This window comes from Tachypleus tridentatus, chromosome 10 (genome assembly GCF_004210375.1).
Source record: "Tachypleus tridentatus isolate NWPU-2018 chromosome 10, ASM421037v1, whole genome shotgun sequence".
Classification (NCBI taxonomy): Eukaryota; Metazoa; Arthropoda; class Merostomata; order Xiphosura; family Limulidae; genus Tachypleus; species Tachypleus tridentatus.
In genome coordinates this window covers 158750498-159298583 of record NC_134834.1, presented here as the reverse complement: position 1 = coordinate 159298583, position 548086 = coordinate 158750498, and the positions used below count along the sequence as shown (strand labels likewise).

General features: G+C 34.3%; 4 protein-coding genes across 16 annotated transcripts; 3 read left to right on the top strand and 1 right to left on the bottom strand.

Annotated features, from left to right (window-relative positions):
* Positions 1-14188: 14188 nt before the first annotated feature.
* LOC143230757 (phospholipid-transporting ATPase VD-like) lies at positions 14189-92978 on the top strand. 4 transcript variants are annotated; one of them, XR_013016617.1, is made up of 24 exons: positions 14189-14414; positions 21530-22018; positions 28900-29104; positions 34463-34548; positions 39116-39222; positions 41467-41598; positions 42776-42900; positions 43806-44073; positions 44583-44638; positions 54196-54387; positions 55358-55724; positions 60338-60499; positions 61593-61678; positions 63647-63877; positions 66812-66892; positions 70033-70350; positions 75498-75552; positions 76805-77007; positions 77981-78181; positions 78418-78498; positions 82010-82114; positions 87774-87961; positions 88910-89936; positions 90779-92978. XR_013016617.1 is itself a non-coding variant. In XM_076464874.1 (23 exons), the coding sequence occupies exons 2-23, from the start codon at positions 21555-21557 to the stop codon at positions 89139-89141; spliced, it is 3945 nt and encodes a 1314-aa protein (XP_076320989.1). In that variant the 5' UTR covers positions 14189-14414; positions 21530-21554; the 3' UTR covers positions 89142-92978. The 4 variants fall into 4 exon arrangements, 3 of the variants coding, with proteins under 3 accessions (XP_076320989.1, XP_076320991.1, XP_076320990.1); XM_076464874.1 differs by having other exon boundaries at positions 88910-92978; XM_076464875.1 differs by lacking the exon at positions 14189-14414 and adding an exon at positions 14432-14603 and having other exon boundaries at positions 88910-92978.
* Positions 92979-150422: 57444 nt separating this feature from the next.
* Positions 150423-269363, top strand: LOC143230754 (dachshund homolog 1-like). 6 transcript variants are annotated; one of them, XR_013016615.1, is made up of 11 exons: positions 150424-151434; positions 208692-208816; positions 218102-218399; positions 229469-229560; positions 231690-231869; positions 241105-241311; positions 242690-242773; positions 255737-255877; positions 257841-257918; positions 260963-261028; positions 263878-269363. XR_013016615.1 is itself a non-coding variant. In XM_076464867.1 (10 exons), exons 1-10 carry the CDS (start codon positions 150644-150646, stop codon positions 263895-263897), a joined length of 2019 nt encoding a protein of 672 aa, XP_076320982.1. In that variant the 5' UTR covers positions 150425-150643; the 3' UTR covers positions 263898-269363. The 6 variants fall into 6 exon arrangements, 4 of the variants coding, with proteins under 4 accessions (XP_076320985.1, XP_076320982.1, XP_076320983.1 ...); XR_013016616.1 differs by having other exon boundaries at positions 260963-261043; XM_076464867.1 differs by lacking the exon at positions 257841-257918 and having other exon boundaries at positions 150425-151434; positions 260963-261043.
* On the bottom strand, positions 248960-436557 carry LOC143230756 (uncharacterized). Of its 2 annotated transcripts, XM_076464872.1 has the most exons (5): positions 436246-436557; positions 278244-278376; positions 266929-267022; positions 262529-262613; positions 248960-254287 (listed from the first exon to the last, which is right to left on the bottom strand). In XM_076464872.1, exons 3-5 carry the CDS (start codon positions 266988-266990, stop codon positions 254264-254266), a joined length of 171 nt encoding a protein of 56 aa, XP_076320987.1. In that variant the 5' UTR covers positions 266991-267022; positions 278244-278376; positions 436246-436557; the 3' UTR covers positions 248960-254263. The 2 variants fall into 2 exon arrangements, with proteins under 2 accessions (XP_076320987.1, XP_076320986.1); XM_076464871.1 differs by lacking the exons at positions 248960-254287; positions 262529-262613; positions 266929-267022; positions 278244-278376 and adding an exon at positions 421608-431034 and having other exon boundaries at positions 436246-436474.
* On the top strand, positions 424254-541378 carry LOC143230753 (dachshund homolog 1-like). 4 transcript variants are annotated; one of them, XM_076464865.1, is made up of 12 exons: positions 424254-424293; positions 439756-439884; positions 495230-495357; positions 514513-514783; positions 518960-519051; positions 522447-522620; positions 522982-523197; positions 525529-525612; positions 528820-528960; positions 531717-531782; positions 535653-535710; positions 538847-541378. In XM_076464865.1, exons 2-12 carry the CDS (start codon positions 439787-439789, stop codon positions 538848-538850), a joined length of 1332 nt encoding a protein of 443 aa, XP_076320980.1. In that variant the 5' UTR covers positions 424254-424293; positions 439756-439786; the 3' UTR covers positions 538851-541378. The 4 variants fall into 4 exon arrangements, with proteins under 4 accessions (XP_076320980.1, XP_076320981.1, XP_076320977.1 ...); XM_076464866.1 differs by lacking the exon at positions 424254-424293 and adding an exon at positions 431067-434638; XM_076464862.1 differs by lacking the exons at positions 424254-424293; positions 439756-439884 and adding an exon at positions 464455-465684.
* Positions 541379-548086: the final 6708 nt, after the last annotated feature.

Here is a 548086-nt window from a genome sequence, read left to right as displayed (position 1 = left end):
CAACCTTGCCATAAAATAACTTGTATATTTTAAAAACTTAAGTAGTGAAAAAAGACCATCCTCTTCGTGAATTCATATCCAGTCGTTGTTTTAAGCTTCTGAGGTTTTGTGATTTATGCTTTAAAATTTTCATTGAACTGGTATGTCACTGTATGTACACAAAATATTGCAATGATTTATATTACATTTGAAACTTAGATGATAACAAACTTGATACCATCAAAACTCACCAACTATATTTTTATTACTTTTATAGAGACAGAAGTGAAGCTGAGGAAAATGTTACAACGTGAGGTTTTATTATGCAGTTTGGAATAGTACAGTAAAATAAAATAGGAAAACCTATGTAGAATAATGATTCCATGTCATTTGTTTGTTTTATCTAGTTCCTTACAACGGTAAATCTACGGATTTACAATGTTAAAATCTGGAGTTCGATTCCCCTCCGTAGACTCACCAGATGGACTAATGTAGCTTTGCTATAAGACAACACGCACACACACTTAAGGCAGGATTAAGCTGGTGCGGGATCTGTAGCATATGTTATAAAGGAGCCCTAAATTTAAAAACAAAACAACATAAATTTTAACTTCCACAGTAAAGTAATTGTATTTTTTTTCATTTGCTATACAGTCAATGATAATACGACAAATATGTCTGACATTCAGTAATAGTATTACTTACATGTAGGTATCAGTTTCTAACTTCAAAAGTAACAAAACTACAATTTAAAAGTTACATTTTCTAGATTTAGCACAAGCAAGTTTGTTGATGATACTGGAAATGTCTATTTCACGCAGAAGTTCACGTTCAATGGTCATCAGAGTGAGATTGTTCTGTCTTTTTTTACCCATGGTGCCTTTTAGTTCATTTTAAATTCTCTACAGTTTTAAAAATGAGAGTTCTCCACTTCAGTTGGTAACCATGAGTAACAAATAGATGCCCAAGGCAATTTCTACATTTGGAAAACAAGACTCCAAAGAATTGTCAATTATCAAACGGAAGAACTGTAACTCTACAAGGTATTGTATGGTGTCAATATGAGACGCAAGATTAGTTTTCAACAGTTCAGTAAACTGCACAAATTATTCACCAAGACTTCCTTCCAGATCTTCCAGATGCGAGTGTGGTATATATGTGTATATAATCTTAGTGAAGTCCAACCAGACTTCACGTGTTGTCAGCAAATTTGGCCGTAAATTCTTTTTGGCGAACTATTTTCACCCATGAATCGTCAACAATACGAGTTTGCAAATACTGCACTTTTCGGCAAGTACATTTTAAAGCCTTCAAAATTTACTTATAGAGCGTTACATCTATAATTTGTTTAATCAGAAACGATCTATGGACTTTTGTCTTTCGCTTAAAGTGCATAACGAAATGAACAATCTATTTTTATCAACAAAGAATTTGGGAATGGCCAACCTATGTTGATAGCTTGAAAGCATTTAGCGCGGGCCCTGTAGCATATGTTGCTTTTGCTACTCAGATAATCCGGCACTGCACAGACTTTTTTAAGTAAACTTGAGCAAAACTACTCAGATTCGTTATTATCAAATGTACCAACTGTCACTAATTTTCAATAGATAAACTAGAGTAAATTTAAGGATGCTGGTCAACAACCTCACAGCTAGGTACTGTCCGATCAAATAGTATAATTTAACTGTCACCCTTATAACGCACCCACAGCTCAAAGAGCAGAGTTCTTTTTATTATTACTATTGTTATAGCACGCAAAAGCTAGGCCTGGAGAATCATTGTTTTGTACGCTCGACAAATTTTGCAGTGCAAGACTAGAGGAAAAGCAGTGAGTCATCACCATCCACCGCCAACCCAACTCTTGGGCTACTCTTTTACCAACGAATAGTGGGATTGATCATAACATTATAACGCCTCCACAGCTGAAAAGGCGAGCATGTTTGGTGCAACGGGGATGCGAACCCGCGATCCTCAGATTACGAGTCGCATGCTTTAACCCACCTGGCCATGCCGGGCCTTATCAGTTCGTACAGGGAATCCTAAATGTATGTATGTGTGTGTATGTGTTTCTAATTATTAAAACTAACCGAGTTTATACTTATTTGTTCTGTCTTTGTAGTTATAGGCCACAAAAACAGTCAGGCTTGTTTTTAAATACAAAGCTACAGAATTGGCTATCGGTAATTGCCTAAAACAGGCATAGAAACCTGATTTTTAATCTTATATACCATTACTCTTGCTGCTGAGCCACTGAAGGACAAATGATGTATGATAACAAGAGTATTCATAATAATACCGAAATAGAAAAAGATGAGGCCATTGTAAATAAGTTTCCCATAGCTAAGTTTTGAAATTAAACTGTTACAGGTGATAAATTAATATCTGTCACCACATTACATGAAGTAGTTAGTTACTATAGGGTCGACACCTCCTTATCGTGTCAAAATTAATTTCTCTTGAAAACAGTTATGCTAATAATTAGCAGTGTGATTAGTTGTCATTCAGACAATCCCATAACAGTGTAGTAATTTATTTTGACAATATATATAGAGAGAGTAAAAATAAATTACTGTGTTTTTTCTCCTGTAACCTCTGAGTGCTTTACCAACTAAACTAAAGGTTAACCAATATTCACTTTTCAATAAGACAATTTACAGTATTTTTCCTTCCTTGTATCTAATTTTAAAGTCATGAAACGACCACGTGTTAGCAACTAATATGAAAGTTATGTTTTTCATGATTTATTTGTTATGCTAGATTTGAACCCGAGGCCAGCACACACTAAATAAGTTCTACTCCGCTTTTAAACAAATAACTAAAAACCACTACATTTACCCACTATCACAAACAAGGCTTTAACACTAGACCCTAATATGGTATTGTTTTTAATTTTTCATCTCGGATTTGAACCGAAAACCTGTCATATACCATGCACGTCCTCTATCAGCTATGCTAATAAGATAACCTACTAGTATTTGCTCGTAACTTTTTAACAACTTTAAGTGTGAAAGCAGTAGAGCAATTACAAATAAAAGTAGTCATACCATATCCATTATTACTATCATCCAGAATTTTAGAATGAGCCATCAAGATAAAATTTTCATTCTTGAAATGTGCATGTCTGTTATTTCATTCATATCATTAACTAATTTATTAGAAACTATAAAAAATATATATTTTCTCAAAATGGTGTTACGAATTTAGTGCATTAGTATATGTAAAACACAGTTGTAGCTCTTTCAACAACCATTTTTTATATGCGGATGCATAATACATTCTGTAACCCACTCTTCTTAAATTTTATACGTTTATCTGTTGTTAGTATAAAACACTTGTGAAAAAAAACTATTGTCTTGGATATTCACGATTTTTTGTTTGTACTTAAGCACAAAGCTATACAACAGGCTAGCTGTGGTCTATCCACCACAAGTCACCACGGTCGTCGTATATGCTTTCCTCAGAAGAAATAACTATAGTAGAAAGTATGACGTGAATAGAAGCAGCAAATCATGAGATTTCCTGGGGTATCGCCTATCCCTTGTCCACATAGGAGTGACCCTCAATCACATGCACCTGAGGAGAGAGAACTATGTATAATGACAGTGCACAACACAACGCCCATGGGCCAAATTTGGTATGCCAGCTCATTTTATACGATCCGTGACACGAAATTATAGTGTGCAAAATTGAAAGTTTTTTTCTTGTTTTTTTTAATTTGATGGAAATACTTTTAATTTCCAAGTGGATTAAGGTGTTCGACTCGTAATCTGAGGGTCGCAGGTTTGAATCCCCTTCGCACCAAACATGCTCGCCCTTTCAGCCGTGGGGGCATTATAATGTTACGGTCAATCCCATTATTCGTTGGTAAAAGAGTAGCCCAAGAGTTGGCGGTGGGTGGTGATGACTAACTGCCTTCCCTCTAGTCTTACACTGCTAAATTATGGACGGCTAGCGCAGATAACCCTTGAGTAGCTTTGGGCGAAATTCAAAGCAAACAAACAAACAAATTCTTAACTTCAAACTAACATCATCATTTCATTCATTAGTTTTAAACACCTATGTACTACGTAGTTATAGGCTCATTACTGCGTCACAAAGGGAGAAACAGAAGCAGGTTAAAACAATTACGAGATTGTTAGTCGGTTTTTAATGAATGTCATCTCTTCTTACTGTATGTCTAACTTACATTTTAACCATTAAAACCTAAGTAGGTTTGTTGGACAAGTCAAATAAAATTTTGTTTGCTTACATGTGGAAAAACCCAATATTGTTGTGCCATTTATCAATGTATAACAGAACGGCTCGTTATTTTGTAATAACTGTACAATCAATAACATGTTTGTTTACAAATTCAATACTTTCATAATGGACAACAGTAAACAGAGAAAAGTTGATAGGACGTACAGAAAATATATACAACAGTGGAATGAAAGATACTATTTCATTATTATGTCGTGTATGTCAGATACAGTATCTGTGGCAAAGAAATATAATATTCGAAGTCATTACGAGGCCAAGCATCAGAAATCTTTAGACAAATTAGACACTGAAAAAATGAATAAAAGCAAACAGTTAAAAAAAATCTGTAGTCTCAACATAATGTGTTTGAGAAAGTAAACAGAGTTAGTGAAGCTAGCACACGAACAAGTTTCTTTGTAGCACGAGAAATTACATGTAAGTGTCGACCATTTACCGACGGTGATTTTACTGTGATCTGGCACAAGATATGTCAAGAATGAAAACAGAGCGTAGAATTATTTGTATATATCAAAACATAAGTAATTACTTGAAAGCAATTTGCTCGCAATTTGAGTATTATTCAATTGCATTAGATCAGAGTGTGAGATGAAAGATATTACTTCCTTGTTATATGTAAGTGAAAAACAACAACAAAGATTTTCATATCACTCAAAAGTTTGAAGATATGCACACGATTTAGGGTGAGCCACCGCTGAGGAAATTTGCAAACAGATAATTTCAATAACGCAAGATTTAAAGCTACTGCTAAATTTGGGACGGCTAGCACAGATAGCCTTGGTGTAGCTTTGTGCGAAATTCAAAAACAAACAAACAAAGCTTCCGAATTATAGATGGTCAAGTGCATGTGACTCTCCTGGGTATTCAAAAATTAACATACCCAAATACCCATACAGAAGAAGCGAGATAGACAAGTGTGTATACCGATGGTGCGCCCTGCGTAGTAGGAAAGATTAAAATGCAACTTTGCTGCTGTAAAACGATTTTTGCCCATGACGCGCAATTAAATAATATCATTACATTATACACCATTTGTCTCTGGATGGTAAAATTATTTTAATCATGTCATGTCGGTTGTTGGTTCAACACTAAAGTTTATTGTTAACCGAATCATAAATCACCCTAAGTTTCAATAACTACATGAGAAAGATTGATGAAGAGTATATTCATATTTTATATCACGCAGCAATGCATTGACTGAGGCACGGCAATATTTGATTGTGTGAGTTACTTATTTTGAATGAAATAACGTTCCATCAAAATTACTTCAACAAAATTCTACAAGGCGAAGACCTCCTGGTTACGGATATGTTTTCTGCACTCAAGAGTTTCAGACTTAAATTCCAACTCTTTGTGTCACAACAGAATAAAGGTGATTTATCAAATTTCTCCTCTTGTAAGCCAATGTTTTCTAAAAACACGACTAAAAGAATGTCGAAGACGTCCAAATATGTTCCATGTCTTGAAGATTTACTGATCTACAAACAGATGAGGCTATGTTTGAACTTTTCCTTATTCCACGTTAATCTTACAAATCATAATTCCAGTATTTAACTCTAGATAATAGATTTGCAGTGTTCTACGATCCTAAAAAAAACAAAAAATGTCGAGAATTCTGCAAAGCACTCGAGAAATACAAATATAAGTTCATAAAAAAAGAAGCCCTCAAAGTAGCATAATTATCTTGGAGTACTCACGTGTTGTGTCCAAACCTTTTCCATTATGAAGTTACATTGTGGTGCTCAAACTGAGGAAAATGTAAAATAAATTTTCATAACCACAACTTCTGGAGTCAATCTGGATATCACCGGCTTGGCTAAACCAAAACAATGCGACGATTTGCATTAGACTTGTATTACAAAATACTGTTGCATAAATTAATAAACGTAGTGCAATTCGTTTATTCGTTTCTCTTGACGTAGTCAGCGTTTTTTTACTATGTGCATTTCCCTGTCATTTACATGTTTATAGATATACCCATTTTTTGTCTGTTGCTAAATTTAAGAGTTTCTGCGTCAAAATTTAATAACATTTTGTTAAGTATTGTTTGGAGTTAGTATAAAACCCAAAGGATTAAAAAATGTTTTGGAGGAAGATATATTGTAGCCCGTCAAGTGTCAATCACATCTCAAATTGATCCCGACAAAAAGTCAGACCTTTGCACCCATAAATTGTACATAATGCATTTTTTCTTTTTTTAAAGCATAAAAGTGGAAGAGGTTTCAAGCACATAGAAAAGTGAAGTACATTTAAAATTTGAAGAGTTAAAGTTTAAATAGGAAATGACATTCAGATTGTACTGTGATCAGGGCCAGATTAAAGTTTAAATAGGAAATGACATTCAGATTGTACTGTGATCAGGGCCAGATTAAAGTTTAAATAGGAAATGATATTCAGATTGTACTGGGATCAGGGCCAGATTAAAGTTTAAATAGGAAATGACATTCAGATTGTACTGTGATCAGGGCCAGATTAAAGTTTAAATAGGAAATGATATTCAGATTGTACTGGGATCAGGGCCAGATTAAAGTTTAAATAGGAAATAATATTCAGATTGTACTGTGATCAGGGCCAGATTAAAGTTTAAATAGGAAATGACATTCAGATTGTACTGTGATCAGGGCCGGATTAAAGGCAATTGATGCCCTAAGCACAGTCCAACAATGGTGCCCCCCTCAGCCCCTCCATTGCTTAACTGACAAGACATTAAGACTCAATTGGTGCTGAAAGTGAAATAAAAGTTTGAAAATTTATAACCATACTTCAGTTTTCTTCCAGGTCAGACCCCACAACTATATTAAATAAAAACTTTATTTTATTTAGTTAACAGACTGGGCATAGATCAAAATCAAGCAATGACTGAGGCCTTTTATTTATAAATGATGAGGGAAATCACTTGTTTGATTAATGATAAATAAAAATGATTATTTTTACTGTATATTTGTTTTCACTCTGAGTTAACAATTCTCACTTTGATGTTAACAAATTCACATTTTGGTGTAACGAAAAATGAAAAATCTACTCAAAACCCTTTTATTCAAAAAATTCTCACTTTGATGTCAATAATTTCTTATTTTGAACTTAAAACCCTGTAAGCAAATTATTTACTTATACCTTAATATTTATTTAAATTTTAAAAAGTTTTCTTTTAGATGTTTTAATTGCAAAGTCTTTGATCAAGTCCTCAAAACTAATTTGGCGTAATTAATCTGCTTTTATACTTAGAAAAGACAAAGCATCCAGCCTGTCTTCTCGCACAGTTGTTCTGTTCGGATTTTTAATATTCTTGAGTTGAGAAAATGAACGCTCAGCTGTGCAATTTGTGACCATTAATGTTAAAAATATACGCAATGCAATATCTACGTTTGAAAACGCACACTCAATTCTGTCTTCCGAAATTATTTTATAAAGTTCAGCATGACTGAATATGGTTTTTACAGATTTTGTTGCATTGAACTTATGGTGCACATATGACTGAAACTGCTGAAGCTCGGCAGAGAGATTAGTGTCTAACTCCTCTGGGTAAGCATCACTTAACTTTTAGGAACACTGAGAGTACCTTTCAGTTTCAGTGGATGAAGTGACATCATTTGGCACATCACTTAGGAGAGAAAATCTATTTGTTATTTCTTTGTACACCTCTCCTCTTCTTTTCATCTGGGTTTCCAGCTTGTCAACAGTTGTGTAGAAGGTGGTGATACGAAAATTATCTCTGGCATTCAGATCTACTTCTTGTACATCTCCGTTATTTAGTACCTTCTTTCTGACACGTTTGCAAGTTTGAGCTTCATTGTAATCAATATCTGGTGATATTTCCTTTGCAACTGCTTCAAATATTTAAAAGTCATCCCATAAAGTGCGTAGTTGGTCAGCTGATGACCCGTACAGATCTGCACGTGTTTTTAAGTTTACATCCTCATTTTGTAGAACTTGCTTTATGAAACTTTTGCAAACTCTCATCCCACATGATCAACATAAAAACAGATTGTAGCTCTTGCATCTTATTTGTATTATTGTCTGCTTTTCTTCTACTGTCTCCCTTTTGTGACTGTTCTTCAACTAGACATTCTAAAGCTTCCAAAATCTTAAAGAAATACTTCAAAACTGCTGTTGTTGCCATAGCATGTCTCTCCCATCTGGTATCAGAGAGGGATTTTAACACACTTTCATTTCCAAGACAAACTTTAAGAATTTTCCACCGACTGGTTGAGGCTGAAAAAAATGTTTCGAGCAAATGCATTTTAGAGAAAAAAAAATCAACTGCCACTTGACAGCAGTCAACAGAACTTCGGCCTACCAGATTTAGTTAATGGGCTGCACAGGACACATATGTGGCAAACTTATTTTCTTCTGAAATATTTTACTGCATCTCTTTATAACGCCAAGACATGTCAGCAGCATTGTCGTAAGACTGATCCTTACATTTTGAAAAATTAAGTTTGCAAACTTCACTAAATAGTGCAATACCTGGTTTGCCACTTCCTCATCAGTATGGCTTTTCATTTCCAGAAAGGTTAAAAAGCGTTCAGTAGGCTGCCCATCTTATAAGTATTGAAGTACAACACTTAACTTTGTATATGTGATATATCTGGCGCCGAGACAACTGACAAGCAAAAATAACCAGAAGAACTGATTTTATCAACAATGAACTTATGGACCTTCTGAGCCATTGGTTTAATGAGTTCTTCACAGATGGTTTTGGACAAGTAAGAAGGATTTCCTTTAACAGAATTTACATATTTAGAAATGTGCCCTGCTAAAAATAGATCAAACTGACTTATCAGTTCAAGCAGCCCTGAAAAATTCCCATTCGGTAGTAAACCAAATTTTTCATCTGAACAGCTAGGCCATGTTCAGCTAACGTGCGAATAACAGCCGTTACACACTCCAAGACATGTTCCCAGTTATTGCACTATTCTTAAATTTGTCTTTGTGGGTCCACAAGTAATCTAATAAGCTACATCATTAACAGAGAAATCGAGCCACAACCCTGGATCTTTTGCTTTAGTTTCTTCTTCTTTTGTAGACTGAAGCAATGTATCCATAGTCAAGTAGATTTTCATTTTTATCAATTATTTCAACTTCAGACTGGCTTGTAGAGCAGCTTTCATCAATATTAACGTTAGGGATATCAGGAGAATTTACAGGCAAAGTAAGATCAGCTGTGAGACTTGCGCCAGTTGAGCCAACCTGTGACACCTCAACGTCATCATGATGCTCTCGAAGTGGACAAAGTGGTACTTGTAGGTGTGGAACTTGGTTCAACTTCAATCTTGTCAGAGTCAGATGCAGTACAAGTGACTTCTGATGGCGAAGATGGGTTTTGATTTGGAAGATTATGTTGTGTAAGTTCAGTGAAAAAATTAGTCAGCTTTCCAGTCTTGGCCACTAAATCCAAAGCCCTTTGTTGGCTCCTTTTGCCAGTTTTCTCTTTTGTGCACCACTTGATTAAACACGTTTCATCTTGCAGTCTAAAAAATACGTAAACTGGTTTGGTTTTTTGGAATTTCGCGCAAAGCTACTCGAGGGCTATCTGTGCTAGCCGTCCCTAATTTAGCAGTGTAAGACTAGAGGGAAGGCACCTGGTCATCACCACCCACCGCCAACTCTTGGGCTACTCTTTTACCAACGAATAGTGGGATTGACCGTCACATTATAACGCCCCCACGGCTGGGAGGGCGAGCATGTTTGGTGCGACTCGGGCGCGAACCCGCGACCCTCAGATTACGAAGCGCACGCCTTAACGCGCTAGGCCATGCCAGGCCCAAATACGTAAACAAAAATAAAAGAAACACAAAAGAACATAAATCATATGCAGTTATAATGTAAAAAATTAAATTAAAAAAGTACTGAAATTCATAAAGAAAAACGTTAGTAAGACAATCAAACATACTAAACTCTAGGCCTACATTTAGACAAAGATTGTCAGTAAATTATCCGAGAACCTAGATCCATCAGCACTTAAACATGAATTCATAAATACCTTTATTGATTTACTGCATTCTGATTGGTTGAAAACCATTCGAGACTGGCTTCAGTCCATTTCAGGAGAATTAGTTTGCAGTCATTGCAAAAGTTTCGTTAAGGTTGTTGCTATGATAGCTGTATGCAAGAAGCAATGTCCATGGTGATATGCAAAGCCATATCCACGTGGATACACGTGTGCACGTAACTAAAATAATAAATGGAATGTATTGCTATCTGTTGAACGGCAAGACAAATAAGAATCACTGAAAAATGTTTTATCAAACTTTGTGTATTCAAGATACAGACAATTATGAAAATAAGTGTGGTATGTAGAATAACTATTTCTTATAACAGAACACAATTTTAAATAAAACTACTCTTTTCACAACAATAACACGATTTTTGCTCGAACTGTATGTCTGTAAGGGTTTCATTATGTCTACTGGCGTTTTTTTTTTTAATGGATGACCAGTTGGATTAAGGCCTTCGACTCGTAATCAGATAGTCGCGGGTTCGAATCCCCTTCGCACCAAACATGCTCGCCTTTCCAGCCGTGGGGACGTTATAATGTTCGGTCAATCCCACTATTCGTTGGTAAAAAAGTAACTCAAGAGTTGGTGGTGGGTGGTGATGACTAGGTGCCTTCCCTCTATTCCTACACTGCTAAATCAGGGACAGCTAGCGCAGATAGCCCTCATGTAACGTTGCGCGAAATTAACAAAAAAAACAAAAGATTTAATGTAATAAAGACAAACTAGAGTTCTTAAAAACTATTACATTTTTTCAGTCAACGATACCATTTTGTTATACGAAGATATCACATTACAGTTTATATCAGTACAATGATTTTGATGTGATAAATTGTGTTGGTCTTAAGAGCACAATCCGAAAACGTTTCAAATGCAGTACTTCTCCCCCCCCATCCCTGTTTTTTAGAAAATGTTCGCTTTCCTAAAAATTTTTTCAATGGGGTATAAATACTAAAACTAGTAGTTACAAACACAAACCGCCGCATGGAAGTGTTTCTTCTAATACAGTTAATGTACAATATATGCAGTAAATCATGGTGGGTAATAAGTACAAGTTTGGGGTGCATCTCAATCATTAATGTCGGTGACCTACATAAAACTAATGGCAGCTTAATATTAACAAGTAGATTCAGATTTTGGTCTATCATACTATTATTTCAGGAATACGACTCGTTGAATGGCGAATCACCTTGTAGTACGATAATTATCCCAAGCTTACAGAGAATGCAATAAAATCCATGTTAGTATTAAAGGAACTGTTGAAAAACTTGCAACCAATGACTCGATATGAACTTTTGAGACAGTATTGGATTCTATATAAACTGTATGTCTCTTCAAACGAAGTATAATATTCTGAGTTCACATTCAAAACAGTGGTACATTGTATAAATGATTTGCTTTTCTTCTGTATTTTCCGTGATAATTTTTTACTTTTATTACATTCACCATTAGTTGCATTCTTCGTTGTTTGTGACTTCTGTGTGGTGCTTGTATATTTTAAATTTTTTTATCGATGATATAAAATAATCATATTTGAAGTAAAGTTTAAGTTGTTATTTTTAAATTAGTGTAATACATTGCATACTAACGTTGTAGCATGCATGTACTTCTTGTACTTTTATGATGACAAATTAAAATTTTTGTTTACCTAAAAATCCCCCCATTGGCACAGTGGTAACTTTGTAGACTTACGATGCTACAAGTCGGGTTTTGATACCTATGGGAGACAGAATACAGATAATCCATTGTGTATCTCTGTACTTAATAACAAACAAAAATAATTTAAATTTAATTTAAATCTCTTTTTCAAACGTTCATTTGTACATCCTTGCGAATTTGTTAAACAAAGATCGGTTCTGAAACGGATATAACTTGTTCCTTAGTTACTTATTGTCATTTTCCATTCCCCTTTCGTGTTACTTTTAAAGCCTTGTTAGTGAAATACTTTGCTGCAAAACTATGTAGATATTTGTATACTATATACACTCTACATCACTTCAACTATATGGTAAATTTTGGGACTACCTAGATTTAATGACGCACACGCTCTGGGAGAAGTGGTGTTACATGTATATATATATATGTATATAGTTATTAATAATTTCATGCAGAATTCTTTCTGGTGAGAACTCTCCTAATTTGAAGAATTGCGCTGTCTTATCTACCGTACTTTTCTATATTTGTTTTATTTTATTTTTTAAAATATGATACCTCTTCTACTCAGTCAGAGTCAGAATCTTAGATTTTATTCAGTATAATATTTTCTACCATTTATCTTGGTAATGCAGTTACTGTTCTTACCTAAACAATTAATCATTGTATCTGAGAATACCATATAGTTGTTAAGGCGCTCGATTTTCAATCTGCAGGTTAAGTGTTTGAATCCCTGTCACCAAAAATGCTCACTTCTTTAGCTGGTCAATCCCACTGTTTACTAGTAAAAGACTAGCCAAAGTATTGGCAGGGAGTGGCATTGACTTGTTGCCAAATTATGGACAAGTAGTTTTGCGCGAAACTCAAACAAACAAATAAATACAGTTTTATAAATACCCACAGTTTAATAGATGACTTTGCTCAGTTACAACTAAGGAAAAACATGCGTTTGTTAAGTTTAAAGAATAGGAGCAGACAAATTGCAATGCTAATTTTCCCAAACTGTAACCCATCATCATCATCTACATATCTGGAAAGGTTGCTTACTAGTATAGAAAAGTGGAAGAAACATTTTTATATTTGTAAAAATACATTTGCAGCTTCTATGCATTGTTTCTAACGAAATATAAGATTAGTATTTGTTTAAATATTAATATCAATTACATCAAAATTTCAATTACTGCTTGAATTCATCATGCTTAAATTTTAATAAGACTTACAGGTAAAAAACTGGCGAGAATAAAAATCAAAATTTCCCTTTCTTTTCTAAAGAATTAAATTGAGTTCACTTGAACGTCTAATTGCGCGAACATTAAAAAAAAAAAACCCAATGTAGTTACATAAAAGTAGAAAAATCAACACCTCTAAGAAGTTTGTTCGTTTTATAAAGTTTTGGCTTCAATTCTTTTAACGGGATCACTACATTTATAGAAACTAAAGATGTAGGAAGCAAATTAAAAGTGGGGAGATCTAAAATTCATTTGACTGAGCAAAACGAGACACAGAGCTCCAAAAGCGCACCCATTACATCCAAAGTTCAGAGCTCGTCTTAGGGTCATGGACAAATTTTTATGTATTTTTCTGCTATTTTGAAAGTAATTTTCCAAATGTTGATGAATATTTACTGGAACAGATTGAAAGTGGGTGCCTACTTGCTTCATAGATTACTGAATTATATTCAATCCGAAGCTAGAACTATATGTTAAAGATTTTATATATAATTTTTGTATGTGAATATATTTACCCTGGTTCATTGACTTTCTCCTTACAGACAGACAATATTGGACCCAGCATTATCAGGTGGTTAATGTTCCCGATTCGTAATCTGAGGGCCGTGGGTTCGATATCCCGTCACTCCAAACATGCTCGCCCTTTCAGCCGTGGGGTGTTATAATGTTACGGTCAATCCCACTATTCATTGGTAAAAGAATAGCCCAAGAGTTGGCGGTGGGTGGTAATGACTAGCTGCCTTCCATCTAGTCTTAAACTGCTAAATTAGGGACAGCTGGCGCAGATATCTCTTGTGTAGCTTTGCCCGAAATGAAAAACAAACAAACGAACAATATAGCAAATGTTTAGTATTTATTCTGTTACACTTGCTCTTATTTGTATTTACAGATTTAAATTATTAAAAAAAAACGAATGGCGCTTGCAAAACTGGCTTTTGGTTTTACTAATTGAGAGAATATTTTCTGCAAGTACTTTTGTATTTTTAAATTTACAACCATTTGTTGTTCCCTGCCCTTATCGACTTATTTCTTGATAGGTGATATATCAACTTTACCAATAGGTGACGATACAAAAACCGAAGTAAACTTCTGTAATAATTGACAGAAAATTTGTGCAGTTGTATCAAGATGGCATGATAGGGAAGAGTTCTAACAGTTATGGCTTTGTTTAATAACATAAAAAAATTACTATGAGCTTATGTTGCTCATAGTAACAAGATGATTAAGAAAAATAGGATTATTTAAAGATTATCATCGATTTTTTTTCTTTCAATGGTGTTCATCTTTTAAACTGTAATTTGTAAGTATATCGTAATTTATTTCCAAAACTTATTTGTAAAGTGAAGAACTTCGGCTTAACAACTAACTGCCTAAATTTCATTTCATCTGTGGTCGTAATTGACAGTTGGTACCATGGGCCTACCAGAAGTTAAGTTGATTTTCTTAAAGTATATATATGTGGCCACCTTCTTACCATATTCAACATTAGGTAAGAAAAAATATGATGCATCAACAGTACTAAGGCCTCTAAAACTTTTAAATACGTCAATCAGATCCTCTCTAATTCTTCTTCTTTGCAAGAGAAAACAAGTTCATTGTTCTTAACCAGTACTTATTGACAATGTTTCATCTCGGTTATTATTCTAGTACCCCTTTTTGAATCTTTTACAACAGTTTAATGCTATTTCTAAGTAGCTTAAAACACAATACTCCAAATGCAGCATAACCAGTGACATGTACAATGAAATTATAATCTGTAGACTCGTATTCAATGTATTTCTGTAGATACAATCTAAAATGTCACTTGTTTTTCCACTAGTAACAGCACATTGTTTGGATGGCTAATTAACCAAGTCATTGATGCTATAGTTTTATTCATTTTAATTATTCTGCAAACAAGGAGTTTAAAACACAAAATAAATATGAATTAGTATTATTAGTGTTGCATATTCTTGAAGTCCTGTGTAATTGTAGGTTAAACATGGTGAGTAAAATAGAACTAAAAACTTCATTTATACAGTCCACCACTATAGTTAACAAAGTGCTGTTTTTTAATTTGATCTTGACCTTGGTTAGTGATGATGGGCATAATTATGTAAAACTGGCATAACTTGGTGACAAGTGGTGAATCAAATGATAGTTTGGGGTTCATATTTATTTATGTTACATAGTTTTATACTGTAGTGAGTAATTGACAACTAGAAACACCATAGTGCAGAGAAGCAGCAATTCATGTGTATGAGAATGATAAAATAGTAATTTTAAGAGTATTCATAAAATACACAACACCATTCTAATATTGAAGTTGTCTTCCATAATGTCATTTATTTGTCTGAACCTCCTTCCCTGCATCAGTAGATATTTTACCTGAAAAGAGCCACAAAGTGACATTTAAAGTAGGATTCTCTTGTAGGACACTTTTCATTACCATCGAAAGGAAAGCTTATATAGCTTTTCAGAAAGCAGGATTGTAATTGGATATCTCTAGCAGTATGGTCAACCTAAAGGATACTGCTCCCTGGTGTTGTTTTTTTAGACAAAAGTTATTATACTGTAAAATTATCAAGGGTCTGGAATATTGCTACTATCTTTTCATGTGAAAACAGAATAAAACATTTAAAAGCTTGGGCATCTCATATTCTTCAGCAAGAACCTTTGGAGTTCCCAAACAGAGAGTTACAAGAACATGTCAAGAGGGCTATAGCAATTACATAAAATACATTATACTGTTGAAGCACTCTCTGCCATTATATTTTTTGTGGGGATTAAGATGTGGAATGTTTTGGAAGCCTTATGAGAACTCAACTTACTTGAGGCATTGAATGGTGGTTTATTCCTGGTTGTCTCCTTTATGTCTATAGTAATTTGGTTAGGCTTGTAACCTATATATATATATTAATAACTTGCTTACTACTTTTTATGTTTATCCTATCAACAGGATGAATTTTGTTCTTTATATGAAAAATTACCCATGTTCTCTTTTAAAAACCATAACTTATAACTAGAGAATTTCAAAACAGTTCCAATTACCATTTTTTTACAAATCTAACCGAGTTTTATTTATTCTCATTGTATCATAATCTTTGAATGAAACTAGTCTTGACTTCATTTATTTGTAATACTCCTAACATTAGAATAATGCTAATAGTAACTAAGTTTTTCTTAAATCCACTATACTCTAAATTTAACAAACTTTAAACAGTTGTTTAAATTACTCTTAAAATCTCCATTTCCTTGTCTTATTGCTGCTCTTGTTCCTTATTTTTGCCTATAAGAATATTAATTTTAATATTATTTATTGTCTTCATTTATTATCCATTTTGATTCTTTTGTTATTCATTACTTATGTTAGTGATTTTGATATTGGGGTAGTAAAAATTCTCCATATTTTGTAATCATATTGTAATATTGGTTAAACCTTCTTCAGAAATTGTTAATTCAGAAGTATCTAGGCTGTTATTGGACAAGAACTTGTAAAATGTGTTTTAACACTGTTAATATTTCACTGGTGTTTTTGGAGTATAAATGTATTTAAAAATACTCTATGAAAAGAACTTTGCTATTGTAGGTGAATTATAAGAACTTTTAAAGTGTGTTTACTGGTGACAGCTTAAAACCTGGGGTCAAGCTATGGGGATAAGGGCTGACAGAGTTCAAAGTGTTTTAGAAATTTTGTAATCAGAAATGCTGCTTACCTTTCTGTGCCACTAAGAGCTATTACCTCATGTGTAACTTTTGTAGAATTTCTTGCACATGCCACGAGCCTTGAATAAACTCCCACCTCTACAATTGTCTATGTATATTTAACCAACTTATGATGGAATCATCATAATGCTATAGTCTTCTTGCATTAGATTGGTGACATGATCTCCATGTACAATCTTTATTAACTTATGTGAGGCATTGAATGATGATTTGTTTGTATTTTCCCTTTGTTCAGGTCTATTTTTTTTCTGTACATTTTTAGTTTCTTGTTGCCTTAATTAAGAGTCTTTCTTTAGTGGTATATTACTTTTGACCTTGTTGCTTCTTTGTTTCATCTACCTAATTGCAGCTTGGCATGCCCAGGTGGTTAGGGTTCTCAACTTGCATTATGAGAATCCCAGGTTCAAATCCTTGTCATGTTGAACATGTGTGCCTTTTTAGCCATTGGGGTGTTATTATTGTTATGTTCATTCTTGCTAATCATTTATAAAAGAGTATCCTAAGATTTGGTGATGGGTGGTGTTGAATAGCTATCTTCCCTCTTGTCTGTCATTGCTAAATTAGAGATGGCTAGTGCAGATAGTCTTCATGTAGCTTTGCACAAAATTCAAAATGAATTAAACCAAATCCACATGATTTTTCCAGCTACCACATTTCTTATTTAGGCTACTTTCAACAACACAGCCAAACTAAAAAAAGAAAAAAGTCTGGAGGCCCAGACATTTCTTTTCAGGCATTTTCTCTAACTGACTCAGGGGTGATTAGAGACATTTGTTCTGTTTATGCACCTGACATTCAGTTGTTATCCTTTTAGCTCACTGGTAGAGCACATGCCTGCACGTGACAGTTATGGAGATCACTCCATGGCAAGAGTGATGAACTTTGGCATACCAACAAGTTAAGTGATAATGCTCTTGTTTTCATGCATCAGATTCTTGGTTCCCTTCTATCTACTTCTCCAATTCAGGCTCATAGTCATTTTGTTTCTTTGTCTTCTGTCCTCTGCTTGTACAATGGTAAGTCTTTGGATTTGGAATCAGAAGCTAGAGAATATATCTATCACCCCACTCAGGGTTTTTATTCCTTTTTTTTTTGTCATCCCCATAATGTCAGGAGTGTAATACCTCATCATTGATTTATTTCTGAAGTGCTTTCTCATTGTTCCTTGATTTCAGATAGATGACTTATTTAGGGTTTCTATCCTAGGCTGTATTTAACCAAGGTTGGCATTTCAAATGCCTTCCTTCACATTTCTATTTGTCATGTGTCCTATCATACCTGTGTTTTTTTCCCAGTAGTCATGTCTTTAAGTTCCATACTCTTTGATTTGGTCTAGATACAACTCCTGTCCTTTTTTTTTTTAAACCCAAATCATACATCATTTAGCTTATTATATGCATCTTTTAGGCTTTCATTTCCATTATTATATCAATGTCTGGCTCCTTCTGTTCCTGTATCAAAAGGAGTTGGCAATTGCTACTTCCATTCTTCTTCATGAGGCCTTTTGCCTGGTCTAGCTTGTCTAACTGCTGAGGTCTATTTTGATTCATGTTCATTCTCCTGGAAATTATCCTTAATTTTTACATGGAATGGGGTCAACTCTTTCCCTTACATATTCTTGACATTGTGATTTTGGTGTCCAAAGCACTTTTTTCTCACATTTGGAGACTAGCTTTCCCAAGAACCCTAATTCCTCTTGATTATCTTAATATGCATCCTTTTTATTGGGCTCTGGGTAATCACTGAAACATGTCCTGTAATCCTTTATCTACCCTTGTGTGTCTGTCTTCTTCCACATCCCTCTGTCATGGTGGCTTGATCACTCCAACACAACCTGAAGTACACTACTCCCTCCCCAGCCTGACTTTCATCTTTACACTAATGTCTCACTTCCTTGACAAGTGGTGGATCTCAACATCACTACTCCCTTTAGGGTCTAATTTCAAGATGAGCATTCTCTACACATCAACTTTCTGGAGATGACTATGGTTTATCTGACTCATCCTCTTCTTTGGCTATGGTTATGTGATTAATTTGTGATGATAAATTCAGACAACTTTGTTGTCATTGCAATCTGCAAAGGAGGCACACACTTCTGTTCATGTTTGGTCTAGACTTTCTTTCTTGGTCTTATGATTTTTATCTTCATCTTGTGACGTGTTGTGTCCTTGGAGTTCATATCTGATAAATTTGTTCCATTTCAGAATCTGTCAGATTGATGATTTCATAGCTCCCATTTTGAAGGTCTCACTCAACCTCATTTTTTCATTTTTCATCATTGGGTATCAGATATCTGTTTTCATACATAGGATGTGTCTAGTTCCTTGCATGATGTATGGGATTTTTCCATAGAGTACCTTGTTTTTTCTTTTAAGCATGTCAATCTCCTACTCTTCTCCTCTATCAGTGTACATGACATGTCTACTGCCACTCTTTTTAACCAGGTTGTTTTACTTTCCATTGTGCTCTCTTATTTTCTTAACTTTTCATATAGGACCTGTTTGTTTTGTTTAGTGCACGTTACCAGGGGACATTTTCCACAACCTTCTCAACTTACCAGGCAACAATTCTTTCCTTTTGCTCCACCTCCTCATCTGGTATCTATGAGACATGTGTGTGGTTCTTCAGGCTCTTCTATGATTCTCTCCTCCTGTCTACCCTTTACCCAATAAGCTTCTTTTCCTTGTATCATTTGTCTCTCAAGATGTATTTCCTTCTTTCCTTAGCTTATGGTCATTATCCTTCATACATTTTTGTCTTAGGCATATACCCTATTTTCAGTTGATGTTGTTTTCAGTCCACTTCTTTCTGACAAAGACTTGGGCTACCTGGTAGGGCAGTTATATGTTTTCTCTCCTATATCATTATATGATTGTTCTGATTTTGATAGTCTTGTATATCCTTTACAGATTGTCCGTTGGTTTTATTTTGGAAATAACTATTGCCAATTTTTACTGTAGTATACCTCCTTCTATCAGAACTTATCCTCATTTTTTGTTAACTGGTTCAATTTGCCAATTCATACATCTCACATATTCTCCTCAGATGAATCTGACCATGTACTTTTTTACATTTCATCACACCAGTTTCAGCATGTCACAGCCTCTGTTGATTCTTTTTCTCACTGACCTTTGGGGAATATTTTACAAGTTAGTATGTGGACTTTATTTTACACATTAATTTACCAAGGGCTATGAAATCAGACAGTTGAAGGCTTCAGCTAGTTGGTTTTGGTTTCTCACCAGCCTCTCCAGAGGCTTTAGTGTGATGTATTTTGCTTGTGATGTGTTTAAGTCATTTTCATGTCATTCAGATGTTTTGTGGTACCTACATATGTGTACCATGATTTTTGTGCACATTTGAAATTATGCAATAGAAACACTGAACAGGAGGAGGAGGCAAGAATTACCAGATCAAATTTTATGTAAGAAACTGTATCCTGTGCTCCCTACGGTTGGTGCCATTTCAACCTGCTGAACATCTGGTGTTGCCTCACAGGAAATACCAATATTGAGCAGAGGAGAACGGAAATAATTAAACCCACTTGCATGTGCTCATTACTCTTGAGATGGGTTTTTTGCAAAATTGCTCTGGTAGTATCTAACTTATATAAAAGTCAGTGTGTGTCACATCATGTCACACTTGATTTCTCGAAATGTGAGAAGTCGTAAAAACAAAATGTATTTATCCAGATAGAATAGTTTGATTACTGTCTGCCCATTATGATTTTAGTAATGGGGGATTACAAGGGTAAAGTAAGGAGGGGGTGCTGGAAACCTTATAAATGTAGTGAGTATTGGCATGATGAGCCTGAAGTAAAGATATAGCGAGGGATCACCTAAACTCAAGCCAAGCACATAAAATGTATTGTGAAAATAAAAGTATTGATTCAATTTTACACTTAAATTGTTTTTAATTAAGCTATTTCTCTTATATCACCAGCATTTGTAATGAAAACCAAACCTCATTAATTAATGGAGACTAAATTAAAAAATTAGTCTTGTATTTGATGAGATTAACAACAGTATTAGGTTATACTTGTATTGCCAAGCATATGATATAAAATCCACTGTTGGAATGTGATGTTACCACAATTCACTGGCTTTTCTATAGATTAGAAGTTGTAAATAATTTCTGTCAGTAATTATTCTATGAATATGCCACAAATTCATTTCATTAGTGACCTTAATTTTGATTGGCTCACAAATGAATTTAATGATGTTTGACTGTCTCAACTGGACTTGTTTTGGTCAAGCTTATTTCTTTATAATGTTTATAGTAGAATGTTACTTGTCTTAAACTTGAACTTATTCTCTTTTTTATTTTTTTGTAGCAACAAAATTGGTAGTGACGTTTGTGATCTGTCTTGAATGGAAATGTACTTGTTGATTAGAAATGAAAATTTCATTATTGGGAATAATTGGGGATAAAATTTATGATTTAAGTGCAGACAGCTGGTAAAAGATTAGAATTTATCAAAGAATTGTGATAAAAATTATGTAAACTGCCGATGTTTTCCTTCTAATTCCTCTTTACTGTCCATGTTGGATATCAGATTGGAGCTGTTTAAAAAAGCATTTCAGATATAAAATTCTGTTTTTGAATAACTGGCTGGGAATGTGGACAAATTATCAGGAATGCAGGAAAATAAAATTATTAGAAGTCTTGAAAGTTGGATTTTTAAAACTTATTTTTAATTTTACTTTTTAGATGTAGTAAGTGTCATCTAATTAGAATGGATGAAGAACAAAATCCATCAAGATCCAACTCAGATTCTAGCAGTACAACCATAGTTAGTTCTTCCTGCCTTGAGGGTATATTCTGTAGAAGGGCTACTCAAAGAAAAGGAATAAAGTACAGAAAAGTTTTTGTCAATCATGCTATGACAGGATCCCATTCTTCCAAAAGTCATCCTCATTATGGCTATGCCAACAATAGGATATGCACTACAAAATATACTCTTTTTTCTTTTATACCTAAAAATTTGTTTGAACAGTTTCATAGGTTTGCAAATTTGTATTTCCTTGGTATTGTGCTTCTGAATTGGTTACCTCAGATAAATGCTTTTGGAAAAGAAATTTCTATGATACCTGTAGTTTTTGTGCTTGGAGTAACTGCTGTGAAAGATGCATATGAAGATTATCGTCGTTACTTGTCTGACAAGAGAGTTAATAACTTGACCTGTCGAGTGTACAGTTGGTAAGTGGGTTGTCATTTATTTTAAAACTTGCTGTTTAATCATATATTATTCTGTTAACTTGATAGTCAAGGACAATAAGTTTGTAGTATATATTGAAATGGTTTAGCAGTTTGAGAAATGAATTCTATTTCATCATAAGGCATCTTCTTTACTTTGGTGTGAGCTTTTAATGTTAACTATTGTTAAAAAAAAGTAATTACTTTATTAATCAAAATTAAGCTTAATTTTGAAGAACATTTTTTTCAGCCACGATCAACAATGCTGAAGATTGCAATACAAATGAGTATAAATTTAGACATACCAGTATCTAATTTTGGAAAAATTGAATGGTGTATATAGAAGTGATTGTAATCATGATTAAATTTGCAGGGAAAACAAGATGACAAAGGTTAAAATGGAGGAATAAAAGTGCATCATAAAAAAAAAAAAAGGAAAATACTTTTATTGAGTCTGATTTAGTTTAACATGATTCTTTAACAAGTTAAAATATTGATGGTGAGAACTTCAAAAGTTTACACATAGAACAAAATCACACAAATATGGGATTTTTAGATGGATGGCATATAGTGATTTCAGGTCCAACATTTGTTAATGGATCTACTGGTCAATGTCCTATAAATCTTTATCACTATTTAAAAACAAGTAGTTGGTGCTACACAAAGTATCAGTGTAATTGCCTCAATTTGTCAGACTCTTGGTAATGATTGCTGTGGTCTTGGGACAAACAACCTTGTTAGGTCCACATTTCATTGTTTTGCCATTTTATAAGAACTTATTAAAAAGAAGATTTTAAATTAGGACAGCAACAAGCTAATAAAACAACTCAAAATCATACCAGCAGCTGTTTTAGTTCACAGTATAAGTATTAAGATGTACTTTGTGGCATAACTAGGTTTCACTGTGGCCCCTGGGCAGTTAGTTCCCCTTTGGCTTGTAATCAAAATGTTGGTCTGTTGCATTTTTTCAGGTGTGGATACAGACCTTTATCTGACAGGGGTTACACCACATTTTTCAGTATTCTTAACTAAAACCTTATTGCAAATTATTAACCAATTAACATCTACACTTCAGTTGTAATTCATATAAAGGAGCAAAACAGCTACGTTCCTAACATTTAAGACAGTTTACCAACTAGTGACAATTTTTTGAATTATGTTTTAATTATATAATCAAAATTTTGCAAAGAAGATTAATATCTGAGTATGTTGACATGAAAATTAATCCACAAATTCGATGTCACTATGTAATTCACAACATACATGCAACAGAACCAAACCATTAATACATTCTTCCTTCATTGTGTTGTGAACACAGGTCTATAGTCTTTCTAGTACAGTGATACTTCACTCACATTTACAGGTAACTATAGTTGTGTGAAAAACTGAGAAATGTGGTGTGCTTTGCCTTGCCTAATAGCTTTAGTGTGTCAACTGCTTTTTTTTTAAAGTGGATTCAAAACATTTTGCTGGGTGTATAGTTTTACCAGGATTGTGTAGATATTCTATGCAATTGGCAGCAATGTTCCTTATGTGCTCCTCTATTCCCCCCCTTATGTTCCCCTAATCACTGATTGCTTGTAAGTTTCTCTTTTGATCTTCTTAAAACATGCCTTTCAAAGCTGTGATAAACTCATCCAATATTGGAATTTTTATGTTTCTTTTAAAGTAATATGATGTATTTTTTGCTGGTGTGTTTACATGATAGTTTAGTCTTTTCACAGCTCTTGAAGCCTGGGGTTGAATATTTGCAAGGTTTGAGGTAGTTTGCAGCTCTGAAAATGTTCTAGTAGAAATTGTCAATGTTCTGATGTTTTTTATGGAGGACGTCAATGACTGATTTCACTTTAGAGGCAGTTGTGATCACATTCTTGTTATTGGATTGCATACTAACACTGATTAGGTAGACATGTGAGAATTGCTTTTGTGTTATGCAAGGCTGATATGAATGTGAACTGATGATAGAGAGATATGGCATCAGATATCATGGATGCATTTCAGCCTCTTGGGTGTGTACACAGATTGTTGAGAAAATTAATCATGGATTCATATAAACTCACAAATAAATTATAGCACCATGGTGCTGTATCCACCTTGTTTTACACAACTTACTGTAATGACCATTGTGTGTATATCAGAATCGATTTATGTAACCATAACTTTTGTGCCATGTGTTGAATGGCTCCACAAACAAAAATCAATAAAAATTTCACACTTTGGTACTCAGAATTCATATAACTGAAAAATAACTGTAATTAATAAATTTTGTACTTTGGTATTCAGAATTCATGTAACTGTAAAGTAACTGTAATCAATAAAAAAATTCACACTTTGATATTCAGAATTTATATAACTGGAAAATAATGAAAAGTACTATCTTCACAACAATAACATGGTTTTCACTAGGACTGTGTGTGAGGTTCTGATTATACCTATTGATGTAATTTTTAAATGTAGTACTGAGAAAATGAAGTTAAAAACCATTAGTTTTTCAATTAATGGTCCCATTCTTCATATACAAAAACATTACATTTTATATCTGTAAAACTTATAAAAAATTTGATCTTGTATATTAAATAGTTTTGATATAATAAGGTACATACAACTAAAGAATACCGAAGAGTTTCCCTACTTAGTGTCTGGGAGTTTTCTATGGTTAGGTTGTGTTTATTCAACACAAATGTAAACAAACACAAAATCAAAGAAACCCTACTTATACAGCAACTAAAACCAATATAAAGGAACACCTTTATACCTGTTATAATAACCTAACATCCAACTGCAAGGCTCCTACAATCCCATACCTGTTTATACTCTTGTTCCTAAGATGTGTGTCTGGCAATGGTCACTTGCAAACTCTTTCTGTTAACTTGAAGATGACCTAGGAAGGTTGAAATTGTTCTCTGCTTATCAATAAAAGTGTTAATACCCATACCAGCTGTCCTGAGATACATTTTTATTTCAAGTGGGTTTCTCATCATCAAGAACGTTGACCTCTCTTTCATACCTAACAAAGTACACAGTTCTCAAACGCTTACTAAATGCCACTGTTTTCATCCTTTTTATTTGGAACCTGGATGTATATTTGTATTGTTCCTTATTGTTGTACATGTCTATGTCCAATGATTCACATGCAGAGATGTAGTAAAGATGTTGTTTATTACCATGTTCATGAGGTAAGTTATGTTAGAAAAGAAAAGACTATCACAGCACATTTGTTTCATGTATAGATCAGGGTAACAAGGTGCAGATAACCTTGCTGCTTTGCACCATAAAACACCAAACCAACCAACCAACCAGGATAACAAGTCTTGAATTTTTGGTGATTTTAATAATTCTGTTAAGGTTTGATAATCTTGTGAAATTTATAATATGTACATTAGTTAGTTGTCATTTTACTTTGCATTTTATTGTAAACAGAACGTAATGATTGAGGTATTTGTTTTTACTGGCTTTTTGTAAAGAATCATCAGGTACAACTTAATTGAAAGGGCATCAGATGCATATTGGAAACTTCTGTTTGTGAATATAACATACAATAATATTTCAAATAGATCTTTTATTTAATAAATCCGAAATATATAAAGCTTATTTAATATCATTGCTGACAAGTTGTAATGTGATGTGCTTATCAAAAGGTACCAGCATTTAAGGTTTTCATGATTAAAACATTTGTGTGGAATAAAAGTAAAAGGACTACAAATAAAATAGTTAACAAAATGACTAAAAATCATTTTTAATGTTTTTACCTTATTGTACCTAAGATTTTTGTAATAAGTACTTTACACATCATAGACTGCATTTTAAAGTTAGGTTTATAGGTGTTTCATGTTTTGTATAAAAGTACAGGAGTCTAAGCTCAATATCTCTGCAAAGGTAAACGTGTTGTGTATCTAGATATTGAACATCCCATTCCTTTTATAAGTAAGTCAGTAATATATAAAAGATGTCCAGTTATGAATATATTAACATTGTTGAAATTTCTGCCAGTTCCATATTGTTCTCTCATGAGATTTCAAACGTGTAATTTTTCTTTATTGGTCTAATGGAGTTCTAGCAGCCATTGTAACAGAGGCTGAAGACTAAGTACAAGTAAATAACTGTATTAACAATTTTATAAATGTTCCATTTGCCATGATTAGCATAGGAATGTCATTTACTTAAACTTGTATATTCTGTCCTTAATGTATGTTGAACTACTTTTAGTCATGCATTTGATACAGCAATAATAAATATTTTATACCAATTATAGAAGTTATCATGATTACATATTATGGATAAAGTACTCTTTCAAGCAAGCAGATAAGAGGGACGTTATATAAATGAGAACTATGCTTATTGTAATTGGGAATATCTAGCTATATAAGACACCATGAAAAATGGTACATAAGTAACAATAATATGTGGTTGATAAATAGCTTGGGTTACTGATACACATCAATAGAATGAAAGCACTAAACTTTGATAGCAATACATGGATTTTGAGTAATTATTTAGTACGTTATATTTCATACAACTCTGAAAATGTTATTTATATTCACATGTAAGAAACATAATCTGCTTGAAAAGTAACAGCATATAATTTTTAGTCTCAAGCAGAAGTTTAACATGACTGTTTTAGAATGAAAGGTTAATTAAAAAAAAAAGATAAATTTTATTAAATCTTAATCTACTGTTAGTTCTATATAATTTTTTTATGCATACACTGAATGAGTTGTATGCATTAAATAAATTGACTAATAAAATTGTAGGCTTATATGTAAAAAAACAAAAACACTTGTGCACTCATTGATAAATAAAATGGTTCAAGAACTAAAATGAAAAAATAAATTTATTGAAACATTATTACTAAAACTTTGATGTTAATGTGTTAAGAATTTTGGTAAGTTTCATTCTTCCTCCTTTAATTTTTAAGCTGGACATATTATTTGAAGTTATTTATAAATATATTAGAAAATTTGATATGTGAAATTTTCAATTACATTTGAAAATATTTTCTTTCACTACTGTGTCTGAACTATATATCATTTCAATATGCCTGCATAAATCACTAAATTCTGTAATCCAATTAAATTATTTCTTTGAAGTTTTTTTTCCTGGACAGCAAAGCATTTTAAAAAATATATAAGACATAGTAAAAGTGAAAGATAAACCAGTACTTGCATTTTCAAACAAGAGATTCAACAAGTTACAATCTATATGTATTTCACCTGCACATTCAAACAAACCCAATGGTATGGATGTAAGAAAAATAAGGATTTAGATGTTAACTCTGCAATAAATTGTGATTTGTACTAAGCTACTTTAAATTGTGGTGATTTAAGATCTAGGTAAATAAGAATTTTTTCTTCATAATAAGAAATCTCCAATTATTTATATATTCTAGATCACATTAAAGTACCATAATCAGTGTTTGGTTTCTTTACTCTTGTAAAGAAATTGAATACTGTCCTGTTGAAAATGTTATAAAGAAATGAAACATATATGTTTGAAATTAGTCTGTTGGAAAAAAAAAACTAATAAACAAGGGCCGATATAATGTGGGGATTTTGAATTGTTCAGAGCTGTAGCTACGATGATTTCACTGGTTGGTGGTAAAAATCAGTATAGCTCATAGATGCACATGCCTACTGCCATCATACACTTCCCCTTAGCTATACAAAATAAAAAAGGTTATTATTTTCATGTTTTTAAATTTAATGACTTAAAATTTGCAAATTTCTCTGGGAAGTCTGATAAAGCAATGAAAAGAGCAGTCACTAGACAAATGTGTTATAGGGAAAATGATGAGTTGAAAAAATTAAAGCAGAAACAAATTTAGCTCTTCGCTGAGTTTTATTTACTGATTGACCTACCTCTAACAGCAGGTAATTGGTACAAATTAGTCACAATGAGATTAAATAAAAAACACATTTATATAGTTTTATATTTTAGATATCTATAAAAGTTTGGAAATATTTTTATACACCACAAACTTTCACTGGAAAGAAAATAGGCTTTGTATGGTATCTGCTGTGGATGATATTGTCCACACTTAAGTACAAGTGAATTGGCATGGAATATACCATTTTTTTCAGTTTTGATAATAGGTTTTTTTTCTGTGGACTTTTCTTGAAAAGTATTTTAACACAAAGATTATTTGTGTTGTGACTTTTGAGGAATAGTGTTTGTTCATAACCAGTTAATTGCAAAGCAAACTGTACTGTAACTTCAGAAAAGAAATTTTTCATGTTTATGGTGTTAGTCCTGGATGGCAGTAGTCATATTGCATGGGAGTTCTGGGTGGCTCCACCCACTGAAACTAGGTCAAAATATTGTTCTGTACTTTATTTTAAAATTTTTTAATACCCATACCAGCCATCTTGAGAATATATTTTTACTGCAAGCAAGTTTCTCATCATCATGAGCCTCAAATATTGTTAAGATAGTTGGATTATTATGCAATGGTATGGTAAGAACTATGACTTGAGTCTTAAAAAGTTATTACCCAGATAATAAATTTAATGTAAAAATAATAAACCGGAGTGTTGTTATCTGGGATGGTTTCATATAGAACAGTTTTTTTGGTTTTTTTTTGTATACTATATTCAAATGGGAGTAATTTTTAATTAGAAGATTTAATATGTATAGGAACAGAACATAAGTGCATAATTTAAGGTTATGAATAGCAGATATGGATTAATATTTTAAAAGTTTTTATACACACAAACATTTTTGAAATTTTATTTCTTTTGTTAACTGTTAATAAAACTGAATGGATTATCTGTTAGCTATTTGTTTTAAAATAGAATAGTTTTAATGTGGTTATAAAGTTTAATGGACTTAGGATTTACAAATATTAATCTTTCTCCTTTTTTTTTGTGTGTGTGTGTGTGTGTTCACAGGGAAGGTGGACGATATGTTAAAACTTTATGGAAGCATGTTCAAGTTGGAGACATAGTTCATCTTTCTTGCAATGAAGTCATACCTGCTGACATAGTGTTGCTGAGGTCTAGTGATGATCAAGGGTTGTGTTTTATAGAAACTGCTAATCTTGATGGTGAAAGTAACCTCAAGCAGAGGCAGGTGGTCCGAGGATATGCTGCTATGGTAGGATGAACAGACAATGTGGAAAATAATTTGTTAATGTTTTACTCAGTGATAGAAACAGGTTTTGTTTCATTTCAGATATTTAATTTGAAATCTTTCAATCCAACATAATGACTCTCTACATTGTACAAATTGTTTATGTTATTCTTTGGTCATTATATATATCATGTTTTTAAAAAAAATGTTTAAGGAAAGCATATTTTATGGAAGTGTGAATTGCAAGTGGAATGTTGTCTGCTATAACTGTATTCTTTCTCTTATATTTATCATATAAATCTTACTTTCATAGTGTTAAGCTCATGTCAGTTATTTGGAAATTCTTAAAGACTGCTTGTTTTTGATAAATAACATTCAGAGTGTCTTTAAAGAGTTTATTAAACTCAAAGTTGTTACTGATGTTCAATATTTTTGATCAATGATTTAATGACATTTACTGAAACTTTAAATTTTTTTCTTTTTTTTAATATATCTGTTTATAATTGCATAGTGTGTGATTCCAGAAGTTGGTCAAAACCAACAGTGTTTTTGGAGGTAAAATATGTATACAGGGAACAAAATGGTTTTGTGGATTTTATTAGCAGAAACTTCTAATCAGTATTGAATTTGATTAGCAATTAACATATATTGCTTAGAATCTTTCTAACATTCTTCACTTTAACACATGGTAACTAAATCCAGCACTAAAACTCTTAACTCTTTTTAAAGATATCCACTAATGAAAAAAAAAAGAGGTGAATGACAAGTTTTTATTCTAAAACCCTGCTATTTAATTGTACCATACATGTTGTTTGATAAACAAAATAGTTCTTGAAATATAAAGTAAAATTTCAAGAAATACCAAGCACCTCAGCTGTAACAAAATAATGCAAGAAAGAATCAGGGAAAAAAATGACTTGAAGATATTGCAACTGATCAAGGTTACCACAAATGATAGTTTATTTCATTTTTGTTTTTATAAGAACCCATCACTCTGTTCACAACATGGTCTCCTTGGCTGTTTGAAGAGGTAAATATATAATAATTTTTTAGTAGTAATTATTCCTCACACCACATATATCCTTTATTGTGCATGTTGTGAGTTTTATAATGAGTTACATTCAAAACTTAAATTACTTTTTGATCATGTCATACCAGCTAGTATAACATAATATAATAACTAATAATTCATACTTTAATAGTATGTATGTTTTAATTTCTTAATTTTATAAAGTAATATTGTTTTAAAAATCTGATTTTTCCCTCATGAGAATGTGACACTTTTTCTCAAGGCATCCTTTATTTTCTAATTGATTTATCAACCAAAGCTAATTGTGCACTTCTTATACTGTACATACATAGTCTAGTATTGTTGGTTAGGCTGAGGGTATCGGCAAGGCACATTTCAAATTTCATGAACAGACTTCTACCAAGTGGATGAAAAAGTGTGAGAATACTGTAGGTGCCATGTGGTATGAATTTCCATGAAAAGAACATCACCTTTGGTATATTAAACTAAAATGTTATGGCACTTTCACTGCATTGTTGGAGCTTTCTACACATCTCCAGTATTGAGTTTGTACACAGAGTCTCATGAACCTCCTTCACACCTCTGCCATTTGCAGCTGTTTCTACTGTATGCTACAAAACTTTGATCTTTACCATAGCATCCCACCTGAGGTTGTTTTTCTTCTTCAGTGGGCCATGCTTTTACAGAATAAGTGGCCTACAATTGTTCCTTTAGGCCTTCATATCCAGGTTCAATTGGCTGGATTAGGACTGCCCCTGGATAACATTGCTGTCTTCACAAGTCAGCTCATCCCACCATGGTTTATTAGTATCCCCAAATATGACCTTTCTTATAGTCATCTGTAGAAAGCAGATACTCCCAATTTGAAGTATTGCTTTCTATTTGCTGAACTTTTTTCAAACAATCCTTCCATTCCCATTTGTATGGATGGTTTAAAATCAGGTGACTCTGTGGGTTCTGCCATGGTTTGTTGTTGTTCCATAGAATTAAAGCATTTTAGAATACATTATTTTGCCTCTGTTATGGCAACTATGTTAGAATTTTTAATGAAGATAACAATTGACTTTAACAAGAGAACTACATTTTGAAACTAAGAACATTATATTCTAATAGATTAAACCAAGATTTTAATAACTATATTCTGCTTTGAATTTGAGTAATGATTACTGTATTGCTAATTTTCTTTATAGATAACTTTTCATAAAAGTAGGAAAATTAGAGATAAAGGAACAAATAAAATGGGTTGATTTTTCAGAGTTTTATAGTAATTTAGATACTTTTATTCTAGTATTAGTGTATGTAAATTATTTTTCAAAATGATTTATCAATTTGATCTTCCTAAAATAAGAGCTTTAATTAATAAAAATTTTGGTTTTGAAATGATCATGCAAAGCAGTTACTTGTAGATATTATAAAATATCAATTAAAAACCAATGATTTACCAAGTTTTGAAATAGAAAAACTGTAAATCAAACTTCATATTTGGTAATTAATTTTAAATATAAAGTATTCAATGACTTGCAGATTTCTAAAATTATTCATTCATAAAAGTTTTAAAATAAAGTTAAATTTAGATGAAGTTAATACCTTATCTATTGAGTGTGGAAACAGTTTATTCATTGATTTTTTCATAAATATATTGTTAATGGTAGCTTGGAAACTATAGAAGATAAACTATTGTGAGAAATACTTATAAAAAGGATCTAAATACAGAATAGCCACAAAATCTAATAAGCAAAATATGTTCTGAAATCTATTGAAAACAGCATTGATTAATATATTTTGAAACTTAACTATATTGTATCTTATCCACCAAGATGGTTTGTGGAATGGAAGTTTTATGTGCTTAAAAAAGTAAAATTCAAATTATCCCATATAGATTTAAAGAAATATCATATAGGTGTATTGTTTTATCAGTTAAAAAATAAGATTTAAGTATTGTAAGAAAAATATGTTATAGTTCCCATTGATAAGGCTAACTGTAATTTTGGTATCATTTGTAATAAGTTTTATGCATTAATTATGATAAAAGAAATCAATAATACACAGACATTTAAAGTTATTAACAAATCTAAATATACAGTAATTAATAATTTCATTAAAGTTTATGAAAAACTCTATCCTAAACCAAATTCTTATGTAGGTTTACCTTTTTCAACATGCTATTCCCAAACTCTATAAACTCTAATTAAACTAGATTTATTTCTAGTCCAGTAAGAACAATTATTAAAAAAAGACCATTTTACTAAATAAATTAGATAATATTTTTTGTAAAATTAAAAATGTGTTATTAATAAAAAAATAACCAACCCATTTAAGAATGTCTAAAAAATTATGAATAATTAAATACTATTCACACATTTGATTTCACCACAATGTACACACAATTCTATTAAAAGATTTAATTTTTGTTATAAATTAATTAATTGAAGAGTTCTGTTATCCTTTCATAGAACTAGAAGAAAGGAAATTTAACTCCCAAAACATAAGACATTAAGTTTCTGCATTTAATAATTGTATACTTTTGAATAACCATGTTTTAAACTAAATAATAGGAGTTCCAGTTGGAGCTAACTGTTCTACTTGTATTGAAATTTTATATCTTTACTTTTATGAGAACAGGTTCATTAAAACTATATAAACCCAGATGTTTTTTTCTTTAACTTATAGATATATAGGTGATTTAATTAGTATAAATAATCTTGAAATAAATAATGCTATTAAGTATTTATTCAGTAAAATTAGAAATTGAAAATACTTTAATATTTAATATAGAGGCACATTATATAGATTTAGAAATTAAAATAATTGATATTGGTATCAATACAGATATTTTTGTAAAAGAAAATATTTTGTCTTTCCAATATATGGTTTACCCTCTTTTCATAGTAATGTATCATCCCCTTCTGTTATAAGCATTGTAACTTCAATTATTCATATTTTGTAAAATTTGTAATAAATTACAGTGTTTTATTATTAATGTTGAAATATTGGGGCCTGGCAATGCCTGGTGGGTTAAGGCATTCAATTTGGAATCTGAGGGTCACGGGTTGGATTCCATATTGCACTAAACATGTTCACCCTTTTAGCCATGGGGGGTGTTATAATGTGATGGTCAATTCCACTATTTTGTGGTAAAAGAGTAGCCCAAGAGTTGACATTAGGTGGTGATAACTAGCTGTCTTCCTTCTAATCTTGCAATGGACGGCTAGCACAGATAACCCTCGTGCAGCTTTGTGTGAAATTCAAAAAACAAACAATGTTGAAATATTGATACAAAAATTAATTTTTAATGGATTTAGTAAAGAAACTCTTAAAAAAGATTATTAAAGTATTTTGTAATAAATATAAGAATGTATTAAATAAATATAAATAAATAAAAATTGATATTTTACTAAAAGTTTCTGATAACTATTTTTAGTTGTGAATAAGGTTTTTAAACAACTGGCACTACTGTACACCGATGAACACCTGATCACATAAAAGCTTGTTTAAAGTATGAAAGTTGGTAGTTATAGTAGACTTAATGGGTGGTGGTTGGAAGTTATACTAGCTGGTTTGGATGACTAGTTGGAACTATTCATACTGGTATAATTCATCTACTGGGCTACCAATTAGTGCCTTACTGCTGTAATGGGGACTGGAATCCAAACTTCACCATGCAAGTTTATTTAACTTACTTACCCCTAAGTTGTAGTACCATATTATTATTATTTTTTCATTTAAGTTTTATTACTTTTTCTTCTTTACTTTGGAGAGCAGTTAGTCACCTCCCCACAACTGTCTGCAGGAAGTGAAGGTGATATAGATGTGGGGCATTGTGTGTTTGAGCACCCATATCTCACTCTAAGAATTTCTATTTCTTTTCCTCTACTTTATCTCATTATTGTATTATTCTTTATGTGAGACTGGTGAACAGAGGTTAAGTCTGACAGACAGTGTATCCCCATTGCAATGGGGGTCCTACTTATCAGCCACCTCCAATGCCTAAGTTAAATTTTATAACTCACATTATAGACTGTATCCTTTCAATTAGTGCAGTGTGTTTTATTTTTGTCTATAACACTAACATTAGTTAGAGGTCTGGATTTGCTGTTTTTAAACAGTCCTTCCTATTGATTTTATTTTATTTTATTTTACTTAACTCTTCTGAATTAATATTCTATCTATTATCTACCTTATTATTCTTTCTAATACATCTAGGTAAGAAGTAAGTTTAATTGTTAACTTTGATTACGTAACTACACAAGACTTGTTATTATATTTTATGTAACTACATTTTCATGTTATATTGGAAATTTAAGATAGATTTAGTTTTGAGTTTTCATTTTTTCCTTCATTGTTATTCTTAGAGAGACAATTTCCATCCAACAAACTTTGACAGCACCATTGAGTGTGATCCACCCAACAACAAAATTCATCGATTTACAGGATATATGTGAGTCATCCAAAATTATGCTTGTCTTTGTTATATATGCATTAATGTTTTTATCATAGATGATATACATCAACATATAGATAGTTTAATCAATGGTGAACACAGAACCATATGACAATATATATCTGTAGAAGTGTTTCACGTATCCCCAGTGTCAAATAGTTAGATACTTTTGTCTTGCAGAATAATGGTACTTAGAGCAACTTATCCAATTAATACAAGATATCTAAAATAATGTTGAAGGAGAAAAAAAATTGATGCTAAAACATTCTTTTACTTTTTTCTGCTACAAATATGGCAAAGACAGCTGTCTTATTAAGACAGTGATATCAACAAATGATTAATCAAGATTTTTTCATCTGTTGGTTATCTCACCAATGTTTATCAAACAGCTTTTGCAACTTGTATGAGTTATTAGATACTGTACTTTTAAACCTTGTGAACATTTTACCTGATAATTGCTTACTTCCAGCTTAATAAACTGATTATATAAACATAAGAGTTAAAGTTCTGTGCAATATCAATGCATTTACTTGCTGATTTGTCAGTTGTGTATTTTAAATTTTGTCTAAGCCATATGTATTATTACACACTTCAAAGAAACTATACCTGTTGGACAAATTGACCTTACTTATCCCTAATGCTCACACCTTAGTTATGCCCCTGTCTTTGACTTTGTATAAATAAATATTAAAGGATAGGTAGGCTTTCAATACTAATATTTGTGACAATTTTTTCTTTTAACAAAAAACAAAAACAAACTCCAACTACTTTCAGAACAATAACTTCTTGTAGCTGGTACAAGGCTAGTTAGGTGTCTGAATGTCAGTGTATACATTGTTCAGTTGCCTTTTGCACAATAAAAGGTCAAGTTTTTATTTGGTTTAACTTTGAGTTTCAGCTTTTTTGTTTCTGTTATGTGAGAGAATAACTTGAGGAAACGTTGTTTTATCTTACTCTTAAATAATAACATAAAAGTCTGTTAGGTCAATGTAAGATAAGTTTATTATAGTAAATTTAATGACTAGTGCTGAATTAAAGAAAAACTTGTTTTATTTTATTGGACTGATTAAAAATATGCTAAAAGATTTAGTGATAATTGATATATTGAAAATATAAGTAATTGAAAATACTTAGTTACAGTAGTGATTATCTATTTGTCTTGCAGTTTCTTCTGTAGAAGGTTACTGAGCCAGAATATAATAGATACTAGGATTATATGTCTGTAAGTCAGACAAATTGCTTTTGAAATACAAGATATTTGCTTTCTTTCTCTTTTTAAACCTGGCATGGCATTAAGGCACTTGACTCGTAATCTGAGGGTTGCGGGTTTGAATCCCCGTTACACCAAACATGCTTGCCATTTCAGCCATAGGGGTGTTATAATGTGACTCTTAGTCCCACTATTCATTGGTAAAAGAGTAACCCAAGAGTTAGCGGTAGGTGGTGATGACTAGCTGCCTTCCCTGTAGTCTTACACTGTTAAATTAGGGACGGCTAGTGCAAATAGCCCTTGTAGGTTTGCACGAAGTTCAAAACAAACCAAACCATTCTCTTTTGAAAGTTCCTAGTGGTTTCAAGAGAACTGAAGTGTAAAGTCATGATGTACCTGAAAGAGCATGAAAAATAGGTCAGTAACTATTAAACTGTGAGTTGGATTGTTATCAGACACTGAGCTTGTTGAACTTTACTGAGCAGCTTATCACTAACTCTATTGTATTGATAATGTTTTTGTGAAGTGTAGATTATTTAAGTTCAAGTGCAGTTTTACACAATGTTACTTTTTTGTTGTTATTCCCACGATAAGGACCAACTATATAATTACATTAACATTTCAAAAATATTCAACTTATTGTTTAATAAATTTTAGTAAAGCTGGTTATGTATGATATTGTGTGGATTCCATGACAGTTAATTTAGAAAAACGAGTGGCTTTAATCTTTATTAAAAAAAAAAAAATCCATCCAAGACTAAGCTTATTAGAAAAAGCTTGGGTTTATTAATTTAGTATTTTAATGAATCATGGATCATGTTTCAATATCAACACTTGAGATGATAGGTTAAAGATGCCATTTAATACAATATTATAAAAAAAAAGAGAGAAATACAATATTATGCAAATATGTTAGGACAATGTGTTTTTAAAAAAGATCCTAGTGTACAAGTTACAATGTGGGATTATAAAATGCAGCATATTTTGTTTAATTTTTTAATGTTAATGTGTTTTGTTTTGGCTTTCAAAAATTATGGTTATGATATAATTAATCAGAGGTTGGGATTTGCTGTTTCTAACACAGCCCTTCCTCATGATTTTGTTTACGTATTTAACTTCATTTAAATGTATTTATTTAATTTCACTCAAATATGTACATATAAATGTATGTTTAATTGTGTTTCACATTACTTAAGGCAGTGACAAATAAGCTTCATGTTGCTGTCACATATTATATTTTACTGTTTTTTCCAAATACCTTAATCCTACACTTTTATTGTTATCACATAATTCAGGCATTCACTGCGTAATATGCTGCATCTGAAAGATTTGATCATTAAAATTATTATTCATTTATTATTAATTATAAAATTATTATATTTTCAGAAATGTTATTTTATTAAATTGTTGTCTTCAGGGGTTTTGTCTTTTGAATACTTTTCAGTGGTGCTCAAATTAAAGGGGAATGTCATCTTTCTTGTTAACCGAAGGAAATATATCAAATGCCTAATTGTTAGAACATGCATTTGTGAGTGGAATTCAGGAGTTCCCCTTGTTAAGTTTTTACAGCTTGAATACTGTTTATAAGCCATGCCATAATTCATTTAAAGTATATTGACCATCCTGTGATGATGTAACATTTTTTCAATTTTTTTTCATTTTAAATATATACCTACTGTCAAGATTTATATATAGAGAAACTAGAACATCTTCTGTTATAAAAAATTTAGACTTTTGATAATTTCCCTGTGATGTTAAACTTTTACATATACAACTGAGACTGAACTCTAATTCTATAAAAGTTCTGTCATTTCTTTTCAGAATGTCTTGTCTGCTGGCTGTTAAAAAAAATTTTGTTTTAAGCTTTTTTGTAGTGGACATTATGCCCAGTTCATCATGTTTCAACCCCTTCTGTACATGTTTACTGAGTTGCATTCAAAAATTAATTGAAGTCACTTTAATTTGAATGTATTTTAATGAAATTACTATTATCAAGTATGATATCACTTAAAGTTTTATACTGACTAAAGTTTATTCATTTATTTTAAAAGGAAATGTATAAAACAGCTGGTTTAGCTGTCATGTGATCTGCTTGCAGCTACAAGTCAAAACTTTACGAGCTATTATATATAATACTGTGAGAATAGAATAAAGACTGTTAGAATGCAAGGTCAAATTGAAGTTCTGCCTGTCTGTCATTAGCATCAGGAAAATTACCAAGAATTTCTCAGTGGGGATTTTACATTCTTATATTTCTAAGCTTTAAGGTCAGCCATGTCCACTTGCAAAGCTGTGTTGCTAAGTGATAGTTTGAAGTTGAATGACATGCTTACAACCAATAAAAAAAAAGAGGATTTCCCACTATTCAGTTATAGCCTGAAGAAACTTCTACCAGCATACATATTTGGAGCATGAGGTAGAAAAGTAGGTTAGAACATTGTTCTCTTGAAGTGTATCTAGCAATTGGCAAGTGTTTCTCACCCTACGTATGTATTATTTTGCTAAACAGTTAGATTGAATTTAGGTTTTACATTTATATTTTAAACAGTTATACATTTATAAACACAAATAATACATATTTGAAATTTTATGATTGTTTGCATTTAACCATTAAACAGCAGGAATGTTGTAGGTAGGAGCATCAGTTTATAATGGCCATTTAAGAGTTAACTCATTGTTTGACTTATGGAAATATCTGAGCAAGATGGCATCATTTGCATGTGCAAGTGTTAGTGAAAGAGTTTGTGGATGACATTTCCCCTGTAATAACTATTATAACTCACTATCACCATAACCACCTTGTGTTGTTCTAAATGGTGTTAGGGTAAAAGAATAAAAGACAAAGAATTGGAAAGGAAAAATAAAAATAAATTATTAGTGAAAGGTAAAGGTGTGAAATTTTGCATATGAGATGTTTATGCTGTCACACTGGCAGAGTATGTAGCTAGTTAACAACAAAAAATGTTTAACATATATTAAAACTCTTTCTCAGATTTATAATTTTTTTGTCAAATATGTATATGAAACAAAAGTTTCTCTTCTAATTAATTATTTATTTTCTTAGTTTGAGTTGTTAAATCAAGTGTATATTTAATTAATTATTAAATCTGCTAAAGGTAAAGTTATATGGCTATTCCATACAAAAAAATGTTTCATTTCATGTGAATATTAAAATAATAGTTTTGTTATTTGTTTTAATAGTTAATGGTGTTGCACAATGCAAACATGAAAAGTCTAGTGTAACTGTAAATGGCAAAGTATACAAAAATTTATATCTGATACATGATGTTGAGGACTTGTTTCATTATTTCTCAAAGAAAAGTTTAAGTAAGAAATGTTTCTTCATTATTTTAGTATTCATCATAATAATGAAAAGGTTCCAGTGAATAAAGAAAATCTGCTTTTACGAGACTGTGTTGTCAAAAATACAGATTTTGTAGAAGGAGTAGTGGTTTATGCAGGTTAGTGTGTTTTTTCTTCCCATCTCACATGACAAACAATTTATGTATATGAACCTTAAAAATAGTACATTTCTTGATATGCTAGTGTGGGTATGTGTGTGAAATAGCCATTCATATTTGAAAAATATAAAAAGGCTGTAAACAGCTTCTGCCATACAGTCCACTGGTGTTGTTAGTGGTTGATTTTGTACTTTGATCCTTTGTTTATAAAGTTGGAAAATAAAAGCTAAAATATATTGGCTGAATTCTCATTTTTTCTGTCAACAAAACAGAGTTTTGCTGGAAAAACTGAGAAATTTTCAAAGCATGCCACTGAACCATGATGACCACCAATCAGTGTGGCAGCCTTTGCAACCTCATGTCATGCAGAAAGAAGTTAATTGCATGCAATTTATGTCATGATCAAATTTGCTAAAAAAATTCATACTAGTCTGAATTATGTAATGATTAATATCTAATTTTGTTATTTATTTTATTTTAAAAATATTGACTTAGTTTTCTCTCACAAATATTTGTTTGTATACAACAATAAAGTTTGAAAATGATTTTTTCTGTACATGCAACATATCTAGTCTAGGCCATTAAAATTAAAGTATTGGAGCCATAGTACCCAACAGTCACATAAAGTTATCTGTGAGCTTGTCTGTCTGTATAAACAATAGCTAATTGTATGGCCAATACCATAACAAATAATAATAGGATATGAATTCAAAATTATTTATTTCTTGGTGATAATAAAAGGACCATTGTTCCACATAAGATGAGTGTTGTGGAGATCAATATTATAAACATTGTTCTGGTTTATAGAGAAGTGCAGGAATTGTAACAGACTTTATGGGAGACTAAAAGCCCCTACAAAACTCATTTTATTGTTTCTTTTAAGCAGTGGTGTGATATTGTTCATCACATTTTAAGGATTAAGGAAAGTGGGACCAGTTGTTTTGTACATATTGAGCAAATATATGGTCAGCATTTTTGTTTATTCTTTCTTTAGGGTTCGTAATTTATTCTTTTGAGACTCGGTATGTGCCAGGTCATTAATTCTCGAAGTTCTTTTAGACCACTTCCTTTCCCATTTTTTGTGGCACTTGATGACCTACTCATACACTTACATGTACACATACCAGTAAACAAAATCCAACACACCATTGCCACTAAATATTACAAATAACAGTGTACTAAAGGTTCCTATGAGTGAGCAGGGTGCACCTGTTTATTGGAGCTCAGCAGTTTCTTCTGGGGCTTTGTGCTTGAGATACAATCTTAAGATTCTCGTCAACCTCATGATAGAATAACTGTTTTGTTTTAATGGAAACCATAACAGATAAGTATTGATGTATGAGGAAGTATTAACAGTAAGATTGGATATACTTTACAAGTGCAGATAAAGATGTATTAATTTTTTATTGGTATTTTTTGAATCTTTTCATGTCCCTTCTCCCACATTACATTCTGTGGCAATCACTGTAGTTGATAAATTAAGAAAGGGGTGGTTTAAGTTTATATAAACATGTTTACAAATGTTAAACTCAGTGCAGAAATCAAGTGCTTAAGAAGTTATCATTGTAAGTTTGAAGCTTTTTTAGGGGCCATTTATGCAATTGCTGACTAATGAATTATTTTAAGAATTTTCATATAAAGTATTTTAATTTAGATTTTGTTGTATCCTTTACAAAAAAGTTAAAATTACAATTTTGTCCTGATTGCGATTAAAATAAATGAAATGTTTGCAACATTTTTATGTATTGGTTAGTGTTTGAATGGAATAATGCCAATGTATGTATACTTTAGGTAAGAAATAATTTTTCAAAACATATTAACACTTAAAGAAAAAAAAAAGCCATTTAAGCAAAAGCTGTGTATTGGTGTTGTATTTACTTGTTTTGTTAGTAAAAAATACTAAACATTTTCCACTGTTTTATTTTGTGATTAATCATAATACTGGTAATAAATGTACTGTGAATAGGGCATGATTATGATTTTACACATTGCTTTTTACTATCAGAAAAGTTTTGAAATTTAAAGGCTCAGACTTGCATGAAACTCTCTTCCATAAGTCTATAAATCCATACTTTTTCCCAAACCACTTGTCATGTCTTTAGCATCTTGTAGCATGTTTCCTGTGTTAGCTTTGGAAACCACCCCCTGACTAAATTTTGGTAATGACCTTCTTCCTATACAAATGTATGTAAACTACAAGTTAGTATTCATCTTTGTTTTCTAATATGATTCATTATATTTCAGGTCATGATACTAAGGCTATGTTGAACAATGGAGGACCAAGGTATAAACGTAGTAAACTTGAAAAGTTTATGAACCGTGATATTGTATGGTGCATAGTTATCTTGGTAGTTCTGTGTTTTGCAGGAGCAACAGGTAAGTGTAATGTTATCTTAATATCACATTTCTGCAACTATAATCACTTGATACAAAATTAAAATATGTTATTTCAGTTGATTCCATTGTAATTTTTTCTTTAACATGGATTTTTCATTAATTACACAAAGGTTAAAATGTTTTATGGGCTTCTGTTATTTCTGACTGGCATATAGCACATCAAAAATGATGGGTCAGATACTACTACTCCCATCTTATAGTGTACCCTAACTTCACATTTCATAATGGCCCCCATGGTGTCACTAAACACCCTCTGTATATGTATCACTCATTCAATCACATTACCACTCCCAGTTTGCCCCTGAAGAAGAAAGGTCTACCTTTCCAAAGCAGTCGGGTTATAGGGTTTCTATTTCACATTTCATAACTCATTGAAATAGATACATTTTGTGAAATCAGAGTTAACCAACAAAGAGGCAAAAAAGTTCAGTCAATACAGTTAAAAGTCTGTAAGTTTCTTTGTGAGCCAATCAAAATTAAAATCATTAATGAATTGAATGTGTGGTAGATTCATAGAATAATTACTGGTAAAAAATTAATTAACAACTTCTAATATATAGGAAAGCCAGTACATTTTGGTAACACTGTTCCAATGGTGGCTGTTATGTCATGTCCCTTAGCAACAAAATTATTAGTTTAATTCAAAAACTATTTAAGTTTACAGTTGAATCAATATTTTTACTTTCATGATAAATTTTATATACTTGACTTCAGGTTAGGTGATCTCACACTCTCTTTACTTTAGGCTTATTATGTCGACATTCACTACATGTATAAGGTTTCACAGCACACACCTTCTTGTAGCCCCCTTTCTTCCCTGTCACTAAAATCGTAACGAGCAAACAGTAACTGAACTATCCTGTTTAAATAAAAGCATTTTGGCCTTTATGACCCTCCTACTTTGCAAAAACAAGAATAATATAACACGCATTGGCTTTTAAATAGGTTAAAAACAACCATTGATAAGTATGCATAGATAAATCAATATGTGGAAAGGTCATGTTGAAATGTAGGTTTTTAAACAATAATTACGTCTTGGGTTTCATATTTTGTTGAAATTATTCATTCTACCTGTTCTTACTTTGAATGGAAAATTGTATTTATTTTCAGATATTTTGTTTTGCACATATATTAGATCAAGTAAATTTATTTTTAGGAAGTGGTTTGTGGCTATCATCATATGAACATCGAGAAGATATATCTTTCATTCCATTCGAGCATAAGTATTGGTACAATCCTTCAGTTGATGGTGTTATTCAATTTTGGACGTTTGTGATTATTCTTCAGGCAAGGAATTTTGTTTACATATTAAATATTTTGAGTTAAGATTTAAAGAAAAGATAATTTTAATTTATTAAAGTAACCAAAAGTACAAACTAAATGAGCAGTTGCTAACTTTATTGGTATCATGTTTTGTTTTTCTTTAATAAAAGAAACATTAACAACAAGGTAATTTTACATTCTTTCTTCAGTTAGGATTCTATGGTATTATTTTATAAACTGTTTAAAGATAGAACCTATTCAAATAACATAGCTTATCTCTATAATAGCTTTTTATCTTTTTCTTTTTCTTTTTACTGATAGAGAAACATACAGTCAGACCTTTTATGTATGTTTTCATTTATCTCTCTACATTGACCACCATTAAACTGGTGATTTTGCAGTTTGCATTATATGTAAAATTTTATTTATGTGGCATAATATGCCTTTTATTTTTATAATCTTAATTCATTTAGCTATCACGTTTATTTCTCTCAGGAGTAGATATTACACTAGTAAACATTGCCTCATCTCATTTTTTCTTGTAGCATTTTTTTATATTTTTTCCGCACCCTTGTGCTTTTTTTTTTTGGCCTACATGTGTTCTTTAAATGCATGTGTATTTTGGGGTATTAAATTTTTTCATCAATGCTAAATAGGCAGGACTTTAAATAATTTCTGGTGTTTTTATGAAAACTATATTTAGTATAAAATGTCACCTCTGTATAGGTTAGATTAAGAGTTCTACATAGAGTAGCTCTGGTATCTTAAGCAGCCATTATGTGAGGTCAAACTGTCTGATTTGTTAGAATGTGTTTGTCAATTTTAGATGCATGAATTATGAAGGAAATATTGAATGTAAATTTTCAAACTTTTTATATCGTGCTATATTTTTTAAAAGAACTAATTTATACACATTGCTTGACTTACAGGTAATGATTCCTATTTCACTGTATGTTACAATTGAACTGATCAAACTAGGCCATGTGTTTCACATCCACCATGATTTAGAGTTGTATGATGAACACACTAACAAACGAATAGAGTGTCGAGCACTTAATATTACAGAAGAGCTAGGTCAATTGCAGTTTGTATTCTCAGACAAAACTGGAACACTCACAGAAAATAATATGATATTTCGTCGATGTACAATTGGGGGTATTGACTACAACCATCATACTTCGAACATAGAAGGTTGTATGACTTTCTTTTTTTATTAAAGATTTCTTTGTTCATGTTTTATTTTACATGGTTTTATATAAAATGAAATTGATTTTATGTTGCTTTAGCAAAAAACACTATACATATATTTAGCTATATTTGTTATTAAGTGTTAAATCAATTGTCTTTTCATATCCAGATTTATAATTTTGTGTTTTGAAATATTTGGGTTTTTATTGTTCTTTTGTTTTTTTCCTATTAGATAGAAGACAATTATTGGTAATTAGTTAACCAATGAGCTAAAACATTATTTTTGCATGAAATATGAATAATAACTAAATTTGTTTTAAAGAAACAAAACTAAAGTTTTTCTGCATTTTGGTAACTTGTACAATTTTTAAGTTACTGGTCTTCAACAATTATTTTTTTTTAAATGTATCAGTGCTTACAGACAGTTCTTCTGATATAGTAATATTTTGTATTGAGTGATAATTTACAAGGTAAATTTATTAGATTCTTCTAACTGTATGATTCTTAATTAGGTAATACAAAACTAGGAGCTGGGGATGGGTGGGAAGATTTTAAAAAACATTCCAAAGTAAGTTACCTTTGATTAATTATCTATTTGTTTTTTAACATCATGTTTAAAAGCTGTTTTTACAATATTGTCATTTAAAAAGCATGATCATGATAGCTTGAATTTTTATATGTATGCATGTTCTTTAGTTTTTGATTACAAAAAAGTGGCTGCTTAAAATTTGGTTTAGTGTGAACATTAAATGTATTATTAACTTTTTAGTTTATATTAAAACATCAGGTTAGCCTGTGCCTGACACAGTTAGGTGGTTAAGGTGCTCAACTTGTAATCTGAGAGTCATGGGTTTGAATCCCAATCACACCAAACTAGCTCACTGTTTCAGCCATGAGAGTATTATAATGTGATGATCAATCCCACTAATTGTTGGTAAAAAAGTAGCATAAGAGTTGATGGTGGGTGGGGATGACTAGCTGCCTTCTCTCTATCCTTACACTGCTATATTAGGGACAAGCTTGTACAAATAGCACTTGTGTAATTTTGGACATTATTCAAAACAAACACGGTAGCCTTAATTTCAGTTTTTATGTTGTAAAGAATTTTACATTTTGGTAATGGTCAGTGCTTCTGTTAGACTGATGAATGTACTTAGTTATATAATTTTAAAACCTTTTAGGTAATAATAATTTGGCTTTTGTGATTTAGTTTTTCACTTCTATTTGTGATGTTATGTGGTAGAAATATATTTAATCTAAGACAGCATCAGCATAGTGTCTCTTTGTGGCTAGGTGTCAGATACATTTATTGAAGAATAAAAGCATAGAAGTTCCTTAGTTTTCTCAAGAAGTGAATGTATTGTTAAAAACAGCAGCAGTATTTTGCTGTTTTACATTTATTTTTTAGATTTCTAATAAATACTTCATCAAAGTGTAAGGGGTTTCAAAGCATTTTCTAGATTTCCAATTAATACTTCATCAAAGTATAAGGGGTTACAAAACATTCATGGAGTAGTAAAAGCCTAAGTCCCTTTAACTGCATTAAAAAAAAAGTTGCAAAACCTATTGTGTGTCAAACCTAATTAACTCTCAATATGCACTAGGTCAATTTGACCAACCATGTGACCTCTTTGTATTTGTTTAAAGTCTACTAACTTTTAATGAAGTGTGTATATCTTCTTCATAAACTTTGGCAGTATTTTCAGTCAATATTATAAGTCTTTTACATACAAAAACATTTTAGTTAAATGTTTTTAATAAATTAAAAATGATTTGTCTGTGACTGCATCATGTATTTGTTTTTAATTGTCTATGTGCAAAGTTATTTAATATTATGATTAAAAATACTTCATCTCAAAAATCTCAAATTTAATTTTGTGTAATCTCTAAAATTTCTTGAATACAATTCAAATGTTTGTTTTCAGTAAAACTTTATATTTCAGTTCATATTTTCTCTATCCTAACTCTATACAAGGTTGGTCAGGTTGATTGACCATAACCATAAAAAAAATATATATAAATCGAAATTACTCTTTTTTTTTTTTCTTCTAAAATGACTTCATATTGTAACATGAAACCACATTAGCTTATCCTAAGTAGCTTTTAACTTGTAACAGTTACATCCATTTATAATTAAATTTTACTATTTTACTGCCCTTTGAACTATGTTTGATTACTATTTGCACCATTACAAGTTGTAAGTCATTTGGGGAATCTAGAGATCACACTACACTTGAATTATCAAGCTGTTGCATATGAAATGTCAGATTTTCATGTGCAAATTTTGAAACTATTTTTAGTTGTTAGAATAATATAGTATATTGTCTGGTTCATTTCAAGTTCACTTTATTTTTCTTATTTCAGAAATTAAACCATATTTATATTGATTTTTGTCACCATGGATAAAATTGATATTCTTGTAATTTTCTTTTATGAGTTCAGGCTTGGTCACAATGATACAACTGATGAGTACACAGCACATCGTTGGTTTAGGAGATTTTGCTCTGGTAACACAAGCATTCAAAATGAGCCTCTAGTAGTCCTCAGATAACCATTGATGAGAAAGAATTGAAGTCTTTAGTTGAATCAGATACCCACCAAACCATGAGAGAATTTGCCGATGAACTTATTGTTTGTTATTTAACAGTTTCCCAACATCTTGAAATAATTTGTAAGGGAAAAATCTTGATAAATGGGTACTTTATGAATGACTGAAAACCATCAAAAAAGACAAGTGAAATTTGTCCCTCACTTCTTACTTGTGAAAAAAACCAAGCCATTTGTTAATAGAATTGTCACCTGTGATGTAAAATGGATTATTTATGACAATTGACAACTATCAGGACAATGGTTTGATTATGAAGAAATACCAAAACCATCTCTTCACCATAAGAAGTTTATGGTCAGTGTTTAGTTGTTGTTAGTATATGTAATCCATTACTCGTTCTTAAATCCAACAGAAATGATCATAGCAGAGAAATGTTGTTGTGAACTTAAAATTGTGCATCAACAGTTGTCACGAGAACATCCAGCAACAGTCAGGCAAGTGGACCTTCACTGCTTCATGACAATGTTCGGCCTCATGTTTCATGCTTTACTGTGCAAAAACTAAATGGATTTCAGTACGAAACTTTACCTCATCTTCCATATCTACCAGGCAAGAGGGTTTTGGCTTTCTGTTTGATGACTTTGTAACCACAGAAAAATTGAAAGCCATAAAAATTAGTTTGTCTAAGCAATGAAAATTTTATAGTGAGTAATTTACATTAATTTTGTACTTATTGAAAATTTTGAATGTGAGCCACTAATACCTCATGACATGCAGTAGATAATGCCTGGTTTAAATCATAGTTGGATTAAGGGATTTAGGAAATAGAGGAACTGAACCTTTATTTAAAGTAGAACTTTTCATGACAAAGTTGTAGGTACCAAATAATTTCAAGACTTTAGTCAATTTTATATTTAACTATCAGTGTTCATGTTATTTTCTTTACAATTTCACAATTTTTACACATATTAGTCATCAGTATTCATATTCTGATGTTCAGTATTCTACATTCAAATAAAAACAAAGCAGTAAATTTAAAATCTGCACCACCAGTTAGGTTAATATTACCAATTGCTTTCTACACAGTTGTATTTTATGCTTATCTCAGGTTTTCTCCATATCTTTTTCCATTTCTGGGAAGAATTTCATCTTAGAATACCAGAATCCCCCAGTAGCTGATTGGTAAGTCTGAGGGCATATAACCCTTTCAGGATATAGAGTTTTAATATCCATTTGGTCACAACACAGATAACCCATTATGTGTCTTTTAACTTCACAACAAAACAAAACAAAATTTCTTGCCAGTAAGTTAAGAAAATCAGCTCTTAACCAGAATGTTAGCTTATTACCACTACATCTTCAATTTTTAAAACTTGAAGATATGAACAGAATATGAATTTTGATCATCATATGATTTCATTCAATGGCTTGAGTTCTATGTGGAAAATGGCAGAGTAAACTGATTAGCAAAAGCAAAAACTTAAAATTATACTTGCCAAAACAAACTTGCAAAAGTAAAATGAAAAAAAAGATTTAATTTACCCATAGTTTCATTAACATGAGACATATGTTTATCATTTCAGAATTTCGGTAAGTGGGGAAGCTAATAATTTTCCATAAATTCAGTCACAGTTTGAGATAAATAATTGGCAAAAGGTTATGCAATGAAGTTTCAACATTCTGTCACAAAGCTGGTAATTTGGGGTTTGTTTTTTGTTACTTGTTAATCAGAAATTTATTATTCTTTATTTTACTTTAAGTAGTGATATTCATAAATTTTCATGACAAATTCTATTTTTCAACCCAACATGTGGCCCCTCAGTGTGGATTCCTGTACGTGGTGAGGGGACCTCCCAGGGAAGGTTCTTTCAGTTTACCTTCTCTGGGATTTAAACATCCACCCATGTGTTTGCTGTGCATGGCAACCCATGAAGGGGAGGAAAGGATTCTGGAGTTGAGGGGTGCAACCTTTGGCCTTGAATTCCTGCACACGCGAAAGGCCTTGGAGTGGCTCCCCTTCGGTCAGTCGGCTGGTCCACTTGGGTCAGGGTCAACCAAGTACCAGTTTTGGAAGTTCTCAACAGATGTTGTGGACATTGTGTTTGATGCTGGTATTTGGGTATAGTGCTCACGAAACTCTGGTGTTGCTGCAGTGTCCTTGCTTGACATTGTAGTTTGTCCCCTTGTAGGGCTCCATGGTATGTGGGGTCAGTGGGTACCAAAATTTCCTTTTTTCTTATGGATCCTCCAAATAAAAATTTAAATAAAATAATGCAAAAACAGTCTGTAGGTAAATGACCACATCTTGAAGTTTTTGAGCAGCATTCTGTTGTACCTTATTTTCTTATCCTACATTCTTTTTTCAGAATTGCTTCCTACCATCCTGTATATCTTTCCTTACAGGAAACATTTCTGAAACCTGCTCATACAGTCACCTTTTAGCAGTTTTCTTTGTACAGAAATGACAGGCTGTGTGATGGATGAGTGCATGGAGGGCTGGCACTGTTGGTTGACCAGCATGTGCCCACCCTGTCTTTGTCACTGAACACACCCTTGGAGGCCGTAGCCATCCATGTTTCCTTGGGTCATACCATCACTGTTTGTTCTCTCTACCTGTCACCTGGAGAGACATATGATCAATCATACCTTGATGCTCTCATTGCCGTCTCCCTTTATAATCCTGTGGGACATTAATGCACATCATCCCTGCTGGGGAAGTGCTGTTATTGATAGGAGGGGTTGCAAATGCTCTCTGATCACAACCTTTCTCTTTTCAATACTGGTTCTTCTACTTATATTTTTATGCACCTAGTCAGTCCTTTACTGCTATTGAACTCTCAGTTTGCTCCCCTTCATTATTCTTCCACTTTTCATGGAGGTTTGACAATAATTCTCGAGGCAGTGATAATTTTCCTATAATTTAGAGAGAGACTGGCTGTGATCAATGCCACCCGATTTGTGTGCCCCGGTGGAAGCTGGATCAGACAGACTGGCCCACTTTTACTGCTCTTGCAAAACGTGATCCTGCCATCATCTATCAGCCATCAGTAGGTGACTGTGTGGTAGCAGTAATTGACTGCATTGTACAAGCAGCTACTCAATGTATTCCTAAAACCTCAACATGTTTTCCACTATATTCTCATCCATGATAGAGTCCTGCCTGCCACATGGCACGGAAGGCTCAAACACGTGCCTGGGATACTTTCCGTAGATATCCCACGCTCTCAAACTGCATTGCTTTTCAGCGGGCCTGAGCACATGCTCGGTGGGTAAGACATCAAAGCTAGAAGGAATCTTGGATTAAGTTCACAACTGGCATATCTTCTACCACCAGTTCTAAAGTCATATGGGACAAGATTCAAAAGGTCAGTTGGCAATATACTTCTGTCCCCCTCTCGATCTTACTCTCTGATGGTTAGGAAGTAGGTGATATCCGGAGCATCGTCGATACTCTAGGTGAAAGCTGTCACCAGGTATCTAGCACTTCTGCTTTTTCTTCCACATTCTTAGCCATCAAGACTTGGGCAGAGCGATCACCTCTTTTCTTTTGAGCTGATTGTCTCTATGACTATAATCATCCCTTTACACTGGTGGAACTGAAACTGGCTCTTCATCAGTCTGGCAGTACATCCGTTGTACCAAATGATGTACACTATGAGATGCTGTGCCATCTAGTTCCTGCTTCTTTTGCTATTCTTCTGATTGTTTTTAACCAGATTTGGCAGAAGAATGTTTTTCCTGATGCCTGGCACCAGGCTATTTCATACCTGTCTTTAAGCCTGGGAAGGATCCCAAGATTCCTTCAAACTACCAACCAATTGGTTTGACGAGCTGTCTCTGTAAGACCTTAGACCTCAGTTAATGCTTGTCTTGTTTGGTTCCTTGAATCAAACAACCTCCTCTCGCCCACCTAATGTGGGTTCCAGCCTACTTATATATGGGTTACATTGCCATTTGCCCATTTTTATTAAAAACCTTTTAACGGACAGGAGATTTTCAAGTTTGTGTGGGTTCAACACTTTCCCATTTTTTTCTACAGAAACTTGGAATCTCTCAGGGCTGTGTTTTGAGTGTCACACTTTTCAATATACAAATTAATGCCATCACTGAACAACTCCCTCTCACTATTGCAAACAGGCTCTATGTTGACGACTTTCACATCTCATGTCAGTCATTGAACATGAGGTATATTGTTGAGCGGCAGCTACAGACTGCTCTCAATTGTTTACTGAAGTGGACCACAATAAAAGGCTTTAACTTCTCTCTCTCTAAAACCATTTGCATGCACTTTTGCTGCCAATGGGGTATTCAACCTGATCCTGAACACCGTATTGGTGAAGTTGTGCTGTCTGTGGTTCCTGAGACTAAGTTCTTGTGGCTTATCTTTGACCGTAAGCAGCTACGGGTCAAATGTACAAGAGTATTGAACATCCCCCATGTCCTCTCTACCACCACATGGGGAGCAGATCGATGTTCTGTCCTAAAGATATATCGTGCTCTTATTCGAACAAAACTCGACTATGAATCACTGGTCCATTTGCAACTGTCTTTATTATATGCTTCAAAACTTTGTTCCTTATCAAAGCATCCCACCTAGGGTTGTGTTTTCCTTCCTCGGTGGACCATATTTTTTCAGAACAGATGATATGCCTTTGCTCCTTTTGCCCTTTGTATCCAGGCACAGTTGGATGAATTGGGTCTTTCCTTGGATAACATTGCAGTATCCACTGGTCAGCCCATCCCACGATGGCTTATTACAGTCCCCAATTGTGACCTATCTTTAAGTCATCTGAGAAAAGTAGGCACTCGTGATTGGAAATTCTGTCTGGTATTTGCTGAACATCTTTCGAATCATCCTTCCATTCCTATTTATACAGATAGTTCGAAATCAGGTGACTGTGTGAGCTTCTGCCATGGTTTGTTGTGGTTTGGTGGTTGCATGCAGAATCCCCTCTGCAGCTTCTGTGTTCAGTGCTGAACTGTACGCCATTTCTCTTGCCCTGGATCACATAGGAGCTAGGTAGTACTGAAACTACACTATTTATACTGATTCGCTTAGTTTTCTTCTGCCCCTGGAATTTCTTCACGTTGGTTCACATCCTGTTCTCGTTGGTATTCAAAACCGACTGGCCCAATTCTCTTAACATCTACTTCTATCCAGTTTTTCTGGATACTGGACCACATTGTTATTCGTGAGAACGAGCTCACCAACTCTGAAACTAAATCTATTTGCTCTGGCATTATCACTGCTGTGCCTGTTCCATATATGGACTATGATCCTGTATTTCGGGCGCGGCTCCATGCCAGCTGGTAGTCGACTTCGAGTAAGCAACGCAAAAACTAGCTTTCCTAAATAAAACCCTATATTGGACTTTGGCTGTCTTGCTTCCGTAAGGATCGGCAGGAGGAAGTTGTTCTAACTAAACTACACATTAGTCACAGTTTTTTAACTCATCATTTTCTTTTATCTGGAACTGATGCACCAGTGTGTAGTCTGTGTAACACTCAGATGACAATAAACCACATTTTACTTTCTTGTCATCATTATGATTCACAACGATGGCACCATTTTAAACATGTTTAGTCCCAAGGTTTTTCTATAAAGTAAGACAGTGTTATTGGTGATGGTGACACTGTCCACCTTGGTAAAATTTTTAGTTTTTTAAAAACCATTAATCTTTCTAATTTAATTTAAGTTTTTTAATTTATACATTAAACCTTTTTAAATGTGGTTCTCTTTTAAGAATCACAGTCTCTCTAGTTCGATTTGAAATTAGAAAATGGCCGTAACATTAAATAACTTGACACCGGGACTGGAAGGGCCAACTTCAGGTGACTAATGCTGCTGTTTGAACTGCCCATTAGTCATCCTGGTGAGTTGTTATTAAAATGTTTTTTCACGTCTTTTAAAACTTTTATTAATTTATTTTTTGAAAATGGTCATAATGTCACAAAACATGGAACCAGGACTGGAAAGACCAACTTTAGGTTATAATACTTACCATTATGCTTCAAAAAGTCCTTTACGACTTTTCTTACTGTAATTTTTCTCCTCTCGTTGTAGACAAGATGTAAACATTGGTTTTATGCTATTTTTGGTTTTTTTTAAACTCTGTTTTGTTTTACCTTAATTTACTTTTACACCTTTTTACTGGATTTTTGGCACAGATAGCCTAGTTGTTTTGTGCCATAAAACACTAAATCAGCCAAACAACTAACCTAACATGCGAAAAATAATTTTTTGAGTTAACCTTAGATCATTGGGAAAAATTAATTATAATAATATTGTAATTTTCTTTTGCATTTGTTCTCAGAACATGTTTCAGCTCATGAGTTTTCTTTTTGCAGTTAGTTGGAAATGTAATAATTCTTTAACTTTCAGTTTTATGACAGTCTTGGTAACAATTTAACCAATTGTACATGGGGTGTTGGTAAAATAGTGTTGATTGATTAATGAATTTACTACATGTATTTGCACAAAGTGGTAGGCTTTTAGTAACCATTACAGGAACATTATACTCAGAAAAATCAGATGTGTTAATAAATTATTTGTACTAAAGACATGTCTGTGAACTGAAAAAGTCAGTTTGAGTCAGACTGACAAGTGAGAGTCTGACAAGTAAAAACCATATGAAGAAAAATATTATCTTTTTGCATATCATCTAGAATCTTCTAAATGCATATTTATAGTGTGTTAATTATTCTTGCATATTTTATTGATATTTTCTGTAACTGAACTGTCATGAAATCAGCAGTGTAAGGTAAAATTAAAAGTTTATAGCTGGCATCAAATCCATAATACCATGTTGAACTGTACTCTGTATAAGGTTGTTGCAGGTGCACTCAATCCCCTTTCATACTGATACAGTAAACTGAGAAAAATTACATTTGAAAAAAAATACTAGTACTATTTAAGTGTACTTAAAACAATACTGTAAATTTGGTCACTGTTTTATTTTTATCCCCAAACCATATCAGTTACCAGAGTAATTAGGAATTAGGTTTGTTATTAAAAAATGATCAAATAATATACTTTTTGTCAGATCCTGGTGTTTTACATAAAAAAATATTGATTTTTTTAACAATATTTGGACTATTAGTATGTTTGTTTGTAATTGTCATAGGATTTTTTCTAGTTAAATATACGTGTGTTTGTTTTTTAAATCCTAGCTTTTTATAAGATTTGTGTAGTTAATGTGGTTAAACAGCTTTGTAAACCAAATCATAATTGTTCATTTTTAGGCCTGCTTTTCAAGTGGCAAATTTCATTGTGTGTAATTGAGGATATATATACAGGGTGGCCTGTATGTCTCTACCCATACATATGTTATTATGTTATATTCAATTACGCATGTATTATAAATTTGTTTCTTTTTTGTCAGAGAAATATGGCTGAGGTAAGCCCATTTACATTTGAAGAGTGTATTGTGACAAGTACGTGGGTACGTGAGCACAAGAATACTGGATACACTAGATGTATGGATGGGTAGGGATTTACGGACCACCCTGTAGATGATACATTTATAAACTGGGTTAATATATCTTATAAGTATCAAACGTTTTTCTTTTTTTTTAAGAGTAATATGATCTTCAGCCTCAATCAACAGCTTCAAGAAGAACTGAACAAAATAGAAGTACAACTATCTGTGGAACCAAACTTGTATAGTGAAATAGGTCTAAGTGCAGAAAGTCAGCGCATAATAGATTTCCTTTTGTTAATGGCTGTTTGTAACACAGTTGTGGTGTCGAAGCACCCTCACAAAGATCAGGTATTAAATGTTTCTATCTTCATTTTCTGATCTTTATAATAAATATGGTAACTTTGAATATGCTGGCTGGATCAGCTCTGTCAGATTTTGAGATTAAGAACTTTAAGAATGTTTAGCAGAAATATCAAATGCAAAAATCTAAATAAATTTAAGAACAAACATGCTTTTGTAAAGATTGTGTAGTAATTGTTTAAGTATTTATTATAATTTTTGATTAAGTATCTTAAAAAGAAGCAGAAACATTTTTTTCTCTTTTTATCACCCTGACTGGAAAGGTTTGAAAGTAATACAGCAATTGTGCTTTCATCTGTAGACATCTACTTTGTGCCTAATACCTAGATTTTTGTTAAGCAAGTTTTGATCAAAGTTCACAGGCCACTTTCTTTGGGAATAACAAATAACTTTATTGAGGATGGGTTAAATGGAAAGAAGTCAGAATCGTCACTTCAAATAAATTATGTTTATGTACAAAATATCACATAACTACAAAACACATTGTATTTATAAAAATTTACAATGCACAAAAATAAAAAAATGTTGTGTGTGTGTGTGTTTGGAGAATCAGTCATACTACTGATGAATAATAAGTGAGAAACTTTAGGACTGACAAGGAAACCTGTAGAGTACTATTTTTTCAGCTTAGTATTTAGACTACTAAAAAAGATTAGTTTATTAGACATGGCGTTTTCTTGGCTTTGATATCTTTATAAATTTGTTCTTCATGTTGTTTATTGAATCTGAGGTGATAAGGATCAGAGGTTTCTTTTTTATTTATCAACTATCACATTTTTAAAACCATGCTTTCCATACATTTTTATCTACAGTTGCTCAGTAATGGAATGTTCTAATGTTAACAGTAAAGTTCACATATTTTATTTTTTATGATAATATTCTTTGAGGGAAAAGATATGCTTAGGTAAAAGCTTACATTTATTCACATTATTTTCACTAAGAATCTGTTTGTGTGTAGATGACTGCCAGTGGTCTGTGTCTCAGTACAAGACATTTGTCAAGACTTTCATTACCTGTTAATGTCGAAGAGAATATATCTGATAGCAATACTGATCAACAGTCTCAACATGCTCGTACGATTGACACAGTAGAAGACGCACCTCCAGAGCTGGGCCATTTTACTCTATTTCAGAAATCACAGTATTTCTCAGTTTCTGGAAGCTCTATACCCACCACAACACCCATATCTACTTCAGTATCATTTGAGTTCCGTCCAATATATGAGGCAGAAAGCCCTGATGAAATTGCTCTTGTAGATGCTGCTTTCCATTATAATTTTCGACTGTTGCAAAGAACACCCGATTGTGTTGTTATTGCTGTACTTGGTATGTTTTGTCTTGTTATATATTTTCAATTTTTAACCCCTGTGTTTCTGTTAGAATGTGTCAATGAAAGCCTTTTTTTTTATTTAACTAAACAGGTAAAAGAAGACAATTTGAAAATTAGTAATAGAGTTTATGGTTGAAGGATGGATGTTGCACTAGTTTAGATAACTTAGTAGATATTTTATTTTAGTATAATTTGTCTGCTAGGCTACTAATATTACCTAGTTAAATTGATCTATTATTTATTATGATGTGCCAACTTTAGAAGGTTAACTTTTATTACTCACCACTCCTAATTGTAAGATCTTAAAGTGTGGAACATTGTGAGCTTGAGACGCTACATGTTACTGTCATTTTGTTTTATTATTATTACTGTTTTCTCTGTTGCTACTTACATGTGAACATTGCAAATGGGGGATTGAGAGACAGTGTATTCCTATCAATATGTGGTCCTACTTTTATATTCACCTCCAAAGACCAGGACACATTTAAATTTTTTGTTATAACCTGTTCTCTGTTTAATTTATTTTGATTATGCAGCATTTTATTTTTACTAAGGCTTGTTTTGTATTGTAGATATATATTTTTATATATATGTGTGTGTGTGTGTGTGTGTGTGTATGTATGTATGTATGTGTTTGTTTGATAGATAAAATATGATTTGCTTTCTCAATTTACACAGTATTCTACATAGTTATATATCCTACACTTGAGAGATCACTGTATTCTTTAAGGTATGGTAGTTATTATTATAAACTGCTTTTTTGATTTCACACTCTCTTTTTCTGTTATTGATTATTTCATAGTGACTTTTAAGGAAAATGTTTTTCTTAAAGATATCTAAAGTAAAAGATAGAACCTTTTAAGAGCTTTCTCATGTTATGATTAACATCTAAATTGATAAATCCATAGAAGGAATATAAAAAAAAATCACAGAACATTGTCATTAACAATATCTATAGTAAAGAATAGAGCATCTTAAGAGTTTTCTAATTATATTATTTATTAAATATGAATTGAAGGGAAAATACGTTGAGACCCCAATCACCCAAATTAGAAGCTAAATTCAATGTGATGAACCTAAATCATCTTTAATTTGCCACAAAAGTGAATAGAAATTCATTATTACTTTTTAAACCTTGACAGCTTTTAGATATATAATACTATATAGTGTAGGTATTATTAATTTATTTTGTGAGTTAATATTTAATGAGTGTTTAGTTTTACATAACAAGAGAGTTAAAAGTAATTATTTTAATAGCGATAGTCATTACACGTTTGGGTATGTAAATTTTTAAGAGTTGTATGTTGTGTTTGCAATCCATTATTGTCTAGACTTAACTAATATTGTTGATGTCACATTATTTGAATATTTATTATTTTTTGGGGATTTGGTGAAAATGTGGTGCATAAGAACAAGTTAATAATAAGAAAAGAGAACTAAAAAAGTAAAATTTAATTAGCAAATGTGAAGTTAGCTGGCATATGAGTGAATAGCCAACACAGGTGATATTTTAAAATTAATTTCTCAGTTTAATAGAGTTAAGAAAAATAATTTGTTTTGTCAGAGGGTGTTCTAAAGTAATTGAACCCACCTATGTGAATTTTGATGAAAAAAGGCAGTTCTTTGATGTTCAGGATAAGACTGGTAACCCATAATGTAGTGTAAATGAATTATTCACCAATACTATTGTCATAAGAGAGGAAAAAATAGTTTGCCTTGTCATTTAGATTCTAAAGTAATTGAATCATCCTTAGTGGTTGTTTGACAAGAAAAAGAGAACTATTTAGAGTTTAAGATACAACTGTGACAACCATAATGGAAATAAATGTTGTACATATGTTAACTTGTTTTGAGTACATTATTTTAAATTGCATATTTATTGTCTTATTTATTGCCAACAAGTTATAGACACCTGTTGCAGAAGAATCCTTATCCCAGTTATTACATGAAATTATGACAGTAACAAACAAGACACCACTGGACATCACATCTAAGCACACATTACAGTCAATGAGATACTTTATTGAACAAAAATTTTATACTTTGACAATTTTCATGATATAAAATTCAAGTAATCTACTTTGATTCAGTCAAGATGTTGTTCCATTAACCAACACAATGCCTGGCTCCTATAATACTTTTTATTTTTAACACTCACCATTATTGATCAGCAATTCTAACCCATTTAAAAATACCTTTAACATGCTTCATGTATACTATTTCCTTATGTTGTTGTGGTTCTTTTTTTTTTTATAGTTACTAGAATTTAAAATCATTTTGGTGTCTTGAAAAAAGACCTTAGCCAAAATGCCAGGTTTAATAAATTAATTTTTATTTGAAAATCACCCACACAAATAAATATATAATACTAAGACCACTCAATGAATTATCAATAAATTTTAACATTTCTGTTTAATTTCCCATTGTATTTCTGTATGTTTATGCTGCATTGTCAGAATAGAATGTGCAACATGCATCTGCTTAAGATTATCTATTTTTTACATGGGAACTTATTCTTGAGAGGCCAAAGGGAGTAATTTTATTCAAAGATAGCCTCACTTGAGCCAAATCTAAATTCCATAAAACTGGGATTCTGGGATCTGAGAAAATGATGTTTAAAAGAAATCAAACCAATATTGTTGTTTTTCTGGTGGTCTCAGAAAAGAACAATGAGACATGAAGTAAAAAAAGTTTGATAGTGGCCACTTGAGATCTATTAAGGCACAATGGCTTGTAATTGTATCAAGACTTTGCTGGAGCTTTTGTTTCTTACAGACAAGTGCGTGTTAAGTACCATTTTACGGTATTGCAACAAAGTATTACTTACTATCATAGTCATATAAATTGTTATGTAAAGCAGTATGATGATTATAGCTAGTGCAATGCTACATACCAGTAGTCATTTACTTTGTCAAGTCTTGTTCTTGTATTAATGTACAACATGAAAACGATCCTGAAGGTAAAACTTTTTGTCTTATAAATTATGTAGTATAAATGTTAATTGTGTTGTTGCTTTGATAAGAGATGCGTCAAAGTTATTATTCTTACATTCACAGTTTCATTATAGAAATATAGTACCTCAAATATAATACATTTACATTAAACAGTTTCAGTATATCCATTAACATAAGTTAATACTTTATGTGGTGTGGCAAATGCAGATTTCAGTGCTTTAACTACAATGGATGAAGGATTTATGTGGCAAGAATGAAAAAACTTAAACTATTATGGCTTGATTTCTAACATTATTGTTGATTATTTTTGCATTAGCAAATTCATTATATACACCTTTAACCCTTTTGGTGCTAAATATATATGTTTGATACTTCAACTAATTACGGTATCAGTACTAAAAGCATGATATCTCAGCAATAACTCAACAAAAGTCCCTGAAATATTCATTGATTATACCCAATACTATATATGTTAAATTCAATACAGAGGAATAACAGGAATAAAGGAAGGTTGCCTGTCGCGCTGAGCCTTCAAGTCGACTGTGGTCGTCAACCATGCCGAAAGGGTAAAGCAGGAAGATTTTGTTGTTACACTTATGTAACTCGAGATACTCAAATTTGGAATTATTCAATTGTCAATTCTATCAATTAATTTATTCATAAAAGCACCACCTCATGAAGGCTGTAGAAAATATTTTTCTACTTAATATAGGCTAGTATTATCTTTTATAGGTTCAGTTTTCTTGGGTGTTAAACTCAAACTCTGGAATGTTTTTTCCATTTTTTTTATTTTTGTAATAGTTCAACACTTCTCTACTTTTTTCTTTCACTCACACACACACACACACACGCCCACTTACAAAGAAAGCACAGGTACTGATTATTCTCTATCCTTTACTAAACAATGTCTTCAAAATCTTGTTTCATGAAGTATGTTTTTGAAAACGCTTTATATATAATTATAAAATAGGATTTATTTATGTTTTAAAACTTCATTGCTTGATGCAAAATAAGCACTTTTCATGCTTTGTTTTCTGAACACTGAAGTTAATGTTCCTTCTAATGTTTCATAGAACTTACGTTCAAACTGGTCAAAATTCACTGTTAGAACATTGTAGGTAACTTGCATTGTCAGCAGTTTTAAACAATTATTTTAAAGTTGACTCCAAAGATGTAAAATTTAAAAAAGATCAGCTTGAAATTTATTTAAATTTGTTAAGTCCTGGTTGTAGAAATAATTAGTGGAATTAAATTGTGTACATGAAGAAAACAGTAAATCATTGTTATTAACACTGTTGATAATTCATCTATTTTTGTGCCATTTAGGACTTTTGTAATCTTGGAACTCTTTCTTTATGTTTTGTGATATTTCTATAACATTGTAAATGTAGTTTTCTTCTTATGTGACTTATTTTTTAATGGTTTTTATTCTGTCAAAAATAACAATTACACCATTATCTTTAATTCGTAAATATAATCTATAATTTATTTATCAAAAAGCAAGTTGCTTTTTATCAGAACATTTTGTTAGTTCTTTACAGAATGTCTACAAGAATAAATGTTGGTCTGACAGGTAAGGCATTGTTGTGAAAAGGTAGTTGATAGGCTAAAACATAATGGAAGAGATAGAACCATTATTGTCTTTTTTATCTTAGGATGTCTTCTTGAATTTAAAGTTCTTCATGTATTGCCTTTTGATTCTGCTCGAAAACGTATGTCAATACTTCTTGAACACCCAATTACCAAAGAAAAAATTCTTTATTGCAAAGGTGCTGATTCAACTGTACTACCACTTCTAGCCCCAGTGAATCAGCCAGGTACTTTTTATGAAAATTTCAGTTATAACTGCTTGCCAATTTGAAAATTTAAAATTAAAAAAATACAAAGAGTAAACAATAATAAACCGTCATAGATAATTTTTACTGATAGGCTAAGCTAAAGTTTTTGATTTATTTTCAGATTATAAGATTATTGAAATATACTTAGTTTTTTATCAGGATTTTAGAAGCAACTTTTTTATTATTTCTGAGGGTTAATTTAATTTCATAAGAATGACAGATGTGTACCTGAGGTGTAAGACATGACTACATGTAGCAGGTTTTTATTTGGTTCTTGGTGAAGTCCCAGTCATTTGAGAATGCAATGATTAGGGTAGATTTATAGTAGGTGGTCTTTATGTGTCACATTTATTTCTTGGAAAAGATTTTAACATGACTGTTGAATGGAATAGGGTTAAAGAACACAACATTTTGGAGAAAGTCGAATGCTTTCCGTGGAAGTAGTAGAACTAACACATCAGGATATTTCGTGCAGTAACATACATAAAAATCACACTACTGTCTAATCCAAAAAGTTCACAAGCTTCCAGCAACAGTGACTATTTTCATGGGAAGGGAGGCCAAACAAACTGGAATTATAATGTAACCACATATCTATTGAGACCTCCAAAGAAATTCTGTTGAACTTTTGTGCCCTTGATTTATTTAAATATGGTTATTGAAACTGGTGACCATGTCTGTTAGAGAAACTGTGTTAAGGTATGAAGTCTAAGGTTGACTTCACCATCTTTTGCAGAGTTATTACAATGAATATTACTGTGTTGGAAAATAGTGCATAGCCATAGTTACTAAACTAAGCACAGTTGACGACAGAGGAAATAGTTTTTTAGTATTGTACCTGATACATAGTTTAATTAATCCTCAGAACTTTCTGTAAACACAGTTTAACTATTAATTCTTATTCTCTCTGTATCCACTAACACATGCATTGTTTTGTATTTTCATATTCATACTTTTATATACTCGAGCTAATGTGTCAAGTGTGGCTCAGTTATAAGAAAAATCTTGTATACTTTATAATGTTATTAGACAACAAAAATTGTTCAACTTATAACTATAATGTGGTTTGCAGAAATTAGAGAGATCATTACGAAAACTCACCACCACGTGAACAACTACAGCAAGAAAGGGCTTCGAATTCTTTGTATGGCTAAAAGGGTATGAAGATGATTGATATACGAAGTTAATTTTTCATTTGGTGTAATATGTTAGAAATATCTTAGGCACTTTTAAGTTATTTTCCGTATCATGATATAAAGAACAAGCTTTTACTTTGTTTTTTGTTTTCTTCTTGTTTTTACAAAATATTGAATGAATTATTTATCAATACATTTCAAGTTTTAAGCTTTTAAGTAGTTCAGGGAGAAAATAAAAATGGAACAAAGTTTAATGACTGCACTTATGAGAATGGAGATAGAAACTGTTTTGGGTAATACATATAGCAAAACATTTTCAGTTTTAGCATAAAATCTGAAAATAAAAAAGAACAATCTCCCAGCAGCACTGTTTTCCTGCTTTTCATATAAAAGATAGCCTTATGTTTGTCCAAAGTAAGTTAAAGTTGTTCATAGATGTTTGTTCCAGATTATAATTTTAATGAGACTTTAAAATTCATGTGTTGTTTGATCAACATTGCAAGTTGTGATCGAAGAACTCTTAAGAGTTGAAGGTAGGTCTTTATTAATTACATTCACTATTTCATTGAAGCTACCCTGAGGAACTTTTAAGATTCAAGTGCTCTGATGTATAACATGAAACTACCCGAGCATGACCTAGTGGTCAGTTTGTCAGACTCTACATTTGAGAGTCCTTAGTTTGCATCATATTACTGCAAAGTCATAATCTTCACTTTGAGGCCATGGATACATTAAAAGAATGATGACTAAATCCTGCTATTTGATGAGAGTATCTCAGAAGTTAGGGCTGTTGACTAAGTACCTTCTTTCTAGTCTATTAGTTCAAAATTAGAAAGATCTGATACAAATAGCTCTTGTCAATGAATACTCAAAACAAATAAACAATACTTGAGATATATTATTATTATTTTTAGAAATACAGAATTGTATGAAATCGTTTTTCCTTATTGATTGCTTTCTAACATAAGGAAAATTGTAGGAAGTACTTCTTCATTATGCATCTTAACATTAATTTGCTTTCGGGTAAATGAATGGCATGCTGCACATTCCAACCAAATTAACAAAATATTGGCTTTATCAAAAATGCTGTCTGAAAATGAACTTGAATTTGGCCACTTGTTTGGATAACAGTAACTGATAGAAAAATTAAGTCAGGTTTGTGTGTTAATGCAATGTAAAATTATATTAATTTATTGATTACTGACAAGTTTTTGCACTAGTTACAAGTTTTCATCCTTCAGTTTGAAGAATACAATGATTTTTTCAGATACATTCATTTAAATTGTGTTTGAAGATTTGGAATTATTTAACATTTTACTGGAATTTTGATCACAACTGTCACTTTTTTAATGTTTTTAAAATGTGATAAAACTCATGAAGATGAATGGTTCTTTTTTTATAAGTTTATTTGTACCTAAATATTTAGTAAGTAATCGTGTAAATTTTTAGATATTATTGTGAAACTTTCATTTACTTTCACAAGAATGCATTGCTCACAAAAAAGGCAAAAAATGAATTAATAAACTAGGAAACGTTTCGAGGATTTTATACTTTATTGAGGTAATAAGCTAGATATGATAAAGCAGTGTACGAGACGACCAATAATGCCATAGTAAGCTGAAGTAACTAAAATGAATTAGTTTTCTAAGGCTTTTATTAGTCACAAGTGTAGGTTTTATGTTTTAGTACAAATGTCAAACACATCTAAATTATCACTGGTATGATAAGATTATTGTAAAGCTACTACAAATCTTGAGACTCTGAAATATTTATGGTTTGATGAATGTGTTTGTTATATAAAAAGTCTCATTTAAATATGTGGAATGATGTTTTATCAATAACAGATGTACATAGAGTAACATGTAAAGTGAACATTTTACATGACTATTTTGATACATTTAATTTTCTTAGTATTTTAAAAGTTTTGATGGTTTGAGTAGTTTCACAATAAACTGTGTTTTATTGTAATAGTGATGTCCTTCTATAACAGGTGTTATCCTCAGAGGAATATGAAGAATGGTTAAGTTTGCATACAGATGCAGAAATGTCTCTTAATGATCGAGAACAACGGGTTAAAGATTCAGCCAACTACATTGAACAAAACCTGGAGCTTTTAGGAGCCACGGGAATTGAGGATCGTCTTCAGGAAGGTGTTCCTGAATGTATTGAATCCCTTCAAGCTGCTGGATTGGTGGTTTGGGTTTTAACTGGAGACAAACAGGTAAAATAGAGGAAAACTGATGTTTATTATAAAAGAGTGACCTCTCATCTTTCTTAATTTGAAAGTTGATTTGCTGTTCTCTAGCTTTCCAACTTTCTCTTGCACTCAAATATTTGTTTATATTGCCTTTCATTCACCACAAGTAACATGGTTTATTCTTCAGGTTACAATAATCCAGGGTTACTGGTATGGGAAATCTACTGGTAACAGAATTTTAGTGTTGAGTGCAAACTATACTTCACCTTCATTTTTGCATTGTTAGGATCAGTACATTATAAATTAGGTTAATCAATCAGTTTTGAAAAATGAGAAAACTGTATTAAGTAAGAGAATGTTACTGAGGTTTTTATTACTTAGCAGCTGCTATTACACAAATAATTTTGAAAAGTATCAATTTGAGTGGCACCATTTATAACATTATGTAACACAAGTTTTGTTCCAGGATAGTATGTGTTATTTCTTTATTGCATATGTCAGAAAAGTACCAAAAATGGCCATTAATCCTTTCAAACTTTGTCTTTATGACTTAGATAATGAAATTTAGAAATTAACCTATTTTTTATGTAAAAACAGGCAAATTTGCATATTTTCATTTACATAAGGTCTGAATAAAACAACATATGAATCAAGATTTCATGTATTTGTACTAAAGTTGTACAAAAATGTTTAGAAGTGAGTAATTCTTCAAGACTTGCAACTGTAATGTAAATCACTTTCACGTATCAGCCCCCAAATATAGTCTCCCATAATGTTTTCATAATATGCTTCTTGGTAGCAGGGTTCAAAGTCTGGTATATCTTGGTGGAAGTACTCGCCTTGCTCCTCTGAGTATGTTCCCATGTTCTCCTTGAATTTATCAAGATGAGCATTAAGGATATGGACTCTCAGGAACATCCTGCAGCCCATTTTGTTATAGTTTATTACCAGAGCCTCAATCAGTTCCACATAATATTCGGCATTGTGATTGCCCAAGAAGCCCTGAACCACTGTGACAAAGCTGCCCCAAACATTTTTTCCTTCCTACTGAGCTTATTGGGGAATTCTATGCATGCCAGGATCTTCTTTGTTTGTGGTGCAATGAAGACTCCAGCTTTGACCTTTGTCTCAGACAGCTTAGGGAAGAAGTCTTGAAGGTACTTGAAGACTGCAGACTCCTTATCAAGAGCTGTGACAAATTGATTCATAAGACCCAATTTTATGTGCAATGGTGGGAACAACATCTTCTGGGGGTCCACTAGTGGCTCATACTTGACATTGTGCCTCCCCACAGAGAACTCTGTCCATTGTGGTCAGTGCTTCCTTTTGTAGTGTGCTGCGGTGTCCCTGCTGTCTCAAAGGCAAAGATAACAGGGAAACTTGGTAAAGCCTTCTTGGATAGCCTCCCAGTCATACTCATCATACTTCAAGGCTTCTACCAAGGTTTTGATGCTTTTGTATTCCTCTTTGAGGTGCATTAAAGGATATTTAAATTTTAAAAGGTATAAAATTTGTATAATATAAAATCTTTACTATTCAAGCAAACAAAAATTGTCTGATTGGCCACATACATAGCAGAAGGCATCTGGAGAATGCTTTGCAGCTTCTTGGTGCCATCTCTGATCAAATCAGATAGGTCTATTTGTTCACTCAGGCAGCTAGAACTAAACTGAAGTGGCGAGTGGAGAGCCCCTGTATATATATATTACTATGGAAAGTTCTAGAAAATTTGAAAAGGTTCTTGAAAATTTTTGTAAGTTCTACAACATTGTAGAAAATTCTATCAACTCCTCAGCACTGAATCTACCCGAAATGTTCTGGAAAATGGATAAATTTGAAAATTTCATTACCCAGGTCACAAAAGTAAAGTTTGAAGAGAAAAATAGTTCCTTTCCATTTACTTTATGCATAAGCAATTGGGAAATAACACTTTCTGCCCAGGAACAAGAAAAAGTAAAAATTTTGTTACATAGTGCAATTATTTTGAAAACTCAGCATTCAAGTCTTTATTCTTTAAAGGACACACTAAGACCAGTAGCATGCATTTTAAGTTTTTATCTTCACATCTATCAAAATGTTTTCATTAAAATAATGGATATCTTGGGTTTAATAGTTATTTTTAAGGTAAAAGTTGAACAAAGGTCACATATTTAAAGTGAAGCATGATTTAAGTGTGTGTGTGTGTGTTAGATTCTATGGAACTGATACTTATAAATTTAGTTTTTTTTTCCTTTTTAAAACTGTTAAAGTAGGAAATATAAAATAAGGATAGTCTTGTTTTCTAAATACCTTTTCTGATTGTGTATATTGAACATAATTAGAAATGAAATGTCTGAACTTGTTGTTTGAATATTATTTTACTTTTTTTTTTTTACAGATTTGGTTTGCAGAATTTTTAACAGGGTAATTTTCTGAGAGAGTTACTGACTGGGCAAGCAGTACTATAATAATTTAATGTTATGATATAATGTAAACTTAGCTAATAAAAATTGCTCACCACTAGTACAGCAGTAAGTTTGCACATTTACAATGCTAAAATCATGGGATTGAATCCACTCAGTGGGCTCAGCAGATAGCCCGATGTGGCTTTGTTATAAGAAAAACAAACACATTAACAAAAAATATTTTTAATAAATGAACAAAACTCATGATTTCTGATATGTTGATTCAGAATTTGTAATAGTGTGTATAGAGGAATGAGATAAAAGAAATAATAATTCAAATAAGATATTTGAGAATGCCAATTTAAAATAACAACCCAATTTCTAAACAAGCCTAAGAATGGTATTAGCTGGTGATATTTTATATATCCACCATAAATACAAAGTATGAAGTCATGTCCTGTAAAATGTAGTTTGCTGGTTGCTAAAGTTATGATTAAGGATTAATGGAAGAGTTTCAATGATGCTTTGTTGGTACCATTAATGTATTTTAATGCATATTGCTTCTTGTTCTCAGGAAACAGCTGTTAACATTGCTTATTCATGCCAGTTATTTACTCCAGATATGGAAGTTCTCACTCTCAATGCAAGATCTAAGGTAAATATTTAAGAGCTAATGTGTATCTGTATGTGTGTGTGTCTGGATTTTAAGTAATGTTTGATGAAATTGTTTTACTTTTATGTTATGATTATCTTTTAGTGAAATGGAAAAGTGATATTTTGAATTTCTATTATCTGTTGAAGCAAGTGAGGTTAAACTGGTTATTACATAATTATTAGGTTGTTTGGAAAATGATGGCAGATTTAAAATTATAACTGTATTAAGAAATAAAAAAATTCAAAATCAACTTTATTAATCAAAATAGGAACCTAGTGAATCTGTACACTTTTGTCAACAAGAAACAAACAAGATTATTTATACCATGGTGATAAACTCTGAACTTCTAGAATTAGGAAATTCTTTAAAACTATTCTCTGCAGCTGCTCTGTTGTTAAGTTTTTATCCTATAAAAAGCTTTCCAAATACTTCAAAAAGTGGTGTTCAATAGGAAAAAAGGTCTAGGGAGTAAGTAGGATGAATAAATGTTTCATAGCCCATTTCTTTGAACTTCTGCAAAGTCATTTGAGCAAGATTTGTCCTCTTTGATTGACTAATGCTGGCATTTTTCCATGCAACTTTCTGTGAATTTCTTCTAATTCTTGACAGTAAACCTCTGCAGTAATATTCTAGCTTTGTTTAAGCAAGTTTAATGGATAATACTAGCTTCTGTTGTGCTACTTTGGTTTTGGGAAGTGTTTTGGAGCCTTGTTTGAGCTATTCTGCAGATCTTTTTTTGTTGTCAATAAAGGATCTGCTTTTCATTGCAAGTGATAATTCAATCAAGAAATGGGTCATTTCTGTTTCACAAAATAAGTATAGATCACAGTTCAAAATGGCAATTTTTTTTATTTTCACTGAGTTTGTGTGGAACACACTTGTCAAACTTCTTCACTTTTCCAATTTGCTTGAGATGGTCTAAAACTGTGTAAATGCCAACACTCAATCCTTATGCCATTTCGCAAACAGTTTGGCATGGGTTTCTTTCCACTAATGCTCTCAGTTGGTCGTTTTCAACAGCAGAAGGGTGTTCTTTGTCCTCCCTATCTTCAAGACTGATACCTCCATTACAAAACTTTTGGAGCCAACTGCATGTTTAGAGGTGGTTCCCTTGCCCTGTGCTTACGTGATACTGAGAGCTGTTTGTGATGTACTATGAACAAGTTTGAATCAATGCAAAAAAGTGATGTGCAACTTTTTTTTCCCATCATAAATTGTAATGGTTTGGAATATTGGAAATAAAGTTTTAGAAAAGAATAAAAACACTAATGAATAGCAGAAAGCTTTAGTTTTTCAATGGTATATATGAAGTCATAAAAATGACAGGTTTCTTATCCCTAAAAATGACTAAAATTTTAATATAAAAATGTGCCATTAAAAATCAAACAACCTAATATTTAGTTGTTTGCTAAAGATACAGGTGAGATCTTGATAAAAACAGTACTGTTTTTTAAGAAGTTTTAGATACCAAATGGATACACAGTAAAATGTTTGTTACTCATTTTAAAGTTATTTTCTAACCATTCATGTAATTTCTTAACAAATTAATGGCAAAACTTAATAATGTGCAATGAAAATAATGTGTTGTTTTATATAAGAACTACTAATTGGGATTACTTAGGATTTTCTTCCATTAATTTCGTAATAGAATATTGGGTTTTTGTTTGTAAACCTGTTGACCAATAAGTTGTGAAATTTGTATTTCTTGAGATTTCTAATCCACATTTGATAGTCACATATTTCAGAATATTTAACTAGAGAACCATAAGGTAAATAGTTAAAAATAACTATTCACTATGACATTGATTTACAGTGATTTTTAATTTCAACAGGTACTTTAAGTGTTAGAAACTGTAGGATAAACTTGTAAAAAAGCTTACAAATAATATTGGTATAGACTACTTTTATAATTACATAATTATAATGTGACAGAGTATCTCAGAAATGCCTAAGTTCTAAGGAAATCTTTATAAGTTAAAGTATTAATGAGGAGGTAAACAAATATACTTGATTTTAGTAATGATGTTCACATTGGCATAATTGATCATGTTTTAATTTTAGTATTTTTTAATTGTATATTTAAACATTTTGGAAGAAATATCTGGTTTATATTTTTTTAATTGTAAATGTAGTGCTACTATTATTTTATTGTTTTTGGGCTACTATAAATATATGGGCTGAATGTGGCTCAGTGTGCCAGGCTGCTGATCTAAGATTGTGTGGGTCATGGCTTATTACCACAAAAAAGTAATAAATCTGCTTATGTATGTATGTATGTGAGCCACATTTTTGGCTGTGAGTGCATTTTAAGAGTGACAGTCAACTCTCATTTGTTTTTCTTATGAGAGTAGCCCATGAGTTGGCAGTGGATAGTGTGATTAGCTTTCTTTCCTCTTGTCTGCCATTTCAAAATTAATGATGACTAATGCAGATAATACTCAAGTAACTGTGTGACATTAAACAAAGAACCATAGAACACCTTCTACAGTTTTCATCAATTCTCAGCTCTTCCCAGCTACTGGTACAATAAAAACTCAGCCTAGATAAAGATTTTAGAAAAATATAAAGATTTAAAGCCTTTTCTGTCTGATAACCTTTATCAGATATTTTCTTGTGCTGCTTGTATCACACGTTAAGTTATATTTATATTTGCTTCCTGTTTATTTCTGATTGCTATGATTTTTAATTTAAAATGTATAGTAAAAAATAGTGCTGATATCCAAGTTAAGTATTCAACAAATAACTTGTGTTATTTTTCAGTAATGAATAAAATACTCTTCTTGGTTAAATGTTTAGACTACATTGTGGTCAAGTCAAGCAGATGTGTCCAGCTGATACATTTCTGTTACAGTTTAAACTTGTATTTACTAAAGCAAGAAATTAACATTGAAAAACATTAAATTTTCTATGTGCTGTATGTATGAAATTTGATACAGGTCTTTTCTATCTGGTTTTAATATTTAGTACACATTTGTTAATATTTAGTATAGTTTTATTTTTTAACTTTGTATGCCCAACAAACACTTGTAACATATATAAGCATTGGGTTGAAAAAAACGTTTGTTGATGTAAGGATAAAAACTAATTATAGTTTTCTGTTGGCTAAGCATTTATTCAATCTGTATTCATCTTTCTTATAGGAAGCTGTTAAAGACACAATAAAGTTTTATTTGGATCAAATTTCCAAGGAAATTGTAACAAAAGAATCTGGTTCTCCTGCATCTTCTTCTTCTTCATCGAACTCGTCCTTGCTGATTGGTCATTTTTTATTTGGAAATAACAGCAGTAATAACACTTTAGATAATTGGTGTAATAGTCATAGACGAAACAAAAGAGCTTTAGTTATAGATGGGCGAACGTTGGCCTTTGCTCTAGACAAAAGCCTTAACATCTTGTTTGTGGAACTTGCTCAGTTCTGCAGTGCAGTTCTTTGTTGTCGTACTTCTCCTCTACAAAAGGTAAGAATATTTTTTGATATGAAAGACAATCAGTTTTGATAATTAAATTAACAGAAAAAGGCACCAACTAAACTCTTACTTTGTGGCTGAAATTGGTCAAGTGGTATAACGTCACAATCATGTAATAACTTAAAGTTGTGAAATTTATCTACAGGCCATCTCTCACATTTTGTCATGGTGACGAACCTGAATGCACTTTTTCTTTGTAAAAGCTGCTTTACATATTCTGCTTTTAATATGCCTTTTTAAAATGTTATGAGTGGAAGTAAATAAAATATATAATGTCACATGCTCTGTATCTGATAATCCAGTGCTAAAGCAGTCTTTCGTTCAACATCAGAGCTCATCAGGCCTACTGGAATATGTCATAGTCCTGATCAAGCTGGATTTTATATAATTTGTTATGAAAAAGGAAATACATATTTTCTCTTGATTAAAAAAAACTTTATTGAGTTCTCTATTTTGCTTATATTAAAGATGTTGTAATTATATATTTGCATAACGTTGCCTATGCCTCCTTTAACCATATGGTTCCAATTTTCCTTTTTTTAACATTTTCTGACTAACATGAGCTTTCAATGAGTTAAATTCAAATTTTAATTAAACAGTTTTACTATTAGTTTTTATAATGTATGTTTTGATATTTGTTTTAAATTATTTAAGTTTTAATTAATTTATTTGAAAAGAAACTGTAGAAAAATTAATACATTTCAACTTTGTGGACATGGGGGACACGCGTTTGCTTTTGTCCAATCTTTGCAACTTTAACACTTGTTTATGTACACTGTACTATGTACTTACAGAAACAAAGTTAATTGCTCTGTTTACACATTCTCCTTTCAAGGTCTTTAGGGCATGTTCAGAGAAAAGAGTAATAAGTTTCATGAAACTTCTGACAGAAGCCACATATGTTTTCTATACACACGATTGTGTTTTCTCAGCCAGTTATACTTATTCAAGCTATATATTTATAGTTCATAGAAAAGATGCATTTTAAGATATTATCACCCAGTAGTTATCTTAAAATTGGTTTAAACAATTTCACACAGAACTAGACAAACTGATTTTAGCACTGTTTCACTTTTATTCTTGCTAACACTTTACGGTGTTTTTCACATACAACTATGTTAGTTAGACAGACAGATGGAGTGAATTTAGGTCTTTGTATTTAATGTTTCAGTTAATTATATGCTATTTATGTTTTATGATGTTCATTGAAAGGTTTACTATTTTATTAAATGTAACTCAACTCCTCCTTGGTTCAAGGGTTAGTGTAGTAAACTAGTGCAACAACATTCTGCTGAAGGTTAAAGTATCTGTGCTGATGATATTGCAGTGTTGGCTGTGGACATCCATTGACATGTGTCATGATAAATAATAGCACCAAGTTACAGGAAATGATCTCTGATCTCACTGGCAATAAAACACTTAATTTTTTTAGCCTGTACAATTCATAAACCTGTCATTACTGAATTATTATATTATGTATGTTTTATGTTTCAAGTTTCAGAATACCACAATATTTTGAAGTATTGTCTTAAAAACACTTCTTTCAACATTAAAATTGTGTGGTTTTTTTCCTATTTTGTATGTAACAAATTTTATTCAGGTTTTGGGAAATGTTTTGAAATTAAAAATATAGCTATAATCAGAATATGAAATTCAGATACAGTATCTTACCTCCACTACCATGTGTGGCTATTCTTGTTTGGTCCTGCCCTCAATATGCAAAAGTTTTTTTGCATGCATCATGATTAAAATGTAGTTCACAGCAGTTTTGCATGTAAGTCATCACACAATAAATGAGCATGATGCACCTTCCTTATGCATATGATTCTATCTATTTGGGCCTGGCATGTCCAGGTGGTAAGGATGCTTAACTCACAATCTGAAGGTCACAGGTTTAAGTCCTTGTCCAACCAAACATGCTCTTCCTTTTAGTTTCTACCACCAGGGATTCATGTATCATCAGCATTTCCAGTGACTATCAGGTGTTTTTAGTCCATAAAGCACATTTGGCCAATTTTGTTCACTTGTGGTGAGAGTTCAGACCCAAAGTATGGGTGATCCAAGGTTTGTCATATGGACTTTTTGTCTATTTTCTTTTCCCTCCTCTGTTTTCTATACCTATATTCTTTCCCATTACATTGGAAACCTGCTGCTACTAGTCAGTGTCTATATGAGACTCTGCTGATTCTTCTATCACAGTGAGTTATTGAGTCTGTCAGCCAGAGTTTTTAGGCTGTTGTTCCAGATTTTTTTGTTGTCTTCAAGAAAACTGGGGTATGCCATCCTGTGATCAATCTGCTCCATCTCAGTCAGTCAGTTTCTGGTTATCTTCTTTGCTTTACCATGGAATCCTTTTACACATTTTAGTATGTTTTTCCTCCAGGTCTGTAGATGACCAAATGAGATGTCTCAAATACTTAACTCCATTTTACTTATCAGTCCCATTGCTACCATCAGTTTGTCCATTATAAGGTTGTATATCATATTCCTTCTTTACCTATGAGGTATACTTCAGCACTATGTCTTTTATTGGGTGGTCAAAACCATTGCTTTACAAGGTTTGCACTTTTACCAGTACTTGGACAATTGACCCCTGTTAACTTGTTCTGAACTAGAGTCTTTTCAACACACTCATTTGCTATTGACAGAAGTGTCTCAAGCTAGTTGGATTCTCAAGTTGGAGAAGCCTATTTCTGATGTCTATTCAATATCTTGTCCATTTAGGTGTGTTTTTCAATACGTACCTTTTGAGGACTTGGAATTCTTTGTTACCTCTCATCTTCTTTGGTTATGTACATGTTCTCTTTCATGAACATTTGAGATCAATTGAATCTTGCTGACGATTCTTTTTACTCCACAGTCACCCTTTCTCCTTCCGTTATACATGAACAAGAACAATATGATGATTGGGGTACCATTTCCTGAATCACTCAGTGGATGGCTTCTGGTCAATAGTCTCAGAGCAAAATGTCATACTATATCAACATTTTGGAGCCTCTTGCAGTACAACTTGCTTCAGGTAATTTTCTTCCTATTGTATTGAAACAACTCATCATGAACCAAGATGACACCTGTTCCCATTCCTTTTGTGGTTGATCATTTGAATTACTTTATTGTGCCCACATGCTATGGATACATCTAATTGTTGTCATATTCTGGGTACTGTTAACCTCATGACTGATTTTCTTTCTCGATCAAGTTGGATTTATTTCACAGAGTGGTCCCCCTTGTCCTCAGATTTTCCAGTGGCTCTGCAATTGGTGAAGTACTCCTTATCTGGATGCTCTTACTATTTTCCTCAACACCAAGTTACTATTTTTTCTTTGTCTCTGGTTCCTCATCCTCAGGCCCCAACAGTAGATTCTTTCAGTCATGACTGGACCAACTGGTATCTTTATGTCTACATTGCTATCTGACTCATTCTTAAGAGGATTTCAGTCATACATTTTACTCTATGTGAGTTCCATCTTGTTGCTCCTTACTAGTGACCACAACCATGGTTACTTTGTCTCCTTCAGCTCCAAACTATTCTCAGTGCATTTTCTTTTCAGTCTATTCATTCTTCATCAGCAATGATCATTGGTTATTCATCCAACTCTTCTCACTCTCAAACTTTGCAAGGATATTTGCTTTCCTTTTAGCATTGACCATTTGTTCTTCCTTCTCAGCAGTCTGTCAACGCAAGTTGAACATCTTTTGCCATTGGTCTTTGAATTAGGAATTTTTCACTTCTCAACCTACCATTCCTCATTCCTTTTCTTATGGATTTTTTCACCTGGCTATTTGATCGTGAGGCTTTGGTCTCTTCTTTAACTGGGTATAGAGCAATCCTATCCAACACCTTGCATATTCCAGGTGCCATATATCATTTTGCTCTCCTTCTATCTCTCTTTTATTGCTTTCATTTTTTATTTGTGGCCTCTGTGTTAGGCATTTCTTTCAGACTGCAATGTCAATTAAGTCACTGCCTCTTTCTCCTTCCTTCTAAACTATTTTCCTTATATTCCCTGTATCACTTATGTCTTAAGACTTATTTCCTATTACTTTTAGCCTGTAGGTGTTGCTGATCTAATATCTTTGTATTTCACACATACTATTCCATACAATTTATGTTCTCCTTTATCCATATTGATCTTTCTTACCAAAATGTTTAGCAACTCATGAGGGATATTATTCTTCCTTCTTTTTAATTTGCCATCCCTCTATTTCCCACCTTTATTCCTAGTCTGATCTAAATACTCTTCTGTGGTCTCTTCATTCTCTTTATTGTTACATAGCTGATTTGGTCTTTTTTAATGGTTTTCACTTTTTTACCTCTGTCATTCATTGGAAGAAGTTCTTCAGTCTGGTTTGTAGACTATACCCCATATGTTTGCCTTCCATCACCTACATCATTGGCTGTGTCTTCTTTATCTTGGTATCACCTTCTGTCTGTCACCATTCTCCAGACATTGGTATGGTTGTGACTTGGTATGTTATCTTTTCTATATCTAATTTTTCCTTTAAGTGGCATGTCCCGTTTAGATGTAGAATCCTAAAGCAAGGGTTGCCTGTCTGGGTATACTACATATCTGTCAAATTCTGTATTGTACGACTGTATATTATATCCTGCCCTGAAACTGTCACTCCACCTCTGTTTGGTAAATCCCAAGGGTTGATGTTGTGAGGTCCTAAATTGGATTGTCTTACAGAATGTGGTTTCATGGGTCAATATGCTGATGATATCCAAGCTCATATCTCTGTACAGCCCTTTCTGGAGTTGGTGTTGTTTGGTTTTTTACTATTTGCTCCTGCCACTCTACCTTGGCATTTAGCCAGTCCTTTGCAAGGGTATTTAGATTTTCAGTATGTGTTGTTTTCCTCCTGTATCCAGTCTGTTCCCATTCCCTTTTTAGTGATAGTTTGGAAGGTATATCACACTCCTATAGGTGGAGGATTGTTGCAAGACAATTTACATGTGAAGATACTGTGAACCACATTAATCATGAGGTAAGTGGGAGTTCAAAGCTTGAAGCTTGCAATGTAAAGGGCAGCACTGAATGAGAATAGCCACACATGTGAGTAGAGGTAAGTACCAATCAGAAAAATATTTTCAGTGTAGAAAAATAATCACTGTAGGATATTCTTTTCTTTAATAGGCCTCAATAGTGAAATTGATGAAAGAAAAACTCAATGTAATGACTTTGGCAATAGGTGAGTGTAATGTTTTGCATGTTTTTCTCATTAAAAAATATTTTCTTGTGTTTCTTTACTAGTTACTTTTAGTGTACAGTAGTGGCTGAGAATGCATCTTTTATGTTTAAATTCTGATCATTTATTTCTGGAAATTTTTTTCCTCAGAAGTAACAAGGTTTTTTAAAAACATTCTAAGCATCAGAAGTTCACCAAAAAAACCTCTAGAATACTTTTTCCCATTTTGCTTTTAGTAACTGTTAGAGAACTTTATAGTCCATTTAATTAGGTATCAAGGCTTATTCAGAAATATTAGAAAGATGTACTTTTTTTAAGGTTTGGCCCAGCATGGCCAGATGGTTAAAGTGCTCGACTCGTAATTCAAGGGTTGCGGATTTGAATCCTCATTACACAAAACAAAAACAAACCAAACCTTAAGGTTTAATGATACACAGTTTTATAATATAACATGTGAAGTAGTATGTGAGATATCTATTTCAGTATGCCACATATACTGAATATAGCATACTATCACTAATGTAACCCATATCTAGCAATAGTAACCAATTATTAGGTAAAATGTCAATATTTGCTTCACTCTTTTCTACACTTTTAAAAGGAAGCCTAAAATTCTTATGATTTATGGCTAGTGATTACAGTTTTTTTTTTTTTTCATCCTAATTTATAGGTCAAAAATGGAATGGAAATTGTTGGACTTGATTTAATGTTGTGTTTTAATATTTAATATACATTTTATGTATACTTGTATAGCTTTTGAAAATGATCTTTCTTACTTTTTGTTCAATGCAATATTATTTAGGAAAATTTCTTAAAGAGTTTCAGGCAAATATTTTTAACAAACTGAATAATATTTTGGAGAAAAATAAAAGACTGCAGATATGGTGTGAGTTATTTCTGTGAACTGAGAATAAAGTTAAATTTGTTAAACAGTTGAGTTCCCATGTTTTCCATCAAGTTCTGCATCATCATTAATATAAACTGTACAGAAACTATAATAATTAATTATATTTTAAGGTTGTCATGCTAATAGTTTGAACATGGGTTGAGTTAAAAAAATGTAGGTGTGTTTTTCCTGAGGTAGCATTATTAAAATCATGATCCATTATAAAGCTAATATGACATTGAAACAAAATTACCTATTTTTATTACTTTCTCTACTAGTTTAGGTTGCAAATACTGTTAGCAAGGTGAAACTAAAAAATACTAGTTATAATTACTTCAAAGTAAATGTATATTTTCTGTATTTTTAAAGGTGATGGTGCTAATGATGTCAGTATGATTCAGAAAGCTGATGTTGGTGTTGGCATTAGTGGGCAGGAAGGCATGCAAGCTGTTATGGCTAGTGACTTTGCTGTGACACGATTTCGACACTTAGAACGCTTATTGTTGGTTCATGGACACTGGTGCTATGATAGACTAGCTCGCACTGTGCTATACTTTTTCTACAAAAATGCTGTTAGTTTTTTCATTTGTTATTTATGAAGTATGTAGTCTCATGGTAAAAGATCAACTTTGTGTTTTTTATTATATATTTAATTTTATAGTTTTAAAAAATGTTTTCTTAAATATATTATAATAAAATGATGGGTTCAATTATACTATTTATATACCAGAAGTATAAAAGTGTAATATTAATAAATTATGCACATATTATTGATGTTGTCTTCATTAATGTTTATGTTATTAATTACAACCTAATTAGCCTAAAATGTATTCATAATATTACATGTTACTCTTTCTTCAGTGTTGTAATTAGAAAATGTTTTAGGACATGTATGTTATTTTTTAACTTTTAATCACCACAAATAAAGTTAATTTATATACACAACTTTCACAACAAACCATTGAATTTTATAATGTACAGAAGTTAATTATAATAAATGTATGTGACAATGTGTTAATATCATTATCTTTATTTACATAATATTTTTTGGTAAACCTAGGTTTTTATGAATTTTTCCTCCATTTTTTTTCTGCATGTACTTAATGTCTCCCTAGTAAACCAGATGTAAAATTGTCATAGACCTTCATTAGTCCATTTACTTAAATAATGGTTATGTACTATAATAGCTGTTACATTGAAGCTTCTAAGCTCATACCAGCTTGATCCTGTGACTGTATTTACTCTGTGAGACTCGTATGAATTATGTTCATCAATTTTTTTTTAAACTTGTTTTACCTTTTCAATCTGTGTTTGAAATATTACTCTGTTTTACCTTTCCAGGATATTTGTATGTCATCAGTATACCTGAAAACCACAATAATTTTAGGTCTTTATTACTTTTAGGAAAGGTTTTCAACTACAGAAGAAATTAAAGAAGCACAGAATTGTGAAGAAAAATAGTTGCATGTTACTTGTGGACATTACATAATTAAGATAATAAATGTGTGTTGCATCTTTGTTGCTAATCTAGTCTGTTTTTTACAGTCATTCATATTTGTGATATTCTGGTATCAGCTATACTGTGGATTTTCGGGTATGGTCATGATTGATCAACTTTACCTCATGCTATTCAATGTTGTTTTTACTGCTTTACCACCTTTGGTGCTTGGCATCTATGATCAAGATTGTCCTGCAGATGTGTTACTTCGAAAGCCTAGCCTGTATTCACAAGGACGACACTGCTCAGTAAGTTTTTTTTTTAGCATTCAGGTATTATCCTTAATCTTTGCTCATTCATGCAGTGTGTAATGAATCTTATAAAAAAAAACAAAAAAACCTGATTTCATTAACAATTGAGTAATATCAATATATTTTGTTACTGTTGTCAATTGCATGCATCTTTATGAATGCAATGTGTAAAGCTAAAGTCTGGGATGAAATTATCAAATTATTAATTTGGATCTCTTTCTTCTTCATCTTAGGTTTATACCAAATATTCCTTCTGGCTAAACATGTTGGATTCACTTTATCAGAGTATAATAATCTTTTTTGTACCATTATTGGTGAGTTGTGTTAATTATTTATTAAAACTAGTAAAAAATTATGGATAGAATTTACATATGTTTCCAGAGAAAAAAACACTGAATAGTTGTGTTTTATATCCATTCTCACAGTGTATAAGCTTGCTAAGTGATATGTAACAGAACATTATTGTTCTATTAAATTTACCAGAATATTAGCTAATTATATTTGATTTTTATAGTGCATTTTAGTTATATTGGATGTTGTAGAGCACTGCTTACATTTTATCTAGTCCTACACTGTTTATTTTTATGGTTTTTAAAGGAAAAAATGATCATGTTTCATTATTTTTAACAAAGTAGTAACATTATTATATCATCTTGTTACTGTTATTAGTACTTTTTTTTCTTTTAAAGATATAATAAACTTTATATTTTAGTAAAGTGTGTCTTGTATGAATCCATTTAGGTTTCACTGTTGATTGAAAAGAAACTAATTTGATGGTGCAAGCTTAACTTCAATTGAATATTAAATTCAAATATTTTACTACTAGGCTTATCTTTTTCAAATGTTCTGTGACTGAGTAATCTGTCCATTAAGTTAATCTTTAAAGTTTTGAGACATCTTGAATGGGAAGTGAAAGTATCTTCTTTCTCAAACAATGCTGCTCTTAATTCCCATCTTTATAAAAGTTCTTGAAAAACTTAAACTATTTTATAGTTATTATTTAAAATAGGCCCAGCATGGCCAGGTGGGTTAAGGTGTTTGACTCCTAATCTGCGGATTTGAATCCTGGTTGCACCAAACATGCTCTCCCTTTTAGCCATGGGGTCGGTATAATGTGACGTTCAATCCCACTATTCGTTGGTAAAAGAGTAGCCCAAGAGTTGGTGGTGGGTGGTGATGACTAGCTGCCTTCCCTTTAGTCTTACACTGCTAAATAAATGAACGGCTAGTGCAGATAGCCCTCGAGTAGCTTTGTGCAAAATTTAAAAATAAAAAAAACAAAAACATGCAAAACATGGAAAAAATTTTTCCAGAATTAGAGATACATTTATTCTACATATGCCAAATGATTTGTCCAGATTATCAGACTCAAATGAGCATATCCATTTCTCATTATTTTCAGTCTACACTGTCTTTTATAATTGACTATCCATGTTTTTCAGTCAATCAAAACACCACTTTTACACAGCTTCCAAGATAATAAAAGATCCTAAAAACTAGAAGTGTCATGAAGTGGTCTTCTGTTGCTTCACAAACTACTACAGTTCTTATCAGAAATCACTTCTCAATTTATAGTGATGTCCAAGGAAGTTACAAGAAAAGCTCTTGTACAGTTAGAAAGTGCAGTAAATGTGATTGCAATCATGAGAGAGTTCCTGTCGCAGTGAAAAGATGGAGGGTAAGAGGAGGCGGCACAGGGCAGATGAATTCCACAGCATGAAAAAACAGGTACTTTTACTGATCCAGCAGGGATAGGGGTTGACAATCCTAGCACTATAGGAAAGATGTCTCCAAAGCATATTGTCATACTTCAGCAGTTGTTGTCATGTGCCTTTCCCACTTGTCTCATTTCATCCTTTTTGGTTGTCTATGTCTGCTTGTTGGGCACAAGAAAGAAGTGGAAAATGAAGAAGAAATGGAAGAAAATGCAGCTAACACCATATTACTTGCACTGAGAATCTTGATACATTGAGTTTGCACTTGTTGCAGTTATGTTTTTAGCACCTCATTGGCAAAAAAAACAGAACTTTAACAGTTATTACTCCATGTAGCAGGAGTGGGATAGAGAAAACATTGATAGGAGAAGAAAAGCAGAATTGTAAAATTTCCCAAACATTTTCCAATCATCATTTTTCATTTTCCTCATAACCTAATCATAATGGGACATTGCATAGGGACACCAATTACACAACAGTTCAGTGATTATCACTTCTGCTAGAGTCCACCTACTTACTACCTGGTATATGAGCATGAAATGTTGTATCACAGAAAACTGTTGATTTGAGGTTATCAGATCATTCTCTTTTGAGGACTTTAGTAGTTTTTTTTTGAACAACAGATCCTCAGTATAGGTAGGGACTATTTTCTACCCTCAGATTCTGCAATTTTTCATCTGATTGACTTGTGCATCAAGTGTTAAGTTCAAAATTATGGAAATATTTTCCTAACTTAGTTCTTTTAATGACATTTAAGAAACTGAAATAACCTTTTGTTTGTGTGATTCTGTTTGAAACAAAAAGATGGATTCCATGGATAAATTGTTCTCAAACTGTTTAGTTCCCATATGTGCAATAATTGGCAGGGGAAAAGATTAAACAGTTAAATGCACTTAGAATTATTAGAACTTATGAGTAAAAGTAAAGAAAAATGTAATAATATGTCAACCAATTTGTATCTGACATATGAAGTAATGTTATTTATATTGTCAGTTATTTAAACAGTGACTGTCTAGGTGTGAACAAGATTAACCCTTTTGCTATGAAAACTATGGTTCATCTAGGGTATTATATTCAACCATTATAATTGTAAACCTATCCAAACGTAGGGTTACGGAGATGAGAATTCTTGAAAGATTTTTCTCTTATGATACTGTGTTTAATAATACAGGTCTATGAAGTTAAACTTCATAAAAATTGTTTTGTTTTAGTGATGGATTTTCCATAATTCAGCTGCACATATTTCAAAAATGATGTTAATTTTTTTCTATCATATAAGAATTTTTTACAGATCAGGAAGCAAAAACTCTTACTTGGATTAATTATTACATTATTTAGTACAATTAACATCTTTATTATTACGTTTGTTAACAAAAATACAAAGAAACTGAAGAAAAGGGAAGAATGTTGATGTAAAATGAATATGCTTTCTTATTCATGCTGAATTATTTTGTGAGTAAAATCTCTGCCTTTTAGTCTCAAAATTACATGTTGTGGTCTTTTTTTTTACATATTGCACCATGATGTTTTGTGAAAAGTCTGCACATAATGAATAAAAATGGATATTTTCAGATTCAGTGTACACAAATGACTGTAGAATGTAAAAATTTCAAGACAATAAAACCATCACAGGCCTCTGTAATTATGTATTGTAGTTATAAATTTAAAATGTTTTTTACTGTAATCTTGTATCTAGTATGTCAATACCACTTTTGTTTTTTATATATATGACAGGTATATGTCAACAGTCTACTGTATGTAATAGCAAGCAATTGGTACTTCCTTAATAATATTCACAATTATATAGGGTAACATAGAAGATAAAGAAAGTTAGCAGTAAAGGTCTGTAATCAAAAATAAAAGTTTTCAGTACACAGAAAGGAGTTAAAGTATCTTATGGCTGTGACATAATTGGATGAAATGTGTGAACTTGAAGTTATGAACATACGGCATGACAAACTGAAATCTAAAACTGACTTTTATGAAGGTGAACTGGGATAAAATAGAAGTTTCTATAAGTAGTTTTGAAAAAATAAAGAAAACAAAGAAACATGCTTTGAAAATAATTCAAAAGTGAAATAAAAAATGTTAAGTCTTTCTTCATTTTCAGGGTTTCTATGACAGTGATTTTGGAATGTGGGAGTTTGGATCCACCATCTTTACAGCATGTGTTCTGGTGCAATTGGCACATTTAGCTATAGAAACCAGATCATGGGTAAGGAAGTATCTGTATGTTGTCATAGATGCTGAATATTGAGTAAGAACATGTCTCCAAAATAAACCAGGTCTTGGATAAGAACACTGCCTACCCACTTGCACTCTGTCAGAGAAATGATGGTTTAGATGAAAACTAATATTGACATGTAGTCATAAAAACTAAGATTGTTTTGTAAGAACAGTGATTATGTACATGTTCATGTACTCTCAGAAAGCAGTACCTGTGAACATCTGCATAAAAAGAAAATTTTGAATAAAAACATTCTACATATGTAACTATGAAAAGACAGTTTTGTGTAGAATCTGTATTGACATCTGTAGCGATAGGAACTACAGTTTAAATAATAATTGCTTACATCTGGTTATTATGACAATCCAATCTTGGGTAAGAATAGAATTCACAACTATAGCTATAGGTGTTAGGATTTGTGAATAAGTAACTACCCATCAAAAAGTTGGTTAAAAAAAATATATTCAATTATTTTGTTATACAAATCAGAACTGGTAAAGAAAATTGTTTATATGACACTCAAAGTGTAACAAGGCAAATAAAAAGTTGGGAATTTAAAAGAAAACAACTCAAAATAGGGATCATAAAAAATTAAGGAAGCAAAGCTGGTGATATTATAGACATTGTTTACTCAAACTACAAACCCCTTTACATTTGGCAGAGTCAAAATAGGGATTTGCAGTTCAAGTAAATAACATCTCCAGTCTTATTTGCTTACCTTTTTTACAATCACTATTTGCAGGTTTTTAAATTCCCAATTTTTTTTATCTTGTTTGTTGTTTTTTTATTATTCTGAACTACATATGGTAGGTATCTGATACAGTTCATGATGATTTACTGTAGCTATTGAATATTTGACCACATCAGTTTGAGATGTAAATTGTTATGGTGCAGATTGTCAGAGAGATTTGTTTGAGAATATAGTGAGTATTTATAGCTTCTGGGTAACAAATTTTTTTTATATATAATGCACAGCAATGGACAAACATTCCTAGACTAAGATACAACATCCCCCTCCAACAAAATTGGCCTTTTCAAACAAAACATATTTGTCTGAAACATACTTTAAATAAACCTTTGTGTCTTCTAAAGTAATTATTCTATGGATATGGGCAAGTAAATGTAATATTATGTATACATCTTTCTTTTTCTTCTTTTTTTCATTTCATCACTTCTAAACATGGGTTGGCTTCCCAGAGATAATTGTATAGCATACAAAGCATTGAGTATCTGCATGTTACAATCATCTAATATTAATCTATTATTGACTGGTAATTTCTATTTTACCTTGAACTTAAGCTTTTTAACTCTTTATCTACTGGAGCCATTTTGTCTTATTGTATGGGCAAATTTGAATTTGTGAATTGACAAAATTATAGAAGACCAATTTTTTTTTTAAATAGTAGCATAATACGAGGTCTGTTCAAAAAATATGCGGACTGACGTCATAAAACAAAATGTACTTTATTTAGAAGTTACAGGTCTGGGACCCCTTCAAAGTACTCTCCTCCCCAATGCACACACTTATCCCAATGGTGTTTCCACTTGTTGAAAAAGTCCTGGTACGCTTCTTTTGTAATGTCCTCCAGCTCCTTCATCGCATTTGCCTTAATCTCAGGAATCGTCTCAAATCTTCTTCCTTTCATGGGTCTTTTGAGTTTGGGGAATAAGAAAAAATCACAAAGAGCAAGGTCAGGTGAATAGGGGGGTGGGGAAGAACAGTGATCGAGTGTTTGGCCAAAAACTCTCGAGTTCTGAGGGCTGAATAGGCTGGAGCGTTGTGATGGAAAAACCAGTCGCCACTCCTCCACATTTCTGGCCTTTTGCGACTGATGGCGTCCCTTAGACGTTTCAGAACTTCAATGTAGTAAGTCTGGTTCACTGTGGAGCCTTCGGGGAGGTACTCGTGGTGAACAACACTCTTAGCATTGAAGAAAACTGTCAGCATCACCTTGACCTTGGATCGAACTTGGCGAGCTTTTTTGGGTCTGGGGGATGTTTCACTCATTCACTTGGATGATTGGACCTTCATTTCAATGTCATAACCATAAACCCATGATTCATCACCTGTTATGATCCTTGACAAGAAGTTTTCATCTTCTTCTGAACGATCAAGCAGTTCCTGACAAACCTGGACATGATGGGCTTTTTGTTCGTCTGTCATCAGGCGTGACACAAATTTCACAGCAACGCGGTGCATCTTCAATTTTTCAGTCAAAATCTCGTAACAAGATCCAACTGATATCCCACACTCTTCAGCAAGCTCCCTGACAGTCAGACGTCGATTTGGCTGCACCAGGGTGTTGATTTTGTTGACGTGGAAGGACGTCCAGGATGCTCATCATCTTCAATGGACTGTCGACCATTCTTAAAACATTCATGCCACTTGAAACATGCCGTACGCTTCATTAGCAACATCACCGTAAGCTGTGTTAAGCATAGCAAAAGTTTCTGTCGCAGATTTTCCAAGTTTAACACAAAATTTCACAAGTCGTTGCTCCTTCAGGTCATTCATTCTGAAATTGCCAAACGAAAAAAATCGCACTTCACTTAAAACTGCGTAGCTAATACACAAATGAAGATATCTGCAATTGGGAAATGGCGTCGTAATCAGCTGATCTGTGCAAACCTAGTGACATCAAGCAGATTCCCCTGGAACCAACTGGAGCCTCACAATTCAAACAGTCCAAATATTTTTTGAACAGACCTCGTATTCAATTATTTGTACTAAAGTGTGTTATTTAATGAAGTTTGAGAAGAAATTAAGTAAAAAAATTCTGAAAATGTTTCAGATTATAAATAAGTACTCTCAAAGAAAATATTCTTCCCTTGCACTTAAGTGCTGGTTCTTCCATGTAATTCTGATATTTAAACGTTTTTCAGTTTGTATTCTGTAGAAAATACCATTTGTGTGTGTTAAACCTTTATTGTAAAACTTTTAGTTTATTCTAGTCAAAGGTGTCAATTTGTTTATCATGTTATTCCAATCACTGTATTTCACTTTTAAAAAAATTATAGGATGATAGTGAGAGCATGTGGTGAAACTTTGTTCTCTGAGTTTTACAATATAAATTTTTGCTGTACTTCATATAATAAATGTCATTTTGTGTAGAGGTTGTATATAATAGTGACTATAATACTTTTCTTATAAGCCTTAGAAAATTTGACTCTGGGAAAAATGCATAGGACGTATGTAATTTTTATTATTTTTCTAATGTAACTTAAGTTCTGCTATATTGTATATTTATTTATATTAGTCATTATGCTTAAAAATGAGCTCAAAATAGATAGGTATCTAGGAAAGAAGTTGACCCACGAATGTTGGGGTTAAGATGTATCGAGTGGCAAGTGCATGGTCTTTATGTGAATTACGCTTGGTACTTTGAACTGAAAGAGTTTGTACTTTTTTAAGTATTTTTTTGCATTTAAATTAGTAGTTTTCAGTTCAATAACTTAGAATAATTTTGTATTTAATTCATAATAAAAAATGATTCAGTATTTAGAATGATAATGTTGTGTGATTTGTACATACTAATAGTACCACATAACAATTTTTGTATTCTTCCTTCTAACTATCTGTACTTTGTAGTAAGGTTTACACTTATATTGTTGTTGTTTTATAATTCGTACAATGTAACTAATATATAAAAGGTTTATTCTGATATATTTTGCAAAGGGTTTAAAACTTGGTGTACAAGTGACAACAATAAAACCCATATGTTGGTTGTGAAACAAAACACATTTGTCTCAATAATATAAGGTAAGTTGTGACATTTTCACAGTTGGGGCACCAGTACACTAAAGAGCTCAAGTTTCAAATTTCAATATAAATCTTACCTATAATGAGAGGAATGTCAGAAGGAGTAATCTTTTATGTGTTGTAAAGTGATTTTATTTGTAATATAATGCTGTCTGTATCCTTTGATTCTCTCTTGTAACAGGATTAATCATGTAACTAGGATCAGGTGGTGTTATTCAAACTACCTGTACTGTGAGCTATTACATACATTTACTAATAGTGGCAATTCAAGTTTTGTCTATATAGTGAAACAACATACAAGGAAATTTGTTAAAATAAACTTGTTTGAAAGTTCAAAGAAATTATATTCAAGTGCCAAAAACTTTCTTACTGACATATTTACAGTAATGTTCAACTTTTCTTGTCCTGTTCTGATTGAGAGTGGTCTCCAATAGGTGTGACAGCTAATGGAAAACATTCATTGTGCTAACTTCAGTTTTTTTGGCACAATAAATAAAACTACAGCCTCATATAAACATAAACTTGAAATAAACACATTTGTCAACAAACAAAAAAATTAAAATGTTTTTTATGTACATAAAAATGTGAAATACTATTTAAAAATAAAAATACTTGTTTATTGTTTAGATTTACTTAGAAATATCATTTTTCATAATTTATTTTATTTGAAATCGTAAAAGAGAATATGATTATGAAAAATTAATAATAGACAAAATTTGTTTTTTATGGAACAAATCTGGAACAAATGTAAATATCATAATCATACCTTATAAATACCATTTACTAATGTAATTTTCTATAATATTGAAGATGATAATGCACAAAAACCTAAATATATCAGAAGTAACAGGCTTCATGTTTTTGAGACTACATGCATATGTGAAAGTTCTTTTGAAGTTCCAAACAATTTCGTGCTGTAGTCCTATTGTTGATATAAAATATAGCAAGACTTACATTGGCTGTGCAGAAAGTTAGTGGCTGGTAGTGACTAGGTTAAAGGAACACAAGATATTTGTAAGAAAGCTACCTTCAAGGGGTAATGATAACATTGTTTACATTTCAATTATTGTTTGGTTTTTTTGTTAGACTGTATAAAATACAGAAGAAACAAATTGACTTTGTTAATACCCCTAAGACCTTTCCAGTTTTTCAGTAGTACTCTACATGAGGGTTGGGTGCAGTATTTCTACCCCTATGACCTTTCCAGTGTTTTCAGTAGTACTCTACATGAGGGTTGGGTTATTTCTGTTTTAAATGTGAAAACCATCAAATTATTTAAAGTTCTTAATTATTATGAAGCTGGGTTAACAATAAGTAGTTTGTCAAAAGAAAAAAATGAAAGTTGATGTAGATTATTTTACAGTATTTTTTAAAAGTGAGATCCATTGTGTAGTAATATCTTAAATAGTCAGATTAAGTTTGCAAATAAACAATATTTTAAAATATACGTTATAAGCCTATATATAAAACTGATGGGACTACTACAACTAGTGTTGGAAGGTTTTTGTGAATAAGTTTCTTTTTTGATCACATTGAGGATTCAAGCTAATCAAAAACTGTGTTTGGATTTGATCTGCATATATATTTGGCCATTGTGCTTATAAAAAAAAAATGATGTTATTTATTTATTACTCTTATTGATTGGACAATTCAAATTTATATGTGAGGATGTTGATGTTTTGGATCTCGTAAAAGCCCTGCTGAGCTCACCGTTACTGGACATTAAAAATTTTTCAACATATTTAGTGAAGCTAACTGTTTCACCTTTTAATTGTAGTTTGTTGTTGTATTTTTAATTTTGAAATGTGTTTGCATTATGGAATTTACTAACTGTTTGTATATTGAATTTTCTAATTTACATGTTTACTTTTGTTATTCATCCTGTAGACATCTCTCCAGCTGTTTGCCACATTGCTGAGTGTTGCAGTTTATTTTGGTTTTGCAGTCCTGTATAATGCCTTGTGTCGCGGTAGTTCATTCTTACAGAATCCTTACTGGGTCATGCAGCATGTCATGGCAACTGCACAATATTGGTTCACAGTTGTGTTAATTCTAGTCATTTCTTGTTTACCAAGGTAGACCACTTTAATGATTAATTTCTAAACATGTTTATCAGAGTTAGTTTATGGGTCATCTCTTGTTAGTTCATAGTTGTTTTAGTTCTAGTCATTTCATGTTTAGTTAGATAGACTACTTAAAGTGTTATAAAGCTTGTTTTTGGACTCATTCTTATGAATATCTAGTTAACTAAGTACCATATACATTGCTGCTCAGAAGTAAAATATGTAGTGTACCACTAGCTGAACTTGTAATGGGATAAGCATGTACTTGTCATATGTAAATAGATAAATACATATCTTTTACTTATAAACAGGATAAATACAAATCTGTTATTTGTAAATAGGAAAAGTGCATATCTGTATTTGTAAACAATATTACATGTACATTTTTTTTATTAATGAGATCAGTACAAATCTGTTATTTTATAGGAATATAATTTTTTCAGACTGATAATGGTTAAAAGGAAAAGTTAGCTCCTGTAAAACAGGAGCTACAAACAGTTGAAGAAATATTTCATTTTTAAAAACAGGAACTAGACCTACGAGAATTGGATTATTTGTTATACACAAGATTAAAATATGTTTTCATATATTGTCCTTCAAAAGATGTACATATTTATAATCTTTGTATCTGTCAGCTAAGTTACTAAAAATCTGTTTAAATCTATGACAAGAAAAATATACATCTTTACAATGAATTTTCTGGGTATGCTGTTAGGAATTAAAGAAAAATAAACTATAAATTTTCTTTTTATTCATGAAAAATATTAGCATTTGATATATATATAAAACATGTTAATAGTGGTATAACTTTGCTCAAGTTGCTCTCTTGTAATGCAAAGAAAAACTTTAAATAATCAAAATGTAGTTTCTTATGTAGAGTTTTTCAGACATTTCATACAGTAGTTGCTCTTGTGATTTAACTTGTATATTACTTAATTACATTGTTTTATCTTTTTTCAGATTTGTTTTTTATACTCTTAAAAACAGTCTCTTTCCCTCTAATATCATGGTTGCCCTTCAAGAAAATAGAAATAAGCAAACCTGTTCTCTCTCTACCTCCAGTGACTCTTCCATAGTAACTGTCAGACTTATTGGAAGTCATGAAACAGCACAAGAAGACCATAATTTGGATATCTATTCCATTCCAACAACAGACGTTACCTCATTGGATGATTCTGACGTTGTCTCGTAGCTGTGGCCTTCATCTAAATGTGCCTTAGTAGTTTTAAAGAATGTTAAAATTTAAGCTCAGTAGTGTAACTTTTACATAACATTGGTGATGAAATTGGAGTGGATGATTTGCCAAATAATTGATTTCAGGCATCAGAATTGAAAAAATGTTTCTTGTATAGTTTTTGTATATCTGAATTTAAACTGGTGTTAAAGTGATGTTTTAGTGATACAAAAATGGAAATTTTTTTAAAGATGTGATGATGACAGAAAACACATTTTTCATAAATTACGTATTCAGTATCATTGTTAGAAGTCTTCAGATTTAGTATATATATTTTTATTTTGTATATTTAAGAGCAACTTTGGACTAATTTGATCTCAATAACATAAATTAAACTGCATATTCTGCATAGAATGATGCAAATGGCTTGAAGTCTAGAGACCTTGAAAAATTGCATGAGTGACATGTATGGCCTTTATATTTTACACTGTAATATTTTTTCTTGAGAAATTTTGAAAAGTGGCAGTTTTATTCTTTATCTAAAAACATGTAAATATAATAAATAAGTAAAATATCAAATTTTAATATTGAACATGCTTAAAATATTAATGTCTTCTACTGGCAAAGAAACTTAAGCTCGCTGCTTGAAATGGGTAAAAATATATAAAACTACTAGTATTAATGTTTTGAGTTTCTTTTTTTAGTTGAAAAGGTTTCCATATGTATATGAATGAAGTTGGTCCTGCTTTAAATTAAACAGATATATGCAAACTGAAGTTCTTTTCTTAGCTTTAAACTTCCAGAACTTAAACTGTGAGTGTTTATCCATTTCTTAACTCTAATTGTATTTGTAAGATTAACTTTGATCTTTAAGAGCTTAAACTTCACAAATGAAAACAATTGTTCTTTAGAGTTTTTTCCAAGAAACAGAAAATAGTGAATTTGGACCCACAAAATTACACGAGAAAGTATCATTTAGCAATTTATTGCAAAGTACTGTATTTGTTATACTTAAGTAGAAGATAGTCTAATGGTAACATCCAGAGTTTTTGCTCTCTTTCAAAACAAATTTACTTACTTAATTCATTAATGTACTGCAAGTCATACCTACAAGTTAAAAATTGTCATTTATAATTGTTCATAGACTAATTATAAAATAATTTAATCTTATATAGATTTATAAATGAGTGTTTGAGAATAGTAATGAATTTTTAGATAGTTCTCTAGTTTGACCCCCAAAATAAAATCAACAGTGCATGGTTTTCTGAGGGCCATTAAATTTTTCCTCATTACAACAATTAGACATTCTAATTAAATGTTATTTTCTCAGGCTTGTATTAGTTGCTCAACTGTTTCTTTTACCAGGAACTTAAAAGAAGAAATTGTTATTTTTAATATATTTGTTGTGTTTCTAGAAATACAAATTAGTGTAAACAACTCTTTTTTTTTTTTTTTATGGCTAGGTTTACTGTAAAGTGGACTATACTGTAATTTGGATATTTTAAGAATATTTTGTACACGTTTCTAATATTTCAATATGATAACAGACTAAATGGAGGAACAAAGTGCCCCAAAAATAATTTCTAATTAAATATATTATAGAAAACTAACATACAATACTATTTGTATTTGACATATTCTGTTTCTTGTCTTAGGAAAACTTCATCTTGCTGTTTATTGATGTTATGGGATCTTCTATACTTTTCTTATAAATACATCAAAGTACTCTCTGCTAACGGTATCTGGTCTTCTGTTGCAGTCACATCAAATTGATTTCTGCTGCTGATATCTGATATCCCACTGTTTGTTATATAAACACATCAAATTTCTGGTTACTGAAAACAACAATTGCTTAAAATTAAAACTTACTGCCAAATGAGTGTTTGGTTTTCATGTAGTGAACCTTTCACTCTGTGTACATTCAATAAGTTGTTAATGTGTCAGCTTTATGGTGGTCTGTAGTTTGTTAAATTTTCTGTGTTGTGATGCTGCAAGATTTATTTGAGTTAAAGTTAATTTGAGTTTGTAAGCCTAAAGATATAGCACACTAAATTTTTCTTTCATAAACACAAAAAAAAAGCTTCAAAAATTTTTTATAGTTGTAAAAATTCTGGTATAAGTATAGATATAGCATTTATATATGAAAACTTGTTTTAGTGATTAATGTATATGTAGAGATTTTCACATCTGTGTGTTGTGTATTTTTTAAAAGAGTTTATATGTATGATAAACAATTGTTGATGTATTTTTTGAAAATAGATTTGCTAGAAGATAACCATAATAATGTTCCTGAAAAGATTTTTATGTTTCTTAATATTCTTGTAATTGATTGAAACACGATATTTTTTGATGTATTTTAAGAATGTTTTACACACACACACACACACACTGTTTTTAAGCAGTCAGTGTGCTCTCATATTTTAGTTAGAGACAAGTTTCTTACAAGTGTAAGAAGTTACTAGAAATGTAAAACATGAAACAAATTATTTTGATCACATACACATTCTTATTTCCAAGAAATTAATGGAACAAAACTAAGGTATAAAGCATTTATGTTCAAGCTTAGGAAAAGCGTGTTATTCATAAAAAATGTTATGTTCAGGAACAATTTAAATTATGTTTTATGACTGACTTAACACAGAGTGCAGTTTTGTAGAAAATAGTTTGTGTTTGAAAAGCACTACAAAAATACAATATTTTGTTGTATAGAAGTATTTCATATTTGGAAAGTAAATGAGTCAGAACTGAACAGAAAGCTTGAACTTAGAGGTGAAAAGAGATCAGAAGTAATCATTGTACTTAATCTTTGTGTCTCATTTTTGTCTGATATAATTCATGAAAATAGTTTTACTAGTGGGGAAGCTGTTAAAAGCATTGTAATCCTTAGGAATTACCCTTAATAGTGGTAAAGGGAAATGTGCTGTAGAAAAAATAAATTGTTTGTTACATCAGAAGAATGAAGCATCACTAAATCAAACTTTTTAACCCAAGCCTTTTCAGAAAGGGTTCTTCTTTATGGTTTGGATTAGAAACATTTAAATCAACAGAGCGGAATTATATTTTACTGGGTTACAGAGCATTTGTAGTCATAGTTTAGTCTTTTGTTTTTCGTAAAAAATGTCTATAAACCAAAGAATTTTTTTTGACAACTCTCATATTGTTATATTTGTAGTATTGGATTGAATCTGTTTATGTATTATAGAATAATAATCATTTCAAACAGCTTTGCTTGATATATTTTGTCTCCTTTGTGTTAAACAGTTTTTTAATTCATCTTCTTTGAGAGCATTGAATTTTATGGAGTTTTTCTTCAGAGTTAGATCATGTGAAGTTGTTCTGTCTCTCTTCTGTCAGACTTTCCAAAGCATACGTGTTTTATCTCTGTAACCAGAGTTTTTGAAGTTTTCTTGAATTTAATTTTTGATACAAATTTGAAAAAATATTAGTCATTATTAGCTGTAATTATTAAACTGTGTGGTATCATTACGATGCACAACTATGCATTTCAAAGTTTAATTATTATGATAAATGTTTATTGACTTATTTTTCAAATACTACTTACGTCTTCTGGTTAATGATTAATACTTTGTTGATTCCCATTCAAACCATTATCAAAGTCACATTGGTTATTGAAATTATTTTTTAAAGTTTATGATTGACTATATTACATGTTGAGTTAAGATATTATTGGTTTACGTTCTTCTGTTTAGATGAATATTTTTATATAATTTTTATTAATATGTAATTTTCTAAAAGTGTTGAATATGTTTGATGAATTTAATTAAGTATTTATTCTAATTATGTAAATCAAACAAACTGTTAATTATCTATATTTGAATAAAACAATGTTGATTATATTGGCCTAATGGTATATTTATATCATACAAGAAGAACATTTTTCTCGCATTTTTAAACACAGTAGTTATGCAAGGCTGTTTTTGTCACAAACAGGTATTATGTATGAATGGATTGCATAATTATGAGTAGTTGTGATAATGAGGTACTGAGGTAGTTATGAAATGGAATAATTTATTTCTTCATAACAAGGCACTCAAATAGTTATGAAATAGAGTAGTGTTAGATTTTTATAATGAGGTACTCAAGTAATTATAAAATGGAGTAGTGTTAGATATTCATAATGAGCTAATCAGGTAGTTATGAAATGGAGTAATGTTAGATCTTTATAATGAGGTACCTAGGTAGTTGTAATGTAGAATAGTGTAAGATCTTTATAGTGAGGTACTCGAGTAGTGTTAGGTCTTTATAATGAAGCACTTGGGTAATTATGAAATGAAGTAGTGTTAAATTTTTATAATTAGGTACTTAGCTAATTATGAAATATTGTTAATCTTTGTAATGAATTATGAAAGTATTTGTGAAGAAGTGTTTAATATTTGTAATGAGTTATCAAGGTTGTGAGTAGTGTTAGATCTTTATAAAGATAAAGTTTAGCTTCCCTAGTAGTTGTAGTAGATTATTATTTGATCTTTGCAGTGAAATTAAGCTTGATTTATCTAAGTAGTTGTGCAATCTTATCACACAAGTAAACAAGTAATGACTTTAAATTAAATGCATAAAACAAACCTACATAACATTTTATGTGCAAAGCCCTATGTAATTGTGTGTTTAATGGAACAAATGGTATGTCACGGTTTTGAATCTTCAAATATAGAAAATTATTTTTTAACATCCAGTCCTATGAATCAAAGACACCAATTTGAGTAAGCAAAAGAGGGGTGTCACAGTTTATGGCATTAAAGTTAGAATGAAAAACATTTACTCTGATGAAGGACCCCTCTGTGTAGATTCCTGTATGTGGTGAGGGGACCTCCAGGGAAGATTCTGTTCTTTTAGTTTACCTCCTCTGGGATCTAAACATCACCCACGTGTTTGTCATGTGTTGCAACCCGTGCAGGGGAGGAGAGGATTCTGATGGTTGAGGTGTCCAACCCTAACACACCGCTTTGGTTTTGAATTCCTGAAGATGGGCAGCCTCGGGTGGCTCCCCTGGGGCAAACGGCTGGTCCACTCGGGCTAGGATCAACCAAGTACCAGTGTTGTGGACATTATATCTGATGCTGGTGTTTGGGTATAGTGCTCACGAAACTCTGGCGTTGCTGCAGTGTCGTTGTTTGATATTGTGCATCCCCTCATAGGGCTCCATGGTGGATGGGGTCAGTGGGCACCGAAATTTCCCTCTCTTTATTATGGATACTTTAATTAAAAATCTTAATAAAATAGTGAATAAAACAGTCAATAGGTAAACGACCACATCTTGAAGATTCTGAGCAGCAATCCTCACCATCTGACCCACCTGTTGTACCCCATTTTCTTATGTTGCACTCACTTTCAGACAAACATTTAGGGCAAATGTCTCCCTTTTTCATTCAGAAGGGACTAGAGTGATTTGTTGGCCCTCCAAAGTCAGTAATGTAGCTTCGATCTGGTGACATATTGGTGGAAACATCCACATCTTAACACAGTGAACTCCTTTTGCATTCAAAGGCAATTGGGAATATATATATTAAGGTTATGCCTCATGCTACTTTGAATTCATCATGAGGAGTTATTGTTGAGAGGGATTTGAAGAACATCCCAGAGTCGGAGATTCTCGCTGGTTTCTCCATTTCAGGAGTTTTTGCAGTGAGGTGTATCTCCACTCACAAAGATGGAATTATAGTGCCGACCAATGCCCTCATTCTCGCATTTACGTCACCACGTCTTCCGTCACGCAAAGACGTCATGTCATGCTTCCTTGACGTGTGCTCGTTGCAGTGGCAAGGACCATGATGCTTACGAGTGTGAAGCAGACCATCAGTTGCAATGGCCCTCACCTGTCTGACTTTCGTTCTTGCCCTAAAGGGGTGGAAGAAAAAGAGGTGCAGCATTTGACGACTATTCATAAGATTACCTATCCTGAAGCTTGAAAATTGCTGTCAACCACCTCATCTTGGAGGTATGCTGCTGCACTTCCTTCCAGAACTGCAGCGGGAGTGCAGACAGATCTCTCTGTGCCTCCAAAAAAATTGTTCTCAGAACAAATGAAAAATCTTTTGACCTTTATGGTTAAAAAATTGATGAATCAACTTCAACACCTATCTCTGTCCTTACATACATTCCACCAAACCCCAAGATCCACATCCTTTGGTTCCAGGTACAGGCATTTCCTCGCATACATATTCTTCTCTCACCCCAAGATGCAAAACAATCATTCATTTACGTCCTCAGTCTCTGGTATCCCCTACCAACAGCAAAAACCTGCCCAATCGACTCAGGGCAGGATCCACGAAGGTCGATATACCTCCCTCAAATAAGGACAGTAAGGAAGAAAGACAGAACCCTTCATAAACAGAAGGGTTCTCCACCCAATTCGCCTACACATAAGTAAAAATGGCCACCCTGATACAATGGAACTGTCGAGGTTTACATTCTAATCTGGATGACATCAAAACACTGATTGCTTATTACCATCCTGTTTGTCTTTCCTTACAGAAAACATTTCTGAAATCTGCCGATACAGTCATTTTTCGGCGGTTTTCTTTATACAGAAATAACAGGCTGTGTAATGGACGAGTGCATGGAAGGGTGGCACTTTTGGTTGATCAGCATATGCTCATCCTGTCTGCCACTCGACACACCCTTGGAGGACATGGCAATCCGTGTTTCCCTGGGCCCTACCATCACTGTTTGTACTCTACCTGTCACCTGGAGAGACATATCATCAGTCAGACCTTGATGCTCTCATTGAACAGTTGCCGTCTCCCTTTTTCATCCCTCTGTGGAAGTGCTGATATTGATAGGAGGGGATGAACTGTAGAGCGTATGGTCTCTGATCACGACCTTTCTCTCTTGAATACTGGTGCTACTTATTTCTATGCACCTAGTCAGTCCTTTACTGCTATTGATCAATTTGCTCCACTTCATTATTTTCCCATTTTTTATGGAGGGTTGACAATAACACACGAGGCAGTGATCATTTTCCTATAATTTTGAGAGAGCCTGGCTGTGGTCAATGCCACCTGATCTGTGTACCCCAGTGGAAGCTGGATCAAGCAAACTAGCCCTCTTTTGCTGCTCTCGCAGAACTTGATCCTGCCATTGTCTGTAAGCCATCGATAGACGACTGTGTGGCAGCAGTAACTGCCTGTATTATACAGGCAGCTGCTCATTGTATTTCTAAAACCTTGACACCTTTACCACTATATCCTCGTCCATGGTGGAATCCTGCCTGCCACATGTCACAGAAGGCTCAAAAACGAGCCTGGCATACTTTATGAAGATATTCCATACTCTCGAACCACATTAATTTTCAGCGGGCACGTGCACGTGCTCGATGGGTAAGACGTTAAAACCAGAAGGAATTTTGGATTAAGTTCACAACCAGCATATCTTCTACCACCAGTTCCAAAGTCATATGGGACAAAATTCGAAAGGTCAGTGGGAAATATAGCTTTGTCTCCATAGAAGGTCGAAACGTTGTTCGCTCTTCTATGTAAAAGTGTTTCCTCAGCCCAAACGAGCCGTTTTTGCATATAAATTTCTCAACAAGTGGGTTTCTCGTCATCACTGATAGCTTTGTCTCCCTCTCGATCTTGCTCTTTGATAGCTAGGAAGTGGCCCGGCATGGCCGAGCGCCTTAAGGCATGCGCTCGTAATCTGAGGGTCGCGGGTTCGCATCCGAGTCGCGCTAAACATGCTCGCCCTCCCAGCCGTGGGGGCGTTATAATGTGACGATCAATCCCACTTTTCGTTGGTAAAAGAGTAGCCCAAGAGTTGGGTTGGCGGTGGATGGTGATGACTAGCTGCCTTCCCTCTAATCTTACACTGCAAAATTAGGGACGGCTAGCACAGATAGCCCTCGAGTAGCTTTGTGCGAAAATTCAAAACAAACAAACAAAAGGCTAGGAAGTAGCTGATATCTGGAACATTGCCGATACTCTAGGTGAAAGCTTTCACCGGGTATTTAGCACTTCTGCTTTTTCCCCCACCTTAGCCATCAAGACTCGGGCAGAGCAATCACCTCTTTACTTTCGAGCTCATTGTCTCTATGACTATAATCGTTCATTTACACTGGTGGAACTCAAACTGGCTCTTCATTGGTCTGGCAGTACATTGGTTGGACCTGATGAGATACACTATAAGATGCTGCGCCATCTATCTCTTGCTTTTTTTGCTATTCTTCTGATTGTTTTTAACTGGATCTGGCAGGAAAATGTTTTTCCTGATGCCTGGTGTCAGACTATTATCTTACCTTTCTCTAAGCCTGAGAAAGATCCCAAGATTTCTTCAAACTACCGTCCAATTGCTTTGACAAGCTGTCTGTGTAAGATCTTAGAGAGGATGGTTAATGCTCATCTTGTTTGGTTCCTTGAATCAAACAAACCTCTTCTCGCTCACCAAATGTGGGTTTCGACGACAGCACTCCATCATGGACCACCTGAAATGTCAGTCAGAGAAGCCTTTCTAAAACGACAACATCTTTGACATTGAGAAGGCTTATGACACAAGAAGGAGGTATGGCATTTTGCGAGACCTTCGTATATATGTGTTACGTGTCCATTTGCTGAATTTTATTAAAAATTTTTTAATATACAGGAGATTCCAAGTTCATGTGGGTTCAACACTTTCCTGTTTTTTACTACAGGAACTTGGAGTCCCTCAGGGCTGTGTTCTGAGTGTCACACTTTTCAGTATAAAAATTAATGCCATCACTGAACAACTCTCTCTCTCTTTTGAAAACAGGCTCTATGTCGACGAATTTCACATCTCATGCCAGTCATCAAACATGAGATATATTGAGCGGCAGCTACAGACTGCCCTCAATTGTTTACTGAAGTGGACCACAACAAACAGCTTTACCTTCTCTCTCTAAAACCGTTTGCATGCACTTTTGCTGCCAGCGTGGTATTCACCATGATCCTGAACTCCGTATCAGTGAAGTTGTGCTGCCTGTGGTTCCTGAGACTAAGTTCTTGGGGCTTATCTTTTACTGTAAGCTGACCTTTATACCACACATAAAGCAGCTACGGGTCAAATGTACAAGAGAACTGAACATCCTCCATGTTCTCTCTTCCACCACTTGGGGAGTGGATCGACATACTATGCTAAAGATATATCGTGCTCTCATTCGATCGAAACTCGACTGTGGATCACTGATCTCTGGCTGTACCAGACCATCAGTCTTAAAGATGCTAGACCCTATACATCATCAAAGACTTCGGCTCTGCACTGGGGCTTTCCGCACTTCTCCAGTTCAGAGCTTTTACATTGAGTCTCATGAACCTTCTTTGCACTTCCGCCGTTTGCAGCTGTTTTAACTATATGCTTCGAAACTTCGTTCCTTACCACAGCATCCCACCTAGGGATGTGTTTTCCTTCCTCGATGGGCCATGCTTTTTCAGAACAGATGGTCTGCCACTGCTCCTTTTGGCCTTCGCATCCAGGCGCAATTGGATGAATTGGGTCTGTCCTTGGATAACATTGCAGAATCCACTGGTCAGCCCATCCCACCATGGCTTATTGCAGCCCCCAAATGTGACCTTTCTTTAGGTCATCTGAAAAAGGCAGATACTCCCGATTGGAAGTACCGTCTTTTATTTACTGAACATCTTTCGAACAATCATTCATTTCCAATTTATACGGATGGTTCCAAATCAGGTAATTCTTTGGGCTCTGCCATGGTTTGTTGCGGTTCGGTGGTTGTGCGCAGAATCCCCTGTACAGCTTCTGTGTTCCTTGCTGAACTGTATGCCATATCTCTTGCGCTGGATCATATTGAAGCTAAGCAGTACTCCAACTGCACTATTTATACTGACTCGCTTAGTTCTCTACTGGCCCTGGAATCGTTTCACATTGGCTCACACCCTGTTCTCGCTGATATTCAAAACCGACTGACCCATTTCTCATTAATATCTACTTCTATCCAGTTTTTCTGGATACCGGACCATGTTGGTATTCGCGGGAACGAGCTCGCCAACACTGCAGCTAAGTCTATCTGCTTTGGCACTATCACTGCTGTGCCTGTTCCATATATGGACTATGGTCCTGTATTCAGGGCTCGGCTCCATGCCAGCTGGCAGTCTACTTCGAGTAAGCAATGCGAAAATTATCTTTTCCAAATAAAACTCTATATTGGACTTTGGCTGTCTTGTTTCCGTAAGGATCGGAAGGAGGAAGTTGTTTTAACTGGACTACGCATTGGTCACAGTTTTTTAACTCATCATTTTCTTTTATCTGGAACTGATGCACCAGTATGTAGTCTGTGTAACACTCAAATCACTGTAAACCACATTTTACTTTCTTGCCGTCGTTATGAGTCTCAATGACGGCACCGTTTTAAACATGTTCTATCCCAAGGTTTGTCCATAATGTTAGACAGTGTTATTGGTGATGGTGACACTGTCCACCTTGGTAATATTTTTAGTTTTTTAAAAGCCATTAATCTTTTAAATGCCATTTAAGTTTTTTAATTTATACATTAAACATTTTTTACTGTGGTTCACTTTTAAGAATCACAGTCTCTCTAGTTCGATTTGAAATTAGAAAATGGCCGTGACATTAAATAACTCGGAACCACAACTGGAAAATCCAACTTCAGGTGACTGACAGTGGTTTTTGAACTTACCTGTTAGTCTTCCTGGTGAGTTATGATGATTACAATTATGCTATAGGAAGTCCTTTACAGCTTGTATTACTGTAGTTTTTCTTTGACGTTGTAGACTAGATTTAAACATCGGTTTTATGCTATTTGTTTATTTTAAACTTTGTTTTGTTTTACCTTAATTTCCTTTTATGAATTTTACTAAATTTACTTTTAACTTTCACCGGACGTTTGGCGCAGATAGCCTAGCTGCTTTGTGCTATAAAACACTAAACCAACTAACCAATTGATGGAGTTAATTTGTCAACCTCAAAAAAACAAACATTGTTACCAAAAGAACTCACCTTTCAGTGGTGTTGATGCATAATTTAGGGATGTGGGTTCTCCGTGTTTCTCTTGTGCAAAATGTTAGAAATGTTGGTATTCAGGCCTGTATTGTACTTAGTCACCTTTAGCGACAGAACTTGCAAGAATTGTGAAGAAAGTGGCTTTATATAGGTGAGGAACGAGATATTGTATTAGTTTATGGGTTTTATCCTTTCTGAACTTGGAAACTAGTGGGCAATTCATATTATAGATATCGCAATGAATTAAAATATTTATTCAGTTAATATTGGAAAACTTTGTTTCAGAATCGACCTACCAAACCTGTTTTCCAGACTCGTAGACTGGATGTTAATAAATTCGTTTAGATAGTTCGATAACGAATTATTCCAGTATGTGAAATTAATGATCCAAAATTATTTTTATATACTCTATTAGGATACAAAATGCATAATCATAGCGAAACCTTATACCTTGCATTCGTGAATATATTGTCAGTTTTCTGGAAATGCTCATAAAATAGCCTCACACGTATAACCAAAATATGATTTTAGTGTCTCTTTTGAATTTCGAGGGTTATCTGCACTAGCCTAATTTATCAGTGTAAGACCAGAGAAAAGGCAGGTCGTCATCATGTCTCACCGCTAATTCTTGGGCTACTCTTTTACCAGCGAATAGTTGTATTGATCATCACATTAATATCGCCTCCATGTTTGGTGCAACGGGGATTCGAACCCGCGATCCTCAGGTTGCGAGTCGAGCACCCTAACCACTTGGTCATGCCGGGCTCCTTGTATTTATTTACCGACTAACAAGAAATAATTCTGATAATTTAAAGGTAAAACAGTAAATGTGGAATTTATATCCATATGCTTCTTAGTAATAATTTTGTACGTGGTTGACCTATTATGAGCATAATGAAATTAAAAATCCTTTTTATAAATGAGATGTAAATAAAAACTTCCATGTGTAGTTTAACGAGTTTCTCTATGAGTTCTTTGTTCATATAATGACTGGTTTTTACCTGTGTGACTAACCAGTAGCTTTAAGAGCTATTCATTGACTTCTTTAAATTCAGTTCTTTCTTATTCATAACTTTTACGACCATTAACTTCATAGATATCATTAAATTTATGCGCAAAAATCTCCAAATGCTATACTTACGATTTAAATCAATTTAAATCCATTTTTTCAAATGGAACTTTGCCGAGAGATTACATTCTTTGATAGATTTTTTCGGCAGAGTATTCTTTATGAAACTTTGTGGAATGGACGGCAACTGCCTGTTGTGGAGACACAAGTGTAGAAAGTCTTCCACCTTTCGAAACGTCGTTCTCTACTCTTATGTTTACACAGCAGGCAGTTGCCGTTCATTCTACGAAGATTACATTCTGTTGGAATAGTGTGAGTATATTCTGCTTGTTGGATAAATCTGCTACTAAATGCGAGGCTGTAACATTGGCTACCAACGCTATGCTCCCCACGGGAACCAACCCTTAGATTTTAGTGTTATAAGCCATAAAGCTTTCCAATAAACACCACAGGGAGGGATATATAAAATAAAGATATCCCTAGCGAATTTTAAATTTCTTAACTCTTTTTATTCTATGAACTTTTTCCCTTAAATATGTACTTCGAGCGACTTCATTTTCGTTTGAGTGTTTTTCTCCCCAGTGGCATAGCGGTATGTCCGCGAACTTACAACGCTAAAAACCGGGTTGCGATATCTTTGGTGGACAGAGTTCAGATAATTCATTGTGTATAACTTTGTGCTTAATTACAAACAATGTTGAATGATTTACCAACTCAAAAGATAGAAGTTTAAGAAATTACAGGATCTACTAGTCGTTGTTCCATGTCTTTTCTCCTTATGGTCATACGGCACTATTTTTAGTAATGTTTGTTTGTTTAGAATTAAGCACAAAGCTACACAATTGGCTCTCTGTGCTCTGCCGACCACGGGTATCGAAATCCGGATTTTAATGTGTAAGTCCGGTGCCAGTGGGGGAACTTATAGTAATGACTCGCCAAACGAAAACACGGTGTTTGTTCTTATACTATGCAGTTTTTTCAATATTTCTATAATAAGTATGAAAAGGTAAGCCTTCTTACTATAAGCGTTCTCGGGTAGAACCATACGACATTCAAGAAATGGTTTTATGCTTCGATGTGAATTCAATTACAGCAGACTTATGTTAGTGATACTCAAGTTTAATTAAACTCTAACTTACAAATTACTTATAATGCGCGTGTGTTGTTCAACAACCTAAAGTCGTGTGACTGCAGTCTTCAATTTGACGTTCAAAATTTAACATCCTTTTAAAACCAAGATATATTTGTGCTTCAGAAGCACTAGTCAAGTGAAACTCTCCTTTGTGCATCTTTTTGCTGCGCGTTTTCAATTAGTGTAAATATCATTAGTATAATGCGCCATCCATCCAGGAAAATTAGACACGACAGCACAGGTTCCTCGTAATTTGTTTGTATAACCTCACGAATGTAAATCTTAATTTTCTGATGAAATTCACAGTATATAGTGACAAAGATCGTAGCTATATTTTTGGGTTAGAAGATGAGGTTTTAGGTGAAAAAGAATTAGTTTCTCTAAAGTAAAAACAAAAAGTATATAGTGTGCAACTGACAATATATTAGCAACTCATGTTTGTTTCTTAAAATTTGATTACTTTAGGTAAAATTATGGAAAAGTTTAAAAATTACGGAACAACGATAGTTAAAAAGCTATCGAAATAAATAAAAAATAAGTAAGCACGAAGGAAAAAACACATTCCTGCTAAATCAATCAAGATTCTTTACCAATGTCTCCAATTGTTGTAGAATTATTAAGTATATTTCAAGAAATAAAATTAAAAAACAACATTTAAGTTGTCATTTGTTCAATAATCACTTGTACGAAAGACAGTTTTGAAGCCAATCTACGATTTATACTTTTTTGTTTTGTTTTAAATAAACACGTTTTTGTAGTCAATTAAGGTTTAAGTCATGCAGGTTATATTTGGTACAGTTTATTGCTTTAGTGTTTATACGGATAATAATACTTTGGTAAAATAATTAACAAATAAGATTTAAACTGTATAATCCTAATTACACTTATTAATGTTTCGTTGGATTTCAATGTAAAAAAATTATAAATTTGGTAATATATTTTAATCTAATTTCGAAAGGATCAAATATTTGTTTTAAATTACCGCTAGATGGCGACAGTCATAATGGTTTACGATTTCTATGCTTAGCAAATATTTTGTAGACGGGATAGATATAATATAGTCTTAATTATGTGTATTTATAATCATTAAAATATTAGAAATTTAAAAAATGACATTCATAATAAAGTTAGCGTTACTACATTGAAAACAATTCGTCAAGAAAAGTTTTAAGGCCGTAAACAAAACTCTGAATATGTGCTAGGGCTTTATAGAAATTATAGTTTTGTATTATCGTGAAAAAGTGAAGTTATCTTACAGAAAATTAGGTTCGAAGACAAAACTTTAAAATATTATTCGTTAAATTGCAGGTATAACATCCATCCATTAAAAATAGGGAAATTGATGAAGAACATTGTATTAGTGCATTTCGATTAGATCGATAAATATTTATGATTATAAAAGTCATTAATATTACATTTGCCATTTTCACCCCACTTACTGTTATTTGCTTCAGAATTTTCTTGAGATACTGTTGTTTGAATGAATTTGAGTATTACTCTTATAATGCACCCATAGCTTCAAAATGTGAAGTGTGTATTTGCGACAAGGGAGTGCGAAACATGAACCTTTGGATTTACATTGAAGGCACGCTCATGTAGGTCATGCTCATTCGTTGTAAAATGTAACTCGTAAACTAATTTTCCAAGTTCACCTGTGTATAGCTTGAATAAATAAGTGCTTAGTAATATCATTGTGTGTCTTGTTCGATCACTGTTTCATCGTTGTGTGACTTTTGTACTCCAACCGATGTTTAATATTCATCCTTGTGTGACTTACTTAATCTAACCAATACTTAACGTTCAGCGTTACATGTCTTGTTTGTGATGATAGTATCATTAAAAGTTTTTATAATAGACCCAACCCCCTTAAAAGTATAGGTTTATTTAATATTTTGCTCCCATTAAATGATTAAAAATGAGCATATCCCATATTTTTTGTATATATATATATATGTACATATTTATTTATGGAAATCGTGAAAAACTTATCTTTGTACCAAATCACAGGTAAATCAGTCAAAATACAACTTAGTAACTGACAAAAAATTCTGTTGTTGATTTTCGTGAACTCCTTAGAAAGATTCTAAATGCATAAATCCATTTTTTTTAAAACAATGTGTTGGTCACATGGAAATTTATATTCGTGCCAATTTTCACGTTGATTCTGTAAATATAACCATACCGGATCCTAAACTGTAAAATTTAGGTTATTTTAGAAATAGAAAAAAAAGACAGAACTAGCATGATCTGGATTATTTTCGATAAAAAATGTTTTAATTATTTTCTTATAGAGGGCTTACGACTCAAAACAGGAAGTTTAATTCTGACAAATATTATTACGAATGCAAAAGATAAAAATAGTAATTGCCAGTAACGTAATGGCCTTATAATATGTAAGAAATTATAGCTGTGTTTTTTGATAAAGGAAGTTTAGTTTCAAGAAATAAAGAGAAAAAATGAAATTTGTGAATATGTTGGAGAATATTCAATGACATCTTTGGTTATTACTTTTTACTTTGAAAATGTTTTTTGTATTTGTTATTTGTTATATACATTGCTGATATATGGGGTTCTGTAATATCCCAGCGTCAAACCAGTACATTTTGTCGCTACTTGCCCGCACAATGTCGAAGGTTATTCAAATTCATGCATTTGAAAACGTTAAAGATAAAATGGATACCAGCAGAAGAACGAACTTTCGCCCCCTAGTGATCGTATTTCTGTAAACTCATGGGAGGTAAAAAACCTCGAAAAGCGGGTTCTCCGTTTACTCGACTTTGTTTCCCTTGCTTTGTCCGTGGCCCGCTTCTGCCCGTAGCTGTCAAGGTGTCAGAGATGAACGTTCACCATTTCTATTTCTATTCAAATGTATCACTGGTTCCGTGGCAGGTTTGTCCAGTGACGGAAAATTGTTTGTTCTCTTTTCCTTTTATTTTTTAATTTTTTCTCAAGAACATTTGCTTTTTTATCATCATTGTCACCACTGACGTTACATGTGCATGTAAGACGACATGTATATGTTCATGTACGCTGTTGCATTCACATCTAACACACTATGATTAACGCCATGGGGAATACAGAGTTATACGGGGGAGATGAATTTTAAGATTTGCTACAATGGCCGGTTGTAAAAAAAAAGGTCTGAAAGCGAAGGAAACCAGATGTTCGTCTTTTTTTTTTTCTAGAGAGTTCTTTTATGACGCGTTATTGTTGTCAGAAGTCACTAGCGAATGTTTGTTAACAATGAATTGTGTCATAGGTTTTATTCTGTCTCTCCACGAGTGACGTAATTTCTTTGCACATATAAGCAATCTTACCCTCCATTAGTAAGCTGTGCTTTGTCTGTTGGAAGACTAGAGAAAGATACGTTGAAATAAGATATATTACACTTAAATAAATTTTAAGGACGTCGAATAGCTCACACACTCGTATATATTTATATATATGCTTAAAAGACGGCTAATTTTGGGGATTTTAACCCGACTTGGTTAACTCTATCCGCATGAAGTAATACTGCATTAATGCACTTTGTGGGTGACAAGTGATCCACCAAAGTTAAATATATTTAGGTCACATTTATACTATTAAGTCTAACAGAACACAACCGGGGTTGTCACAATATCAGATCAGCAGCAAAAATATTCAGAAATACTTTACCCTCATCAAAAACACGTTGTATTCCGTTGGTTGTGATAGCTATGAATTGCTAACACAAATTATTGTAGAGGGAAGACAGATCTGGCGCATTTTTCACGTTTGTTTGTTTGGAAATTTCGCACAAAGCTACTCGAGGGCTATCTGTGCTAGCCGTCCTTAATTTAGCAGTGTAAGACTAGAGGGAAGGCAGCTAGTCATCACCACCCACCGCCAACTCTTGGGCTACTCTTTTACCAACGAATAGTGGGATTGACCGTAACATTATAAGGCCCCCACGGCTGAAAGGGCGAGCATGTTTGGCGCGACCGGGATGCGAATCCGCGACCCTCAGATTACGAGTCGCACGCCTTAACACTCTTGGCCATGCCGAGCCTTTGTATTTGGAAGTACCAGCAGTATTCTTTAATGAGCTTTCATTGTGTTCTTCGTGACACTATTCATTGCCATATCTTTTCCGACAAAATTAATAAAAAATCTCACCTATACATGACCAGGGTTGATCGGTAGTGACCCATGCTCATTCATTCAAAATTACTATACAGTAAACAAACTTTATAATCATATTAATGTAATGTGTCCACCTAGGGAATTAAAAATTTTGGATAAAAGATTAAAAACTTATTAATTTTAAACCAATAATGTAGGTACCTGGGTCATCTGTGACCCATTCCATCCATTTGAAGGTTGAATAAGACACTGGAGAAAAATACACATCCTCATATGAATAGCGTCATTATTGCAACTTAACGTAAAACGAATTTATGTTTGTTTCTTATTGAAATTCGCGCAATGCTACACGAGGGATATCTGCGTTAGCCGTCCCTAATTTAGCAGTGTAAGGCTAGAGGGAAGGCAGCTAGTCATCACCACCTACCGCCAACTCTTGGGCTACTCTTTTACCAACGAATAGTGTAATTGACGGCTGAAAGGGTGGGCATGTTTGACGTGACGAGGATTTGAACCCGGGACTTTCAGATTATGAGTCGAGCGCCTTAACCACCTGGTCATGCCGGGCACGTATTTATGAAAAGTTCGGATTTACCCTATAGGCGCATCCGTTGCCATTGATGGCTCTACTGGGATCTGGGAGAGTCAGGTTTGATATTCCACCTCTTTCTCCCCACTGTACAGGTATTTTGTTGCATTATTTAAACGTTGAACATCACATAAATGAGAGCATTGTTACCAGTAAATGTCACTGTCATGATTATATCTTTATCAGAGGGCCATTTTCATTTATGTTCAAAGTTCATCATTTACATGGGTGTGTAGTTTACTTCATTTGTTATGTTAGTCTTACTAATTACAAACAGTCCCATATAATCCAGTACTGATTCATTCTGTAGCATTTCTTATGTGTATTTAGATAAATAAATATCAGGTAAGACTAATAATAGATGGATGGATGCTATCTTTATAATACATATTTTGGGGTGAGAGGCACTTATGACATAGCGATATAGCGAGCGTAGTAATTTATTTTTAAGTGAATGTTTCTGGAAATAAGTGAACGATTTGTTTAGAAGTTTATCATAGAGTGGTTATATGTTTACTTAGTTATGTAAGAAGCGGGAAATAGTTGAGTGTAGAACTTTGTACGAAGTTGTGAGGATTCAGTTTTTATCATTTTTACAATTTAGATTTTGTTTTATTTGGCATTACATTAATCTACGCCGGGCAGACATACCCTATTACTGGCCGTGTGTACTGTTTGTATATTTTCAGTATATATTTGAACGATGTTCTTGTAATCTATCCAGGAAGAACCTTATCTGGTTCACTCGGCTCCAGATTTTAAGACCTAGGAATTTTGCTGATGTAGCAGTTTGAAAGAGGGATCCATGGAGGCAGATTTATGTGGTCTTTTTAGGGAGATAAATATAAACAAACACAATATCAAAGAAGCCCTACTTATACAGTAACTTAAACCAAAATTAAACCAGTAAAAAGGAACACCTTTATACCTATGCCAACATCTGCCTCCCGCTAGTACAGCGGTAAGTCTACGGATTTATAACACTAAAATCAGGAGCTCAATTCCACTCAGTGGGCTCAGCAGATAGCCCGATGTAACTCTGCTCTAAGAAAAAACACCCCTACACCCACCCAACATCTAGCTGCAACGCCCTCTACAATCCTGTACCCGTTAACACTCTCGTCCTAAAGACATGCGCCCGGCAACGGTCGGTTGCACACTCTCTCTTTGTTAACCTGAAGATGATCTAAAGAGGTCGAAAGGTTGTTCTCTGCTTTATTAGTAAAAGTATTAATACCCATACCAGCCGTCCTGAAATAGATAATTTTAACTTTATTCTAGATTTGGTTCCATATATGTCTTATCCCCCAAGTTAAGAAGAGTTAAAACCTGGATTGTGTTACTGTGAAAAATATTTATACTTGCGCACTCGACCTCACAACCTGGTCTTTAGCTGAATTTTTCATAATTTAAAGTATGATTTTTTCAAAAATGTTACTCTTTGTTGCCCTCTGAGCTTTTAGTCTCGGAAAGTGAGCACCACTTATAAGTATCGAATTTTAATCGCTAACATAATTTGATGTAAATATCATACTTCATACTGCTAGACAGGAAGTACAAGAAATATCTCAGTGATAGCTAATTAAATGCACAAAATACGAAGCTTATAATTGATTAAAATGTAAGCTCCTTCGAGATTACCAACCAATGTTGGCACGTTTTCCATTTTAACATCTGAAATAACTTCTCCTTTAACAATTTCTCATTCAGTAAATTATTTTAAAACTGTTTTACTTGCATTATTTGCGAGAAAGTAATTGTAACCTTCGAATTTTTATCCACTAATAATTTGTAGTAAGTTAAAATATCTGTCATCGCCTTTCGCTCTGTATGAAAATGAAAGTTTTGGTTTTAATATAATTATTTTCCTTTATTTTTTGTTTTGTTTCACTAGACGTGAACCTTAGATATACAGATGTACAGGTTTTCGAAAAAGCAATATATATACAGACGTACAAATTACGTATCAATGGGCCCGGCATGGCCAAGCGTGTTAAGGCGTTCGACTCGTCATCGGAGGATCGCGAGTTCGAATCCCGATTGCACCAAACATGCTCGCTCTTTTAGCCTTGGGGTTGTTGTAATGTAACGGTCAATCTCACTATTCGTTGGTAAAAGAGTAGCCCAACAGTTGGCGGTGGGTGGTGATGACTAGCTGCCTTCCCTCTACAAACGAACAGATGATCTAGCCATGGGATCACCACTCTCTCCAATCCCAGCAGATATTTTCATGGAAAACTTTGAAGAAAGAGCCCTTTCATCCACACCTATAAAACCAAGTTTCTACAGACGTTATGTTGACGACACGTTCATTATTTAGCACCACAATCATGAAAACTTACCAGTCTTCTTAGAACATCTCAGTTCCATGGACTTTCTGTCATGGAAATAGAGAAACAAAACAGCCTTCCATTTCTTAACATACTTATCAGCAAACAAGCAAGACAAATCATCACAACTGTATACAGAAAATCCGCTCACACAAACAGTTACGGCCCGGCATGGCCAAGCGTGTTAAGACGTGCGAATCGTAATCTGAGGATCGCGGGTTCGCATTCCCGTCGCGCCAAACATGCTCGCCCTTTCAGCCGTGGGGGCGTTATAATGTGATGGTCAATCCCACTATTCGTTGGTAAAAGTGTAGCCCAAGAGTTGGCGGTGGGTGGTGATGACTAGCTGCCTTCCCTCTAGTCTTACACTACTAAATTAGGGACGGCTAGCGCAGATAGCTCTCGAGTAGCTCTGCGCGAAATTCAAAACAAACAAACAAATACTTATCAATATACACCCCTACCTCGATTCGTTTTCCTTTCGGCTCTGTTTTATCGTTCCTATACAAAACATGGTTTCGCTCCAGTCCAAGTGCTTAACTAATAATCTTGACCAGTAGTCAGCCTGCGTAAATGGATATCACCGACACGAAACAGCAGTATTTAAAAACAAACACTGCATGAACGCACTAGATAGTTGATCAATGCTACCAACACACCTGCTTTTACAGGATTGTAGAATTAACAGAATCCCAAGATTCACAAAGCTACAAACAATGAAAAATATCACACACAACTGTTAAATATAAGCATTTATCACTAAATTAATTTTACAACTTTGTTATTTTTACAATAAAGATTTAGCGACTTGTTCAGGCTCGATCTGGCCAGGTGGCTAGGACGCTTGATTTGCAATATGCGGGTCGCAGGTACGAGCATTATCTCACCAACATGCTTACCTTTGAAAAATCAGTAGATATAGAGGCCTTTGAAAAACAAGAAATATACAGGTGAACAGACCTTTGAGAAACAAGACATATACAGATGTGCAGGCTATTGAAAAACAACGGATATAAAGACCTTTGAAAAAATTATATAGACTTTAAAAGTCTTTAAAGAAAACAGTAGATATACAAACAGACGTATGGGTTTCTGTAAAACAATAGGTATACAGATGTACAAGTTTTTGAAGCAAACAACAGACATGCAGATGTACAGGTCTTTAAAAACTAGATATAGAGATGTACAGCCCTTTGCAAAACAATAAATATAGAAATGTACAGTCTTTAAAAAATGTTATTGAACTGTAACGTGGATTTGGTTGAACTACGAACTTGAGATTTTATGTTTCACGTTTTGTTGTTGCCAAAGCATACTCCACACTTTAGGACAGTGGCTGGGCTATACAATGTCCTCCATCCGGTCAGACGAGAGTGACTCAGAAGGTAACAATTGATGATGTTGATTACCTACCTTTTATTGTAGCTTGTGTCTATTGAGGAGACTTTAACCCCTAATTTGAGCGTTCTAAATCTGTAGACTTACAGCTCTCTCATCGGGACACTGTCTTATAGTATATCAGTTTCTTTGTGTATACCATAGCTTACCACTTATGTTTAATCTTGATATTTTAATGATAAAGCCCAAGGCTCGATTCCAGTGGTGTACGCAACGCAGTTAGCCAATTACGTATCATTGCGCTACAGTAAACATAAATTTATCTCTCGTAATGTGGAAGAAGTGAGTAATAATATATTTATTTACAGTATCAAAATAAAAGTATCGGGAACTTATAACTGTGAAAAGAAAAATAATGATTAATGTAAGGGCAAATTTTCTCTCACCATGTAGAGAAAATTATAAATCTGTGAATGTCCTAAAATCTCTTTGAATAATACAATTATTTAATGTGTGCACTTGCCGCTACGATTTTAATAATTAAAAAAACTACGACAATAATAACGAATTTTACCACTGTTGATTTACGATGTCTGAACAACCCACTAGGCACTCCTTTATCTTTCTCCGTTTCAAGACTATTAACATTTGACGGTATTTTAATTTTAATTTTATGTAATTCACTCAGTAAGCCATATTTAAAGGATTTGAAAATATATAAATGACTCGCAGGAACCTGAAATATCCATTAAACCTTTTCGGAAAACATTAATTTGTTTCCTTCGCGTACAATATCACTTAACCTTAAGAAAACTCTTAAAAGGTTTCTGTAATTTATAACTGCAAGGCGAACTAAAGTAATAAATAATAAAATGGTGCAAAATGGCCGTTCTATTTTCCTCACGTGACTAGAATAATTATATACAATTATATTAAAGTTTTGGTTATGTACAAGTGGTAAAAGCAACATTTGTATAGAGCGCCTGTTTTATTGCTAGCATACGTTAGCATTCTCTGTAACTGGGCAACTTATTAGGTTTCAGTTTCATTACTTTAATTTGGTTGAAAAAATTCTTAAGGAAGAAATGATAACTATGGAATAGTGTTTTTAAATGTTTGTTATGCGGCGTGTATTGCATCTGTTTTGTTTAATTTGGTTATTCGTATTAGTTATTCATTTTTGAAGTACTGCCACTGAAACGCCACCGCTAACAACAACAACATTTCTGGCTCTTAATGTCGAGTAAAATACTGTATATCTAAATCAAACAAACTGTTTACATTACAATGCTATACGAGGCCTACTTTGTTTATGTGTTTTTCTCTTTTTAGCAGCACTTGTAAGCCACGAATTTGGCGAAACTATCTGCTGCAGCTAGAGTAGTGAATCAAAGAATAGTTTGTTGTTGTTTTTTATTTTCGCGCTAAGCTACACGAGGGCTATCTGTGCTAGCCGTCCCTAATTTAGCAGTGTAAAACTAGAGGGAAGGTAGCTAGTCACCACCTATCGCTAACTTTTTTAACAACGAATAGTGGGATTGACCGTCACCTTATGACGCCCCACGGCTGAAAGGGCGAGCATGTTTAGTGTGATGGGGATTTGAACCTGCGACCCTCGGATTACGAGCCGAGTGCCCTAACCACCTGGCCCACACCCATATGAGTATGTTAAATTGTACAAACAGAATCCCACAACATGCAAGATTGTCACTTTCACTGTCATTGCCAAAGTTTGCGGATTTATCTTTCAGGGCTGGAAAAGTTTCAGAATGTGATTTCTAACAAATCATATATATCGTTATCAACTGTGCACAAGATGTTTTTGTGAAGAAATATGAGTCACGAAGACTTCAGGTTCTTCCCAAATACATCAGTTAAAGATAAAGATAAATATCAGAAAGATGTCTCCCGCATGAAAGATGTAACTTTGTTTCATCATTGGATACCACCTGAGTCATCGGTGGTTAAGACTTTTCAAAATAATACAAATAATGCAAAGAAAATTTTATCGGAACTTATGGTTATCACAGATGTTTCTTATCATAGAAAATTAAACTTAAAAGCTTCATAGAATAAAAGCAATGTTATTTATAGCACCCAACTAGTTATATGAGATGAAAATCTACTGTATATCCAGGATGACAAGAATGTATAAGTATACAAGGATAAAACTTGATTTCTTACGTATATCTAAGATATTATGAGTGAAAGCAATAAATAATGTGTAACAGTATATCAGTCATACTATTATTGCTATATTCAGCTTTGAAGGGGCCTTCCGTCCAGTACCTGGGCTCATCAGACGAGCTGGAATACGTCAGACACCTTTCTGCAGCAGCGTTTCTACAAATCTTGAGAATGAAACTCACACCTTATGTGCCTTTTTTACTGTTGCCCGCTGGTATAGCGGTAAGTCTTCGGATTGACAACGCTAAAATCAGGGGTTCGATTCCCCTCAGTGGACACGGCAAATAACCCAATGTGGCTTTGCTATAAGAAAAACAGATACACACGAATTTTTATTTGGTCAAACGTAATTTGTGGAGAAGTAGTCTAAATGGAAGTTTTGTGGGAAAGCTTGGCCTAAGACTGGGCTCTTGGTCTTTTATAGAAGCTTGATACAATGGATGTACGCAAGTTAGCCTTGTGGTAAAGTTTTGTATTTTGTAGCTGGTGAGCCATCCGGTTGTAATTCGTGCAATATCATAAATATCTCCCCTTCCCCCAGTTTAAGATGTAGATTCGTTATAAGAGTGTCTTTACCCAGCCCTTAGTGTGGATGGCGAGTAGGAAGGTTATGCTGATTGGCTGCATTCCATTTTGTCAGTAGTTGAAACTTATAGACGGCAACAAATAACCTTAGTAGTTTTGCCATAAGTACAAATACACAATACACATGATGCTATGGAGTTTGCAGGTATAAGGTGTACACTGGGTCTGTGAGGAATTCAAAACATGTCATTGGTGTCACATGTTTCTGCAATCGCAAAGCTGGCGCCAGGAGAGCGTGAGGAGTCTCCTGTGAATATTTCTTACTGCTCCCGGGCCGGAAAAATCATTCGCTGTTGCATTTGGCAATAATGATAATCTTCATATGTATATTTATTTATTATGGGTTAGCGTTTGGGTTTAAAGAATCAAGAGGCGGCACTGCATGCCGCATGCCAACAAAATTAGTTCGCGTGCCATAGGTTCGCTGTCACCAGCCTAAAACATTATTTTCGAACAATACAACTAATCCGAGTAAATGCGCGCCATCTAATGACCAAAACATTAACGAGCCTAAATCAAAATAGCGATAACAGAGTTTTTGGTCATAAAAAGCTGATAAAAGCCAATCTAATTAGGTTTTTGGCGGATAAACTTTTTGGGATACGTGTTAGGGAAAAGCAGAATACTACTCGAATCTAGCAATTAAAATTAATTAATCATGTTTTTATGATTTATCAGAAACATTATGTGAACAGACGAGCTATCTTATTTGTATTCTATTCTTATCTAATTCCAATATCGCAGTTCTGGTTAATGTTATGAACAAAACTTCAAATGCACTAGGTCACTGTTTCAATATTTTAATTACTAGATGACTAAATAACAGAAATATTGTGTGCGTTGTCTTGACATTACCAGCAACATGTAAGTAGCTAAATTTTTAAAGCTATTACTGAATTTTAACGTTGTACAAAGTTTGACACTTCTGTTAATTAACCCATTGCAAGTTAAGAAATAAGAGGTTTGTCGCAAGTACAATGCACTGTTTTATGATGCCTGATTCAATAGTATGACTCATCATTTGGGCTGGGCTCACGGCATCTAAAAGTATATTTGATTGTTTGTTTTGAATTTCGCGCAAAGCTACACTAGAGCTATCTGCGCTAGCCGTCCCTAATTTAGCAGTGTAAGAGTAGAAGAAAGGCAGCACCACCCACCGCCAACTCTTGGGCTACTTTTTTACTAACAAATAGTGGGATTGAACATCACATTATAACGCCCCCACGGATGAAAAGGCGAGCATGTTTGGTGCAACGGGAATTCGAACCCGTGACCCTCAGATTACGAGTCAGCGCCTTAACCCATCTGCACATGCCGGGCACTAGTATACAAGAAACTCTATTTAAAAGCAGTATTATTGAAAAATTAAATGATGTGATACGTCAAGAGTAGCGAAGCGTGACAGCTGTTTAGAGCTAAGAATTGCAATGTAATATTAGTCTGTAACTATAGATAACAATACTGTCACTCTTATAACATATTTAGAGACTACGGTGAGGGGGAGGGATATTTTGTGGTATCGCACGCCTTGTAAAATGCTGCTTTTCCGATGAGTTAGTGAGTATAGGTTCTTTAGGAACAATTTTCAGTTTAATGGGGAAAAACACGAGAAAATAATTTACGTTCAAAAAAGAAGAAAGAAAGTGCTATTTCAGAGGCTATAGACTCGCAAGACAGTTTTATTTTAAACTTAATGGACGTGTATACAAGGTACAAGCAGTAAATCTTGCTTCATTTCAACGTAAAGCAGTATCCTAAACAAAAACATTGCTTTTGCTATGAAAATCTTTGATGACAGACATATCTTGACTTGATTTGGTTTAGGAGTTTACCTTTATCGACATCAAATCACAACACGTGACATTTTAGAGGGGCACGGGTTGGCTCTATGGTACAGCTCTGGACTTCAGAGCTAGCAATCCAGTTTCGGATCTCTGCGCTACAACAAAATATACTCTTTTTCCAATGTAGGTGTGTTATAAGAGTAACAATCAGTCCTTTAACGCGGATGATTGTGGATGATAAGGTGTCACTGACTGGCTGTTTTTCCACTAGTCATTAGTTTAGGCTTACTTAGGCGATGTAGACAGTAATCTTAATAGTTTTATCATAAATTCAAAAATACGAATACATATTTTATAAATTTAGCTTAACGTAGTACAGGGTCGAGTCTGTCTCCTCACTGTTACGTGAGGTTGTCATTCAAGTATCCAGCTTTCTGACTGGCTCATTGAATACCTTGAAAGACAAGGCAACAAGACTAGATTTATAAAAAAAGGTATATGTAACATTTATTTCATAAATTTGAAATATTTGATTATGACCCCAAACCTAAAACAATAACAACAACAACAAAAAAACGTAGTGGTCTGACATTTCGAATTTTTCATCACGCACGGGCCGAGCACGGCCCAGTGGTTAGTGTTCCGGAGATTAAATTCGAGCATGATCCATGGTTCACGTCCCGTCTTCGCAAAATCGTAATTCATAATTTGGGGGATGGATACATTATAAGAGTGAAAGTCAAATACCACGGTCTGATCAGAGTGGTTCAGGGGTTAACGGTGGGTGTTGCTAACTAGCTTCTCCTCTAGTTTATTTGTTTAAAAGTACGGATAGCCAGCGCAGATATCAAAACACTCTACACGGACAGTTTATTTAAATGTTGGATCACGATTGTGAAGTAAAGAAGGCTAATGACAATGTTAAACATCTCTTTCTTAACTTTTCTTTCACGGATTTATCTGCCTTATCTTAATTATGTTGAGAAGTTCAAATATTACAACAGGTACTGAAAAAACATGTAAAAAATCGAGTGGGTAATTTTTTTTTATTGTTTTAACCCAGTTGGAACTGTGCATGAGTAGTCGTTTGGCACGTATGCTGTTGAGATAGCATGGCTACCGATCTCCAAAAGTTTTGATAACTCTTCTAGGCCTGCGTTAGAAAAATGCATAGAAAAGAGTGATAAGCGGCTTGTACGAGCCACGTGCAGGCTTTATTTTCGTTACAAAGAGTTAGCGTATCTAATGAGATTTGGTGAACCGACGACAACACTGTGTAGAACTGTTATTCGGAAACATCTGGTTCAGATCCATTTTATAGACCCCCTCAACCCAGATCCATTAATAGCTTGTCTAGGCTGAATTTTTATTTTTCTATTAATCAGTTCAGTGGCTACATATGACGTATTGTAATTAAATTTGAAGCTGCGGTTGTGTAAAGAGACGTAATGGAACAAACAGTCCTTACATATTTTGACGTCTGTTGCTGGTTAGACGTAAAACTACTTAAATTGGGCTATCTGTGTTACGGTCACTGCAGGTATCGAACCCCGCTTGATATTTCAGACATGTGGTTTTGTTTTTGCTGACAGTTCGTGGAAAATATCAAATCTGCTAGACAGTAGCCTTTTCAATTCCGTGTTCACAAACTGAGGAACACGCACACTTATTATATTGTCGTACTTCCCGCACGATGATTTGTGTCTAGTTGTAGCACATTTCAGGCACTCACCAGCTGTTCCTAAAGACCAGTTACCACAGCGTGAGTGCACACCTGTAAATGGGTTAAAATGAGGACATTGTTCTCGAATCGATGGTAATCGACTATAATCCACTGTGCACACGAGCCTTTGATGGAAAAGTTGAAAAAACAAATGTAGAATAACTTTTTAGTGTGGGTGTTTTAGATCGAACTGTATTTATTTGCTTTAACAGAACCAAATTTAATAAACGTACTAGATGTACGACTTTAAAAAGAAACACCACAAATGATCAGCTTTAAGTATTTCAGATTTAGAAACAACTGAAATAACACATTAAATGATTTAGCCTTATTTTTACAAAATAAATGTATAGATCATAACTGTAAATAATAGCAGCAACAGACGCATAATATTAAAAAACTGAACATGCGTGCTGAACGTCTTATTAACAATAACCATTTGAATGCAAGTATTTATCATCAATAATGTATACCTTCATTTTAACGTGTGAAACAGAGTACAGCTTAAGATATGTAGATCCAAATACTTTGTCTTGGGACACTTTGTATCCAAATACATATACATATACATATATATATTTTTTATTTTTTTTTTTTAAGTAAGACATCTCCAGGTTACTGAACTGCGGGATGATTTGTGATGTCGAGAAAACCCACTTGTAGAGAAATATATATTCAGGTTCGTCATGTGAACCTGACGATGACCGAAGAACGTCGAAACGTTGTTCGCTTTTCTACGTAAAATATTTTCTCAACCCAAACGAGCCGTTTTTACATATATATTGCGGGATGATTTGTTACGAAATGCATATGTTTCTAAATAAGACGTCTTCAGATTACTGATTTGTAAGATGAATTGTAGACAGATACGTAATTCTTTTTAATAACTGTTGTTTGTTTTAGAGCAAAACCGCACTGGGCTATCTGCTATGTTCACCGTAGGGAATAGATCCTGGATTTTAGTGTTAGAAGTTTATAAACTTACTGCTGTTCCATCAGGAACTTTTTAAATCAGACCTCTTCAAGTTACTGATTCATGGGGTTATTTGTAAAGAATTATAAATTACTTCGCTGTTTTGCTATAGTCATGTGTATGAGATTTAACTTTGTTCGGTGTTCCTCAGTGAGAGAAGACAAGAGTATCTTGGAGTCAGTACGTATTTCCCTATTTGCCTCACTGGACATCTTAAAAACTGGATCATTCTTTTTTAAAGTCCCTCTTTCTCTTGTCTGTTCAGTACCTTACATCACAGCATTCTCAGTGCAGTAGTGTCATATATCGCGTAAGATTAAACTGATTATTATACAAATTTCATATTAAAACTTTCGAAAGCTTCTTAGAGAAACACTTTGGTTCAAGAAGTCTTGATAGAAACAAATAAAAACCCTATAACCTGAGCGCTTTTGAAAGATCCGCCTTTCGTGAGTGCTAAGGTAAAGGATTTTTATATATTTATATAAGAAGCTTTGTGCAGTTTCAGATCGTGCAACACAATTTTCATCTTTTGCTTGGAACACATATATATAAATGGAGGCCTTAAGTTGCAGCCTTTGAACTAATCCAACATTGCAGATATGAGGACGCAAGATGACTCTGTGGTAGAAATACCGCAAAATGGTTCTCACAGTCAAAGCTGTGGATGCGTTATAAGAGAAACAATTAATCTCTTAGTGTGGATTGCAGGTGGAAAGGTGTTACTGACCGGTCGCTTTTCTTCTGGTCAATAGCTTAAAATTATTGACGGTGGCAAACAGTCTTAGTAGCTTTGTCGTAAGTACAAAAATACAACTACCCTATTCTTGTTTATTGCTATCAAAATAATACCTGGTGAAACCTGTAAAGCAGGTCACATGAGTTTTTTTGTTTGTTTTTTCCAAATTCGTTTCAATACGGCTTCCCCCTACGTACAAAAAGGGCTTTACTCTGCATTGTCTTGTCACCAACATGGCTGGCACGTCTCATAGTTCTGCTGCGGTAGACGCGTGTAGTTCACGAGTTTCATACATATACTAAGCGCATTAACACAGCATATAAATGTATGACTTGGTTACTTGTAATTTGTAGAACCAACAGCTGTTTAATTCTCCACATTAGTTGCAGATACATGCACATAAACATACACGTAGACATATATATGTTAATATATGATACATAGTTTTCTGATATAGTTTTCGTTCATGATATAAATATATATGAAACAGTTATATTAGATTACAATAAATTAAATTAATAATTAAAATATGATTTTAAAGCTTTAAAATACCACGTGCAAGAGCTGATAAATAGATAGTTCAGGAAACTTTTTTTTTTTATAGCAAAGCCACATTGGGATTATCTGCAGTGTCTACCGAGAGGAATTGACCCCCTGCTTTTAGTGTTGTAAATCCGTAGACTTCCCGCTGTACCAGCGAAGGACCAGTTCAGAACTATAACACTAAATGATTACGTTCAGAACATATATTGTTAGGTGATTAAAGATGACAATTTTCGTTGTTTAGTTTTTTTCGAGATTTTCTTCTTGTTTCTTTCTTATTGTACTAGGACTAAATACACCAAGAGTTAGATCAAGAAGCAATTCAATCAGCAAATAGTTTGGTATCGTGGAATACAAACACCTATTTGCTGTCGACACATCAATCAAATGATCAGTTTCAGTAAAAGTACCTCTTATATGGATCAATCATGGAGTTCATCAATCAGTTCCTAGTCAAGTTTTTGCATTAACAAATGCGGTTGGCGCATAGTATAATACACGTAAAAACATCGTAAACTTCATTACTGTAATCGTATTGTTCAATTGAATGTAAGTTGATTTTCTCATTGTTAAAAATCTAGCTGTTACTAGTTCAAACGCATAAAAAACATGATCTTTATATGCAAACTTATGTACTCTACGCCATGTTTTTATTTATTTTTTTAATAAAGATAAAAAATAGCCGTGAGTGTAGAGATTTTAATTATCAAGTTCAGGGCTTAATCTTAACTACGGTCACACTGCAAATATTTTGCTTTGCAACTTTGCGCTCGAAAAGAGACAAATTTTACCAACAAAAAATAAAGACACCAAATGGATTGACTGGTTAAAAAAATATTTGAGTGAAATTTCAAGCAGCATTACAGATGATAAAATCTGATCATGCAGTAAGTGTGCATTTTTGCTGGTTAACCCTCAAATTACAGATTTATTTCTATAGCGGTTAGGTCCATATGCTGCACCAAACTGAGTTATTTTACGTTTTTATCTGATACAACTCTGAGTGTAATGAAACAACAAAAATAAATGAGCAAAGCCACTCATGTTAACTCAACAGTAATCAGTGATGTTAATTTAAACACTGAGAGGGTTTTGCTTAACTTGTGTGTTCTTGGGGGATCATATAACCAAAAACCTCGTGGATTCACAATTAATTTGGTTCAAAATTTAGAAACATGTGTTTAAAATGTCGATGTGATATGGAATTGACCAGCAATTCTAATGTCAAGTTACAACATTCTTTATATCCAAAAAACACATCAAATTATTATATGTGCAATGTTGTATCATGGCTGAGGATGCAGTGTTGCTAGTATCATGGCTGAAGCTGTAGTGTTGTTTGTATTATGGCTGAGACTGTTGTGTTGTAAGAATTTTGGCTGAGGGTGAAGTGTTTTTAGTATCCTGGCTGAAGGTTTTGTTAGCATCATAGCTGATTTTGACAAGCGTCAAAGTTTATGTTGTATTTCAGTTGTTATTCAATGGATGTTTTGTAAAGTGAATTTTTAACGACATTTTATAAATCATATAATTTTATCCTAATAAATACGAAATCAGTATTTTCATAACATGTTCTTTTAATTGTGGTCTTCTACAGCTGTTAAAATTCTTCTACTCTACCACTAGATTATTTTAACAATTAACAGCCGCCATATGAAAGCTTTTCTGTATGGCGTTTAAAGAGATTAAAAACAAAACTGTAGATTGTATTTGTCCTAGAATATCGTCTAAGTAAGTTTCTAATATGTCAACCAAATGTTCTTTCAGCCCTCCATTTTATTTATGAAAAGTCTAAGTACTCTCTAAGTCGTCATTAACCTCTAAGTAAGTGCCCTGTGGCCATGAACGTCTTGAGATATGATATCGTATGTTCCAGAAAACCGCAGGGTAAAAGGTCATTTGGAGTACTGTAAAAACTATTATAAGTTAGACGGAATGAAACGATCATAAGTTGGAGTGTCGATTTGATCAGATTTGATTCTTGGGTGGGAAGACGGGACGACTATTCACTCTGTTGTACTCTGTGTGAATAAAGGAGTTCCGGTCTGTTTCCTCTGGGGAATTTTACAGACAGATGTTTCTTTGATCTGTTGGATTATGTTGAAGTTCTCTTCAAACGAACCCAACCTCTTGACTACCCTGGTAACATTGTTGACAAACTCAAAAGGCGAAAAAATATTGAAGCAAATTGGAAGAGGGTCGACAAAAGAGGGGATTTTTATTACCTGCTAAATACGTCATCAGATAATGAAGGTCGGAAGAATCTGTCACGTGATTTCCTAGTTCGGTTTCATCCTTTCATTGGTGAACACATCTTTCACTGTTGCGAAGAATCGAAGAGACTTTTTGTGACAAAGAAATCTCGACTCTTCTATATTTTGTTGACGTCGACATGATTCTCTAACAACACTTTCAGACCAAAGAAAGCATTTAATGTCCGAAAAACATATTCTCCACTTCTCATGAAAATACTTTCGACGATTGTCTGTTTGTTTAGAATTTTGCGAAAAGCTACTCGAGGGCTATCTGAGCTAGCCGTCCCTAATTTAGCTGTGTAAGACTAGAGGAAAGGCAACTAGTCATCACCACCCACCGCTAATTCTTGGGCTACTCTTTTACCAACGAATAGTGGGATTGGCCGTCATATTATAACGCCCCCACGGCTAAAAGGGCGAGCATGTTTGGTGCGACGGGGATTCGAGCCCACGACCTTCAGATTACAAGTCGAACGCCTTAACCCACCTGACTGTGCCAGGCCACTTTCGACGAAACGGTATCACTGAAATCTTTGCGTGTCATTAAAACTGACACATTTTGCTCTTGAGTGTGTAAATATGACTTACATATTTCGTGATATCTTATTAAGTCAAAAAATAATTTTAGAAACGATGATTACTTGCATTTTATTTTGGAAGAGGCTTGGAATAATATTCTGTAAGTACAATTCTAAAGGTTAAAACAGTTTTTTAATACAATTTATAGTTTTAATACAGATATTAAAAAAACTAAATCGTACGCTGTGTTAAAAAGTTAAATATTAACCCGCAAAACCATCGTATTAAAAACATCTGTACAAAGTGTTAAATTTTATTGAGTTACATATGACATTTAAAACCATGATGTATGCTTCTGGCCAAAATGAATAAAACATTAATGTTTTTATACGTGGAAGAAGAAAGAAAACTGCTGATTTTTTATGTCAGTATTACATAGAATAGAAAGTAATTAAGCAATTAAGTTCTGTAAAATTTTGAATCAAAATAAAAAAAAAAACAAGAAGAAGAAGAAAATAGTTTCAGATGAAACATTCGATTAAACTGTAAATACCCTCAGCATGGCCAAGGGGTTAAGGCACTCGATTCATGATCTGAGGGTCGCAGGTTCGAATTTCCGTCCCACAAAACATTCTTGCCCTTTCAGCCGTGGGGGAAGGGGAGCATTATATTTGCTAAGAACTTCGAAATGTTTCCGGCATGGTCAGGTGGGTTAAAGCGTTCGTCTCGTAATCTGAGGGTTGCGGGTTTGCATCCCCCGTCGCACCAAACATGCTCGCCCTTTCATCCGTGGGAGCGTTATAATGTGACGGTCCATTCAGAGAAATAGAGTAAAAGCCACGCTATACCGTATCTTTTAATAAATAGTGTTTATTGATATGCATGCATTCGAATGATGAATATCCTTTGCAATTTGTTAAAGTTACCCAGGCATAATATCAACACCTGATTGCATTTATATATACAAACAAGTAGACAAACGATGGACAGCGAGAAGTGTCATATTTTTCTGAGCATCGAGTTGAAACATGTTGAACCCTTAAGGCTAAACCCGTTCAGATATTGAAAAAGATAAATAAACGATGAAGTTGAAATTGGTTACTTGTTTTGCAACCCAGAAAATAGTAGAACTTCAGCAAATTTAGGACTTATTGTGAGAGTGAATAAGAATAACCAGGTCATACATAAAAAATCGAAGTTTTTGATGTTAGAAAACTAAGTAATTTGTCATTTTCAAGATAACCAGAGTTCAGTTAAAGCATTGCCAGACCTTTCAAAAAATTATGGGTTAGAGTTTTGCAAAAAAAATTAAAAAACGCAAAACGTATATTTTCTAATTATGTCGTATGACATAATACGGTTTAAATGTCAGAGGAAAATGAAGCACCTGAGATCAATAAGGCTCAGGTTTTTGACAGAAATTTTATCATAAAGTTTAACCCGAAAAATTAATTTCAAATATAATCATTATTTAAGCAAAATAAGCAAAACTTCACATAAACCTAATAAAAACATACAAATTTCAGCAGCTAACCTCTTTCAAAATTTGCTAACAACTTCGAAATGTCTCCGGCATGGCCAGGTGGGTTAAAGCGTTCGACTCGTAATCTGAGGGTTGCGGGTTCGAATCCCCGTCGCATCAAACATGCTCGCCGTTTCAGCTGTGGGAGCGTTATAATGTGAGGGTCAATCCCACTATTCGTTTGTAAAAGAGTAGTCCAAGAGCTGGTGGTGGGTGGTGATGACTAGCGGCCTTCCCTTTAGTTTTACACTGCAAAATTAGGGACGACTAGCACAGATAGCCCTCGAGTAGCGAAATTGTGCGAAATTCCAAAAAACCAAACTAGAAAAAAGTATGAATTATTAAATACAGCATTGATTATATAAATGCCCTAGGCATTTTAGTTCACCTATTCATACCTTGATCTCCTGTGGGTAATGGTGCAAATAAATGGAAAAATATTCCTTGTGTTGATGTGCAATATTAGCCTAATTATTGAAAATAATTACCATTCCTCAATCTATAAAAGACGTTGTGAAATAAATTGTAAACCTGGTATTACTCTGTCATCCAAAACTATAAAAAAAGTTAAGAATTGTTTGTTTTGAATTTCGCGCAAAGCTACAGAAGGGCTATATGCGCTCACCATCCCTAATTTAGCAGTGTAAGACTAGAGGGAAGACAACTAGTCATCACCACCCACCGCAAACTCTTGTGCTACTCTTTTACCAACGAATAGTAGGATTGACCGTAACATTTTAAAGTTACCACAATTAAAAGGGCAAGCATGTTTGGTGCGACAGGGATTCGAATCCGCGACCCTCGAATTACGAGTCAAACGCCTTAACCCACTTGGCCATGCCGGGCTATAGGTCAACAAGCGCGAAAAACGAAACACACAACAACAATAAAAAATACCATCTATTTTACACAAAAATCTCTATCTTCTGGAATTTAATGGAGGCTTTACAGCCCATAAACCTTTCATCACAGCCATTAATAAAAGATACTTGGTCTCATGCACCTTGAACATCAAAACTAGGGTGAAGAACAATCAAATATAACGATGAATCAACACATTCATTGACGGGTCGTGATTTGATGACAATCTGGAAAATACTTTGGATATAGCTTTGCTGTCACAACTACGAATTATGGTTGGTTAATATAGTGTTAGCCTATTTTAGTGATTTTAACTTGGTCAGCAAGTAATAATTAAAACAGTCATGAATACCTTATGTTGGTGTGGAAGAAAATGGAAGGATATACTACTTTTAATACGTTTGTTTTGAATTTCGTGTAAAGCTACACGAAGACTATTTGCGCCAGCCATCCCTAATTTAGCAGTAATTAATAAAGGGAAGGCAACTAGTCAGTGCTACCCATCGCCAATTCTTGGGCTACTGTTTTACCACATAATAATGAGACAGACCACAACAGTATAACGTCCTTATGGCTGAAAGGGCGAGTGTATTCGGTGACTAGGATTCTAACCTGCGACCCACAGATTGCGAGGTTAGCTCACTAACCACTAGGCCACGTCAAGCCCGTTAACATGTCATTGCAACATACAATGCATAAATTTTACAATTCTCCTTTAGCATCCCCGAGCCTGAAGCTAACTTAACTATTATAACTTTGCCTGAGAACAAATCCAACACTACACGCACGTCTGGAACTGCTTGGCAAAAGGTTTGTTTTTTTGTTTTTTTTGAATTTCGCACAAAGCTACTCGAGGGTTATCTGTGCTAGCCGTCCCTAATTTAGCAGTGTAAGACTAGAGGGAAGGCAGCTAGTCATCACCACCCACCGCCAACTCTTGGGCTACTCTTTTACCAACGAATAGTGGAATTGACCGTCACATTATACGCCCCCACGGCTGGGAGGGCGAGCATGTTTAGCGCGACTCGAGCGCGAGCCTGCGACCCTCGGATTACGAGTCGCACGCCTTACGCGCTTGGCGATGCCAGGCCTGCTTTGCAAAAGGAGTGGCGACCTTTTCCAACACGTATACTATAATGATATATAAAAGATTGTTTAGTGTAAGTTTTATTATTGTGTTTACTTTATAAGTTAATATTTTGTGATTGATTTATTGTTGTTTTTCTATTATAAGAGAGTTAAAAGCAAACGATTATTGGAAGTAATTCCTCTTCGCCCCGTTCACGGAATATTATCTTTACAACTCTAGAAATCGGAAAACACTTTTATTGGTGCTTCTAAACTGGCAATGAGATAAAAATATGAGGAAAACCACATGAAACATTTGATCACATGACTGGAGGCGATATTACAACAAATTTTATGACACCGAAATGTTGTTTTCCCAGCGGCAAAACAGTATATCTGCTGACTTACAACTCTAAAAATCAGCTTCGATACTCGTGGTGGGCAGGCCACTAATAGCCCATTGCGGAGCTTTGTATTTCGCAAACAAACCGAAATGTTACGAGACGATAATGCAACGACCAAACTTGTTCATATTGGCTAAAATTGGTTAAAAAGAACTCAACAGTAAGTTCATTTACCTTCCTTGTTCAGCACGCTCACTGGATTCCCAATACAACTGATCATCTTTGAAATGAACTTGAATGCCACACTAGCCATAATAATCTTGTGCTGACATCTGTATGCCAGTTAAAAACCACACCTTTGCGTTAAAAAGACACCTTCTTGTAGCCACGCCACAAGAAATCCAACTCAGTATTGCTGCAGAAAAGAAGTCTAACCTAATACCAGCTGGAAATGCTAATAGAATGGCTAGTTAAACTTGTATAAAAAGTTGATTTTCTAGTAATTATGTAAAAGAAGATTGACCATAACCCTACTTTTCTGTGATTTAAAACTAGTGTGTATTTTGAACAATAAGTATAAATGAAGTGTTTATATTTTAGTTCCAATAATGTTGTTTCTTCTGTAAATAATCACAAAAGAGAGAAAATTAAAAGAAAATCCAATATCCGACTAGCTAGTCACAGGGTGTTAGCTTCCTTCATCTCTTTTGATGTTATCAATATAAAATACGTGTGTTAGTGTTTTATAACAAAGCCACATCGGGTTCTCTGCTGTGTCCACTGAGAGGAATAGAACCTCTGATTTTTAGCATTGTAAATCCTCCAGGGAACGGTTATAAATGTATAGTGAATTATTGTGATTTCCCTGTAGGCTAGCTTAATATTATGTTTCAGATAATTCAGAATGTGTGATAGCCAAGTCTAGTATCATTTGATAGATCTTTATGGGTCAGTTAATTGTTGTCATCATCTTTAGCGAAGCTGTTCTTAGATAAAATTGATCAGGTAAAATTGTCATCTTTCTAATTCTCACACATATAGTAGAGATGATTGGGAGTAAGCTTTACTTGTCCATCAATGAAAAAGTATTTGAGTGAAGAGACACAGTTGTGGAACACTGACATTAGACACGAAAGATCACCTAGAATGTATGAATTTGTATTATCTCGGCCTGGCATAACCTTGTGGTTAGGACACTCGATTCGTAATCTGAAGATCGCAGGTTTGAATCTCCGTCACCGAGCATGCTGGCTCTCTCAACCTTGGGGACGTCATAAGTGAAGGTTAACTCCACTATTCTTTGGTAAAGAGTAGCTCAAGTGTGGTTGTGGATGGTGTTCACCAACAGCCCTTCTTTCTAGTCTAGCATATGAAAATTAAGGACGGTTAGCCTAGACAACCTTCGAGTAACTTGGTGGGAAATTCAAAATAAACAAACAAATTGTATTTATTAAGGAATGCCTCAAGTCTTCCCTCATCTTTTTTGTTTATTTATTTTTTGTTAGCAGGACTGGTCATTACGATCTATGAAACTATTTCAGCGCAAATGTTTTGTATAAGTTAATTTGTTGGAAATACGGTTTGTTAATAATGCATTTTGTTTTGTTCAACTTTTAGTTAATTTTGGGACTAATTTCAAATTTTTATTTTGTTAGTATTTCTACAGTTTTTTTCAGAGTACACAGTTAAGTTTTGTATGTAATTTTAAGTATAAACAAGTTTGTATTTCTCTTTCTTACCTTTTAGTTTAGTTTATTATAACTTCTTCTCTTCCATTTATCAATATGTACATCCAAACAACACAATTTGAGATGCTATAAAATATTCAACATTAAAACATTTCTCAGAAACATATTTTAACTTTAGCTTACTTAATTATTATTGTTATTTTTTACTGTGATAATTCATGTAAGGAGATAAATACTTTTGTACAATTTTTTATCTTTTCTAAGATAGTCCACTGTCAGTTGTTTCGAATTTCCCACAAAGGTACACGAGGGCTAACTGCCCTGACCGACCCTAGTTTAGCAGTGTAAGACTAGAGGGAAGGCAGCTAGTTATCACCACCCACCGCCAACTTTGGACTACTCTTTTACCAACGAATAGTGGGGATTGACCGTTACATAATAACGCCTTCACGATGTGACCAGGATTCGAACCCGCGACCTTTAGATTATGAGTCGAGTGCCTTAACCACCTGGCCATGCTGGGCACCTATTGCTTAGTTCTTTTCAAGTGATTTTAGATGTTATTTACGTACGAGATACGAGAATATGTAGGACCCATGTTTCCTTCTGATAATTGTTAGATAAAATTACTCATTAGACAACACTAGAATTACAAGAATAAGGCAGAAGTGAAACTATCAACTCTGAATTTAATGAAAGAGTCGCTACGAAGCTCACTCTGACAAAAAGTATGAATTTAATGGGGTTCTTACATGATCATTATTTACTGAATACATCATTACAATGGACTATTTGTACCCTGTTTAATGCAGGGAATCGAACCAAGTATTATAGCGTTATAGGCTCCTAAACTTACTTCTGGCCCAATATATGAAAGATTGTTTGTTTATTTCTTTGAGAATTCTTCTGCAAATATACACAAGATGTACCTACACGTAAGTTGTCGGCTTTTTTGAAACTAAGCACAAAGCTGCGCAATGGGCTATCTGTGCTTTGCTCAACACGGGGTTTAAAGCGGTTTCTAGGGGACACCAAAACAAAGGTGTCTTAATCTTGAACGGATAAACTAGAAAAAGAACAGCTAACCAATAATGTCCTATGCCAGCTCTTGTTGGATAGAGTAGTGGAATTTTACTGTTGCTTCTATAGCGCAGTTATGACCCCAATGTGCGGCCCACGTTTTACCCAGGTAACAAGACACGAACTTGGAACCTTCGCATTAACAGTAGGCTCATGCTAACCTCTATTTCACGTCCGGTTTAAGTATAATTGAACGATTATGTATAAATATATTGACTATAATGTTCCCTGAGAGAAACTCATTTTAACAAGAACGAGAAAAGAAGAGAGACGACTATACTTTTTTTTATATAGATTGTTTAGGCAGAGTATTCATGATTAAAATTTGTAGAATGGACAGCAACTGTGTGTGTGTAGGTGTTGTCGGTCTTTTTTAGTGTTATGGTGGATTGTAGAGAGCGTGTTATGATTGGTTGGGTTATCACTGTTTCTGATTGGAGGAAAGATTTTCTGTAGATTCAACCAATGGCAGCCATAGGTTATTCACCTCTAATCTGGAATCTCTGTTTAGTGAAGGTTTAATAGTGTTAATATAAAATGATTCTTTGACTTTTCTTGTCTTCCAGAATTTGTCTGTGTCAATGATTCTAGTTTTCTCCCAGTTTATTTTGTGTTCTGTTGACATGACATGCTTTGCAATGGCTGAATTTTGTGTTTTCATGAGTCTTGTACTATCTTTATGTTCTTTTATTCTTATCACGAGTTTTCTTCCCATTTCTCCAGGAACATGAAATTTCATAGATGACGTTTTTGAGATTTTATTTGGTGGATTACTGTTTGTTTTTTTACTAGAATAGACTTTAAGGTACTGTAGGATTTCCACCGAACTTCTATGTTGAAATTTTTGGCTATGCGTTTAAGTTTTTCACTGAAATGTTGTAGGTATGGTAGGTAAATTGTGTTAATGATGGTGATTTTCTAATATGTTCTTTCTGTCGTGGTCTTCTTCAAGGAGTTTTTGATGAAGGAGGAGGTGTAACCATTCTGTTTAAAACTCTCTACGATCTTGTGGTGTTCTGCTTTGATGGATGTCTTATCGTATATTTTTTTGCCCTCTTGTTTAAGCATTGAATTATACCATGTTTTATCGAGGTTGGATGGTAGGACTGAAAGTGTAGGTATCTGTTTGTTTTGTTTTTTTTTAAATTTCGCACAAAGCTACTCGAGGGCTATCTGTGCTAGCCGTCCCTAATTTAACAGTGTAAGACTAGAGGGAAGGCAGCTAGTCATCACCACCCACCGCCAACTCTTGGGCTACTCCTTTACCAACGAATAATGGGATTGACTGTCACTTTATAACGCCCACACGGCTGAAAGGGCGAGCATGTTTGGCGCGACGGGGATGCGAACCCGCGACCCTCAGATTACGAGTCGCTCGCCTTAACACGCTTGGCCATGCCGGGCCGTATCTGTTTGTGTGAGCAGATTTTCTGTATGCAGTTGTGGTGATTTGTCTTGCTTGTTTGCTGATAAGTATGTTAAGAAATGGAAGACTGTTTTGTTTCTCTATTTCCATGACAGAAAGTCCATGGAACTGAGATGTTCTAAGAAGACTGGTAAGTTTACATGATTGTGGTGCTAAATAATGAAAGTGTCGTCAACATAACGTCTGTAGAAACTTGGTTTTATAGGTGTGCATGAAAGGGCTCTTTCTTCAAAGTTTTCCATGAAAATGTCTGCTAGGATTGGAGAGAGTGGTGATCCCATGGCTAGATCATCTGTTTGTTTGTAGAATCTCTCGTTGTATTGGAAATAAGGTGATTGTAGGCAAATGGTTGTGAGTTCCATTATGACGTTTATTTTCATATCTGTTCTGTGTGGTAGAGAATTGTATTCAGCAATCATTGTCTGGTGATGTGGAGGGTTTCTGAGGTTGGAACATTAATAAATAGATCTGTGACGTCAAAACTGACCATAATATCCTCTGATTTGATATTTAGCTTTCTGAGTTGTCCTGTGAAATCTGTCGAGTTTTGAGTGTGATGTTCAGTGTTTCCTCGTAGTGGAGATAAGATAGGTACTAGGAAGGTAGCCAGTTGATGGCAAGGTGAGTTTTGAGCACTTATGACAGACCTTAGAGGTATATTAAGTTTGTGTACCTTAGGTAGTCCATAGAACCGAGGAGGGAAATTTTCCATGGATCTTAAGTTTTTGACTAGTTTTTCATTGATTAAGCCTTGTTTCTTTAGTTTATTCAGGGTTCTATTGATGAGTCTTTCTGTCTTTTCTGTAGGATCATTGGTGATCTTTTTATATTGGGGTTTATCTAGTCACTGTTAGATCTTCATATTATAATAGTTGACGTCTAGGATGACTATCCTGTTTCTTTTTTGTCTGCTGCTAGAATCTTGACTCAAGAATGTTCTACAAATTTGTATTTCAAGGTCTTGAGATACATTTTTACTTCAAGTGGATTTTTCGTTATTACGTTCTACAAATTTCAAGAACAGGCGGGACTTGCGCAATACAATCAAGAATATATGTCACATGCAAAGAAAAGCATTATACAGAAACAAGCCTGGGCAATAAAAAAAATATATAACGGTACATCTGTTACAAAGTGTACATGTTTGTGTTTGTTTTGGTGAGTATAAGTGTTAAGTGAGATCCAATGTTTGTGAATCATAAAGAGGTGCTTACAAATGATTAATACATTAAATAAATTAGTGTAAAATTAGCCCAAAATTCAATCTCAGAGAACTTATTTTTCAAAAATTTTCTGAGGGGTATGTTCCTAGATTATTCTAAAACCAACATACTTTGTACACTGTTTTGAGTTGTACAACCAATACAACATTGCTTCCTCCACTCCTGCTCTAAATATATTTACTTTAACCTGGAATAAATATTGTAAGAACCTTAAGAAATATCAAAACAAGTAGATGAAGATCTGTTTATTAATCCTTTAAGTGGCACATCACTATATCTGCAGATTAACATAGCTAGAAACCGAGTTTTTGTACCCGTGGCGGGCAGAGCACAGATAGCCCATTATGTTGTTTTGGGCTTATTTACAATCAAATAAACAGTTAATCATGTAACACCCCCCAAAAATATTTTATTTTGGGCTTTAACCATAGACCCTGTTAAGTGTATGTCTTTCCAAACTGCCTTCAGTTAATGACTAATATTTCCCAAAAGACGCATGGTTCACGGTCCGTTGGTACAAAAACGCGTTCCGCACTTTGGAGCCGTAGGTGTGTTATAACAATAACTTCAAATTCCATTATTCACTCAGACAGTAGTAGCCTAGGAGTTAGAGGGGGTTCTGTTGGAAAGCTGCTTTCTCTACAGACAATCTCTATAACTTTGAATAAAAAAAATTGAAACAACCAACCTTCGAAAGACTTTGTGATTTCTTCACAGTGCCATGATTTTTTTAAGTGATGTTCATCAAACTTTAGTTAAGTAAAATTTCAAAGGTTGATACAAACGCAGATCTTTTTTGTGAAATTTGATAAAAATCATGAGTTTTTTTTTTCCATACGATACAGCACGAGAGCATTATCAATAAAACGACAAGTTTCTACTTTGTAATTTCTTGAACCACTTTTGAGGAATTTTCGTTCACATGCGCATGCTCTGTGAAACAGAATTTCTTAACCAGTGTATATTAATCAGTTTAATAATAAAACAAAGCTACACAATGGGCTATCTGTGCTCTGCCCACCACGGGTATCGAAACCCGGTTTTTAGCGTTGTAAGTCCGCAGACATACTGCTGAGTCACTGGGGGACAAAACAGACAGAAATTTGTTTTTAATAGATAACACGGAACACGAGGAAATCAAATGAATATGATTTTTACTAGTAATTGCTTTTGAATATATTACAAATTGAAATTTCATTACACAATCGTGCTTGAGTACACTTTCCATTCATTTAGCCCCCTCAGTGGCACACTAGTATGTCCGTGCACTTATACTGCTAGAAACCGGGCTTCGATACTCATAGTGGGTAGAGCACAGATAGCTCTTTGGGCAGCTTTGTTCATAACAAAATAAACAAACAATCATTTATCTAAGAAGGTATATGATACCCGTTTCGTTTCAGTTACCTAAACAAAATGTTTTCCTTGTGACTCCATGAATTTAAGGCCCGGCATGGCCAAGCGTGTTAAGGCATTCGATTCGTAATCTAAAGGTCGCGGGTTCGAATCCCCGTCACACCAAACATGATCACCCTGTCAGCTGTGGGGAAGTTATAATGTGACGGTCACTCCCATTATTCGTTGGTAAAAGAGTAGCCCAAGAGTTCGCGGTGGGTGGTGATGACTAGCTGCCTTCCCTCTAATTTTACACTGCTAAATTAGGGACGGATAGCGCAGATAGCTCTCGAGTAGCTTTGCGCGAAATTCAAAAGAAACAAACCATGAATTTAAACAACACACATTATTCGTTCGTGGATTTTAATCAACTCTTGCTGATATTAAAATAATTATTTTGGTTGGCTTTATGGATATATTTTAGTAAAAATAAATAAATAAATATATAAGATTAAAGGAACCGACAAAATTTTTGCGGAAGCTAATCCATAATTTATTGTTAGTTATTCACAGAGTACTGTATTTGACATTTCGGTTTTTGAAGAACAAACATTTTTTTTCTTCATACTGTACATTTCTCTATAATATAAATATACTTTGGGCTTTCCTTCGCAGTGTAGTTTTTATCCTTCTGTGAGTTCCCTCTGCTTTGGGCAATAAATTAACTCACATGATCCCGCAAACATGGATGTCTCCAACATTTATTTCAGGTGGGGACAAACCCATTGAGGGCACAAAACATTGCCTTTGAATGTGATACTCTGACTGATTGTGGTGTATTTATTTACACCCAATTTCGTCATTTATATTTAAATAGCATTAATTTTCTATAGGTGTTTTAATAAATTATTCAAATAAAATTTATTCTGAAAATACAGGAGGGAAATGTCCCCCTTCACTCATTCTGTGGTTGTCCATACCCACATTGTATACTTGAAGCAGAGAGTAGTGTGAATGATAGATTGACGTCCTCAAAATTTGGGAATCTAACAGCCCGCGAGACCTTATGTGACATCACTAAACTAAACTGAAATCTGGTATGACGTAACAATGAAATAAGGAGATTTATATTCAGCTAAGCATAAACGCCCCCTATCTATGGAAAATGGAGCTAAAAAACACTGTCTCAGCGATGGTTTCAGTTAAATGCCTACCCGCATACTTTACATTGGTTCTTATAAAATGATGGCATTTGTTAAGAGGCTGCCCACCTGCTGGACCCATTTCATGAGAAATGACAAAAAAAGGAAAGAAAAGAGGCCACGTGGTAGATAAACAAATACAACTGTGTGTAACTTACATTTTGTTTAAAGCTTTGATTAAGATATTATTGAGGTAAGAGGCAGGAATCAGATTATATATATATATATATATACCGACTTTGAGAGAACTGGAGAATTGAATTACTTGATTTAAAGCTCTAGTCTTAATGTAAAACGTTAAAAATAACAAATGACGAAAGAAAGATTTCCCACAAGCTAACTTTAAGACCTTATTGACCTATAACACTTTCCTCAATATCAACCTTTATTTTGATCAATGCATATCAGTACTATAATTTGTTAATAAAGCCGAAAGAAAAGATGAAACAGGGAAAATATTGAAATCATAAGATAACTAAATTTAATCTATCAAAACAAAAATTAAGTTTTTTATGGATACGCATGCTGTTGTTTTGAATTTAGCACAAAGCTGTTGTTGTTGATTTGAATTAAGCACAAAACTACACAATGGGCTATCTGCGCTCTGCCCACTACAGGTATCGAAACCCGGATTTTAGCGTTGTAAGTCCGCAGACATACCGCTGAACCACTGGGGGGCGATATATATGCATCTAACTAAAAAATATTAGGTTATGTCGCTACTTTGGTCGGCTGTTAATGATGCAACTAGAGAAATACATTTCTTATAGCCCGCTACAAGACGAACGACATTTTTCATTGCCTTAACCCACAGAATTATTATATGCTGCAGCTGCCCTTCTATTCATAAAAGTTATTTTTTACTATGTCCTTTGACGTACCCAAATATTTCGTTATAAACAGAACAAATTTCCTTATCCCCTATATTTTTTATACCCGAGTAGGTGGCGGTAAAGGTTCTTCAAGCGATTTAAAGTTTCTGCTCGATTTCCTACTAATAGAAGTCATCCATCACAGCAAAGTTTAGTCTTCGCCTTCTATTGTCCTTTCTTTCTACACACACATGCATAGACTCATAAGTACACTCCTCAATATCTTATTTTGTTACTACGACCCACTGTAAAAGTATTCCAGATTTAAATTTACAAAATAACGTTGAAATTGTATAGATTAACATTTGTCTTTCATTAAAAAACAGGAATTATTAGATATATAAAAAAGTATCCAGTTCATTGACCTATCGTAACATATTCCTCTTTACTCAAATTGTTCCAAGCGCTAAAACCATCTACAGAGGAAATAATTTTAGGCTTAAACACAACTTTATAACAATGATAATTTTTTATTGTTAAAACCCAATTTGTTTGAACATAAGTTTATATTACATCCTGTATTATAATAAAGTTAGAATTAATTATCTGTTTTTAGTGGCTCGTATATGGTGTGATATATTTTTCGTTTTAGAGTGAAAAATAAAAATACTTCCAAATCATACACATCTATAAATTGTATTGCTACATCGGAAACTCAAACTGAAAGCTTGAGAACTCTCAACAAAACAAATGTTTTTTATCCTTTCTTAACTCCGCAGATCTCGGTACATGAGTAGTTCTCTCTTTATTTATTTTTCTGTTCTAGAGTTATGAGAGATTTGAAGATTTTTTCTGTGAGCAGTTCCTAATACGAAGCAACAGTAATTCAAAGTATAAACATGTGAGTGAATTTAATTTCACTGTCGTAAATAGGACATCTATGTAGATTCAGTTCTTTGTTTTTGAAGTTTGCGCAAAGCTACACGAGGGCTATCTGTACTAACCATCCCTAATTTAGCAGTGTAAGACTAGAAGGAAGGCAGTTAGGCATCACCACCCACTGTCAACTCTTAAACTACTCTTTTACCAACGAATGTTGAATTGACTATCTATTATAACGCCCCCACAACTGAAAGGGCGAGCATGTTTGGTGTGATGGAGATTCGAATTCGCGACCCTCTGGATATAATAACAAAAAGAACAAAAGTCAGTAGTAAGAATAAAAATGAAATGTTGGGTCAGTCGGTTTCTTTTCTTTTGAATTTCGCGCAAAGCTACTCGAGGGCTATCTGCGCTAGCCGTCCCTAATTTAGCAGTGTAAGACTAAAGGGAAAGCAGCTAGTTATCACCACCCACCGCCAACTCTTGGGCTACTCTTTTACCAACGATTGACCGTAACATTATAACGTCCCCACGGCTGAAATGGCGAGCATGTTTAGTGTGACGGGGATTCGAACCCGCGACCCTCGGATTACGAGTCGAACGCCTTAACACGCTTGTCCATGCCAGGCCTGGGTTAGTCGGAGTCACCGCTGTGCCAATTTAGTCTAACCCACAAGAACCTGGGATATGTTGTTAGATATTATTTAGTATTGTGACAAAAGTTTGTTAAGCTAAAAATAACTGGCTAACAGTTGTGCTAGTTCACGCTTAAACTTAAACTTAAAATATTCAAAGATTTATGAAAGTGTAAATTGAAAAGCAACATCTCATCACAGGACGTGACGTCTAAATCAGTATTAATTACTGTGTTGATCGGATGATGTCTGTAAATGTGGTTCTCAAACTATGGTCTGTGATGGTAGAGACCGGGTTTTCATATAACTGTGTAATATTCTTTTAAAAATGGGTGGGTAGGTGTTATGTTTGATTGAGTGAAAATAAGGTAAAATTTATTCGACTTATTTACGTCAGTAATGCTTTTATACACTGTGGGATTAGATAAATCTATCTATGTAATGCGGTCTACAGGATTGTTTCGTAAAGGGATCAATGAGGGAACAAGGTTGAGAGTTATTGTTATGTAATAATAATAATAATTAAACAACTAAGTGAAACGGATCAGCGTTTCATGTTTTACCCAATTAAACCTGTGTATTTTCTGGTACCTTAACCAACTTAACATTGTACTAGCCTGTGCACAGATCTGATGTAATGAAAGATCAGTATATGAGTATTTACGATAAAATGGCGACTTTTCCTTTCTCTCCGTTTACCTGCAATCACTGAATTGGCGGAATTCGCCCTGCAAGCTTGGAATAAACCAGGTGTCTTTATCTTATTCAAAATACCTGGTAGTTAGGACACAATATTAAAAATCTGTGGGTTGAGTGTTTGAATCCTTTCACCAAATGTGTTCGCTTTTTTTTTTTCTTTTTGCAGTCGTGGGACGTTATAATCTTGCGACAAATCCCTCTCTTCGTTCTTAAAAAGTAGTCAAGAATTGGTAGTGGGTGGTGTTGACTAGTTGCCATCACTCTAATCTATTACTTCTAAATTAGGAACGGCTTGTGCGAATAGCCCTTGGGTAACTGTGGGTTTAAATTCAACAAACTTAACTTATGCAGCGTTTTTCCTAGCTCATTGTGTTTTCCGGACGAAAACAAAACAAATCAAAACTGCATCTTATTTCACAATTTTCCAAAAGATTTTTTACCGAAGACTTTCGTTTATGGTGCGATCATATGAGTTTTACCATTGGTTAGGTTAGATTGGATGAATAAGTTAATAAAGCATTATTTTATTTTTTTTAGCAAAAATCTATACTGTATTAACATAATATAGCACATTTTCTTTAGATGGGCAGTTATTCAAAGTAACTGAATAGAGTTTAACAATCTGTATTTCAAACAGTAACGTTTAGTTAGTCGAGAGGCCCGGAACAAACCGTCCGCCATATTGGAAACTTTCCGTCACTATTATAGTTATTGTTGTTATTCACTTTCCATCCTGTTTTTATATTATTAATAATATTAATATTATGGTAATTTTTATATATTAAAAAATTAGAGAGTTTTATTTACGGGTAACAATAATATAAGTCTTGTTTGTTTGTTTTGAATTTCGCGCAGAGCTACTCGAGAGCTATCTGTGCTAGCCGTCCCTAATTTAGCAGTGTAAGACTAGAGGGAAGGCAGCTAGTCATCACCACCCACCGCCAACTCTTAGGCTACTCTTTTACCAACGAATAATGGGATTGACTGTCACATTATAACGTCCCCACGGCTGGGAGAGCGAGCATGTTTGGCTCGACGGGGATGCGCACCCGCGACCCTCAGATTACGAGTCGCACGCCTTAACACGCTTGGCCATGCTGAGCCTCACATGTGACAGATCTTGAAGCAGCTGATACGTATTCAACCCCCCCCCCCCCTTTTGTTTCCAATTAACAAGAGTCGTTGAACGCCTCTATATAATTAAACAGGGTACCGGAAGAGGCTATGATTTTAATATTCACAACACTTGTTACCAGTAGGTGGAGACTTTCAACTCGTTCAGTGATCCTAAACGTACCACACTTACGGACATCCTGTGACACCCCCACCTCTCACAGGAAAATGTTGCATTCATACAAGTATAGCAACGAGGTTTTTTAGTTTGTAAACAGAATAAACGTCGAGGTAAAATTACGTTCACAGACTTCAATCTACAGAGTAATGCGTAACTTGTTAAAAAGTAATATTTCACTTAGAAACACCCCCTACCCCAGTGACACTTTGGTATGTCTGTTGACTTATACCGCTAAAAACCAAGTTTCGATACCTTTTGTGTATCTTTGTGCATACACACACACACACAGAGTGTAGCAATCACATATATTATGTAGCCCCTGTGAACACTTGGGATATAATTAAATGATATTTATATGTTTAATAGCCGCTGTAATAGGTACGTACACAACTACTTAAGTTATTGATTGGATCAATTCCATGGGCCTCCGAGGTTCAGCCTCCTTCAGCTTCTTGGGGGAGAAGGACCTCACAATAGTTAATAGTGGTTAATTTTCCTCTTCTCAGTGTAATTTTGCCCTATGAGCTCCATGAGGTCTAATTGCGCTACTGGTAGTAAGGCTAATTTAATAACTGGTGAATTAAACCAAATATTTTATCTGCACCTTGAAAACGCAAGGCGTGTTTCTAAATGTACGATTTCCAATTTTACATATGAAATTCTTACTTTATTCTAAATTTTATGTGTAGCTATAGAATTATAAACTGGATATTAATGTCTCGCATCCTTATTGACTTTCCTTCTGTGGACTCAGCAGAAGCTCAATGAGGCTTTACTAAAACACACACGCTCCTTATTGACTTTCCTTCTGTGGACTCAGCAGAAGCTCGATGAGGCTTTACTAAAACACACACGCTCCTTATTGACTTTCCTTCTGTGGACTCAACAGAAGCTCGATGAGGCTTTACTAGAACACACACGCTGCTTATTGACTTTCCTTCTGTGGACTCAACAGAAGCTCGATGAGGCTTTACTAGAACACACACGCTCCTTATTGACTTTCCTGTGGACTCAGCAGAAGCTCGATGACTCTTATTGACTTTCCTTCTGTGGACTCAACAGAAGCTCGATGAGGCTTTACTAAAACACACACGCTCCTTATTGACTTTCCTTCTGTGGACTCAACAGAAGCTCGATGAGGCTTTACTAGAACACACACGCTCCTTATTGACTTTCCTTCTGTGGACTCAACAGAAGCTCGATGAGGCTTTACTAGAACACACACGCTCCTTATTGACTTTCCTTCTGTGGACTCAGCAGAAGCTCGATGAGGCTTTACTAAAACACACACTCTCCTTATTGACTTTCCTTCTGTGGACTCAGCAGAAGCTCGATGAGGCTTTACTAGAACAGACACGCTCCTTATTGACTTTCCTTCTGTGGACTCAGCAGAAGCTCGATGAGGCTTTACTAAAACACACACGCTCCTTATTGACTATCTTAGTTACGTTCTGCCGAAGTTGATGTATGTAGTTAGTTCTATAGCTATATAACTCTGTATGATAGAATAAACTTATAAAGTTCTTCGCCTATAGATCAAGAACTAATTTACGGTCTATCGCTCTGTGAGAACGGCCCCAGCTAGTGAATATATGTTCAGTTGGTCACCGTGTTTTGGGTTCCCCTACCTTTATTGAGGTGTAGTCATAAATACTTTAAACAGATCTATTATAACGGCGACCCAAGTTTGGCTATCCTTAAGTTGTATTTCAATATCACAGATTCATTTAACATTGCATTAAAATGTTTTAAACGACATAATCACTCTTGTTAACGTTATCACTATTACAACGTTGATGATCAAACAATTAAAATAATGTTTATGTTTAGTTATGAAGTACTGAAACAGCTCTTCGATATTTAAACATTAATTAAAATCATAATTGTGTGAAATTTCGTAAATTAACATATTCGTATTTTATAGCCACTACACGTGTTTATTTTTTAAAGTTATACATGTTAAAATATTTCTGTGTTTTCTTGAACAAATTAACAGTCTTTCCTTACTTTCTCAAAGTTTAGGTACGTCTTTTGATGCAATCAACACAGTTTTCATATGATACAGCATCTCGTTATATTAGCTGAATATAATGTAATTACTGTTCATAAGTATACAGTAGAATTATATGTCTGGTGTAATGGCGTCACAAATTGTTGTGCGGATGCGGCTGAACCAGTTTAGATGTATCACTCAAAGACAGATGCATCTCGCAAACACAGAGTTTAAACAAAAGAGCAGTCGGGAGATTGGTATAAGTGTAGAAATCATTTTAATTACTCTACCTGAAGCCAGTACCAAAATTAAAGTAATGTTTAAGGTTAGTTTGCCATCGAACATGCTTACACTTTCAGTCGAAGGAGCGTTATTAAGTTACGTTCAATCCCACTATTATTTAGTAAAAGAATAGCCCAAGAGTCGACGGTGGGTGGCATTGGCAAGCTGTCTTCTCTCTAGTCTATCATTACTAAATTATATACAGCTCTGCGCAGATAGCCCTCAAGTAGCTTGGTGCGAAGTTCAAAACATAGCAAAATTAATTGTAGTTTTCAAATTACAAACATTTAAACAGGCCTTTTGTCTTTATCATTTTATAGATACTTTAAAAAAATCTCTCCTTAACTACTGTATTGAATATATTGAAATAATACTGTTTAATTTGTTTCGTTAAGTAATAGATGAAATAACAAAATTATCCCATTTAAAAGCTACATATAATTAAACAGTACTTCTCTCTGTGAAAAGTTATAAAATTGTCTTTATCCATATACTTCAAAAACATAATAAAAAGTCTTTTTTTTTATTTGTTGAGTTATTTGAATTTAAACAGTTAATTTACTTTTGTCTATGTGCATGGATAAACAGTATAAAACTTCCCAATAACGTACAATTATTAATTACCAATTTCACGAGAAAATGAAAGCCACAGTTCGTCGATACGTATTCTGAAAGCCATCTAGTGTAGAATAAGAGAAATGCACCATTTTAAATATGCAACAAACTTGGTCTTATCGTGTTATACTAAACTGTACTAAATCAATCACAGAAAGACATTAATCACGAAGGAAACTATTCATTTCGACAACTTGATCTATTATTTCCTAACAGTTGCCCATGTCATTAAACTGATGAATCTTAAAGTAAGTAACTACACTGGAGGGTAGCTGCACTCAATGTTCACTGAAACCTCTGCTTGTGAGGAACTGTGAGAAGCCCCTGGATTAACGACTTTGAAAATCAATATTCCTTTAAAATATGTTCATTTGTTTGTTTTATTATTTTTCTTCTTGAGAGATTTAGTTTCTTTTAAACGTATATATAAATCATAACTTATGTGGCAAGTTTAATAAATTTTAGTAGTTTGTTTTTTTTCGAGCGGGCGATTATAATTGTAAGTTAAAGAAAATGAAGGACTAAAAATCTCGAAATTACAGGGGTGTTTTGAAACTTCAAAGTGAAACATGATATGAAGTTATAAAAACATCAATATTGCTAAACACGTAACGATTTAAGTAGCTAAAAGTAAGCACTGTCGTCTGGTTTTTTTTAAATTTCGCGCAAAGCTACACGAGAGCTATCTGTGCTACCCGTTCCTAATTTAACAGTGTAAGACTAGAGAGAAGGCAGCTAGTCATCCCCATCCACCGTCAACTCTTGGGCTACTCTTTTACCAACGAATAGTGGGATTGACCGTCACATTATAACGCCACCACGGTTGAAAGAGCGAGCATGTTTGGTGTGACGGGGATTCGAACCCGTGGCCCTCGGATTGCGAATCGAGTGCCTTAACCACCTGGCCATGCTGGGCCTAGCACTGTCGTTCAAACGTTTTAGTGTACCTTAAAAGTTAGCAATGTTGATCAAACGTTTCAATGCGCCTTTGACGGTATTTACAGCAATTAATTAGGAAATAAAAGCTACAGAACCTGAAAAATTACAATTTTATATGGCATTAGGCTTACGACAGGTAAAACAAAGAAAAAGAAAGAAATGTATATTAAATTGAAATGTTATCTTTACAATGCTTACAATATATGTTTAATTAGAGGCTAAAATGTAACAAAATGATTTAGTTAAAAGAGAAGCCATATTTTGGAACTTGTTAATTAATTCTCTTCTTTATTTTAGGGCACCAGTCGGTAATTGTTAAGATATTTGGTTTAGGTATTGGTCTACTGTTACAACTAGTTAATTTTGATTCACTTTAGGCCTAATTAATAAATCATAAACGGTTAAGATAAAGTAATATATATTACTATTATGTATACATCTAACTTTGTGTTTCTTTATAGGTATAAACATTTCGATTCACACAACAACTTTTTGTTTCTACTACACACGTGTTGACTTGGAAACTGATCACAACTTATGAAACTAATTAAATTTTTCAAAGATAAAGATTTTAAATAGAATACACGTACAGTATCGTAACACATTAACAATTTGAACCTTCTGTAAAGGGATATATACCAGCTTACTTTTGTACGTATGTGTTGAAGGAACTACGTCAAATGCCTGAGTATAAATATAACGGTTAATTGTTTTAGCCCTGGTAAAGAGTTATAGCAAAGAGACTGTTTCGTTCTTTTACCTGTAGTTATAAATCTTGTTCCTCCTTTTTGAATGTCAAAGTTCGCCCACCTGTACTATGTTATGATTGGGTTTAATGACATTATTGTCGTTATCTTTTGACTGAGAACAAGATGAACGAAAATATTTGCGTGTGTATGTGTATATACATATATATGTATGTGTGTGTTAATGTGTTATAACCTAGAAACAGGCCGAAACAAAAAGAGATTAAAAATAAAAAAAACGTTGCAGTAATTGAAAAGATCCTAGGGTGCAAGCTATAATGTAGGATATAAAATGTACCCTAGATTTTGGAGGTGACTGAACAAATAGGATCCACATTGCAGTGGGGGTACACCATCTATCAGTCTTAACCTCCATTCGCCAGTCTCACATAAAGAAATAAAATAAAAAAGTAGCAATAGATATAGAAATTGGGAGAGTGAGACGTGGGTGTTCAAGCTCACAACGTCCCACATCTATATCACCCTTCACTGCCTGCACACAGTGGTGGGAAGATGACTGCTCTCCAAAGTAAAGAAGAAGAAAAATTAATTGAAGAATAAGAAAAATAAGGTACTACCTTGCTTAGTAGTTTATGTTCCTTAAATTTTGTCTGCTACAAAAGCGAGCAGAAAATGTTGATTATAAACGAGCCTCTGAGCGATGCACAAATCTGATTTACGGTTTCTTGTGTTAAAAAGTTCTAACTTATTTTTTTTTTAAGACGTGAAAGCGAATTATTGAATTAGTGTAAGAAAATATGACGGACATTGGCTTTCTTTTCTGATAGCACTGTCCTTCCCTAAGAATGACAAAATAGGTTAACAAAATAACAGGAGATTCGTCAAGATATTTACTAAGAAATAATTTTATATTCACTAACTAACTGAGTTCGTGACTGGATACAAGTGTGTGATCACAGTAAACAATATTCATTAAAACAAAGACAGTGGAAATGTACTTTACTTACTACAACGAATAGTCACCTTTATCGTTGAAGCCATTTCATGATATAGTAGATCGACTAAATAAGATAAGATCATACTGCACTAACTCCGACGAAGTTATGTTCCAGAATAACTAAATTTGATGTTACTTATTTAACTCGTTAACGTAAGACTTACTTAGAGCAATTGGCGTTTCACGTGACTAGTTATTCTCAGTTGAACGTAAGAGAGGTCGTTACCTCAAGAAATCACCTGATTGCCAATAGAAAAGACAACTGTTCAACTTCACTCACTAAAAGTCACCTATGTGACACTGAAAAGTTTCTAGCGTTGATATTTAGAGTGAAAAGAAGAAAAGTAAATACCTCTAAAAAAAGCAGTAAATAAACCGATGAATTTCATGTCTTGGTTAACTTCTATAACCTTTTTTTATACCATTAATCATGTCTTGGTTAACTTCTATAACCTTTTTTTATACCATTAACCATGTCTTGGTTAACTTCTATAACCTTTTTTTATACAATTAACCATGTCTTGGTTAACTTCTATAACCTTTTTTATACCATTAACCATGTCTTGGTTAACTTCTATAACATTTTTTACACCATTAATCATGTCTTGGTTAACTTCTATAACATTTTTTTACATATTTAGCGTCAAACAAACAATAAATTTCATGTCTTGGTTAACTTAAATACTATAACACTTTTTACACCATTAGCGTTAACCAAATAATGAATTTCATATCTTGGTTAACCACTATAACATTTTTTACACCATTAGCGATAATCAAATAAAGAGAAATTAAAAACTCGAAAATATTATCCATTCCAAATCCTCCCACATGATAGAACGAAGTGTTTGTATATGTAATCATAAACATCATAAAAATGAAACTTATATTAATTTCATCGAGTTCTAGGTTTGAGGATGAATAAACATGGTTATATCAAGCTAGATGTTGTTATTAGCGATAACAACAACAAGAACGCTTTCTCCCCACTGCAGTATGTCTGCGGACTTGCAACGCTAGAAACTGGATTTCGATACCTGTGTTGGGCAGAGAAGAGATAGTTCGTTGTGTAGCTTTGAGTTTGATTACAAGTAAGAAACCAAAGAGTAGTTCAATGCTTTTATTTGCTTTGTATATATTTGTATCTGTTCTTTATAATTGAAAATATCAAAATAATACAATTTCTGAGACAACTTTAAGTGAGTTGGTTGTTTTACTGTTTTATAGCTTTGCATACGTTTAAAGTATTGAAATTTAACTTTTAATTTGTAATTTGCTTGTCCTTGTATCAGATGATAGGTGGTAACTGCAGAAGGTTCATAGAAGGGATACATGTAAACTATTAAAATTATTTTAATTTGAAAAGAACAAGATTTAAAATTTATTGAACAGATGGCAGCACTATCGTAATTCTTGTAATTGGCTTGAAAGTATTCCAAGAGCGAACTTTTTATAGTAATCAGTCTCACAGAAAACGATCACAAAATAAGAATTTTAATGATTTTTTTCTTCAATAAAATTAAAGCGGTAAAAATTGCTTTGCTAAGTGAGCAGACCACTTATCTTGATGACAAGAAACTCACTTGAAATAAAAATGTATCTCAGAACGGCTGGTCTGGGTATTAGCACTTTTATTCATAAGCAGAGAACAACGTTGCGACCTAAAATTAACCTGAAGGTGAGCTAGGAAGATCGAAACGTTTTTCTTTATTTATCAATAAAAGTGTTAATACTCAGACCACTTATCTATTTCCCTAATTTAGCAGTGTAAGACTAGAGGAAAGCAGCTAATCATCACCACCCACCGCCAACTCTTACACTATTTTACCAATGAATAAGGGGATTGATTGTTACGTTATAACGCCTCCTTGACTGAAAGGATGAGCATATTTGGTGTGATGGCGATTCGAATCAGTCCCATTCCGATTACGAGTCGAGCGTTCTAATCATCTGGCTATGCCGGGCTATTTGAGACAAATATAAAGGTATTACAGCCAACAGTTTATAATGTGTTGAGGAAGTGGGACATCTTACATCTCAGTATGTTACCTTTTGGTTATCAAATTCTTGTATTAACAGATTGTGTTTACTATATATTCACCAGTGAGTATATTCGCAGAGAATATAAAGATGTTTTAATCATTTTTATTTAACAGCAAATAGTGGAATGCGTTAAATTAGCTTAAGAGTTGTTAAGTTAATGAAATATTCCCATAAGTTATCTGACCTAATTACTTCGCTTCAGCAACATTATAGGTAAGTTATGCAAGCTTGATAAGAGAAATCGTCATTATATATATATATATATACGTAACCAAGCAGTTACATCATTTTGAACGTGGCCTTGCTATTCATATAAAATTAAACAGTAAGTTTACAAAGCACGATAAAGACATAACGATTAAAAGTAAACCCCAGTGACATCACATATCAAGCTAAATAATAACTTTACACGTGGTAAGAATATTACGATTAAAAATAAACATCAATACTGGGATATCGCATATCATAGTAAACAATAACCTTACACTTGTCATAGATATTACAGTTAAAAATAATGTATTTACTATGGTTAGAAAAAAGCATTTGCAGGTTACTTGTTGTTATACAGATATCCCAATTAAAAAATAAACCGGTGTACTATGGTTAAAATATCATTGTTCTCAGTGTCTTTGTCAGTATGAACAAAAATGTCACATTTTCAACTAAGCCTGTCTTCGTATGGTCAGATTAAAGAACGGATTTATAGTAATCACCATATATATATATTATCCTATAACTAATGATGAAAGTATTGAATGTGCCATAAACAGTGTAGTTTCCTCCAGTGGTTATTCTTCTTTCAGTAATGGGATTATTACTGTCACAAATTTCACTGAGTTAATATTTGCACAAAATTTGATCTAATCTTCACGCATATTGCAGTTCAAATAAAAGCTTTAAAACAGCAGATAATATTACTCGTGTCAATAGTCACTGAAACACTAGATTTTGCGTGGTGGCTCTTTAATCCACATTGATAAAGCTTTATTTCAAACTTTACTTGAAAGTACTCTAACAATGTGGATAAGTGCGTAGGTGAGGCTGCTGTTTACTTTTTATAATTAGAAAAAGATGTTACTCAGTAAAATAATAACAGCTCAAGGGTTGTTCACTGATAAGGCTTTAATTCTGAGACACTTGTGGTATGACTCTCAGAAAAAAAAGCTATCAAACCAGAGGAAGTCAACTAAAAATACCAATAGGAGAGACAGGGATAATGTTTTGGGAGTCATTGTACGGTAGTGTCACCTGTGGTGAAATTATAAACTATATTTAGGTAAACAAAACAAGCATAGAAAGAAACTTAAAGAAAATAAAGAAATACGAACAGAAAAATGCGTTTTAGGTTATTTAAATCAACAACACCAATGTTACTTTAATAGTAATATAACATAAGCATGACTGTTACAAGCTAACACTTGATATCACAATATGTTATTGTTAAGCCTGACAAAATAACTAGGTTTAGTTATTTGTTTGTTTGCTTGTTTTGCCCGTCACGTACATCGAAATCTATTTTTTAGCGTTTGATAGGCCGGACTATCTGATTATTATATTATGGAAAAAACAATATTTATTTCACTAATTATATACTGTTGAAGAGATTAAATATTGCAAATAAATTTTAAAATTTATCAGTACATAATAAATACCATACATTATTATATCATAAGGAAAATCATCGTAGTCAGATTAATAAAGTAATTATAAATGATTAGTGGATATAACCTTTTCTTCTTTGGGATTTGTGTCAGATTTGTTCATCCAACTGAAGCGTGTTTGATTTACATATAGTTAGTCGGTTAGGTCTGGTCCGTATCAGGTTATTATAAATCACTTGCTTACGATCTGTCTAGTTTGATGTGTGATGTATGCTTTTTTATAAAGAGTCAATAGGTTAGCTACCATTAAATGGTGGTTCACTGTGTCGATAGATTATAAATTCACAAAGCACAGAATATGCTTCAATTGATAAGAACAGATCGACTTATTATTGAATGTGAACGTCCTTCACACAATGTAATTTTTAAAATCAATGAGGACTATATGTATTATGTGTTTGTTTTTATATGAAAGAAGAAAATAAACAAAATGGTTTTATTATATTATACATCTCTCTTAAAAGCTTCAGTTTTCCTGAGAATTAACAATCTTGTTGCAGATTTTGTTACATGGGGCCCGGCATGGCCAGGTGGGTTAAGGCGTGCGACTCGTAATCTGAGGGTCGCGGGTTTGCATCCCCGTCGCACCAAACATGCTCGCCTTCTTAGCTGTGGAGGCGTTATAATGTTATGATCAATCCCACTATTCGTTGGTAAAAGAGTAGCCCAAGAGTTGGCGGTGGGTGGTGATGACTAGCTGCCTTCCCTCTAGTCTTACACTGCTAAATTAGGGACGGCTAGCACAGATAGCCCTCGAGTAGCTTTGTGCAAAATTCCAAAAAAAAAAAGATTTCGTCACGGTAAAAGGATATATTGTTACAACAATCGTATTAACTGATGATCCTATTATAGATTTCGTCATGGTAAAAGGATATATTGTTTCAACAATCGTATTAGCTGATGATTCTGTTATAGATTTCGTCATGGTAAAAGGATATATTGTTTCAACAATCGTATTAGCTGATGATTCTGTTATAGATTTCGTCACGGTAAAAGGATATATTGTTTCAACAATCGTATTAGCTGATGATTCTGTTATAGATTTCGTCACGGTAAAAGGATATATTGTTTCAACAATCGTATTAGCTGATGATTCTGTTATAGATTTCGTCACGGTAAAAGGATATATTGTTTCAACAATCGTATTAGCTGATGATTCTGTTATAGATTTCGTCACGGTAAAAGGATATATTGTTTCAACAATCGTATTAGCTGATGATTCTGTTATAGATTTCGTCACGGTAAAAGGATATATTGTTTCAACAATCGTATTAGCTGATGATCCTGTTATAGATTTCGTCACGGTAAAAGGATATATTGTTTCAACAATCGTATTAGCTGATGATTCTGTTATAGATTTCGTCACGGTAAAAGGATATATTGTTTCAACAATCGTATTAGCTGATGATCCTGTTATAGATTTCGTCACGGTAAAAGGATATATTGTTTCAAGAATCGCAGTGATTGATAAACTCTTTCTAAATTTGTTACAGTATAAGAAAACATTATTACTAGAATCGCCATTATCCATGACTCTGTTCTATGGTAGTAAAACAACACAAACATATATTTTTTGTTTAAGGTGCATTTATCCTTTATAGTATTTCGATCTTGAAGAGTCAGACTATTGTATTGTAAATAATATTACATTGGAATGAAAATTCTTAAAAACGCGTGTTTTTACCACATTGTTATATATATAATCCAAATCCCTTTTATTGGAGCTTTGTTTCGGCCCGTTCAGTTTTAATTAACAACTTAGACGTTTATAGTATTGTGTTTATAAAGACAAGCAGCTTATATTAACTGCCGTAGAAGTAAAGACGAGTCGCTAGAGATTAAGTGAAAGCGGGTCGATTTCAGCAAAGTTAATATATGTTTGAACTTTACTTTCAACAACAAACACATATGACTCTTGACCCGTTGCAGCTCTTATAAAAGCTGGTAAATCTCAAGTTATAATAATTTCCGAGTTCTATTCGACTTCACTTTTTGTTAACGATTATTTCACGGATAATAGAAAATTTATGTTCAAAACTGAACTTCAGGGAAACGTTAAACAAGCCTAATACTGTATTATTCCACGTTAAACAAGTCTAATACTGCATCATTCCACGTTAAACAAGTCCAACACTGCACCATTCCACGTTAAACAAGCCTAACACTGCATCATTCCGCGTTAACAAGCCTAAAATTGCATTATTATACGTTAAACAAGCCTCACACTGCATCATTCCACGTTAAACAAGCCTAAGACTGTGTCATTCCACGTTAAACAAGTCTAACACTGTTGTTTCATGTAATCACTCTATCAACCCTGAAGAGGCTCACCATCAAGTGAACCTGTGAGCTTATAACTCTAAAAACCAGAATTCGATAACCGATTGTGTAGCTTTGTTCTTAATAGCAAATAAACAAACCAATCAGTTTGCTTTATTTCATGTAGCTAGAGAGCAAGCCGATCTTTTGTACGTTAAACCTTTTTTTTATCCTTTGCTTATCCACAAAGTAAGAAAAAAAGTTAGCTGTAAATGAAGTATAAATTATATCGAAAATGTGGAAAGAATGAAAAAAATAAACTTGAGAAAAAAGGAAAACTGTGAAAGAAAAAAAAATGGAGAAATAAACTTAAAAATGTTAAGCAACTCAACAAGTATCAACACTTAACTATCCACGTCAGATGTTGTAAATCAGAATCCTCAAACTCATATGCTAAATGTAGCACTTCATAAGTTAATTTAAATTTATGTCTATCAATCTGTTTTGATGTAAAGTCATATTTAGTTATGGTTACGCTTTTAAAATAGAGAGTCAAACCCGAGGAAGAGTAGTCAAACTATTTTCAAAAGTTTAAAATCTGACGTTTAATAAGTACATAATACAATATAATCATGTCATTGTACATTCCCTGAATGACAGTTACATTCTGTAACAGTTTACAGACTGTTCAGTTTTAAAATTAGCACAATGATAGTTACATCTGTAGTATGTTGTGAAAATTTCACAGCATGTTACCAAGTGTAAACTGATTTATATTTTCTAAAAACTTGGTCTACCTTACTAAATTTTGTCCGAATTGGACTAATGCGTACATTGGTTGCCAACTGCGGGAGCGCCCCAGGCACACAGGGGCGTTGGCAAGCTCATGTTTGTGTGGTAGAAAGCTGTGTTCCATCTGGCTGCTACAGCTTGATACTGTGTCTTGACGCCTAATCGCGCAACGAATCAGTTGCGCTGGCAGCCACACACTTCGACGTTTGAGAGCGGTGAGTGGCGGTGTACGAGTAGATCGACACTGAAGCTCGTGTAGCGTCTTTGATTTTCCCAAGAAAATAACATGGACTTTACGAGGTACGGCTGAAAGTAAAGTTAGGTTAGGAGTTTGCAAAAGTGAGATGGATGCAACCGTTGGAACTGTAATTCCCTCTCAACAAGAAGCCAAGCCTAATCCTTCGGAAAGTAGCATAAGCCCAGAGATTGTGTGTGGCGGCTCGGAAAGAGAGAGTCCGAGGACTGGACACTCTTCTATCTCGCCTTCGGGACACGTTCATCCCCATGTGTCCGGTGAGATTCTCGTAACTGGTAACTTGAATGGAGGTGGCTCACCTGGTCAGGGGTCGGGCATAAATCTCTCTCCGAGTCCTCCCTGTTCCAGTCTCTTACCGGACCTGGCTACTCGCCAATTCACGCCCGCTTCCCTCGCATCGACTGTGGCTGGGATGATCGGAGCAGGAGTCAAACCAGGGGCCGAAATGGTCTGTCACACTCCGTCCGGGGTGCCTGTTACCGGAGTGCCCTGGTCCCTTATGACTAACAGTTACGGGTACGGCGGAAGCCTCTTGGAGCGCCCGACACACACGGGTTCTCCGCCGGGGATACCTGCCGAATCAGTACATGAGTGTCGCCTGATCGATTACCGAGGAGCCAAAGTGGCCGCTTTCAGGGTAAATAACGACTATCTGCTTTGTCTCCCACAAGCCTTTGAACTGTTTCTAAAACACCTAGTTGGTGGGCTGCATACTGTCTACACCAAACTGAAACGGTTGGACATCACCCCGATCGTGTGTAACGTAGAACAGGTGAGGATCTTACGAGGACTGGGAGCCATCCAACCCGGCGTGAACCGTTGTAAGCTACTGCCCTGTAAAGACTTTGATACTCTGTACAAGGACTGCACCACTGCCAGGTAAGCTGTACGGAGCAGAAGTTCTATAGACAATACTTTATTTCCCACCTGTTTATCAAGTTTAGTAATTACTTCTTACAGTCTTGTTGTTTTTGAGAGTTTTTAATGATATTTTACGTAACAGATTAAAGAACGCAAAATGTTGTTTTGTTTCACGCGTAAAGAAACAATTAAACAATTCTCATTTCATTCTGTTTCAAAAATGGAACATTTTAAAACTCTTGCACTATTTATTTCTCTTAATCAAATGAAAGTTTGTTTTCGTGATAAACAAACTGAGGCCTAAAATGTCCTGTCGTTCTGCTGCAACCACGTTGTATTTAAAGCTTTCTGAAATGTATTACAGTAAAGTTTTTTCGAATGTATTACAGTCAGCAATGCGACTGTAATATGCTGTAAAATTAGGTTGTGTTGAAAGCTTTCAGAGATGTATTATAGTCAGCAATGCAACAAGTACTGTACAATCGTGTTATATTTAAAGCTTTCGGAAATACAGTACGGTCAGCAATGCGACATACTTGAAACGTCTTGAACGTGTTTTCATCATCTGACGAAAATTATAAAGAAAAACAAAAGCTATTATATAACAAAAGACGTTATTTTTATTCCCAGTGCACGTTTAAGTTAGCTAATTAGGCACATAAAAAACAAGAGTTCGATTTTCCAAATTAATTTGTTTTTCCACCTATAAAAAAGCAATTTTACGTTTTTCAAATTATTGTATTATTACTACATCATTTTAACAGTATCGTGTAACCAGACCATTTTAAATCTTTTTTTTTCAGTTCCCATACTACAGTTTCTGTGGAACTTGGGTTACTGCGTTTTTAACATCGCTTTGGGCTACTTAATACAAAATATATTGAACTAATATTTTATATTTACTCGTTTCAGAAAAGATTTAAAATAGATGAGAATTCTGTGGTGTATGACGTAAGCCCGAGAAGAATAAATCGTTTGTGGGCTAAGAAATATATATTTTTTAATAGAGATGTTATGAGCTTTCATAGTTTGTGTTTGATATATATCCTTTATTGAAACTAATCCATAACTTGTCTCCACATACCCATTACGATTACCTTGTTACTATCGACTGTTGTGTATTTAACACTAATTAACACACGGATGTAGTAAACACTCAGAAGCTGGTATTCTGTCAGTGAATAAATATGCCTATCTTGCACCAAATACCCAGTGATTCACTTACTGTTATTCAAGGATTGTAGCATTCTGCCTAATAATAACTGTGATTATAATATAAAGCTATTTACTGACTTATTTACTATTATTTGGGAATCGATATATACTGGCTGAGAATAACTGTGCTTATGAATTTGAAACATGTAGTGTCTCACTTGCTGTTCTTCTGGGATTGATACATTTTGTCTGAAAATGACTGTACTTACGATTTGTTCGTATTTCTGAGATATTTATCTTCTTGTTAGCGCGGTTATTTGACAGCCAATTCATCTATCTATTTCTAACCCATTTACGTTTCTACAGAAAGATACTTCGTAGCTTTTGGATCTCATTATATGTATTGCTTGAAACTGGGGATATGACAAATAAATTGCAAACTTCGTGTTATATCTTGTGAATACTAACCAACTACCTTAGTTTCAACAGAACGTACATGATGTACAACAATATATTTTAAACAGCTTCAAATATGCTAAAATGTATTACGTTAATTTGTCAAGTTTCAACAGAATGTACATGATATACAAAAATATATTTAAAACAACTTAAATATGCACTATATACACTATTACGTCAAGTTTAGTTATTATGTAAGTTTTTTTTTTTGTGTTTTCGTATTGCAAAGCCACAAAGGGCTATCTGCTCAGCCCACCGAGGGGAATCGAACCCCTGATTTTAGCGTTGTAAATCCGGAGACATACCGCTGTACTAGTGGGGAGCTATTATGAAAGTATAAAACGCTTGTGAAATTGAAAATCGTTTAAGTTTTTAAGTTCTTGTATTAGCTTTTTAACTGACATGTGTTATTTTATACGTATATGTGCATATATATTATATACGCAACGATTGTTTGTACCAATACCGTTTAACAATTAAATGTTGCAAAAGTATTAGTTTTAACACATAAATCTCTACATATTCAGAGATATCAGGTACTTGGTGTGTCTAAAATATAGCCCGCGTTCGAGTACTCATAGGTATTATTGTCTTAATTTTCAAAAGGTAAGACATTAATTAAACAGTCGTTACATATTCTTGCTACATAGGTTGAACTAACGAAACGGTGGGTTCACACGAGTCTAGGTTTATGAGATAAAAGGATTATCAAATGTAGTCACATGTTAAGCCTTCAACACCTTAGCATCTTTACGTGTGCGTTGTTGTAAAGAAACAAGTAGCAAGAATGGATAGGTGTGTTAATCTGTTTTCGCTGAAAACATATTACACGAGTGCATATCACATACGATTTTATGTATTACATAAGTAATAATTTGATTTTAAAGTTAATTTGAAAGGCCGTATCAAAATACGAATTTTTCTTTGGAATCTCTTATAAATGTCTTGATAACATTGGTTTTATGGCCCAGTGCTCAACTGCTTTTTGAAGTGGCATACATAAACTATATGTTTATATAGTTGAACACCACACATACAAATACATGCATATGTATGTTTCATATCATTGGGTTCTGATAGAATCAAGTCCAAGTTGTTAGAAAACTTTTATTTATGGACATGAAACTGTATATAAGGTAATATATCCAAGCATACTTAACTTTACCAAAGTCCACTTGCCAATGCTAATTTTAGATCGTTTTACATATTACAGGAAGATATTTGCTAAGCCTAAGTACTGTTTCCAGCCTCGTGTAATACAACTTATGATATATCAGTTCTCGGTTTCAGGGCATTGTTTTACTCCCCTTACTTTTCTTTCGTTTATTTATAACAGTAAATATTCGTCTCCAACTAATGACGCGAGAATAAACTAGTTATGTAGGACCAACCAGATGACGACTGTTATTCTCACAACCGATTACATGCCACGTATTTCAAGGAATGCAATATTTTTACACTTAAAGTAATGAGTATTTTATCCTTATAACGCGGTAAATACGAGTTGAATATGTTTCGTTTACCTTCGATATTTAATCTTGTGTTACGGTGGCGACAGCGTCATGATTCTTTAACTGAAGGTAACATTTTCAATTCTTTGATAACAATTAAACTGTGAATTCAAACTATGTCACGGATGTTACGGCAATACGCTTAAATATGTCTTCATGTTATATGAGGTTGATGCCGATTGTTTAGTCTCTAATTAATGGTGATCTTTACTGAAGAAAACCGAAAGTTTGAATGCTTCGGAAAAAAGGCTAGGTAATAAAAATTCAAACGTACTTATAAAAATACTATAGTCGCAAAAACTCATTTTAGTTTCCTCTGACGACGTGTAATTTTGAATTTGAAATAAAGTATACCTTTATAAGTATCAGTTTTTAACTTTCATATTATTTACTTGTATTAATACCATTCTGTACCTGTATTGTACCATGCAAAGTTTTTTTCTTCTTTTCGTCTGTTATAACATGCAAATAACTTACAGAATAAGCAACATAAAAATCGATTAATTTACCCATTATTTGTGTAAAATACACAGGGGACGACAACACTAACTTGTGGGATTTATTAGAATATTGACAAAATTGTTCTGCTACTCTGGCATATGCTTCAAGTTCACGTACCCATAAGTACTTTGGTGTATAAATAATTTGGAAAAAGTGTTTAGAGAACTTTTATGAACCGTAACTGGTAATTCTGAGAATCTTCTGTTTTGTAACTAGGACACATTCATATGCACCAACAAAAGCAATCTTATACATTGAAGAACAACGTTGGAACCATTCAGTTTATATTCATAAGAGATACCATGCTATCAGAAGGGTGATTTTTAACTCGTCTGTTTTATTAACGTATTACTGAGTGGTTCATTTCAAGGTGTTTTATCTCTTCTTGTTGTTAAGTTTTATTTAGATTATTATATATTTATTTCAAGATCTTCTGAGTGAAAGAGTATAGAGACTGTTGTATACTTTTGGTTTTGTATGTGGTCGTAGAATTAGATCTGATATTCCAAGCTGGCAATTCTTCGTGTTATATTATTAAGTTTAGGGCCAAAAACGTTATGAACAGCTAAGACTCTGAATTGATGAAATAACCAATTCTATTATTTATAAGTAAGAATGCAATGGAAGAACATTTACATAGTTTTACTCGTTGCCAGACTGATTTTTTCTAACGTTGGTTTATTTATAATTAGGTATCTTATTCTGATCAGAAGCTAATATTAAAATACTCTTGAACCACGGTTTCCATCCTGTGATCCCAGGGCCTTTAGTGGTCTTTAAGCATTCTGAAAGGGATATGGGACAGAAAAGATGTATTATGTTTGTATTTAATATTGTGTTTACCATGTATTGTATTACAACAACAACAACAAGAGAGAAAGGATACTGTGTTCAGTCAACTAATTCTTTTTTTTTTATTGACAGTTTCATGAACTTAAAACACATGTATGTTTTACGATAAGTTGTTACACATACACCTTTCTGATGAAGGAGTTATCAAGACACTTTTGGGTTCGTGCAGTAATCCACGAAGGAGAAAAGGTTCAGAACTAGTGCTTTAGAGATATTCTTAGATAACCAGTCATAATGTAACAACACAATTTTGGCTAAACCAGTATCGCTTTGAAACTTGACTATCGGTGGTTGTCAACGGTTTATTTTTCTAGAAATATACCGAGATAAATATCTTAACTACGTGATACAGATTTCACTTTTCGTTACATTGCTGACTAATCCTATCTTCAGCAATCACAAGTAAAGGATTAACGTGGACGAATTAAGTGAGGCCTATCGATGTTGTTGAACCTCGCTACAGCGTGAAGTTACGTAAGCTGTACCAGCGGGCGAGTACAGTGTTACTTCTTAATAAGTTTGTTCGGAGAATTGTATACATGGCTTCCGTTTCGAGTGACAATCTGTTCCACTCGCATGGGACTCGGTGAAAGTGAATACAGCTAGGATGCGAATACTGTCTTGATAGAACGTGACACACTGAAAGTGATTTAGTTGGGCTTCTGCCGTGGGTTGGGTATGTCAGCACTGTCCTAGTGGCACGTGACACATTTACATAAAACTATCGAAACAGTAACCGAGATATTTATAGATGACATTAATCCAAGTAACAGTTGTCATGATATGGGATTTCTTACTCCATGTGAAGTATTACATTTTTACTTGCAAAGCAGTTCTTGTGTTTCGTCCTTTTATCTCCAGTTACGCTGTTTGTTGTTTTTATAGTTTTCGTATCTTGGCTACTTCAGAGGGTCAACCAAGCTCACCGTTAACTTACAACTACTTATCAATGTCATCCCTATACTTTCTAGTATAAGGCCCTCTACACTTTTAGTAGACGGTAATTACACACACACATACAGTAACGAGAAGCAAACGTTTCACTTGGATTGACAGTTGGTGGATATTTGTTTAAAAACAACTATAACAACAATTTGTTTCAGGTGTTTAGCTACGAGGCATTTTAAAGAAAAACGATGAAAATTAAAACCATTAATTATTTATAAAGTCGATTATGTATTTACAGTGGGCGCATCTTTCTGTGTGTAACGTTTTTCTTTGAAAGTTTAATATCACCCCTACTTCTTAATATTATACATATTTGCCTGCAGAGGACGTGAGAGATAGGTGGTTATACTGGTAGCTGTTACTTGGGGGTGCTGATATTGTTAGAAGAAATTAATGTGACAGGGATATTTTTTAGATTATTACAAGCCAAAAAGGGTTATGTTTTGCAACGTGATCATGTCATATTACTAGTTGGTTTCTGCCACTAGAAGTCAATAAAATCAGTGGTACAGGGAAGGGTATGAATTGTTCGGTGTGCAGTTAGTAACTGGTGTTGGACACAGCCTTTTAAAAGTTACACAAAATCGCTCTTTTGTTATATAGGTGAAAGACGGCCACTTCTTACTTTATTTCATAGCTTACCAGGAGATTACAGAATACGAATCAGTTTTGCTGGGAAATGAAAATCGCACAGATGAATCTCAACCAGTGAAACCTATTGTGTTTTGCAAATAATTGGAAGACAACATCGTTTTGTTTGTTTTTGAATTTCGAGCAAAGCTACACGAGGGCTATTTGCGCCAGCCGTCCCTAATTTAGCAGTGTAAGACTAAAGGGAAGGCAGCTAGTCATCACCGCCCACCGTCAACTCTTGGGCTACCCTTTTACCAACCGAATAGTGAGATTGACTGCACATCATAACACCCTTACAGCTGAAATGGCGAGCATGTTTGGTGCGACGGGGATTCTAACCCGCGACCCTCAAATTATGAATCGAGCGCTTTAACCACATGGCTATGCCAGGCTTTACGTCGTTTCGACTACGAACATGGTCGTGGAGATAATGATGTTTTTATCGGGTTAAAAGGTAAGTCATATTCTTGTAATCAGCAAAAATAGAAAACGTACATTCCCCCCGTCAATTATCGACTTCAGTGATAGTCGTTTCTTTAATGGCCCCGTATGGTGAAGTGGGTTAAGGAGTTCGACTCCTAATCCGAGGGTCGCGGGTTTGAATCCCAGTCGCACCAATCATGCTATCCCTTTCAGCCGTGGGGGCGTTATAATGTGACAGTCAATCCCACTATTCGTTGGTAAAAGTGTAGCCCAAGAGTTGACGGTGGGTGGTGATGACAAGGTACCTTCCCTCTAGTCTTACACTACTAAATTAGGGACGGCTAGCACAGATAGCCCTCATGTAGCTTTGCGCGAAATTTAAAAAAACAGCAAACAAACGTTTCCTTAACACTTCCATTTTAAGTCTTCCATGTGTTAAGAATTCACTATGCTTACATTGCGACAAATAAATCAACAGTTTCTCGAGAATTAGATAAGTTAGTTTATTCATCTTTTTTTTTTCTGTTTTCGAACTAGGATTAAAGTAATTTTTGGAATAAAGATTTGATTTCGGCACAAACATTTAGATTACAAAAAAAACAAACCTATTTTAGATATGTAATATTAATATGGTATATAATTTGTAATTAGTTCACTCCACTTATTAATTTATACCTGGTAGTACATGTATGTACAATCATTATAGGTAATTTCTAAACAAGAATTTTCGACAAAATACTTGAAATCATCTTGATTGACTAGCCGCCCCTAGAGAGAGAAAGGACCAGCCAGTATTGATTGAGTTGAACTTACCTGTCACTCAGCTAATATAGAGGGCACTTTGAGTCAAAAAAATCACTGAAGGCTGTTGGTAAATTACAGGTCTCATAACAAGGGGAGATTGTGTTTCACAGATGCTTAGTGTCTTGCACCTGCACACAACCCTCGGAAGAATTTATCTTGCACTCCCCGTCCGCCTTCAGATATATTCGAATCTTTTTTATTTCTTTTAGATCAGGTAGGTGAGCTGACAAGTATCCTGGTCTGTATAATTTTTGTAGAAAATTGGTGTACGATATGAATTGGCTAGCATGAATATACGTCTTGCGATGGTAAACTCGCAAGGTTTGATCAATGTGGTTACCACACAGTAATGCTAGTATGTTTAGTTGAAGGTTAATATGGTTGGGATAGACATAGTATAAGTTGTCTTTAGGCTATTCTCAGTAAATTAGAATTTTGATTTTATGTTTTGCAAACTAACTAAAAACAAATTCTCTAAAGTTGAATATGTTAAACTGGAAAGAAAGAATGCTCTTAGAAACACCGGTCATTGGAAAAAAAGAACGAATTGAGCAATTATTTTTTTCAAAATGGCACGTCGGTAAGTCTGAAGGCTTATAACACTGAATACCGGATTTCAATATCCGTGGTGGGCACAGCACAGATAGCCCATTATATAGTTTCGTGTGTAACAACGAACAAACCTTTCAGGATTTAAGTATAAGTTAAAAAGCTTCGAAATTAAAAGCAGGGCTATCGACCACAAAAACAAGAAACTCTTCATGGGATTGGTTACACACACACGTGTTGGTAACTATAATAACAAATATTATCTACCGATTCCATTACAGTGTGCTATGAAATAATATTCACAGCAGGGAATTTTCCTATTGCGCATTTGACAACAAATTGTGTACCTCTTAAGATATATGTGTGCAGTTGAGAATCTACCTATGTGAGTAAGTTGAACTTGATAAATATATACATATAGCACACTTAAGATTATAAAATCCCATTACAGAGTTGATAAGTAAATGTATTTACTAAAATGTTTTTCCATTATTTGGATTAATTGTTACTAGGACTGTATTTTTGAAGTGCATTAAGGTGTTATGTATTACAAAATGATGTCATTCAAATATAGTTGTGCAGTGGAAGAGCAAATCCTGAGGAAAAGCTCTTTTTCACAAGATCACGCATAATAATTTTAAAAATGAAAAAGGGATTAAAAGTAGAATAATTCATATCTTATCAGGGGGATCAGGCCCCACTTTCAATAGCGGGAGATTAGCACCCTATTTAGTTCCTCCACAAATCTTGATAGGCTTAACATTTCGACAACTTGAATTGATTCATTATAAGAAAAAAAAAGTTAAATTCTAATCTTATTTGAGGAAGGTCCCCCGCTGATAGAGCGGTAAGTCTACGGACTTACAACGCTAAACGCAGTCGTTCGACTCCCCTCTGTGGACTCAGCAGATAGTCCGAAGTAGATTTGCTATAAGACAAATACATACACTTATTTGAGGAAGAGTCCAAAATATAAAAGGTCAAAGGTCATGTAAGCTGGGTTTGGTCACTAAACTATTTATTTTCACGTTAATGTTTCTAGCGCTTTTTACTGAATCCTCTTATATCTTGCTGCTCTAGTTCCGACAAGCTTGATTTGCTATCAAATCTGTCTTCTCTCTAATTTATTATTTTATTTTGAAATTTTTAACATAAGCATGAACTTTTTTCTAATATTCTATGGAAATAAACTTGTTTTGACTGAGATCATAGAAAGGTAAGTAATCTGTTGGAAATTCTGAGTTCTAGCAACGTAAGTAGATTTCAATAAAGAATTCTATTTTTCTTGCTAAAACATTTGATAATACCTGAATGGATAGATGGCAGCACACGCTTCAGCTCTTCCGGTAGCATTTGCCCAAGCGTTTAAATTAACTCCTGATGTCAGATATTTATTAGATAAATGAGTCACTTGTTTTGTCATGACATGGGAAAAATTGGCCTGTAAGAAGTGTTTTTTTTTTCAACTCAGAGCTATAAGATAGTTTGATATATATTCTTTTTATGAAAATTTTTATTGAAATTTATTATACAATACGATATCTGTATTATCAGTTTTAATACTAGTAGATACACGTTACTGTAGTGATAATAAGGTATAAAGGATTATTTTTATATACACGATTACGTTATCGTTTTCAATACTTCAAGAAGATTAACGATGCTGTGTCTGTTCCATTATGTATTGATTTTATAACTCAAAAACAGTTTTACGAGTTATTCACCTATATTTATACATGGTAAAAATTAGCTCCAAGTTTTGTGAACATTGTTTGACGAAGCGAAATGATTGAAGTTTGAACATGATATCAAGAGATCGGATGTTATACATCTCAGTTGGGACAATGGTCAACTTCAGCTGCACTGGTGACATTGCTTTCGGGACTACAGACTTATTTTACTACCTTTAATAAAAATCATTGATTGATAAGTTTCAGCACTGATATTACCTTCTTCAGAGGATTAAATAGTAATGGAAAATATCAGGTAAACCTATCAGGAATATATGTTGTTGTCAAGTTTCCTTTCCAGCTCCTGCTCAATAACTCTGGCTGGACGTTTGTTGCTCTACATAAAAAAAACAACAACAAAAAACAGACAATTGTATCTTAGAACTAAAACTGGTTTGAGTGGTAATTAAAATAAAAATTCTCTGATCCACTCCACGGTAACAGCTTTACGAGCTATGATCCAAATCCTTAGCGAAATCACTGTGTAGAAGAAAGACCATGTGTTCGGCTGAGACTTAGCGATCAGTGTCATCTTCGGGATGACGTAGTCTTATCAGAATAGAATATCTTTACAGTATTTTTATGAAGACCATTTTTCTTCATCCGTGTATGTAACTTAAATAAGATATGAAGTAAAACTGATAAACTGCCTGTGTTTGCTGTTTAAAGTTAATCAAAAACAGCTAAGCTCGGCAAGTACTTTATACACTCGGCCACGAAAGATGGCAGCTATGTTATGGTGAATGTAATACTCACACGCAATATTTTTTTTTCTGTACCTGTTAAAAGTTTTAAACAGCTGAATCACACGAGCGAATCAGTGTACGTGTTATCGTTATTACTACACTAAATGTCCAAACAATAAAATCCCATTTAATGTTTATTATCATTATTTTGAATAGAAAGTGCCATCTTAAATAACTCTATCAAAGATCGTAATGTTTTAAAATACCACACTTCGTAAGACTACTCGCTTTTGAACAGTGAAGATCAGTCCACTTGAATATGCTGAGCAATAATAATTTACATAGAAAGGTTAAAAGTACGTTAACAAAGCTTAAAGTTTCCATTAACAAATGAGAATTCGAATTCGTAACATCAAGTTTTTATGGTCTGTCACAATAGCTGTGGGTTGTTGTTTTTTTAACGCAAAGCTACACAATAAGCTGAGTTCCTTCCACCGCGGGGAGTCAAACCCGGGATTTTACCATTATAAATTTGTATCTGAGAACGACTGGTATGGGTATTAACACTTTTATTCATAAGCAGAAAACAACGTTTGGAACTTCCTTTTGACCTTCTCAGCCGTTCTGAGATACAATTTTATTTCAAGTGGGTTTCTCGCCATTAAGAACATTATAGGTTTGTTTCTTTACCACTGATCCCCCAACCCCTGAGAGAACTAACGGTTCAGAAGTTCATTTTAAATAGTATGTGTCTGTTTTTGTTTTTATTTGCACAACACACAAAATACACTATCGTTTTGGGCAAGTTTGTTTTGGAAATTTATGTAAAGCTACACGTAAGCTATCTGCGCATCGTCACTAATTTTGAACTGATATAGTCCATAGGAAATAGCACCCTGTAGACTAGTGCTCACCGCAAACTGTTCGGCTGCTCTAATCGAATAATGGGATTTAACTGTCAATTGTATACCACAGCCGCAAAGAACGAAACATGATCATTCAGCGACAGAACGCCATCCCGGATTCCCAGTCTGGCACGCTAACGACTAGGTTACACCCAACACCTTTCGAGCCAGAAAACAAGTGTTGAAATAAATCTTATGTTGTACAACGATTGTTGTATCGAGCTAAACTCGGAGTTTCTATTCATTAAGGAATGTTACCTAACTAGCACACAAGAATGAGATGGTACAAAACGCAGATTGACAAATTTAACGTCTTTTTATACAACAGAAACCTGTTCTACTGTTTTTACACAGTAAGGTATAAGGGCTGTGTGTGCACCTCGGGAAACCGAACTCCGAGTGATGATTTTGCAGGTTCGTATACTTACCGCTGACCCATTGGAGAGGGTCATAGAAATTTGTAAGAAATGTAGTAACATGCTGTAAAAAACTTACCCTGAACACCTCAATCAATATAGCTCGAAGATCCAAAACATTTGTTTCAGGAGTAAGAAGAATCCGATATTGACTCTGTCGTAAGATGATACATTGTTATGAGGGTTTAAATAAAAACAAAACGTAACTGAAAATTATAAGGTTCGTAAATTATAATCTGACAATTATATGTTTATAAAATGAAAGACGTTGTTCAGAAAACTTTCGTTTGTTTGTTGTCAGACATAAATCTACACAATAGACTATTTGTGTTGCGCCCACCACGTAACATTTACTGCTGAACCTCTGGAAAGGGGCTGCTTAAAATGTATACCAACTTATAAATGTCCATTTGGATCCCCCATATCCAGAACTGAAATGGATAGCAGTCAAAAATGGCAGGGAGGGTTCGCGTAGTTTTACTGATAACCAATTTTTTGTAGCAGTTATTTCGTTACTCGTGGAAAACAGTAACCTATTAAACTCATCTGTTGTTGTAACGTATACATTTACTTAAAGAGTTTTGTATAGAAAACTAAATGTGTTCCATCACATACAATTATTTGTATTGGTTACATCAACTGCATTTGAACATTGGTTTGTCGAAATGTCATTGGATCAAAGTAGCCCATCTAAAACCATGACGTAAGTTTTTTATCCGTAATAAATGTTAAAGCAAATGATCGGGACCACATTATTGACAAGGAAATGATCAGGGCCACATTATTGACTTCGATATTAATCACGTGTCCAAGATATTCTAAGTTCAACCTACAAATGCCCAACTGTAAGTTAACAATGTAAGAAAATTATTCACTTCTACAAAGATCTCGAATCCTTTCCTCACCCTTTCAATAGTGAGGGTGTTATAATTTTACGGCCAATCCTACTATTCGTTGGTAAAGAGTTGACGGTGGGTGGTGTTGACTAGCTATCTTTCTTGAGACTAGCCTCTTACTTCAGAATTAGGAACAGCTAACGCAGATATTTCTAAAGTAACTTTCCGCAATGGTACATATACAAATAAAGTATTATTGTAGCTTGTTTTGTATCTTTTTTATTATACACTGTAACAGCAAATTTTAAGTAGAGGTTTTACAGTCAAAAAAGCTGGAAAAAAACCTATATGTTTATTACGAATATTTTTTTATTTCGTTCAGACTGACAGGTTCTGTTTAAGCAAACTTTAAAAAAACATGCTTATGTTTAATCACATACTAGCCGAGAGACACCTTTAAAATGGCGGGTTCAAATCCCTGTCACACCAAACATGACTTGCCATTTCAGCCGTGAAGACGTTATATAGTTACGGTTAATCCCACTATTCGTTGGTAAAAGAGTTAGCCCAAGAGTTGGCGGTGGGTGGTGATGACTAGCTGCTTTTCCCTCTAGTATTACACTGCTAAATTAGGGACGGCTAGCGCAGATAGCCCTCGAGTCGTACGTGTAGTTTGATTAACATATTATGGCATATTCCCTCTTGTTTTCGCTCATGGGTTCTTACAAATATACGAAACCTTTACTCAACCCATTCTGTGCAAATGTTAAAAGTTTTAAAAATAGTACTTAGTTTTACGTCTTACGTATATTATTATACGAGTAAAGTCTCTTTATTCTCTTTACGCGTAAAACTTGCCTAGCCGCATAAGTTTCAAGACTGTAGGGTAAGAGTACACGAAACCATAAAAGAAATTACTTACGTATGTGTTAAATACGAAAAAAAAATCGAACTGTAAAAACACGTAAACATTTCACTCTGGATAGTTCTCTGCTATAGAAAGTACAATTCGATGTCGTCACGATATACTAGTTTTGCATATACGAAAGCGCATAAGCAAAAAGTTATTATTAGGACGACAAGCGTTATTACAAACTTATACTAACACTTGAATAATTTAGACTAAAGAAGCAAGTGGGTGTAATTTGTTTTCTAAAACTGTATTAGTACGTTAGTGAGGTTGAGCAGGTCACTTTACTATGCATAAAAATATGAATGTTGTGTCGAATTATCTAAACGGATAGTTAGGTTATACAAAACATTTTTAGTTAAAAAAGTTTTCAAATTATTGATCGTCTTTTTATACTTTTCGAAACGGACTGAATTAAAACTTAATTGGACAATAATTTCACTCATTTGGTAAAATCCGTCTGAATGAGCAAGTCCCACGTGTCTATGCCCCCTGGATGCAATTTAGGATGATATTTGCGAACATACTAACTATTATCGCATGTCAATTATGTATTGATGTTCCCAGTATTTACTTTGGGAAATCTTCTGAGAACGTACTATCCACGTCAGATGTGTAATTTATTTATGTTTTCATAACGTTTCGTCAGTTCGAACGTTGATAAAACTATAACTATACAGTTCAGAAATTAATGGTTTGTTATTGACAATTAGGTTTATGTTTATGTAGATACTGGTTTAATAATTTAATTACAATGTCCATTTTGTTATAACATATTTAGATTTAAACAGCTGTTTGTTCTTATATGGTTTATTTGTTTTTGAAGCAACTTTTGTTGGTTAGGAGTTACAGTTAATGATGTTATTAGGCTACACTGTTGCTAAGAGACTTAATAGTTGTTTGTTCATGTTTGTTTGTTTGTGAAGTAGCTTTCTGTTGGTTAGGAGTAACAGTCAGTGATGTTATTAGGCTACACTGTTGCTAACAGACTTAATAGCTGTTTGTTCACGTTTGTTTGTTTGTGAAGTAGCTTTTTGTTGGTTAGGAGTTACAGTTAATGATGTTATTAGGCTACACTGTTGCTAACAGACTTAATAGTTGTTTGTTCATGTTTGTTTGTTTGTGAAGCAGCTTTTTGTTGGTTAGGAGTTACAGTTAATGATGTTATTAGGCTACACTGTTGCTAACAGACTTAATAGCTGTTTGTTCACGTTTGTTTGTTTGTGAAGTAGCTTTTTGTTGGTTAGGAGTTACAGTTAATGATGTTATTAGGCTACACTGTTGCTAACAGACTTAATAGTTGTTTGTTCATGTTTGTTTGTTTGTGAAGCAGCTTTTTGTTGGTGAGGAGTAACAGTCAGTGATGTTATTAGGCTACACTGTTGCTAACAGACTTAATAGTTGTTTGTACATGTTTGTTTGTTTGTGAAGTAACTTTTGGTTAGTTAGGAGTAACAGTCAGGGTTGTTATTAGGCTACACTGTTGCTAACAGACTTAATAGTTGTTTGTTCATGTTTGTTTGTTTGTGAAGTAGCTTTCTGTTGGTTAGGAGTTACAGTTAATGATGTTATTAGGCTACACTGTTATTAACAGACTTAATAATTGTTTGTTTGCGAAGTAGCTTTTTGTTGGTTAGGAATAACAGTTAATGATGTTATTAGGCTACACTGTTGCTAACAGACTTAATAGTTGTTTGTTCATGTTTGTTTGTTTGTGAAGTAGCTTTCTGTTGGTTAGATGTAAGAGTCACTGCTTTTTATTAGGCTGTACTGTCGTCAATGAGTTTACTTGTTTCCTCGGAGAACTTAATATGTTTTATAACAGAATAACACGTTGTTTGCGTGTGAGACGTATTAATTTTCGTTCGTCTGAATTATTACTAGTTAGATGATTGTTGTCTATTGCTAATTTCCTCTTGATCGAACTACAAACCAATTCATATGAAACAACAACAACGTGGTAACGTAATTCAGCTTGACACCACATTGTTCAATTTATAGAGTATCACCACTGTCTTAGTTACTGTATAGATACCACAAAAGTATCAATACTGAATAGAATGTCTGGGCTGAAGGCTGGCTCATTATTTTCAAATGTTAGACAAGGGAAGAAACAGAAAGCTTCAAAGCTAACCACATCCAGACCAGTTATGGCTCGCTTCCAGGCCTCCGCCTCCTGTCCACGCCTTCAACTTGAAATCGTGACTTTCTGCATTCGGACAACGGGTAGTGGCCTACTCAGATGTAGAAGAAACTTAAGAACTCGCACATTTCGGAGATGCCTGAGATGCCCTGTAACGTTCAACTGTTATTAGTGCTCAGATGTTAAAGATGTGTTGTCAGACACGTATCCACTAATGTATGCCAAGCGTGTTTGATTGGCTGACAAAAAAGAGGAAATCTCTCACGTTCTTAAATCCGAACAAAACGTATTAACGAGATACAAATATTATTTAACTAATAAACGTTTCTAGAAAATAAGCTAATATTTAAAGACATTTTAGAATGAAATAAAAACGTAAACAAGGTTTCCCACAGTTTTTTTTTATATAGTAATTTCAACAAGATGGTTTGTTTTTAAATTTTGCGCAAAGCTACACGAGGGTTATCTGCGCTAGTCGTCACTAATTTAGCAGTGTAAGACGAGAGGGAAGGCAACTAGTCATCACCACCCATCACCAATTCTTGGGCTACTCTTTTACCAGTGAATAGTGGGATCGTTCGTACATTATAACGCCTCCACGGCTAAAAGAACGAGCATGTTTGATGTGACTGGGATTTGAACCCGCAGCCCTCAGATTACGGGTCAATTTCCCTAACCACCTGGCAATTCTGGTCCGACAAGATGGTAAAATTAACGTGTAATTTTAATTTGAAAGATTAAAACAAGGAAAAACTTGTCTTAGAATATTTCGACTTCTTATTCCAAATCATAAATGTATTACTGTTGTGCACATGACAATCTGTTTAGTGGAAAACAGCACAAAATGTAGTTTCTTGTTTACCGGGACATAAATGAAAGAAGGGTAAAGTTACAAACGAAATGCAGTTTTTGATGAACTTATAATGAACAGTTTTTTGTAAAAGCATGTCTCTTCAGCGGAAGCTACTGTGTGATAGTCTTAAAAACTTCGACTAACCAGTCTCTTCGTTATTGTTGTATATGTTGTTGTTTTTTAAATTGATTACCTACAAATAATAGGATTAGAACTAAATGAGTTGTAGCTAAGAATGATGCAGAGCTTTCCATATTTTCACACTGAATGAAATAAAAGTCTTTAGATAAAAGGAAGAACAAGGATAAGTACACATAGACAAGATTCGACCACAAAACATCAGGTGTTATACAAAAGTCCTTAAAGAAAATAAAGAACTGTAGTGTTATGGGTTTCGAGAAAGTTAGATTCTAAGAAAAACTACATTTTTCCGAACCTGGTATATATAGATCAGTCCACCTACTCAGAAACTTGCAAATTTTCAGCAGAGACATTTATGAAGTAACCTTCTCACAACTGACTGATTTAATCATGCAAGAACTTTTGGCAGCTTGTTTTAATCTATCATCTTCAATGATAAAAAGGAATTGTGCTGTGCTAACGTAAGTTTTTTTATTTCGTTATCGTTGGTTTTAAGTTCTTGATTATTGCCTGTTTACAGAGCATTATCTGTAAACAAAGACTCAATTTCTGTATAAACCAAATAAGCTAACTCTGGAGTTTAAAACACCAGAATCCTATAATAAAAACAAAGGCTCAAATTATATCTAAACCAAAGAAATTAACTCTGAAGTTTAAAACACCAGGATTCAATTATTCGTCAATATGCTCCCGTTTAATAAAAACAAAGGATCAACTCTTATCTAAACCAAAGAGTTAATTCTAGAGTTAAAACACCGATATTTGATTAATTATGAATAGACTCTCGGTTAACCGAAAGACAGGTTCGATTTCAACAAAACCAGCGATGAGATTCGACATAGATGCACAACTTTACAAGCGCTACTTGATGCTGAAGTGTGTGAAACGAACCATACGAAAATGTGTTTCTTGTTCAGGTATAGCTAGCTTATGAATCTCTCGTGGTCTTTAAGTGCTAGCTTATGAATCTTTCGTGGTCTTTAAGTGCGGACCGTTGCTATAGGAATTATCTACCTACTTTCGCAGACTGTATATCCGTCATCTGTTAGTCGTGCTTGTATGTACAGCACGTTCTTTAATAACAAAACATTATTTTTGCGTAAGAATGTTACACGAATTTTGGCTTTGCTTATAATGATAATGCACGAGATTGCTGAAAGCTGCCCACAGTTTTGCCATTTCAACATGAGCTCTAACCTTCAGTTCAAACACCTCAGAATCTAACAATTTTTATCCCTTCAGATTTATGAGGTTAGAATGATCAGAGTGATTCTCATCTTTATAATAAACTTATTTTTGTTTCGCTTTCCGTTGTCGCAAGATTGGGTTTTGCATTGTATGGCCGTGGGTGCATTATAAGAGGAACTGTCAGATCCTACTACTCGTTCAAACGAGAGTAGCCCAAAAGATAACGAACAGTGCTTCTAACAGCTACTTTTTTTCCAATCATTTAGTTTAAAATGGGGCACAACTATATTATGCGCAGAAAACCTTTTGTGTAGTTTTGCAAAATAATTCTGAAACTAAAAAAAAACTAATTATTACCTTACCAGTGGCCCGGCATGGCCAGATGGTTAAGGCGCTCGACTCGTAATCCGAGGGTCGCGGGTTCGAATCCCCTTTAGATGAAACTTGCTTGCCCTTTCAGCCGTGAGGGCGTCATAATGTTACGGTCAATCTCACTATTCGTTGGTAAAAAAGTAGCCCAAGAGTTTGTGGTTGGTAGTGAAGACTAACTGTCTTCCCTCTAGTATTACATTGCTAAATTAGGGACGGCTAGCGCAGATAGGCCTCGAGTAGCTTTGCGCGAAATTCAAAAAACAAACAAACAAATCTAACTTGAGGCCTAACTATGCCTTAACAACTATTTCTGTCAAAAATATAAGGCTTCGCCCTGGTGAGTGCATATACCATGAAAATAGAAATATTACTGTAACAACTAGGCCCTAGGGTATGTACTTTTGGAGTAGGAATTTGAAAGCTTTTCTCAAACAAAGAAAACTTCGTAAACAATAAAAAAGAATGTTTACCGCAGTGATTATACCAGTACTCGTGTGTATATAAACGTACAGTTAATTGAGTTACCTTGTTAGTCAGTCACGAAATAGACTCGAACTTAGGATTTAACAATAACTTTCCAAAGATTAAGAACAAACCATAAACCACCTTTACCAGAAGTGATATTAGGCAAAGAAAGAATCGCCATGTCTGTAGCTGCACACACATGCTTGTGCCTTAATTATAGCTCAGTCAGTCAATGTATTACCACACTCGGAAGGTAAAACCCATGCGTAAGATTTTCTTGGAAAGAGGGACGAAATTAATATTTATTTTGCCAACGGGTACAACATTACCTTTTGTCCACTCTCAATTCGAGTACTGTTTTTGTTCCATGGGTCTTCGATATTAGTATTATATGGTCTAACAGGTTCTGTTTTACTCTGCATTACATATTTGCGATTATATATATGTAAAACATACATAACGCGTCATAAACAGAGATATAGCACGTTGTTTTATAAGATACTAAATTATATATTACTACATGAAAATGGGAAGGGGCAAACTTTTGGTTTACGCCCTACTATGAACTGAGAACCTGTAAGATGTCGACGCCGTATTGTGAAGTATACATGCAAAAACGGCTCGTTTGGGTCGAGAAAATATTTTACGTAGAGGAGCGAACAACGTTTCGACCTTGTTCGGTCATCGTCAGGTTCACAAAGAAAGAAAAAGGTAACTGACCAGAAGCTGACCACATGTTTTAAAAGGATTGTGTAACCGAGTGTAGGAATGTAGAGGGTGTGCTTAGATGTTCAAACATTATATATTCAAACATCTAAGCACGCCCTCTACATTTCGACACTCAGTTACACAACCCCTTTCAAACATGTGGTCAGCTTCCGATCAGTTACCTCTTTCTTTGTGAACCTGACGATGACCGAAGTAGGTCGAAACTTTGTTCGCTCCTCTACGTAAAATATTTTCTCGACCCAAACGAGAAGTTTTTCCATGTATATTTTTCTCTACAGGTGGGTTTTCTCGACATCACTGATCACCTCGTATTGTGAAGTGTTTGTGAGTAGAGATTGAAGTCACTGTTATTATCCAATATACAAGAAATGCTTCATTTAATAGCTTACGAACAGCGCACGTTCATAGGTGTGAGTAAGGGGAGAGGGGCGTTGCTCCAATCTGCAATATAAGGGATGGCCTCCTCAAATATTTCGATTTCTCCTACTTCAACTGTGTTCTTTTTGGTTCAAAATAAGGATGGGCTAGAAACAGATAAATATTCTAAAATTATTGTTGCTGATTTTTGTTATCACTGCGCTTTGTACATCCCGGGGAATCGAACCTCGGATTTAAGCGTCGTAAGTCCCTAAAATAACAATTGATATACAGGAGAATTTTCTAAATTGAACTTAGTAGCTGGAGATAAAGGATAGAAAAGGTAAGATAAAGAAATTACGTAAAATAATACCAGGTCCTATTAGTTGCATTTTCTAACATTAATTTTAGTAATATTTTTTTCCCCTCGGTTTCCACCACGCATTGGACATCACTACATGAAATCGGCCAAAATTCATTTTAATTGCATATATTTTCGAATGATGTAAGCCCTCCGAAATCCTTAGATTGCACCAGCTCTAAGCGGGCACAGTTTCGATGAGCTTTTATCACAGCTTCCATCCTATTCCCACATATTCTGATTCTCATAACTATGAAGTACAATTACGAAAAGCTTCTTACACATTCCGTTAATGCTCTATTGTTTTCATTTTGGAAATTAGAAAAATGATTACATACAAGATAATCAATAAATATATCTTCAACGCTATAGTTCGAAACATGATAGCGTAAATTTCGCGAAAATACATACACATTACTTTAAACTTACCTTAGTGCGCCGTAAATGCAAGTCGATTTTGTGATTTTAACTGAAAATAATTAATTATAAAAAAGTAACTAAATAATACACAAGTATGAACGTGACAGATACTGTAAGTATTATATTAACCTTTATTTTGTTTCGACTAGGTTTATCGATACAGTGTAGTTTTACGCTTCCTAGTGACACTGCAATATGTCAGTGGACTAACAACGCTAGAAACTGAGTTTCGATACGTGTGGTGGGCAGAGCACAGATAGCCCTTTATGCAGCTTTGCGCTTAGCTGAAAACAAACACACAAACAAACATTGTAACTATCAGTTAGTATTACTGTTGTTAGCTTTAAAAATTATACATCAACTTATATAGAAGTTAAACACGTTTTGATTATGATTTATAAGTAATAGTGATATGAGACAAGACAACAATATAAGCTAAACGTAACAAGACTCGTGAATTACACTGACGTTAACACAGAACACAATTTGCACGAGAACATTACTGAATTAGTTAACGACAAGTTATAAAAAAGTTAAACTGGGAAACGTGACAAAATAGTATACAAAAAATTACCGATAATAATTAGAGCATTTTATTTGTAACTATATATACGGATACATATATATATATATATATATACGGTCCGCACTTACAGACAGTGTTACGGAAAGGGCTATCTGTTTTGCTGGTTTTGGGTTCTGATAAGTCTCCAAACTCCCTGCTGAGCCCTCGGGGGGGGGCAATTGTTTTGGAACCGATAGATGAAAAGAAAGGCAACTAGTCAACAGCACCCTTCACTAACTCTTGGGTTATTCTTGTTTGAATAAATAGTGTAACATGACCGCTAATATTTCAGTTTATCTACGACTACAAAGAGTGGAGCGTATTTTTGTGGCAAGTGGAACGAACCATGAATTATCGGATTCACAGTCTGGACATGCAACTCACTATTCCACACCCGTCTCGGGCTATTTAGGATTTAAATGCTTTGTACTTACACCAGTCTTTTCGCGACAGCTCATTACTTTTATAATTTGAAAATACTTCAATGGTAGACATATTTTAACTTCATTTTTTGCTTTAAGTAGTGTGTTAGCGCCAGTTTTGGCATATGAACCCAGCTTAAGCATTGAACTGGTCTTGTAGGGCCAACTGGTTGAGGCGCTTGACTCACTATCTACGGGTTCGAATCCTATCTCACCAAACATTATCACCCTTTTAGTCGTAAGGAAGTTATATTGTGACGGTCATTTGTCAAGAGATCGCTGTGGGCAGGGTCGGATTATTTATTAGGCACAACAGGCATAGTGCCTAGGGCCTACGAAAATATGAGTCCATGAATATTATCCTTAAAAGTTAATCTTAGAGGACCAAAAAATAATAAGCACATAAAAACATGAAATACACATTTTACTGTAAAAACTTTATTACATCTTTAAGTTATAGGATGTATTTTTGTATATACGCATTAGTTTGTGTACTCGCATTCACATAAATATACAGCCGATATTTAGCTTCAGTGCGTTAACACAGATAAACAGCAAGTATACAATACATGCATGTAAATACTTAAATTTCAAACCAGAATTTATAATTTATATAACTATAATTTATCTAACTCTTGGTTTAACTTATACAGCTGTTAGGGCCTATGAACAGAAGGTGCCTAGACCCTAAGATTATCTTGATTCGGTACTGGCTATTGATGGCTAGCTGTCTTCATTTTAATTTTCACTGCTAAATTAAGGGCGGCTAGCGCAGATAGCCCCCGTCTAACTTTGCGCCAAATTCAAAATAAGCCACACCTATTGAACTTTTTGACAGTAGAGGGCCTATAAAAGAAGCCGAAATTTATCTAGTTTTATATTTTATTACAAAAAGAATATAAACAAAAATGAATACCTTAACTGAAGCGTAATAAGCTCTGCTGATTTGCGTATCTAGAAACTTACCTGAGTTTCTTATAAAAGCTACCCATAAATTAAAGCGACTTAAATAGACCCTTGAGCCTTTTCACTGTATTCCATGTCAGGAAGTAAAAAACATCATGAGTTATTTGGACAAAAATTTTCAATTAATTTAACTGTCCAATGGATAAACAATATTTATTAGTAATATATGTTTATTTTGCTTTATGCTAATATATGCATTAAAATATCAAAAGAATATTTATTAATTAACATTTATTCATCACTTAAAAGTTTTTAAACACTGACTTTACAACTTTAGTTATAGTTGGCCAATTTGAAGTCAATTTAAGCATTAGGCCTAACACATAAACGTTGGCATAAGGTTTACTGAAACACTACTTGGTAAATTTCAGTTTGCTTTAGGCTATAATTCAATATCATAAACTTTTTGAAATAAGCTATTTTGCTGTTATATCACCGAAGTGTTTTAAAAATAAAGAATACAAACTGACTCTTCTAACAAATTAACAAAAATATTGATCATTCAACATAAACACCATAGTTGGCCTAAGAACAACTAGACGATAGTTTTGTTGCTAAGCAACGATGTATATTGTTGAACATTACCAAAATAATAGTGTAAAAACGTATTCGACGTAGTGATAAAAGGAATAAGATTTTCATAGTTACTTTAAGCACTGTACAAAGAGATGTTTCGCACCTGTACAAAAATATTAGTATCATGTATAAATATAAATATAACCGTGAATATTTTTAACAAGGGTTTTAGGGTAATTGTTATTGTTTGTTTCACTGTTTCATAAGGGGGCAGTCGACCAGCAAGATGTATTTTAAAGAGATTTTGTGTTTCTCGTCCTTGAAACGTTGTAATCTCAGTCTCAGTTGTTTCGAAAAGGAAGACTAAAAAAATATTTCCTGCCTCTCATCTTTGGGTTCTACACTCTTTGATATCTCACAAGATGAATAAAATAAGATACGCTTCCAGACTTCACCAAGGCGAAGTTTGGTTTAGTTTCAATTTCGCGCAAAGCCACACGATGGCTATCTACGCTAGCCGTCCCTAATTTAGCAGTGTAAGACTAGAGGGAAGGCACCTAGTTATCAACACCCACTGCTCACTCTTGGGCTACTCTTTCACCAACGAATAGTGGGATTGACTGTAACATTATAACGCATCCAGGGCTGAAAGAGCGAGCATCTTTGGTGCGACCGCGTTTCGAACACGCGACCCTCGGATTACGAGTCGAGTGCTTTAACCACCTGGCCATGTCGGGTCCCGAAAATGAAGTAGATTTGAAAAATGTTAAAAAATGTCTATAAAACCTGCTTATAATGTTTGTGATAACAATAGACCCAGTTTCCCTTAAATGTTGAAATTTAAGTAGTTCTTAACGAAATAATGTAACAGCTATACATTAAAAGGCCCTAAGAGTTGTCTTTTCTTCTTTATTTATAACCTTTATCTTCGACCCGTTTTGTATAAATCCCCATAAGTTTGTTCGTTTGAACACCGATTTTGAAGTCCTTTGTAGATGTATATTGATGTTACGTGTTCTTGAATTGTTTATGAAGTTAAGAGCTGAAGACCACCTGTATCTGAAAATTCAAGTAAGAAACCATGAAAAGCTCCTATTGAAAGTGATATTTAGCGACATCTGTTTAGTAGATATAAAACTTTTGTGCGGCAATCACATATCTCACTCTCTCTATTCTGTATATATATTTTAACGTGTTTTTATATGTTGCTGGAGTTTTATTTTAGGAACCGATAAACTGATAAAGCTTCAGTTAGAAGTGATATTTAGCGACATCTGTCCAATAGGCATCAAAATTTTGGTTGAGTATCACATTTCCCACTCTCTCGTACCCCCGTGTCTCAGCTGTAAGTCTACTAAAAATTCGATAATCCGTTGTGTAGCTTTGTGTTTAACAATAAACAATGTCAATCTCTTATATGTATATATATTTATATGTATTTGACATTTTAAAAATATTTTTCTAGAGTTTTCGTTTAAAAACCGATAAGCATACTCGAACCAAATGAGAATATTTTATTTGTTACTCTGTGTAACGATAGTCGCTCAAAGATGTTGGCTGTTGCTTCCCAGGATAGTTGTATTTCACCCAACATTAGTTGGTTTGGAATTATGCAAAAAGCTACACAATGGGCTATCTGTGCTCTGCCCACCACGGGTATTGAAACCCGGTTTCTAGCATTGTAAGTCCGCAGACACACCATTGTACCACTGCACTGGGGGGGAATCAATCAGTGTCACTTTGAGCGTGAAATTGCTTTACGACTTTCACTTAAAATAGAGGTGCTTCTGGATGACTGCATACCTCACTAGCGCAACAGTAAGGTTAAATACTGTCTGTCTGTTGTCAGTATTTGGTCGTTGAGGACCTGGAGGGTCAGGTGCTTTTGACCTCATCTTCCAAGCTTAAATACGTTAAAATACGGTGTTTGATTTTCCTCTTTGGATATAGCGCACACAGCCTATTGTGTAGCTTTGCTAAACAACAACCAACCAAACCAGGAATTGGGTTTTTGCCTTGCAGTTTATGATTAGTCTGTTCAGAGAGAATGCAGATTTTGAGGTCAGTTTCTGCGCTTTCAAGGCAGATTACACAGGCCTGCGATGGTTTATTGTCTTGAAATGTTTAAGTGCTCCACAGTAATTTCTGTAAATTGAATCTGAAAATTATATCCCTTTTTCTCCATCGCGTACAACTTTTTCACAGAACGTCATATGTACCTCACCTTTACAGAAGTGAATCATTTTCGTTGAATTCGGGTCATATTGTGTTATACTTAAAATATTAACAACCACTGATTATAGATTTATCTAGCTCTGTTCCCCGCTAGTACAGCGGTATGTCTACGGATTTACAACGCCTAAAATCAGGCGTTCGATTCCCCTTGGTGAGCTCAGCAGATAGTCCGATGTGGTTTTGCTATAAGAAAACATACATTTATCTAGACCAATTGCAATGTGAGAGCCTTATCGATTGTTCTAGAACACAAACGTAATAGTAAGAAATTTTTATTGTGGTGAATGAAGTAGTAATTTGATCTACGTAAAGAGCTTTTTATTCCCGATTTATCAAAAAAAATCCTTACATGATAGAAACAAAACAGCAATGATATTAGTTTCGAGACCTGTTTAGCTAAATTAAGGAAAATCCGTTATTGAAACTTTTATGAAGTTTTGATTTGTAGGTGTCTGATATTGTTCATACTTTGAAGATAACCACTTACCTATGCTGTGCTACGTCTTCAGTCCTCTGTTCTTTGGTATTTTATCGTTGTGTGTTTGTCTTTTCTGTTTAAGTAAACAAAACATGTTTGTTTTTTACATAGGTCATTCATTTCCTTTGATATAGTTGACAAGTCAATCACTTCTCGTTCCTTGTATTGTCATCACACCGAGTGCTAATATTTTGTCACAAGCACGCCAATTGTGTAAAAAGCAAAATTTCTATTAAAGAGCTATTCGTTTTTGTTTTTCTTCAGGAAACTTGATAACATAAAAGCTAAGGTTGAGTGGATTTCAGTCGTTCAATTGTATTCGATAAAGGAAGAACCTTTTTATCAACAGGTTAGTCGGAAAGTGTATCACTTATATGCTACTGATACTACAGGGGCATAAGACTCCTCAAAATGTTGATTTAGCTTGACTTTGACAACAATAAGGCAGATTAACAATTGAAGACAGCACCTTGTAGATTTGGCATGACTTTAACTATAACAGGTAGATCCGGAACTTGAAGACCGTACCTTCTAGACTTGGCATGACTTTGACGACAGCGAGGTAGCTTCGCAACTGGAGACAGCACTTGACATAACTTTGACTGAAAGGAAGCCGACCCAGAACTACAGATAGCACCTTGTAAATTTGGCATGACTTTGACCGGAAAGAAGTAGTGCCTACTTTTCAAAAAACAGACCCATAACTGAATATTATTACGTATACAAATATTAATTGACATTGATAGAAAACAGTTGTATCGTTAAGTTTTTATTTAGTAATAGCTTGAAGCATAAGTAACTGACTTTGAGCTAAGCATGTTTGAAGTTTAGAATTACTGTAGTTTCTTAAAGTGTGTGTTAACTCAGTCTTATTGCTGTCATTAGAAGTTTTGCGCAAAGCTATACATAACCGTCTGTCCCAAATCACGAACTGATGGACAAGAAGAAAAGAAGTTATAAAGTCAAGAGTATCCACTCACAACTTTTGGGTTACTATCATGTTATCGAATAGAGGAAATGGATCGCTAGTCTTATACCGTAGCCATGGCTAGAAAGTGAGGGGCGTGTTTTTGCAGAAAAGGGATGCGAGCCAAGAACCCTAGTATGAAAAGCATTCAGCTCGTTCAGAAAATAAACGAGTTACCGTTATGTGGTGGGCTATTAGAATGGCTTCCACCAACTCTTCGAAATTGTTGGAAGGTAATGGGTGTATTTTCTGCACAGTTTAAGGGCGCTTAGCAACACTCGCTTCAATAAATTTTTAGGTGCTCAAACGCCCCACAGCATCCAGGGAGCGGGCGTCTATGGCTAGAACCTCGCTATGTCCATCCATCCCATGTTACTACATTCGGTCTTGTGTAAGCGTCTGGAATGGTGAACTGATACAGGAGAAAACAAGTGTAAGGGTCCGCATCGAAAGATACACTTCGAGGGTGGGGGCGAAATACATGAGTAATTGTTTAAACAACATCCACATGTTGTTATTGTATATAAGGTTCAGGTAAACAACATCCACATGTTGTTATTGTATATAAGGTTCAGGTAAACAACATCCACATGTTGTTATTGTATATAAGGTTCAGGTAAACAACATCCACATGTTGTTATTGTATATAAGGTTCAGGTAAACAACATCCACATGTTGTTATTGTATATAAGGTTCAGGTAAACAACATCCACATGTTGTTATTGTATATAAGGTTCAGGTAAACAACATCCACATGTTGTTATTGTATATAAGGTTCAGGTAAACAACATCCACATGCTGTTATTGTATATAAGGTTCAGGTAAACAACATCCACATGTTGTTATTGTATATAAGGTTCAGGTAAACAACATCCACATGTTGTTATTGTATATAAGGTTCAGGTAAACAACATCCACATGTTGTTATTGTATATAAGGTTCAGGTAAACAACATCCACATGTTGTTATTGTATATAAGGTTCAGGGATTGATAAACTATTTTTTTATAACTTAGTATCAACGAAATTCGAACCCCCTTTACACATTTTGTTGTATCATTTCAATACCGTGAAGACCAGTAAATTATTTTAATAACATAAACCTGGTACAGTTAATCTTGCTTTTCTTATAAATGTTTTCATAACAAATGTAGATATTAAAATTCAAGCCATTGTCTTTGACGGTCCAAGTCTTGATGTGTGTGCAAAGGCCAGTCAAGAGTGCCTGTACACATAATATATTTGCATATAAAGCAAACATTACAGCAGAACCGGAACTTAACAAATATTTTCCACTATCAGTCCTAGTTGTCGACATCAAATTCTATGGATAATATCTGTGGTTATAGCATCAAAACGCACAGACACACTATTATATATGTGTTATTGACTCATAATACAATGCTGTTGTTGTTTTCCACTTATAAAATATATGATTGGTTGCCGATCGTCAACTTTCCCACATAGTGAAAACAACTAATTTTTTTCTATGTAGTCATTCTATAACTTTGCTATGGTCTCATTTGCTTTCTTTCTTGCTTTTTAAAAACTCGTACAATATTAAGTCTGGAAGACTATATAATTGTCTTTGATCGTCCTTACTATGAACGCTCACCTTTTCCACTCAATTCTTGCTGAAACGGATTAAAAGCTTTGTGGCTTTAGCTTACTCAGGACTTGAAGTCTAATGAAAATTATACTCGAGAACTCCACGAATGTATAAATCTATAAATCAACTTGACGTTCGAAAAACCTTTAAACACGAACAGCATAACGATTAGGCCAGCTGCACACAAACACAAATGTGTCTGTATTTGGGTTTGTTTGTTTTTTTGTTTTGTTTTTTAATTTCGCACAAAGCTACTCGAGAGCTATCTGTGCTAGCCGTCCCTAATTTAGCAGTGTAAGACTAGAGGGAAGTCAGCTAGTCATCACCACTCACCGCCAACTCTTGGGCTACTCTTTTACCAACGAATAGTTGGATTGGCCGTCACATTATAACGCCCCTACGGCTGAAAGGGCGAGCATGTCTTGCGCGACGGGGATGCGAACCCCCGACCCTCAGATTACGAGTCGCAAGTCTTAATACGCTTGACCATGCCGGGCCTAAATTTGGGTAGACCTATTTTACATGTTAGACCGAGGTAAATGTATGATTGTTTGTTTGTTTGTTTTGGAATTTCGCACAAAGCTACTCGAGGGCTATCTGTGCTAGCCGTCCCTAATTTAGCAGTGTAAGACTAGAGGGAAGGCAGCTAGTCATCACCACCCACCGCCAACTCTTGGGCTACTCTTTTACCAACGAAAAGTGGGATTGACTGTCACATTATAACGCCCCCACGGCTGGGAGGGCGAGCGTGTTTAGCGCGACGCGGGCGCGAACCCGCGACCCTCGAATTACGGTAAATTTAAAGTTCTGCTGTTATCAAATTAATGTAGAAAGAAAAGTTGCTTTCATAGAACGAGAATTTAAATAAAACACAACAATTATAATCTAGAGTGGCGACAAACAAAGGTATAAAGTTAAAAACTTTTTTTTGCTAAAAATAAAAGAACGTGATACAAGAAACAAAGGGCGTTTATATGTGTTTGGGTGTAAAAAGTTGAACTTGTACTATGACAATAGTAAGTTTATGGGTCAAAGGTATGTTGAAGATCGGAGGTCAAATTGGTCTAATCAAGCGGTAACTTGAACAGTTTTTAAAATTACAAGAATAAAAATGTCGCTAAATAGCTTAACTTTTATACATTACATATTATGATATATCTTTGCATGTCACTCGATTTAAGTACTTCTTAGAGATAAAATAATTCAAAGTATTATAAAGAAAGAACTGACAACTTTATGGGGCACATCTAAGCGCATCTGTCGTAAACCTTTAAAATGTAGCTATCAATACGTTTGTTGAAAACACGTGAAGCGTTTCTACAAATACGTTGAAAGTCTACAAGATGTTATTGTATATTTCTGTTGAAAGTCTACTCTGCATATATGTGGGCTTATTGACAATTTTTGGAACAAATGATTGTTGAACGCAAAGATGTTACACATCTGGTGAACGTTTAGAAGAAATTGTTTGTTTTTCAACATATAGTTGTTGTTCTTGAAATTTTAACATGAACTTTAAAAAGCAACGTTGACAAACTAATCACTTCAGCCGAAAAAAAAACGTTTTATATAAATTAATAAATAAATCGTCTGTGCAAACGTGTAACATAGTGTTGTTTTTAACAATTCGTCTTGTTGGTGCTAGTTGTTTTTGTATATGTTGGTGCTAGTTGTTTTAGTATATCTTTTATTTTTCTTGAAGGATTTTATTTAAAAACTAATTGAATATTTTTAAAATAAAGACTTCCAGATCAGTCGTGCTCTATATAGTTGATAATGTAACAGAAACAGAGTGGTCTGGGTGAATACACCCACTTCAATGTCATTCTTCACTCCTTTGACGACATAGAAAATGTCACCAAAACAAATGTTAAGGACTAATTAAATTATTCTGGCACATAGTCAACTGAGATAACACTATTCCTGTTGATAATTTCGTGTGGTAAGTTAAAACTGAATGTCTAGTAGTCTGAGAGGAGGCAGGTCTTCACAATAATGATACCGGTGTTAAAATAAACAATGATGACCTATAAATGGTTCTTCTCATCTTTGGAGCTTCTCTGCTTTAACAAATTATTTTTTTTGAGCTTAGAAAATAAAATGTACGCCCTGGTTTTTATATCGGACAACTAGAAAAGGCACTCTAATTAGACAGGCCATTTTTGTTTATGACATAAACACGAGCAGGCGAAGTCAATAGTATTACATGAAGTACCCATGTTGTTCCATGATGTAGATTTTTATCTATCTTATAAGCTAAGAACTGTATAAGAGAAGACAAACATCTATTAGTCATCTGAGAATCTACAGTAAAAGTTGTAAATCTTATACGAGGTTGTTTAAGCCGCGACGAAAAAGACAATTTGATTGGTGAATAATTGAAATAGTTTAACAATTCTTCTGTTTAATACAAACAGATCGCAAATTATATGGTTTCAGGAAAGTGATCTTCAGATATCGTGACATTTTTCTACTGTTTAGATTTATAGCCTTATTAGAAGTGCTACTTGTTGCTACGTTTTCTAATAAGCAAGCTACCTGTTATCAACACCATGCCTCTCACTCTATTTCTTGATTGCTGCAATTTTTTTTTAATTTCACGCAAAGCTAGTTGAGGGCTATCTGCGCTAGCCGTTCCTAATTTTGCAGTGTAAGACTAGAGGGAAGGCAGCTAGTCATCACCACCCACCGCCATCTCTTGGGCTACTCTTTTACCAACAAATAGTGAGATTGACCGTCACATTATAACACCCCCACGGATGAAAGGGCCAGCATGTTTGGTGTGACCAGGATTCGAACCCGCGTCCCTCGGATTACAAGTCGCACGCCTTAACCCACCTGGCCATGCCGGGCCGTATTTCTTGATAACTTCCAGTCTTTTTGTCTATTTATTGATTTCTCTACCATTTTCATTTTAATTTGTTTACCTTTTCTATTTCATTCTAGCGTTTATCTGTCATCTCTTTCTGCTTGGTTTATGTTTTTCTTTTTTTTATGTAACTACTTTTTCTCCGAAGTTTGGTTACTGTACTCTATTTGTTTGCCTTCGTCTATCTATATACACGCCTGTTTATCTCTCTTTTCTCGTCCTGTTATATGTGTATTTATAAATTTATAAGTGAATACATTGCAGAAAGGCCAAAAAATACATCAATACATGTTAAATTTCATCAATAACCCAAACCAAGAAGAAATTCTAATGTAAACAAATAAGCGGTGGAAACGTGGAGTTTATACTTACAGAGGGATTTTGAGAACCGCCAGCTGTAGGGAGAATATTCTATTCCAGTATAGCCACGATAATTGAAAACCACACGAGTTCAAGGTGCAAATGAGTACGTTAGTTTTGTTATACATTGACTAGTGTACGATATCAAACGTCATAATGGCGGGACATTTGGTTTGTATTAAGTATGCACTGTGTTGAGAAAACTATCTTACTCATTTTCTCTCGTGTATTTGAATCCCTTTCGCAGGGCTTGTTTGTGATAACATGCCTTTTAACACGTTGTGTTTTTTCGACGTAATGACATGCCACAGATTTGAAAGAGGTTGTTACACACACGCAAGCAGAACATCAAATGATCTGTGAATATATTAATGAGGTAGCTACATAACTATGGACATGTGGGAAACTGAATGTCACAAGCTGGAGTGTGTGAGTTGTACCTGACAAGTTTTCAAAACTTAGTTTCCATGAAAGTGAACAGCAATCTCATTTTAACACATACGAAATCCCACAAAATTATTTTGTGTTTAACTCTTGAAAAATAAAACAAAATAACAACACATGTCTCGTTTGTGCACAAGGAAGAACAAACATTGTCACGATCCGTTTTAATTTCGTTCTTGAAGTCGATTAACAGTAATAAGAAAGCGGTTATTCACTTTTTCGTCTCTCGTCTTTTCCAAAGACAGTGAACACCATGCGTGTTTTCCAAAGAAAACCTGGGTAGTGTCCGCGTCCATTCCCCTTGTCAATAGTAGAGACATGTTTCTAAACATTTTGTACTTTGTATAACGCTAGCTGTGTCAACAGTTGCGCAAATCTATGCAGCGATTTTTATCAGAACTGATTTTTTTTTGCCATCATTACTAAGACTTGAATCTTTGCGGATTTTTACTGTGATAAGATCTTTCATCTTTTTATCCACAGACAGGTCTGGAAGTTAATAGAACTTTCATCTAAACTGGTTCTGCTTTGGTTCATCAACGAGATAAGACCGGCTTTACGGTTACACACTCCAGTTGTAAAGACTTTACAAGCGATTGCCTTCTGTCACTGCTGACTGTATACTTAAAGTTTTAGTCGTACCGTGGAACAAGTCGAAAGTGTGTGTGACTCGTTGCTTCTCCTGGTGGCCAATGTCATCTCGTGCTGATAACATTCTAAGGATATGAACGCTCTTCAGTCACCAAAATTGGCTCACAAATCGGTCGACACTATGAGATAAATTGACCGTTTTTCATTTGCGCAGACTCAACTGTTTGACAAAGTACGATTTTTGCCTGCAAACAGTACTGCATTTTAAACTTAAGTGGGGAGATAAACGAAGAATGCTGAGGATTTATTTGTTAAACATTATTTACTGGATGAGTAATCGTCCGACAGGCAAGATACTGAAACACACATCTCAGACTATAACAGTCTACTAAAATAATTTAGGGTTCTAATCTTTGCAGTCGGTCGCTTCCATTAATCTCCGGCTACACATAATCGTACTAGGAAAAGACGTTTAGGGTCAGTCTGGTCCTATCAATATCTTGCAGCATGAAGATAAACAGGAACAGGACTCTACAACAATGAGATCATGCCATGAACTTTATATCGATACGAAAATTGCTAGATTCACCAAAATATGCTGTTTTATCCACGTGTTAGTTGTAATTTAAAAATATTTCAAACACTCAAAGCCTAGATTTCTCTGTTATGACAGTTTTTTATTTCTGACTTATTCTAGTAGTTTGTCATAGCTAACTTGAATACGTTACCATTTGTCGTAAGCGATTCTTATAATACTTATAAATATCGACGACTTTACCAAAACCAGCTCACATATATGTTAATGTAAAAGTGGGTTTTGGAGCCCAAATCAATTTCGAACAACTCACTTTTTATCTAGTGGTGCTCTGCTTGGTGCATTAAGATATTTATTAATATGATAAATTGATTACGGATATAAACTGTATCAAAGATCAACAACCTACAGACAGATACATGGTTCACTGTATTTATTTGGTTAGTTTCGACCAGTAATGATTCTATTCAGCACCGGGAGAGGTGTCATTGTTTATATTACTAGCTGAACTCTTACTCTTAGGAGTGTTTTGCACTTGGTTATCGGTTGCTCTTGCTTTCAGTTTAATGGAAATTAAGTCACGTGAGTCTTTAGCGCGTGACGTCATTAGACCGGAAATAAAGCCATCAGTGAGCAGGAATAGCCGGAAGTGGTTATATTTCAACCACTCAGAAAAGCTTACGGAGATAAGGTTTTCTCTTTCCAGTTACCCATGCATATATTTACAGACTACAGAGGCACTGGCGCCTGAGGTGCACTGTAGTAGGTGTGTATTTATGATGCTCAACGGTTTTTTTTTAATCGATAGATTATCTGTCGATCTAATTGCTTTTTGTTTGTTTTTTTAGTTGCGTTAAGTTTGTACGTTGAGCAAGACAAATGTTTGTACTAAGCGGTGCATTTTAGCTCTTGCGTAAGTTAAGGTGCGTATGCACTTAGTCGTTGACAGAAAGCTATATAGAGTCATTAATTCGTAACCTGGTGTTTACATCTAGTTTTGCGTTACGTTAAAATAACTTGATGCTTAATTTAAATATTTATATCAGCTATATATGACAACTGACCACTACTCAGTAAAAAGCCAAGCCATCTTAAGATACATTGTTTATTTCTTCGCCAGACCCTTTTAGACCGTATTCGATTTAATTACGTTCACATAGTTAATTAGTCGAGCTCAAAATGACAGAGATATTTCAAGATTAAACCATCTTTTTGATAAGTTTAAGCTAGTTTAGATTAAACTACATTTTGAAACAGTAGCTTAAGAACACATGGCTCATCTCTAGTGAAGTGTTTGAAATTTATTGGTTAACGTTTTAATACATCAGTGATAAGACTAAGTATATTGATAAAAATGATTGGACGTTTCATTTGATACTTGTACTTATTTGAGTATGTTTCTATATAAATATTCATTTTTTTTCAAAAGTATAAATATTATAAAAAATTCTCAACATTAACCTCAATTTTTGAACTGTTCTTGTGAATCGAGGATGGGTGGTTACTTTATAATGATCTTCAGCACAGCTTGTGGTACTGTTTCTTCCTCTAAAATCCAGCGTACTTTCAGCTCCTTGGCACATTTAACAACATCTTATTTTGTGTGTATTTGACAAGAGTGAGCGCATTTTGTAGAATTCATAGCGATAACCTATCGACTGTAACTAACGTGCTGGATAGCATATGGGAGAGCCCAAGGTTCAAGTCGCAATATACCGCTAAACACATTTCTCACTTTTAGCTATGTTAGCTTGATGACCTCGACAGTCAATTACATCATTTCATTACTAGTTGTATCTTACCTGGTCTTTTAACCTTCATGTCATTGAGATTTCGAACTATAACGATATTTTAAAAGCTTTAAGAACAAAATAAACTACAAAATAATGTGTATCCCATTCAAGCGTTCTTGATTTAACAATAAAAACCTGAAACATCCAGTTTATTGGGAGGAGAGCTATGGATAATATGTACTCTATTCGAGTATTCTCGATTACACGGTAAAAAAACTTGAAATATCCAGTTTATGAGAGGACAGTTATGGTTAATACTGCTGTTTGATAACTAGAAAATACGTTAAAAAATTTTTTTTCAGTTAAGTAAGTTTAACTACTTCAGTACCGTAAGCATAAACGTGAGTTACACTAGATCAGTTGCACCCAAAAAAAATCACAAGTATTGCATATTTACAAATTTTATACAAATACACTAATAATTGTTTTATTTGAAACTTCCTGCAATCTGAGAGAGTAACCATCTATGAACTATTTAATGACTAAAACAGTCATGTTGATATAACAAGTGATGAGTGAGATATAAATGATTATAAAAAAACAAACACACGAGTTTCTGTGTGTCTCTAAAAACAGAGACGGTACTGTGTGTTTACAAATAGAGCAGGTACTGTGTGTCTAAAAATAGAGCTGATACAGTATCTCTGAAAATAGAGCTGGCACTGTATGTCTACAAATGAAGCTGGTAGTGAGATATTTTGTTTATAAAAATGACAGTGTAAGATGAGATTTTGAAATGGTTAATCTCAGATTTTTTTTTTATAAAGTAAAATTTACTTTATAAATATTCGACAATAACTTTTCATATTTTTATACTGGAATTCATTAAGAATATTGAATAACACTGAAATAAGAAAAAGACAACTCTCGCGTTTTGATTTGTTTGGGACTTGTTATTCTTTCAGAGTAAGAGAAAAACAGATGGTGTGATCTGTTTATTGATAACAATAGATTGGTATTACAAGAAAAAAATTAAATCACACATTCAAAGCACTTAAACGCCTTCTTTTTTCTTTTGTTGTAGATATGTAGTTTGAACGGACACACTATATTTACTTCTTGCTTGAAGCAGCTGGAGCTTACAAACTGAACAACACATTGCGCAATTCAGGGGCTAATTAGTATATAGTTCAGGTAAAGTTATCTCTAATTTTGAACTATTGAATAGAGGAAACGCAACCAGTCAGCAGCACTCACTGCCATAAAGGCCTTGTTTGGTTCTTTGAATTAAATATCACAAAAATTTTCAATGTATTTAAAGACCCCACTTTTTTAGGCTTAGACTTTTCGGTCCACAACCTGAAACACTAACCACGAGGCTCAATCCGCTCACAATGAACTAAAACTATAAAAGTATAGCCTGTAGGTTAGCAGTTTTGTCAAATAAAAGCAAAAAGGGATGATTTTTCTGGGTAGTTTGATGAAACAAGGTGATGAAATGAGTTTGAATTCAGAAGTGTGTTTTAAACTTTCTTACGTTAGGCCTACTAACGTACGATATTTTGTATCGGAAATTAACGTTTTTCACGTGCATGCCAATATTTTAATTAGTTGTTTTACCACAACTATTATTATCATGGTGACATTGTCGGTTTAAAAATTGTTGGGTTCCAAAAAAACAAAAAAGCAGATTGCCCTAGTGAGAAACAAATCAATTAATAATGGTTCACCTAGAGCCAAAGAGAGTAAGTTTGATTTATACAGCCTGTGACATTTTCCAAAACCCTATTTCCTCTCTTTTTTTTTAAGAATGTATACTATCTTGCTATCCTGTAGGTGTCACCAGGATCGACAACAAGCACGAGCAGGCCAACAGTTACTACACACGCGGCAGATGGCAGTTACGGACTTTGCGCGAGACGCATTCTCGCCCTTTCGGTGAGTTTACACCTGCGAGGAAATAATAGAAAACCGAAAAGTGTGCAAGTTTTAACCCTTAAAGTCCTTTATCATATAACTGAGGACTTCAGCTGAAACAAAGCATGAACTGTTACCAGTATTCAAAACACTTTAACGTGATTTGGTGTTCTTAAAACATATTCTATGCATTCTTGCAGTAGAAAGCAAGAACTTAATTGTTGCTTTATCGTTCAAATGTGAAATGAACCGGAGCCAGCTTTCAGTATTAGGTAGTACAAATAAGTATAGTTCTCTATTGTACTATATATATATATTAACCAAATGCTTTCAAATAATTATTAATTTATGGATATATCGCCTTATTTTGTTGTATTGTTGACATATAATGTGAAAAAAAATCTCTTCATTCTCAAAACTGGAGAACTCGGCATATGTGTAATAAAATAATACATACCGTTGTTGTAATATGATAAAACTGAAGTTAACCTAATCTGTACCGTCTACAAAATATGACAATCTGCAAAACAATAATCTCTAGCATTGCTGAAATATGACAGGTTCTAGATATTTTATATCTTAGATATTAAAACTAAAATATTTTTATTTGTTTGTTTAGAATTAAGCACAAAGCTACACAATGGGCTATCTGTGCTCTGCTCACCACGGGTATCGAAACCCCGTTTTTAGTGTGCAAGTCCGCAGACATACCACTGTACCACTGGGGGGGGGAAACTAAACTAACACATGAAAATATTGGTGTAGCAGTTTTAAAAGTCTGAATTGGTACGTATAGGTGTATGTGTGTGTGTATGTGTTGTACTAGTAAAAGAAATTAAATGTTTGCAAACAGAGGGAGTAAATATTTGACTTCAACTGGAAATTTAACTTTTTTTCTTCAGATTATGTTAATCAAAGTGAATAAAGGAGAAGTTCCTAAAGAAATCTATTTTTGTTTTGCAGCTTTAGAACGTTTTTACTGTTTGTCTTAACCTTCCTTATTTGTAAATATTTTGCCACATGAATTAAAACTATTGAAAGTCACAACAAACATAAATTTTTCACTTATTTGAAAATTGCATGTGCAAAAGTTTACATATTTGTATAGTTGCTTTATTATTGTTATTTGCTAACTTTCTAAGTGAACCATACACACTTTGCTTTGAGGTGTTTATGAATGGAGGTGTTAAGCATTATAGTTTGTTTGTTTTTGAATTTCGCACAAAGCTACTCGAGGGCTATCTGTGCTAGCCGTCCCTAATTTAGCAGTGTAAGACTAGAGGGAAGTCAGCTAGTAATCACCACTCACCGCCAACTCTTGGGCTACTCTTTTACCAACGAATAGTTGGATTGGCCGTCACATTATAACGCCCCCACGGCTGAAAGGGCAAGCATGTTTGGCGCGACGGGGATGCAAACCCGCGACCCTCAGATTACGAGTCGCACGCCTTAACGCGCTTGGCCATGCCGGGCCAGCATTATAGTAATGTATACCAATGTCAGGTTTAAGCCTACTACCATTGTTCTTAGACAAAAGCTATATAGGTATCTGACTTACTTTAAGCCTATCGAATTATTGAAGAAACCTTATCTCAATAGTTTTGTTAGTCGAGTGCCCATCTTAAAATCCATGCTCTCAACAAATCTTGATTTTGTAATTGTGTCCTACAATCTGTCTCATTCGGCCCGGCATGTCCAGGTGGTCAGGACGCTCGACTCATAATCTTAGGGTCACGGGCACGAATCTCAGTCACACCAAATATGCTCGTTTTTGTATGGATGCGTAATAATGTGACGCTCAATCCCACTATTCGCTGATAAAAGAGCAGCCCAAGAGTTGGCGGTGGGTGGCGATGACTTTAGTCTTACACTGCTAAATTAGGGAAGGGTAGCACAGATTACCTTCGTGTAGCTTTGCGCGAAATTCAAAACAAACAACAAACTCTCTCACTCCCTACTTTAACAGAGAGAGTTTCGGAAGTTCGGAAGTGACAACATTCACTTCCGCTACTCTTCTATTTTAATAATTCTTTTTTTAGTAAGAAGGGTACTATTATTTTCTAACTTGATATTTGCAGATATTCTTCTGGTTTCTTACATCTTGCCATTTTATTACTTTGTACGGTGGGGACTTAAGTGGGAAGGAAGTCACTACCCGCCAAAACAACAAGTCTTTTTCTGTGGGCTTTCAGTAGTTTAGCGATAAGTCTGGAAACTTATAGCAAAAAAAAAAAAAGGAAGAAATCAGCAACAACAACTGGGTTTTAGTGAGCACAGCACAAATAATCCCATTGCGTAAATGGATTGTCTGTGCTGTGCCCACTGGTGATATCGAAACTTGGTTTTTTTAGCGTCATAAGCCAATTTAGTCCAATAGCTTTGCTCTTTAACAACAAACGTAAAATATTTTTTCTCGAGTCTGTGTATAAAGAGTAAACTAGCAACATTTGTTAAAATTACAATATTAATTATTAATTAATTATTCCTTAGGGAATAATTATTCTTTCTTAGAACTCAAATCGAACGATGAGATATCTGTTATTATTTTAAAAGTTTCTTTTTAACTTTAGGTACGGAAAAGAAAACTGAGACATGCTCAAAGAAGAGATGAGTCAAAATGGTCGTTCTCTAGTATTCTAACTTATTACACGTTTCTTATTGCCGTGTTGTCAGATTATTAGCAAGTTACGTTACAAAACTGTCTTGAAATTTATATTACAAAACAGTAATGGTCGTTTTACAGCTGTTCTTGGTTCGCTTTGTTTGGTATATTTGTGCGCAAAGCTACCATAGGAATATCTGTCTGGTTTTTCCTAATTTTGAACGGGTAAGAAAAAGGAAAACGCCCACTGCCAACTGTTAGCTGAATTCAGTTACCCTTAAACTGAATTGTGGGATTTGTCTGCAGCTCATATAAGAACCCATGGGTCCAAAGTGTGGAGTGTGGTGTTTTTGTTTTTCTTCCAACAAAGACACGTGATCCTTGTATCTTCCGATTCACAGTCCAGTAAGCTTGTCCACGCCCAGCCTCTTGTAATTAATATTGTCCGTGGATTTATTTGGGTTATAGGTAGAAATATATGTAATCGCGTAGGAGGTATAACTTTATATTTATATTGAATATAGCCGAGGTTGGATTGGGTAATCATCTAGTAAAAATCAGAATATTTTCAAAAATTTTAATTATAGTGACTTACTCTCTTCGTGGAATTTATATTAAAAAGTCAGTGTACTATTTTTATAGGAATATAAATAAAGTCCTGCTGTATGAGTACACATTTATTTTACATTAATATCATAACACACAGAACAGAGAACTTGGCGGGAAGGTTTGTTATCTTTTAACTTATACAGCTGCTCTCCGTGTCGTCATTAAGTTAGTGCTACGAATATTTTTATGGCTTAGTTTGGGCGGCTTATGAATAGTTTCTTGCTCTACTAAACGACTTTATAGTTAGTTGAATTAGGTTTAATTGCAAACCTTGTGGAACGGTTGTTAAACATTATTCTTCATATCGTGAGCAGTGTTAACAACTACTGCAAGACATAATTAAAATTAGAATTAATGATTACGAAGAAAAGGGTGGAAAAAAAAGAGAAGATATTTAGTTAAGGAAAGAACGTAGACACAAGAGACTAAGTAACTTTAGATAATACGTTGCTTGAAACTGGAAGCAACAGCATATAGAAGAGCTTATATTACTTTCAATATTAGACAATTTATAACAAAACAGTTTAATTACTAATAATATTGAAAAAAAACATAATAGAATAGACCATTTCTAAATGTGCACGTGTCTACATACACACACACAGAATAGAGCACAAATTACCATACAGTTGATATGGTTATAATTATACGATTGTTACTAAAAAATGAAAATATCACGAAAGAAATGGTAATAAATGTAATTATTGTTTGTTTTAGAGTAACAGCTGGAAACTATACTATGTACTGTAACTTTTGTTTTACCCTGTATGTCAACTAGCCTTATAACACTCTTAAGCGTTTTTATTGGCTAGGTGTTAGCTAAGGCCTTTGTAGATTATTTTGGAATTTTAGTCTTGCTGGATAGTTGGGTGATGGATGGACGAGAAAATTAATGGCTCTAGATCTTCTGAGTCGTTCGAACGATCGCTAGAAGTTGTAAATAACCGGAGATGACCTAAAGTAACTTCCAGCTAGTTGACACGAGTTGAGCAACTTGTAGTTGGTTGGAACGAAACTGTTGACTCTACAGACTAAAAGCCAGTAAAAGCATCAATAAAATTACTGGTGGCAGCTTATATGTGATGCGCACTTGCCATTACTATTAAGGGATCAACCCGTAAAACCAGGCAAAAAAATCTTGTTGTTGTTGTTTGGGAAAAACAACAACATTGCAACACTTTTATTATTTAATTTTGTGAAATGAAGCCACATTTTTTCTTAATTTATCTATGCGGTAAACTTCAGTTCTTCAAAAAAGTGATCAATTTTTTTTACAGTTATTAGAATATTAATACGGCCCCTCTTTGCTAGTGCAGTCAGCATCCCCATAAGTAAAAACGTAAGGAATAGATAGGCTCCTGCTGTTAAGACAAAAAAAAGGAATGCACAGTTCCACTGCTGCCTGTCATAAAAAGATTCGCTGAAACGTCAACATGAGTTATTTGAGACAAGGTGGATAGCAAACTTTGGCACTCAGCTTAACACACAGTAATAACTGGGACACCAGTGTTCTGATATACGATGCTGTCGAGAACTAATGAGTGTCGCGTGCATTATTCGGAACATTTAAGAAAATACTTTGAGATCCAAAACGTACTTTTTCTCTTTTCTGACCCGTCCTCACGTGCCAGTTAAAAGGTATTTAGAATACATATAGACAGAAGTACCGTGACTGTGGCGAGGAAAAAAACAAGTTGTTAAGACAAACGATACACACATATATGTGAGTGTATAAAAAAAAAACACTAAAACAACATAAACTAAAAATAAAAAAGTGCTGTCGTGGCTCTAACAGGAGAATAAGTGTAATACCGCTTTCAACTTTGAGACCCTGCATAACTTCAATTTCTTAAAGTGACATAAGCAAAATTAACCTGTATTTAATCCTTCCTGTAATTGGTGTAAACGACGGCTTTGAAACTGTTGTAACAGAAGAGTTAAAATGTCCAACAAACGCTTTCTGGAAACACGTGCTTATACGCTTGAAAAATGACTCATGATCTGAGAAAAACAGTTTTTAAAAACTTTGTGGTTTCAAAGAATCTGCACAATAAGTGATATTACAACAATCAAACTGTACAAGCTAAATAGATAACATATTTAGTGATGCCGGTGAACATTACATAAGCTGTTTTACAAAGTGAATTTCTGAATGTCAATTGTAACACATGCACGTACATATCAGAATAACTTTTTCATATCTTAGTTAATTGTGTATTTGAATCCTGATCTATTCGTTTTGTAATTTCAATATAAGGCTGATTGTTTTATTAACCCGTTAAGCAGACATTGGTTGTAACTTGAATATAAGACTAGTTACTTTATGGTTTGATTTAAGTTGAATATCGAAGTAATTGTTTCATTAACCTGTTAACTGGCCTTTAGTTATAACTGAAGTGTTAGACAAGTTGTTTAATAGATAGTTCAGTTGAACGTTGGCCGTGACGTGAATATCAACACTAGTTGTGTTATAACTCATTCAAATTACACTGGTTGTAAATTGAATATCAGACTAATTGTATTATAAATGATTCAGTTAGACTTTGGCTGTAACTTGAATATCACGCTAGTTGTGTTATAGCTCATTCGATTTGGCACTGGCTGTAACATGAATACTGTACTAACAGTACTATAATTTATTGATTTATACTTTGGTTGTAATTTGAATATCCAACTAGTTGTTTTATAGCTCGTTCAGTTAGACATTAGTTGTAAAACGTGAGTTAAAATGAAATCATATATTAAGGTAAGGTTTTAACTTGTACTTTAGGATTAATGTACTTGATATACGTCTTAACTTTAAGAGTTTATTTTTCTCGAGCTGCTTTAGGCATTAGGACGTATAGCATATTCAGAGATGTGTAGAAACATTTCATATTTTTTAAAAACACAGTGTTATATATCCCTAGCTAGAAATGAGCGAAAATCAAAATCAGTGATGGCCCAAATCACGTAGAATAAAACCAAATAAAACTACACCACAAGAAAAACGCATAAAGAAAAGCCTAGAACAGAGTGCCACTTTTTCTCTATAAAAACATAACTTTCTGTGTTCTAAAAATTCTTCCGTGGGCGAAACAAAGTAATCATTCTATAGCAGATTCTTTCCTCAGGCAAACTGGTTTAACAAGTGTAGTGCATGCAGTGTTCTAGTCTCCTTATAATGGAAAGCTGTTGTAGGAACTAGGGGTTAAAAAAATAATTGAACAACCTTCGTTGTTGGAGTACACGAGTACTAATAGGTCGTTCTTTGTGTTGTGTGTAATTAAAAAAAAAGAAAGGTTGGTACTGATTATCATATTTTTATGAATCATGTTATGTTATATTACTATGTGTTCATCTATCAGTTTATCTCTTTGTTCTGTTTATAAAACTGTCAGTATTCATATGTGTTCTTTTTTGTAGTGTGTAAGCCTAAGTGTATAATTTATTCGTATTGGGTAGCCGAGAAACTTTTGATAATCTTTATCAAAATATAACAATTTTTCATACATGTTTGGTTGATAAAGTGGAATTTGTTTGTCTTATTCGCATTAAACGTTTTGAAAAAAACAGGGTAAATGAATAAGTTTTTAAGTAACTATTAATGAAATGTTTGAAGTATACGCTTAACATTGTAGTATTAATCTAAGTAGAAGGTTTAACTATGCTAAAATCGAACAATTGTGTTACTTAAATCTGACTTTACCATACAACAGTGCACCACTTAAGCATTGTTTCGAGCGACCGAGAGATGGCGCTGTAGATCTATGTATACGTAAGGGTCGAACATTTCACAAATTTTCGGTATAATAATAAACTAAATTAAAAGTATAATAAACTGGAAGATGGGTTTGGTTTGAATTTAGCGCAAAGCTACAAGAGAGCTATCTGCGCAAGCTGTCCCTAATTTAGCAGTGTAAGACTAGAAGGGAAGGCAGGTAGTAATCACCACCCACCGCCAACACTGGGGCTACTCTTTTTACCAACCGAATTGTAGGATTGACCGTCACATTATAACGCCCCAACGGCTGAAAGGGCGAGCATATTTGGTGTGACGGCGTTTCGAATTCGAACATATATCGTAGAAGTAACGTAATTCACATTTGATATCAACTTGTTTGTTTATAGGTAAGCACAAAACTACACAAAGAGTTATCTGTCTCTACTCTGTTCGCCACGGGTATCGAAGCTAGGTTTTTAGCGTTGTAACTCCGCATACACACCGCTGTGCCACTGTAGGACAGTTTTAACTTGAAGTATACATCGTAAAATGTTTAATGGCAGTTACCAAATTTGAAATTCGAATCAGAAGAAATATGACGAGCGAAACGTAACACGCGTCTCAGACATTTGAATAGATGCCGGACTATGAACGAAATCGATATGTTGAAATCACAATAAAAAATAAACATAATTTTATACGCGAATGAAATCGCAATACAAATTGAATCTACACGTTAATGAAACCTGTGCAAAAACTAAATTTTACTGATGTAATCACAGCCAAAACTAAATTTTTACACGTTAAACTTTCACAAAGCAACAAGAAAATAAAATAAGACACTTTCTCGCATAATCTAATTTATAAATAATGATAATTTTATTTTATAAAACTTTTCTGATCCTTGGATCTCTTTAATATAATGTTTGTTAGTATACAAAGTTATTTGATATTGTTTCTTTTTTACCTTAGTAATTGCAATGACCTTTGAGTTTTAAGTTATTTTATAATCTAGTTAGGACATACAACTGATTTTTATTATCTTTTTAAACTTTACCATAAAATTATTGTTTGATTTTGTTTTTCTACTGACGAAGTTTTTCACTAATCTTCCAACTTTTTTACTTATTATTATCTCTCCTTTCACCTTACATGTCTTATTGTGATTAGGAATATTTTATAACTGTTGACCAATAAGGGATAAAGTAACATTTTTCACCACTCTAAGCCTTTTCATTTACTGTTAGAGTTCTATTCCTGTATTGGCCTTTGGAACAACTGTAAGTTCAATACTGTCTCTTTTGTAGGTGATAAATGGGCTCTACGAAAGATGCTATAGTCGATGACAATTACAGTCTTTTGTGGAAGCCTCATAGTTTTTACTGTTTTAGTCACTTAAGCCTTTGGGTTACAGCTTCTGTTGTGCTCTATATAGTTTGTTAATTGCTATGCAGAAATGTTTATTGTTCAATAGAATTTCTGAAAACAACAATTACAAATATATATTGTTTTCGACAAAACATATGTCTTTTGAATTTCCATCCAGGAATTGTTCATATTTATTGGTTCCACTTTTTGAAAACAACAATTGCAAACTAGATGATGGTTTAGATAAATTACTCTATGTAACAAAATTTTTAATTTTTCTTGTTCCTGGGCAGAAAGTGTTATTGCTTATGCCTAAAGTAAATAGAATTTTTTTTTTTCAAAACTTTGCTTTTATGACCTGAGAGCGTATAACGAAAACATTTGGGGGCTGATACGTGAAAGTGATTTACATTAGAGTCGCAAACCTCGAAAAACTACTCAATTCTAAACATTTTTGTTCATTTTTGTATAACTTTAGTGTAATTACATATAAATCTTGATTCATATTTGTTTTATTCAGACCTTATGTGAATGAAAATGTGCAAATTTGCCCGTTTTTACATAGAAAATAGGTTAATTTTTAAAGTTCATTGGTCAGGTCACAAAAGCAAAGTTTGAAGGGAATAACGTCCATTTTCTGTACTTTTACAATTTGATAAGCAATTAAGAAATAACACATACTATCCAGGAAAAAAAATTGTATTACATAGTGTTTCCACCAGGTTTCTAAAAACAACAAATGTATAATAGATATTGTTTCTGATAAGTCATATCGATTTCTAGGTACTATCTCAGGATTATACATGTTTATTATTTCCACCCAGATTCTGAACTAAATTTACTGTTGTCGAATAGATACGACAAAATATAGTTCAGTCGAGTATTGACTCTTCCCTCCCCTTAAATTACACGTATTGAATAAGCTCTTGGACACCTCTCTTTTATTATTGTAATTTTACCTGACAGTTTGTTTTCAAATGTTTCATGTCATTGTAAAGATAAAGATTTTACATTTGTCAATTCAGGGCTTATTTTCGTGTTCTTTCCGTTTTTCTCAACCACACCATCCTAGCAAATCTTCAGTTTCACGTTTTCTCTTTTCTCAACCACATCAACGTAAGAATTCTTTACTTCAATGTTTTCTGTTTTTCTCAACCATATCAATGTAAGAATTCTTCACTTCAATGTTTTCTGTTTTCTCAAGCACATCAACCTAACAAATCTTAATATCAAGACCTTCTGTTTTTTCATTCACATGAAACTTATAAATCTCCAATTCAACTGTTTCCGTGGGTATCTTCAGAATCTCAGAACGTCTGGTTTAGGTGATATAAAATCTTAAGAGTGATAAAAAATTCAAATTTCTATTCACAGAAGATTTATTGGAATTGTATTGCAGTACAGTTGTTAATGGTAATTAATGTTTCATTGACTAGCGACTCCAAAAATTCCAGGAAAAAGTTTTATGTTGGGTTAAAACTAAGAACACGTGTAATTAAGATGTTAACAAGATATTTAAAAGTAAATAAGCAATTTAATATGAAGTTTAATGTAACCCTATTTCCACATGAAATAAGAAGGCACTGACTGATGAAAAATTGTTTCATGATCTTTTAATTAAGTTTTCTTTGATATAGAGAAAGCTATTTAAAAATCGACGTGGTTCTGAACTTACACTGAATAAATTGATGAGGTTCTCTATCAAAATAAAATCCCTGACATCTTGGCGCATACTTGTTATGACATAAATACAGGTTTCTCCATACTCTCGCAAAGGAATTGTGCTGTAATCTTTTTGTTTGTTAAACCAACCAAAGTCTAAAAACATATGTTTTTAATTTAACTTAATTCACTTTTTGAGCTTTTATCACAACTTATTTATTTATTTATTATTAAAAACTTCAACGAACTGTAATTGCTTGTGCACATATTCAAACCCTTTGATGATTGAATCTGAAAAGCTTCATGCTAGTTATGCCACACAAGCAGATAGATAGAGATGTATTTTCTCTTTCTTTTTGCTGTGGAAAGTTAACTAAAAGTTTTCTAATAATAGTCGTTTATTAGATAAAAAATCAAGATGTTAATTAATTAATATTGTTTAATACATATTTATTTCATTACATTTCCTTCTTATGTTTATATTTCTAAAATTTTTTTTTTTAAATTTCGCGCAAAGCTACTCGAGGGCTATCTGCGCTAGCCGTCCCTAATTTAGCAGTGTAAGACTAGAGTGAAGGCAACTATTCATCACCATCCACCGCCAACTCTTGGGCTACTCTTTTACCAAAGAATAGTGGGATTGACCGTCACATTATAACGCCCCCACGGCTGAAAGGGTGAGCATGTTTGGTTCGACCGGGATTCGAACCCGCGACCCTCGGATTACGAGTTGAACGCCTTAACACGCTTGGCTATGCCGGGCCTCATTTCTAAAAAGATCAGCTGACGAAAAGCGGCGGAATAGCTGTAGAATATTTTCATCTTGATACTATAAACTGGATCGCGAAAAATAATTTATATTCTACATACCAGCAGGCATGACTCTCCCTTAAAAAGTCAAAGAAAGTCATGCCTCATTTGCTGAATGTCAGATATAGTCATGCTAGTTTATACATGGTCTCTGTTTTCATCTGGAGGCACTACACAAAACACATATGATCGCTCAGTTGACATGGCTTTGCTCTCAAATCACGAAACCTTCATGTTAAGTGTCATGTAAGCTTATATAGGGTCTCTGTTTCTTACTAGACGCAACAGATTGAACGTATTCGATCGCTTAGCAGACTTGATTCTGTACTCTGTCCTAAAGTCACGGAAACGCCGTGTAAGATGTCATGTTAGATTACATAGGGTTTACGTTCAATATAGAGGCGACACATGTAAAACACATCTGATCACTTAGTTGACATGGTTTTGTACGGAAGTCACGGAACTTCATGTTATGAGTTACCTCAGTTTATATATGGTCTGTATATAATACGGAGGCAGCATATTTAAAACACACTTAGCTGGTATGACTCTGCACTGAAGTTACGGAACGTCATGTTATGAGTTACTCAGTTTATATATGGTCTGTATATAATACGGAGGCAGCATATTTAAAACATACTTAGCTGGGATGACTCTGCGCTGAAGTTACGGAACGTCATGTTATGAGTTACCTCAGTTTATATATGGTCTGTATATAATACGGAGGCAGCATATTTAAAACATACTTAGCTGGGATGACTCTGCGCTGAAGTTACGGAACGTCATGTTATGAGTTACCTCAGTTTATATATGGTCTGTATATAATACGGAGGCAGCATATTTAAAACATACTTAGCTGGGATGACTCTGCGCTGAAGTTACGGAACGTCATGTTATGCGTTATTTCAATTTATATATGGACTGTGTAACATGGAGACGATATACACAAAACACATCTGATCGCTCAATTTATGACACAGAAGAGTTCCATTTCATTTGGAGGAATGTCATCTTCTCGAGCTTAAGAAAATCTAGTTGTACACATACCAGAAGTATATTACCCATCATTCTGTAGTTAATATTGTTTTACACACAGAAACAAAGGCAAAACAGTCAGTATGTATCCTTTCAGAGTGGTAACCTAAGTTTGACTTACTTTCCGTGAACTGACTTTAAAGAGGTACTATCGTGGACAGAACTGTTTTATTCATTCTGAGGTGAGGATAAAGAGATTTTTATTGATGAGGTTGAAAAAGGTGGGTATTCAGCTCCATTATTTGTAATTTTGAGGCAAACCTACAGGAGGTTTAAAATTGACAAAGATTTTTCCAGATTTCTATTTTTGAACTTCATTTATTCAGTTAATCTATGCAGATTAATCACGGAACTATTATTATTATTTTCGCATTCTCGATTCTTCTGTTTGCGATATGCCGAAATTACGATTTTTTAGCAGATATGTATTATGTTTCAAATATTTGTCTGTTTGTTCATCTGAACGACACATTATGCACACAGTGATCTAACCGGCCAGGTCAAAGATCTATATGAATGAAGTACAGCCATTCCTAATTCTAAACTGCAAATCAGGAGATAGGAAATCAGTTATCAGCACCCTCCGCCTAAAGTTTCTAATCTGAAAGAAATAATAGGATTGATTGTTACTCTTATAACGCATCCACAGCTGAAAGTGTGAAGCATATTTGATAGCATCACGTCCTGAAACCGAGACTCTTGTATCCCAATTCGATACGCTAACTGTGAACTAGACGTTTCAGAAATTGTGGTACGCACACCCGTGGAGGAATATTTTTTGTTGTTTTTATAGCGCAAAGCTACATATGGATTCTCTGCGCTCTGTTCACAAAGCAAAAGGGGGGGGGAACAAACTCCAGATTTTAGCGTTGCAAATCCTGAGTCTAATACTTGACGCATCGGGAAACTGCCTGGGTGTACGCGAAACGAAAGGGGAAAATAAAACAAAGTGATGTAAGAATTATTTTTAGAAAATTTTGTAAGGTATAATCGCTTAATGATTCCGTCTGGTGCAGCGTTTAGTTTGAAGGTTTATCAAGCTAAAACTCAGGTTTCGATTACCCCGTTGGGTATAACACAAGTTGTCCATTGCGAAGCTACGGTTTTAACAAGAGACAACTTACTAATAGCGGTAATAGTAACAATTACACTTTAATAGAAGAAAAGATGATAATATAAAAACTTGAAAAATGAATATATAGTTGAAGGTATATAATTTCGTATTTAAATCTAGCATACAAAATATGGTGGTTTACGAATTGGTACTAAATTTGAAAGGGTAGACGCTAGCTTTAAAAGTTTAAGAACCAATGTATTTTGGCCATGCTCGGACCATTTAAATAATCTATCATTTTGATCGTGAAATGTGACGACCTGAAACACAGAACGGACATAAAATGTTTGAGTTACAGGACTACGTTATAATAATAATAAAATGTTTGAGTTACAGGACTACGTTATAATAATAATAAAATGTTTGAGTTATAGGACTACGTTATAATAATAATAAAATGTTTGAGTTACAGGACTACGTTATAATAATAATAAAATGTTTGAGTTACAGGACTACGTTATAATAATAATAAAATGGTTGAGTTACAGGACTACGTTATAATAATAATAAAATGAAAAACCATAGAAATGGCCTCGTTGTAATGGCCGTTCTTTGTCCTCTACCTGTAGAACCTGTTTTATACCGTAGCTGGTGAATACTTACTTTAAAATCGTACAAATCACTCGGGTGACCTACTGCATTAGATAGCACGTATACGTGAGTAGATTTTGCGTGATCCTTTTGTTTTCTCGACTCTTTTTAGTGAAATTACATACAGCATCTAAACGTACAGTGCTAAATTTGTGTCGACTCTTAAAAACATTGTCAAGTAACTGAACTTTGTAGGATATGATATGATGGCATACCTGATGATCGAATTTTTGTTCACAATCGAATAAAATAAATATAGTATAGAGAGTCCATATGTGTCGACTTTGCCCCAGTCCACATTTTTCTGAAATGACGCCATTTAATTCAATTATTAACCCGCGTTAAGTCCGGTTATATGCAGACATAAAAAAGTACCAATACCCTCTACGTGTGCTTCCCTCCCCCTTCCCCTACAACAAACACATGTTACCTCCTGATAAAACCTTTATCCATCCATTTTATTTTCAGTAGCTACATTCATTATAGTGGCTGGTAATTACGGTTCCTGAGAAATGGTCTGCAAAACACGTTAAAATAACGTGTCCGCACTTTACCTATAGTGATTTAGATTTCTTTGCTGACTTCCTGTTTGTATGTACGTTTGTAGCAATATTCATTGTGCATGTATAAAACGAACCCAACCCAAACTCATAATAGAATTTCCTATACATATATATATATATATATATATTATATTGTAATTGTGTGCTTAGAGAATGAATTCAACTCTTGATTAATGACACCTTGCTCCACCTTCATTTTAGTGGCCAATCATGAGGCCTACTTTTGGCTGCACGATTTCTATTAACATTGGTTTATTTCACTGCGCTTTTAGGTGGAAATGAATAAGAACATATTTTTATGCACTGGTGTAAATAATTTATTTGTCATTTTCACGCACACACGCATATATACGTAAAAAAAAAGAAAATTTCAGTTTTTATGTAACCCAACGGTTTTCTTCATTTTATCATACGTAGTAATGTCAAGTAACGCCCTCTGTGATAATTATTTTGTATTACCAGAACCTTCATTTTGAAACGACAGCGTCTTTTAGACTTTTCATATTTCCAATCGTATATATTATAAATAGTTTAATTTATAGTTTTAAACATTGTGCTCTCTTTCATTATTTCATTTTTAACTTTTTTTTTTCTGTAGAATATCGAAACTCACATCATTACATCATCCAATGCAAGATACTTATTTCATCCGCAGATGCACATAAACAGCAGGTTGAAAGTACGTACGTACAGGTAGTTACATAACTAGATATAATCCTCACTTTAATAATGCATTGTTGGTTTACTATTTTTTATTTCAGTTTCAGCCATAAGTTGTTTAATTGAAGTTCCATACTGGTTGAATTCGCTGTCAATGTACATTCGTTACAGTGTGACATCAAGAGTGCGTGCGTATATTCTTATCCTAGTTCCTTTTGTGTCCATAGCTATTACAGTTGGTTAAAAATAATTTATTTGGAATATTAGTGAGAACAAGTTAGAGGTCCTCAATGACTAGCATGTCCACCTCGTCCTTGTTCATAAACTCACTTGTTCCTCCCATCAGCGGGCTTGCCAGGTCAGCGATTCGTCCACTATGAGTACACCTTTAAAAAACAACAACATCTACTTCCTTTTGTATCGAATCAGTATTTTGTTTGCCGCTAGATTGATAATGATTACGTTCCAGCTGACACTCCAAACAGCACCACTGGTGAACGAAATTTACAGTTCAACATTCATTCCTTTTAAGCCACAAACTGGTTGTCCTCTCATTGCTAAATAGTATACAGATCCGTAACGTTTTGAAGAAAATATTGGTTAGTTAAAATAACAAACAGTTTCTTTACGATTTTCCTAAAATTATAACTTGCAAATGAAGGAAAACAAGAATGGTACTTCTTGTAATCATATTCCTTCGTCTTTGTGAATATGTGTTTAATAAACAAGGAGCTTAACAATCATTGGCCCACTAATTAAAAAATACAACAAAGTTTAGAAGAATTGAGACGTTGGTATCTTAAATATTCATGTTTTACACCATGTTCTAAGATGTTACAATTGATAATTTCCTGAAGAACTTTCTACCAAGCGGTAAAGGACGAGCAAACATTTACAACACACACAAATGTATATATGAAAGTAAACACGTGTGTATATACATTTAGTTTTGCGTGCGACCGGTTAACCATCCGTAAAGAAGCAAGACTTGTTGTCCTTTCAGTGTGTAGACGTCGTAAATGATACCATTTAAAGGCTGAAAGATGACGAAACATTAGAAATCAATCCACTTAAATTTTATAGAGTTTATAGAGAAACTTCTGTTTGTTCAGCCCAACTGACGAGTTCTGATATTGGCTGAAAGGCCCTTTGGGCACTGAGTTGCAAGAGACAAAAAAATAGCTCACTCGTTTGATTTTGAATCAAAAATGAAAACGTTCAGAAAAACATGGGGGAAAAAACAAATGGTTGTACTTTTCGTGATTATAACTGTTATATCTGTCATATATCTATATAACTATTATATCTGTTATATACCTATATAACTGGTACATCTGTTATATATCTATATAACTGTTATATCGTTGCTATTTTTCAATGAAGAGACACAAAAATATTAAAAACGACAATTTTAGCACTTACAGAGATGGATTTGTTGTATTGGTGGACTCTCGCTTTACCTTTACTCTACCTGAACCAGCCCCAGAAAAAATAATTTTTAATATACCTTTTTATTTTATTTATTTGTCTGAATGATACGGTGATATGTGGGAAGTAAATTGTCCCCCATAATGTCCAAACTGTTCGTCTCTACATCTATGAGACGCCTGACATAAGCTTTACTATTATCCACCTGCACACAGGTGAATTGACTAAGAGAGAACTTTATCGAGTACGATCTTACTTGGTCTCTGTAGAGACAGTGAACATTTCGTAATAAAGTTATAACTAGCACGATCTTACTAGGTCTCTGTAGAGACAGTGAACATTTCGTAATGAAGTTATAGCTAGCACGATCTTACTAGGTTTCTGTAGAGATAGTGAACATTTCGTAATGAAGTTATAGCTAGCACGATCTTACTAGGTCTCTGTAGAGACAGTGATTACCTTGTAATGAAGTTATTAACTACTTTTATGTTGTTCTTTTACTGCATTTTTCAGCCATGAGAAACAGAGTTTTTTGTTGTTGTTTTTTTGTTTTCATCTATGTCAAACCTATTCGCTACTAATGTTTTACAAGTCCAGCTATGTATATGGGAAGAGAATATTCAAATTTACGTCTGCTTTTTATTCCCAGATATATAGATTTTTCTAGTGCTAGGCTTTTCAGCTTCAACACTACTTAAACACATGATACATTATCGAATTTACTAGCACAATGTGTGCCAGAAATTATTAGTGAACATTACATTTTGGAACTTACTAGCACAATGTGTGCCAGAAATTATTAGTGAACATTACATTTTGGAATTTACTAGCACAATGTGTGCCAGAAATTATTAGTGAACATTACATTTTGGAATTTACTAGCACAATGTGTGCCAGAAATTATTAGTGAACATTACATTTTGGAATTTACTAGCACAATGTGTGTCAGAAATTATTAGTGAACATTACATTTTGGAAGGTATCCAGTTACGATTCATAGTCATGAAGAAGTGTATGCTTTTCAATTTTCAAACTTTTCCAATAAGTAGCTTGTCGTCCAAAGAGTCATTGCAGCGTATGTCCCCAGTATAAAATAACGTATTATAGACGTAAAAGTAAGCCCCGCCAGCGTGGATCACCTCATCGTTTCATATCGGTTGTATTGTTATTATTGTTATACTTAGAAATTTGGGGCAAAGCTACACAACAGCTGTCTGCGCAAAGCTTTGTTTGTTTATTTGATGTTGTTGGTTTAAATTCAGCACAAAGCCACACAATGGGCTATCTGTGCTTTGCTCACCACGGGTATCGAAACCCAGTTTTTAGCATTATAAGTCCACAGCCATAATGCTGCACTACTGGGGGGCTTGTTTATTTGAAGTTAAGCACAAAACAACACTATAGGCTATCCGTGCTTTGCCCACCACGGGTATCGAAATCCGGATTCTAGCGTTATAAGTCTGCAGATATGCGCAAAGCCGTCCCTAATATTGAATTGGCAGGTGAGAGGGAAAGCACCTATAAAAGAGCTTAGGCTACTCTTCCCTCACCTAAGGCCCGGCATGGCCTAGCGCGTAAGGCGTTCGACTCGTAATCCGAGGGTCGCGGGTTCGCGCCCGCGTCGCGCTAAACATGCTCGCCCTCCCAGCCGTGGGGTGTATAATGTGACGGTCAATCCCACTATTCGTTGGTAAAAGAGTAGCCCAAGAGTTGGCGGTGGGTGGTGATGACTAGCTGCCTTCCCTCTAGTCTTACACTGCTAAATTAGGGACGGCTAGCACAGATAGCCCTCGAGTAGCTTTGTGCGAAATTCCCAAACAAACAAACAAACAAACCCTCACCTAACAATATTTTTACCATCACTCCTATAGTGTCCCCACACCTCAAAAATGTGCGGAGTGACAATGACACGCAACTAACCGTGGCCTCCACATCAACAGTCCCAGCACGCCAACCATTAGGTCACGCCGGGGCCATGTCTTATTCTGGAAACGTTAGTTTCATGCCATGTACAACAGTGTTTCCCAAGCTGTTTGTCGCAACTCCCAAACTGCCGCTGAGAGACTCCAGCAGGGCTCACGATAATTTTAAAAATGGATAATTTTCCATTCGTAGAATCAATGAAAACCTTCCTAAACTTCATGGGCATTTAAATCACGATTGTTACTAGAATACATTTGTAATATTAAAATATGATATTTCTAATATTAGAAATATAACTTAGGTAGAAGATGAAGAGAGAGAGAGGCGGGTATGGCGAGTGTGAAAACTGGAAAAAAAGGAAGGTGGTGATAATGAAAAGTTTGGGAAATTCTGATATACAATTACCGTTAAATCTGTCATTCTCATACGTAACAGTATCTTTATGGTGTTAAAGCCGGTGTTGTGCACAAGCTAACGTGAAATTATTGTTTTGTTTTTGAATTTCGCGCAAAGCTACTCGAGGGCTATCTGTGCTAGCCGTCCCTAATTTAGCAGTGTAAGACTAGAGGGAAGGCAGGTAGTCATCACCATCCACCGCCAGCTCTTGGGCTACTCTTTTACCAACGAATAGTGGGATTGACCGTCACATTATAATAACCCCACGGCTGAAAAGACGAGCATGTTTGATGCGACGGGGATGCGAACCCACCACCCTCAGATTACGAGTCGCACGCCTTAACCTACCCGGCCATGCCAGGCCGTGGAATTTTTAGAGTTGCTCTTTGTAACAGAAAGCGTTATCTTTTTAAGATGTTTAAATGTGAAAAAATCCGTCAATAGAATGGTTTACAATCTAGTTTTCGCCCACTTTATCAAACATTTTTTATTATTTTATCACTTTGTGTAATCCATATTAATTTCTATATTGAAGGTTTTCTTTGGGAGGGTAAAGCCTCATAAAGATTGTTTGTTTGTTTTAAAGTTCGCGTAAATCTGCACGAGGGCTATCTGCGTTAGCCGTCTCTTATTTAGCAGTGTAAGACTAGAGGGATGACAGCATGTCATCACCACCCACCGCCAACTCTTGGGCTACTCTTTCACCAACGTATAGTGAGGTTGATCGCACTTTATAACGCTCACCTGGCTGGATCTACTTTCTAAGGACACGTCTCTTAATTTTAAAACGCATCCAACGTTTATAGAAAATATGGAACGCATGAAACTAAGTTTCTTCTGTTAATTATATCTATTCACTTATAGTTATATACGTAATTTATCTCTATAAATACTTCGATATTACCAGCTTCAGTGCCATATTGTTAGACTGTTTATTGTTCAAAACTGTGAGATAAAAACATCCCTTGACTCATATTGCTCATATTGGTGTACAAAAACACCTTAATGTTAGTAATAACGACTTGCTTTACAGTTTCTTCATGAGCATTTAGAAAAGATAACATATTTAGTTTAATAAGGTCATTATTTACTGGTATTAAATAACAATATTCTTTAAATATTGACGTAGGTTTAAAATGTAGAAATCTCGCAGTAAAAAGGCTCTGCTTTTCGAATTTTCATCACGTTTCATAAGCTACGTTAGGTTTTAGTCATGTTGTAACATCCACAATTAGATAAAGAATAGACAGTTTTGTTTCTTGTACTTCTTACTAAGCGCGTAAGGCGTGCGACTCGTAATCCGAGGGTCGCGGGTTCGCGCCCGCGTCGCGCTAAACATGCTCGCCCTCCCAGCCGTGGGGGTGTATAATATTACGGTCAATCCCACTATTCGTTGGTAAAAGAGTAGCCCAAGAGTTGGCGGTGGGTGGTGATGACTAGCTGCCTTCCCTCTAGTCTTACACTGCTAAATTAGGGACGGCTAGCACAGATAGCCCTCGAGTAGCTTTGTGCAAAATTCCAAAACAAACAAACAAACAAAACTTCTTACTAAGCTACTCGAAGGCTGCTTGTCCTAGCCGTCCTTAATTTAGAAGTGATTGACTGGAAGGAAGGCAGGTAGTCAACTCACCAAACGGCTGGAAGTGTGAGAGTGTTCGGCAGAAACATTCGAACTCGTAAACTGCTGCTTATGAGTCGAGTACCCAGGCCACTGGGCCATGCCAGACTGAAAAAAGACAGCCTGCTCGAATTATAAAAAGTTTCTTAAGATTTATGAAAGTTGACGTGTGTGGTCCGAGCCTTTTTTTAAACGATACACTTGTGTCTTTGCAGACAAACATTTTGATCAACGAATTGTAAGACTGAAACTCAGCAAGAAAACGTGCTCTTAAAGTACTTTGCAATAGATGCTAAATGTTCTCTAGTACAGAACACTTTTCAGATGACTCAGCGTATTGCTTTTGAACAGAATAATTTTAATAATTTCTTAATTTTTTCGAGTAAAATATGAAATTGACAGGTGTCCGTCACAAATAATAGCGCTTAAACCAGGTTACTGTTGGTTACCATGGTTTATGATAGCTGGTAATTGTTAGTTACTTAGCAGTCCACTGTTAAGTAATGCGAAGTGTTTTTCTAACTCCCATGTGTTTTTATGGGCATTGTTGTTAAAAGATGATAACCATTGACTTGTGTCCCCCATCAGGGGTGGACAATCCCCTGTGTTTTTCGACGTAACGGGTTTTCTGACTGTACAGTTGCAGGCCAGGAAGACCACCTAAGAGAGCTTCAATGGTCAGTATGTCCACCTCACCTAGTAGTTTAATGAAGAAAGGAAGACTTGAAGTAGACTACCATGGTTATGATAACGGACTCATGAAAGGTAAGCCTAAAATCTTGAGTACTACAATCAATAGTTTTGGTTTCCATAGTTTTTCGTTTTAATTTACAGAATAACAAAATGTGTTGGGTTCACAAAAGGGAGAAAAAGAGGTAGATAAACTATGTTCTTAAAAAACACTTTTTAATTAGAAATAAAATTCGTACTTTTCTTTGATAAACAAGCACAGTATTGTCGGTACTCAGTAATTTGCGCTCTTCTTAATCCTGAAACGGATTTATAAAACATTAATGAATTTCCCCTACAATAAAACTTATTAAAATGGCCATTTTATGTGAGCTGTATCTGGTGAATATATGTTAACAAGTTTATTATTATTTATTTCTGGAATCTATGCCGAGTCCGTGTCTCGATATTCCAAACGTACTGCAGCGTACTTCCGTGGGCCTTTTGGTTTGGTTTGTTTTGAATTTCGCGCAAAGCTACACGAAGACTATCTGCGTTAGCCGTCTCTGATTTAGCAGTGTTAGGCTAGAGAGAAGACATCTAGTCATCACCACCCACCGCCAACTCTTGAGTTATTCTTTTACCAACGAATAGTTGGATTAATCTTCACATTATAACGCCCCCACAGCTGAAAGGGCGATCATGTTTCGTCTAACGAGGATTTGAACCCACGACCCTCGGATTACCAGTAGAGTGCCTTAAGTAACTGGCCATGTCGGGCCTAGCCTTATGGGGTTGCATCCAATGCAGCTGTATATCAACGCTCACATTTCTGAAACTAAAGTAAACAATTTTTGTTAACATAATTCCGAACAGCTTTCACTAAATAACAATACGAACAAAAAAATTCGGTTGGATATTCTACTTGAAAGAACATTGTGTATGATGATACTAAACTATACCGCAGAATTAAGGTCAGCCGAGAGACGTAGATGTAACGTTTGGATTACGTCAGGTATTCTCGCAGAGCTACTTAAGTGCTATCTATCTGTATCAGCCGTCCCTAATTTTGTTTTCATAGACTAGTCACTAGAGGGAAGGTAGCTAGTAAATAGCATCCATCAACAAAATTTAGGTCACTCTAATTAAATAGTGGGACTTCACCATCACGCTTATAACGTACCCTAGGCCCAAGTGCAAAGTGCATTTGTTTTTCGTTTTGTTTTTCAGTAATTGGATAGAAGCACATGCCTTTGGATCCACAGTACAATACAATAACAACTAAGCCTCACGCAACTCATAAATATTTCGAATTTGTAAAAGTCATTCAAATTGGTTAACTCAAATAAACAAAGTATTTAAATTATAACTGTCACACCATGTCAGTGGCAGACACTGGGCATGGTCCGTAAAGAAAATTTATATGAAAATGTAATATGAACATTTTATCTATGATACATTTTCCCACCAAGAATATGAGGCTTGACATAAACCGGTGGTTAAAACACTCGACTCGTTACCTGAAGGTCAAGGGTTCGAATTCCCATCGTACCAAACATGCTCATCCTTTCAGTCTTTAATGTGACGGTCAATCCCACTATTCGTTGGTAAACGAGTATGCCAAGAGTTGGCTGTGGGTTGTGATGACTAGCTGCCTTCCCTCTGGTAACTCATGTAACTTTGCGCGAAATTCAAAATAAAACAAAACAAAGAAAAACCAAGCATATAATATTTATAAGGCAGCAAAACGTTCTGTTAGTCTCTCTAATAAAATTCGATATTGTTATAAGTTAAGCAACAATTGTATTGTTTGACGTAACTGTTGTTATCTGCCAAATAAGGATATACAGTATTTCAGTCTCCAATTAAAATAATGTAGGGTGGGTAGGCGCAAGTTGGCTACTAATAATGACAATATTGAAAATTGCGTGACTTCAGGAATAACATTTGTTTCTTTGATATTTTAGTCACTGTAAACATTGCAAGGTTGAAAATTTTCATAAATTGCTCTTTTCTAGTTGTTAGGGGTTCGATTCCCCTAGGTGGGCTGAGCAGATAGCCCGATGTGGCTTTGCTATAAGAAAAACACACACACACACGGTTCTAGTTGTTTCATTATTGTGACGGCCAGTCCCGTTATTTGTTGGTAAAAGTGTAGCTCAAGAGTTGGCGGTGGGTGACGTTGACTAGCTACCTTCCCTCTGGTCTATCACTGCTAAATTAGGGATGGCTAATTCGGATAACTTTGCGTGAAATTCCAAACAAACCAAACCAAGTTACTTGAGATGGGTTAACCTACCGAGCAGTGGATATAAGATCTCGTGGTTCGAGCAGACACGCACACATATACAAAAAAAAAGTAGACCCTGTCTTCAAAAGTATGTACAGTTAAAACAGATAGTCTCTGTGTAACTTTAAGCTGAGGGAAGGATAAACTTTAGAACAAAATACATTGAGAATTAAACCAATCTATGTTAGCAATTAACAAATAATTACATAAAGCATGAATCTGTTTTCGATTCAATATTCAGTACGGTGTGAAATCTAACAGTGTACAGCGTCGTTGCGTTTACGAATGCATTTCAATACATATTGTTAACAGAAATGAAAATGGTGTGTAAATATAATTACCTATTAAATGAAAATGATGTGGTAGTGAACTGCCTGTTACAAACTGGTAATAATAAAAATACGTATACTGTTTGGAGGAGCTTTTCAATTGCGTACTGTTAAATTGTTAACGTTCACTAAACATACTAAAATTTTTCCGTTGTTAAAAGTTTTGGTATGTATTCAAGAATCGCGTAAGTGATTAAAATATAAGTAAAATTAAGCAGAAGAATTGAGCAAGTTATTTTTAAAAAGTGAGTTGTCTATGTTTTAGGCTATTTAAATGTCATTCAGCTTTTCACACACCCCTGTATAAATCTCCCCCTCTGGTACAGCGGTAAGTCTACAGACTTACAACGCTAAAATCAGAGGGTTCGATTCCCCTCGATGGACTCAACGAATAGTCCGATGTGGCTTTACTATAAGAAAACACACACACACCCTATATAGATAATAAATTATTTGCGAGAAAAATGAAAATTTCATAAAATAAAATTGAAATTCCCTGTTATCTTCAAAATTGTTTTTATCTCCTTTCAGGGTTCTTTGTTGTTTTGTCTAAAAGAGTTCAAAAATTTGATTTCTAGCGTTTTATTAAGGGTTTTATGATGATATCAGGAACAACTTTAAGTCACTATGTAGTCTCTTGTATTATATTTTCCTTCTACCCTTACCTTGGGAAGAGTCCATCTTCTCTCATATATTAATAAACAACACGTTTTTAAAACTGGTTACTGGTGGTCCTGGAAAAAAGTCTATAACTTATTGAAAAACAGAGAATACATGTAATAATTTCGTGACTTTGTATTAGTTCTAAGCATCAGTGCATCGATTAGCTTAGGATTTTCTGAATTATCTGATACTCATAGTTTGTTTGTTTTGAATTTCACGCAAAGCTACTCGAGGGCTATCTGCGCTAGCCGTCCCTAATTTAGCAATGTAAGACTAGAGGGAAGGCAGCTAGTCATCACCACCCACCGCCAACTTTTAAGCTACTCTTTTACCAACGAATAGTAGGATTGACCGTCACATTATAACGCCTCCACGGCTGAAAGGGCGAGCATGTTTGGTGCGACCGGGATTCGAACGTCTTTAACACGCTTGGCCATGCTGGGCCGATACTCATAGTACTACATACTAAAATACTAGATATGTATTGAAATAAGGAGTGTAACCATGTATTCCCGAATGTGCCTGTTTTAATTAGCAGAGCTGTTCCATTTGTGAAATGATGACCGTGAAGCACAAAAATAAGTTATTTTCAAAAGAAAGTTTGTTTCGGTGTTTATCTTCAAACTTAAATTAAGGGGCGAGGATAACGACTAAATCGAGATGTTAATTACAACTGTTGTTTTAAGATTGGCGGGTTATATTGTATCAATAGATACAACTGTTGTTTTAAGATTGGCGGGTTATCTTGTATCAATAGATATAGCTGTTGTTTTAAGATTGGCGGGTTATCTTGTATCAATAGATACAGTTGTTGTTTTAAGATTGGAGGGTTATCTTGTATCAGTAGATGCAACTGTTGTTTTAAGATTGGCGGGTTATCTTGTATCAATAGAAAGTAAAGACAAGGAGGGCAACTTAGGAGACAGATCCGAACATTGACCCTTAATTGTCACACACAAGAGAACCCTAAGGATATATACTAAGTTTGGTGACAATCGGTGCAGCGGTTTGCAAGAGCTATAAAAGGCCAAGCAAACTGTGTCATTTAAGACTTAAGGTGGGATTCTAGTCTTTGTGTGAGTTTAAAATTAATAGTTTGGGAATCGCGACTTTCAGTTTAGATAACTTTATTCTATCTCCTCAATATGCATTAACTAAACCCATAGCCTCTCAATCTTAACAAGAATTTTCAAAATGGAGGAAAACAAGAAAATGATAGAGTTCTACTGATTATTCACTTAGCATGAACAAACTCTTTTTTTTTTTCCCTTCTACGTTTGTTTGTATTACAGAAACATAAGCGACCAGGAGTTTCTTCACTTGTGTAAAATTACGTGTGAAGTCTATACATGTTTTATGTGAGACAATTTTAAATTACTGTGGTTAAATGATAAAAGCACTTATTAAACGTATAATTCGCTAAGAAAAAAAATCAGTAATAGAATTTATTTATAAATCGACAATATTTTCTACTGAAATTGAATATATTATTTTTTAGAAAACGTGAAGGTAATATAATTATATAATGGTACAAAATGCTTTATATTTTACTTGAGTATAGTAAATATGATTACCCATTGTATAGATGGTTGACTTTTATTTTATTCGTGTATTTTCAACAAACAATAAATATACATGCATTAACAACGGGTATCAAATAGAATATAGCTATGAAGTATTACAAATATCTATCAAAATATGTATTCCCAGAATGATTGTTTTATTGGTAATACTGTGAGGCAGCAGAAGACGTGATAATTCTTTCCCTCCTCGTTCTATGTATTCTTTGGCAATTTTCATTCGAAACACCTTTAATTATGAACGCTACGGCCAGCGTAATGAGTAAAGCCCGCGCGTACATCTTCCATGGTCGGCATGTATGAGGAATAGACCACAGCTATCTAAGTTTGAGTGCATATATTTTTAACTGTATGTCTTGGATAACTAACTCAACCTCTGTTAATTGCATTTTTATTTTTTGTGTGTTTTTACAATACCAAGTGCTTCTATTTATCTATTTGTTGAGCGTGTAATGTCATAATACGGCATTTGTCAATGAATATTAACAAATGCTAAATAGAATAAGTTGGTTTATGACGTGAGCAAAACTCTTTACAAAATTTGAAATCTGAACGTTTCGCTCAGTCTGAGCAGAAGTTTGTTTGTTTTGGAATTTCGCACAAAGCTACACGAGGGTTATCTGTGCTAGCCGTCCTTAATTTAGCAGTGTAAGACTAGAGGGAAGGCAGCTAGTCATCACCACCCACCGCCAACTCTCGGGCTACTCTTTTACCAAAGAATAGTGGGATTGACCGTCACATTATACGCCCCCACGGCTGGGAGGGCGAGCATGTTTAGCGCGACGCGGGCTCGAACCCGCGACCCTCGGATTACGAGTCGCACGCCTTACGCGCTTGGCCATGCCGGGCCACCTGAGCAGAAGTGCCTGACCCTTTTCCTGTCGCACTGGGGCTTTAATTAAAATCAAATACACGTGCCAGGAAGAAAGTGTTGTTTTTTGTCTCTGCCTCAGAAAGCAGTGTTAACTAGACTAATTTGAAAAAGCTGACTTAAACTGTACGAATACTTAAATTCAAATTTATTTCGTTCGTCAAGTTAATCGGCGGTGTTACAATATCTGACTGATCCTTAGGATGTGTTAAAAGAGTCTTCGAAGATCCGAAAAAAAAACTTTAAACAAACTAAAATAAAATACAGTGATAATTAAAGTTTGCTGGAAAAACTTAAAACTGAGAAACTTATCACCTTCTTTATACGTTCTTGAAATTAACCGCTGAGAAACATGAGTGTAGTGTAGGTAGGATTTTAACAAACGCGATGGATTATGGGATTGAACCACTTAGTTGTATAGTGATCATTTAAATATAATTGTGCTAAACATTACTCAACCTAAGTAGCGTGATAACGTTTCTGAATGAAATCTACAAATTTTTTTTGAGACAGACTTTTTTTTTTTGCTTGTATCGGATGCCAAAATCGTGATCCAAATACACAGAACGTGTTAAGTCGAATAAGAAGCGATATAAATAGAACTTTGAGTGACTAAACTTGGAGACTCTCGGGAAGTCAAGCGGGAAACAACATTAAATGATGGAAATAACAGCTTACAAATTCTGGTTTGGTTGGTTGGTTTACTGTTGACGTGACTGTTGTTCCTCACGACATGAGATGTAAGACTCAGATGTAAGGTACTAAAGACTAATAAAGAATTGGAATGTAATTTCATCGTAACGCGGGCTTTACTGTCTTATAAAAAGCGTCTGCCCGAAACGTTACACAAAATCAAACAATTAAAAAAATTATATAGACGTGTTACTTTAGTCTTTATTATTATTTTTTATCTAAGTTTCACTGTAGATATACTTATATGTATTAGCAATAAAAAAGATAGAATTCGATGTTTGAGGATAAAGAGTTTTTTAATAGCTATTCTTACATATATAACAGCATGATGCTGTGAATATAACTGATCATAGTATTAGAAAAAATATTTAGATACAGTCTATATGGATTTAACGTAAGTTCAGTCTTGTCCTGGAAATAGCAATAAGGCTCAACATTTTTGTGTTTTCTACTCTCGAGTTTTCATTGGTTTACACAGTTTTGAGTTTAAGCAGTAAAATATATCCGGCTAATATTAGCACCTGGCATAGCGCTTTTTATCAACCAGGCTAAGATTGTTTGTTTTTTTTATTTTGCAATTCATTATTTTATTTTTGACAGGAACTTGAGAAAAGAAGACAAACACCAGGAAAGTTAGGTGTTTAATTTTTTCTTATTATTATAGTTTGTTTTAGAGCAATTGAATGGTGCCAATCAAAACACAAAACGTATATACCAGGACATTTAGGTATTTAGAACGGTTGAATGATGTCAATGAAAATATAAAACATAGATACCAGGGAATTTAGGCCTTTATCCAATGAAAACACAAAACAAAAACAGCGTCTTCAAGATTATGATACGATCCCTATACCTTCTGTCGTATTGATAGCGTTCCCTCTTCATTGTGATGTCTTAAGTTGTCAACTTTCTTGTAACAATTTGCGAGTAGTTATGAAGTAAGAAGAAAAAAAGCCCAAATTTGACAGTGACAAATGTGTTATCGAAACGTGAGCTACTAGGATACTTGGTCAGCGTGTATGTGAGGCCTGTGGAGGGAATGAGAACACTTGTACCATGTTAACTTTAGGGTTAGGATGACAAAGAGAAAAACTTATTGGAATTACTACTGATTTAAATATTATTTTCCTGGCTTATACGCATTTGGTGTTGAGAACTCTAAGAGATTATTTCATTTATATACAAACCAATTCAATTATGTGAAAACAGTATAAAACAATTACATCATGTGAAACATGAAGATCCTGCCTTTGATACCAAAATAGACAAATATTTCATGCTCTGATGTAAGAGACGTCATATGAAATATTTGCCATTTGCTGCTTTATAGGCATAATTACTTTCCCCATGTCGGTTGTATATCACTGAGAGCTTTAATTGAAGCGTTGAAGCTAATAAAGGATCTACAGCCGTATCCTGCTATTAACATTGACGTTAAACGAATTGGACTGCGAACTATTATACATCGAAGGTCTGTCTGGTCATTACCAACAGATGCACGCGTCCTACGTACAGTTAAACCGCACGAAGAAAATGGATAAAAATGTACTGTTTATGTACACACATGTTTATGCATGTGTGATTTGGTATGGATATCTACTACTATCGAGAAGGAACCAGAGCGTGTCTGAGGCGCCCTCTTCCTGACAGGACCGAAAATTTCCCACAGTACTTATCATTTTATTGCATCCAGGAGCCACTTATGGCATATCTAATAAATTACAGTTATTGCTGCTTTGTTTCATGAATATATAGTGATATGGTTAATGGTCTAAACCTGCGGACCCGTAACTAATAGTACCATCGTATAAACATATAGAACGACAACGTTGTTTTAGTTAGAGAAACACACATATTGAGTAGTTCAAAAGCGATCTACGATAACTATTAAATGTAGGGAATATACTTAATAAATGAAGAGAGAGAAAACGACACAAAGAGAAGAGTTTTTAGTTTTGAAGCTCTGTGCAAATTATACATGACTTGAAAACAAACTTAACACGTCGTTATCAAGGGAACTTTTAATTAAAAAGAGAGTTATAAATCAATTTTGTATAGGATAAAGCTTAATCAAAATCATCTCAAGCTTAAACCATTACTGCTTCTGTCGTGTCCCACATGACCTAATGAGCTCTGATATTGGGCAAAAGGCCTCGTTGGTACTGGATATGGCAGATATAGCATAATTCACGTATTATTAAATATTCTTTTTGCTTTCGCTCCTAAGTCCTTAGAATTAAAAATTAACAAAAATCCAGTTTCTCATTACACCATCCGGGCTATCCAGATACTTAAATATCTTTAAATATTGATCAAAATTGAAGTTGTAATCATTTCACATATACGAGAATACAGAGAAGTCTTTTCTAACATAGTACTCAGTACTGTAACAACACACTTGATTTGTATCTTTCCTTATTGAGACTGGCATGGGCAGTTGGTTAGGACGCTCGACTTGTAATTTGCAGGTTGCGGTTTCACAACCCCGCCCTTACAAACATGCTCGTCCTTTCAGCCGTGAGGAGGTTGTAATGTTTCGGTCTATTCCAGTATTAGTTGGTGAAGGAGTAGACTAAGAGTTTGCGTTGAATGGTGATAACTAGCTGCCTTCCCTCTGGTCTTTCACTACTAAATTAGGAATGGCTAGTGCAGACAGCCCGTGTAGCTTTACGTGAAATTCATAACAAACAAACATTTCTAGTTACCTTACTACACTAATCTACAAGACTGTAATTTTTCTACTTTATTGGTGTTTTGGTGTTAATTTAGTAAAATCTATACTCAGTTATCTCAGTCCTACAGCAACGTTGACTAGCTTTATTTTTTAAAGTAGCACTTGAAAACGAGGACTAGAATCTTAGAGAAAATAAACATCTTAAGTTTATCTAACTTAAGTTTGTGGTTTAAACATTTTATAATCTAAAACTGATTTTTTCTCTTTTTTTTTACCTTTAGATCACTTGGACAAGACATCATTCCTTCATAATGGTTACAATCACCACATGGTGGCGCAAGCTGTGACAGCAGCAGCAGCGGCGGCGGTGGCGACTGGCGCACCTCCACTCATCAACACTTTACCCTTCATGACACTAAACCACCAGGTGTCACATCACAACATACTTCCTTGCACAATAGCTTCATCCCTCTCAGTTCCATCTAGTCACTCTCATTTGCAAGGACTTCCTCAAAGAAGTGAGGGCGTTGGGGTCAAAGAAAGAGTTGGGCATGGCTCCAATATCCATTCTTCAAACAGGTCAGTTTATCTAGGTTTATTTTCAGTTAATTTCAATGGTCTATCTTCATATAATTGAATATAAATGCATATAATTTAGTTCTATAGTAGTCTTTAAGACTAATAATATAAAAAGATAAAACTATTTCAATAAGTTTCTTTATGCTCTATTTTTGTGTGTGTATCACTCGATTAGTTTAAAGGATGTGAACAAAAATAGAATTCAACATAATTCATTACCAACTTATGGAGAGTGAAAAATAACTGTCAGGAGACATTGACTAACATCTAGTTACACTGATTATTTTGTAGTCAAACAATTAAAATTTTATGAATACTAAAAACAACTGAGAATTGTTTTACACTGAAACAGTTTGTTAAAGTTTGCAAGGTGTGTGCAACTAAACATATTCATGGTAACAGTTTTGTTAATTGACAACTAGATGATTAAGAAAACGAATCTGTTTTCATCTAATTCACTATTCGTTAATGTTAACAACGAAATCAAATTATTTTAAGTTTAAGTGTGCTTATCAAAGTTTTTAAAGTATGCGAGGTCAAGAATGTTAAGGATGTTTTGTGTCAGTGAAGGTTATGCGACTAAAGATACCATTAGTTACATGAGTACGATCAAGTTTCACAGTTCTGTCGCAAGTCTTCCAAATCGTAATGGCGGAAAATCTACAGAAACTGAAAGTTGATCATTCAGTGCAATTGTGAGTCGCTCTAGGGGATTATATTTTGCTTTTATAGCTGTAAAAGAGTGGTGTTTATAGGGTTTAGGATATTCAAAAGTTGTGTTTTTTTAGTGACACTAGTTTGTTTGTTTTTGAATTTCTCATAAAGCTACTCGAGAGTTATTTGCGCTAGCCGTCCCTAATTTAGCAATGTAAGACTAGAAGGAAGGCAGCTAGTCATCACCACCCGCCGCCAACTCTTGGACTACTCTTTTACCAACGAACAGTAGAATTGACCGTCACATTATAACGCCTCCACGAATGAAAGGGCGAATATGTTTGGTGCGACCGGGATTCGAACCCGGGACCCTCAGATTAGGAGTCAAACGCCTTAACCCACCTGGCCATGCCGAGCCATGAGACGACATACGAATATCATTAGTAAATAAAATTTAAACACCTGGTAATTAGTGTGTACATATGAACTTGAAAACAAATACAATATTCAACAGACGTTATTTATTATATGCCACTTCGATTGTTATAGAATTCTTAACCGTATGATGTAAAACTAACCCATCAGTTGTGCCTTAACTGTAATTTTTTGTGTCGTTTGTGTTTCTGTAACTTTATATATGTCTCTTATTGCAAGTAATTAATGTTGAGATCACGTGTGGAAATGAGTACAGATTGAACACATTCTCTTGGTGTTTCGGTGCCAGGTTCGAATTCATGCGATATCACAAAATATTCTCCAACTTTAGGTTGTGGATGTGTTATAAGAGTGACATTTAATACAGTAGCGTACACATTGGTAAGTAAAGCGACAATAACTGTATGCCATTTCTCTGGTAAATAGTTCAAAATTAGGGGCGGTGAAAGATGGTCTTAGCTTGGTAGTTTTGTTGTAAATACATAATACAAATAGTTTGTACGTAAAACTTACTTTATGGTGAAGAATTTGAATTAAACGAAAATTTTCAACATCGGTGTACGTAACGAAATAATCAAAGTCTAGAGAACTGTTATTAATTTTTAACAATTATCAAAATCAAAGATTGATAAAATATCATTTTAATATACTGAGTAAACCATCCATAGGAATTAAACAAATACAAGGACAATGGTTACGATAAAACTAGGCTTAGTAAAAGAAACTGAAACCAAGATCCAAGGATTTAACTTTCACGTGTGAGACCTGCGAATAAAGATCGAATTTGATAGATCATGTAGGACCAGCCTTCTGCGAATCTTGTGTGTTCAGACAACTTTTTAAGTAAGATACATGTTAATATTCCCTTTAGAGTTTATGTCCTATTTGCATTTATTTGTCATATATAGGTGGAGCGGTGGACATTTTGCCGGCTTCGTGATAAGTACATATCTGTATCTCTATCAAATAAAAATGTGAAATCGGTGATGAATACGAATAAAGAATGATCCGATAAAACTGCTGTTTGAGAAAGTGTAATTGATCAACTTCGTGAAGTAAGAGATTTTGAGAAAATCACCCCTCAAATTTATACTTATATATACATAAGTGGTTTCACCGTTTACGAAACTCGTGGATGATAATGAATCATCGTTGTCGCTTTCACTGTAGTTCATAATCTAATTCTCTCTAAATGCGTTTCTACAATGGTAAACGGATCTCATCAAACTGGCTCGAATACGCCCATGGTAATTGTAGAAGGTTACATTTGAGTTTTGATAAGATGTGATTTAAGAAACGTACCACTGAACCTTGCGATAACCTTCATTAAGCCTGATTAATGTTATTCTAAAAGCCGAGTAAGACAGGATTAAACCCAAGAACTATAGATTTTAAAAGAATAGAATTTAATGATTGTGACTTGGCGCTTGTTATACAAAAAAATTGTCTCACATGCATGAGAACTTGTTAACCACCAGAAACTTAATTACACGACTCCGAACTTTAAAAGAGAGAGAGAGAGAGAAAATTATGACATATTATGTGCGTTTATGTTATAACAGTTGCTCATCGCAGTCAATAAAATTGAAACAGAAAATATTTAAATTCGTATGATACTATTGCTCCTAAGCTATGTCTTTAAAAACAAAAGTCTCAATTACTAACGTAAAAGTGCATAGTTGGGTTACATACAGTACGCTAATAATCAAATACTCGAAGCCTCTTTTTATATTAAAGTTTGTATTGGGTATCTGTGATACAAAGGCTTAATTTTATTAAAACTGATAATTCACACAAGAAAATAATTTTAAATTTAAAACAAATTCCACAGTGTTGGATTACTTGTGGAGCGACAGTATTAATTTACATATTAATTGTACTTAAAATTGTGTTGCCTAAACAAAAATGTTGGTAAATCACATTAAAAAAAAACGATTACTCCAGCATTTTCAAAATGTGGACATATCTTCCTCGGGTCAAAGGTGAAAAGCATTGTTTTATATATTTATCATGTATGTGTCAGACATTTTCAAAGTAATATTTGAACTGCGTGATAGGTAAAGTGGTCAACACGTGGTTCACGTTGACCCACACCTGGCCAGTTATAACCCTTAGTGTTTTAAAACTTACTACTCTTCATTGTATTATCCTAACCTTTCCCCTGACACAGACAGGTTCGTCTGTAGAAAGCGCTTTGTTTGTTTTAGGTGTTCGTGCAAAGTTGTTTAAAGCTAGCCGTCCTGGATTTTGGTCTGACAAACTAGAGGGTTCTAGTTTGTTATTAAGCACAAAGCTACAGAAAGGGTTATCTGTACTTTTCCGACCACGGGTATCGAAACCTGATTTCTAGCAGCATAAGCTCTTAGACTGTGCCACTGAGTGGCAAACTAGAAGGAAGACAGCTATACAACCGTACTCACTTTCAGCCTTTGGACTTCGCTTTTGTCAACCAAATGGTAGTATATGGTTTTAACCTTATAATGCACCCATGGCTTCAGAATGCAGTACGCGTTTTGTTTTCTTCCATTTTGAAGGTAACGGGACACAAATAATGAATTCTCAGATCCATAGTTCTGCACGCTAACTACTGGATCACGCTTGCGTCTTTTGTTTAACTTTTTTATGTGAGTACTTCCCAGTGACACAATAGTATGTCTGGGGACTCACACCGCCAAAAACTGGTTTCGATATCTGGGATGGACAGAGCACAGACAGCCCATTGTGTAGGTTCTTGTTTAATTCATAAAACAAGCCAACAATTTATGTGAGTATAAATTCTACAATAGTTTCTTGTTTTGTCGCGCGTTCATCGATTATGTATTTACAGATACTTGTACGGAATAACACAAATTATTATATTTACTGAGAACTAGCTTTAAAACATCTTGAAGGTGTTTTTCAAGAGTTATCAGGTCATTTATTTATAGATCATAAGAATGTCATGTAATAAATTTATTTATTTAGTTATGGTGACTTTTTCGGGCAGAGAAAATGTAAGGTTAAAAATCTAAACGTTTGCTTTTGCACAGAAATTTGCACGTATTGATGATAATAAAGAAGGTATAAGAAATATAAAGTAATCACGCTTTAACTGTATCTCAGAACAGCTGGTACGGGTATTAACACTTGTACTAATAAAGCAGAGAACAACGTTTCGACCTTCTTAGGTCATCTTCATGTTAAGAAAAAGAGGTTTCTCGTCATCAAGAATCACACTTTAATGACATTTTGTAGCAGTCTTTAGATTCTCTTATTTGTCCTCTGGTGAGACAACGATAAATCTATGGATTTACAACGATACAATAAGGGATTCGATTTCTCCGTGTGAACACAGCAGATAGATCAGATCTTTCAGTTCTGTCTATGCACACCGAAATACACAAATAGAGACAGTTTTTAAGTAATACAAGGTTTTTACATTCTTAGATTATTTAATAATTCACACAAGGTTAGTCAAGTAGAGCCTAAAAATACCACACGGTAGCGCTGGGTTACGAAGCCGAAAGTTAGCACTAGTCTTCCCCCCGCTACAAATCAGAAGTGAGCATGTTAAGTTGTTAAAAAATACGCAATCTAATTAAGATAGTATATTATTTTCCTTCAAAAATACGGACCAATAAAAAACGATCAAAGCGAGAGTCGGTGAGCGTATCACCCACTCCCACCTTACCTTTTTTTTTTTTGAAACTGTCCATTCATGTTTAAGGTGTAATAAGCCATCTGTATTCTGAAACCATGTCACAGTTGTAACATTTCTTTAGTTTCTGACATCTAGTTCGTGGTATGCATGTTCTTGTTTGCTGTTTCATACGTTTAATTAGTTTTACGAAAAACTGGCACAAGAGGTATTGTTGTAGCTTCTGTTTCTAAAGACAAAGAAGAAAAGGATAATCAGTTTCATAATTAAGTGAATTAATTTTGCTTCAAGATTCTCTGTAATTTCATATTTAGAGGCTTGTTTATTGCCTTTACAAATCATAAAATAATAACAAGGGCCTTACTTTTGAACTTCAAAAGTATTTTAAGCCTCATTATCATACGACAGAAAACACTCCTCCATAATCCTAGTATATAGTCATAAGACAGCCTTTTTTATTATCCCTATCAAGGTAGAACCAGACAGATGAGGGATGTTCTTTCTTTATGTCCCCCCCCCGTTATCTCTACCACATAAACTTAGCAGGAGTTCTGTACAGGAATATCAAAGGACGTTAACACTAATGGTCATTATGATTAACAAGCATTTCTCCACTAGTGGTTCTTCTAGTTCTTGTAATGACCTGGTATCTATCTTGCTAATTCAAAGGCCTTCTTAAGACTTGCAGGGTTAACTAGTAAATGCCCTCGTTCATTCAAAGTGGTATATTTTTTTAATAATGTCATCTACATAACAGAGGGCGTGTTATATGATAACAAATAGAGTATAAATGCACGATGGATATTCACTCAAAGTAGCATATTTTTCTTAATAATGTCATATACATAACTGAAGGCATGTAACGTAACAACAAATAGATTGTAAATTGATGGTGATACTTTAATTCTAAGGCTCTAATATTTCAAAATGATTTTACTTAATATTTTATCGAATACATTATAATCGATGTTTTTCTATGGGGATAATTAAATAAATATTGTTATTTACAGTACGTATAATTTTTTTTTAATTTCGCGCAAAACTACTCGAGGGTTATCTGCGCTGTCCGTCCCTAATTTTGCAGTGTAAGACTAGAGGGAAGGCAGCTAGTCATCACCACCCACCGCCAACTCTTGGGCTACTCTTTTATCAATGAATAGTGGGATTGACCGTCACACAATAACGCCCTCACGGCTGAAAGGGCGAGCATGTTTGGCGCGACTGGGATGCGAACCCGCGACCCTCAGATTACGAGTCGCACGCCTTAACGCGCTTGGCCATCCTGGGCCTAGTTATTTCTCTGCTGCTATGTTTTAATGAAATAAGACCAACAATAACAAAACTTAAAGAAGCAATTCTAATGAACTTATCAACTTATCACAAGAAGTGATAAACACAGTTTTTTTTCCAATCCAGGTTTTATTTCTTATCATAACTTTTTAACAAAAACATGTTGTTGTTGTTTCAGTATAGTCCCAACGATTTGTATCTGTAATAGTTTCATAACACTCACAAAGAAATTCCTTCTGTTCGACAGATGGGTCGAAAACAAAACGATCAAACAAATAAGAAAAAGAAGGTGTCTAGTTTACAGTTGAGCTTCTGGTCGGATTTTTATCTGCTTGCCAGTTAATATGAGCCGGTGGAATGATGGATTACAGTCAGAACCTAGTCGACAACAAAAAGGGAATACAACTCAGCGAAGACATTAATCATCGGAGTGGCACTTTGTAAGACAGAGGCTCTGCTTATTGGTCGTTTTGTGTTTTACAGCGCTCCCAAGTGTCAGGCTAGCTTAATTACTCGAAACTGCAATGACGGATCATCGTAAAATTGTGCAAATATACCCAGTCACCCTTGGCCGGTTATGAACTACGAAAATACATTAATAGAAGAGGCTGTCATCTTGGTAATCTGAAGTTCTCAGAATTCTTTTTTTACCCCTTCTTGGAAACGTTAAACTTTCTCCATTAATTCCTACACCTCCCTCCAACCCAATGCGAGACTGATATGCAAATGAGAGGATTCTCTCGGACCCTGCTCTGGCTTCTTCGGCTCATTAAGCCCTTCATTAATGCCAAATTACAGAATACGTCATTAAATAAAACAGCAATGTTCTAAAGATCGACCAATCATACCACTGTAAAAATGAAAATGGTCTCCTCCCAGAAAACAAACAACGTGCAGGTTTTTGTATTTCTTTAGAAATGATGCTTAAGAACGCTAAAAATGATAAAGTCATGGTAAACGCAGAAATATGTGTATAAAGTCTGATTAATAGACAAATGTTTTGGAAGAGCGAAGAGCAAACAATTTTTGTTGATTTTAAACCACCTTTGGAAAACTGAAAAAAATATGTTTTCATTGTGTCGATTACACAATGTTAGTATGGCCGTTGAATTCAAACACCGTGTAAAGTGATTGATATTAAATATTGTCTCAACGTGTGTTGTAGAAAGCGCACTCGTTATTGGCATTTCTAAGTGTTTGTGACGAAATATTACAATTTTTGTCATTTTACAACGATTACTGTCTAAAATGCATGCAGGTCTTAAAAGATAATAACAGTAAATGTACTATTCTTTTTATATTTTGTGCGTTTATTATAATTTATAAAAATAAAGTTAGGGCTACGTGTGTACTTGTTTTACAATTGTTTGTCGGTAGTAAAAATGCTTGCATCTACTACATGGTTGTCGAGGTAGTGATACGTATGTTATGTGGTTGCCTGGACGACATTATTATACATAAGAATTATTAAGGTGACAATAAAAATGTTTTATTTTGTCGTATATATGCATATATATTTATTTATAAACTTACTAATTTTTGAATTAGCATTTACGTGATAAATTAGTCCGAAGATAATATTTAGTGAAACTAGCGTTTACAATCATAAAAATATTTATAAAATATACAATTTAGGACTAAACTGGACCTTAACGATCTATTACTCTATAAGTTAGACCGTACTGTTTACCTAGAACCTGTAGTTTTATTTAGGTACTCAGGATTAGAAACATCAAAAACTTTGTGTGAAAATGGGGAACATTTGACTGGCTTAATTTTCAAAATATCAAGTTGTTTCTAAACCATTTACTACCCGTTTGGGACCACATACCAAATTTTGTATGTGTATATGTATGAAAACATTCATTTTCTACGTAAAATACAGTAAAAATGAGTTATTTTACATTGTGTGGTTAATTATAATATTAATTATATCTTATTTAATGCTTTGTGTTTGTTTTAGAGCAAAGTTACATTGGGCTAACTGCTGTCCCTACTGTGAGAAATCGAACCCCTGATTTTAAAGTTGTAAGTCCATAGACTTACTGCTCTCTTACTGGAGGGAAATTTCGTTTAGTTATTCCGTAACTAACAAGTTCACCGATTCAGAAGTAATTTGATGTATGAATGGTAATTCCAGGGTAAAATATTTATGATTATAATACAACTCATGATTGGTATAAAATAAATATCTGACCTCGCTTAGCCTTATTTCCTACCGATTCATTTCAATACAGTTTTTCAGATGAAGAAAATTAATGACGTGTTCTACGTCATAATTATTAAAACTAATATTTTAAAACATTTTCCATGTAGAGGCATAAACGCTGGCCCGATATGGCCAGGTGGTTAAGACATGCGTTCCATATTTTCCATAAATGTTGGATGCGTTTTTGAATTAATAGACGTGTTCTTAGAAAGTAGATCCAGCCAGGTGAGCGTTATAAAGTGCGATCAATCTCACTATTCGTTGGTGAAAGAGTAGCCCAAGAGTTGGCGGTGGGTGGTGGTGACTTGCTGTCGTTCCTCTAGTCTTACACTGCTAAATAAGAGACGGCTAACGCAGATAGCCATCGTGCATATTTACGCGAACTTTAAAACAAACAAACAAACAATCTTCATGAGACTTTACCCTCCCGAAGACAACCTTCAATATGGAAATTAATATGGATTACACAAAGTGATAAAATAATAACAAATGTTTGAAAAAGTGGGCGAAAACTGGATTGTAAACCATTCTATAGACGGATTTTTTTTCACATTTAAACATCTTAAAAAGATAACGCCTTCTGTTACAAAGAGCAGCTCTAAAAATTCCACGGCCTCGCATGGCCGAGTAGGTTAAAGCTTGTGACTTGTAATCTGAGGGTGGTGGGTTCGCATCCCCGTCGCATCAAACATACTCGCCTTTTCAGCCGTGGTGATGTTATAAAGTGACGGTCAATCCCACTATTCGTTGGCAAAAATGTAGCCCAAGAGCTGGCGGTGGTTAGTGATGACTATCTGCCTTCCCTCTAGTTTTACACTGCTAAATTAGGGACGGCTAGCGCGTGTAGTACTCGTGTAGCTTTTCGCAAAATTCAGAAAACAAACAATTAAACATAAATAGGTAATTGATGTATGTGAAGCGCTCTCATCACTCTATAAACCTTTTAGAGGAAGATTCTGAAATTCAGTACACATATCGTAAGTAATTCTATTGATTGAGATTGTTTCGTGACAATAATTATGAAGTTTCTTATAAATATAACCATACCCACTCATATTTAGAATAGTTTCAGTTCAGTTTTGTATATATCATTTGCTCAAGGATGTTTTTATTTTCATCACGATCTGTTTCACTCGCCTTCATTACAACCTATTTTTTAAGACTTTATGAATAAAAGCCTAATATTTCTAGTTTCATTCCGTTTGATTAAATAAGTCTGATTTACTTATTTTCTCATTTTAGGTCTTGTTTCATCCAGTTTCTTTACGGATTTTCTTTGTGATTTCCATTTCCTTAAAAGCTAGTTACATCTAATTTCATGAAACTTCTTTCAGATTTCTATACTTTTATGCAATTTAGTTTAACGTATAAAGGAATGTGATAAGAGAGAGTATGCAATAGTTTGTTTAACTTAATATCATTAACACTATTTAATATATATTAGATGTAAATTAAAGAGCTATTGTCTATAGAAGAATTAATATCTGGTCTTTTTGCTTGTCATATTTATAAGTTAATTGCTTTCCGAGAGTTTCTTCTCATCTTCTGTCTTGTTTACAGAAGATTCAGCGCTAATGGATCTTAATATTTTTCTAATATTAGTAACTAATCCTTTTGGAATGATTCATTGTCAGCTGTCTTCCAGTCCACAAAAGCTTCAGTGTCAGTACCTCGGTACTTTTCTTCTAATATTTGTAACTAGTCTCTTTGGAAGGATTCTTTATCAGCTGTTTTCCGATCCACAGAAGATTCAGCATCACTAATACATCTGTAACTTTCTTTTAATACTTGTAACTCGTCGTTTTGCACGAGTTTCATCTCACCCTCTATCCATCCCGTCGACAGTAGATTCAGTGCAAATGCATCTACATCACTGTAGATACTGTAACTTTGTTGCTGTATGGTCGACGAAATTTCGCCTATCTTATGAGTTTCTATGGGTTTAATTTGGTTACAAAAGAACTATATACTACATCGCCTTGTAACGTGTGTTGTTAAATGAAAGATTTTTCAATTTAATGGTTCATATGAAACAGTTTTAACAATAAAGGAGGTTTAACCTGGTGAAAAGAGTTACGCGTGAATACCACATAAATGAAAGTTAGGTTCCATGCTTTCAAGTGTTGTACGTTTCCTTTTGGTACTGCAACGTTATCAAGATGATTATAATAAGACTAGTCCGTACATTTATGTTTATAATTTATAGTTTATATATTTATATCGGGAGATATTAAAAGAATGCTCGTTTTCAGCTATATCTTGATATAAAGTGAAAACATTGTCCACAATGGATCCTGTTAGTGTTAAGTAACTACAGTCGAATTTTATAAGAACGATTTATGCTAATGTAGTGATGTGTTGTCTCAGAGGCGATTCCTGAAACTACAGGTACCATGTACATACCTAGCTCACGGTAAATTCCTAACTATTCGATAGTACAATATCCCAGAGGATGTGTTTAAGTTAATTCAGTGATGTATCGTTTCAGCGACAACTCCCGACACCACAGGTGACATGTTTAACTCATGGTGAATTACTGACCGTTCGACAGTGAAAGCTATGTTTCTCTTACGCAACATGCAACCTTTGTCAGGATTAGTTAGATCAGTCAAACGAAAATACGGAAGTTTTAATTCATGTACAAAATTTCACATGGAAAATTATTTGACTATGTTCACACTATGATTAAGTGATATTGTGAGAAACATTACATAATTGGTTACTTTAGTAATTGTCTTTGAGACTTATATGAATCCTATCATAGTTTGGTCGCTGATGTTTTCAAATTGCCTGACCAGAAAAATACAATTTTTAAAAATTTGTTTAATTTTTATTCTCTTTCAGAATTCGAGACGAACGCTCTGACTTAGCCGGTGGTAAAGACAAACGTCACAAATACGACAGTCATCTGATTAAAGAAGCAACCTACTTCAACGGTAAACGTTTGTGTTTATTTACACCTTAAAAATCTACGTAGTTTGTTATTATTCACTTTCAATAACTCAGGTGATACAGAAGTATTGTTTCTTTATATCTGCAGCTGTGTCTGTTTCTCCATTTTTTATCGAACAAAGTTACAATGTGTTATTTGCTGTGTCTACTGTGGGGAATTGAAACCCGGATTTTAGCTTTGTAAGTTTGTTAATTCACTGGTGTCTCACAAGAGGGAAGCGAGTACATTTATAAACTAGTCTGTGAGGAAAATACGTTAAAACTCGGCACCTAGATTTAAAAAAATCGCACAGCGAAACTCTCTTTAGCTAGAAATTAAAAAAAAAAAAAAGCTTATTGTTGTGAGAAACTTAAATATAGGGGAAAAATCGATCAACGTGTATGTATTATGTAACGATAAAAACCCATCTGTAATAAAAACATTGGCGTAACTATGTGTCTTGGGACCATTGGAGCACAATTAGATTATTAGGACCTATTAATAAACTGACAATCAACGCTTTATAAGCAAAATGAAGTGCTTGGAAATCGCTGTTTACTATTAAATTAACATAATATATCTTCACACTCAAGTATCATAGGGAGGATTAACCACTGTTATTAAGTATTTTGGGAACCTCTGAAAGGCTTCACCAAACCAGTAATAAAATTTAACACTGTGAATAAGCACTTTTGGGTCATTATCTTAAACATTTAAATTTTACACACTAGTTACAAGTCCTCAGAGTGTCTCCATATTTATTGAGTACTAACGATTAGCGATAACTGCTGACCAAACCTAACTAGTTCATAACCAAAAGTTAATCCTGCTAAATAGTGTAGTTAATTTTTGTTGAATTACCTAGCTCGGAGAATTTTTAAAGCAGACAACTGGGGTAAATAGAGTAAGTATTATTGTCCACAATATAGTTTTTGTACCAATGGTAGAAGATTACAAGCTGCAGCAGAAGTCGTATCGTATTTCTCAGTCCTGAATGCATAGAGAATGCAATATACCCACCTTCAGACTCTACGATTATTACAAATATGGCTCATATCAAAGCGTCCTTTTACGACTGTTCAAGTTACTAGTCCTAATGGTTTTCGTTTTCATTGTACTTTGTTTGTCTGTAGTTAAATACAAAGCTACATGATGGGGCTATCTAGGCTGTGCTCATCACTGGTATCGAAACCCATTTTAAGTGCAGAAATGTATCGGAGCTCTTAAATTAGATGATAAATTTAGCTTATTCAACAGGTGGCGTCTTACATTACGGGTCATTATTTAATAACAAAGTACAGTATCAAAATATTGTTGCATGCGGTTCGTCTTTGTCATTTTCCAAACATAGAATAAAGTTGAAAGTACGAACTTATTTGTCGTGTCTCAACCCAGTGGCTAAATTACTAGCTGACCCAGTGAAAAACTGAATCAACAGAAAGAGATTATTAGAAGTCTCGACATTCTACACATTAGTTCCCACACATTTGTGTGTTCTCTTCGGTGTCACAGTGTCTCTTGACAGGATATGTGGTCAGCAAAGTTTACGTAACCCCGGAATTTTGAATTCCCTTTGCCTCCCCTCTTCAGTAGCACAACGGAATACCTGAGCACTTAGGTCAATCGCTCAGCCGGGTTTCGATACTCGTGGTGAGCAGAACACAGATAACTCGTTGTGTAGCTTTATATCTAGCGACAATTAATTACCCATTCCTTAAGGACACAGAAGGTCAAGAAGGTATTTATCTCCAAGTGACCTTGAGAGGTGTTGAAATTAAATAAGTGTTTGATTAATTGATGTTCGACGATTCGTCTTCTTATGAAGTTATCCGTTTTCTCTGCCAGAAGAGAACGTAGACTAAAGAGACTATACGAATGTGTCGAAACTAATCTATCTAATATCAAGACTTGTAACAGATTGCTCCATTTACTACGTTTGTTGTCTTTTATTTTACTGACTACTACACGAAAATCGTGTTTCTTTTTGTTACTTTACTGAACTTACCTCGTCACAAGTGTGTTAGAAAACGAAGTTTGATATTCTATTGCTTTCAAACTCACTCAGTTATCTGTGGACATAGGTTGTAATTCAAAGTTTTGCAAAACTTTTGAAATTGAAAATTCTTTTGATAGGTGTTGCCACCAACGGCCACAGCCCAGCCCTAAACTTATCGCAGAACAGTAGCAGACTCGGAATTACAGGAACGAATCACGTAGCAGGTGATCACAGCGGAAGTGACCTAACATATAATGATTTCTGTGACGATGATGATAATGATACAGACTTGGACGAGGACGACGACAGAGACCAAGGTAAAATGACCAATCATACATAAGAAATTTCTGGCAGGGTGTCGAACTAGCTAACATGTAAAACCTTTACCTGTTGGAAACAGAAACTTAAGATTACTAGCTAAGGATCAACTGATAAACAGGAGACTAAATGATATGTATAATATAACCTTTGAACGTTTTGATAAAAGAGAACTAACGATCTGAATATCAGTTTTGGGTCATTTGATGCGTATGAGACACAAGATTTGATCACTATAGAAGGAATCTTTGCAAGTTTCATTTTATTTTTTTGACAGAGTAGAAAGTTTGTTTTCATTATCGGTTATCTTCTGTGATTAGTTTTTCTGACAACTTGTTTTCCAAAACTGTCATAACAGGTGTTCGATATGCTTTTGGACACTATTATACAGCGAAACAAAAACCTATCTGTAAATCAACAACAAGTATCCCCTACTTTAAACAGTGTACTATTGACAAGTATTGATTGCTTTGAACAGTGTATACTGACAAGTGTCACCTGCTTTGAACAGTGTACTACTGACAAGTGTCACCTGCTTTGAACAGTCTACTACTGACAAGCGTCACCTGCTTTGAACAGTGTAATACTGACAAGTGTCACCTGCTTTGAACAGTGTATACTGACAAGTGTCACCTGCTTTGACCAGTGTACTACTGACAAGTGTCACCTCCTTTGAACAGTCTACTACTGACAAGCGTCATCTGCTTTGAACAGTGTACTATTGACAAGTGTCACCTGCTTTGAGCAGTGTATACTGACAAGAGTCACCTGCTTTGACCAGTGTACTACTGACAAGTGTCACCTCCTTTGAACAGTCTACTACTGACAAGCGTCATCTGCTTTGAACGGTGTACTATTGACAAGTGTCACCTGCTTTGAGCAGTGTAGTACTGACAAGCGTCACCTGCTTTAAACAGTGTACTACTGACAAGTGTCACCTGCTTTGAACAGTGTGTACTGACAAGTGTCACCTGCTTTGAACAGTGTACTACTGACAAGTGTCACCTACTTTGAACAGTCTACTATTGACAAGTGTCACTTGCTTTGAACAGTGTACTACTGACAAGTCTTACCTGCTTTGAACAGTGTATACTAACAAGTGTCACCTGCTTTGAACAGTGTACTACTGACAAATGTCACCTGCTTTGAACAGTGTACTACTGACAAGTATTGCCTGCTTTGAACAATGTACTCTCGACAAGTATCCCCTGCTTTAAACAGTGTCCTACTGACAAGTATCCCCTACTTTCAACAGTGTACTATTGACAAGTATCACCTGCTTTGAACAGTGTACTACTAACAAGTGTCACCTACTTTGAACAGTGTATACTGACAAGTGTCACCTGCTTTGAATAGTATACTACTGACAAGGTGTCACCTACTTTGAACAGTGTATACTGACAAGTCTCACCTGCTTTGAACAGTGTATACTGACAAATGTCACCTGCTTTGAACAATGTACTCACGACAAGTATCCCCTGCTTTGAACAGTCTACTACTGACAAGTCTCACCTGCTTTTAACAGTGTATACTGACAAGTGTCACCTGCTTTAAACAGTGTACTACTTACAAGTGTCACCTGCTTTCAACAGTGTACTATTTACAAGTGTCACCTGCTTTGAATAGTCTACTACTGACAAGTGTCACCTGCTTTGAACAGTGTACTACTGACAAGTGTCACCTGCTTTGAACAGTGTATACTGACAGGTGTCACCTGCTTTTAACAGTTTACTACTGACAAGTGTCACCTGCTTTGAACAGTGTATACTGACAAGTACCATCTGCTTTGAACAGTTTAATACTGACAAGCGTCACCTGCTTTGAACAGTGTATACTGACAGGTGTCACCTACTTTGAACAGTGTACTACTGACAAGTGTCACCTGCTTTGAACAGTGTATACTGACAAGTATCATCTGCTTTGAACAGTTTACTACTGACAAGTATCACCTGCTTTGAACAGTGTATACTGACAAGTGTCACCTGCTTTTAACAGTCTACTACTGACAAGTGTCACCTGCTTTGAACAGTGTACTACTGACAGGTGTCACCTGCTTTGAACAGTGTATACTGACAAGTGTCACCTGCTTTGAACAGTGTACTCACGACAAGTATCCCCTGCTTTGAACAGTCTACTACTGACAAGTGTCACCTGCTTTAAACAGTGTACTACTTAAAAGTGTCACCTGCTTTGAACAGTGTACTACTGACAAGTGTCACCTGCTTTGAACAGTCTACTACTGACAAGCGTCACCTACTTTGAACAGTCTACTACTGATAAGTGTCACCTGCTTTGAACAGTGTATACTGACAAGTGTCACCTGCTTTGAACAGTGTACTACTAAAAGTATTGCCTGCTTTGAACAATGTACTCTCGACAAGTATCCCCTGCTTTAAACAGTGTCCTACTGACAAGTATCCCCTACTTTGAACAGTGTATACTGACAGGTGTCACCTGCTTTGAACAGTTTACTACTGACAAGTGTCACCTGCTTTGAACAGTGTATACTGACAAGTGTCACCTGCTTTGAACAGTCTACTACTGACAAGCGAAACCTGCTTTATACATTCTACTACTGACAAGTGTCACCTGCTTTGAACAGTGTACTACTGACAAGTGTCACCTGCTTTGAACAGTGTACTACTAAAAGTATTGCCTGCTTTGAACAATGTACTCTCGACAAGTATCCCCTGCTTTAAACAGTGTCCTACTGACAAGTCTCACCTGCTTTGAACAGTCTACTACTGACAAGTCTCACCTGCTTTTAACAGTGTATACTGACAAGTGTCACCTGCTTTAAACAGTGTACTACTTACAAGTGTCACCAGCTTTCAACAGTGTACTATTTACAAGTGTCACCTGCTTTGAATAGTCTACTACTGACAAGTGTCACCTGCTTTGAACAGTGTGCTACTGACAAGTGTCACCTGCTTTGAACAGTGTATACTGACAGGTGTCACCTGCTTTTAACAGTTTACTACTGACAAGTGTCACCTGCTTTGAACAGTGTATACTGACAAGTACCATCTGCTTTGAACAGTTTAATACTGACAAGCGTCACCTGCTTTGAACAGTGTATACTGACAGGTGTCACCTGCTTTGAACAGTGTACTACTGACAAGTGTCACCTGCTTTGAACAGTGTATACTGACAAGTATCATCTGCTTTGAACAGTTTACTACTGACAAGTATCACCTGCTTTGAACAGTGTATATTGACAAGTGTCACCTTCTTTGAACAGTGTACTACTGACAAGTGTCACCTGCTTTTAACAGTCTACTACTGACAAGTGTCACCTGCTTTGAACAGTGTACTACTGACAGGTGTCACCTGCTTTGAACAGTGTATACTGACAAGTGTCACCTGCTTTGAACAGTGTACTCACGACAAGTATCCCCTGCTTTGAACAGTCTACTACTGACAAGTGTCACCTGCTTTGATCAGTGTATACTGACAAGTGTCACCTGCTTTAAACAGTGTACTACTTAAAAGTGTCACCTGCTTTGAGCAGTGTACTACTGACAAGTGTCACCTGCTTTGAACAGTCTACTACTGACAAGCGTCACCTGCTTTGAACAGTGTAATACTGACAAGTGTCACCTGCTTTGAACAGTGTATACTGACAAGAGTCACCTGCTTTGACCAGTGTACTACTGACAAGTGTCACCTCCTTTGAACAGTCTACTACTGACAAGCGTCATCTGCTTTGAACGGTGTACTATTGACAAGTGTCACCTGCTTTGAGCAGTGTAGTACTGACAAGCGTCACCTGCTTTAAACAGTGTACTACTGACAAGTGTCACCTGCTTTGAACAGTGTGTACTGACAAGTGTCACCTGCTTTGAACAGTGTACTACTGACAAGTGTCACCTACTTTGAACAGTCTACTATTGACAAGTGTCACTTGCTTTGAACAGTGTACTACTGACAAGTCTTACCTGCTTTGAACAGTGTATACTAACAAGTGTCACCTGCTTTGAACAGTGTACTACTGACAAATGTCACCTGCTTTGAACAGTGTACTACTGACAAGTATTGCCTGCTTTGAACAATGTACTCTCGACAAGTATCCCCTGCTTTAAACAGTGTCCTACTGACAAGTATCCCCTACTTTCAACAGTGTACTATTGACAAGTATCACCTGCTTTGAACAGTGTACTACTAACAAGTGTCACCTACTTTGAACAGTGTATACTGACAAGTGTCACCTGCTTTGAATAGTATACTACTGACAAGGTGTCACCTACTTTGAACAGTGTATACTGACAAGTCTCACCTGCTTTGAACAGTGTATACTGACAAATGTCACCTGCTTTGAACAATGTACTCACGACAAGTATCCCCTGCTTTGAACAGTCTACTACTGACAAGTCTCACCTGCTTTTAACAGTGTATACTGACAAGTGTCACCTGCTTTAAACAGTGTACTACTTACAAGTGTCACCTGCTTTCAACAGTGTACTATTTACAAGTGTCACCTGCTTTGAATAGTCTACTACTGACAAGTGTCACCTGCTTTGAACAGTGTACTACTGACAAGTCTTACCTGCTTTGAACAGTGTATACTAACAAGTGTCACCTGCTTTGAGCAGTGTACTACTGACAAATATCACCTGCTTTGAACAGTGTACTACTGACAAGTGTTGCTTGCTTTGAACAATGTACTCACGACAAGTATCCCCTGCTTTGAACAGTCTACTACTGACAAGTGTCATCTGCTTTTAACAGTGTATACTGACAAGTGTCACCTGCTTTAAACAGTGTACTACTTACAAGTGTCACCTGCTTTCAACAGTGTACTACTGACAAGTCTTACCTGCTTTGAACAGTGTACTCACGACAAGTATCCCCTGCTTTGAACAGTCTACTACTGGCAAGTGTCACCTGCTTTTAACAGTGTATACTGACAAGTGTCACCTGCTTTAAACAGTGTACTACTTACAAGTGTCACCTGCTTTTAACAGTGTACTACTAAGAAGTGTCACCTGCTTTGAACAGTGTATACTGACAAGTGTCACCTGCTTTGAACAGTGTACTACTGACAAGTGTTGCTTGCTTTGAACAATGTACTCACGACAAGTATCCCCTGCTTTGAACAGTCTACTACTGACAAGTGTCACCTGCTTTTAACAGTGTATACTGACAAGTGTCACTTGCTTTGAACAGTGTACTACTGACAAGTGTTGCTTGCTTTGAACAATGTACTCACGACAAGTATCCCCTGCTTTGAACAGTCTACTACTGACAAGTGTCACCTGCTTTTAACAGTGTACTACTTACAAGTGTCACCTGCTTTTAACAGTGTACTATTTACAAGTGTCACCTGCTTTGAATAGTCTACTACTGACAAGTGTCACCTGCTTTGAACAGTGTACTCACGACAAGTATCCCCTGCTTTGAACAGTCTACTACTGACAAGTCTCACCTGCTTTAACAGTGTATACTGACAAGTGTCACCTGCTTTGAACAGTGTACTACTGACAAGTGTTGCTTGCTTTGAACAATGTACTCACGACAAGTATCCCCTGCTTTGAACAGCCTACTACTGACAAGTGTCACCTGCTTTTAACAGTGTACTACTAACAAGTGTCACCTGCTTTAAACAGTGTATACTGACAAGTGTCACCTGCTTTGAACACTGTACTACTAACAATTGTCACCTGCTTTGAACAGTTTACTACTGACAAGCGTCACCTGCTTTGAACAGTGTATACTGACAGGTGTCACCTGCTTTGAACAGTGTACTACTGACAAGTGTCACCTGCTTTGAACAGTGTATACTGACAAGTATCATCTGCTTTGAACAGTTTACTACTGACAAGTGTCACCTGCTTTGAACAGTGTACTACTGACAAGTGTCACCTGCTTTGAACAGTGTATACTGACAAGTATCATCTGCTTTGAACAGTTTACTACTGACAAGTGTCACCTGCTTTGAACAGTGTACTACTGACAAGTGTCACCTGCTTTGAACAGTTTACTACTGACAAGTGTCACCTGCTTTGAACAGTCTACTATTGACAAGTGTCACCTGCTTTGAACAGTTTACTACTGACAAGTGTCACCTGCTTTGAACAGTGTACTACTGACAAGTGTCACCTGCTTTGAATAGTCTACTACTGACAAGTGTCACCTCCTTTGAACAGTGTACTACTGACAAGTGTCACCTGCTTTGAACAGTGTACTACTGACAAGTGTCACCTGCTTTGAACAGTCTACTACTGACAAGCGTCACCTACTTTGAACAGTCTACTACTGACAAGTGTCACCTGCTTTGAACAGTGTATACTGACAAGTGTCACCTGCTTTGAACAGTGTACTACTAACAAGTATTGCCTGCTTTGAACAATGTACTCTCGACAAGTATCCCCTGCTTTAAACAGTGTCCTATTGACAAGTATAACCTGCTTTGAACAGTCTACTACTGACAAGTGTCACCTGCTTTGAACAGTGTATACTGACAAGTGTCACCTGCTTTGAACAGTGTATACTGACAAGTGTCACCTGCTTTGAACAGTCTACTACTGACAAGTGTCACCTGCTTTGAACAGTGTATGCTGAAAAGTTTCACCTGCTTTGAACAGTGTACTACTGACAAGTGTCACCTGCTTTGAACAGTCTACTACTGACAAGTGTCACCTGCTTTGAACAGTGTACTGCTGACAAGTGTTACCTGCTTTGAACAGTGTATACTGACAAGTGTCACCTGCTTTGAACAGTCTACTACTGACAAGCGTCACCTGCTTTGAACAGTGTACTACTGAGAAGTGTCACCTGCTTTGAACAGTCTACTACTGGCAAGTGTCACCTGCTTTTAACAGTGTATACTGACAAGTGTCACCTGCTTTAAACAGTGTACTACTTACAAGTGTCACCTGCTTTTAACAGTGTACTACTAAGAAGTGTCACCTGCTTTGAACAGTGTATACTGACAAGTGTCACCTGCTTTGAACAGTGTACTACTGACAAGTGTTGCTTGCTTTGAACAATGTACTCACGACAAGTATCCCCTGCTTTGAACAGTCTACTACTGACAAGTGTCACCTGCTTTTAACAGTGTATACTGACAAGTGTCTCTTGCTTTGAACAGTGTACTACTGACAAGTGTTGCTTGCTTTGAACAATGTACTCACGACAAGTATCCCCTGCTTTGAACAGTCTACTACTGACAAGTGTCACCTGCTTTTAACAGTGTACTACTTACAAGTGTCACCTGCTTTTAACAGTGTACTATTTACAAGTGTCACCTGCTTTGAATAGTCTACTACTGACAAGTGTCACCTGCTTTGAACAGTGTACTCACGACAAGTATCCCCTGCTTTGAACAGTCTACTACTGACAAGTCTCACCTGCTTTTAACAGTGTATACTGACAAGTGTCACCTGCTTTGAACAGTGTACTACTGACAAGTGTTGCTTGCTTTGAACAATGTACTCACGACAAGTATCCCCTGCTTTGAACAGTCTACTACTGACAAGTGTCACCTGCTTTTAACAGTGTATACTGACAAGTGTCACCTGCTTTGAACAGTGTACTACTGACAAGTGTCACCTGCTTTGAACAGTGTACTACTAACAAGTGTCACCTGCTTTAAACAGTGTATACTGACAAGTGTCACCTGCTTTGAACACTGTACTACTAACAATTGTCACCTGCTTTGAACAGTTTACTACTGACAAGCGTCACCTGCTTTGAACAGTGTATACTGACAGGTGTCACCTGCTTTGAACAGTGTACTACTGACAAGTGTCACCTGCTTTGAACAGTGTATACTGACAAGTATCATCTGCTTTGAACAGTTTACTACTGACAAGTGTCACCTGCTTTGAACAGTGTACTACTGACAAGTGTCACCTGCTTTGAACAGTGTATACTGACAAGTATCATCTGCTTTGAACAGTTTACTACTGACAAGTGTCACCTGCTTTGAACAGTGTACTACTGACAAGTGTCACCTGCTTTGAACAGTTTACTACTGACAAGTGTCACCTGCTTTGAACAGTCTACTATTGACAAGTGTCACCTGCTTTGAACAGTTTACTACTGACAAGTGTCACCTGCTTTGAACAGTGTACTACTGACAAGTGTCACCTGCTTTGAATAGTCTACTACTGACAAGTGTCACCTCCTTTGAACAGTGTACTACTGACAAGTGTCACCTGCTTTGAACAGTGTACTACTGACAAGTGTCACCTGCTTTGAACATTCTACTACTGACAAGCGTCACCTACTTTGAACAGTCTACTACTGACAAGTGTCACCTGCTTTGAACAGTGTATACTGACAAGTGTCACCTGCTTTGAACAGTGTACTACTAACAAGTATTGCCTGCTTTGAACAATGTACTCTCGACAAGTATCCCCTGCTTTAAACAGTGTCCTATTGACAAGTATAACCTGCTTTGAACAGTCTACTACTGACAAGTGTCACCTGCTTTGAACAGTGTATACTGACAAGTGTCACTTGCTTTGAACAGTGTATACTGACAAGTGTCACCTGCTTTGAACAGTCTACTACTGACAAGTGTCACCTGCTTTGAACAGTGTATGCTGAAAAGTTTCACCTGCTTTGAACAGTGTACTACTGACAAGTGTCACCTGCTTTGAACAGTGTATACTGACAAGTGTCACCTGCTTTGAACAGTGTACTACTGACAAGTGTCACCTGCTTTGAACAGTGTACTGCTGACAAGTGTTACCTGCTTTGAACAGTGTATACTGACAAGTGTCACCTGCTTTGAACAGTCTACTACTGACAAGTGTCACCTGCTTTGAACAGTGTACTGCTGACAAGTGTTACCTGCTTTGAACAGTGTATACTGACAAGTGTCACCTGCTTTGAACAGTCTACTACTGACAAGCGTCACCTGCTTTGAACAGTGTACTACTGAGAAGTGTCACCTGCTTTGAACAGTCTACTACTGAAAAGGGTCACCTGCTTTGAACAGTGTACTATTGAGAAGTGTCACCTGCTTTAAAAAATTTTTTTATGTATGCTGTAATATGGTTTGAAAACCCTTATTTACCAGGTTAATAATTTCCTGAATAAGACCTACATTTTCAGTTATACTCTCAAGAATTCTTACAAATTGTTTTAAAGATAAGATTATTTTGAGCATGGGGTTTTATAATCAGCTTGTACTTTGTCATTATGGTTGTAGCCGTTACAAGTATCACTGTTATAATGGATAAAATGCAGCTATAACTAGATAACTTTATTTATTATTGGTTCCAGATTACAGTGATAGCGCTGACGTCAGCAGCACGGCAAACCCAGATAGACTTGCATCCAATCAAGCGGTGCCATTTCAGAATGACGTAAGCATAACCATGGGCCAAGCAGTATTTTCTATGGAAACATTGCTGAAAAACATTCAAGGACTTCTAAAAATTGCAGCAGATAACGCCAGACATCAAGAACGTCAGATTAATTTAGAGAAAGGTCAGTAATACAGAAATACAGAAAATAAATAATAAAATATTCAAATAAGGATAAATTTGTATTATTGATCAATACGTTAGTTTTAATAAATATTACTTAGTGACAAAATTGCGAGAATTTTTTCTGGAGTTTTTTTTTTTTTTATTACGAGACGAGTTTCACTCTGAAACCGAATCAATATGAAAGTGGTTTTGCGTCGAAATCCAATACAGTAAAGAAAACTGTAAAATTACGTTTTTGTTGTGGTATAAGAAACCTTTTAACTGTTTCACTTTTACGTCTAAAAATAGACAATTCTCACGGTGCTAGATTTATTTTTGATTGAAAAATGAAAGTAAGAAGATTTATGGTTGATATTTCATTTCTTTCCGGAAACTCTAAACTGGTTAACTTTGTGGAACTTTGTCATCTTTCTTCCTGGTGGCAAAAGAATTCAAGTTCCTTCGTCATTACAAGGATTTAGCGGTTACATAAAAATTAAAAATGTATAGATGCAAAAACTAGACTATCAAGAGAAATACAAATGTTTATTTTTTATTCTGAGAAGTCGAAAGCTATTGTACGTGTATAATATGACAAAATTTTTCCATGAATTTGTTGTACAAAAAAACAGATAAATTTAAAAAGTAAGTTTATGGGAGGAGTAATAGAAACTTACTGTATATATATATATGAATTTATGATAGGAGTAATAGAACTTCTTGTGTAAATATATTTAATTTTTCCATTTAAATTGCCTATTGTCTTAGGTTGACATGCGTGTGGCGTCCTCTATCGCCCTGCATGGCAAGAGAACCCCCCTCCTTCCCGTAACTACTTATCAAGATTTAAAAACATCCAGTTAACAAGCATGTGGTTTCTTCAAAGTTACACATTTTTAATATCCACTTAATGTTTAAAGGATAAGCGATAAAATATATAGTTAGTGAAGAATCTGTTCAATAAAATTAGGGTTAATAAAGCCCTGTATAATGTAAACAGAATTACTGTCTATTTTATGAACTCTCGCTTTAAAATACAACACTAACCATCGCATGAATACATAGGAATTAATACTCATACTGCAGAAATCACCAATTGTCCATTAACTTGACATATTCGAAGACTTTTGAGTCTCGAATTGGTTGCACTTAGAGGTCTACTACAAATCAATAACGTAATCAACCTTCGTTTTAGTTTTATCTACCAAGGTCTTCAGAGAAGTATGGAGGCAGAGAGAGTTGAACAAATTAAGAACACATTTATCGACCAGCACTACTTTCTCATGCCAGAGTAACGCTGTAAATGACTATTAACTGTAAGAGCTATGTTTATGTCTGCAACGTAGCTAAAAATTCACGAGGAAATGAAACTAAAACCTAAATTGCATCTTTCACAGTGGAACTGCGAGTCGAAATCAGCAGGGAGCGCGAACTTCGTGAAAACCTGGAGAAACAGTTACTAGAAGAACAAAGAACGAGAAGTAAGTAAACATATAGGTTTATGTTGTTATCGTGTTTATCAAAGATCGATATATGATTAACAAATTTCTTTTCTCGTGGTGTAATCATTACATTTCATATTTTTTACTCCCAAGATACAAAGATATCAAAACTCCCGAATATAAACGTTCCACAGCTGTGACCAAGTTACTGTAACATTATAACTTTCATCTATTTGGTACTAACTGTGATGCATGTATTAAAATATTAAAATTCTTAACTATGAAACTCCACAGCTCTGATTAAAACTCTAAAACATTAGTATTATAAGATGAATGCTCCAATACAGGAGACAAACTAAAAGAGAGGTACCCAAGGTTTATTGGATCAAGCAAAGTGATGGAATATTCACCATGGGCACACCCATTACAACCAGGGTTTAGGCCTCAACTTTGGACCCTGGAAACGTTTGAGTTATGGATTAAATTTTATGAAGTCTCCGGCTTATGGAAAACATTTTTTTTTCTATTTTAATGTATTTTTACTTGAACAGATCGAAAAGTGCTCTTCTGTTAATTACGTCATTACATTAATTATAATAATTCAGAAAAATGACTACCCCGCTGTTACAGCGGTAAGTCTAAGGATTTACAACCCTAAAATCATGGGTTTGATTCCCTTCGGTGGACTCAGCAGACAGCCCGACGTGGCTTTGCTATAAGAAAACGCACACTCAGAAAAATGAACTTTCATAAAAGGGGAAAAAAGTTTACTCAACCTAGCTCCTATAATATAGTTTCATTCTTAAATAAAAAAGTGAAAGAGTAGGGGAGACCATAATGTTATGTTATAGTGTAATGGAAACTTTTATTTCAAAACTGTTTTTGGGTTGTACTGTTAAATACTGGTTATAATTATTATAGATAAGTAACTATTGAATATATGTATTTGTTTGAAACTTGATCAAATAAAATAAAAAGTCTAACCTAATCTATAAATATTCGATTAAAAAGTAGATTCTTAGTCTAATGTGTATTGTTTTATTATAACTTAGTTTCGTTTTTTTTTTGGTTAGCTGATCTGTGATCTATTAAATCACAGAGATTTTCAAATGTAGTAAAAAAAATGTTTATTCTTTTAATATTTAAGGTTACAAAATCTAAAGAAAAATCATTTCATTTCCTTGTACTTTAGAATAATTTAATTTATTATTTGCTTATGCATATTTGAATAATTTGTTTTAAAATTTGCACTGCATATTGGAGAGATTTACACATTTTGGTAAAAGTTAAGAAAAACTACCTTTACATTCTAAATAAATATAAAATAGTATATTTTTATTTAAACCAACGTTTCACCTTTCTGGCTTCTCAGAGTTAATATACATAACTGTTTGATGTTAGAATATGTATATTAATCCTGAAGAAGCCGCGAAGGCGAAACGTTGGTTTAAATAAAAATATACTATTTTATATTTATTTGGAGTGTAGAGCTAGTTTTTTTTCTTAATTGGTATCAAAAGGTTTTGTTTGAAAGTTAAAATGGGTGTTTAGAGACTATTGTTGCCTATCGAAAACTAAGGCAACAATGAGTTGTATATTAAGTTTCTTTATAAAACATGGTTAGAATTTTTTGTTGTTATGACGTTTTACAGTTGAGATATATAGTTTGAGGCTAATGTCATGTCAAAACAATCAGAGAACGATGACTCATACTGTTTAAGTTATTATAAGCTACTTTATAAACCACGATTAACTTTTATTGTCGTTATGGTGTTTCAGGATAATCTTTGCTATCCGCGAAAATTGGTTATTTTATTTGAAAGAGCGCGCGCGCGTGTTGTGTGTCGTTTAATTCGTTTAGATAAAAATAATCTTTTCATACGAGTATTGTCGAACGAATGTGCTGAGGTTCTGATAATCTGATGAAAGAAACAGGAGGAATTTCTCTATGCATAATAAACATATTTTTCTGGAGTAACGCAAGAGAGAACAACTTAAGTTACTGAACAATAAACCTCAAGAAATGTGAGTAGAATTGTCAATTGGTAGTGGATAAAAAGCCACGTGTAAAGTGAGTACAAAGATGTTTGTCGAAGATTACTGTAAGGAGGAAGCATTTTTTTCTTGTTTAATAAATTGCGTATGATGTGAGAAACAAACATTTCGTAAGCAATACGCTACACATAGTTTGTTTTTGTTGTTTTTAAATTTCGCGCAAAGCTACTCGAGGGCTATCTACGCTAGCCGTTTCTAATTTAGCAATGTAAGACTAGAGGGAAGGCAGCTAGTCATCACCACCCACCGTCAACTCTTGGGTCACTCTTTTACCAATAGTGGGATTTACCGTAACTTTATAACGCCCCCACAGCTGAAAGGGCAAAAATGTTTGTTGTGACGGGGATTCGAACTCGCGACCCTCGGATTACGAGTCGACTGCCTTAACCACCTGGCCTGCCACATAAAGAACTCGATAGTGAACATTATGTCAGGCAATATTTCAAGTTCCACATGAGTATCTACATTTTTACTGTGCTATGTTACGAAAAGCAGGCATGTGAAACATCGAATATAACAACTGTGATGCTTTAAGTTTAACTGCATGTCTCTGCTTGTTTCCGACCGATGTACCTATAAATTACTATTAAAACAGTGGGGTAGTTGTTGACGTGTCAGATGTGAATGCAAGGATTCCTGACCCGTGTCTCATTGCCAAAAAAAAAAAAAGTACCTTGCACTCTGAGGCCGTGGGTGCGGTATAACAGTGACGTTCAAATCTTCCTATTCGTTAAGATGAGGGTAGGTGGTGGGTGCTGTTGACGCTGCCAAGGTCAGGTCAGGCATGAACAAGTGGCGAGTGTGTTTGGTTGTGTGTCCTGAGCCTCGTGGCATGTTTCCAGATGCTGCAAAATCATATTCCGCAATTTGGTGTCGTTGGTGTGTCATAAGTGTGACAGTTTGGTTTGTTTTGAATTTACACGAGGGCTATCTGCGCTAGCCGTTCCTAATTTAGTAGTGTAAGACTAAAGGGCAGACAGCTAGTCACCACCACCCACCGTCAACTCTTGGGCTACTCTTTTACTAACGAATAGTGGGATTGACCGTCACATTATAATCAGTGAAAGACAGTTTATTATTACTTTCGCCTGTCTATCGATTGTGAAGTTCTTGTTCCCCGGTGGGAGAGTGGTAAGTTTTCGCATTTAGAACGCTAAAATTAGGAGTTCAATTCCCCTCGGTGAACAGAGTAGATATGGTTTTGCTATAAGAAAGCACACGCACACTTGAACTTTTTTATCTCGTCCCATGTCGGATTTGGTGTCCGAAATCGTGAAACGATGTGAAGACAGAGTTGAATTTCATAATATATTTTATTATCTCCTAATTGAATAACCGTGAGATATGTACGAGGGCTGTTCAAAAAATACGCGGACTGACGTCATAAAACAAAATGTACTTTATTTAGAAGTTACAGGTCTGGGACCCCTTCAAAGTACTCTCCTCCCCAACGCACACACTTATCCCAACGGTGTTTCCACTTGTTGAAACAGTCCTAGTACGCTTCTTTTGTAATGTCCTCCAGCTCCTTCGTCGCATTTGCCTTAATCTCGGGAATCGTCTCAAATCTTCTTCCTTTCAAGGGTCTTTTGAGTTTGGGGAACAAGAAAAAATCGCAAGGAGCAAGGTCAGGTGAGTAGGGTGTGGTGGGGTGGGGAAGAACAATGATCGAGTGTTTGGCCAAAAACTCACGAGTTCTGAGGCACAAATTTCCCAGCAACGCGGTGCATCTTCAATTTTTCGATCAAATTCTCGTAACAAAATACAGTTGATATCCCACACTCTTCAGCAAGCTCCTTGACAGTCAGACGTCGATTTGCCCGCACCAGGGTGTTGATTTTGTCGACGTGTGGGTCGTCAGTTGACGTGGAAGGACGTCCAGGACGCTCATCATCTTCAATGGACTGTCGACCATCCTTAAAACGTTCATGCCACTTGAAACATGCCGTACGCTTCATAGCAACATCACCGTAAGCCGTGTTAAGCATAGCAAAAGTTTCAGTCGCAGATTTTTCAAGTTTAACACAAAATTTTACAGCAAGTCGTTGCTCCTTCAGGTCATTCATTCTGAACTCCGCCAAACGAAAAAATCGCACTTCATTTAAAACCGCGTAGCTAATACACAAATGAAGATATCTGCAATCGGGAAATGGCGTCGTAATCGGCTGATCTGTGCAAACCTAGCGACACCAAGCGGATTCCCCTGGAACCAACTGGAGCCGCGCAATTCAAACAACCGCGTATTTTTTGAACAGACCTCGTACAAGTGTGATTGAATGAGGCACTTCTACTACGTGTGGTGGAATAGGTGAAGAGGCGAAATTTTTGGAACCATGAATATGTGTATACGGAAATCCTCACTATACTGATTTGAACACTTCACAGAGAAAAGGCATTTGTCCATGTATTTGCACACACCCTTCGTTGACAAGGGTGTAAAAGGTTGGAAAAGTTAGCATTCTCTGCCTACTTCAATGATAATAAGCAAACGGAAACCAACATATTTTTCATTCATGAATAATAGGCTAACCAGGAGTTGGTTAGTCTCTGTGGTATATTACTGGTGATACTTTTGAGATTTTAATAGCAGTTACTTACCAGATAACTTAGCAGTTTAGTAGAGGACATTTGTAGACAGTTACGTAAAAACATTGTGAGAGGATTATCATGAACAATGAGTTGTTGTTTGTCAACTTTGAAGCAATTGGTAACAAACCTGATCAACAACAGTTCTTGTATTCACATCCTCTGGAGGCACATTAGTCCGGAGAAAACTTGGGGAGACTCTCCTTATGTTGACAGGCGGCTATGAAACACAGAAGTTTTAGAATCATTAGTTGGTCAAAACGGGTCATAGATTTATTCCAGGTCTGTTAACCATAAAGGTTTCGGAGTCATGATTTGGGCAAAATGGGTCTTAGTTTCACTTACTATTATCCATTTAACTTCTGGGAAAATTTGAACCAGAACATAATTGAAAACCCAATTGGCTCTGTGCCTAAATGACTCCAAGTCCTACGAGTCTCCATACCGAGCATCGGATTGTGCAACTTTACATTTGAAGAATGTATCAAACTTAGTGGTAAGGCGAGTTCAAATTATTATGCACGAGGATCTTAGTTACTATTACTGAAATGAAATCAAATATAAACAAGTAACAAGCTACTACAACACGAACACTAAGGGGCGGTAAAAAAAAAAAACAGACTTCCTGAAGTTGTTATTCCAGCTTCCTCCCTACTCCTCCATAACGGTCATTAGAACGAAACTTTAAAATGTTTAACATATCGTCAACGTTCATTCTTCAAGGTTTTCTTATAGTAAATTGAAACAGAGGAAGTATAAACTACAATGCAGCCCTTGCATAGTAAAATAAAGAGAAACGTGTGGAATGACATTTATTGCTGAGAACAGACTATAACAATCTCGAAAGTTTTTGTAAAGTGGAATTCACCGTGAAAACAGAGATAATTACCCTTGCAGATTGTAATTTACTTGAGTTTCGATAGACATACGTCTTAAAGTAACGTCCTAACCACAGCGTCTGACAGCAACCCTCATACTGGGCTGTTGGCTGCAGGCACCAGAGGACGCTTGCTGTCTGATGCACGTGACCGCCTGACCATGAACGCCACTTTTTGGTCTTTTGTTAAGTTAAGCGGTAGAGAAGAGAAAAGTTGAGCCAGTTCTCGAGCCCAAAAGCGGGTGTCTTTCATCTGTCTTTTAAGCCTGAAGCATCGCACGTCTACAGGATTTACCATTGTGTGGATTCCCAGAGCAAGCTGTTTTTGTATGCATAACTTATGCTACCGAGATGAAGCTGATATAAGATTACCTAATGTGCAGATAGTCGTTCCAGTAAGCGTTTCAGGAATGATTTAGAGATCGGTTAACGAAAAAACAACAGAAAGCAGTGTGATTCGTCTTTTAAACATTGAGCTTGTACACTCTTTATCTGTTTAGTTCTCTGTTATTCACCACTTAAATATATGTATCATATTTCTTTATTAAATACTACAGAAAGTATTGAAATATTTAAATTATTTAAATAACGCAAGAGTTGAAAAACCTACCAAGGCTTAAACAATTTTTACTAATAATTTAATAACGTAACTGTTTCACTCTTGACTTCTTTTACGATAATAAAAATAAACAATTATTTCACTGGACAATGGGGAAACGTATTTAATGAAATGTTGCAGTTACAATACGGAAATGATAAGGAAAATACGTCGACGTTTTGTAGTTAACATACTAATACTTTAAGCTGGAAAAATATTAACTTTAGCTTTTCATCTATTGAAAGCATTTTTGTTTTGGTTTTAAAATTTTTTTCGTTATTGGTTGACTCTACGGAATGGGTTTATTTGTGTGGTTTTGTGAAATGAAAATAAGCATTTTATATTGATCAGAAATGATAAAAAACAACAAAAACTGCTTAACCAGTAATAAAGGGAAAGTTTGGGAATAAAAGTACAACTGGTGGATGAGTTACTGTTTCATATTCTGACTTTGAGTGGTTTGTAAAATGATCGTGAAAATATTAACAGTTCGATCAAAAAGGCAATCGTAATGTTTTCAGGGTTTGAAACACTTAGGTCTGGTTAACATGTCAGCTTGATTCTGTTGACGGTTATGTATCTGTTTTACGTATATTTTAATGAAAATAAATTTTTATAATGAAGCTTGAACAATTTATTTCTAAAACTCGCAGCTGAGTTTAAAGAAATTAGATGTTACTAACATTTGTTCTTGAATGACATTTGACACTGATATAGACCTTTTAAATACAGCTTTGTGGCATGAAAAAATTGTTATATTGAGATTTATCACAAAGAAAACATCTAGGCTAGCAGTATACAACTGAAATATCTTAGCTATTTGGTCAAAGAAGATTATGAAGTTGTCTATAACTTTTATGCACGGGTTAATACTAAATGTGTGGACCTGGCATGGCCTGGTGGTGAGGATGCTCGACTCGAAATCTACGGGCCGAGGGTTCGAACCTCCTTCACCGAACATGCTCACAGTTGTGAATGAGTTATAAAGTGACAGTCAATCCAACAACTCCTTGATAAAAGAGTAGTCCAAGTGTTGGCGGTGGGTTGTTATGAATAGCTGCTTTCCATTCAGTCTATCACTGCTAAATTAGGGACGAGTAGCGAAGATAGCCCTTGATTAGTTTTACGAGAAATTCAAAACCAACCAAATCAATTTTGGCTTGCACAAAAACGTCTTGATATAAATAGGTAGAATAATGTGCGGAGGGGGGCTTTGCGCCATGTTGTTGCCCCCCTGGTCAACTCTAGATCCGCCACTGATATATATAAACGTATTATCTAACTTTTTATTGTAATAAATGCCCTCTAGTGGCACAGTTTTTATAAATAAGCCTAAAGTAGTGATTAGAGTCCCGTTTGTTTGTTGTTGAAGATCAAATGTTTGCCTGTGCCCTTCCCACTGTAGATATCGAAACCCGAATTTTAGTGTTATAAGCCTACGTGATTATCATTGAGCCATCAGAATGGCGGTGATGAATAGAGTTATGTTATTATAGTTTTGCGGAATAATCGAAACGAGAAGTTACTATTACGAATGGAATAAATATTCAGGCTGTTATTCTCGTCTTTATTACGTGTATTATTATCTTTACAATGTTTCGATTACAACGTTCAGTGTTCTTTTCAAAAACTAGAAATTTATATTGAAATGTTCAATTAATGAACGTGTTTTGTTAAAATCATTGTTTCATTTGAACTATATGCTTTAAATAGCTGCAATATTTCAATTTCTTCTGCAGTTTTCTGTTGATATTTTTATAATATTTTCACACAAAGCTACACAAGAGCCACCTGTTTATGGCTGCTCCTAATTTGTAGCACATCGATTGTAATAAAGGAACTTATTGAACAGAACTTACCGCTAACGTTTGCACAACTATTATGTGACTTTATAATACACCGTGGACCAGAGGTTCGGGACGCGTTTTTGCAGCAACATATTGCGGGCAGTGAGATCTTGGAACCACAATCTGGGCACACTAACAACTTGGGCCACATTCGAGTCTTAATGAACAATCTTAAGCGCTTAAAATGCTTACAATTAAATATCTTAGTGTTCAGACTGGAAACAGAATGAACACGGTATTACTTATTAAGTAATGGCTCAGAATATTAATATATATATATATTTTTGAGACCTAAAATCATTTATGTTTACAGCAGAATAATGTGTGGAGGGGGCTTCGCCCTATGTTGTTGCCCTCCCCCCTTTCCGTCAACTCTGGATCTACCACTGATATATATGAATATATTAAGCTTTTTATTGTAATAAATGCGCCCTAATAGCACAACAGTATTTGCAAACTCACACCGCTAGAAACCTGGTTTCGGTACCCGTGGTGGGCAGAGCACAGACAGCCCATTGTGCTTAATTTCAAATAGCCGAATCAAATTAATCAAATTGTAATAAATATATATTATTACAAAGAATTATAGGCACTATTATTATAAAAGTAAAACGACTATTAACTGTAGGAAACATGGTTAATTTAAATTTTTCGTGTCCATCGTAATGTCTCAGTGAATATTCGTCAGAAACATCCACACAATATACAATCAATGTAAAGTCGTACGAACGTTGTTGAAGCCTACAACATTATTGTATTACAATTTTCGACAGCGATGTTACGCAGCAAACGACAAGAGTTGAAACGTATTTTTGTTTTTGTTTATTAAGTCTTGGTGATGGAGTTTTCACTGATTTTCTGTGGAATCACTGGGAAATTTATTATAACCCGGAAAACAAGGACGGTACTTGTATTGCAGCTTTAAATCATTTAAAACATGCTGGTTTTGTTAGCATGTCTTTCACGTTAAATGTATATATTTATATAAGAATGGCTTTAAATTGACGTAACAGTGATTCGTGCTCTCTTGAGGGAAAGAAACAGACGTGTGGATGGTTTTTTTTGGACCTCATGTATTATTTATGACATGATGTGTGGTTGACACAGTTTCTTCGAACAACTGAAAAAAATCGAGGTAGTCCACTGTGTGTCCGTGAAACTATTTGATTATGAATGCTAGTTTCTTATTCCATTCTGACAAGACTAAAAAACCTGTAACCAGCTGTTTAACGTATAAACGTGACACAAGGGGAAGGCTTCATTTGTTACGACCCACATCTTTCGATGATCTCTTTGAATTACTAAGAACTCTTTATTATGAATTTCGCGCAAAGCTACACGGGGGCTATCTGCGTTAGCTGTTCCTGATTTAGCAGTATAAGACTAGAGGGAAGGCAGCTAGTCATCACCACCTACCGCCAATTCTTGAACTACTCCTTTATTAACGAATATTGGGTAGACCGTGCCATTATAATAATTCCACGACTGAGAGGGCGAGCATGTTTAGTATGATGTGGATTCGAACCCGTGGTCCTCCGATTGCGAATTGGGCGCCCTAACCACCTGAGAACTGAAAGGTGTTAGTTGCTATTTGTTGGATATCACTGTGGGTTGTTCTTTCCTTTATGTTGGATGTAACTGTAGGTTACTTTTCTACTTTACATCAACGAACATTGCTGAATTAATAATGAAATATTCACTACAATCACTGTCAACCTTAGAAGATCTCTACCAAACCGCTTTTAGACAATGAGTTTTCGTGATGTTCTCCTGTCTCTTCTCAAAATTTATCTAAGCGGCGCGTTTCGCAAGAGCAATGTATATTTTCCGTTTGGCAGACCAGCTTCAAATTTCATTTCAACCTTTCTATTGGAAGGAGAGAGCCTGTAAAATGCTAATGCAAACACGACTGAATCTCGTAAATAAAAATAAAGATATAATTCAACGTGGTCCATGCTGACCGCCAGCAACTCTCGCTGCTACAAACGACGAAGCAGGTTCGGCGTGTGATTTAGACACTCTATAAATGTCTAAAGAAAGAATTTTCAAGTCGACTCCCTTGGATAGCTGGCTCATTATCTCTGTACTCCACTCCCGGTGCCATGCATAATTTTAAAGGGGAGGGATTATGGCTTTGGGCCTAATAACAGTTAGCCATATATGTAGGAAAAGCTTGACACCAATGACAATCTTCAGATCCGGGCTGGGTTTGCTTGTATATTAACACTGTCCACACTGCACATAATGACACCCCACGCTATCATTAGTAATCAGACACTCTATCTAGGCCTCCCAGAATTCCACCAAATCACCACGACGAGATAGCGAAACCACGTGGCGTTGGTTATATATGTGATATGATAATTGCATAATTGGCCAGTTTCTAAATTTTGATCTTTGTATGGTTTGCTTGAAAGTTCGCGCAAAGCTACACGAGGGCTATCTGCGCTAGTCGTCTCTAACTTAGCAGAGAAAGACTAGATGGGATGCAGCTAGTTGCCACCACCTACCGCCAATTATTTTATTAACGGATAACGGGAATGATTGTCACATTATAACTCTACCAAAGATGAAAGAGCGAGTATTTTGGGGTGTTGGAGTTTCGAACCTGTGACCCGCAGATTGCAAATCCAGCTCCCTAGTAATCTTGTCGTGCAAGGCAACACAGTCAATTAGCATTAGGGGACCAATGTAGTTCACAATAAAATCAATCAAAGCTTTTTATATATAGTTTGGTAAAATATTACGGTAAATGTCACCAGTTTATTAATCTGAAGCAACTCGAGTCCGTGACACGAATAATCTCAGGCCTGAAGTGTTCGTTTTAAAGTATATATTACAGTAAACTTCACCAGTTTATCTATTTGAAACTAGTCTAGTTCATAGAACAGATAATCTGAGGCTTGAAAGTTTGTTTTAAAGTAAATATTACTATGATCTATAGCAGTTTATTAACCTGAAACAACTTGGGATTATCGTACATATAATCTCAGACATGAAGTGTTCGTTTTAAAGTAAAAAAACAAAGAAGAAAATAGAACATGATTATACTAGGTTTGTTCTAACCATACTAGCACGTTTGTTTTAAAACTCTCAGCACTGGAGGAATATTGGACAAAAAGTAACAAAATACAACATGGATCTTAATAATTGATCTCAGGTATGATCCCACTGATGGCTGCATAAAATTATCCAATATGACTCGAAACACAACGTACAATATAATGATCCTAAAATCTCAGGCTAGCTCACTCTTATTGAGATCCACAGTACATATAATGTAGCTAGCCTTGATGAAGTTAGCAGTAAAGTGTCTGTCGATTTTTCGTTTCCAAATTAAGCTTCCAATTAAAACGTATTAAAAACAATTTTCACAGACTTATCCCAAAGATCCAGGTTACTAACACGTCGTCGTAGACTTATCCCAAAGATCCAGATCATTAATACGTCGTCGTATACTTATCTCCAAGATCCAGATTACTAACACGTCATCGTAGACTTATCTCTAAGATCTAGATTACTAAGTCGTCGTCTTTCTGTTATACCCGAGATCCAGAGTGCATATGTCATCTCAGACTTATTACTAGAGTCTGAAAAAAAAAGGAATATAAAAATAAGACCGTGAATGTCGTCCTGAAATTTTGTTCTAAAGACTTGAGTACATCATTAAAGTTATTGCTTGGTCAGTCTGTGCTTCATTAGATTCTGAAAAACGTAGACGAGTTAGGTTGAAAATATTTACACAGGCTTGACCGAGAGTTTTAAAACTAAACAATGAGACGGAAACGTTATTGTCAAACTTCGTTTCAAAGATTCAAAGTAAGTAGATGAAATGAACTATGCTGAAAGTAAAAATATTTATTGAAGGCATTTCACAGCTTTCACGCTCTTTAAAAACAACAATAAACAAATGTGAGGTTGTATGGAACTAACCTTTTAGAATTTTCACATATATGTGTTATGATTGACAACAATGAAAATCATATATTAAAATATCGGCTGAGTGTAATTCTTTAATACACTTGCAATACAGACATAGACAACAAAGTCCATGATTATGCATATCAGAATCATATCTTGTTGAAGAGATTCGTATCTGTTGGATATTTAAACCATTATTTCATAAAATTCTGCGTCGGTCTGCATATAAATGGCGAACTGCTAGAACGATTGTCACTAGATATGGAAGGCTCCCTATAACCTCCTGTGAGGTACATAGAAAGATCGGTGTTCGAATATCACCCCTGCGGTCCCTGTGTCTTCTCCATGTGTTGTATTTGCTTATAACTGGCGAATAGCTGGACCGATTGTCACCAAACTTTCTATGTGCGCTTAGCTAGTTATGTAAAGCGTAGACTGTACATTAACAACTTAACGGAGGGAACAAAATAACAACAGATTACACGCCACACTGTTAACGAGTCGATGAACTTGCGCACTGAAAATACATGGCAAGAAATGTACTGAAATAGAACATTCGCTTAGAGACGTCAGCATGAAATGAAATTATAAAAATATATAGAAAATAAAGTTTATATCAATAAATAGACTAAAATGGAATACAAGCATTAAACTATCAGCATTTCAGCCAAAGTAGATAGAAAAACCAGATGATAAGGTGAGACGTAAACAATAATGTGTCACACGTAAAACCGGATGATAAGACGAGACATTTTAAACAGAAATGTGTCACATGTAAAGCTGAATGACAAGACAAACAAGAATGTGTAACACGTGAAACCAAAACGAAAACTGCATCTGTTGGAGCTGCTCGTCTCTACTTGAGTGAATGAAATCGTTGTTTTCTATTAAGATATTCTTCGCTGGTACAGTGGTAAGTCTACGGATTTAAAAAGCTAAATCAAGGGTTCAATTTTCCCTCAGTAAGCTCAGTAGATAGCCCGATGTGGCTGTAAGAAAACACACACACATTCTATTAAGATCAATCGTTTAACGATTCATCAGACATGATTGGATTTTTTTTCATGAATATTTCTCCGAGAAAAATCTTTGCGTAACAAAATATTTGTTATTTTCAGTTATTTACCAGAAGCGGTTACGGAGAGAGAAAAGGTCTCGTAGAAAGGTTCAGGTACAGCTGGAAGTCGAGGCTAGGAAACGGACACACTACGAGGACGCTTTGCGTTCTTCCTCCGCCGAAACTCTGCGTTTATTGAACGGTAAGACAGAAACTCTAAGGATTAGGCGTAAAATGAGAGAAATAATTTGTCGGACTCTAAACCGAGTTTTGTTGTTTTACGTGCTACTTGGGGATTATTTGTTGTAAGTTATTCGCCATATGGCTCTCCATGAACACAGATACTGTGATCGTGTGTGAAAAATGTTTCGTCATGATTTTGTTTGAAATTTGTGTTTAGATTATTATGCCATATATGAAAAATATTACGAAATTTTACTCGCGGGAGAAACAATTAACTACTTTGTCCCTGTAAAATTATGCATCTAATTTATCCGATAGTCAAGTACGATTAAGTATCAGCTACGTTAAAATTTCACCCGAATATTTCTACCAGCTGATTTTAATACCTATTAGAAGCTCACGCATATAAACATACACTCAGTTCACCTGCCGTGTTACGGCCCGGCATCGCCAGGTGGGTTAAAGCGTTCGATTCGTAATCCGAGAGTCGCGGGTTCGAATCCTGGTCACACCAAACATGCTGGCCCTTTCAGCCGTGGGGGCGTTATAATGTGACGGTCAATCACACTATTCGTTGGTAAAAGAGTAGCCCAAGAGTTGGCGGCGGGTAGCGATAACTAGCCGCCTTCCCTCTAGTCTTACACTGCTAATTAGGGACGGCTAGCGCAGATAGCCCTCGAGTAGCTTTGCGCGAAATTCAAAACAACCAAACAAACCTTCTGTACTGATACGCTCGTGTATATGTTGTTGTTGTTGTTTTTATGTGCGTGTTTTCGTAGTTGTCGATTTGTTCCTTTCTTTTTTATTTGCCTGAAATTTTCTGTGTAATATTGTTTATGTATGGGGTGATTTATGAATATCTCAGCCAGAATGTGATTTTTAATTTCTGTGGTTCAACCGCTTAGGAGTGTAATGGCTCTTTCGAACAGCTTGTATTACTGATGATTGCTTCATGGCTTAGTGATGCTACAAAATCACTTGATTTATGCACCATGAGCACTTTGTTTTTTACCCGTTTGTGTCGCGACGCCCATCGAAGTAACATCTGCATGTGGAATCCATTCTTAATGTGAAGAAAGCTTATTTGATATCCTTTTAACAGTAGTACTAATGGGATTTCGCCTTGTCAGCTGGCAACTGCTAGGAAATGACCTGCATGCCTGACAACACACAAATGGGTTGACGTAAAGCGATTTTAGAAACCATGAAATAGCAGCCTGCCCTTCAAGTAAGCAAGCAGAGATGTCGGAATTTTGACGAACATACACGTATCGCTCTAAATAAAAAAATATAAATCTGTTTTATTTCTTCTCTTTTTAGTTACTTAATAGTAACATCAGATACAATATTTAATCACATGGTTATAAACTTTACTATTTTCTACTTTAAACCACTACCTATTTTACATATCATTCCAGTCTCTTCTTTTCGACGAGTTCAGTTTCAAAGTGACTGTATTACATCAGAGTAATAAAAATCTTAATGCTTAATAAATAATGCAATATTTTAAAGTTTATTAGATTAGGTTATGCGCGAGATATTTTGATGGATGTTTGAGTCCATCTCAGTTCCATGTTTGAAACCAGGCTTGTGTATGTTTAAAAGCAAAACCAAAAAAAAACTTCCACATATTTTTTTAGGTGGGCGTGAAGCTGGTTTCTAGTTTCGTTTTATTTTTTCACCCAAGATTAGTTTTCTGTTAACTTTCCTTTAGTATAACCAGTGTCTCAAACAAAAGCATACCCTTAACATGACTCGTGTATGTCTTTTCTTTACTGTTTTAGGGGTAATATATATATATATCTACGATGTGAGAAAAAATAGCCTAAATAATTAACTTTTAACATTTCATGTAACTACACTTTTTTTTTTCATTGAATCGATTTCTTTACTGACGTTAGTGAATTTTGTTCCATCGCCTGATAATTATTTATTAGAACGTTTAGATAAGTAATATTTCAATTGTTCCTCCTTTTGGTCAGTGGCTCGGTATTGGGGACGGTACCACGCTAGCTGGACTGCGCACTGACAAAGTGCAGCGACTGGACTCCATAATCAGGGTGAGGAAAGCCTGTGCTTTAGCCAGTGTTATGCTCATCTAGTGTGTAAATCAATCAGTCAATATACCTATAGTGATAATAAAAGAGTTAAAGAAAATAATCCCTTGTGGCGCATTCATAACGATAAGGCGGATGCCAAACTACCTTTTGAAATGTCATTGTATCTTTACGTCCACTTATTTTAATCTGTTTATTGTTTTATTCTGTTTTCATTTATCTGGCTTTGTCATATATTCCGCCGCAGTAGCTTCGTCTCAACAATACAGTGTATGATGTTACAGACATTGAGGTTTTAGGTACGTTATAGTGTTTCAGATCTATCTCTTATCTCACACAAGTCAGTGCCCGAGAGGACTTTCGGTCAATAGCAAAACTCGTCAGTTATGCTGGAGGAAGAAAAGCAAAGGATTCATGAAACGCTATATATATATATATATATTATAATGCTCCAAAAGTTAACGTTTTTATACCCAGAAAGCTGGCGAAACATTAGAAACCAATAAGCTGAAACTGTTTTTACTTGCCTCCTGTTTTGAATCCGAAATTGACAAATTAAGAGTGCGAAAAAATTGCACCTTACACGATCTTTACCACAAATTTTAGTCTTACTAGTTCCTGATGCTTCACCAACTTTCTGCTGTTAAACTGGAACTTTTTTAGCATTACATTGCATATATAAATTATGTTTTAGTATTATTGATTCATCTGGGAAATGATCTTCTCACATTCTGTTTACTGCTAGCCACCCTACTTATCGTTATTTTACGCACTAGATGTAACCCTCACTCGTGGAAACTCCCCCAAATCATTTTGTTTATTAAGTCCAATAAACCTCCTTCACTAATGAATTTACCGACTTATTAGTCTCACCAGTGTTTTCAGCAAGTTTTTATTTTTATTTTGCGTAAAGCTACACGAGGGCTATCTACGCTAGCCGTTCCTAATTTAGTGGTGTAAGGCAGCTAATCATCACCACCCACCGCCAACTCTTGAACTACTCTTTTACCAACAGATTCAGCGAGAAACTTGAGCATATTTTAGTTTCTCAGCTCCACTGTTTTATTTTTGAAAATAACCTCCTTATTTCTCAAGCTGGAAAGTGGTCTTCACTTTCTACCCTCGATTAACTACTCAGGTTGTTCGATGTTACCACTAATAATTTTAATACCAATCATCCAACTTGTTTTAGACTTTGAGAAATTATATGACGTCATTTAGCACCGTGGATTGATCTATACATTTTGCTCCATGAAATAATTTTATTACTTATATTCAAATTTTGACTTCTTGTTTTATTGGTCTTTGAACTGTCACATCACTAGGGAACATTTTATCTAGACCCTTCCACGTCTCTGAGGGTGTTCTACAAGGTACTGTTGTATCACTTGCACGTTGGATATCTTCTTCAAATTAGCTTCTCTGTCCACTGTTTTCGGTAATCATATGACACTGATATTTGCTGCTTGTCCTACCATAATCACATTTAATAGGCTCTTAATGGTTTTCTTCCATGACCTAAAATTTGACATTTTACACTAAACAGCTCTAAAACTAAAGCCATACTGTTTGATCCAAGACGTGGGATATTTAAGCCTTATCGGGATCTATGTCTCTTCACGATCATTTTTGATCATTTTCTTATTCAGTTTTCAGATTCTGTCAAATATGTTTGACTTTGACCAACATCTCATCTGGAAAACTAACTTTACTGCTTCAAAGTCATAATTGAAGTCACTATTATGCATGGCTGATTAACACCAACTGAAAATTGAATTATTTCCTATCTACTATACTGACAAAACCTTTGTTCATCCCTGTATGGTCATACAGCATTGATTTCAGCTTACTCTACGTATTAAGGTCGTCTAATGGTTATGGAATGTCATGCTCTCAGATTGACTTTCGAGTTCGTTTTCCCAGTTCCACCAAAGAACAATACAACTACCTTTTCACCATTTTACATTTACACAAACTTAGTGAATAATATACACAATTGTGCTTCATTAACAATAATATTATCTTAGCGGACTTGCTGAGTTTATAAGTTCACATTGGTAATACATTCGTTCAGTTCAACAAATCCTTACCATGTATTAGATATGTCTTACAGTGAATGAACCAAGTTGTGATGTTGTTCCAGTTTTTGTGATCCTACCACTGCTGTCCGCTTCCATTATTCCTACTTGTTTCTTCAGTATCTTCTCTTCTACACTGACTAAAGATGGTTTCACCTGACCATCCATACCTTAATAAATACTCCTACAATTTGGATGCTATTCCCGTTTAAGAGGAAGGCCCAAGCCTCTATTGTTCCATAAATTTCCTTACTGGGACCGGAATAAAATGACAAAACTAAATAATTGTTTTTTTTTTACTTTTTTAAATGTGATTTTTGTTTATGTTGTTGTTTACCAGAAGAGGGTAGAAAGCTAGTTCCTATTACAATATTATTAATATTAAGTCGTGCTGTATACCCATTTTTAGTATTTAATATTGCGTATCAGTGTATCTGTTTAGCAGTGCATGCAAGTATATGTGTTTATAGTGATGAACTATGAAACCTATCTATCTATATCTCCTTTAATAACACAGTTTATCAACAGAACAACCTATATGCTTTATCAACAGAACAACCTATATGCTTTATCAACAGAACGATCTGTATGATTTACCAACAGAATTATTTTTATGATTTACCAACAGAATTATTTTTATGATTTATCAACAGGAGTATCTATTATTTATCCACAGAATTATTTACAATATTTACCAACAGAACAATCTATATGGTTTATCAACATAACTACCATATGGTTTACCAACACAACTACCATATGGTTTACCAACACAACTATATTTCTATGATTTATCAACAGAACTGTTTGTACTATTTATCAACAGAACTATTTTTGTATGATTTATCAACGGAACAATCTATATGAATTACCAACAGAACTATTTGTATGATTTATGAACAAGACAATCTATATTATTTATCCACATAACTATTTATATGATTTATTGTAACTATTCTTGTCTTCCAGAGTCCATTGCTGAGGAACTGGAAAAAGAGAGATACAATCGAACTGAGAGTGACAGAAAAAATCAAGGTAATATTATACCTGGTTAGTACTAAAATTTATTTAAGTTTATTTTTCAAAATCAAGCATTCTAACGTTAAAGGTTCGATACCTCTCGGTGGACACAGGAGATAGCCGATGTGGCTTCGCTATGAAACACACACATATCTATAGAGGTATTTACCATATTCAAAACAGTTTGTATACCTAAAAACTTAACAGTAATTTTTATATGCTACAGTTTAGTCACGATGTTACAAAATCCTATTACATATAAAAAAAGTATGTTTTACTTTTGATACTTGATATCGAATTGTAATAATAATAAGTCAATGGGGAGAGAAGAAGAGAAAACAACAGAGAAACGAGCAACAGAATGATACTGGAAAATATTACAACACTATAAACAAAGAAGAGAATGTGAAGAAAGTGAAATAAGAAACAGCAATAGAGAAAAAATAAAATAACTTAGAGACATAAGAAAAGGACAGAAAAAAAACAAAACCGAAAAAAGAATAATTAAGACGAAATAACGAAACTGAGAAAAAGTAGAAGCGATAAAGACTGGACAGAAGACAAAAAAGATAAAGACTGGACAGTAGACAAAAAAGATAAAGACTGGACAGAAGACAAAAAAGATGAAGACTGGACAGTAGACAAAAAAGATAAAGACTGGACAGAAGACAAAAAGATAAAGACTGGACAGAAGACAAAAAAGATAAAGACTGGACAGTAGACAAAAAAGATAAAGACTGGACAGAAGACAAAAAGATAAAGACTGGACATAAGTAAAAAAAAAAAGACTGAACAGAAGACAAAAAAGATAATACTGGAAGAGACAAAAAGTGACATAAATAGAGGAAGATATATAATATACATAAAATGAGCTAGAGATAAGGAAAGACGTATAGTAAGAGAGAAAACAGGAAGAAGGTGGAGTGTGAACAAAAAAATAAGAGGCGACGTAAGAAAGAGAGAGAGAAAAAAAAAGAAGTGTGAATAACGAAACGTTTAAAAGTTAGATATTCTCCAAAAGGAGCAACAGCAGTTTAGATACGACAATTATTAGAGACGATCCACTGGCAGTAAAATTTGTAAGCCGTGTTTTGTGTATATTTTAGTTTCTGATGTTGTCTTTGTGCTGCAATTCGAACTGGTAAAAGGTCATAAAACAATACAAAAATTACTTATAACTCCAGAATATATTATTCTTTATTAAACGAAACGTGAGCTAACAAATATTCTTCTGGAATTATTTGCCATTTTTAATGTTGTGTCATTACGAATCTTGCTTAAGAAAAGATGAAAGTGTTTGGTTAATGTATTAGCTCTTTAGCCCAGTTGGTAGAAAATTAATTATCTTGGTGTGGGAGTCTTGGGTTCGATTCCGATGCTAGAAACATTCAAGAAGACTTTTCCTGTAGTATATATGTGTGTGTTTTTCTTATAGTAAAGCCACAACGGGCTATCTGCTGAGCCCACCGAGGGGAATCGAACCCCTAATTGTCGCTTGTAAATCCGTAGACTTACCGCTGTACTAATGAAGGGCTTCCTGCAGTAATAAGGTTTATTTGTGTGTTTATTTACTGGGATCGGAGTCGAATCCAGGACCTCTCTGTAAACGAAGAAAGATAAATGGTTAACCCTTAAAGTACCAATCGTAACCAGCTTTCTCTTAACAAATCAAATTACCACGTTTGTACAGAAATTTAAACGCGTAACTCGACGCGTGTATGAGTTACACCAATGAACACACCCACGTGCCTGTGTAGCACAGGTAATCAGTCATGACACTGGCTGTCAAAAATAAATTCTGCTATTGATTTTATACAATGCATTTTAGTTTTATAATGGGTCCCTAGAAGGTGTAGAAATGTTACCTACGGCAGGGTAGCTTCCCACATAGAGCTAATATCTATATAGAGTAGTTTGATGAAAAAGGCAGGAAAACAGTGGCCGCCACAGTATACACATTAATCATAACTTTGAAAACGTAAAACTTGAAAAATACCGCAGCACTCGATGTCTAGAGGGTAAGATAGTCTGACTTGTTATGTCCCAGTAAATGACTAACGACACGTATATGTTAGGAGATATATGTGAATGTATACATAGAACTTACAAGTTTAGAGTAATGTAGTCTTTATTCAGAAAACCTTAAATTGCATCTGACAGCAAAGTGTATAGTGTTACTGTTAGGAGGAAAGATAAGATGTTGCACATATTTTGGTGTGTGCTGACTTGTTTTAAAACGACATAAAATTATAGGATTTGCACTGAACGAAAGCTTCAATGCATACCTGAGAAAAAACAACAACAACTCTGAAACTTTAGTCTTTCACCGTCAATAACTTAACAGTTATGTGCAAATTAACCAACAGTTGCGTCTTTCTTTCTTCTTAGAATATAATAAAAAGAGACGATTTGGCTAGGCCTCTTTCAAACAGTCGTAGTCGGGCATAAACTATGTCCTCCCCAGTAGTTACGTCTGTTTTGATAATTAAATGAAGGAACATTGTATTTCTCTACAAAGGTCGTCCTCGCGTGTAAACGTGGTTGTAATGTTTAATCGGTTACATTTAATTATAACAAGAAATCGTGTCAAATGTCCTGATTAAATTAATTCTATATCTTCCGCAAAGAGAATGTATGAAATAAGACAGTTTGCTTCAGAAATTGTCTTACATTATTTTGTTCCTTGAAATGCAATTATCGAATGTAGTAAAGCTTGTTGTATTGAATAAGTGTCCTTAGGAAACATTGGATATACAAGTATAACAGAGTGTAATACATCGTGGCTATCACATGACATATAAATAATTTAAGGTTATATTAACGTATATTTCAAACTAATGTTTTCTTTAAACATTACTAAGCAGAATGCCAGATGTTGCTTTGAGAAGAAAACTTCGAGTATTCGCCATGTTGACCATTGTGTGTATAGAACTCCCACGTTTTACTGCGTCATCGCTTGGCAGTAAAGACTGGAACTACTGGAACCCTTTCAACGCAAGAAGTAAACGGAACGATTAGTGAAAAATATTGGGTAGAGCAAATTTTAACATGTTTATCATACGTTTATTGGGGTGAACATTACAGTTTTTGCTACACCCTGTTAGCTTCTTTATTTGTGCGTAGAGTAAGCGTGGTTTCATATGTCACAGCTAGCTTCTATATTATATATATTGTTGTGTATCTGGCAGAAGACCAGAAAATGCTGGATTATCGTTCGTTGGTCACATTCTCTGATGTTTGAACGTACTACATGTAGAACTGTAAAATGTACTTGTCATACTTCCTGGCTAATAATAGTTTTCATTATGTTGCTATGGAATGAAGGGTTTACAAGATAGAGCCATTTACCAATAGCTGTACTTTAAAATTATAAAAACGAAAAAACTAGATTCTGTGAAATAACAGAACTGTGAAATCGATCCTTTTGCTGTTATTGGTTGATTATGCTACTTATACAAGAACACTGACGAATTATATATCACGCGTTGTTGGAGAATGATTGCTCTTAGCCTATCCTATTAAAGAAATGGAGGCTAGAAAAAATATGTAAGTGAGCAGATGTGTTACTCGTTAATGTTCCTCAAAAGGTTAATAAACAGGAAAATTACTAGCATCTCTGAAATAACAAACATTTGTTATTTCAAGAATTGTAAAATAATAATTAGATGTCATATCTCTCTGCTCTGTTGATCACGTGAAACTAATTTAATTTACTCTGTAAATATACTGCGTTGTAACTAGTTACATAAAAGAGACTCCATTTCAAGGTCTTTCCTTATTTCACATAAAATAAACTTTGTTAGTGTCACTTCTCACCTGTAATAAATTGTATGTTATTCCTTTTGACAATATTCTTGTAAGAACTTTTATATCACCATGTTAACATATTTAACCTAAACAAAACTATTTAATTACCTTTCCTTGTACTAGTAAAATAAACTCCATGTCGCCATTTTTCTATATCTGGCAGAAGCTGAAACACCCGTCAACTGACGGGAAATATTTAAACTTATTTAAAATAATACAAGTTTATCAGCAATCATATATTTCAAGGTAATAACTTGAACACAAATTTTATCTTAAAAGTTTAGAATTATAACAAAGCTTCTTAATAAACAATCTTTGTAGCTTGTTTTACTTCTAGGAAGAAATAAAAACTCTGAGGTGATCCCACCCTATACCTTACCGGTCATGAGAAAATTGTGGCTGTTTGAGAAACAGTCCAGTAGCTTCCATTCATACTTTGACCCTGAACTCCTTTAGAATGTTCAACATTGTCTAAAGCTTCAACTGTCAAGATTGTTTGAGATTAACTGAATAGGTTAGGAGTAATTAGCCAACAGGTTTACAAAACAGATAAAAGGTTAAGTTTAATTTTGACCCCCTTAGGACATTTCATAGTATTTATATACAAATTTTGGTTGATATTGTCCCAATAAGCTCGGGGGAGTTAGGGTGCAAAGAAACACACAGTTCATCTATATATATATATAAAGAGAGAGACAAAAGAAACTTCGCATCTCCACTTTCTACCTTAAAATCTCTATACCATTATCCTTTCTCATTTCATGCAAAATACAGTCTGTATTCCACTTATCCTTACTGGACATAAATAAACTTTGAATAACTACTTTTCACCTATAAACTCTACATAACCACCTTTCCTCATTTCATGTAGAAAAAACTTCCATATCACCACTTTCCTAGTTTCACATAAAAGAAGCTTTATGTCCTCACCTTTCCTTATTAACATTTTTTTAAATTCTATACTGATGTAATTTTTAGGGATGTATTGAGTCTGTAATACAACCATCACAAACATTTAGTACATAGATTTAAAGTTGAAATGTTACAAAATAAAATACAAAATGAAAGAATCCCAATATCACAAACTGAAAACATTAACAAAATTGTAAATAGAAAACATCAGTCAAGCTCTAGTACATATATGTGTGTGTGTGTGTTTATACTATGCTAGATATGGATGAATTTCTTTATGTTTATATTTTGCACATTACCCAAATATTTGGTATAAATTTAGGGCGTTACAGAAAGGTGGTGAAATGGAACTTAGCTTTAAATATTTATGTTAGCTTTGGAACTGTACAGTATAGCCAAATATAAATTGTTAAAATAGAGTCTTGTGCGTTATAGAACCCTTATTTGGTGATTTCAAAATCATCCTTATAAAAATTCTAAGATCAACTGAATTCTTTACAGAAATGGAATAAGAATCATTTTAAATTGCTTTTTGTCTTGTGGTATTTTGTACTGGGGTATAATGTTATGACTGATTCGTAGTAGGAAACTCATGGATATAGAGAAAAGAAAATATGTACTTTGTATTAAGGTTTGGGGAAGTTTAGGTTTCCCCATTCGTGTATTATTTGTGAGCTTTATTTTATTTCTTGTAAGGAAAACGTCATGTTTGTTTTAAGTTTTTGGTTTACAGTTTCTTAAAATAGTTTGGTATGAGTATTTTAACGAAAAGTTGTGGTTGAATCAAAAGATTTTTGGGATTGCATGTTTTCTCAAAAAGTAAAAATAATAGTAGTCTAATTAGAACGTCGTTTTAGTGAAAACAAGAAGAAGGAAACTGACACAAATCAAGTATTCAGTGTTTCAGCCGCATCCATTGTTTTTGAAATAAGAGTTTGATCACCTGTTAGGTAAAAATAGATTTATCAAACCGTTTTCCGAATCGTAGTCATTCCTTTCGGTGAAATAAATTCCCTTACCTCACGTTACATGAACGTGACAAGATCCAATCGAGCTGTGGCGTAAAGATTCCCTAACCGGACTCGCATCATTCATCACTGTCAAGGTTTTTGCTTTCAAAAATGCAGAAAAACACTCAGGCCTTAAGTATATTGATAAAGTGTAATCATGCACATGATTATAACCTCCATACATACCGTTCAAGGGAGTTTTCTAAACTTTCCCTGTCTTTTGAGATACAGCACCCTCTCGCGGTCATGTGACTAGCATACCGTAGAATTTAATTTAACCCTAAAGGCAAAAATAAATAAATAAATAAGACAAAAGAAGGATATAAAGTAAAAATTGACGTACTTGTTGAAATAACTAATTCCAAAGTTTTACAAATATGTATAACTTTTTTTCATAAGGGAAACAAGAGTAAAACGCCTCTATTTAACTCTATTCTGAGAATTTCAATCGGCTTCAGCTCTTATTTAATTTTTAAAATCTGTATTTGTATTTATGGCAAAGCTACTAAAGCTTCTAGCCGCCGTCCATGATTTTGAAATACTGACCACAGGGAAAGCAGCCAATCAGCAGCACCCCACCACCCATCACACATATCAAGGGATTGACTGTCACGCTTACAACGCAGCCACACCTTAAAGTGCGGGGAATATTTTGCGATATCGCATAAGTTTCGAAATCTATAGTTTATCAATGGGCTAACCTTCACCCTTCAAAATTTAACTTTTGAACAATCCATCCACTTTACATTATAAAATGATTCAGAACCTGTCTAGCAACATGCACCCCCATATTTAGCGGTGTTATTAATTTTACGTTCTGGTAGATTTAAAAAAAAAAAATACCATTTAACACCTTGGGGGAAAAAAAACGTTTCGTTTCTGTGTTGTAGAGATCAGAATGAGACACGATATACATTTATCAGCTACGCAATAAATCTAATACGTTTCGGCAGAACAGTTAGTCATATTATGTATGTGATCAGGTCTTTGTAGTTTAATTCTTTATTTAGTGAAACACTAGAGGTCACCCTTTTCGCTGTGAGGGTAAAGTACGAAGTTGGTTGTAATTATGAAGAAAAAGTTGTCGGTTGATGACATGATAGCGAGATCGTAATTTTGGGCAGTATGTATATACATGTTATCTGCTATCGCTTCAAATCGTGTTTATAAGTGCTCATATCCCTGCACTACAAGTTGGTGATCCTACTGTACATAATAAGCTAATGGTGAGAAATATGTGCATCAGATAATGTGTAATATAGCATGCTTATTGTGGGTTCGACAGTGTTGGTTAGGCATAGTTTCTTAGTTTTTGTGCCAAAATATGTTTTCATTGGTTTAGCTCAATGTTTTAATGGTTTTGCAATTCACTTTGTTTTTGATATTTTAAAATCAGGATTGTTTTGTTTAAAAAGTAACTAAAACTACCGCCAACAAATGGCAAATGTTTTTGTTTAATTTTTTTGTGCCAGATTTAGTCGAAGCTCACGGTTTATGTTTCGTAGTCTGCCAAATACTGTGTAAAAACCTTAGAGACGTTTAGTTATGATTCAGTGTTCAAGTCGATTATCATACGGTTTCGTTTTAAAGTACAGATGCATGTGATGTTACAATTTTGTACTATTGACACTTGTGTTTTGTATAAAGGAACATTTTACTGATTGTATTTAGGGAACTATGGTCATGGAATTCAATATTATGTTTTTTTAAGTAAATGAAAAAAATAAACACGATACTTGAACCATTCCAAAATTTTTCATTTTTCACGATAATGCACAAAATCTACTAGTAGTGTTTCAAAACTGAGGTACAGTGAATGCAGTTTTCTGATTGCACGCATAGCAACAGTGACTATTCAGTGTTACTACGACCCTCAAAGTTTGTTGTTAAGACTTATAATGACGTATCTATTTGAATGAATTAATTCCTATAGGCGGGTTTGAATTTTTCATTAAAAGTGTGTTAGAATCGACATACGGGGAGATGTAAAAATCCCAGTTAAGCACGAGCTACACTTTTCCATATTTGATACGGCAACCACGCCCTGAAGACACACCCGTATAACTGATAATGTTTCAGGATCTGATATCACAACCATCACGAAAAAGTCTGTAACTTTAGATGTAGATAAAAGACAGTCAGCCAGTCACTTTACTAACAATAGCATTAAAATGTCACAGGTGACGTTTTCACTGGTACCTGAGGAAGTGTTAATAATAGTAATACATATTTCCTGTAACCATGGTAGTGCATATTCTAGTTTTCAGCTCTTATTGTCTTGCATCCATTTCTTAACAAGAAATATATTGCTAATCGAGAAAAAAAATTAACCCATTAATAAAATGTTTAAAAGAAGATTTTGATTAACTTTACGGGTTTTCATTTTTACTTTTCAAACTCAAATGAGAATAATTTGTTTCAACTCAGTTCACTATTTTTTTAAGAATCAATGGATATTGACCTCCCATAATGATGTATTGAAAAGTTTTTTGTTTTTTAAATTAGACAAAATGCGACAAATGTTAAGTTCCAATGATATAGTCCCAATCTGTTTTACTCTAAGTGTGCATTTTTGTAATGTTAGGTGCCTTTTGACCTGATTAAAAAATTACGCATATGAAGTTTTGTAGTGTTTTATTTTATACTTGAACACACCCTATTTATTCATATCAACGTAATAGAATTAACTTATAAACTCTATAAGTTAATACAAATCTTTATCATGAAATATACTATGGTGAAATAACTACTTCATACACACACAAAAAATGTATAAACACATATCTATGTTTATACGTGTATATATATATATATATTATGTTTGTTATAACCTAAAAACAAGCCAAAACAAAAATAAATTTAAAAAATAAACAAAAAACGTTGGACTAATTGAAAAGATCCCAGGGTACAAATGTAATGTGGGATTATAAAATGTACACTAGGTTTGGGAGGTGAATGAGGAGGTAGGACCCATATTGCGGTGGGGATACATCTCTTATCAGTCTTAACTTCCATTTGCCAGTCCTCACATAAAAAAATAAAATGAAGATATAGAAATAGAAGTCAGGAGAGCGAGATGTGGGTGCTCAAGCCCACAACGTCCCACCTCCATATCACCCTTTACTGCCTACAGACAGTTGTGGGAAGGTGACTGCTCTCCAAAGTAAAGAATAAATATATATATATATATATATACATACAAGGGTAAAAGTTGACAATACTTATCTTTTGCAACTTATGGATAAAGGATTTTAGTTCAAAAATTAATAGTATACTTTTCAATATAACAGTTATTTTAGGATTATATATAAACATTTTTTAAAATAATTTTATTTTAATAAACACACGTAAATTTTCTGATTTTACTAAATGATTAATTAAATAACTAAAGTAGCGTATGCTCGATCCAGTAGTGAAGAAATTAAAAATGTCAGTCTTTATGTTCGAGGAATTCCAATGTCTGCCACTTAGGAAGATAAACATCAAGTTTTTAGTGAATATGGACAGATCATCCAGTACAGAATACTGAATGATAACATTGAAAATAAAAATAAAGATGTTGAATTTGTTTTGTGTAATCTTCGGGAACAAGCAGGAAAGGCAGAATATTTATTTTCGTGTCTTCATCAAAACTATAAATTAGATAATTTTATTATGATCATGCAACGATACCTTGTTACATGTTGTCATATAAATAAACTCTTTGAGCGGCCCGTAGTTAGTGTTAAAATCCTTTTTGTATGATAATTGTAAATTTATAAAAAAAATTTAATATCTCTAAATATGAATAACAAAACAAAAAATTCAGTTATTTCCCTTAAGTCAAAGTCAACAAATCTGTAATAAAGTACAGGCTCTATTAAAGTATTTTTAAGATATAAAATATCTAAGTTTATGAAAATTATGTCTCAGATTCTAGGATAATGTAAAGTGAACTTTAGACATATATAAAATGAAGTGTATTATAAGTTCGTTTGTTTTGTCGAAGTTAAGTATAATGATGCACAATGGGTTATCTGTTTTCTAACCACCATGTGTATGGAAACCTGTTTCCAAACGTTGTCGGCCCGGCATGGCCAAGCGTGTTAAGGCGTGCGGCTCGTAATCTGAGGGTCGCAGGTTCGCATCCCGATCGCGCCAAACATGCTCGCCCTCCCAGCTGTGGGGGCGTTGTAATGTTATGGTTAATCCCACTATTCATTGGTAAAAGAGTAGCCCAAGAGTTGGCGGTGGGTGGTGATGACTAGCTGCCTTCCCTCTAGTCTTATACTGCTAAATTAGGGACGGCTAGCACAGATAGCCCTCGAGTAGCTTTGTGCGAAATTCCAAAAAAACAAACAAACAAACAAACCAAACGTTGTAAGTCCGCAGACATAATACTATGCTACTGGGTTGGGGGGCGTAGAATATTATACATTCTCTAAAACATTTATAACATTAAAAGTGATCAGGCAACATTAATTTTTCTCTGCTACCAAATGAGAAAATAAAACAATTCCTGAGTAATTTAATGTTTATTCTAAAACCCATGCTGAAAATTCCCAATAACCGTAGTTTTCGAATTATGATAGAAATATTCAAAATATTATTAGAAATGTTGATTTGATAGAGAAAAGACATCAATCACATCACTTCGCTATTCTTGTATGGTCAGATGAGGTGGTTTACGTTCAGGTGTTACAGGAATAGAATTACCAGATAAAAAATATTTAGTGCCTTCTTCACAGGATTACTCTTCTGTTTTACAATTTGCTGGTTGATGTGGCATTGGAAGACCATCCCTATGAGGTGCTGGTTTCATTGGATTATCTGTGATCAGATAATCTGTTGTCTAATTTTGCGTGAATATCCATAAACATTAGTCATGCAAAAATAGCTATCAGTTAGAAGATCATTAGATAAATGATATATCATGGAAACTGTAAATTACATAACTTGCTCTCTTCTTATTTAGCCACTGTGTCAAGCCAGATGTACAATCTGTATAACACACATCTGGCACCCATTGTTGTTTCTTGACCATCCGTTTTACATTCAAAATATTGGTAGTAAACTATCTTCACCTTGTGTGCAGTATTTTCCCTTCGTGAAACTGTAATATTTTTCCACAAATGTAGCAGAAACTGTTTGGGTGATTTTTGCACTTTCGGACTATACATAAAATGAAAGCAACCAGTATTTCAAATGATTTTCTATAAAGTACAAAATAATTTATGTTTACGGAACTATAAGTTAAAAGGTTAAAAAACACAGTTTTTTAAAGAAATTGATAATATAACATGTATGGTGTGACGAAGAAGGTCGCACTTTGTTTTCATTGCACGGAGTGAGTCGAAGTGACCAACTGAGTGAGTGAAAGGCATCTGACTCCGCTCCTTTCATGCTCAGTCGAGAACATCTCGAATTTTCCAGTGAAATGAACACGTAAGGGTTACGTGATTTCAAGGCAAAGCATGTGAGCGTAAGAATAAAGCAAAAGTGGTGCAATTCACTATAACTATGTAGAGAACAAATAACATATCAAGAAATTATATGACAATACAATACAGTTAAAGATTAAGTTATCAAACAATGAACACCTGTTGTCCATTAAGCTGTCTAACTAAGATTACTTTCACAGCATACATCTATTGTATTGAGGTGATTGCATGGTATTCACATAATGTTGCCCCTCGCTGGTACAGAGGTAAGTCTTCGAATTGATAATGCTAAAATGCGATTCTCTTCGGTGGGGTCAGCAGATAGCCCTATATGGCTTTGCTATAAGAAAACACAAACAATTCACATAATGTTGATAAAATATAGAGATATTAAAATTTATCCAAATTTATAGGCAATAAAACAAATTCTGTATACATTTTTAGAATTAAAACAATAGGAGTAATTTGATTATTCTGTTGTTAGAAATATAAACTTCTATTTTATGGTCACAATTAAAGATATAAAATGTTATATCCGTCTCGTGTGAAATTATCTGTGTATATTTATGACACATAGCTCAAAGAAAAAAAGGTGAAATATCAAACACCCATTAATTGAAAAAAAATAGCAAGCTTAGTAACCAACAACGTAGAAACACCACCGGTTCAAATAGCAAGCTTAGTAACCAACAACGTAGAAACACCACCCGTCCAAATAGCAAGCTTAGTAACCAACAACGTAGAAACACCACCCGTTCAAATAGCAAGCTTAGTAACCAACAACGTAGAAACACCACCGGTTCAAAAAGCAAGCTTAGCAACCAACAACGTAGAAACACCACCGGTTCAAATAGCAAGCTCAGTAACCAACAACGTAGAAACACCACCGGTTCAAATAGCAAGCCTAGTAGTCAACAACGTAGAAACACCACCGATTCAAATAGCAAGCTTAGTAACCAACAACGTAGAAACACCACCGGTTCAAAAAAGCAAGCTTAGCAACCAACAACGTAGAAACACCACCGGTTCAAATAGCAAGCTCAGTAACCAACAACGTAGAAACACCACCGGTTCAAATAGCAAGCTTAGCAACCAACAACGTAGAAACACCACCGGTTCAAAAAGCAAGCTTAGTAACCAACAACGTAGAAACACCACCGGTTCAAAAAGCAAGCTTAGTAACCAACAACGTAGAAACACCACCGGTTCAAAAAGCAAGCTTAGCAACCAACAACGTAGAAACACCACCGGTTCAAATAGCAAGCTTAGTAACCAACAACGTAGAAACACCACCGGTTCAAATAGCAAGCTCAGTAACCAACAACGTAGAAACACCACCGGTTCAAAAAGCAAGCTTAGCAACCAACAACGTAGAAACACCACCGGTTCAAATAGCAAGCTCAGTAACCAACAACGTAGAAACACCACCGGTTCAAATAGCAAGCCTAGTAACCAACAACGTAGAAACACCACCGGTTCAAATAGCAAGCTCAGTAACCAACAACGTAGAAACACCACCGGTTCAAATAGCAAGCTCAGTAACCAACAACGTAGAAACACCACCGGTTCAAATAGCAAGCCTAGTAACCAACAACGTAGAAACACCACCGGTTCAAATAGCAAGCCTAGTAACCAACAACGTAGAAACACCACCAGAACGAAGAAAATCCGACGTGACAGAGAAACGAAGTATAAAGAATGAAGAACCACCCATAAAGGTAAATTCCTAGATAATGTTTACTGGTCTATATTCAAAGCTCTGAGGTTATACCAGTAGATAGTTTACAGCTCGTGAAGGGTCCGATAGGTAATACGGTTTGGTTGGTAGTTTGTTTGTTTGTTTTTGAATTTCGCACAAAGCTACTCGAGGGGTATCTGTGCTAGCCGTCCCTAATTTAGCAGTGTGAGACTAAAGGGAAGGCAGCTAGTCGTCACCACCCACCGCCATATCTTGGGCTACTCTTTTACCAACGAATAGTGGGATTGATCGTCACATTATAACGCCCCCACGGCTGAAAGAGCGAGCATGTTTGGCGCGACAGGGATGCGAACCCTCGACCCTCAGATTACGAGTCGCACGCCTTAACACGCTTGGCCATGCCGGGCCTTGGTAGGTAGTACAATATATGAATAGTTCGGTAAGTGGTACGAAAATATAAACGGTACAGTAAATGGCAGAATAATGTACACACTTCGGTAAGTAGTACTATAATGTGAAAGGTTTTGTAACTTGTTCAGCGATACGAACTTTTTTCTGACATTTGATTTTAAACTCATTTTATGAATAAGTAGTTAAATTATTTCGCGGAAATTTTTGAATGAACAGTTGTTTAACAAATGACTGTTATGTAGCTTTTAGTTTAAACTATTTATTAAGAAATAAAGTAACATAGTTTTCATTGGGAATAGTTTTCAAAAGTGGAGTTTCAATGCGCATCAAGAGCTTCTAGTTTGTTTGTTTGTTTGTTTTTTGAATTTCGCGCAAAGCTACACGAGGGCTATCTGCGCTAGTAGACCCTAATTTAGCAGTATAAGACTAGAGGAAAGGTAGCTAGTCATCACCACCAACTCTTGGGCTACTCTTTTACCAACGAATAGTAGGACTGACCGTCACATTATAATGCCCCCACGGCTGAAAGGGCGAGCATGTTTGGTGCGACGTGGATTCGAACCCGCGACTCTCAGATTAAGAGTTGAGTGCCCTAACGACCTGACAATGCCGGGCCTTCTAGTTGGAACAAATAGCAAAAAGCGGTTACTATCAATACGCGTGCGCACGGAACTTCTGAAATCTGTAACACTTGTTTAAAAATAACAAATGGACTAATTTCATTGATCTAAATTATGCATGGTTTTATTTTCGAGACCATGGAGAAAGTCAGATCGAATCTTTCCAATTATCATAAGGTAACTAAAACTCTGATGCCTGGAATTGTCCACCACGCCCTATGCATAATAGTACCTAATGGAGCAGCGGGGTGTGCCTTCGTAGCACAGAATAGATATACATAAAATATTACCCAGAATTATATGTAAGGAAAAGAGCACATAACCCCAACAATATCAAACAAGAATAATAAACTGTTTTATTATGCTCGACGGTCCAGCCCCTTGGGGTAAGGGAAAACGTCAGTCCGAACCCTATCATAATCTCTTGAAGGTATATCAACGTCACAACTTCACGTAGACCAGCACCTATTAGCTACCTTCTGTAGACTTTTGTTTTAAAGAGAATAAAGGCCAGGAAGAGCCAAACATTTGAATTTGATTGGACGTGGATGAGAGACCACACCACAGAATGATTGTTATGGGCGTCATTCCTTTTTCAGGTAGGTATAATAAAGAGCGTTAAGTCAACCCCTTTTCGTGTACAGATAATAAAGAAAGTTAGATGTGACTTTAATCGAACTTAAAATATAAACATTAATAATAATAGTTATAAAGGCAGAGTCAATAACTTTAACATTGGCCAATCAGTTCGCGGTTGCTTCTAAAATGTGCTATAAGGCTGTACTTGCTTCTAATGGGATGGGTTCCAAAATGTTTCTCTTTGCGAGTTTTAACTATATAAATCAAATGTACGTTTTGAAACCATATATTGCCTACTGGGGTTGTTACTGTTGGAAAGGCTGTAAGTTTATTTAAAACAAAATGTTTAATTAACAAATAAATACTCCAAAATAATGTGAGGTCACGTAGAGCTAGCTATTTTTATTCTGAAATAGGAAGAACAAACATCAAACCTGACATGCACCCTGAGGGTCCCTCGGATATTAATATGGAGTTGGTAGCGTTCGGACTTCTCATTCCCGGGGGCTTACATATATCTTTCCCTTACATGTATATATTTTGCTATTACTAAAGTTACTTTTGCCTCCCTGCTGTGTCCACAAAAGGTCCCAAATCCTCAATTGTAGTGTTTCAAATCCGAATACCAACCTCTGTCCCGTTGGGAAATCTTTATCTTGCGTTAAAGCGGTATTTCAGCTAGTATTTAGTTATTCTTTTATGTTATTATAGAATTGTTACATATTATATTTAATCCTGGACGAGCCCTCAATTTATTATGTTACGTATTCTACTTATTAAGATTTCAAATAGCCGGAAATTTTAATTTTAATTTATAAGTTAATTGAATGTCAATACGTTTCAAATTTATGATATTTGTCAACAAGACTGATACACACAATTTTTATTCTCAACAAAAATATATTTTAATATTGAAACAGCAATACAATTTATAATAACGGTTATTACAAATAGTAATAAAAATATTTGTAAATAATTTTATATTTTATAAGCAAATTAATTCTCATTTGATATTGTTACACCTCCCCTAAACTAACAGTCTCTTCTTGAATGGTCTCACACTGAGTGCAAGGTGACTTTTTTCGGTGAAGATAATTAATGTCTTCATAAAAGTAATAACGTCTGAAGTAATTCACTGAAGTTGAACTGTTTGTATTGTTCGAAGTCTATAAACATTCCTGTTTAAATTTTGTACTTTTTCGATTAATAAGCGTTAATTACAATAATAGCTTCCGAGGGCTATAGTATAGTGATTGTAGCTGATGAGTAATAATAATACTGTCTCTTGACGCATTGGCTTATATAGTTTAAAGCTAGATTCTAGAACGTTGAACAATGTTTGAAAACACGCTAGATTTTCGTAAACATTATTGCTGATTCTTACTCTTAATACATATTATACTGAAATAAATGTAGGTTTTAAACTAAGCGTATAACAGTGAACCTTTTACAGAATTTACCAGATCATATTAAAGATAAACCTTTTGTGTTTGACTAATAAAAGTAAATTTATTTGTGTCACGAAGAAAAAAAATTTAATGAAATAAATACTATTTTCTTTAAAGAGAAATTACCTACAGGTCTTCTTGGCAATTGTTAAGCGACAAAGAAGGTAATCACCATAGGTATATAATTTATTATTTTGTGATTTCAGAAATTAATAGCTTGTTTAGTCTAAAAATCTTATAGTGACTTGTGTCCAGTAGTGTTATGCTAATGTTTATAGTGCCGGAGCCCTGCAAGAATTTCTCAGTCGTGTGATGTCATCGTAAGGGTAAATATATGAAAGAATAATTTCAATTTTTTGCAGCCCATTTTCAATAAAGCAAATATACTCACCACAAATTATTTGAAGTTACCTAGATTAAAACCAAATGGAATGTGCATATAGTAGCGAGAAAAAAAATCGAACTCAACTTTCTCTAAATTAAGCAGTAAGGCAAAAAAAAAGTATAACTGTGTGCTGAACAAAAATAAAAATCACTAACCTTAAAACAAGGTGTAAATTAAATAACTTTTTTATTCATATTTTCAGTTTTTTCAAGTGTTGAGACTCAGCTACAACTTCAGATGCACGAGCGGTTCTCCGGTGCCCTCTGGCAGCACTGTTTGTGTCCAAAGATAATTTTCACACGAAAAAAAATAAGATAAAAGACACCAACCTGGTAAAAACAAGAGAGACTCTTCAATAGCCGTGGCATTTTAAATTCTTTTAAACAAGATTAGAATAATTTAATCTGGGAGACCTTTTCCCCTCCATTTTATCAGCTATATTTTTGTGCGCCAGCAATGCCAAGCTTGGAGCAGACGTATACCCCATTCGATTTTATAACTCATCAAACTCTCTACAAGTCTATCCTTAAATTGAAATTCTTTCGGACAGGAAGTAAGCAGAATAATCTGGGAGACTTCAGCTTGGTCAAAAATATCAGTTAAAAAAGTTCACATCCCCAGTCCAAAACTGTAATTAAAGCTCGAATCGTCAAGATATGACAAAGCTGTGAATTAAAAGCTTGAACTTGAACACCTTGCTTATATCATATGAAATTTTAACGTAATCCTGTTCTTATAATATTATACGTTATAGTAATCCTAACTTAAACATACAACTAAAGAGTAGAATTTATGAAGTTCTGAATATTTCTAACTCACCATATGGTAACCTAATTTGATTATATTACAGATTTCTTCTCGCAAAAAGCAAAATTTAAAATATAATAAAGTTGAGTTCATAATGGCTCAAAAAACCCATAAATATAACATACACATCACCTTTATACGAAGCTTAACTGTATTTCTATGGTTTGTTGATCCAAACTGTGCTGATCTGCAGTCCACAGAAGAGAGTATAGCCAATCAAAGAATGCTTTAGGCGCTACATCACAGATTATGTGTCCAGTGTTACCTTTGGTGAAATGAAAAACAAATTTGTAATATAATCATAAAAATGAGAATATTTTGGGCATGAAAGAGTTTTTATGTTAAGAATTTTAGAAAATGTAAAATTCATAGGCTAAGATTTTATATTTTTAATTAACTTACGTCAGAGTTACTACAGCGTGCTGCTTAAAGTTAAAGTTATGGATTTGTAATTACTCCAATGACTTAGTTCACTTAGGCATGATATTTGTTATGTTCTCATGTACAACTTCAAAGTATAAACTCAATGACTGTATTTTCTTTTCGTCCATAATTTTTCTATGACCTTGTACAAACCACGTGCATTCTACAAGTCTAGAAGTCTGCCACTGAGGCTGTAATCTAAAAACCATTGAAAGGGATATTATAAATTGGTAATTAATTAGCAGCTAGCTACACATATATCAATATAGACTCCAAGTCTGATGAGTTGAAATGTACGAGTGTGTGAAGCGCCCTCTAAGGGGTAAGTTGTTGTAGTGTTTTGTATATACAAATTCCATCAAGTTTATTTTGAACAACTAATATAACAAAGGTGTCAAGTGAAAGATGCGTTCTAATTAGTTTTTGTTGTTTTTTTCTGACGAGTGCCAACCAAGTTAGGTGACACGTTATATAAAGGAGCGTTGCGCATGCGTTCTTCGATTTACCTGCCATTTCTGAAAAGGCTGGAAGATTTCATTAAACATAAAACACCAACAATCAACAAACGAGTCCAACACACAAAGTAGAAACACTAACAATGAAGGTAACAGAGAATTAGCAATAGCAATTAACAAATATAATCACAAACTTCCTTCGAGAATATAGTAAAACAAATAACAAGACAGATATTATAGTAAAACAAATAACAAGACAGACATTATAGTAAAACAAATAACAAGACAGACATTATAGTAAAACAAATAACAAGACAGATATTATAGTAAAACAAGACAGATATTATAGTAAAACAAATAACAAGACAAATATTATAATAAAACAAATAACAAGACAGACATTACAGTAAAACAAATAACAAGACAGACATTATAGTAAAACAAATAACAAGACAGACAGTAAAACAAATATAGACATTATAGTAAAACAAATAACAAGACAGACATTATATAAACAAATAACAAGACAGTAAAACAAATAATAAGACAGACATTATAGTAAAACAAATAACGAGACAGACATTATAGTAAAACAAATAACAAGACAGATATTATAGTAAAACAAATAACAAGACAGACATTATAGTAAAACAAATAACAAGACAGACATTATAGTAAAACAAATAACAAGACAGACATTATAGAAATGATAACACTATGTAACACAAATTTTATTCCTGGATAGTATGTGTTATTTTTTCATTGCTTATGTTATAAAAGCACAGAAAATGGCCATTATTCCCTTCAAACTTTGCTTTTGTGACCTGGATAATGAAATTTAGAAATTAATTTATTTTCTAAGTAAAAACGGACAAATTTGCACATTTTCATTTACATAAGGTCTGAATAAAACAACATATGAATCAAGATTTACATGTATTTATGCTAAAGTTATATAAAAATGAACAAAAATATTTAGAAGTGAGTAGTTTTTCGAGATTTGCTACTGTAAGATAAATCACTTTATATAGTATTCCATCATGTTTTCGTTATACGCTCCTTGATAGCAGCGTTCAAAGTCCAGTATATCTTGGTGGAAGCGCTCGCCTTGCTCCTCTGAGTATGCTCCCATGTTCTTCTTGAATTTATCAAGATGAGCGTCAAGGATATGGACTTTCAGGGACATCCTGCAGCCCATTTTGCCGTAGTTCTTCACAAGAGCCTTAACCAGTTCTACATAATTTTCGGTCTTGTGATTGCTCAAGAAGCCCCGAACCACTACGACAAAGCTGCCTCGAGCTTTTATTTCCCTTCCTACTGAGCTTCTTGAGGAATCTTGTGCACTCCAGGATCGTCTTTATTTGTGGTCCAACGAAGACACCAGCTTTGACCTTTGCCTCAGACAGCTTAGGGAAAAAGTCTCGAAAGTACTTGAAGGCTGCAGATTCTTTATCATAAGCTGTGACAAATTGTTTCATAAGACCCAATTTTATGTGCAATGGTGGGAAAAACACCTTCTGGAGGTCCCCTAGTGGCTCACACTTGACATTGTACCTCCTCACAAAGAACCCGGTCCGTTGTGGTCAGTGCTTCCTGTTGTAGTGCCCTGCGATGTTATTATGAAGAACAAATTTATTTCATCCACAACTAATGTGTAAGAGGTTCATGCAAAATATTTTATATGTGATATTTTTTCTATACTATTGGAAATTAAAAAATAAATTAAAGATATTTAAATTTTAAAAGGTCTAAAATTTGTATAATATAAAATCTTACCTTTCAGAGTTTTTTTGCAGTGCTCGCAGGTAAAACGAGGTGCCCAGGGTTTGTCTTGATCCCTGACAGGCATGTCAAAATATGTCTTGTAGGCTTCACACATTTTAGCAGATGCTGTCACAGAGTACTTTTTCGCTCTTATCTTGATAAACTGGCCACATACATAGCAGAATGCGTCTGGAGAATGTTTACAGCTTCTTGATGCCATCTCTGATAAAATCAGTTTATGTGTTCACTTAGTCAGCTAGAACTAAACTGAAGTGGTGAGTGGTGAGCCCCTGTATATATATTACTGTGGAAAGTGTTAGAAAATTCTTGTAAGTTGTACAAGATTCTAGAAAGTTCTTGAAAATTCTCTATCAGCTTCTCAACACTGAATCAACCTGGAATGTTCTGGAAAATGGGTAAATTTGAAAATTTCATTACCCAGGTCACAAAAGCATAGTTTGAAGAGAAAATAGGTCTTCTCCATTTATTTTAGGCATAAGCAATTGGGAAATAACACTTTCTGCCCAGGAACAAGTAAAAAGTAAAGACTTTTTTGCATACTGTTATCAATATCATGAAAAATAAATGTATGACATTTAATAATACAGGTAATACAAGAATTCTAACAAGCATTATACCAAAATGAATACTCTCACCGTATTACACACAAATATGTAAGGCAGCCTTGTATCTAAACGGCAAGATATCGAACACGTTGCCACAAACAAATTGGTAAGTATAATTATCACTAAAATAATGCTCTACAGCTATCATTCCTTCAGAATAACACAACACCAAGTAGAAAGAGTAGACCTACCAAAGTAGGAATCCCTAGAACGGGGCATACAACACCTATACAAACAACAACAAGCAGTTATCTATAAACACAGAATCTTCGTCGAAAAATGAAAGTATTACAACAGATTTACATCTGAGTAATAACCAAACAGTCACAATAGCAGGTTTAATTACTAATCACCATAAGACAAACCAGACAATACACCAACAAACAACATCATCTCACACAACAACAAATATATTGTTTTAGGCGACCTCAACAGTAAAAACAACAAAAACAATTTTCGGACGCAGAATCACAAATGCTTATCGAATACGCCTACTATAATTTCTGGAAGACTCAGAGACCTACCTACTAAACTATACAACACCAACATATACCAGTGATACACTAGACCTATGTATGTGATCACTAATTTTAACATTCAACGTAAGAGAAGATTTAGACTGCTACCATTTGTCAATATGGAAAGTATTTGGTCTCTCATCATATCAAAATCAAACAAAACACGGAAATATGTAACTAAAATACAGCAAATTAGATGAAATACGATAAGAAATTATCAGAGCTTCTCCAATATTAACTCATCGCAACAGCCACTAGAGGTCTGGATATAGACAGATACTGTTTAGTGATATCAGAGATCCACATAAAAACAGCAAGCATGTATACCAACAGAATCAATTAACAATACCCAAACAATCTGGTGACAAAAACAGACATAATCATCAACATAAAGGTTTGGTTTGGTTTTGCATTTCGAGAAAAGCTACACAAATCTGCGCTAGCCGTCCGTAATTTGGCAGTGTAAGACTAGAGGGTAGGCAGTTAGTCATCACTACCCACCGCAACTCTCGGGCTACTCTTTTACCAAAGAATAGTGGGATTGACCGTCACATTATAACACCCTCACGGCTGAAAGGGCGAGCATGTTTGGTGGGGCAGGGATTCGAACCCGCGACCCTCAGATTACGATTCGAGTGTCTTAACTATCTGGCCATGCCAGGCCCAACAACATAAAGGAATGAAGAAGATTAAGAAGAGAGTCTAGGAAACAAAATAAGAAAATACATTGAGCTACTAAAGCCATAAAATGGGATACCTTCTGTACAGAAATAAACTTAACAATACGTCCCAAACTGGTCTCATATAAAAAAAAAACTACAAAGTTAAAAAAAACAACTATCACCACCTACCATACACTTAATAACAATAATAAACAAGCGTACATGAATAAACAAAAAAACGCGCGTGTTTCAAGAACGACTCCATAAAAATTCGAAACACCAGATAACTCAAACATGAAAAACTATTTCGTGAACACAGTAAATAATTATATTTCAACCAATCGTAACACATATATATATATATACACCATTCCTCACTAAGGACACTCAACGCAATAGTACAACAACAGAAACGTAACACGACTATACAACGAAACAACTTATCAAACCCATCACAATAACAGAAGTAAAATACAATAAAACATAAAACTTTTGAAAAACAAAGCACGAGGACAAGACAAAATTCAAAACTTATTGCTCAAGAAATGATCTCTGAGATTATTAGAACTCCTCAGATCTTTATAAAACTTTTCTCTAAGAATAGGATAGATACCAATCGATAGCTTGGAAACAGACCGATGTTTCTATGTTCCAGAAGGAAAGAAAAATCATCAAATAACTCCGAAGAATACAAACCCATAAGTCTAACAAGCAATCTAGGAAAACTACTTAAAAAGATCATAAGTGATAAATTACCTTGAAACTAAATTAATACTCCAAGAAATACAAAATGGCTTCCGAAGAGCAAGGCAAGCAACAGTTCATCCCATATAATTAACGTAAGAAATAATCCACAACTTGAATAAAAAGCAATATACAGTCGCATGCTTCTTAGAAGTTATAAAACTATTTTATAACGTACAGCACAACGGACTCAAACTGTCCAACTTGGGACTTCCCATAGAAATTATTTGGTGGGCTTCTAACTTTCTGGAAGATAGGGGCATCAGAGTAAAAATTGAGGGCACCTAATCCAAGTGCTGCTATTAAACGGAATGGAATTATACTGTAATAAGTAGAGAATTAAACTTAATACGTACAAAACAAGCAAATTAATACCACAGAGGAGATTCTCTTACAAATATCAACATCAACAAAATTCTCAAGGATTACATTTGACTCACAATTAAAGTGGATTCCACACATTAATAACGTAAAAGAGCGAGTTACTTCAATAGCCTTACTGGATTCCACACATTAATAACGTAAAAGAGCGAGTTACTTTAGTAGCCTTACTGGATACCACACATTAATAACGTAAAAGAGCGAGTTACTTTAGTAGCCTTACTGGATACCACACATTAATAACGTAAAAGAGCGAGTTACTTTAGTAGCCTTACTGGATACCACACATTGATAACGTAAAAGAGCGAGTTACTTTAGTAGCCTTACTCGATACCACACATTAATAACGTAAAAGAGCGAGTTACTTTAGTAGCCTTACTGGATACCACACATTAATAACGTAAAAGAGCGAGTTACTTTAGTAGCCTTACTGGATACCACACATTGATAACGTAAAAGAGCGAGTTACTTTAGTAGCCTTACTGGATACCACACATTAATAACGTAAAGAGCGAGTTACTTTAGTAGCCTTACTCGATACCACACATTAATAACGTAAAAGAGCGAGTTACTTTAGTAGCCTTACTGGATACCACACATTAATAACGTAAAGAGCGAGTTACTTTAGTAGCCTTACTGGATACACACATTAATAACGTAAAGAGCGAGTTACTTTAGTAGCCTTACTCGATACCACACATTAATAACGTAAAAGAGCGAGTTACTTTAGTAGCCTTACTGGATACCACACATTAATAACGTAAAAGAGCGAGTTACTTTAGTAGCCTTACTGGATACCACACATTAATAACGTAAAAGAGCGAGTTACTTTAGTAGCCTTACTGGATACCACACATTGATAACGTAAAAGAGCGAGTTACTTTAGTAGCCTTACTCGATACCACACATTAATAACGTAAAAGAGCGAGTTACTTTAGTAGCCTTACTGGATACCACACATTAATAACGTAAAAGAGCGAGTTACTTTAGTAGCCTTACTGGCTGTAACCAAGGACTTTCACCAGAAAGCACATTAAAAATTTACAGAACATACGCAAGACCAGTCGTATAACACGTCTGTATAACATGATAAATGTACCAAAAACTACAGCAAATATATATTCTTTAACTAGTCTGGATAACTAGCTTCAATATTAGAACAAAAATACCAATAAAAATGAGCTGATGAGCAAACTACGTAGTTACATAATACATGATGAGCCAAGCCCTAAGTACGTATACCATCTAAACATCATAAATAAGAAACTTACAGGACAAACAATGCTAGTTTAAATGAATCCTAAACACAAACCTAAGTCTATTTTAAAAGGCTTTTGTATGTAAAAATAGGATTATGTGTGTGTGTGTATGACTGCTAAGGTGAACTTGACTGTAAACACGGACTAACAGTGCGATCATACATGAGCGAAGCCAGTGAAAATTCACAAGTTAATATTACACCATGAATTGGACAAGTCACTAAAAGGGTATGTTAATTAAAAATATAAACAATGTACAAAGTGTAATACAACAACAACGTGATAAAGACTATTACCTAGGGTTCAGTTACAGTGTAAATAAAATGATAGTTAAAGAGAGGGAGGAAGAAGTCCACGCTGAACCTGACTCTCCCTAGTCCAAAACATGGATCGAATCCCAATGGCGATAATGATGGATTAGTTCTGATTTTTCTCTGGCGAGCGCTAACCAACTTACCAAGCGTTATTACAAGTGTGCGCAGCTCATGTATTGTTTGATTAACCCGCCATTTCGGAAAAGCCTGGAGGACCTCAGGAGATCTTCTTGTAAAAAACAACAAAAAAAATACTACGATATATGTTAGCTTTTGACAGAAGGATTTAGAAAGGTACTTTTTTACTAGTTTTATTTGGGGGTCAGCTGGTTTAAGAGGTACAAATGCAGATCAAACGTGCGAGACGTAGGCCATTTAGTAAGCTAGCATTGTAATTAGAAGAAGTTTCAAACCTTCTTACGTCTGTTTGTTGTAATAGACTATTCGTATTCTGCTCACCTCAGATATCGAAACCAGATTGTTAGGGTTATAAGCCCTGAGACCTGCAGCTGAGTTATAGGGAGGAGGAAGCTAATACTTGTAACCACAGTTTTCAAGGAATCATAACTTTCCACTTTACACTTTAAGGTGTATAAAGGTAACGTAGAATTAGCCACTAAGAAGATTTTGTTTGGTTGGTTTGTTTGAATTTCGCACAAAGCTACTCGAGGATTATCTGCGCTGACCGTCCCTAATTTAGCAGTGTAAGACTACATGGAAGGCAGCTAGTCATCACCACTCACCGCCAACTCTTGGGCTACTCTTTTACCAACGAATAGTGGGATTGACCGTCACATTATAACGCCCTCACGGCTCAAAGGAGCGAACATGATTCGAACTCGCGATCTTTGGATTACAAGTCGAGTGCCTTAAACACCTGGTCATGCTGGGCCCGTTCCGAACTGGTTCGTATTTTTGAAATATGTATAACTGAATGATATTTCACTGCTTATTACAATAAGTAACAATACTTTAAACATATCGTCAAACCATGCCAACAGTTTGTTTGTTTAAAGTTAAGCAGAAAGCTACACAATGGGCTATTTGTACTCTTCTCACTACGGTATCGAAACCCGGTTTCTAGAGATGTAAGTCCATAGACATACTGCCCTGCCAACGGGGGAGGGAAATGTCAAATTTTATAATATATCCTTAACCATGACAAATGTTTCTTCATACCGTTAATTCATGTATACAATTTTAATTTACTGTTGATCCCTGTCAACAGTTTTAAGTTCCGTTAAACCATATTAACTATTTCACGCTTTTGTACGTACCACCAGAGAAACGTGTGTAAAGTGAGTTAATTCGTTTATTTTTCTCAACAAAATACGGTTGAATATAATTTTGCACTGTGGCTCTCCAGTTGTCCATTTAGATTTCCTTTGAATATATGATTTTTTTCGAAACACTGTTTTCTATTAATTTTATAGTTCTAGTACTAACAGTAAAGCAGTTTTACAAAACAGCTACTAAAGAAGTTTGTTACGGCGTTGCAGTGACGCACTCAATCAACGATATACGCATTTTTTAAAAACAAAAATGGCTCTCACATTTTAAACTAATTTAATGACACATACTGTCAAGAAGACAAAAAATATTCTCGAAACAGTATCACAATCCAGTAAGCTAACCCTTCATTCATTACTTAAGCTGCAGTAAACACTTTATACAATTAGTGTTCTACAGAATCGACGAAAAGCTACGAGCCGCTCTTAAGGATCACATGATAGAAACCAGACTTCTTATTCAAGCACGCATTATAAACAGGCAATTAGAGAAACCACCACGATTGTTTACTCAACGTAAGAGAGCAGTTCAGTTTACAGTGTGTTTTCTCTCGTTACGAAACGGATGTGTGGCCATCTAAGAAAGGGTTACTTAGTCGTGCGGTTTTAGTTAATATTTATAACTTGTTATTAATGTGATCACATCGGCTGTTGAGAGCCTTAAAGAATATACAGACAACAGGATATGTAAATTATTTGATACGACACAGAACTGCGCTTACTGATAAAAAAAAATTAATAAGTCTGCGTGGTCCTGTTAAATGCAGTAAATACGAGTCAGAATGTTTATTAATTTAAAGTCGAGGAAAAACAAAATATGATATGTTTTCTTCTTGCAAATATGAACTGCATTGGCGAGAATGAAATTAGTTTTAAAATGTTTTAAGTAAAATAATGTTTTCTAAAAATTATGTAACAGATTTACTGATGTACATTTATTTTAATACCTACGTTCGTTTCGGTTTAATACATGTAACGTATTGTTAAATGTGTATTGAACTAGTTCCGCATGTTTTGATTTTCCGCAAGATTTTTGAGAGTAAGAATCAACAAGATATGTTTAACGAAAGCAGTGGAGTATCTTCGAGTATTGTTGCCAATTAAATTTCAAGAATTTCGCCTAATGAGAATAAATTGATGAGCCATGAGACTCATGAATTTTAGAAACAATATTTTAGAATATTGTTTTGTCGCTATAGTCAATATACCGTAAGACTTGGAAGCTATAACTGTGATAAACGCTTGTTAATCGGGAAACTACAGATATTTGACCAGGAACATTTATAGATTTCGGACATTACAAACCGTTTAACTTCCGTAAATTAACTTCATTAGTATTTATACACGGTGTTACGAATAATAATTTATCTTGTATGAGTCTCCGATTTATTATGTTACGTACACAAACTTGTTTGTTTGTTTGTTTTTGAATTTAGCGCGAAGCTACTCGTGGGCTCTCTACGCTAGCTGCCCCTGTTTTATCAGCGTAATACTAGAGGGAAGGCAGCTAGTCATCACCACCCACCGCCAACTCTTGGGCTACTCTTTTACCAACGAATAGTGGGATTGATCGTAACATTTTAACGACCCCACGGCTGAAAAGGCGAGCATGTTTGGTGCGATGGGGATTCGAACCTGGATTTTTTTCTGGATTGTTGATTTATAAACATATTCAATTTACATTAAAGACTACACTTACTATCGGTTTTAGGTAAAGGAGAAATAATTTTCTTTAATATGAAAAAGAACCAATAAAGGTAATGGAGAACCTTAAAAATCTTACTTTGGCTTGACGATAAAGGAAAACGCATTTCTACGTTCTCACTTTTAAGATTTCCATTCCCACAAATGGGTCCAGGCAGATTTTTTCGTCAGACTTGACTTGTAAGTTAATCACCTTGAAATCTACGTTCAAATAGTAAACATCGAAAGGGTTGTGTCCGGTATGACCAGGTGGTTAAGGCACTCGATTCGTAATCTGAGGGTCACGGGTTCGAATCCCCATCGCACCAAGCATGCTCGCCCTTTCAGCCGTGGGAGCGTTATAATGTGACCGTCAATCCCACTATTCGTTGGTAAAATAGTAGCCTAAGAGTTGGTGGTGATGATTAGCTGCCTTCCCTCTAGTCTTACACTGCTAAATTAGGGACGGCTAGCGCAGATAGCCCTCGTGTAACTTTGCGCGAAATTCAAAACAAACAAACAAACAAATACACTTTTGATTCTTACGCTCAAGAATTTTTAACAAATTTATAAAACAGGCAGGACTAGCGCAATACCTATTTAACAATATACGTTACAAGCATTAAGTTTAAACAAATGTAGATATTAAAATAAATGTATAACAATAAATTCGTTAGGGAGAAACTTGGAGTCGAACCTTGAATTTAAGCGTTATAATCATTCGCTGCGTGACAAAAAACTACATAAATAGTAATTGCTTGAGCCTGAAAATTTATAAAACAACAATTTCTTTGAAATTCACAGTTTGATGTAATTGGTTAATTATTAGAATAATTTACTACATACATGCTATAAACAGTAACTTGTCCTTGTTTCGAAAATGTACCGCAACAAAGACGCAACGTCAGGTTAGCAGGTACAACGTACTAATGACTTGTTATCGTTTGTTATCAGCTGTACGTTTGCACGTAAGATGAGACATTGTTATTAGAGCTGTTAGCGGAAAACTGAAGGCAATAGAAGCGCTTATAATAATTGCTAGAAAACTATGTGAACTATTTCTATGGGCTCGGCTCTCTTCAAATAGCCTTAGAATTTCTTATAAAAGTAAACATATGAAGCATGACAGTGTTCATAAAATAGATTTCCAACGTAACTGAATTGACTGTAGTTTTAAATACTGAGGAAACTGTAACACTAGGCTTCTCTAAAAAAACTGTGTACAAATTTGCTTACGACTTGACAGTATAGAAATATTCTGAATTTGTTGACTTATAGTTTAAATACAAACTAATGACGTAATCACAACTAATCACGTAAGACACAATTAATCACTAATAGAAATAAAATATATATGATTATAATTATGGTAGAGTTTAGCTTTACTAGAAATAAGCTTAGTTAAGTTATATTTTACCATATTTAAATTGCATTTAGTTATACATAAGTTATACAGAGCCTTAACGCCCTCCCTCTGGTACAGCGGTAAGTCTACGGATTTACAATGCTAAAAATCAACGATTCGATTCCCCTCGGTGGGCTCAGCAGATAGCCCTATGTGGCTTTGCTATAAGAAAAACACACATACGTAGCCTTAATATTTCACCGTAAATTAATTATACCTTATTATATTTATACAAAAACGCAGTGTACTTCAGTTGCTAATAACTGTTGTGAAAAAGCTATTCAATTTAAGAGGACTATTTCTTCTGTTACGAAGTATACGTTGTTTTTTTTTTCTTTTAGGGATTTGAGCTACGGTTCATAGATTACGACGTAATGTCGGAGATCGGGTACCATCATGCTCTTATTTGATTCACGACTTTACGATTATCGTATCTACAACTAATGATGGTTATCGTTTGGTTGGGATTATATATAAAATTATATCAAGTGAACCGGACCAAGATGGGGAGGACTGTCCCGTACTGACGACTTTCCATCTTCTGATTGCAGTACATTCGCAGGCGAGGGTAATAATTCACTGTTTTAAAGCGACACCGCAAGAACGAAAATTTAATGATTCAGCGTAGAATACTTTACGTAACAAGAGTTTGTAGTTTGTAATATTCACAAACGAACATACAGATACGTACTGATGAACGGACGTTTCACATGTACGCGTTTCAAAGAAAGAAAATGCTATACTGTGTAAATATTGGTCTTGGGAACGATAATGCCTATGCATTCACCAGATGTGTCTATTAGTTATAAAACATGTATAGTACATCTTAATAATAGACATTCTGTATACCCTTTCCAATTCAATCCTTCGTTGTTACCATAGCAACTAGTTAAGTAAAACATTAAGCCAAATAAGTATCGAATTTGCTTTTCAGTTCAATATCATTTACAACCTTTTAACAACCAGTTAAACCGGCCGTATCTCTTCTTTGGTCTGCTTAACGAAGGAAATAAACCCCAGAGAACGACTTCGCTGTACACACCCGGGAACAATGGTGGCAATTTCGCCTCTTTACCTAAACAAAACATCTCAGTTATTGCCGCATACCCAGTGCATAAATTTCAAAATTAGATTTTCTACGTGAATAAAGAAAACTTATTAAAGGAGATTGCGTGTGTTGGAAAGAGAGCATTATTTCACAGTATGGTTTATATGCCTACGAGTACACAGCTCTCCATATAATCAAACAATAATGTAGTTATTTTCACTGCAAACAGCCGACGTGGAGAACGTGATTAAGTTTTTAATGTAGCTCTCTACTTACTAACCAGCCCTCACGTGCTTCACACCATCTCCAAGTCTTGCTATAACGACAACCATAATTTATGCCAGAACAAGCTGGCTTCTTGGTTAGAGTTAACCTTTTTATAACATGGAATATTGATATACATACTTAGGAAAATTACATTGGTCTGTTTCCTTTTCATGTCTTAGACAACCAGTGTTTTATGGAGGCCTGTCGATAAAAGGAAGAGAAAAAAAACGTGTATTTATGAAATATCCAGTTAAGCCTATCTATCTGGCAATCTGTCCACCATTGCTTCACGAGAAAGTTTAACTTCATATCTGTTTAATAGCAGTTTATCATTTAAAGTTGTATTCTAACGAATATTTTTATGTATAGTTTTATAAACGTCTCTAGTTAATATTAGAAAATAGTTTAAACACAAACTTTTTTATCCGTGGTGCAGCGGATCAGAATTTGGTTCTTAGTTTCCTTCCCAAGTACAAGCTATTTGCTCATAGCCAGTGGCGGATTTAAGGACGTGTGGGCCTTACATCCCATGTAATTTTACATAGAATGAAATTATCAATGGGTTCCCATTAAGACCATGGGCCCTGGGGCTAAGCTCCCTCTAGCCCATACCTAAACACGCCACTACTTATAGCTCCTTCATCTATTAATCGAGTTGAAATCTAATTACAATTTCGTATTCAGGAGGTCAAACTCCATCGATTTGACCACGCTCTAATGGTACTTGTTCCTGGCAAATATACAGGTAACCAGTGCCCAATCAAACTGATTACAGCATTGGTCGTGACAGAAATTTATGAGTTAAACTTTTAAATCTGCTATCGGAGGATGTTTTACTGAAAAAATGCAACAACAATAACTTACCCCTAGAAAGGGGAAGAGTGAATAATGTGAAGGGGGCTTGAGATAAAATGAGTAGCAATAGACTAGACATTGCGTTAAATCACGGTTAAAATGACCATGTACACCTTGGTCGGTTGGACCTACAGAGCATGCCTCGCTGACCACCTGGCTGCCAATAGGAATCTTTGTCGACTTTTCTCAGAGAGCATAGCTCCGTGAGTGACGAGTGTAAGCAAAAACAAGTCTGACAGTGGAAGAGTTTCTCCTCTCTACTTCCCCAACAGCTGCTACATTAATTTTAAAACATCGGGTCACCTCTTTCTCATGTCTCTTAAAGAAACCAACTAAACATCGCTTTTCAATCAGAACTCACAGATATGACGAAGAAGACGAAATAGGATATGTTCGGGTTTCATGCGCATAAACGAACAAAGGGAAAAGAAGGAGAAGACGGAGGGGTTCAGCAGTTCATGTGTCCTGAGGCTGTTTTGTGTTAAGAAAAGTACAGGTTTATTAAGTTAGACTAGGCCGATTTTTTTGAAAGAGCGTCATTTTTTTATCGGCTAAAATTTCTGTTTAGTATAATATTTAATGATTTTTTTAAACTCATATTCTTGTGTCAAGCTAAAATTTCAGGTTTGGATCTAAGTAAGCAGCTTTATTTGTTCAAAACTTAATAGTAAATAAATCTTCATTAATTTCACATTTTTCTATATTTGTGTTTTTAAATATATTTTAAAAAATATATTGAGAAAATAACTTAACTCAGAATTACCTAATGAATCTGAGTTGGTCTTTCATTTTTGTAAACTATTCATGCGACAACTACTTGTGGATCCTTGACTTTGTTGGTTAAAATATATATATACGCACAAAAGTGCTCTCAATATTGCGATTATAGTCACTAATTTTTACTGTAGTCTTTTATATATCTTATGTAGAAAATTAACAATTTCATCAATTTTTTCAGTCATTTTCTTTTTACACGTATCCAGATTCAATTTTATGTAACATATGGATTCCTATGGTAGTGAATGTTACAAAAATGGTCAGTAGCGTGAGAGATAAAAAATAAACAGTGTATAAAGAATGAACCTCTATTTTCAGCAACATTGTTTTAAATATTGACTGTATTATACAAATGAATCACGCTGTACTTTGAAAGAATCAAAATAGTTTAGTGCTACATCAGAATAAAGGTGCACAGTTATACAAGTTTCCTGTTTTGTGATTAGTTAAAAGGAGCAGATACTTTGCTTTGCTCTATGTATACGTCACGAGTCCAGAAGATCTGAACAGCTATATATGTGATGAAAACAACAAACAAAACACTAGAAGTAATCTTAATTTCCTACTGGTTTCACATTTGTAAATCCCTCAAACCAGAACAAGACACAGTAAACAAAACTATATACAGACGAAACCTAATCAATCAAACATTCTGTATAACAATATCTAAGGGCCTGGCATGACCAAGTGGTTAAGGCACTCGACTCGTAATCTGAATGTCGCGGGTTCGAATCCCCGTCACACCAAACATGCTCGCCATTTCACCGGTAGGGGCATTATAATGTGACTGTCAGTCCTACTATTCTTTGGTAAAAGAGTAGCCCAAGAGTTGGCAGTGGGTGGTGATGTTCAGCTGTGTTCACTCTAGTCTTACACTAGTAAATTAGGAACGGCTAGAGCAGATGGCCTTCGTGTAACTTTGCGCGAAATTCAAAACAAACCAAAGCATTATTTATATTGAAACCTTTTCCTTCTTAGTGCCCTCTACATTTAAAAAATAATTTTGGTAATAAAATAATTTGTTTACTGCCTTCTTTCAGTTTTTACTACAAAAAATGAAAATTAAGTACTTTACAAAAACGTTTCCGTATTTCTCCCAAATCTATCTTGTATACCTTCGTTAAAATTCTTGTTAGCATATAAAGGATTTTGCACATCTGAACTGTGTAAATTAATTTAATTCTTATCCTGTGCAATTGGCTTCAGAAATATAACATTCTTAGAATTATCCCAGATTTCCTGTTCACAGTTGATTCTTTCATTTCTTTATCAATACATATATATATAATAATTTACATGATTTACAATTAGTTCCATTTTTTAGTCACATTCTTATTTGGGATAATAAACATCGTGTATAAACTTTTAGTGTGCTTAATTTTAGCTACAGTAGATTTCTAACTGTTAAATTGCTTCCTCAAGTATATTTCACCAGCGTTAATAAATCGATTAGGTTCATATTTTAAGTTAATAATAACCGTAGGACAAAACTTAGGAACAACTGTGATATACATATTATATAACAAAGGTGAAATCCCACATTATAACTTGTACCATGAGATCTTTTCAGTTGAAGCAGCGATTTTTGTTTAATTTGTTTTTATTTCTGCTTGTTTTAAAGTTAAAATAATAAACTAATATAACAAAGGTGGTATATATATATATACATTATAACCTATGTTTACAATAGGTAAGTAGAGTTTTGTAAAAGAACTACTTCCTTGCTCACTTTACTTACTTATTATGTTGTTCGATGGTTCATCAGAATAGATTATAAGTTTAATCAAATATTGCTCTCGTAATTATCACTAATGGTTGTGTTCTTTGGCTCTATATGGTAGTAATAACGAAGTGAAAATTCATGAAGATTGACTGTGTGGTTTCAGTTTTTATTTAAAACAATATGGATCTCTATAAAAACTGATGTTACAGAGATAGTGTCGTCGATCCTAAATGTTTATTTTCGTCTTAAATGTATGTACTGCTTCTTATTTGTTGGGCGAATGATATAGACTGTTTTAATCAGAAAGAAAAAGTTCTATGAAATGCTGTTTGGCTGTAACACAATAATTTTTTACAATTTGTTAAAATTACACCTTGCAGAATACAAGCGTTTTAAATGCCGATGGTACTTACACCTTTAACCAAAAAATGTTTTTATACCGTTGCTGTAGATGAAATATATTAGAGGGGGTTTCATCCCTTTATTACCTTACTGGCATTTCTTGTGTATCTATTCAATCATTTAGGAATAAACAGCTAGTTGTTTGCTTGTTTGTTTTTGAATTTTGCACAAAGCTACTCGAGGGCTATCTGTGCTGGCCGTCCCTAACTTAGCAGTATAAGACTAGAGGGTAGGCAGCTAGTCATCACCACCCACCGCCAACTCTTGGGCTACTTTTTTACCAACGAATAGTGGATTGACCGACACATTATACCGCCCCTATGGCTGAAAGGGCGAGAATGTTTGGCGCTCCGGGGATGCGAACCCTCGACCCTTAGATTACGAGTCGCATGCCTTAACACGCTTGGCCATGTCGGGCCGTACGGCTAGTTGTTAGAATATTAAAGACATTTTTCATGACAATATCTGTGATCTGAAATATAATTTAACTAAATAAAAAATATAAATATCAGTGTAACATAATGTAAGAAAACTTTGAATTTTATCCATCTATTATACCATTGAGTTTGGTAGATATTATGTTCTAATTTTTTTTTAATGGGAGTATTAAATATTTACTTTAGATGATACTGCAAACTAATTGCTCTGGCACAAAAACATACGCATGCACTAAATAGTTCGCTTTTATTTGCCCAAAAATTATTAAAATTGTTGAAAACAATAATCTAGTGTACAAGACCAAATTTTAAAGCCTTATGCAGCTTTAAGTACCCTTTAAAACATTACGTAATATCGAGCGTTATGCAATTTTAACCCCCTCATGTAATTGCCTTTAACACTTTGAAATAAAATTTTACGTAGTAAACTTTTTGATAGCGCAGATAGCCCTCGTGAAGCTTTGCGCGAAATTAAAAACAAACCAACCATTTTTAATGCGAAAGAAGATATATGTCAGATTAAAAGAAGGCGAGTTTAGAATACTTTTTGAAATTAGCTGCGCTCTGTGATCATTAATTTGTATGCCATGTTACGTATTGGAATTTATTCCGGATGAGTCTCCGATTTATTATATTACGTACGAAACGTATTACCATCTGAAATAACAGTAAATTTTAATTTAAAAGTTAAATACATTTCAATATGTATTAATTTAATGACACTTACCAACAAGATTGATTCACACAATTTTCTTTATTAACATAAATATATTTTACTATACAAACAACAATACAGTTGGTATTAACGGTTATTACAAATATTGTTTTATATCTATCTGGTATAAATCTGAATAGTTTATGGATGGTCTAGGCCAACGACGAACACATTAATTCTGAGTTGATATTGTTACGCCTCGCCTAAACTAACACTGTCTTTTCTTGGCTGGTCTCACACGGGTTATAAGCTGACTTTTTCCGGGGAAGATGTTTGATGTCCTCTTAGAAATAATGACGTTCGAAGTAACTCACTGAAGTTGATCGGTTTGCATTGTTCAAAATCTAAAACGTTTCTGGTCAATTATAGCTTCCGAGTCTTATAGTTTATTGACTGTAGCTGACCAACAGTAAAATTCTGTCTCTCGGTTAGCTGCTTTTATACGAATCACACGTGATTCTCAAACGTAAACCACATATAGTTTATTCTTTCTCTAGAGAATGTTCTATAAATGTAGATAATAGGCAACACTTGCGCAATCACATTCAACAATACTGCACATGCATCAAACTGAAACACACGTAAGTATTAAAATAAACGTGTAACGATAAATTCGTTACAACCAATACATAGATTTCCGCACATTAAATTGACCCTTTCAAATATGAACAGTATTTGAAAAATATTTTAACCAAACTTGTTTTATTTCGCGAATTTGTATCTTCCTGCTAATTTGTGCAGTTTATGTTCTACAATCTGAAACATTACTTTTAAAAAAGAATAACAAAAAATCAGTCTCCTACCAATAACACCAATTTAAAAAGTGCTTCTAACAGCCTTTTTTCGAATAAAGGATTCTTTATCAGAAAGACACTACCAAAGCATCAAGCTCTCTACCATATACTATCAAATTCCTTTATTTCACAACGAACAGCTTAAAAATGTTTAGAAACACCTCACCTTCTAAAACTCATAAGCCTTCTCAAACTAATGCAACTGTTAAAAATTAACATGAATCGTATAGGTTACGATGAACATTCCCCAAACTCTAACATTGTTAATCCTTCAGACATAACTCTCTATAAAGCAGAACTCAGTCTACTTAATAAAGGGCTCAACTTCTGCTCAAATAACGGCTATAGTAATGACACCAAACTTTTTTCTGATTTTCATAAATTCTCTGAAAAACTAAAACTTTACGAATCTTGTCACAATAGACTACATCCAATTGAAAATCAACATACTCCGAAATTTAAGAAAAAGTCTTTATGGACATCTCCACTAAGCAAGGAGCCACACTTAGTGAGTTATATTAGGGCAGTAGAAAATAACATATTCCAAGCAATGCCCTAATAATATTAGCCAAAATTAAAGAGCTTTTCCAAACAATCTTAAATTAAACAATATTATAATAAAGCCAGCAGACAAGGGTCGAGCTATTGTTACTCTTAACAAAGATGACTATATCATGGAAGCTAACCGGCAAATTGAGGACGCAACTTTCTATTAAAAAAAAAACTCTCACAAGATTCTACAATTCATTTTATTAAAACCATAACTGATAAGCTTAAATACCTTCAAAACAATAACATTAACATAGAGACCTTTTAGTATTTGACACCTAAGCAAGCTTTTCCAGGTGGATTTTATCTGTTACCAAAAATACACAAACCAAACATTTCTGACTGACCCATAATTTGTAATATAAACGAGGCTACTGAAAAGTTGTTCACTTTTGTTGACCAACACATAAAATGTATTCTCTGTACCCTCCTATCTTACACAAAGGATGATACCCACTTTCTTAACTTCATAGAAGACAGTAATATTGATGGACAATAACCACCAATACTCTCATTTACACGATACATGTTTCTTCCGTTTACAGCAACATTCCACACAATGAAGGAACCTGAAGTCCGCGTTAAACCTTTCTAAACCACCAGAATCTTAAACAATAACCGATCTTGCCAACTTGGTTTTAACTTCGAATTGAATAATTATCATTACATTCAGGTTAATGATACTGCGGTGGATATCAAAATGGCTCCCAAGTATGCTTACACACACAAGCATGTTTTTTTTTTCTTTTAACCATTTCTAAACTAAAGTACCCTTAACATTATTTAAAATAACTCTCTCCTCGCCGACTATATTGTACTGGAAATGAAACACGTTGTACATGGAAAAAAATATACTAAACATTTCCTGGAAGATCAGATGACCTTTATGACGTCACTAACCTCCTTTTATATATCATTTATTCGATTACACCGCATTTCCCAGTCTGATCTTGAAGAAGAAAGGTTCACCTTTCAATATTAATCGTTTTATAGGATTTTTATCTGACATCATGAATGTTCTAGAATTTTGTTGTTTCTGTTGATTTAAATAAGACCAGTTTGTTCTATTTTTCTCACATGTTCCCCTACTATGTATTATAGTCTATGTTAAATTTTAGATCTTTCTAGTAGGGCCCGGCATGGCCAAGCGTGTTAAGGCGTGCGACGCGTAATCTGAGGGTCGCGGGTTCGCATCCCCGTCTCGCCAAACATGCTCGCCTTCTTAGCTGTGGAGGCGTTATAATGTTATGATCAATCCCACTATTCGTTGGTAAAAGAGTAGCCCAAGAGATGGCGGTGGGTGGTGATGACTAGCTGCCTTCCCTCTAGTCTTACACTGCTAAATTAGGGACGGCTAGCACAGATAGCCCTCGAGTAGCTTTGTGCGAAATTCAAAACAAACAACACAATTTTTCTAGTGTTGTGCTCTTCTTTTTCATAGTTTCACCTACTTTGTTTATGATTTACTTTTATTTTAGTTTTATTTTTTAACAGTTAGCATACTGTAGCTCTCTTTGTAATTTAATTCTTTGAGTTAGCCTCTTCCAGACAGGTATTGGTTGCTCTTTCTTTTCTTTCTGGTATTTAAACATTGTAATATAATTTTATTTCTCAACTAATCTTTGACTGTCGGACTTATTTGGTTTGTTATTGATTTAAAAATTTTACCTAGAGATATACAAGATTTCTCTATACACAGGCGTCTGTAGGTTTGAACTGACAGACTAGAGGGAAGGCTTGTTTGTTTGTTTTTGGAATTTCGCACAAAGCTACTCGAGGGCTATCTGTGCTAGCCGTCCCTAATTTAGCAGTGTAAGACTAGAGGGAAGGCAGCTAGTCATCACCACCCCCCGCCAAATCTTGGGCTACTCTTTTACCAACGAATAGTGGGATTGACCGTAACATTATAACGCCCCCACGGCTGGGAGGGCAAGCATGTTTGGCGCGACGCGGGTGCGAACCCGCGACCCTCGGGTTACGAGTCACACGCCTTACGCGCTAGGCCATGTCAGGCCATAGAGGGAAGGCAGATAGTTAATATTAGCCACCCTCTGCTATTGGACTACTGTTATCTAACTGAATAGTGAGATTATACCGCCTCTCTTATATCACATGCACGCCCTCTAGCCGAGATATCGCAACAATAGGTACACAAATAATAAACTCTCAGATTCACAGTCCAGAAATTCTAATCACCAGGTTACACCCGGCCTCCTTTGTTTCATTCTGGTGGCTTATTCATGGTTAACTTCTCCGTTTGTTGTTATTATGCTATTTCTTCCGTCTTTTTCCATCCTGTCGTATTCTATCTAGTTGTCACAATCTCTAATTACTTTACTCAATAAAGTTACCCCTTCCTGTGGAATGTGTTGAGTTATTTGCTATTTTTGTCTCGTGGTTTTTTCCCTCATGCTGGTTTGTACTCTTCATTCTTATATCGATTATTTTCATTTTGTTAACTTGCGCAGTTTTTGTTGGTTTATGGTTTATATTTATGCAGTTTTGCGTCTAGTGGTCAACAGATAGAAAAAGTAAGGCAATTTTTTGAAACACTTACATAAATATACCATTTTAAATTCTGGTCTCCTTTCAACAAAGTTTTTAAGGTAAAATTTACAAGTAATTTGATAGACGAGATTACTTTACTAACAAGTTTGGTATCTGGTATTTTTAACCTAAATGTGTCTTATACGATACTTGGACTAATCAATCATGTCTTCAGTAACTGTTTGTTTTCTTCTGCAATGAGTATTAGACTAGAAGGAAGGCAGCTATTAATCACCACCCACCGCCAACTCTTGGTCTACTCTTTAACCAACGAATAGTGGGATTGACCAGTATATTATAGCGTCTCTACGACTGAAGGAGTAAGCATGTTTGGTGTGACAGGGATTCAAACTCGCAACCCTCACCACCCTAACCACCTGACCTGTCTTCAGTAAAATCAAACTAAAAATATTATATTTTAACAAAGCATTCTTGTACTTCAAAATATACAATCAGCATAAGATACGTTTAATTATGTATAATATTTCTTCAAGTCTTTATACTACTCTTTTATTTTTTAATTTAATATTTCTGAATGCTATTAATTCTGAAATATTTTATACTAACTACGAAAGTGATCTTCTAACAAGTCAATATTTGCTCCACTGATGAAATGTAACTTCTGGAATATTAAGGGCTAGTTTTTAACAAAAGCTCCTAGTGACTGATTGTTTAGCACAACATTTTGTTACAACATTTTCTAATTGGAGGGTATGATAAGGGTTAGTTCTTGTTTAAGAAACTCCTAATAACTGATTGTTTGTTTGGAATTTCGCCGTATTAGCGACTTCGGGCCTCCGACTGAAAAAATTTAAGTATGAATACCCTTCACAGAACGGTTAACATGTGAACAGTTGTAGAATTATTTCAATGCTACACAAAAAAGCTAGAGTTTGTCGTCATATGGTGACATAAAAGTAGATCCGATACAAACATTTATGGATACTTAACACTTTTATCAAAGACTATATTCATTTCAGAGGTTGGCGCAAGAACTCGAAAACCCAAGTATCCGTTTTGTTTCAAATTATCGAACCTGGGTCTCCTTTTATTATCGAGGTATAAGTTTGTGGATTTCAAAAAAAAATGTAGAAACTATGACAACAATGAAGTTGTAAGCGTGGGGCTTTGACCAACGCGTTAAGGACAAGGTAAATAAATACAGACTTTGCATTACTACTAAAGCTTTTTCAACTGACGGGATATCAAACATTTACAAAAAATAATAACGCACAGTGGCGAATATCTCACCACAATAACTTAATACACTTAAAATATCAATATCTGTGACGCAGTGGCGAATATCTCACCACAATAAATTAATACACTTAAAATATCAATATCTGTGACGCAGTGGCGAATATCCCACCACAATAAGTTAATACACTTAAAATATCAATATATGTGACGCAGTGGCGAATATCTCACCACAATAAATTAATACACTTAAAATATCAATATATGTGACGCAGTGGCGAATATCTTACCACAATAAGTTAATACGCTTAAAATATCAATATCTGTGACCACTTCAATGAAATGATTTTTATTTATTATCTGAACAAACACGAGTTCGCGAGTATTCGGTTCCAGATTTTCTACCCCTTATCTAGGTACTTTTTATATATATAAACACTTTAAGTCTGTTGTCATTGCAAAGTAGATCATAAAAGTGGAAACCTCTGTATTCAAAATCCCATTTTTAACTGCTAATTTTGTACATAAATATCCTTAGAAATTAACTTTCATTCTAAACATGATATCTGTATTTGCAAAAGCAGTAAACACCCTAAAATACTCATTTGTATCGTGAATTTATAAAAGTAAATACAAATCAGAAGGTTACTTTTGTTGCGGTATTTCAAATCGGAGCAGAATAGACAAAACTTAAATAATTACAAAATAAGCTTAGGTTTTTCTACTAGACTTCGGGTTTCTAGTAAAGTCAATGTATTCTCAGGGTGGTTGGTATGAGTATTAATACTTTTATTAAAATAAAGTCGAGAACAACGTTTCGACCTTCTTAGGTCATCTTCAGGTTCAACCTGAATACTTTTATGCTACGTTGAAAGATTAAATATTTTAACGTTGTAAGTCTGTTAACTTACCGCTGAGCCACCAGGAGGTTTTTTTTTTTTTATTAGGAATATATTCTTTACACATTTACTTCCCGGCACACCATCTGAAACCTTCTTTGAACCAAAACCATTCCCCCAAACTCTCTCGGTACCTTCGTATTTTCTATTTTTCACCCCCACCTCCAAACACCTTTACTATCATGCGAAGGAAATAATTTAAAAAGAAGGGAGTGTCGTAAGCTCGTCGTGCTTAGCCGATATGTAATAAACGTTTCTAGAGTTTTCGTTCGTAACCATCTACATTTCTTTTAAATGGGCAGACGAAAACCAGTCTATTCTGAGATTTTTTTTTATTGTCCGCTAGTAGTTCTATGATATAATAACATTTTTGTGAAACAAATTTTATGAACCTTCATTTTTTTTTTTTTTTTGGAAGGAGGTGTTGAAGTGGATCTCTGACAAGCCCATCAAATTATCACCGTGTAATTCTTTCTTTCCCATAATAAAGTTTAGGTATAGCAACGAGCCTGGAGGAACACACTAAAGTTAAGGCTTCAAGGTAAAATAAAATTAATTTCCTGAAATGTTTGCCCCAACTTTACGAGGTAAAGTTTTACGGTTTTATGTTGTAGCACTAGAACCAACAGATTTCTGTTTTTAGTTCTACATGGCATCTCCTAGGTTAAAAATTTCTTGTTTTTACACTCTGTATACTAGCAGTAGAACCCACATATTTTAATTTAATTATAAGGGTATTTAACTAAGAGAAATTGAAAATCCTGTTAAACTTATATATGTAATACTAAGACTAGTTTTGTTTGAAATCAAGCACAAAGCTGAACAAGAGCTATCTGTGTTCTGCCCACCATAAGTATCGAAACTAAGATTAGCATCTTGTGAGCTGCGTGATTCCATATAAGTATTGCGTAAAAGGTTTATACTGACCTTTAATATTTTAGTTTCATAACTTCTTCATAAGTAGGAAAAAACACATAACATTTCTCACCTTATAAATAATATATGATGCAAATAATAATAATAAGACTCAGTTTTTGTTCCAGTGTATTGCATATTTATTAATATAATAAACTCACGTTAATTCTGCTAGTTCCTTTAAAAATACGAGCTATCTCGGAGTACTAAATTATTCTTGAGACTAAAGAACAGTGTTTTTGTTAAAGAAAAATGCTGTTAAAAATCACGAAGCTCTGATTAGTGTTTTAATGGTTAGTTGTTAAAGATATCAGCATAAAAAATTACTGTTTGCTGAACTATGAGCCAAATTTGATGATAGAAATGCAGGTGGTGCGAAAAGTAACAGAAAGCTACCAACTTTAGCTGTATATAGTGGGACTTTGTCCAGTAATGAAACATAATTACTTGCGCCCCCTACCGACTCCAATTTCTTCCATGTCATATATTTCCACGCAGAGCTGTAAATCATAGTTAGTCTTCTGTGTTTAGGCGTTGTGAACTGTTACACCCAAATAGAAAAGAATCACAATTTATTGCACGGGAATGTCACTAGCGATTTATTGTGGTGTAGAAGTGACGTTGCATGAAAAGAGCTGTAGGACAAAAGTGATTTAGAGAAATCCTCTTAGGTACAGCTTATTATATACGTGTACATAGCATCAGAATAAGTTGGATTGGAAAATCTTCATCTGTACAATTTAGTATTTTTAACAAACGTTTTTAATGTAATTTAGTTCTACATTAAATATATCCATACAGTAAAATATTACCATATTAATTGTTTTTGGGAGTGAAATGTACATGTTTGTGTTGTTAGTTTGCAGGAAGGATGGTAAAATAAACCATTCTACTGTTATTCACTTGGTAATTATTTTTTATGAGTTAACATTAGATTCTAGTTTAATGTTTGCCATGTAAAACTAAACCATGACCAAGATGACTGTCGAGTTTAATGTTTGCTCTGTGAAACAAAACCATGTCCAAGACGACTGTCGAGTTCAATGGTTACAATGTGAAACAAAACCATGTACAAAATGACTGTTGAGTTTAGTATTTGCCATGTGAAACTAAACCATGACCAAGACGACTGTCGAGTTTACTATTTGCCATGTGAAACTAAATCATGCCCAAGAAGATTGTCGAGTTCAATAGTTGCCATATGAGACTAAACCACGTCCAAGAAGACTGTCGAGTTTAATGTTTCACACCAACTAACTCACATCCAAGAAGCCTGCACTGTACCAGCACCAATGGAATCGGAGCCAGCTGAACCAGTTTGACAACGATAAAATAACACAAACAATTACCTTGTTCTGATTATTGGAGCTAGAAATGGATGACGAAATTAGCAGAGGTTATTTTTGTTTCACTCTCAGATATAAAAAAATCCATATGCTCAGTCTGTACTGTGACGGATTTACTATCATGAACGTTTGTTTAAATTAAATTTATATTTTGAAATGTAAATAACTTATACTGTTAAATCTATATTGTGAAATTCCTGTCTATGCAGTGAAACTGTAGAAGGTTCTTGAGTGTAAGAATCAACAATATATGTCTGAACGTAAATACTAGTGTATCGTTTATATTATTGTGCAGGCTGAAATTTTTAGAAACTCTCCTTACGCCTACAAATGTAACCAACGCGACGCGCCAAAAGACAGTATATATTATTGGTTTGCTATAGTTAGTATATTATAAATCTAGGAAGCAATAACTGTGTTTAACGCTTATAAATCAGGAACATTTCGAACATTACAAACTTCAGACGTTGGTATTTCTACAAGGATATTAAATATTGTCGTCAGTGAACAATTTGCGTCTAGTTCAAACCCTCACAAGAATTGTACGTGTGTATTAACATAGACTTAATTCGCTCTCTGTGAATGTTGATAAAAGTTCCCGACCTGATAGAAGACTCAATATTATTTGTAAGTTTGTAAAACTCTTGTATATAGACCATTATTTGTAAAAACCGTTATTATAAATTGCATTGTTGTTTGTATATTAAAATATAATTGTACAAAATGAAAAAAAAAAAAATGTGTGTATCAATCTTGTTGGCAAATACCATAAAGTAGATACATATTGACATTCAATTAACTTTTAAACTTAAATTATATTTTACCTCAGTTTCAGGCTATTTGACATTGAAATACGTATCAGTACCTAATTAGCTGGTCAGCTTACCATGTAATGGTATTTTGAACAGCTTTGTCGGCTAAGTTCAATTAATTAATATCTTTCGCTTATACGTATCAGTACCTAATTAGCTGGTCAGCTTACCATGAAATGGTATTTTGAACAACTTTGTCGGCTAAGTTCAATTAATTAATATCTTTCGCTGTGGTAGCGTTTGTCAAAACTGTAGCTGCTAACAGCTTGTATATAAAGGGTGGATAAATGATTAGTATCCTTATAGCTCACTCTCGGTTTTTATTCTTTACTAAATAAGAAATGAAACATGTAAAAAGAGATTAATGGTAGAAACTCTGGATAAAACAACTCAGGTTACATTAAAAATATGTTCACACAGTGTAACGAATTTACTGTTCTACATTTGTTTTGATAACTAAGTTTGTTCCAATTGAATGCATGTAACGTATATTGTTAAATGTGTATTGCGCAAGTTCCGCCTCTTCTCTAACTTTGCAGAAGATTCTCGAGAGTAAGAATCAACAATATATGTTTTACGAAAGCATTAGCGTATCTTTGAATATCGTTGTCAAGGGAATTTTCGAGAATCTTACCAAATGAGTATAAAATATACCCATAGTAAGAAGCGGAGAGAAAACAGAATGTTGTTTGGTCGCAACAATCAGTATATTTTAAGCAAAGGAAGCTATAATTGAAATAAACGCTTATTAATCGGAAAACTACAGATATTTGACCAGGAACGTTTATAGATTTCGAACATTACAAGCCGTTCAACTTCAGTGAATTAGCTTCAGACGTTGGTATTTCTACGAGGATATTAAGTATATTCGTCGGTAAAAACTCGTCTTGTAAGCGGTGCGAGGCCAGCCAAGAACATACAGCTAACTAAATTAAGCGAAGTGTAACAATATCAACTCAGAATTAATTCGCTCGTCGTGTACCTTGATCGTCGATAAAGCATTCAGTTCTAGACCAGATATAAGATTTAGTATAGCTTGTAAAACTCCTGTATATAAATCATTATTTGTAATAATTGCTACTATAAATTGTATTGTTGTTTGTATATTAAAATATATTTGCGTCAAGAAAGAAAATTTTGTGTATCAACTTTGTTGGCAAATATTATAAATTCGATATACACTGACATTTAATGACGTTATAATGTTAAGGTCAATCCTACTATTCGTTGGTAAAAGAGTAGCCCAAGAGTTGGCGGTGGGTGGTGATGACTAGCTGCCTTCCCTCTTGTTTTACACTGATAAATTTGTTGGCAAATATCATAAATTCGATACACATTGACATTTAGTTAACTTCTAAATTAAACTTCAAATTTCCTGTTATTTGAAATCGTAATATGTAACGTACTTCGCATAATAAATCAGAGACTCGTCCGAGATAAATTATGACACGTAACAGCAGTACACCAACGTTTAAACTGATAAAAACACCATGTATTCACTTACATCTTTATGGTATACACTTCTTAGAACTAGATTCGAGTGACTATTAAACATACATCTTTACCACAGAAATATTTTTTTCCTATTTAACTTTAACATCAAAATGAATAAAATTATTAGAGCTCTTGAGTAAGGCGCTTCATCTCGATATATACGAACGTCAAAAAGAATAATAAGAAACACTTTCTGTGATTCTGGGTAAACATAAATTAATGCGTCAAATCTTTTATAAGTTAAGTAATAATAAAATTGTATAAAACGTTTTTTTTCCATAACTTTTATATTTAAAAATATGAAGTTGTACGGTGTAACTTCTAGATAAGTAGTCTTTTTCTGGATTGTTGAATTGCAAGCATATTCAATTTACATTAAAGACTACACTTACTATCGGTTTCAGGTAAAGAAGAAATCGTTTTCTTTAATATGTAAAAGAACCAATAAAGGTAAAGGAGAACCTTAAAAATCTTACTTTGACTTGATGATAAAGGAAAACGCATTTCTATGTTCTCACTTTTAAGATACTCACTCCCACAAATGGGTGCAGGCAGATTCCTTTCGTCAGATTTGACTTGTAAGTTAATCACCCTGAAATATACGTTCAAACAGCAAACACCAAAAGGATTAGGCCCAGCATGGCCAGGTGGTTAAAGCACTCGACTCGTAATCTAAGGGTCGTGGGTTCGAATTCCCGTCACACCAAAACATGCTCGCTCTTTCAACTGTGGGGCGTTATAATGCTTCGTTCAATCTATCTATTTATTGGTAAAAAAGTAGCCCAAGAGTTGACGGTGGGTGGGGATGACCAACTGCCTTCCCTCTAATGTTACCCTATTAAATTAGGGACTGCTGGGGTAAGTAACCCTCGTGTAGTTTTGAGCAAAATTTAAGGAAAACAAAAAGCGAATCACAGTGGGTGTAATATTGTCCTAATTGATACCTTTTAGTGTAACATTTAATACCATAATGAGTGTCATATTATCCCAGTTAATATCTTACGTAGTAACATATGGTATCTCAGCGAAAGTCATATAGTCCGTGTTGATATTTTAGTCTCTAATTAATATTTACCAGATATTTTACACCGTATTTACTGACCATGAAAAATTTGTTGTTGTTTTTTTTGTATTTATTCTCATTTCCTCCTGTTTTGTTCGCCATTTTTTTTTTAGTTTTATTCGAATTTGTTACATTAACTTACACTCCAACGTAATAAACTACTTTACACATGTCGGCCTTTTCTGACTTCAGTTTGCCTTTTTAATTTCCAACTGTTCCAAAATCTACATTTAAAATGGCGGTAATATTTTTGCTCTTCATTCAATCATTCATATTCTTAAGCTAGTTCCACTTTCAATAATGAAATGTGATTTGGTTCCACTTCCATTAACTACCAGATTGATTTGGTTCCACTTCCATTAACTACCACATTGAGTTGGTTCCACTTCCATTAACTACCAGATTTAGTTGGTTCCACTTCCATTAACTACCAGATTGATTTGGTTCCACTTTCATTGACTGCCAGAGTGATTTGGTTCCACTTCTATTAACTACCAAATTGACTTGGTTCCACTTTCATTGACTACCAAAGTGATTTGGTTCCACTTTCATTAACTACCAGATTGATTTGGTTTCACTTCCATGAACTACCAGATTGATTTGGTTCCACTTCCATTAACTACCAGAGTGATTTGGTTCCACTTTCAAAATTTCCGGTCCGACATGGCCAGGTGGGTTAAGGCGTTCGAATCGTAATATGAGGATCGCGAGTTCGAATCCCCGTCGCACCAAACATGCTCGCCCTTTCAGCCGTGGGGGCTTTAAAATGGGACGGCTAATCCCACTATTCGTTAGTAAAAGAGTAGCTCAAGAGTTGGCGGTGGGTGGTGATGACTAGCTGCCTTCCCTCAAGTCTTACACTGCTAAATTAGGGGCGGGTAGCGTAGATAGCCTTTTTGTAGCTTTGGGTGAAATTCAAAACAAAGAAACAAACCACTTTCAATAACTATCAAAGTGATTTGGCTCCACTTTCAATAACTACCAGAGTGATTTGGCTCCACTTTCAATAACTACCAGAGTGATTTGGCTCCACTTTCAATAACTACCAGATTGATTTGGTTCCACTTTCAATAATTATCAGTAGGATTTTGTCATTCTCTGTTTCCAAAGGTTGTGTATGTCGTCGATGTTCATTTTGTCGATAAAAATACTTGTATGTCTTTTCTTCATGGTTAATCACGAAGCTTCCTTTATCAGTTGCTCAATGGCCGTATAAATCCTGTCATTTCTCCTGTTATTGTCGAGATACGTTGTTTATCATTTCATTAATTCTGATTAGTTCACCATAACAAGTTCGAAACGTTAACCTTTTCATTATCTTAGTTGCCTTAATAAGATAAGACAATGTTTGTATGTTTAGAGTAAGAAATAAAATAACAAACACTTTATATTTTCTTTCTACGTTACTTCAAAAAAGAATGGATAAGTGGGTAGGCCTGCCCGACTGTGTAGTATCCCAAGAGATGCCGCCACCAGCATCTTTCAGGATATTTTTGGATATGTGCTTAAGTCTACATAAAAGCTACGTTTGCTAGCTGTTCCTAATTTCGAACAGATAGACTATAGAAGGGGCAATTAGCCAACAGCGTCCAATTTAAATTCTGCGCTACTCTAATTAATAAGTAGTATTTGACTGTTTCTCTTATAACACACCTACAGCTACAAAATGCAGAGCGAGATTTTCAGCAAAGAGATGTGATCCGCGGACTCTAAGGACAGTAGATCCAATCACGCACATACCCACAACTCTTAGAATTCGACCCTCTGTCCATGAGGTGTATAATATCAAGGAAGAATACTTTTACCAACTGATTTAAAGTATTAAGGGGTGTAAATATATACACATATTTTATACATATATATACGTTTAATAATACTTTAAACCATAACAGCTATATACTGTATGTATGTGTGTATCTTTTTGTTTATATCTATATATATTATATGGCTGCTGTCAAGGGGATAGTGCTCAGTTATTACATTTCTTTTAAGATTAAACTTTGTTTCATAATGTCACGCCGAGTATTGTATTTGCATGTAGCTGTCCTAGAATTGTAACGATATATATATTAAAGGCAAGGTACTCAGTAAACAGCACATATCGCCAACTCTTGAGCTACAACTGTCTGATTAACTGGCTAAATTTGACATTCACTCTTATAGCATATCCACGACTCCAACATGTTTAGTGCAGCTTCTGTGGCAACAAGGCTTAAACTTTGAATTCTTGGATTTACAGCCGAGCATGTTAACCAGTAGGCAACACCGGATACTTAAATTTAAAGAGCTAATAACATGAGCATACTCAGATAAACCGAGACAAAAGCACACTGTTTCGCTGAGATGAATTCATGATTTCCTGTGGTATTCCAAGAAATGAGTATTTGTGGTATCTTAAGCTCTCCAGTAACGTTAAAGGAAGACATTTTAACCTTTAAGTGTTGCTGGTAAGTGTCCTAATTTATGATAAGTGAGGATTTCATTTAGTGAAATATTGTAAAGTCATCTTTGTAATAAAGATTGAGATGACATTTTGTTTTTGACAGTTATGTTCTTGGCATGTAATGTAGAGAGTATGACAGATTTATTAGATTAATATTAAACAATTCCGAATAGAACATCTGAACACTTGAACCTAAATCAACGAATTCCACAGTGTATCACGTAGTGCCGAAATACTTGTGGTTCTTGGTAAACATCATGTTTACCTATCACTGTGTGTTGTGAACGGCTTTTAATTAAGAATGCAGAGAACACGTCCGGAGCCGTTTGCATGTCTAATTAAGAAAATCTTATTACTTATTTGTAGACGTGTCAAAAGTTGAAATGTTTCTTCAAAGCGCTTGGAAACCGACAGTCCGCCTCCTGAGTCTAAACTCGCATACAGCTGATATGTATAACACAGAAGTCAAACGTGACTTCACGGCTGTGTTTCTCTGCCTCAGGTATGTGGTAGTCTCGTGAAAAAGAGAAAGAACGTCAGGAACTACAAATTATCTACGATGAGAAAAATATGTTTTTGTTTTCAGATTGTTGAAGTTACTGGAGTAGGTCTTAGTGGAGTTTTTCTAGTTTGTGTACGTTATATAAGATATTGTAAAATGTAACACTTGTTATTCGTACATAATAATTATGCCTTAAATCTGTATCAGGCTAATATGTCTTATAACAAAAATATTATTACTAATACATTAACATGAAATAATGTTTATCAACTTGATTAACACACTTTTAACAAGGAATATATTTTCTAATAAAAAAAACTAAGTTCGAAAATCACGGTTATTTTTGTCTCTATCCAAAGCAACGTCCACACTCAAAAGCTCAAACTTTAAGAAACTAAAAAGGTAGGGAAGGCGTTAACCATGTTTTTCATTTGTTCAGAAAGGTTCAGAGGGTGGACGTTACCTCTTCATAGTGTACACGTTCATGCACGGGCACTGGAGTGCGAACCTATAATTAAAGAAAATAAACTAAAATTACTTGAAATGAGTGCTTCAGGCTTCGTGGGTTAGTGGAACATTAGTGAAATATTTTTCTTTTTTCTTTTTTTTTTTGCGCTAATAACAGTTTTTCATTACTTTCCGTTCAAAACAACCACTAAGCTTTAAGTTTTGTATTTACCACATAATTTTATAGTGTTGTTTAGAAAAATATAATAACAGTTGCCAGTGTTATTTTTACTTGAATGGGCTGAGCTTAAAGAAACACATTAACCAGTAGTTTATCAATGGAATATACCTGCTGGAAACATAAAAATAACAGTTTAAGCACAGAAAAACTGGTAACCAGAAAAAAATACCTTGATCTGTGGAGTTATAGAGGCCCGGCATGGCCAAGTGCGTTAAGGCGTTCGACTCGGAATCCGAGGGTCGCGGGTTCGAATCCAGGTCGCACCAAACATGCTCGCCCTTTCAATCGTGGGGCGTTATAATGTGACGGTCAGTCCCACTATTCGTTGGTAAAAGAGTAGCCCAAGAGTTTGGCAGTGGGTGGTGATGACTAGCTGCCTAGTCTTACACTGCTAAATTATGGACGGCTAGTGCAGATAGCCCTCGAGTAGCTTCGCGCGAAATTAAAAAAAAACACACAAGTTATAGAATTTAATGAATTGGTAATAAGGTAAAATGTACTCTGACGTTAGTTCGCGTATTATGAACGAAATAATTGCATCAACTATTTTACTTCTCCAAAACTTGAAAATGTCTGTTAATTAATAATTGTTCGTAATTTTTTTTTTCTCAAACAAGTTACAGGAACAGTTTCAATGGCGTCATAAGTTATGGCGTAACTCTTCAAATTTTTCATGAGCCAGCCATTCATTTCGAATTATTCTCCTTTTACAAACTGCTAAATACTGTTAGTTTATTGTGGAACTACTTGTCCATGATAGCTGATAAGTATAATAAATTCAGTGTGGGTTTCAATTTTATTGGATCAGACAATGCGTATCCATTCTCGAATTGTGGCCTTCAATTTATACAGGTAATCCTGTTAAAGCGTCGAAAGCGATGCGAAGTTTACAATAGATAAAGATTTGTCACTCTACAAGGACACTTACTGTATGTCTTTTCAATACGTGTGACAACAGTCATATATAAAAGTAGAGCCATCTTGATCTTTAACGTCTCTCAAAGATTACCTTTATAATGAAGGACATATAAATATATGTCATATATCATTTGGCTCTTATTTTGTAATATCTTAAAACTAACAGTCATATATAAAATTGTAATATACACGTTAGGTCAAAGACATATATCTTATGTGTATGTTGTACTGTATAATCTACGACATTGGATGACCTTAACAGTTGCGGGAGGGGGAATACAAGAGGGGCCCGAATAAGCTATAATCGTAAATACAGATATAAGGAACTAAATGCAGGGGCTCAATCACTTTTGATGCAGGGAGTCATTTTTTGTAGTTACGCCACTGAACTGAAAATTTTGGGATGTACTGTTAGGAGTTTCTGACCTTCACTGCATTACAAATACAACCCTATATGGCTGTTTACCAAAAATAAACTTAACATAAACAGGGCAAGCTATGTTTTCACTTGTAATGTGGATTTCCCTTTATATCGTGCCCCAAGTTTCCCTCTCTATCATACCCCAAGATTTATCTCCAAACAAGTTTTGAATAATGTCTGTCTGTAACGTGTGTGCTGCAAGGGCATATATCAAGATTAGCGTAGCCTTAAATTGGCGCACAAGTGGTTTTCGAGTGCTATTAATAAATTAATTAACACGGCGTCACAAAACAAATGATTCTATCGTGAAATCATAAACAATCCGCTTTAGTGTCTTTGAAACTATGTAGCAAAAACAGCAACATTATAACAAAATTATCAGCATAAAACCTCTTCCGCACAGGGGATAGCTATAGTGAAAACGTAGAAGGAATATACAAGTTTCAAATTATGGTACGTAATAAAAAGTACCACATTATTCCAACGTTTCCACAGACGCAATATGTGATGTGCACAATGTTTAATTACTGTTTTTGTTGCACTTCTTTTTCGAAGCGAAAAAGCGAGAAATTAACTTTTTAATTTAATTATCATAAACCGTAAATTGAAAGCGAAGCAGTGAGCTTGCGTGTGACATGAGGCCTCGCGCGAGATAAGGTTCGTTGACGTATTTCCGTGGCAGTGTTTTCTGTTTTCAAAGAAACGCTTTGCTACGAAAGATATTCAGGGAAGTTCGAAAGGCCTGTACGAACAAGGAGGGATCTAAGGTTATCTTTACTGATGAAACTTTCTTCATCAAAACTAAACAAAGTGTCACTCTATTAGTAATTGAGTTGCGAAGAAAATTAAGAAGTAAAAACTCGTAGAAGGCATTTAGAAACGTTGAAACAATTAGCGGAGCTTTAGCTTTACATGAAGGGCAAAAAAACAGATAATTATGTAGTGTAGGCATTAGGCGTTCAAAGTTTCTAACAGAAGACCCACCTTCGACCTTCCCAGGAAGTAACCAATTACAAGATTAAATGACTATTAATTTCTTTAATGAGTTTTAAGAGAAAAAAAAAAAGGTATATTCGAAAAACTTTTAAGTTTTGTTAATTAATGAGGAAAACAAATGAGTGGTGTTCTATATGAATTTCATCAGGCATTCTTCAAGACAAAGTTTCCATAACGTTGGAATATTCAACAACAGCGGAAAAAATAAAAATGTTATACAAAGTGCAAACAGGAATATCGTTCAACACAGAAATATTAAAAATTAAAATGACTGTTTCCAGTAAGTGAAAACAAGAAATCAATGTGATTTGGAAGAAATAATAATAAGAAATGATTTTTGAACTTGAAACTAAACCAGTTTATAGGTATGCTCGTTCGAATCGGAAGTTTTGAAAATTTATGATAAATTAAAATATATTTGGTTTAAAAGCAGACATAAACATTGGTCCCTTGAGTGTATACTAATACAAAATTATAGTTTCAGGTTTAAAGCACTGGATTTAACGCTCTTACCTCTCTTAGTTTTGCTATTTGACACAAACTCTGTGTGATAATTTCTCTTCAATATTGGTAACTAACGGGTGACGCCAGTTTTTTTGTGTAACATTTTGTCTAATTTGTCTTTGTCAATTAGCCTTTTAGGCTAAACATAGGCACCGACATGCTATCGAAACACCAACCGAAAAATATATTTCCCATATCGTAATAACAGAGAGCAACAAAATCATACATCCAAACTCTTGTTATTGGAAAGATGCATATCAAGGTTTATGATCGGAAATCAGAACAGTTCAAATGGCACGACTGTGGTTTTCGTGTTCACTGTGACCTGTGTTTTTGATTGTTTATGTCCAACATATCCTCCGTCATATAATGTGACTGTACAGAAAGTTTCTCGAGTCTGGAATTTTAGAATTACTGAAGTTTCACTCATCATTTAACACAGACTTTATAGTTAGTTATATCTTAACGTTTTACTCGTAAAACAAAAAAATCTCGAGTTTTTTGTTTTTGGAGAAGGTTATACTATACCCTATGATGAATCAATTTGTTCATGTAGTGCCATCAACGTTAAACTGTAGTACTGGCTTATTGGGCACAAATCGACGATCTGCAACGTTAATAAGGTCTGTTGATGTGAGAATTAAAATTTTTAATAATTTCGATTCATTCTTTATGACGTAACATATCTTCAAGGACTATTAGCATTCAGGATCATTAACCTCAATCTTGGCCTCACCAGAACAAGCTTATCGAAACGGGTATGAAGTACCCTTGTTATTTTATATGACATAAATAGTGTGTTTCACATACACGGTACTCCGCGCTCTTCGGTAAAGTTCTTCGCAAACGAACAGAATACTTTCAAACACATTATTCGGAGGTTTTAACAAAACCAAATTAAAACAGCTTTCTCGTGACAATTTTGAATTCTATATGTATATATTAGTGGTAAAAAATAAAGTTTAACCTCGCTTTTAATTTCGCTAGTACTCACACGTGCAATTTTAACGAGGAAATCTAGGAGCAGCAAGATCGGGACGTTTATTTCATACCTACGTCGCTTGACAATCTATACCGTGTTTCTCCGAAAATAAGACAGGGCTTATATTAATTTTCACTCCAAAAGATGACACTAGGGCTTATTTTCGGGGGATGTCTTATTTTGATATATTAAAAAAATGAAGTTACAAAGTAAAACTATTAAACTAACCATTTAAAATAAACTATTATTAAACTATTAAACTAACTGATTAATACTTAAACAAACTAATTAACTAACTATTAAACTAATTAATAAATTAATTTTTTTTATTTCTTTCCTCTTCCTGCCACTCTTAACTAGGGCTTATTTTAAGGGTAGGGCTTATATTAAAACTATCCCCAAAAATCACACTAGGTCTTATTTTATGGGTAGGTCTTATTATCGGAGAAACACGGTATTATCCTGTATGTCGCTAGCAGAATCGAAAGGTCAGGCTGACGACTTTGTTCTGTCATCTCTTCATGTACGCGTGCTTTTAGTTTAGTCTTTAACAGAAGCTGTAAAAACCTTTTCTTTGCTTCCAACGAAAATTTAAAAATTATTTTTTAGTTTTTGTTAGGAGTCGGAAAAATTAAGTTGCATTTAATTGCAAACATTTTTCGAAGTGATTAATATTATTTTATCAAGCTGAAATCCAGCGATCAGTATTATCATTTCTCCTAATACTAGCACTTAAAAAAGCTTCACTATTGAATGATGTACAATTTAAAGTCCAGTAGCTTTCGCTTACAAGCATTTCTAGCTTCCTCCAGTATTAAGCAATAATATCATAAGGCCCCTTTTGCATTCTATTTGTTAACTTATGCTGACTTTTTCATAAAAGAAATTTAGTTGACAAATTCCTTTATGAGTCCATGAAAAAGCAGTAGCCATTTTAGCTCGTTAAGTAGTATGTATTTCTAGTTAAAGCTTTGGAATATCCAACTGCTGGGCCGGGCCCCTCAACAGACGTGGGCCCAAAATCAGCGACCCTCTTACCTCCCTCTTCTTAACCTTTGTCACAGGTAGATTGTACAAAGTTGCATGAGATTTTTTTTTTTTTCTTAGCTTGGCACCAAAAGGCAGAAGAGCCTCACACCTCTTGTTTCCTCAATCCGACCGACCCTGTGTAATGTTCAGACAAGCTGCGGAAAAGATAAATAACTGAAAAACAGTTTTGCTATTTATGCTTTAAAATGTTATAAAGAGAATTTTTTGACAGGTGTGAATTCTGATAAACTTGACTCAGAAGTGACCATAAGTTCTCAACGTGTCATTACGTACGTATAAAATGAATGTTTTCGAGTGCAGTCTGACGTCTGAAACTCTCTCGTTGGATCACATTCGGGTAATGTATTTGTTTTGTTTTTGAATTTCGCGCAAAGCTACTCGAGGGCTATCTGCGCTAGCCGTCCATAATTTAGCAGTGTAATAATAGAGGAAAGGCAGTTAGTCATCACTACCCACCGCTAACTCTTGGGCTACTCTTTTACCAACGAATAGTGGGATTGACCGTCACATTATAACGCTCCCACAGCTGAAACGGCGAGCATGTTTGGTGCGAATGGGATTCGAACCCGCGATCCTCGGATTACGAGTCGCACACCTTAACCCACCTGGCCATGCCGGGCCCGGGCATGTAAAACAGCCTTTCATTTTGCTCTTCGTCTCATTTCTTTTCAACTTATCGTTTCAAACATGCCTTCAATTACGGAACATTTTTTAGAACCTGTTTAAGGCCGGTTTATTACGTAGTGGGAAGTGTACGTGTAATTCGAAACGTTTCATTGGATTTTAATCAAATTTCGTACAGAGTTTTAGTATTTCTAAAGGACTGATTGACAGACGTTTAGTAAACGTAGGGCAAAGGTCAAAGTCACAGTGAAGGTCAACCACTCTTTTTATACTGATAGTAAAATGTGATTTTTAAAAACGGTTAGTTGAGATAAGCAGCGGATCTAGGCACTTACACCTATGTATTTGAATATGAAAAAGATATTGGTTGTTGCTACAAACTTTGAAGACATTGCGGGTCGTTATTTGAACTCTGTGCTTTTATAGCCTGTCTGTATGTCTGCTTATAGCTTTACCTGAGTATTTTTTATGACCCAAGATATCATACTATGGCGTTTCAAGCAATTTTCTGCTTTAGCTTTAGAAAATTGAGAAATAACTAAAAAAAATAATTAGGTTTGTAACCTTTTCGACATAATGTTAGGATACATTCTTTTTTAACTATTGTCAAATTTGAACTAGGTTAACAAGTACCAAAAACATGGTGTATGCGAAAGTTACGGCTCATGTTCACATGGTTTAAAAACTTGTTAATATTACTTTTTCTGTTATACTGAGCATGTAATTCGCTCAAATGAACTGTCAATAACTTGTTTGTCCAAAATAAAAGATGTACAGACATGTAATTAAACCAGACAGACATCTAGTTGGTCCGAGATAATTATACAACCAGGGAATACTTTCAATCCTCTGCCATTTTGGCTATTTGACAGCGTTTACAACCTGTCGTGTTCCACTTCCTAAAGCCAGTGAGTCCCCCTTGCGGCAGTAAAGTGGAAATTTAAAGTTATTAAATTTGGTTGATCGCCTCGGGTCTTTCTCGATTACTTTCTAGAACCAGAAAACCTCTAATGGAAATTCAATTCGTTTCGAGGCGGAACTTAGCAATCAGAATGATGTAGACGAAACTGAGTGTCACTTGCACGTCTTGTGGCTACGGCTTAGTGCGAAGGCAAAGAGTTTGTAATAAACACAACCTGGCTTTGGAGATGTGTTTGACCTCAGGGAGCAAACGATCCTGCAGAGACCACCTGAATAGGAGACAAACCCAAGATTTTAAACTGGGTCAAGGACCAATATGGTTTGTTTTTTGTCACGTCTGATGCATGGTTCCATCTGTTATTTATTTTTTTCGAAAGTACAGTCATGCATGTGACGGACCTTACACGTACTTTGGTAACGACGTTCCGAACATAAATCCAACTTGATCCTAACGTCATATCATAGATACCGTTTCCATGGCTTGAATACCGAGAAACTGTAACACTAACGACAAATCTTATCATTCTAGTATCATCAAACACAGCTATTACTGACTGACCAATTAAGTTTCTTTTTATGTATACCGTTGTATGTTATTTCTTCACTCTTAAAAAGGTGAGATCAGCTGGACACGTGCATCAGCATTAATTACGTCAGAATTAACATGAACCAAATGGACACATATCAAGTTAGGTGAAGATGAGCATTGCGATCTTAATTTTATCAGTATTAACATGAACTGAAAATAAAGTCATGAAAAATAAACATTAATATCTCAATTTTGTGGGTAGCATAATAATGTTAATAGGTGAGGCCTAGCAAAAAAAAGAAAAGTTTAAAATGTTATAAGAAGTCCAGGAAGTACTTATTTGATTTATTTTAAAGTGAGGATTGTTACGTGGCAAGTTAAAGAAATACAAACGCTAGTAACACATATTCTGCAAATTTAACCTTGATCTAATGCTTGTTTGTTTGTTTTTTTTAATTTCGTGTAAAGCTACTTAAGGGCTATCTGCGCTAGCCGTCCCTAATTTAGTAGTGTAAGACTATAGGGAAGTCAACACCACCCACCGCCAGCTCTTGGGCTACTCTTTTACCAACGAATAGTGGGATTGACCGTCACATTATAACGCCCCCACGACTAAAAGGGCGAGCATGTTTGGTGCGACCGATATTCGAACCCGCAACCCTCGGAGTCGAACGCCTTAACTCACCTGGCCGTGCCGGGCCGCTGATCTGATGCATAAGATAAAATCAAACTACGCCGGACCCGAGAATATTTTTTACAATATTTTCAAATAAAACCCTTTAACTATAAGTATTTACGAAAAAATTGCCAAGACATAAGCTTAAACTTTCTCCTAACGGGAATTCAGAGTTATATCTCCTTACGCCTTTTAAGATGTTCCATTTAATACGTTGTCCAACAATTAAGCCCTGAAGAAATGTATGTTGTTATTGCTGAACCAAAGTGTCACAATTAGTTTCGTGGTCAAAGTATCACATTAAGCTAAGGTGTAAAAACACTAGCACAAGGTTAATAAGGAAAGGCTGGTGCAAACAGCTCTAGTGTAGCTTTGAGAGAAATTCAACCAAAATTACAGTGTAATTAACTTACATCAGACTTTGTTTTATTAATACGGTATAAAGGAGTAATAAAGTTATCGTGCAACTCGCGATATTTAATATTTACAAAGCAGGAAATAAAGGTTACTTTATTTTTCAATTTTTTTCTCAGACATGTGCTTAACATAACAGTAAGTTTGCACGACGAATTGCATTGTATATTAGAGTATTACTGTATGTACGAAACATAAGCTACCATATGATATTTAACTATCGAAATATCTGCATTAAACAGTAATAATGGTGTACTTCAAATTAGACTGTTAGTATACATTAAAGAATAGGAGCAGTTGTATAAATATTAATAAAGGTAAGTCTTCGTTTAAATTCTCAGGAAATAAGAACACATTTATATTAACAGTAATACGACTTGATTGTTTATGTAAACAATAACATGGCTTATAACTATTTCAATCTACCACAGAGGGCTTTTACAAAAAATTTTGTTTTATTTGTTGTTGTTTTTTTAATTTCGCGCAAATCTACACGAGGACTATCTGCGTTAGCCGTCCCTAATTCTGCAGTGCAAGACTAGGGGGAAGTCAGCTAGTCATCACCGCCAACGTTTAAGCTACTCTTTTATCAACGAATAGTGGGATTGACCGTCACATTATAACACCACCACGGCTGAAAGGGCAAGAATATTTGGTGCGACGGAGATTTAAACCCATGACCCTCAAGTTACTCGTCAAATGCCTTAACCCACCTGGCAATCCCGAGCCTTTACAAACAGCAACAACCGCACTATGACCAGTAAAAACTATTATTCTGTTTTTAGAACACAGCAATTAATGTTTCTGACTCCATCACAATGATTATCAGACTATAAGTATATATACAAACTGGAAATCACCAATCTGACGTGTACAAATGACTCAAGTTCCCTTCGCTCCTTTCCAACTCAGTGGTATAAGAGCGACTTGTCTTACAAGCAGTTTGGTGATAAAAAAGGACATTTCATTATAAAGGCTTTTAGTGTGTAATAACAAGCCGCAGTCTTTTCTGAAACTGTAGAAATGAATATCTAAATGTATTGAGAGCACTTCGTTTAGTCACGTGATCCACAGGCGTCTAGTGGCTTAACTTACATTTATTGTTACATTCTTCTTTGTAACGCCCAACATGACCAGATGGTTAGGGCGATAGACTCGTAATCTGAGGAGCGCAGGTTCAAATACCCGTCACACCAAACATGCTTGCCCAGTCGTGGGAAAGTTATAATGTTACGGTCAATCCCACTATACGTTGGCAAAAGAGTAGCTCAAGAGTTGGCAGTGGGTTGTGATTACTAGCTGCCTTCCCTCTATTCTTACACTGCTAAATTACGAACAGCTAGCGCAGATAGCTCTTGTGTAGTTTTGCGCCAAAGATTCAAGGTTCGAGACGTGATGCTGCTAAGCGCCCCACACTTTCAACCGTAGACGCCATGCCATTCGGTTCAAACATCCGGACAACGTTCTTGTGGCTGCTGGCTGACTGGCTTCACTTTCTTCGCTGATCAGTTAAAAATTAGAAACGGCTATACCTGCATTTTACGGTGAAATCTGGCCTGACTACCTATGACCCATATTGCATAAGATGTTCTTCAGGTTAAAAATGACACTTTCTATTCCTGTTCTATGTCTAGTTTCAAATAATTTAGTATGAATATTCGTATCATTTAGGATATTCTTTTCATAAATTACTAAACTATTAACACCTACTATGTACTTCATTCCTAGTACGATTTTAACACGTACAACAGTCTTAACACCTACAGAACTGTCGTTTTAACAACTAGTACGGTCTTAACACCAACTGAGGTCTTTACAACCAGCAACATTCTGAAATGTCAGTTAAGTGACAGGTCAACGCTTAAAACTGGAAATATGGATTATTCAAATAAAATATTCAAAACAAAATCAGACCCGGCATGACCAAGCGTGTTAAGGCGTTCGACTTGTAATCTGAGGGTCGCGGGGTCGAATCCCTGTCATACCAAATATGCTCGCCCTTTCAGCCGTGGGGGCGTTATAATGTGACGGTCAATCCACCTATTCGTTGGTAAAAGAGTAGCCCAAGAATTGGCGGTGGGTGATAATGACTAGCTGCCTATCTCTAGTCTTACGCTGCTAAATTAGGGACGGCTAGCGCAGATAGCCCTCAAGTAGCTTTGCGCGAAATTCAAAACAAACAAATAAACCAAAAGAAATCAAATACATATTGATAGTAACGTAGAAACACACAATCACACGTATTGGTCCACTGGTACTTTAGTGTTATTCAGGTATTTTAACGTTAGAAATGGGAATTCCATCGCCGTGACGGAAAAAGAATATTTCAGTAGAAACAATTTTGTCCAAATCTTAGTCGTCTACTATGGACTTTTGTGTACATAAAGTACAGATTTTTAGAAGTTTATTTCTTCTAATAATTCTATTGAAACCAACATTTTAAACCTACATATTTAAATTATTTGAAATTAGCGATAAAAGAAGAAAACAAAGAAACAATAAAGTATGTATATATATATATAAACTGAATAGATAGACAGTGTATCCCCACCGCAATGTGGGTCCCACTTCCTCAGTCATCTACAAAACTCAGGATACATTTTATAATATCACATTAAAGCTTGTACCCTGGGATCTTTTTTAATTGGTGTAGCATTTATTTATTTATTATTTTTGCTTTTGCTTATTTTTTAAACTATAACAAACTAATATAATTAGTCAGAGGTTTGGATTTGCTGTTTTTAATGCAGTCCTTTCTTGTGATTTTGTTTATTTTTGCTTATTAAAATGTGTTAATTTTCACTAAAATATAAACTGAAGTATATTCATCGTCCAGTTTGTATTTTTCTATAAGGATATTAAAGCAAAGAAATTTACAAATTCACGAAACTGAAGTAACCACGTACTATTTATTTTATGTTACTCAGACCGAATTTGGCTTTAGTAGTTAGGATGTATCATTTATAACTTTTCCAAACGCTTGTTTGCGTGACAGGTATAGTTAAATCCATTGCTTAGGACTATCTTATGAAAGTCGAGACATATTTACGACAAAATACATTTATCCAAAAATTCCAACATTCATAAACCTATATACCATCTTCTTAGGTATAAGGTTTACATTGAGTTAAATTTTATACGCACAATATCTATATGAGCACTTGTAGTTCACAAATTAACTTCCAGATCTTTCCATGGAGAGAAAATCATTTAACTTTTCATCCCTACTTATAATATTTTTATCTTACGTAACATTTGTACCGGTTTCCTAGAGGTCACTAGTCTCCATTTATAATGTTGTTGTTTTGAATTAAGCACAAAGCTACACAATAGGCTATCGGTGTTCTGCCCACCGTGGGTATCGAAACCTGGTATTTAGCGTTGTAAATCCCCTACTGTGCCAATGGTCGCGGGTTTTCATCCCTGTCACGCTAAACATGCTCGCCTTTCAGCCGTGGGGGCGTTATAATGTGGCGGTCAATCCCACTATTCGTTGGTAAAAGAGTAGCCCAAGAGTTGGCGGTGGGTGGTAATGACTAGCTGCCTTCCCTCTAGTCTTACACTGCTAAATTGAGGACGGCTAGCGCAGATAGCCCTCGAGTAGCGTTGCGCGAATTTCAAAACAAACAAACAAACGTGCCCCGATCAATAATTGTAATAAATATGGATTTGGTTTTATAACCATACTTCTTTATTAGTTATTTAAATCCTACATAATTTTTCATCATTTATAAAATGAATACAGTTATCTAAAACGTTTACCAAACAAATACATGTATTCTTAAAATTAAGTTGTTTACTTGTTCCTTTTTTTTTTTTTTTCCAAAGTTACACAAACGCAAATGTCTCTTATTGTATAGCTGTCCCTCATTTTGTTCTGACCGCCTAGAGAGGTGTGTATGTGTGTGTTTTCTTATAGCAAAGCTACATCGGGCTATCTGCTGAGCCCACCGAGGGGAATCGAACCCCTGATTTTAGCGCTGTAAACCTGGAGATTTACTACTGTACTAGCGGGGTGCTCGCCAAGGGAGAAGGCAGCTAGTCAACAGCATCCATCGCCAACTCTTGAATTCTCTGTTGATCGAATAGTGGAATTTGACTGTCCGCACCCATCACAAATTGCGGAGCGTGTTTTAGCTGCCAAGGGGACCACAAGCCGTTAATTTTCACTTTCATAAACTAAGTACGATACCCACTAAGCCACGATTTGCCCTTTGATTTTTGAAAGTAGACCAAGTTTGAATATTTATATCTTATCAATTTCATATAAAATGTTGTTTGTGGAACGTCGTGCAAAACTATTCAGGGAAAAATCCTGTGTGAACAATATTTTAAAATAATTATACTTATATTCTTTGATAGATTGTTTAGGCAGAGTATTCATGATGAAACTTTGTAGTATGGACAGCAACTGCCCGTTGTGGAGACACAAGTGTAGAGGATGACGTTTTGAAAGTTTTCCGCTTTTCATCTTCAAACTATAGTTTCATCGACTACACTTATAGTATTTTTACCTGCTATCCTCATCACTATATTTACATGGAAATTAGTTTCGGAACTTTAAAAATATGTTTGAAGAACACCTGACATATTTACAAATCTCTTACGACGACTGTGTATACAATAACATTAAGGTGGGCCAGTACATCACGAGGCCAGCGAGGGTGATTTATTGCTTAAAGGGCATAATGCTCGAATAATGTTTAAGTCCTGCCCATAATAGCGCTTTGCACTATTAATTCTGTAAGCTTACTAAAGGGAACTGTTATCAAACCGTTAATTTGTACTGAAGGTAAGACGGTCCCGGTCCTGATTTGCTCTGATGATTACTTTTAATATCACGTAGGTTTCATTCGTGGCCAATGAAAAACACGCTCACTTTGACCCCGCCCCGATAACCTTGAATTCCAGCTTACTGAACAGATTTCAGCTCAAATAATCACAGTTTCATTTATTCATAAATTTTGTCTTTAATACCGGCCGTATTTCTAAAGTTTCTTTTTTTTTCTCCATTTTTCAACTTCCAGTACGAAAGTAGTTTAATTAGTCTCCACGAGTCTTATAGTGATGGTAAATTTCAAAACCTGAAGATGTGTTTAAAGAATATTCAACCTGTTTCTTCTATTTAGGCCTGCCATAAGCTTTGTTTGTCCTTGAAGATGCCCTTGAGAATGGATATAACCTCTGACCTTGTATGTACAACGATAAGAAAATTAATGACAGAGAAAAAGAGGTAGTTGAGATAATGTAAGGACCGACAACGCTGCAGGAACTTAAACAAAATTAATAAACTAATGGCAAACAGGGCGCTTAATAAGAAATGCAGGAGAGACATAAGCACTAAAACGTGCACACGAGCGCTAACATACACAGAGTTACTTTAGTATCCCGCTCTTAAAATAATTGATTTCTTTTTTTTTTTTGCGCAGTAGTGGTCGAAACTAAGAATTATTTAGCTGATTTTTATATCGATGTATTATAATTAGTTTTTGCGACTAATTGTTGCACGGGTCACTGACTAATCATTTGTGTAGTGATACATTATAGTTGACGAAGTGTTATATAACCTCAGTATCATTGTTCAGTATGAATTATTCAGCCGGTTTGAAGAGCACTGGTATTCAATATAAAGCGTCATTGGTACAGAATATAGCAGATGTAGTGCGGTTTGACAGATTGTAACATATTCTCCTTTACTTTCGTTCAGGGGTTCTTAGAATTAGTCGATAGAAAAGAAATAGAACTTGGGAATCAGGAGGAGAAGGCAAATGACCGAACAAAAATACGCTTTAGTGTACAGAGAACAGACATGTACATAAAGAAGGGATTGAGAGGATCACACTATGAGTTGTGCTATAAATCTTCTGCTTGATTAAGCCTTTTTAGCATGTTATATTGGCTGTCGAACAAAATCTTTTATAGAAGACTAAACGTTTGATGAAATAACTTCGTTCTTAGGTTTAGCATATGCTTAAAATTCACATCTGCTTTAACGATCTTCCCACAAATATTTTTTCTTCTAGTTTTTTCTTGTTCTTCTTTTCTTTGTCATGGCTTTCTTAATAAACATAATTCTCTATTAGTTTCATTGAATCCAGTAAATACCTCGTGAGCTAGAAGATTCTTCCCTGTTTAATCCAAGCATGATATCCCATTTTAAAAGCCAAAGTACCTTGATCTTTCAGAATGTGGTTTGTTTTCACCCGTATCTTCCCGACGAACGCTTCGTGAATACACATGCTTAAACCAGAAATTAATGCTTTGGTTTGAATAAAAATAAGTAATTAACATGCCATGTAATCATTTTCTTAAAACAAACACACTCGATAATCATACAGCGATTAATGTATTAGTTTGTTTTGTTATTAAGCACAAACTTGTAGAATGACTTATTCGTGTTGTGTACGTTACGCTTTTAAGCCTAATAAATATTTTAATTTACCACTAGGTCGTTGAGGGGCAATTTAAAACATCAAAATAAATAACGGTAAAAAATATAAACCATCAATAACCAAGTTTGAACTCTCACATTCGTTTCGTAATAACGATTTATAAACTTAGATTTAATACAATCTGTTAGCACTTAAGGAAGTTTTAAAGTTCACTTTAATTAAAACTAGGTTTTTAATAGATTGTTTTATGAGTACGAGACTGTTATCAGAAGAACGTTGATGTCATTACTGAAAACATAAACATCATAAGAAACACAACGAAAACAGAATACACTTGATAAGATACATGAAGCTCTTCTATGGCTAACCAGCAAGTTTGACAAAAAATCGCATGATACTTATGAATAATAGCTACAATTCAAAAAGTGAACCCGAAAAACGACAAATAAGGTTATTTGTACGATGTTTTACAAATATGTTAAAACCTTTCAAGATAGTGCTAAATATGCTAATACAATGGTTTGCTTGAATAAGTTTCATTTTTAAAAATTATGATATCAAATTCTGTATTCGTCACTCAGTAGTCTAACGGTAAGTTTGAACACTCACAACGATAAAATCCAAGATTAGATATACCACATTGGACGGATCACAGATAGTATAATTCTCCGCCAAAAAACAAAACAATTATTTACCTTTAAAGATGACTGGTATGGGTACTTTAATTAAACTAAAGTACAGAAACAACGTTTTACACCTTCTTAGGTCATCTTCAGGTTAAAAAAGAGAACTAGCAACTGACCATTGCTTAATTAAAGTTTTAATACCCATACCAGTCGTTTTTAGAATACAAATTTACTTTTAGTGGGTTTTTTATCATTAATTCTTTACCCCCTTATATTACTGCTGCTGCCATCTAGTGTTAATCTATTTTCCTTTTCAAAGACAAGTACATGTGGTAACACTGAATAAATAGAAACCTGACCTTGTTAACCAGTTTAGTTTGTATACATTACAAGTTTCGAAGTTTTTAAACAATATTCATGATGTTTAAACTACAGTCAGTAAATTATCAAAAACATTATACATTTAAAATCAGTTAGAGAAAACGGTTTCACCTGCATTGAATAATAATAATTCCTTGTTAATAATTATGCAATTCAAAAGTAGAAACAAAACTTTAATCATTAAGAAAACAATGGCGAAAATGACTTTGCTGGAATTATTAATCACTCCTATGTCCCCTCCAATATATATATATATATTCCTCAACTGTATATCCTTTTATTTCTTTATCCAGAATCGTGAATCTTTACTGTATACTCTCTAACCATACATAGCACTGATTGATGATTTATTTGTAACACCTTTTCCAATTTCTAAATCGTAATTGGATGTTGAATGGTTTTTGTATCTAATGTCTAACGTACTCAGTTATACATTAATACTTTTATACCTAATGATCTCTAGACATGCCCTGTTTGTTTGTTAATCTGACAACAGAACCCGTATCAGTACAATGGACCAACTAACCAGGTCAGAGACCCTCATGATTCTGACATAACTTTTCTTAATTTTGAACTACGGAACAGAGGGATCGCGACAATGCCCGCCGTCTTAAGTGACATCAGTTCAGCGATCCTTGTGAACTACTTCCACTCTTATAATGCATCCATACATGAAAATGCGGAGCATGTTCGGTACAACCACATGTCGAACTAGAAACACTCGGATCTCCAGTGCGATACACTAAATCATAAAGTTATGTTTTTGTCCATACACTTTTCAATCCTTGGCTCAACAGACATAGCCCATTATCGCGTAGCTTTGCTCTTGAACATAAAACAAACTCTCACAATTGTTCTTGCAGTCTGAACACACACACCACTTCTGCTTCTCAGTTGCACTTTTTTCAACTGCGTGTTCTCTAACAACGTGTCCCCAATTCTTGAGTTAGAGTCTTCAATATTGAATCGATATGGTTTACTGAAGATGATAATGTTGTCATTTAACTCTAGCTAACGCTCAGAGACGTCTTAGATATGTAAATAAAAGTGTATCTAATTAAAACTCGAATTTGACACTTACAGCTATGAATAAAACATAGTGTATTATTAGTTGTTTTTTTTTTACTGAAGCTATGAATGAAATATAGTACATTATTAGATGATTTCTTTTGCTAGACCCAATGAATAAAGCATAGTGGAGTATTAGATTATTCTTTTATTAAAGCTAGATATAAAATACTATATTATCAGTTGATTTCTTCAATGAGCGTAACATAACATAATATTTTGGAACAGTACTCTGAACTGGCCTAACCAGTGACCTATACAATGAAATTATAGCATCTTTAGACTTGTATGCAATATTTCTGTAGATATAAACTAAAATCCTATTTGCGCTAACACTGTATCAGCACACTGCTTGGATGGCTTAAGGGACTAATCAACCATTACACCAAGATCATTTTCTTTCATGACACTATTAAGATTATTCACATCCAAACTGGCCCGGCATGGTCAGATGGTTAGGGCGCTCGACTCGCAATTTGAGGGTCGCGGATTCGAATCTCCGTCACATCAAACATGCTCAACCTTTCAGTCATGGAGGCAATATAATGTGACAGTCAATCCCACTATTCGTTGGTAAAAGAGTAGCCCAAGAGTTGGCGGTGGGTGGTGATGACTAGCTACCTTCCCTCTAGTCTTACACTGCTAAATTAGGGACGGCTAGCACAGATAGCCCACGTGTAGCTTTGCGCGAAATTCAAAAAAACAAACAAACAAACGGATATCTTGTTTGGTGTGATAGTGTTTGGTGTTTGTTATTGGTAGTTGTACAATTTTCTATGAATTGTTATTATAGCAGCTAAATAAACTTTATCAATATGACTGGACAATAATAATTACAGTAAACTGATCGACTAAATATTTCTTGGTTAGGTCTAGCTAATGTTACAAAACGTAATCACCTAAATTATTTTTTAATACTTCCCTCATTCTGTTTAAAGGTTATAGCCTGATAATTCGAAACGCACTTCTATCAAGACTCTGAGTTTCGATTAACAGAATGTCACAACATTTTATACGATTAACCCTGGTAACAGCAATTTCACTCTAGTTAATAATAACTCTGACGTTAACTTCCCGTTCTTACAATCTTCAGAAAAGCTTGAACATTTTAAACCATGTTTTTGTTTCAGTCGGAACACGTCAGTTTTCATCAAACAAACGGACTACCTCTGTTCTCACGGCTTCCATTATGTAATGGAAAAAACAATGGTTGACAACGATATGATATGTTCTATTTTCCCTATCCAATCACCTGCTGCGTGTGTAACTTACCTTATAAGGTTAGACACCCGTAGATGGGCGAAGCTGTGTGCACGTGTTAATGGCTATTTACATAAATTATCATAAACAAGAAAAATAAAAGAACTGCGGGTTTCGGAACAATAAATAAAATGTAAACTATGCTTCAACGTAAAATGTTTAAGATTAAAGATTCTAAGAGAACATGATAGAATACTTGAAACTTTGAATCTAAGTTAATAATATATTGTGCGGAATAATCATGACACCTAACCAGAATATCTGAAACTTCAAATCTAAACTAAGAACGTACTGTTTAAAACCATCACTTAAAATAAGTGAAACTTTGAAACTAGATTTAGAGCTATAAATCTGAAAATCCTAAAATGCCAATTTCCTCTTTCTCTTATTGAAAAATATCCTATGCAAGTCTCGTAATCAATAATTAATCTACTGTGCACCCTTATTTTTCCTGATAATATTTTGAGAAATGGAACACTTAGCTTTTCTTAACTCTCCTAAAGTTACTACATTTATAAAACAATTATCCTTCAAGTTCAATTTGGGAATTTTTTGTAACTTGATCAAATTTTTTTCTTTAACACCTGTGTTCGCGTGTGAATGCCACATTATTACCTTTCACCAGCTTATGCCTGTTTTGGTTTTATATGATATAACTTATTGGCATGCTTTGCATTTTTTACAGCTTCTGAGCATTCAGAAGACGAATGATGTTCACGAATTATTACATCGTCAGTTTACGGAATTACAGCGCTAAAATCGAGTGTTTGATTATCCGTTGTGGACATATATATATATATATATATGATAGCACAACATAGCTTTCCTCTAAAGCAAACAAACAAACAAACAAACAACCAAAGAGCGATATGCATAATGTTATATGCAAAGTTTAACAACAACTACTTATTCAATAACTGTTCAAAGGCTTTTTTTCAAGCAAGATCCACGTATCCACATTTCATTTCAAAGACTCTTTTTCTCAAACAACAACCACGTACAGCATCCACGTATCATTTCACAATGATATTCAATAAACATTTCAAAGACTCTTTTCTCAAACAACAACCACGCACAACATCCGCGTATCATTTCACAATGATATTCAATAAACATTTCAAAGACTCTTTTTCTCAAACAACAACCAACAATCCACGTATCATTTCACAATGACATTTAATAAACATTTTAAATACTCTTTTCTCAAACAACTTCCACGTATCATTTCACAATGATATTCAATAAATATTTCAAAGACTCTTTACTCAAACGACAACCACGTACAACATTCACGTATCATTTCACAACGATATTCAATAAACATTTCAAAGACTCTTTTTCTCAAACAACAACCACGTATCATTTCACAATGATATTCAATAAACATTTCAAAGACTCTTTTCTCAAACAACAACCACGTATCATTTCACAATGATATTCAATAAACATTTCAAAGACTCTTTTCTCAAACAACATCCACGTATCATTTCACAATGATATTCAATAAACATTTCAAAGACTTTTTCTCAAACATCATCCACGTATCATTTCACAATGATATTCAATAAACATTTCAAAGGTTTTTTTCAAACATCATCCACGTAACATATCACAATGATATTCAATAAACATTTTAAAGACTCTTTTCTCAAACATCATCCACGTATCATTTCACAATGATATTCAATAAACATTTTAAATACTCTTTTCTCAAACAACTTCCACGTATCATTTCACTATGATATTCAATAAACATTTCAAAGACTCTTTTTCTCAAACAACAACCACGTACAACATCCACGTGTCATTTCACAATGATATTCAATAAACATTTCAAAGACTCTTTTCTCAAACAACATCCACGTATCATTTCACAATGATATTCAATAAACATTTCAAAGGTTTTTTTCAAACATCATCCACGTAACATATCACAATGATATTCAATAAACATTTTAAAGACTCTTTTCTCAAACAACTTCCACGTATCATTTCACTATGATATTCAATAAACATTTCAAAGACTCTTTTTCTCAAACAACAACCACGTACAGCATCCACGTGTCATTTCACAATGATATTCAATAAACATTTCAAGGACTCTTTTCTCAAACAACAACTACGTACAACATTCACGTATCATTTCACAACGATATTCAATAAACATTTCAAAGACTCTTTTCTCAAACAGTTCCACGTATCATTTCACATCGTGGTAAATCAGATTATCGTGTGTGATCGGAATCGGGGAAAGTTTTTATACCAGATGAATAAATTAGTAATAATACGTGTACAAGAACGTTCTGCATATTCGCCAAACAGTGTAACTTCCTCAGATAGCTCCTACTTCCTTCAGAGCCGGGATAATGCTCTCCTGTGTACATACATTTTCAACATTTTAGGTATTCCAGTCTCTCTCTGGGTAGGAAACGAAAGAGATCGATTGCTCATTAATTACGGTTCACACGTTTAGGGAATTATAAATACGGAGGCCATTAATCATGTTTGACTGCAGCATTCCAAATCCATGAACAACGTTTTGTAACAGGCTGTACTTTCAAAAAGATTTCGTTTCAAATTGAGTTTTGTATGCCATCAATCTCTATTTGATGCTGCTATTTAAATGTACAATAGAAATATATCGTTATTTTAAAATGAAAAGATTTATTTCCATTCCTTTCGCAAAACATATATTGTTTATTCATAGATTATTCGCTAAAAGCTAAACAAGGACCATCTGTAAGTGTTGGGTGTTTTTCGTATAGCAAAGCCACAAAGGGCTATCTGCTCAGCCCACCGAGGGGAATCGAACCCCTGATTTTAGCGTTGTAAATCCGCTATCTGTAAGTAGTAATTCGAAATTTTGTTATTGATGGACAAAAGCATAAAAGGAAATTACAGTTCAATAGCGTCTATAGTCAATTTATTTTGCTATTCTTCTCTGAAGGAGAAGTGGAGTTTGACAGTTATTAGTCATTCTTCTAGCGCAACGTTGTGAACTGTAACATTTCGCCCAACCCAATCCATCACATTTGTTTTTTAATTATAAAATAATTTTGCTTATCTTTTTGAAGCTAAGCACACAGTTGGACGATGAGCTGTCTGTGCGCTTCTAATCACTGATATCAAAACCCTGATTCTAGGGTTGGAAATACACAGACGTAACGTCGTGCCACTAAGGGGGTTATAAAAGAATATCACAAGAACGTTATTCTTAACTTGCAATTAAAGTCTGGGCTATTGACGGATACTAATATAACCCTAGGTTTATAAAGGTTTCGTGGAAAACTATTCTAGAGTTGTCTCTATAATTTGAATTAATAGACTAAAAGGAAAGTAGCTGGTCAACAGTATACAATGGTACTATCGGGGCTACTCTTACACGACCGACAGTGCGGAGCGCATTTTTGAGGTAACGGCTCACTAACTTGAAACCATTGGATTCACAGGTCGGACATACTAATCATTAGAACACACCCGATCCGAGATCATGCAAGGGTAAACACTCTTCTTGTGAAAAATTACGAAAACCTCACAAACTGTTTCAGTTCGTTATTATCTACTATCTGTGAATATTGAATTGGCAAAAAATCATATATGTTTTTCCAAACATATTGTATGTCAATCATATATATCACTTAAAGAAGATTATTTTGAAATAATTGGGTAAATTAGAGCAGAAAGGTCTTAATCGGCGTTTTGCCTCTTAAGGATTCAATATTTTGTGTCTTTTTTTGTATTAGAAATAAAAGTGCACTGATCCACACTTCCAGTGCAAAGTTATGTCTCTTTCAAAATCCTAATTTGACCACTGCTTGAAATTTCTGTTTACTTTTAATAAAAACGGTATCGTTTATGGATGTATGAGTGTAGGGCAAACGTGTTTTTATGTCCATGCCCGCTAGGGGGAAGTGTTGTTACAAGTTTCACTGTGTCGGTATTTGGGTATTGATGTTGTTAAATACCCAGGAGGGTCAGGTACATTTGACCTCTTCCTCCCAAATTCCCCCGCTAGGGGGAAGTGTTGTTATGCTCGGAAGGTTTGTTTTTTGAATTACGCGCGAAGCTACACGAGGACTATCTGTGCTCGCCATCCTTAATTTAGCAGTGTAAGACTTAGGCTTAATGAATAAATGTTCTATGACCTCTTATGTAACAATTTCCCTGCTGAAATACAAACAAACGCTTCTTTCTTAGTAAGAAACAAAAACCAAAATCTGCATTTGTATTAATTACAGTCAAGAAGAAGGTTAGATGATTTACTGTTCTTTGAAAAGAACGGAAAAAAACAACATTCATGTCTCGACGTCAAATGCACGAGAAACTGACTACATCACGGGGCGGCTGTCTGACCAGACGATTCCAGAGAGAGGAGTAGTGCTATTAAATGCCTCCACTCTTCCAAATGGCGTCATCTGTCAGAACAATAAGAATAGTTCGAGAACATTTGTAATTAACAAAATAATTAAAAAGAAATAATAAAGATTAGTTCCTTTCAGTATCACAGTGTAACGGAATTCTGAGTTAAAGACCAATGTGCGCAGTTTTAAAATGCAAGTCCATATTTTTCAGAGTTTGGAACAAAACTTACAAATTGAAAAGATGAAAATCATAATTCATCACATCTTGTTAAGGCATAACGTGCATTATTTGACAAGTTGTTAATGTTGCTATCTCAACTTACAACGTTCTGATAAGCTGTAAGGTTGAGAATACAGCAGCAACAAGGGGTTCGAAACTGTTTGCGATTGATAAAATGGAGTACATTTGAACCAATTACTCGGTGTTCTGGCTTCTCCTCAAATGAGTTTTGTAAAAATTACAAAGAAAGGCTTATATCAAGTCTGCTATTAGATATATATATAGTGTGTATATGTTTGTTTTGTTTTTAAGGCAAAGACTAGAGGGAAGGCAGCTAGTCACCACCACCCACCGCCAACTTTTGGGCTACTTTTTTACCAACGAATAGTGGGATTGATCGTTAATTAATAACGCCTCCACTGCTGAAAGGGCGAGCATATTTAGTGTGATGGGGATTTGAACGCCCAACCCTCAGATTACGAGTCGAATGTCTCAACCACCTGGCCATGCCCGGCTCTGCTCGGAAGGTACTACTAAATTTTCTTTTCAGGAAGTTAGCCTAACTTGCAGTCATAATTGTAATTCCAATTACAAATAAGTGATTAATTCAGTGAATCTAGTCAACATAAACGTTATTTTACTGGTGTTGTGACAGATACTGCTTGAGGAGCTTGGTGGAAAATTCAACATAATTCCTCCTGTTTGTTGTTTTGTATGATGATAATATTTGTCACAGTGCTGTTTTACTGGGAAGACTCTCGTTACCACTAATAATGATAATAACAGTTTAAGTTCAAATAGAATTTGTTACATCATTATGTATGTAGAAGTTTAACATTCATGTGATCTCTTATTTTTGCTTTAAAAAGTCCGATCTCTTATATGGTTCTAGTGGAAATATAAAACTTAAAACGCAATTATAAGGCAGTCCTGCAGTGACTTCCTTGTGATGAACATTCAGTTTCCTTTCTTGTTTTAGCTATTCGGATACCTATGCTGGTCTGACACATAACCACCAACAGATGGCGCTATATAATTTCTTTCCTGTGTAAGTGATTGGATGAATTAATGAATATTTGCTTTGAAAATATTTTCCACTATCTAAGTTGCTACTTTATCGTGAGATTCATATATAGTTTCGAACTGCTTTTCAAGACAAACTTTTTGTTTATTGGAATGTAAAAGCAAAACAAAGAAATTTTGTGAAAAATATCAAGAACTTTGCGAAAAAAGTATTTTATTCAAAACCAATATTAGGTGAAAAAATAAATAAAATGGCGTCGCTGTGACAGTTCCAGTATACTTTATTGACATTACAAAAGAAATTTTTAAAAACTGATTTATAAAATATTTTTTTTTGTGACACGTTTGGCGCATAAATTACTTTTAAACTAGATTACAGTTTGTAAAAGCAAAGTCAAAAAAGAAACTCATTTTGCAGGGAGGATCGGCCAGTTTAAGAAATTTTTTTTGTTTGAATTTTGCACAAAGCTACTCTAGGGCTATCTGTGCTAGCCGTCCCTAATTTAGCAGTGTAAGACTAGAGGGAAGGCAGCTAGTCATCACCACCCACTGCCAACTATTGGGCTACTCTTTTACCAACGAATAGTGGGATTGACCGCCACGTTATAACGCCCCCACGACTGAAAGGGCGAGCATGTTTGGCGCGACGGGGATGCGAACCCGCGACCCTCAGATTATGAGTCGCACGCCTTAACGCGCTTGGCCATGCCGGGCCAGTTTAAGAAATACTGCTTCTCTTACCAACATGTTCTTTAGGCCTAATACGGAACTGCTATTACGTGAACCAAACAAGTTCAGTTTTTATGCTTTTCTCACTTATAGGGGACATTCTATTTGCTTTTGATGATTTCTAGAAGTCAAGTATGTTGACTCTTCACACAAAGCAACCTACAATCATAATTTCATGGACAATCCCTCAAATAAGAGAAAAAATGCCTTTCTGTATATTCTTAACCAACCTATCATTCATTGGTCATACTTTAACAAAAGCATGTAATCTCCACCTTGTCAATTGTAGGTACTTTACTGTGATGGCCTGTGACTATATAGTTCTAGCCTCAATACGGGTTGCCTTTCGGACCCCATCATTTAGGTCAACTTTCTAGTGGTGCGGTTTCTGGTAATTTATATTTATTACGAGTGAGTGAAACGTTTCAATGATATGTTTTATCTGTGAACTGGTGGTTTGTAAAACAATTACATATAATAGTTACAAGTGGAAATGTTTTAAGTGTTTCCTAAAAAACGTAACTGCGCATAGTTACGAAAGTTATTTAAATTAACCATAGCTCTATAAATTTACCATTGAAAATGAAATTTTAAAAAAGAAAAATCACTTATTTTGCTGTTGTTTTATATATTTGTTTTTGTGTACTTACATGTTTTTTCAGGTCCCCAAAAAATGCCTTTAGCTCCAAATCCTATCTGTTGTTTCTTGCACCAACATTTACAGTCCAATATTCATTAGCATTAATGTAGAACTTTCCGTCTATTGTACCCTAATATAAATGTGCGTACTTTTGGTCTAGAAACTAGTAATAAACAATATGTTCGCAGAAAACCTCTAAAACTAACATTAAAATTTATTGGAATATTTTGCTTTTTTAAAAACCTATGGCCTTTTTCTTAGACGAAACTAAACAAAAGTTGTGATTTCCGTCATTCTCATTTCCGGATTTTTTAGTTAGACAAAATATTACTTACAAATAACACGTGAACTTGACATTTTCTAGTGTTTAGAGAATTCCTGGTTCACTGGTATTTGTCACAACAGCACGTTTAGCACTTTATAGCACTATGTGCGATATAAATTTGACTGTCAAATTCCACTATTTAATTAGAGTAGCCAAAGAACTGGTAGCGGGTGCTGCTAGCTAGCTGCTTTCTCTCTAGTCTATCAATTCAAAGTTAGAAATGGATATTCACGGGTGGGTCTTGTGCTTCTTTGTGAGAAAATTCTAAACCAATACCAAATCAACAAAGAGCAAGAGACAAAAAGTAAGTTAATAAAACGATGTCGTCACAGTGTGTTAACAAAGAAAAAAGTAAAGATCAACCATACACCATCTGCAAAGGATCAAATTAAAATAATCAAACAACACAGAGAGAGAATTCGTGAATTTCGTGCATAGCTACTCTAGGGCTAACTGCGCTAGCCGTCCCTAATTTAGCAGTGTAAGACTAGAGGGAAGGCAGCTAGTCATCACCACCCACCGCCTGCTCTTGGGCTACTCTTTTACCAACGAATAGTGGGATTGACCGTCACATTATAACGCCTCCACGGCTGAAAAGGCGAGCATGTTTGGTGCGACGGGGACGCGAACTCGCGACCCTCAGATTACGAGTCGCATGCCTTAACCCACCTGGCCATGCCGGCCTCAGAGAGACCGTTACAGTATGATAAACAAAGAGATACAATCATAGAATAGAATCCATAGGGAGAGGGGGGTGACAGCGGTATATCTGCGGACTTACACGCTAAAATCCGGGTTTCGATACCCGCGGTGGGCAGAGCACAGATAGCCCTGTGTGTAGCTTTGTGCTTAATTCTAAGTAATAATAAACGTTGACTAGCTGCCTTCCCTCCTGTCAATCAGTGATGGCTGTGCGCAGACACCTTTGTTTAATTCTGCGCGAAACAAAAACTAAATTGATAAAATAAAATAAATAAAAATTAGAAATAAAAAGAAGGGTTACCGATAAGTTGCATCTGAAGTAGGCCTAACGTTGTATAGTAAAATCGTTTGTGATAAATGTGTTAAAAGCAGCTCCAGCTTCTTTTCTCTCATCAAATGGTGATTATATAATTTGCACCAGAGTCACCTATGATATAAGATTAATGGCGTTTATACAATTTACACGAGGCTCACTTGTCTTATAATATAAATGGTGATTATACAAGTTGCACAATGCTCATTTGTGTTATAATATAAGATTAATGATAATTATACAATTTCCACCAGACTCATCTATGTTATAATATCAAATTTATAATGATTACAAAACTTGCACTCGGCTCACCTGTATCATAATATATGATTATTGGTGTTTATACAAAGTGTACTTGAGTCAATTGTGTTATAATGTATAATTTACACCAGACTCACCTGTGTTATAATATGCAGTTTACACTGTGTAAAATGCAAAATGTCCATCAGTGGTAATTCTAACTGAAGAAAATAAAGAAAAATATAGGCACGGTATGACCAGGTGAGTTAAGACGTTCGACCCGTTAAAAGAGTAGCCGTTCTTAACAATGAATAGTGGGATTGACCATCACATAATAACGCCCCCACGGCTGAAAGAGCAAGCATGTTTGATGCGATCGGGATTCGAACAAGCGACCCTCGGATTACGAGTCGAACGACTTCACCCACCTAGCCATGCTGGTGAATATAAGACTTGCAAACGCTTTAGAACATCTTTGAAAATGTTATTCGCCTCAAGAAAAGCTCATGTTTGTGTTGGAAAGCTTACAGTAATATATGTATAGTAAAGAATAAACCTGAAAGTAAAATAACTCGGTCTCGCGAATGTTTCTTTTGTATCTATATAAATAATAAGCTTGCATTTGTTTGTCTGTGCCGAACATTTCCCCCAAATTTCTTAATCAAACGTTATAAATTTCATGTCATTAGAAAGGCCTTTGCCCGAGAAGTCCAGATTGTATATTGGCTTTTCGATCTAGAATAGTCTCACCTGTTTTGTGTGTGTGCAATCAAACTTTTTAATACAACGAGTATGACGCACGGTGTCACAGTGACGTTGTCATAACGTGACGAGTGGCTTCAATTCCAACTTCAGTTTTTCTATTTGCAAACTATTTCGCACAAATAACACCTAACCTGTGTAGAATTTCCTAAACAAATGAGCATTACACTAAATAATTTCTATGAGCTTTCTCGACCTATTTAAGTCTAAAATACGCATGCGCACTTTGTTTGAAATCAGATACTTGTCATTTCGTGAACAAGCACTCAGAAGTTTACGCAAAATCAACTAACTCTGCCTTCATTACAACATTACATTTACTTTACTTTGCAATAACTTAACTTCGGATTATTCTATAGACTGTTATAAACACCTTTTAGCTATCTTTTTTCTTTAGTGCAGGTTTTGTTCTTCATCATTTTTGTAAGTTTCTTTATTTGAACTCCTAAAACTGTGTCATACACTGAAAACCCGTAACTGTTTCAGATTCTGTACACTATTATAAATACAATTATTTTGCTTTATTGTTTACTTTACGCGTAGTTTTATTAAACAAAGTTAAGTACGTATTCTAACCACATAACGTTTCTTCAAACAAACCAGGAAGGAAAGGTAGTTTAGATTATGTGCGTGAAAATGATAGAATAGGAAAATTCAAAACAAAGGCATGAAAACTGTAGCTAAAGTTCTGCGAGTCGCAGCTAGTTATTGAAATAATACTAAATCAAGTCATTTGGTGCTGATGTAATATTGCATAATTAAATTAATGTCAAGTTAATACATTTTGTTCCAGTTCCACCCGTGTTAAAATTATATTATTTTAATAATAATAATAATACCCGCTTAGTAGAATACAACGTAATTTTGGCCTCATTTAGTGTTGACACTACTTTATTTAAAATAACAACAATTCAATAAATCTGTCTTAGCCACACTGCTGTTGGTTCTACGTAATTAGTATAAATACTAAATCAATACAATCTGCCCAGACTACATTTGTGTAGACACTGCATTGTTATATCAAGCCAATACAACTGTCCTGACCATATCTGTATTATCATAATACTTATTATGTTCAGTTTGATCCAATCATACCTAGTTAATGTTAAATTGTTAAGATACTACAGTTCAAAGTAATGTGATCTGTTTTTGTACCACGTTATTAGGACAATACCAGATTAACTACAATAACTTTGCTGATATTGATGTAATTGTATAAAGCTCATTGTTTCTTCTTCACTGCACAAGATAATCAAATGGTTTTTAAAATGTACAATCTTTAACACGTTGATAATCTCAATCAGTCTCCATTCTTGAACTGGATGCAAATGTTATGCACATCGAAAGATTCCTAATGTTATCTTAAGTGCAAGTGATTGATCATTGAGCTTACACTCTTAATAAACATTTGGTAAACGTAACATTATTTAAAGTACGGAATATTGCCATCAAACAGCAGTTACAGTTTCGATGTTACATTTTAAAATTAGTGTTTATAAGGTTCAGCGTTATCTTTACCAATTCCTATAAATAACTATTTCCAAGAGCATCAACTTGACTAGATGAAATATCTGTATACGTGTTCAGAAGTAAAAAATTCCCTGATTGTACAATCTACTCTGTACGACCAATCCCTTGTTCGCTTAGTGTCTACTTCACTAGATGCAACGTCTGTATACATGTTCAGTAGAAAAAATTCCCATGAGTGTAGAGTCTACTCTGTTTGATCAATTCGCTGTTCTACAAAGAGTATATATCGACTAGTTTAGTATGGGACTAGAAATATTATCTATTAAGCGGAAGTAAGAGAAAATTGTATCAGCATATAGTAGAACAAATGATCGTAGGATGTGATTTTCATTACGTAAGACATTAATAACACTATTTAGCAAGACGTAAAATGTTCACCAATGTTCCTGTCCACAACATACACTAACTACTGATACAAGCCCTATTGGACGTGGTTCCTCATGTTCTCAAAATTATTATACCCCTGAGAGTTTCTTTTGAAAGTGAAAAAATGGATACGCTTTTATTCCATTCATGATACTTATCGTGAATTTCTTTAAATCGAAGTTTAGTGAAAATTTTGTATCCGAAAATGTGAACTCCAAAACTTTGTTATAAACATTTTACTGCCCGTTAAAGTATATAGTACAAAACAAGGAAAATCAGAATTTATTTATTCAAGCTATGATAAAACAAGACCAATATCGTAAAATAATATTAATAATCCTCCACCAATTATTAGGCTTCTCTTTACCAAAGAATAGTAGGACTGATAGTCACATTATAACATCCTCACAACTGTAAAAACAAGCGTATTTGGCAAAGACTTTCGATCCCGAGTTGTCCCACAAGTTGCTATTAGAAAGCTCAAACCACGAGTTTATACTAAGCAGTTTTAAAATGAGATAACTGTGAAAATTTCACTGAAGATTTTCTTCATTTTGAGTTGGAAAGTAAATCTATGGATAACAAAAAGAATCAAGGTTAAAAACATATATAATATATGAAAGATGAGAAACAGAGCTAGTTTATTATGTTAAGTAACTTCGCACTAGAATTAAAATGGTTCTTTTTTATAGTTGATAACTTTAGTAATTTAAAATTTGTATCCAAGTTACAATGTATGGCTGTAAACAAAATGGCTTTGCATCATTATTGATATAAGTATGCACGATAACAAGTCTGTACGTCTGGTTCAGCAATACAACGTTCTTGTTTCTCGCCAAAGTTCAGTTTTAGCTGCAGAATTTTCATTGGAACCTTAGACACTCACTCAAGAAATACTTTTTTTGTGTGCAGAATTTTCAACTTTCTTGAAGATATCAAACTTTGGATATTTTTCAATAATAGAAAAGTTCCAGTGTTTTAGTTGTAGACACAAAGACTGTTTCCCTTTATCTTCAATTCTCACAGACTACAAGATTGATTCGGGTTGAGGCGTATAGTTTACATTACAAAGAAGCGTGAATTACACATTCGCATTCATCATTCGACTGTCAAACTGAACAGCTACACATGAGGGAATAGAAATAGAATTATACTATATCACACCACAAGCATAAACTATTCACACCACCCTACGTTTATTGTAAAACTGACACTTTCATTTCTTGCATCGCTCTTTTGAAAAATTCGTAAGCTTTTATTTATCATGTTTATTCTGAATATGAGGTTTAAGAAAATAGTTTTTTTTAAATAGTTCTTAATAGTAAAAACAAAACACCAATTGAACGAAACGTTTGCATTTCCTAAAAACAATTTTTTTTGGAGTTCAAATCCAAATTTGGCTTACGAGGAGTATTTCATACTTTTGTTTCTCAGTTTAAGTCTAATAGAACATTGTGCTCTCTATTCCATATTTTTTATTCTCGTCCTCTGATTTACAATAACTTAGAAACCAGTATGTTTTATGTTTCATTATATTTTAATTAAAAACTTAAAAGAGATTATAAAAAGACCGTAAGAAAACCAGTAGATTTCAGTATCTAAGATGGTGGTGTGTAAGGCTAGTTTAAAATAAATAATGTTTAAGTTTCATTTGACTTTAATTAATATGTAAATATTTAGAGCTCATTTATGTATGTCACCAACTAATAAAAATGAACGAAATAAAGAACATAAAAGAGCTACGCTATATGGCAAAGAACTACAAATACATTAAGAGTAATCGAAATGTCAGGATAGGAATAGAACCTTTGAGGAATGATACAGAAAGTCTAGTACGTGAGGATAACGAGATGACTGAATTATTAAATTTTACTTTTTCTTTAGTTTTTACTAATGAATATTAAGCAATGTTCTTTATTTTGAGCAGTTGAAAAAGATTGCCACATTAATTCTGATAATTATTAAGAAAAATTTAGGAAGTTGAAACAATAATAAAACTCCTGGGCCAAATAATTTTTACCCAATGGTTTCAAAAAGGTTAAGGATTGGGTATGTGAACAAACATTTGTTATTATTTTTTCCACGTCTTTGAATAGTAAGCAGGTGTTAAAAGATTGGAAGTTGACTAATGTTATTCCTCTTTGCAAAGGAAGTGATAAAATTGTTCCAGTAATTAATTATAGGCTTATTAATGTTCCATATTTGGTGGGAAAATGTTTTGTAACTGTGATAAAAGATGCTTTACAAAATCATTTTGTAAAGTTTAAAATTTCATTAGATAGTCAGTATTAGTTCACAGGGGGACAGTCTTGTCTTACTCATCTTTTGACATTCTTTGAAAAAGATTGCTGTTTACACAGATGAAACTATGTTTGTGGAGTTGGTGTATCTGAATTTTCAGAAAGCATTTAATAAGGTGTTACATAAAAGGCTTATTAAAACAGTTATCTCTGTAGGTAAGGAGAACAGCTTGACTCATTCAACAGAAAATTGGCTAGATGGTAGAAAACAGGGGTTATTATAAATGGAATTCTGTCGAACTGGATTAGTGTCACGAGTAGGCTACCTCAGGGTTAAATGTCAGAATCTTTGCTCTTTTCGACTTATATCAATGACATAGATGAAGGAATGGTTCACAGCTTGTTTAAGCACGCTGATGATGACATTAAGGGTTTAGGTATTGCTGGCTATGACGAGGATGTCACTGCTTTACAAAATCATTTGGGTTATTTGATAAGATGGACAAACAATTATAATAAATTCAAGGCAACATATATGGGATATTGCAGTTTGGAGTGTGAATATAATTTTGATGAAAATAGCCTTAACAGTATTAAAGGAAAAAAAGATTTTGGTGTTTTGGTTGATAAGCCACCCAAATAAAGTACCATTCTAAGTGGTTGGATAAGTAGGATTTTAGGTTTTATGTACATGAATATTGAATACAAGTCTAAAGAGGTTATAATAACATTTTATAGGTTATTGGTTAGTTCACATTGGGCTCATTTCCTTAGAAATGATGTTGAATAGTTGGAAGTGGCTTAGAGGATGGCTAGTAGGATAATAAGTGGAATATAAAAGTTGTGGCATGATAAAGAACTCAGATCAATGTGGTTGTTTTCTCTTGAAAAAAGAAGAGTCAGACGGGATCTGATTGAGATGTTTAATATTAGTAAGAGAATTAATAGCGTTTGTGTATCATCGTTTGTTTTTTTAAATATATATAATAGTGATAGTGGTAATACTGTAGGACGGAAATATAAATATTGGTAGAGTAGGAGTGATATTCAGCTAAGATGGTTTCATTCTTCTAATTGGGTCTTTAGTCTCCGGAACAGATTACCTTCGGATGTGATGGGTGCAGTCAATTAAAGGAAGGTATTGGTAATTATTTGAATAATAAGAGTTGCCATTGAGTGTTTGTGTTTAGTTTAAGTTTGTGGATAGGATGGTCTAGTTGGACCGAAAGGTCTCTTGTTGTCCTATAATGTTATGTTACGTTACAATGTTTCTTTAAACCGTAATCTTTTTCCTTTTTTCGATGCCCGTGAATTTGTTTGCCCTGTTTAGCCTACAGACTTGAAGCTAACAGGATAAAACATGGCAAGCAGACTTGGAATGGGTAGGGAGTGCTATTAGTTATGCGTCATAGCCTAAGTAACTAGGAGGCATTAAAGGAGATTAAATATCCTCCGAAGATCTTCGGGCATTATGGACGTCTAGGAGTAAGGTTACGCAGTCTCTGAACCCAAATCTAGCATAGAATTTTCTATTATTTGTTTCCCCGGCAATCACGAGGGCACAGTGTTTGAAACTGTGTTCATACTTCATTACCACTATCAACAAATATAGCACACCTCTGCAGGTACTATAGGCGGGTGTCCTAAGACGGGTTTTTTCAAATATAAATCCAGTTGATAGGCACTAGAGTAATCAAGGACAGTGAAGGACATTGGACATTCTGTGAGTCATGAAGGTGGGCTTTGATCCTCATACAGAGCGTGATAATTTTATGTATTAACATTAATTATCAAACTACACACTAAAGAAACAACAGTTAAAGCTGTATCAATAGCTTTTGTATATTATAACCTGCTAAAATTTATAATTGCCCATTTTTTATAACCCATAATTGCATGCGTTTGTATATATAATAATAGTGAATCTAGATAAAAGAACTTCCTGCCTTAAGCCTTAACTGTATCATTAAAGAAATTACCTGCAAGTGAAAAACTCAATACTCTATAAAACTTGAATTACTAAAAATCTTAATCAGTAAAGTAATATCTTTTTTACAACGATCACCTTTAAAACTTTGTGAAAAACCATGTACTGTTAACTCTTTAAAACTTTGTAAACAACCATGTACTGTTAACTTTTTAAAACTTTGTAAACAACCATGTACTGTTAACTCTTTAACACTTTGTAAACAACCATGTACTGTTAACTCTTTAAAACTTTGTAAACAACCATGTACTGTTAACTCTTTAAAACTTTGTGAACAACCATGTACTGTTAACTCTTTAAAACTTTGTAAACAACCATGTACTGTTAACTCTTTAAAACTTTGTGAACAACCATGTACTGTTAATTCTTTAAAACTTTGTAAACAACCATGTACTGTTAACTCTTTAAAACTTTGTGAACAACCATGTACTGTTAATTCTTTAAAACTTTGTAAACAACCATGTACTGTTAACTCTTTAAAACTTTGTGAACAACCATGCACTGTTAACTCTTTAAAACTTTGTGAACAACCATGTACTGTTAACTCTTTAAAACTTTGTGAACAACCATGTACTGTTAACTCTTTCAATATGACGTTTCCATACAATAATTCTCCGGGTACCAGGCTTAATTTAAGTGAATAATAAATAACAAAACAAAAGAAATCACGTGTTTAAATATTTGATTACATACCTGAATCTTAAAGTTGCTAAATTTTAGGAGATTTAAAGAGGAATATTTTTTCTTTGCGACGGAACACATTTCAAGTTCACATATGGTTAGTGTTACAATTTTTATGGTCAAGACAAAGCTTATATAGGGTATTTCAGACGTCCATTTGTAGACAAGTGATTCAAGAATGGAAATGTATAGGATAATAGTGGTTAGTGGTACGTATTGAGGTGTTATGGGCCTACTCTGTGACAGCACCATTGAAATTCGACTTCAAAATGATACCTATCAAGAATTTTACATATATGTATCATATGCCTAAATTTTCTATTTCAAAGTTGTAGAGAATAACAAGTGAAACATTTCAAACTAACATTTACCTTTAAAACAACAACGAGTATAGGCAAAGATGTGAACGAGGTAAACATCGTATTAATATTGTGAATTAGTGGCAAACAACCAATAGCTGATTTCAAAATGCTATCCAAATAAAACAGATGTTAATGTGACAGCTTTATTGTCAGTATTCATTGCAGTTCCTGTTTACGAGCACGGCTTGTATAAGTAAATGGACCTGTAGTACGCAACCGCTGTCACACATATTTCTTATAACCTAATGTGAAGGATAACATTTATCTGGGAACCATTGGGCATTCTAAATGGCAGAAGTCTACATATTTTGAAGACATTCTCTATATTGTAAAACCATGTTCAAAATTTTTTCAACTGAACATTATGACATTACTTAGATGATTGAAGAACAATTATAGTATAGCGCTGTGCGTTACCTTATGCAACAGTCTTTTATTACAATACTTTTTAAACTTCTGTGCCCTTCAAATGTGTAAGGACCTACTTATACAAAATAACGATTTTGTACTTCAAATATATGTCTCTGTAAGTACTTTTGCCATGGTCGGACTTAGATCTTGTGGAGCACAAATCCATAAACATGGAAGGGGAAGCATTTGGTAATTGGGATTTTAGGTACACGATACATATCAATAAAATTTTTGAAATATATGGCCTTAACACTCCTACGAAAAGTGGGGCCTAATAGGCCCCAGAGCAACTTGAAAGGATATTAATATTAGGCTAATAATTTTGTATTTAAATGAAATTGCCATTTAAATCCATTAATGAATGGATTAACGAGATTCCCATTGTCCCTATCTGCTATCTAGCGAAACCACAGCCAGGGAACGGGCTTGGAGAAATCAGGACTAGAAACGTCTTTTCGTAGGAGTGTTAAATGACATTATTAGACCTATGTCTAATAATTCCTACACCTCTACATTCCTAAGTTATCTGCTTATAGTTAAAAGACTTCTAAATCATATATGTGCTTAAAGCGATAAAAGAGTTAATTGACTTTTGACTGTCACTTTCTTTAATATATCATCAATAACCCTTTTAAACTCTGCTTCTAAGTTAAGAAAACTGAGCAAATGATTCTAACAATAACCATAAGATCTAATTAGATTAAAATTCTTAACAGTTTTAGGCCTTCATCTGTCTTTTCGAAACTGTAAACCCGTGAATATTCATTCACAAACCTGTGACAGTTTAGTTGACACGAGAGGTGTACAGTTATCTATTTCGTTTGTAAACACATATGTCAAAGGCAGCCCTTTCCAAACAAAACCATATTCAAAACGCCAGAGATTGTAATCCGTGGGAAGAACTAGAAGATTAGCCATTAATCATTGCATGACGGATTCTGGTTATAATGTCTCAGGTAGATTTAATGTTAAAACACAGAGACAAACTTAGCTAACGTGTCTTCAGGATAGATCACACATTTAATGTTGTGTAAATATCTAAAGGCGAGGCCTCGTCAAGCCAGAAAATGAATGGAGAAAGCAATGATAAATGATGAACAGAAACTTTACATTTACTCTCAGTGGTTTTCACGCTTGTTTAGGCTTAACGGTACTCCCTTTTCAATCCATTCTTCTCACTAGCTTCTCTCAACACCTCCCACCTTTTTCATATTCCACACAGTAGTACATATTTTGGATTTAAATAACTACTTCAGAATTTGATTCGTTACACATGTATTCTTCCGTCATATTTCTCAGAGCGTTTAAAGTAATTTTCAGTTGAGTAATAATATTTACAGCATCCAACATACCTCGCAAGAGGTTTGCAAAGATGGTTTATGTAACTTTCATTTTTCAGGTTTTATTGTTAATCAGATGTTCTGTAAGTATTTGTCTAAATAAGGGTCATCAACTGGACGGTAACTATACTGTATGTCTTCTATGTCATACCACAAGCGTGCAGCGATATAAACACATGTCATATCATGTGTATGTTTCCTGTTTTACAACATTATTGAGAAGTAATCCGCAGGCGTTACCAGATTGTAACTTCTCTATATTACATCACAAGCGTGCAGGGGCCTAACCACATCCATAGCATGTGTATGTTTGCTGCAACACAATTAGACAGTAATCTATACACAATAATTTATCACAAGTAGACAAATGATTAAGATACAATAATCACACGTTAATATTCAGTATGACAGAAAAGATCGTTGTTACAATACAACACTAAACATTGGTAATATGTGCTACATAGACGGTGAATAATCATTTAGATACAAAACTATATTAAACCTCGGTGTTTTATATTGCATTAAAATGGACAATGGTGTTTTTAAAAAATTAATTACACTTTTTAATACAAAAAGGTATAAATCAAAATGAAACAACATCCATGCCATAAGAATACAGAAGTGTTTCAGATTATATGCCATCTCTTCGTCAAAAACTAAATATTAAAGTTTGAGTTTGCCCGTTTCCAAAGAATAAATATTTGGTAATCATGCCATTTATATTCATTTTCATATAGTTGATTTATTCTACTCCACCAAGCTACCTGTCTTGGTGTATTAAAATTAATCGGCCTTTAAAAAAAGTGTTGTGTAGGTGGTATGTTTTAGTAATGCCTAAAGGATTTTCCCAAAAGAAAAAGAAACATCAGCCTAATCATATTTTCGAAACATCTGTCATTTAGAGTTTTTATCATAACAGTCCTGATAAGAGGTTCTGCTCCCAAACTTTGCTTTTTTTCAAACAAAAAACTCGTCAGTTTCCAGATGTCACCGTAGCCCCCTGTCGGTGATATCAACATTTGCAGTTTTATCTTCTGCGAACTTAATATTCAAGCCCAAAAATGATGGATTATCGGTAGCGCATGAGAGAACAATGTACACTTGAATCTTGTGTGCTCATACCATTAATCATCTGGTTGACAGCTAGTGATCCTTGCTGGCTGAGGTGATCGGTTATAATGTTGGGCTCGTGGCCTGAGGGCGGAGCTAAAAGTATGCAGTGCGTCGAATCAAACAGCTGTTTTTCATCTGCTGTACTTTAAGTTAAAAGCAGGCAAAAGCTACACAGGATTGTGAATATGACAAAATAAATATAACCGGAAAAATCCGTAGGAGACGACCACGTATCTTAAGCATTCAAAATCCGAAATAATTCATGTATGCTTATTTTTTCTGTCTGTGTTCATATTTTTTGAAAAGAAAAAAAAAACACATAAAGGTTCAACAAACCATATGATTTTCTTTTTAATTTTCCCCTCTACTTTAAATCCCCTCAACAAGCGCTCCAGTAACAATTTAAGCTGTTTACATGACTGCTGACCATATTTACAGAGTTCAGTACGTTATATCATAACGATTTTTCCATGTTTTCACACAACCTGCTTGATGGACGTACATCTTGATAAAGTCAGCTAGAAACCGGGTTTCAATACTCGTGGTAGGCAGAGCGTAGATAGCTAACTGTATAGCTTTGTACTTTCTTTCAAACAAACAAACTAAAGGATTTAACAATATCCCTGCGGGCATAATTTCTAATGTAAAAAGCTCTACCGTAAAGTCGTCATGCCAAAAGCAAACTATCCCTCCTTTTTTGCATTCCATCATACATACAATGTACAAGGTTAACGGTTCCACAACGCTTACTTCAACAGTCCAATCGCACAAAAATTCAATACCTATATAAAAATATTTATTAAAACTAAGTTGCGTTCTGGCTGAAATTCGTCCAATTATAAATATACAAAAACAATTTATTTAATGGCATTGGACAGTGTACACAAACATAATGGATGCGGTTGACTTATTAAAGTTTAAAATTATCTTAATGTGAGCTTATTCAAATTAGTTCTCTAGTCATTCAAGAAACGAAATATGCCTTTGAGGCTGTGTCCTCATCTTGGTTACTATCTGCTTTGGTAATAATGTCCTGTGTAGAAATCGGAGCCAGTATGGACAGGTGGTTAGGTCACTCGACTCGCAATCTGAGAGTCGCGGGTTCGAATCCCCTTCACCCAAAACATGCTTGTCCTTTCAGCCGTGGAGGCATAATAACGTGACGATTACTCCCATTATTTGTTGATAAAAGAGAATAGTCTACTGAGTAGGCGGTGGATGGTGATGACTAGCTGCCTTCCCTCTAGTTTTTCACTGCTAAATTAGAAACAGCTAGCGCAGAAATCCCTCGTGTAGCTTCGCGCAAAATTCAAAACAAAACAAATTAACAGATCATATTAGTGTATTAGTGTTATGGGAAAATATTAAATCAAAATTAATTTTACCGCAAAACGTATGTGGAGTTTAAAAGCTGTGAGTGACATGAAGTGTAAAGATTTGTCTACATGATTCCGTTGCACATGATCATGGGCGTCCTCAAGAGGAGGGTGGCAAGAGATGCATGTCCTTCGTCGGGAAATGAAAAACATTATTTCTTTTATTAATTTATCTTACGTACATGAACTTTTCATTCACATTATAATTTCACACTCCTTGGCCCCCTTTCTGGAAAACTTTCTGTAATGCTCATGGATGCAATATTTTGATGTGAAGACTTGAACATCCAACAAAATCAAACTAGAACGACTGATTTATTCAGCTTGTTTAAGCGAAATTGTTAGAACAATTAATTTTAATAAATATCAACTGAAGTGTCAAAGGGATGTCTGATTAACATGAAAAACAGACAATTTTTCCATCTTTCCATGGAAGAATATATCGATAAAACAGAAAGTGGCGATGCTATTAATGCCTAAAAATGGTATTGTATTTGAATCAATGCGACGCAAACTATGGGCCCTTAGATCCAAAACTGAGGCATGTTAAGCGCTAGTCCACGTAAGCCCTTTCAAAAATGTATACCTTAATACGACAATACTACTGAATGATGTTAAGCTAAGAAAACAAATTTGCGGATAAAATAATACATAAGACTTGAATTCAATTTCTGCCTTTCTAACTTATGAATTACAAAAAACACCGTTCATGGAACTACAAGTCACAGTCCGGTATTTTTTCTCTGTAATTGAGAATTGAAAATATTGCTAAATCTCTTCGATAAATTCTACAACAATGATGAACTTGAATAGTTATTTGGAATGAGACATTGATAGTATCCTTTAGTTGTTTAGCAAATGTTTTGAATCAGCAAGTGAAAAGATAAACAGAGAGGAACGATGCTAGTTCTGAGAACACCTGGTTTTAATTGTGGAATGGTGTAGATATATAACTCAAAGCGAAAGATTTGTTTGTTTGTTTGTTTTGGAATTTCGCACAAAGCTACTCGAGGGTTATCTGTGCTAGCCGTCCCTAATTTAGCAGTGTAAGACTACCCACCGTCAACTCTTGGGCTACTCTTTTACCAATGAATAGTGGGATTGACCGACACATGATAACGCCCCTACGGCTGAAAGGGCGAGCATGTTTGGCGCGACCAGGATGCGAACCCGCGACCCTCAGATTACGAGTTGCACGCCTTAACACGCTTGGCCATGCCGGGCCTCAAAGCGAAAGAAGTGATACATTCTATAATACTGGTAAAAATGGCTGATTTTTAGGTAATGTAACCGAAATATAGAGTGAATGCTTGATGAGTTATAATGTTGAAATCTAATTGGGCCATCGGATTGTAGAGGGCCATGTTTTGAGCCTGTAATAGAGCTCTGAATTTTAGAGTAGCTGAACCAGATTCGTATATTTGTGATACTACAGAATATTTTTCACAATTTAAGCTATGAGTGCATAGTAAGAATGACAGTCAATATCTTGATGGCTGGGTTTGTTTTTAATTTCGCGCAAAGCTACACTAGGGCTATCTGCGGTAGCCGTTCTTGATTTAGCAGTATAAGACTAGAAGGAAGGCAGCTAATCAACACCACCCATCGCCAACTCTTTTACCAACAAATAGTGGGGTTGACGGTCACATTATAATGCCCCCACGACTAAAAGGGAGAGCATACTTAATGTGAAGGGGATTCGAACTCGCAACTTTCAGATTACGAATGGAGTGCTTTAACCATCTGTCTCTGTCGGGTCTATATTTGATGGATGGCAGGGTTCTGCTGATTGTCTACATTACCTTTCATCAGTACTTTGCAATAACTACAAAATGAAAATTCTTCCCGTGTAAGTAAGATATAAATGAAGATAATATGGCCTGTGATGTAACAATTATTGCTAAGATAGTTTCCGCTAATCAAGATCTGCATAATAGTTTCAATTCCTAAAGATCAACTTCTAAAGAAGAGTTGGAAGCTGATTATCCTAATATACAAAACAGTCTTATCGCATTGTTTCGGACGATGGGAAATAAGTTTAATGGAAGAACTTGATTTTTGTATACGCTATACGAACTCTAACTTGTAACATTTATGAGAGTTATTGAAGAAATTCGATATTTAATAAGATTTCTTTTGTTTATTTGCTTTAAAGTTCGCGCGAAGCTACATGAGGGCTATCTGCGTCAGGTGCCCCAAATTTAGCAGCGTAAGACGTGGGCTAACCATTACCAACCACAACCAACCCTTGAATTATTCTTTTACCAGTGAACACATTTATTAAGAAGAGGAAACATTATAAATTATGCAGTGAGTTATCAAATTATCAACATAATTAAAGTTCAGCAGATACTGTGGGAACTCGTTCTAACAACGTATATATTTCACTGTACTTGTTTTAATGGAACATTAAACAGAGTAGGTTTTGAAAATTTTAATGGAATGCAACTGCCAGTTGAAAAAAAAAGGAGGCAACATTTTGGCTTCTGTAGTGAGAACCTGAAAAAAAGCCTTATTACAGAAAGAGGGACCCGGCATGGCCAAACGTGTTAAGACGTGCGACTCGTAATCTGAGGGTCGCGATTTCGCATCCCTGTTGCGCCAAACATGCTCACCCTTTCAGCCGTGTGGGCGTTATAATGTGTCGGTCAATCCCACTATTCATTGGTAGAAGAGTAGCCCAAGAGTAGGCGGTGGGTGGTGATGACTAGCTGCCTTCCCTCTAGTCTTACACTACTAAATTAGGGACGGCTAGCACAGATAGCCCTCGAGTAGCTTTGTGCGAAATTCCAAAAAACAAACAAACAATTGAAATAGAAACGTTGTCTCCTTTACTTTCAACAAGCAGTTGCTTGCGTTCCATTATATTATCAAAGCTGCACTGCATTTAATGAACAAAAATGTAAGTAGACTATTCGACACTCTTAATTTTTAGCCGAAATATTCCATAACCAATAATATTTAATGCCTTTTTTCGCACAAGTTATAACTGTTTGAGATAAAACCTGTGTGTCTGATTGTTATTAAGCAAAAAGCTACACAACGGGTTGTCTGCTTTGCATCCACTGCGGGTATTGAAACCTTCCTTTCAACGTCGTAAGCCCTCAGTCTCACTGCTGAGTCACTGAGGGACATCAAATAATGTTTGACATAAACCGATAATTTAAAAATTATCTTAGTACCATTACAAGAAATATTCTATTTGCATTACAGATTTTGCTGACGTTTTCATGAGAAACCAAAACTGTAACTCAATTATATTTATTTTTGTTCTAATGCTAAGCTATCTACACAGTGAGCCATTTTTGGAATCGAATTTCAAGTTTCAGAGTTATAACCTTACTGATCACCCACCGGGGATGTTTTATTCTTGTTTGTTTGTTTGTTTTTTTGGAATTTCGCACAAAGCTACTCGAGGGCTATCTGTGCTAGCCGTCCCTAATTTAGCAGTGTACGACTAGAGGGAAGGCAGCTAGTCATCACCACGCACCGCCAACTCTTGGGCTACTCTTTTACCAACGAATAGTGGGATTGACCGTCACATTATACACCCCCACGGCTGGGAGGGCGAGCATGTTTAGCGCGACGCGGGCGCGAACCCGCGACCCTCAGATTACGAGTCGCACGCCTTACGCGCTTGGCCATGCCAGGCCGTTTTATTCTTACAGTATTGAGATTTCAGAGTTATAACCTTACTGATCACCCACCGGGGATGTTTTATTCTTACAGTATTGACTTAAGATTTAAAAAATGGCACTTGCTTCATTATATATTGACACTGATCACTGACATTGTGGTTCGAGGTGTTTGGCCTATAATAGACCACATTAATTTAATATTCTTCCATCAGTCGCTGTTACAAATAAAATAAATCGTAAAATAGGTTGGGTTAATGACAACTTAAATTTGTTGTAACTTTATAATATTGAGTAATAAATTAAGAATGAATAATCAATGACTGATTTAAATATTAACCACGTGTACACAATGACTAATTTAAATATTAACCACGTATACACAATAACTTATTTACATATTAACCACGTGTACACAATGACTGATTTAAATATTAACCACGTGTACACAATAACTTATTTACATATTAATCACGTGTACACAACTATCAATTATGATGCTAAAGTAGATATATGCAAAACGTAGGCCTGGCATGGCAGGTGGTTAAGGCATTCAACTCGTAATCCGAGGGTCGTGGATTCGAATCCCCATCATACCAAACATGCTCGTCCTTTAGCCGTGGGGGCGTTATTAATTAACGGTCAATCCCACTATTCGTTGATAAAAGTGTATCCCAAGAGTTGGCGATGGGTGGTGATGACTAGCTGCCTTCCTACTAGTCTTACACTGCTAAATTAGGGACGGCTAGCACAGATAGCCCTCATGTAGTTTTGTGCGAAATTCAAAAAACAAACAGACAAAGTGTAACCAACAGTAAACAAGTATAAGTGTAATAAATGTTTTCATTTAAAAAGAACAGTATTTACTGATAAAATTTCACAGGGACCATTGTGTATTTCTAAGCAATATGTTTTAAGCAATGTGGATTCATGAATTTTCTGGTTATAGGCCTCAAATAACATATGAATTACATAAAAGTATGTAAACAAAAACGTCACCAATATTACAAGCAGACCTAATCACTATTGAGGCCCCCCTTAGATTTCAAGTACAAAGTTTCAATTAGTTTGATTAGTTCTTTGCACTAAATGTTATAGACAAAAATATGAAATTACTCATTATGTGAGCCACCATCAGAAGCGACCGTTATAACAATAAGTCGGTAATTTGAGGATGTGTGAAAGTATTTTTGTTTACAGTACATTAATACTTAATAGATACTATTAATAATATAGCAAGCGCTCAGTTCTAGGTTTTAGTTTTTGTTTGGCAAGGTTTCTTAAAAGACTTTCATATATAAGAATCGTGAAAGGTTTATGTGTTTTGAATTTCGCGCCAAGCTACACCAGAGAGAGATATCTGTGCTAACCCCCCTAGTTTAGCAGTGAAAGACTAGAAAAAAGACAGCTAGTCATCACCACCCACCTCCATCTCTGAGACTACTTTTTTACCAACGAACAGTGGATTGATCGTGACATTATAACACCACCATAGCTGGAAGGGCGAGCATATTTGGTAAGATGGAGCATCGTGGAAAGACAATAAGCACTTTTTATTACCATGGTTAGACCCCCTCTTCCGTTCCAACCAAGTAGCTCAGCAGTAAGTCTGAAGGTTTACAACTCAAAAACATTGGGTTTCGATAACCGTGGTTAGACGAACACAAATACCCAGTTATAAAACTCTGTGCTGAATAGCAGCCAAACCAAACACTGGCTGCAAAATTACGATTGTGTGCATTTTGGAGACAGACAATAACTATGAGTAACGGTTAATAACTTCATTACCATTACAAACTAATTATTACTCGCTAATTAAATATAGTTTCAGTTGTTGTGATTGTTTCAGTGCAGTTTTCAAAGCGTCTCGTGGGCGCGGATAAGCCCTGTGGTATAGTTGTGGGTTTCAAATCTGGCAAGCTAGCTTCAAATCTACGCAATCTTACAAAATATTCCTTGTAGTTTAAACTCTGGATGCGTTATAAGAATGACAATCAATCCCTTAGTGTGAATGGTGGTTGGTTTAGTGCTTATGACTTGTTACCACCACTCTAATCAGTAGTTGGGATCAGAAATTAGGGATGCCTATAATCTGCCATAATAGCTTTGTCATAAATTAAAATTTAAATATCCTTCTGAGAAGAACAGGTTTTGAAGCTGTATTTGAATAGGATTTAAAAGGAACTTCCAAATGAGGATATAAAAGAATAATTCAAGAAGCAAAAAAGTGGGGTCTGTTAATAGATATTATATTCTGTCACTCAGTGGGTTGTTGGATTAAAATATTAATAAATACCCAGTGAACTTGGCTATTTAATAGCTTGAATTATGAATATTTATTGCCCTTAGCCCTTGGTTATTACATTAATGAATATCTGTTGAATATTATTGATTAATTCATGAACTACTGACTATCCACATAATTTTGATATTCAACTGAGAGTAGCTGTTGAACTGATAAACTGAAGACTATCAGTTGGATTTTGATTTCCTAATTATTGTACTGTAATGATCAAGTGAGTATGGTAATAGTTATCAACTGATGTCAACTATAAAAGTAGTAGACTGTTGAATGTGTACTCGGTTTCTGTGTTTACTGAAGTTCTCGCAAAGTTACTTAAAGGCTCTCTGTGTTGGCTGTTATTAATTTTGCAGTGTAAGACTAGAGGGAAAGTAGCTAGTCATCACTACTCACCGCTAACTCTTGGGCAATTATTTAATCAAGAAAAGTTGGATTGATCGTTACATTATAATGCCCCCATGGCTGAAATTGAGAAGTAATAGTGAGTTATGTTAAGAGAGCTGAATCTGTGCTGAGAGATTAACATTGTAAGCACAATGTGCATATTTGAGTTGAACTGGAGTTGTGAAATGATCGGACTTTCTCAATATTTTTTTCCAAACTGACCAACTTAGGTTGGATGATATTTCAATCAGTCCAGATCATACTTTCACTAGTAAAGACATCAACATCAAACTTACTTAGAGCCATTAGTGCTATGCATGTGTGTTGTTATCCGCATTCAGTGATATGAGGGCGCTGCTGTCGATCTTCATGTATAAGATGTATTTTTATAACCACAATTTTCATGGCTAGACCAAATGACCTTCCAAGTGAAAGACAATTCACAAATATAGCTCGAAATCAACAACTTTCTTCATAACGCGCTAAACAAAAACTGCACAAACCTAGAGTAAAGGAATATTTTTTAAATATTTTACATTAAAATAAGAACTTAGAAAACATTCTACATTAGCATACCAGTTTACTAAATTAGTTTATCTTGCAATGAATTCCATTAATGCAACCTTCATAGGTATCTATGCTTGCCAGAACAACACAGAAGACATAGAAGCTGTAAGGTTGTGTTGTTTGTGAGTGGTGCTTGTTGATATTAGCCAGTAGTCATTAATTACTTCCACTCACTTGTAAGTTAATTAATAGCTACCGAACGTTATTAAGTCAGGTCTTCCATTTAAGTTATTCAAAAAGAAAGACTATACCAATGCGTAAATTGTGATTATATTCTCAAAGCGAGATTAAAAGTCTACAATGATGATGGAGTTTTTTTGTTTCGCCATCATCATCGTAGACTTTTAATTTAACTCAATAACCATAGGTCTACGATAAACAATGTATTTAATAAGATATCTCCTTGTTTGAAAGAACAAAACGTAAACATAAGATAGATTTTATAGTCATTAAACTTATGGTGTTTGAGATCCAAGTTAAATAGCTGTTATATCTAATGAAATAGCGCTGGTACGCCATAAGTGAAGAATGCCAAGATAGTTATTGATCTCCTGATTCAAAGTTAGTTACATCGGTTACATTCTTACCTTTCTCAGAGACTGTGATAATTATGGTAAGTTTTGCTTAGAAAGCACAAACCAGCAACAATTAAATGCCGTGCATGTTGGTCTTGTCAATAACACTGGGAGATCGGCACCTGCCAGGGCAACCATTAACAAGCATTCCTTATTCGCACAATGAGCAATTAACAGATATCAATCGATAACCATCAAACCGGGACAGATCCACTCTGTAACGGCTAAATGATTCGTAAAGAAGCTGGTTGCTTACCAGAACTATATATCTGTGCATTTTACCTAAGCTGCCATTACGCTGAAACCATTAATTTTCAGGTTATTAAATTATCAGTAATAACAATAAAAAGGAACAGCAGGAAAAGTGTGTAAATGACAAAGAAAAGAGCTCTAATTGTTCTCGAATGAATCTGCTTTGTTACATGTCTTAATTAAAGAGACACGTTTGTTTGCGCTTAATTATACTTCTCTAAAAGAAACCTTTTCCTAGAACATCCGGTGAGTTTTACGTTAGTAAAAGCAATATTTTTGTGGCTGACTGAATCGTTATATTAAAGGAAATTGTATTATTTTAACATGACGAGACAAAATGTTCAGCAGTTTGCCTTATTCACTTCCACTTTAGTTTCAAAAACTTTAGACGTTACATTTAAAACTTGACATTAAATTTTCAAAATTTCAAAAATATAAAACATGAGGGTACAATTTAAAACATAAAGTGAAGCCACTCAAGATCGCTTGTCAAGTTCAAGTAAAAGAAATGTTTTTTTAAAAAATTACAAAACTGAGGAGAGAAACTAGAGATGTTATAATGTGACAGTTAATCCCATTATTCGGTGATAAAAGAGTAGCCCAGGAGTTGGTGGTGGGTGGTGATGACTTGCTGCTTTCCCTCTAATCTTACACTGCTAGATTAGAGACGACCAGCGCAGATGCTATCGCGAAATTCAAAATAAAGAAATTAACAACATTTAATACTTTTCAACACCGTAATACCCGTGTTCTGAAATTTTTTGTGTTAAGAAATCTTTTACAACTAATCACTAAATAGGACAAAACTAAACATACGAGTTATCATAGGAAGTATGTCTAATATCAGTTCTCATTACAACAAGCCCCCCAGTGGCTCAGTGGTATGTCTGCGGACTTTCAACGCTAAAAACCGGTTTTTGATACCCGTGGTGGGCAGAGCACAGATAGCCTATTGCATAGCTTTGTGCTTAATTCAAAAACAACAACACCAAATGTTTTGTAGACAGAAAAAAAAGAATTTCTCACAGCCTTGAAATTGGCCTCTTTACATTTTGTAATTTGCTAGAGCACAGTGTACATAATTACGAATAAATGTGCTCAGAGAATCTTACAGTTTTATTACACTTGCTAAACGTTTCGTCTTTACGTCTTCATGAGAAACGTAGTTTATGTATCATATTTGACAGAGATCACTACAGAATTAGTGTGCTTCTAATGAAGGCGTCAACCTAAAGTTTGAGTAAATAAAACAACATGAAATATTCTCTGAAGTGAAAGTTACTTTTTCAGAAGTTCAACAACTATAATAAATAACAGTTTACAAAGATGTTTTCATTAAGCCTTTTTTAAAATGGTTATTGTTTCCATTTTCGTTAAACTTATTCACTGAGGTCTAAAGGGTTGAACTAAAAATCGTTTACTACATTGTTTCTGCTCCAGATTCATAGTTCTGTCGCTGTTTGTCACCATTGTGGCCAGGAGATTCGTTATGCTCACAATGTACTCTTTACATACGTTAACAAACTCTGAGACAGTTTTCTTTAAATAAAAACACTGAATTACTCAATTGTTTCAAAAAATTTTGTTACGCTTTCTTTGCTCTGTTAAGTTACTAGTTGTCTGTTGTTGTGTTCATTTCCCTGTTATAATATCTCATATAAAATAATCATTGTCTGTCAGATTTATAATGTACATATTATGAGTATATATGAACTATTTTTAACCGTCTATGAAATAAGGAGCTAGAGCAATGTATTAATACAATTTACTATTATAATACAGATAAATAAAACAAAATACCTTCATAATGAAGATCGGATAGACTTACGTTAACACTCCTACGAAAATTGGGGCCTAATAGGCCCCAGAGCAACTTCAAAGGTTATTAATATTAGGCTAATAATTTTGTATTTAAATGAAATTGCCATTAACTGACCCTATCCCTTTATATTTTAAGGAGCAATAATATTTTGACTTTTCAGACATTTGCGAAATAATGTTAAAAAAAAAATTAAAACATCCACTAAGGGTATTTTGGGGCCTATTAGGCCCCAGATCAAAAAACATAAAAATTACTTTATTTATTACCTGAATAATTCTAGAACAGGCTTGGGCAACCGAAAAAAGCAAATTATAGTAAAAATATATTAATTTTACAACTTATTTTCAAAAGATGGATATTTAGGATAATAACTCTACTCCAACAATAATTTTAGACGGTCCTGATTATTGTCTAGTTTGCCCACGCCTGTTCTAGAACATTCTAGAAACATTATAGAAGTATTTAGAATAAGCTTCAAGCTAGAAGCTTCAAGAATATTCTAGAAGAATCCACAAATCCTATATATATAGGAGCTGAAATCTTCAAACCGTGTCAAAAATGATATCTCTTGATGAAGCTGTACATTTACTGACAAAACCATCCGACGATGAAAGTGAACATGATAATGTCGAAGACTACTCTGAAAGTTGTGATGATGATCCTTCTGAAGCCGAAAATGATGAACAAATCGCGCCGTACCCTTCTGAAAGTGAAGAAAGTAATAAGAAGTAACGAACTTTTGTTCAAAGATAAGAATTTTAGTTATTCAACAACACCTTCAAGGATCAACAGGAGAACCGCAGCTCACAATATATTCAATGGGAACCCAGGCATTGCAAGGCAAGCTGCTCCAAGAGTCTCTACACCATTCGAAACATTCAAAATTTTCATTTCTGATAATATGATGGAACAGATCATTCACTCAACAAATACCGTCATGAAAGAACCAATTTTTGAAGAAGACCTCTGGAAATGGATCGCAGCTAATCTTTTCTTTGGAATAAGCAAATCCAAAAATGCATCGATAGACGAAATGTTTTCAACCGAATTCGGTTTGCCATTTTTGCAAAAACTGATTACACAAGACAAATTTAAAAAAATGTGCTCAAAAATCAGATTTGACATCCACTCTCAAAGAAATAGAGAAATCAAAGATGTCGCCATCTCTGGAGTCTGGAATTTTTTCATTGAAAATTGCAAAAACAGTTACAACCCAAACGAATACCTGACAGTGGATGAACAACCATGTAACTTCAAAGGAAGAGTTGGCTTCAAAACATACATTCCGACAAAGCCAGGCAAATACGGAATAAAGATTTGGTGCCTAACAGATGCAAAGACAAGTTACCTCCTCAACGCTCAAATTTATACTGGAAAGGTTGGAAATACGACAGAAACAAATCAAGGAGAAAGAATAGTCAGAGAACTGAGTCAGCCATTTCTTGGAAAAGGAAGGACAATAACGACAGATAATTTCTTCACAACAATGACACTTGCCAAGTACTTACGAACAAAAAGAACAGGACTTGTTGGAACCATACGAAAATCAAAAACCTTCCTGCCTCCTGAAATAAATGCAAAATCTAGAAAGTTATCACCAAAGTTTTTCTACCATGACGACATCACTCTTCTCAGGCACTCAGACAAACCAGGAAAATATGTGCTACTACTGAGTTCTCAGCATCAGTCTGGTGAAGTAGAAGAGAATGGAAAGCCCGAAATCGTCAATCTTTACAATGCAACGAAGGCAGGTGTCGACACTCTCGATCAACTGGTGAGATATTATACAACAAAGAGGCGATCAAAGCGCTGGTCAGTCTGCATATTCTATAACATTCTAGATCTTTCTGCGTACAATGCTTTCGTTCTATACTCGACAAAACATCCAGAATTTCTTCGTCAACATAAATCAAGAGCCAGAAGAGAATTTATACGGCAATTGGTGCTTGAAATCAAAGAAATTTACTGCAAAGATAATGACAAAACAACCTCATGTGAACCGCCTGCAAAGTGGGCAAAAAGAGGACGATGCCATTTGTGCGGCAGATCAAAAGATAGACAGTCGAAAATTGTTTGCTCAAATTGTACAAAAAATGTTTGTCAGAGCCATTCTAAAGTTGTTTGTAATGAATGTTGCTAAATCACTGTGTTTCTATTGGAAAAATATATGGGGCCTGATAGGCCCCAAAATCACTTTAGTGGATGTAAATATTTTTTTCGTAGGAGTGTTAAGTAAAAAATATTAAGCCTATTATTGCATTCAGAATACCATGAAAATATGTTAGTGTTATCCGTCTTACGAACTGGTTATGGTCTAGTGGTTAGCGTTTTCGGGCTGAAAAATTATAGGATTTGTGGTTCGCGGCCTATGGCCCCAAGAATGCGTTCTTTACGTCTGGACCGTCTTCGCGAGCTATAAAAGTGACAGTCATATTTCACTTTTTGGTTAGACAAGAACGACATGGAGGGGATAGTGCCGTTCACTACCAGCCTTCGTTCTAGTATATTAACTTAATATTAGGGACGGTTAAGGGCAGGTAACCGTGTAGCTTTAGACAGAATTAAGAAACAAAAGTCATCGTCCTTAACAGTCGATATTGAAGAAGCTGATGTGATATTCAAAATATCATACCTTTCCTCCTTTTAACTTCATTTCTCTAATATTCAAGATTAATTTATATGTTTAAACTTCGGTTGTCTGTAGAAGTTCACTTTGGTCGCTTTAAGTCAGTATACATTAAGAATGTTTCTAGTCATTAACAAATTTAGAGCATTTGTGTTCTCTCATTAGATTGGTTGACCTTTAGTAACATGATTTGTATATAACCTTTAGGTTGTTGGATTGGTAGTTCCATGTGAATACATCATGATGTTTTTATATAGTTAGTTTTAGGTTGGCAGGAACTAAAGAAAAGACATTTTATTTAATTGCAAGTCCAGTAATAATCTTGGTATAGTTACTTTTGAGTTTGATTTAGCCAAATAAAAACGTTTGGTACCCTTTGATGTGAAATTGGTAACCAGTGCCGCTTTGTGATGTTGAATAAAGTTGTTGTTTTTTAAATAAATGTAGGTTCTGTACTGACTATTTTCAAACGCGGAACATAAAGATACAAAATGAGTTTTGTACATTCATTATTCATTCATTTCATTCTTGTCCCAACAAACGATTTTCGCATTTCATATCATCGATATATACTGTGAGTTAAATCTTCCTGTTTCCCATGAATACTAGACTAACTTACCTACTTTTGTTTCTTTAAACAAGATTGGGTTTTAGTGTGTGCTGTTTTTATTCGGAGTATCAACACTCGACATCTTAAGGTATTTTGAAATGGAAATACCCATCACTTTAACCGGAAATGACGAAAATAAACCAAACAACAATGAGACTGAAATTATGGAAAAACAATTAATGGGGAAATATAATTTCCGTAATGTTTTTTTAAAGAAATTATAAGAAGTTAGAATCTTTAAAAATTATTGAAATAATGTTTATTTTGATCTCAAAACCACCGATAGTCAAAGCCTCAATGACTCTGGTACTTAATAAGCTTGTTATTACAATGTATATCTGTGGTTACTTCTTTCTCCTTTGAATTTTTTTTATATTTGAATAGTTTAGATTTCCTTTTTTCATTAACTAACGCATATATAAAACTAATTGTATCTACATTACAGAGTATTTTGAACTACAAAGTACCATTATTTCTTTTACCGCGAACTAAATTACACATGTATTTTTTTTAGTTTCTTGTTAGTTTGTTTATTTTAGAGTAATACCACAACGGGCTATCGAAACCTGAACTTTAGTTTTGTAAGCTCATAAGGTTTCTGTCATCTCATCAGGGAACCTATTGAGTTGCTCGTTGGGGCAACTTTCACAGTGCTCAATAAAACTTAAAGAAATACAGCTGAATAATGGTTATTGTGATTAAGTCTCATCTAAAAATGTTTGTATAAAGATTTTATTAAAACAAAAGTTATAACATTAGGCAATCATTTAAGGTAAGACGAAGAGACACTTCCAAAATTGGAAGTTGTACGAAAAATCTAAATGTAAAAACTGGTATTATAAGGATTTTATCATGTTTAGTGTCCACTTTGGTAACATAAAGATCTTAAAACTACTGCATAATATTAATACCATTATTCTCTTCTTACAGTTGACATATCCAGACATGATATCAACACGTGGCGACCATTAATTTGTTGGACCGTTTGTTTGTTTAGAATTAAGCACAAAACTACGCAATGGGCTATCTGTGCTCTATCCACCATGGGTATCGAAACCCATTTTTTAGCGGTGTGAATCCACAGACGTACCGCTGTGTCACTGGGGGAAATGTTGGACTGAGTATGACCTAGAGATCCCCCCTATGATCAGTAGTTCAAAGTCAAGGATGAGCAGCTTGAATTGTAAAAGTCTCTGATGTAACTGTTTAAACCATATGTCGCATGAGGGGCCATTTACGTTGATAACAATAAATAGTTAAAATAAGTGTTACAGGAGCTTACAGAAGGTCCACAGCCCCAGTTTGTCTTTAAACCAGGTTTTTAACAAACATTCACTCTTGTGGTATATCAATACATGAGTAAAGTCTACTCAGTATAATTAAATATATATTAATTAATATAACTTAACAAACTATTGACTTTTCTGCTTGAACGACCCTTTATACATTCAATGTAATAAACGACCAGCTGAAAATACCCGTACTTAATCGTTCCTCATTTTGAACAGTGGACCCGAAGGAAGGCAACTAATTGACAACACTTGCTGTCTAAAGAGGGTGCTCTTAATCAAATAGCGGATGAACTGTTACTCTTTTAACACACACACAGCAGAAAGTCTCGAATTCTAGACCATCGAAACCCTATTTCGATACGCTAATCATCATACCACGCTCGTGTATTTTGCTATGGTTTTTATTTTTAAAATTGGATCATGTTTCACCAAGATGGGAGTGATGGTTAAGTGATCAAAAATTGTTACAAGATTTGCTTTCTTAAATATCTTCATCAGTAATATGTGCTTGTTATGATTTTTATATAAATGTATTCTGTAATTCCACGAAACACGTGTTTTACTTGAAACAGATACGCAAAACGATTTTCAATAAACGTTATATTTATTGACTAACTGGATAATCTAATTTGAACAAATTGCCTTTGTACAGTTTACTTATTATCATATCAGAAAAGACTCGTAATTATCCATTAACTTTACCTTTGCCTGACTGAAATATACACCCATCTTATCAATTTTCATTCTATTTTTTAATCGTACGCGAAAACACTCAGGCAATGATTACAGTGAATCCTTTAATTTGTTGACTTGTAAAACAAATCAACTGTCATTTCTCGGAGACAAGAATAGTTATTCGTTAAGATGTGTTCATTATTTGTACTAATTCTTTTATGTTATAAAATAGATAACACACTTGCTGACTGTTCCAAAATACAAGGTTTTTTTTTTAGTCAAAAAGAACGGACGTTAAAATCTGCAATGAACATTAATAACAGCTTTCCATAAAAGATGTACAATCAGTTCTTTGCAGTCTTCGAATGTGAAAAGGGATGGGGAGAACTAGATGATGGATGACAGTCTAAACCGTGAGAAAAATTATACAGGGCATTAATCATCTCGGGACTCTGGTAGCCAATGGTGGAACTGCATATACTCTCAAATGCGGAGTATTTAGAGAAGAGACTTGATTAAATCAAATTCAAAGCCAGAACTGATATATTTGTGTATATTAAACATGCTTGCTGACAGAGCAAGAGAATTATGAATTGTTTTTACTGCTCAGTGAAAGGCTTTCATTTGAAAATAAATGAAGTTGTTTCACAGAAATACTTAATCTTAAATTTTTAGCTTGTTATCTTTCAAATATAAAAATAATTATTTTTATTGAATTCTAAGCATTGTAATTAAACTCGATGTCAAAAACATGTTAACGCTTTATTAAAAAACAAAAATAAATTATATTAAACACATAAATAATGTTAAAGAAATTAAATCTTAGAGGACAAAAAAAAACTTTATTATAGTCAGTTACAGACGGCAGAGGGCCTACTGTCTTATTAAAAAATCCACAGAAATTAGCACAAAAGTTTTCAATGGCTCTATTGTGATAATAATAACTTCTATTAACAAAATTTCCCTTAGAATTTATCTGACATTGGAGCTACTTGAATTATTTAAATAAAACAAAAAAATATTTTCCTTGATTAGAATGATTTGAAAGAAACATGTCCCTAAACCTCAAAAGAAGTTAAAAAAGTATTTAACAACAAAATACTGTTTTTTACCAGCATTAAAATTAACTGAATAAAGCAGTTTTTTAAATCTTATATAACAGGTATAATATCTAATACGTTGTTAGGAAGAGATTGTTTTTTCATGGATTACACTGAATTGGAGAAAATGTGTTGTCTCATATCTCAAGTAACAGGTGTACTATGTAATACATTTGTAAGGAAAGACTGTTTTTTTATTACATTGATTTGTTTAAAGTGTATCGTTTTGCATCTTAATCGAGAAGTGCTAAATTATTTAATGAGCTACAGGGTTTTCTTGTACCGTATAAAAACGAAAAACTTTGTTACATTGAGATGTAAAGTTACTACTTTTACGTAGAGTTCATTCATATGGAAAATGTCACAGCTCAGAGTGAGACGGAAATATTTCTTGGTATTTCAAATATTGATTGCCTCACTGACAAAACGTTCATTGCTGATTAACATTCATTATCAGTCAGTTGTTGAATGAATAGTGTCATGTTATTACCTAAAGTGCTAGAGTCGTTAGACAGAAGTTTCAAGTTGGAGTTGGTCGACTCTCTGTTACGATCGCCATTAAAAGATTTTGTGTAATTGACCAATTACTTAGAGAATGTCAAATCGTGTTATTTGTGTACAAGAAACAGACGCACTTATTTCTCCTTTCTTAAGCAACAACGTGTATGTACTCTGAGCCAGCCAACAACAAGGCTTGCCAACTTTTCAGGTCCTAAGTGTTTCAATATATTCCTATTAGGTCACCTGCATTTTATTCGCTCAACTGTTGAAAGCATTCTAATAGAGTGCTACAAAATAAACAACGGTTTTTACAAGCAAATATACATCGCATTTTTGTTGTATCGCATATGTTTTCTATATGTTTAATTTCTTTAATCTTATAATGCTTAACGAATTACTGCTCTGATTAATTGGTGAATGAACAACAATACACTTCTAGCGTACACGAAACAGATAAAGAATTCTTTAATAACAAAAATTATACGTTTATACTCTATCAAATATTATTATAAGTTAAACACAGTTTTTTTTATAAAAAATTAGGCAGGTAACTTCGAGCATCCCAGTGGCTCAGCGGTATGTCTGCGGACTTACAACGCTAAAAACCGGGTTTCGATACCCGTGGTGAGCAGAGCACATATAGCCCGTTGAGTAGCTTTGTGCTTAATTCAAAACAACAGATAACTTAAAAGATTTTGCTTCTATGTTTTTACTCCATAATGTCTATTTCGTAACATATGGTGAAAACCACTTCCTTTTGTTTATACGATTTTTAATTTGATATAAGAGTTTCAAAGGTCTCTTCATAAACATACTTTATTAGTCAGGAAGTAGTTTATAGTTTCCTGAAAAGTTCCTTCAAACTAACTGTTTGACTGTTAAGCGTCAATGAGCTATCAGTGCTGCACCCACTGTGGGAATCGAAACGCGATCTCAGTGTTATAATCCCTCAGACCCACCGCCAAAGTTACTACTGAAGGGCCATAGAAGTGTAGAAATGAATAAGTACAAATGTCACGTGACTTCAAATCATGCTCTGGCCAATTATTACGCCCGTCACGTGAGTTCTCCCTCGTAGAAATAAACATTTCTAGTCTTTATTTGATAGATTGTTTAGACACAGTATTCGTGATAAAATGTAGAATGGACGGCAACTGCCTGTTGTGGAGACACAAGTGTAGAGAACGACGTTTCGAAAGTCTTCCGCCTTTCGTCTTCAGGAAGAACACTTTCGAAACGTCGTCCTCTATACTTGTGTTTCCACAATAGGCAGTTGCCGTCCATTCTACGAAATTCTTAGTCTTATTTTACTTTAATTAAAGTGTAATTGGTCTCTCACGGCAGTACTACCGGAAACAATAGCACAGAATTTACTTTGAATTTCATTATCTCACAAAAATGTTTAAAAAAATTGAAGGTTATATTTATTTCCACAATTCTTTTGAAATAACGTGTTACATGTCCCTTAATTACATACATGCCTTATCCATCGGTCCATGTTTGAAACACGTGTCGCGTGTAATAGAACACAGTCCATTTTCTTTATGCATTCCCTTATTACCTATCTTGAAATTACGCGAGTGACAAGTTTTGGAATGCACATTTCACCTTGTTTATCATATTTAACTATCCATCTGAAAAAGTTAAATGTTATGCTCGATATATAGAGTCGTTATCGACACATATCTGTCTAAATCTTCACATCTGAAATACTTGTGTTGTAGGCTCTACAGAAAGCATTTTATATCTATCGAATAACCCATTTTGTATCTATCGATTAACCCATTTTGTATCTATCGAATAACCCATTTTGTATCTATCGAATAACCCATTTTATATCTATCGAATAACCCATTTTGTATCTATCGAATAACCCATTTTGTATCTATCGAATAACCCATTTTATATCTATCGAATAACCCATTTTTTATCGCTTACATAATATTCTCTACAGAAAGCATTTTATATCTATCGAATAACCCATTTTGTATCGCTTACATAATATTCTCTACAGAATGCATTTTATATCTATCGAATAACCCATTTTTTATCGCTTACATAATATTCTCTACAGAAAGCATTTTATATCTATCGAATAACCCATTTTGTATCGCTTACATAATATTCTCTACAGAATGCAACACTTGTATAGCATAGTATTTAGAGTGTATCTTTCTCTTGTATATCTATCCAGTTACTAATTCTTGAGATCCTTATCTTACGTGCTGTAATGTATTTATTATTTCTTTATCTTTCCAGTTGCCCATATTTCAAGCAAATATCCTTATAACGTTTTTTTTTTTAAAATGTACACAAGACACAATACAAAAACCTTTGAGTAACATATTACTAAATATGTCCAATTAACGGCCACATACAGTCTTGGCCATAATGTTTGTAACTTTTGTAACAGATAAAATTATTATTATTATTAAATTAGAATACAAATGTACTTTGCGTTGTCAAATTGAAAATGCGTGTTATATTAAACATCTGCATATTTAATTTGTATAAAGAGACAGGCTCTATGAACAACATGAACGGTTTATTAGAACAGCAACCAATTTTATCAGACACTTAAGCGGTCCTCCTTGTACTCTAATAACCTCCGTAAGGCGAGGTGGCATATTGTCAATGAGGTTATTGATCTAATCCACTGTGATTTCATTCCAACTTGTCACTAGGAGACGGTGGAACTCAGATGCATTAGGTGGCTTGGGGTCGTGATTAGCAATTTTCCAACTCAGTTCTGCCTAACAGTTCTCAATCGTATTACGATCTGGAGACTTTGCTAGTCATGGAAATCTTGTGACATCCTTCTGGTCGAGATAATTCTATACAATACGCGCACTGTGAGAATTAGGACTATCATCCAGAAACACAAAGTTATTGCCAAATCTTGTCATAGCATATGACAGAAATATTGTCTATATGTGATGCCTGTAGAAGGCGCTATTAACGTTTCTCTGGATGATATGAATAACATTTTACAACCTTAAAGAATAGATGCCCACATATGTATTGCATCACTTCTTTCGTATTCCATGTGAGAAAGATATTCATTCCTCATCGGTTCTTTAGTCAAGTGACGAACACGAATCCTTCCATCAGCTTTAACAGTCCAGAAAAAAGTCTCATATGAAAAGATGACATGTCGTCATTGTCTTAACTGTAAGTTGGCATGTGTCTTGCCAAAATAACATAGTGATGAATTCTGGTTAATATTGGCTTACAGACAGCCCTTCTTACAAAATAACCTTGTTTGCTTAGTCTCCTATTCACTATTCTTCTGGATACCTTGGAATGAATGTGTTCATGCCATTCCTATCGTAAGTGTTGCAAGACTTCTTTCAATCTTGGAGTATCAACTTAACGAAACATGAATCTCCACCAAGTACAGAGAAGTTGTCTGGACCAAGCGTGGATATGTTTCGAACAAATATTATATAAAAAAAACACACCTTGTTATACGAAATAGGCGTGTATATGTATTTTGACGAACAAATGCTCAAAACAGCTTACAGAAACCAGAATAACAACTCGCACACATTTGTCCGATCACACACTACCTTCTCTGTTGCTACTCAGGCATTGACTTAATAATTACTCCATGCATGTAGACAACACCATCAATATAGAACGGTATTCAAACATTTCAGCCAAGACTGTATAAATACACTTTCATACTATTGGAAACTTTACGTTACGACAGAAAAGATGCATATCTTATAAACAGTAATTTCATTATTCTTATTAATAACGACAATCCCAAAAGATATGTTTAGCACAAAATAACTCATTGAGGAAGAGAATAGTTTTAATCCCATGTTTTGAAACTAGATACGAAAACACTAGCTAAGCAGCGCTAACTAGATTATTTTTTGGTCTACTTGAAGCCTTTATGAATAAATACGCATAACTAAATTAGATCACCATGAAGTATCATTCATGAGGTTAAAAACGTGAGTTTTTTAATACCAGCAAAGGGGCGTAAGAAGAAAAGCTTTCCAATTATAATAAATTATAGACGTATATTGTATAAAACAGGATCAGCCTTGCAATATTTTGTTGTGACATAAATTAATTTAAATTGATATTAATAAATTGTGACTTGAATCGTTTAGCATTAGTAATTTACGTATTATTTATATAATTAAATTTATATATTTATCTAGTTTTTCACTAAACTTATTAACAAATAACTGTAAAGAATTTAGATGTCGCTTTGGCTCCTGTAGTACCGTTGCTCGGCGACTCTGTAAACATTCCACTCTACAGAATTAATTAACATATAGCATCTTGACCTCCAAAGTAAGGAAAACAAAACTTACATAAATAAAGAAATTAGGATTTGCGTGAAGATGTGCCACAAAAAAAAATTCTGGGCTTTAACTTTTGTCCACGTTTCATGAATATTTAACACACTGAGCTGTTTTTCATATATTATTGTAGTTACGTGGCAGCGTAATTGTGGTACCATTCATTTAACTGTCATGTACTATTGTTGCGACAATGTTATATACAGCTTAGTTTAATTTATATGTGTGTTCTCATGACATTTCGGGTAGAACTCCTGATTTAACGTCAGAGCGTTTTGTTCAGAAGATAATTTAATATACATACCATTTCTAAGTGGTATAGATACACTGAATTGTTTAATTGTTGTTCTCTCTACGTGAAGATTATTGAAAACTACAAAATGGCAAAAGCAAGGAGAAAGGTTTATAAGCCAAATACTTATAGACATACCAACTGTACAATGAAATGCCCGTTTACCTTTATGAGTGCATGCGTTTTGGGCATTTACTAATTACGTATTTACGTACTGTATTCAGAAATAGTCTAAACTGGGTAGTTTTATTTATTTATGGTGTTTATTAAGTTATGTAAAATAAACAAACGACAAGAAAACATCCTCTCTCACCGAGTAGTTCCTGTTATTTAATGTGACATAAAAAAAGAGCAACTACAAAGATAAAATATTCAAGGTACATAATTTATGCGACCTCTGGTGACTACTTCCTGCTGACGTTTCCTGTTTTGTTGATCTGCATATATGTCCGTACAACTAGTGATAAGAAAACACGATTACAACATCTGATATAAAATGAGCATAGCAACTAACGCAAAGACAAAATGGAAAAATGTATTATTCATTCCGCTGTTTGCAGATATTGAGAACTAAAATGCTTTTAGATATTGACCGTTCCCAAACTTGAAGACGCATGTACAAAGAAAAAAATAAAAAGAAAGAAAACTTTTACGCGCTTGAAAATTACTCCACTGTCTGTTAAATGCACTTTCACTAATGGAAAGTCTAGAAGAAATAGACTTCTGAGCGAGTTATCTTACGTAACTTTCCAGTTTGATTGAATTTACATGGCGAAAGACATTGAAAATCAAAGTGTAAAGGAAAGTGATCATCTTTATATTATGCTTCTTTTATAGGCTTCACCCTTTTCACCATAAACATCTGGAGACAATGTCACGAGGAATAGGTATTTTATGTGTCAAATTAGATTTGAGCTTTTCTATCTCATTTGTTTCGTAAAGTAAAAAGTCACAGGTAACTTAATGCTACGTTCATTTACCTACCCTTGAATTGTTTAGATATGACGTGCTGGTTGTTTTAGAAATTGCGTCGCAGAAATTACAATACTATTTATAGATATACAATCAATACTAAAGTATCTATTGGCCCGGCATGGCTAGGTGAATTAAGGCGTTCGACTCATAATCTGAGGATCGCGGGTTCGAATACTAGTCGCACCAAACATGCTCGCCCTTTCAGCCGTGGGGACGTTATAATGTACAGTCAATTCCACTATTTGTTGGTAAAAGAGTAGCCCAAGAGTTGGTTGTGGGTGGTAATGACTAGCAGCCTTCCCTCTAGTCTTACACTGCTAAATTAGGGACGTAGCCCAAGAGTTGGTTGTGGGTGGTGATGACTAGCTGCCTTCCCTCTAGTCTTACACTGCTAAATTAGGGACGGCCAGCGCACATAGCCCTCGAGTAGCTTTGCGCGAAATTCAAAAACAAACAAACTAAAGGTTCTCGTCCATACATGTGTATAATTAATTCTTCCAAAAATAATTCGTTAGTAAGTCTCCAATGGCACAGATCACATCGTTTAGTTTCGAGCTTATATTTTCAATTTTCATTCATACAATTACAAATTGTATTACGAATTACAAATTTCCTCGATTGTGAATGTGAAGTATATTTTTATATTGTTTGTAGCCTTTACAACGATATGTTGAACTTATTATTGAACTTGCCAAATTGAAGCAAAAGGAGGAGCAGGCTGTGATGAAAATTGAGATTGGCACAACAGTAAGCAGGATGTTTACAACGGCTGAACAGTAATAATGTTACTGAGCATAGTAACTGAGTTTTAATACGTATTAAGAACGAAAAATTAGACTTGTATTTTACTATCGTTGCTACCTCTCCTCACAACTTTGGCTATTTAATTTTTTTTTTTATTATACGTCTGTGTAATGACTCGCAAGCTTTGTTAGTATTTCAACCTTCTGTATCTGTTCTAATTTGTTTATTATTGTGCAACTTTGTTAATATTTCAACCTTCTCTATCTGTTCTAGTTTGTTTATTATTGTGCAACTTTGTTAATACTTCTACCTTCTCTATCTGTTCTAATTTGTTTATTATTGTGCAACTTTGTTAATATTTCAACCTTCTCTATCTGTTCTAGTTTGTTTATTATTGTGCAACTTTGTTAATACTTCTACCTTCTCTATCTGTTGTTCTAGTTTGTTTATTATTGTGCAACTTTGTTAATAACCTTCTCTATCTGTTCTAATTTGTTTATTATTGTGCAACTTTGTTAATATTTCAACCTTCTCTATCTGTTCTAGTTTGTTTATTATTGTGCAACTTTGTTAATACTTCTACCTTCTATATCTGTTCTAGTTTGTTTATTATTGTGCAACTTGTTTAATACTTCAACCTTCTCTATCTGTTCTAGTTTGTTTATTACTTTGTTAATACTTCAACCTTCTCTATCTGTTCTAGTTTGTTTATTATTGTGCAACTTTGTTAATACTTCAACCTTCTCTATCTGTTCTAGTTTGTTTATTATTGTGCAACTTGTTTAATACTTTAACCTTCTCTATCTGTTCTAGTTTGTTGTGCAACTTTGTTAATACTTCAACCTTCTATATCTGTTCTAGTTTGTTTATTATTGTGTGTTAATACTTTAACCTTCTCTATCTGTTCTAGTTTGTTTATTATTGTACTAGTTTGTTTATTATTGTGCAACTTGGTTAATACTTCAACCTTCTCTATCTGTTATAGTTTGTTTATTATTGTGGAACTTGTTTAATACTTTAACCTTCTCTATTTGTTCTAATTTGTTTATTATTGTGCAACTTTGTTAATACTTCAACCTTCTCTATCTGTTCTAGTTTGTTTATTATTGTGCAACTTGTTTAATACTTTAACCTTCTCTATCTGTTCTAATTTGTTTATTATTGTGCAACTTTGTTAATACTTCAACTAGTTTGTTTATTATTTCTCTATCTATTGTTCTAGTTTGTTTATTATTGTGCAACTTTGTTAATACTTCTACCTTCTCTATCTGTTCTGTGCAACTTGTTTAATACTTTAACCTTCTCTATCTGTTCTAATTTGTTTATTATTGTGCAACTTTGTTAATACTTCAACCTTCTCTATCTGTTCTAGTTTGTTTATTATTGTGCAACTTTGTTAATACTTCTACCTTCTCTATCTGTTCTAATTTGTTTATTATTGTGCAACTTTGTTAATATTTCTACCTTCTATATCTGTTCTAGTTTGTTTATTATTGTGCAACTTGTTTAATACTTCAACCTTCTCTATCTGTTCTAGTTTGTTTATTATTGTGCAACTTGTTTAATACTTTAACCTTCTCTATCTGTTCTAGTTTGTTTATTATTGTGCAACTTTGTTAATACTTCTACCTTCTATATCTGTTCTAGTTTGTTTATTATTGTGCAACTTGTTTAATACTTCAACCTTCTCTATCTGTTCTAGTTTGTTTATTATTGTTCAACTTGTTTTTAATATTTCAACTAATTTGTTTATTATTGTGCAACTTTGTTTCTATATCTGTTTTAGTTTGTTTATTATTGTGCAACTTTGTTAATACTTCTACCTTCTCTATCTGTTCTAATTTGTTTATTATTGTGCAACTTTGTTAATATTTCAACCTTCTCTATCTGTTCTAGTTTGTTTATTATTGTGCAACTTTGTTAATACTTCTACCTTCTATATCTGTTCTAATTTGTTTATTATTGTGCAACTTTGTTAATATTTCTACCTTCTATATCTGTTCTAGTTTGTTTATTATTGTGCAACTTGTTTAATACTTCAACCTTCTCTATCTGTTCTAGTTTGTTTATTATTGTGCAACTTGTTTAATATTTCAACCTTCTATATCTGTTTTAGTTTGTTTATTATTGTGCAACTTTGTTAATACTTCTACCTTCTCTATCTGTTCTAATTTGTTTATTATTGTGCAACTTTGTTAATATTTCAACCTTCTCTATCTGTTCTAGTTTGTTTATTATTGTGCAACTTTGTTAATACTTCTACCTTCTCTATCTGTTCTAATTTGTTTATTATTGTGCAACTTTGTTAATATTTCAACCTTCTATATCTGTTCTAGTTTGTTTATTATTGTGCAACTTTGTTAATACTTCTACCTTCTATATCTGTTCTAGTTTGTTTATTATTGTGCAACTTTGTTAATACTTCTACCTTCTCTATCTGTTCTAATTTGTTTATTATTTGTGCAACTTTGTTAATATTTCAACCTTCTATATCTGTTCTAGTTTGTTTATTATTGTGCAACTTTGTTAATACTTCTACCTTCTCTATCTGTTCTAGTGTTTATTATTGTGCAACTTTGTCTGTTTTAATTTTGTTATTTTTGTGCATCTTTGTAAATTATTTCTTTATGTCTATTATACTTTGTTTTGTTTTTACAGTCTTGTCAATACTTCAACCATCTCTGTCTGTGGTTTTGTTGTTGTTAAGCGCATAAATAAACAATTCGCTTTTAGTGTTCTGCTCACAGCTGAATTATTGGTGGGAGGCCTTCTTTATCCTGTTTACTTATTATATTTTCCAAAATAGAGTACTATAAGTTCATCATCTGAATAATATTCTAGCTTGATGGAGAGATTTAGAGCGAAATATAATGAGGTTGAATAATTTATATACTACGGATTCATTAACGTGTAGAACTATTTAAATCAAAGTTTATGATGAAAGAAGATAGAATATGACATTTTCATGATATACCTATTATTCATTATCTAAATTTGGTGAACCATACTAGTATATGACAATAAGTGAGCATTGAAAGAAATCCTTGCTGAATACACCCCGTTTAGCTGTAAACTAGCTTTGGCTAAGATCCGTCTAATAGTTTGCAAGTGTATAAACACAAGTACAGATATGAAATCTCAGAGGAGTCGGGCATGGTTTGGTCGTTAGTGTGCCAGACTGTCAATCTGAGGATTTATGGTTTTGCATTTCGTTGCCGCAAAATAGCACACTTCACTTTAGGGATATAAGTGCTTTTTAAGAGTGGCTGTAAAATTCTATTATTCGATTAGAGTAATACAAACGTTTGGGTACTGTTGATTACCTGCCTTCCCCCTGGTCTAACAATTCAAAATTAGAAACGGCTAACGAGACAATCGTTGTTAAGCTTTGAGTAAATATCCGAAAAAGACCAAACCAATACTGAGGTTGGCGAGTCTTGCGCTGCTGTAGAAAGGTAAACATTTCCTTAGGATTAAAAAAACCCTTATTTAAACACTGTAGGATTGTATGTTTTCAAGAACACTTATCCCCAATTAAAATTACTTAGAGAGCTATTGCAGGGATCATAATGTTGAGTTTTTAATTTTTTGATAACTAAAAATTAATTCCTTTCCTAATAATTAAACTGGATGTATATTAAAGAATCAGAACTGATTAATTTAAAGCTTTATAGCTGTAATATAATAAATAATGTGTGATTTTTTATGCTCTTTTTCAATAACAGAATAAGGGACAGAACACCAAAATTATACTAAGTTTACCTAACCCTAGCGGATATTTATAGTTTCACTTCTCTCTACACATTATATAATTTTAAAATGTCGTAATACTGAGTTATCTCAAAACTTTGATCAAGTGTTTCTGCAGATTTAACGGTAAACTGTTGCATATTGTTTTAAAGTCGAAGTAATATACTATGGTGGTTAAAAACCTTTGGGTTGCCATCCAGACATAAGAAAAAACCACCGTATTTTGTTTACATGTTATTTATTTTCTAATCTTTTCTACACTCCATAAGACACCTGGATCATTTGCGCGTATCTTTCCATTTACTACTTTGGTCGTCTAGTCTAAAATATATAACATATTTTAGCATTAGTTTGGCACTTCTAAGCAAAATTTTATAGGTTTAAGTGCTTTCTCAGTGCGATGTAGTGATTAGTGTGATTGGACTATGAATCTGGCTATTTGTATTTCCTGACCTATTGCCACAATACGCGCTTCTTTCTTATGGGCTTTGTATGTGCTATAAGAGTGACAGTCAAATCCAATACAAATGTTTGATTATATATAACCAGATTAAGAGTTGACCATCTCTTTACTAATTTATGTTGAAAATGAGGGACGGCCATGGGAAAATAATGTTTTTTTTTAGGTTCGAGCGAAAATTTTAAAAGAAACATAAACTGATAAATTGTTTGCAATGAGACGATAGCAAAAGATTCCACATATCATTTCATTGTGATTGAACCCTTCTATCAAATTCTAAAGCTAAAACTTAAAACTCAATGTGCAGGTTACAGTTTCTGAAACCACCCAAGTTTTCGACATTCAATTGTCTGATGTGTAAAATAATAGAGCAACATAAAAATATTAAATAATTAAAATAAAAAACTATCTGAAAAGGTAGTAGCGAAAAACACACGAATAAATGAATAATGTCATATGAATAAAAACATCAGACATTGATCAATATATAAATAATAGACTTATTGTTTTGGACATCAGATAATTGGATGCTTGCAATGTTCTAAAAATGGACATTTTTTCAAGTTTTTTTACTGATAACCGACTGACGTGTTCAGCCTCAACAGTCGGTAGTAAAAGTGACAGTAGATATATTGATGAAAGTCAGTGTGGAAGGAAACAAATGGATTTCTCAGAGCTCCTCTACACAATAAAAGCACGAAACCGCCTGAAATATAATTGTGTTTCCTGGAGATATTTGGGAACTGAACCATCTGTGGTCTTCCATTAAAAAGCGGCTTTATTCAAATCTCTGACAATTAATTCAAATATCAGTCAAAATTCATCAGCGAAGACAAATGCATTAAGCTACATAAACAAAGTGCTTGCATCACCGACGTGCACTGGCAGGTGGGCTGTTAGGGGCTGTATCTGTATTTTCCATGGAAAATTAAGTTATCACTCACGTCTGCTTGTTTGGGCATCGATAAAAGGTAAGGAAACAGAGAAGTTTAAAAGGGTGGCTTCTGGAAAGTGATTTTGTAAAAGTTCCACGATCAAGGGTATGAGAAATCCTTTGTGATGAGTAATTGGACACGCTAGACTATAATCCATGAAAGCTTCATGATTTCAAAGTTATATATAGGTTTATTTCACGAATGGCCTCTTTTCTGGAAAACAATTACGTAACCTTTTTGTGTCTGGTAATCGTATAATATATCAAAAGGGCCTAAATCAAAGTTCGCTCAAACTTCTATTTGTTTTTTAACTTTCAAAATAGCCAAATAGCTAATTTGTTTTGTAGTAAATTCTAAAAGCTCATTGTTTTCTTTTTTTGTATATATGAGATTTAATACAAATGTTAGTCATATGATTTGCTAGTTGATTATGAAAACCCGATATGGCCCGACATGGCCAGATGGTTAAGGCGTTCGACTTGTAATTTGAAGGTCGCGGGTTCAAATCCCCTTCACACCAAACATGCTCGCCCTTTCAGCCGTGGGGGCGTTATGTTACGATCAATCCCACTATTCGTTGGCAAAAGAGTAACCCAAGAGTTGGCAAGGGGGTGGTGATGACTAGCTGCCTTCCCTCTAGTCTTACACTGTTAAATTAGGGACAGTTAACGCAGATAGCCCTTGTGTAACTTTGCACAAAGTTAAAAAACAAACAAAACCTGATATATTCTTCCTGAAGCTTAAATATTTTAAAGTTCTCAGCTTACGATGGAATGTTTTTATTCAAATGATACCAAAAGTAATTTATCCAAGACTCAAACTTCTTTGGCCTATATCTTTAACTAACACATTTGATCACGAATATGAAGAACTTTGAATCACACACCCAAAACTATTAACCGTTTTTTTCTTTTGTTTTTGTAACTGGAATATACCCTGCTGATTGGAACCCAAGAGAACATTATTAGTAATTTATCAATACCCACACAATTATACTTTATATACATAACACATGACTAATAGATCCCCTGCTGATTGGAACCTATGAAAACGTTGGTGTATTGTCAATATCAAGACAGTGATATCTTATATACATGCATAATTTGTAGATATTCTGCTGATAGAAACATAAAAGAGAACAATATTGGTGCATTACCAACACAGTTATATCTTACACGTATATATAGATTATATGACTGGTAGGTACTCTACTGATTCGAACTCAAAAGAGCAATATCAGTCAGTAATAACCAGTTATACCTTACATACATACACGTAAACCACTGGTATATATCCTGTTAAGTGGAAAGCAAGAGAGTAATATAAGTGGCATTATGAAGACAGTTACAACTTATACACATGCACATGAGTGGCAGAAACCTTGAAATATCCTTCTGAGTGGAACCCAAAATAGAAATATTAGTGTATTATTAATATCAAAACAGTTATTGTATATATCGTCAACAGTAAAAAATATATAAATTCTTAAAAGAATTCTTTTTGTTTAAAGAGCAAAATGTTTAGCTTCTTACAATAAAATAAAAAGTTAAAATTAATATTTCTCACATCTTTTCAGAAGATTGAAAAATGTAAAAAGTTCTCTATGACAGCCGCGTGTATTCATGACGTAATGTATTTTCTACAATTTGAGTAATTTGACAGGTCTTAACATCCGAAATTTAAATTTCAATCTTGTTACACATTCACGCTATTTCGTTTACGTCTTTTCCCTACCAAATGTATAATCATAACAACGTTTTGTTTTTTAATTCTCGTCAGGTCTTTCATCTTATAGAAACTTCATTTCCTATCACATTGGCTTTGAAACTTTTCTTGCTTTCTGTTGTAATGTTTTTATATTGTTTATTTTACTTTGTACTCTTTACTAAATAATCATTCCATTCAGATTATCTAGTCACCACGCGCCCCAGTGTCTCTACACATTTCATTTCATTACATGTTTTTCCTTAGATTCAAAGTCTGTCAATTTTGTACTTTTCTTTACAGTTACAGACTTCTTAAGAATTGCTTCCAGATGGGTCAGGGGTAAGCTTGAGGCTTACAATGATAATATTTGGGGTTCTATTCTTCTTGGAGAGAACAATATAACTGTGTAATAAAGAAACAAACAAACCTCAGAGCTATTTCTTACCATTACCTGTGTGTCATCAACACCCTTAAAGAAATATTTTCAAAGTTATTCCATGGAACGGTTACTTGTTTATTACTATATTTTACCAATTACTTGATACTTTCAAGAGTTCATTCCAGGATTACTATTCTTACTTCACTATCTTCACTTTTCATTTCTTCCAGATACTTTAATACGTTTAACGATTATAAATTCCTCACTTAACTATTTCTCCTCTAATTTTGGACAGAATGCTAGCTGTTCGAGAATATCCCTGAAATAATGTTTTTACGTCAAGTGTGAAGTCCATTGTGGTTCATAAAAACACATAAAAAATTAACACTTTCTTTTAAAAAAAATTCGCCAAGGGTGATTTTTGACTCACCATTAGACTATGAAAGTTTGTATTCAGGTTTGTTGTGAACCATTTCTTATATTTTTAGATCTTTTCCTGTCAGAACGAAAAATAATTTCAGCCGACTTAGTCAAATTTGTAGAATGCCATAAGCTACATTCTAATTAAGTTAATTAAACGAAAAAGGTGGGTTTAAGAGCTTTGACTTCACTGTTCTAAACATTTTCCCCTAGGTAAAAAGTCACTTTTAAAAAAAAACATTCTTGCAAACTTTCATATATGTGGGATATTAATGAAAAAAAAACATTATGTAGAAAAATCCAGCGTGTTAATAAGTTGTATTTGTGCTAAGACAATAAATTATTAATATTAGGCTTATTGTATTTTAAACACTACATTATTTATTCGGTCTTTTAGTGAGTTTTTCTTACAGTAAAGCCATGGTGGATTATCTGCTGAGTCCATCAAGGGGAATCAAACCCTTGCTCTTAGTGTTGTAAATCCGTAGACTTACCGTTGTAGCAGCGGAAAACAGAGGAAGAGAGTAAAACAATATTTTTATCACACTGCGTCTGCCATATTTAATATAATATGCCTAGTGTTATTGTATATGTCAAGTTTTAGTGATTAAAGTCACGCTTCACTAGCATAACAGTTGTCACTTCTATATGTTGCTTGTTCGTTTGTAATAAACATAATCTATTTATAATTCAATATATGTTCACATACAAAGGTGGCTAAAGATAACATTTTTTTTAGCATTTACGCGCAAAGGTGTATAAAGTATTATCTGCACGTGACCATCCCTAATCCTCACCTGATAGCTGATAGGAAAGGCATTTATTTACAGTGAACACTTGAGCTAGTATTGTATGAATAGTGAGATCTGAATACTCTCTTATATAGCGCCCACTGCTCTATAGTGTCGAATGTGATTTTGCGAAAACGGGCAGCGAACAACCATGAATCCTCGGATTCAAGACCGGACAAACTCAACACTTCACAAGCCGCCCTCAACAGTAACTTCACAGTACACTGACATTAGTGCGAGTGCTCTAATTGCTTGACATGCTCATGAAAGAGATTTATTCTTTCCTTGAAAATCCTGTAATCGCTTACCTAAATCTGTAGAAAAGCACCAAACACAGGAAGCTCACAACTGCAGAATTATACCTTTGGTCACCCCTGTATGAGTTTCATCGATGATTTTTAACACACACGTGTATGTTATTCTTCTATCACTTACAAGGACATTCCTTCCAGGGTGAGAAAATGTCATGTTAAGGCTCTCATGTTGAATAGCACTATTGTCGTTCTCGGTAACACAAGTTCATTTTTTACTGGAGACATTTGTTCCAGACTGGGAAAATGTCACGTTAAAGCTGTCATGTTGAGTAGCGTTATTGTTGTTCACAGATCTACAAGTTACATTCTTTGGTAGGGATACCTCATACGGTGGGGCGTCACAGTCTGGTTTAGCTAAGTTAATTTGTCTGTCACCAAGACATTTAAGAAAGTATGTTAATATTGTGTTTACACTATCCTGCAGACAAACGGGGTACGTATAATGCGATGTCGTTATCTCTGTGTGGGTAATCTTCCTCCACCTAGTTTGTGATGAATTTAAAAATATTGACTTAAGAGTCAAAGCTTCGGGTCATTTGTCAAGGACACAGAGCCTTCCGCCAATTTCAGAATCCCTGTGGATATCAAGAAGGACTAGTGAATAAGTGTCCATAGTTGTGAAGTTGTGGCTGTTATTGCAGCCGTCCTTATGTAAGCGAAGATCCCTTAAGCTCCGTGTTTTCAGGCTGAGCTGGTGGTAGCTGTTAACTGTGCCTTCAAACCATTAATCACGACAAACAAAAGGGGAAAGTTGAGAGTATAGATAGCTCTAGCTTTAGAATACTTTAGAAATAAATCATGATTAGAGTTAGTGAATTCTGAAGCATAACTGGCTCTTCTCTCCTTCTATTGCCCTGTCATATAGTAAACAATGGAGTGTTCGATGTAAATCACAGCGTACTATAAAACTCGGCAAAATTAAAGACTATATAGAGAATGACAGAGAGTATTTCAACTCTGATGGGACGTACAAGTATTCATCATTCGGTCAGTGCTGGACGATATATATGTATTCCTATGCATGTGTGTTTGTGTATCTATATGTTCAGACACATTTAAATATGATTACTGGTATCACAGTCAGGAAATATATAACTTTTGTGTAACTAACCTGTATTCCTTTCATTTCTTACGTTAAATATGGACTGTCGATTGAGAATTTTTGTTTACTTTCGCCTATTGAGTTTATATGTTTTAAAACATTATAGCCCAGCTTCTAACAAGCTTACTTAAGTCTGTATTTATTAACTGAAACATTACAAAATAGCCAATTCTGCCTTGCCTAAAAAAACATGTTATAAGCCAACAGTAAATCTACACATTTTTTTCTGCATTTTAATAAGTTTTTCAGTGTTTAACGAATTTAAAGTGATATTGTTATCATGAAACGTGTCAGTGACAATAGTTGTTTAGTAAGACGGACGTTAATTAATTCAACTGAAAATAAAGGCACATATTTTAAGTATTTTACTGTCATGGGCACATACACACATCCCTATAAAGCATTGTCGTGGGCACATACAATCCCTCTATAAAGCATTGTCATGGGCACAAATGCACCCCCTCCCACAGAGCAGACCCACTTCAAATTAATGAAAATTAGTATCTGATGTTTATTGACAAAAGATATTTAATGTAACTTTAGTTCTAGCCTTACAAAGTGTGATAATAAGTGTTTGGAATTTTTAACACCATGAAGAAAAAGGGGGTACCTGCCTTCAAACGTCCCAAATTTTATCAGTTTTAAATAAGTAACGAAATATTAAAACCAACCTCTTTATTTTTAATGCGCATCTACAGAAAAACCTTGCATTAAAACAGTTATTTATCAATAAATTTAACGGTATCAAAATAGAATTATTTGAACGAGAAATAAAAATATCCCAAGTATACAGGTTTTAACTTTCTTCCATGAAAAAAACAACACAAAAAACGCGCGCTTTATGTACACGTTAATCGAATAGGTTTAAGTATTTTCTGAGAGACGTTTATAATTAATGTTATTGCCCATCTCAAACGACCATAAAATTAAAGGTTATTTTGTCTTAAGTGTGGTGATTTTCAAATTCACAAGATGCTTGTTTTTAACTATGTTTTGGCAGAAGTATATTACTATAGTGCGATTGCACCTTTTCCACTTTTACATTGAAAATGTATATGACAGTTCAAAAGTTTTAGGTCTAATTTATGACGTGTATTGTAAAAATACGATTTACCGGATGAGGCGTACTGGAGACAAATATGTGTAAAACCAAAGTATGATAACTAAATATATATATATTCATTTGAGGAGTTAAAATCAGGTAAAACATGCTCTTTGAATCACTCCCAAGATATTTCGATACCGGAATAGACTATGAATAACGAACATTAATTTTCCTCCGTTCATTCTGACAAGTCTGGGATCTCCGAACGTTGATCAAGTCAATATTTCATCGAAAGAAATGATGAAATACACACCATGCGACAGCTGTGCTGGCGACTGTCGTTATCCTGAGCGCATGTATCCTTGATAACTACTTTTAGGTATGAAAAATGAAAAGGTCACAGAAACATTGCCGTAGTCTGTACCATTTGGTAACCCCAGATTTTACTCGAAAGCCTTCAACAGGCAGGCTATGAAATATTAATCTTAGTACCTGGGGCAAAAAAGGAGATGAATGTTTTTCCAGTTTTCGAGAAAATCAAGGTTTCCCGCTCCTCTACCCTCGTGCAGGTGTGTAGTGTACCCTCACGTAAACTGTAATTATCAATCTGGTAGAATCTGTATGAAACCAACCGAATTTTGGCTCATACTAATTCATCTTAACGGATTACATATAATTAGTGCTTGAGTATACGGAAACCTCATTCCTCCATTTATGGGCAATTCTTGAAGAACATGAAACAACAAACCTAACATTAGTTGATTTCCTTAAGAGATTACTAGAGAAAAACATGAAACAACAAACTTAACATTAGTTGATTTCCTTAAGAGATTATTAGAGAAAAACATGAAACAACAAACTTAACATTAGTTGATTTCCTTAAGAGATTATTAGAGAAGAACATGAAACAACAAACTTAACATTAGTTGATGTTCCTTAACAGATTATTAGAGAAGAACATGAAACAACAAACTTAACGTTAGCTGATGTTCCTTAACAGATTATTAGAGAAGAACATGAAAAAACAAACTTAACGTTAGTTGATGTTCCTTAACAGATTATTAGAGAAGAACATGAAACAACAAACTTAACGTTAGCTGATGTTCCTTAACAGATTATTAGAGAAGAACATGAAACAACAAACTTAACGTTAGCTGATGTTCCTTAACAGATTATTAGAGAAGAATATGAAACAACAAACTTAACATTAGTTGATTTCCTTAAGAGATTATTAGAGAAAAACATGAAACAACAAACTTAACATTAGTTGATTTCCTTAAGAGATTATTAGAGAAGAACAGGAAACAACAAACTTAACATTAGTTGATGTTCCTTAACAGATTATTAGAGAAGAACATGAAACAACAAACTTAACATTAGTTGATGTTCCTTAACAGATTATTAGAGAAGAACATGAAACAACAAACTTAACGTTAGTTGATGTTCCTTAACAGATTATTAGAAAAGAACATGAAACAACAAACTTAACATTAGTTGATGTTCCTTAACAGATTATTAGAGAAGAACATGAAACAACAAACTTAACGTTAGTTGATGTTCCTTAACAGATTATTAGAGAAGAACATGAAACAACAAACTTAACGTTAGCTGATGTTCCTTAACAGATTATTAGAGAAGAACGTGAAACAACAAACTTAACATTAGTTGATGTTCCTAAACAGATTATTAGAGAAGAACATGAAACAACAAACTTAACATTAGTTCATGTTCCGTAACAGATTATTAGAGAACGTGAAACAACAAACTTAACATTAGTTCATGTTCCGTAACAGATTATTAGAGAATATCACTTTATATTACAATTTTTTTATTATGAAAAAAACTTTGATTTCACAATCATACACAGAGTTGGTAAACTGAATCAAACCAATTTTTTATCGATTCAGAGGTCAATATAATAATTCACGTAGTTAATACTCTTACTAAGTTCATGGAAATTAATATCTAATGTTTAATGACAAAATATATTTAATGTTTTAAATTTAAGAAGAGTGACGTAAAATCAACTGTTTTATGACAGGCTTCTTTTATTTATAGATTTAAAGCAAAATTCTCAAAATATGTGGTCGTCCATATGAGTTTCCTAATCCGCTGTTGTTTTCAAGATAATGATGACCATGTTTTAGTTGTCGTTGTTGTATAAAATTAAACACAAACATACGCAATGGACTATCTGTGCTCAGCCCTCTAAGGGTAAAGAAATCCAGTTTTTGGCATTGTAAGTCCATAGACATGCCGCTGTGACACTGGAGGCCCCATGCTTTTAAAAAAATGTGTTTTGTCTTCAAACTTTTAGATAAAACTAATCAACATTTCATTTTCTTAAAGATGCTTAACAAGATCTAATTATTTGCACAATTTTTACAATTTGTTTATTAGTTTTCGGTTTACTTTCACAGAACAGTTCTCGGATTTGTTGTATTGAATTTTTTTATTATTTTGTTTAGTTATCGATAATAAAATGTACGCTCAGTTCACGGGAAGGTGTATTATTATCAGTGGTATTAGCAACAAATACCTCACAGTTATATATATATATAGTTATAAAGATAACACAATAAAAACTTCTGTTATGTAAATACTAAATGTGTTTATTCTAATTGCACAGATTTTGCAGCTTACAAACCATTTCTTCAGTATTTTGTAGAATAACTTATGAAACCGGAGTGATTTCACTAAAATTATGAGTTTTACTACATAATTTGTCTTTGTTTTTTAATTTCACACAAAGCTACACGAGGGCTATCTTCACTAGCAGCCCCTGATTTAGCAGTTGTAAGACTAGGGGAAAGCGTTTGTGTGTGTGTATGTGTTTTTTATAGCAAAGCCACATCGAGCTATCTGCTGAGCCCATCGAGGGGAATCGAACCCCTGATTTTAGAGTTGTAAATCCGTAGACTTACCGCTGTACTAGAGGGGGGCAGAAGGAAGGCAGCTAGTCATTACCACCCACCACCAACTCTTAAACCACTCTTTTGCCAACGAATAGTGAGACTGACCATCATTTATAACGCTCCCAGGGCTGAGAGAGCGAGCCTATTTGGTGCGACGGAGATTCAAACCCGCGATTATCGGATTACGAGTCGATTGCCTTAACTACCTGGCATGCTGGGCTATTGTTTTGTGTAAAGGTGTTCTGTTATATATATATAGACTCTTGCTTGATTCACTGTAAAGTATTATTTGTAGACCGAGGGAGTTATTACAGAATATAGGCCGGTAGTATTGCTGCAGATGTACTTGGTTTCTTTAGTAAATGTACAACATTTTATTTATGTGTGTACCACAAGAGCTTTAATATTAATTTATTTTGCTTACATCTTCGTGAGTGAATGGTCTTTGCTCATGAGAACATTTTATATTGAAGTAGAATGTTCTGTAAGTGCTAAAAGGTAAAGGTTTTATTTTTCTCTGATCAAGTGCTCCAACATTATAATAACTGTGTAGCTTTCACGATGTCATCATAATTACTATTTCGTATGCAAACATTACACACACACATATATATATATATACAAGAAACATTTTAGGTTGTATAAGAAACCATTACAGACGTTTCATTTGAACAAACACTTTTCAAGCATACCTTTAACAAAGTACTTGATTTAAAATAAAAGTAATTTATTGCTGTATAATCAATTTCTGTGTTTGAATGTGTCACTAGTGACAAGATTAAAAAGTTAAAACTAAATGTCCTTTCATTTTGGTTGTCACTTATGAAGAATGCATGATGACGTCCTGGTCAGTTACTGTTTAAAACGAATATTTCGTTTAAGAACAACCAACCTTATTGCACTTTGGAAACGGACATACATTTTCCATTTTAGTGCCAGCAATTCTTAAATACCAAGAGAACGACTAAAACATTGAGTTCTTAATTGATAGACTAATGTTGACTAGCCGATGAAATACGGTTGATACATGCTTTACCATCTCAGTTGGGATACGATTTACCATTTTGTGGTCGTTGACATATTGATAGCTGATGTATAATTTACCATTTCATGTTGTAGTTGGATAGAAGGATTCACTTGTGGTAGAAAATTTGTATTCCATAACTGGTTGCCGGATCAACATTTGAAACGGATTATCGTCTACTGCTGGTTTTGTAGAAGACAAGACGGATTATTGTATAGAAATAGTTTTGATGAAGACGAAACGATTTATCGTCTATATTTGGTTTTATAAGTTTGTTTGTTTCTTTTGAATTTCGCGCAAAGCTACACGAGGACTATCTGCGCTAGCCGTCCCCAATTTAGCAGTGTAAGACTAGAGAGAAGGCAGCTAGTCATCACCACCCACCACCAACTCTTGGGCTACTCTTTTACCAACGAATAGTGGGATTGACCGTCACATCATAACGCCCTTATGGCTAAAAAGGCGAGCATGTTTGGTGCGACCGATATTCGAACCCGCGAACCTCAGATTACGAATCGAACGCCTTAACTCACCTGGCAATGCCGGGCCTATTGGTTTTATAGAAGGAACTTTTAGAAATCAGTAAATAAGTCTCGAATCTAAGTATGGGTGAGTTTTTAAGAGATTGTTGAGCGAGTGAAATGTGTGTAGTTTTATGTGATCAAGTGTATTAAATACATATGTATATGTGAAAGAATTATTTTCTGTCTACAGGAAGAGAATCAACCCCAGATTTTAGCTTTATAACTCTGTTAACTTATCGTTCTCCCACGAAGGGAAAAGTGGCTGATTAGAATGTCTCCTGACGATTTGATGGGTGAGATATTGTAAGAGAATTAGGCACAAAAGGGTTAAATATAACATTGAAGACCACGTTAATAAACGTTCAGGAAAATACAATAAAATTTCTCTAAATATATTATGGGTACTTTCGTTGTTATGTAATCAACTTCCTCTAGACTATCATGACAAATATTGTACCATAAAGTTAGACATCATTAGTGTAAGTTCACGGGATTAGTGTTAAATCAATTACGACTAAGATTTCTGGTGAAATAAATTAAGGTAATTTTGCTGAAACCATTCATAAATCAATTCATTTAATTTTCCTTTGAAAATATTTTATGAAAAAGAAATGTTTCATAAGGTTTCATAAGCTTAAATGGTAGCAATTTTAATGTTAAAGAGATAATGTCATATTACCTACACATATTTCATCATTAGTGAGGTCGATTTCGAATTGTTAGGTTTCTGTAAACCATGCGTCATCATCTCTGATACATTAAAATACTCTCTAGTGGAGACAGTTAAGCAGTGTCATTTACTTGCATAAACTCTAATAAAAATACTTTAGTAGTGTAATTTATGTGTACAAACATTGGAAAACTCAATTTAATGTTGTAAATCACGTGCACAAACTCCACTCCAGTGTAGTCAGTAAGATAATACCGGTTATTTGCATTAATTTTAGTGAAACCAGTTTAATAATGTTAGCATTGCAAGTCTAATTTATAATGTCATTTACCTGCACAAAGTCTGGTAAAATTAATTAGATAATGTCAGGTACTTCTACGACAACTGGTGTCATCTCTGATGACAATTTGATAATGTCGGTTAATTTCACAAGATCTAGCAAAATCAATGTGATAATGTCAGTTACTTGTATGACAGTTGTTGTCAAGGTCTAGTAAAATCAATTTGATAATGTCGGTTAATCTCACAAGATCTAGCGAAGTCAATGTGATAATGTCAGTTACTTGTATGACAATTGTTGTCAAGGTCTAGTAGAATCAATTTGATAATGTCGGTTACCTTCACAAGATCTAGTGAAGTTATGTGATAATATTAAGTAGAAGTTGAATATGTGTCATAATCTCTAGTAAATTAGAACACATGACGTCAAACGTGTGTATGATGTTTTAAGTCTCCCCTAGTGAATTCCAAATGGCAATATAAACAGAATGTCAAGTTCTTAGTTTTGTGTTATACATCAAGTGACCTCTAGCGTTAACCATCAAAGTGTGAAATGGAACTTTGGTATGGTTGACATACTTGTGTGAAGCTCTATCAGATGAAACCCATGTTTAATACTGTGATAACCTTCCTAGAATAGTGAAGGGATTTCGGTTCAAGCGGTTATTTTCTATCAAGGAAGCGTCAAGACATTCTTTTTTTGTTCGTTTTTTTTTACTTTATTCTCAAAGTCAGTGATAATAAATAGAATCGTAAACTAGTCGTAAAAGGGAGTAATAAAACTAAATTATTAAAGAGAAGTTAACAACTAAGAGAATTAACTTTGAATATATTATATACTACCTGTAGTTTAAAATGTATGTAGTAAATGAATATAAACGAATTATTAATGAGAAACCACCCAACATTAATGTAAAATCAAAAGGTTGAAATTGAGAATAACAAATAAACAAACACTGATAAACCAAAACTAATACGAGTTGTAAGTAAAAGTCAGGAATCTAAAGCTAAGCAATAACAGAAAATCATTAAAGGTTACAACAGATGAAGTAAAATTTCGAATATGAAATGTTCAATAAAGTTCAGCACCTTGCTGTGAAATACAAACAAAATAAAAATTAATTAAATATATTTTGTAATTTTTAGTGTGTATTACTAAATTTATGTATAGGGATATAATTGAAATAAAGAATCTGCACCTATACACATTTATATATTACTGTCTGTTTAACTTATAACAAAAGGCGATTGATAAAAACAAATGATATATAAAACACAGACGCTCTGGAAATGTTAATACACTTTTTTGTTTATTGTTACTTTTTTGTTTATTGTTACTTTTTTGATCAAAGATAGAAATATATTTGAAACGCATGGAAAGTCTTACGTAAAACTAGGGTGCTGTCCAGTACTATATTAGGTGTAGTGGGTTTAAGTTTCTTGCTTTCTTTATCTTATCAAAGCTGCAAACAGAGGGCGTTTTGAATGGCGCCTTCTGATGCATCATTTCGCAACTCCGTTTCTAATTAAGGGGCGTGAACTGTTTCTTTTGAAAGTTAGTAGGAGCGAGATTACGGATCAAAACCAAGAGTAATTAGTGCATGTCATCTATGAAAGCTGTATAAAACAGAAAGCCTTTTCTACTGAAAGTTAGGCTATAATACGGTTTTCGGACCTTGTAATTTAATGCCTGTGTAATTTATCCCTACTTTAAATCGATCATCATTCTACTCTGTAAACTACTCTGATCATGCGATTGTTTGTGTATAGATGAGGTATTATATTGCTTTAGCTACTGTTGCTGAGCTCCACATCACTTCGTCCACCTTCGTCTAGATATATGACGCCTTCATAATGAGTCGCAACCAAAGAAGGGGATGTTGTCCACTGCGCCATTTATTAACTTGATGGCCTAATAAGAAAGAGGAGAATGAACCACGTCTATAGAAGGAGTTCTCACTCGTAATTAGCTCATCTTTGACGAATCGTTGGTCCTGTCAGAGGCTTACCTTTGAAATATTCACTTCATAATTTTCGCTACAAGTACTCTTGTAGCAAACAAACTTAAGAAGGAAGATTTTGAATCAGATTTCCTGCCACACTTAATCTGTTGTCCATGACAGTCATTTTACGAGCAAACATGCACATGTTTATGTGTACATGTAATGAGGCGCGTTACCTGCCGCCTGTGATTTTCTCGTAAACCCAGTTTCTCTGTGTTGGTAAAAAGAGATTCTTACACACTGGTTGTACAATAAAAAATAATCTCAAAAGTGACATAACGCTCAAGTATCTTGCTCGTTCATAGCATTTAATGATCATAAGCTTTATAGAGTGAATAAAACTGTATAGAGTGTAAGGTTATACTTCATTCAACATAATGAATAGACTGAGCCATACTAAATTTATTTAATATTGCTGTCACGTTATAATTTTTAGACATTGCAATTAAAACCTGTCAAGGCCAGAGACATCAGTAATAGTCATAAGGTGTATAAATACGATCTAGAAAATAGTACAACGCTAAATACTCTTTCTTTGCTCTTGTAATGATAGAAAGATAAAGGATTTGTTTGTTTGTCATGAAAAACACAGTTACACAGTGGGCTCTCTGTATGATACCCACCTTGGATATCGAAATCTGAATTTTAGCTTTATATGTCTACTAACTTACCGCTGAGCCAAGATAAAGGATATTACATCAGGTTACATGATTGCTGTAAACCAGAACTCACTCATAAGTCATATATATATATATACGTGTTACGTGAATCTGTGTCATTTCTTCAGTTTTAATATTCTAAATAACGAGCGCTATCTGATGTACATTGTTTGATACTTGATATTACTATGATTTTGCGTCGTCTCATCAAGAAATTATGCAATAATTTTAATATATATATATATCCTAATGGTTTTCTAGGGTCTAATAATAAAATGGATTGCACAGTAAACCACACAAATCATTCAATTACCATTATAAAATGTACAGGAATAATATTCGTAATACAAAGTAACTTATACTGCGGAATGTTTTGTTTTGTTTTACACAACCCTTTTCATTACTGCTGTACGGATTTCAAATTAAAGGTGTGTTAGAACAGAATTCCGGATGGACCCAAAATATATCTCAAGTAATAAACTCTGCTGATGAAAGGAAGACCTCTTGAGTGGCAGTAATTTGTAGCAAATAAAATTTAGATATGATGCCCGTGTTTTCACATCTCTGACTTGTAAACTGTAATGGGATAATTACAGCTTTCATATCATCGATTTGAAAACTGTAATTACAAGCAGTTTAAAAAGGAATAAGAAACAATCAGCATTCTAGAGTGATTTGTTTTATGGCGACCACAAGGCTTATTCACTTTATTGCTTTGACAACTTTAGGAATTTCATGTCGACATATTATGTAATAATAAAAACAAACAATGAGTTCAAAGTAAACTAAGAACGATGTATATTTCAGTTATTTGCGGTCACCTCAAGATGTTCATATATTTTAGAAAGGATACATATTGAAATATTCTTATGGTAAACAGAATAAGTATGTGATTTATCTATTCAAATTATGAGGTTATAAACGAGAAAAGGAAGCATCTACAATTGACACACTAGTGTCTAGTATTCTGTGACTCTCTCTGCTCCTAAGCATTTCTTGCAAGATCACTAAACATCATATCAATAAGTAAAGAGACATTTTCAAAATCCACAAACTCCTAGTCACTTCATGCTTAAGCTTTCTTATGAAAGGCTTGATAGATGCATTGTAGGAATATCTCTATGTTAACACCTTCCTTAAAGAACCAGTAAAGAATGGTTTGGGGTTCTCATCTTGTTTATTCAAAATCGCATTGGGTACTCTGTGGCGGTTGGAGCGTTATAGGAGTGACGGTTTTTTTGTTTTGAATTTCGCGCAAAGCTACACGACAGTTACCTGCGCTATTCGTCCTGATTTAGATATGTAAGACTAGAGGGAAGGCAGCTAGTCATCACCGACCACCGCCAACTCTTTGGCCACTCTTTTACAAACGTATAGTGGAATTGACCGCACTTTATAATGCCCCCACAGCTGAAATGGTGAGCATGTTTAGTTTGATGAGGATTCGAACTGGGCCGTAAGAGTGACAGTCAAATCATGCTATTTGATTAGAGTAGGCCCGGGATGGCCAGATAGGCTAAGGCGTTCGAATCGTAATCTGACGGTCGCAGGCTCGAATCCCAGTCGCACCAAACATGCTCGCCCTTTCAGCCGTGGGGGCGTTATAATGTGACGGTCAATTCCATTATTCGTTGATAAAAGAGTAGCCCAAGAGTTGGCGGTGAGTGGTGATGACTAGCTGCCTTCCTACTAGTCTTACACTGCTAAATTAGGGACGACTAGCGCAGATAGCCCTCGAATAGCTTTGCGCGAAATTCAAAACAAAATATCGATTAGAATAGTCCAGCGTTGGTGGTAAGAGCTGTTTGACATAGCCCTTTTCTATAATTATGGGCTCAAAATTAAGAAACGAGATTTAGGTGGCCCCTGTACGTTGACACAAACTTCATAAATAAAAAAAATGCATTTGTATCCACAAAACTGCTAGAGATACAATATGCTGAAAAAAACTGTCGTAAGTGATTAATTATCGTATTACATATGTATATATTGACCCACCCATAGCGGTCTATCCCTAGAAACTAGGTTTCGATACCTATGGTTGGCAGTGCAGCTGTGTACTTAATACATACAACAGGTATTTATCGATACATATGTAAAAACAGTTGGTATGAGTAAAGAAAGCACTATGTAGAGGAGCAAACAACGTTTCGACCTTCTTCGTGAACCCGACGATGACCGAAGAAGGTCAAAACGTTGTTCGCCTTCTCTACATAGAGTTTTTTCTATCCATACCAGCCGTTTTTACATATATATTTTTCTATAGAAGTTGGTTTTCTCGTCATCACGGATTGGGTGTTTATCGATACCCATCTATATGTGGAATATTTTAATAAGTTAACTTAATTTCAATATAATTTATCAACTTAAAGTCAACAATTTTTCTCGCTTTTCTCAACTATTTGCCACCATGCTTATTTCTTTGCGATCTCTTTACAGACGCTTTTACATGAAGGCAAAATATTTTAAATAAATTGAATTAACATAAAAACAACATTGATGAGAGACAATTACTAAGAAATTATTGAACGTTGGTTACATTAAACAATTATTAAAACATTTTAAAATCGTATTTGTACTTAAGCTTCAACCTTTGGTACTCCTGCATTGGTATTTAATGGAAGTTTCACTAAACCATAACAATGACTAATCTACCAGTATGGTATTAATGATACATTAATTTTTCTTTCAAAAATTATTTATTGTTTTCTCTTTGAATCAGATTATACAATTTTTATTTCAAATCGGCTTTTTATTTCGTAAACGGGAATTATTAAACACTAAGGCGATTACAGCGAGAGTATTCTGAATATAAACGAATCAAACAGCACTCACTACCGTGATTACAATAAGAAAATATTAACCTAATACAAACCAATTTAAATATACCCAGATTGAACACTTACTGCTCAAACACAACAATCGAAAAACGTTTTAGAACATTGCCGCTAATAACCGACCATTGCTCCGAAATTCTCGGAATAAATACCAACGCTAATGCAATGATTATTAATTTAGTTCATATATTTGGTGATGATAGAAAAACTTGGACTGGAAGATAATCAGTTACAAGTTCCCTAAAAAACTATTATTTTGGGGAGCGGTGGGTTAAAGAATATATATGTATACAATTGTTAACCTTTCTAAAGTAATCACTCAAGATGTCCCATTTTCTTTTTAGTCGAGTTTCATTCAAATTTATACCTAAGAGGTAACTCAGGAGAAATATTTGACTGTCCTTAAAAGATTTAAAACATGCACATGCACGGTTCAGATTAGTCTAAACATTTTGACGTTTTCAACTTTCGCACGCCACGCTCAGAACCTTGGTAATAAATCTTACGTAGTTCTCCCCCTTTAATAACATTCTGCGAGGGAATTCCACACCATTTTGTATCATGTGCGTGCATAAGTTCTCCATGCGGCGATCCTCGCAATTAATTAAAACAAAAAAGGGCACAATATCTTCTTTCCTTTCTCATGATGTACGAGTCTATCATTCGCCACCGGTGAAGGATAAGACGGCCCAGTGATGGAACCTAGAGATAATAGTGGCTTTACTCGGTCGCAGCCAGCCCAATCAAACTTTCCTTTTGACCACGCCATCTCTAACCCTATCATTGCCCGTGACAAATTATCCCCTAGGCCCACCATGCAGCGGCCAACTTGACTGGGGTAATTATCGGCACGAAAGCATTACTTCTATTGGCTCGCTGACCATCTCGATTACCAGAGCATTCGAGTTCTTTCTTTACGTCACGAAAACAGACCAAACCAAAGTTATCGGTTACTCCTAGTTCGACCACGCCTTGTTTTTCATTACACTGATAAGCGTAGAAGCCAACGCGTAACTTGCACGTTGCAAAGTACCATTAAAAATCATCAGTATAAAATAAATCTTCACACAGAGTTTCTTTGTAGCAATTATGGTTTATTTTTAAAGCATCTAAATATTCATAGTTATTTTAAAAAAATCTATTTATCAGAATACACATCAAAGCAGAACTCAAAGTCACGATAAATATATATATATAGTTTTACACTCTCAGCCACACCGTGTACAACAAAATATATTTTGATTACATGTTAAAAGTTTGCTCCATTCTGCTCATACAAAACTTTCTTTAGAGACCTTAAATCCTCTATAATTTCCAAATCTTTTTCTTGATGGTCCATAGATTAATTAGAGTAATCTTTCTCTCTGAGATGTATGTAGCGTTTGGTTAACACAGCCTTTACGTGATCTCACGTTTGCCGCGGTCCCATTAAACTTGTCTTAGAGGTGATCGCGGTCTATCTTGTCAACTTTCGGAACACGAAAAAGACGAGCCATAGGTTGCAAGATTTAAATATAAAAAGCAACACAATATATATATGTATTTTTTTTACTAATAAATGTGATACTTGTATTATTTTTTAACCCTTCCATTTCTTCTTCTTTCTTATTTTGTTTACATCTAGTAGTATTTGAATTCAATTCGTACGCCCAATAAACACAAAATAAAGACAGATAAAAAAGATGACAATTATAAAGAGAGAAATGGCTATTTTCGAGAGAGTAGAATGTTGGTTTTAGTTTTGTTTTTGGACATTGGCACAAAGTTACTCAAAGGCTTTGATTTTGAGCTTATAAACTAAAAGGAAGACAGCTAGTCAACAGCATCCACCGTCAACTTCTGTCTGGCCGAATCATGGAATATGAAGGTCATCTTTATAATGCTGCCAAGGCTCCGAAGCTAAAAGCGCGATTATTCCAGTAACGGGATGCAAACACTGGACTGGCAGTTCTATACAATAGTATATTAACCACTAGGCGACTACTGGCCTTATTTTGTTGAATTATTTGCACTTAATGTTTACTTAATTTCACTTGTCATGCTCGTATTCAGTTAAAACCTGCGGAATAAAATATAATGATTTTTTTCTAAAAAAAAGGGAGACCTCCAGTGACACAGAGGTGTGTCTACGGGCTTACAACGCTAGAAACAGGGTTTCAATGCCCGTGGTGGGCAGAGCACAGATAGCCCCCTGTGTAACTTTGTGCTTAATTCAAAACAACAACAACTTTATGTATACCTACAAACAAACTGGAAAAGAAGGATTATTAACACATGCAGAAAATTGATTACTTTATAAAAACATAGAAAATAACCAAACTACTGCCACAAATTTCCTTCTAACACAGACAAACAGTAAAGAAACATTCTTGAGGCGACTTAAAACTGCTTGTTAATTCATTCCCTTTTATTTCAGACACTTTAGTCTATTGTTCATTATCTAGTATTTTTGGTTTGCTCGTATATAATTATCTGTACTGAATTTTTTTTTCTATTTGTGATTTTATTTATTTCTTTGGCAGCATATAAATCTAAGTAATATAAAACTAATTTTAACATGTGTTTATTTTGTTGTGGGTTCTTCCCATTATAATTTTTCGCTGACAAAAGTTTATGTGTTAAAACCTTGGATTAAGAGCCGAAATGTTTGCTCTTGTTTCAATGAAAGTGATCTTATTGACTCACACACTAATCCCACGTATGTTATGTGCATATACTTTCCCTTATAGGAGATTACAGCAGTTTTTAACACATGGAAAATGCCAATGTACGTATAACGTTCTTAAATCTTAAGTTTTCAGTTTGATTCTTTACTAAAGCGTCAGTGTTTGAATTGTTTTAACGTAATCTAAAATCAACAATTTGTAAATTTTTAACCTAAAATGTTAATACAAAGGAAAGTGTGCTGTGTACTGTAAGTGTATGAAGCATAGAAAATGATCGAATGATTCAAACTAAAAACATAAGAAATATATAATGATAACATTTTACATGCACAACATTCTGTTGATAACATGTTACATGCACAAGTACCATTCTGTCTTATCTTTCTATTATATCTGTACACATGGAAAACAAACGACGTAAATCCTTTATTTTAGATAGGAGACAGAATATAATTTCAATTTAAAGCACAATAAAGAAATTTGAAGTATATTTTGGACAAAAGCTCTGTGTAGAAAATATCGTGGTTTATAGTTTGGTGTTTAAAAAAATACCCATGAAACAAAGTACGTTATATATGGTCGAATCTCCAATAAGACTATTTGGAGTTCATCTAGGAGATTCTATAAATTCGAAAAAATAGGAATGAAACGTTAGAGAAAATGTTACGAAACGTTCTCTACTTTTTTTATATCATTCGAAGGGAAAATGTGAATAATTAATCAAATTATTAGTAATAGTATGAGGCACAGATTTGAGGTATTAAAACCTCCTAAGACTTTGACGGATAATTTCTTTTATACAATTTGTTTAAGCAAAAATGCACAGAGCAAATTGAAATACCTTATCTGTACCTTGCAAAAAAGATGAATTGAATCTTATATCTTTGAATGATAAATTAAACATTTATGTATTCGGTATTTCGAACATGTATTTTGTCCGCCCATTAGAATTATAGTTGAAGTTATTTTTATACGAGTATATTAACGTTTTAATTTCCTAAGATTTCCTTTAATAGATCACATAGAACCACGAGAGGAGTTCTGGATAGTTTATGGCTCTGCTTTAAACAGATGGTTCAGTGTTAGTGCAAGATAAAGAAAATGAAAATTATTATGTTCAGGCGCTTCTTAATGAGCTTCTTTTATTGAAGTTTTATTTATTAACTAATAATGAACATTCCTTTTAGTTATATTTCATAATTCATAAATATTTTGTCAGATATTGTAGACAAGTAAAGTAATAAAATGATGAAAGGTGAATAACGTTTTAACCAATTAATGATTGTTATTACAACACATTTGAAAACCAGCGTTAGATTTATTAAATTGTTATATAAAAAAGAAAAGGAAATCGCTTTTTCAATTACAGTTGGTTGAGGCCCTCGACTCGTAATCCGAGGGTCGCAAGCTCGAATCCCCGTCCCACCAACCATGCTCACTCTTTCAGCCAGGTAGGGTAGTTATAACATTACGGTCAATCCCACTAACTATTCGTTAGAAAAAGAGTAGCCCAAGAGCTGGCGGCGGGTGGTGATGGCTAGCCGCTTTCCCTCTAGTCTTACACTGCTAAATTAGGGACGGCTAGCGCAGATAGTTCTCATGTAGCTTTACACGAAATTCAAACCAAACCAAACTGTTTTTAATTACCATTAACCAAATGGTAAGCGGTATATGGGAGTCTAACCGAAAGACTTAACGTAATTTAATAGTTCACATGTTGTAGAAGAAGGCTGCAACATGTTGACAATTTATTGTAAGATATATTATAAAAAGTTGACACATAAGTCTATAATAAAAAAAAAATCTTATATTAGCTACCTTTCGGACATTTGCCTTTCTTCAAGCCTAGCCGTTAACATTACCAATGATATGTAAAATTTTAACAGCTAAGTCTGACAAACAACATATCACCGAAACGTAGCTAATTAATTTTTTTATTATAAACGTGCGTTTCACCTTTTTACAATATCTCTTGCAACTTATGCACGATGCACTATATTTCCCACTATAGATAAAGTGAATAAATGTAACTAAACATTAACTGCATACATGTAACAGTACAATGGTTGATATACTACTATATATCTTTTATTAAAACGTAATTTTTTAATTATGTTCAACTATTTTAGGAAGAACATGTGAATTGTACGATTATTTCATATTTATATTTTATAAAAAAAGGATAATTCTTAAGTATATTTATCTTATATAGTTGTTGGTACAAGATACAAAAAACAACAACAACATATTCCGCAACTTACAGCAGTTGTCGGTACAAGATACAAAAAGCGCAACTTATTCTGCAACTTAAAAGAGACAATAGTATATAATTTCATTAATAGGCTAAAATCACATATGTGTGAGCCGAAGAAAATGGTGAATTAGAGCTTTTATGAAACGCCCCCTTTATAACAGTTATGTATATAATGTTTATGTCTCTTATGTATATTATCAGTTTTTAAATCGTTTGTTTTCAGAATTTTCAAATGATGATTTTTTTATTACATATTGTTTATGTTAGTGAGTAACTTCACGTCCTAAATATAAAATAAAAGTTTGGTTAATTCAACAAAACTATTTACCATTATCCATTATCATTTCCCAATTATCGGTTGAAAGTTGCTAATTAGGGATAAAAGAGATCTTGACTTTATTTTATAAAAAACAAAGAAATAAAAGTTCATCCATTTTAGATAGAAGCGGGTATCTAATATTTACTTACATATATCACGTATAATAGTTTAACATGGAGTATTGTTTTCTTGTTGTAACAGTTATTTTTGTGTTTTTACTAGAGTTACTGCTAGAGTTGTACGTTAGTGCAAGTTTTTCTAGCTGTAATTGTGATTATGTCTCTTGTTTATGGCGGAAGATTTTTTCCAAAATAGTTTTTTTATGTATATATACATATTACAATGATTATCACAGCTACCCCTTATGACAACGCGTTTTGCCTACATTCGACTATATATTATTTCACTGAATTCTATGAAATATATAGTCCTTAATGTTCTCAACTATTTTTTTTTCAAATACTGCGAGAAGTATATTCTTGACTGGACCACCTGTCCCGTGGACGGAAATTATGTAAATTCACGATTAATGAAAAGTTATCTTGGAACATGAAAAGTTGCTACTCTTGTATGTAATTTAAAGAAAAAATGCAAAAATGGCCATAGAAACTGCATAATACAAAATGCGAAACCGCCAAAGAATTTCCGTATCGACCCAACAAATTGTCATGGCAAATCTGGTGAAAGCCCAAATAGTCGGTACTATTACATTTATATAGATACTTTAGCGCTGTGTGATTAACGTATAATAAAAGTATAGAAAATACTCACGAAATTGAAATAATTCACAGTAGTATAATAACATAAGTAAAATATATCGGGAAAAAAACGAAAAACAATAACGCCTCCATACGTGAAATATCATTACATTCATATAACTCAAACAAGACTGAATAAGCTAAGAAAATAACCTTACTCCAAACAATAAGCAGTCGGAAGAGACATCTTTCAAATTATTTGGATTTACAAATACTATTCGTTATTATGCTAGTGAAATCATCTTTGTTTTTGCCTGGGCCATCTCATTTATGTATAATTTCAATGGTGTTTAGAGCTGTGGTGAACATACACCAAAGATAAACATAGAAATTAACAAACTTAAACAGTTTTCTCAGAAGTAGGCTATACGTACGGCTAAGTCTTAAGTATTCAATGAGTTTTACTTATTAATTTAGTTGAGTAAAAATGAACATGAGGACACTAAAACAAACTTTAATTCATGCAAAAATGTTTGTATAAATCACATCACGATAAAATGTCGTCAATTGTTATAAAGTGTTGTAAAACTTCGAGTGCTGGTTATCATTTCTTTCCTTGCTTAATTGAAGTGTCTATGGTATTATACAGCTATGAGGAAAAAAAGGTATCTTTCTCGTGTGCGCTTATACGTAACTAATCCGTACCAATATAGATAATGTATTAATTCGTAACTTTTAAGTAAGGCATATATTCCAATCTAGTTTTCTTTTAATAAACAGGTCATTCGGTGCTTTTATCGTGAAGGATAAGTTGTTAGCTACAATACTGTGACGTTCCCATACAATACCCAGGATAGCTGGAGAGTTTTAGAACATACAAAAATACAAATTATTAGAAAATAATATTAAATTTAACATAGAAATACTATAAACAGACAATATTTTATACACGACAAAGAAAAGAAAGATACTTGATCGAATGTTTAGAGAAAGAGACAGAGATGAAAATAGGTTAAGATCAGGGGCGTAGATCCTGGGGAGATGGGGGGATACATCCCCCATACAGTTTGGTCTGTTGAACTGTTTTATTGCATCACAGGCCTACAAATTGTGTGTTTGTTCTTGTGATTCTCGTGTTCTTACCAATTGAATAACATAATTAGGCCTAGATGTAGGCTTTTTTCAGTAGCCGAAATGTACATCTTTAATATAGGCGTGCTTCGAAGCTTTTCGATCTAAGCGATAGTTCGTAAGTATCAGTCAGTAGGCCTAAGTATACATGCAAGTATCGTGGCAACAAGATTACTCTGTGACTGCATGTTTACAGCATTCAGATTCACGTAATCAGAGATTACCAATTTGCAAATTGAACAGTCCACATAAGTGGTTGCAAAAATCATCCCCCCCCCCATCGGGTGTAAAAAATCTACGCCCCTGGTTAAGATCTAGTGATATTTATTGTAAATTTGGAATAAATAAATATAATTAGCAAAAGAGGGAGTTTTTCACTTTAATTCAACCCTTTGCTCGGTATTGTAAACGTATTATGTAAGCTAGACAACTTTAAAGTGACGTATTCGCGTCTTGAGACGAACCTTCAACGTTGCGCTCACGTGACGAGAAGAGATTATTTTTTTGACGCAGTTTGAAATAATTCTTTCATTTACAACGAACAGACACGCGCTGATAATTCTGTGTCCACCTTATTATTTGTTATTGATAATGGTAATAAAATAATGGAAGTTTATTATATAATCCCTTTAGTACTGTGAGATAACTTCAAGATAACGCTTTCTTTTGCCAGGGCAATGTGTTTGGAGCTTAAGAGAGTGCGCCTCTCCAGTAAAGTGCACTTGTCCAAGTGAAGACGGTCGTGCGCAAATTACTCTTGCATCAGACATCAGCTTTTGTAATTTAGCGAAAGCGCGTGCAGTTCACTGTATAACTTGGCTGATAACCCCCGTGTAATCAAAGGTATATTCAATAAAACCCGGTTACCATGACAACCATTGAGTCATCCTGGCACCTACGTATTTACTTCCTAAATTTCTTGATACAGAATTTACTTATCGTTGTTGCCCACCTCAAGCTCAAAACAAAGTCCAGATAGATAGATACACACTTCTATTGTTTAAAATAATAACAAATGACTTCTCTTCTCAAGCAACGCGGGCCTTTAATGTTTTCCATCAAGCATATAAATTTGAAAATTAGATTTGCTCTACGTAGATAAAAGACTTTAATTTTTAGGGCGTTTGTTGTTATAGAATAGATTTCTGGCTTCTATTGTCTGTGTCTCTTATACAACAACAGTTACTTGATTGAAGGAAAAAAGCAAGCGAGGTATTACATGTCTGTTTTACGGCATGTTCCCTCTTTTCTCGCAGAAAATTTATTATCTTATTAGAAACAGCATTAGTAAACTCATTCTGGATGTACAGTGATCCAAGCTTTAGCTATTGTTGCGTATTTATAAACGTGTAGAGAATTTAGGTACTAAAGTTAAAGTTAGAAAGAGGAGTGGATATCGTTCCATACCTTTGCATGTGTTTAATATGAATATATATTCGAATTATGCAAGATATTATTCGATTTGTTTTTATTTGGCTTAACGTAATGCGTTCATTTTGTGTCTGTTGAATTTCTATCTTATTTGACAGTAACAGGTTTATATATAGATATATATCCAGTGAGAAACACACACTCGTTTATATATATACATATACATTATTTGATATAATAAAATTTGATGTAAATTAATATGTTAATTTTGTGTCTATATATTTTTATTCTGTTATTCAGTATATATATTTACATAAATGCGGATACGCGTTTCAAAACACAAGCTTTGTTTTTGGTGAAATGCTATAATATAAATTTCTTGAGTCAAGATTTAAATAGATCGGTTGTATACAGTCACGAAATTCCTCATAAATTTTCCTAGGGCGCATGAAAATGTTAATTATTTAACACATCCACAGACAAACATGTAACGAAGTATAGAAGCGTTATTAATTCAAATAAATATTCATAAATATGTTATATGAGGAAGTGTAGCAGCATTACTCCTTCAACCGTCAACAGACAAGCTGTGTAAAGGAGTAGTGAAGTGTTACTCATTCAACCATCAACAAACAAGCAGTGTGAAGGAATATGGAAGTATTATCAATCCAAATATTTACAATCTGTCAGTTGTGTAAGGGAGAATGGAAGTGTTACTCATTCAACCATCAACAAACAAGCTGTGTGAAGAAATATGGAAGTATTATCAATCCAAATATTTACAATCTGTCAGTTCTGTAAGGGAGAATGGAAGTGTTACTCATTCAACCATCAACAAACAAGCTGTGTGAAGGAATATGGAAGTATTATCAATCCAAATATTTACAGACAATCTGTCAGCTGTGTAAGGGAGAATGGAAGTGTTACTTCTTCAACCATCAACAAACAAGCTGTGTAAAGGAGTATGGAAGTATTATCAATCCAAATATTTACAGACAATCTGTCAGTTGTGTAAGGGAGAATGGAAGTGTTACTCATTCAACCATCAACAAATAAGCTGTGTAAAGGAGTATGGAAGTATTATCAATCCAAATATTTACAGACAATCTGTCAGCTGTGTAAAGGAGAATGGAAGTGTTACTTCTTCAACCATCAACAAATAAGCTGTGTAAAGGAGTATGGAAGTATTATCAATCCAAATATTTACAGACAATCTGTCAGTTGTGTAAAGGAGAATGGAAGTGTTACTTCTTCAACCATCAACAAATAAGCTGTGTAAAGGAGTATGGAAGTATTATCAATCCAAATATTTACAGACAATCTGTCAGCTGTGTAAGGGAGAATGGAAGTGTTACTTCTTCAACCATCAACAAATAAGCTGTGTAAAGGAATATGGAAGTATTATCAATCCAAATATTTACAGACAATCTGTCAGTTGTGTAAAGGAGAATGGAAGTGTTACTTCTTCAACCATCAACAAACAAACTGTGTAAACTTCAGTTTCATTGAACATGATACTCTCGTTCCTCAACTTCATGTAAACATAAAACTGTTTTTAAAAGAGGTGATATTTTCTGTTGTTTGTGATACTGATTTAGCTTTGAAGTTTTATACACCATTGCAGATGGTAAACTGTATTTTATTATCAAAGCTACGTATTCAATTACGCATACATACGTAGACCACTTAGCGGCTCTACCTTTCCCCTATTTTTCTTTCAAATAATGCACTAATTTTACAAAATAACCCCAGATTAATGTTGTTCAATTTAGATTATAGTAATAATCAGATTCCACATTACTTGTATTTTGTCAACGCTGTATAAGTCCAAATTGTAATCCATTATACCTCAGGATTGAAAATATGGAAGCCAAATACAATTTACTAAGTTTGTTTTTGTTTTTTTAATTTCGCGTAAAGCTACTCGAGAGCTATCTGCGCTATCCGTCCCTAATTTAGCAGTGTAAGGCTAGAGGGAAGGCAGCTAGTTATCACCACCTAACGCCAACTCTTGGGCTACTCTTTTACTAACGAATAATGGGATTGACCGTCACATTATAAAGCCCCCATGGCTGGAAAGGCGTGTATGTTTGGTGCGACGGGGATGCGAACCTGCGACCCTCAGATTACGAGTCGCACGCCTCAACACACTTGGCCATGCCGGGCCAATTTACTAAGTACATGGCATAATTTCCGAGAAGATATTTGTAGGATTCTTACCACTGAAGCGCCCCTTGTGTAAACATGTATATATATCAAGAGAGAGAGACGAATAGATGTATGAAGATATAAAGTTATATTTCTTTATGGTTTGATAAGGCAATTCCTAAAGTATTTATTCAAAATTCATTTTAGCACTAATCCAAATAAACGAATAGCACTATCACAAGACAGATCATCTTTGCTAAACTTTGCTTGATAAATAACACCGAGTGAAAGAAAAGGACTCGAATCTGATTTGATCAGTAATTCAGATGAGTATAATTAATGGGTAAAGTAAATAGGTAATTTATTTAAGTTAATACGGTTATAGTTACATTGATTGATTAAACACTGACTACTGCGCTGTTTTCATAATTTTTCCCTTCACATAGCCCTACTTTGTTTGAAGAATTAGTCCAAGTTTTCATTCAAGTTGTACTACGAAGCATGCATGTGTCAAGACAAACGCACGCGCACATGCATACTTATGTCACATATACTACAGAAATAACCTCTCATAAATATAGCTAGTTGTTTTACAATTTATATATTGGGTGTAGCTATTATTTAGAAAACAGTGACACGTGCACACTACGTTTATTTTATGCACGAACAGTTGTTGTTATCAACAACAGCTATAGAAATTTTTGTTGTTATTAAGAAACAAATATGAGAATAGAGTAACCGAAGAAAATTCTATACACACTTCATTAAATGTGTTTATATATAGCATCTATGTTTCTCATCTTTGTTCCCCCTGAGGTGAGGGTGTCGGTTTACAACGCTAAAAGTCGGGGTTCAAGTGGATAAAACATGGAACTTCCTATCAAGAAAACCCAGGTTCGAATTTTGGTAATTATCAGCACACAAATAGTCTTTATTGTGCTTTTTATGAAAATGGCAGTGCATTAGTAGCTGAAACGTAGAATAAAAACCAATTATTAACTAGTTATTTGAAATAAATAAATTATTAATAATTAAACCAAGATAACCGTATGGGTTATTAACCTTAACAAAGATTGTTATCTCGTCATAACAAACAATCTTACAGTGATGACACAGATACGTATAGATGGATTAATATTTGAAACGATAAACAAACAAATAGAAAGATGCATTAATTAACATGAATGAATAACAAATAAACAGATATGTGGATGAATGGTTTAATAAGAATTAGAAAAACTGGTTAACTAACTTAATGAAAATAGTTTGTTCAAACCTTAATGTACGTTTTATTTTTTAATATCGGTTTTTATTCTATAATTCTAAACATTATTTCTATATAAAACTTTCGAGTTACTTCTTTTGATACTGTCGATGACTCACAGATTTATTCAGAACTGAGAACCTGATGTGTTGTTGTTGCTGTATTTTTAACTTCATTGGCATAGCGGTTTGTCTACGGACTTACAATGAAACGGGTTTTCGATACGCTTGATAGGTAGAGCATAGATAGCCCATTGTTTATCTTTGTGCTTAACTAAAAACAAATTGTTAGTTTTGGAAATTAGTGCAAAGATACGAAGGGGCTATCTTCGATAGCTGTCCTTAATTTAGAACTGATAAACTAGAGAGAAAGTTAGACAAAATTACAAACTGTCAACCCTTGGCTTACTCTAATTTAAACAGTAGGAGTTGACCATCATTCTCCAAGGTATAGAGTTCATATCTGCGACAACGAGACGTTAATAATAATGGGCCCTTGGATTCACATTTCGGACACTCTAACCACTTTTTCACGCCAGATACAACTATCTTGTTTGAAGTATTCGAAAAGTTGAATGACAGCTCTCTTGGTTTTAACAGTCTGTTCCTGAAACGAAGAGAGATTAATTTTTGTCCGAGAAATTCCACTTCCAGCTACACCTGCATAGTTCTGTTAATAAACACTATGAAACAACCATATAATTTCAAGAAAATAATATTTTTACTCGATATTTAAATCCAAGGCTCCTTCTAGAGTGCTCTGTTAACTTAAGAATATCTGTAGAACACTTGAAGATAATCTAACGAAACATTGAGTAAATATAACATTTTTCTGTTTTCATAAACCTTATACTCGTTTCACACTGTTCATTAACACTAATCTCTCACAATACCAAGTTGGTTACATAAAGTCAAACTATTTTCTAAAGTTTGTTTGTTTTTAAATTTCGCGCAAAGCTACACAAGGGCTATCTGCCCTAGTCGTCCTTAATTTAACAAGGTAAAACTAGAGGGAAGGCAGCTAGTCATCACTACCCACCGCCAACTCTTGGGTACTCTCTTGCTAACGAATAATGGGACTGATAGCAGCATTTTGACGCCCCCATGACGGGAATTCAAATTCGCGACTCTTAGATTACGAATCGAGCACCCTAACCATCTGGCCTTACTCAGAATTAAAAAAATGTGAAACTTCAGGATCATATCGATTTTATCGTAACTCCGTAAACAAACTTACATCATGAAATGTTTGAAAAGGGACTGGAGAAGCAGATAAATCTAGATCATTTTGTGTTATATTATATGATCATATACAAACAGAACTATTACTAGAAAGAGATTCACAACGTTCGGCACGTATAAGAATCGTATAGTACGTCGCCCTCTTTAGGGCAAACTTTCTAAACATTTACAAGCTTTCTTCAATTGTCATACTCAGGCTTTTGTTGAAATACGTAAATGAATGTTTGTAATGTTTCATCATCTTTAATAAATATCGCATTATTTACTCATTACTTTCAGTACGACACAAAAATGTGTAACAAATAATAATCGAGTGAATGAAAAAGTAGTTCTACGGTAGTTTTTTTCATTCATGTGTTAAAAATTAAACAGTCTGTAGTTTTAGGTTTAACACAAAAAAGACTTAAGACTTTTAAATGAGTTAATAAGAGTTTTCAAAGAGTTAATAAGAAACAAAGGGCACATATTTTGTTTTTGTTTTAGTTCCACATTCTTACACAAATGAGTGAACAAGAAAACGATTGTGACTGTGTAATGTAAGTAAACAACAACCATAAGTAACAATCATTAACATTAACCTCACAGTTTCATCTTACAAATAGTTACCAGCACAAAGTAAGAAAACCCTGAACTATAACTGCTATACATATTTTCCTGTTAGTTTGGTTTTACAGTACATAAGGTCTCCGATATAGACATCTATATAAATATGTGTTGCCGCTTTGTTTGAGAAATAAAAGATTTTATTTATACTGTAGACGCTTGTACACTGATTCTAAACTTGTTAGCTGGATCCCCTGTACGCCAGTGTTATTACGTTTTAAATGTCATTTATTGTAGTTGAAAATTTGATTATGAAGTTACTTTTTGTCTGCGCCCGTGACTGCTACTCAGCCAAACGTCGACTTGTCTTATAATGCATTTTCGTCTGGCTCAACCCCCTCCCCTCAATCTCCTCTCCAAACTCTATCAGCAACTGTAATCTCTCTTGTCAACTTCTCATGCTTGCGTTCCACGTGTATGTGTGTGTGTTAAGAACGATGGAAGATAGGCTTCTACATGAAGTAGCAATTTTATAAATGCGGTATTTTCTTTGTTACACAGCGTGCTCAGAACATGCTTTTAGCTCCCGCGGTTTACTGATAACAGTGCACGTGCATCAAATACGAACAAGCACCAACCTGCCATATGTATAGATAGGAATTAATTTCTTAATCAACTTTTTCTATCAGTATTCTTGGAAGTGTTTTCACTTTTAATGAATAAATTAAAACTATGTATAGATGATACGCTAACAAGTTCAATACTTTTTATATATTGTACAAGAAACAAACAAAAATGTATTTCAGCACCAAAACATTAATTGACGAAACATAACTTTTAAAAACCTACGAGTTACAAGGATTGCTAAAGAGGGTTTTACATGCCACACCCTCACAACGAAATATCTGATCGCCAATTATCAAACTATTCCACTTATTAACTCAACAGTGAGTGATGAAGATTTAGGTTAATATTGATTTCAAGTCGTTGAAGACGGATCGTCCAGCTACACTATAATCTAGATCCCACGAGTATTTTCTAAAACTATAAAGAAGGTAATCTCACCACTGCCGTGGGCATTGGTAACTGACTTGTCGCCATCTGGAGATCCAGGTGTCCAAACTTCAACCATAATTCATCGCGAAATAATGCATTGGTCTACCGCAGAACAAGACAACCTCCTTGGCATTCCTCTGCGGAGCTAATGTTAGGGTGTATATAGCTGCAAAGAACATCAAGGCTGCTAAAGTTCTTCGAAAGTTTGATACTGTGTTATACAATCACCGTTACTCCAGATCGGTCGCCCAGCCTCCTTCGTAGAGCTTAATCTATCCTTCCCCGCGCTAGGGACGAGAGACTCGTTGTTTGTACAGGTGATGTTCGATCATTCCGAAAGATTTGTTCACTTCATGAGAAGTAACAACATTTCCGAGTTCTCAGTATAATGTGCCTGTTTTGTAACTTATAAACATATATTATGTCTCGTAGATTTTAAAATCTTAATACCATCCATCAATTAAGCCGTATGTCTATTTACCTAGAGCGTATTTCAACTGTGAAAATAAAATTTATATTTGCTTATATGTAAAACAACACATTTCGATATAAAAATGTAACGTTCTTAACATCAAAACAACAACAATAAAAACTCCAAACATGCTAGTTATAAATCAACAAAAATAGTTTACACATTATCGAGTCAGAACAATGTAAAAAATCATTGTTTTCTTAAAGACTATGGTTTTTGGCCCCAGTCCAGCGGTAGTATGTCTTTGGACTTACAACGCTAGGGGTTGGGTTTCGATACCCATGATGGGTAGAGCACAGATAACCCGCTGTGTAGCTTTGTACTTAATTACTAATAGACCAAGATTTTAGTTTAAGTTAAAGAATACAACTTGAAGATACGAACAAACAATTATAATGTTTTTCATTCTCACTCACATAACACGGTCCCACTTAATAACAGAATGAAATATTCAATTACTTCTCAATTAATTCTGATAAAACTCAGTATTGTATAAAATGAAAACTTTGAATAATCCCAACTTATAAAAACAATACCAAAATAAAAGCAAAGAGAAAACTGTAGTAGAAGCAATGTTGTAAAGAAATATTACAGTTTGAAAGAATTCAGGTTTTTAGTTTAATATACTTTTGTTTGTGTACTTTATGGTTCTTATAACATTCTCATTGAACCTGTATACATTTTTTTGGATTATACTGCTGCAAACGAGAAGTGTTTCAGATTATACTGCTGCAAACGAGAAGTGTTTCAAATTGTACTGCTATAAGCGAGAAATGTTTCAGATTTAACTGCAATAAACGAGAAGTGTTTCGTATTATGCTGCGATAAACGAGAAGTGTTTCAGATTATACTGCTATAAGCGAGAAATGTTTCAGATTTAACTGCAATAAACGAGAAGTGTTTCGTATTATGCTGCGATAAACGAGAAGTGTTTCAGATTATACTGCTGTAAAGGAGAAGTGTTTCAGATTATACTGCTGTAAAGGAGAAGCATTTCAGATTATACTGCTATAAACGAAAAGTGTTTCAAATTATACTGCTACAAACGAGAAGTGTTTCAGATTATACTGTTATAAATGAAAAGTGTTTCAGATTATACTGCTATAAACGAAAAGTGTTTCAAGAATTGTTTTTTAAGTAGTTCATATTCTCTAGTGGATCGAGAGTCATCAAAACGTGTGCTAAAATCCATTTTTCACCTGTATTTTTTATCATTTATAGCACCATTTTCTGTCACAATTACCTTGCTGACCAAACAGACAAAATTGGAAAGAACATTCTTACTTAAATCTGCTAGCAAATCAATAACTGTATCATTTGCATTTAGAATTTACTAAATATTTAGTAACGGAGGTCAGTCTTACCCACTTTTGTATTACAAATTTATATAAATTTGCTTTTTCTCTCTCTGTCTGTCTCCTTTTTTTTTGGGATAACGTACAAATATCGCAGATAGCCCTCGAGTAACTTTACATGAAGTCCATATAAAAAATTTAGTTTATTACAGCGTTAAATACTGTTGTTTAGTTCTGCTCTTTTTCTTGTCTCAAAAAAAGTGTCTAGTAACGTTTCGTTTAATACCAATACTCTTTTCAGTTAAGATATATCTGAACTAAGAAAAAACTTATGGATTTACATATTACTGAGGTCTTTTATAGGTATAACGACAATAATTTATGTGAAGTAAAACACATATCATTTAAGGAAATGGATCTCTACAAATGTTGACAGTGAGTGCCTTACAATAACTCTTTTTTTCTCTATAATAATTTCGGATGTACCTAACCAATATTAAAGAAAATGAAAACGTTTAGTTCATAATTTTGAAAACAGTTTAGGCAAGCTATACAGTAATGTCGATAAATAAAATATGGACCTCATAAAATGTTGAGAGTTGGACAAGAGTTTGCTGAAGCCTTTACCAATCCCCCCGGGCCTGGCATGGCCTAGCGCGTTAAGGCGTGCACTTCGTAATCTGAGGGTCGCGGGTTCGCGCCCGAGTCGCGCCAAAACATGCTCGCCCTCCCAGCCGTGGGGGCGTTATAATGTGACGGTTAATCCAACTTTTCGTTGGTAAAAGAGTAGCCCAAGAGTTGGCGGTGGGTGGTGATGACTAGCTGCCTTCCCTCTAGTCTTACACTGCTAAATTAGCGACGGCTAGCACAGATAGCCCTCGAGTAGCTTTGTGCGAAATTCCAAAACAAACAAACAAACCAATCCCCCCTAGCGGGACAATAGTACGTCCACAGATTTATAATGCTAAAATTTGGAGGTTCGATTCCACGAAGTGGATAACACAGATAGTCAATTGTGACTTTGCTCTACAACGAACAAACAGGTCTTCATCTAGAAAGCATCTGATGAAGATTCACCAGAATACTGACAAGCTGTTTTAACTCCAGGTAGTTGTAATCTGGAGCAGATTTAGCGTCGTATCAGCTAATACTTTAACACGTGTGTAAAGAAGAGTGAGTTAATCTGTTAAGCTAACTGTGGTAAGATTGTACGTATGTGTCAAAGATATTAACCAGTTGTGTTTGTTGTCCGTCTTAATATAGAAGATTCTTAATTAGTATTGTATTAATCTTCGCGTACATATACACAAACTTAATCTCATTTACAACAGTACAGTGACATTGTTATACTTTGTTGGCAGCTGCCACGGTGCTAGTTTCTCCTTCTTTCATTTTATTATCCATTGTTATCTGGTCATAGCGTGACCTACTAGCTAATGCAAATCCAAAGGTTCCTGTTTCACTTCTCATTGTGACACAAACACTGTGGATATATGAAAAAGAGTAACTGTCGAATCGCACTATTTGATTAGATGAGTAGAAAAAGAGTTGGCGGCGGTTTCTGTCGATTAGGTGCCTCCATTCTAATTTATCATTTCAAAAGTAGGGACAATTGTGCTAAGATATAACTTTTTCAGTAACTTTACACAGAATTTCTGAGACAAACAAATAAACATTTTGATAATTAAATTGAAAGTACGAAAAGTTCAGAGAAAACCAAATCCTACAACATGTAATCGACTAATTTATCTTTCCTAGAAACTGATATATATTTGTTGAAATTACAAATATCTACCGTTAAACACGAAAACTCATTAGCCCCAACTTAATCAAATTTGTTGGCTCACTTTGACAGATTTACTATTATATATTTATTTTAATATCTATGTTTGTTTTAGTTAAATATGTATTTAGAAATACATGTCACTTGTATTGTTAAATGTGTATTGCGAGAGTTCCTCCTATTTTATAAATTTGTAGAATATTCTCGAGCGTAAGAATCAACAATGTATTATGTGTGTATGTCAAATTTTAATAATTGCCAATATCAACGCCAATTGAACTTTGGAAAACATCGCCTTAAAGTTTATAAATCGACTAGCGAAGAGACAGTTCAATATTATTGTTGGTTTGCTACAGTTAGCATACTATAAATCTCAGAAGTCATAATTATGATAAACGCTTATTCATCGGGAAACTACATATACTTGACCAGGAACGTTTATACATTACGAACTTTATACACCATTTGACTTTAGTGAATTAACTTCGAACGTTAGTATTTTGGGAGGACATTAGATATCTTTGTCGGAAAAAAAAAGTTTTTAAATGGCGTTAAACCAGCCAAGATTAGAGAGCTAGCTAGTTTACCCCTTAAGTGAACTATGCCTATTTCAACTCAGAATTAATTCATTCATCGTAAACTGTCAATAAAATATTCAGTTCCAGACGAGATAGAAGTATCAGTATTGCTTGTGAGTTTGTAAAACGTTTGTGTATAAATCATTATTTGTAACAACTAGTTCTAATAACTGTTGTTATCATTCGTATTATTGTTTGTGTATTGAAATATATTTAGGTTAAGAAAGAAAACTGTTTGTGTCAATCTTATTGTCAAATATCATAAATTTGATACATGTCGATATTCAATTCGCTTTAAAATTAAAATTAAGGCTATTTGAAATTGTAATATATAACAACAAATCAGACTTATCCAAGATAAATTATGATACGTAACAACCACAAAAATGGTTTTTACTTATTTTCAATAAGTTGTGGATATAACTTGAATTCACTTTTGATAACATACAGATTGTAAGTAAATATTTGCGTAATAATAATAATATAAATTTAGCTAACAAAAAGTAGCTCGTGATTATTATAATTAATTATATCACAATACGTAACAAAGATGTTTAATCTCGACAGAAAACATTAAATGTGATGTATGTATACATGTTTCAAACACATGGGGAAACAAGTTTTCATACAAAAGCTTCCTTCTGAAATCCTGAACGGATCCAACGCACCCCCATTTTTTAAAAATATATTATTCGCTAGGTATTTGATTGTTCCCCTCACTAGATGGCAAGTGAATTTATTGCTTTTTAGTTTCACGATCTATTTATTCCCCTATTTATAAAAATACTGCATCAAACTCTAGGAATCTGTGGACACGATGGTATTAAATGCCTTTCCCTTTATCAGGTTTGAAATACGATATTACAAAGTGGTTAAGTATCAATGTCTGACATGTTGTAATTTAAAACGATGCATAACAAGTTTTTTCCTATATTTTACCCTAACAAAAATCTTTGATACAACTATATAAATACCACAATTTCATATCACATAACTTTATGCTGTTAAAGCATCTATGGTGTTTCGTTACCAAAAACAATGGTTATGTTTTGTGTATAGTTACTCAAATTTAGTATATCGTTTGTAAAAACCTGTTTGGACTTAATACTCATAATTTCACATAAGGTAAGATATATTATTTATGCAAGAGGTAGGCTAAATTTGTGACAGAGCTTGGAACTGGTAAGTTAGGCTCGAAATTGTACAATACCTCTTAATGTTACCCGCAGCATTTTAAACTGTGGGTGTTTTAGTAAAGTGGAATTATTTCTTGATTGTCATTTTCCTCAAGTTCTATCGTATTTACAGCATACTTTGTGGTATTCTGTTTTGATCATTGTTCTCAGCGAGTCAAATATTGTTTGTAAAGGATATTACGTTCTATTGTTTCCTAGTTATCGTTCTCAGCAAATCCTATTGTTTTTAAAAGGTATTTTATTGTATATTATCTCTTGATTGCTCATTTAAGTATTATGTTTTTTGTTTTTTAGCAGCTTATCACATTCTCCGTTGAAATCCGATTTTTTACATATGATCTAATCTTAACGATCTAACATTATTTTACTAGATACATTCTATCTTGTTCTGGTATTACAGTTTTTCAGTGAGGCTCCCACTTCTTTACGGAAATATTATCATGTTTTATATCAGTGTGATTGATAATCCTTTTTTTTTAACACATTTACTTACACGTTACATGATAATCCTAACAAAATAAACATTCAATCATCACATTTTAAACTGTTAAACAGCATGAAACGGAATTCCTCTAAACGTAATTATTACCAGATGATAATGGATAAACGGTAATAATAATTAAGTTTTACGTCTCATGGAAGGTAATGCTCTTTAGATGACTGGTGTTCTTTTGATAAGCACTAAACAGCTTTATGATATCATAAAAATTAATAAAGACAGTTTCTATTCTAAATAAAATTTTCGTTAAACTAAATGGTTTTATGGTCCCATAAAACTTAATAATGGTTATTGCTGGTTAAATATAATTATCGCAAAAAGTATAAATGTTTATAAAAAATATAAGAGAAAAGTAGAGACATGAAAAATTGGTTTTGTTAGTAATTACAACAGTTTTCATAGTTATTGCCTTTGCGAATACGTAACGGGTATTTTCAATTAGTACCTTAACTGTTTAAAGCATATTGTCACTGTAAGGTTATCTACCACCTATATTATCATAATAGTAAGTTGTGGACACAGAGACGACCCCTTTAGCAGAGCTCAAAGAAAAACAAACCTAGGATAAGTATTATAGTATTACAGATTTAATTTGATCCATACTTAAAATTACTTTGTAGATTGGCCAATAGACAGTTTCAACGCAAACTGTATGTTATGTGAACAGCATATGCTAACTGGGCTGTATGCATTGCAGGTATCAAGCCCCAAATTTTAGCTTACTGAACTTACAGTTTTACCGCTGAGCCACTGTAGGGTCATGTGAATAGTATAACAAGTCTTTCTTTAATACCAAGTAATGTGTTTGCTATACATAGTGAGTTTGCCTTATCCTTGGTTAGCTATTTTAGATAACTAATTATGATTGAAACTGTGGTTACGAAGGGAACATAAAATCTGTTGAGGCCATATAAATAAAGCTCGGTTTGATACACACAATAAGTGGGTATAATAATAAACAAAATGTTTCATAAAACTATTCATACACTAACTAAACCTAGTATGCTTGTTCTTGTTACACTGCATTATTGAAGCAGTTTTCTTTATTTTAAGATGTTAAATTCATATCGGGCGAAACCTTAATGCCTGTAATGATCGTTACTTTGTCAAGTTATTTACTGTGCGGGAATAATTACCTGCATGTTTTGCGATTCTTACCTTCTTTTAGGAATTTTCAGCCGATTGGGTTTGAAGAAAACTTTAAAGCGCCACCTCAGTAGGTTCGTATTTAATGTTACTTATTAAGCCGATAATTTTTTGTCGTGGCACAGCAGCTCATAAAACGGCCCTAGTTTGTTTTTGCTATGTTGTTTTTTTTTTAAGTACAAAGTTTTAATTCATATCTCCACCATCTCTTGACCCATACAGATCTAATTACAGTTTTGGACTCAGAAGGTCAAACACTTTCAACTAATGTAGTTAGCCACGCCCAAGGTCTCATAAAATAATTATTATTTTTTCCTCTTTAGTCAATATTTTATTTCAGTGGATTTTATAAATTTTCGTTAATTTCACGATATATATAAAACACCTACACGCAGTATGTCTAAATCTCTACAGTGCCAAGATTGATATAATAAAAAAATCCCTCCCCTGGATTCTTTTTTAGCCGTATCATAGCGGTTCACCAAATAGCTTGGCCTGGCATGGCCTAGCGCGTTAAGGCGTGCACTTCGTAATCTGAGGGTCGCGGATTCGCGCCCGAATCGCGCCAAAACATGCTCGCCCTCCCAGCCGTGGGGGCGTTATAATGTTGCGGTCAATCCCACTTTTCGTTGGTAAAAGACTAGCCCAAGAGTTGGCGGTGGGTAGTGATGACTAGCTGCCTTCCCTCTAGTCTTACACTGCTAAATTATGGACGGCTAGCACAGATAGCCCTCGAGTAGCTTTGTGCGAAATTCCAAAACAAACCAAGTCAAAACCAAATAGCTCCGTCAACTCTTGACCGATTTGAAATCTAATTACAATTTTGGACTCAGGAGGTCTTATAGATTAATTTGAGATCTAATTATAGTTTTGGACTCAGGAGGCCTTATAGATTAATTTGAGATCTAATTACAATTTTGGACTCAGGAGGTCTTATAAATTAATTTAAAATCTACAATTTTGAACTCAGGAAGTCTTATAGATTAATTTGAGATCTAATTACAGTTTTGGACTCAGGAGGTCTTATAGATTAATTTGAGATCTAATTACAATTTTGGACTCAGGAGGTCTTATAGATTAATTTCCCCTAGTCCTCCTAAAATATATTCAATATTGAGGGTTTCATCTTGTTTAAATCTGCGTGGTATCTTATGTTCTAGAAAAAAACAACATTTGTCAGCAAAACGTATGTAATATGTCCAACACCATTCCTTACGCCATAATTTGTAATTTAACTGATAATAGATAACATGAATTATGATGAGAACAAAGCTTCTATATAATTGATTTCTAAGTTTACTAGATACATCTAGTAAAAAAAAAACTGTAATGTGTTTAGTTTAAATCATTAATTCAAAATAAAACCTTTTCAGAAGTTTTAGATATAAATTGTCTCAAGAGCTGCAGTCGAACAAGTGTTTTCTTTGATACTGAAAAATGTCACATGTTTTCAAAATTTATGGTTACAGTTGTTTCATTGTGAACAAAGGGCGTGGCGTGCTTCATAATTGGGTCCTAACAGTGGTTATAGTATTTTGTAAGTTATTCTTACCGAACATTCTTTTCAATTTATGGTGTAGTAATTACGTTGGTGAATTTTAATATATGTGCTAAAAGAATATTTAACAATATTAAATAATAGTAAAACGTTACAATGTTCATTGCAGATATGTACCTTCTAGGAAGACTGTATTAGTGAGAGAAATAAGTCAATTATCGTTTCTGTCATGTGTTATATAGGCTTTGTCACATGTGTCCCAATTTATCAACGTACCTGCAAAACACATTAAGGTTTTCAACAAGGTGAATGTACTTGTCAAACTAAGTACTTTTAGGAAAATAAGTGTATCAATAAACTTATATTCTTATGAAAACTGTTTAGTTTTAGAGTTGTAAATTATACTTAATTATTATGTATTTTCTTTGGTATTTTTAAAAGCTGAAAGAAATTACTTAAACAGATAAGTCTGCATGACGTATTTCTTTCAAACAAGCGCGATATTGTGCTTACGTGAGTACGTGCTTGGACATGTGTACATCACCATAGAGACAAAGAATAAGCAGTGATGGATTACTAACAAGTTGTGTTTGGCATCGTCTGTAATAACGATTAGGAGACTTATACAATGTAATGCTGTTGTTTATAAACATTTCAGAATTTATTACCTTAGTGGTGTGTAAAAGACAAAGTAGATAATCATAATCTAGTTATCTATAGTGAGAAAAAGACGTGTTAGCACGCGGAAATGTCCATTTATCACGAGGAAGTATATTTAGGCTAAATTGAACTTGTATAAAACATAGCCAGCATATACTGATCTCCCAAAACAAAAGAACTTTATATCTACTGACAGAATTAACGCTAGTCCAGGTAGAAATATTTACATGATACAATTAATGTTGCATACGAGCCTTTTTTTTCCTTCCAATCGAAAGACAATTTAATTTAACAAACAACAGAAAATTATGTCAAGCCACTTGCCTTCTTTCATTCGATAAACTGTCAAGAAGGAAGTTGTTTTTTTCGGTAAGTCGTCAATTCTCTAAGGCTTTTAATAATGTTACATAGCAGAAATTATACGTCATTTGTCACTTGATGAATATCATTCGTTTAGCCATAGTCGAATAATTTATTTTCCTTACCTTAGAAACAGTATACCACTCTCTTCAAAGTGTTTAAGTTTGTGGCTCCCTTGTGTACCTTTCCCAGAAACCAACCATTTTCTTAGTACTGTAAGCTATTTCCTGATAAAAATGGTAAATATACTTTCTCGGAGAATATTTCACAAAAAAAAAATCCAAAAACAATTTAAATATTTTTGTTTAAATGCGGATACTTTTTTTTAACCTTTTAACTTGTTTTATGGAACTTTCATTGTATATTCCTTGACCGGCCAGACATGACCAGGTAGGTTAAGGCGTTCGACTCGTCATCCGAGGGTCGCGGGTTCGAATCTCTGTCGAACCAAATATGCTCGCCCTTTCAGCCGTGGTGGCGTTATAATGTTACGGTCAATCCCACTGTTCGTTGATAAAAGAGTAGCCCAAGAGTTGGCGGTGGGTGATGATGACTAGCTACCCTCTCTATAGTCTTACTCTGCTAAATTAAGGACGGCTAGCGCAGATAGCCCTCGTGTAGCTTGCACGAAGTTCACAAAAAATTTCCTTGAATACGAAATACACTACTGAACACGCGCAGTTTTTATTTAACAAATGTTAAATAAATTGACTTCGCCAACTGTATACCGTATTTTCCGCCTAATAAACCGAATTTCTGGCCCTAAATTTTGGACCTGATTTTTGGGGGTCGGCTTATTGGCCAATCACTCCTTTCGGAAATTTCATCTTCTTAGGAAATGTTTTTCTATTGAAAATCACCATAGGCGGTAATTTTGTCCCATCAGCAAAGCACGTTAAGACTACAGTGAAACGTTGTTTCTGGAATTTCATTGGTTACCTAATTACAGTTAGTGGAGCCAATAATGAATGACATATTGATTCCATCTCTGTCTCAATACGACATGTTCTGCTTTACTACAGAACGCCAATGATCACACACAACATGCATGCTGACGCTGAAACGGGACTAAGAAATCATTTTGAAGAAACTTGTCACTTCTTAAAAATGGCTTCGGCTTATTGGGCGGTAATAAGCAAAAACCCTCATTTTCAGAGCTGAAAATTGGCCTCGGCTTATTCGGCGATTCGGCTTATTAACCGGAAAATACGGTACTTCAAAATGTTAAGAATTCATTATCTTTTCCATACCTAAGTTTATAAAATTATGTCTGTGTATATAAGGTGACAAAAACAATGTCAGAATCTTGAAAAAAAACAATTTTTATATTTATTTTTCAGATATTTGTATAACACATAGACATTAATCTAATGATAGGATTTTATGAGCTGACAAAATAATCCCTCATATCAAAGTATTATTTTGTTGTTGTTGTGAATTCCAAAAACATAACATGTTTGCCCCATTGTCAGAACGGTATGTCTATGGCCTTAAATGCTAGAAACCGGTTTTTGATACCCGTGGTGAAAAGAGCACATATAGCCCTTCGTGTTAGCTTCGTACTTAAGTACAAACAAATATAAAATATTTACCTGTGTTATTTTCTAAAAGTTAATTTCATAAGATTAATTTGGACAGAATGTTCTTGTTCTCCTTGTGGCTCAGGGGTAAGTGTGTCAGTGGCCTTATAACGTTAAACCTGGATTTCAATATCTGCGGTGGACAGAGCCCTGATAGCCATTTGTGTAGCTTTCTGCTTTACATCAGGCAAACATAATGTTCTTTTGAACGTTCATTTGGTCATTATTTTCAATAAAAACTTAAAGACATATGTAATTATTTTAAAAAAACACGTTATGTCAATAGGAACATGTAGTGAATATTAATTTATTGTACATTATGATGTCTAAAGATTGTTTTTCTTAATTTACTTTAAGATAACCAGGGTGCTGCTACAGTAATAATCTATTGAATTTTGGTTGAAATACTTTGTGTGTTTAAAGAGACATGTGGTGGTCGGTATGCCGTTGTTTTATTATAGCATTTATAATCTTTATTAAACCTATCGAATTATATAATTTTAGCTTTGTATCTAGAATTTTATTCTATTTTTTTTTAGTTCTAGCATTTACATATTTGAAGATTTTTATGGTTATTGAAGAGAAAGATGTGTAATACAATTATTTACAAAACTGTGACTCTTTGTTCCCGATGTCTAAGATGTTATTAGTATAACGCCGTGAAGATTCATCTCACCTAGGCTTAGGTATTAATTCTCTTTCGTAGTTCTTCTCTTTGGTTCTTCAATTGGAAATAAAAAATAATTCTCGACAACCTTATCGATACAAATGATTTGAAATGATCAAAAGACAATTCAATTCACATGAGAGGAGCCTTGCACAAACGAGTATACTTGAAAGCTATTGATAATATTTTGGGATCACGTTTCAAGCTACTTACGGAGATCCCCAGCTTCAGCTCAGCTGGTATTACAGTAAAGTATTATATGTGAATTATGTTTTTAATTCAACTGAGCAAAAGGAGCTTGAACTATAAGCAAATAACGATTTTTTTTCTTACCAATATTGGTAACAGTTTTTTAAAAATATTTTTGTGATATATGGTTCGATAACCGTGGTGGGTACAGCGCAAGTAATCAGCCCATTTTGTAGTTTTTCTTTTAGCAAAAATAAACAGAAACGATATGTGTATCCCAATTTTTAATTGTAAGTTTTATTTATCTTGTAATGTACCAAGGTGGCCCGGCATGGCCAAGCGCGTTAAGGCGTGCGACTCGTAATCCGAGGGTCGCGGGTTCGCGCCCACGTCGCGCCAAACATGCTCGCCCTCCCAACCGTGGGGGCGTTATAATGTCATGGTCAATCCCACTATTCGTTGGTAAAAGAGTAGCTCAAGAGTTGGCGGTGGGTGGTGATGACAAGCTGCCTTCCCTCTAGTCTTACACTACTAAATTGGGGACGGCTCGGTGCAGTGGGCTAACAACCAACTCACTTAAAATCCTGTTGAAGAATCCACAAGTGATTGCGGCCCTATGTTCCTTGATGGAATCGAGTGGTGAATGAATGAATGTACCAAGGTTACCGAAACGTAAAGTGGGTATTTATGAATTTGTCTTTTATTGTTGAATTTCATATTTAATGTTAAGATGGTGTCCTTTTGTATGCCTATAAATTGTTGAATTTATAAATTAAAATAAATTAAGCTAAAGAGAACCTTAAAACATTTTGAAGAAAACGAATTTGGAAAACTATATACGCCATGTACCACATTTATATTGCATAAGATTCACCTATGTAGAACATTTTCGCAGCACAGTAAATGTTTCTCAGTATATACAGATACATAACTTGTTTTATTGTTTGAAAAATACATACATTCTTTAAAGTTTCTAAGCCATTACTGACCTATGGTCTCATTATTAGGCTGTATGTAGTAATAACTGATAGAACATATTTATGTGGTTTTTGAAAAGAAACTTTTCAGTGATTTCCTCTTTTCTATTTATTCAACAATTTTTTAATTACGTGACGCAAAGTGCATTTTTACTTCCTGCCAACATTTATGCGTACTATTACTGCTAGAAGTTTTCTTACACATATAATCATAGAAGGAGATCATAATATTTACTCTGAAATAATGTTCCTCACTCTTGACTTGAAACACACACAAAATTGTTGATATCTACGAAATATGTCTCAACTAGATTCCGATATATTCGTGGTACAATATATGCCTGTCATTTATTCAAAGACATAACCAGTTGATAATGGATGGAAGAGTACGGTCTAAAGTTTGGGTTTCTTTCTTCCATTTTGTATATGATTAAGCTATAAATAGGCATAGGTTGTAGGCGTTTTATAATAAACAATACATTACCTTGCTTGAAGAACACAACCGTCCGTCTGCTAAACAAAAAGAACCACTACAGTTACTGGAACACAAAAAATGTAATCTTGACCATTATATCCTCACTGCGATATACACCATAATCGCTGTCTAACTGCACGTGTAATTGTAAAATTGAATGAAACAGCTTTCACAAAACTTGTGATTAATTATCAAGAATTTATTTCTGTTTTACCTTATACGCAAAGTAAAATGGCGTCAACTCCTCCCTTTCGTAAAGTTTATTTGTTGGGAATCAATCACAAAGCTACACAATGGGCTGTCTGTGCTTTGCCCATCACAAGTATCAAAACCCGATTTCAGTTGCCATATTTAATTATAAGATTTAAAATTATATGCAACATTTAAGGTTGTATAAAGATTTGTGAACTGGTAAAAAATAACAAATTGTTACCAGTAATTAAAACTTATATTTGTATGTTCCAGGGTTTCAACGATAACTCTTTGGCAAATTGTATGTTTATATTCCTTTTTCTTTTCCTCTGTCATAATATATGATAATATATGATGAAACTTTACGCGCAATGAGACAAATAAAGGTCTAAAAATGGTGTTTCACTCATAAAAACGGCTACGGAATTTATTAATCTTCTGAACAGATTTCGAAAGTATGTACCTCACTTAAGGAATTGGCTTGCAACGCATTAAGTGAGCGTTAATCCTATCAATACACACGGATTCTTGCTAATTCCACTTTTCAAGTATAATATCCACAAGTCCCCTGCTGGTACAGCGGTAAGTCTACTGATTTACAACGCTAAAATCAGGAGGTTCAATTCTCCTCGGTGGAATCAGCAGATAACCAGATGTGGCTTTGCTACAAATAAACACATACAAACACACAACAGAAGTTATAAAAAAATAACATTTAAAAAAGGAAGAAGAGCATAACTCCACCTCATTTTCCTTGGATGACATTCTAAAGTAGGTAAAACACAAATCCAACTTTTAAATCTATTATTAAAGAAAATTTCCATATTTATACACACAGTTATAAGTTTCGACGCTTTCACTTGCCCTCAGGCCTGGCATGGCCAAGCCCGTTAAGGCGTTCGACTCGTAATCCGAGGGTCGCGGGTTCGAATCTCGGTTGCACCAAACATGCTCGCCGTTTAAACCGCGGGGGCGTTATAATGTTGTGGTGAATCCCACTATTCGTTGGTAAAAAGTAGTCCAAGAGTTGGCGGTGGGTGGTGATGACTAGTTGCCTTCCCTCTAGTCTTACACTGCTAAATTAGGGACGGCTAGCGTAGATAGCCCTCGAGTAGCTTTGCGCGAAATTCAAAAAACAAACAAACACTTGCCCTCTTCAGTCTTACAAACAAATGTTAGGCTGAAATAGACAGGAGAAAGTGTTGAAACATGTATTCGTATAAATTTGGTTTTGTTGCGTATATTCTAAAGTTCCCCATTGAGTCAGTGATAAGAGGGTTTGATCCTCCACAGTGAACAGGGAGCAGAGCAGTTGAACCACTGTGCATCTTTGCGCTAAAAACGACAATAGATATTTTAAATACGTTTCGGGCGACAAAGCCGAATACAGAAAGTCACGTGCATGAAGGACAACTAAATAAAATTATTCATTCTTACTGTACCGTAGTTTATATACTAGTTTTATTTTTCTATCATTTCTATATATTCATATATTTTATTCTTCCATTTAAATAGCAGGCCATTTTGAAGAATTTTCTAATGATGAATAAACTATTTTAAAAGAGCTATTTCAAGTAAAAGCATAAAAAGTTTCTAACCAGTTGTCAACAAAATATGTAATGTGGACTTTAAAAAGTTACCAGGACATTTATATTTCCTGGATATACCTTTGGGTCAAAAATAAAATTTGCGACAATATCTGACTAAATGAACTATCGAAATATTCAAGATGAGGGTTTACAGATAACATTTTGTTTTATTTTATTGTCTTAATTATGCCTTTTCTATTTTTCTTGCTGTCAAAATCATCATTACTTTTACAGAGAAAAAAAATCAACTTCAACAGTTTCAAATTCCATTTGTCTATCTAAAAACTTTAATCTTGCAATTATATAATGTTAAACTTACTTTCTTACAGTTACCGTCAGATGACAGGTCAGTGGTACACAACCAAGCAGAAGTAGGTGCAAACTTCGAATTTTTGTATAATAAGAGCTATGTTAAAAATTTCTTTATTATAGTTTTAACTAGTTGATCAAGTATACGCTTTAATTTTCGCGCGAATTCTGCAATTGGAAAATGTAAATACATAGAGTAAGAATGCAATTATAAAATTGTAATTTCATTTTGATTCTGAAACTTTGTACTCGTTAGGGGGTGGCTAATAATTACGCTTATACTAATAGTAAATCCACAGTGATAAAGAAAAAACTTATACTCCAATTACATCAGAAGAAGATGAAACTTGATAAAAAGAAATTTCGTTAAACTAAATTTAGCAACAAAAATACAGCAGCCTCTGTTGATCGTATTTGGGGGATTTAATTGCACTAGTCACAGAATCAGATTAAAAGCCAGTACTGGTCAAGAAATAGTACTATTAGTATTATTAAGTAATAGTACTGCTAATAATAATACTGTATTTATTATATATAGTACCAACTGTAGTGTTACGTATGCAACTGTATGTTACTTTCACCAGCAGTTAATTTTTATAAACATTTTAACGTAAATATCTTATGAGAAGTGACTGTGATGAGCTGAAGGGCAGATTTAATTTCCTGTGTTATTTCCTTCAAATTTTTTTTTAAAGAACATTTATTATTAATGCATCATGAGAAGCGAGTTCAATGGACTAATTTACCGGTTCCTTTATTTATTATACCGGTCTCTTATACAGTTTAAAGATAGCAAGGGGCCTGTTTAGACATCATTGCTTTCCTATTCACCAAACTAAACAAACAAACAAAAACCCCACAAAGTCAGCCCTTATCATTTACATATATGTCAAGCCTTCCATTAAACTACCTTAAATTAACTACATGTGACTCATCTGAAGGTAACAAATTCCAAAGGCCAATTACCCTGGTTGAAAAATAACACTTAACCAAAGGTGACTACAACCCTACTCAAATTTATATTTGTCTCATACTTTTAACAATCTCACCATTAAGTTATCCTGAAATACAGTACCACATTCTCTCATTCATCAGAACATATTTTATACAACTACTTTTTAATAATTATATTTAAAAATTGTAGGTAATAATTCTTTACTTAATGAACTCTACTACAACCACACATATATAAAAACTCTTTGACAAGAAAAACTGTATAATACAAATATTTCATAGACCTCAATTCAGTCACAGGTATACAAGTACAAACAACATTGAAGAAACCATAAATATATGTCATTTTTAAATAATAGATAACACTATATTATGCAATACAACAGATTTACCAGAGTTTGACTTATATTTCTGTTAATTTATAAATTATCAGAAACATTGTAGTGTTAAATTTATCAATAATTCAATGTAATTATCACATGTCTTTACATAGTTAAAGTTATAAATATTGTTAAAAGAGAATTAATACTTGCAAAACTTTGGCATGCTTAGAGTTATTTAAGGGATAATAATGAAATGGAGTTCATAGTGTGTGATAGGTTTTGGATAGGGTTATATTTGAGAATTATAGTCTTGGTTTTATTTATGGGAGGCTTGGAAAGATATATTTGGATATTTGCTGAAAAGAAGTGAAATATTGTTTTGAAAAAGTGTGCTCTATTAGAAGAAACAAAAATAGAAAATTAGAGAGGAAATCAAGTAGAACAAGAAATGGATAGAGATTGGGTAAAAGTCATTTTGGGAGAGAGTAAAAGTAAAGTTGCTGGGTTTGCAAGAGTGGACATTAGTAAGGGTTACAGAGGTTAGTGCAGTTACTATAAAGATATCAGTCAAATAGTCTTAAACCTTTGACTACTTTCAGTAAAGAAGGAAGTAAAAATCAAGTACATAATTTAGTGAGGGACTCCCTCATTGAGTAAAGTGTTAAAATATGTAAATCCATAAAAAAAGGAAGGAAATAATAGTGAAAATCAAACCTAATTGGATTATAAGGACATCAAGAATAAACAATGTAAGTTTAATAACTTTAAATTAATGGAAAGAATGAAAAGTTTACACAACTGCAAAGAAAGCTTATTAAAGAAATTGGGAAGTCAGAAACAGCTGGTGGATAATGTTAAAACTAACAGCAGGAACTTCTTAAGCATGTTAAAGGTGAAACAAATTTTAACATTGGGATTAGGTTCTCAGATAATGAGGATGACATGTTATTTCTTGAACATTAAAGAGATGGCTGAGTTTGTAGTTTTCTATGTTTATATTTTTTAACCAGAGGCATTATTAGCAATATTCTTGGTCTTTGAATATTCTATTGGAAATGACCTTAGTTATTTAGATAGTAATTCCTTAGTATTAATTAAAAAGATGGAAATATTAAAAACAAAGCATCAGTACCACACAATATTTTTCATAGGTTTTAAAAGGATGCCAAAGATTAGATGTATCAGTTGCTTTCAATTTGGGTAGGTCACCAGATAGTAAGTAGCTGTCCAAGGAGGATTCAAAAATGTCTAATGTTTTTCCTATTTTTAAAGGAGTTGCCCTTGAAATTGTAGGCTAGCTGGTGTTACTTTGTAGTAAGAAAAATTGTGAATGGTGGTAAAATAAATCCAAAATCATTTTGTGAAACATGATATGAAAAAAAGCCAACACAGATTTGCTAAAGAGAAATTTGGCCTTGCTAATAGGTTATCTTTTTATTTTTTAAGGGTATTAAATATCTGGGTACTGGAAAACATATAGACTTGGTGGGATTTTAGATCTTCGGAATACTTTTGTTAAGATGTCATGCAGAAGATTAGTTGAGAAAAACACCAGTAAGTGTTGGAGGAAACTGATGTGCTTCAGAGGTATTACTTGGACCTTTACATTTTTTATTTACAATAATAATATTAGCAGTGGAATAATTAGTATATTGGGAAAGTCTACTGATAACAAACTTTTAGGTATTTTCAACTGTATTTAACTTGTATCAATTGGCAAGTTGTTAAATTACTTTTATTTATTATGTGTAGAGTAATAATTTGGATGATTGCATATTTATTTTTGATTAAACAAAAGAATCTTGGCATAATGGTAAATAAATCAGTCAAGCCAATGAGCCAGTGTTGCTAGTGATAAAGGTAACAGAAGTTTAGGATGTATTTATAAAAATAGTATTTGCAAATACAAAATATAATTATCTGTCCATGAAAGTTTCTAGTTAGTCCTATTATTAACTTTGTTTGATCAAAACAATTGTGAACTTGTGGGATACCAATAGCTCTTGAAGAAGCTGTAATACTGAGATATTGAGCTGATAAGTTAACATTCTAGAGATACAGTTTGTGATCTTATCTAGTTAGTCTTCATTTGGAATTATTATTTTACAGTTTTAGTCACCTTAGCTAAAAAGGATAATGGTAACAACACTAAGGAAGGCTGCTAGGATAGTTCATAATATGAAAGGTTCTTTTAGAGGGATAATTAAGATCTCATGTTTTTGCATGAGAAGAGTAAGAGATCTTACTGAAGCTTACAAGATATCTTTCTGTTGTATTTTAAAGACGATTGATGACAGGACACAATTTTAAGATTTAAGTGGTAGATAAGACTTAATTTAACATAGGGACAACTTAAGACTATTTGACCTTTTGAAGCTCTTCTTACACACCCACCCTTCAGAAAAGTAAAAAATTATCTGCCTTTATTTTCAGTAAGCTATAATTTTGTGATTCCTCTTTTAAACTCTTGTTAAGTGCTTCCTTTCACTACAGTCAATGGTGAATCATTCCATAAGGAAGTTAACCTGTTTGAAAATAACTGCTTAAACTGAAGCATAGCTTGTCTTTACCAAATCTTGAACCGTGTTCATTTTGCTGTTATCTTCTGAATATAGCACAAAAACATCTCCCAGATAACTCTTTGAACTTCAGTAAGACTGCTTCATAGCATCCTTTTTTTGATAGAAAATAAGTTAAGAGATGATTTGTAGTAGAGATCAAGTTAAATATTCAGTTAGATTATCTTGGAGAAGAATTAGAATCTAGACTTGCTTACTATGGTGTATGTGGATGTGGTATACAAAGTAGTGAATCTTATAGGAAGAATGAAAGAAGATTCAGCTTTTGTAGTACATATTGGAATAACTAATATTAAGAAGAGGTAAGCAGCAAGTACAAAGAACTACTGCTAAGTTTCTAGGATAGAAAATATCCAGTAGGTTTTACAGTGATTTTCCTTAACGTCATGTTTAGATGAGAGTTTAGTATAAAGTTCCAGGTTTAAATAAAAGGTTAGAGAGAAATTGTCAACATTACCATATTTTATTGGCTTGTGTGTAATAAATTTAACGGTAGGTAAGAGTTATTTGTTTATGGCAAGTGTTGAGAAAAGAATTGAATGGCTTATTTGATGATTATTTAAAATACAGGTAATGATAGTTTAAGGACATTGTATATTTTTAACTGATAAGTAGACTTAGGATAAATAACTTGTATCACTGGATGTGAGGGATTCTGCATAAAGTTTATTATTTTGTTTGTTTGAATTAAGTACAAAGCTACATAATGGGCTATCTGTACTCTGCCCACCATGAGTATCAAAACTCATGAGTCTGCAGAGTATCTACTACTGTGCCACTTAGTATATTATACACAATTATCACAAGCAGAGGAACAAATTTGAAATGCCTCAACAGAAATATTAAGTTTTTTTTTTCTAAATAATAAGCCAGAGTTAAGTGATATGAAATTTATTGGTCAAAATGAAATTTTAGCCAGCATTGACACCGAAATAAGTTGAGAAGGCCACAGCTGATGCTAAGAGTTACTTCTAATACCTCTGAATGTGTAATGTACATTTCAATTTAAAGGATTTTTATGCTTATGTTAGTAGTAGAAAGAGAGCCAAAGGAAAGAGTAAACGTTTTAAGAGATGTAAGTGGGAATCTTTGTATTAAATAATAATACATACTCAATTATTAGATATTTCTGCTGATACAACACAGATAATACATAATTCTTACAAATAGGAAATATGCTCATTGAGATAGAAGACGACATATTTTGATAATATAAATGTAATTTACAATATATATTTGTACAATTTGAGCTGGAATGTAGTATTTATGATAAATTCAGAAACAACTAAATATTTCAAATTAATTGTGGTTACAATCTTTACTTAATTTCTGCAAAGACATTTAACATTAATAATGAGGAAAACTCCTGGAAGCAAATGAGTACTTAGATTTTAATACTTCCAAAAACCAGAAAGGTTAATTCTAAGATTGCAAGTTCTAATTTTGCCTGCAGTTTCTGAAAACCAAGACTATCAGCAAAACAGCCAAGACAATGACTATTGTAGACAAAGCAATTAGAATGTAAATGGTGGTTTTGGAGCTCACACTGTGGTTTGATGATGTTGAACGAGGATAAAATGTAACACGAGTTTTACCAGGAGTTCTGGTAACTTTAACACTGTCATCTTTGGGACATAAACTATGGGTGACTCGATGGTCCAAAATAGAGTATCCATAGTACGATGCTGGCTCTGAACAAATAGTCTGCTTTGGATTCTTTAGCTTCATTTGTCCAGTGATAACTTTATTTATCAACCATTTCAGTCGGCAGTCACATTGAAGTTTATTATTGCTAATGTCGAGAAACAAAAGGTTTTTTAGTAGTTCACTTTCGTTACTTCTAAAGGTTTTAATCCCAACAGATTGAAGTATCAGAGTTTTAAGATGACTCAAACTTGAAAGCAAAACATCTGTATTAAGAACATGCTGAGCAATATGTGGACTTCCCTGAAGATCAAGTTCCTCTAGCTGTGTAAGCTGTTTGAATACATTTCCTTTCAATTGAACATCAGTAGTTATGTGGATTAGTCTAAGGGATTTTAAATGAGACATGGAGCTGAAACTATGCTGATTTAGTGGAGGTAGTGGGATGTATCTTATTGCCAGTGTTTCCAGAGTGTTAATTTGAAAAATTCCTTCCCAAGTATTTGGAAACAAAGAATCTTTTCCTTCAAGCTCTAGTCTTTTTAGCTGTTTAGTCTCTTGAAATACTTGTGGTTCAATTTGTTGAATTTGATCCCCAAGGAAAAGTTGTTCTATGTGATTACCAAGGAGAAACTCCTCCCTCATTACTGAATCATAGGCATTACCAGATAGATCTAAATACTGTAAGTTATCTAGCTGTTGACCATGAAAATTTACTCTTCTGATATGGTTATGCTGTAACTGAAGTTTGATAATATTCATTGGCAAATCTGGAATATCTGTCAGATAGTTTCTATTAAGGAATAGGATAGTGAGTTTTTCCATGAAGGTAAATGTTTCATTCTCTATGACTTTCACATTGTTGTTATCTAGATATAATTCTCTCAGATTGCTTAGACCAGAAAAAGTTCTGGATGTGAGTTTTTGGATCATGTTATTACTAAGATCTAGTGCAGATAAGTTTTTGAGGCCTTCAATGTCAAAAGCATGGTCCTGGATCATTTTAATTTTTCCTTTAAGATCAAGTTTAGTTAACTTACTTGGAGTGTTTACATCATCTTTATTAAGTGTTTTACCAAGGTTTTTCATTATTAAAACAGATATATTGTGTGTCAGTTGCTGTGGAAAATACTTTGAACACACTGCTGTGTCAACTATTTTCTGATCGTATGTGGAAGAACACAGACACATATTTCCACACAGTTGTGCAGTATCACAATCAGTGCAAACCATAAACAGAGAATAAAGAAACATAAGCATGTGGACCGCTATCATCATTTTCTCTTTATAAGGTATCCCTTATCTGGAAGAAAAATTACAGTGAAATAACTACTTATTTCTCAATTATACCTTATATAAGAATTGTTTATTATTTCAAATTTGATACTAAACTTTGAATGTTAAGTAAATTAGTTCTTGTAAGCCTTCTTTTCATTTTACAGTTTGTTTCATAAACTATTAATCTCAAGATTTCATGAGAGGTTAAAGATCCCACTTCATCGATAATGTGTACTAATATAGAAGACACAAGTTTGAAAATATTAGACAACATTTTTACCATTAATTTTTCACTTGTGTTTTATTGTAATGTTTTGTTGGCCTGTGAAGTATTTTTATTTTGTGATGGACTTTCTGAAAGCATGTTAAGTATATCAAGATTATGTAAGGCACTAATTTAGTTGTTGTTTTTAGGTTTACCTTATTTAGGCTGTCGAGTTTGCTTCATTATGTCATTAAACTTTAAGTTTTCTCAGTAATCATAATTTTATTTTCATTATGCATTTTAGTTTTTATGCTATGTATCTTATTATTTTAAAACTACTCATGATTAATATTCCTATATCACCTGTATCTTTAGTTGATGAACAGCAAAAAAATATATTTTACACATATTTATCAAACAAAAGTATAAAAGTGTACTCTCATACTCTATGATAGTTGTGAACGCCACAGTGAACTAAATGAAAAAGGCTTTCTTGTAGCTTGTATTCTCAAGATGGCTGGTATGGGTATTAGCACTTTAATTAAGATAAAGTACAGAATGTTTTGACCTTCTTAGGTCATCTTTAGCCATCTTGAGAAAAAAAATTTTACTTCAAGTGGCTTTCTCATTATCACAAGTTTCTTCTAGCTTATTGTTTTTGGATTATAGAGCCCTGTTTGTTTCCATATCCTATTTGTTGACTAAGAAAGTGTTTTCTTATGATATATGATATCCATAAACTGTGGCTACCTTTCTGTTTAACTCTTGTTTTTGTGTATTTGCATTCTCTACTCATTTTTGTACAGTTTCGTTTATCCATTCAGCTTTCTTCTTGAGGGCTTTAACTTCTGAGTTAACTCATTATTGAACAAACTAACATCATAATTTTTCTTCTGCCCAACATATGTAATGTGTACTTGTTTGACCCTTGACCTCAAATCTCTTTCCTCTGGTGTATTCTTTTATCTAAACTTTATACGTCAATATCTTGTCATCTTGTGTACTTGTTTAAGTGTTGACCTCAAATCTCTTTCCTCTGGTGTATTCTTTTATCTAAACTTTATACGTCAATATCTTGTCATCTTGTGTACTTGTTTGAGTGTTGACCTCAAATCTCTTTCCTCTTGGTGTATTCTTTTATCTAAACTTTATACGTCAATATCTTGTCATCTTGTGTACTTGTTTAAGTGTTGACCTCAAATCTCTTTCCTCTGGTGTATTCTTTTATCTAAACTTTATACGTCAATATCTTGTCATCTTGTGTACTTGTTTAAGTGTTGACCTCAAATCTCTTTCCTCTGGTGTATTCTTTTATCTAAACTTTATACGTCAATATCTTGTCATCTTGTGTACTTGTTTAAGTGTTGACCTCAAATCTCTTTCCTCTTGGTGTATTCTTTTATCTAAACTTTATACGTCAATATCTTGTCATCTTGTGTACTTGTTTGAGCCTTGACCTCAAATCTCTTTCCTCTGGTGTATTCTTTTATCTAAACTTTATACGTCAATATCTTGTCATCTTGTGTACTTGTTTGAGCCTTGACCTCAAATCTCTTTCCTCTTGGTGTATTCTTTTATCTAAACTTTATACGTCAATATCTTGTCATCTTGTGTACTTGTTTGAGCCTTGACCTCAAATCTCTTTCCTCTGGTGTATTCTTTTATCTAAACTTTATACGTCAATATCTTGTCATCTTGTGTACTTGTTTGAGCCTTGACCTCAAATCTCTTTCCTCTTGGTGTATTCTTTTATCTAAACTTTATACGTCAATATCTTGTCATCTTGTGTACTTGTTTGAGCCTTGACCTCAAATCTCTTTCCTCTTGGTGTATTCTTTTATCTAAACTTTATACGTCAATATCTTGTCATCTTGTGTACTTGTTTGAGCCTTGACCTCAAATCTCTTTCCTCTTGGTGTATTCTTTTATCTAAACTTTATACGTCAATATCTTGTCATCTTGTGTACTTGTTTAAGCCTTGACCTAAAATCTCTTTCCTCTGGTGTATTCTTTTTTGTAAGCTTTACTTGTCAGTGCCCTGTCATGATGTTCACTTGTTTAAGTTTTTTGTTGACTTGTATTAAGCTCTTTGCATAATTAGGAAGTTTTTCTTTTAGAATGTTATGAATCTTAGCTTGTTGTTGTTCTTCTCTTTGATTTATAACATAAGGTGGAATGCATAAATAAACATTCATACAAATCAAAATATACCTTTATTTTTCTTTTGCAGCCTTGTATTTAGGTTTATGTAAAGTACATTTTAAATTAAAGTTGAATTATCTCCAAAAGTGTAATTTGTTTATTTTCAAATGTTTCTGCCTTAAGTTTTAATGACTTCTTTTTTTCTAGATTCACTTTTCCATTGAAGAAAATGGTACACCCTACTAATTACTGAACATTTAGACCTCCCTTTCTTAATTTTTGGTCTGTGTGAGAATTTTGTTCATCCACAAGTAAAGTATTGCATTTGAAGTATACATTTTTAGAAGCTGAAATCTGAAAATATTATTATCTCTATATACCTACATTTTTTCTCTTGTTCTGCATATCTCTATACAGAAGGTTAAATATGTTGTATTAAAATAATATTGAATATACAAGTCAATAAGTTGTGATAATCACAACCAATATAAAGTTTTGAACTGGTATGTATCAGAACTACATTTTGACATTGTTTGATATTTTCTAGGTAGTGAGATGCTACAGAAGTTTTATTACTTTTAGAAAGGCATGTAACAACATTTTCTGATACCCATATACCCAATGGCATTGGAAAAACAAAATAACATGCATCGACTTCAGGTTCTAGAACCATCCAGAAAAAGACATAAAACAAGTCATACCCCAGTTATGATAAGCATTATGTAGCATTTTGTAACAAGTGAGAATCCATGAATACCTACGTCAGTGGAAAAAATCTGTACATGTGTCTTAAGAAACTGTATGCAACATAATAAAAAAGAATCTTCATTGGGAAAGGTAACATAAGTTGCATATATACAAATTGTTTCCACTATGTATCCAGGAAAAGAAGACCAACTGTAGAAAACTGTATGAATGATACCTATCTGGGAAAAAATGTCACAAAAGTTTATATATAGCTTCATAAGTTGAAAGTTATTTTCTACATATCAGTAAGTGGAAAGAGTTTCTAAAATTGGTGCTAGCATATCAGGATCTTTTTAAAAGAGATTCATTGCTTGGTACTGTACCAGGGACAAGATATGGATCAGTAGAGTGGATACAAAAGTCAAAAGAAACTATGTTTACTAACAGACCAATATTCTGGACTCCTTGAACCATTCAGAAATACTGACTTTGTACAGAGAAGAGGCCAACTGTATTATTATGGGCTCACAAAAATGAGGATTCCACTCACACTTCCCATTCAACTGTTGCATGCCTCAAGCAGCTAGATAATGAAGTGAGTATTCATACTAGTCAAGTTTACACCCATAATATCTGTGGCTATCTGTGCAATTAGAATGTCAAAATTAGAGGTAGAAGACTGTTTTTTGTAAATAAATTATGAAAAGAATTTAGGGAGGAGTGGTGCATTTTTGACATGAATGCCTTGCAACAGTGCTTTGTGAAATGGAAACTGAAAGTCATCAGATGCAACATGATGGGGTGTAATAAAGTGGTGAGGGTTCAAGTAAACAAAATAATGTGTTCAACCCTCATTATTTTCACTTGAGTAATGATATTTTGTGCTTGATAGGATGGGAGTATGCTCTATTGATGTAGCAAGATCTCAAACCTCTCTTACTTGAGAGTAAGATATCTTAAAATAGGCATGGAAGAAATTGAAAACAACAACAACATAAAACAATGAAACATCCAAAAAATAGTTTACCATCTGTACAGATTTACTTTATAATTTTGACAAAAGAGAAGTTTTACTTAGTAGGTTAAAAAGTTGATTGCTTTTATAAGCATGCAAGGAACTTGAGGCATAGTAGGTCAGAAAAACGTGTTTAAAATTATGACAGAATCCATACAGGTCCCATCAATCATTCTGTGGTTTATATCACCAATCATCTTAAGTTTTAATAATTTTTCATGTGGTAAGGACTAAAAAAATAATTCTGCTTATAATTTATTTCCCAGCCTTTTTAAAATCAAACCAAAACAAGTTCAATGATCACCAATATTAAACACTGGCTCACTCTGAATGTGTGTGGGTAGGGTTACTTAATGTCATAAGCCTTGTTATTCTGCAGTTTTTTGCAGTTGTTTTAGCAAATTAACTACTTAGAAGTATGCTTTTAAATCACTATTTAAAGCACTTTGAAATTACACGTACCATTAGATCAAGTTAGTAGGGCACACACAATAGTATAAACTTGTAATGAAACAATAGGCATGTTCCAAAGAAACACATTGCTCATTTTTTTCACTATACATTAAATGTATTTGCAGCAAAACATATTTTAACTTTATTTTGAGGAGGAAGTTTCAGTTTAGAGTTTGTAAATCAGCCATCTGAATTATTTAGAAGGGTGAGTTTTCTTTTTTGATTAACGGAAAAGAAGAATGTGCTTACATGTTGATTGTCTAATGATGGTTTATTTGCTCAGAGATTTACTGGTAGTAACATAGCTCTGACTTCAATGAAATATATTCTTCATTTAAGATAGAGAACCACAGATAAAATTATGACACCCCCTCTCCTAGATCATAATACTGTAACACTACGTCTGTCAATACAAATGTAAGCATAGCAGTGATTGTAACTTATTTGTTTTATTAATTCCTATAATTAAAATTCAGTTTTCTATTCAGCCTTTGAAATTTCCCTCCATGCTGTATGTGAAGATGTGTAAATAGATTTAATTCAGTTACTATGTATGATTTATTTTTTACATCATGGTTCTCTAGATTCATGAGTGAACTATCATATGTCATTTGCTACTTATGTGAACATAACTTTGGAAATGGACTTTTTTTAAGTTACATGTTGCAACATCATATAAAATACAAGACCTGTTTTTCTAAAGATAGAGTAAAATTGCAATAACTAAAACTGACCTTAATTTTTTCTTTTCAGTTTCACAACTCAATCTGTACTGTGATAGACTTTTTCCCAGTTATAAGTTCTTCATCCCTTCTTTAAATGAAGTAACATCAAAACTTATCACCAGTAATATAATTGTTCTGCAGCACAAGTTGGTCACATCTTATCCAGTGGCAGCAAACATATTAATTTATTAACATGTACATGTACACATAGCAGGCTAGTGTAGAATACTTCTTTGACGTGAGTAATGATCTCCTGATTGGTCTTTCCTGTTTTTGTTGTTTTTTTGTTTTAAGGAAATAGGAAACTGGGTTCTTCAGCCTTTAGTTGATTGTGTTGAGTATGTGTTGTAAGCCACATGATGTAACTAAAGGAAGTTCACATGTAGATGTTTCTCAGAAGTACATATGTAAACAACATTAAAACCTGACATTTACTTAAATATAGCTTCTATTTTTTGCTTACCAGATTTTTTTGGATAACATAACATGAAAATAAACTTTGAGTATTAATAATTCTTTTGCTATTGTACAGACTAGAACAAAAACTTTTCTTGTCACAAATTAGGTACACATTCTTGAAAAGAAGGTATTTTTGGTACCTGAATTTAGGAAAATAACTAGAGAAATATTTACAAATACATTCTTGGCTGTTAACATTTTTTATACTGAACATTTTAAATTATATGAATAAATCTTCAAGACCAAAAACAAATGCTTTTTTGCCAATGTTTTGAATAATCAGTGTGCTCACACTGCAACTGAAAGTTACTTGTTATTCATAAAGCAATAAAATTTCAATAAAGTGTTACATAGTTGACGACCATCTGAATTTGATAACATTTGTGATGCATCACACTCATTCTAATCTATTTTAAACAAATATGAAGCTGTGACATAATACCTTGGTTGTAACCTGTTTAAATTGTATTAATGCAGAATCTGGTTATATTAAACATACATTATGTTTTATGATATCTGAATACAACTTATTTTTAAGGCCTAGAATTTAGAGATTTCATGTGGGTAAGACACAAGTAAATATAATTATTGAAATTAAGTTTTGTAGATCCCTTCTTTGTATGTTTCCAGCATTGTTTCCAAATTAGTGTACATTTGTTTTTAATGATGTACAGTGGTAACTCAAGTTAAAATATTATGAGGTGTAAAAAGAAAAATTAACCCTTTTTAAAATTTCTAATTTTTATTTACTTTTCTTTACTTTACAAAATTTCAAATAGTTTCAGAGTACAAAAATGTTAGAAAATTACATATGAGAGAAAGGAATAACCGTTAGAAAGTGAAACCTTATGAATTTGTAGTGCATACTGAAGGGATTTACACATTTTGGTATATATATATATATAGTGTAAAGGTAATTTTTTCTTAACTTTTATTGAAACTTTGAGTTTTTTAACTTGGCAAAACTAGATATGTCCATGTTAATTTTTCTCTCTATTTCATTTCTTTTGTCCAATTGTGTAATGCAAAAATACTTTTATCGATCTTTTACCAGTTTCCACACTAATGGACAAATTTGATAAAGTCCATAGAGCAATAAAAGTATTTTGGAAAATGTCTATGATGTAGTTTTCAAATGAAAAGTAACCATTGAAACTGTAAAAATTGCTACCTAAAAATGCCCTGAGTATTTTCCAGTTGATATCTGCGTAAGAAGTTTTCTTTCCATATGGAAGGAGGAAGCTTCCCATATCTCATTCTCCTAATTTATATTTCTATTGCTACTCTTTTATTTCTTATGTGAGACTGGCTAATGGAGGTTAAGACTGTTAGACAATGTATCCCCACCTCAATGTGGGCTCTACTTCCACAGTCACCTTCAAAACCAAGGGTACATTTTATTATCCCACATTATTACTTGTATCCTGGAATTTTTTCAATTCATGCAGCATTTATTTATTTTGTTTTGGCTTGTGTTTTAAGTTATAACAAACTAATATAATTAGTCAGAGGTTTGGATTTGCTGTTTTCAATGCAGTCCTTCCTTGTGATTTTGCTTATTTAACTTCATTAAAATGTATCAATTTTCTTTATTCAGATGCATTAAGATTTACAATTCAAACCACATGATTAAATTTTATGCAAGTTTTATTGTGAGGTGAGGTACCTACATTTGTTTATATGTACATTGTGTCTGAATGTATTAAAGTTATCTTTAAATAAAGTGTTTTTTATGCACTGAAAAAACTTTATAATTTCTGTACATAATAATCTCTGGTGATTTGAATACTAAAACTGGATCTAGTGATGTTTATACCTGTATGTACAAGTTCTACATGGACACCATACATCTATGGGTTTAAACAGTTAATGTTTGTCTTAATTAACCTCTTTACTAAATAATTCTTCAACCCATTACCAAAACTGAGTGTATTAGAACTCAATTTGGTGATACTAAGTGGTGAATACAGGATTTTTTGGTGGGGGGGATGATCGACTAAGTAACAGTGACTTAAACCCGACCCCAAGTAAACCTTTCCTTGTTACTGCAACAAAAATTTCATGGAATTAATTTAGAAACAAAGAAAAGAAACATATATAACTATGAACTCTCATTTATTGATTTTATTCTAAAATATCAAGTTACAAGTAATCCTACAGCACTATACTGAATCACACAACATAGTGCATGTGACAATGAACTTTCATATATTCCTAAATAACATGTTACAAGTAAACATACAGCAAAAGTATTCTAATTGAGATGATCAGTACTTTATATTTCTGATTTCCCATTAACATACACAATTTTGGTATGGCCAGGGGGGATGCATCCCCCCCTCTGTATCCTTCCCTGGTGATATTAAATCAGTTTTCAATTGTTATTTTACTGAATGTAGTACTGGAAAGAACAAAATAATTAACAAAGTAAAGCTAACTATGATGTAAAAATTTGTTTTATTCTCATTTTAGTTTAAAGAAGCTTTGGTATTACTTCTCAATATGTAAAGATTTATATTCTTAATTCTTTTAAACGCTTAGTAGAGTTTAATCATATATCATATTGTAAGACATACTTTCATAAATATACGTAACACAGTTTCCTTTTCTAGAATAGTATATTTGTTATAACTTGATATTTTCATTTTTATAGCACCTGAGGAAAGATATAATAAAAAATACTGTGTTGAAGATAAATTATATATTCACATAAAATTAATTATCCACACTAAATAAAATGTTTATAGCTTTTGCAATACTTGTAAAAAGACATATTTATGTATATAGATTTCAGCATAGGATATTTCTGTGAACGTTTCCATTGTTTTTCAGTAAAATATTTTTTCATAAATCACATTTTGTTCTTAGTACTTGCTATTAAATTTAGCATATTTTGTTTTCACAAACATCACAATTAAACAACTTTTTAACACTTATAATATCTGATCTCACAAATTGTTGATAAAGCATCATAGTTTAGTAATCTTATTTATATAAAAAAAGTTTTAAAAAAAATGCTGTTAAATATTTGTAAATACAAGATAAATTGTTATGTTGCAGGTTTATGCTGTATGAGTTTGTATACATTTAGATGATCAAGGCCCAGTGTAATAAGATATGTGGTGTGTCTTGGTTTCTTTGCTTGAGAGACACTGAAGTATTTGGGAAAGGTAACCATATCACCAGTTGGTAAATATTTATGCAAGTTTTTTGTGAGTTTCTACCACAGTCATGAATGAAACTATTGTATAATGAACCAATGTTCATGTAAGCTATGCTTGTGTCTTAAAGAACAGTATGTGATGCTTGAAGCATGCTAGGATATAAAAGTTCTGTTTAAATTCATGCAGGTCAGTACATTGTTTGCCAAATACTGTATATATATATAAATATATACACTGTTTGTTTGTTTTACATGTCTGTTAACATTATTATTGTTGATATAGCCATACAGTACTGTTATGTTAACAATGTATTAATAAATGAAGTAGTTGCAGTGTTACAAAGTGTTCTAAGAACCCATGCAGTAGTATAGAATCTAGTAATAAGAAACAGATCTGGAAACATTAATCAGAATTTAGTCACTTTTGTTATTCTTTGATAGATCACTGAATTGAAACTCAAAGCTAAAGTAGTTAATATTTGTTTTAAACTGTATATTACAAGTCCTTAATTTTTCATTGCATGTCATACATTCATTATTTTTAGTTTTAAAATGCCTTTATGTACATTTTTATAGCTGTGATGACCAAAGAATTTTGTCCATCATATGAAAGGGTATGAAAATTTCTTTATATGTTTAGTCAAGTAGTAAAAGTAGATTGTACATTATGATGACCTCATTGGACTTGTGTGTCTTAAATTACTGGGACACATTCTCCATATGTTAAAATCATAGTTGCTGAACAGTTTAAACTGAGTAGATATTTCACAGGAGTTAGCAAGTCAAGAGAGTTTCATAAAATAGGGTTAATTCATTTAAAATTTGTAGTAGTGGTAAAACAGTAATTATAGGTCTGAAGAAAGAGTGTACACAAACAAGGGTTAGCAATCATTATTTAAGAAATCTACTGCTTTATTTTCATGTCATCCAGATTATGTCAAAGAACATGAACAAAAGCATAAATAATGTTGATTTAAGGTTGCATAACATTTTAGACCTATTGAATCTAAATAATCTAGAAAGAAACAAAAACATGTTATCTAGTGATTTTGTCAAAGGAACAAAGACTTGTTGACAAATCACTATAGAATATGAGAAAGTTTATATGGTACTTAATTTAAACAGTGACCTATATTGTGCTTTTTATGCCATTGAAAACACTGTTCCTACAAGTGTAAAACATAGAGAATGTTATATATTTTTGACACTACATCTATTTAAATCATTGAATTTTTTTTAAATCTCATTGTTAACAATATATTGCACAACTTCTTCAAATTCTTTGAACATATGTTATGGTCCTTTGTCTATATTACACTTCTTTTGTATCTGAAAAGTAAAATTAGTTTAAACCTCCTATAAGGACCTCACCCTTCTAAAATTATTCTTGGCTCTATCAAAGAAATTTGTTGCTATTTTGTTTTTTGCCATTTATTTGTTGTTTTTGGATTTGTGTTAGCATAAAATAAATAATATTTTTATGGGATCCTATTCAGAAAAGTAAAAACTGTGTTGATAAACATAAGATCTCTTAGAAAGCATGATTTAAGACCTCAATTCTAAAGTCCATCTCCTTAGTTAAAAAGGTCCTGGCTATAGAGTTGAGTGTGCAAAACTTATGTTAACCTATACTACTGACTTTCAGGTGTTTGTAATTTTTTGTTTTGAAGCAAAACTAACTAAAAGATTAACCTAAACTGAAGTGCTGCTAACAAAATGTCAGAAAAACTAATTTGTCCTGAAGGCAAAAGAATGATTAATATCCATAATTCAGTATTTTCATGTGTTCTTAGTAACCACCAGATCCTAGGAGAAAAATATAAAACTTGTACAAGCAGATTTTGCAGGGTTGACTACAGCACCAGAAGACCATAATTATACACACACACTTAAAACAGTAATTGTTAAATGGACCTACTCCGATCTGGACATTCATATGAAAAAAAGATTGAGGAAAACTTGTCAATCAGTGTTTGTTTTGCATTTTTTAGTGAGAAATTTCCTTATTTTTACTTTTGTTTTATATGCAAATATATGGGCATGATCAATATTTGCTATTGGCATATTTGTAAAAATGAGAAAGTTGGCACTTATATGTGATTTTTTTGTCACTGAATATTCAACTTTCTGCAAGTCTGTCTGGCTTGAAACATTTCATAATCTACACACTAATCAATAGATATAATTGATCTGACCTTATCCGACATATTTTTTTAGACATCAAGACAAGAATTTAGATTTTTGGAGGAAAGTTACTTGTTTCATAAGAATATCTCTTAGACATACAGTGTTAATGAATCAAATGGAATTTTCTGTTGTCCTTAACTTAATTAAAATCATGTCATGCATTATAAAAAATAAGAAAATATATTTATTTTTTAACTAAAAGTTTTATCTGAAATTCCTGTTGTTTTTTGTGGAAAAACAAAATTCCTTAAGGCATCCAAGAGTAATCTGACATGCAGATATTTGAAACAGACATGTCTTTATTGTTTATTTTAAAAAAATGTATTGAAATGGAAAAGTTTTCAGCTTAATTGTGTTTTTATTTTTATATCAATTGCTCCCTAACTACCATTATATAATAATCTAAATTTATTTTGTTTATTATAAATAATTTAACATTCTGTATTCCAGCAACTGTATAGCAATGAATGTGAACTTAATAAACTGTGTGTACCATAAGCAACTTTCAGAACACTTACTTAATAAAATGTTTTTGTTTTTTAATATTATTTGACATTGGTAAAATTACTGCTTGATATTAACTGAACTTTTAAACTGAAAATTGACTTTAAGACAGAGTCATTCTTCTCTGTTTTTCCATGAATTGTGATAAAAATGTTACTTCAAAAAACATCTAAGCATTGTTACTGTAAAGTTCTTTCTGCCATCTAAAAGTTTTCTTGGTGGAAGCAATGTAGTGTTAAAACATAGCAAAAGGTTTCTAATGATAGTCTTGTTTTGCAATATCATATTGCTTGGCTGTGTAGTACTGAGCTGAGGTAAAATAAAAGGAAACTAGCCTTTGTTCAGTTTCATCAAAATTCAATTATGTCTGATAGTATATTTTAACAGTTCCTGATGTGATAGAGGCAGAAAGATATTTCTGCAATAACTGTCATATGAAACAAGGTCAATGTTTCGAGAATTTGATTAAGAAGTTCTATTAAAACTTGAATAGAATCCTGAATTTCACAGTCAACAGGCAGTGTCCTTTTATTGATATACATATTACTGAAATGTACTTTTAGCCTGATTATGATAAATTATGTGTATGCAGGGTAGGGTAATAATTTCTTTGCAGTTAGTTTTTTATGGTTAGTACAGTTTGTGGTGTATTTGGTTTTATGTTGTTGGTACTAAAGAAAACATTACAAAGACAACCAAAACCAATTTAATTATTATTTGTTTCAAAGTAGTTACTAGAAATTAAACTGTTGTAAATGAAATAACTGTATAGTCTCTTTTGTCTCATATGTGTATGTATCAGAAAAATAAGTATTGGTTTCAAACAGATTTGTTTAATAAAAACTAGTAATATGCAAGATGTAATTAAATAAATTAAATACTACACTTTATAATAAATCATGCAGAAAACTTTTTTTATCAAGGCATAGAAATGTCTCTTTGCTCAAAATAAAAATATAAACTTATGTAATAGATAAATCTAAACAAATGTGTAAAACAAAACTTCAAAATAAACTACAATGTAGTTATATATTTATATAAAAAAATTATGTACTTGGTAATAAGGTGTAAACCAATTTGTGTTACTAAGTATATCTAAATTTAAAATAACTATTTCGCTAGGACCTTTTTCATTGATATAGTATGTAGGATAATAGATAATCTCTGCTGTTTTAGTGCACTTTATGAGTATTTGAATGAAATATTATTGTTTATCATGGCTAAAATGGCAGGTCTGTGAAGTTACATCAATAAGGGTCTTTATATTTGCTGTTATATTTGAGTATGAAATCATTTATATTTGTTTACATAGTCTTTTTTTGTATATTTACTTAATGGGACACAGCTTACAGTAATGTGTTTTATATATATATTTTTTAAGAAATCTGTTTTTGGTGCTAGTTGTATCTGCTGTTTGTAACTGGTGAAACCATGAATAATTCTTTGTCATAGGAATTAACCTAGTGACAATGCTCAATATTAAAGCAAAAATGCATTCTTCTGATATACAACTTAAGTGTTTAAAAGATATTTCTGTAAATGTCATTAATGCCCTATATTAATTAGTCAAATTTTTTAACGTGTACAAATCATATTTAGTTTGATTCATTACATCTTGATCCTTCTGAAAGAATTAGTGAAGAGTGTTTCTAAATTATAAATTAATCTATATTCATGATGCTTTCTAGTGTTTAACAAATTATGATTGGAACTATATTATTTTCTTGTTTTCTTTGTACACATGTGAATAAGAAATCTTACACAACTGAGAAAAAGAATGAAAAATAATTTCAGTAAATTCAGCCGTTTGTGGAATTTGCTAATCAATTACTTGTCAGGCTTATTAATGGTTTACATTTAAATAGTTGATTATGTACACGAAAATTAAAAATACAACAATAAACTATCCATTAACATTGGGACCGAATTTTGATATTATTGTTGCTCTATAACTCAATCAAAAATTATCGGATTTTGATTAAACTTGATGCATATATGTAGAACGTTATTCCTCATTGGTCTGCCAAAAATCTCTGTCCGTTGGTAACGACGGACGTACCAGACACTCGTAGTTTTGAGAGCCGAATGCGATCAACGCTCCGTAGTTGGGGTTTGCCCTCCACAGAGGACCCTCTAGTTCAGGGGTTCCCAACCTTTTGGCACTCGCGACCCCTTACCTAAAAGTTTGAAACCCATGTGACCCCCTACTTAGGGCTTACTAGCAGCAGCTTAATTTTTCTTTTATTTTCTGTGAAGGAGAGGGAAAGAAACATCTATAAAAAATATTTAAAAATTCTGTAATTATTTATTAACAAATTAAATCACATTGGTCCAACCTGAATTCACAAAAAGAACATATATTTCTTAAAATAATATTAACATAGGTTTGAACAGCTATCCAACCCAGCTAGTGAGATGCCTGATGTTGCATTTCAGCAGCAAGCTTTGAAATTCGTGGCTGAGCGTTTGTTAGAGCCAGTCTCATGTCATTTCCAACATCCAATCTGTTCCTATTATTTGTTTTTATATTGACAAGAGTGGAAAATCCTGCCTCACTCAAGTAGGTAGAAGCAAATGGAACAAGGACACGTAAAGCTATCATGCTGACTTTGGAGTATGACTGATACATAGCGCACCAGAACTGAGTCACGGATTTCACCTTGAAGAGATCACGAGCTGAAGAGTCGTTCCTTAGATCCAGAAATTCATCTTGAATATCATCTGGGATGCTGGATACATCAAGTTCAGTACAAAATGGGTTCCTTACCAGGGCCTACTGTTCCTGTGATAGCTCAGGGAAGTAACGCTCGACTTCCTTTTCTAGAGACTGAAGATGCTCGGTAATCTCATCCTTGAGGAACTGATCCAGTTGGATCTGAGACTCATCCGTCACTCCACAAAGTTTTTCAAACATAGCGATGTTTCCAAGATTGGTTTTCCGACGCCAGTTCTGCAGTTTGGAAACAAAGGCCGAAGACTATCTTGAAAAGGAGAACATGTGTTTCCCTTCCTTGCAGCTTCAAATTGAGCTTGTTCAGCTGGTCAAAAATGTCGGCTAGGTACGCAACCCTTTTATTCCATGCTTCATCTTCGAAGTGAGCTACAAGATCTTTCCTTTCTTGAGTCTCCAGGAATAGCTTTATTTCATCTTTCATTTCAAAGACACGATTAATAACGTTTCCTTTCGACAACCAACGTACTGCTGTGTAGAAGAGAAGGACTTCGTGGTCAGCATTCATGTCTTTGCATAGTTCTTTGAATAGGCGAGTGTTGAGTGCTTGAGTCTTCACATAATTTACAATTTTGATTACAGATTCAAGCACTTCCTGCAGAGAGGCAGGGAGAGTCTTACTGGCGAGAGCATATCGGTGAATCATGCAGTGGATGCCCTTTGCTTGAGGTGCTAGCTTCTTCACTTTCGACTGGAATCCTGATTTCGATCCCAGCATAGCCGGTGCCCCATCCGTACAAACCCCACACACGTTTTCCCATTGAAGATCTTCGTCTTGAAAAAAAGTTGAAACTTTTTCCATGACATCATCAGCTTTTGTTGTGGTTTCAAGTGCACTGCAGAATAGGAATTCGTCTTTGATGTCACCTGAATAAATGTATCTCACGAAGACAAGCAACTGAGAACATGACTCCCCTGCCAAGGCTTCGCGACCCCCCAAGGGGTCGCGACCCACCGGTTGGGAACCCCTGCTCTAGTTCTACAATATGATAAAACAACACTTCACTTAGTCTTAACACGATCAAATTATAAAATTTCATGGAAATCTAATCTTTAACTTTTTTTCCCCCAGTGAAAAAGCCGTTGGAACCACTGTCTCAAACCAATAAATGATCTTAAGAACAGGTCCACTATCTTAAACTAATAAAGACCTTAAGAACAGATCTACTATCCCAAACTAATAAACGACCTTAAGAATAGTTCCACTATCCCAAACTAATAAACGACCTTAAGAACAGATACACTATCCCAAATTAATAAACAACCTTAAGAACAGATCCACTATCCCAAGCTTATAAACAACCTTAAGAACAGATCCACTATCCCAAGCTTATAAACGACTTCAAAAACAGATTCACTATCCCAAGCTAATAAATGACCTTAACAGATCCACTAACCCAAACTAATAAAGGACCTTAAGAACAGATCCACAAAGGGTCTAACGTCGTAGTCACAGCTTTTGTGATGTACTGCTACGAATGATAATTTTTCACTTTCAATGAATCCATTTTGGAGCTTATCCCGATTGGCAAGATGTTGTATTAAACAAGAGGCCTCTTGGGCGGCGGTTGTGGGAGAAAAGATAGATGGAAACTTGGTCATACTGTTTACAAAACATGTTGGAGTTATGTGATTCGAGTCTAATTACAGACCTCCCACTGAACGTGTAAAACCTATTGAAGCCTATATTTTGAGAGAGGCGCCGTCTACGAAATGACGTATAAAGTTTCTGCTACCAAGTTTAACAACACGTGTTGCATAAAGAAATGCAACAGAAAGGACTTTGAGAAAATTATAGTTTTTCACTGTAGCAGTAACCAAAACCTATTACAAAATACTGATAAATTGACAACCATTGTTTGGAAAACATGAGAAACCTATATTTTGTTAATAGTTTTAGTTTATAGGATGATTTATTGGAAATTTGCGCTGAGCTACACGAGGCCCATTTACGCTAGCCGTCCCTAATTTTGCAATGAAAACTAGAGAGAATGTACTTATCCATCACCACCAACCGTCAACTCTTCGACTATTTTACCAATGATTAGTTGGTGGATTCAGCAGATCTCCCGATGTGGCTTTGCTATAAGAAAACACACACACACCAACGATTGGGTTGACAGTCACTTTATAACATCCGACGAGCATGTTTGGTGAGACTTCTAAACCAATAAATGACCTTAAAACAGATGTTTGGACGGGGATTCGAACTAGCGACCCGCAGTGTTAAACTTTCTAATATATTCGTAACTTGTTGCTGTTTTATAGCAGTGATTTACTCGAAACGCTCAGTTTCATCTGAGACAAGCGTGGGTGTTGTTTACTTTATCTAACATGTTTCTACTTTCCTTCTCTGATCAGCTGAAACATACTATACCTTTCAGCAGCATTACAGATTTAATGTAAATAATTATTAGATTCTGTTACATGTCTAAAAATGGGACGCCATTTTTGTTTTACAATAATGGTTTCGAAAAAAACATTACAACATTGTAATAGTGATTTCATATAAAACATTAACCGTTTCGGGGCTGAGAATATATGTTTGATACTTCAACTAATTACGGTATCAGTACTAAAAGCATGATATCTCGGCAATAACTCAACAAAATTCCCTGAAATATTCAGTAATTGTACCCAGTACTATGTATGTTGAATTCAATACATAAGAATAATAGGAATAAAGGAAGGTTGCCTGTCGCGCTGAGCCTTCAAGTCGACTGTGGTCGTCAACCGTGCCGAAAGGGTTAAAACTATAAGACGGGTTCAATATAAAGGTGCTGTGTAATGCTTGTTACTCTTGATTATGTTTTTTACGTATCTCGCTCGACTCATAATCCGAGGGTCGCAGGATCGAATCCCCGTCACACCAAACATGCTCGCCCGTTCAGCCGTGGTGGTGTTATAATGTTACGGTCAATCCCACTATTCGTTGGTAAAAGAGTAGCCCAAAGGTTGGTGGTGATAACTAGCTGCCTTCCCTCTAGCTTTACACTGCTAAATTAGGGGCAGCTAGCGCATATATCCTCGTGTAGCTTTGCGCGAAATTCAAAAACAAGCAAACAATTTACGTATCTAATTTTTTAAAAAAACAAGCGAAGTTTAGTCAATATTCAAAACCCTACAACAAATAGTTCTATATACAATAAAAGTTTTGTCAGCCGGCACCTTCGCATTTGGAAAGCAATAGTAACCTTAAGGTTCAACGTCTCCGAATACAGATGACTTTGGTATGAAGCATGCAGTTGACAGAACACTACTGCCCTCTGAATCCTAATCTATCGATTAGGTGAATGTGCCTTCTGTTAGTGTTTAGGTGACCACGTTAATATTTAAGTGAATAAGTACACAATACAATGTACTCTATTACTTTGTTTACAGTACTCTACGTATAAATGTTTTTTATATAGTTTACGGTTTTGTATAATATTTGTTATTGTTTAGACCTGTTATTGGTGTGAATGATGTAGAAATACTGTGCTTTAGAACAATAACAAGATGCCAAAGCATTTTATGTAAAATATTGTTTGTTTTGGAATTTCGCACAAAGCTACTCGAGGGCTATCTGTGCTAGCCGTCCCTAATTTAGCAGTGTAAGACTAGAGGGAAGGCAGCTAGTCATCACCACCCACCGCTAACTCTTGGGCTACTCTTTTACCAACGAATAGTGGGATTGACCGTCACATTATAACGCCCCCACGGCTGGGAGGGCGAGCATGTTTGGCGCGACTCGGGCGCGAACCCGCCACCCTCGGATTGCGAAGCGCACGCCTTAACGCGCTAGGCCATGCCAGGCCTCCTGTAAAATAAGGGAATCATTTTCATAACCGGAATTTTAGTTATGCGGCATTATACGGGTCAGCAGATACTGTTACAAAGCTTTTACTGTACCAACAGTATTTGCGTGTATATAATTATCTTTTCGATTGCATCCATGTTGTATAACAAGTAAAAACTTGCATCGAATGTATACTTTGTTAATAACGTATGGCCCAAAGTAAACTACGTAAGTCAGAATAAACAGTACCTTTCACCTCAGTAAATATTTTGATATGTGTTATAGTAAATTACTGGGAATAAATTATGCCGTTAGTCAATATTTAAGAAAAATTGAAATCCCTAATCATTAGAATGCATTGATTAACCGTTGGGGTACCCACAGTATTAGCAAAATTTTCGGTCGAAATCCCAACAAATCTCGCCATAGTTTGCCTAACTGCCCTAACAGAAGATAAAGGTTAACCCTAAATCCAATGTAGGAATTACGTCTACAACATAATAATAACTTTAAAAAATTAATTCAACATTATAACTAAGTTAAGTAGATGTACCATAAATCATAAGTTCAAATGTTTGAGAACACTTTAATTTCAGCTATATACGTATCTGCCGGTCATTATTGATTACTGAAGTACAAAGATATTAAGCGCGCCCCTTGTTATAAAGATATAACTGTATTGTTATATAATAATAACATTAAAAAATTAATTCAACATTATAACTAAGTTAAGTAGGTGTACCATAATTCATAAGTTCAAATGTTTGAGAACACTTTAATTTCACTGTAATTACAGCTATATACGTATCTGCCGGTCATTATTGATTACTGAAGTACAAAGATATTAAGCGCGCCCCTTGTTATAAAGATATAACTGTATTGTTCACCGATAATGTGTAGGCGAGATGTTAAACGTCTCGTTACATTCGTTCAGCTTGCCGTAGAATACATTTATAAATACTTATAACTTCAATTGAACAATGAGGAAAATATCGTGTAGCATCAGATAAAATATCAGTATTGTTTTTAACAGCTTTCACAGAATAATGAAATAACAATAAATCGATTAACAGTATTATAACGAAATATTTTAGCTGGTATAGCGTTTATAGATTGTGAGTTTCTACAATGCTTTGTCTAACACCGCAGCACAGGTATGAAAGAAATTAAAAATATATAAAACATTTCCGTAAACTATTTGTTGTCGTATATTGTTCTGTTAATCCTGTAAATTGTTAGTACGATACCTTAATTGCACTGAGTGGATTTCGGGTCGGTATACTTTTAATTAATCGTACAGTGTACTTGAGCGACTCCTATTTTAAACCAAGATTAGTGCCATTAAGAAATGATATTAGATTGTATGAAATAACTTACTTTACGCCTGACATAAGCCAACTGATTATTTAGCCGAACACTTAGACCAGTACTCAAGAAGAAGAGGTTTGTCAGATATTTTTTTTCTTATCAGTGAAGAGTACCAACTCACGCACAAAATGGCTTGGCATGACCAGGTGGTTAAGGCACTCGACTCGTAATCACAGAGGGTCTCGGGTTCGAATCCCTGTCACACCAAACATGCTCGTCCTTTCAGCCGTGGGGGCGTTATAATGTGACATTCAATCCTACTATTCGTTGGTAAAAGAGTAGCCCAAGAGTTGGCGGTGGGTGGTGATGACTAGCTGCCTTCCCTCCAGTCTTACACTGCTAAGTTAGGGACGGCTAGCGCAGATAGCTCTCTTTAGCTTTGCGCGAAATTCAAAACAAACCAAACCATGCACAAAATAACAACATCATGAAAGTAATTATCCATTTACCATCATAAACTTCTCGATTGAGGCAAACGAAATAATACAGCTATTCTTTTTGTTCAGAACTCGTAGCGTGTTAAAGTAATCTAAAAAAATATATATTCGGTAACCTAAGCTACGTGTCATTTTGTATCCACTTTAAATTATGGCACAAAATACGAACAAATGTTCAACTGAAAGCAAGAATAATATTCCATCAATAATAACAAGGGCATGTAAATTTGGTTTGGTTTGTTTTGAATTTCACGCAAAGCTACTCGAGGGCTATCTGCGCTAGCCGTCCCTAATTTAGCAGTGTAAGACTGAAGGGAAGGCAGCTAGAAATCACCACCCACGGCCAACTCTTGGGCTACTCTTTTACCAACAAATAGTGGGATTAACCGTCACATCATAACGCCCCCGCGGCTGAGCATTTGAATTTAAACTTCATAAAAGTTGTTTTGGTTTCAATAGCAGATTTTCCCTAATTCAGCTACGCAGATTTCGAAAATATATATATATTTCTACCACATAATAATTGTTTACAAATCGGGAAGAAAGAAATTTACTTATTTCAAATTATCGTTTCGTTTACCATAATGAACATTCTTTATTATGTTTGTGTTCTAGAAGATCGACAAGACTCTCACGTCGCGATTGGTTAAGAGAAATCTATAGTCAGTGATTGTCAACACTTTAAATATAACAGAAAGTGACCCGATTTTCATGTGAAAGATCTGTACGTGGTGCAAAAAAATGAATATTGTTTTCAGATTAACCTACAGGAATTACTGTGGACCATCACAGATCTGTGAAGTTAACAAATATATCAAATTAATTACCATATGGTTCCAAACTTGTACACTAAGACACAACTGACTTGTGAAACAGTGCTATAAAAGACACTGAACAATTATAGACTGCTCGAGGTTACAATATATCGGATTGAGTTTCGATCATTTCCTATTAGTATAGAGCTTGAGCAGTACTTTCGGTGACGTCGATGGTGCATCATTTCATCGTAAAGAAATAGACGTAGTAAATATAACAGGTTGTTTATCATATTTCAAGCCAAAGCTGGAGAACAAATCATTCCTGTGCAGACGTCAGATGCGGAAATACAGCCGAGATATATAATAGTCACGTTCAAGGTTTTCCCCCTATCCGGGATAGAAAATTTGACCTAAGACGGCTCGGACGATAGCAGCTTACTTCTTGCGAAAGGAAATTTCAGTTTCTCAACTGTTGAAATTAGTAGGTGTGTGTAAATGTTACTTTTTACTTTTACTGTTGCTTGCGTAACCTATACAAAATGGATACGAATTCCAGCTCAGTAAAATGTTTATTTACTCTCTTTTTCCCTGCTGTTCTGTTAGAGTTTTCTGTTATCGTTTAACAGACTATGCAAACTGCTAATACACCTAGATAAATTTGCATATTCCGCATAACCTTAAATACCGAATGGTGTTCCATACTTGTGTTAATCTATTAAGGGTTTTAAATACGAAATATTCAGAAGCATTTCCTTTGTTTTTCTTTTAAGTCACCAGATGTTGCTGTCTAGACACAGTAATGAATCGATGGAGAACGTATTCTGTGAATGTACGTGTTTTTCACACATTTTACCCAGGATTGTTGTGCTTATAAAGAAAGTAAAACCAACCAATTAAATTTTTAAGAAAGAAAAATACTGATTGGCTGTTGAGTTAGTGGTGGCATGGTTACTCTCGAGAGTCAATTTATTTTACAGTGATTATAAAAACTCTCTAGGCAGAATAGGAAATAAGTGAATCGCAGGAAGTTGTTTACAATAACCAGGAAACGCTAGTTTAGCGAAGATTTTTAAAGGCGAATAAAATGTTTCAAAACAAAGTGTGTTTTTTGTATAAGACTAGTGATGGTATAAACTGCAGAAACTAATTGATGGGAGTATACACTGCAGAGAACAGAAAACATCTAGTGAAAGTGTAAGCTACAGAGACAGAAGACAAAGGATGGGAGTTTAAACTATAAATAAAATGCAAAAGACAAGTGATACGAGTACAAATCGCAATTAATGGGAATATAAGCGGCATGAGCGAAACCGGAAACTAATCTTGATTCCAGAACGGTCCTTAACACGGCTTTAAAGTTTTTGTAATTTTATATCCTAATGTACAATGATATTTGAGTAGTCAATATATTATCAGGTGGCTGACATACAATATTTCGAGTATTTTTGTGTAGGAGACGTAGCTTTATTAATGAACAGGTTTGTGGTATATTGGAGAACAACTGAAATACGTCTTTTATTTCTTTGATTTAGTAAAACACATCTTGGAGCTTATATTGAACTTATAATGAAAGTTCTTGTGATATTTGTATATATTTATCTTAGAAATGCAGAATAAAATAATTTCCTTTTGTAACCCTTCTTATTTACACCATACACTAAGAACACCTATGTTAAGTACGTAGAGCTTTCTTTGGTCAAATTCACTTGTTGAGCACAATATGGCGAAACCCACTGATAAGGGGTGAAACACAACTCCCCTATAGTTTATTCGTTGTTCGTAACTTATGCTCGGCTCACTGAATGTAGTCGAAACACTATTCACATAAACCATTTGTCATAATAACAGTTGTTGTGGTATGTACACCTTTTTACAAGCCAGTGAAGATTTATTGCAATTGCACTATTAAGCCCATTACTTGCACAAAATTACAACTGTTCCGTTATCCTATTCTTACATATTTATTTGTTTATATTGATTTCTTCTTTTTACAAGTCAACGCTGCTATTTGGTTAAGATTAACCACATGGGCAGCTGGCAGTGTTGACTGGTTAGACTCCTTCTGATCAACATTATAAATTAGTAATGACTATGCCTGAATATTGGACTCTCTGACATGGTGTGTTTCATAAGTTGTAGTCCAAGCTGACAAATATTGCATTAAAAATCTAAACTATAAAACACTATTCTATTCCTGTAGGTAAAACCAAGCTTGGCATAACAATTAAGATATCGAATATGGAATCCCAAATTATCTAGTTCAAGACGTTGAGCTATCAGCTGTGGATGCATTACAACCATTGATTTGCATATCAGAATTAAGTGTAACTATCGTTTAGTCTACTGTGTGTATGATGTGTCATTTAGGTGAACAAGCAAACAAAATATCCTGTGTAAGCAAACATGAAAAATGGTGTTTTCTCCAACAACATTTATTCTCAGGTCTTTACAATACAAACCAGATTGATGTATGTGGAAAACTAGCTGCAGTGCCCGTCGATTGGATGTGGGAACTAAAAACTCGTTTGTAAGAAAGGATAAGAAATTATGTTTCTGTTTTTTCTTAACACAATAAACAGTAAAAGCGCAATAAAAATATCTAAAGGTAACAATACTAAAGAAAAAGATTTACTGTTTTCAATAATTTTAACAGTAGTGGTTACAATGTTCATTCTGATGAGGGATAGCATAACACTGGTAGTTACTCCAAAATAAGATGAGGAGTCCACCCCACCTTCCATCTTCTTCAGATAATACTCTATCACTGTGTTTAGTGCTGATTGATCAAGAAATGTAGAAACGTATAGGGAAGAGATTCATAAAAACACATATACATTTATTTATATAGATTTTATGGTACTGACATCTGTTGCTCTATAAATTGATGACAATTGTTCCATCGAAATTTAAGATGCTGCTTTTATTTTATGTTTTATTCTGCTTGTTTTCCTGCACGCACACAGTTACTATTAACCTGTTTGACGTAGTTGAGGTTAAGTTGATGTAAAAGAAATACATGTATGATTAAGACAAGAACAACGTTTCTAGACGCGGAGTTTTGCTCTTCCCCCGGTGGCTGGCTCAGTAGTGAGGTTGGGGGGGGTTAAATACTAAAGTCAAGTTTCGATACCCGAAATAGGCAAAGCCTAGATCGTCCATTGTGTATCTTTTAGATTAGTAAAAGCAACAGAAAAAAAATCATTTTCTTAGTATGTCTTAATTACGTAGACTTCGTTGGGGACATCATGATGTAGCTGTAGCGCAATAAGGGATTTCAACTGGTTACATTATTGTTAGTTTAGACTTTTGATCACAATGCTTTGTTATTACAGGAGGACTCGACTGCCAGTTAACACAACAGTTTATTTTCATCAGCACATAACATCTTAACCTGCTTTACCTTCCAGGTTCAGTAGAATATAACGCAATTTACACGACAGGCGAGCGATGGTCAGAGGTCAACGGTGGGAGTATCAGTAAGAAGGCTACAGAAAAAAAAAATATTACAGAAATTCAACATATTCAGAGCTGAGATCTGTTCCTCATATCAGACCCATGGTTCTAAGTCCGTGTTCTGCAGATCCTTTGGGATAGGTGGGTATTGAGTAGGTAGTCCTTTACAATATAGATCGAGTTTCCAGCATCACAGTTAAAGAAAATATATATTTTGTTAGAAAATTCCAGGAACTTAATTCTTATTCATTTCAGGGCTGCTTTTGTCTTTTTGGAATCTCCTTCCGAGGCAGTCCTCTCTGAGAATGAGTCTTCGTGAAGTGGTCAATGAGAAAAAAAAAATTAAACACAGTATGCTACATCAAACACCAATGTTAGAAAGCATTTCCTTATTTATGTTTTTTTCTAGGCATACAAAATAGTTCTCCTAGGAAGGAACTAACTTGGATCTTTCCAGTGTGGCATTTTCGACTTATTTCATTACATGTGATAGATGATGTAGTATCGAAAATAGTCACCAAATCGATAACTTCCATTCACTTAGGCTTTTGTGATGATCAAGAGTTAAAACCATAATAGCACGAGCGAAACGACCAGTTCCTTTCTGCAGTGTATCGTCCCTTGCAGTTTTATTGCCACAATAGTAGACGTTTTACAATATGTCCTCTAATTCTCCCGACTGTTGCCTGTCTTCCATTTAGTCCACTAACAGTCACCGGGAGTAACTCGCGACGTTGGTTTACATTAGGCTCGTAAAACCGGAGTAAGCACGCGCTATTAGTGTTACAACAGAAGATCGGATGACCGTTTCTTAGCTTCGTGTCGTGGGATTAAGTGGTTTACGGAATGCCATTCGTCACGGAAATAGCGTGGGTTCCTTGTGTCGCCGTAGCAGTTCTATAAGAACTCTGTTTGTGTGATTTTTGTTTACCAGGATAGCGTTTTTATACTGAGAATTAACTCGTCACGGTTAGGCATATGATGAATTGAAGGAAGATTACACAGGCAATGAGTTGGGCCGAGTGTTGGAATAACAGACAAGTAAGTGGTAATATTAGAGGATCATACAGATAAATAGAAGGCTTCTTAAAGGAACAACATGAATGGACTAATGGGCGGATAAACAGATGGAGAGTTAGACAAACAGACGGAATAAAATAGATGAATGGGCTGATGGATCAATTGACCAGTATTACAACATAATATACCGTTGGAGATTCGAATAATTCCGGCCCGGCACGGCCACGTGGTTAAGGCACGCGACTCGTAACCTGAGGGTCGCGGATTCGATTCTCCGTCACACCAAATGTGTACCCCTTTCAGACGTGGGGGCTGTATAATGTGACGGTCAATCCCACTGTTTGTTGGTAAAAGAGTAGCTCAAGAGTTGGCGGTGGGTGGTGATGACTAGCTGCTTTCTCTCTAGCTTTACGCTGCTAAATTAGGGACGGATATCACAGGTAGCACTCGAATAGCTTTGCGCAAAATTAAAAACAAATCAAACAAACCAATCGAATAATTCTTTTTTTTTTCTAATTCGAATAGAAAGAGAGAGGAAAAAAAAAGAACCTTAAATTTAACTTTGTCACAATTGTTTATTTTTAACTGACTTAAGATATTTCAGTATAATTTCAAAATGTTTCCGTAAGTTTAACTCCAGAGGATCAACGTAAAATTAACTTCTTTAGTCTTATGTGTTTTTTTAAAGCTTTTCGACGGATATAAGCAATTTATTGAAAATACTGTTCTTGAAAGAACTTCCTGTCATTCCAGGGCTACCGTGACCTGGTGGTTAGAGCACTTGGCTTACAATCTGAGGTTCGATGGTAAGAGTGTAGCCCAAGAGTTGGCGTATTTAGGTAGGGGCTCAGCTCCAGGGCCAGTGGTTTTAATGGGGCCCGTTGATAATTTTATTCTATGTAAAATTATATAGGATGTAGGGGTCACAAAACTTATTAGCCCCTGGGCGGGCGGTGTTGACTAGCTGCCTAAATTAAGGACGAAGCTCAAAATAAAACAAACCTTTCAGCCGAGGAAGTGTTAAAATGTTACGGTCAGTCCCACTATTCGTTGTAAAAGAGATTAGGTAATGTTGACTATCGTGTCAAAATTAGGAATAACTAACACAGACAGCCCTCGTAGCTTTACATGAAATTCAAAAACAAACAAACAAATTCGTCATCTCATTTGACACAAGTACATAAATATACAATAAACTGTAACATACTTTAAATAACTGCTTTAAGAAAAATCTAAACCAGAAGAAATTTCTCAGTTCTCTATCGCACTACATCATACATGATAAAATTATACCTAAGTATCCCTCCTCCGTTAAAATATACTTTAAGTGTAGAAACAGATCACCTGCTGCTAGACTTTAAATATAAGCATCATTTCATTAATTTCTTATAAAAATTATTGATTAGGATATTTATGTGTTATGAATTACTCAAATAGATGTATCGCGATGTTTGTTTCTGAGTTTCGCGCAAAGATATACGAGAGCTATTTGCGCCAGCTGTCCCTAATTTAGCAGAATAAGACTGGAGGAAAGGCAGCTGGTCATCACCACCCACCGCCAACTCTTGGGATACTCTTTTACCAACGAATAGTGGGATTGACCTCACATTATAACGCCCCACGACTGAAAAAGCGAGCATGTTTGGTGCGACGGGGATTCGAACCCGCGACCTTCAGATTACGAGTCGAACGCCTTAACCCACCTGGCCATGCCGGTCCCATGTGTTGCGATATATGAAACTATTTGTCATGCTAAGGCTGTAAATACCAAACTAAACAAAGTATATTTCTATACAAAATGCTATGCATACTACACTATCATCAGTTATAAACCGTCTAGCATTTAGCAGACGCGATGGTGTATTATAGCAGTGTGATAAATAACAATAACAGTACAGGGAGAACAAAGAGGACTTTGATAGAGTCTGACTCTCCACGATCCTGACAAGGATCTAGATCCCGATTCAGACAATGATTATTTTTTCGTGTGACAAACTATTCTTGTCAACAATATCTGACTTATAAATCGCAATACTCGCAGTTATAATTTTGCTGCGGGTTCGAATCCTTGTCCCACCAAAATGCTCGCCCTTTCAGCCGTGGGGACGTTATAAGTGACTTTCATTTCTACTATTCGTTGCTAAAAGAATAGCCCAAAAGCTGGCGGTGAGTGGTGATGACTAGCTTCCTTCCCTCTGGTATTTCACTACTAAATTAGCGACTGTTAGCGAAGATAGCCCACGTGTAGCTTGGTGCGAAATTTTAAAACAAAACAAAACTATATTTAATTTGATTTTACAGGCGTGTTAACTTACAGAAAGATAAAAAAATTGAAATTTCGATTTTACGAAATCTTGATTCAGCGTGTTCCGTACGTTAAGATGGACGACTGTGGTCTTTAGCATGTTTTGTTCAGCGTGCTTTGTTTAAACGCTAGAATGAAAACTTTGAGGCAATTCCAATTAAATTGTCCTCATCTAGTTAGTATTATATTTCTAAATAACGATGTTTGTGTATAATAAACACTTAATGCAAAGGGTAAATATTTCGTAGTGAATCTGGTAGAAATGGCCAGGTGGTTAGACACTCGACTCGTAATCCGAGGGTCGCTGGTTCGAACCCCCTTCACACCACGGCTGAAAGGGCGAAATAATGTGACGGTCAATCCCGCTATTCGTTGGTAAAAGAGTAGTCTAAGTTTGGAGGTAAGTTAGTGACGAGTAACTGTTTCCCTCTAGTCTTTCACTGTTAAATTAGAGACGGCTAGTAGAAATAGCCCTCGTGTAGCTTTGTGCGAAATTCAAAAACCAAACCAAGCGCATATGAAGGGGTAAGTGAAATATAAAATATACGAAATTTTAATTTAACTTTCATTTATATGCAGTTGTTATAACATTCACTTTAAGGGAAAAAGGAAGTTTATTTTTGTAATGCAAGTTTATTGTAAAAAGCAAAATGTGGATATCACCTTCAGGTTTTATCTCCATCAGCGTATGTTTCTCACTCATAAATCTAATTGTGTCCCCATTTTTGATCAGTATAATCAGAGCTTCCGTTTCGTTTGTTTGTTTTTAATTTCACGCAAAACTACACGAGGGTTATCTGCACTAGCCGTCCTTAATTTAGCAGTGTAAGACTAGAGGGAAGGCAGCTAGTCATCACTATCCACCGTCAACTCTTAGGCTACTCTTTTACCAACGAATAGTGGGATTGATCGTAGCATTATAACGCTCCCACGGCTGAAAGGGCGAGCATGTTTGGCGCGACGGGGATTCCAACCTGCGAACCTCAGATTACGAACGAGCGCCTCAACCACCTGGCCATGCCGGATCTTCCGTTTCGTAATATGAAAAGGGGTACTTTACAGAGTACGTGTGCCAATTTAATAAAATTCATTTCGGAACGAAACTTCAATAATATACATCTTTAACGTACAGTAACAATGCACACGTCATCTTATTTTTATAATACATTTACTGACAACTTTCATCAGAAGATTCTGTCGCGCGATAGATTGTTGAAAGACTAATAACCAAGTTGTTTTTAAAATTCTTGATACTTAAAATTTTAGCGCTATAATCGAGATATTTTGTACCAGGTGATGCAGGTAACCCGCTAATTCGAGTAGTTTGTTCTACAGTAAAGTATCTTTTGTTGCTTCAGATATGGAGAAGTTTGAAGAATGGTTCTTGTTCTATAGGTTCTGATGCTTACCAAACACGAACAGATGGCCAGAGAATTCTTATCACCATCGCTGTTCCATTAACTCGCTATTCAACACAAGAACATAAACAGCTTATCAGAACGAGCTCTTTAGAAGTCTCAAGAACCTAAGTGCATCAGTCACTACGGTAATATATACATGTATCTTTAAACGTTTATTTAAGAAAAATGTTGTCACAATTTTCACTGTTTAAAGTGTGTTAATGCACGTAACTGCTCATCAACTTTTCAGTTAAGAGAGGCTTAACTAAGTACGACTTTTGCACTGTTACTTTTAATATTTCACAACCTATAGATGGCGGTAATCTCGGACACTTAATGAAGCATACGAAGCCTTTTTTTGTTTTTTGTTAATCTAGTTCATTTTCTGAGATAATTAATTACATTTTAGTGAAATGGTCCTGATAGCAGTAATAGAGACAGCCTTTTCTTATTCAACCCATCAAGTGTCATTCAGTAATAATTGCCAAGTTTTCCGTTTGTCAAAAGCAGGAAACAGCGTCATATTTCGTGCTACCAATCTGAACACCAGAGAAACCGTTGTAGCAGTCATGTAGGAAAATGAACGACGTTACCTGAGGAAATTGTCGGTCTTGGACCTGGTCGTTTGAGGAAATGAAAGCGTGACCGACAGGCTTTCAAAGCTGCTGACAATTATGATATTTGATTGAATTTCTGGAAGGACGAGAATGTTGAAAAATTTCGTTAGGGCTAGACTCGTATCCTGTTTTTCAAGCAACTGATTGTTTACCTTCAGTTGGACATGCAAATTTCCTCACCATTTAGTTATCATTCACGTGATTTTTACCATGTTCGTGTTCGTGTATAATAGCTGAGATTTATTTTAACTCACCAGTGTAGGCAGCGTAGGTGATATATTGTGTGCTAGGGTTCATTTCTACAGCAAAAACTATGTTTCTTAATCTTTTTTTCTTCGCTGATATTTACTGACCTCATTTGTACCTTTTTTTTTACTTTACTGGCACTTGCAAACATGCCTATATGTCACTAAAATATTAATTAACTCCTTCGTTTTTTATTACCAGTAATATATCAGGTTTAAAGAATCATATACATATATACAGGGTATTTTATACAATTTTCCGCATCGTCTAAACGTTCGACAGACAAATTCGTGAAGTTTCTAGGCTGACTTTCTATAGAAAGGATTCTAGGAGTCAAAACCCCTCATATCTCCTCCGAACTCTTCACAATTACAGAGAATGTTGTTTACTTATTAAATTTCGAAGGTTGTTTATTAATCTTCTGTGTTTTTGCTGTCACTTTAATTTTGTTTGAACAGCCCCCCGGTGGCGCAGCGGTATGTCTGTGGGTTAACAACGTTAGAATCCGCGTTTTAATACCCACAATGGGTAGAACACAGATAGCCCATTGCGTAGCTTTGTGCTTAATTACAAACAACTTACCTGAACGTTTTCCATGTGGTTCAACCACACGCACGTGCGTATTGTGCACCTCCAGCAAATGTACTTCTGCTTGTTTGTGTTTGGTTACTGATTCTATTTTGTAGTAGATACAGTCTTTCTGAGCATCATTTGCACGGTTAATGTTATTTATATCAGAAACGTGATAATCATAGTTCTTTTTATCTGATATGCGTTTAGTGTATTTGTGGTATGTCATCGTTACTAACAAGCCTATATAAAGAATGTATCTAAAGGTTTTCTATCTCATAAAATATATTATATTGTATTTCCATTCTAATGAGTAACAGAGAACCGAAGAAAACATAGCAAATACTGTTCATATTTTAGTATCCCTTTATAACAACTTTGTATGTGCGTGAGAAACAATATATTTGCGAATGTGGCTCCATCTATTGGTAATTATAAACTTTTAGTAGCAAATTGTGTCGGTATTTACGTACTTTTGGAAACGTGTTGTTATTTTGTAAACTTTTAAGTTAAACAGTTATTATATTTTCGGTATACAGTTATACTATAAATGATAAAACTGTTGAATATAAAATAAGAGAGTTGTTTGAATCACGTTATAATGACAATTAACATTAATGTAAGATCACATCATGTAGGTATAAAATGAATAATATTTGGAAAATAGGACATTAAAAGTCTATATTGAAAAGCGCTTAATTAAAGTTAAAAAAAAGTTTATTTGTCTATAAATATGTTCCTTGGCACCGTGTGTAAAGTGAAAATAATAGCGTGCTGACATTTGATTAAGGAACAGTCCATATATGTGTGTATATAGCATAAGGTTCATTGTATGTATGTATGCCTAAGGCCCGGCATGGCCAGGTGGGTTAAGGCGTGCGAAGCGTAATCCGAGGATCGCGGGTTCGCATCCCCGTCGCGCCAAACATTCTCGTTCTTTTAGCCGTGGGGGCGTTATAATGTTACGATCAATCCCACTATTCGTTGGTAAAAGAGTAGCCCAAGAGTTGGCGGTGGGTGATGATGACTATCTGCCTTCCCTCTAGTCTTACACTGCAAAATTAGGGACGGCTAGCGCAGATAGCCCTCGAACAATTATGTAACTATCAGACAAGAAGACAATTTGTTCACCGTAGAAATGGTTGAAATGGCCTTGTGAAATGTATATGTTAATGTAATAGAACGGTTTATAGCAGTTTAATACGTCACTGATCATGAGTTTTGGTTCCAGTAAATATCCGAGAGCATGTGAAGATCGCTTGGTCAATCGAACTTTGTGACCTTATCGATTGACAACCATTCTCTACTTATTGCACAATGACAATGTGACTTGGACCAGTTTGTGATTAGAAGCTTTTCATTTTCAAGAATAACACTTGGAAAGAATGTATTGTACCAATATTAGTTCTGATATGTAAAGCAAAACTCGACAGAGGAACAAACAAACAAGAATATCCAAACTGTGCCAAGACATCTGTCCAGAAAAAGTGGTCAGTGATACTAATCTATACTGATTTTAAATATACTTGCTATCTGTTTCCCAAAAATCTGATAACGCAATACATAACTCAAACATGTTTTATATCATTACGTATATTTATATATATATAATGAGTAGTATAGAATACAAAATATAGTTAACTAACACGTTCAAAATAAATCAGATTATCGAATACTCCAGTGGACTTTGCTTCTTTATTTTGAGTTTTAAGAGAATTCTTGAAAACAAAAAGAATTTGTTGTTTATGAAGTACAAAATTGGTACAAAAATTCTGATATCATGGACAGGCAATCGATTCGCAATCTGAAGGGTTGCGAGTTCGAATCCCCGTCCCACCAAACATACTCGCCCTTTCAGACGTGAGGGCTTTATACTGTGACTGTGAATTCCACTATTTATCGGTAAAAGCGAAGCCCAAGAGATGGTGAGGACTAGTTGCTTTTCTTATAGTCTTTTTCTGAACGTAACACGTTTTAATTTTGACCAGTGGCGTAAGTACATCACCACTGATTTTAACAGTTGTTTATTGTTAAGTGAGAGGAGAAGGAGATCTTTGAATAAAATAGATGAAATTGTATTTGTTTAAAACATCCTGGAATAGTATTTAACAAGTGGTCATGTGTTTGAAGGCGGAAGTTCTCGTCTGTAAAAGATAGGCCTCACCTCAGATTAACATTTGCCGTCGAACATTTTTCGGAGCAGTATCCACATAATTCAAGTACGTACACGTCTATATCAACCGGCAACATTACCATACTGCTGTAGAAATAAACACAGTGATTTGTGTGCGACTTTTCCCAGAACTTGTATGAATGTACATGACAAACTTGGAAACGGTTTATTGTAGAAGCCTCGAGTTTTGTAGAAATTTTTGCACTGTTGCGTTTGTGTGTCTGGAAGTAGTTTAAAAACTGTTTATTGTACAAACCTCAGGCTTTGTAGAGATTTCTGCACTGTTGCGTTTGTTTGTCCGAAACTAGTTCTAAAACAGTACAAGTTTCAATTTTTATGTGAAGGTTTTTGCATTATTACCTTTGTTCATCTGTAACTGGCTCAAGATGTACACAGTTGTATTACTCTACATTGTATATTTAGAACTTTACTTGACACTTAGAACATTTAAGAGCTAAAACTAGTTCGCAAATGTTCATTGAGCATTTATTTTTTGCCGAGACTTTCATGGAAAAAAACTTGATGATTTGATTGCATACCTAACTGGTACTTATGCCAGCTAATTACGTTTAACTTGCGTGTTTTAGTACAGTAAAATAGCCTCCAGGGGTGGGAGGAACACAACTATATTAGCATATTGAAATATATCATTAAAACCTTGCTATTACCATAGCTAATGTATTAGGCCGATCTTTTTTCTATTTTATCACATGGTAACTTAGATAGCGAAGAACATCTGGAGTGTTTCAAGAATAAAGTCAGAGGGTTCCGCTAGTATTTGAAAAATATAGAGAGAGCGCTGCTCCTGGGTTTTATGACCTGGAACTTTATCAAAAGAAATTTTAATGACCATTACTTTTTGTTTCTTGTTTTCTTCTGTTATGTGTATCATGGGTATTCTGTATAAGGAGCACGGTGCCTCTGGGTCAATCAGATATATATTTTCTACAAAAATGTTCTGGACTGCTTGTATGGTTACAATCTATAGTAAATGTGAGTACAGTAACAGCTGAAGTGCAGAGTCTTAAAATGTGGTTGCTCAGCATTTGAAATTATAGGAAGCTATTCACTGCAGATCAGAGTGTATGTTAGCTAGCCTCACTCTATAAAGCGTGAACCCTGGAAAACAATGGTGAAATACAATTGTTCTTTCACCAAGGAGCGAGCTCCAGGATGAGTCTCAAAACACTGCCGATAATAGGAATGAGGCCCTCTTGGGAGATCTATGTTTATCACGGATTGTCATTCGCTGGATGCTATGACGTTTCCTCGTTGCTTATTGTGTGAGTGGTAGTTTCACCGAGTCACTGGCTACTGAGGCCGCTCGACTCGAGAGGAACGCTTCAGAGGGAACAGAGCGTGCCCCGCGTGCGCAAATAGACATCCGTATCGCCAGTTGTTGAATATCTGTTGTCTCTAGAAGAAAACGCGCTGTACGTATTCCAAATGGAAACGACTGTTTTGGACAGAGGATCTACCTCACACATGCTTACCTCTAACTGCATTAGTATTAAGAGTCCTGAGGATCTTTTGGAGACTCTTGGCCGGACAAATGGACATTTTGGACATCATGAAAGTGACGTGGATGGAGCAGGAAATCGATCAAGCTGCATTAGCTCGGGGCATTCCTCAAGCTCTCCCCGCTCGGAATCCCCCAGCCAACGGTCTCATGAATCCACGGTTGATAACCATCAGGGACAGTCGGGAATAGGAAGTCTAAACGAGTCACCACTAAGTCTAATAACGTCCCAGGCGACCTCATCTCCGACGCGTCCATATACTACCAGCTCATCTAGCCGGGTCGACACAACTCTGATACAATCACGTCACACTCACAAACTAGGGTTAGAGTCTTTAAATGTCCCGTGTACCACACAGTTACTGTCTCGCGGTGGTACCCCACCTGCCTTGTCAGCGTACGGCGGGAGTCTCTTGGAACGCCCGACACACACGGGTTCTCCGCCGGGGATACCTGCCGAATCAGTACATGAGTGTCGCCTGATCGATTACCGAGGAGCCAAAGTGGCCGCTTTCAGGGTAAATAACGACTATCTGCTTTGTCTCCCACAAGCCTTTGAACTGTTTCTAAAACACCTAGTTGGTGGGCTGCATACTGTCTACACCAAACTGAAACGGTTGGACATTACCCCGATCGTGTGTAACGTAGAACAGGTGAGGATCTTACGAGGACTGGGAGCCATCCAACCCGGCGTGAACCGTTGTAAGCTACTGCCCTGTAAAGACTTTGATACTCTGTACAAGGACTGTATTACAGCCAGGTAATTTAACAAGAGAGATTTGTTATTAAATTTTTGTTATAAAATTTCCCCCTTAAATGGTAGATACAAAATTTTCATTCTTTCTCCTGTAATAAGTACAACAATCGTGTCTAGTATATGTATGTATCAGTATTCCCGTAATTTCAGTCTTTTATAACTTGTTGCATATTACATATACAACATCCATTCAATTTGCAACAATGACGTTGTAACACATTTTTACACAACTTACACCAGCTAAACAATGTTGAATATAATATTGTTTCTACGAGTTTTGTTGTGGAAACGTCCACGAAACGGATTATGATAACTAGCAAAATGTGGAAGCAACTGGTTTCTTATCTTCCGAACCTTAAGTTTACACGTGGTTTTATGTTAATAATTATAACATCTAAAAAACTGTAGCCAGTGTGTGTATAAAGATAACCAAAAATAACTACACAGTTGTTACTGTTTTCTTAGTTACTCTGCAACACACGTATTTTTGGCCACCACTGTACCTGTAAAGGGTGTCACAAACTGTTACATATATATATCTCAGTTCAAATACTTTTCTAACGTTTCGCTGTATTATATCTGAAAGGTTACTTTTAGTATACTGTGATAAACGCAGTAATAAACTTGTCTTTCAGGCCCGGCATGACTAGATGATTAGGACGCTCAACTCTTAATCTGCGGGTCGCGGGTTCGAATCCCTGTCCCACCAAACATGTTCGCCCTTTCAGCCGTAGGAGCGTTATAATGTGATGGTCAATCCCACTATTCGTTGGTAAAAGAGTAGCCCAAGACTTGGCGGTGGGTGGTGATGACTGTCTTTCCTCTACTCTTACATTGCTAAATTAGGGGCGACCAGCGCAGATAACCATCGTGTAGCTTTGCGTGTTATTGAAAATCAAACAAACGAACTTGTATTTCTTACCATCTTAAGTATCAAAGATAACCTCTAGTGATGAAAAGTACTTACCCGTCCAAATCAGTGTTTTCATTTATTTAGTATTTATTATGTATCGCTAAGGCAGGCATGATTACTTTCATGGCAACCCGGTCTCAGCTCTCACGAGACGTTGCAGTGGAGAGCACGTTGTACCAGCTGTATGCATTGGATTCAGACACACTTTTACACCTTATCAACGGCTCTCAGAACTTAGTCAGAAATAATTTTTTTCTTTTTTATTTTGTGTGTATATGTGTAAAGCATTTTACATGCAAAGTGTGAATGCATCACAAAGCAAAGTTATGATGTAATGTTATTATAGTTTGTTTTGCTCTTTCAAACGCCTCATTTCGAATAGCTCAAATCTTAATTGGAAGGCCTATAAAGTTAAAATTAGGAGTTAGCTCCTTGAGGTAGAAACAACTCAGAACATTATACAGTTTTGTGCTTAACAATAAACTTTTGTTTTTTTAATTTTTCTGTAAATTTTGAAATAGAGCGAGTTTTAAGTTTTAAAAATCTGTTATTTGTATTGTATTAACAATTAAATCCGTAGTCTTATATTTGGTGTTCAGTAGGAAGAGGCATTTATGTTATTTGCATGCATAATTATCAATTTGGCCAAATCATAGGCATGCTAGTAGTTTAGAAGATATACACAATATGGATACGGGTGATCAAAGGGAAGCTCTCTGGTTAACGCTTTAATAATCCTGAACTTTATCAAAAGAAGTAACCATAAGTTTTTAGTGTCCTTCTTATTCTTTCTTATTTATTTATTTTTTGCGGCATTAAATTAAACTGCGTAACTGTTGCGTCACCTCAGGTCAGTAAGAACTCGTTAAACCGAGGCACTGTATTTAGACAAAAGTATTAAAAATTATGCATTTTAATGTGAATAGGAATTCTGCTATACAATGTAATGAAATAATAATTGAAACCAAATCACCAATTAATAAAATTTAATGCTTACTTAGGCCTACAGATAAGTGTATACCGCTGCCAAAATAGAGACTAAATTGTATACATTTCTGGTTGTAGTTTTAATTCTAATTTCATTACTTTTTATAGCAGGATCTCCAGTTCATTTTAAAATTCATATTTTTCAATACATTTATTTGTTTACTGTTTATCGTACACGTGTATAAAGTATTTTCTTTATCTTTAGAAACTTTTGCATGTCTATCCATTGATAGGTAGCGCCATGGGTTGGGGAAGAAAAGTATTTAAGAACGTGCCTGATATATTTACCATTTATATTATACTTGTATATGTGTGTGTGATTGTGTATCGATTTGTATTGTTATGTCAAAAGTGAATACCCACAGACTAGTGAAGTACGCTGGAGAAATATTGTCGATAGTCCGAATCATCTAGGCGCTAGCCCCACTGACGTGATCGGGTAGGTAGGTAGTAGACGAAAAAGCTGATATTTTAGAAATTTCTTAATTGTTATACCAGAAATATTAGCAACATTTTTAGCGTATTATTAGTAGATATACGCATAATATATATCGTATCCGATATTCTGAATAGTGGGTTTTTCGCTCAGAAATTCGATAGGATAATTTTTTTGGGTCAATTATTTGGAATAATTGTCGATCTCTACTAATAAGTACTGCTGTTTATAAAATACAGCACTAGTGTTAATAAAATTGGACAATTTACTTGATTTAATCCCACCATTCTCTAACATGCGGCAATATAATTCAGCTTCGCTCAAAGAAAATCAGGCAACTTTGTATTGCTGGTGCACGTTTAGTTACACAGCAGTCTCAATGTAACTTTGTATTACTGGTGCACGTTTTGTTACACAGCGGTTTCAATGTAACTTGTATTACTGGTGCACGTCTTGTTACACAGCAGTCTCAATGTAACTTGTATTACTGGTGCACGTCTTGCTACACAGCAGTCTCAATGTAACTTTGTATTGCTGGTGCACGTTTTGTTACACAGCGGTTTCAATGTAACTTTGTATTACTGGTGCAAGTCTTACTACACAGCAGTCTCAATGTAACTTGTATTACTGGTGCACGTCTTGCTACACAGCAGTCTCAATGTAACTTGTATTACTGGTGCACGTCTTGCTACACAGCAGTCTCAATGTAACTTTGTATTGCTGGTGCACGTTTTGTTACACAGCGGTTTCAATGTAACTTTGTATTACTGGTGCACGTCTTGTTACACAGCAGTCTCAATGTAACTTAGTTATCTTAATGATGAATACTTATTAAACTTTCTGATTAATGATATATAAAGCAGAATCAAGTATAAAACAACAGACCAAATTGTGAAGCATGATGAGCCGGTCACTCTCAAGGTGGATCAAATATCAAAGACAACTCTCTTAGTTCTTTTTTAACCTGATCAGAATATCACTGACTTACATTAAACCATACATCTTTATCTTCGTTTTTAATACTTATTAAATAATTACATTAAACTAATGTTATATAGATGGAGCGTAATGTGAGCAATTTGCCATCTCTTACTAGTCATTATGATACTGTAATGCGAAGCAGCAAAGCTTCTCCAGTTTCATAATAAAACAATCCAGTTAGAAAAATTAATCGAATCCAGATAATATGTGAACTTTGAAAGTGAGTCCATTTCATAACTAAGTAAGCGAATGCAGAAGAATATAATTTAAAAAATAATTAGATAACCGTAAAATAATAGCTTCGTCCAACATGTCAGTTAGTCGCCGAAGAAAAACAGGCACTAAAATAACTTCGAGGTAGTTTCTTAATATTCTTTAAGGAACTGCTCATTTTTGGGTGTGCTGTTGTAAAAAAGATACCGTGTAGCAAATGAAAAAACATTACAGATAACGTCTTCTTTAATAAAATCTAATGTATGAGAAAAGAAAACCATTATTTCTACCATATTCGAAGATTCTTGGCTTTGCTAAGTTTTGGGGTTTATACGTTTTGTGATAAAAAATGTTTTTCAATCATTGGGAAACGGAACGAAGACTAAAAGCCTGGGGCAGATTTTAATGTCTTATTTGTGTAGTGCGGCTCACCTGCCGTGCAATAGAGCTATGCGGTAACAATGCCATACTGCACGGTGTTAACCGTACTTGTTACCCAGTCTCCCTTTGTTCTACATCGCAATACGCGTATCTTGATCGTGAAGGGGAGCGAATGAAAAGCACTTAACTCGTCTAGTACGGGAAAAAAATATGATGGAAAACAAATTCAAATAGTAATTATCATGGTGTATAATGTTGAACTTTCCAGGTTTATCCCCCAGTTGTGAGGAATTGTAAAACTTTGTAATCTGCTGTTTATAATGCATTAAGATAGAGCGCCTTTAGTCAAATAGAACATCAAATGTAATTGTACAATAGAATGTTGAAATGTAATAAATGAACCACTCATCTTAAAGAATTAGCATAACAACAATCACACCCAAAGGTGAAAATTATGGTGGAGATCTCACTCCACTGGAAGTTTATAATTCAGTTATCTCCACACACCGACAGCTATCGTGTATTGAATAGTTAGTGAACGAACATCTTGGGATATTTTATTTTGACAGTTGAACAGAGTAATGAAGAAGTCACACACCACAATATATTTGCAAGTTCCGCGCTGACTGTAATGTTTGCATTTCTATAGTCCGTCATTTTTATGTTCAGTCACAGGTCTAGCATGGTTTGATTGGTTAGAATGTTCGACTCGCAAGTTGCGAGTCGTGGGTTCGAATCTCATCATCTCACGCGCTTGCCGTTTGGCTTAGCTGATCCCCCGAGTGGGCAAAGCAGTAAGTTGACAGACTTACAACGCTAATATCCAAGGTTCGACTCCAGTGTTTCTTTGCTCCAAAACTAATTAACAACAATAATATTTCAGCTGTGGGGATACAAATAACGGTCAATCCTGTTGTTCGTTTCTAAGAGTATCCCGAGAGTTGTCGGTAGGTGTTTTAACTAACTGCCTTCCATCTGTTCTATTACTTTTAAATTGTGGACGGCTAGCGCAAATAGCTCTCGAGTAGCTTTGTACGAAATTCAACAACTTGACTGGTCTAGTTACAATAACTTGTTTGCACGTCATTAACCTTGCAAGAACTTATAAGAACCTCAACCTGAGTGAAAAAACCACTTTGTTGGCCGAGTACGCTAACCTCTAGGCCCCGTGTGATGTATTTCCTTTCATCACTAAAAAAAGTTAATGTTTGATAATTTTACTATAGTCCACTGGCGTAAGTAACATGAGATTTAAGATCAGTTTAAAGGTTTCAAGGTCTCGTCATAAACTGACCATGTGCCCGTCTGGAACCAAACTTCACCTCAAACTGTCCTCCTCCTTCTATAAATTATCTGCTCCTCAAACGAGGGGAGTTTTAAGATAAAATGATCGATCCTTTTTTCGTTTTCAATGAACGTACCCCATAATCTTAAAAACGCGTTTCTGGCGTGGAATTAACATTACGCACTGAAAAGCCACGATGAAATGGAAGTTGATTTTAGACTTTTCGATATTTCTTCTGGTTCACACAGAATGTAACACCTTAGGCTTCGTATGTGTTATATTATATTTACACATTTGTAATAAGTAATTACATTTCTACGAGTAAATATGATATTTACCTTAACTTTCTTCACCTTATTATTTTATATTGATACTTCTAGATCTTAATGATATTTATTAAAAATACTTTAATATATCTCCAATACCCAGTGATGTTCGTTCAAATGCTATACAACTCGTAGACCATAGATGGTAAAAACACCTTATATAATACACAGATATCAGTGATATTTATTCGAAAACAAATCAGATTAATATAACATAGATCCAAATCATATTTGTCAAAACAACATTTTCTGATAACATCTATTAAAACATGTAACTTACAAATCCCAGTAATACGTGTTAACACAGACACGTGATTTACAGATCCCAGTTCCTTATATAAAAGAAAAAATGAAACACGAATTAAGTGGTTTGGTAGAAAGTAAATTTTTGATATAGGATCAGTATGTGTAAGTTATGTTATTGTAGTTAATAAATTTGAGTCCTTCCTGGACTGTAGAAAGTCTAGTTTGCCCCTGAAAAAGAAAGATCCACATTTCGAAAGAGTTTGGGTTATAGAGTTTTTATTTGATTTATAATTATATTAGGATTCTACGGTTATAGGGTTTATATCTGATTTATAATTAGACTCCGATGTTACGATTATAGGGTTTCTGTTTGATTTATAATTAGACTAGGGTGTTACAGTTATAAGGTTTCTATTTGATTTATAATTAGACTAGGATGTTACGGTTATAAGATTTCTATTTGATTTATAATTAGACTAGGGTGTTACGGTTATAAGGTTTCTATTTGATTTATAATTACACTAGAGTGTTACGATTATAAGATTTCTATTTGATTTATAATTAGACTAGGGTGTTACGGTTATAAGGTTTCTATTTGATTTATAATTAGACTAGGGTGTTACAGTTATAAGGTTTCTATTTGATTTATAATTAGACTAGGATGTTACGGTTATAAGATTTCTATTTGATTTATAATTAGACTAGGGTGTTACGGTTATAAGGTTTCTATTTGATTTATAATTACACTAGAGTGTTACGATTATAAGATTTCTATTTGATTTATAATTAGACTAGGGTGTTACGGTTATAAGGTTTCTATCTGATTTATAATTAGACTAGGGTGTTACGGTTATAAGGTTTCTATTTGATTTATAATTAGACTAGGGTGTTACGATTATAAGATTTCTATTTGATTTATAATTAGACTAGGGTGTTACGGTTATAAGGTTTATATTTGATTTATAATTAGACTAGGATGTTACGGTTATAAGATTTCTATTTGATTTGTAATTAGACTAGGGTGTTACGGTTATAGGATTTCTATTTGATTTATAATTAGACTAGGGTGTTACGGTTATAAGGTTTCTATTTGATTTATAATTAGACTAGGATGTTACGGTTATAAGGTTTCTATTTGATTTATAATTAGACTCGGATGTTACGGTTATAGGGTTTTTATTTGATTATGAATTAGAACTCGGATGTTACGGTTATAAGGTTTTTATTTGATTATTAATTAGACTCGGATGTTACGGCTTGAATAAAGATATTGAATGCTAATCTTTATCTAGTGATTTTTTAATGAATTTATTTGAATTGTTTGTTTAGCGCGAAGCTACACTATCGGCTACTTGTACTATCTGTCTGCCACGGGGAAATGAACCCGTTGTAGGCTTATGAACTTGCCATTGACCGACAGATAAACGTCAAATAGTTTAAATAGGCTACGTCATGATAGAGAAATAAAAGGTTTGGATTTAATTATACATATGTGTCTATTTATTTAAATAAGCTCTATACCTTTCCTCGATGTTAAATAATAAAGTTATTTTAAATCAGAGATGAAGCCTGTAGTGCTTTGTAACAGGTTTAATGGTACTTCGAAGTAACATTTTTTTTTTTTTGCTATTTTAGTAATATTGAGTTGTCTTAATTTCCTATCAGTTTCTAAAGTAAAGCAGGCCATTCACTTCACAAACCTATAATTTCAAATAATACATAACACTTCATAATAGTGACTTGATATTCGCGTTTTCTACATTTAGTGTATTAAAACTGAGTCCAAGCGCAGCTGCACATGGCAAAACTTAGCTCTGATACCTCCCTCTAGTGGTCATGTGTAGGAGATAGAATGAGTCATGGAGTTGAAACATTGTGCGTAGTTGCTTGTCGCTCGTGGTTTTACAGAATAGTAAACATGATGACGTGAGTTTATGGCAGTGAAGAGCTTTACACACGATATTATGAACATGATCTGAGAACGTAGAGTGCGTTAAACGTGATAAAGCATCGCTCTAGTAATATATGTGATCAGTTGTTTCTGTAGTAATATAAAATGTTATATGGGATAACGTTTAATGTAGGGGAACTTGTGATGACGTGGTTCTATTCTATTATTAAATCATAAACGTGATAACATGTATATGTGGTGTTGTTAGATTATGTGCGTGACGACAAGATTTTGTCTTATTGTTCAATTATACACGTGAAAATGTGTTTGTCACGTATAAATGTAGTGTAATAATAACTTCCAATTGTTAGTAACATAAAGTGTTTGTTTTATTTTATGTAGTGCCTTTCTGAGAGTACGATTCGTCAAGTAATTGGAATTTAATGATGAACACTATGGAAAAATCAGAAATTGTTTTTCAATTATCTATTAAAACAAAGGGGAATTCTCAGTAACCGCGGCCCTTGAAGTTCTTTTAGACAGAGAGTAAATTAATCTATGAGACTTTTTCTCCCCCTTCTTTTTAGCTATATTTTTATACGACAGCAATACCAAGTTTGAGGTACGTGGATACCTGATTCGATTTTATTAGACATCAGGATCTCTACCAATCCCCCTTCAAATTGAAATTATTTTAAACGGGGTTATAGTAAATTAAGCTAGGAGAACTTTGGCGGGGTCAAATACGTCAGTCGAAAGGGTTTGATTTCGTGAGTCCAAAACTGTAATTTGATCTAAAAATCGGTCATGAGATGACGCAGCTGTGAGATATGCCGTAGCTAAAAACTAACAAAGCAAAAATATTCGGCCATGTGTCTTCTTCATTTTAATATGCAACTTCTGTTTTGTTCTATCATTTCTACGTGTTGCATTCTCGCATAAATTCTATTAAATACCTAACTTGTATTTTATCAATTCATTTGAACCTTTTATATAGAGAAATTTGCGGATTTTTTAAAATAAATGAAAATTGTTTTCATATTTTGAGAGCGTAGATCTTTAAATCGCTATTACAATATAAAGAATCTTTTGTAAGAGTAACAGACAACGAAATATTGAAGTTTATTATACCCTCTTTCCCATCCCAGTGGGACAGCGACAAGCCTGAAAGCTTATAACACTAATAACAATGTTTCGATTCCTGTGGTGAGATAATCCGTTTTGTAACTTTGCGCTTAACGATATACAAAATAAAATGTGTGTGTTTCTTTATAGCAAAGTCATATCAGACTATCTGCTGAGCCTACCGAGGGAAATCGAACCCCTGATTTTAGCGGTGTAAATCCGAAGACTTACCGCTGTCACAGTGGGGAACACAAAATAAAATAGTGTTAGTATATAGTGTAACACTAACGATGTTAAATATTGTAAGATTAAAAAATAAAACCATTAAATTCCTGAAAGAAATTCTAATTGCATTTTTTTTGTAGTACAGAAAGTCTACAATTGAAACGTTGTATTGTATAGTTTTAATCATTTAGATAACTTTAGAAACATATAACAAACGAGGAATTATGAACACAATAAATTAGCATGTATTTTCTACACACTGTTTATGTTTCATTCCGTGTAAACTTTTGACTCTACCATCCGAGGGTCGCGGGTTTGAATCCCCGTCACACCAAACATGTTCGCCCTTTCAGCCGTGGGGGCGCTATAATGTGCGGTTAATCCAACTAGTCGTTGGTAAAAGAGTAGCCCAAAAGTTTGCAGTGAGTGGTGATAACCAGCTGCCTTCCCGCTAGTTTCACACTGCTACATAAGGGACGGCTAGCGCAGATAGCCCTCTTGTAGCTTTGCGTGAAATTAAAAAAAAAAAAACACACAAATTTTGACTCAACCATTCTGAAAGGTTTTCTGGTGTTTTATTATAGGATATTAATATTTTAGGAAAAGTTATAATTACAACGTAATTCTTTAATCAACTAGATCGTTGATTTTAAATCATTTTAAATTTTCTTCTAGACTAGCAACAGTTTAGTTAGGCCTACACTGACGAAAATTATGCTTGACGAAGACTGAAACACTGAAGTCTCAAACTTGCACCGAATAAATCTTAGAAGTTAAACAACGTTTAGGAAATATCTTTTTACTATATAAATGTGAAATATGCTTTACTACACAATCAAACAATGTGAAATACCAAAGCAACCATAAAACTACAGAGGCAGAAAAGGATTTTAGTCCAATATAACATCAACTTCAAGTTCGATTTCCTCCCAGATATCAGAAGAACTTAAGATAATTACTGAAATCCCAAATATCTGATTTTCAGTACTTCAATCGAATTTTAGATCTATCTAAACTAAACTCTATTTACTGGCTCTCTATTTCTATTGTAAGTTTTTTGAATAGGTCATATCTGAGAATGCTTTTTTAGCAGTTAATTAAATACCTAATTTGTATGAACTGTTTAATTTTAAACAAGACATTTGTTCATTATCTAAGAACTGTGTGAATTAGCATTACATCTGACTAATTATTAATAAACCATTTAAAGTAGCACGGGACACTAGTCCTTACTTTCATGAACTACTTGAATTAGCACGAGAAACTCTTATTAAAACTGACAAACATACTCGCCCTTTCAGCCGTGTGGTCATTATAATCTGACAGTCAATCCAACTATTCGTTGGTAAAATAGTGGCCCAAGAGTTGGCGGTGAGTGGTGATAACTAGCTGCCTTCCCTCTATTCTTACACTGCTAAATTAGGGACAACTGAAGAATTGACATGAACATGAGAAACACCCTTATTATAGCAGCTGAAGAATTGACATGAACATGAGAAACTCTTTCATTATAACAGCTGTAGAATTGACATGAACATGAGAAACTCTTTCATTATAACAGCTGAAGAATTGACATGAACATGAGAAACTCTTTCATTATAACAGCTGAAGAATTGACATGAACATGAGAAACTCTTTCATTATAACAGCTGAAGAATTAACGTGAATATCAGAAAATGTTTCTTATGGTAACTGAACTATTTAATTAACATGAACATGAAAACTCCCAACCGATTATCGATGAACTATGCTTGAATAAAACTCTTGTTCTTTTGGGTTATGATGATAATTACAGGCCGAAGAAGCTTGTAAACTATCCAAATGTTTCCTTTATCCCATTAAGGAATCATTTCGCAACACGTTTGTCAGTGCGCAGCCCAACTACCACAGGAATGTGACTGTTATTTAGTTATGAATTATTTTATTTATTCCTTGCTTTGGTTAATTTTTTATCTCTTTCTTTTACACCCAGTTCCAAGTGTCAATAAGAGGAGATCGTAATTTTAGTGCAAAGACGTGAGATGGAAACCGCTCAACACGAAAGCAATAGGACGAACAAATACAATCTCAATGTAGCGTCAGCGACATCACTTATAACTGCACAAACTAATCTAAGTTAACTATTGTATTCTCAGAATAACTAAAAATTCATTAGAATATTTTAAACGAATTTAGAAGAATATGTTAGTAATTTATGACTACTTAACTTTAAACAAAAGCTGTAAAGCTTGACTAAGTGAAAACAAATACTTAAGACAGTTAAGTTAGGTATTTTGCCCAATCGTAATTAGGCTTAATACAATTGTTTGATTTTCTGACTTCCAAGATGCTTGTGTTCTAATAGTTAATGAATAGTTCTATTAACATACAAATTAACATATTTTCTCGACACTATAGTATAGCGCCACTACAGGATGTTCGGAAAGTCACTGTGCAGTTTTGTAATCATATTTTATCCAGTCTATTTCAAGCCAGCAATTGATAGCTGTGTTTAGAAACAAAATAAGAAGGATCCAGGTCTGCATTGATGCCAACGGGTGTCACTTTCAACATTGTTTATAATTGTCATTCATATTTACCTCCTGTATTCTATATTGAAACATGTCTGTTAATAAATATATAATTGCACAGTGACTTTCCGAACACCCTGTATTAGCTTGGCATTATAGCAACTGGACAAACAAACGTAAGACTAACGTAATGTCACAAAATCTAATTAAATTGATTCGAGTGAAGTGTTGTATTCTCAAAACGCATTAATTATAACGTTTGCAAGAAATTAAGAATAATGTTAATTGGGCATTAAATAAAAACACAAAAATTACAAATGCTGTTTATAAATAGTTTAAAAGATAAAACACTTTATGATATGATAGATGCTGTACCAATTCAACGTTGGGAGAAGACACAACAGCCTCAGATGTGGCGTATAGGGTATCATACTTACTATGTCAGTTTCCGAGAGTTGTAAGAGTAAATAACAGATCTGATGACACTCGGTCCAGCGGTTCCCCAGTTATAACAAGATTATACCAGACTTTTGTTAACCGGTGGTTTATAGATACAGCACGACATGAACGTTTGGGTGAATGATAATGATTCACACCCAGCAAATGGTAGAGAGTTAAATGTATATAAAAGAGAAATTATCTTTCTAAATCCAGGTGTTCCCACATGAATTTGATTAAGTAAATCTTCGTGTGGCAATAACTGTCCACATGGCAGGTGTTATTTATCGTAAAACTTGTTGATAAAGTTTGACACTATGTCTGCGATCATACAGTCTATTTCTTTGTCTAATGCACGAGCAGCTGTTTGTTTCGGGCCATAGTAACTTTTATCTCACATTTTCTCGTAGTGACATCGTGATGGCTGCCCATCTGTTTCGTTGCTGTGCTGTATGACTTACAGTCACTCTTGACGTGTGTAAGAGTGTGTTTTGAATATACTTTAGTTTAAGGTTTAGAAAATGTTAAAATTCATTAATCACGTAATGGATCTTTGAACGAGTAAACACGGAATGTCAAAAACTCGAAGTAAAAACGATATAAAGTAAATTAATCGACTTTTCGCATCACTTCACTTAAACTTTGATAAAAGTAAACTTTTATCTGCTCAGCTCACCGAGGGGAATCGAACCCCTAATTTTAGCGTTGTAAATCCGGAGACATACCGCTGTACTAGCGGGGGGCAGTAAACCTTTGTCATATAAATTCCTAAGAAAATGCAATCATTACCACAACACAGTCTCATATAAACCTCAGAAGTCACGAGATTATATTTCTTTTAACTAGTGACTTTTCTGTTTTAAAAGCCAATAGGAGAATCGGATTCATGGGCGGTTTGTCTACGGACTCAATTCGCAAAAAACCGGGTTTCGATACCCGTGGTGGGCAGAGCACAGATAAAACAATTGTATAACTTTCTGCTTGATTCTAAACAAACTAATAATGGACGGATTATGTGGCCACGAAGTTCCTTACAAAGAAAGGAATTGGCCTGAAGATGTCCAATCGAATTCTAAAATGTTAATTTCTGTGCAAAAAAATAACTAAAAAATAAGATGGACAAAATATGATAAGTTGCGAAACAGGCAGGTAAAGAAATAAGTGTAAATGAAAACATTGTTAGTATAAGTGTTCTCTTACAGCAAAACCATATCGGGCTATCTGCTGAGTCGACTGAGGGGAATCGAACCCCTGATTATTTTAGCGTTGTAAATCCGTAGACTTACCGTTGTACTAGCGGGAGATTGGTAGAAGTATGAATAGAATGAAAATTAGCAAATTCTGAATAAAATGCAAGACAAAAAGTTAATTTTTACAATAAAGTTACAGAAAAAAAGTTATAATTTAAACATAGAAAGAGTAATTAAAGTATTTAAACGAACAAATTCTTATATCTCTTGTCGTGATTAAAAACTGTTAGTTTCATGAATCTACTGAGATTCTTCAATGTGTCGAACTTACACTTTTCTTAGTTTTCTCGAATTTACACACGACTCCATGACCATTCGATCTTTGTTCCCTAGTCGCCTCAAACTTACGTGTAACTATTGTTCTATACTCGCCACAACCAACACGTGACTCCTTTGTAAGCAAGATACCAATTGCTCTCTGGTCGTCTCGAACTTGCATCTGACTTCGTAAGCATTAACTATTGTTTCCTCGTCTCTTATAAGTTGTGGCGACTATTGTTTCCTAGTCGCCACAGCTTATAAGAGACTCCTTTGTTAGCATGTAATCATTGTTCTGTAGCCACAACTTACACATGAATCCTTCATGAACATATTACCATTGTTCCGTGGTAAACAAGAACTTACATGTGACATCTCACATCTCAGTGAGCAAGAGATTATTGTAATTTGTTTGTCTCATACTAGCACGTGACCCGTACGTGACCACTGTATCCTAGTCTCCTCGAACGCGCATACGACTTGGTGAAAAAGGTGACCACTAGGGTGCGTCAGCGGATAAAGGATAAAAATTAAAATGTCCCAATTTTTTTGCTCAGTTGCTCAGTGTGCCACTGCATGAGAAAAGAACATAGACAAAATTTCATTTCAATCGCGAAGTATTTAGGGGTCGCGCATCCCTCGCAAACTTCACTATTTTCCTTAAATTTACCCTACATTACATTGTTAATGGTAATTAAATTATTTAAAGAAATTATTGAATATTTATTGATTATACAATTAGCAAAAACATAAAAACTTGAAAGAAAAATTTATTTCATTGAAGTTTTATCTTGCCTGCCCCCTTCGCATTATGTTCGCCGATGTTCTTCTGCCACCTGAATCATATACTGAAATTGATCTTCGTTCTTGGTGCGGCCCTTTGATGTAAACTGTTGAATTAAAGCTACTCCTCTTTCAGCTGCGTCATTTGTCACAAAAAGTTTCTTTACTCTGTCCTTTCCTTGTTTGTACTCTTCGGAGGCGCTCCAGTCTTTCGGTGGTAATGATACAAATGCGCTACTGATATACAGATGGTAGAAAATTTTCTTCGTTGCCGAGGTAAAAAAATCTGAAGTTTTCTGGAAACAGCATTGCAGCATCAACTGTTAAACGTGGAGTTGTCCTGGGAGATCCTTTCACGGTATGCATATTTGAGACCATCTTGAGTTTGTCGCTATTCGTTACACCGTCATCAAAGAGCGCAAGCCCAACTGCAACCTCAGATAAATACCATAAATGCCGATTCATTGCCTTTGTACCAACTTTCTTAATCATATGATTTTCATGCAATGCAAGTTCCTTGAGTAGTGTAAGGTCCCTTCGAGCTGCCACGGAAGCATTCTTAGCTGTAAACCATGAGAGCAAGTAATGTTTAGTTATAAAGACACACAAATCGCCAAGTTTGCTGCAGAAATGTGCGTCAAATGAAACACGAGATGAAGCAGGCCGTGGTTGCAGTCTACCAAACTCTTCTTGGAACATCAAAATTTTTAGAGAATATATTGCTCGAGCCATCCATCGTGCACGATATACAGCACCAGAAGTACGGAAAGAAACTGAAGAACGTCCGTGTGGAAGAGATCCAAGAAAAATGACAGCTAATTCCAAGAGCTCTTTATAATCGTTCCGTGGTTGATGAGATTGAAGGATATTCTGACAAAATTAAATAATATCATCCTTCCAAGGCTGTATTCGGAGTGGCATTGCTTCTACTGCTGTTATATACTTAGTTTTATTAATTTTAGGCCAACAATCTCTAAAGTTTAAAAACAAAGTAATATCTGGACTTTGTGATGTCTATCACGAGAGTAGAGAATACAGCGCTCAGAAGAATCTCCAAAATGTGATGTCTACAGGCAAGGTGCAAGAGCTCACGTTCAAGTAACATTTCAATCCTCAGACAGACGCCAGATTTGGATCCTGTATTGGTCGCCGTGGTGTCAAAGCAAAGCAATTTAATTCTGTCTTTTACATTCCATTCTACTAAAACTGATCCGATCTCAGAAGCTACTGAATTTGCATCCCCACTATCAATCTTGGGCACTGAAAGAATCTTCTCTACACCTTCACCTGAAACTAAAATTGCCAAACGTTCGATCTTCTCTCTGCCAACCAAGTCAGGCATCAGCTTACCATCCCAATGTAATGTCAAAGGAACGTTTGGAGAAAAACTTTCCTTCAATTCAGCTGCTAGAAGAGTACGGTTAGTAATTCGTTTCCTCCTTGTGGAACTTGGGCTAATGGCAAGATCCTCGATATTATGTCCAATATGAGCTGCAAAATTTGCGCGGCTTTTCGGTCACTGATCTGGGTTCTGTCTAAAGCCGAAGCTAGCCTTTCACTAATGCCAACTTTTCGTTTGGTTCCGGAAGCACGTTGTTATTTTGTGCGCATTGCGCAACCCCTAAATATTAATGTATTAGATTGATTTTTACGCTAGCATATTTTTTTCATTGAATGGAATCAAATTATAAGCGAGCGACTGAGTGTCACAACTTTTTGTTTTTTGACGCACCCTAGTGACCACTGTTCCTCAGCGTTGCTTTTTCGTGAAAATATTTGTACTTTGACACAAAGGAAAAGAGAAATTGCAACATATGATAGTCCAAATAGTTTCGCAACTCTCCTGAGATTTAGGAAGAAATTAGAAATGGGACAATGCGCGGAGCTCTACAATATTAACTAATATTAATCAGGCGCAGATAGCTACGTTGCTTTGCGCCACTGAACTCTAACTAATTACAGTATTTAAACACATTTTTTTTTACTTTTTCAAATTATCTTTAACACACGGTTTAAATTAATGTAAATCACCCTTTTTTCAATTCCTAATATGAAATGGGCTGGTGGTCAGGGCGCTCGACTCACAATCCGAAAATCGAGGATTTTAATTCCCGTATCACCAAACATTCTCGTGTATTTATGTCTGTTTCTGCACGTGTAAAAGGCCTTGCACGGATTTCTGTTTTATCGTACTTTACCTAGCTTAGTTGTGTATCGTGAGTTCGAATTCTCGTCACAGAACGTGTTTGCTCTTGCAATCGTGAAGACGTTACCGTATGATGGTCAATTCCACTGTTCAAAATAAAATAATAAACTATGAGTTGGCTGTGGGTGGTGATGACCAGCTTTCTTCACTATAAAATCAGCGACAGCTTACGCCGATAATCCTCATCTGACTTTGCGCGTAATTCAAACTAAACCATTTTTTATCTTTAACTTCTGATCAAAGCGAGTTACCTATATAGATCAGAACAAAAATTATTTTAGATAGATAAAGAAATATATACTGGTATAACATAGGAGTAGAAAATGTCAGGAAACGTAAACTAATAACGATAAGAGTACACTGATTCGCCACTTGGGCACCATCGCTGCTTGCGATATTTTTGGCCATAATCCTAAAGATACATAAATCACTGTTTCATATGTTATAAAAAAGGTTCTGAAACAATACATACATACATTTATTATTGCTTGTTTACTTGTTTTTCTACGCATGTATTTATAATTAATCATCTGTCTGTTTGCCTATCTACTGCCCCCCGCAAGTATAGCGGTAAGTCTATGGATTTACAAGGCTAAAATCAGGGGTTCGATTCTCTTCGGTGGGCTCAGCAGATAGCCAGATGCGGTTTTGCTATAAGGAAACACACACGCCTATCTACTTACCTCATGTTTACCTCATGTGTGTGTGTGTGTTTTTGTCAGCAGGATTTCTTAAAATAGCCGAATGGACTTGGACGAAAGGTGGTATATATCTGAACTATGGCCGAATTTAGAAGGCTCAAGGTCACAGCAAAGCCGTGGAAATAAAAAAATCCCTCCCTATCTGTTAACATAGAAACCAATTTTTCTCTTTTCTCTCTATTTTTGCTCTTTACTAACCCCAAAATAATCGGATTTTGATGGATCTTGATGGACGTGTATAAAATATTATTTTTCATTGTCATTCAAAAGTAGTCCGTGTTCCGTCGATAACGACGGACACATTTTCGCATTTTATGAGGGCCGAATGTGATGAGTGCTACGAGGCGGAGGTACGTGTTCTACTGGGTAGTAGGTACCCCATAAATTATCTAACTTTATTAAGGTCTCTAATAATCTGTATTTATGCACAGGTATATGCATGTGTGTGTCTATTTCACTTTCGTGTCTTGTTTATTCATTCGTGTGTTTATGTTTATTTACTTATTAACGTTTATATTTTTGTTTTGTATTTGTTAATGTCTTTCTATGTATCTTCCTTCAGCGTTTGCCTAGTTATTTATTTATATGTCTACTTATATTTCTGGATATCTTTTTTCTTATTTTTAAGTCTAGGACTGTATTTTTTGTCTGCTTTCAATGTCTACCTGTATGTTTTCTATGATATGTTTTGATGCCCATTTCTTATACTTGCATGGGTTTAATTGTTTTTATATTCCACCCCAATGGCACAGGTTTCGAAACTCGTGGGGGAAACACAGATTGCCCATTGTGTAGCTTAAGTGCTTAACTTCAAACAACAGGAGCTCGTAGTGTTTATACAGGTATTAGAGAAGAAAAACTAAAAAAATACTTTTAGGACCCGGCATGGCCAGGTGGTTAAGGCACAAGACTCGTAATCTGAGGGTGCGGGTTCGAATCCTCGTCACATCAAACATGCTCGTCCTTTCAGTCATGGAGGCTTTATAATGTGACGGTCAACCCCACTATTCGTTGGTAATAGAGTAGCCCAAGAGTTGGCGGTGGGTGGTGATGACTAGCTGCTTTTTCTCTAGTCTCACTGTTAAATTAGGGACGGCTAGTGAAGATAGTCCTCGTGTAGCTTTACGCGAAATGCAAAACAAGCCAAAGCAGTTACTTTATGAAATGGGAAAAAATCAGATCGTAATTTCTCTCCGCGAAAAGCGTTTGTAGTAAGGTGCAATTTGTTATCGTATTTACGAAGTGAACCTTGTCTGTGATACTACACAACGTGGCGCCAATACTGCTATTTGTTCTAAACCACGCGATTATTATTCAGCTAATGTACGAAAATAACTACTTTAATTTTTACTGTATGTTAGTTAGAAAGTATTTTTTAACATTTACGGATCAAGTGATATCGTATAGAACCATAAATGTATATATATATCTTTATAAACACGTTCAAGACATATAGAAGCATACGTTGCTGTGATGCGTGTTTGATACTTTTCAAAACACATGTTAATATTGGATTGCAATTTGCAAACCAAATGGACGTTTCGTATTTTCCATACTGTATGACTTAACGTTACGACCAGTTTAATGCACAAAGAATTCAACATGTTATTACACAAATGATTCTCAGCTGGTTTTATTCCTTATGAAACTCTCACACCTATTTAATGGCATAGAATTTTTTTTAATTTGAAATGTCAGTTAGACTATGTAATGGTTTGTTCTTTAATTAAACCCAAATGTTATGTGTTACTTGTACGGCAATAAACACTTATGTAACGAAAATACGACTAAATCTGTAATTTGTTGTTGTTTTTGTTTTATTTCAGGTTGTTACAGTCCCACAATAAAATGTCTGATGTTCTTTATTACAGCCAACGCTAACCGATTAATGTAATGAAAATAATGTTATCACAGACTCACTGTACGATTGTTTATGTTTCATATATTTAGATTCTATTGCTACAGTGTTTTATATCGCACATATATACGAATTACAGTCCTGATTCTCAGTGAACCGTGCCTTATACTCTCAGGAAATTGTGTGTTACGCATTATGTTAATATAACTCATCCATTTTTGTTATCTTTTATATATTTTTGATTACTTTCAAATTTTCATATTAGTAATAAACGAGCTTATAACATAATTGTTGTTTATTATTAGCGTTGATTGAGTATTCAACGTTTCGCTTTACAATTACGGTTTGTAAAGAGAAAAGTTGGGTGTAAACTTAAAATTAAAACTTTGATGTTATGAGGGCGTTTTAAACATTTTAAACTTTTGTTCATTGTATATAAATCACAATTCTAATTGTGTTAAGGGTCAGCTTAGAATGGCATTACTGTTTAAAAACCAATGGGAAGATCAATTTAAAAATATCCATTAGCTTATCGAGGAAAAACTATCTTTATACTGAAGTTTTACAAAAGCGTATTTACATAGTATAATGTATCCAACTCACAAGGCCCCAGCATGGCCAGGTGATTAAGATATTTGACTCGCAAACTGGGGGTCGCGGGTTCAACTCACTCTCCTACCAAAAATACTTTTTTTTCAGCCGTTGGGGCTTTATAATGTGACTGTCAATCCCACTGTTCAAGAACTGGCAGTGGATGGTGATGACTAGCTGCCTTCCCTTTAGTCTTATACCGCTAAATTAGGGACGGCTAGCGCATATAGTCCTTGTGTATCTTTGTACGAAATTAAAAACAAAAGAAAAACTAAATTACACGATTGAACATTTAGGTCTAGCTTCGATGAGGCCTCGAAATCGTATATTTGAAAACAAATAATAAAACATATCACTCTTTTTTGCTTCTATTTGTGTTATTCATCAACTTCAAATTTGGTACGATACATGTACGTTATAATCCTAATTATTGAAAATGACTTAAGAAAATCTATTCAATCGTAACATCGCTCAAGATTTTTTGTTTGCCATACCTTTGTTTGAAGGTAAACACAAAACTACACAATGGGCTATCTGTGCTCTACCTACCACGAATACCAAAACCCGGTTTCTAGCGTTGTAATTCCGCAATTTGTCGTATCTAATATAAATACCCTCGTGAATTGCAATAACATAGTTCCAGTGTGGAGGTTTAAACTGAAACACTGAAGTTAAATATACTATAAGTACTAGTATTTTTAATTAAAATAAGTTCGAAAAAACGTCGAACTGTTATAATAACTAAAACAGAGCAGTAATATTATCTAAAGTATCGTACATAGCACGTGTAATTTACAAATAGGACATGATAAAAAAAGATAAAATTTCAATGATTATCTCGTTTATGTCATACACATGCGCAAAGGCTCATTACTCCCAACAGTTGTTTACATTAGAGATACTAAGTACCTACTTAAAGAGCTGCCAATGATTGGTTAATTCCGGTTTTCATGAGAAAAACAACATTTTAGTAGGTGAAACATGATTACAAGATAACAAGTTTATTAAAAAGAGTAAAAATGCAATAATTACAAAGTTTACAGAACTTTTTTTTTGCGTGATAATACATCTTCATTCGAGACAAGTCACCAAAACTCGTCGAATCAACGTGTATTACAGCTTGTTTCGTTTGAGAATATTTTCATCAGGTAAAGGAAAGGTCTGAGCGATGTTCCGAATGCTTGTCTGCCATAAACGCCCAACCCTATTGACGATTATGTTGAACGAAAGGCATGCTTGTGACAGATGAAAAAATAGCTTTAAAGTTCCCTTTTTATACATTTCTGATTTGAAGTTTGCAAAGAACTAATTAAGGAAATGAGGACAAAAATATATCGGCTGTCTAATATGATCTTTATTACTATTAGTAGGCCTAATGTCAGGATGTACTTATGAACGTAATCAAATGAATGAAAGGGTTCTGCATGGCCAGGTTGTTATAGCACTCAACTCGTAATCAGAGGGTCGCGTGTTCGAATCCTCGCCACACCAAGCATGGTCGCCCTTTCAGTAGGAGGGTCGTTATAAGTTACGGTCGATCCTGCTATTCGTTGATAAAAGAGTAGTCCAAGAGTTGGCGACTGGTGGTGATGATTAGCTACCTATTCAAAAACAAACAAAGAAACAATAAATGAATCAACCACTCAGTAGAGTCCAAAACGAAGATTTTTAAGTACAATCTATCACGTAATGTATTTATTTCATAGAAGAGTATGTTAATATTTTAATAAAAAATTTATTTAACTTATTCGTGTGCTGGTTTCTCATAAAATATGAAAATGGCCAAAATAGTTACGCACGCTAATTTCTCTTTACATGAAAACTAATCGTTTCGCAAAATTATGCTACAAACGGGTGTAAACTGTTGATGTAGTCCTGTCAATGCATATTTAGTAGAATTTATATATACTCATACAAGAAGTTTTCATGGTATTTACACCTGACAACTCACGTAAATTATGATGTATATTACTGTCGCTGTGACTAATTCTTGATTTTCTATGATATTATATATGTCCTCGTATACGTATCTTTATTATATATTTGCTCCATGACTGCTTCAACGAATATAACCGTAATTTTCCGTATGTTTGATCCAGGAATTGCTACGTGGAATCACAAACGTCTAACCCGTGGGATGAAAGGAGAACAGCCTTACCCTACTGTTTTCGATTAGTGTACGTACAAGATTGTGAGCAACTGTGTTAGACTGACTTTTCCAAATTTTACATTCTAGCAAAGTTTGGTAATCATAATGCGTATTGCGTTATCTTTTTTAAATCAGGTCACAAACTCTGGGAATATCACAGAAAAAAGTTTGAACTACTTGTACTTAATAAGTACACGATAACTAAACGTGTGAACTAAATTCAATTAGGTGACGTAGTTTCAAACCGAGACCAACTTTTATAATCAGTTGTTATGAATTATATACATTTTAATTAATTTTTAATACATATATATACATACAAAATATGAAATCAACCCGAGGAATAAAACAAATATCTATTCTACCTAACATGTAATCTTTAGCTTTATTACAAGGCTTAAATTAATGTATGAAGGATTTGTGATTCGAATAATTAAAAGAAATCTCTTTTCTTACTTTAATTTCTATAATCCGCTTCCTAGCAGAGCTTCTGTAATAGCTAATTATATTTAGTGTTCATTACTATAACGCAACCTGTAATTATTTCATTGATTCTTGAATGAACTGCCACCCCTAACTGTATACAATTTCATTACGATTCTACTGCTGTAGGTAAATATATCAGTGACATTGTTTCCTCAGTGAGCTGCTATGTCTAACGGCATACAATTTCATTTCGTTTGTACTGCTGTTACGGCCCGGCATGGCCAAGCGTGTTAAGGCGTGCGACTCGTAATCTGAGGGTCGCGGGTTCCCATCCCCGTCGCGCCAAAAATGCTCGCCCTTTCAGCGGTGGGGGCGTTATATGTGACCGTCAATCCCACTATTCGTTGGTAAAAGAGTTGCCCAAGAGTTGGCTGTGGGTGGTGATGACTAGCTGCCTTCCCTCTAGTCTTACACTGCTAAATTAGGGACGGCTAGCACAGATAGCCCTCGAGTAGCTTTGTGCGAAATTCAAAAGCAAACAAACTGTTTTTACTGCTCTAGTATGTATACTTATGTCCCCCGCTAGTACAGCGGTAAGTCCACAGATTTACAACGCTAAAATTAGGAGTTCGATTCCCCTCGGTGGACTCAGCAGATAGCCTGGTGTGGGTTTGCTATAAGATAAACACACACACGTATATTTATACCGTTCTCTCTTCAGTGAGCTGTTGTGTCGAACCTAATACAATTTCGTTTCTGCTATAAATATTTTAGAAAAAATATACATTCATGCACTTGTACCTCATTTTATATAGTAAACATAGAAAGAATGTTTGAGTTTTGAGACAAATGAAATAATATACTTTATTATTATTGTAGTATAGATTTAACACAACTATAAGTTATTTGACTGACTCACCCGCATAATGTATTTAATAATCAGAACTTAGACATTGCATTGTTCTTTGTTTATACGGTTGTGTGTGCCTTTGGTTGTTCAAACCCGGCGCGCGAGTGCTCGTGCTGAGATCGAGCATGCACATAAAGAAAAGAGGGACGCCCCCTATAGTTACCAGAGTATCTTGCTGTTCTCATTTTTTCTCATGTTTCATAGCACCAGGTGTTTTAGTTTATCTGTATAAATATAAATGCATGTGTTATGCAGTAATTTGTCACTACAACGAATGTGGGAATAGAAACATCTAGGATGCAATGTGTGGATGTATGTATCTATGTATATGTGTTATATATATGTTTATGTGTGACATGTGTCATGTGTAGGAGTATCTGCCTTTTTATACCTGTACCCACATTCTTTCAATTACGTTGTAACACAAAAATTATGTGAACTTTATGTGTTAAGATTATTTGTTGCTTTAAAAGCCACGCGTCCGATAGTAAGCAAACATCTCTGGTTTTAGGCTGTGTGGGATATGTGGCCTGAACATAAATTATAATAAAGGTTCGAGTTTTTACCTGACAAAAGTAATATAAGTCAGAACTAACAATGCTGAATTAACTTGCTGAGAATATCAACACTGAATAAACGTGTAGTAAACTTCTTTAAGTATTAGAACAAATACTTCCCCACTTTTCAAAGTGTGTGGGAGAAGAAATGTAAAACACTTTTAGAGAATTAGCTGGTAAAATACTATGTGTGAAGACAAATTGAAACAGTTGTGTTCAGTTTTGTGATAAACTTAGCGAATGTTATGTTAACCTGTATTTCCGGAATGAAGTATTCATGTTTGGTGGTAAAACATGTTCAGACACATTCCGAATTATTTGAAACATTGATAGAAACACACTAAAAACAACACAGTTTTGCAAAGCTACTGCGAAGACAACAACTGTAAATTAAGAAGTGCATTGTTGTAAAAACCCTTTTCATTTGTTGTCTCATATCGAAAGTTAGGCAATGAAGAGAGAAGAGACTTAAAAAAATACACACACAACGTGTACACTGGAAACCAATAGTTAACCCTATCTCACAGAATGGAGTTTTAAATTTTGATGGTTGCCGCGAGGTATGGAAACAGCAGATGGAGCTGTATGTTATTTAATCTCTTGAACTCCGCTATTATCTTTATCGCTTGAATTGCCTTTCCTTAATTTTCGAAAACAAAGACGTGCGTTATTCGTTTATAAAAAAAAAAAAAAAAAATCTGTTAAGCCTTACAGTATTCGTATTACACAAATGAACTGCGGTAGTGTTGAAAGTTTGTTTATATATATATATATAAGCATACCGTGTATAAATTACAATGGGTCAGTGGTAGATTACTGACTTGCAGTGCTAATGTTCTGGGTTCGATTTTACGCAGTGGACAGAGTGAAAATGGTCAATTATAACCGTATTTTTAACACAGTTTTTATTTTTCAGATAATCAAGATTTTAACTTTAATTTAAAAAGTAAATGTTACTTTAAGTAGAATGCTGTGTTTTGTTCTTATTTCCATAAACAGGGCTGACATTATGACGTAAACTGAACAAGCCGATTCTGATTTTTCATGTCACTATTGATATATTAAACTATTGGATGAATCTTTGCTATGCAACATATAGTATAATAGCGAAATCACATCATGCATTCCTGTCCACGTTCCATTTCTGAAGGAGACAAATTCGTTATGGTTTAATTTATAATTAAAAACTTATGGACTTAATGAAAGAAGATTTTATAACAATAAGTCAACCACACCACCTTGGCTGGGATACTCCAGATAACTCAAATAGTATTCTGTGGACCAGTATGGTGCAATATACGCAAAGAACCATATTTCAGTTCACTCAAAACAAAAGACAAAAAAAAAAAATAATTCATTCTGTGCGTTGGTTGTTTATCCGCTTTCGTGCTTTTTGTTATAAAAATAATAACCTAATTTTCAAATCAGTCTCAACTTGTTGCACTACAGCCACCTATTGCACAAAAGCAACAATTCTGAACTTTTTGCAGAAACACTTTAAGTGTCATTGCATGGGTCCAATACTGCACTTTCTAATTAGGAGCAACCTTCTCTTAAATCATATTTCTCTTATAATCATTTCACAGTAACAAGAAAATACTTCATCATATCTCCGCTGTCTATATCACTTCAAATAATAGAACATGTTAAAATGTTTACAGTTCGATTTAGTTTGTTTGTTTTGAATTTCGCGCAAAGCTACTCGAGGGCTATCTGCGCTAACCGTCCCTACTTTAGCAGTGTAAGAGTAGAGGGAAGGGAGCTAGTCATCACCACCCACCGTCAACTCTTGGGCTACTCTTTTACCAACGAATAGTGGGATTGACCATCACATAACAACACCCTCACGGCTGAAAGGGCGAGCATGTTTGGTGCGACCAGGATTCAAACCCACGACCCTCGGATTACGAGTCGAACGCCTTAACACGCTTGGCCATGCCAGGCCCGTTTTTCTTTGAACTGTGATTCTGGCTAAATTTGTAACTCATGGATAATTAGGCTTTCGCATGCGTTTCTCGTAAAAATACGCTCTGTACTTTCAGACCGTGGGTGCGCTATAAGAGTCACAGTCGAATCCCCCTATTCGGTTATATAAGGTTAGCGCCACGGTATTTATTTTAATCGGTAAGGAACTGTCACAGTGCAAATCGAAAATAAAAATAAGAATGAGGGGCAGCACAGCACTGCGTCTCCAGTTCAAAATGGGAAACAGTGAAACTAGAAAGAGTATCCAACAAATTAATAATAGGTATAATTACTTAGGGCGCAGTGATGTATCATATGCTCATATATTTGCTTATACCTATCTATTTTTTCCTTTCATAAACTGAGCTCTGGTTACTTCGTGCAAGGAATTTGTTTTATTTCATTTACTCAACTCATTCTAAAATGTTTTGTTGGTAACTTTAATTAGAAGACTTACCCTCAGGCATATTGCTTGTTGTTCTGGTTGCTTAGCAACACTTATTAAAATGTTAATATCATTTACATAAGAAGGAAGCGCGCAATTATATCGGTCATAGTAAGTAGTCAAAATGAACACGCTTATTGTGTATTCTCCCTCGTTGCATCTGAATAAAGAGTTTTTGTGTAAAGGTTTTACGCTCCAACCTATTAAAATAAAGCTAGCCTAGCCTTTTCAGATATAAAACACCTACTATATTCACATAATACGTTTACAAGTCTTCTCGAGCAGCAGCCCCCGGTGGCTGGCTTGTGTTATTAAAACAAAAGAGTTGGTTTCGGATATTAACTGCGAATATTATTCTCATAGTTTATGGACTGTGGTCACATATACAGATTGTTGAGTAGGTTACATTAAAACGATTTTGAATACATAAATAAGCGAGTCACGTGGCAACCACAACTGATATAAACTCGCCGCGGGACGCCATTTATCAGAACTACTTTTTGACGTTGTTTGGCGTTGCTTAGAAATACCGGGTGATTCCATTGAAAATTGATCGCTTTTGAGAAGGGTATATAACAGCCTTTTCCTACGCAAAGTATTCGTACACTCAGGTTGTAAAAATATATTCAGATTGGGGATTTACAATTTTAACCACGGGAATTTTTCCTTTGCGCTTGAATGTAATAGGAAAACAAAGAACGTGGATCGACTTGAGACATTAGGATGGTCCAGAAAAAGGTTTGCAACATGTCGTACCCCAGCTATGGTGAACAAAATATAACGTAACAAATCAGAACCCACAGACACAAAGACCAGTGACAAAAGCCCTTCATATATCCTAGATAGGCCGAGCACCACCCAGTTGTGAACGTTTTGGATTGTGAACAAATGTTCTAAGGCTCCCATTTTGTATTATGGGGCCGTGCGTGTATAATAAGAGTGATGGTTAAATCCCTCTATTTAATTACTGTAATTCACGAATTGTTGGTGTGTGATTTATCACTTCAAAATTAAAGACGGCAAGCGCAAAGAGTCCTCGAATAGTAGGATTGGGCGAAATTCAACAAGCAACAATAGTATGAAAGGCAAAAGTAACATAATCAAGGATGACCTCTGTTTGTGTAAGATACAACTCAGTTGTAAAGCTTTAGTGACATAACTGATCAGCCATCAGATAGTTCAAACAGTTGGATTGTAAATCGGGTATCCATGCTATGTTACTTGAAGACATACAGATCAAGTTGACAGACGCAACATCTGTAAACTTATACTATTAAACTGTTGAAACTGATATTGGAAAATTGTTGACTCCTATACTAAATGGTTTATGAAAGGCAAGCAGGAAAGAATGGTCTGTTTTGGACATGGTATTCTTACGTTGAAACTTTTTGTAGTGGAAAGTACAGAGTCGTTGCCAAAATTTCCTAGTCGTAAATACGTGGTGAAAATTCAATGTCCATTTTAATATAATGTATTCAATCTCTATGTGTGTGTATACTGACATGTATAAAAGTGTTAGAAACAGCTTACAGATAATGTAGCGATGAATTTGTCTTATATATAAAAAACTCAAAACATTAACTTGATCAAGTAACTATGGTCATATAATTGTAGGTGTCTTGTCTGTGTTATCTGTATATTTATAAGATTGTTTTTAGGCCCGACATGGCCAGGTGGGTTAAGGCGTTCGACTCGTAATCCGAGGGTCGCGGGTGTGAATCCCAGTTGCACCACACATGCTCGCCCTTTCAGCCGTGGGGGCTTTATAAAAGTTACGGTCAATCCCACTATTTGTTGGTAAAAGAGTAGCCCAAAAGTTTAAGGTGCGTAGTGATGACTAGCTGCCTTCCTTCTAGTCTTGCACTGCTAAATTAGGGACGGCTATCGCAGGAAGTCCTCGTGTAGCTTTGCGCGAAATTCAAAACAAAAGAAAAAAATTGGTTTTTCACCTGCAGTTATATAAGTTGTCCAGTAATACAATCACTTGTACGTTGAGAACTCAGCAACATATAATATATTTTACTAGATGAAAAACGTGCAATAAATTATGTGTTGTTTTTTCCGGTTTAAGATTTACAAGCAAGACTGATAGATTTTCTTGCTTTTAAAAAATAGCAGTAGTTTTAATTAGTATATTTACATGATTTTTATTTTAACCTGACCCAACATGGTCAGGTGGTTAGGTTCGCTCGGGTCGTAATCTGAGGGTCGCGGGTTCGAATCTTTGTCACACCAAACATGCTCGCCTTTTCAGCTGTAGGAGCGTTATAATGTGACGTTGAATCCAACTATTCGTTGGTAAAAGAGTAGCCTAAGAGTTGGCGGTGGGTAGTGATACTGGCTGCCTACCCTCTAATCTTACAAAGATAGCGCTCGTGCAGCTTTGCGCGAAATTAAAAAAAAATTAATATTATTAATTTGTGTTTTATTTATTTGTGAATAGTTTTGGAAGTAGTGCATCATTGTTTCTGGTGAAGTGTTTTATTGGACATTTGGTAAATAAATAAGAGTATTTAAGAAAAATATGAACACGAGTTTACTTTCATATTGCAGAAACAGTTTATATGATATACTTTTAATTAATATAATTTACATTTGTATAAACGTTTACATCTATAGTCTGGTTTTCTGATGATTTCTGTGACTCAGCCGTAAGCTTCTTATAGTCTGGTTGTCTGATGATCCCTGTAACTCAGCCGTAAGCTTCTTATAGTCTGGTTGTTTGATGATCCTAGTGACTCAGCCGTAAGCTTCTTATAGTCTGGTTGTCTGATTATCCCTGTAACTCAGCCGTGAGCTTCTTATAGTCTGGTTGTCTGATGATTCTAGTGACTCAGCCGTAAGCTTCTTATAGTCTGGTTGTCTGATGATTCTAGTGACTCAGCCGTAAGCTTATTATAGTCTGGTTGTCTGATGATGCTTGTGGCTCAGCCGTAAACTTCTTATAGTCTGGTTGTTTGATGATCTCTGTGACTCAGCCGTAAGCTTCTCTGTTTGAAATTAAGCGCAAAACTTCACAATGAGCTATCTGTGTTCTGCCCACTATGGGTATCGAAATCCAGTTTCTAACGTAGACATACTGCTGTTCCAGTAAAGGACCAGTAAGCTTGAGATGTTCTAACGTTAAAATTCATGATTTTATCAGTGGGACAAGTACAACATAAATATAACATTCTGCAGCTTTGTGCTCAACAACAAAACAAAAACATGGATTCCTGCCTTTATAATAATATCTACTACCATCATATACCGTAAATGTTGAAGCTGTTGCAATGTAGATATTGAGAAATAATTTGTCCACACAGATAAATAAACTGATTTGTTAGTGTATTTCTGGTCATTATGTATGTTATGCAATGTTTTTCTGTTTCACGTGGTGGTCATGGCTGACATGTAGAACATAAAACACCCGGAAATATCCGAGATTTTTTGAAGAGTTAGAATTACAACTGTGTATATTTACAATACCAACGGCTTTTATCGTTTCTCTAGTTGTAGACCCGGAAGACCACCCAAGAGAGCAGCCCCCATGATGGGTGTTCTGTCATCATCAGCCAGTCTTCTTAAGAAAGGTCGTCTGGACGGTGAATACCACGGTTACAAGGACGGTCACCTGAATGGTATGTTGAAGCCTTTGTAATAGGAGGATAAATACAGTCATATACGTAGGAAAGTTAAGGTATAGAAAGAGAAATTTAACTTTATATCACTATATAGATAAAATGAAGCGAGATGAATGACTGAATAGATGTGTATCTAGTACAGTAAATAGATAACTTTACTAACATCCATACAAACAATTGATGAATACGCTGGTATAGAAACAATTTTAATTGAAATTAACAAACACTTTTACTCAATTAAAAATGTAAGCTGGGCTTTTATTTCGTTGAGTTATCGTATATATGTATGTAGTGCAAGATCTCCATAAGTTATAAATTATCCATCAGTATGCAGTAAATTACCACCAGAATTTGTTGTTCCCTGTTGAATTTGTGTGTGTAGCACAATAGATCGCAGCTTACAGTTGAGGCACTCAGTTACAATGTATCTAGTGTGTCCATTAATCTTAACTATGTAATTGTAGTAGGATAAATACTTTTTACAACTTAAATTTTCATGTAGATAGAAAGTATTCAATTTATCTTGTCGTAAAACTGTGTATACATGTGTATTAAAATCATAGGTGCAGATTAATTTGTCTCTCTTGAATTAAAGTATATATTTGTAAAAAACTAGGTCACCACCGCAGTTTAGATACTCAGTTACGAAGTATCCAGTCCGTCACTTAAACCAAGCATATGTTAGTAGTGCATTAAATCGGCATCACAACGTTGTTAGCTCTCCAGTTACAAATATTTTGTTTGTTTGTTTGCAATTAAGTACAAAGCTACACAATGGGCTATTTGTGCTCTGCCCACCACGGGTATCGAAATCCAGTTTCTAGTGTGTAAGACATACAACTGTTCCACTGGGGGGGGGGCAGTTACAAATATGTAATCTATTTAATGAACTAAGTTATACGTGTCCGAAAAACTACATATCTTAAAACAAACAAAAAATATAATCAGTCATTGAAATAAAAGCAGTCAATGTACATTTATACATGTTTCACACAGAGAGTTCAGTATGTTATATTAAAGTCATTTTGAATATCGAAATCAGGCGATATAAATTAACTGTGGAACGGAATGTTCCAGAACTATATCTTGGTGTCACTTGGCGTTCGTGGATTTAGAAAATGGATCTCTTTTAGATAGGGTATGTAACAGTCCTTTCCGACGCAAAATATTTATGCGTTCTGCTTATAAGGAAATGATCAATTCGGAGATTTAGAATTTCCAAGACGGTATATATATCCCTTGTACTTGATAGCATTGGAAAACAGAAGAGTATGGAGCAATTTGGGGTACCTGTACCATCCAGAATGACACCGGCCACGGCAATCGAAGTGCAACGTTTTGTAACAAGTGAGATTCCACAAACATAAAGGTTAGTGGTAAAAGTTGTCTTGTGCCTCAGGCAACAATGTGCAACGTAATGAACAATGGTCTCTGTCAAGAAAAGGGAAAATTCGCTTCCCTTACATATCTATTGGATCGTCCCATACATCAAGCAGCTGAAGAACGAAACGAGTATTCATACTATTCCACACGACGACATACTTGTTAAGTCTTCTTTGGGTCTGTGTGCGTTCGGAATTTGGGCTTGCGTACTTTAGAAACGGGTGCTAAGACAAAACTGTCCTCTGAAACAAGATGACAATTAAAAAGGGAAAGTGTATTGTGGACATGCCAGCCTTACGACAGAGCCTTCTTCAATGAAAACTATTATCAAGGGTTGTTATCGAGCGTGGCGACATGAACTATAACGACGTGGTGAAGCACCAAAATCGTTTCAACATGTCGTATTCCACCTCCGTACATAAAGAGATAGTTTTTATATTTCGTGTATTAATCACCTGATCTTTTTTTTTGCTCGCACTAACTCTTCGCTCATGTGTTTTTCTTCTTTCTGAAACTTTTGTTTTGCATTAAAATAAAGTCTACCAATCAAATGCATGATTTAAGTTAAAGTATTTATCACCGACGGTAATTCCACATTTCCGACAATATTGTCGAAACATTTCTGTTATCCTTAAACTGAATTGTAAAAGCACAGTGTACAATATTTACATCAATAATAACTAAGGTGTTTGTCGCCTTAAATTTACAGAGTAAAATGCTGTTAGGTTTTTATGTATATAATAATTTAGTAAAGATAGTCTGGGCGTGGTACACTAGTTGGCATGCTTAAACTTTTATTTTAGTTCGCGAGTCGTTGTCGCAAAACTTTACTTCGCTCATTGTATGTTATAAAAATGACAGTCAGATTCTACTGTTCGTTCACATAAAAGTAGCCTGAAAGTTAGCGGTCAATGCTCTTCTCTCGTTGTAGTATATCAGTTCATAATCAGGGACAGCAGTGCACTGTTACATAGCCCTTGTTTAACTTTGCACGAAATAAAACCAAAGTGTGTTCCTGTGTAGAGAGATTCGTATAAAAACGAACAAAGAAGCTGACAGAAGACATGGCGTTATATATGATACCAAAAAACGTATGTTTCTGGTATTTTGTTTCTTAATTATTATAATATTTCGATATAAAGCGTGAGAGATAGTTCTAATAATTCTTGGTTTGTTCCCTGTAAAGCGATGTCTACTGACATTGCTATAAGCATTTTAGCGGTAGGACTCATTTCGTCGTAGTCATTCGAGTCGGCTGTTTAAAAAGTTTTGGTTTTTATTACTAATTTTTATAATATATCTTACATTTTTTTGGTATTTCTGAAGACGGCACAAATGGTGAGATATGACTCTACGTGACCCATGACCCCAATGTCAACTAAAAAAAAACATAACAAAAAATAACGAATTTAGATAATCAAGAATGGTATTGCCAGAATTGCTGTCGTCACTAGGTTGACCCCAAGTACAAGTTCAACCCAGGGGGCTAGTGAAGAATACAGAGGAGAATTTTTTATAATTTTCCATTTCAGAAACACCATCGACTTTCCTTATTCGTTTCTTTCTATACCACTAGTTCCTTGCCCTTTTTCATTCCACAAATGGGCATAATCTGTGTTGTGAGGTTACTGACCGTTAGTGGTATACGAACCTACAGTATTGTTTCATAATTTAAGTTCGTAACTACTTTCACCTATTACTGACACATCTACAAGTTATAAAATACACATCTACAAGGTAGAAAATTTCGCGAAAATAGGAATAATTTCTTCAGTTTTTTTTTCACTGGATGTTGCTGCGAGACACGTGCAATAAATAGTAGTGCACTACTACACATGTGGAGTTACATGTGTAGTATTCATACATCACACGTATAAAATACTTTAGAAATTACGTGTCAGCACTATAACTCTGTATTAATAAATGCCCATTTAAACCAGTTTTAAGAGTTTATGCCTTCCTACTATTTACATCATGACGAACAGAACTATAGTCACGTGCACACTTTGAACTGTTCTCTTGAGTCGTATGACGACTATTACATGAAGCAATCTTATAAGTCTCGCATGGGAACAAGTTATAAACCAATGCCACAAAGATGCTATTCGATACAAAACAACAGTAGTTCGTACCACCTTTTTACGTCTTTTTTTCTTTATTTCTTATTAAAAAGCACGTTATAGTTTGAATTAACTTACCAAGTTTTCCGTTCACGTACACAAAGTCTGCACGACAATTACTTTGTGTATTGTCAAGCTTAGAGTTATACAATAGAACATCTGTACTGTATCCACAGTAAAGATTGAACTCCAAAATGTTAGTTCTAACCTCTCAAGCTTACTGGAAAACCTTACATTACATTTAAAATATGTTTAATGAGTTTAGTGAAGGTATCGAACGCTGTATTTTAGAGTTATAAGCCCTCAAGTCTACAGGAAGGAGCCATACATTTAGAATGCATGTAACGCCTAAAAGTATTAAGGCATTAATAATTCCCTTTATTAAATAAACCCAAGTTTCGTTTGTCCTCAACGATCAAAAATATAAACAAATACATAATTGTTATCAGTTTGTCGAAGAAGAAGACATTTTAACAGGAACTATAATATTTTCTGTGAAAAAAAAAACGTATACTGATGATGTTTATTACTACTTTATCAACATACTGTAATTTTCCAGTTTCTAAGAAAACTCCGCATCTTTATTGAAAAGCAGCAAAAAGCAAATTTAAATATTTCATACTGTTAAGAAACAAGAAATAAGACGTGTTTTTTTTTTACTAATTAAGCCTAAAGCAACAGTAATGCTTATTATTAATATTTTTTAATAAGTACTTTTCAATAAACCTCAAAACTCATCGAAATATACATGATCAGTAGAAGTAGTGGTTAAACTTCAAATATTCACATTACTTTTTGAACTTGGAAGATGTGAGTTATTATTATTATCAACCTTCTAGGGAGAATGTTCGTGGTACAGAAACTGCTTTTACTTTATTGAACTGTGGCGCTATATGTTACGTAATATCTATTTAACATTGGGACAAACAGGTGTTTCGTTTCAACGGAACATAATCCTGCACTTTTCCATATTCAAGCTCCAGTCAATTCTGGAACAAAACGCACCAAAGCGACCCCAGTAATAAGAAGGGGAGGGCGTCAGCATGGTTTTTGCTCTGCAGGGCAATTAAGATTATGACGTACGTCACTGGCAGGAAGTTAAAGAAGATGAAACTGCTGTACAGAATTGAAATAGATGGTAGAATGGTTTCTTGATGTACAAAGTTGTGCAATCAAGTCCCAGAAGATCTGACAACCTAAAAGCTGGAGTCCTCAATTGTTTTCAAGGACGATTTTGGTAAGATGTCGGTTGATGACAATATTGTGTTTGTTACCAGAAATCTCCTGCTCAAAGAGTTGACACTTTTTAATGTTTTTTAAGATATTGATATTGTTTCAGTGCAATCATGTTTACAAGTTCTGACGTCGTCGGGAAACAGTCTCAATATGTTACACGCTACGCATGTCTCACTTAGGATTATCTAATTAGATTTAAATCCAAATTGTTGTTTACAAGTCCTGGCGTCGTCATGAAACAGTCTCGATATGTTACACGCTACGTACGAGGGCAATTAGGATTGCACCCAGCTAGTACAGAGGTAAGTCTACTGATTTACAACCTTAAAATCAGGGGTTCGATTCTCCTCGGTGGATTTAGCAGATATCCCTATGAAGCTTTGCTATAAGAAATCACACACACAGTTAAGATTATCTAATTAGATTCAAATCCAAATCGTTGTTAACAAGTCCCGGCGTCGTCGTGAAACAGTCACGACATGTTACACGCTACGTAATTCTCAGTTAGGATTATCTAATTAGATTAATCCAATTCGTTGTTTGCAATTACCGGCGTCGTCGTGAAACATTGTTGATGTGCTGCGCAGTCGCAGAAAGAGGTATGATGAGTCATACTCTCCGTGGAAAGCCCTAGTGGAGTCTATATGTAGCCTCTGGCCACGGAACAAAGCCAATGGGACTCCATTTCGTTGTTTAGTAGAACAATACCCGATTTCTCATTTCTATAGACAAAAGACAATAGAACTCGCTAACTAACATGCAGCGTCGGGCGAGTGATGTAAAAAACTGGATATAGAGATGTTCCTTATTCACGTTACAACTACACATTGTGTGGCCTTCATTATAAACATTAATTCGTCAATCATTATAACTTCTCGCGAATATTTTGGTTTAAAACTATTTATACATTTAAAATTATAACCATCAATAATCCTAACCACATACCCTTTTCAGACGTTAAGTTATATTTCTTTATCCACCATTTGTACATTTACCTTGTCGATTGAGACTGTTTCTGTAACTCAGCACACAGTCTTGTTGGCTGAGATGTATTAATCTATCTATCACCATAATTACCCATGATTTGTTGATTGAGATATTTTCCATAAGTGAGCGCATAGTATCTCTGATAGCATACGGATGTATCCATCATAATATTTATACATGATTTGTTGGTTGGAAATGTTGTGTGTACATGACACCATATAGGAAAATAAAAGTGCAATTCCAGTAAACACACTCCTTATTGTTAGCAGAGTGAGACATTACAACTTTAAAGGTATAAATTTAAAATAAATGACACGTTACACCCCTATTACGTAAAAGCGTAGAGCGAAAGTAATGCAAAGGGTATGTAAAAAGTAAACAAAAATTACCAGAAATCCTAACGTTAAGATTTTTTTATTATTATTACAAAAGTTCTTGGAAGATATTAACTTTTCAATATATATATTTACAATTAGATTTACGTAAGAATAACGTATAGATTATTAAAATATTACAATCATAATCGCACTGTCGCTATGAAAAGACTTCTGAGGTAGGTTGTTGATTCACACTTTATTGTGCGTAGTTGCTGTACCAAACTGTTAGTACTTCATATTGTAAATTCTCACTTTATTGTGCGTGGTTTCTGTACCAAACTGTCAGTACTTCATATTGTAAATTCACACTTTATTGTGCGTAGTTGCTGTACCAAACTGTCAGTACTTCATATTGTAAATTCACACTTTATTGTGCGTAGTTGCTGTACCAAACTGTCAGTACTTCATATTGTAAATTCACACTTTCTTGTGCGTAGTTGCTGTACCAAACTGTCAGTACTTTACATTGTGAATTTACACTTTCTTGTGCGTGGTTTCTGTACCAAACTGTCAGTACTTCACGTTGTGAATTCACACTTTCTTGTGCGTAGTTGCTGTACCAAACTGTCAGTACTTCACATTGTAAATTCACACTTTCTTGGGTGTAGTTGCTGTACCAAACTGTCAGTACTTCACAGTTCATTGCTAAATGTCAAACCTTTTCATATGCCATTGGATGATGCTCCTGACTCGCATTCTGACGGTCGCAGATTCTATTTCCTGTCTCATCAAACATGCTCGTCCTTTCAGTCGTGGGGGCTTTATAATGCTACGGTCAATTTCACTATTCGTTGGCAAGAGAATAGTCCAAGAGTTGACGGTGGGTGGTGGTGACTAACTGCCTTTCCTCTAGTCTTACGCTGCTAAATTAGAGACAGCTATCGCAGATAGCCCTCGTGTAGCTTTGCGCGAAATTTAAAACAAACAAGCCATTGGACCAAAAGGATACATCTTTATAAATCATTCCAACAATACTTAAATATGGAGCATGTCAACGTATGCCCCCTTAGATGTCAGTAGCCGACAAAAGAAGACCAGTGAAGCATTGGAAAATGTGATTAAAGATTTGACAATGAATAGGGCCCGGCATGGCCAAGCGCGTTAAGGCGTGTGATTCGTAATCCGAGGGTCGCGGGTTCGCGCCCGAGTCGTGCCAAACATACTCACCCTCTCAGCCGTGGGGGCGTTATAATGTGACGGTCAATCCCACTATTCGTTGGTAAAGGAGTAGTCCAAGAGTTGGCTGTGGGTGGTCATGACTAGCTGCTTTCCCTCTAGTCTTACACTACTAAATTAGGGACGGCTAGCACAGATAGCCCTCGAGTAGCTTTGTGCGAAATTCAAAAAACAAACAAACAAACAAGACAATGAATAAAGGGGAGGGTAACACGTGTGAAGGACGACGACCTCTGTTAAAGGGAAAAGCCGAAAAAGAAGAAAGACGATCTTGACAAGATGTTCTCTGGATTTGACGTGAGGCATAATTCCAGAAAAGCTTTTGTCTCATGATTAGAAAAATAAGATTCATTGATACACTAGAAGCACAGTTTACTTCGCCATAGTCTATACGTGTTATATAGTTATTATTAGTCATTAGCCTGATCTTTTGGCTTTACCCTATGTAAGTAACAGAACTCCTTGTACTATAAACAGGATTCTACTTTACATTACCTTTGTATAGGCATGGATCACAAATAATTGTGTAACGACCATAATACCGTTTCACGTCTTTGATAAAAATAAGATACATGACTTCTTATACTACAATAAAGATCTTTTTAATCTCACTGTGCTATAGAAGTGGCTTATATGTGCTATAAAGAGGTATGTTCATGTACTTGTCCAGGTTGAGTGGAAAACCCGTGATTTTTGGATTAGTAATGTTTCTTTTAAAGTATCAGTGGAAGATCTAGAGATATAAGGTTACTCCCTCTCTTTAACATCTAGAGATACAAGGTTACTCCCTCTCTTTAACATCTAGAGATACAAGGTTACTCCCTCTTTATAACATCTAGAAATACAAGGTTACTCCCTCTCTTTAACATCTAGAGATACAAGGTTACTCCCTCTCTTTAACATCTAGAGATACAAGGTTACTTCCTCTCTTTAACATCTAGAGACACAAGGTTACTCCATCGCTTTAACATCTAGAGATACAAGGTTACTCCCTCTCTTTAACATCTAGAGATACAAGGTTACTCCATCTCTTTAACATCTAGAGATACAAGGTTACTCCCTCTCTTTAACATCTAGAGATGCAAGGTTACTCCATCTCTTTAACATCTAGAGATACAGGGTTACTCCCTCTCTATAACATCTAGAGATGCAAGGTTACTCCCTTTCTATAACATCTAGAGACACAAAGTTACTCCCTCTCTATAAGATCTAGAGATACAAGATTACTCCCTCTCTATATCATCTAGAGATGCAAGGTTACTCCCTCTCTTTAACATCTAGAGATACAAGGTTACTCCCTCTCTTTAACATCTAGAGATACAAGGTTACTCCCTCTCTTTAACATCCAGAGACACGAGGTTACTCCCTCTCTTTAACATCTAGAGATGCAAGGTTACTCCCTCTCTATAACATCTAGAGATACAAGGTCACTCCCTCTCTTTAACATCTAGAGATACAAGGTTACTCCCTCTCTTTAACATCTAGAGATACAAGGTTACTCCCTCTCTTTAACATCTAGAGATACAAGGTTACTCCCTCTCTTTAACATCTAGAGACACAAGGTTACTCCCTCTCTTTAACATCTAGAGACACAAGGTTACTCCCTCTCTTTAACATCTAGAGATACAAGGTTACTCCCTCTCTATAACATCTAGAGATACAAGGTTACTCCCTCTCTATAACATCTAGAGATACAAGGTTACTCCATCTCTTTAACATCTAGAGATACAAGGTTACTCCCTCTCCTTAACATCTAGAGATACAAGGTTACTCCCTCTCTTTAACATCTAGAGACACAAGGTTACTCCCTCTCTTTAACATCTAGAGACACAAGGTTACTCCCTCTCTTTAACACCTAGAGATACAGGGTTACTCCCTCTCTATAACATCTAGAGATGCAAGGTTACTCCCTTTCTATAACATCTAGAGACACAAAGTTACTCCCTCTCTATAAGATCTAGAGATGCAAGATTACTCCCTCTCTATATCATCTAGAGACACAAGGTTACTCCCTCTCTATAATATCTAGAGATGCAAGATTACTCCCTCTCTATAATATCTAGAGATGCAAGATTACTCCCTCTCTATAACATCTAGAGACACAAGGTTACTCTCTCTCTATAACATCTAGAGATACAAGGTTACTCCCTCTCTATAACAGAATCCACCACACTACATTTGGCTTCCGTCATTTTTACAAACATCATCCTCAGGAATATTAAAAATTCTATAACTTAGCTTTACTATCCTGTCATCTAGTGGCCTTTCTATCAACTTCAAATTTGTAAGAAAAACAACCACTGGTTATGTCGATGAATGAAAGAGAAAAGAAGAATTCATGTTTTTTTTTCAGCTCTTTTTGTCTGTGTTCATTTGTTATTGATCAGTTTGCTTGAAATGTCGCTGTGTATATCAACAATACACTAAAAACTAAAATCGAACTCTTTCTTTTCAACGTGCGATTGTACAGTACACCGACAATGTTTGCAGTTCCATCAAAAACATTACCAAATACTCGTGAAACTAGACAATCGGTTTCACTTATTGTTATCACATCATTTCGGTTGTAATGAAAGAGTCTAGTCTTCTTTAGTAAGTCCATATGTCAATGTTATTTTTTAAGGTCGCGTCAGTTTGGTTACAATGAAGGTTCGTGTTCTTCAATAAGTCCATGCGTCATTATCTCATATTTCAATCACGTAAGTTCATTTGTAATGAATAATCTAGGGTTATCTAGTAAGTCTCTGCTAAAAGTCTTCACTGCAGAGTTTGCAAGTACTTCCCACCATGTGTTAATTACTAGTATTATACGTTCAACACTTTACATTCACCGCATATTGATGTTCAGGTGGTTTTACGTGTCCGTTATACACTGAAGTGTGAGATAACCATGGACTTTTTACATAAAAAATATAAAATGAGTTATTACAACTGAAAAACGAACTGTCATGTCACCATAGTTAATCCAACTTATATGAAAAGCGCGCTCTGGTTATTCAAATTTGTTATTGTTATAGTTAAGAGAAATGTGTAAATACACTGGTATATTGTATAGTAGGTAATTTTTATTATCTGAAAATTGATTACTTTTTTTGCATTCTAACTTATTATAAGCTATTTTCAAAATCTGAATAATATTTTCATTATCTGTTTGAAAGTTATTTTCAATTCTAATTATAGATTATTTTTATTATTTCAATATATGTTATTCTCCTTATTTGAGTGACACGCTTGCAGCATTCTGAAGTGCATATTCTATTGAATATTAATATATATATAAATATATAATAGTTCATGTCAAACACTCTTCAGAAACTTTTGTGTTTATATTTATCCTCTTCCAAGTACAAGCTTAACTAAGTTAAATTACGACAAAGAAATTATCTTCCAACTCACTTTCTTCACCATTAATATAGATTTTTTATCAACGTTGATTATCATGGGGGAAGAGATATCCACTTGTGTGCCCTGGCTGACAGGTTCTGAACTACAGATGACACGAAATGACACAGACTGTTCAAAGGTTTTCGTCTGAAAAACGTTAACGCATATACACATACCCACGTTTTAGTTTTACATGCATGCGCAAGTCTGTTTTAGCGCCATCTGTCCATGCAAAACAGAAAGAATTAGTGAAAATATAATCAACTTGACTTGTGGTGGATGATGACTAAAACTAAATGTCAAAGGCCGTTTGTGTGAGTTGAACGACGAAATGGTTTAATTTCTATGATTCTCATAGATAAATAAGCAATTTACTGCAATTATGTAGAAACACACGAAGTTGTTTTCACATTTGAGGTTGAATGGTTATATATTTTAGTTGATTTTTAAAAAGAAAATGAGGTTTTTTACTACTACCAGAGATAGCAGCCCAGCCTGTAGTAAAACCTGTTGTGTAGAATTTTGTAAAGAGTTTAAAAACTTGTTATCACTGTTTTTTAAGTTATAGAGGTTTATGTTGCATAGTGCATGACCTAATAGTTAAGGCACTTGACTCACAATCTACGAACCGCAGGATCGAATTTCTTCTCCGAACATGCTTGCCCTTTCAGCTACGAGGGCATTATGAAGTGATAATTAATCCTACTACTCGCTTGTAGAGAATAGTCCAAGAGTTTGCGGTGAGTAATGTTAACTAGTTCCTTTACCTCTGGTCTATAACCTCAAATTTAGGGACAGCTGGCGCAAATATTTCTAGTATCCTTGCACAAACTTCAATAAACAAGCTATATTAATGACGTATTTCACGAGAATTCTGAAATCACACATGGTATGGCATATAACAAATCATTAACTACCTTGAGTTTACTACAATATTTAATCTTTCCGACATGAGATGTCTTATTTATATATTACTCCTGATTTCATCAATCATAAATGAATTTTGTTTATTTTTTATTCGAAGAACGTGTATGAACGATTCAGGTTATGTATTTTGTTTTATCTAATAAGATACAAAAATAAACTTTATGGAATACTGTAGTCAAAGTTTGCAGTCGTTATGGGTGTAGTTTTGCATTTGTTGAACTTTTGAATGCATAGAGATGACGCTATTTTGACATTGGAAAATAAAACAAAAAATCTTTTATTTTTTGGTAGTTGGCCAGAAGCTATGATTACCGAACACAAACACAAAGTATATAAAAAGTCGATATTATTTAATGAAAGTACAGAAAATGAATTGCATGTACGGTTGAAATTTGCCGCATTTGCGAACGCAGCTTGTTTGTTTGAAACATTAACCTTACAGCTGGCTGTAGAGAAATCCGGTATTACCTGATCCATTATTAGTTACATATCACTTGAAGTTGTATTATTGTTAGCTAATTCCACTGTTGTGGTGTAGGAGAGAGAAAGTACAAAAGTGTGAGAAATAGAATATTAAATAATAATAATAAGAGGTTTACGTATCAGACGACGTCATCAAGAGTTCGTGTTTGATTTGTTGAAGTGAGATGATTTTCATGACACTTCGCAAAGTTTCCATCATACAAATTGGAAACAGAGCTTTCGAAAGATAATTTGCTAATGACACTATAAAACAAGTTTTTTTTTAATTGGCTGATAAAAATGTGCTATGGCTTTTGTTATCACACCAGACTTTCTTTTTCATATCATAATTATATGCTTAGTTCGAGGGAGATTAATTAACGATTAAGATTTATAAATTTTCCTAATTAATATTTATAAATGGCTTGACATTCATCATTCCTATTGACAGTGATGGTAAATATTTTGTGACATTCATCATTCCTATTGACAGCGATGGTAAATATTTTTTTAACATTCATCATTCCTATTGACAGCGACGGTAAATATTTTGTGACATTCATCATTCCTATTGACAGCGACGGTAAATATTTTGTGACATTCATCATTCCTATTGACAGCGACGGTAAATATTGTGTAACATTCATCATTCCTATTGACAGCGATGGTAAATATTTTGTGACATTCATCATTCCTATTGACAGCGATGGTAAATATTTTTTTTTTACATTCATCATTCCTATTAACAGCGATGGTAAATATTTTGTGACATTCATCATTTCTATTGACAGCGATGGTAAATATTTTGTGACATTCATCATTCCTATTGAAAGCGATGGTAAATATTTTGTGACATTCATCATTCCTATTGACAGCGACGGTAAATATTTTGTGACATTCATCATTCGTATTGACAGCGATGGTAAATATTTTGTGACATTCATCATTCCTATTGACAGCGATGGTAAATATTTTGTGACATTCATCATTCGTATTGACAGCGATGGTAAATATTTTGTGACATTCATCATTCCTATTGACAGCGATGGTAAATATTTTGTGACATTCATCATTCCTATTGACAGCGACGGTAAATATTTTGTGACATTCATCATTCGTATTGACAGCGATGGTAAATATTGTGTAACATTCATCATTCCTATTGACAGCGATGGTAAATATTTTGTGACATTCATCATTCCTATTGACAGCGATGGTAAATATTTTGTGACATTCATCATTCCTATTGACAGCAATGGTAAATATTTTTTGAAAGTTGTCGTTTTCCTTCACTTTTATATTTCAAAATTTTATCACTAAACCAACCCAAATACCTTTAACACAGCTTTAGAAGCTATACAGACGATGTTTAGAAACAAATGAAAAATGTAAAACCACAAGACTAACAAATAATATGTTTAGAGATAGTTACTAGCTCAGTGACGCATACATGTACAAATGGTAGCTCTGTAGACGGCGAATACTGTTGAGTGCTTACCTTTACTCTGATCAATAACTATAAGTTAGGGATACGACTATAAACCTGAGCCTTGGCTGTTGAGAACATGTTTCGTATAACGAGACGTTGAGGCTAAAATATATTAAATACCAGAATTTTCCACCAGGAGTGACAGTGCTGTGAATTCAGTGCAAACTATTAAAAAAAGGGAAATTAGAATTTCAAATAATATTTGGTATTATTCGGCTACCTACCTTTTCAGTTTCGTTATGACTCCAAACTGAGGGAGAGTCATTGAAAGATTTAAATTAGATTGGTTGAAAGTCTTGATGTATCATCAGAACCTCTTTCACAAGATATCTCCACCAGTTATATGTCGTAGCATTTTGTTCATGACTATCATATGCATGGTATGAGTTTGCCATATGATGAACCAGAAAAAATAAATTAAGAGTATCGTATAGTTATATTTCACCTAAGAACCTATATGAAGTCCTATTGGAAGTTTAATCAGTGAGAATAGTATAGTTTATGCTCTGCGGTTCGTCTGTGTCGTTACTTTACATTGTTTGCTACAATGGTATACCTTGAATGATTGTCAATATCCAGAAGTCAGCCGCAGTGACAGTGTTTGGTCGTTATAGACTTCAGGATGGTAAACGTGGAAGATTAATTAATCTTCTTGTTAATTGAAAATGTGAATCCCTTACTTTTTTGTCTTTAATTATAATTTATGTCATTCCTTTAATTAGATTTCGATTTTAAGGCATCAAAACTCATGATGAACCAAGTCGTTCATCAAGAATATTAATAAAATGTATAACCCCCCCAAAAAAAACAAGTTCATGGCATTATTCTGCAAAACACGTCAAAAACTCGAAACATCAAAGTGTATTAATTTCAAGCTTTGATTTTAATATAATATGGGATATTTTCTCTTAAATGTTTAGCAGCACCACTGGAGGCTCCTGTTTAATAACAGCTGATCCATATTATGAAAATAAAGTAGTGACAGATAGGACATTTGATATTTTAACTAAATTTTTTACAAACCTTAGATAATCAAATAAATATTAGAACAATACATTGATTGTTCGTGTGCTATAAATTTACTCCTTCTAGCAGCTATTACAGAAAAATATTGTAGAGTCATCTGATGGACAAGCGCAGATAGCCCTCGTGTAGCTTTGCGCGAAATTCAAAAACAAACTGATGGACGAATCTTTTCAATAGTACATTCTTGTAAGTACGTTATTTAATTACAAACAACCATTGGTAAGTAAACACGAAATACACAATGTTTTTACCAAAGGATTGTTGTATGTTTTAAGCGCGAGAGGTTATTACTGTGCTTGGCACGAATGATACTTTCAGAAGACATGACTTTGCTTCATTTTCAAATGTTTCCCGTTAATAACCTCAAACTTTTCAAGATATTAGTGAAACATCAATATATAAAGTGTCTAAACCTCCACCAATATAACAATGATATAATAATGATATATAAACAAATGATATAATAATGATATAAAAATGATATATAAACAAATGATATAATAATGATATAAAATAAGATATAAACAAGTGATATAATAATGATACAAAAATGATATATAAACAAATGATATAAAAATGATATATAAACAAATGATATAAAAATGATATATAAACAAATGATATAAAAATGATATATAAACAAGTGATATAATAATGATACAAAAATGATATATAAACAAATGATATAATAATGATATAAAATGATATATAAACAAATGATATAACAACAAATTAATCCGGCTAAGTTCTTCTTATCTTTAACAAATAATTTATTCCAGAGGATTTTGTAACACTTTCTTCAATTCACAATATTTGTAAAACACCTACACATAGAATATCCAAACTTGTACAACGCCAACAATGATATCATTAGAAAATCATTCGGCGGTTAGCCACGGCATAACAGCTCATAGAATAACTCTGAGTTGTTGTTTTTTAAAGTACGATCTTTTAGTTTATAGCTCTGTCACCTCTTGACCAATTTGAGATCTAATTATAGGTTTGGACTCGTGAAGTCAAACCCTTTCCATTAATATATTTAATTACACCTAAGGTCCCACAGAACAATTTATTCTAATCCTTCCCAAAATAATTATACTTTCGGGGTATACTGGTACAGATCCCAATGAGTAATAAGATTATACCGCGACCCAAGCTTGGTGTTGCTGGTGCACAATAATATAGCTAATAAGAAAGGATATACAAAATATCCAAGATTAATTAACTCTAATCCTGCTCAGAAAGATTTCAAGTTTCACGGCTATTGAGGATTTCGTCTTGTTTGTTTGTTATTTTTAACCAGTATTATTCCAGAGGATTTTGTAGAATTTTGCTAGTTTCAGTGCAATAGTGAACAGGTGTACATCGTCTTGCATATCAATTTTCTGACTCTGAACTAACAGGTTAGCTTTAGTTTACAAATCAAATCCAGCCATGCAAAATAATAAATAGCTTTTTTATATTATAGATATGTCAAGGACATCTGTTCTCATTGAAGACCCATTACGTCAGTTCTTTAGAAATAAAACACTCAATAATTTAGCGAGTTTTACTTAAGGTCTTCGATACGGATGCTGAAAGTAAAAGAGAGAAACGTTTGCAGGAGAAGCTTGAATGTAACAGAAGTTTTTTAACAATTTATCTTTTATCCCTACTTTACATAGGTTATCACATTCATTTAACTTAACAATTATTTACAAATTATATGAGATAATAATCTTAAGTATGACATTTATTATCTTAATATCAGATGTGTCACTAATGATTTTGAAAGCTTAAAAACTGCTAACACTCTTTGACGCTTCAGTCTCTCGTAAAATATACTTAAAGCACTTAAATGAATTTCCAAAATTATAGCTAGGATTTTTACAAGTTCACCATATTTATTTGAGGAAGCACTCATTCTTTATATTATAAGATTTAACTTCACGTTTACGACAACCTCACAGATACTATATATATATGTAGTGCTTGGTGGAACTGACACCTTTCCCAAATTGGAAAGATTACAAAGAACTGCTATGGACTATCAGGCGTTAAAATTTAACGATAATATATTTTTTTATTTAAATTAATAAATTTATTGTCCACCGCTAGTACAGCGGTAAGTCTACTGATTTACAACGCCAAAATCAGGGGTTCGATTCACCTCGGTGGACTCAGCAGATAACCCGATGTGGCTTTGCTATAAGAAAACACACACACACATTAAACTTTCGTGAAACTCTGGTACGTTACTTATCACTAGTTCTTTTTTACTTTAAAAGCGCAAAGGATACGACTGGGATAAAAGCTAGAAACTTATATATGTATAGCAAAAATAGGAAATACAATTCTTTATAACAAAATTTATTGTGTCTATATATGTATATGTATACCCTCTTTTAAACAGTACAAAATGATAGCTTTATGATACGTTTGTTTTGAACAACTTGAATCGAGGAGGTAAAATTGTTTGTTTTATCTTCTCTTGTTACTGTTTCTTACTCTTCGTGATGCTGGACTCTGAAATATAACACTCCCAGAGAAATAGTCCTTAAAAAGGACTCGTAACACTAAATCTTAATTTTACCTAAATGTTGTAATGATGTATGGTTATTTGTATCCTTAACATCATGAGTATGTACATTTTAATTCAACACTCACTGTACCTTTAACAAAAGACCTACTAAAAAATACCAAACTTTATACAGTTAAAAGCTAGGCAACATGGAATTCTTAATCCGCCAGTAATAACTGTAATGCGGTAGAAAATTTTTGATTTATACAACACAAAAACGCTTTTACACCCATGTCATGCTCAACATATTCAAGAATAATAAATACTGACAAGGAATGCAGTTTTCCTGTCTGTGCTTTATTTCAATATGTATTTGACTTATAGTTTAAGAAACTTTGAGCATTTTATGCCTTTTTTTTTTTGGTTATTTGCAAAATAATATGTTTGTTTGGGAATTTCGCACAAAGCTACTCGAGGGCTATCTGTGCTAGCCGTCCCTAATTTAGCAGTGTAAGACTAGAGGGAAGGCAGCTAGTCATCACTACCCACCGCCAACTCTTGGGGTACTCTTTTACCAGCGAATAGTGGGATTGACCGTCACATTATAACGCCCCCACGGCTGGGAGGGCGAACATGTTTAGCGCGACGGGGATGCGAACCCGCGACCCTCGGATTACGAGTTGCACGCCTTACGCGCTAAGCCATGCCGGGCCCAAAGTAATATGAATTATAAAAGTAATTTAAGATGTCATAGTTTATTAGCGAAACCAGTAAGTACCTATTGTGAACATAATGGTATGATTTTAATTGTTGTTATTGTGACAATCCACTAAGGGAAAGTAGTGTCTGAATTAATTGCGAAACTTTAATATTCAAATAACCCCATAGAAGTATAACAACTTTTACAATGGAATCATTAATATAACGCACATTATGATAATATAATATTTACAGTTCAAAAAAACACAAAAACAGACATTAATTCATTTCTCTATGATTGTGGAATATATCACTGAATAGTCACCGTAAAAACATCCAGTTTTTTCAGAACACGAATACACTAACTGGTAATAAATAATAAACTTCTACGTTGTAGAACTAAAGAGAAAATATTGAACAAAATAAAGGAAACAGACCTTTAAGAGTAGCACTGGTTTCTAAAGTCACCCTTGTTCGGAGTCGCATGCTATATGCGTGAAAGGTGTATCTCAGAACGGTTGTATGAGTATTAACACTTTTAATAATAAAGCAGATGACGTTTCGACCTTCCTAGGTCATCTTCATATTTCAAGAGGGTTTCTTGTCATCCAGAATGCATGAAAGATGTCTAATATAGCTTTAATCAAAGTCTCGAAGTTATGATATTAACCGTGATCTTTGTGAAAACCAATATATGTTTGTTAAACGGGTCGCGCATGGCCAGGTGGTTAAGGCACTCGACTCGTAATCCGAGGGTCGCGAGTTCGAATCCCCGTCACACCAAATATGCTCTCTCTTTCAGCCGTGGGAGCGTTATAATGTGATGGTCAATCCCACTATTTGTTTGTAAAAGAGTAGCCCAAGAGTTGGCGGTGGGCAGTGATGACTAGCTGCTTTCCCACTAGTCTTACACTGCTAAATTAGGGATGGATAGCGCAGATAGTCCTCGAGTAGCTTTGCGCGATATTAAAAAAACAAAACAAACAACAATGCTACAGACTGTATAATAATTTTTACCTATCTTGTATATGATATATGGCCGTTTGTGTGTCTATATATACATTAAGAATATATATATGAAGTAAAAAAGATATGTATCGAACCGCGAAGTGCAAACCTTTCGCAATCTATTTCAAAACCAATACTCCCTATGAGAAAGGTCACAGAAATTATCGCTGAATTCCAATTACTTGTATAAAATATATGAACATACACTTTGTGTTAAAAGTGAATACTTGGGTTTACTCTTTGTTCTAATGTAGGCATCACACTGTACATTCTAGTGTCCAAACAGTACTGGTGGCTAGTTCTAGTAGAGTCAAAGCAAAAATTTTGAAATTATGGAAACCATCTTTAATTTATTTGATATTTTGGAATACTTAACAGGGGACCGTTTAGGCAAAGTTTCTTTCTTACACAATGGTTACAACCAGATGGTGGCACAAGCGGCGGCAGCGGCAGCAGCAGCGGCGGCGGCGGCAGCAACTGGGACTTCCTCTCACGTCAGCCCTTTACCTTTTATGGCATTGAACCACCAGGTCTCTCACCATAGCATGATTTCAACTAGTGCACCTAGTCATACCCAAACTGATCGGAGTGATGGCACTAACATTGGTGAGAGATCTGGGAAAACATCTGACGACTATGTCACAAACAGGTTGGTGTATTCTCTATTCTTTATTTTACTTTGTTGTTTGATTTGTTTACGATAAACACATTCTGCCATTCAAACGATATACACAATATTCAGATTACCACATAACTCAACTATAACATGCAAATTCAGCTATTCTAATGCACTAAAACTTCATCCATTATGTTAGGTGAAATTATACTTCATCAAAACTGTAATAAATATTCCCTTAATGAAATACCACGCTTATAAAAAACAAGCAAATATCAAATCTAATACATAACTCGAGAGCTGTGCTGCATACACACACCGACAGACGACACAAGTATATTATTCATACTTAGGACTAATTATAAAATAATTAATTCCATCCTTTTGACAAATCTTTATTTCTTATATAGCCACAATAACAAATTGTGTAAGTCTTTCTTCATTTTTGTTGTCTGTCCTTTGTATGGACTCAGATAGTAACCTACTTATTCAGAAACATGGATGAGAATCCCTCGAGAGAATAAGATTCAGGTTAGAACACGGGAAGAGGTTGTGGTCAATCTTTTCAGAAACTCATTAACACACGGCTAGTTTTTAAACTAATAGTTTTGATCCGTTTCTGTGAAATCATGTATGCTGCTGCTTTTGCATTTTGGTGGCACTGAATCGCGTCTACCTAGTGTCAGAAGTGAAATCATTAGAGATTAAATGTCTACCCCAACCATGAAGATTAGAAACTAGCGTAAAAGCCACGACCACGATTTCCCGAAGATAAATATTTGTTTCGGCCATCGTTTCCTCAGGGATTAATTCCCTAGCGTTTCAGCGGTAAGTCTGAAAGTTTATATCGCTGGAAATAGGGTTTCGATATCCGTGCTGAGCATAGTATAGGTAGGTTATTGTATAGTTATATGCTTAACAATAACGAATCAAACAAATTCAAGGATTAAGTGCACGTATATTTTATTGTTTCACTATGTTCCTTAATGTAACATATCATTTGAAGCATGGACACAACATCAGTAGACATTCTTCATTAATAAACACTAGGGGGTCAGCATGGCCAGGTGGTTAAGGCACTCGATTCGTAATCTGAAGGTCGTGGGTTCAAAACCGCGTCACACCAAACATGCTCGCCATTTCAGCCGTGAGGACATTATAATGTGACTGTCAATCTCACTATTTGTTTGTAAAAGAGTAGCCCAAGAGCTGGCGGTGGGTGGTGATGACTAGCCGCCTTTCCTCTAGTCTTACAGTGCTAAATTAGGGATGGCTAGCGCAGGTAGCTCTCGTGTAGTTGTGCGCGAAATTAAAAAACAAACAAGAAAGATTGGGTATTAAAAACTTCTGTTTTTTTTATAACCTTTGGTCATCTTAGCCACATACATTATATGAATATCAGCGAGAATAGTTGATCTTACAAAGAGAGGATCACAAGTATTTTTTGTTGTTTTATTTTTTCTAGATCGGTACATTTCCTTTAAGTAAAATAGAATCCATTGGTGATAATATTTCGACACTGTGTATTTTGTCTTTAGGTTTACTTTCTGGATATTTAAAATCTATAATCTAAACCTAATATAATATAACGATTTATGAGTAACAACCAGTTGTTAAGTAGCACTGTAAGTAAGTAAGCTTTCGAAATCAGCTGCATGAAAGTTTATGGTATACGTATAGCCTTCCTCCACTTTATTGTAGTGCCCTAATAAATGATATTCTAGTAGGAGACGAAGTTTAGAGGACGGCTAAGTTTTCCAGAAGAAAGATTTGTGCAGTTTTGAATTTTTAAAACGAACAACTTTTGATTCCTTAGTTGAAACTTGTGCTAAATTAGAAGCAATTATTTAGTTGCGTTATAAGGTTTGTTTACGTCTATGATCTCTGTAACGCAACTCCTTCATACAAAACTTGCACCTATTTCTTTGTTTTATAATTTAACAAATATATTTTCTCTCGACATGTACATTTCGTTTGACATTAACTCGAGTTGTTGTTGTTTTTTCTCTGCGATATATAACGAGTAGGTCGACCGTGACTTGGTGCTCAACGAGTTGGGCTGCGGATTAAAAAGTCCGAAGTTTGTGTTGGGATGCTCTCAAAATGATTCGCTTTTTCAGCTGTGTGTACGTTATAAAAAGAACAACCAATCCAATTTGATTTAACGAGCTGGACAAAACTTATGCAGTGGGTGCTCCTGATTGGCTGCCTTTCATCTGATGAAAAAAATTTAAAGTACAAATACATCTGAACTCTAGGAGGGTCTTTAGTTCGTCCATTTAATCTGTTTACCTCATAATTTGCCAAGTTGGAAATACGAATTAAATTATTTTGGAGAAAAAATATTATTAATTATGTTATGTACGTTAGGTTTAGTTATTATTGGAATTGGTTGTATTTTACTTATTAAAATAGTGTTTAATTATTTGATCATTAATTTTAAACAATAATACGCCAAAGTTGAGTGATATATATTAGTTATCCACCACTATACTTTCACCTTGTCATGCAATGTATTATGTTGCTTCTAATCCGGAGACTTACAGTTATGGAATATGCCAACTTCAAACAATAAGCTCTTCTCACTCTAACGGTTTGTACAGATTCTGTTACATTCCTACTTTATTTTCTGTAAGTGTCTTCCCAAAATTGGCTCTAGACAGTGGGTGGTATTTTAGTTTGAGGACACACTCATGTTAAGTTCGTTAATCAAAGTTAAATGTGATAGATGGCGCATCCCTGCCGCTAGGAAGAAGTTAGTGTTTAGCCTATACACCGGTTTTATTAATTTGTATTAGATCTGCTATTCTTCTTCCTCTGTTTCTTCCTCGTTTCATATTTTTTTCTCTAGTCATACGTCCACAAGTGCATATGTAATAGACAGTTAATTTAAAATATATCTTGTGTTGTTGTTTTTTTTACAAGAAACTAAATAAAAATACATGAAACGTTTGTTTTACTCACAACCACAAAGTGAACGAATCTTCCGCTAAGACGCTTTGCATATGCAAAATAATAATAAAAATATTTCGAAAATTTCCTTTTAATGCTCAGCATTTTAGTGCAAAGAATCAGCCTGTAAGTTTACAAAAGTGATTGCATTGTTGGTTTACGAGAGAGACGCTGTTCAAGGCGATCGTGCCACATTTTTCCTAGTGCATGAGTTAATTTAAACCGACAGAATGATGAATTACGGCTAGGATACGATTGACAAAAAAAAAAAAAGAGGAATTTTATTCATAGAACACATTAATCATTCCACTGACACTGACAACGATGGCAGCGCCTCGTTCGGTGGAATAGAAACTTAAGTGAAAACGCTGCATTATAGCAGAATTATTCGATAAATCACGTGGCTCACTAATATAGTGAGTGAGAACCTTGGCAGCTAGGCTTAAATACGGTTTGCATGTTTTGAAGGTTCTGTCACTTTATTGTTGTCCTTATCTGAGCTTATTGGTTCAAATCGCATTGTCATCTATATTTCTTTCAATGACTGTTTGCTTTTCTTAACTAGAAAGAGGTGTATCATGTGTCAGACTTTCTGAGTAATTAGTAAAAGAGACCATAAGTCGTATAATACACTTTAAACACAGGTTGTTGAAATATACAAACATAAAAAAATAAGTATTTTCACATACATGCACACTTATATGTATATACATCAACAAATATATGTACGTATATATATTTATATATACATAGAGATGAATACAGAAACTGCTAGCATGTAACATCAAAGCTATTAAGATAAACAAACCGGAAGAAAAGTTTCTTTAAAACTTTTTAAGGAAAGAAACTGAGAAACTCTGGAATATTTCCTGAGATATTAAGTGATTTGTAGTTAATGTAACTGGGACGATATATATTTATTAGTTGCGTTTGATATACTTTAACCTGAGAGAAATCTGTACACAGCTTTGGCGTTTGCAACTCCATACGTTAGTTGTCCTGTTTTAAACCCTTGTTCACGTATCTACATGTTTATATCTCTTAAGTACGTTCTGCCTTCTTTACCTTTGTTCATTCTTCTGTATATTTATGTAAATGTTACTCATTATTTAATTTGATCTATAGAAGAAGAAAAACGTGATACGTGCAAAACAGAAACGAATGTTCTAGTAAAACCTGTTAGTAATTATTCCGTTGAGAGCGTACCAGTGACATGTCAATACGTGCAATTTCTCACTTATTGTTACCTGTACCTAGAATCCGAGATGATCCACCCCAGAGCGGAGAGCTTCGAGAGCGGTTGTACGGACAAGAAGGTTACAAATCGACAAATAGCATCACTCAGAGCGGTAAGTATAGCGGTCCGTCAAAATGGACATGTTAATTTACTTGTGTTTGGTGTTTATGTTTTTTAAACGTGTAATTCCAGTGGACAGAGTTATTACGTTCTCAATACGCTTTCTTAAATACTGTGTTTGTTTTTTTTGTGATATTCTACGTTCAAGATTAAGGCTTAGAATCTGGAGCTAACATTCTAGATACGATCCTCTAGATCCCAGATTTCTCGTTATTATCCTGCTATATAAGGATATGGTTGACACTTCGGAACTAATATTATAAACACGGTTCTATAAATACTGTTTCTTCTGATATTCTACGTTCAAGATTAAGGCTTAGACTTTGGAGCTAACATTCTAGATACGCTCCTCTAGACAACGAGTTTCTCCTGATTTCTTGTTTTACACGGATAATGTTTACACTTTGACCCTTGCATGTAATTTTCTTTTGTAATCTGCTTGATGTGAAAGTAAGGTCGTTTGGAATGTGTGTGTGTTGTTTTTTTCTGACGCAGAAGCTTTCCTTTTATGTTGCATATTGGGATTTATAATAATTATGTGTTTAAGAGTACTTTGTTGAAAAACCAGTTTTATTTTAAAAGTATACTAGTAGTACTGTACAGACTTTTATACCTAATTATTTGTTTATTGTGGTTAACTCTCTCCTGGTAGGACGGCAGTAAGTCTTCGGATTTACAATGCTAAAACCAGGGGTTTTAATTCCCTTATTTATCGTCCGTTATTTATATCTATTAATATGGCTACACAGCGCTATGTATGCGTGCGCTTAGGACTTTTTATCAAAATTCAAATTGCACTAAACGTAAGATATCTCAGAGTGGCTATTATTTTAAGTTTTTATTAAATCATTACATGAGGTCCTAAGACTGGAAGGTCAGCAGTGTAATCACAGGCGGAGTAACAACACTGAAATCAGAGGCTTAATTACCCGAGGTGGACAGAGTGCAGACAGACCTTTGTGTAGCTTTGCACTAAAAATCTTCCCCTCCCAGTATACTATGTTCTTTGCTACTTATGATTGACAAATAAACTATCATGTATATATTTACTTTAACTGGTCCCTCTAGGGTCAGCGGTAAGCTTTTGAATTAAACGCTAAAGAATACGTTCCCTTTTGTGGAGCCCCCCCCTTTAGTGGAGCAGCAGTATATCTGTAGACTTACACGCTAGACATCGAAATTTGATACCCGTGGTTGGCAGAGCATGGATATTCGTTAACTACAACCATCGTTTTGTGGCTAGATAGTCTGTTGTGTAGATTTGCTCTCAAACAAACAAATATACTGTAACTAAGCTATGTAATATTCTATTTTATATGTGTTTGCCAAATTAAATAAGGAAAATAGAAACCAGTATTTATTATAAATGCACATTTTAGTCGATCATACTGTATTTAATACTGTTAGTTCATTGTATTGTGTTAAAGCGATTCCTCTGTACTGCTTTTGTGTCTATTTCACTTCTTTCATCTTCGATTGTGTTCTGTCTTATGGCTATGGTTACAACACTCACTTTCCGTGGTAACAATTTTCTGCAAAGAACAGTGAAGTCAGTCTTAGGCTACACATCTTGAAGTCAATCTTAGATCGCATGTCTTGACAAAAAATCCACAGAATCTGCGCTGTAGGTGAACGTTTGTTTTCAAAACAACTTGTTACCAAACCGAAAGCCCAAACGTTAACTGAAACTACGTGTCAGGGTCTTAACACCTATGTGGTTCAAACTGCTTTGATTTCAGCTTTGTAGGCACATTTCTTAGGAGAGCAACTGTTGATTTCAAGGTTGGATGAAATCTTGTGAACTATTGACTTGAGAGACTTCGTCAACTTCAATTTCTTATTAATTATATTTTTACGGCACCAGGAGGTACACCCAGTTTTATCGCAATAACTTTTTTCAGGTTTGAGGATTCTCTTACATAACCATAACTTACATTTTATGGATGGGGTCACTATTGGGAATTGGCTGAGGTGGGGTTTCGGAGCCAGTTGATGTTGTAAGCGCACTTTTGGACCAGTTTTTCCACTTTTCGACCATGGAGAACATTCAAGATGCCCTTCTTTGAAATGTTTTGTTTTTTAGTTCCATGTTCATACCCTTCTTTGAAATGTTTTGTGTTTTGGTAACATGTTAATATTCTTATTTGAAATGTTTTGTGTTTTGGCTCCATGTTAATATTCTTATTTGAAATGTTTTGTGTTTTGGCTCCATGTTAATACCCTTCTTTGAAATGTTTTGGCTCCAATTTATTTAACAGTCTCACATCAACCATAATTTAACTCATGAGTCATTACAATATCGAATGATCGAGGATTTTCTGTAAACGAAATAAACAATTGATAAATATGTCGCTCGTATATATATGTCTTGCATGTAAGACGACAAGCTACTGTATTAGTATTTATAAGTACCAAATATACAAGTGATAAATATGTCGCTCGTATATATGTCTTACGTGTACGATGACAAGGCACTGAATTTGTATTTACAAGTACCAAATATACAAATGCTAAACAAGTCAATCGTATGTGTCTTACATGCGCGGTGCGACGACATGTCATTGCATTAGCATTTGGCCCCCCAGTACCACAGCGGTATGCCTGTGGACTTACACTACCATATTTAAAACAAATAACTATGCGTTAGACCTTGTTTACTCTACAGGTGGATTTTGTCGTAAGCCATGCAGTATCGTCCACTGACACAAGAAGTTGTCGTATTTAGCTACAAACGATAGTGTATTTGTATTTGAGATTTTGATTACTGTATTTGTATTTTGTATATATGACAAAACTACTAAGGCCATCTACCGCATTCCGTATTTTCAAACTACCAAGAGATGGAAGACAGTCAGTACCCTGCCACCCAACATCCACGGTAAAGGATTGACTGTCACTCTTATCACACACACACAGCTCAGAGTGCAGAGAACATTTGATGTATCATGGGTTCGAGAACGGCTAGCCAGCTCTGAAATCCAGAATTTTACCACGGACCCAAACCTGGCTCAAAATGTCAAACTAGCGGTTCGTGTAGCAAAATATGTCTTTGTCTTGTTTTTGCACAGCGTTATGTGTTTTATGTGAATTAAACAGTTGAAGGACAGTGTCTGTCTGCACTCCAGCTCAACCAATCATGACAGAGTTCCTCTTCAGTACTTGAATTTATTCATGGTTATGATTCTGCATAGCATAATCTCCACGTTCTGCGACAACCGAAAAATACATTGTTCCTCTTGTGAAGAATAAATATATCTGTCTATAGAACAAGTACATTTAAATGACATAATATGGCAACAAGGAACTTCATCAAGTTGTTAAGACACAGATCTGAACTCATCTTGATCAAAGATAAAGTATTTTTTTTTATCCACATTCTTTTTCTAGGTTTAGGAAAAACTGTTAATGGACACGGCCCTGTGTTAAACCTGTCTCAACACAGTAGTCGAGCGGTTGGCTACAATGGCACTAGTAATGGCGGTAAAAATGAAAGTGATGCTTCGTACAATGACCATATTGATGATGACGACAGTGAAGACGAGGGTGATGACCAAGACCATGGTAGCTTTTTTTTTTTTGTTTGGATTTTGTTAGAATCTAATTTAGAGGTTTACACGTTTTAACATTGAAGTTTTCAGAACGCATATTTGTAAAAGAACGGGAAAAATGTATTCCTAAATATTCTGTTTTGTTCGATGTAAAGGTATTAATTACACGCTTAAGATTATGCAGTGTACTTTTAGTGTAAGCTTACGTCGATGTTTTTATAAAATTATTAAATATAAATTCAAATTAGTGTTGCCCTTTACATTCCTTCATGTTCTTACTTAGGACTAAAATGCGAAAGTGTAAGTTTCTTAATTATTGCTGTTATAAATTATAATATAATCTAGATATGTTAATATATATTTGTATTTTTTAGATTTCAGTGACACCCCTGATGTGAGCAGCACCGCAAACACAGACCATCTTGCGGCTCAGAATGCGCTATTCTTTTCCAGTTTGACCGGCAGCAGTGGCGCCACCGTAGGACAGGCTATGTCTTCGATAGAGACTCTACTAAGAAATATTCAGGGGTTACTGAAAGTGGCTGCAGATAACGCTAGACAACAAGAAAGACAAATAAATATAGAAAAAGGTTGTTGATATTTCTACCTTTGACCATAGTGAAAGTCCGTCAGGTTTAGCAATTTAACATTTTGTAAACTCTTTACAAGTCGTCGTTCTGTTCACAAACAGAATAACAAGTAGCGTAACTAAACCTGACGTCTACAGCAGACGTCAACAATTAGTAGCTTAACTGAACAGCAGACGTCTACAATTAGCTGCTTAACCAAACAGCAGAGATGTTATACTTAGTAGTTTAACTAAACAGCAGATGTCTACAATTAGTTGCTTAACCAAACAGCAGAGATGTCAACACTTAGTAGCGTAACCAAACAGCAGAGATGTCTACACTCAGTAGCGTAACCAAACAGCAGAGATGTCTACACTCATTAGCGTAACCAAACAGCAGACATGTCTACACTTAGTAGCGTAACCAAACAGCAGAGATGTCTACACTCAGTAGCGTAACCAAACAGCAGAGATGTCTACACTCATTAGCGTAACCAAACAGCAGACATGTCTACACTTAGTAGCGTAACCAAACAATAGAGATCTCTACAATTTGTAGCTTAACTGAATAGCAGATATCTACAGTTAATTGCTTAACCAAACAACAGAGATGTCTACACTTAATAGTGTAACCAAACAGCAGAGATGTCTACACTTAGTAGCTTAACTGAACAGCAGACGTCTACAATTAGTAGCTTAACTGAACAGCAGACATCTACAATTAGTAGCTAACTGAACAGCAGACGTCGACAATTAGTAGGTTAACCAAACAGCAGAGATCCGTGATGACGAGAAAACCCATTTGTAGAGAAAATTATCAATGTGAAAACGGCTGGTATGGATAGAGAAAGCACTATGTAGAGGAGCAAACAAGTTTCGACTTTCTTCGGTCATCGTAAGGTTCATAAAGAAAGAAAGAGGTAACTAACCGATAGTTGATTTCATGTTTGAAGGCGGTTGTACGATTAAGTGCAGGAATGTAGAGGGCGTGCTTAGATGTTGGATATATTTATCAATATAGGTATAAAGGGGTTCCTTTATATTAGTTTATTTTGGGCTTGTCATCTTCACACGTTTTCGAACACTGCAAATCAAATAAACACAACATAACCATAGGAAACACCCAAATTCTAAATAAAGAAACAAATATAAACAAACGCAAAATTAAAGAAGCCTTATTTATGCAACAACTCAAGCCCAAAATAAACCAATACAAAGGAACACCTTTATACCTATATTAATAAATATAATCCAACATTTAAGCACGCCCTCTACAATCCTACATTCAGTTACACAACTGCCTTCAAACAAGCGGTCAGCTATCGGTCAGTTACCTCTTTCATTCTTTGTGAACCTGACGATGACCGAAGAAGGTCGAAACGTTGTTCGCTCCTCTACATAGTGCTTTCTCTATCCATACCAGCCGTTTTTACATATATAACATATAACAAACAGCAGAGATGTCTACACTTATTAGCTTAACTGAACAGCAGACGTTTACAATTAGTTGCTTAACCAAACAGCAGAGATGTCTACACTTAGTAGCTTAACTGAACAGCAGAGGTGTCTAAAATTAGTAGCTTAATCGACCAACAGAGATGTCTACAGTTACCAGATAGAGTGTGTGTGTTTTCTTATAGTAAAGCTACATCGGGCTATCTGCTGAGCCCACCTGTAGCAGACAGAGAGTTAGTCTATGATATTTCTGTCGTAGGTAAACTGTTAGTTAGATGTTAAATTAGGAATTAATAATTAATTATGCTAATACGTTTATTGAATATTGGTGATAAATGAACATTATCAGTATTTTATTCTTTTGTACGTATTAAAAACATTAAAAAGGTTTTTCGACGTTATGTAAAACACAACCAGGTGTCGTATATATTTCTATTTGTAATACGTTGAGTGCAATAGTAAATGAAGTGTGATCCTGATTGCTAAACTGCAGGTATATAAATGTACACACATAAATATCAAGATATCTAACCAGAGCTTGTTTGATTATCATCTGTTTCATTATCTGTAATGTTCGAATTGATCCTTTATAATGTGATATCTTGTAACTGAAAATATATTGTCTATCGTGCTCGTGTCGTTCGTTGAACCTTTAAAGTGTTATCTAACCCAAAATACATTGTAGTGTTCCTGTTGTTTGTTGAACAATTAAAATGTCCTTTGTAATAAGAGAGAAAATATAATACATTTCATCAAGTGTCTCTTTTTGGTCTCTTTCTAGTGTAGCCTATCATACCACTCACTTAACAGCGTTTACTATTTATTTGAGATTTTCCTTTAACAAACATTTATCTTTGAAATTCTATCAATACGAGACTTATTTGGTTCTAATTTACAGCTGAACTAAAAATGGAAGTAATGCGGGAAAGAGAACTACGAGAAAATTTGGAAAAACAAATTCTTGAAGAACAGAAGACAAAAGGTAGATTGTCACAGTTTAACTGGAATATTTGTCTAGAAAACAATAGGTAGATTGTCACAGTTTAACTAGAATATTTGTCTGGAAGACAAAAGGTAGATTGTCACAGTTTAACTAGAATATTTGTCTGGAAGACAAAAGGTAGATTGTCACAGTTTAACTAGAATATTTGTCTAGAAGACAAAAGGTAGATTGTCACAGTTTAACTAGAATATTTGTCTGGAAGACAAAAGGTAGATTGTCACAGTTTAACTAGAATATTTGTCTAGAAAACAATAGGTAGATTGTCACAGTTTAACTAGAATATTTGTCTGGAAGACAAAAGGTAGATTGTCACAGTTTAACTAGAATATTTGTCTGGAAGACAAAAGGTAGATTGTCACAGTTTAACTAGAATATTTGTCTAGAAGACAAAAGGTAGATTGTCACAGTTTAACTAGAATATTTGTCTAGAAGACAAAAGGTAGATTGTCACAGTTTAACTAGAATATTTGTCTAGAAGACAAAAGGTAGATTGTCACAGTTTAACTAGAATATTTGTCTAGAAGACAAAAGGTAGATTGTCACAGTTTAACTAGAATATTTGTCTAGAAGACAAAAGGTAGATTGTCACAGTTTAACTAGAATATTTGTCTAGAAAACAAAAGGTAGATTGTCACAGTTTAACTAGAATATTTGTCTGGAAGACAAAAGGTAGATTGTCACAGTTTAACTAGAATATTTGTCTAGAAGACAAAAGGTAGATTGTCACAGTTTAACTAGAATATTTGTCTGGAAGACAAAAGGTAGATTGTCACAGTTTAACTAGAATATTTGTCTAGAAGACAAAAGGTAGATTGTCACAGTTTAACTAGAATATTTGTCTAGAAGACAAAAGGTAGATTGTCACAGTTTAACTAGAATATTTGTCTAGAAGACAAAAGGTAGATTGTCACAGTTTAACTAGAATATTTGTCTAGAAAACAAAAGGTAGATTGTCACAGTTTAACTAGAATATTTGTCTGGAAGACAAAAGGTAGATTGTCACAGTTTAACTAGAATATTTGTCTAGAAGACAAAAGGTAGATTGTCACAGTTTAACTAGAATATTTGTCTAGAAGACAAAAGGTAGATTGTCACAGTTTAACTAGAATATTTGTCTAGAAGACAAAAGGTAGACTGTTACAGTTTAACTGGAATATTTATCTAAAAGACCAAAGTTAGGCTGTCACAGTTTAACTAGAATATTTGTCTCGCATGTATATTGCATCTTGAAAAATGTTGCATATTTGTTTTACATAATGGCTGTTAGCACAGATTATTTGTATTACTCATTTAGAAACAAGTGATTACACAAACTTTAGAATAGCGACAAAATTTTGTGTATCTATTCTTTAATGAACCCGGACGTTTTAAAGATATTTTAAAATATTTTCGACTTCAAGATTTCAGTTATGTTTCCTTCCAAAAACAACTATGAAGCACCGAAGAATATATTTTCTTTCCGCGCGCACTTTCAACAGATATCATAACATTTTCGCTTTCTATCGTATTTATACTGTATTATTCAGTACCGGAGGGATTAGGAAAAGTTGATTCTTTATAATTTATTTTTGTTAGTCTTCAAATGTTATTAAAGTATTGAGAGAGCTGAATATCTGAACAGTGGTTGAAGAAATAAAAACAGTGGCACAGTTTATTAAACGTATTCCAGTTTCCTTAATGCCCTTTTAAAAGTTATTGCTTCCTCTTACAACTTGGTAGTAACTGCAAAAATATCTCCTTTAGATTGGTTAGTGTACTTGAATCAGAGTCCACCGTTAGCCGCAAAATCAAGTCCATACTTTGGTGCTCTGTGTGGCTCCTATCTTTTCCTTTTAAACAGTGGCGGTTATATGTTTTTCTTATAGCAAAGCCACATCGGACTCTCTGCTGCGTCCACCGGGGGAAATCGAATCCCTGATTTTAGCGTTATAAATCCTTAGATTTACCGTTGTCCTAGCGAGGAACAGTAACAGTTAAATCGCACTACTCTTTATTAATAGACTAAAAGTTGGCAGTACGTGTTGTTTGCAACTTGCTTTTTATCTAGTCTGTCAATTCAAACTTAAGGACAGCTAGCTCAGATAGCCATGTATATATATAGCTTTGCTTGGTTATCCAAAACAACCATTTCTCAGATTGGATTCAGAAAAAAAGAAGCGGGTTATTTTGAAGAAATGATTTTCAATGAAGAAAGATCATCAAAGTTGGCCCGGCATGACCAGGTGGGTTAAGGCGTTCGAATCCCCGTCGCACCAAATATAATTGCCCTTTCAGCCGTGGGGGCGTTATAATGTGACGGTCAATCACACTATTCGTTGGTAAAAGAGTAGCCCAAGAGTTGGCGGTGGGTAGTGATGACTAGCTGCCTTCCCTCTAGTCTTACACTGCAAAATTAGGGAGAACTAGCACAGATAGATCTCGTGTAGCTTTGAGCGAAATTAAAAAAAAAAAACAATCATCAAAGTATCAGCCATAATCACGGTTTATGATGGAGAACCAACAGTAGTCGCCTGAATTGACATATTAGGCTGTACGTGGTCTAGTGGTCAGTGTAATAGTCTGCGGAAGGGAAAGTCCAACATTTGATCCCACAATATGTCTCGGTAAACGTTCCGCACTTTCTGTTTTGATAGTGTAAAGGAGTCCGTCTATCCCGATTAAGAGTAGCTGTGTTGACAGTGAGTGCTGTTGATTGGTTGCTCTCCCTCTGTCGGCAGTTTTAAATTAGGGACGGTAGTTAGGGCGTTCAGCTTGCAATGTGTGGATCGCAAAATCGAAACCTGTTGCAGAATGGTTTTTCATCTCTAAGGGTGTTATAAAGTAACAGTCGGTAAAGAGTAATGCAATGGGTAACGGTGGTTTTCCCTCTGGTCTATTACGCAAAAATTAAGGTCAGATAGCACAATAGCCCTCAGATGACTTTGCTTGAAATTCAACATATCAAACAAACGTCTTACTCCCTTACTGATAAGGTTCTATTCAAGTTGAAAATACCATGTAACAAGTCGACTTGGTTTACACCTTAGACTAACAAATTTCATCTTAGCTATCTAGAGTCCTATAACGATAGTAATACCTCTACTTCTAATTAGTTTATAGTACACGTTCTTCACTATACATATTTCTAAAATTAACACCTCGACAATGCTAACGATCCAGGGTTTGTTTCCTCATTCGCTGTTTCAGTTCTGTATCAGAAGAGACTAAGAAAAGAAAGAAGATCTCGCAGAAGAGTCCAGGAACAACTAGAAGCAGAAGTAAAGAAACGCTCCAACTGTGAGGGTAACTTCCACACCAATCCAACAGAAGCCCTTAGAATTTTGAACGGTAAGTTTGCGCGCTTTTGGCGTCCTGATTTCAAGTATTAATTCTTCAATACGTATATATCAATAAATACAGCTTTGTAAAGTCTGAGCCCGGCATGGCCAAGCGCGTAAGGCGTGCGACTCGTAATCTGAGGGTTGCGGGTTCGCATCCCCGTCGCGCCAAACATGCTCGCCCTTTCAGCGTGGGGGCGTTATAATGTTACGGTCAATCCCACTATTCGTTGGTAAAAGAGTAGCCCAAGAGTTGGCGATGGGTGGTGATGACTAGCTGCCTTCCCTCTAGTCTTACACTGCTAAATTAGGGACGGCTAGCACAGATAGCCCTCGAGTAGCTTTGTGCGAAATTCCAAAACAAACAAACAAACAAACTTGTAAAGTCTGTAGCAGGAACCGACACAGAGGAATGAGTCATTATATATGTTGCTACAAGTACAAGTCAGACTTTTATACGTTCTATAATATATTTATAGGTACTATTTAGCACTGATTATTTTAGAAGAGTTTACTTTAGACCTGAAATGTTCAGGTTTTGACAGCGCAGATTATCATTTACTTGTATTATTTTGGTCTTAAACAGCCACTTATTTAGCATGTGAGTGTTGAATGTAGTAATATATGTATATTATGTACGTGTGTGTATATTTATTATGATATCAAAAAGAACAGTATTGCTGTCAAACTTCAACAAACATGTATGTGATTAAGTTCCTTATAAATAGTTTGTGCGATTCGACATGAAAGAGTATATAAGAGAGCAAGATAAACGTGAAAATAGTAAACATTGTAAAATAATATCGAAGTTGAATATACATACATGAGCCGTGCTGTGTTTCTGACAGCATAACAAACCGAATTTAATGGAAAAATTGAGGCACAGTGTGTTGTAGTACAATGAACAAACCCTAGCTGTAACAAGACGAATTCGTTGAGTGCAAACAGGATAATATTAGATTCAAATTCCTACGGTGGGTCATTGGTAAGTTTATGGACTACAATGATAAAATCAAGAGTTCGATTTCTTATGACGAATAAAATGCATATATCCTCTTGTGTGACTTTGCACCAAATAAACATCAAATCATTTTGAATTCTGAAAATCAGGTTTCCATACCTTTGGTGGAGAGAGCAAAGACAGATCGCTATGTGGTGTTGTGCTTAACAACAAACGATAACAAGTTGAATTCAAAATTAAGAAACTAAAATATAGGGCTATTCAAGAGTCACTATTAATATTGGAGCTCACACAAGATAGTAAACAGAGATCAAAAGATCTGTGACCCCCACCTGTTTATCTATTTTATGGGGCGTGAATTTTGAATAACCCTGAGATGTTTGTAAACAACTCCATTGGATTTAAAACAAAAAAGACACAAAAGGAGACAAAACTTGGTGTTACATTCACACTTATCAGTAATTTTAACACGATTATGGTTTTTTGTCGAGTATTTGCAAGAAACGACAGAATAATTTCCAAACCCTCTTCTAAAACATTATAAATTCATGTTAAAACTCGCAAGACGAACATTATAATAAAAATATAATAACTGTGAAATGCACAAATGAGTACAAAGAAAGTCTCAACTTGAAACTTATTATGTCTTACAAATTAACTGTATTTAGAAAAATAAGTTTAATATGGGCCTATTGAGAATTGCAAGTTTTAATGATAATGCATTCGATATGATACATTTGTTGATGAAGTTTGTGACATGGTACATTCTGTTGATGAAGTTTGTGACATGGTACATTCTGTTGACGAAGTTTGCGACGTGGTACAGTCTGTTTGTTTGTTTGTTTTGGAATTTCGCACAAAGCTACTCGAGGGCTATCTGTGCTAGCCGTCCCTAATTTAGCAGTGTAAGACTAGAGGGAAGGCAGATCGTCATCACCACCCACCGCCAACTCTTGGGCTACTCTTTTACCAACAAATAGTAGGATTGACCGTCACATTATACACATCCACGGCTGGGAGGGCGAGCATGTTTAGCGCGACGCGGGCGCGAACCCGCGACCCTCGGATTACGAGTCGCACGCCTTACGGGCTTGGCCATGCCAGGCCGGCGTCTATGATATTATATATGTCAGGTTTCTTAATAAGAGTATTAAGTTGCTATCTTCTCTTTTTTTTTTTCAATTAGTATCGAAAACATAGTTTTCCAAGAGTTTTAGTTTTGTGAAATTCATTCTCTGTGTTTAGATAACAAAATAACTAAAACTCCTCATTTCTGATTCAAAATTGGTGGAAAGGGATCGACAATATTTTATAATGGTAAGTTTTCGGTGCATGAATACTAACACTCATCAAGATAACCAAAAGCCGAACCAGAATTGCTTTGCTTGTTTGTTTGTTTTGGAATTTCGCGTAAAGCTACACGATGGCTAGCCGTTCCTAATTTTGTAATGTAAGACTAGAGGGTAGGCAGCTAGTCATCACCACCCACCGTCAACTCTTGGGATACTCTTTTACCAACGAATAGTGGGATTGACCGTCGCATTATAACGTCCCCACGGCTGAAAGGGCAAGCATGTTTGGTGCGACGGGGATTCAAACCCGCGACCCTCAGATTACGAGTCGAGCGCCTAAACCCACATGGCCATGCCAAGCCGAACCAGAATTGCATCAGAGTATCTGTAGATAATGGTGTTAAGATATTAGGACGATTAAGGTTTATTGGCCAATCATCTAACCTGTTTGTGACAAGTGATTGTTAACATTAAAGGTTTCTTAAGTTTTTGTTTTGTTTGGTTTTTTTGCAGAATCTCTACCACAAGATTTGGATAGGGACCAGATCGGACGCTTAGAGGAAGAATGCAAAGACCAAGGTCAGTATTTACACATTTGTATATAATGCTACAAATTTGCAAATAAATTCTAAAAGTTAAGGAGAATTACATTTTTACTATACCTTTTTTGCAGTTTCATAGAGCAGGGTTTCCCAAATTTCTCAGCTCAGCATAGGACCTTATTTAAGTATTTAATTAAAATTGTAAGTATTACCACCCTCACATATTGTACTTCCCCAGTGGGTCAGCGGTAAGTTTACAGAGGTTCGATTCCCTGCGGTAGACATGGCAGATAGCCAGGTATGGCTTTACCTAAAATGCATGCATATAGTCAATAACATACATTAATTGCATAAACAACATTGTGTAGTGATATTTATCACTATTTCATTTACAGACTACTTTGTGGGTAAAGATCCAGCATATCGCCTACTACTGGTCCCCTGGCCTACTTGATTTCACTTGGTACTGAAAAAATAAAATCAAACTTGCATTTTGGACCAACTCACAGACCACATTTTGAGAAACATTACAATAGACAAAATTCCCACTGTAAATATTACTTTGTTTCATGTCCAAGAAACTCTAAACATAATGTTTACACTTCTTCTGAAGTTCCTTTAGAACTATCTGATGAAACCCAGTTTAGGAACCACTGTGATAGAGTATTCAACCATGTTCTCTTGTCTGTGATTTGTCTGTCTTCACTTGGGGGTTTCTGTGTTTCGAGAAATCTGTTTTGATTATTTCATGACCAGATGTCTCTAATTGCCTAAATAGTTTATTCTCTTTATATGACAACTCGTATAAAGATTAGTAAGAGGCTCACACTTTACACGTTTTTTATATGGTGATTTTTAGAAGAATATTAACTGTCAAAATCATTAGTTTTCTATGTTTATTTTTCTATACTTAACATTGTATCTTCTCGAGATTGAAAGTGAATTGAAGCTAAGAATCGAGATAATATGTTTAGAATGTCGATTAAAAGAGTATTGACATAATAGATGCAGTAATCTTAGAAAGAACAAAAATACTCAGTTCATTCAAAGTTAAGCAGAAACAAGTTATACAATCAGAGATGTAAGCAGAAATAAGTTATACAATCAGGGATGTAAGCAGAAATAAGTTATACATTCAGGGATGTAAGCAGAAACAAGTTATACATTCAGAGATGTAAGTAAAAACAAGTTATATAATCAGGGATGTAAGCAGAAACAAGTTATAGAATGAGAGATGTAAGCAGAAACAAGTTATACAAGCAGCGATGTAAGCAGAAACAAGTTATACAATCAGAGATGTAAGCAGAAACAAGTTATACAATAAGAGATGTAAGCAGAAATAAGTTATACAATCAGGGATGTAAGCAGAAATAAGTTATACATTCAGGGATGTAAGCAGAAACACGTTATACATTCAGGGATGTAAGCAAAAACAAGTTATATAATCAGGGATGTAAGCAGAAACAAGTTATAAAATCAGAGATGTAAGCAGAAACAAGTTATACAAGCAGCGATGTAAGCAGAAACAAGTTATACAAGCAGCGATGTAAGCAGAAACAAGTTATATAATCAGGGATGTAAGCAGAAACAAGTTATACAATCAGAGATGTAAGCAGAAACAAGTTATACAATAAGAGATGTAAGCAGAAATAAGTTATACAATCAGGGATGTAAGCAGAAATAAGTTATACATTCAGGGATGTAAGCAGAAACAAGTTATACATTCAGGGATGTAAGCAAAAACAAGTTATATAATCAGGGATGTAAGCAGAAACAAGTTATAAAATCAGAGATGTAAGCAGAAACAAGTTATACAAGCAGCGATGTAAGCAGAAATAAGTTATACATTCAGGGATGTAAGCAGAAACAAGTTATACATTCAGGGATGTAAGCAAAAACAAGTTATATAATCAGGGATGTAAGCAAAAACAAGTTATATAATCAGGGATGTAAGCAAAAACAAGTTATATAATCAGGGATGTAAGCAGAAACAAGTTATAAAATCAGAGATGTAAGCAGAAACAAGTTATACAAGCAGCGATGTAAGCAGAAACAAGTTATACAATCAGAGATGTAAGCAGAAATAAGTTATACAATCAGGGATGTAAGCAGAAACAAGTTATACATTCAGGGATGTAAGCAAAAACAAGTTATATAATCAGGGATGTAAGCAGAAACAAGTTATAGAATCAGAGATGTAAGCAGAAACAAGTTATACAAGCAGCGATGTAAGCAGAAACAAGTTATATAATCAGAGATGTAAGCAGAAACAAGTTATACAAGCAGCGATGTAAGCAGATACAAGTTATACAAGCAGCGATGTAAGCAGAAACAAGTTATACAATCAGAGATGTAAGCAGATACAAGTTATACAAGCAGCGATGTAAGCAGATACAAGTTATACAAGCAGCGATGTAAGCAGAAACAAGTTATATAATCAGAGATGTAAGCAGAAACAAGTTATACAAGCAGCGATGTAAGCAGATACAAGTTATACAAGCAGCGATGTAAGCAGATACAAGTTATACAATCAGAGATGTAAGCAGAAATAAGTTATACAATCAGGGATGTAAGCAGAAATAAGTTATACATTCAGGGATGTAAGCAGAAACAAGTTATATAATCAGGGATGTAAGCAGAAACAAGTTATAGAATCAGAGATGTAAGCAGAAACAAGTTATACAAGCAGCGATGTAAGCAGAAACAAGTTATATAATCAGGGATGTAAGCAGAAATAAGTTATACAATCAGGGATGTAAGCAGAAATAACTTATGAGGTCATGGATGTAAATTGAAACAAGTTATAATGTTAGGAATGTAAGTAGAAAGAAGTTATACAGTCAATGATGTAAGCAGAAAAAGTTATCTAAGCATATACAAATTCTGAAATGTGGCTGAAATTTTTTGTTTTTAGGATTTATGTAAAAGAAATGCTCTTTGAAATGTTAGTCATGTTCGTATACACTTGTGATAGAACATGTATTTTACCCAACGTTTGGAAGTGTCAGTCTATGTTTCTTTGTTTATGGCAAAGCTACTACGATGTGGACACAGAGAAATTTGAATTTCGTCATTTCTTTACCAACGAGTTATGGTACTGATTTTCAACTTATAACTCCTTCGTGGTTCACGTTATTTTCATGTCTACTCTTTGGCAGAATCCATTTTTTACCCAGTGTTAGCCATGAACATACCTATCTTAAACCTAAAATACTTGCTTCAGCTATTTATTAGGTTCGTTGCTAAACATAAAACTACATAATGAGCTATCAGTGCTCTGGCCACCACTGGTATCGAAACTCGATTTTTTAGTGTTCTGAGAGCTCAGAATTACCGCTGAGCCACTGGTAGTTTTATTAAGTGTGCTACTAACATCTTTGTGTAATGTTTCTGATATTCATACTAACAACTTCATGAGGGTTTAATTTATTACAAAGTTTCGATAATATTATTTTAAATCAAACTGTTGGTCTTCGCGTTTCTCATGCTTTTATAAATGTTTATGGTTGTGCAAATAATTCATTTGCAATTATTATGTGTTACCTCAAGTTATATATTATCAGTTCGTTCAAAAGTAGGTCGTAATAAAGTAGAAGACTCTCATAAAAAGTTTCTACGGCTTTCGTTTATACGTATTTATACTATTTGCTTAAAGCAAATTCAGCATTGGTGAATGTTGTTCACGCCGCGAAACAAATAAGTTTCAATTATATCTGCGAGACGTGATGTTCGAACAAAACAATGTGTATATTTGGAACATTTGTACATTTCTGTGTTATAAACATTTCAACTTATTATTCTTGTGGTCTTTAGACTAACTAATGAACTTTCTATACTGTTTCATTTGTGCTCCTACGTTTCATCCCCCGCGGTTTTTAGTGTTCATCCTAACTTCTTTCCCCCGTAGATATCTCAGTTTCTCTGGCTGCCTCTACGACGACTCCAGACTCTAGCCCTTCCATCAGGTAACCATAGCAACCCTAATTAATGAAGTTATTTAATCTCATAAGAACTTGTGAATGTCTTAATTTAATCTTTTTATCTCCAGTGAAAGACCCCATAGAGTATCATAAGACTTGCATCAAGTGAGTTTTGTTATTCAACATATTTACCTCAGTACAAGTATGACCCTGATGATGTGTGTAAGGGCTAGTCAACCTCACAGACACGGTTTCAGTGTAGTACATAGAATAAAACAGGTTTGCTTTAAGAACTACTCAACATTGCTCTTGAACAGCATTTCTTACTTTATGACACCTAACGAAGATACTTCTTAGAAAATAGAACTTTGCTGAATTAGCTCGTTTCACGTTTAGGAAAATGGCGGATTATCCACCAAATAAATAATTTCCATATTATTCATGCAGTTCAATATTGCAAATTACAAGAATGTTATGAACGATTCTTTAAGCTCTTAAGAGAAAGTCTGCTCAATGTTATTTCAGTTTTTTTACAGTCATGGTTCTTGTACAAAGTGGAAAAATTAATGTTTTATTGTCATTAATGGTTTATAATAATTCTATTCACGCCCCCTTTTTCCTTTCTCAGTTGTTCAATATTTGTTGTTTTACAACAATTTCGTGACAAACTCAACTCAGTGTTTTGAAAGTTACATCATTGCTTCTCCTTTAAAGCATACACCTGTTCCTTTCGTGATGGCCCTGATGAAAAGCTAAACATTAGTTAGGCAACGATCGTAATTTAATGATGAACAAACATCACAAGCACATTCATCTTATTATAAGGCAATTTATACAGTATATATAATAAATAATTTAACTCAATATAACAGATAAAAGATGTAAAGGAATTATTTGTAAACCATAAACATTTATAAGAAAAATAATAAATGAGTATTAAAACGTAAAGTTAGAGATTAAACGTAGTAAAACAGTGAAGCAAATATGACATAAGATAAAACACTAAACATATATGTGTGTGTGTACTTAGTCAATCAAAAGTACGTTTGAATCATCAGAAATGGAGTCATTTAAAGCATTCATATTTAAAGTTGTATTTTATAATTGCTTATTAAGGTATAAATGCTTATACTTTTTCAAATAACTCTTTAAATTTGTTGGGTGTTATCTTGAGTTATATTTGCTGAATCTTCAGCAAGTTTATATCTTCCAAAGTGTTGAATAAACAAATATTTATTATCTCCATAGTAATGTTAATATTCATCGTTAAACTTCATCACAGAGAAATGCGCCACCTATAACAGACCACAAATGTTACTTTTCCTGAGTGTTGAATGTGTTGTGAACCGTGTCACGTGTTCTCCTAAACCTATAACCTCTGTATACCGTAGCTTCAATTTCGAAGGCGTTCTGGCTGTATTAGCTTAACTAACAGTCTTCACTGTTTTGGAGGACACTTTGGATTTATTAATTATTAGTTTTGTTTATCTCCAAACTTTTAATTGAAATATCAAGGTAGAATCTAAACCGTTAACAAGACTGGACGTGACTTGTTGACCAGCCTACCAGACTGTGGCCAGTGACATAAAATCCGCTTCTACATTTCCGGGTGTGGATGTGTTATAAGAAGGACAGCCAAATCCCTTTATTGATTGGTCTCGACATGGCCAGGTGGTTCAGGCACTCGACTCGTAATCAGAGGGTCGCGGATTCGAATCCCTGTCACACCAAACATACTTGTCCTTTCAGCCGTAGACGCGTTAGAATGTGATGGTGAATCCCATTATTAATTGGTAAAAGAGTAGCCCAAGAGTTGGCGGTGAGTGGTGATGACTAGCTGCCTTCCTTCTAGTCTAACACAGCAAAACTAGGGACAGCTAGCGCGGGTAGCTCTCGTGTAGCTTTGCGCGAAATTCAAAACCAAACCTTTATTGATTATGGTTGTCTAAAAGTTGGTGGTAGTCTGATAAGTACAGGTACTCCTTGAGTAGCTTTGCGCGTGTATTCATAACTAACAAAGCCGTGATAATGAGTGGTGCGTGTTTCAATCATCAACTTGTGAATATAATGTATTTAAGTTATGTAAGATTCCCTAAAGCAACTCTTCTGAGATATACTACATAAACTACCTAACTATTACCAGTTGTTCTAATTTTATAATCTTGAAGACAAATACAATATGGATTCATAAATACAAGCTAGGACTTATCTTACATGAGCAAAGCAAATATTTGATTTGTATGTACGTGTTTTAGTAAGAAATATTGTGTTAAGAATAACACACTTATGTTGTTATTTCACGGCAGGATTGTTAGAAGTTGTTTAAACGTAAAACAGAAATATTGTTATAAAATTGTATAGAGAAAAACACCTCTTGATAACAAAGCCAGTTTCACTTCTCTGTAGCAACCTATTTAATTTCAGTTATTCATCAAGTTAAAACACAGACGTTGTTATGAAGTCATACAAGAAAAACACTCGATCACAAAGTGGCCAAGCGGTTAGAGTGCTCAACTCGAAATTAATGGTTGAGAATCACCGGCACACCCAACATGCTGCCATTGAGGCATTATAATGTGCGAGCAATCGCAGTATTCGTTAGTAAAAGAGTAGACTAAGAGTTGACGGTGAGTTGTGATGACTAGTTATCATCCCTCTAGTCTTTGCCATAAACAAAACAAGCATATACACACTATATATATAGCTAATAGTAGACTTAGTATAAACCTTTCTTTGTAATTTTTACAAACCTCATTTGATGCAAGGTCAAAACATTCAGTTTGAGGAGAAGCCAGAACACCGAGTAATTGGTTCAAATGTACTCCATTTTATCAATCGCAAACAGTTTCGAACCCCTTGTTGCTGCTGTATTCTCAACCTTACAGCTTATCACAATGTTGTAAGTTGAGATAGCAACATTCAGAACTTGTCAAGTAATGCACACTATGGCTTAACAAGATGTGATGAATTATGATTTTCATCTTCTCAATTTGTAAGTTTTGTTCCAAACTCTTAAAACCATGGACTTCATTTTAAAACTGCGCACATCGGTTTTTAACTCAGAATTCCGTTACACTGTGATAGTATGATTTTTTTGTGAAAGGAACTAATCTTTATTATTTCTTTATAATTATTTTTGTTAATTACAAGTGTTCTCTAACTATTCTTATTGTTCTGACAGCTGACGCCATTTGGAAGAGTGGAGGCATTTAATAGCATTACTCCTCTCTCTGGAATCGTCTGGTCAGACAGCCGCCCCGTGATGTAGTCAGTTTCTCGTGCATGTGACGTCAAGACATGAATGTTGCTTCTTCCGTTCTTTTCAAAGAACAGTAAATCACCTAACCTTCTCCTTGACTGTCATTAATGCAAATACAGATTTTTGTTTGTTACTAAGAAAGAAGCGTTTGTTTGTATTTCAGCAGGGAAGTTGTTACACAAAAATTCATAAAACATTTATTTATTAAGCCTTCATTACTGAGCAAGATCATGTCGTAGTTTGTTTTCTTTTGTCCCCGTTAGGTAGTATCGAGTCATAATAAGTTATATTCATCATTTGTAATATTTTCAACCTCATTCTTGAAAACATTTTTCCTTTTTTCATATTTTTGTGTGGATATATTTATTTATTTTAAAAAGTGAAATTCAATTCTAAACAGTTAACTGGAACTGTTTCTAGATTAACGTTTTTTGACAGAATACAAAATAGATTATTCGACTTCGGATGATGTAGCAACTCGTTTACAAGTGACATGCGCAACAGCAAGTTAGCCATACCATGTTGTCCTTGAATTACATAGTTAGAGATGCTACTTTATATATACCGTTTCACTTTGTCCAGTTCATCTTTCTAACATGTGAGTCGAACTGTTATAATCAACATTAAGCTACAACGGAGTGATTCTGTAAATGTTAATTTTCAAAGTTTTGGGACATCCAGAACTATAATTCAATAATATACAAAACTCCAGGGCTTAGCTTCTGGCAAAATGACGGCTTCATGTAGAGGAACTTGTAGAAACGACCGTAACCACCTAAAAGTAAGACGTACATATCATTGTTCGTGACTATTGTATACATTTTCATAGCTTCTTATTGTATAACCCAGTGAGAAATATTGTATAGCGAACGACGTAGCAATTTAATGTTATTAAATACAACAATTTCTTCACTTTTGTATTGTAATATCTGTTTTTGGTATCAACTACTAGTACTACTAGCATAATATATGAACTACCACTAGTATAATATCTGAATTACCATTACTGTAGCATCTGAATCACCAATATTGTAATGTCTGAATTATCACAACTGTAAAATCTGAATTACCAATATTGTGATTTCAGAATTACCATTACTGTAACCTATGAATTACTAATACTGTAATGTTGGAATTACTACTATAGTGTAACATCTAAACTACTATTAGTGTAATATCTGAAGTATCACTAATTTATCCTAATGAAAAACGCCTTAGGTGCATTACATGAACTACTACCACTAATATATGTAGTCCTGTGACGTAACTACAATAGCTACAGCTGCGAATGAGTTATAGCGAGAAAGATAATTATCCTACATGTGTAATCAAAAATTAAATTTTGAAAACTTAATTTTGCGCAGTTCAGTTACAATACCAATGTCTAATTCTTGTGACTTAGGCTGAACTTTCTCACTCATGTGATGGATATAATTTTCTAGTTTAAATAATTAATTATAATGGTTAAATCAGTAGGTAAGAAACAAAAAATTATATAGAAATATTAGATAAGGTTTAACCTTTAATAAAGATAGAAAAGTCTTACATATTACAGTTTTACATTAAAAATCTCTCTATTGGGAATAAACGTTGTTAAGCTTTCACTAGTCACTTCGCATGTTTCAGCTTCGCAATATATATTGAGGTTTAAACATAGCCAACAACTTATTTATAGGATCATTTAAGCATTTCATTTATGTTATGATATATTATAATAAAAATAAGTTTCTGCTTCATAATTAGAAACACACACCCAAACATAGTGTTGTTTAGTTCGAAAACTTGTTACTGTTAAGATGACTTGATGCACTGTACAGCTAAGTTTAACACTAGACTTAAAAACACCTATTTTCCGCAACTTGAAGAAGTTACATTTTGCGGAATGTTAGCAGTTCTTTGTTGTTTGTGTGCATATTTTATTTAACGGGTATATATATTGGCAAAAAATACATATACTTACATTGTAATTGGCATAAATCTTTGCTCTTTACTAATTTATGTTGCTTTTAGTAGGATATGTTTTGTATGATGAAAAGTCAGTAATAAATGTATGACTAGTAAGGTCAATTGCCCTAATTCATTACTATGACGTCACAGTAAGTCTTACAGTGATAATTGTTTTACAAGTGAATAACATTAAGTTTTTATTTCTGCCTAAGCTAGAAAACTATTGTAAATAAAAGTGCGAATTTCGGGAAATTTGTCAATGGATTATAAATGATTATTTAATCAATGTGTTGTAAAGTAGTTTACAGTGAAAGGACTGTTATTTCTGTTTTGTGTGGTCGTTATTTCTCTACAAAATTTTAACTAGTAATGTAGTCGCAATTTAAACTTTGCAAATGTGAAGCAAAATGTATTATTTTTGTTTTGCATTATGTTGTGTCGTTTTATATATATATATACATATATATATCCGTGTTTGTATAGTGAAATAAACCATACTCTAATTTATGTTGTGAAGTATATGATATTGCCTGTTTCATACCATTACCCACATGAACTGTGTTTGAACGTAGCTTAATATATGCTCACAACTGAGGGGATATTTTAAGCTTCAACATAAGCCTTCATCTCTTACATACGTTGTTTACTGAACAACCATATGACTTACAGTTTAGCCAATGACTTGCTTCACGCTACATTCTAATGGAAGTTCTCGACTATCATTGATGCACGTCTCTCCTTACAACGTTTCGTAGAAAGCTACAACACAGTTATAATACTCTCTGGGCTTACAGTAACCGAGAGCTTTCTGTAAGTGCTGTTATCTAATAAAACAGTGTTTTGCAAGGGGTCAGTATTTCATGATATTAAATCTGTGAATTACCTAACACCGCTATGTTTTGAAATAAGTTGATCAACCTAAAAGAAGGAATATGTGCTACGGATAGATATAATAGGAAGGAATAGAACTGACCAGACAAAAAAGAAAGTTAAAAAAAGGGGTGGACTCGAAAATACGAACCTGTTTGTTAAACTGTTGGGAGGATAATAAAACTGCTTATTAAACTTTTGGGAGGATAATAAACCTGTGTGTTAAACTGTTGGGAGGATAATAAACCTGTGTGTTAAACTGTTGGGAGGATAATAAACATGTGTGTTAAATTCTTGGAAGGATAATAAACCTGTTTGTTAAACTTTTGGGAGAATAATAAACCTGTTTGTTAAAATTCTTGGGAGGATAATAAACCTGTTTGTTAAAATTCTTGGGAGGATAATAAACCTGTTTGTTAAACTCTTGGAAGGATAATAAACCTGTTTGTTAAACTTTTGGGAGGATAATAAACCTGTTTGTTAAAATTCTTGGGAGGATAATAAACCTGTGTGTTAAACTCTTGGGAAGATAATACACCTTTAAAGGAAACTACTTTTTTCTTCATGACTGACAACTTTTGTTTCTATCTCAAATTATTCTTACCAGCTGAATCTTCTATGCTGCTGTGATCGTCTTATTATAATGGCTTGTTTACAATTAAGTACAAACTGCACACTAGGCTTTCTGTTCTCATCAAAACCCGTGTTGTAAGTCAGCAGACCCTATGCCAATGAAGGGGCTTACAATGGAGATGTATACATCCAAAACTCAGATCTCAGAAACTACGGCACCAATCATAACTGGGTACTATTTTTATAGCATTTGTAATTTCCACAAAAATGTTTCAGATTTAACGAATGAAAAATAGAAACAAAAAGGAGTAAGTTACAGAATTAACCAATAAATATTACAAAAAGGGGGTAAGTTTCTATTATAAATCACTCAAAAAACAAACTCAAAAAGTATTTGTTTTTCTGTAGTGAAAAACCCACGCGTATTACAACAGAACATCGAGCCACCATTATTGATAACTGTGTCTATCAAGAAATACTTCAGTAAAATTTACACTGTAATGATAGCTTATTTTTAAACTAAAATTTCAATAAAATCCTTTATCTCATTAAGGGTGAACATTATTGAATGTCAGGTGCGAGTACAATGTTGTAGAGCTGTCAGAAAATTCTAGAAAAGGTTGCAGGCCTAATGGACTTCCTTAAGAACTAGCAGTTATACTTGTCCGGATATTTCTGCTAGTTTTTATAGCTCAGTTGGGAACTAAAGCTTCAAAATTGATAGCGGTTAGATACAAATATATAATATGATTAAAACAGTATCACTAAATTACCATCACAAACATTGTTCACAAGTTTTAAGTTTTATTAAACAAACAATGTACTTCAACATTCACAGGAGCAGCTCCCAGACTTTGTACTGATTTTAACATTAACTTTGACCTTGGATTTAACGTTATAAAATTCGGCTTCAAAGTGGTGAGAAGATAGTTCTTTGTGAAATGGATATGACATTGCTTTATTCAGCTAATTTGTTAACATTGGAATTAGTAATGAGATTACATGAACCCCTGATGTCTGATACGAGTCTTTCTAAATTTGTTGTGCTTTTGAAGCAATTATTTCCTTGGTTATAAGATTCCATAATAAAATACTAGTCACACATTCAAAATTTGCCATAATTATTACACGATTGTTATAGTAATTGCTGCTGAGTTCTGCTGTGTATTTCACATGTATAATGAACAATTTTAACCTCTCCTTTTTTAGCTATGTCGTTAAAGACACTGGGTATTTGCACAAGCAAAAACAACATGATGCAATGTTTGAAGCCCACCAGTAACGAATGGTGTCTAAATAAGATGATAATATTCAAGGTTAATCGTTTTTCCTTCCTAGGTGACATCACAAAGGAGAATCTCCTTTCACACCTCTGCAATGAGTTTGCTAATCCAGAGATCCTTCTGTGACGTCATTCACAGGCAGTGCTTTTAAATAAAACGTACCAAAGTGTAACATATAACTATATTACCTTTCTTACATGATACGTAGTTAGTTTAAACATTTCACAAAAATATTAATTAACCTGGTGTTTGTTTTATGAATGTTTTTACTCCAGGTGGGGGAATGGATAAACGTTTATTTTGTTTTTCTAGACTTATATAGAGATCGATATGACGTATGGGAAATAAATACAGTTTGTATCCTCAAAATTTAAGCTAATCTTAAAAACGTTTGTTAATTTTCAGCATTTTTATGTGATATAATAATCAATGATAAAAATGTGTAACGTGTTTTGTTTCACCATTGTAAATACATACATAACATATTTATGTTTCTAAATAACTAAGTAATACCGAATATATCTTATCGTGTACTGTCTATACAGTTAAGTTTAACAACATTTCAATACATTTATTGTGGGACCTTTGTCATAACAAACTTTTCATAAAATTTATTCATCGTGTTGTGGACTTTATTTCACGAAGAAATGTATTTCACTCAGCAAACATGATTAAAGTAGCATCTTAACACTAGTCACGTCTTTCAGGTATAAAAATATGTTTATTCCTTAAGAAATGAACCTAAATAATTAAAGAATAACTGGAATTCGTAATATGATAGCTCTGACAACTCAAGAGCTACTGTTATAAAATAATGTAAATCATTCCTCAATTCGTTGTTATGGTTTGTTTGTTTTTTAATTTCGCGCAAAGCTACACGAGGGCTATCTGCGCTACCCATCCCTAATTTTGCAGTGTAAGACTAGAGGGAAGGCAGCTAGTCATCACAACCCACCGCCAACTCTTGGACTACTCTTTTACAATTTTACCAAATAGTGGGATTTACCGTCACATTATAATGGCGAGTATGTTTAGTGTGACGGGGATTCGAACCCGCGGCCCTCGGATTACGAGACGAGTGCCTTAACCACCTGGCCAGAACTATAAATGAATGGTCACGTTCCTCTCTTCCTTCATTCATTGTCTTGGAAATCAGCTATCTGATGATCAACCATGAGAGTTGAAGTGATTGGTCATTTAGTTTATACTATTTATTGCAGTCTCATACAATCTTGTCTCATTCGTCACTTTGAATTAAATTATAGAGTTCAAAGTACTTGAAATTCTTCATGAACAATAACTATACCTCAGAGAGGAGGTATGAAAGATATATACGACTTTACATGACTGATAACTAGCCATTCACAACAAGTAACAAAATGTAGAACAACTGCTTCCAAACCAATGGTGTGGTTGTTCGGACAACCGAATCAAGTGGTCTGTCATCTAAAACATATGTAAACAACCATTATCTATTGATTCTAGTTCACTACAATCATAGAACTTCTAGTTTAAACTGTATCTTAGATTTTCATAGTTATAACAACGTCATACAGTGTAAAGACGGTTATTAACTTCTCCAGGCCAGCTTCTATACCAAATGTTTAGTAAAGTACCCTTTTCTCATAGCAGTGTAATGGCGGTAAATAACTTCTCCAGGCCAGCTTCTATACCAAATGTTTAGTAAGGTACCCTTTTCTCATAGCAGTGCAATGGCGGTTATTAACTTCTCCGGGCCAGCTTCTATACCAAATGTTTAGTAAAGTACCCTTTTCTCATAGCAGTTTAATGGCGGTTATTAACTTCCCAAGACCAACTTGTATATCGAATACCTAGTAAAGTACTATCTTCTGAAGTCAGCTTTATATCAAATGACTAATAAAGTTCCTTCTTCTTACAGCAGAACACAAACCTGTTTGCCCGCAATAATAGCAAAAATATGTCCAGTAAATAAACATCACGTGAAACATCATTCTTTTTACAGATGTCTCGCTTCACTCTGTGTCCAGATAACACATTTGTACAGATTGTGGAACAATATCAAATCGCTTCTCATAAGAAATCGTGACACGTGGCGATGTAAAAGAAATAAGCATTGGCCAAGAAGAGACTATATCTTACGGAATGATATAATTAATGAAATAGGTGATCATATCCTTTGTGCTATCATGTAGTGATACAAATGGTCCTGATGTCATTGTAACTACTGATCTGTACACTGGATAGATGTATTGAAGCCACGCTTCTGTCATCTTACCATATTCAGTTAGTATTACTCCACGCCCTAATTACATAGCGTTATATTGGTGTTTTGTTTTGAGTTTTTTATTGTTCTTATTTTTAAATCATAATCACAAACACGAAATGAAAATACTTTTATATATAGTTATTTTATACATATTATAGACTACTTCTCACATATAAAATGTGGTTTCATAAACACGTACCAAAGAAAACCCAACATTATTTCATGTAGTTTATTTAATAAAGAAAGTTTAGGTTGGAGTTTTAAAAAAAAACAACTCATGTCATATTATACAACAGACGTATATTGTACATAGGAGATATTAAAATAACAAAAATATGTTAAAGAAACCGGTAATGGAACTTCTTTTATATTTTTCAAAAGAAATAGAGAAGAACTGCCTCATGAAAAATAAATATTCATTCTGCACTTGTTACTAGTACTGTTCATGTTGAATGAAAGAATTATTCGTATGGATAAACTTAGAACAACATAAACGTACGAAAGAAGACCGGATCTACTAAAATATTACGTGTAATTTGCAATAAATGGTGCAAATATAAGTAACTTTTATGAATAACCCTTTATTGTTTTCCCACATTTTCATAAAAATAAAAAGTAATAATCGTTAAACAGCGAGTTGTTACAGGATCTATCAGTTACCATGATCATGGTATTTTTTATAGCCACCTATATTAATTATTGCGGTTAAGGTTTGGTCCGTGATAATGAGAAATCCACTTAAAGTAAAAATGTATTTTAAACATGGCCAATATAAGTAGTAAATATTTATTTTAATTAAAGTTTTAATATCCATGCCAACCGCATTTAGAATACGTTAAGGTTTGATGTTATAAAATGAAATCATTAATAATTATAAAAGTAGAAATAACCTTTTCTGATTACAGACTAAATATTTCTGTGATTTGTGCAATAACATACCATTAAAAGAAAATATATATTTAAATTATAAATGGTTTGTTGAAATAATAATAAAAACAGCCTTTATTTTACAATAAGGTCAAGAAAAAATACTTTGTGTCCTGTTACATGCTAAAAAAAATAGTGTAGGTCGGTCGGCCGTTTTTTACATTATGTGTTTACGTCCTCGAAAATAAAGTTGGTAGACAGGGTATTATTTGTATAATGCAAGTACATATTATTTGATATAGATGTTTGTGTTTCTTATAACAAAGCCACATGAGGCTATCTACTGAGTCTACGGAGGGAAATCGAACGCCTGGTTTTAGCGTTGTAGATCCGTAGACTTACTGCTGTACTAGTGGGGAACTTGATATAAATGTAGCTGTAATATATCAGATTGTACTAGACGCTAAGCACCCAAAAAAAGTATTATACTATTTAGGCATATGATCACTGCAGAACTAAAATGTACAAATAAAAAATATTTAAGTTAGATTAGGTAAAATAAATAATAAAAATATAAATATAATAAAATAAAAAAATATAAATATAATTATAAATAGATTTGTTATTTTGAATTTTGTGCAAAGCTACTCAAGGGCTATCTGCGCTCGCCGTCCCTAATGTAGTAGTGTAAGACTAGATGGAAGGCAGCTAGTCATCACCACCCACCGCCAACTGTTGGGCTACTCTTTTACTAACGAATAGTGGGATTAACCATCACATTATAACGCCCCCACGGCTGAAAGGACGAACGTGTTTGGTACAACCGGGAGTCGACCCCACGGCCCTCGGATTATGAATCGAACGCCTTAACCCACCTGGCCATTCCGGGCCATTATAAATAGAATAGAATATAAGATAATAAAAGCATAAATAGAGTAGAATAGAAAATAATGAAATATAATAAAGCATTAGACAACAAAGATAATGTAATTCGATAGCGTAACGTGAGTTGTACATTTCAGGATACAATCTATAATGGCGCAATTGGTAATTAAACACAGAACAATAAAATCTATGCATAAACAGATGCATACTACTATGAGTTTAAAACTACTTAGGATAAATAAACATAGGTTCATGTTACAACTTGAAAATATTCTAGAAGGAAAGAGAACGTAATTTAGATTTATTTCAATTTTTGTTTTGTATTTGTGGTAACGAGATCGGTCAAATTGACAAAACGTGTATATAATTAGAATGGAAAAAAATAAAATATAAAGTTTACGGTTTAATGAAAAAACGTTTAAAATGTATTTCGGAGGTTTTAGAGGTTACCCAAATATCTCAGATTTTCATCTTAACATGAATATCACC

What these genes read in the sequence shown, in the direction of transcription:
- LOC143230754 (XM_076464867.1), top strand. Translation starts at nt 150,644, where the DNA reads ATGGATGCAACCGTTGGAACTGTAATTCCCTCTCAACAAGAAGCCAAG. An exon ending in AATATCCATTCTTCAAACAG is followed by an intron (nt 218,400 to 229,468) that starts GTCAGTTTATCT and finishes ATTCTCTTTCAG; the next exon opens with AATTCGAGACGAACGCTCTG. An exon ending in TCAGATTAATTTAGAGAAAG is followed by an intron (nt 241,312 to 242,689) that starts GTCAGTAATACA and finishes CATCTTTCACAG; the next exon opens with TGGAACTGCGAGTCGAAATC.
- LOC143230756 (XM_076464871.1), bottom strand. Translation starts at nt 431,009, where the DNA reads ATGATGATAGCGGTCCACATGCTTATGTTTCTTTATTCTCTGTTTATG.
- LOC143230753 (XM_076464862.1), top strand. Translation starts at nt 464,852, where the DNA reads ATGGAAACGACTGTTTTGGACAGAGGATCTACCTCACACATGCTTACC. An exon ending in CAAGGACGGTCACCTGAATG is followed by an intron (nt 495,358 to 514,512) that starts GTATGTTGAAGC and finishes AATACTTAACAG; the next exon opens with GGGACCGTTTAGGCAAAGTT. An exon ending in GGGTGATGACCAAGACCATG is followed by an intron (nt 522,621 to 522,981) that starts GTAGCTTTTTTT and finishes TGTATTTTTTAG; the next exon opens with ATTTCAGTGACACCCCTGAT.
- LOC143230757 (XM_076464874.1), top strand. Translation starts at nt 21,555, where the DNA reads ATGGATGAAGAACAAAATCCATCAAGATCCAACTCAGATTCTAGCAGT. An exon ending in AGGAGTAGTGGTTTATGCAG is followed by an intron (nt 39,223 to 41,466) that starts GTTAGTGTGTTT and finishes ATTATATTTCAG; the next exon opens with GTCATGATACTAAGGCTATG. An exon ending in AGCACCCTCACAAAGATCAG is followed by an intron (nt 54,388 to 55,357) that starts GTATTAAATGTT and finishes GTTTGTGTGTAG; the next exon opens with ATGACTGCCAGTGGTCTGTG.